The following is a 480,352-nucleotide window of genomic DNA, read 5'->3' on the forward strand; positions in this document are numbered from 1 at the left end:
AGTCACTCAGTCATGTCCGACTCTGTGACCCCATGGACTATGCAGTCCATGGAATTTTCCAGGCCAGAATTTTGGAGTGGGTGGCTCTTCCCTTCTGCAGGAGATCTTCCCAACCCAGGGATTGAACCCAGGTCTCCCACATTGCAGGAGGATTCTTTACCAGCTGAGCCACAAGGGAAGTCCAATAATATTGGAATGGGTAGCCTATCCCTTCTCGAGTGGATCTTCCCAACCCAGGAATCAAACCAGGGTCTACGTTTCAAGTGGATTCTTTACCAGCTGAGCTATCAGGGAAGCCAATCTGATTCAAAATATCCCGAAAGCTTTATGTCTTCAATAAGCATTCTAGCCCCTTAATAAATCTGAATTCACCAGTTCCACTTCCATTAAGCTCAAAATAGAGTGAGTGTCCAGAGAAGACAGGACTCCTGGTGCCCAGGAGAGTCATGAAGTACAGTAGTAAGTCAGGTGGTCCCTTCCACCTAAGGCGAGCAAGTTTCCTCCCAAGGAAAGATCAAATCTCTTTAGGCCAATCGTTTATGGGAACAGAAATGAGACAACTGTAAATGGCAGTTTTACCTGTTAACACTAAGGGGTTTTAGTTGAAAATGTTGATAGCTGGAGTGAAAAATAAGACTTTTCCATAAGGAAATTCTCAGAGTCTCCAGTTGGTCAGGAGTCAACAACCAGAGTGTCTTCTGTTTGTATGGTGTCTCCTAGAATAAATGTAACGGCTCTACGTGGATAAATGAAATTCTAAATAAAAACCATATATTTAAGAAGGGGAAATATTTATCCGAAGACCAAAGCAAAGCTCAAAAAAAAGTAACCTCAACATTTTGAGTGTTGTAAGACCTCCATGTCTTTGTTTTAACTCTTCTCTGCCCAGAATGTTCTTTCTTTCCCCTCCCCAGTACAGGAAAGACTAAGGTCAAGGTGTTACCTCATCTGTTGAAACAGGCCAGGCTTCCCTTGTGTCCACCACCCCCCTTGACCTAGTACTGGCTCCTGGTATGGCCCTTGGGTGTGCATTTATTAGTCAGGTGAGTCTCACCCACCTTCCCCTCCCCGCTCTCTCCTCTAAGAGGGTCTTGGTTATTCACCTTCACATCCTCAGGGATAGGAGGTGGACAGTAGTCACTCATGGTGTTGTACAGGTGCGATCAAATCGACCTTTCTCGTCCTCCTCTCCCACTCGTCACTTCTTCCCTGCTGTGAGCAGAGAGAGACATTTATGGATACTCTCTTTCTTTCCATCATCTCCCTCTCTCTCTGCCCTCTTCTCCATCCAGTAGCATTCTGTTCCCTCAACACTCCTACCTAAGGATGGATTTGCAGAAAAATAACAGAAACCACTGTCTTTCACCAGATGGCATAGCACAGACCACTCTGGGATGGACAGTCTGCAACCGGCTGGTGTGATCTGGTCCACAAGGCCTGGGCCTCTGTGCTCCCAGCCTCACGCTGGTCATTCCCAATGCCATGTATGTGTGTCTTTGAGTTTTACCCACAGGCCCTTCTGTAGATATCTCTAGTCCTGGCCCAAGTTATAATATTGATTCTTTTCTTTTCCTGTAACTCCTGGGAATGGTCCCAGTAAATTTCAACTGACCAGCTGGTGTTTTATTGTTTGCTTCTTACCCTAGAAAGCCTTATAACATAGGCCACAGAGGGACTGCTTATGATGAGTTCAGTATAGTTTCTATTTATTTCTATAAAAAATTGAGCTTCAGGCCCTTGATCAAATCAGAATGTAACCCTCTGTTACAGCATTTTCCCTGTGAATTTGTCCACGACAGTGTAAGTGGTTCTCTGTGAAAGGCCCCTGGTCATACCTTTGAGGGTCCCCCTTCCATACCCCTATGATCCTTTCCCACCATGACTAGTAACAGAAGGAGAAGAGGGAGTCAGGATAAAATGGCTGGATGGCATCACTGATGCAATGGACATGAACTTGGGCAAACTCAGGGAGATGGTGAGAGATAGGGAGGCCTGGCCTGCTGCAGTCCATGGGATCGCAAAGAGTTGGATATGACTGGGTGGCCGAACAGCAACAAATAACAGAAAATTCTACTTGAGCCTCAGATTGAGATGTTTGGGACCCATGCCATGGTGTCTGCCCTAATACCAAGATCCTGTGTCATCTTGGTAACTAAAGGCAATCATCATCAAATTTTGTGCCATGACAACTTGTGTTCACAATTTCTAGTGTGATTTCATGCTCAATAGTCAGTCCCTGGTTTCTAGGATGTGAATGAGCCTGATTTTCTGAATTTCTGTTCACTAATCCCACTCACTTCTTCAAGGACCTTTCTTTTCTCATGAGCATGGTTTCCAAGCTGAGATTAGTGCAGAGTAAGCCCAAGTCCAGCCGGGAGCAGAAATGTCTGGAGAAGGTGTGCCGTCCTGATGTGGATTACACGTTCCTGGGCTGCTGAGCCAGCGTCCAAGATAAAGTCTCAGGAGAAACAGCTGTGATTTGGGTGATTACACGTTTAGCATGGTCAGAGAAGTTTGTGTTACAACTTGCTGATCCCTCTTGGCTCAGACAGTCTGCGCTCTGTGATGTCTCGGTTGGGCTGATACAGAGGCACAGACCTGGCCAGAGAGATGAGTTTTTGCTATGAAGTTTTCAGACAGGCTGTCTGCCCTCTTTAGGTATCTGAGGGCTCAGGCAATACTAGTTCTATCAAACTAACTCACATTGCATACCATGTTTTAAAGGGCACTTTCATAATTGATTTCTTTGATTTGCCCCTCATATGATGAGGGTCTCCATTTGACCATTGGAAAAAATCCATGGTTTGCTGCCCCATCACCCTAGCCACTGTGTTAGCTGTTGCCTCATTTTCTCTCATGATTTTGATCCATTTTCCTTTTAAGAGCCTCTATCATATACAGGCATTTTATTAAAAGCTTCCTCAGATCCCTTTTTTGGAGCGATCAAGGCAGGACTTAAATATATGAGTAATTTGCACAATATTAAGGAACCAGTCAGTGGCAGAATTAATACTTGGAACTTGATTATCCTCAAGCAACCTGAGCTTTACACACCTTACAGCTCACACCTCTCTGCTCTTGATTTTTCCCTCCCTTTCTCTCCCCCACCCCACAGAGGCTCAGGGATATATATGTATGTATCATGAGCCACCTAACTTTACCCTCCCCTACCTTCCTAATGTTATTAATAACATCTGATATAGCCACGCTACACTTATCAAAGCTAAGAAATTAATATTGGACAGATACTCTTAACAGTCTTTTGTCTACTTTTAAATACCTTTTCAAGACTCCATTTTTAAAGTAATGCTGAATTTTAAGACAGAGAATGAAAATACTCAACAATAATATCCAGGCTCTACGGCAACAGGAGTATAAGTCCAAAATAATGGATTTTACCTTCATTATATACTCAAGACTGCTCGATACATAATTTATTCATAGTTAATGGCAAATAAGTCATTAGACAACTTGCTAAAATGACCCTAATGTTTCAAAAGAGATTTTTAAAAGATGCATCAGAATGAAAATATTATTCATAATATGACACAAATTTAAGTATTAATTAGAAATAAGGAAATTTACTCATAAAGACTACACTAAAAATTTTTGCCCTTATTACAGAATTTCAGACTTAGAGAAAAATTTTCAAGAAGAGTCAAAAAATTCTCCAATACTCTTTATTCAGATTCTACCAATGTTAATGTATTACATTTGCTTTTTCACTGCTCTCACTCTTGCTCTCTGTGGAAAGAGAGGGAGAAAAAGAGAACGCTTTTAAGTTGCAGGCATGATATCCCTTTACCCATAAATACTTCAGTGTGTATTTCCTAAAGACAGGAAACTTTCTTACATGATGACAGTACAGTTGTCCAAATCAGGAAATTCCCACTGATGCGATGCTGTTAGCTAACCTGCAGCCCCTATACAGATTGCTCCATTGTGGTAGGCAGAATAACGGCCGCCCTAAAGATGTCCAGGTCCTAATCCCTAGACCCTAGGACTGTGTAGGGTTACACAAGCAAAGTGGAATTAAGGTTTCTGATGTAATTAGGTTGTGAATCAGCTGATTGTGAAATTGAGAGATATCCCTGGATTATCTGGTTGGGCCAATGTGATTATAAGGATTCTTATAATTGAAAGAGGGAAGGCAGGAAAGGGAGTCAGAGTGATGCAATGGGATAAGGCCATCACTGCCAGCTTGAAGATGGAGGAGGTAACAGGAGTCAGGTAGGTGGGTGGCCTCTAGAAACCCAAAAAGGCAAGGGAATGTTTCTCCCTAAAGAATCTGCCTGCCAAAGCAGGAGACACAGGAGATGTGGGTTCGATCCCTGGGTTGGGATGATCCCCTGGAAAAGGAGACGGCAACCCACTCCAGTATGCTTGCCTCTGTTTCATGAACAGAGGAGTCTGGCGAGCTACAGCCCATGGGGTTGCAAAGAGTCAGACACAACTCAGCACGTGAGTGTACATGCATGCACACACAAACACATTTCTCCCCTACAGCCTCCAAGAAGGGGACAAAGCCCAGCTGATTCCTTGATTTTACCCTAGGGAGACCCCCATCAGACTTCTACCGAACTATAAGAAATTTGTGTTGCTTTAAGTCACTGCTGCCAAGTCGCTTCAGTCATATCCAACTCTGCGCGACCCCATGGACTGCAGCCTACCAGGCTTCTCCGTCCATAGGATTCTCCAGGCAAGAACACTGGAGTGGGTTGCCATTTCCTTCTCCAATGCATGAAAGTGGAAAGTAGTGAAGTCGCTCAGTTGTATCTGACTCTTAGCGACACCATGGACTGCAGCCCACCAGGCTCCTCCGTCCACGGGATTTTCCAGGCAAGAGTACTGGAGTGGGGTGCCATTGCCTTCTCCCTTAAGTCACTAAGTTTTGAGTAACTTAGTTACAGGGTCATAGAAAACAAATACACTATTTGTCTCAATAATGTCCTTTATAGCAAAAGAAAATCAGAAATCGTGTCATGTTCAGTTGTCACATCTCTTTCATTTTCTTTAATCTAGAGCAATTCTGAGTCTTTTTTTTTTTGTATTTTGTGACCTTGACATTAAAAAAACAAAAACAGAGACATTTTGTAGAATGTTCCTCAGTTTGGTCTGTCAGATGTTTTCTTTTGACTGGATTCAGGTTGTGTACCTCTGGCAAGGAGATCATAGAAGTAATGCGGATTTTTTTTTCAAGAGGGACCTAAGTAATTACTGGATATGTTAACTTTTATGTTTTTTATGTATTTATTTATTATTTTTAAACCAGAGGATGATTGCTTTACAATATTGTATTGGCTTCTGCTGTATATCAACACAAATCAGCCATAGGTATAAACTTCAACGTTTGATTGGGCTAGTACCCTCTAGGTTTCTCCACAACTGCTGTTAACCTTGTATTGATAATTACCAAGTATCTCACAAGCAGACACTTTGAGACTATATAAATATTCTGTTACTTCTTATACATTTACCCAGTGAGGATGGCTGCCAAATAGAGATTTTCTAATTCCATTATTCTTTCTATATTTATTAGTTGGCATTAATATTGTGAGGTAGAGCTTTTCCATCTCTTCTGTTTATCTAATACTATATCTATTTGTTTTTGTTGTTCTTCAGTCGTGCTCAGTCTTGTCCAACTCTTTTGCAACACCCTGGACTATAACCTACCAGGCTCGTCTGTCCATGGGATTCCCCAGGCAAGCATACTGGAATGGGTAGTCATTTCCTTCTCCAAGGGATCTTCCTGACCCAGGAATCAAACCTACCTCTCCTGCATTGCAGGCAGATTCTTTACTGCTGAGCCACCAGGAAAGCCCATCTGTTTCTATAGTCATATATATTTCTCTTACTTTATTTTTTTGGTCACATGATACTGCTTACAGAACCTTAGTTTCCCAACCAGGGATTGAACTTAGGCCATGGCAGTGAAAGTACTGAGTCCTAACCACTATACCACTAGGGAATTTCTGATTTCTATTACTTTAGATTTATTGATTCCTATTTTATTTAATATTTTGTTTTTGATATTTATTTTGACCTTAAATGTCCCTTACTTAGCCAATGGGGGTACTTGAAAGCTGGCCTCTTACTTTCTGACACATCCTCGTCGTTCTTTGAGCATTGCCTTACTTTCGGCACATCAAGACATTACAGGCTCACCTGTACTTTCCCTGTCCTGAACCTGAACCAGCCACTTCTCCAAGGAGCAAAATTAGGTTTTCGTTAATTCTCAAAATGCCAATAGCCAACAACAACAATGATAACAAAAATAGGTTGCTCAAATGAATGCAAAAACCCTTAAAAATGGTGCTGAATTTTAAGCAAATTGTTCATGAGGCTACTTGGCTTCAGGATACATGGTCTGTTCTCTCCCTGTAGATGATTGCCTATTTTCTGCATTATCGACAAGTATTTTTGGAATACTCATTGCTCTCACAGCCTACCTAGTACTGGTATTCATGGGTTTTATCATGTGACAAAAGCAATTATCACTACTTTAGGAAATTTATTTAAGTCAAGGAAGCAGCAAGAACAAAACATAAACAATACAAACAAAAATAGAGGAAGATCTATTTCTATAAAGTAGGAATATGTGAGGATGTGGGTCGATGCTTAGGAACATTATGTATGTGTGTCTGTGCGTGATCAATGAATGCTCAGGGCCGTTTATTATGGGAAGTCTTTGAAGGACAAATACAATTTATATGAAAATGTGTGTACTTTTTAGCTGTGTTGGAGTGAATACAATCTGGGAAATGAGCTTGGGAATGAAAATGCAGGGACAGCAAATTCTATGATGTGCAGCTGCATAGTTGCGTTTTCTGCCCAACCATTCCTCTCTGTGTCTTGGAGATGTTTGGGAACCCCACTATGGTCTCTAATTCCAAGGAGAGCTCATGCTATGTGCTCATTTTCCATGTTCCAGTTTTTAATCGATTATTGTTGGCTATTCCCATGTATGATGCTATCATTTCATAAGACCAACAACAACATGGCAAACTATTTGGTTATTTCAAACTCTCACCTATTACGGGAGGCTCTAAAGAAGTGCCTAGGGACTTCCCAGTGGTCCAGTGGTTAAGAATCCACCTTGCAATGTAGGAAATTCAAGTTTGATCCCTGATCTGGGAACTAAGATCCCACATGCTGTGGAGCGACTAAGCGCCCAGCCACAACTAGAGAACCCGTGCACCACAACAAAGGATCCCACGTGATACAACAAAGATCCCATGTGCTGCAACTAAGTCCCAACACAGCCAGATAATTTTCTTTTCTAAAGTGCCTAGTCATTCATCAGGGCCCCAACTAGAAAGACTTTGCCATGTTGAGATCAAAAAGGGTAGATATCAAACCATTAGTAGTCTATTCATGTCTTATTAGATTCTAAGAAAAGGCTGGCAAAAACTGCTATGGGCTTAATTGTGCTCTTCTGTTGAGGGTAATGAGGGTTAAAGAAATAATATGATGATGTATGTACTCACGTAGAATTATGGACTGAGAATGTCTCCTAGAGCAATGGTTCTCAAAGTGAGGCCCTGGGACCAGCAATATCCACTTTGCCTGGTAGCTTCTTAGGAAAGCATATCCTCAGACTCTACCCCAGACCTACTGAATCAGAAATCCAGGGGTCAAGGGGCAGGGGATAGTCTGTGTTTTAAGCCCCTTCTAGGGGATTCTGGTGCTGTCTAGAGCATCAGAGAGTGCTATGAACTGTTCTCACAGGCTTCCCCTTGTATTAATCCTTGTTCCTGGTATATCCTGAGTGTCTGCATGTTGGAGCCAACCAAGCATCACCTTGACTTGCAGCTCCCCTTGCTAGAAAAAAGGCTGTAATTGGGGAGGGAGATGTTCAGAATAAGTCTTTGCTAATCACAATGTTAGAGACAATGTTAGCTCCTTTTTGTGCTTCTTAAAACTACTGAGAAACTCTAGGTACTTTATAGTAATGCTGAACTGGTTGATTAATCAAGATTTTTCTCCCATAGAGTACAAAGGCCTTCTTAAAAAGTAGGCAGAGCCTGATGTATCTATTTTTTAAATCCTTTAATATAAGAATTTATCTCACAATTGATTTCTCCACTTTTCATAAGATCTTCTAGTCATTTCCATCCACTAGGTGTGAATAGGCCAAAAGATTACAGACTAGACTTTTTATGATTCATCATTACCATCAAAGAGTGTGAATGTGGTCAGCTTGTTCTGAATGAGTCTGCGAATTATAAAACAAACAGAGCCAAGTCATTTAACATGAGTGATGCATTTGGAATTTGATAACCAAAAAATACATGTAAAGGCATCAAAAGAAGCTCAATGTAAACCTCAGGCCCTGCTGAGTAGCCACAGTTCATGGACTGTTTAGCTGGGTACTCTTAGCTAAGCCTTTCAGCCTGCCAGTGTTTACTATAAACGGAGGCAACACAGCCTTACAGAGTCGTTCACATAGTGGGTAAGTATATGACACTATACAAATTTAGGATAATCAGGTAGGCTACATTTTTGCAGGACCTGAAGTGTGTGCAATTTGGGACCTTCTTATATCTATTAATATATACATTTATATATTTACATATTATATACATATGTGTGTGTGTTAGTCATTCACTTGTTTCTGACTCTACAACCCCACTGTAGCCCACCAGGCTCCTCTGTCCATGGAATTCTCCAGGCAAGAATACTGAAGTGGGTTGCCATTTCCTTCTCCAGTGAATCCTCCTGATCCAGGGATTGAACCCACATCTCCCACATTGCAGGCAGATTCTTTACCATCTGAGCCACTGGGGAAGCCTATATATATATATACACACACCTATATATACCTATATATACCTATATATAATATACATATACTTATATATAATATACATATATATTATATACCTATATATAATATACATATATATTTTATATACCTATATATAATATACACACATATATTATATACCTATATATAATATACATATATATATTATATACCTATATATAATATACATATATATATTATATACCTATATATAATATACATATATATATTATATACCTATATATAATATACACATATATATAATATACATATATATATATAGGCTTCCCCAGTGGCTCAGATGGTAAAGAATCTGCCTGCAATGCGGGAGATGTGGGTTCAATCCCTGGGTCAGGAGGATTCACTGGAGAAGGAAATGGCAACCCACTTCAGTATTCTTGCCTGGAGAATTCCATGGACAGAGGAGCCTGGTGGGCTACAGTGGGGTTGTAAAGAGTCAGACACAAGTGAATGACTAACACACACACATACTCCAGTGTTCTTGCCTGGAGAATCCCAGAGATGAGGGAGCCTGGCGGGCCGCCGTCTATGGGGTTGCACAGAGTCGGACACGACTGAAGCGACTTAGCAGCAGCAGCAGCATATACCTATATAATATATATATATATGTATATATGTGATCACAAATGCAAAAGTAAGTATAGAACTGCTCAGAAGAGGCCTGTGAGCTCCGTTACCTCCCGGGGAAAGCCACTCTGTGTGGTTCCTGTATTTATTTTAAGCCAGGGGAAGGCAGAGCAGTTGCTTCCTCTCTGTCACTGTGTCATGGGGCGTGTGCATGACTGTACTTCCCTTCCACTGCAGACACCTCAGCCGCCGTCTGGCCAGGAGAACCTGTTTGGTGTGCTCACTGCATGACGACAGTGGGTGCGGCTGGGAGGGGAGTGCCAGCCTCTAGAATGTGCCTGGCGGCTGCAGAATCAGACTTCTGCCCAAGAAAGAAAGAGCGCCCTGGGGCAGGTATTCGCTGAGGCCAGGGTGGACAGCTTGAGGGGCAGAGCCCACACTATCTTCAGTAAACCTTTTAATCTCAGAGGTGGATAAGGCCAAACTCAGTTCTTAAAGATCATTTCTTAAAATAGAACTGTGTCCACTTCCATCCTCAAGGAATTATATACCAGAGACAGTCCAGTACTGGAGTCAGGCCCAAGCCTGCTCTAAGCGTTCACCATACAGAACAGAACATGAACTCTGGACAACAAGGACTCAGACCTTGATGTTTCAACCAGGACTCAGTGCTAGATTATTTTTATTAAAGCAAAATAAAATTGCACAACAAGACCAATGCTATTTTAATGAGCTGAAAGATCTGAACTCCTAAGTTAGTCTGTGAGATGGTAAAGGATAATAATAGTGTCCTTCAGTTTCTTTAGGGAGCCCATTTCACTGGGGACCCCAGAGTATCCTGTGGATATCTGCTCACTTATGTGGCATTGTGAAGAATATTCTGATCAGAAACCACTGAGCAGAGCTTCAGTGTAGGACTTAGACACTTCAGTTAGTTCCCTTTTATCAAAGGAAAATGATTTTTGATGGTTATTGATCTAGTACTAAAATAGAACCATCACACACCCACCTAGAACCCTGAAAGTCTATTTTGTAACTTTCTAAAATAATCTAGGAGAAAGGCTTGTCACCTGTGAGTGATGAACACAAATGTATCTAGGCCTAGATCAGCATCTGAAATCAGGAACTCTAGCTTTTGTTCATATGACATCATTATGTTGGTGGTTTAGTCGCTAAGTTGTGTCAGACTCTTGCAACCCCAAGGACTGTAGCCTGCCCGGCTCCTCTGTCCATGGGATTCTCCAGGCGAGAATACTGGAGTAGGTAGCCATTCCCTTCTCCAGGGGATCTTTCCAACCCGGGATCAAACCCAGATTTCCCACACTGCAGATGGATTCTTTACCAGCTGAGCCACCAGGGAAGCCCTGACATCATTACATTAAGGAAATTTGTAGCAAGTTTTCCTCACTGACTCTTGAGTGTCTCAGGAACTCATTGCACAGCTAGACGATGAGACCCAGCTCTGGTGAGACCCTGGACTGTGTGGTGGGGATGGAGCAGTGCACAAGACAGACAAAATGCCACCCTTATGGAACTCACCTTCCAGTGGGGGAGGCATAATAAAAGATGGATGAAATATGTGTTAGTCAACCATGGAGCATTTCCTATGGTACAGTACCATTCTAAGAACTGTACAAAGAGGAAGCCTACAACCTGATGAGGTGCGTACTATTATTATTCCCATTTTATAAATGAGACAAATGGACAACAGCGAGATTTCATCTTGACTACCTGGTAAGTAGCACAGCCTGGCCTTGAACTCAGGCACACGGACCCCAAGGACATATCTGCAGCTCAACCACCGTATTATACTGCCTCTACGTGACACAGTGATGTCTAGTAGGGTAGAAGGGAAAATTGTTCTCTACGAAAGAAAAAGAAAACTGGGAAGAGGGGAAAGAAAACATTTAGGGGATAGGGTGGAGCTTGTGGGTTTAGGCAAGCTGGTCCAGGAAGCCTCACTAAGATGCCATTGGAGTAAAGACCTGGGTGGCACGGCTTTCTGGAGAAAGCACTTTCCAGGTAGAGGCATGGGGTGGGGTGGGGGGCATGCAGAGGCCCCAAAGAGGAAGCGACTACGTGACTGCGGGTGAGTGAGGAGGGGGTCAGAGAGGGAAAGCGGGTTGAGAGGGGGCCAGGATGCACAGTGCAGCATCTTGAGAACATTACAAGGACTTTGGCTTTCAGAGTGAGATGGAATGCTATCAGAAGCTTCTGTAATAGGGAGCAGTGTGGTCTGAGTTATGCTGTAATAGGAGGAGCCTGGCAGTGGTGTTAAGATAGAAGAGGGCAAAGGTAAAAGGAGGGAGGCAAGATGGGAGGAGATCGCAATCATCTGTGCAAAAGATAAGGGGGCCCAGGACTCCCCTGGTGGTCCAGGGATGAAGAATCCACCTGCCAATGCAGGAAGATCCCACATCACGCGGAGCAACTAAGCTCGTGTGCCACAACCACCAAGTGTGCACACCCTAGAGCCCGTGACCTGCAGCAACAGAGCAGCCACCACACTGAGAAGCCTGTGCAGTGCAACTAAAGAGCAGCCCCTGCTTGCTGCAGCCAGGGAAACCTGTGCGCAGCACCAAAGACCTAGCACAACCAAAAATAAACAAATAAAAATTTTTAAAAGATAAGGGGGCCTGGGTTAAGGAGACTGCAGTGGGAGTGATGAGAAGTGATCCAATGCTGATTATGCTCTGAAGGCAGACCAGCGCAGCAAGATCTACTGTGAGAGGAAGGGAAGAGTCAAGAATGACTTTAAGGTGCTTGGCGTGTGTGTATGTGCTTAGTCACTCAGTTGTGTCTGACTCTTTGCAACCGCATGGACAGTAGCCCTCCAAGCTCCTTTGTCCATGGGGATTCTCCAGGCAAGAATACCGGAGTGGGTTGCCATGCCCTCTTCCAAGGGACCTTCCCAACCCAGGGATTCAACCCAGGTCTCTGGCATTCCAGGTGGATTCTTTACCATCTGAGTCACCAGGGAAGCCCTAAGGTACTTGAACTGAAGGCCAAAAGGATGGGAAGACTGAGGCAGAAGGGGAGAAGGAGGCAGAAATCAGGAGCTCAGCCTTGTATTATGCCAGGGATTTTGCTATCTGTCCAAATGGAGATTTCAGTTGGGAAGTTGAATGTGATCTTGAAAGTTCATGGGGGGCTGTTCAAGATGGCTAAAGATATAAATGTGAATGTTGTCAGTTTAGAGCTGAGACTAGCTGAGAAAACCAAGAGAGTGAGTACAGACAGATGAGAGATGGGGAGCAAGACCTGAGCCTTGGATGGTTTCTGCTCCATTAGGAGAGAACTTCTGTATTAAGAGGTCAGAGAGATGAGGAACAATCAGCAAAGGAGACCAAGAAGGGGTGATCTGTGAGGCAGGAGAAAAGCCACACAAGCCCACAATATCCTGGAAAGCCAAGAAAAAATGTTTTAAGGAGAAAGAAAGGAATGGTCACTTAAAGGAAGCTGAAAGACACAAGAAGTGAAGGCTGAGAATCGGCCACTGAGTTTTACACCCTGGAGGTCCTGGCCTAATCGCAGTGGTTGGAGAGGTTTCTTGAAATCTAACTGTTTCAAATGAGACTGGGAAAAAAGAAACCAGAGAAGGTCCTGATGGACAACTCTTCTGTTGTCCACAAGGGAGACAACTGTAAAAAGGAGCAGAAAACGAGGGCAGTAGCCGAATGCAGCCTGGGTTCCAGGGACCTGTTTTCAATATGGGAAAAATCCAGAAGAGAACAGAAAACCCATGACACAGGAGAGAGGATGAAGCATCCTGCTTCAGGGGGTGGGTGCGGTCCTTGATGAAGGAAGGGAGGAGCCCTCCTGCTGGCCTTAGCTGGGGACTGTGACAGTGGGTGGGGGATAGAGGGCAGGTTGGATGCGGCAGGACAAGTGGTGGTACAGGCTCTCTTCCAAGGGCTTCTCTTTGCGCCCTGTCTTAGGAAATAGGTTATTAGCAGAGAGTGGCATGGGGAGGAGGTGTGAGAGATTTGGAGAAGGAGAGAGAGGCAAATAGACTTCGAGGAGAATGGAAAAACCATCAGCCTAGGGAAATGGAACCCGATTGCTCACAACCCCTTGAGGTTAATGAGGATGAATTCAAAATGTGACTGTAAAATGTGCATGGGATTCTAGTGGGACTCTAGGGGAGGGATTCTAATGACTGATCGTGGCATTTTACATGGGTGAAGGGGACTGTGATGGAAAGAGGGTAGAGGGGAGAGTGTAAATGTGGTGGGTTCAATGGATCACAGGTTCTAACAGGATGGGGGTATTATTAGAGTCTGGCCACTGGAGAGCCTGACCTCCTAAAATCAGAGGCAATGATAAGAGACTGGGTGCTTGCAACTGAGGTTCTGGAAGAGGTACAATGACCTGGAATGGCAAGGTCTAGATGTGGTTGCCAGAGTGAGTAGCTGAGTGAGCATGTTTTACTAGAGAGTTTACTTGGTCAAGCACCACAAATCTCTTTCCTTCAATCCTGTCCCAGTGGAACACATCTCACTACATTTTGCAGAAGTTTACTTTTCAAGCGAAGCCGAATGAAATCTTTGTTTACTGGCAGTTCCTAAGCCGTGAGTGAACAATCACAATTCACAGATACCCTGACCGTCTGCATCCCGAGCTCAGACACGTGACTGGGACATTTGGTAGAAATGGAAGGGTTTGAATCTCAAATGAATATTAGCGTACATACTTGGGGTTGATGAGGTATACTTGAGTCATTTCTGTGAAGCCCGTGGTTTAAGTAGGGGTATTGGATTTGCTCTAACCAAATATCAGATTACTGTATTTCCTTTTGTGGTTGCCATGTGCATTCTGCAAACTTGCCTTCTTTGAAGTGTTGCCCTCTAGGCAAAGAATTTGAAAACCATTTACCCAGAAATCCTTAATCAGAACCCTTAATTGGACTGAAATGGTTTCAGCAATTGAGTTAACTGAAAAGAAAAATATCTCAAGAATAGAAGCTCATATTAATTATCTCACTGAAAATAAAAAAAAAAGACAAAGAACTATGAAAAATTTCCAAGTGAACTCAAAGGATGGGCAAAATTTGGGTTTCACTGTCTATATTACCTATAATGCTGAACAGTAAAAATAAGGATTAAGAAAGAACAAGATCCATACTGTATGCCTGCAAGACGAAGAGTATAGAATGTCTTGTCCTAATAAGTCATGATTATTCCTGTTGGTTATTCAAACTGGGGATAATGTTGGTGGTTAACCATATGTCCCTCCAGAGGAGGCTGCTGGGGTGGGGTGGTCTATCAAAGACCATCAGGACATGGCCCCCAAACCCTTAGGAGCTAACAAAATCTCCTGCTTGCTTTCAAGAGTATGTAGCCATTTTTCAATTTTGTATGGAATTTTTGGGTTTTTTTAATGAAAATATTTTATTGAAATATATTTAAAAAAAGAATTCATAAGATCCAAAATCTTCCAGAAAGATTATAATAATCATGCTTTAGGCAATGTGAGTGACACAGAGAGGGCACCTAATTTTTTTAATGAAGCCATGAATGCCTTAGTCTGTAAAGTCAAAGTCCCACACTTCAGGAAAAAAACTGTTAGCAGAGACTTAGTTAGCAATAAACCATATTCAACCCCACCATCTCCTTTCCTGAGCTTTCTATTTGATCAAGGATTCTCCATTTGCTGTGTGTATAGAAAGTAGAAAATTGAGAAGGCTCTGAACTGACCAGGATAATTCTTTTAAAAAATCTTCACCATGTTACAGTAAAACTGTTCAAGGGCTTTTCCCCTTCTGCTCATTTGAATGGCCCGAGATACTAGATCAAAATGAAGGCCTGTTTTCAGGAGTTTGTGAAAGCACATCAGAACAGGATAAGACAGGAACCCAGGCTTCCACCATTGGGCAACAGATGCTTCGATATACCATGCAATGGGTGGGTTTCCAAAGAAATGTGTCAGAGCCCTGGAATGCTATGAGTAGGGCTGTGCCTGATCTGAGCATGTTAGAGGTCTCTCTGTCTTGGGGTTCCAAAGAAATGAAAAAACTCACCTATTTCTGTCACAGCTGGAAACAAGATTGCCTGCTGGGGAAATATCAACAACCTCAGACATGCAGATGATACCACTCTAATCAGTTCAGTTCAGTGGCTCAGTTGTGTCCGACTCTTTGCGACTCCATGGACTGCAGCACGCCAGGCCTCCCTGTCCATCACCAACTCTCAGAGCTTACTCAAACTCACGTCTATCAAGTCAGTGATGTGATCCAACCATCTCATCCTCTGTCGTCCCCTTCTCCTCCTGCCTTCAATCTGTCCCACTCTAATGGAAGAAAGCAAAGAGGAACTAAAGAGCCTCTTGATAAGGGTGAAAGAAGAGAGTGAAAAAACTAGCTTAAAATTCAACATTCAAAACACTAACAATGTTGAGTCCCATCACTTCATCTAGTCCCATCCAGGATTTTCCCAACCCAGGGATTGAACCCAGGTCTCCAACATTGCAGGCAGATTCTTTACCAGCTGAGCCACCAGAGAAGCCTCTCCAGTCCTATCACTTCATGGCAAATAGATGGGGAAAATGTGGAAACCTTATAAACTGGCCCAACAATTATCTTTCCCCATTTTCTTTCAGATTAACCCCAAACATATACTTTTCAGTTTTATAAGAAGTCTTTCCAGGTGGGAGGGAGGGGCCATGTGTATACTATACCGATGGCTGATTCACGCTGATGTACAGCAGAAACCAACGCAACGTTGTAAAGCTTATCCTCCAATTAAAAATAAATAAATTTTAAAAATATCAAAACTATGATTCTATCATATAACAGCATTCTGGAAATGACAAAAATATAGAAATGAGAGGGGCATAAATTAGGAGTTTGGGATTAAAATACTACTGTATATGAAATAGACAACCAACAAGAACCTATTGTATAGCATAAGAAATTATACTCAGTGTCTTGTAATAACCTGTAATGGAAGAGAATGTAAAAAAAGAATATATATGTGTTTGTATATGTATCTATGTATAGCTGAATCACTTTGAAACTAACACAGCATTGTAAATCAACTATACTTTAATAATTTTTTTTAATTAAAAAAAAGAAAAGTCTTTCCAAGGAGAAGTTCAAGTGGATTTTCAGCTACTCAGCCAATTATTCTAATTCTAAGACATAGAATTATTTTCAAGTTGTTTGGTGGTGTGTGGTATGTGGTGAGGGGTGTGTGTGTGTATGATTTTTAAGAGCATGTTAATACTAGATCAATCTAAAGAGAGAAGAAGCTTCCTTCTGGGGAAGGGACAGGATTCATGCCCACAAAGGGAGCCTAATCCTAATGGCCTGGAACAGTGAGAGCATATTTTCAGGACATGCTGAGCTAACCAGTTTAAACTTGCCAAAGGATGCTTTTCCCCTTGGCTCACAGCTCTTCATTCATATTGGCTCTGGCCATCCCACTCATTTTATTTTTAATTCCTTATTCATTTTCAGATCTTTCCATATAGGGTTACTGAGGAATTGTTCATTCCAGACCTGCCCTTGGTGACACTCAACTAGAAGATTGTCAGCTTTTAGAAATCTTGTTCTTGTCACGTTTCCTCCATGCCCAGTGTAAGAACACTTCAAGTATTAATACTTAATTACAGAAAGTGGTGAGTTTTGAGAATATCAACTTTAAGGAAGTTGGCTCTAGACTATTTTCAGTGGCATTTGGTAAAAATAATTCATTCAAATGAAGTCTAGACTGGAAAAATTAGTTGAGGAGGAAAAAATAAATCCCCACACAGAAGAATTCCAGATACCTCAAGGAGGTGGAGGGTAGCTCCCCACCCTTTATGTGTGGGCAGCATGTTGTGACTTCCTTCCAAAGAGAATGGTATGGAAAAGGGGGGAAATAATAACTTTACAGTGGAGAAACCTGGCAAGCACTACCTCAGCCAGGTCATCAAGGTCAGCATCAACAATGATAAGTCATGTTGACAGTGTGTATCCGTGATACAATTAAATGGCACTGACCCTTGTGGTCGCTCCCCCTAAAAACACACAAGCCTAATTTAATGATGAGAAAAACAGACAAATCCCAATGGGGGGACATACTGCAAAACACGTAGTCAATACTCCTCAAAACTGTCAAGGTCATTGAAAACACGGATAGTCTGAGAAACTGTTACCGCCAAGAGAAGCTAAAGACTAGACGCAGCATGGTGTCCTGGTGCACTCCTAGAACAGAAAAAGGACATTAGGTAAAAACTTGGGAAATCTGAATAAAATATGGATGCTAGTTGAAAATAATCTATCAATATTGGCTGGTTAATTGTAATAACATACCCTTCTGATGTAAGATTTAATGGGGGAAAACTGGATATACGGTTTATGGGAATTATCTAAAATATATACTAAATGTTTCTATAAATCTATAACTTTTCTAAAAAATAAAATCTATTTTATTTTGGCTGACACAAAAAGGAATGAAATAATGCCATTTGCAGCAACACGGAAGGATCTACAGATTATCCTACTAAGTGAAGTGAACCAGACAAAGACAAATACCATATGATAATGCTTATATGTAGACTCTTAAAAAAATGATACAAACGAACTTAACAGAAACAGACTCACAGACTTATAAAACAAAATTTTTTTTTGTTACCAGAGGGGAGAGGTAAAACTGAAACTGAAGGCGCTCAGTCGTGTCCGACTCTTTGCGATCCCATGTACTGTAGCCTACCAGGCTCCTCAGTCCATGGAATTTTCCAGGCAAGAGTACTGGAGTGGGTTGCCATTTCCTTCTCCAGGGGATCTTCCCAACCCAGGGATCGAACCCGGGTCTCCTGCACTGCAGGCAGACGCTTTACAGTCTGAACCACCAGGGAAGCGAGGGGGCATAAATTAGGAGGTTTGGGATTAACATATGCACACTGCTATAAATATAAATATAATAACCAACAGGACCTACTATATAGCACAGGGAACTGTACTCATTATCTTGTAATAAGCTATAATGGAAGAAATTATAAAAAAGAATATATGTATTGTACATATATATGAATAACTGAATCGCTTTCTTGTATAACTGAAACTAACATGACATTGTAAATCAACTATATTCCAATAAAGACTTTTTTGGCTGAAAGATAAAAGTCACTTCTCTCATAGAGTCAGTCTGGTGCAGAATGTCTAACTGTGAATCGGGCAGTTCTGGGTAGTGGGAACCCTGTGAATATGATCTCCACAGGCCAGCAATGCTGTGACAAGAAGTATATTCTGAGGCTCGCAACTTCCTCATTCTGCACCGTTCCCCTGATAGAGATGACAGCTGATACTTACTTTACCTATTCATTGCTTTCCACCTGCACAGCAACCAGTATTATGAAGTAGCTGAGTGCTACTTTAATCATTACTTTATCCATGAAGAAAATGAAACCTAACAAGTTAAAGGACCCAAGATCACCTTCCCTGTAAGGGTGAAGCTAGAGATGGGATAAAAATCCAGGCAGTTGGGGCCCAAGAGCCAGAGTTCTTTTTTTAATTGGAGTATAATTAATGTATAATATTGTGTTAGTTTCAGGTATACAGCAAAATGATTCAATCATACATATATGTTTTTTCATATTATTTTCCATTGTATTAAGAGGTTTAGTTCTGAGCTCTACAGTAAATCCCTGTTGCTTATCTATTGTATGTATAGTAGTTTGTATCTTAATCTCATACTCATTTATCTCTGCACCCTCCCTTCCACTTTGATAACCATAAGTTTGTTTTTCATGCTTGTGAGTCTGTTTCTATTTCATATATAGATGCATTTGTGTTATTTTTCAGACTCCACATATAAGTGGTATCATTTATTATTTGTCTTTGCCTGACTTACTAAGTATAATATTCTCTAGATCCATCCATGTTGCTGCAAATGGCAATATTTCATCTTTTTAAGGTAGAGCCAGTGTTCTTTTAATCTCTATTTGTGGACTTCCCTCCCCCATTCACCTCTTCTCTTCCAGGGACCCGGGGGCTCATACACTCTTCAACAAGAATTATCCATACGAATGGCCAAATTTGTTATGACCCAAGGTGTCGGAGAAGGCAATGGCACCCCACTCCAGTACTCTCGCCTGGAAGATCCCATGGACGGAGGAGCCTGGTGGGCTGCAGTCCACGTGGTCGTGAAGAGTCGGACACGACTGAGCAACTTCCCCTTTCAAGGTGTCAGCAATACTGTGTGGACTCTGCAGAGGAATAATGGAGGAGGGGCAGGGCTGGGAGAAGGATGGAAAGCATTGCTCTCTGAAGTTATGCCTGGTTTCTAATTACGACGTTGGCTCCGATCCCATGCTCAGATCCCCTACACGGACACGCAGTGGTATTGAATCCCATCCTATAGTTGATTCTAGCCCTAAACCTAACATTGTGCCCATCTGATGTCTTGGAAACAACCCAACCTTGGGTCATTTTCAAGTGGTTTCTGTAATAAGCATTAGTGAACCCACAGCTGTGCCTAAGTGAGGATTTGTGAGGCTGAGCCTACTTTCCCAACCCTGTATTTCACAAAGGTTCCTTCCCTTTTATTTACCTAATAAGGTGAAATTGTATACACCAGCCCAAACGAAGAGCACTAGGCGCTCTTTCATGTTTGCAAAAGATGGGCCTAAGACTTTGAGAGAGTCATTTAAACAGCAACTTCTCAAACTCTGCCCTTTTCCATAAATTTCCTTAAATGGTCAGAAAGTTCACAACTTAATAAAGACCCTTAGAAAGGCTAGTCAAAGAATAGACCCATTCAGTAAACTCCATAAATACAGGGAGCTAAAAACATAAAATATTCCATCATGACTTCCTGTTGGAAAAGTCAAAGTTAGTTCAGATCACTTAGAGTGAAGACCTCATCTCTAGAAAATGCTGTTTGTTTTAAAAGTTCCCTGGGGTGTGCGATGGTGACAAGTTTTCTTTTTTGCCCCCTCTTTTGGTTATCTGTGTTTTCTAATGTTCCTACAGTGGAGTTGTATTGTTTCTGTCACAATAGAATTAAACAAGTAAAGCTATAAAAAAAGAAAGGGCAGATGGCTGTCTTGGCAGGAAAGGGCTCACCTGGACAATCATGGCGTGAAGGTGCCCTGGAGGGCTCCTCCTGTGGCTGAGCAGTGTGCAAAGCAGTGCCCTGGTTTGAGGGAGGTTTTGTCTAGCTGTGTCAGTACTCTGGGGAGTGCCGTTTAACACTGTTGGTGGATTGAAGATTTGGTAGAGAGTTCAAATATTCTGGTTCCATGGAATGAACCAATAATTTGAAGACAATTCAGAAAACAAAACAAACAAAACTACAAATGGCTGAGATTGGAACACAGACCAATATCAAGGCTTCTCCTTGGCTCAGTGGTAAAGAATTCACCTCCAGTGCAGGAGTCGTAGCAAGAGCCACAGTTTTGATCCCTGGTATAGGAAATGGCAACCCACTGCAGTATTCTTGCCTGGGAAATCCCATGAAAAGAGGAGCCTGGCAGGCTATAGTCCATGGGATCCCAAAAGAGTAGGACATGACTGAGCAGCTAAACAACACTAATCCATCTGGAAGAGAGGAGTGAGGTTAAGTCAGTTCAGTTCAGTTCAGTTCAGTCGCTCAGTCATGTCCAACTCTTTGCGACCCCATGAATCGCAGCATGCCAGGCCTCCCTGTCCATCACCGACTCCCAGAGTTCACTCAGACTCACATCCATTGAGTCGGTGATGCCATCCAGCCATCTTATCCTCTGTCGTCCCCTTCTCCTCCTGCCCCCAATCCCTCCCAGCATCAGAGTCTTTTCCAGTGAGTCAACTCTTTGCATGAGGTGGCCAAAGTACTGGTGTTTCAGCTTCAGCCTCAGTCCTTCCAAAGAAATCCCAGGGCTGATCTCCTTCAGAATGGACTGGTTGGATCTCCTTGCAGTCCAAGGGACTCTCAAGAGTCTTCTCCAACACCACAGTTCAAAAGCATCAATTCTTGGGTGCTCAGCCTTCTTCACAGTCCAACTCTCACATTGAGGTTAAGTCAATGGACTTCAAAAACTAAGGCTTTCCTTCTGAAGCTAGTGTATTATTTTCTTGTTTCCCTCTGCTCAGAAAAGAACAAGGGAAAAAATTAATTTAGACTGACATGTGAAGACCTTTTATCAACCTCATTTAGTCCAAGTTTAGCTCATCGTGTAGTTGAGTCATGATTTAGGGGACTGGACTCAGCTCCAAAGTGGGCCCATGTTATCCAAGCCAGGGGCTGGCAAATTTTTTCCGTAAAAGGCCAGATAGTAAATATTTGAGGATTTACGTGCCCTATGGTCTCTGTTAGCAACTACTGAACACTGCTGTTTTATGGAAAAGTAGCCAAGAGTGACTTTGTTCTAATAAAACTTTCAGAAACAGCTAGTGGGCAGCATTTGACCCACAACCATTGTTTGCTGACCCCTGGCCTAAGCCAATCATAGTCATCCATAACTCTTGCTAGTGATTTGGGTACCCAAGCTTAACCCAATCAGCAAAAAGCATTTTCCTGGTGATAGTCACTGGTTCAGAGAAAGACGTATGACCTAAATTGGCCCAATCAGGGAGGAGAAAGATTTTCACTTGATGTTTGGCAGAGGAGAGAGGGGTTTGATCCGCTAACCCCTACATGAATGAGGAAGCATACAACCCTGATTGTTACTGGCAATAACAACTATGACTCTACAACTATGTGGGGAGCCAGCCTTCAGATGAAACAGACTCTGGATGACAGAAGAGAAAGATAGAACTTGGATCCTTGATGGTACCATCAGCCATAGCATAATTTAACCCACCTGACCTCTGAATTTTCAGTTCAACATTTGTTTGTTATAAAACCCACTTCAACTTGGGATTTCTATTATTTACAGCTAAACACATCCTAGCTGATGGGAAATTTTAAAATAAGTATAAAGGCTCTCTGAGTCTGCAAACCCTGAAAAGAGCTGACATATTTTTCCTATAAAATTTCCTTTCTGTCTTTATAAATAAATGTAGAAAAATAGGGAATAAAATATATAAATCTTTTTAATTGCCTAGATTGGTGATAGTGTATCTTTCAGTGGGGTAGAAAAGGTTTGGGCTTCCCTGGTGGCTCAGATGGTAAAGAATCTGCCTGCAATGCAGGAGACCCAGGTTCGACTCCTGGCTCAGGAAGATCCTCCGGAGAAGGAAATGGCAACCCATTCCAGTATTCTTGCCTGGAGAATGCCATGGACAGAGGAGCCTAATGGGCTATAGTCTGTGGGGTCACAAAGAGTCAAACAAGACTGAGAAGATAGCACAGAGGTTTACCTAAAACGGCCTGTAACTTACGGAATTGTGAAATGTCTGGGTGGGAGAACACTTTCTCTGTTATGAGACTAGGAGGATGGATGCAGAGGCTTTTAAGGACCTGGGCTTTCTCTCTGTTTTCCATTCACAACCTTGATCTTAAGTGCAGATCTTTTCCCTTCTTCATCTTCAAACTCTAAACATAAGAAAGTATTTTACATAAGCAACATCTCTTTGAAATTTATGTTACTTACAGCAGTTTTGTTAAGTTATTTAGATGGCGCTAGTGGTAAAGAGCCTGCCTGCAAATGTAGGAGACTTGAGATGCGGGTTTGATCCGTGGATTGGGGACATCCCCTTAAGGCATGGCAACCCACTCCAGTATTCTTGTCTGGAGAATCCCATGAATAGAAGAGCCTGGTGGGCTACAGTCCATACGGTTGAAAAGAGGATGCGACTCTTTACAGTAGTAAAGTACAGTAGGATGCGACTGAAGTAGTACAGTAGGATGCGACTGAAGCAACTTAGCACACATATTCATTTTAGTCTCTTTTATTTGTATGAATTTATATAGCTTTGATAATCTGTGAAAGTATCTTAATAAAATAAGAGAACTTGAGTTTTAGAATTGTTTTTCTTCCAAGCAGGTCAAATCTGTGTAGTATTAACTTAGTCATCTTCCTAACATTCTTAAGGATTAATTTGGATAAGATATATTTCATTTCCCTCATCGTATTAATATTTAAATTGAGATACAGAAAGGTGAAAGATGAGCAAGTTCAGTCTTGCAAAACAAGTACTAAATATTATTACTCATTCAAAAATATATTGCTGAGAGCCTACTAAGAGCTAGGCACTGCTCTAGACCTTGTTACAACACAAAGTCCCTGAGGTCCTGGAGCTTGTATTTTAGAAGGAGAGAGATGAAAAAACACATAAGTCTTAAGTTAGGTGGTAATAAGTGGGAAGAAGAAACAGAAAGCACAGGAAGAAACAGAGAATGATTGGGCAGGAGGGAGACGTGGCATCTAATTGTGGTCATCCTCACGTGGGAAGGCTCTGAGCTGGATGGGCTCCTCGTTTGAGATACAGCAGAGGGGCCACGTTGGCGGGAGCAGAATGAAGGAAAACGAGGACTAGAGTGGACGGGTTGGAGGGGTGGGACGGGCATAGCGTATGAGGACCTCAGAGGCTGTATAACCGCTTTGGGTTTTATTCTGAGAAAGAGGGGAATTGCTAGGGAAGGTCATTAGCCTACAGACTCTTTAACAAGCCTGGATGTCCCCAGTGATACCAAAACAGTACCATTAAGAATTCTTACTGTTCATCAAGCTGATTTAAAGTCTTTACAAGCAGTTGAGGAGCTATTTATTAGATAAATGGAAGGGATTAATTCATCACCCCCTTTCAGTGCCACTTATTCTACCAGGGTGTCTTTGAAACTCTCTTCATAAAAATATTTTCCCCTTTGGGTCCCTTTATGCCTGGTAGATTGTGTTTCTGTAACACTTGTCTTTTCATTCTTTTGTCATAGATTATATAGAATGAACTATATTATTTATCAAGCCTGCCTTGATAAATAATAATTATTTACCACCCTGCCTGGTTCATAAGAGATGCTCAAAAAATTAATTCAACAAGTAAATGAAAGAATGAGCACAGAAAAATATTTTATTATGATAAAAGATTCTCTATATAATTATTTCTATAAAATAAATTTCTCAGAGTTTAATATGAAAAATCTAACCTAGGATCACTGAAAAAGACAGATTACAAGCATTTCTTTCATCTTTCTTACATCACATTTTTTTCTTTTAAAAAATCAAATCATAAAATCAAAATCTGCATTGTGGTGACAGTTTTCGTAGGCGAATTCCATTTGTAGGTAATGACAACACCTAAGTTTTCAAGAATTCTCTAGAAAGAAATTCAAAATACATTTTTGGGGTATTTTACACATGCTAGTTATTTCATTTTTCATAGAGCATCCTTCAAATATAGCAATGTGAATACCTTACTTTACAATTGTGAAAACAAAAATATGTGCAATTCTCCAAATTTTAGACTCAAGAAGGTAAAACTAAAGGAGCATGAAACTTACACCCCACTTCCAGACATCTAGTTTGAAAGTGTCATTCACTCCGTCATGTCCAGCTCTTTGTGACTCCATGGACTGTAGCCCACTAGGCTCCTCTGTCCATGGGATTCTTCAGATAAGAATACTGGAATTCTCTTCTCCAGGGGATCCTCTTGACCCAGGGATTGAAACCGTGTCTCTTGTTGCATCTCCTTCATTGCAGGCAGATTCTTTGCCATCTGAGCCACCAGGTAAGACCTTCTAGTTTATAGGATTTTATTAATATAAAAGTGATAGCTGCCAGTAGAAATGTAGGGTTGGAAAAGTTTAATAACACATAGGATAAAATTTCTTCTGGCTAAAATTTTAATAGTCAAACAACAAATTACTAAATGTTTTCTTTCAAAGAAGTTTTTTTTTTCTTCTCATCAGAACTGATTCTATTCACTCCCTAATTTTGCAAGAACTCAAATTCTGGAAATACTGACCAAAAGATACAGCACCTAGGTACAAGTGACTACTGTGAAGGAGGTGCTTAGTGAAATGTCCATTTTTAAAAAGGTTACCAGAGAAGGTCTTGGACATATGCTAAGTAGGCAATACAGTAGCCACTTGCCACATGTGGCTATTTAAATTTAAATAAAATTAAATAAATATAAAAATAAAGAACCTCAGTTGCACTGCTGCTGCTGCTAAGTCACTTCAGTCGTGTCCGACTCTGTGCGACCCCATAGACGGCAGCCCACCAGGCTCCCCTGTCCCTGGGATTCTCCAGGCAAGAACACTGGAGTGTGTTGCCATTTCCTTCTCCAACGCGTGAAAGTGAAGTCTCTCAGTCGTGTCCGACTGTTAGCGACCCCATGGACTGCACTAGCCACATGTAAAGGGTTCAATAGACTGGTGTGGTGAGTGGCTACCTTGTTAGGAAACTCACATATAGAACATTTCTATCTCTGCAGAAATTTCCACGTTTCTATCTCTGCAGAACAGCACTACCTTAGAAAGTGCAAAGAGAGGAATCAGGCTGATGAAATCTTTAATAAAAGTAGGTGAACAACTCACTCTGGAAAAGGAAACATGGATTCTGGGGAAAAGGTGTCTTCCCACACTGGAGTGGCTCTTTGGGAACACAAACGAGTTTCAAGACAAGATAGAAACAACAGTTGTTTGTTTGGATGTTCAGAAATGTTACTAAAATTCCACACCAGAAATTATTTTAAAACTTTCCTTACCCTGGAACCAGAGGCAATATTTTATTATACATAAGGAACTTTCTTAGAGATAAAAATAGGCAGCTTTTCAAATGAAAGAAAATGTGCTAAGAGCAGTATCCTCCAAAGATCAGTGTGGTCAGCAATGTTTTCTAAAATGATTGTAAATTACCTGGAAGACATAATACATGGTTTAATCTTCCAGGTGGTACTTTGCTGAAGTTTGGTGCTAACTATCAAATCAATGGAGACAGAAGGAACTTTTTGGGAAAAGCTCACAGGAACTGGAGTGAGCAGAAAGGTGAAATGTAAAATTCAGTGAAAACTGGTATTGATTATTGTATGTAAAGGAAAATAATGCAAATCAGATGAACTAAATGATGGTCTCTGAATCCAGTTTCATGTCTAAGACAAAATCAAGAAATTATGTGGACTAATCCTTTGGTTCCCATTTCTTGCTTATGGCTAAAAGGAACCCCTCTGGGCAGACCGAGTAGAGAAAGTTTTTCTTCCTCTGGATGGATGCAGGCCTGTGCCAGGGTGTGTGGTTTGGCAAGAGAGGCTCCGTGCTGGATTTTAGTATTGTACGCCTTCCCAACCCCTGCACGCTTCCTTTGCTAGATATCATTGTATGAGCCGTAACCATACCAGGTGACCCTCAAGGGCTCTTCAGCCAAAACTGTCATGCTGCCAGTTTGCAAGCTGTGATGGATCTAAATGTAAGATGCTTTTACAATCTGGTCTCTCTTTGTCAATACATCCATGGAAAAGCTTGAAAACATCCTTAATAAAGCAACCAAAAGCATCACTAGGGAAGACTACTATGTGAGCCTAAAAATGGGATTTTCATCCAGAAAAGCAAAGAACGTGAGCTAAATCTAATAAAGTCATAAGGGATTGAGAAATGACTCCTGTTCAGCAAATCCTAAAGCTAGGAACAGTTGAGAGATCCCTTTAATAATTATAATAAAAGAAGGTTGATTTTATATGCAGATCAGAAACTTCTAGAAAATACAGATATTTAAAAGAGGGAGTTGATTAAATTTACAGATGGTAATTCCATAGCATGCTAATAAATAAATTTTAGGAAATTTTGGACTATTTTCCTAAATATTTAAGGTTAGTATTATGGAGGCAACCCACACCCAAGACATCCCCTGGTGCTCTGGTGAGGTCCAACCTAGCTCTGTGTGAGGGGATGGTGACCTGAATCAGCAGGGCATTTTATGTGTTATCATTCTTGGCTCTGTCTGTGTCCCGGAAGGAAAGTCAACTTTGTGGTTGACTGGTTAGACAATCAGTTCTGATCTGGTTCTAAAAGGAAGCTCATTAAATTAATTTTTATTAATGTAGTTTATTTATAAAGTTAGTAAAAATTCTTCAGAAAATGTTAGCAAGAAAGAGTAGAATGTAGATAATATTAGGACAGTTACTTCAAAGATGGGTTTTCCATCAGGCCCTGAGGGTAGAAGATTTGGAATTGCCCTTTTCTTAGAAATATCGAATGTAAGACTAAAACCTGAAAACCAAACAAAAGCCCACACATTTTACTCCAAAGAAGATTTTTCTGGAGGAGGGCATAGCAACCCACTCTAGTATTTTTACCTGGAGAATCCCACGGACAGAGGACCCTGGCAGGCTACAGTGCATAGGGTCACAAAGAGTCGGACACGACTGAAGCGACTTAGCACAGCACAGAGCTCAAGGAATACATATGTGTGTGTGTGTGTGTGTGTGTGTGTGTGTGTGTGTAGGAGTCCCTGGTGGCTCAGAGGTTAAAGCCTCTGCCTGGAACGTGGGAGATCCGGGTTCAGTCCCTGGGTGGGGAAGATCCCTGGCTGGAGAAGGAAAATGGCAACCCACTCTAGTACTCTTGCCTAGAGAATCCTATGGAGGGAGAGAGTCTGACACGACTGAGTGTGTGTGTAGAATTTTTAGCATAAGTATAATCCATTTTTAATTTACAGAGGCATGTAAAATATATTCAATTTCATATAAACAAGTCTGCTGCAAAACCAAATAATCATATGCTGCTTTTACCATGACTTTCTAAGTTACTTTCCAGGGTTGACTTAATAGAGGACCCTGAGATAAGAAAATAACAAAGGCAGCTGTGATAAAGCAATTAAATCTTACTTTGTTGGGTCTTCCTGCAATAAAAGGTAAGACATTGAAGCAATTATTCAAATAATTCAGGCCTGAAATATATTCACCTAAAATAGCCAGATAGTTGGGATAAGTGTGTCATTTTGGTTTTTTGGTTTAAGTTGTCTGAATCACTGTGTTAATTCTGCCACTTAATCTAAGTAGACACATTGAGGCTGTGAGAAATTTTTAGGTTAGTGAGGAATGTCTCTAGATTTTTCTGTGATTATTTGTAGCTCTTTCCATAATTGCAGTGATCTCACAATTTTACCTTTTAACCAAAGTCTAATCCAATCTTCAAGCTTCCTGCTAAAGAACCACCCAGGAATGTTTGGGGATTTCTGTGTAACCAGGCCCTAGGAAAGCTGAACCCAGGGAGACAGCTACTAAATTCTGGAGCTCTTTCAGACTGCTCAGATTCACTACACCATGCTGAAACTAAGGAGTTCAAGAGTTGAGTTATTTAATAAAGAGCTCTTATACCTGGATTAAGGTATCAGGAGACCATCAAGACCAGACTGGATGATACAAAAGGATTTTGCCTAAGAATTCGAAGTCATTCCACACTGAAGAGTTACAAAAGGTAATGCGTAATGTGAGGGAACCTGGGTAACCTCAATGTGAAAAGGAAAATGTACTCCAAACTTTTATTGATGATCTACAGGAGGGGAGTCTCTAGAATATAGTATAGTTTATAAAGATTAGACATTTAGTAGGTCAGTTATGGGGCTTTCATGGAGTCTCAGTGGTAAAGAATCTGCCTGCCAGTGCAGGAGCTAAAGAGACTTGGGTTCGATTCCTGGGTCGGGAAGACCCCCTGGAGAAGGAAATGGTAACCCACTCCCATATTCTAGCCAGGAAAATCCCATATTCTTGCTGGGAAAATCCCATGGACAGAAGAGGCTGGGAAGCTGCAGCCCATGGGGTCACAAAGAGTTGGACACAATTGAGTGACTGAGTACGCATCCATAAATAAACAAACTCACAGAAAAAAAGATCAGATTTGTGATTACCAGAGGCAGAGGTTGAGGGGAGGATAAATTGGATGAAGGCAGTGAAGACGCACAAACTCCCAGTAGTAAGATAGATAGGAAGTAGGGATATAGGGTACAACACAATAAATATAATTAACTCTGCGGTGTGTTATGTATGAAAGCTGTTAGAATAAATCCTAAGCGTTCTCACCACAAGGAAGAAAAAAAAATTGTTCTATTTCTTTAATTTTGCATCTGTACATGATGATGGATGTTCACTAAACTTATTGTGGTCATCATTTCAATGGTGTATGTAAGTTAAAACATTATGCCATACCCCTCAAACTTATACAGTGCTGTCAATTCTATCTCGGTAAAACTGGGAAAACATTCCCCCAGCAAAAGTGAAAATAAATAAAAAGATCAGACATTTCATTTTTTATCTGAAGCTCCAACTAAGCGGTTTTTTTTTTTTTAAACTGGAGAAGGATGTGTTTATCCAAGTGAGAGGCTTAATTTGCTTTTACACTGTCATTGAATAATAACTCCAGAGTGAGGCATTGGCATGGATTTGTAAGGGAGCCTGGGTAATCTCAAATTGAGGATAATAATAGCACCTGTTTCAGAGGGCGGTGGTGAGGAAAGAATTCCAAAACCCCTGCAATACTCCCAGCACTGAGCTGGGATATTCAGCAGAATATTCAGTACGGCTTTACCATCAGTATTGTAGTAGTCAAAGCTCTTACTAAATGTTTAAAACGCATCCAAAATGTCCTAACTAAAGGTGGAGGATTAGACTCTAAACGCTACTGGAAAAAAATGAAAAAATAAACGCTATTGGTTTTTTCAGACTTCACAATTTAAATTATTAAAGGTGGAAAGTTCTAGATTGAAATTAAGAGGCACATTTAGAAACATTGTTTCTTGAACTTGCTTTTTGCTTCTACAAGGCAAGAGTGAGGACCTCTGATCCAAGGTGGCCGCCTGCCTCTTTGGACTTTTCTTATCATCCCTGCAGCCCTGACCCCCACCAAGGCATTCCAGGGGAGAACTTCAGTGCAGGGGCTCCTTCTCTCTCATTCAGTTCTGAATATCTTTGGTCCACATACAAGCATGAGTGAGGAATCGAGGGTGGCATTTAATCTGTTAATGCTAATGGATACTTCACACCTGAGTAGATGACCAAATTTCATCCACAAGAGCTGTCACCACCCTCTGAATCTACTCGAGTTCCCTCACAGAATCTTACCCTTGCTTTTTTTTTTTTCTATTTTGTCTTTTTTTTGAGCATGTGTCCTTCTCGCCAGTCCTCTCCACTTTTTGTATTGGTTAAACAAATGATTGATGTGAGTATTTCTGCCTGTGATAACCACATCACAAAAGACGCAAATGAGTTGCTCTTTGGGATCCGCTCTTGATTTCCCACCACTTCCCTCGTCCCAGGTGCATCACTAGCCAGCCACAGAAAAAAGGATCATCTCTCCTTAAAAGGCTTCCCTAGTAGCTCCGTCGGTAAATAATCTGATTGCAATGCAGGAGACCCGAGTTCGATCCCTGGGTCAGGAAGATCCCCTGGAGAAGGAAATAGCAACCCACTCCAGTATTCTTGCCTGGTAAGTCTCACGGACAGAGGAGCCTGGCAGGCTACAGTCCATGGGGTTGCAAGAGTCAGACATGACTTAGCGACTAAACCATCACTAGCTTCTCTTTAAACAGCTAAAGGTGTGGGGGGGGGGATAAATTAGGAGTTTAGGATTAACAGACACAAAATAGATAAACAACAAGGACCTCCTGTATAGCACAGAGGATTGTATTCAATATCATGTAATAACATACAATGAAAAAGAATCTAAAAAAGAATATACATGTTTGTATAATTGAATCACTTTGCTATACACCCAAAGATAACACAACATTGTAAATCAACTATACTTCAATTTAAAAAAGGTAAAAGGTATTACTTGAACTCTGGTCTGGCTTCTACTGCTTCCTGAAAACTAGCTGTGGGAACACCATATACATTTCTGTGTAAAATAGAAGAAGCTTGCCACTTCAGCCTGGGTGCCTGCTTCAGAGAACACTGTTCTCCTGGAGTCAGGCCAACCTCAGAGAATCTACCCAGCTGATCCAGGAAACACTGAACCATTTCCATTTATGGACATTTTCCTTTACCAATTAAGAACAAAGGGGAGTTGTTGGGATTTTTTCCACCAGTTTTGCCTTTAAAATTTTTATGCTAATGATGACGTAATTAGAACTATCTGCGGGAGATTATAGGCTTAAAATTGAGCCCAGCAGCCCTGTCTGTTGCTGGCATGTCAACAGCCAGTGCTTCAGTTTTTATCATAAGTGAGTTTGAAATCGGGTGACATGCCAGACATTCCTTCTGAAAGTTAACTAAGGTAACTGATGGAACTCAAGGCAGAAAATCAACATGTCATTTGCAGTTCTATTTGGGAGGTTGGGGTGGAGAGATGACAGTTTTGTAAACTGATTTACACAGCATTGTTAAAAAAAAAAAAAAAGTCCCCTGGCCTATGACAGAGCTGCAAAAGAAACAATGGACAAAGGGGACTTCCAAGGCTTCAGCCTTCCTGGCCACGCCCTGTGGGAATGCTCCAGTACCTTTCCATCTCCGATCAGAGAACTTCTGCACAAAACATTACCGCACTGATACAGGGGTTCCACTCTAGATGAATGCGACAACTTGAAAAGAAAAGAGGAAAATCCAAGGGCTGAATTCCTAGGACAAAAGTCCAAGATGGGTTTGAGATTCATGGTCCTAAGCAAACATTTCAGAAAGGCATCTCGTAGCTTTTGTAAGCTGCTAAAACAGATCTCCAGAAGAGAAACCCCTAAATCAACTATGCTTTAGTAAAATAAATTAACAACAACAACCAGGAGAGGGATGTCCCTGCAATTCTTGGGTGGTACATGGGCCTGAAGGCCTGAGATGGCCTTTCACTTGAAGCTCTTTGGAGAGTATCAGAAACAGCAGAATGTCAGGGCTGAACTCTGCTCTGGCTTTGTCACCATTTATGCAGATGCTGGTGTATTTCTAGTTCTGGGTTTGAGTTTGCATATTTTCGTTAAAGTATCATTTTAATTGGGCTTCCCAGGTGGTGCTAGTGGTAAAGAACCCACCTGCCAGTAAGAGACAGGGGTTCAGTCCCTGGGTCAGGAAGATCCCCTGGAGGAGGGCACGGCAACCCACTCCAGTATTCTTGCCCAGAGAAACCCATGAACAGAGAAGCCTGGCAGTCCATACAGTTACAACAAGTCGGACATGAATGAAGTGACTTAGCATGCATTCACTCATTTTAATTATCAAATAGCTTTTTTTGAGATTTTTCTCTTATTTTTTAGTACTATTTTTATTGAGGAATAATTTACATATGATCAAATTTACCTGTTTTAAGTGTTTGATTACTTTTGACCACTCTCATATTTCTGAATATGTCCTGCTGCTGCCGCTGCCGCTAAGTCGCTTCAGTCGTGTCCGACTCTGTGCGACCCCATAGACGGCAGCCCATCAGGCTCCCCTGTCCCTGGGATTCTCCAGGCAAGAACACTGGAGTGGGTTGCCATTTCCTTCTCCAATGCATGAAAGGGAAAAGTGAAAGTGAAGTCGCTCAGTCGTGTCCGACTCTTAGCGACCCCATGGACTGCAGCCCACCAGGCTCCTCCATCCATGGGATTTTCCAGGCAAGAATACTGGAGTGGGGTGCCATTGCCTTCTCCAAATATGTCCTACATCCCCCCAAATTATCCTTACATATCATTGCAGTCAATTCCCTACCCCTACTGGTAACTACTGATCTGTTTCTTTTATTGTAGTCATACTTTTCTAGAATTTCATATAGATGGAATCATATAGAATCTGGTCTTTTGTGCCTGGCTTCTTTCACTTAGAACAATGCTTTGAAATTTATCCATGTTTGTAAGTATTAGTAGATCAATCCTTTTTATTGCTGAGTAGTAGCAAGATTATTTTTTTACATTTTTTGTGTAAAAATACACACAACCTAAAATTTCCTTTCTGATTATTGTCTGAAGTTGAAAAAATATTTATTTGGGTCACATGGAAAAGCAAGTAGATTTTTGTTACTTTTTTTGAAAAACATGTGTTAATTGAAGTTAATCATAAGGATATATATTCAAATGCAAAATTTTTGAAACATTAGCCAGGTGAATATGAATGTGAAGGAGATTTCCAGAGATGCAGCAAAAATACAAATTAATTAACAACTTCCAAGTAAGTGTAATCAGAACACAAACCTGGATTAGACCAAGCATTTCACAGAAGTTTAAAATTATGACGGAATAATCAATCAGTAGAAGGATTAAAGCAAAAAACAAACAAAAGAAACCCTCCTACCTTTCTCATATATTTTTTAAGATTTTTTTTTTTGATGTGGACCATTTTTAAAGTCTTTATTGAATTTGTTACAATACTGCTTTTATGTTTTGTTTCATTGGCCTCAAGTCATGTGGGATCTTAGCTGCCTAACCCAGGATCCAACCCACACCCCCTGCACTGGGGGGAGAAGTCAACCACGGGACCGCCATGGTGTGTGTGCTTAGTAGCACAGTCGTGTCTGACTTTGGGCAACCCCGTGGACTTTAGCCCACCAGGCTCCTCTGTCCATGTGATTCTCCAGGCAAGAATACTGGAATGGGTTGACATTCCCTTCACCAGGGGATCTTCCTGACCCAGGGATCGAACCCAGGTCTCCTGCATTGCAGGCAGATTCTTTACTGTCTGAACCAGCAGGGGAGCCCAGACCACCAGGGACGTCTCCTCATATGTTCTTTGTTACTAATTATAACAAGCAAAAACTGATGGTGCTTAGTGACGAAACAGCAACAACAATTATTATCATGGCTGACTCGTGTAGTGCATATTATATGCCTGCTGCCGCACTAAGCACTGTATAGATGATTGTGATCCCTCACTTCAGTCTCGTCCGACTCTGAGACCCTATGGACTGTAGCCCACCAGGCTCCTCTGTCCATGGGATTCTCCAGGCAAGAATGTTGGAGTGGGTTGCCATTTCCTTCTCCAGGGGATCTTCCCCAACCAGGGATCAAAACCACGCCTCTGTTATATCTCCTGCTTTGGCAGGTGGATTATTAACCGCTAGTGTCATCTGGGAAGCCCATATAGGTGATTAACTCAATTTTCCCAACAAACTTACTAGGTAAGTATTCTATTATTATCGCCATTTTACAAAAGTGAAAAAACAGAGACTTAGAGAAAACTAAGTAGCCTGCCTAGGTGAGCAGCCAGGATTTGGCCCTGGGAATCTACTGGCTCCAGAGCCTTGACCTTTGACCTCTAGAGCACTCTGAACGGCAGCAATGTATTACAGAAATATTCAAATTGGCAAAGGGAGTCGGTATGGTCCCTGAGCAAGATATGAAATAAAGCCAGAGCAGACTGGTTGTTTAGGTGTATGAGGAGACCCAGAATAAGGCAAGGAGAAGAGGGAGGAGCTGAGAAGCACTGCAGTATTCTGTCCACATCCAAGAGGGTACTATTGGCCTGGTACCTAGGAGCCTGCTCCCCATTTTCTACCCCAGGTCCAGGTGACCCCTGGGGGTCCTTTCAGAGCTAACATGTTAGGGAAATCAGAAGTATTTGTTCAGAGCTCACTGTGACTTGGCTTTATTGATGTAGGCCAAAGGTCCACAATCTGGTTGGCTTGTAATGGAGACGGTGATAAATCACCACAACCTGGACCTTGAGTTCATTCAATATTGTGAACTTGTCTTTTTTTATGATGCTTTTGAGTCTGATCTAACAAAGGGTTGTAGACTTGGAACTAGATTGCCTCATGTGAATCTTGGTTTTGCCATTTATAAGCAATGGGACTTTGGGCATGTTACTTGACCTTTCCATGCCTCTGTTTTCTCATCTGTGAAATGGGAAATTAATAATCCATGTTTTGTAGCATTTTTCGAAGACGGAAGGGTTATGTATAAAGCATTTACAGCAGCGATGACAAACAGGTACTGTATTTTTGTTCAGTTCAGTTCAGGCGCTCAGTCGTGTCCGACTCTTTGCGACCCCATGAATCTCAGCATGCCAGGCCTCCCTGTCCATCACCAACTCCTGGAGTTCACTCAAACTCACGTCCATCGAGTCAGTGATGCCATCCAGCCATCTCATCCTCTGTCGTCCCCTTCTCCTCCTGCCCCCAATCCCTCCCAGCATCAGAGTCTTTCCCCATGAGTCAACTCTTTGCATGAGGTGGCCAAAGTATTGGAGTTTCAGCTTTAGCATCATTCCTTCCAAAGAAATCCCAGGGCTGATCTCCTTCAGAATGGACTGGTTGGATCTCCTTGCAGTCCAAGCGACTCTCAAGAGTCTTCTCCAACACCACAATTCAAAAGCATCAATTCTTTGGCACTCAGCTTTCTTCACAGTCCAACTCTCACATCCATACATGACCACTGGAAAAACCATAGCCTTGACTAGACGGACCTTTGTTGGCAAAGTAATGTCTCTGCTTTTGAATATGCTATCTAGGTTGGTCATAACTTTTCTTCCAAGGAGTAAGCGTCTTTTAATTTCATGGCTGCAGTCACCATCTGCAGTGATTTTGGAGCCCAGAAAAATAAAGTCTGACACTGTTTCCACTGTTTCCCCATCTATTTCCCATGAAGTAATGGGACCAGATGCTATGATCTTTGTTTTCTGAATGTTGAGTTTTAAGCCAACTTTTTCACTCTCCACTTTCACTTTCATCAAGAGGCTTTTTAGCTCCTCTTTACTTTCTGCCATAAGGATGGTGTCATCTGCATATCTGAGGTTATTGATATTTCTCCCGGCAATCTTGATTCCAGCTTGTGTTTCTTCCAGCCCAGCGTTTCTCGTGATGTACTCTGCATATAAGTTAAATAAGCAGGGTGACCATATATAGCCTTGACGTACTCCTTTTCCTATTTGGAACCAGTCATTGTTCCATGTCCGGTTCTAACTGTTGCTTCCTGACCTGCATACAAATTTTTCAAGAGGCAGGTCAGGTGGTTTGGTATTCCCGTCTCTCTCAGAATTTTCCACAGTTTATTGTGATCCACACAGAGAAAGGCTTTGCTATAGTCAATAAAGCAGAAATAGATGTCTTTCTGGAACTCTCTTGTTTTTTCGATGATCCAGTGGATGTTGGCAATTTGGTCTCTAGTTCCTCTGCCTTTTCTAAAACCAGCTTGAACATCTGGAAGTTCACGGTTCACGTATTGCTGAAGCCTGGCTTGGAGAATTTTGAGCATTACTTTACTAGCGTGTGAGATGAGTGCAATTGTGCGGTAGATTGAGCATTCTTTGGCATTGCTTTTCTTTGGGATTGGAATGAAAACTGACCTTTTCCAGTCCTGTACTATCTAAAAATTATGGTAGGTGGAAATATCTGCTCCTGAGATATTATGAACTTCTGAGATATAATAAACTATAGTAATCTGTACTAAAATTAAATTACCTTCAAGAGTTTATTTTGCAGGGCTCTGCTCCTTGTTCCTGCAGAGCATTACCTATCACTGATGAATAGATGCACAGGGAATAGACGATTCAGGGACATGATTTCAGCTGCTACAACGTACCAAATACTAGAAGGGAAAATTCTGGATACCTGATCTCTGTGACCTGAAACTTTAACAGTGATCAGATACAACGAGTTTGGGGAGAGAAGAATCTTTACATCATTTCTTTGAATCCTGGACAGAGTAAAAGAAAATCAGGCTTGGGATAAGAAAATTGGAGCTTCATTTCTAGTCCTCCTTTTTTGTTGCTGGAGATTTTAGAGTAGGTGCAGTAATCTACCTCACTCCTATGGTTCCTTGGTGCTGTGTTCAGAACCCAGGTATCCATGAACACCTGGTTCATACTCCATGGTCTGTACCAAGTCATCCCTAGCTGTCCAGGCAGCCCACTCTGGTCTTGATTACCTGCATAAACTGAAATCCTTACACCCTTTGATACAATCTTGCATTATTAGTGGCCTTATGTAGTTAATCATTTATGGAACTATCTGTCTATGTTGTTAATCATCTATGGAACTATCTATCTATCTACCTCTGACAATTTAAAAATCTCTAGTAGGAACCAACGCCTTCTCCTTGACAGCCAACTCCTTGAATTATGGACCTCAGCCTCCCTGGGGAAAGTGACAATGTAAGATATACCACTTGCAGTTTCTAGACACCACTCACTCACCTAGGACATTGAACTTGGGTGATACTCAAAGTTGGACTCAACAAACATTTTCTAAAGGGCCTATAGAGAGTGGCATGAGAAATATGTTGTATGACATAAAAGGAATATGAAATCTGGATCCTCTTATTCAGTCCTGCTGCTGCTGCTGCTAAGTCGCTTCAGTCGTGTCCGACTCTGTGCGACCCCATAGACGGCAGCCCACCAGGCTCCCCCGTCCCTGGGATTCTCCAGGCAAGAACACTGGAGTGGGGTGCCATTTCCTTCTCCAATGCATAAAAGTGAGAAGTGAAAGTGAAGTCGCTCAGTCGTGTCTGACTCTTAGCAACCCCATGGACTGTGGCCCACCAGGGTCCTCGGTCCATGGGATTTTCCAGGCAAGAGTACTGGAGTGGGGTGCCATTGCCTTCTCCGCTTATTCAGTCCAACAGAACATTTATTGAGCACCAACTATGTGCTAGATACTATACCAGTTGTTACGGATACAGAGCGGTACCTATTCTTCGTCAGGGAGTCCCACCAGTCAACAGATGACTTAGTGATCAGGACATTCTGGGGACCCAGTAGAGGAACCCTGGTTCAGCCAGATGATGGTGAGGGAAGGAATGAGGTGTCAGCAGAGTGGGTAGGCTGGGGTAGGGTTACTGTATTTCAGAGAGAGTTTGAGCCTAGGCCAGAGGGTGGAGGGGACCCTGTTGTGACTGTTGGACTGGCCTGTTTTCCTTGTTGATTTCTAGCCCAGAGCTGATCAGAGCTGCTGACTTGTTTGAGTTTGCCGCACAGGAGACTGGGCCTCCCAGTTGGAGGAAGGGGCGGGCTGCTAGCTACCTCCCCATGCTGCTCTGGACCACCCTGAGAGAAAAGGAGGGCTCTGGGGGACCTAGTACATTCCTCCCACAAGATCCCTGGGCCGCAGCCTCTGCACCACGCCCTCGGCCTAGGCCAGGTGTGCGCCCTCCTTGCGGCGAGGGGGGAGCCCGGCAGCAGGGGTGAGCGCTTTTACAGCTCCGTGTGTGCTGTGTGTTTGTCTGCCTCCCGAGGGCTGGGTCCTCCTTATTCACAGGTGAGTCACACCCTGAAACACAGGCTCTCTTCCTGTCAGGACTGAGTCAGGTAGAAGAGTCGATAAAACCACCTGATCAAGGAAAAGGAAGGCACAGCGGAGCGCAGAGTGAAAGCTCCCAGCGGCGAGGCGCCGGGCAGCTCCCCTGCAGCGGCGGACGGCGCGGCCCGGCCTGGCCATGCCTGCGCTCTGGCTCAGCGGCTGCCTCTGCCTCTCGCTCCTCCTGCCTCCAGCCCGGGCCAACTCCAGGACGCCAGGTGAGTCCCTTCCCGGAGGGAACAGCGCAGCCCTGGGCCGGGAACTGGCCTTGCCCTGCAGACCGTGATGGCTGCACGCACTTTGCAAGAAGGCGCCCCACTTTGCAAGAACCTCTTTAGAGCTTCCCCCTGCTCCGCCCTGTGGGGCTCCTCCAGAGGGTGGTTCACAATAGTATTATATACTATTTACCAATACTATGTAAAGCTGTCTGATTTTAAAATGTGGAGCCAATGGATTGTGCCAAACCAGGGTTTTCTTCCCTTTAAAAAGTGCCTTCTTGAGTGTTTATTTATTTTTTGATCAAGGGGCTCTGGTTTAATCAGTAACATGTGGGTATATAAATTCTTTTCCCACAGTGTGTTTTTATTGATGGAATTTTGGTGGGAATGTTTTCTGTGACCTTGAACCCCATGAAGGTTGAAAAGGCACCTCTTTAATCATCCCTCTGGAATTCCCGTTTCTTTGGGATGGAAAATGAGCCTTAAGAGTCTTAACAATGCTTTTCCTTTTGCATAGTGTTACTTTTTATAGTATTTTCACATAATATTTATTCAACAGGCATTTATTGGGCACCTATGTCATAGACCATTTGATCTTATCTAGGGCACCCAGTGGCTGTCACGCTGTGAGAAGTTCAACTCCTATAAACAAAACTTCCTGGGCACCTAGCAACGGTATACTGTATGCATGCATCAGCCATGACAACATAACGGGTGTTTTTCTTAACTTTTACTTAGTAGTCACTGAATTTTACCAATGATATTTACCTGATTACCTCAAATTTTGGGGTTTATTTTTGCTTCTTGTATCTGATGGCACTTGGATAATTATCTCAATATATCCAATATCCGTTTTCACACATGTGAACATGTGTGAATATGAGACCAAGTTCATGGGTACATGGAATTATCTTAGATACTCCATTTATTACTTTGCAGTCTGGGTGATGCCAGCCTGAATGGTATTTGAATGGCACAAATGTTTTAGCGTGTATTTGAATGCATTTGATTCAGTCTTTTTTGTCTAAGATAATCTTGAAATTAACTTCCAGGTCATCATCCTTGACTACCATTTAAAAATCACTTATGAAAATGATCATGTAGGTTAGATTCCCTCAGAATAAATAGCGTTCACCTAGTGAGAAATATCCTAAAAGTAAGAATAGTCTTTGAGTATCAGAATTCAGAGAGACTGATTATGGATCAACTCTTAGAACCCCTTGACTTAATAAATGAAAATATGGGAATGGATTTGTGCAAAGCTACAGAAGCAGCTACTGGCAGAGACACATCTGAAACTTGATCCATGGGTACTTAGACTGGAGCTTCAGGGACCTTATTATAAAAGTAATAAGGGAACAGGTACATATGTTTTACATAATGAGTAATTGTTGAAGCAGTTTCCCTTTGGGCTATAGTTGAGTGTATGTGTGTGTGTGTTGCTGCTGCTGCTAAGTCGCTTCAGTCGTGTCCGACTCTGTGCGACCCATAGACCGCAGCCCACCAGGCTCCACCGTCCCTGGGATTCTCCAGGCAAGAACACTGGAGTGGGTTGCCATTTCCTTCTCCAATGCATGAAAGTGAAAAGTGAAAGTGAAGTCGCTCAAGTCATGTCCGACTCTTCTCGACCCCATAGACTGCAGCCTACCAGGCTCCTCCGTCTATGGGATTTTCATGTGTGTGTTGTGTTAGCATTAGATAAAAGAAACAAATATGTAGGGAAATATCAATTGTTTTGTGCTCCTCCTGTAGCTCAGTGGTAAAGAATCCGCCTGCAATTCAGGAGCCATAAGTTCTATCCCTGGTCTGGGAAGATCGCCTGGAGAAGGAAATGGCAACTCACTCCAGTATTCTTGCCTGGGACATCCCCTGGACAGAGGAGCCTGGCAGGCTACAGTTCACAGGGTCTCAAAAGAGTTGGACACGACTTAGTGGCTAACCAACCACAACATCAATTGTTTAATAAAATTAAGAGTCAGGAGGAAAGAGTTTATACTCTAACTCCTCAAGGATGGAGAAACTCAGAGTGTCCAGTAAGTCAGAAGGACTTAAGGAATTGTTAAGTCAGAAGCAGTGTTTAGGCTCATTTCTAGACTTTTCCCTTTTTCAAAGATAGGCCATTTAAAAATATTAAGCTGCCTCCTCAAAGGGCTTCATTTGGGGTTCAATGAGAGTGTGAAAAGTTTGTGTTAGGCTAGAGCACCCATGCTTTTCCATTTATGGGATGCTGGGATCTTGTGAGAGTTGGGCTGAAAGTATGGTGCTTGCCATCTCCCAAAGTGACCTGCTTCTGTGTACCTCTGAGAGCCTAAAGCAAGGACATTGCTTCCTGGGTGCTACCTTGCAGGTGAAATTATAGTGTTAGATATAATCAGAGCTGGTCTCAGCTAAAGCACATGTTTTAGAGTGAGCCTGACCTGGCTTTACATTTTTGACTGCTTTGTTTTCTAGTTCCTTATTAGTAACCATTCAGGCACCTCAGCCGCCCGGAGTCGGCTCTTTGCTGTAAATGGAGGCAATAGTGCTGTGTAAACTGGCAGGGCTGTTGAAAGGAAGAGATGTTATTGTGAAGAACCTTAAAATGCCTAGAACTACATTTCTTTAAGATGCCTGATGCCAACAGTGCAAGTGTAGTGAACTTGGATGCTTAGAGATCATTAAGAAAGGTAAAGATTCCCCCCAGGAGCTCACAGTTGGCATGAATGTGGCTGTAGCTCCAATGGTCTGCAGCATACTTCCCTTGAGGAGGTGCGACTGGAGAAGGGAGGTTGGAATGCCACTAGAAATGTAGCCAAGAATCTGGTGGTGAAGAGCCTTCCATGCCAGGATCAAGATATGCAGTTAGGTTAGTGCCCTGTGGCAAAGAAGGGTTGCAGAAGTTTTTTGTTTTTTTTTTTTCCAGAGAAGGAAGGATTTATAATTTGCAGCAAGTAAGGAACACTTGATTTTCCAAAGCACTGTGTCCAGGTTGCAGGTGGTTTCTAAGAAGAGTGGACATGGGAAAGGTCACTCATTTAAGGGCTTAAAGGATGGAAGTGAGCTAGGAGAGGCAAATAAATGGCCATTGAAATACTCCAAATGAGACTTGATGAGGGTTTTCATCATGGTTGTGGAACAGCAAAGAGGAAACAGATCACAGAGACATTTAGAAGGTGAAATTGGAAGAATTTGGTGATCCAGTGAGTGTGCGCGTTGGGGATAATAGTAAGGCGAAACTGTGAGAAATAAGAAAGAGTCCAAGATGGGTCCAAGGCTTCAACTTCATGTAATTGGTTAGGCAGTGACGCCATTAAAGGAAATGAGGACTTCAACAAAAGGGTCAGATTTGAGAGCAAGGTGGGCGGTAGAAGAGAAGGAGGTGAGCGTCCATGGGGATATGTTGAGTTTGAGTTGCAAGTGGACATGTCCAGTGAACAGCTGGAACTATAATTTTGAAATTTAGAGGAAATTAAAACAATATAAAGTTGGGTGTCCAACAAAGCCTTGAAAATAGATGAGACTACCTGGGTTCAGTTCAGTTACTCAGTCGTGTCAGACTCTTTGTGACCCCGTGAACCGCAGCACGCCAGGCCTCCCTGTCCATCACCAACTCCCAGAGCTTGCTCAAACTCATGTCCATCCAGTCAGTGATGCCATCCAACCGCCTCATCCTCTGTCGTCCCCTTCTCCTCCTGCCTCCAATCTTTCCCAGCATCAGGGTCTTTTCAAATGAGTCAGTTCTTCGCATCAGGTGGCCAAAGTATTAGAGTTTCAGCTTCAACATCAGTCCTTCCAATGAGCGCTCAGGACTGATCTCCTTTATGAGGGACTGGTTGGATCTTCTTGCAGTCCAAGGGACTCTCAAGAGTCTTCTCCAACACCACAGTTCAAAAGCATCAATTCTTTGGTGCTCAGCTTTCTTTAGAGTTCAACTCTCACATCCATACATGACCACGGATAAAGACTACCTGGGAGAAAGAGGTAAAAGAAACCTCAGTACTTAACAAGGAGATGGAAGAATAGTGAAGGAACAGGAGGAAGGGGCATCAAGGCTAGGGAGAATCAAGAAAGAGGAGAGTTTTGTTAGAGCAAGGAAGAGTTTCAACAATATCAGAGTCATACACAAATGAAGCTATCTATGAAACAGAGACAGAATCAGGGACATAGAGAATAGACTGGTGAAAGGGGGAAGGTGGTGGGAGAGGGTTGGATCGGGAGTTCGGGGTTAACAGATGCACACTATTATGTATAGAATGGATAAACAATGAGGCCCTACTGTATAGCATAAGGAACTATATTCAATATCCTGTGATAAACCATAATGGAAAAGAAGATGAAAAAGAATATACATATATATATATTTGTTTAACAGAGTCATTTCGTTGTACAGCAGTAATTAACACAACATTGTAATTCAACTATACTTCAATTAAAAAATGTAAGAGTCAAAAATTTCTACTTTAGGAGTCATAATTTCTACTCAGAGGTAGAAATATGAACACACAAAGGGTGAAGGCTAAGATGACACTAGAGGATTCAGCCACTAGGTCAATTTTGAACCACTTGTTCTAGAATGCTGAACTCAGCATCCAAGATTATTCAGATCACTAATTTAATTTCTCCCATAGCCTGATGCTGGAAAAGAGGTACTTAGGATTGTGTTGTGATTGGTGGAAAGGACCCCTGGAAAGACTTATACTCTTGTAGATTCTGTTATTTAACTTGTGGAGTGGTGGGCTTCCCAGGTGGCTCAGTGGTAAAGATTCCACCTGCCTATGCAGGCGATGCGGAAGATGTGGGTTTGATCCCTGGGTTGGAAAGATCCCCTGGAGAAGGAAATGGTAACCTACTCCAGCATTCTCGCTTGGAAAATCCTGTGGACAGAGGAGCCTGGCAGGCTATAGTCCATAGGGTTGCAAAGAGCTGGACACAACTGAGTGACTGAGCACACACACAACTTGTTGAAACGGTATAGCATCCTGCACAGAGGTACAGGCTCTGCAGTAAGACTGTGTTTATCTGTGTGTGTGTGTGCTCAGTCATATCCAACTCTTTGTGACACCTTGGACTATAGCCCACCAGGCTCCTCTGTCCATGGAATTTTTCAAGCAAGAATACTGGAGTGGGTTGCCATTTCTTCCTTCAGGGGATCTTTCCGACCCAGGGATCGAACCCTTATCTCTTGCAAATCCTACCTTGGCAGGCGGATTCTTTACCACTGCATCACCTGGAAAGCGTCACAGAGTGAGGTTCAAATCCTAGCGGCATCATTTACCACTTAAGGGAGTGACGCAAGCTGCCCCCCATGTTACTGGGTTTCCTCATCTCTAAGGTGAAGATAATGAATTGCTGTGATTACTGCATGTACAGCATTTTGCACAATGCCTAGTAAACACCCACAGTGTTCAGTATTACTGTTATACAACTAATTGCTCTGCCAGTACCAAATGTCAGTATAATGCCTTCTGAGTTTTAAGTGGTAAAGTTTTGGAAGAGGCTCCTTTCATTAGTCCAGGAAAGGTGATGAGGAGTCCCCTGGCTCAGGCTGAAATGAACTCTAAATTTTACCCAATGAAACGAACAGAATTACTCACAAGGAACCCAAAGCAGATTGGAGTTTCAGGATTCAGTTTCATATCATTTCTTCTTACGTTTTGTCAACCATCATACTTCATCATATACAGATTCAGCATATGTTACTTTCTGGAACATGCCCATGTATAAGATGACCCCAACATTAAATGACCTGTCATTTCTCAAATTCCATTTTTAACATTCCTAAAGCCACTTGAATGCAGTTTTTCTCTATTTTGGATCAGGTGAATTGAGACATGGCTCTATTTGTCTTATCTTTTGCTGCTGTCACTGAAAAGTATGCCATTTTCAGAAGACATGAAAAAGATTTAAAACCTATCCCGAAGCACTCATTGTGATCATCATAGCATAATCATCTCAAAAGGCTTACTTAGGATAACTTTCAGGCGCTCACAATTGTGAGATGATGAATTATTAGGAGAATTGTGTTTGATAGCTTGGCCTCTTTCTTATTTAAAAATTATCTGAAACATTGGTTGAGGTCATTTCAGGTTAACATGTCTTCCCCAAATAATACTTTATTTTAAAAATAAAACAATTGAGAAAGTGCTGTATAACAGAGATTTTGAAAAGACTTAAATGTGGCCTTATATTCATCTTATATTCAAGTATGTATAATAAATTGGCATATAGAAATGCATTGGAGTGTATTCCCATGTAGGAATATTCCCATGTAGGTTTAAATTCTGAGTGTTCCGAACTGGGGGAGCCACTGGTTTAACTCCACTGACCCAAGAAGCTGAGGAAGAATGTTGATTTGTGATCAGTGTTTATGGGAAAGTCAGGAGCATGAAATCAAGATGCTGAGGCCATCCTAGGAACATTTTTTCCCATTTAAGTTCTTAGTGGCTGAACTATTTTGACTTTTTTTTTCTCCTAGAGAAATTTGCCACTACAAGATTTAGCAATCCATTATAGACCAGTGTAGAAATAACACCATAGATTCTAGAATACTCTAGTCACAAATTAGACCAAATAGATTACTGAATCATACTGAGCTGTGTTCTAATATAATTCCCAGGTATATGATGTAATATTTGAGCCACACCCAAAGCCAGAAGCTGAGTCTTTTTTTGTGTCTGTGGGTGACTGTACGTCTGTATACGTGCCTCCCCAACAAACATGGGCTTCCTTATGTCATAAAAGAAGGAAAGAATGGCTCTTTTTCCAGCACTGATCAATGTGAGGACTTCTCTCTATCAGAAGCAGGTGGAAGTCAATTGGGCAAACACATATGTATCCTGGACTTCTTCAGTTTTGTTGACCTCTTTACAGAAACCTGACTGTTTCTTTTCCAGATTTTATTTTCTTTCTTTGTGTGAATATGGATCTTCACATCCTAGAAAAAATAAAATTGCAGCTAGGTCATTTCCCATACTAACTTAAACATTGGAAAAATGATCAGATCTTCAGCTGTACCTATATTGGGCATTTGTTATGAGAAGGTTTGCACGTTTCACCACTTTCTTCTTCTATTAACAGCATCATGAACCTAAGTGAGAATGACTCTTAAGGGTTCTCTACCGGAGCCTCTCCTTTAAAGTTAAGGAAAAGGACACTCAGGGAGACAAAGTGACTGTCCAGATCATCATCACTGGCTAGAGCAGAGCTGGGCTCCAGGACATGTGACCCTCATTTATAGATTGGAAAATCACAGGAAAGTGATTGCCTTGACCAGAGCCGGGCAGTTAGTAACAGGACCGGATTTCAGTCCTAGTTTAATGTTCTTTAACAAGATACCTCCATGGCTTATTTCTCATTCTTTTTAAGAATTTTCTTTTAAATAAATTTTCAGAGTTGATGGACTCTTGATCTATTATAACAACATCCCTTACATTTCTAGCTGGGACATCAGTGTCCTGACCTTTCAGAGCTCTGTGGATGTGAGTCCTTAGAGTAGCCTTTCCTTTAAAAATGGCAGTGAACAACAGGGTAAAATCAAGCACAAACTCCGGTTTCTAGGAGAACTGACAAGAGAGCCAATTTCAGATTACCAAGTTTCCTCTTCTGTTTGTTTTTATCACACAGCTTGTAATTGACCAAGTGGCTCAAGAATCCTAACCACCAGACCGTCAGGGAAATCCTACCTCTCAATGTTTGGAATCTATTAAAGCATAGTTGTGTCCAGAGGCTATTTTTCTCTCCCTCAGTTCAGTTCAGTCGCTCAGTCGTGTCCGACTCTTTGCAACTCCATGAATCGCAGTACGCCAGGCCTCCCTGTCCATCACCAACTCCCGGAGTTCACTCAGACTCACGTCCATCGAGTCGGTGATGCCATCGAGCCATCTCATCCTCTGTCATCCCCTTCTCCTCCTGCCCCCAATCCCTCCCAACATCAGAGTCTTTTCCAATGAGTCAGCTCTTCGCATGAGGTGGCCAAAGTACTGGAGTTTCAGCTTTATCATCATTCCTTCCAAAGAACACCCAGGGCTGATCTCCTTTAGAATGGACTGATTGGATCTCCTTGCAGTCCAAGGGACTCTCAGGAGTCTTCTCCAACACCACAATTCAAAAGCACCAATTCTTCAGCGCTCAGCTTTCTTCACAGTCCAACTCTCACATGCATACATGACCATTGGAAAAACCATAGCCTTTCTCTCCCTGGCTGGAGATTATTAGAATACGTTTTGAAGTTTTTCGGGATTCTGTCTGTTTCATGGCTAGAACATTGACCACTAAGCTTTATACATACTTATTGTTCTTTCAAGTCACTACTGATTTTGCTGTTGGTTAAAGGGGATTTCTAATGTTTAAAGATCATCTCTCATCTCGATAGGCCGGTTTACTCTGTGAGCCCAGTGGATCCAGTGGCACCCAAAGCAGTGGCTCTTGTCTCTTCCGAGGGGTTGTACGTGGGATATGGTAGGAGGGGATCTTCACAGGCTGAGATCTTCAGGGACAGAGGCCAGGCCACAGCTGACCAGGCATGGCAAGTAACATTATTATTTATTTTTATGTATTTATCTATTTGGCTGCATTGCGTCTTAGTCGCAGCACGTGGGAACTTCACTGTGTCATGTGGGAACTTTTTGTTGCGTTGTGCGGGCTTCTCTCTAGTTGTGGCATGAGGACTCCAGAGCTTGTAGGACCTTCTACAGGGAAGGATCTTCCTTGAAGATTCCGCTGGATCTTGTATGGGCGTCTCTCTAGTTGTGGCATGAGGGCTCCAGAGCTTGTAGGACCTTCTACAGGGAAGGACCTTCCTTGAAGATTCTGCTGGATCTTGTATGGGCGTCTCTCTAGTTGTGGCATGAGGGCTCCAGAGCTTGTAGGACCATCTACAGGGAAGGATCTTCCTTGTAGGAAGGTCTTAACTGCTGGACCGCCAAGGAAGTCCCCATTTCATCCTTTCAAGTGATCTTGAATTTTATGGTTTTACGTGTGGCTGCTTCTAGTTTTAGCTTCTTCAGGTGTATCACAATACGTTTTCTAATTAGAGTAAGAGACTGGAAAGGCACTTCCTTTGCTAAGAGCTGGGATGTAGGACACGTCAATCCTACCTTCTGCTGGAGGTTTCACGGTCCAAATTCTTCTTACAATAACTGTTACCTCTCTTTGTGGATACATCAAAATGATTGGGTTCCTAAAAGACCATTTAATTCACTGTCCTCACTTTAAGCACCACAATTTTAATTCACTATTTTCAAGTGGATTTTTTTTCAGCAATGAAGTTTGAAGGAAAGTGCTGTAAAATGCATTTCATACCTTTTCCGACATTGTAATGTACATGAATAAGATGGTCAGATAGCATCACTGACTCAATAGACATGAATTTGAGCAAGCTCTGAGAGATAGTGAAGGACAGGGAAGCCTGGAATGCGGTAGCCCATGGGGTTGCAGAGTCGGACATGACTTTAGTGACTGAACAGCAACAACAACAATGCACACAAGTTACCATGTTCTTCTGGCAAAACTAAGAATTCAAATGGTGCCTGCCTGGTAAGCATGCACATACCTAAATGTGTGTATCTTTGTGAAGGAATGTAGTGATAGCAAAAAAATCTGTGGCTAATCTCCTTGTACAAAAATATCTTGTTCATGAAAGCAACGAAAGGTTTAAAGAGGAAGAATCATTAGGTAACTTTTTTTAAGGAGCCAAAAAAACACAAATGTAAGCAAAGAAAAGGAAAAGCCACATTTAATGTATACTCCATAAAGCATTTCAGTGCAAATCAGAATTTCCTTTGAAATTTTTCTTTATTCAGAGTCCTCGTACGTGATTTCTTTCCTTTTAGTCCTCATCGCTCCAGGGGTCACCTCTAGCTATCGTGGACTCTCTAATGTCCTTTAGTTTAGCCATTTCTTAAAGGGGCAGATGACACCTTTCGCTGGGCCGTGTAGCAAGTGCTGAAAGAACACTATGCTCTTTAAGTAGTAGTCAGATGTGCTTTCTGTATTGGGATGCTTTTCTTTGATGATCTCATGAAAAATAGACATTCCTGCAGCAATTGGCTCAGATAGTAAAGAATCTGCCTGTGATGCAGAACACCTGGGTTCGATCCCTGGGTGTGGAAGATCTCCTGGAGAAGGGAATGGCTACCCAGTCCAGTATTATTGCCTGGAGAATTCCCTGGACAGAGGAGCCTGGTGGGCTACAGTCCATGGGGTCGCAAAGAGTCAGACATGACTGAGCGACTAACGCTCACTTTCGCAGGAATGTCTGTGGTCAGAAGGTTGTAGAGTAACAAGAGGGTGATGAACTTTCATACCGAATCCTCGCTGCAATCACTACTGATCACACCCTGTAGCTGACTCCTGTTATCTTGGAGTCAAGCCTTTAAAGATACCATGTGTAAGAGAAGGGAGCCTCTTCTGTATCCTTTGAGTCCTAACTTTCTCTTCCTTCTCAGCTTTGCTAGTCAGGCAGAAATTGGCCTCCCCAACCTTCCTATTCACTGAGACCTCTTTCCCTGTCCCCATTGTCCGATGGGATCCTGGTGGGGTGTTAGGGAAGACATCTCCCTGGTCTAGTCCTCCCTGGCTGAGTCATCCATATCTGCCTGTGCCATTTCTAAGTCTAGATTACAAACAGTGTGCTATGAACTTGTGATGGAAGTAGGTGACTCCTTGTAAGCCCTAATCATTGAAAAAACGTGGTAAACAGTTTCATTGGCTTTCAGTGGCTAGACCACTTAGAACTGAAAAGGTTTGTCTGTACTCTATCATTCAAAATTTTCCATGGGATTAGAACGCTGGCTACTGTCGGTCCTCTCAGAGCACTTCACATCGCAGGCGTACGTGTACTGCTTGGGCATTTACATGTCCTGGAAAACAAATGATCGGGCAGGTTACAGCACCAGTGGTTCCAGCGGCATTGGCATAAAAGGAAGCTGTGACAAAGGCGAGGCAGAGAACGGAATTCAGTTAAAAAGCTCTTACAGAGGGAAGTGCCTTTTCAGTTTTCTTATTCTAATTAGAAAACGTATTGCGACATACCTGAAGAAGCTAAAACTAGAAGCAGTCACACATAAAAACATAAAATTCAAGATCACTTTAAAGGATGAAATGGAGACTTCACGGTGGTCCAGAGGTTAAGAACTCACCTGCCAATGCAGGGGACGTGGGTTCCATCCCTGGTTGGGGAACTAAGATCCCACATGCCTCACGACACCTAAGCCCGTCATGTAGCAACTACTGATTCTGGAGCTCTCATTTCATGACTAGAGAGGACTCCGCACAGCATCATAAAAGATCCCTCATGGCACAACGCAGATCACGTGTGCTGCAAATAAGGCTCAATGCAGCCAAATAAACAAATATTTAAAAATAAATAAATAACTTATAAAGTATTCAGATTTTGCTTTAAAGTATTTACCCAAGCTGAGAAACAAATGAAACCTTGGAAAGAAAAATCTCATGTAGAAGATTTTAAAACTGGAAAATATGAGCATTTTCATTATCATCTTTTTTAAAAGTTATAATAAAAATACTCATCATCTTGAGTATCACAGACGTGGAGACTTTCAATTTTTGCAAATAGGATGATAGCTTCCAATGCCCTTGATACCAAACTGATAGATGTGTCAGGTTTTTCTTGCTTCAGACTTCATAAGTAATGTGCAATTGGAGTATTTGTAAAAATAATTTTAAAAATACTTTATTATAGATTGCTACTTAAAGGATATCCGCTTTAATTGTTTTTGTTCTAAAAATAGGCATTTACCAGCTTTTTAAAGTGAGTATACAATTCTCACCTTTACTTTTATTCACCATTTTCTATCTATTTATTTATATTTGGACTTCTTGATGAAGAGCCTCATTACAGCTGACTTCCCAGAGGTGGTGATTGCTGTCTTTGAGCAGAAAAGAGTTGTCAGTACATGAGGCCAGTTCTTTGACTCAGAGGAAGGGGATGATATCTAAATAATAATAAATTAAGATTGAATTTTTAGCGTAATTTCTTTGAACAAACAAAAGGGAGGAGGGTGGTTGGGATTGATAACCCCAACTCATGTCTGCCCACTATGATGCTTTTCCTCTAAAGCAAGAATATTAAGGAGCAGAGGAAGTAAAAACATAAAGTGAAATATAAGTGAAATGAATGGGACAGAGATGAAGTTAGGCTGGAAAAGTAGATAGGATTAGACAGTGGAAGTCTTTGTAAGCAATGTTTAGGAGTTCTTGTCTTTATCTAAAAATTTTTAAAAAGGCATTATAGAGGAGAGATGTTGGTAAATATCTCACAGGGAGATATTGGTAAAATTTGTATTTGAAAAAGCTTTTCTGACTATACTGAGTGGAGGGAGGCAAGAGAAATTGCAGAGGATTCAGTTAGGAAGCTATGCCAACAAGAGACAACTGGGATTTGGTCTTGGGTGGCTGTCGTGGAGCTAGACTTGGATGGGCTTGAGCTATTTAGAGGATTATATCAATACGATTGGCCATTGAATAGAATATAGGCAAATGAAGAAGATGGAGACCCTATAAGGATAGCTCTCAGCTTTGTGACTTGAAGGGATGACAAAAGTTTGGTGGTTTTTTTTAATAATTTTTTTTTTATTGTGATATAGTTGCTTCACAATGTTGTGTTGGTTTCTGCTGTACAAACAAATGAATCATCTATATGTATATATACATATATCCCCTCCGTCTTGGACCTTCCTCTCACTGCCCTCCCATCCCACGCCTCTAGGTCATCACAGCGCACTGAGCTGAGCTTCCTGAGCAGGTTCCCGTTAGCTGTCTGTTTTATACACGATAGTGCATATATGTCAATTCCACTCTCCCAGCTCATCCCATCCTCCCGTCCCCTCCACCCAGTCCACATGTCCATTCCCTATGTCTACATCTCTATTCCTGCCCTGCAAAGAGGTACTGTTTTTCTAGATTGCACACATATGTGTGAATGTACGATATTTGCTTTTCTGACTTACTTCACTCTGTGTGACAGACTCTAGGTCCGTATTTGTCTCCAAAAATGACCCGATATCATTCCTTTTTATGGCTGAGTAATATTCCCTAGCATATGTGTACCACATCTTCTTTATTCATCTGTCAATGGACATTTAGATTGCTTCCTTTGGAGAACAATATGGAAGTTCCTTAAAAAACTAAAAATAGAACTACCATATGACCTAGCAGTCCCACTATTGGGCGTATACCCTAAGAAAGCCATAATTCAAAAAGACACATGCACCCCAAAGTTCATTGCAGTATTATTTATAAATTGAGTTTTTATATGCTTTGTGTGAAGAGCTTTTGAGACAACCAGTTGAACATGTAAAGTGCATGGCTGGACATGAGGATCTAAAACTGAGAAGGTATTCTGGGCCAGGGAAGTATCTTGGTATGTCCACACCTATTGTGGTTATTGAAGTCCTTGGCTTGGATGAGAGAGTTCTAGAGTTCTATCATGAGAGGCATGGAGGCTCAGGCCTGAGACATGAGAAGCACCAACACTTAGAGTTGGGGCAAGGAGAGGATCCCACAAAGACTTGAATGGGTAAGGGAAGAGGTGAGAAGCCAAGAGGAACCTGGCAATATGGCATCATAGTATCCAAGGGAAGAGAGTTTCAACAAGGAAGCAGAAGAAAAGATTTGATGTCTCAGAAAGGGAATGAGAGACAGAAAATACAAGAAAGGAAACAAGGCACATACCTGTCTAATCCTCTAAATTAGGAAGAGAATTAAGCACCATCCTTAAGCGGTTTATATGTGGACTTATCCCCAGGAGATTCCAGGTCACTTATTCTAAACTTGCTGCTGTTTAAGTGATTCAGTATTAGTGCTCTTAGCAGCTGAAATGGCAACAAGAGCAGCAAGGCTCTACGTAACAGGAGCCAGCACACTCTGTCAGGTTCAAACATGACGCTCAGATTCCTAGCTCCTGAGATAGTCCCGCACAGGGGCCAAGTACACTGCCTGTCAAGACTGCCTGGTGGCGGCAAACTGATCTCATGGTCTCACACCTGCCTCGCCCCTGCCCCTCCTTGCACGCAGTCCTAGGCGTGCTGCCCTTTGCAATGGCAGCTTCAGGCTCACACGCAGAGGTCGGGACATCCTGGCGCTGAAATGGTTCGTCCAATGAAAGCAGCAACCCGGAAGTCTCATACGCTCCTTCTAACAAAAGTATCATGTTCCTCTCGCAATTCATGCTGTTCTCATTTCCCCATAGTTTTTATTTTTTGGGGTACAAACATTAACTTTTTTTTTTTTTACACTGAATGCCTTATATGTAAACAATGAAAACTTTATGTATTAATGTTGAGAAAATTTCATATTGGGTCCCTAGAGTCCTGAGAAATTTCTCTATGTTCCGGTTCTTGTTTGGCTTTTCTTAGAATCAGATTGCCTTCCTTCTTTCCTTCCTTCTGTCTGTGCTTCCATCCATCCTTCCTTTCAGCCAGGCTTTCCTTTAACAGTCACAGTTGCAAGCCCTGTACTAGGTACGATGGGCTATGTCGACTGAAAAAAGTACACGCAACCTATAAGTTGAGAGTTATGTTTTATTTGGTGGAATCTTTTGGAACTTAAGCCCAGGAGGCAGCATCTCAAGTAACCCTAAGAGAACTGCTTCCAGGAGGTGGGGTAGGTGGGTGGGTTGGTGGCAGGAGCAGGTATATAGAAATTTTGTAACAAAGGGCAGGTAGCCAGAATGTCAAAAGTTTTTTTTTTTTTTTGTAAACTAAAGAAAACCAGATATCCCGTGTTAAGGAATTTAGCACTTTTCTATGTATGGAAAGATGCAAGAGTCAAGACTCACTGAAACCATTCCTTTGATGTGCACCTCATCTGTCTGGGGCCAGTATCCTGTGTTTTCACATCCTGAGCTCCCTTTCCTTAGGGCTCAGCGTAGGGAGTGACTGCAGTCTGATGGCTTCTAGATGGCTGGTGTTCTCCTTCCTGAGTTCCTTTACAGTTCACTGGCCCACATCGGAGGGCTGTAATCTCTGATGAATGATTGTGACTTGCTTGTTTACTGATATGGCAAGTAATATTCCTTTTCTCGGATACAAAAGTGCGAAGTGCGATAGAGGAAGTTAGTCATGTACACAAATAGGGATGACTCAGGATAGAAAGTGATAAGTGCCATGAGAGAGATGGAGATGAAGACCTGTGGGCAATCAGAAAGAGAAGCTCTTAACCGGTTATCACTATGGACCAATGCCATCTAATTTTTTTGTTCCTAAGATTGCTCTTCTGCCGAGTGAGTTCAGAGAGGGTGGGAGCAGGTAGTGCCCAGGCAAAGGAAACAGCAAGCCTAAAGGCCTAAAGGGAAATAGCTTGTGCACCCCAGGATTAGTGCATACCAGGGTCTATGTGTTGGAGTCCAATGAACGAGAGATAGAAAGAGGACCAAGGTCAAGATGGAGAGGTCAGCAGGGCCAGATCTAGAGGGTTTTGAAAGGAGTTTGGATTTAAAATTTTGTTGTTACTGTTAGAGCGCTAAAAAGCACAAGGGTCCAGCATGTGAAGGTGGAAATTAGATCAGCTTGGTGAAAAGCAGAGCCGGGCTTTTTATGTTTAGAACAATAGAAAGAGGACTTGCTTGTATACAAATGGTCACAGGAATGCCAAATTGTTGATCCGTTCTCGTAATTGCTTTCAACATTTCCTCTGGAGAATTTAAAATGAGGTCTTGATGAACTGCAGCCCCTGATGCAGATTATTCCAAGACCTTGCCCCAGTACAACCCTAGGAAATATTTTCAGTTTCCTTTCATTCTTTGAAGGATACAGCTTGGAAACAGCCTTTGGCCCCGAGCTTCCTGTCCCAACCGGTTGGAGTTGTGTGTTTGAGTGAGGGTGGGAGTGTTAGGTGGGCCCGAGGCGGTCTGCACACCTTGCTGCATTGTTTGCAGACTTTGCAGCTCCTGGACTGTGTTTCCTGGTGGGGAGCCTGGGGGGTGGTGGGTGGATCAGCCTGCCTCTGGCTGCCTGGCGGACTTTTCTAAGAAGTACCTTGAGGGTCAGCGATGGTGTGCTATTACAGCTGTTTTGATAATAAATGCTTAAGTGCCAAAGAAGCAGCATACGTTGCAGTCAGACACAATTACTACCCACGTTTTCCTAGACTGAGAGAAATACAAAAAAGTCTGAGTGGCATGTTTGGTTTCTGTGGGGCTTCTGCGGGACTTGAGGTGAACTTGCTGAGTCTCCTTTCTTTAGCTCCTAAGGAGCATCCCTGCTGACAGGGCAAGGATTTAGGCTGGTGGAGTGAGGGGATGGTGAGGGGACAGGACAAAACCTTGAAAGTGAAGTGAAATCACTCAGTCATGTCCAACTCTTTGCGACCCCATGGACTGTAGCTTACCAGGCTCCTCAGTCCTTGGGATTTTCCAGGCAAGTGTACTGGAGTGGGTTGCCATTTCCTTCTCTAGAGGATCTTCCCCACCCAGGAATCGAACCTGGGTCACCTCCAGTGTAGGCAGATGCTTTACTGTCTGAGCCACCAGGGAAGTCAAAACCTTGAAAAGATGTCCCTAATTTGGAAAGAGTACCATAGAAATGAATAGTCAAATAAGGGTAGTGGGTAGGACCTGATTCCTGTGATACAGAATCAGTGAGACAAGGAGAAAGATTCTGCCACTCTTAATTTCTAGACCCTATATGTCTTCAGGTCTGTTCAGGGTCAGAGTCTGATTTGTTTCTGTATTTTCTGATACAGTAATAGCTTAATGCCAGATACTGGACCTATGCCTGTCCACGATAGAATGAGGAAAACCGTGATAACATGATATGTATGCGACAAAGGACATGTCCAAGATGTGTATGTGACAAAGCCCAATATATCTCAAATAAGTGTATATTTAATATCTTACTTGGAATTCTCCAGGCAAGAATGCTAGAGTGGGTTGCCATTTCCTTCTCCAGTGGATCTTCCCAACCCAGGGATTGAACCAAGGTCTCCTGCATTGCAGGCAGATTCTTTACTGGCTGAGCCACCAGGGACGCCCATATAAAACTTATGATTCCCTTTATTGAAATCTTGCTGGCTCACAAAGCCCAGTGTCCGAGCACCAGGGCAGTGCCCCTGTTAGATGTGAAGTGATACTTACTAAATGAATGGATGAAATGTATGTCTTTTCCTCTAAGTATCACGAAAACTCCATGAAGTCTTGGACAGCTATTGGTTTTTTAAAAAATTTTATTTATTTATGGCTGTGCAGGGTCTTCATTGTTGCATGTGGGCTTTCTCTAGTTGCAGTGAGCTGGGGCCACTCTTCATTTCTGTGCCTGGGCTTCTCATTGCAGTAGCTTCTCTTGCAGAACACAGGCTCTAGCTGTGTGGGCTCAGTAGTTGTGTTGCGTGGGCTTAGTTGCTCCACAACATGTGGGCTCTTCCAGGACCAGCGATGGAACCCATGTCCCCTGCATTGGCAGGCAGATTCTTAACTACTGGATCACCAGGGTAGTCCCATCTGTTGGTTTCTGGCTACCGCTAAATTCCTGAAAACAGGGTATGGCACATAGATGCTCCGTCTATATTTGTTGGATGAAAGGATTTGACAAATTATTCCCAATGGACCCAGGACATGTCCAGGACCCCCTCTTTATACTTGTATCACTGGCTTTTGTGTCAAGGCTCCCTGATGGAAACTAGACAATATAGTTACAAAATTTACAGCTGGCCCCAAATTTAGAAGAATAGCAAGTAGATTTCAAAAAAAAAAAAAAAATTCTATAACAGATTTAAAGCTGAACAAGGCTAAACATAAAAAAGGAAGTATAATAAAAAAACATTTTTAGAGTTTCCTCTTGTTTTAAAATGTATTATAGGTGTGTGTGCCCAGTCACATCTGACTTTTTGTGGCTCCGTGGACTATAGCCCGTTAAGCTCCTCTGTCCGTGGAATTCTCCAGGCAAGAATACTGGAGTGGGTTGCTATTTCCTCTACTCCAGGGAATCACTGAACCCATGTCTCCTGTGTTTCCTGCATTGGCAGGCGAATTCTGTACCACTGCACCACCTGGGAAACGTACCTAACCCTGGGCTTAAAGAGAAGCCCAACTGAGAGAGAGCAGGGTAGCTCACAATAGGTTTGCCACAGAGTTCCAGAGTGGAGAGATGCTGCCTAAAGGCCTCCTGTATTGGAATTATATGAAGGCATCTCCATCGAAGGCTGTGAATTTTAAAGGAAGAACATCATTTCTTTCATAACAGAGCTTTAAAGCAGAAGGGACAGAAAGAAAGGGAAATGGTTAAAAAAAGATAACGGGGTTTTCTATTTTTAAAATAATGCTCTAAAAATACATCACTTCCTAATGAAATTAACTTCTACCAGCAAAAAGTTTGTTTTGAATGAAAAAAGACTTCCCTGGTGGTCCGGGTGGCTAAGACTCCACGCTCCCAATGCAGCTGAGTCTTGGTCAGGGAGTAGATCCCACAAACTGCAACTAGAAGCTCGAATGCTGCAACAAAGATCGAAGGTCCTGCAAGACCCAGCGCAGACAAATAAATAAACAGAATAAACATAAAATAAATACAAAAAAGAAAACAGAGACCACACAAAAAGCAGGAAAAAAAAAAAGCAATGAGACGTTTGAAATTATTTTGAGATTGTTCACAAAGGTCATCCAGGGCAGGGAGGGTGCTGGCTCAGTGTGGGATCCAACTGGACAGCCTCACAAGGATCATTGGCTGGTGGATTTAGCTCTTGTTCGTGCCTAATGAGCTGCTCGGCAGAAATTTCACAGCACATGGCAGCTGTGTGGCACATCTGTTGGAGATCCAGAAAAATCCATTACACAAACATTCGTTGGGAAAGATTCGGCTTGGCATCAGTTCTGTGAAAAAGCCCTGGGAGTCTGAACTGAATGCAAACTTCATGGGCTGTGAGTTTAGTGAAATGTTAGGCTCATCTATGGAATTATAATATCTGGTCCTGCTGTAAGCTAAGCTGTTCAAACCACATTTGAAGAGCTGTAATAAATTCTGGTCATTTAAAGAAAGGTAGTGAAAATGAGTGGAGAAGGAAATGGCAACCCACTCCAGTGTTCTTGCCTGGAGAATCCCAGGGACGGGGGAGCCTGATGGGCTGCTGTCTATGGGGTCGCACAGAGTTGGACATGACTGAAGCGACTTAGCAGCAGCAGCAGCAGCAGTGAAAATGAGAGTTTGTTCCTAGGAAGGGAGTCAAGATGAACCTAGAAATCGTGACTTGGGAAATGGTTGAAAGTTCTGGAGGTGACAGATCTTCAGCTTAACCTGAAGAAGAGAAGGCTAAAGATGAAGATGGTCCTATCTTCAGATACTCAAGGGCTTGGCTAATGCAGCGCCTTATAAATGTAAATGTGAGAAATGTCTGATGAGTCAATAAATAGAGAAGAGAGTAGGTGTGTCTGTGTATGTGTTGTTGTTTTCCACAGAAGAACAGAATGCATGATAAAATTATAGGGACAGAGGCACATTTAAAATTGCAGGGACATCCTGGTGGCTCAGTGGATAAGAATCTGCTGCCAATGCAGGGGACATGAGTTCCATCCCTGGTCTGGGAAGATCCCACATGCCTCGGAGCAACTAAGCCCGTGTGCCACAGCCTCTGAGCCTGTGCTCTGCAACAAGAGAAGCACCAGAATGAGAAGCCCATGCTCACTGCAAGTAGAGAAAGCCTGGGCACAGCGATGCAGACCCAGTGCAGCCAAAAATAAATAAAATATCAGATGAGTGAGAAAAGGAGGGGAAACAATTAAAAAAATGATAGTTTAAAAAATAAAATTGCATAAAAATAATGTGTAACAACCAGAGCTGTCTCAGGAGGGATGGGACATCTTGCCAGATTAGGAAGAACTGGAGAAGAGGCTGAATAACTTTCCATGAGGGAGTCACAGAAAGAATACCTACACACAGGAGCAGACCAGAGCCTTGAGACGAAAGAGTAACATGGAAAGGCTAGAGCTTTGTGATTGGACACACCTGGGAGCATTTACACCCTTGCCACTTGGCTGTGTCAGCTGAGGTGAGACACCCACCCCCTCTATGCATTCATTTCTTCATCTGTTGAATGAAAATTATTAAACCCATGTTAAAGTGTTATTGCAAGAATTCACTGAGCTGCTGAATAGGTTCTTGACTGGTCTCTGGATAGGTTCTTGACTTTGCTCAGATTAGGGGCAGCCACAGGAGTAAGAGAATGAGTTTTAGGAGTTACTGCAAAGAAGTCCCTCACGAAGGTCAGCGGCTGTACTCAGCCACCTTGGCCACCTTTGTTCCGTCAGAGCTGCCAAGGCCTGCACGGGCAGCTGCTCTGTATCTGTTGGTACATTTGCTGACTTTTAAAATGAGTCCCCAGGGTAAGTCACGGCCCTGGGCATTGCCAGAGACAAGTTCTCACTAGGGTCGCATGGCCAACAGAGACAGTGTCTCTGGGGGAAAGAAAGTGGGTTTTGGCAACAGACAGAGGTTCAAATCCCAGCTTTCCACTGGGTCAAGTTACTTAACTTTTGTAAGCTGCATTTTTCTCATCTGAGGCAATACCTCTCTCCTGTGAGTGAGGGGTGAAATAGCATAGACGAAGGACTTGATCTTCTTTTGTCTGTGGAATCCTTTCGACAATCCAGGGAGGTAGAAAATGCAGTCTACGTTTATAAAAGAAAAAAGAATCAGAGAGTTGAAGTGATTGCCTGAGGAACTAGCAGAACTGGTACTTGATACCATTCTTTTTACCCCAAGGCTCATCATCTTTTCCAAACCGTGGCTGAAATATTTGCTGGGGGTCTGCTGTGTGCCAGGTACAACACTAAGGATTTCCCCTGTTAACTCATGGGCTGTTTCGGTCCCGCATGGACATGTTAGTCACCCCATGAGTCTCTTTGGAACATGCATAATGTAAACTTTCCTGGAAACCTGGGGAAAGTCCTTCTTAATGGGACTGTGGTTCTTTTTGACTCCTGGCTTTGGGAGAGACCCTTATGGCACAGTGAGAGGGGAGGAAATACCTGTCCAGATAGTCATATTAGCTCCTCAAGCACAGGGAACCCTCCTACATTGTTGGTGGGAATATAAATTGGTGCAGCCTCTTTGGGAAACAGAATGGAGGTTCCTCAAAAAACTGAAGTAGCTACGTGATCCAACAATCCTGTTCCTGGGCATATACCGAGACAAAACTGTAATTTAAAAAGATAGATGCACCCCTGTGTTCATGGCAGGACTATTCACAGTAGTCAAGACATGGAAACCACCTAAATGTGGGTCGAGAGATGAATGGATAAAGAAGACGTGATCCACACACACACAATGGAACACTACTCAGCCACAAAAAGAATGAAATGATGCCATTTGCAGCAACACAGATGGTCCTAGGATTATCGTGCTGAGTGAAGTCAGTCAGAAAGAGAAAGACAAATACTATATGATATCACTTATGTGTGGAATCTAAAATGTGGCACAAATGAGCTTATCCATGAAACAGAAACAGACTCACAGGCGTAGAGAACAGATTTGTGGTTGCCAAGGGGGCTGGGTTGGGGAGGGAAGTATAGGGAGTTTGGGATTAGCAGATGCAAACTATTACATATACGGTGGATAAACAAGGTCCTACTCATAGCACAAGGAACTTATTCAATATCCTGTAATAAACCATAATAAGGGATATGAAGAAGAATGTATATATGTATGTATAACTGAATCACTTTGCTGAACACCAGGAATTAATATAACACTGCAAATTGCTGTGTTTCAATAAAGTAAATTAAAAAAAAATTAGCTCCTTGACCATCACTGGAAGGACAGATGCTATAGGTCTTGAATAGATAACACCTTCAGCTGTTTCACAGTCGTGCCAGAGTGCACATTCTGGCGGTCCTCAGGTCTTCTCCAGCCCATAGACTTGTACTGTGGGGTTTCACAGAATTTTAAAGATGAATTCCTTGCATATATTTAAATCAGGACTTTTCACATAAAAATACATAATGTTAGAGCTTTGGTTTGTCTTGAGGGGTCTGGCAGTCTTGCAACCCTGACTGCACATCGTTTTGTGTTCTCCAAGGCAACACTCCTCCAGCAACGCTTCCTTTAGGTAAACCGAGAACTCCCTCCATCGTCGTGCGGCCAATTTCACCCCATTACCTTTTGCTACCGAGCAGTTTAAACTAGTATGTAGTACCCTGGGCATCATTTTTATTAATAATAATAATAAAACACCTAGGAGAATTGCCCCAACTTGTTTTCTGCTGACGATGTAGTCTTTTTTCCCCCCTAATCCCTAGTCTGTGATTGCAATGGGAAGTCCAGGCAATGCATCTTTGATCAGGAACTTCACAGACTGACAGGAAATGGATTCCGCTGCCTCCACTGCAGTGACAACACTGGTGGCATTCACTGTGAGAGGTGCAAGGAAGGATTTTACCGACACAGGGAGAGAGACCGCTGTTTGCCCTGCAACTGCAACTCCAAAGGTAGTCTGATAAAAGGGGGGGAATTGGGGGGAGAGAGGGGGAGGGGAGGGAATGGGGGGAGGGAGGGAGGGGGAGGGGAGAGAATAGGGAAAGGGAGGGAGGGGGAGGGGAGACAATGGGGAGGGAGGGAAGCAGGGGAAAAGAGAGAGAGAGCAGACCAAGAGGCAGATGTTCAGTTTTCTTGAATAGACACTTCCCAGTTGGTCCGGTGGTTAAGACTCCACAGTACTCCCAATGCATGGGCACAGGTTCGATCCCTGGACTAGGAACTAAGGTACCCCATGGCACAGCCAAAAGTAAACAAACAGAACAGAAAAATATATTGCAAAACTAATAATTTCCTTTCAACATATGAACATATAATTCTAAAAATAAAGTTTATTTAAAAATTTCTAGAACAACTGGGAATCTACTAGACACTGGTTTTTTTTTTTTAGCAATTTCAATCTGAAAGGAAATATGTTTTCTCTTAAGGCTAGGTTGTAGGAACTAGCTGTGGTCTTCAGGGCCCATTAGTTGGAATTCCAGCCCCAAGAGAGGCACCCGATGACTTTTCCCAGCAGATGAGTCTTTGACCTGGAGAAGGAAATGGCTACCCACAAAGAAGCTTGTATTCTTCCAGTGATAGTTCTTCACTTCCACAACTATCCCTTTGACCAGCCTCTCAAAAATAAGATATTAGAAAGATTTGTTTCTGGTGCTATGCTGGGTGCTGGCAAGATAAAGTGAGACTGATAAAAGAGACAGACACAGAATAGGTAGATTAGAATCCTTCACAGGGTGGTGAGCAAGAGAAAATAGAACAATAAATAAGAAGACCTAGTAGGGTGGCTGGTTCACAGGAGAGCCTGTTTTTGTTGTTCTTGTTCTAAATGTATCACCCACTGCTGTATTCTCAGAACTATAGGCAGTTTATGTGTACACAGATGCACATGTCCTGCTGAGGTCATCATGAAAAGTGAAAGTGTTAGTTGCTCAGTCCTGTCTGACCCTTTGTGACCCCATGGACTGTGGCCCGCCAGGCTCCTCTGTCCATGGGGATTCTCCAGGCAAGAATACTGGAATGGGTAGCCATTCCCTTCTCCAGGGACTCTTCCTAACCCAGGGATTGAACCAGGGTCTCCCTTTCTGAGGCAGATTCTTTACCATCATAGTCATGAGCAGACAGTAAAGACAAGTTAATAAAGATAAAGAGGAAGAGAGAGATAAATATTTGGGACTTAAAAAATTAAAAACAATTATTTTGGCCACACCATGAGGTACACGGAATCTTATTTCCCCAACCAGGGATTGAACCAGTGTCCTCTGTAGTGGAAGTGGGGAGTCCTAACCACTGACCACTCGGGAAGTCCCTGAAGTTGGGACTTTGTAAAGCTACCTTATTTGTCTATTGTCTTCCTTGGCATATCTATTTCTCTTTGCCAAAAAGTGTTTAATACTATAATGTGATCAATGTTAATTTACCAAAAAGGTATAGCCTTATGACTCAGTATAACTCTGTGGAGCCGATTCTTAGCAGCAGCTGAAAGAATCTAAAAATGGGCAGGCTTTGGCCCAGCCATGACTTGCAAGTAGCGTGTGTTGGGGAGCCTTCGAAAACGGGGGTGACCCCATGGTGATACAGACCCATACATCAGCAGTCATTCTCAGATTCACCAGACTTGCTGCTACCATATGGTTTGAGTCAGATTTGCTCAGTCTTGTGGCTTTGACTCAGCATCCAGAATCTTTGGGGTTTAGTAATTCTTCCTCTGAACCAAAGAAAAATTAAAAGAAAAATGATTTCACTTTAATGGGCATTTAACCTCTCTGACAAGCCCGTATCCCCTTAGGTGATGTGGCTTTGTTGTGAGTCACTAGAGTTGGGTCATCCCAGGAAAATAATCAGCGTGAATGTGATGCGAAATGCAATTGGCTCAGCTGGAAAGCCTGGCCTGAAGACAAGGCTATTAGTCTGGGAGTAGACAAGGAGCCTGCGTGGTGAAGCTAGATGGTGAAGAGGCTTTACCATGCCGTCTCTTTGCGTGGTGAAGCTAGATGGTGAAGAGGCTTTACCATGCCGTCTCTTCTTCTCCACTCTCGTTTGTTGCCACCCAGCAACAGTGAGCCTGGTTCTTTCCTTTCTTTGGGGGAATAGACATCTTGGACTCCGGGTGAACAACCCAGTAGGAAGCAGTGGAGCCCAGTGATGATTTATGTCTTGTATGATATTAATAGTTAACATGAATTACACGCTTACTCTGTGCCAGGCACTTTTCTAAACACTTTCATCCACTAATTAATTTAATCTTCACAAATAACCCTATGAAGACAGTGCTATTATTTTCATTTTACAATGAGGTAGCAGAGGCTTAGAGAGGGAGGTGATGGGACTTGTCGAGGGCTGAGTGGCATGGTGGTGGCCGGGGCTGTCCCCACTGTGTGCCATCTCCAGCTACCTGTTGACTGCACAGGTCACAAAATCAGTAGCAAGAATTTAATTCTCTGTGTGATTTCTCAGTTTCCCCATCAGCCAGAGGGTATTTTTCACTTTCAAAATATAACTTCCCAAGGGAATTTGTTGTATATTCAGTTACATCAGTTTCTTCTAAATATACCAACTAGACTTATTTTTAGGTGATGATTTTAGGGGCTCAGCAACAGGGCTGAATTATCCTCAGTTCTCGTAACCCTGATAGCTTTCTGTGGATACTTTGAAACTCACTGCGTGTTTGTGTTTTCCTCCCCTGATACCTAAATTCTTGAGATCTGTACAGACATTAATGATATTGGGTTTGTTCTCTTAATTTTATTTTTTTTAAATATGTACAAGCCATGCAGTGAATTACTCAGACTATAACATTTGAGTTATTGTTTTGAAACATGTCTTAGATAATAATTTAATTATTATTAAATACAGTGATTGGATAACAATAATATAGTGCTATTTAAAAATGCAAGTGTCTATATTTTTTAAGCATTCTCAAAAGGAAGCAAGCTCTCTCAGTCATTTTAGAATATGTTCCTGAGTCCTCTAATGCATATAGACAGTACTACCTAAGTCCTGAAGTGCTTTTTGGGGACACATTTGAAACAAGAAGCTCTTCTTCATCTATCCTTTAGGCCCATTTGTTCACAATTCCTAAGAGTAGCTCGTGATATAGGAATTGGGACAGGTGTTTTTATTTTAATGAGATACTTTGAAAACCCAGTGCTATTATTTTGGAAGTTTGGGAACATGAAATAAATCAATCCTGTTGATAGTAAGAGCCTGTACGTGTTTCCATGTCAACTTTGCAAGGCTTGAAGGAGACCTAGAAGATTCAGGCATAAACTGCTTTTGTGAGCACTTACTATGTGTGAGACATTGAGTTAGGTGCTTCATTTACTTTAGTTTGGGAGACATTGAGTTAGGTGCTTCATTTACTTTAGTTTGGGAGACATTGAGTTAGGTGCTTCATTTACTTTAGTTTGGGCGACATTGAGTTAGGTGCTTCATTTATTTTAGTTTGGGAGACATTGAGTTAGGTGCTTCACTTACTTTAGTTTGGGAGACATTGAGTTAGGTGCTTCATTTATTTTAGTTTGGGAAACATTGAGTTAGGTGCTTCATTTACTTTAGTTTGGGCTTCCCAGGTAGCTCAGTGGTAAAGGATTCACCTGCCAGTGCAGGAGACTCAAGTTCGATCCCTGACTTGGGAAGATCCCCTGGAGAAGGAAATGGCAATCCTCTCCAGTATTCTTACCTGGGAAATCCTATGGACAAGGGAGCCTGGCAGGCTACAGACCATGGACTAGTAAGAGTTGCTTCTGAAAAACTATTGTAGGGAGAGTTTTCTTAAATTGGACTTCCCTGGTAGCTCAGACGGTAAAGTGTGTGTCTACAATGCGGGAGACCTGGGGGAGAGTTTTCTTAAATTAAAAACATAATTTCCAGTAATTTGAATGGAGGAAAAAAAAACATGTTTCTGGGTCCCAGATGTACTCATTTATGTTTAAATAATTAAATTGTATAAATTTAAACAGGAATTTACCTTCTTAGCTCCGTCTGCTGTGTGTCTCTAAACGCCAACCCCAGTGGCCTCTTCTCACTCTCATCTTAAGTGCTCTCTTGTCTTAGATATTGGAAACTATTCCATCTTCTTCCTCCCTTAACCCTCCTTGGAATTCTCCTCCCTTGGCTTCCACTATTCGGAGACTTCTTCCCATTCCTATCACCCTTTCCCTTTGCTTAATCAGTGATATTCAATTTCCACCCAAGGTGCCTTCCCCTCTTCTCTCTATCTGCTCCCGGTGTGAGCTGTCTGATCCTCTGAGTGCTCCCAATTATCCACAAATGGATTTGATATCTTATCAGCTCTTAATTCACCAATAAATATGGTGAACTAATATATATATATATAATGCCCAATTCAGTGTCTCACACAGAGCATAAAAGGTAGTTTCTGTTCTTATCACTGAGGGTCCTTTCAAGCCTTGCAAGGTTGACACGGAGACTCTTACAGACTCTAACTGTGAATGTAACTAGTTTATTTCATGTTCCACCTGCGGCTATAGACACAGAGCCAAACACCTTTATTGATTTGATTTGTATCTATAAGTGAATTAAAAGTTCACAGTCAAGTAAGAGATTAGGAGAAAGAAGGAACAACTGGTTAGTGTTCTGTTGGCTTTATAGATTATGAATAGCCTGTTATCACAGTTCAGATATAGTATTATTTATAATACTGCCAGCCTTAGGGAAATTATCAAGTGGGTGAACCACATTCTACCTCATCTTTTGGCTTCCTCCTCCTTTCACAATAACCATATCCTCCTTCCTGAGGGCTAATTAATGCAACAGACATCTAGGACTCTGCTTCGGGCACTGGGAATTCAGCAGGGAACACAAGCTGAGGGAGTTATCAGTAAGCAGGGCTAAGGACTGAGGGAGCAGTGGGCTGAATGTTATAGACATAAGAGTTAGAGAAGGTTTCTCTAGAGAAGTTAATCAAGACGTAAGTGCTGAGAATGGGCCAACTAGGGTGCGTTCTCAGGATAGAACATTCCAGGCTGAAGAAGCAGCAGGTGCAAATGCCCCGAGGAGGGAAACAATCAGCATATTCCAGGAACAGGGAGGGGAGCTAGGATGCTGGACCTCAGTGAAGGAGCAGAAGATGAGGCAAGAGAGGCCAAGGCTTGTAGGTCATGGTACAGAGTTTGCACTTTATTCCGCTAATAGCAGGGACCTATCAGAAGACCTAGACCCATCAGAAGACCTTAACAGACCAGTCAGATGATTCAAACTCCGTTGGAAAGGAGCACTTTGGCTTCTATAGAGAGAATGGAGTCAGGATGGAGGTAGGGGCCAGGTGAGAGAAGGAGGAAGCTTGAACTGGGGGTGGTTGAAGGGGAGGTGCTAAAGGTGGCTGGATTCCAGGATGGCACACTTTGTTATCCTGAGCATCTCTCACCTTTCAGCAACAGTCTGTGAGGTCATTTTATAGAGCATATCTATAAACAATTAATCATAGGAAAGTACTCTAGAGCCCCAAACCAGGTAAGATGCACAGAGTCTTCACTCCTCACAAGAGGTGATGCTCCAAAGGTGAGAATTTCTACTGCTCCAGGTAGGTAGAGATATTTTTGGTTAAGAGGCTTTTTTCTACTCTTGCAATCATACCATGTGAGCACTGACCCTTGAAAGATGTTGTTTGCCTGCCAGAGATAAGGGAGAAGGTGGCTCACTTTTGCATCCTGTCTTTGTGGAGGCTCATGTGCTCTTTCACAAATGTTCCTTCTTAAGATCTCAAGGATTTGACAAATGACTTAATGTTGAAACCAAAGCAGATATATAAATAATAATGCTTTCCGGAGTCATTTCTATTTCTTTCCCCAAAGAAGCCATCCTTGGCTGTCAGAATTTTCCCTCGTGGTGGATGCGTATCCCAATGATGTGAAAGAATCGCCCAAGGAGCAGGTCATGGTGATTCAGTTCAGTTCAGTTGTTCAGTCGTGTCCAACTCTTTGTGACCCCATGGACTGCAGTGTGCCAGACCTCCCTGTCCATCACCAACTCCCGGAGTCCACCCAAACTCATGTCCATCGAGTCGGTGATGCCATCCAACCATCTCATCCTCTGCTGTCCCCTTCTCCTCCTGCCCTCAATCTTTCCCAGCATCAGGGTCTTTTCAAATGAGTCAGCTCTTCGCATCGGGTGGCCAAAGTATTGGAGTTTCAGCTTCAGCATCAGTGCTTCCAATGAACACTCATTACTTAGTATTTATTGAGCTCCCATACGGTGACGGTTGCCCTCTAATGTCATATGAATGAAATAGTTCCTTTTCTTCTTTCCTTTCCCCTCCTTTGTGGTTATAGGTTCTCTTAGCCCTCGATGTGACAACACTGGGCGGTGCAGCTGTAAGCCAGGTGTGACAGGGGACAGGTGTGACCGCTGTTTGCCAGGCTTCCACACCCTCACCGATGCTGGGTGCACCCAAGACCGGAAGCTCCTGTAAGTGCCTGTGCCACCACCGCTGGTTCCACTGTGACTAGTGGCGATCGTGTCAACGTTAGGGACCACTTACAACTACTGAGTAACTGTTACTAAGTAACTGAGTTATGGAAACACTATTTTAAGAAAAATGTTTATTTTTTGGCTGCACCGAGTCTCAGTTGTGGCATATGAGACTTTACTTTCTTGACCAGGGATCAAACCCAGACCTCCTGCATTGGGAGCTTAGAGTCTTAGCCACTGGGCCACCAGGGAAGTCTTTTGGGGACTATGTGTGCATTATCTCATTTAACCCTCACAATAACCCTAAAAACTTTGGATTAGTGTTATACTGTGTTAAAGATAAGAAACTTAAACCCTGAGAGGATAAATAAGGTGCCCGGTGTTGCGGGTGGACTTCATACTCAGGTTCAGAATGTTGTCTGTGGAGGCCATGCTCATCACCCTGACAACTACCCCTCCTATAGACAAACTAGGGCGGAAGTTAAGAGTCCTTTATGTTTTAACCTGGAACTTGTTTCAGATAAGTGAATTTAGAGTAGAAGAACTTCCTGCATAATTTGAATCTCCTTTAGCTTGAAGCATTCTCTAGTCCTCCTCAACTTACTTTTCTGGAAAAAGGTGAAGCGTACCTTATAAGTCACATGGCCAGCCCGCAGCGGTGCAGAGCCAACAAGGTGCTGGGCTGGCTTTGGGGAGGAGCAGCTTGGCAGTGAAGCCACGGGCTAGAAGACTGCCCACAGAGAAACCGCTTCCTCATCACCCATGATTCCAGCCCCTTGTCCATGCGAGACCCACCTGCCAGCCTTGCCTGTGCCATCCTTCTTACCACCATCCCCGGTTCTCTTCCCCTCCCAGCCTTCCCTGACCCCTTCTAGGCCCTGTCTCCCTTGGTAATCCTTGTAAACTATGAAGTAGATGACATCATGGCTCTGCTCCAAACCTCCATTAGCTCCTTTCCCACCTAGAATGAGATCGAAACTTCCGATCTAGGCAGCTAGGGCCTCCAAGACCCTCCTGCCCTCTCCATTTGCCACCTGAGGCTTCTGCTCCATTTCTCACCCCCTCCCAGGCTTCCTTTCCTTCTTCAAAGGAGCCAAGTGATGTGACCTTGGCCTTGGCCTGGAGTCCTCTTCCCTCCCACAGAGCCACACAGAGCTTCATAAGTTCCATCCCCACCTTGTCCGTCCCCTCTCAGGGGCCTTCCGGACCAGTCCCCACCGCTCCGCGCTGACTCTGTTGTTTTACAGTCTCTTACTTTATGTATGTATCTGTCTGTCTCTCCCCCTAGAATGGAAGTCTGGTCTTGGCTTGGTCGTGTTCACTGCTGCGGGGAGAGGCCCGTGAGCATGTTCCAGCTCGGCTACAGCTGCAGTTGCACTTTCTTGCCATTGCTGTTCATGTATCTGCCCTGCCTTGCGACTCCTAGAGAGCAGGACTGTTTCGTATTTTTTACTATCCCCAGTGCTTAGCAACCAGTAGATGCTAAATATGTGTTTCTCAGAGGGGCCGGGATAGGGAAGAGACCATGGCAACTGAAAGGTGGAGATTGGAAAAGAAATCTTCAGGAAGCCCAATAGGACTTGGCACTGATTAGATGAGAAATGTGAAGGAGGAGGAGTCAGAGGCAGGTTTGGGCAGGCTCTGATGGGGTCATGGGGCAGTCAGGAGGAGCAGGTCAGTAGGGAAGAGAACAAACTTGGTGTTAGATGCATGAGATAAATACATATGCTTATGGGGCAAGCTCGGTCATAGAGACCAGGACTTTGGTTAGTCAGAGACCAGTCATCAGTTAAAGTGCTAGTCTGCACAAGACAAGGAGATTGTGCCAAAATTAAATAATGAAAATACTGATTTTTTTAATCAAGGAAAGTCTTGCAACCAGAAAAAAATATCAGTGAAACTGATAGCAATTTCACTCCTAGATATACATTCGAGAGATATGAAAACATATGTATCTGCACAAAAACTCATATGCAGATTTTCACATTAATGTACACAAATTATCTACTATGAATAATTAGCATTATTCATAATAGTTAAAAAGTAGAAACCTAAATGTGCATTCTGATGAGTGGATGAACAAAATGTAGTATATTCACGTGATGGGATTTTATTCAGCCATGCAAAGAATGAACTACTGATACATGATACAGCATGGATGGATCCTGAAGACATACTAAGTGAAAGAATCAAAACACAGAAGGCCACACGTTGTACAATTCCATTTATAGGAAGCATTCAGAACAGGCCAATCTCCAGAGCCAAAAAGTTGGTTGGTGGTTGCCGAGGATTTGGGGGAAGGCAATGAGGGTGATCCCTAAAGGACAGCAGGCTTTCTCTGCAGAGTGATACAAATGTTCCAGAGTTGGTTGCGGTGCTGTTTGCACAACTCTGAGGATCAATTAAAACCCAATGAGTCGTATACTTTAAATAATGAATTGCAGGGTATGAATTATTTGTGAAATAGAAGTGCTACCAGAAGGAAGAACTAAATGAACAAGAAGCAAATAGGTGGAATCAACCGTGATGAAAGCAGACACCCCTGGATTAAACAATAGAGAAACAAATGATAAAAAAATTTTAAGTCAACTGACGCAAACAGTCAACCAAACTAAACCGTTTCATGATGAGTTTGGTTTGCATTCTGAGGCGAACCCCTCCTCTCTCTAGGAGTGGATGAGTTTGGTTTACATTCTGAGGCGAACCCCTCCTCTCTCTAGCAGTGGGTAGTAACAGTTCTTGGACTGGCTGCCAGCCACGGACCACACTTTGAGTAGCGCTAGTAACATGGACAGATGAATTCTTAAAGGGTCTGAGAGAGATTAGCATGGACAAGAATAGCTAAGAGAGGCCTCACTGAAGATGAAAGATTGACTCAAGTTGGTGACATTTGTTTATGAGCGCCTGATCTTCATGTGTGTAGTTCAGAGCATTTGGAAACGAAGCTCTAATTTTCTTTTTCTTCTTTCCAGAGACTCCAAGTGTGACTGTGATCCAGCCGGCATCGTGGGGCCCTGTGACACGGGCCGCTGTGTCTGCAAGCCAGCTGTCACGGGAGAGCGCTGTGATAGGTCTGTGTGAACTGTGGCCCTCTGGACACAGCAGGAGGTCCCCTGACAACCAGCATGAGTGCGGTTCATGGAAAAGGGACACTTAACCAATGTTGATGACCTTCTTCCTGCTCCCTGGCCTTAAAAACTAGACCTTATTATTATTAGTTTTTTTTATTTATCTTTTTGGCCACACTGCACGGCATGTGTGATTTTAGTTCCTTCACCAGGGATGGAACTCGAGCCTCCTGTGTTGGAAGTACAGAGTCTTAACCACTGGGAACTCCTGCAAAAACTAGGCTTTAAAAAAAAAATACAAGCAAAGGATTTCCCTGGTAGTCCAGTGGCTAAGACTCCATGCTCCCAATTCAAAGGGCCCAGGTTCGGTCCCTGGTCAGGAAACTAGATCCTACATGTCACATAGCTAAAAGTTTACATTGCCAAAATGAAGATGAATATCCCACATGCCACAGCTAAGACTCGGTGCAGTCAACTAAATAAATAAATAATTTTTTAAAAATACAAGCAAGGCCCCAAATCTCACTAGACTCCACGCTTTTGCTCTGGGTGCCTTCTCTGTGTATGCTGTGACAGGGCCCTGGGGAGTCCCTGGCCAGCTGGCTCTCAGTCCCAGGTGCTCTGTACAAGGTATGCAGGGATGAAGCCTCATGACTCAACTCAGTCCCAGGGAAGGCCTGGCCTAAGTAAACATGTTGGGAAAATCTTAGTCAGTGGAAATACTGCAGCATATGGCCATAAATAACCATTGTGTGCAGACGAGGACCTGCCCAGCGATGGGATGGTGATTATGTGCACACACACAAACTAGGGGAGGATGTCAGAGCCACGTTGGGGCAGGTGGTACAGTGAGGCCGATCCGCCCCCAGTTGCTGCTGCAGGAAATTCCTTAAATACAAACTGAGCCTGGACTTAAAACTCTTCGCTCCCCTGAGACTATTGTAAGCGGAGGGCTGTGAGGTGGGCCCCAGAGGTAAAACCTTCCCCCATATTTCCTTCAAAGAAAGAAAGCAGTTCTTTGGCATGCAGCCAATCACTTATACCTGGGCAGAGGCAATGCCAGGTACATTCCTGGCTTGTGTTTTCAGCCAGTTCTTTGCTACTGGAGTGGGGGTGGTGAAACATAGCTTAAGTGATACAAGAGGAGTCCTTTTCTGAAAACCTTCTAAATTTCAAAATAGAACAGAGAAATAGAAAATCTAATAAAACAAATGTTGTCAGCCGCACTAATTATATGAAATTCAGTTCAGTTCAGCCACTCAGCAGTGTGCTACTCTTTGCGACCCCATGGACTGCAGCGTGCCCGGCCTCCCTGTCCATCACCAACTCCTGGAGTTTACTCAAACTCATGTCCATTGAGTCGGTGATGCCATCCAACCACCTTATCCTCTGCTGTCCCCTTCTCCTCCTGCTTTCAATCTTTCCCAACATCAGGGTCTTTTCCAATGAGTCAGTTCTTCACATCCAGTTCCAGTTCAGTCGCTCGGTTGTGCCCAACTCTTTGTGACCCCATGAACTGCAGCATGCCAGGCCTCCCTGTCCATCATCAACTCCCAGAATCTACCCAAACCCATGTCCATTGAGTCAGTGATGCCATCCAACCATCTCATCCTCTGTCATCCCCTTTTCCTCCTGCCCTCAATCTTTCCCAGCATTAGGGTCTTTTCAAATGAGTCAGCTCTTTGCATCAGGTGGCCAAAGTATTGGACTTTCAGCTTCAACATCAGTCCTTCCAATGAACACCCAGGACTTATCTCCTTTAGGATGAACTGGTTGGATCTCCTTGAGTCCAAGGGACTCTCAAGAGTCTTCTCCAACACCATAGTTCAAAAGCATCAATTCTTCTGTGTTCAGCTTTCTTTATAGTCCAACTCTCACATCCATACATGACTGACTACTGGAAAAACCATAGCCTTGACTAGACGGACCTTTGTTGACAAGGTAATGTCTCTGCTTTTCAATATGCTGTCTAGGTTGGTCATAACTTTCCTTCCAAGGAACAAGCATCTTTTAATTTCATGGCTGCAATCACCATCTGCAGTGATTGAAGCCCCCAAAAATAAAGTCAGCCACTGTTTCCACTATTTCCCCATCCATTTCCCATGAAGTGATGGGACCAGATGCCATGATCTTAGTTTTCTGAATGTTGAGCTTTAAGTCAACTTTTTCACTCTCCTCTTTAGAGGCTCTTTAGTTCTTTGCTTTCTGCCATAAGGGTGGTGTCATCTGCATATCTGAGGTTATTGATATTTCTCCCTGCAATCTTGATTCCAGCTTGTGCTTCTTCCAGCCCAGCATTTCTCATGATGTACTCTGCATGTAAGTTAAATAAGCAGGGTGACAATATGCAGCCTTGACGTACTCCTTGGAACCAGTCTGTTGTTCCATGTCCAGTTCTAACTGTTGCTTCCTGACCTGCATACAGATTTCTCAAGAGGCAGGTCAGGTGGTCTGGTATTCCCATCTCTTTAAGAATTTTCCAGAGTTTGTTGTGATCCACACAGTCAAAGGCTTTGGCATAGTCAATAAAGCAGAAGTAGATGTTTTTCTGCAACTCTCTTGCTTTTTTTATGAAATTGGCCTTTGCTAAAAATGTACCAGCCCCACAATATCCTCCCTCCTTCCTAGAAGTGACCTCCATTCTTCATAATTTATCTCCCAAGGATATCCTTAAGCACACCCCTCCCTTCCCTTTCTGCCTTCATCATTCTTTCTTCACCCTTTCTCTGACTCACTTCTTCCTTCACTTATCCCTCCCCCCTTCCTTCTTTCCTTGTTTTTTAATCTCTTTTAATCTGCAGTTTTCCTCCACAGAAACTATAATGAGTATTTAAACCCTTGATCTATAGAGGAAAAAAAAGATATTTATTTACTGCTGTTTTATGTAGCATCTACAGTTCACAGCTAGCCTGCCTTTCTGATTTTGCACAATGGAAGTGAAGTGAAAATGAAAGTTGCTCAGTCATGTCCAACTCTTTGTGACCCCATGGACTATACAGTGCATGGAATTCTCCAGGCCAGAATACTAGTTTGGGTAGCCTTTCTCTTCTCCAGGGGATTTTCCCAATCCAGGGGCATTTGCCTGTCTTTTGATGGCCCCCACTTCCCACCCTATTATCCCCTTTAAACACTTGCTCTAGGACTGGGCCAACTCTACACAGCCCTACCTGACCCCTCCCCATCTTGCCCACTGAATTCCTTACCAAGGATGGGAAAAATCACCGTTTCCAGACCATCACGCCCAATTTGTTGCTGCTCTACTAGAGCAAGAGAAAGTGAATATTCTTCTTGCTTTCTTAATGGGGGCCTGTGATTGTCCATCCGGAGGTTTGGGAGTGAGAGTGGTATGTGCAACTGAGTATTTCTCACCTTTGGGAATTAATGGGCTGGGTGGGAGAGAAAGTAGAAATGATCAGTCACCGTATTCTCTGTGGGGATGAGAAATAGCCTATAATATTGTCCCAATTTCCAAAATGCCCCTGCAGGTGCCGACCAGGTTACTATCACCTGGATGGGAGAAACCCTGAGGGCTGCACCCAGTGTTTTTGCTATGGGCATTCAGCCAGCTGCCAAAGCTCCGGAGACTACAGTGTCCATAAAATCACATCTACCTTCCATCAAGGTAAAGCATTCTGTTTTCTAGGTGTTTTGCTTTTATTTACTGCTGTACAGGGCTTTGTGCTTGTAGACTTCTGTCCGCAGGATGGGGTCCTTGAGTCACCTTTAACAGGATGACTCTCTTCTAGCTTTAAATGTACGTTATTTTGTCAGGCAATAAGAAAGAGCCTCGTGTCTTGGAAAAGTTATACTCAGACCAGCTTATGAATGACTTATAAAAATAACTAAAAAGAGAACAGATTTTCAACTCCCTGCATTTCCTATTAATGTACTTTAAAACCACAAAAGAATCATTGGATTGAGGGGCTTAACACAAGTCTTGGAATGGAATTCACATTCACTAATATTATTTCTTTCATGTATGCCAAACGAGTTAATTTATGTGAAATTAGTTACCAAGCTACAAAGCACTCTAAAAATATGGGAGATTAATATGATCTCAACTCTGAGTTTCTCTCTGGACATACTGGACCCTCTAACCTCACTAAGGCCAGACCGTGTTTATGTAAATGAAATAAAAATGCAAATTACAGGCAGATGAAAACATGTTCTCTTATTCCAAGAGTCAGATTCAAAGACAAGAAGTTAAAGCAGGTGTAAACAGGAGTAGGTGAAGGTGAAAGCCAAGTAGAGAGGTGCATAGGGAATTCTGAGGATGGTGCACGAATGTGGAAATATAAAGAAAACCCACTTGTTACTCACTCATTGCTAGTGAGTAGCAATCAAGTCTTGCCTTGTTTAACTCAACAGATGATAAGGTTTGTTCTAATGAAGAGTGGTTTTACTTATGTTCCAGATGTTGATGGCTGGAAGGCTGTCCAGAGAAATGGATTTCCTGCAAAGCTCCAGTGGTCACAGCGCCATCAAGATGTGTTTAGCTCCGCACGACGATCAGACCCTGTCTATTTTGTGGCTCCTGGTACGTGTGGTGTTTTTCCTGTAGATGTCAATTTAGAAGACTAGGAAGTCAGGATAGAAGAATGGGGTTAGAAAACATGAAAATCTTATCACTTAGTGTCCAGGGCAGTAGCATCTCCAGAAGACAATTGGGGCTTCTGTCCTATTGACAAAGTCACGGCCCAAGAGGGTAGAACTGGGTGTCCAGGTGGTCAGATCCCAGTGCAGGTTCCTGCTTCAGTCAAATGGCAAATTTCTAAGTTTCCCACCAAGACAAGAAATAAGGATTCGGGTCAAATCTGTGGGTCTATCAGGAAGCAGATGGAAAGGTGAAGACAAAGCATTTCTCAAAGCTTTAAACCAATTGTAAATTTTAAAAATATAAAAATCAGAAAAGTTGGATGGAAAAGCTCTGGTTAAAACTTTTTTTAGATTTCTTTTTTTTTTCATGTGGCTCATTTTAAAGTCTTTATTGAATTTAGTACAATATTCCTTCTGTGTTATGTTTTAGCTTTCAACGGCACCCCACTCCAGTACTCTTGCCTGGAAAATCCCATGGGCAGAGGAGCCTGGTAGGCTGCAGTCCATGGGGTTGCTAAGAGTCGGACACGGCTGAGCGACTTCACTTTCAATTTTCACTTTCATGCCTTGGAGAAGGAAATGGCATCCCACTCCAGTGTTCTTGCCTGGAGAATCCCAGGGACAGTGGAGCCTGGTGGGCTGCCTGCCGTCTATGGGGTCACACAGAGTCGGACACGACTAAAGTGACTTAGCAGCAGCAGACCATGAGATTATGTGGGATCTTAGTTCCTTGATCAGGGATTGAACCCACACCCCGTGTATTGGAAGGCAAAGTCTTAGCCACTGGACCACCAAGGAAGTCCTTCTGGCTAGAATTTCTAGTTCATATTCTTAGCTGATATGTGATTCCTGGGCAAGGTGGCCTCTTAACTTTTCCAAACTTTAATTCCCTCAGCTATTAAGTGGGAAGAATAATGACTAACTCCAAGAATTATTGCCACCAAATGTGATGATGTTTGTGCAAGTATTCTATAAACTAGAAAGCACTATGTACCAGATGGTACTATTGCTGATAGACCTGGGAATCTCTACATATTGGTCTGTCATAAGGGCCAACAAAGGTCCATCTAGTCAAAGCTATGGTTTTTCCAGTAGTCATGTATGGATGTGAGAGTTGAACTCTAAAGAAAGCTGAGTGCCGAAGAACTGATGCTTTAGAACTGTGGTGTTGGAGAGGACTCTTGAGAGTCCCTTGGACTGCAAGGAGATCCAACCAGTCCACCCTAAAGGAAATCAGTCCTGAATATTCATTGGAAGGACTCATGCTGAAGCTGAAACTCCAATACTTTGGCCACCTGATGGGAAGAGCTGACTCATTTGAAAAGACCCTGATGCTAGAGAAGACTTAAGGTGGGAGGAGAAGGGGATGACAGAGGATGAGATGGTTGGATGGCATCATTGACTCAATGGACATGAGTTTGAGCAAGCTCCAGGAGTTGGTGATGGACAGGGAAGCCTGATGTGCTGCAGTCCATGTGGTTGCAAAGAGTCAGACATGACTGAGCGACTGAACTGAAGTGATAAGGGCCATGCTGTGAATCATGTAATAGATGGAATTGTCTTATAATGAGGCCCTTTTAGCATTTCATTAACTAACCCTTCTTCATAGTCAATAGCAGTATGGCCATGTCCAGTGCCATGAACTGGCTCTTCTCAAAGAGTAGTTTGTGGGGAGTGATGGGTGAATAATACAGAACTCCAAGAGAAATTGCCAACATCCATGCAAACCTGCTCACTCCTTTTCTTCTCTAGTCCCCCAGCTGATCCTAGTCTTTTTGATCTGTTTCACAGCCAAATTTCTTGGGAATCAACAGGTGAGCTATGGGCAGAGCCTGTCTTTTGACTACCGTGTGGACAGGGGAGGCAGACACCCATCTGCCCATGACGTGATTCTGGAAGGTGCTGGTCTACAGATCACAGCTCCCTTGATGCCGCGTGACAAGACACTGCCTTGTGGGATCACCAAGACTTACACATTCAGGTAAAGAGAGAGACTGCAAGTAAGTCAAATAGAGCAAACGGTGTTTGAAGTCTGATTCCTTTGTTTATTCATTCAGTGATCATTCATTTATTCAACAAGCGTTTCTGAGCACCTTTATGGACCAAATATGGTGTTATGTGCTGAGACAGGTCATGACTGCTGCCCACAAGTCCCTGACAGGCTAATGGGGGAGAAAAATAAACTGATCATTGCAGTGCAGCTTGTAAGAGACAAAGTGGACATCAATGTTTTGAATACATGCAGGAGGCATCAGTAACTCGCATTGGAGTGATGATCTAGGAAAGCTTACTGAGAAGATGTGACAATGAAGAGTAGCTTTCTAAGGAAAGAAAAGGAGTGAAGGTTACCATGGCAGAAAAAGTATGTTTGAGGAAGTTTTGTACATTTAGGAAATTCTAAGTGATTAGGCATGAGTGGAACATGGAACAGGGGAGAGGAATACAGTGAGAAGTGAGGTCAGAGAAGAGGCGGAGGTGAGGTCATGGATGGTCCTGTGTGTGTCTAAGGAAGTTACATGTTATCCTGTGAAATGGGAGATTTTTTGAAGTATGATTGACCTACAACACTATGTTAGTTCCAGGTCCATAACATAGTGATTCAATGTTTCTATACATTACAAAATGATCACGACAATTCTAGTTACCACCTGGCCCTATACAGTGCTAGTAGATTCTTGACTGTGTTTCCCAGGCTGTACATTTCATCCTTGTGGTTCATTTATTTTATAACTGGAAGTTTTTACCTTTTAATCTCTCTCACCGTTCACTCACCCCCCACACCCTCCCTTCTTATGACTCTGTTTTTGTTTCATTATGTTTGTCTTTTAGATTTTACATGTAAATGAAATCATATGACATTTGTCTTTCTCTGTCTAAATTCTTTCACTTAGCATAACACCCTCTAGGTCCATCCATGTGGCTGCAAATGGCAAGAATTCATTCTTTTTATGGCTGAGTAATATTCCATCACACACACACACACACACACACTCCACATCTTCTGTATCTGCTATTGATGGACATTTTCCATATCTTGGCTATTGTGAATAATGTTGTAGTGAACATATAGGTGTATTTCTCTTTGAATTGGTGTTCTTGTTTCTTTCAGAAGAATACCCAGAAGTGGACTTGCTGGATCGTATAGTAGTTCTATTTTTAATCTTTTTGAGGAACCTCCACACTGGTTTCCATAGCACCTGAACCAATTTACATTCCCACCAACAGTGCACAAACATTCCCTTTTCTCCACATCCTTGCCAACACTTGTTATTTGTTGTCTTTTTGATAATAGCCATTCTGACAGGTGTGGGATGATATCTCATCGTGGTTTTGGTTTGCATTTCTTTGATGATTAGTGATGTTGAGCATCTTTTCATGTGCCTGTTGCCCATCTGTATTCCTTCTTTGGAAAACTGTTTATTTAGGTCCTCTGCCCATATTTTAATTGGGCTGTTTATTTTTTTGATGTTGAGTTGTGTAACTTATTTGTATATTTTGGATAATAATCCCTTATCAAGTACATCACTTGCAAATATTTCTCTCTAGTACGGGAATTTTGAATGGTGGGTACAGAGAGTTCAGGGGAGGGGATGTGCCTATCACATGCTTAATAGTGTATCAGAGGCTAAGAATTCAAGATGAAGAAACATGGTCTTTGTCTTCTAAGAGCTCTTGTCTTGTAGAGCATGTTATTATTTGTGCAAACATAATACAGTATAAAGTCACTTCAGTGGTGGTGCATGCTCATGGGGACTTGGGAGGAAAGGAAGGAGTGGCTTAGTTCTGTCTGAAGAAGTCAGGAAAAACTTCACTAGGAGAACTGTGTGGACTGAGAACAGAAATAAGCACCAGGCTTTGCCAGGGACAAATCAGGACAGCCTGCACATGTGAGTATATGTGGGAATGCACAGGTATAGTATAGGGCATTGGTGAGCAGTAGTTACGGCTGGAACACAGCTAGTACAGGGCAGATGGGCAGATAAAGTTAAAAGGGCTGGGAAAAGACCCAGCATGGTGGTTCTTGGACGTCATGTCCAGGTGCTGAGATCTGGCCCATGCCTGCAAGATGATGGAAATCTATTGAGAGATTAGAAGTAGAGGAGCGACGTGATCAGATGTGGAGGCTGGGTGCAAATCCTGTGTGGAGGACAGTTTGGGTAGAGTCTTTAACTGAACCATCGGATCACATTCACAGTGGTTCAGATGAAGGTTGTTGGGGGCCTACCCCAGGGTAGAACTAAAGGCAATAATGTATAGAAGACCCACAACACACACTGTGTTCTTCAGTAACCAACTGCAGCTTATTCTGATGCACACACTTAGCTCTCCATGCTGGAACACCCATTCCCACAGTCTCAGCTTGGTGAACTACTCTTTGAGATTCAGCTTACAGGTTTTCCCTTTGTATTTGCCTTCTCAGAACCCCAGGTAAAGTTACAGTCCATCGTGAATTTCTGCGGCGTGCTGTTCACGCATCTGTTATAGCACTCTCTGCATTGTATCATAATTACACGTTTACCCACCACCTTGGGTAGACATTGATCACCTCACTCTACTTGTCTTTGTATTCTCTGTCCTAATACAGCTTCTAGCTCAAAACAAGTGCACAGTAAATACTTATTTCATGAATCAGTGGATGAGGCAAAAGGGTTAGGGTTGTTCCTGGAAGAGCTATTCCAGTAAAAACCAAAAAACATTAAAATAAAAAAATGGTACAGGGGCTGGTGATGTGATACACTGAGGCAACACGATGCCAAAACTAAGAAGTATTAGATGTGGACAGTGTGAAAGGTGGACACTGGCTTGTGAGAAGAGGAGGTGAAACATGCTCAGATAACAAATCATTTAAACAACAAAACCAAACATGAATGACAGCTCTTAAAAATCAGAGCTTCTGGAATCAGAGATGTTTCTGCTCTTAGGTTTCGTGTGACCAAGAATAGAAAGTGGTCTCTGAGGACTTGGACCCACACTGGATGCCGTAACCCCTGGAGTTCAGCTTCCTACACTCCATCACATCCTGTGGGGCTTGCATTGCCCACGGAGTGGGAAAGCTCCAGGCTTGTGCCTACAGGGTGTGAAGGGGCCTAGTTGTTCCTGCACTCTCGGGCATAATTGAATCAGGTATACACATTATAAGATTTGATAAGAGTTGGATTTTTCACCTTTTGGTTTTAAATCATGCAGATTAAATGAACATCCAAGCAGTAATTGGAGACCCAAGCTGAGTTACTTTGAGTATCGGAGGTTACTGCGGAACCTCACAGCCCTGAGGATCCGAGCTACCTACGGAGAATACAGTAAGTGACTAAAAGAAAGGAATTCCTCCCTTGTTAGGCTTTCGTTTAACTTACTTCAGCTCTCTAACTTGGTGACAGTCTCCAAACAAGTAGACAAACTATGAATGGTTTTGATGTAGAATCTCTGATTGGGTCTACATTTTTACATTCTACAAGACGTTGTTAACACATTACTGACCAGAGATGTATTAATACATCTTTTGTTACCCAAACGTTATTGACCAGAGTATTTCAATATAACAAATCACCAACCACAACCATTAGTTTCTGCAAAAATCCCCCGGTCAATAAAGAGTTAAGAAGGAGTAGTTCGTGGAAAGAGGTCACATCAATGAAGAATAAATGATGCTGCCTTGCTAAAGAGTCTCTGAATTTAGATTGAAGCCGATTACTTGAAGAAGGTAACCTATAGCAAAAGGGCACTTTCCCTTAGCTCAGAAGTGGCATCTACACTGTTCTCTTTATTTCTTGAGTAGTTTCCCTTTGGGATTATACTCGGTACTACCATGTTTGGACATCACCGTGTATTTTGTAAATTCCCATTATTGAACTTTCTACATACTACGTACTACGTTGCGTTCTCCTTATCGTGGTTGGAATTATTTAAATGAGACTGCTTAAGCTTTTTTAGCATCCATGTAAAAAGGATGCCTGGCTAACATGCACCATTTCCATGTGACTGATACAGTGAATAAAGCAGGAAGTGGAAAAGATGTTTACACACAATTTATTGAATCTTTACTATGTGCCAAGCGCACTAGGATACATGCATTGTCTTATTTAATTTCATGACAACATGGGAGGTGGATACCTCTGTCATTTCTCTTCTGTAGCTGAGGAAACACAGTCAGAGGTATTGTGTGACTTGTCCAATTCACAGAGCTAGTGAGGATCAAGCCAGAATTCAAATCCTGATTTTTCTGACACCAGAACCAGTGCACTCAGCGATGATGAAGTGCTACACCATTATGCACGCCAGAGTGAGTGAATGTCATCTGGGCTATCACTGAAAAAATTAATCAGTAGTCACTCTATACTCGAATAAAAGATAAAAAGTTAAAAAAAAAAGTCAATCTAAGAGAGAAATGGAAAGTCTTATTCAAGCCAATATAAGAAGTAGAGCCTGGAGGCTGTCTCTCGGAAAGTTCTGAGAACTGTTCCAAAGTGGTAAAGGGGAAGCCAGTATGTATGTGACCTTGGAAGGAGTGTGTGCAGTTAAGCACATGTCTTGGTAGAAGGGTACTGCTGTTCCCAGGGGACAGATATCTTAATTAATGGTTTTAGTGCTTCTCTAAGTATGAGAAGATCCAATAAACTGGATCAATAGAATTTTTCCTGAAAATATCTGACTGTCTAAGGGCCGGTTTTGTCAGGTTTAGGAGAGCACAAGGTACTTCATTCTGATCTTTGTCTTGAATTCCTTTCAGGATGTGCTGTAGGTCAGCGACCACAGTGGCTAAAGACCTGATTCTTGTAGAACAGGATAGTGGGCAGTGTTCTTTATTTTACAGTCCTTTCCCTTCTGTCTTAATTTCAGTCATGGTTTGGGAGGTATTTTGTGACCACTTTGTCCCACAGCGCTAGAAATGCACATTCCCAAGTCAAGTGAGGACTTTTTTGACAGGCCACAGAAAGTGCTGTTACTGGGCCAGTTTCTGTTAACAGTAACCAAAAGCCTCTGGACCACCTGTCTTACTAGTCTGTTACAGTCCTCAGAATAGTTCCCTTTTGTTGCTTCTTCCCATTCTGTACATTATTACAATCACTGATCTTGTAAAACTATGTATTTGATCAAATTGTTTCTAGTCACCTAATTATCATTAATTTTATCTGAGGCTCAGGCACACATTTGGTGGGTTTCCCAGGTGGCTCAGTGGTAAAGAATCTGCCTGTCAGTGCAGGAGATGTAAGAGACATGGGTTCAGTCCCTGGGTCGGAAAGACCCCCTGAAGGAGGAAATGGCAACCCCCTCCAGTACTCTTGCCTGGAGAATCCCATGGTCAGAGGAACCTGGCAGGCTACAGTCCATGGGGTTGCAAAGAGTCGGACACAACTGAGTGACTGAGCGTGCATGCCTACATTTGCAGGGAACTTTAATCTTGTAAAATAGGCAGCATATAATATAACTAGTAACATTAATAAGGTCATAAGCAAGTATTTAAAGTAAGAACTTCCATTATGCGTGACCCAGTTTCTCCAGGTTGTCTGACTAGTCAGTTCTGCACCAATCGCTGTCTTTAAGGGAAATGATATATTGGCATTGACATAAAGTTCACCAATGATGTCTGCACATACAAGGCAAGTAAGCAGGAGGTCACTGTGACCCCTTTCCAGGATTGACAAAGGAATGTTATGTCTAAGGAGTTACATGGCTGGAGCCAGAAGGAGAAAAGTTGATCTTTGTGGTTGAGCAGGTATTTCTGCTACATGGGAGCTCTGCTTAACACATAATGCAGATGCACAATGTAAGTAGAAGGGAGGAAGGAAGCCAAAGGGCAGAGAGAAAGTTTTATGTCTAAATTTTCCTTGTCTTGCCTTAAAATGTGTATTTCTTTTTATTAAGGAGTTAAGAAACAAATCCAGTGTGAGGCCTGACTTTAGATCCCTGGACCTAACCACTTGTCTCCCTCCTGTCTTCTCTCTTGCAGGCACTGGGTACCTCGACAACGTGACCTTGATCTCAGCCCGCCCCGTCTCGGGAACTCCAGCACCCTGGGTTGAACAATGTGTATGTCCTGTTGGGTACAAGGGACAGTTCTGCCACGAATGTGCTTCTGGCTACAAAAGAGATTCAGCCAGACTGGGACCTTTCGGCACCTGTATTCCTTGTAACTGCCAAGGGGGAGGGGCCTGTGATCCAGACACAGGTGAGTGAAAAGACACCGGAACCAGGCGGTTCGGGGTGCAGCCAGGTGACCGGGGTCTCCCGTGGAAGAGAGAGCTGTGCAGGAAAGGCCGTGCCTGAGCTCATTTCAGAGATGGGAAAGGATTAAGGAGAGCAGGGCTGGACTCCAGGGAAGATGGACACGGCGCTTTATTACATTCCATCCTTTTCACGATGGAAATGCCACAAGATTGTGAGAAAGGTGCTAGGTTACAGGAAATGGCTGTCACGGTTCAGTGCTGGGTCGGGGAGCTGGTGTCACATTGCAAGAATTGTTTGGGGAGATCAAAGGCAGTGTCAGGACCGGAATGAATATGCCGACAAGTGGTGTAGTCAGGCCGTGGGGAAGAGGGGAGTGGTGTTAACTTATGGATGGTGGTAAAAGGAGTGCGTGTCTGCTTAGCCTGGGAGAGGGAGGGTGAGATTCAGGATCGTGGCCATGTTTAGAGTTGGCAGGAGGGCAGAGGGGAGGGCCAGCGCTCAGGCACTCTGGGGAAAGCTGCAGACAGGGAGGCTTTGAATTACTAACCCCTGCCTCCCACGCGTCGTCCTCTGTATTAAAGAAAGTGGATAGTTTTACCTGCTCATTTCTCTGCCCCTCCGTTCTCCCTCTGCCTCCCAGGAGATTGTTACTCAGGGGATGAGAACCCTGACATTGAGTGTGAGGACTGCCCCATCGGTTTCTACAACGACCCGCATGACCCAGGCAGCTGCAAGCCCTGTCCCTGTCGCAATGGGTTCAGCTGCTCCGTGATGCCCGAGACAGAGGAGGTGGTGTGCAATAACTGTCCCCACGGCATCACTGGTGAGGCCAGCTGCCCACCCTGTTCTCCTGCCATGCATCTGTCCAATCCAAGGGATCTCCAGGGACTGCTCATGACTCAGGGTTATTCTCAATGGGCTCATTTTAAAGATAAGGAGAGATCGATGCCCAAGAGCTGAAGTGGATTGAAGAAGGGCAGGGTGTAGAGCTATGGGAGGAGACATCTAAAGCTGTTTTAAGAGGTTTGTAATTAGGAGGCGAAGTTGTCAGATGAAATATGGAATTTAACTAAGTTTTAAAAAAATGAACCCCAAGGAGGGACTTCCCTAGTGGCCCAGTTGTTAAGATTTCACATTCCAGTGGGGTGAAGATGGGGGTTGGGGATGGGATGAGGGGTTGAGGGGTGGGTGCAGGTTTGATCTCTAGTTGGGGGTCTAAGATCCCACATGCCGCATGGCCAAAAAACCCAAAGATAAATAATATTATAACAAATTCAATATAGATTTAAAAAAAGGTCCTCATCAAAAACAAACAAAAAAAATTGAACCAAGCTAAAGAAGGAAACTTAGTAACGTTATACGTGTCACACCTCTCTGCTGGTTGGTCTCAAAGAAGAGCTTGTCTTGAGCCGCAGCCTTGGTGGTTTGGTGCTCCATCTGACTTTTCCCTAGCCAGCTTGTTAACTGGCAGGAAGGCCCCTGGTGGTGCTTGTGTTCTAGAATCTGTGACCACCGTGGAGTGGAAGAGTCAGCCTCTTGCTGTGGGTTCCTGCTCCTGAGCCTGCTTTTGTGGGGTCCCAGGTTAGGGAAGGTCTTCTGGGGAGTAGCATAATTTCAGCCTCTGCCTCTGGTTTTGCTTCTAATCGATGATCCCGTGGGCGGCTTGACTTGGTTCCTTCCAGGTGCCCGCTGCGAGCTCTGTGCCGACGGCTACTTTGGGGACCCCTTTGGGGAACATGGTCCAGTGAGGCCTTGTCAGCCTTGTCAGTGCAGCGACAATGTGGACCCCAGTGCCCCCGGGAACTGCGACCGCCTGACAGGCAGGTGTCTGAAGTGCCTTCACAACACGACCGGTGCCCACTGCGACCAGTGCAAAGCCGGCTACTATGGGGACCCCTTGGCTCCCAACCCAGCGGACAAGTGTCGAGGTAGGACTGCACCCCGAGGCAGACTGGCCAGGCTCTGTGTGTGTGTGTGTGCGTGTGTGCATGTACACGTGTGAGAACATACAAATGGGCAAGGCTGACCACGGGTAATATTGTGATGCTACTTTGGCTTCTCTGACCTGCCTGGACCTTTCACTGATCAGAAGTCTTAAGACCAATTTCCCCTGCAGCAGGGCTCTGGCAGTCAGAGCCAGAGGATGTCGAAAGGGTTAAGGCTGAGTGGGAGAAGTGAAAAGGGCCAGGTTTACATTCCAAAGTGGAAGAGGAGATAAAATGGGGCTGCCTCCTATGCTAGTCCCCAGGCTGGTAGGCAGGCAAGTGGCCGCCAGACCCGTAAGAGGGAGGTAATAAATGACTCGAGATGAAGCCTGGACACACTGAAGTGGGAGGGGAGTGGGCTGTAAAGTAGTTGGAGAGACCCTCTCAGGAAGTCAGTGTGATTGATGTATAGAAAGGTGACAGTCCACACGTCTCCTAAGGAGGTCGGGCTTCAAAGCAGTAGCTCTCGTGGAGCATTCCTGGGGGCTGCTTCAGATCAGATCAAAGCACGAATGTGCAGACCGGGCCTCTTGCTCAGCCCTTCTTTCAAGCCTTTGTATGTGTTCTGTTCTAGAGGCAAATTCAGTTCAAGGGAGCTGGCCTGCCACTTAGACTCACCGCTCAGTCACCAAGGTCCCAGACCAGCCTGGTGCCCAGAACTCAGGAACTTGCTTGTTTTAAGGTCCAGAGTGGCTCTGGGGACCCAGACCGGAGGTTCCCCAGGAGGTCTGCAGGGCGCCCAGAGCCCCTCATTCAGACCAGAGTGCCCAGCCCTGGAAATGCTTGAGGACCTCTGTGCAACTTAGGGCTTCTCCCCAGGGGCACAAATTCCACCTGCCCTGACCCCAGCTTGTGGGTTAGCTGTGATGTCATATGATAGGAAGCATTCCCATGACATCAGCAGTATGAGCTTAAGTCCAGTTTTTTAACGTACCTCTTGTATTATTCTGATCTCGCCAATTAATTTCTCTGAGTCTCAGTTTCCTCATACGGACGATTAATATTTTACTCAAAGTAGTTGCAAAGATAAAATAGCATATGAGAAAGCACACTGTAAACTATATAATTCCATCTGAAAAGAAAAGTGAAATTGTTAATTGCTTAGTCATGTTCAATTCTTTGCGACTCCATATACTGTAGCCCACCAGCCTCCTCTGTCCATGGGATTCTCCAGGCAAGAATACTGGATGGGTTGCTGTCTTTTCTCTGGGGATCTTCCCAACCCAGGAATTGAACCCAGGTCTCCTGCATTGCAGGCAGATTCTTTACTGTCTGAGCCACCAGGGAAGCCCATATCTATAAAGTGCTATTAACAGAGATCTCACTGCATTTAGACAATATAATTTTTTCACTGAACTGTCTTTTATCAAGCTCTCACCATGTGTGCAGTGTGGAGCTATATACTGATGTTATAATAATGAATAAGTCAGCCCAGCTCAGCAAAGAGCTCATATGCTAACAAGGAAGACACAGAAATATGGAAGCAAATAATAACATATGCTCAGATGTTATTCCAAGAGTTTTGTGATCACTGAAGTTGGAGTACCCAGAGAATCACTCCATGTGAGCAGTGTCTCACCCACTGGTATATCCTCAGCTCCTAGAACAGAATGTGACCCAGTGCTACTGAATCAGTTTGATTGAATAAAGGTACTACTTTACTGCATTCCCTACGTCAAAGGCAGCAGAGCAGAAGGACAACAGTAGTGGCTCTTCCAAAGTTCTCATTCTTGCCATCTTCTTGCTGCATGTCCTAGGACAGATTACTCAACCTCTCTGAGCCCATATTTCTCATCTGTAATATGCAGGGAGGTGTCTACATCTGGCATATTGTAGGCCCAGAAGAAATGTTACTCTTCCTGTGAGCAAACCCAGAGTATCTGTGGAATATCCAAGAGACTTACAATTTAATGGGGGGAAGTAAATCAGTGTCACTAGAAAGGATGGGCTGTTGAAGTGTCTCTTCACCCACACACACACACCAAACAGACCTGCCAGATGATTCCCAAGACCTCTCTGTGTTGGGAATGTGCTTGGAGACATAGCCAAGAAACTAATCCAACACAATATGAATCAACAAGGGCAAAGAAGGGTTCTTTGCTTGGGTAACTGGATCTTCCTTTTATCTTTGCTATACCTCCAGGTTCCAGAATTAGTTTGACATGAAAGCTTCCTGTTTGTCTTTTGTCTCTAGCTTGCAACTGCAACCCAATGGGCTCGGAGCCCGTGGAGTGTAGAAGTGATGGCAGCTGTGTTTGCAAGCCAGGATTTGACGGCCTCAACTGTGACCATGCAGCATTAACCAACTGTCCAGCTTGCTATAATCAAGTGAAGAGTCAGGTGTGCATGCTAGCCAGCCCTCACCTTCACAAGTAGAATCCTGAAGTATCTTCTGGGTGGTTCTGTCACAAACCCAGGCTCCTCCTAGTCTCCTGAGGACAGGAGTGGGGATTACTATTTCTCTCTTGAAAAATTGTTATGTTAAAAAATTTCCATGTAGTAGTAATAATACTTCAGAGTTAGGTTCTTATATTTACCATTTTTGAAAAATGTGTTATTCTTTAAAAGTCACATAGGTGGAACTGAAAATGCCACCCATGTCCACTGAATCTGAATTCAGTGCTCTATTATAATATGCCACTTTCTCAATGGATTTTTCCCAAGAAATGTCCTTATGAAACAAACAAAGGAAACCTAAACATATAAAAGAGATGTCATGGATCACTGCCTTGTCATGGCAAAGGGGCTTGCATAACTCAATGAAGTTATGAGCCAAGCTGTGCAAGGACACCCAGGATGGGTCACAGTGGAGAATTCTGACAAAACATGGTCCACTGAAGGAGGGAATGGTGAATCTCTCCAGTATTCTTGCCTTGAGAACCCCATGAACAGTATGAAAAGGCAAAAAGATATGACACCAGAAGATGAGCCCCCCATGTTGGAAGATGTCCAGTATGCTACTGGATGTCCAGAAAGAAATAAGTGGCTGGGCCAAAGTGGAAATAATGCTCAGTTGTGGATGTGTCTGGTGGTGAAAGTAAAGCCCAATACTGTAAAGAACAATACTGCATAGGAACCTGGAATGTTAGGTCCGTGAATCAAGGTAAATTGGATGTGGTCAAGCAGGAAATGGCAAGGGTGAACACTGATATTTTAGGAATCAGTGAACTAAAATGGATGGGAATGGGTGAATTTAATTCAGATGACCATTGTATCTAAAACGGTCTGTGCAAGAATCCCTTAGAAGAAATGGAGTAGCCCTCATAGTCAACAAAAGAGTCTGAGATGTAGTACTCGAGTGCAATTTCAAAAGTTGCAGAATGATCTCAGTTCGTTTCCAAGGCAAACCATTCAGCATCACAGTAATCCAAGTCTATGCCCTGACCACTGATGCTGAAGTTGACTGGTTCTGTGAAGATTTACAGGACCTTCTAGAACTAACACCAAAAAAAGATGTCCTTTTCATCACAGGGGACTGGAATGCAAAAGTAGGAAGTCAAGAGATACCTGGGATAACAGGCAAGTTTGGCCTTGGAGTACAGAATGAAGCAGGGCAGATGCTAACAGAGCTTTGCCAAGAGAACACACTGGTCATAATAAACACTCTCTTCCAACAACACAAGAGACGATGTGATGTCTACACGTGGACATCACCAGATTGTCAATACTAAAATCAAATTGATTGTATTCTTTGCAGCTAAAGATGGAGAAGCTGTATACAATCAGCAAAAACAAGACTGGGGAGCTGACTGTGGCTCAGATCATGAGCTCCCTATTACCAATTCAGACTTAAATTGAAGAAAGTAGGGAAAACCATCAGGCCATTCAGGTATGACCTAAGTCAAATCCCTGATGATTATACAGTGGAGGTGACAAATAGATTCAAGGAATTAGATCTGATAGAGTGTCTAAAGAACTATGGACAGAGGTTCATAACCTTGTACAGGAGGCGGTGACTAAAACCATCCCCAAGAAAAAGAAATGCAAGACGGCAAAGTGGTTATTTAAGGAGGCTTTACAAATAGCTGAGAAAAGAAGAGAATCAAAAGGCAAGGGAGAAAGGGAAAGATATACCCAACTAAATGCAGAGTTCCAGAGAACAGCAAGGAGCGATAAGAAAGCCTTCTTAAGTGAACAATGCAAAGAAACAGAGGAAGACAATAAAATGGGGAAGTCTAGAGATCTCTTCAAGAAAACTGGAGACATCAAGGGAGTATTTCATGCAAGGATGGGCACGATAAAAGAGATGGTAAGGACCTAATAGAAGCAGAGGAGATTAAGAAGAGGTGGCAAGAATACACTTAAGAACTATACAAAAAAAAGGTCTTAATGACCTAAATAACCATGATGGTGTGGTCACTCACCTAGAGCCAGACATCCTAGAATGTGACGTCAAGTGGGCCTTAGGAAGCATTGCTAACAACAAAATTTCACTTCATGGCAAATAGAAGGAGAAAAAGTAGAAACAATAACAGATTTTTATTTTCCTGGGCTCCAAAATCACTGCGGATAGAGACTGCAGCCATGAAATTAAAAGATGCTTACTCCTTGGAAAGAAAGCTATGACAAACCTAGACAGCGTATTTAAAAAGCAGAGACATCACTTTGCCAACAAAGGTCCATGTAGTCGAAGCTATGGTTTTTCCAGTAGTCATGTACAGATGTGAGAGTTGGACCGTTAAGAAGATTGAGAGCCGAAGAATTGATGATTTCAAATTGTGGTGCTTGAGAAGACTTGAGTCCCTTGAGGACTCAAAGTTCAAACCAGTCAATCCTAAAGGAAATCAACCCTGAATATCCATCAGAAGGACTGATGCTGAAGCTGAAGCTCCAGTACTTTGGCCATGTGATGTGTAGAGCTGACTCACTGGAAAACACCCTGATGCTGGGAAAGGTAGAGGGCAGGTGGAGAACAGGGTGACAGAGGATGAGATGGTTGGGTGGCATCAGCAATTCAATGGACACGAGTTTGAGCAAATTTCGGGATATAGTGAAGGACAGGGAAGCCTGGCATGATGCAGTCTATGGGGTCGCAGAAGGTTGGACACGATTTAGCAACAGAACAACAACAACATAAAAGATATGTTGTTATCTTTTATTCCATAAAAGAGGAATCTAAAGGTGTCAGGGCTGTCCAAACAGAAATGGCCTCTAGAAATTTTTCATTCAAATTCCAGAGACGAATGAAATTGATGTTGTTGTTGTTAGTTGTGAATTATTATTTTTACTGGAGTGAAGGGCGGGGGAGCGAAGGGTCCAAACAGAACCCAAATGCAGAACAAACTCAGCCTGTTTTTTAAATTTATCTATTTAACCAGCCTCTGTAGCACTTCCTCTATTCCCGGCTCTATTCTACAAATATTAACTCATTTAGTCCAAATAATAAGTCTGTGCGATATTATTATCCTCATCCTATGGATAAAGAAAGTGACTTGCCTAAGGTCACACAGCTAGTGAGTAGTGGGACCAGGATCCAGACTCAGAAAGTCTAGGGTCTAGAGTCTGAATTTTACCATGACATGCCAAGCGTTTCTGGACTTATAGCCATTAGCCCCTGGATGCATGCGTGTGTGCTCAGTCGCTTCAGTTGTGTCTGACTCTTTGTAACCCTATGGACTGTAGCCCACCAGGCTGCTCTGTCCATGGGATTCTTCAGGCAAGAACACTGGAGTGGCAACCAGTATTTCCATGCCCTTCTCCAAGGGATCTTCCCGATTCAGGGATCAAACTGGTGTCTCTTGTCTCCTGTTGGGGGGTGGGTTCTTTACCACTAGTGCCACCTGGGAAGCCTTAGCCCCTGGATACCTGGCATATTATATTCCACCGTGAACCCCATCCTCTGTTCTAATCCTCTTTCTTTCGTGGTTTCAGATGGATCAGTTTATGCAGCAACTTGAGAGCCTGGAGACACTGCTTTCGAAGGCTCAGGCTGGCGGAGGAGCAGTGCCTGACACAGAACTGGACGGCAGGATGCAGCAGGCTGAACAGGCCCTTCAGGACCTTCTGAGAGAAGCCCAGATTTCAGAAGGTGATGGAGGCCCGTTTTACACAGGAGAGAATTCAGAGGCTTAGAAAGCAGCCCCCTGGGTTATAGAATCTTTGGTGGTAACAGTTCAGCAGATGTCTCTGCCTAGCCCTTGAGGAGGTGGCAGGACTGTCTGTGATGTTCTCCTGAGATTTGAAATGATGGAGATAAAAAAGCATGCATTCACATACTGGGCTTTTACTGTTTTGCCGAAAGCCAGTCAAAGTCACTTTTTCAGCCCTCTATTTTTGATGACTTGACCCCCCAACGTGCTCATCCTCCCTTTCCTTGTTGGTGTTCAGGTGCTATTAGATCCCTCAATCTCCAGTTGGCCAAGGCCAGGAGCCAAGAGAATAGCTACCGGACCCGCCTGGATGACCTCAAGATGACCGTAGAGAGACTTCGGACCCTGGGCAGCCAGCATCAGGACCGAGTTCAGGATACCCGCAGGCTCATCACACAGATGCACCTGAGCCTGGAGGAGAGCGAGGCTGCCCTGCGGAACACTGTAGGTGGTGCTGGGCTAGGGGGTGAGAGTCCCTGCTGAGCTGGGGGGCCCACGGCACATGTCATGGGCTCACTTTGTCTCTCGGGTTTTCTGGTCTCTCTGGTAGTCAGTAGGACTTCTTTTCCTTGCAGCAGTCACAGCTTTCTTTGACTTCCTGCCAGTTCCCATTTTATGCTTTATGGCTTCCCAGGTGGCTCAGTAGTAAAGAATCCACCTGCCAAGCAGGAGATGTAGGTTCGATCCCTGGGTCAGGAAGATCCCCTGGAGGAGGAAATGGCAAACCCACTCCCTTATTCTTTCCTGGGAAATCCTATGGACAAAGGAGTCCAGCAGGTTGCAGTCCATGGGGTCACAAAAGAGTTGGACACGACTTAGTGACAGCCTTTCTCTTTTACCAGTTCATTTCTTGCTACCTGTAGCATTGTCTGCTCCCTTCTTTCTTCCTATCTTCTAGCTTGTTAGCTCTGAGAGGGCAGGATTGAGTTTTGTTCATCTTTACTTTCTCAGCCCATAACACCAAGTATGGCTCTGACAAATGTTTGCTGTATGAAAGAATGAATGAACAAAATGAAGAGGGAAGGAAGGAGACCAATAAAAACATGGTGATGAAAATAGGGAAAAACTTTAACTACAGTATGGTTTTCCTAATGATGTAGCTTGTGGTGTGATAGGAAGAAGAGATTGAATGAACACTCTTGTCTTTCCGAATAAAGGAGGAAATGGGGACAATAATGTAAGATGGGAGGTGGATACAGAAAGTTGGAAGATAATCAGATATAATGCTGGGGAAATGAAGGATTTAAAAATACTGTGTATTGATTTTCCTTTTGTAGAATATTCAGAAAATAAATGTCCCCTATGATCTCATTTCTACGAAATAACTACCATTAAAACTTGGCCTATGTTCTGGACTTTAAATATATATGAAGATATAAACATGCATATATTTTAAAATCCATTTATATATACAGAATTTTTTTGAACTTGGATTTCTATTTGATTCAGTCTCTACATTTTTTTTTTTTTTTAATGTAATGACCATGGTAAACCAGGGACTCTTGATGCATCAGGTTGGGGAATTCTGTGTGACTAATGACAAGGGGTTCAGACAGGACAGCTGCAGAAGCTGCTTAGGCTCCATGGCTGCCAGCAAAGCCTTAACCATTTGTCCTTTTCCCACAGAACATTCCACCTTCAGAACACTACACAGGGCCAAATGGCTTTAAAAGTCTAGCTCAGGAGGCCACAAGACTGGCAGACAGGTGAGTACTTCTGGAGGGCACCTCTGCTTCAGACACCTCTGTGAGGCCAGACTTGAACAACTCTGCTGAGTATTCAGGACCAAAGCTCCATACTGATTACCTCCAGACTCCTTTGCAGCCATTCCCCTGCCCTGAAGCCATTTTTTAACTGCTTGGTTTTCAGTGTATGTCGGTGGCCACTGGGCAGGGTCATTTGGCAGGAGTTGAGGGTGGGGTGTTTCTTTTCCAGATTTCTCTATGACTCATGGTATGGCTTCAGTGTATGTCAGATGTAATTCCTTGGGCCCTGTGAAATGAATCAGCCCTTGGAAAAGAGTACTTTGCAGCTTTGAGGGACTCCAGGCTCCCACACCAAGCCTGGGAACAAGTCGCAACGAGTTGTTTGCTAGCCTGTGGGGGCCAAGAGTGCAGAGGGGGAGAACTCCCTCCTGAAAACCAGCTCTGCAGGGCCCTGGTAATCACAGGCAGCTCCTTAGTCCTTGCCTGATTGCAAATCCTACAATCAGGATTGATGCTGAAGAGGTTTGCTCCTGGCAGAGGGCTCAGCAAGGTGGCAGGCTCTGCTAATCCTGAATGGAATTCAGTCAGCAGAGGGGGCTGGCTCATGCTCTCATAATGTGAGCTGCCTCCTGGACTTGTTTTCATCAGTTTCTAGAACCAAGGGGACAAAAACAACTGGGGAACTGTTCTTGATGGGCTTTGTCCCCCTTAATGTTGGGCTAAGTTTAAAGATGCAGCAAAAAGTGGAGAGGGAGTTGGATCCTGGATAAAATAAAGCCTAGGATTTCTCCTGCAGAAAAGTTTATAAATGCAGTATTTATTTCCCTGAGACTTCTCCTGCCCATCTCCATCACTTGCTCTGATTATGCTAGAAATGGAGTAGATCATCAAAAAAGTTTAGGACGTGAGGCTATGTCTCAGAACACCTTCTGCTTCTTGATAGCACTTCTAATTGAGGAGCTCCATCTCATCTGGGTCAATTCTATTTGTTTTTTTGAGTCAAAGTAGTTCTCTTACTCCTCTCCCCTTATTTAAATAAAAGGCCAAAGGAAGCCCTTTTCATCCTTCCATATCATTTCTTTCTAGATTCCACATATAAAGGATGTCATATGATATTTCACCTTCTCAGTCTGACTTACTTCACTCAGTATGACGATTTCTAGGTTCATCCATGTTTATGCAAATGGCATTATCTCATTCTGTTTAATGGCTGAGTGATATTCCATTGTATATATGTATTGCATCTTCTTTATCTGTTCCTGTTGATGGGCATATAGGTTGTTTCCATGGCTTGGCTACTGTAAGTGGGGCTGCAGTGAACATTGGGATGCATGTATCCTTTCTCGTCATGTTTTCCTCCAGATATATGCCCAGGAGTGGGATTGTAGGTCATATGGTAGCTCTATTTGGGAGGAAGGGGTAGTTAGAGATTTGAAGATGGACATGTACACACTGCTATATTTTAAATGGGTAGCCAACAAGGACCTGTTGTATAGCACGTGCAATTCTGTTCAATGTCATGTGGCAGCCTGGATGGGAGGGAAGTTTAGGGGAGGATGGATACATGTATATATATGCATGGCTGAGTCCCTTGTTGTTCACCTGAAACTATCACAATGTTGTTAATCGGCTACACCCTAATACAAAATAAAGTGTTGTCGTATGGCAAAAAAAAAAATTTAAAAATAATAAAGGAAGCCCTTTGCTATAAAAACTCATTCTTTTTGATCCTTTCAGCCATGTCGAGTCAGCCAATAACATGGAGCAACTGGTCAGGGAAACTGAAGACTACTCCAAGCAAGCCCTGACCTTGGCGCGCAAGGCGGCTGCTGAAGGAGGCAGCAGTGGCAGCCTCCGTGGCTCCGTGGTGCAAGAGCTTGGGGGAAAGTACGTTTCAGCAGGTCCTCACACGGGCCAATATAATCTGCTCCCTCCCAGGGTACAATGCAAACCAGGTCTGAGGAGTGCTGTGTTCCTTTAAAAGTATCAATAGTAAGAAGGACAAGAAATGAGAGTGTTACTTTGGAGGAAAGCAGATGCCTTTAAGACTGGAAGAAAAACGTCAATTACTCTAAGTCAAGTTTCAGTTTTGATTTATAGATTGTATATTTGTAGATATGGTACCATCCGTGGTGTTTAAAGGAGGTGAAGAAACCCATCTGGTGGCATGGAGCGTATAAACAATATATTCATGTGATTAAGAATTGGAAAACTTGGGTTGAATTTTTCTGACCCAACCTATATAAACTTTAATGTCTGTGTTTAAATTATGGAAAGAGATACATATCAGACATTTATGCTCGTCTGGTTCTTTGGATAATCCTGACGACATAGTTTTAACAGAATGAAATTTCGCTTTTAATAAAAAGAGCGAATTCTCAAAGTCCGCTCTCTTCACTCCCTGCAGATTGGAGAAAATCAAGTCTCTGGCCCAGCAGCTATCGAGGGAGGCCACTCAAATTGACAATGAAGCAGATACGTCATATCAGCATAGTCTCCGCCTTCTCAGTTCAGCAACTCAGCTTCAGGGGGTCAATGATCAGTCCTTCCAGGTAAGAGCATCTAACCTATGCAGTGATGTACAGAAGAAGGGCCATAATGCTTTCTTCTCAGGGGATTCCATTGAATTGTTCAATCATCCAGTTTTTTCCCCATATTTACCTTTCTTGCTTTAAATTAAGAAGAGCATTTATCCTCCTCTTTCTTTATTCTTAAACTCCAATCGTGGTCCCTGATAACACCTTGGTTCATATTCTGAACCTATTTCTGTTGGTGAATACAAGTTTTCTGTCTCTTCCCTAGTTTGGGGGACTGTTGAAACCTGTGAGAAATTACCATGGAACTTTTGATATCTACCTTTGGGTCCAACCTATATATTTTCATGTGTAGCCACTTGGAAGGCTTTTTTTTTTTTTTTTTTTTCCTCAAAAGTTTGCATTGTTTCTGTCATCAATTCCTTTAACTATTCCAAATTTATTGGATTAAGATTCAGCTTTCTACCCACAGCAAAAAGCATTCACAATGATTTTCACACATAATAATAATAAAAAAATGCAGAGCAGACATAAAATTCGTTTGCTAGCTGGGGGGCATGCTGCCTGACTTGCATGAGGAATATTGCCTCATTTCTGTTGGACTTTGGGCCTGGATTGTTGTTTTCAGACAATGATGGCAGGTCATGGGAAGACTGGTGTGGCAACTGGCGAGCAGAAAGTAAGGCTTATTCATTTTTGGGGACTCACAGGTAGAAGCGAAGAAGATCAGACAAAAAGCTGACTCTCTCTCAAGCCTGGTGACTAAGCGAATGGATGAGTTCAAGCGTGTGCAAAGCAGTCTGGGAAACTGGGAAGAAGAAACCCAGAAGCTCTTACAGGATGGGAAGAATGAGAGACAGGTATCCTCTGTTTCTTCGTTCCTTCAGCAGACCCGTGTTGAAAGGCTACCAGTAAGAGGAGCCATCAGAAACTCGAAAGGTCATGGTATTGCTGCTTATTGAGACCTTAATGTGATTACCTCAGTTCCACTCACTGAAAGTGAAGTCACTCAGTCATTTCCAACTCTTTGCAACCCCATGGACTGTAGCCTACTAGGCTCTTCCATCCGCAGGATTCTCTAGGCGAGAATGCTGGAGTGGGTTGCCATTTCCTTCAGCCCTCCAATGTAGGAATAGGACTGAGGTCTTCTGGGCCCAATTTTGATCTAGCTGTCTATGAAGACATATGTCTATACTTCCTAGGTATATATGACATATGTCTATGAAGTGTATGTCCATACTTCAGGAAGTATCCAGGGTTTAAAATTAGGATTTGTAAAACTGTTCTTGTCCCTGAGTAGAGCTCGAGTCTGTCCTCAATGTGGAATCCTACTGGGTCATCGGGTTATAAAGTCTGTGTGGTCTCAGGTTGTGGAGGGTTGCTGCAGCACCCCCTAGACTCCAGGAATCAAGTTCTCTGTTGTGAAGAGCAGTGTGTCAGAGCGGCTATGCTGGCAGGAGGGCTCTGCCTGGGTGTGTGTTATAATTACTCTAATCTTGTTCCGCCTGCCCATTTACAGAAATCAGATCAGCTGCTTTCCCGTGCCAACCTTGCTAAAAGCAGAGCCCAAGAAGCACTAAGCATGGGCAATGCCACTTTTTATGAAGTTGAGAATATCTTAAAGAACCTCAGAGGTGAGTATTTCGGGGTTCAGATCACTTGAGTATTTTAAAGGTATAAACGTGACTTTGGTTTATTTTGAATCTTCATAAATCTCTGTAAGTGGCAGGCATGTTGAGGTATTAATAGACACTCAATAAATATCTTTGTAAAGAAAAACGTTTAAAAATATTTAATACAGTAGAAACAATTATGAAAACTGCAAGTGTTAATCACGCAGTTGCGTCCAACTCTCTGTGACCCAGTGGACTGTAGCCCGCTAGGTTCTTCTGTCCATGGGATTGTCCAGGCAAGAATACTGGAGTGGGTAGCTATTCCCTTCTCCAGAGGATTTTCCCAACCCAGGGATCCAACCCACATCTCCCACATTGCAGGCAGATTCTTTACCATCTGAGCCACGAGGGAAGCCCATATTGTACTAACTGTCAAAAGGCTTGAGTTCTGATCTGTGCTCAATCATGTGATTAGGCTGAGCTGGCTGTGTGACTGTAGGCAAGTCACATAACCTTTCCAGACTCTGATTTTCTCATCTCTAAAAGAAGAAATTTCAACTAAACTGCTTCAAAGGTCCTGCAGAGATTTGCTATCTCACTGCCATATAGATAGTTTTCTTTTCTCTCCCCTTCTTTCTTTGGCCTGGTTGGTTCCAATATAGAGTCAGTGAGGCTGCCTTGTGATAAATGATATCGAACAAGCTTTGTCATAGCATCTAGATTCCAGGAAATTTGGGTTTGTGCCTTGCAGTGCATGCATGCTAAGTCGCTTCAGTTGTTTCCGACTCTTTGTGATCCTGTGGACTGTAGCTGGTCAGTCTCCTCTGTCCATGGGGTTCTCCAGGCAAGAATGCTAGAGTGGGTTGCGGTTCCCTCCTCCAGGGGAATCTTTCCGACCCAGGGATCGAAGCCGACTCTTTTCTGTCTCCTGCGCTGGCAGGTGCGTTTTTTACCACTAGCTCCACCTGGGAAGCCCTGCAGAGATTTGGTTAAAGTTTCAGGCTTCTTCACTAAAGAACAACAATAAAGACGTTTTCAAGTCTTGGGATTTTCTTCTTCACAGAAGTACCTCTCTACCCCTTCTATTCAACTGCTAACTGCTGCCATTGGCAGCTTAGGGTTTAAGGCTCTGGGTTGAAACTTTGGGCTTCAAAGAGTCTACTTGTTTCTGATTCATTTGGAGGTTCACTTTTGCAAAGATGGGGACCCAGGATAGGCTGATTGTTGATCGTCAGTTCAATACTTTCTCTTGGACAAGAAAGAGTCATGACCACAACTTTCCACTCTCTCATCCCTTGGGTGCTATTAACACTCTGATTTTTCTTAAAGGCCTCAGCCCCTTTCATCTTCAGTTGTAAGTTAATTTTCATCTTCATGGCAATGTTTTCTTATCTTCATTTCAGAGTTTGATCTGCAGGTTGAAGACAGAAAAGCAGAGGCTGAAGAGGCCATGAAGAGACTCTCTTACATCAGCCAGAAGGTTGCAGATGCCAGCGACAAGACCAGGCGAGCAGAAACAGCCCTGGGGGGTGCTGCTACCGACGCCCAGAGGGCAAAGACTGCAGCCGGGGAGGCCCTGAAGATCGCGGGCAAGATAGAACAGGTAAAGAGAAATCTCAGGTCAGCAGGAGCAGCTTCAAACATACCGGTCATGTTGAATGAGCGAGAGCGTTGGGCTCATTCTGACCTGTAAGACTCAGCGTCCTGTTATGGTCCATGGTGTTCCCAGATCCACTTGGCTGGCCTTTTGGTTGGGTGGTTCACGAGCCTGTTATTGACTGAGGGCTGGAGCCCCACCCCCGCCATTTTCAGCCCCCTTTTTAGAGAACACCATGAGAAGAACCATGCAAGATTGCTTTTTATTTAGATATTCTGTTAGTTTCCTGGACCTGCTATCAAAAAGCAGCACAGATTGGGTGGCTTAAAGCAACAGGAATTTTTTCTCTCAGAGCTCTGGAGGCTAGAAGTATGAAATCAAGGTGTCAGCAGAACGGTGCTCCCTCCGAGACTCTGGCTAGAAAGCTCCCGTGCTTCTTCCTAGCTTCTGGCGGTGGCTGTCAATCCTTTGTGTTCCTTGGTTGGCAGTCACTTCTCTCCAGTCCCTGCCTCTGTCATCACCTGGGGCTCTTCTTCCTGCATCTCTCCAGCTCTTCTTATAAGGACACTGGTTGGATTCGGGGCCCACTCTCCTCCAGCATAACCTTATCTTAATAAACTACATCTGCAACAACCCTATTTCTGAATTAGGTCACACTCTGAGGTATTAGGGGTTAGAATTTCAACACATCTTCTTTGGGGGGACACAATTCAACTTGCAGCAACTATCCCAGTGTTTTGATTCGAGATTGTGAAATTCTGGAGTTCTGGGTCTAAGCTCCACTTACTCATTTTTCACTTTGTTTCCACTCTGTGCCAGCACTGTGCTGGGGATATGGAGATGGGGAAAACTCAGTCCTTCTCTTTAAGGAGCACTCAGTGTCATGGGAAAGACAGACTAGTTGCACTTACAGCACAAATGTTAAGTGCTACAGTAGAAAGAGTGCTTCTCAACTGGAAGAGAGCTTCCTAGTTCTGATTTAAGTGTGACTTTTAGAAATCATGGACTTCCCTGGTGGCTCAGACGGTAAAGCGTCTGTCTACAATGTGAGAGACCTGGGTTCAATCCCTGGATTGGGAAGATTCCCTGGAGAAGGAAATGGCAACCCACTCCAGTACTCTTGCCTTGAAAATCCCATGGACAGAGGAGCTTGGTGCAGGCTACTATCCATGGGGTCGCAGAGTCGGGCACAACTGAGCGACTTCACTTCACTTTCACTTTAGAAATCATAAGCAACTCTAGAAAGCCCAGAGGGGACTTTTGGTGTCTAGACTGTGTGGCCTCACTCTTGGATTACTTCCAAAAATAATCTCAAATCTTAGGTCCCTTTAGGGTAGAGACCAATTTTCTATGCATCTTTTTATATGGCTTCTAGCACAGAGACACCTGTGACATGATGCCTAATAGTAGCTTGTTGATAAAGATATTAAGATTCACTCATCCTAGTAAAAACAAAACTCAAAGCTGTAGCCCATTCATTCTCTGCACCCCAAACTCAAGTGTCTTGGGGGAACAAAGCCATTCAAAAGATGATGGCAGTAAAGAAACACGACAAAGAAGGAGTTGAGTTTCTCACCCTCTGGGTTTTCCCAACTGGTTCCTGATTCACTCACACCGTTTGTTGAGCTTGACCCGGGAGGGAAGCAGGGTCTCACAGCTGACCATTAGAGTCTCTGGAGACATACCCCCAAATTCATTTGTTTGAGGCAGAGCTTGGGGAAGGGGGTGTCCCCAAGTCTGACTGTCTCGTTGTTCATCTCACTTACTCCATCAGAGCCCGGCCACAGCTGTATTTTTTCTGTGGTCGTCTTTGGGATGTTTCTGTGCCTCACCCCTCTCTCCTTCCGTCCCTGGCTCCTTTTGTTCCCCCAGGAGATTGGGAGTCTGAACGTGGAGGCCAATGTGACAGCAGATGGAGCCTTGGCCATGGAGAAGGGACTGGCCACTCTCAAGAGTGAGATGAGGAAAGTGGAAGGAGAGCTGGCAAGGAAGGAGCGGGAGTTTGACGTGGATATGGACACAGTGCAGATGGTGAGTTCCCATGGTTTTCCACGGCAGAGTCCTGTAACCTGGCCACTGTGGGAACACCCTTTCCAGATGGGCTTGTGCTTATTTTTTCCTCAGGTAATTACAGAAGCCCAGAGAGTTGACAGCAGAGCCAAGAATGCTGGAGTTACGATCCAAGACACACTCAACACATTGGATGGCATCCTACATCTAATAGGTATGTGGAGTATCCACAACCTTCCAACCTGTGTTCCAGGGCTTCTCCCCAGAAGATTAACTAGACTTAGTCCCGATGCGTGGGAATCTCAACTTCCCTTAAGGGTGTCAGGAAATTTGCTTTGTTTCCAGGCTCAGATACCTTAGGCAGGTTGCTTTTCATTTGCTGTGGTCTATTTTACCATCTCTAAGGTGGGTCACTGGGCATCTGCCTATTGCCCTTGGAGATGAAAGTCTGTAGGTCAAAGAACTGGGTGTACTTGGGGAAGGTATGTTGAGGCTCAGAGAGGTTAATAATGTTCTGCAGATCACACAGTAAATTGTGGAGGTAGGATTCGGACTTCACAGTGAAAGAGAATACTGGATGGCTTGACAGCCCCACTACGGATTCTGACCTTGATCCCGAGAATCTAGTGGACAGTGTCAAGCAGAGGAATGGCGTCCGTACTGTATATTTCGGAAAGATCACTGGAGCAGCTGGGTGGAGGAGAGTTTGCAGGAGGCTTAGACAAGAGGCAGGATAAGATCATTTTGGAGACAGTTGTAGTAATTGAGAGGTGAGAGAGCTCTAAGACTGTAGGAGTGGTGAGGGGAAAGACTCTCCCAGCCTGTGAGATCAAGAATCACTTGCTGAGAGACTTCCCTGGTGATCCAGCGACTAAGGCTCCACTCCCAATGCAGGGGGCCCAGGTTCGATCCCTGGGCAGGGAACTAGATCCTGTGTGCAGCAACTAAGACCTGGCACAGTCAAATAAATACATAAATACTAAGAAAAAAGAATTATTTGCTGATTCTGCTGTTTGTCCCTCCCCAGACTACAGTTGGGGCTTCCCAGGTGGCGCTAGTGGTAAAGAACCCACCTGCCGATGCAGGAGACATAAGATATGGGTTCGATCCCTGCGTCAGGAGGATCCTCTGGAGGAGGGCTTGGCAACCCACTCCAGTATTCTTGGCTGGAGAATCCCATGGACAGAGGAGCCTCGTGGGATACACAGTGCATAGGGGTGCAAAAAGTTGAATGCTACTGAGCACACAGGTGCACATACACACACAAACCACAGTTACACTGTGCTGTGACTGGTTGTGGAAACTTGAGCTGCCTGGTAGATGATCCAGATGAAATGTCAAAGAGGGAGGTCCATGAGACACTATAGAAATTTTAGGCTAAAATAGATTTGATGGCACCCCATGGCAGCAGCTCCAGTTACCTCACCGCATCCCTCCCCAAAGAAAGTTCAGATAAATTAAAATCCAGGATTTGGGTAGAACTGATATCAAACCTTCTGTGGCCTGTTTTATCAAGCTTGGGCCGCACCAGATATGGAAGTAGGGCTTCAGTCAGGGATTCCAGCCATACTTGGGAGAGCCACTTTCAAACTTGGCTTTTCTGTGGAGTGTCATCATCACCCTGAGAGACAAGTATCATCTGCATTGTTTTCCTGATGGGTCCGCTTTGTGATCCAATGAGTCCCAAAGAGTAAAATACCCTCTTAAGGTAAAAAAAAAAAAAAATCCCCAGCTGAGAGTTTAGCAGCTTTGTTTAGTGTTCTGAAAAAGGCAATGAAACTAACAGGGCCTTTAGAGGAAACAAGAGCATGGGCAGGGAGGCTGGCTGAGAACTGTCAAGCACTTTCTGTGTGCCAGGCACTGAGCCAGATTTTTTTGTGGTGAATGGTTGTGTAAAATTTGTAAAGGTTCTGTGAGGTGGGTTTTAGGGCTTATGTGGTGGCTCAGTGGTAAAGAATCTGCCTGCCAAGCAGGAGATGAGGGAAGATCACCTGGAGAAGGAAATGGCAACCCACTCCAGTATTCTTGCCTGGGAAACCCCATGGATGGAGGAGCTGCGTAGTCCATGGGGTTGCACAAGAGTCGGACATGACTTAGCAACTAAGCAACAACTAATGAGGCGGGTTTTATTATTTTATTTCATAGAATAGTGAACAGAAGCTCAAGGAGTTTAATACTGCCCCACAGATCACATAGTAAATAGGGGAGACAGGATTCCACCCGAGGTCTCCGTGTCTGATGCTCCTGCCGTTTGCAAGAAGCTCATGCTGCCTCCCACGGACGTTTTGCCTGCAAGCCTGCTTCACTTCTCCTGCATGTCTTAGAGCCCTAAATTCTAGACTCCTCCTCTGTCCCCAGGGGAAGGACTGATCTACTGGATCAACATTTGGGTTATTGTGCTGTTTCTACTTTGTCTGGTCTCTTGAGTCCTGGAAAAATTACAGTTTAATCTCTTTAGCTGGGATAAAACTTCTGCAGTCAAATAGATCTGACCTTGAATTGTCCACTCAAACCTATTCAGACCAAACGGGTCTTGCTTGCACATGAAGGGTCAGGTGCCCTTCATGCTGACGTGTCCGATCATTTATGAGTAAAGCATACCTGAACAAATGTAACCACATTTCATATTGGAATAAACTAATGTCTAGCCAGATCTCCACTGTTCCAGGCCAGAATGAAGTCTTCCATCATTTCATACAGCTGGAATGCATCCCTTAAATAGCAAAGCCTACCTTGGCCTCCCTAAGCCCTGAAACCCAGCCAGTTTCTAAAGGTCTTCTAATAGAAAACAGCAAGAAATTTCCTAAGGGTGATTCAGAGAGCAGAATTTGGAGTTGATTCTGATCCTAAAGGGATGAGCTGTGTTGGGCAGACACCTTGGACAGTGTTCAGTCCCTGTGACCTTCAGCCTTCATCTTTTCAGAGCAGAAGCTGTTGACTCTATTGTGAAAACCGAAGCCCAAGCTTCATCTTGCTTAACTAAAGAGCCCAGATGCTTAAACTGGGCTTTTCAAAACCTAGTAACAAGGCTTGTGCTCTCAAAATTTTTTCTAGATTATTTCTAATTTAAAGTAAGCCTTTTTAAAAGAATGGCATACTATTGACTCTGAGCAGGTAAAAACAGAAGTTAAAGTTACAGAAGGGCCTGCATGTGTTCAAGGGGATTCAATCACAACTTTTTCCTCTGTTAACTCCATTCTTGTCCTCTAAAAATAGACCAGCCTGGCAGTGTAGATGAAGAGGGGCTGATCTTACTGGAGCAGAAGCTTTTTCGAGCCAAGACCCAGATCAACAGCCAGCTGCGGCCGCTGATGTCAGAGCTGGAGGAGAGAGTGCGTTGGCAGAGGGGCCACCTCCACTCACTGGAGACAAGCATAGATGGCATTCTGGCTGATGTGAAGAACCTGGAGAACATTCGGGACAACCTGCCCCCGGGCTGCTACAATACCCAGGCTCTTGAGCAACACTGAAGCTGCCTTCGAGATTTCCCAACGGGGGTTCTTAGGGTGGAGACCTCAGGCTCAGAAGCCATCTCATGCGGGTGGGGTGGGATGGGGCCATTTGAAGTGTTGATGGGCATTCTCAGCTCAACTGAACCTGGCCCCACCCCGAGACCTTGGCCAAGATCAGTGTATTGTACCAGTGTGATGCTCTTTGCTTCCTGATGTGGGGCAACGAGGCAAATAGCATTGAGTATGAGACTCATCAAGGGCCTGGACACCCAAAGGGTAGACCGGATGGAAGGACAAACTGCACTGGCAGATAGTCATAAACCAACTCCTGGAGTATGAACAAGTGTTGCCATGTCGTAGGCGGCTTATTCTTTGAGTAAATGTGACCAAAGGAAATTTTTTTTGACTTTGCCCACACATAAAATTCTTCCTAATGTCAGAACAGAGAGTGAATTGAAGTCATGCTGTGGTCAGTAAAATACTGTTGCCTCATACTGTTCAATGTGTTCTTGTTGATCAGAGTTCCTCCCACTTACTGCCTGATCCATGACATGTACTCCACTTTCAAACCGGAGGAAGTGACGAACCGTAAGCCTGGCATGTTTGGAGCATTGGTATCCTGCTACCTTTGAGTTCTTCTGGGCCTGGAAGTGACCACCTTTCCCTTGATGATGCCAGGCACCTTAGAGACAATGTTTTTATTAAAGCATTTCTTAGCAGTGGAGCAAACATTGGGAACGTACTTACTTTCGAGTTTCAAAGTGATAGAAAAATGTAGCTTGGGCTCGCAAAGAGGTGCAATTATCTAAGAAGAGATATTAGTCCTAATTCAATGCCATTTTCAAACACTAAAAATTATATGCCCCTGTGGGTTTTGTTCTCACTCTCTCTTTTGATAACAGACAATGTTCCTACTCATACTTGAACTGGGTAGCATCCATCCTTCCATTCTTCCATCCATCCATCCATCCATCCTTACAACATATATTTATTGAGTACCAATTGTGTGCCAGGGGCTGGGGTACATTGGTGATATAGTCTCTATCCTCGTGGAGTTGACTGAATAGTAAGGAAGACAAACCTTAAAAAAAAAAATTAAACTTACAAACCCTGTTCCTCACAAGTCATTGCAATAACCCCTTGGTTTGCAACCTCATTTTTCAACGGAACATATGTTGCAAGACATTCCCATGGGGCACTTGAATTTTGGTAAATAGCTGAAATGACTCTGGATTGTGCACCCTTTCTTGCATTTCAGCTGTTGCTCTGCCCCTTTCTACAACTGATTGCAACAGATTGTTGAGTCATAACACCAGTGGGAATTTCTGGAAAAATCAGAGGCCCTTCTAGCCTTGACTCAGTAGACTTTGGTACTGCCTCACCTCTGTATTTCCTTGGCTTTTCATGGACCTGTTTTTTTTTTTTTTTTTAAATAAAGAACAATTCGTAGATGCCTGTGGTCAGTTTCTAATTTGTTAAACTATAAGCTTAAGGTGTAGGTACCAAAGCAGTGGAAACAAAAAATGCTTCAGAGAGAGATGTGAGCCCCCAGAATTAGCATCTTTAATTCTTTTTTCTGAGTATCTTGTTTGCCTGTTCCAACCAGGCAAGCATGTTATGAAATTTAACTGGTTTTGTCTCCTAAGCATAAAGAAGGATTTATTTCTGGAACAACCTGAGCAGGGTGAGGGTGATAATTAACGTTTTGGCTTTTTTTTTCATCAACTATAAAAAAATAAAGGCAAAAATCATCAATCATTTGTGGTACATTGTCATGCTTTTTAATAAACTAAAATTTAATAAATGGAGATCCTGAATTGGCCATCTACCCAAGTGACTGAGGACAGAATTCTGCTTCTGCCTACACTGACCCCCCAAATTCTGACAGATCTAATCACTATGCTTTGCCTTCTCTGAAAGTGCATTTTTAATCCTGTCTTGGCATACTCAATCACATATCTTACAAATTTGATTCAATTAACTACAATATCACACAGACCTAAAAATATGCAAAATTCACTCATGATTGACTTTTTTTCTCGTTCTCATCACATACTGGATGGACAGTTGGCAGAGTAGCCCTCCACATATTCATTTCAGAGGCCCTGCCATTTATAACATGACTTCTAAGGTTGCCTTAGGCAGCATCTCCCTTCCAATGGGTGGAGAGGAAAAAAGACATTGAAGAAGGAGATACATGGAAGTTTTTGTGAGGCAGGCCTGGTGAAGGCTGAACATCACTTTCTATCACATTTCATGGTCCAGAACCCAGTATTATTATGCCCACCTCTAACTTGTAAGGTGTCTGGGAAATAGAGTCCCTTGGTAGGAAGGAAGTTGATTCTCTGACAGTTCTCTACTATGAAAGGGGAGAATGCATCTTAGTGATTGGCTATCTGTTTCTGTCAAGTATACATATTCCAGGGTACTTGGTGGGGGATCTGAGGGTGCCTGCAATCATAAAAGGATTCCTTCGTGGGATTGACTGTTAAGAGAGTCATAAGACTGTCTTCCCTGACACATGGGAGATGATCCCTATGTAGAGATGGGAAATGGAAAAGTGACTCATGTGACTCTCTTTGGACAGAAATAATTCCCTCATTTCTGAGGTTGTGGTCGATTGTCCCTAAGATGAGAGAAGGAGTATGTGACTTAGAAATAGCCTCCCCAGGACTTAGACTGTTACCAGTCTTGACCTGACCCTGCCAAGTTAAGGGCACTTTCCTTCCTCTTTCTTATCAGTATTGTGATTTGTAGTGGAAACTCGCTTGTGCTTCTGAGAGTTATCTAACTAATTGTGCCCTTGGTAAGCTATCACACATATTTTCATCTATTTTGACTCATGGGGATTTCTGTCTGGAGAAGTGGGTAGAAATGAAATGCATGTGGACTGTAACTTCTTAGTCAATGTACTTCTGATCTTATCCCAGGATGTGGACTTCTTTTCAGTATGCTTGGACAAAATGTAAGATGGATACTTGGTAATGTCCAATGTTTGGAACAAGTCTCAAGGACTGGGTATGTGTTTATCATTGTTTTTTTTTAATGTTTCACATGGTCATGGGAATGTTGTAAATTCTTGCTGTGGCTCAGTTTTCCCACCTGGAAAGCAGAGATTAGACTCTTTTTCCTCTGTTTTCTTTATACTATGGGCTACATGGAACTTTCTAGGAAATTCCAAGATCTGAAGTTTACTTACGGGTCATAAGGGAAAAACTGTGTTATGTACATGTCTGTTAACTTATAGATACAGTATATATTTTGTAAGTTAGTGTAAGTAAGCAAAATAAACCAATGTTTATACCCAATATTAAACAAGAGCTCATCATTACATACTCTCAGGACAGAGGGAAAAAAGTATTTCGCTTTGTGACTAAAGTAGCAAATATAAATACAAACCATCAATTTATAAGTCATATCAAGTACCACAATGATATGCCACCAAACCCACATAGCTGACTAATCTCAGCCTTAAACAAAAAAAGATACCAAGAACCAAAATGATAAACACACACACACACACACACAACTAATCTGACAAACCAGTAGCTAAACCTTAAGTGAGCTGGCAGAGTGGAGAATTGTTATTTTACCTTCTGAATCACCATTCAGACCTAAACCCATACATAATGTTTGTCACAATTAAAAATTAAAAAAGATCGAATAGTCACGGCAGGGTTGAACAATTAACTTATTCATTTTCAGCTTGTTTACTTTGCCAAACAAAACCAATTATGAGTTTAACAATTTCTGTCTTACTTGATATCCTTTATGTCAAGAAGTAAGTTTTTTAAGTTTTTAATTTTCACAAATACATATTTAATTAACAAAGAACTAACTTCTTCAAGGATCCAGAGCTAACCAATACCAGACTGTGCAGGTTAGGTAGAACTGAAGATTTCATTAAAAAAAAAACAAAACTGAGAAAACTAAGGTACAATTGAACAAATTTGCTAATTATTCTTCCCTGCTTATGGGTGTGGTTGTGTACACTTTCATATTACACATGCGACATTAGCTAAACCAAGCAGAAAATCTCCTGCTCTAAGAGCATTAACAACTGTTGGCTCCCGTCAAGTAAGACTGTGAAGAAAAAGTGATTAATTCTGTGACTCACAGAGAAGATTCTAGACCAAGACACAAGGCTCTAGTAGCATTATCTTATTTATTAATGTAGTTGAACCATTTTGCTGATAAAACTTTTGTCTGTGACTATTCTAGCAGCAAAATTTTACTCAAAATATTGCACTGTGAGATGGTGTTGCAACTTCAATGTAGTATTTATTAATGTGTTGATTTCCATAAAGCAAATCTTATTCTTAAAATGGCAGATTCAGTGACCAAAAAAGTGATTCAAAAAAGCTTCCCCCTTCCCATGCCAATCCTTGAGACCGCTAGGATCAAGCTGAGGTTTGGGCCCCAGGCCTAAACTGAAGGAGGAGGGAAAAAGAGTAACTCATTCCTAACTGACTGTTACAGGCTAATAGAACATTCCAAACATACTCAACAAAGAAACCACATGAAAAATCGCATTTACTGGGCAGCTATAGGAAGGTGGACTGAACATAATGGACTGAACACATTCATCGTCTTTACCATGATGCTATTCCTAAGGTGTCCGAATTGGATGAGCTACAAAATCCATCCCTGGACCCATCCTTCCCCTCTCACCTGCCCGCCTTCACACTGGAAAAGATCCTGAGCTTTTCACATACTGACTTATTTTTGAATTACTCTTTTGAGGAATAAAATATAATAACATGCTTCTCTCTCTTAATCTGAGAGAGAGAGAGTAAGGGAGAGTGTATCTGTGTGTATCTGTCTGTCTGTTTGGGGGAGTAGATTTGGGCTAGTAAAATATAAGTCATTTCTCCCTGAATTCTCTGCCTCTTGCTGTAGTTTGATTATGGAGTCTCACTTTCAATTTAATTAGAAGACCATGTTCTTTTGTTCTTTCTGAGAAGCTGAAGCAGGAGACTAGGGAATGTGGGAGAAAGGTTGGCCAAGCCGGGACAGGAAGAACAGCTTCTCTAGAAGCTCCAGTTCTGGGTTTCAGGCACTTCAGGAAGAGACTTTCCTCCCCTGTTCCCATGTACATTCAAGGAAAATGAAAGCAAGAAGGCCCCAAAGGTGGGGGGAGAGGGAGAGAGGTGAATGAGGTACCCGCTAGCAGCACAGACACCACCCCCTCAGAGGGCCATTCCTTGAGGAGAGAGTCATTGACACGAAGGGTTTCCCTCGTGCCTCTTCTTACATATCAGCCACTTTCATGCAAGCGGGAGAGACATTTTTATTGGTAGGCAGGAAATGAGGCTCCAGACCCCCTCTTGAGACAGTCATTCTAGCCCATGCCTTTCTCACGATCTCTGAACCTTTGGGTCAGCCATTGTAGGAAGGAGCAGGACCTCAGGCTGGAAGTCAGGACCTGGAGGTCATCCTGTGGGCACCTGGGGCCACCATTCCAACTCTGAGTCATCTCTCTGGTATTGGCCTTGGCTGGGTCACAGTCACGTGTCCTGCCCTGGATTGAAAGAGGGGATCTGACCTCCCTGTAGCAAGTGAAGAAGGGGGCAGGGCAGGAAATGGACTTCCATCCAAAAGGGGAGTCACTTTTCCTTGTATTAAAGGAAAGCTATTTTATCATGATCATTGCAATTGATTCACCAAGACAGACTCTGCCTCATTTCATTCCTAGAAATCTGCTTCTATCCCTGTTATTTTCTTTAGCTCATCTCACTCTCCCTATAAACGTGCTTTCCACCCCAACACTGAATGCCGCGAGAGTCAGCCCTGTTTCTTCTCAAGGGTCATGAATGAAATGGGGCTTGACCACAGAGCCCAGTAAAGAAAAAGTGGACCAAAGGAACAAAAGACAGCTGGTCTTTCTCGGCTCTGTCCACGTGGATCTTCAGAATGAACTCTATCCATAAACTTCATATCCTTGATGATGCGTGCTTCCCCGGGGAATCCAGCTCCCTCATTTCCTTTGTATCATTTCCTGGCTTCTGAATGCCTTGCCTAGACAAAGGTACTTCTGTCTTTCTCTCCCTAGCACTAGTGCAATCTTGAGCACTTTCTCGGTCTTTGCCTTCCACAAAGCAATCCTTTCTTGGATTCAGATTTCCTCTAAGCCATTGCCATTTCCAGCAGTTCCTTTCTAAGGGAAACCTAGCTACAGCCTTCCTCACCATCACATCCTCCCCCCAGGACTAGCATACACAAGGCTGTACACAGGGAGCACCTGGGACAGATGTAAGTTAAGAGAGAGATGCCAGGTAAAGACTGAAAGCTGCATCTTATCTGGTCAGTATCATGGGGAACCAAAGGAGCAGAGATTATGTGGTGTGATGACCTAATGGTCAGGGAAACATTAGCCTTTTGTCAGGCTTTACGCTTGCTGTGTGACCTTGGACGAATCATTTAATCCAGTGGATCTCTGCTTCCTCATCTTTTAAAAGAAACCTTGGCTCAATTAATCTCTAAAGATCTTCTCAGATTCCATGATTCTTAACTGAACACTGAGAGCCAAGAACAGTATCTTACTTTTGTCCTTTGGAGATTATTTCCATAATTCAAGAGGATAAGCCCTCCCCCTGCAACCATGCTATTTTCTGTTGAATTTATTTTCCTGGAGGCTACTGAAGGATGCTACAGATGTTTCTGGCATCAGATCCCACCCAATACCTCCCGGGCCAGGGCTGGTACTAGATATCGACAAAATTATCCTACAGTTTGGGGACCATTTCTCAAAGAATCAAACACCCAAGAGCCAAGAGACTGGATGAGAGACACAGAGCAGAAGAGAGTAATTTCCTTTCGGTTCTCCAGGCAGGACCTGAACAGCTAGAACAGAGTCTGTCAAAACTGTTTCCAGAGCGCCAGAGGCAGGTGGGAAACTGGGGACAAAAGGGGTGGATGAGTTTAGTGGCTCTTGACAATCCCTCCAGATGTCTGTTCTGAGAATCGTGGTCCTGCCAGGCAGGCTTCCTCAGGCTACGATTGTGGCTTCTGGGTTCAGCATGAGTCGTAACCCTAAACCCACAAAAAAGGCTGAGGCTCTGCTTCTCAAGAAGGAACTGACCTCAGACACCATCTCTGTTACCAAACTAGAGTGGGTGAGAATCACTAGTTCCCACGGGGAAATGGGAATCACTTTCTCCTAGGTCATCCTGGATTTACGTTACGACAGAGACATTTCCCAGCCAAACAGGCAATAAATAATTCCAATTAGCAAAGATCTCTAGCTTGAGTGAACTCTTAGCATGTTTTATTTCAGAATTGGCTGCATTTTTAGGACTCGGCCTTGCATACGTGATTCTTTTCAGATGTAGGAATGCGACTAAGTCTGGCCTCCAAGGGCTGTGATGGTGATCTGAAGGTCCCTTGGTAACATCGGAGCTGGCAGGGAACAACCCACGCTCTGCCATCAGTCACAGCTCAAATAAGTAACTGAACGGATGCCACCAAGAAGTGAGAAGGAACCGGCTCTAAGTGATCGTTAAGCCCAGAGCATCAAAAAAGAGAGGTCTTCGGAAACTAAGGAAATGGACTCAAATCCTTCTGAGCAACCCTACTACTCCCAGACTTGCGTCCCAGGTTTCAGAACATGAAAGTCTCAGTCTTGACCCCAGACTGCTGTGTGTGTGCAGGGCGGAGGCGGGGAGAAAGCGGGTAGGTGGGTGGGGGTTGTCTCGGCCTGGTTCAGCGGTCGTAGCCCTCAGGCAACTTTCTGAGAGCTGAGGCCTGGCTGCGGTATCCTGTCAAAAGGGAAGGAATGCCGCAGAAACGCAACAAGGCGACAGACATAAAGAACCGCGGACACGGATTTGATCCAAGTTCTATGAGGAGTGAACAACAACAACAACCAACAAACGAAACAACGAAACGAAAGATAAGAAAGAAAGGAAAAAGATAGCCCTTTGTGGTAAAGGGCATGCTGGGAAGGCGAGGGCCAGAGCCGCCTCCCCAGAGCATGCTGGGAGACGGGCACCCGCACATCTCCAAGGACCGCACTTCCCCCACCCCGACCCCGTCACCCACCCCCAACCCGGAGACGAGAGGAGAGTTTGTCCAAAGATGGCTGCGGAGGAGGGGTACGCTGTGGTGTTCTCTGCAGGTTCCCCCACACTGTGGGGGGTTGAGTCAGCAGGTGGGGAAAACAGTCAAGATGAGGAGACGGAAAAACGGAGTCGGGAGAGAAACGGGATGGACAGAGGCGGCGGGGGGCCGGTGTGTTGGCGGAGGACCAGGGGAGAGTGGAGCACAGGGCCCCGTGGCCGCTAGCCCGAGGCGTTGATGTACAGCTGGCTCTTGAGAATGTAGTCGATGACCGGCTGGGACAGGTAATCCACGACGTGGCCATCCCCGTGCTGCAGAGCCAGCCTGGTTGAGAAGAGACGCTAATCAGTAGGCATGCTTTCCTGAAAGCAAGGCCAGAGGACTGGCCAGCCCATTCACTTTTGAGGAAAGGGTTTACCTAACACCCATTACCAGTCTTTGCTTAGGCTAAGTGCATGGCGTTCCTATCAGGAAAAAACCCCTTTCCCCTCTAATTCCTCCTCCATCCTGACTGTGCCACTTCCTAACTGAAGAACCTCTGGCAAGTTGTTTAAACCCATCCATTCTTCCATTTCCTTCTCTGTAAAACAGGGGTAATACTGGGGCCTGGGGCTGAGCTCAGCTATCAGAATGATTAAATGTCATACAGGTAGCACTTAGAAAAGCCCAAGCACACAGTAGGCATGTCAAGGTGTTAGCTATTCTTATGTCATTTCTTTGTGTTTCTCTACACCAAGGTCTCAGGGAAAGGAATATCATGATTGATTCCTTCTTTTCCTTCCTAAGGAAGCTCTGAGGGAGAAGAAGCGGCCCTCCTTCACGAGGCTCTTCTCACGAGCCCTGGTGAAGGGAAGCACTACCACGTACAGGACTCTCTTCATGCACTTCAGTTTCAGCACAGTTTTGCTCCAGTCTTGGCCTGGCTGCTTCCCATTCTCTATGCACATGGTGGTCTTGGGAATGTCAGGCCCCAAGGAGCCATTTGTAAGAATTCACACACTCCTCTGGACACCTTGATTCTAAAATGCATCTGTGCCTTGTGCTGTGAGATCTCCCCGAAGGCTGGCTCAGGGCCTTTGCAATGCACACAGTGTCCTGACCTTCCAGCAAACTAGGTCCCCAAGTGCCTCCCCACACAGTTTATGGGGAGGCTTCTTGAAAAAGTGGTTTACATCCGTGGTTTCCAAATGCCAATCCCAATTTCACGAGAATCACCCAGAAAGCAGCTCCCCAGAGACCCAACCCCCCGAAATTCTGATTCAGTGGGAATGAATGGGACACTGAAATTTGTGTTGCCATTTAAGTTTTCACAGTAATTTTATTATACAGCCATGGTTGGACCCACAATCTTCCCCTCTTCCCTCGCTGGCCACTGCCACTTCTGCTCTCACCTCATAGTTGATGCTACCGTTTCAAGGGCGTGCATAATCACCTTCCAGGGAAGAAGTCCAGTGGACCTTTTAAAACCTTGGGCTCACTTGATTTCTTTGAAACATATGACACAGATGACAAATGACAGTGTTCTCTCCCTCTGTACCCTCTGCTGCTTTTGTTCCAGGGCCACCAATTCTGGTGGTTTCTGACTGCTCCTTAGTCTTCTTCTATTTATTTTTTTATTACTTTTTAAATTGGAGTATAGTTGATTCACAATGTTGTGTTAGCTTCAGGTGTACAGTAAGTGATTCAGTCACACATTTATAGCTATAAATCTTTTTCAGGTTCTTTTCCTTTGTAGATTCTTACAAAATATTGAGTAGAGTTCCCTGTGCTATACAGTAGGCCTTTATTGGCTATCTATTTCATATATAGTAGTGTGTACATATTAATATATAGTAGTGTGTATATATTAATCCCAAACTTCTAATTGACCCCTCAGCCTTCCTTTAAATAAATGTTAATATGTTTTAAATATTCCCATAGCCTTCTTTGCTCTTACTGACTCTCCCTGTGAACTCAGCCATACCCTTAAACTTTAATTTACACTTAGGTGCTCATGGCTTTCAGTTTTATTATAGTTCTAGACCTCTGTATTCCACATGTCTTATCCTTCCATTGGATATTTCCACTTGAAGTTTATGGTGGAAACTGTTAACTGGTCCCTAGTATCCAGTCTCTCTTTCTTATCCTGAGTAATAGACCCTCCCAAGTTTTAGCTGGACATATGGCTGCCAAGCCTCAAAGTCTACTCCCAGCCTGTCTGGAGGCTAGGCATGGCCACGTGACTGATGCTTAGCCAGTGGGATGAACGGGAAGTGACGGGTGAAACTTTGGGTCGTCTTCTAAAGGACAAAGCTCTTTGCCCTTCCCCACTGGCTGAGGAGAGAAGTCATTGCAGCAGCCGTGGACTCAGAGAGGGAGGCTTCATGCTGAAGAGAACAGAGATTCAATCTCTTTTGACACTGAATAACATTTCTCATTTAAAATTCTAACTATTTAGGGTTTTTTGTTATGGCAGTTAACCTAAACCCTTACTAAATCTGTGGGTACCTCAGAGTGGAAGTGGAAGTGTTAGTCGCTCAGTCACGTCCGACTCTGCGACCCCATGGGCTGTATAGCCTATCAGGCTCCTCTGTCCATGGAACTCTCGAGGCAAGAGTACCAGAGTGGGTTGCCATTCCCTTCTCCAGGAGACCTTCCTTACCTCAAACTAGAGTCCAAACTAAAAATAACTTCTTCTCCCCTCAAGTCACCTAAAACTAACAGCCTGTCTCCCTTTTAAAAATCAAGGACTAGCAACAAATAAATGAGGTCTAAAAAGAAGGCTACATATTGGGGTAGCCAGTGTCGGCCAACCTAACAGTCAGCCTGGACTGAGGAGAATTGTATGGGAACCTGAAAGCCAGTTTGACCAAGGTCTCTCTGGTCTTTTGTCAAACGTACCTGCTCTTGGTTGAGCTGACCACAGACATGGGATGGTTGATGTCATCCTTCACCACCATGATGTTATTCTGCGGACAGAGCAGAGAGAGTAGGTTGCCAGTCCCTCACACTAAACTCCTTTTGTGTCCTCATGCCTCCAGCCCCCAGGCTTCTCAGAGAAGGGCCATATCACATTACTACACCAGCAGGGAGCTGGAGGACTCACTTTGTATTTGCGGAGTATTGAAGAGTGGTTCATGATTCGGTCTGTGTCGGCTGCGTCCCGGGGGACCACCACGATCCCAAAGTCCCCAACGATCACCTCCATCTGAAGAAACCGAAGGAGGGGAGAGAAAGAGAGGAAGTAGCCTTTGGTGAGACCTTGACTCCAAACCCCTACCAAGCAACTAGCAAGGTGGAGCTACCTCCTGTTGGAACCCTAAGCTTTAGTCCCAAACCTGCCTTCTCAGCCCCACCAGTCAGCTCCTTCAAGTAACAACCTGAAACTGTGCTCGTGGAATGAGTGGGAACTTCACCTGGCACACTTAATAAATACCTAGAGACTGAATTAATAATGCACTCCTGCATGTCTGGGCAAGATCTCTTCAATTCCTGAGGCTCCCGTTGAGCTCATAGTGTTGAAGGGCAGCATAAAACATGGTCCTTACCTGGTAATATCCTCCTGGGTGACACAGATCCTGTTGCTCAGCAACCAGACCCAAGCCCCTGGTTGGTTTACTGAGAGGGGCTGGAAGGCTCTCTGAGCTCACCTATGTCAAAACTGCTGTGGGACTCAGGGTGGTGACAAGTGGGGAAGGGCTTGGAAAGCCCCAGTGTGTACACAAGCAGTGACAGGGGAGGATTACTGTGGGGTCACTTCTGAAATCAGCCTCTGATAGAAGCCTGCTGCCATCATGAGAAATGACACCTTTTCATTTAAAAATTACCCCCCCCCCCCAATTATAGATACAATAGAAACTTGGGAAAGTGAGAAAAAGAAAAAAAAAATCACAACCACACAATCCAGTTAATCATTGTTAAATTAACATCTTAGTATTTCTATCCAGGGTTCTCTTCTCTATGGGTGTATGTCCACAACTGGACTGAACTGCAAAATTAATCATTTTATTAAATACCTATATATATTTTTCATTTAGCATTGTATTGTGAACATTCTCTCATATAGTTAAAAATATTTTAAAGTGTGTTTTCTCCAGTCTGTGTGTTTCATTGCCTGACTATACCGTCATATACCATGACATACTAAGACAAATTTGTATTATAGAAAATATAGAGTCACTTCTGATTTTTGCAGTTATAATAAGCATTTGTTGAAGATCTGTATACATAAGTCTTTTACCACATCTCTTGATTATTTCCTTAGGATAGGAAGTAGAATAATTGGATGAAGGGATATGAACTGGACATATTTCAAGCTCTTGAGACATATTACCAAGCTGCTTTCTGGAAAGTTGTGCCAATTCTTATTTTCAAAGAGCCTGCAAATTGTAGCATTTAATAGACTTGGATCTAGTCTGGGCATATTACTGTCTAGATCTTGCCAATTAAGGATCCCAGATGGAGGGAGAAGTGGGGAGAGGCAGGCTTCTTCTAAGCATGCAGCTTATTGGGCAAGACCTGCTTTGGGGCAAAGAAACCAGGTTTTTCCTTGTAATTCTTCAGCCAAGTGCCACAAAAACAGACATTATAGAGCATTATGGCTACTTCTTCCCTATAGAGGGTTTCTTTTTTAAAAAATTTATTAATTTTTTAATTGAAGGATAATTGCTGTACAGAATTTTGTTGCTGAGGTTTTTAGAGGATTTCCGTATCAGCAGAATTCCCCTTCCAAGCCTGATTCACTGGTTGTGCATGTGCGTGCCCGCACGGTGTGCACGAGTGTGCCCTTGGCTATTTGCAGCCACCTTCACCCTACTTCTCCCTTTGCTTATAGCTGGAGCTAGAGCTGCAATTAAAGATTGACTGAAGGTGCCCCAGGAGGGAATTTGTGGATGTACCATGTCTGAACCCCCATTGGATCATGCCGTTTGGAAGATACAGAACATTACACAACATGCTGCCTCTATTGGTGGTATTCAGATGAGGTAAACTAGCCCCAAGTCTTTGTCCTATGAACCAGGAATGTTAGGGAGGGGCAGGGCAGGGAGTGGAGGTGGATCCAGTGCCTCCTGCCATAACGTTTAGAATATTGCACCACTACTTAGAAGGTAATCGAAGACACTGGCTCATAAATTTGGCTGAACATCAGAATCATGTGAGGAGCTTAAAAAAATCCTCAAAGCCCAGCTCATACCCAAGATCAATTAAATCAGAATCTCTGGGAATGGGGCCCAAGGATTAGTATTTTTTTTTTTACTCCCTAGATTTTAATTTTAATATTTAACCAAGTTTAAGAACCAGCAGTGATCTAAGTACTGTATTAAAACTCCAGGGGGGAAAAAAAAAAAAAAAAAAAAAACTCCAGGGGAATTATTACCGTAGAGAAAGAGAAAAGAGAAGGGATGGAAAGAGAAGGGGATGGGAGGGAAAAGTTGGAGAAGAGAATCCATCCGGCTGGTATACATGGAGATTCCTCAACTGCCTTGCTATGCAGGTGTCTTGAGATATTTGGTGCCAATTGTATAACATAGGATCTGAATTCAGTTTGATTCTGAGAATCTGATGGATGTTTCATGTGTAATGTATGAAACAGTGGTCTATTTAAAGTGAGCATTCCAGGAATTTCCCTGGTGGTCCAGGGATGGTGGTTAAGGATCCGCCTGCCAATGCAGGGGACACCGGTTCGATCCCTGGTGTGGGAAGATCCCACATGCCGAGGAGCAGCTAAGCCAAGTGCCACAACTGCTGAAGCCTGCATGCCCTAGAGCCCGTGTTCTGCAATGGGAGAAGCCACCACAATGAGAAACCCACATACCGCGACTAGAGAGTGGACCCCAGCTTGTCGCAACTGAGAAGAGCCCACACACAACAATGAAGACTCACCACAGCCTAAGATAAATAAATAAAAATTTAAAAACCTAAAAAAAGGTAAGCCTTCTAGTTTAAAGCATGAAAACAACGGCTCAGAATGGCAGTCAGGCCTCATGGGGACGGCCCTCTGGGTGACGTTAGTGCAGCTGCTGCTTTCTACTCAGAAATTGATGACCTGAGCACCTAATCAGTAACCACACAGGCTGCTCAGTGGTGGCAGGCAGATGGAGGCCTCGCTGATTTCGATGGTTTCCTTTTCCAGAAACAGGTGACAGATGTACCCCCTGGGAACAGATGTGGCGGAGAAGACAGGTCTACCAGACAAGACACACAGCTTTACCACATCCCAGGAGCATCTCTGCAGATGTCTAGACCAGACTGCAGACCTTTTCTGCTCCTTTGGCCAGACTGGAGGTCACAGGCTTGATTTTCATGCTGGAAGGTGTACGTGGGTGTGTGTTTTGGGGTGATAGGAGGTGCCGGGTGCTAGAGCTGGCGAGGTTGCCCTCATCCCATGGGTGCCCATCTCCCTCCAGAGGCTTGGCTGCCCTGCCCACCCCCACCCTCATCCCTACCCCTGTCTTCATGTGGCCTCCAGGATCCACCCTCTCCTGTGTCCTCCTACCTCACTGGTTGCTCTTTTGGAGTTTCTCCCTGTACTGTTCCTTCTTTTTTTTTTTTCTTCCAGCTGCTCATCATGTGGGATCTTATTTCCCTAATCAGACCTGCACCCTGTGCACTGGATATGTGGAGTCTTAACTGCTGGACCACCAGGGAAGTCCCTGTGCTGTTCCTTCTTATCTCCTTGATCTCGAATGACTGGAGTCCCCCAGGCTCAGTCCTTGGACCTCTTTTCTATCTACGCTTGCACTTTTAATGATTTCATTCCATTTCAAAGTTTTAAAGACATACAGAAGGCTCTCAAATTGATATCTCCAGCATAGACTTCTCTCCTGAACTTCAGACTCATATATCCAGTGGCTCTTCAACAGGCCCACTTGGATGAGGTGTCTCAAGAGTAATATTCCACAAGCCCCTGAACACTCTGACATCAGTCAGTCCCCTCCACTGCCATCCCACACACACACCAAAATGCTATTCCTTTCTCATTTCAGTAAATGGAAACTCTTTCTACAACTGCTCAGGCCAAAATCTTGGTATTCTCCTTGATTCCTCTCTTTCTCTCACATCCCACATTTAGTCCATAAAGCAACTCAGTTGACTTGGTCTTCAAAAGAAATCCAAGAACCTGCTCATTCCTCATCATTTCCATCACTTCTACCTTCAAGCCTCTTCTGGTGGGTTAAATAATGGGCCCCCCAAACACCCAGGTCCTAATCTCTGGAATCTCTGAATGTTACAAGATGTGATTAAACTAAGGGTCTTGAAATTGTCCTGAATGATCTAGGTGAGCCCTTATGTAATAACGAGGGTCCTTACAAGAAGAAGGAGAGGGAGATTTAACTCAAGAGAGAGAAGGTGATATGAAGATGGAGCAGAGAAGATGCTACACTGTTGGCCTTGAAGATGAAAGAAGGGGCCATGGCGTGCAACAAGTGCAGCTCAAGAAGTTGGAAAAGGAAAGGAAACAGATTCTCCCTGAGGGCCTGAGGAGGGACTTCGGCTCTTGACTACGACTTAGCTCTGGCCCAGTGAAACCCATTTCAGACTTCTGGCTTCCAGAAATGAAAGAAAATAAATGTGTGTAGTTTTAAGCCACCAAGTTTGCAGCCACAGAAATTGTCCATCTCCATCAGCTCCCACTTGGATTGCTCTGGTCTGTTTTTCTCTTGCCTTTTTCCAGTCTATTCCCAACAGCCAGACCGATAATGTGAAATATCAGTCAAATTATGTGGTTCCTTGGCTCAAAACCCTTCACTTAAATACCGCCTTCTCACAGAGACTTCCACTGGCCACGCTATTTCAACCTCCAACCCTTTGCATAGAGACCCTCACCCTCCCCACACCCTCTCAGTCCCCATGTCCTAACTCTTCTTCATTTCCTCATTGCATGTGTCTCTATCTAACACCTTGTATATTTTCTTTGTTTAATCTTAATTTTGCCTCTTTCTCTCTCCCCTATGAAGGTAACCTTCATGAAGGTAGGGAATTTTGTGTTTCATTCATTGCCATGTTCCCGGGTGAAGAGGATCATACATGCTCAATATATACTGTTGAGGAAGAGGACTAGTTAGCTGATATACTCTCCCACTTTAGGATGTGGAAAGCAGCCCCAGTGTACCTAATGAGAACTCTAAGAGGCTCCAGGAAGTGACTCTAGAGACTTGCAGGTCTCCATGAAAAGCATGGGTAATTTTACTTCTGAACTTTCCCAAACTTCATCTGATTGGTCAGTGGAATCCCCTGGGGGAGCTTTACAAACAATAACAGGCCCAGGGATTTTGATACAACATGTCTACAATCTCTCTGTCTTTACAAAGCTCCCTAATCCTCCTGAGGTCCACCCACTTTGGGATTATTGTTGCTTTTAACAATAGAGACTTCCCTGGTGGTGCAGGGGATGGGAGGGCTTCCCTGGTAGCTCAGCTGGTAAAGAATCCACCTGCAATGCAGGAGACCCCAGTTCAATTCCTGGGTCGGAAAGATCCCCTGGAGAAGGGATAGGCGACTCACTCCAGTACTCTTGGGCTTCCCTGGTGGCTCAGATGGTAAAGAATCTGCCTGCAATGCAGGAGACCTGGGTTCGATTCCTGAGTCAGGAGAAGAAAATGGCAACCCACTCCAGTATTCTTGCCTGGAAAAGCCCATGGACAGAGGAGCTTGGCTACAGTCCATGGGGTCACAGAGTTGGACACAACAGAGTGACTCAGCACAGCACAGTGGATGGGAAGCCACCTGCCAATGTAGGGGACATGGGTTTGATCCCTAGTCCAGGAGGATTCCGCCTGCCTCAGGGCGGCTAAGCCCGCGTACCACAGCTACTGAAGCCTGCCTGCTGAAACTACTGAACCTCACTTGCCCTACAGCCAGTGCTCCCCAACAAGAGAAGCCACTGCAATGAGAAGCCCCACGCACCTCGGCTGAGAGCAGCCGCCGCTCGCCACAACTAGAAAAAGCCCTTGCGCAGCAATGAAGACCCAGTGCAACCAAAAATAAAAAAATAAACACAAATTTACAAAACAATATAGGCAACTGCCTAAGCTGCTAATACCCTGGCTTGGTGTAGGATGAAGTCAAAATGAGATAGCTGTGGGATGGGCACTCTGGGAACTCCAGCAAAAATGAGGACATCCCCCCACCCCTATGCCCTAGAGCGATGAGGGCAGACATCTGACCTTAGGAAACAGAGTTTCTCAAGCTCTCCCTGCCCATGGAGCCCTGGGATGGAGCGTCTGTTCCAGCTTGAGTGGCCCAACACCTCCTATGTCTTCACGGAGATGTCTCTGCTGGTCTTGGTCTTGCCTGGGGGAGGGGAGGTGGGTGGGCAGAGGCATTCTGATTGGCAAGTCCCTCTCCTGACGTGACTGCTGTGACCTCATTCTACCACACCGCGGTGAGCAGGATCGGGGTACAGTCTTCTCCCCCGCCCGCAGCAGACAGTGGTCTCTCAGGGTAGCTCTGGCCTGTGTTCTGTCTGTGCCTGTGGGGTCTGTGCCATTCATCCTGCTTCAACTTCCTGCTCACAGGCTCAGCTTTGATCATATCTTTTAGTCTTCCGGGGCAAAGGGTCCCTGGGGGCAGCAGGGGTAGGGCTGGGGAGAGGAAGTGGGAGGGGGCAGACTCTGCTTCCCTTCCACGTGGGGAATCTAAGGAAAGGATATGACACATGTTGGGGCAGGAAGCAGCTTGGCCTTGGGAGGGAGAACACTCCGGGCAACTGGGCAGCAGATCTCTTGGAAGGAATGTGGAATTACCATCTTCCCTCTGGAGGCAGAATTTCCAGACCTGCCTTACTGGGTTCCACTGATACCTGGCCGGGAAGATGCCCTGTGGTCTTAGTTGGGAGCTTCCCAGCACCCCAGGGCTGAGCATGACAGATATGGCTTCATCTCTTGGCTCAATGACTATCTAGTGGGAGACATTAAACAAATGATGAATGATTTCACCCGTATTGCTCTGAAAGATAAGGTGGGTTACCAGTAAGTGGTACCACTATTAAAATCTTGTAGTGGCTAATTGTCTTCCGGGTAACTGACAAAAGTCTGGGCCACGTCCTACTGTGGGGGCTGAACTCCTCCAACCAAGCTGTTTCCAGGTGCTCTTACATTCTTTCATTCAAAACTTCTGTTGAGTGTATGTGGTGAACTGGACACTGTCTCGGTGTTGCCCAATAAGATGGACACGTTTAGTGTGCCCACAGAACTCACCTACAGTCAGGAGAGGTCATAAACAAATAAATATGTAAGTAAGAAAACATCAAGTGGAGCTAAGTACAATGTTGAATATAAAACAAAATGACCTTGAAGCCCAAACCTAAATGGCAAGAAGGAGCCAGGCATAGAAATACCTGGGAAAAGAACATTCCCCGTGAGGCCACAGCTAGTGCAAAGCCCCTGAGGTGGGAAAAACTATTCAAACAAGGGAATCAAGTGTAACTGGAGCACAGAGAGGTAGGGCAAGTACAGAAGAACCAGATCATGATAAAGATGGGATTTCATTCCAAATGCAAAGAGAAACCATTAGAGGATTTTAAATAGAGGGTTTGACTTCCTTTAGCAGCAGAATCCAATTTACATTGACCTGCCCAGGCAAGTCTAACTGCTAAGACCCTCTGTGGAGTCATTCTGAGATCAGAGTTTGAAATCCTGACCATCTCCCCAAACAGTTCTTCATTCTCAAGGGAGAGGATCTGAATCTCTCGGGCTCACTTGTACTTGTTCTCCAGATGAGAATATTCAGGGATGAGCAAGGGACTACCAGCAGGAAGGGGAAGCAGCATTTATCAGGGTACCTATATGCACCAGGCATAGTGCAAGGAGATTTATTTATTAATGCATTTAATCCTTACAACAACCATTTTCTGAGATATGTGCTTCAGTTCCCGCTTTATAGACAGGGAAACCAAGACTCAGTGAGATATAGTAACCAGTCCAAGCTGCACAGCTAGTGAGTGAATTTGAATCCACTCTTGTCTGCTTTACAGGCTCTCTCTCTTTTTTTTTTTTTTTACCACATCATGCCTAATTTAGATTCATTTAAAAAAATTTTACGTTGTATTGGGGTATAGATAATTAACAATGTTGTGGTAGTTTATAGGTGAACCGCGAAGGGATCAGCCATACATAAACATGGGTCCATTCCCCTCCAAGTCCCCCTGCCGTCCAGGCTGCCACATGACATTGGGCAGAGTTCCATGTGTTCCAGCAGGTCCTTGTTGTTCATCTGTTTTAAATATAGCAGCGTGTACATATCTATCCCGAACTCCCTCACTGTCCCTTCTCTCCATCCTTCCACTCCTCCCTTCACCTCACTCCGGGCAACCATAAGCTCGTTCTCCAAGTCTGGGTCTGTTTCTGTTTTGTAAATAAGTTCTAGATCCATTTTAAGACTCGCAGTTTAGTGACTTGAAATTTTTTGGTTTGAAAATATAATCTATCTTCATTTTTTTCTCCAGGCTTACAGTGAGCCATGTCCTCAGTTCATTACTCCACATCGCCCTCTACAGTATGTAATTTTGTGTACTTCTGAGTAGGTTAAACCAGATGCGAGACCATCCAGCAGAAGCCACGCAGTAGGTGAGGGGCATCTGAAACATGCTCCTCCCATTCAGGCAAGAATCCTCCACCCATGGTCTGCACCGGCTTCTCTCTGGAGGGAGGGCTGAGCAGACGCTACTGCGGGAATGCATTTTCAGTATGGCTTCCTTAGTGCAAATAAATGAATGACTGTTCCAGGGGATTTCCCAGAGGAACCCCACACCCATTTCCAATCTGCTTGGGGGTGTGGGAAGGCAAGGGATTCCAGCCTCAAGTCAAAAGCCTGAAAACCAAAGCAACAGCGCCTTTCACACGAGAACCCTATCTCCCAGGGTAGGGGGTAAGCTGCCTTTCCCTGGGCTGGAAACGCGGCAACAGGCTTATCAGTGTGGGGGCCTAATCCCCGGGGTGGAAGTGTCCATCGGGCTTCCTGGCTGGGGCGGGACTGTCTGATAAAAACCATCTGAGCCTGAAAAGCCAAATGTTTGTCTTTGCTCCATTTGTCCTGGAGCCCTGGGATTTCTTCTGGAGTGGCCAGTGCCCCAGGCTCTTCCTCTGTTTATTTTCTTTGGTTGTTTTCCCATAGCTGGTGGATGTAGGAAGCAGTTAGCCCATGCCTGGTTGGCTGGAAAAATGTAGAACACAGCCAATTAGAGCCAGCCAGCCTATGGAATGCTGGACTGAGAAGTACAAAAAGAAAGAAAAAGAAAAAAATTAAAACTTCCTCATTAGCCCATCTCTGGTGCCTGATGTTCCACCTCCAGGTGTTCATTCCTTTGAGTTAAATATTGACCCTTGCTCATTTGAAATGCAAATACCATTTTCAAGTGGCAAATACATGTAATCATTAAACTGAAATGATTTTGTCTGCTTGCTGAAAAGTCAGAAGCCTCCCAGGCAAAGACCAAGATAAACCTTCTGTTTCAGCCAACAAGAACCATCTCCCCAAAAGGTCTTATTCCTACCACTGGATCTTTGACAGCCTTCTCTCAACCCCCAAAGCCCTTCTCTTTGCACTCACTTAAATCCAATCCTGCCCATCATTCAAAGCCCAGCTCAAGCTGCTGAAAGAAAGTGAAAGTGAAGTCACTCAGTCATGTCTGACTTTTTGCGACCCCATGGACTACAGCCTACCAGGCTCCTCTGTCCATGGGATTTTCCAGGCAAGAGTACTGGAGTGGGTTGCTATTTCCTTCTCCAGAGGATCATCCCAACCCAGGGATCAAACCCGGGTCTCCCGCATTGTAGGCTGACGCTTTACTGTCTGAGCCACCAGGGAAGCTGGGCTACTATGAACTTCATGCCATTCTTCCCACTTGTCTGTCTTACCTGCACTAGGGAACTGAACATATGCAAAGTCCTGCTCTGCTGTTAATAGCTAAGTGGTCTTGAACAAGTCTGGTTTCCCAGATGGTACAGTGGTAAGGAATCTGCCTGCCAATGCAGAAAATGAGGGTTTGATCCCTGGGATTGGGAAGATCCCTTGGAGGAAGAAATGGCAACCAACTCCAGTATTCTTGCCTGGGAAATCCCATGGACAGAGGAAACTGGTGGACTGCAGTCCATGGGGTTGCAAAGAGTTGGACACCACTGAGCATGCACACGCGCATGCACGCTCGGACAAGTCCAGTCCAAGTGAGCCCTGGTGTCCATATCCATAAATGGACTCCACTTTCAGGAGGGCTCGGGGGGTTAACTGAGATAAGCCATGAGAAACAAGAAGAGTGTTTATTGTCTGTCTCCCCCATAGAAGGCAAAGTGCACATGGTCGGAAACTTGACGTATTCTGTTCTCTTTGTTCCTTCAGCCCTAGAACAGTGTTTGGGACATGACAGGTACTCAATAAATATTTTAAAACCAATGAATAAATAACAGCCAACATTTATTGACTGCTTACTTAGTTCAAGAACTCTTTCAAACTTTCTGTATGTTTCATTTCATGTACTATAATGAACTAATAGAATAAAAACTGTAAGATATTTTTAGCAAGTGCTGCCAGGACAAATAAAGTACTTACATTCATACTGGGCATTCAGTATTAGCTGAAAGATTGATGGAAGGAAAGAATGCCTGAATCAGAATTAATTTGCCAGATTGCCTTCCATTATACTATAATGGAAAAAGCAGCTGGCCACATAAGATCACTAGACGATGGGTTTGTTTGAGGGAGGGGAGGAGGATGCGAGTTTCCTGTCTCACAAATCTGTCATGACTTGACCCTTTCGGCTTTGGCCTTGCCTTCTCACAGGCCCTGGTCCAGGCCCGGATACCTGCTTCCCTGCTGGTGTCAGGATGTGTGCCTGCTGTGTGCTTAGTCACTCAGTCATGTCTGACTCTGTGACTTTGTCGTCTGCAGCCCACCAGGCTCCTCTGTCCATGGGATTCTCCAGGCAAGAATACTAAAGTGGGTAGCCATTCCTTTCTCCAGGGGCTCTTCCTGATCCAAGGATCAAACCTGGGTCTCCTGCATTGCAGGTGGATTCTTTACCACCTGAGCTACCAGGGAAGCCCAGCGTCAGGATGCAGCACAGCAAAGATCAAGTCTCCTGGGGGAGATTATCCTAATTACAAGCTTGGGAATGGGATGGACTGGTGGGGACTGGGTCCCATCTCCAAAAGCGGGTCCAGGAAACTGGATCTTGCTTTCTCTTGCGAATCAAGAATGAAAATGCCAAGTGCCAGACCATGCAGAAGCAACTCTTCTGTGTTCCATGGAGAGAAATGTGATGAATATATATGGCATTTTCTCTCCATGGAATGTAAGGAGAAGGGGTGTGTCACTGGTCAGAGAAGGTCAGAATTCACTAAGGGCTAATGGATCTTTGTGTCTATTGGGAAATGCCCAAGGGATGTGCTTGGGTTGGGGTGAGTGGTTGTGTAATTACATTTCTGGATGGAGAGCATAGGTTCAGGAATCCAAAGCAAAAGAATGAGCAAGACTGACTCAATTGGAGAGTCTGTGATTGTGCCGAGAGAGACCTTGGCAGCCCTGTTGTGGAACAGACTGTCCCAGCTGCTTCTGACTGGGTGGGGACATTGCTGCTCCATGGCCTCTGGTGAGCGTTCTTTATAGAAGGGTGGAGAGGCTCCTATGTTCCCCACAGACCTGTTTGAACTAGTGGCTTCTCCCCTGCTTTTTTTCTGAGGATTCTGGAGATGACATGGGAAGCTGGAATGGAGAGCAAGGACGTAGGACTTTTCCAAGAAACCTGGCTCTCTTCCCCACCTTTCTGTCCCATCACTGGCAGATTCAGAGCTTCAGGCTCATGGTCACTGAGCACAGATCTGTGGCCATCGAGTATCACTCGGGACACCGTGTAAAGAAAAGTGTGTTCTGATAAAGGGTTCACTAAATGAATGAAACTGGGGGCAGAAGTGGGTCTCACATACCTCATCCCAGGTAATCTCATAGTTAGGAACAGAGATCCCTAAAACCAGCTGCTTCCAGGCAAACTCCGGAGGGTAGAACAGAGGCAGGAGGTAAATGGAGCATGCCCCCACCCCACCACCACCCACCAGGGAAAGCAACTGGAATTCATTCCCTGTGGACAGAAACTCTGAAACATCAGTAGCAGTACAATCAAGAGAGGAGGCTGAGCCCTGCCTGGATAAGAGATAAGAGACTACACATTTCTCATTCTCGAAGTCAAGGAAACCCTCCCGACTAGAAATCTCCTTAAGAGGTCAAAAGTGGAGTGACGCCAACTACCCACAGGCCTCTTGGGTGAAATCCATCTTGGCTGAGAGATGTGCATAGACATGGGAGGCTCCTGAGATATACCAAATACACACCCAGAACCAGACAGATTGAAATGACTGGCCAAAGGAAACCTGGAAGAAATGTCTCATAAAGGTGATTCAAACTATCACGAGGGCGCGGCTCTCTGAGTCCGCCCATGTGTCTATCCACACGTACTGTGTTCTCCTCCTAATAAACACTTCGCTTGTTACACTACTTGCTGTCTTTGTGGGAATTCTTTTCTGCAGAGTTGAAGGGCCAGGGTCTTGTCTCGGACCACTGATCTAGCGGCTAGGATTTGGTGCTCTCATCTCTGAGACCCGGCCTCAGTCTCTGGCCAGGAACCGAAACCCTGCTTCAAGCCACCGCCGGCTGAGGCCACCTGAGATCATAACTTCCTATTAGAATCACCAGAGCTCACCCTGGACCAGTCTTGAAAGAAGGACCTTTCTTTCCTAGACCGTAAGCTCCAACCTTCCCCCAGTAAGGACAGTGGGATAAATCACTGAGTGGCTAGCTAGTTTCATGCTCCCTGTGTCCACTTTTGTCCAATCCCCACCCTATTTCTAGCGGAGAACCAGAGCCTTTATGAAAGGAATTTGCAGGGCAGAAAGCAGAACGTTTTGAAGCCACTGGCTTTAAACACACTGACGAGATGTTCCTTGAGGTCCTGAGGAGGGAAGAGACAATAGGGGCGCTATCTTCAGAGGAGAAAGAAGAGGTCCCACTGCCCCCTGCTCCTTCCACACTAGAAAGAAGCCAGAGATCTGTGAAGCCCACCCGCTGCCCTAAGGGCAAAGCCTCAGAAGAAGACAGGGGCAGGATCATAGGTGGGTGGGGTCCAGCACCGGGCTTCCAGACTCAGTCAGGAATCCTATTCTCCAGGTGGGCACAGAGGGGAGGGCCACCCACCTCCAGGTCCCGAGAGGGAAGATGTGTGTGGCAACCCCGAAGAAGAGATGCTCGTGTTCGGAGCCCATGAGAGCCTCTCAGGTTCTGCTCGTCAGCAATGACTGAGACCTATTTCCCATCATCCCTGGGGGTAGTGATTTGGAGTTGAATTTTCATTTGGTATGAATAAATTACATGTGATATTTCTGGCACACCTCTGTTGTGGCCTGAGAGTCACACTCATTATGTAAGGAAACAACTCCATGATTTTTCTGTTTTTTTTTTTCCTCTACCTCAGATGGCATGATTCTAAGGATTCCACAGAGTCTTCGTGGGCGCTCGAGGGTGGGGAGGTTGGCACTCCAGGCTCTAGAAAATCCTCTGGAGTGAACCCTGAGGGGCTGCTTCACCCAATCGCCCTTCTGCCCGTGCTGTGGACGGGCATTCTCAGCCCCTTCAGCTGCACAGACGTGGGGTCCCCGCTTGGTCTGGATCTGCTGCGCTTCTGGGAGTAGCCAGGCTGGGTGCTCTGATCCCCAGGGTGACGGTCAGGTGGGAAGATGATTGAATAAATGGGTGTCAAGTCTGCCTCCACTGCCACAGCCCCAGTACATCAACAGCTTTCGGTTTCTCAACTTTTCTCTTTTAACCAACGCATTCCTCTTCCAGTTGGTCCCACTTGAGCATTAGGGACCACCCGGAAGAGAAGTGACCTGGGGCTCTTTTCCCTGGTCACTACAAGTTGGACCTGACAAGGTCAGGAGCAGCTGTTTCGGAGAGAACCTAGAGGCTCTGCTGTCAGCGCAGAGAGGCTGGCTGTGTTTCAGGGGCCCCCAGTTGTGTCCGTTTCAGGCTCCAGAAAGCTCGTGTCTGCCCTTGAGAGGCCCACATTACAAGTCACATGCAGCAAGGAGGCCCTTGAGACGTCCTGCTCACGTGCTGGCCCTTCAGGCTGCTGCCCTGTCACTTTATCCCTGTAAATCCCCTCCCTGGCTGCCAGGGCCTCCCTGTGGGAAGGGGCCTCCGGCTACTGCCTGGATTTGCCCGGATTCTTGAAAGAGCTTTGCTGAAATCTTGTACAGAACTTCGCCCGCATTACTTTTTCCCTTCAAAGCAGCTTGCGAAGTAGAGAGGAAAGTAAAAGTTAATTAAGCCACTTAATCCAGAATTGAAAAGAGGTTTAAAATTTCACCTGCAAGAAATTGTTCAGGCGTGGAGAGGAAAGGGCTTACACAGTATAATTCGTTTCCCCTGAAACTCTCCCTCCCTGCTTGGTTATCACACAGCGTGTTAGCATTTATGCCCTTCACCTTGAACGTCTCTGTTTATCGATGTGTCTTTTAGGTAGATTCACTTATTAACAGTTGTATGTCACTGTGTATCAGGTGCTAGGCTGGGCACTTTACATGGACGATCTCATTTAATTCCTCCCAAACCCTATGAAGGTATTATTACGATGGCCATTTCTGAGATGGGAAAAACTGATACTTGTAATATATCTTGTCACAAGCTGTGCTGAAGTAGAACTGAGATCTTGGTTTCACCCTGAAGGTTGTCTCTTTTCTCTTTCTCTTCAGAGACATATATGTACATGAGAAAATTTCACAAGCTGACATCTCGCCACCTAATACTTCCGGGCAGAGACTGTATTGTATATTGCTTTTTATCTGTAGCATTCTGAGATTTTAAATCTCAGAATGCTACAGATAACATTCTTTAGGTTTAAAAAAACAACCAAGGCTCAAAGGAGTTGAGTGATTTGCATGGGGTCACACAGTAAATAATACAAAAAATGTACTAAGTCTAGAATATCTGCCATGAGAAACCCACTTGCAAAGGGCCATGGGCTTGGGAGCTAGCATTAGGTCTGACTAACAGATGAATGAATTCATGAAATAACAAAAATGAATGTATGTCTAAAGGGTGAGGAATTTATGAATTAGCTAGTTTAAGACCATCTCAGCCAGATTTGGTAACAACTTGTCCACTGAGCTTCTAAAGGGTATAGGTTTCAATTCCTGGTTCCCTAAATTCCAAGTCAATTGCCAGAAGGATCCTACTGACCTTTTATCATTAACTTCTCCCCTCTTGACCCTTTTTCTCTTGTTAAGGAAATTCTAGGGTGGTGTTTACCACCTCTTCAAAAAGAATCAAAGGAAAACAAAGCACATAATAATTTCAAAAGGGCAAAGGCTTTTTCTTTTTTAAAAAGACCTCTCTCCCCCACCTCTCCCCACCAGCACACATACTCCAAGTGCTGTTTGGCGAAGGTATTCTATGACTCAGATTGCTTTTTTCCCAGGGGCTTTCCAGGAGCAAGCATGAGGGGGAGTGAGTGTAAAAATACAGGAGGAGATAAAGCTTGGGGGTAGTGAGAATTTTTTCCCATCATGATGTGAACGATTGCCCTCCTGGGAGCTCAAGGGAGATGGGAGACTCAAGCTGGGGAGGGAGGCTAGGTGGGGAGGGAAGACCAGGGGTCAGAGTCGAGTGCGCCTCCCCATCCTGCCCCATACCAGCTGTGCGCAGGCCATAACCCTGCTACTCACATCTGCCTCGTTCCACAGTCCTGGGATGCAGAAGGACTCCAGAAGGTCACTGCCACACAGCAGCAAGATCCGTAGCTCTGAGGAGGGGGGACAAAGTTAGCAAAGGGAGAGGGAAGCGTTCAAATATCAGCCTTCTTCCTTTTACCAGCACAGAAGCGTCCCATCCCTGGGGCTCCAGAGCCCAGTTCCAGCAGGCAGCACGCTGTGTGCTGCCCTGAATCCTCTGCTCAGCCCTCCCTCAGGCTCATTTACAGACCACTCTCACTCCCTGCAGGAGGAACCTCTCTCCTGCGGAATGGAGCAGACAGAGAGTAACTGTCCTGGTTTGCTGGGACTGAAGGATTTCCAGGGTGGGTTTCATGCTAAACCAGGATGTCTGGTCACCCACAGTCTAAGGCAGCTACACGCCTTGTGTGAGGTCTAAGAGGCTCTCTTTTTTGCTCTATGTCAAACCAAAGTGCCCGTGGAGTGTGACTTCTCTGCTGCTGGGCATCCTCTGGGGTTTGTCTTCCATCACAAGCGTGACGTGATGGGGGCAGGGGACATGGAGTGCGCCCTCAATTCACCAGCTGGCTCAGCTCATCAGACGTCTTCCCTGTACGTGGGCCACTGTCCTCAGCAAACGGCTTGAGAAGCGAGGCTGCCCCCACCTTTCCAACTCCCAGGCACGTTTCCAGCTTATCACTAGTTTTTCTTCCCTTGTTAAGCCCAGTCTGAATTATCCCAGCGAGGCCACTGTCGCTTAAAACAGGCAGCAAACTGACTCAGGCATGAAAACTGAGCAACAGGGGTGAAAAAGAATCCTGGGATTCTCAGAACCACGTGGGGAGAGACCTCCACCTGGGATGAGATTCAGGTCATGTGTTGGTTCCCGAGTACTTTCCCCAGGCTCTTTCATCAGGTGCTGTGCTTAATTGCTTAGCCGTGTCCGACTGTTTGCAACCCCATGGACTGTTGTCCACCAGGCTCCTCTGTCCATGGGATTCTCCAGGCAAGAATACTGGAGTGGGTGGCCACCCTCTCCTCCAGGGAATCTTTCCCAACCCAGGTATCAAACCCAGGTCTCCCTCATTGCAGGATTCTTTACGGTCGGAGCCACCAGGCTCTATCATCAGGGGGCTGTGACTGTGGGCATCCTGTCGGAACCAGTGACACAGCCCTACTCTGAGCCTCCAGAGACCGCTGCCACCCTGGCCCCAGAGGCTGAGGGCCGGCAGCTCTGCCCTCCTCAGACCCCGTAGCTAGCTCAGGGACCTGCGGAGGACTTTCAGGTGGTGAGCTCGCCCTGGGTGCAGGCTCAGTGGGAGACTGCTGGGCTGACAGGGTCAGCATCTTACAGTCCCAGGTCGGCACAGCTCACCCTCAGGGAGTCCCCTGCAGCACCGGAGTCTTAACGCCTACATATTCCTGCAGCCTCTCACCTCCCCCTCCCCTGTCACACTGTCATCTAATGTTCTGTTTACATCCAGGGACCTTAATAGAACTTTATATACCCAGGGCCTAGCAGAGTGACCTGTGCACAGTAGGTGCTCAGGACGTGTTGAATGAGCGAACGACAGAGAGGCTGTCTCAGAGCCTTCTGGGTACCCCGGGATGGCAGTGCCAGATGGTGAGTGTGGCCTCGGCTCTTGCAGCATGGAGGCCCTGGTCATGGTCCGCCTCCAGCCTCGGGATGGCCGAGAGGAGCCAGACCGGGCTGACTCTGGGGTTCCTGATGTTCCCTGTCCCCTGCTCGGAGCCGCCCAGAGTTCCAGGTCAGATCTGTTGAAAGGCTGCAGCTCTATAACTGTGGGCCTAAAACTTCGGTTTGGAGGCCATGTCCAGGAGATACGCTGGCCCTCAGCTTTTTCTACATCAGTGGTTCTCAACCGGGGGCAATTCTGCCTCCAGAATTTGGCACGGTCAGGAGACGTTTTTTTGTCATCAAGGCTGGAGAGAGAGGTGTGCTACCGGCACCTAGTGCTGGGAAGGCAGGAACGCGGCTCAAAAGTCCACAGGGCACACAGCCAGCCCCCACACCTCAGGGTTACGCCTGTTTCCTATGACAACGGCGGTGTGGTTGAGAAGCCCTGCTCTGCGGCCACGGAAATGAATCTCTTTTCAATTCCCTATCCAGAGACTCACTTTCTCACTCGAGTATAACGTGGGATTATTTTTAAAGCCAAAGCAGAGCAAGTTAAAGCGGGGGGTTTCCACCTTTGCTTGCAGCACCGGAACGGATGGATTTGTCACAGACCAGAGGCCCCAGCCGGAGAAGGCAATGGCACCGCACTCCAGTACTCTTGCCTGGAAAACCCCATGGACGGAGGAGCCCGGTAAGCTGCAGTCCATGGGGTCGCTAAGAGTCGGACACGACTGAGCGACTTCACTTTCACTTTTCACTTTCACGCATTGGAGAAGGAAATGGCAACCCACTCCAGTGTTCTTGCCTGGAGAATCCCAGGGACGGGGGAGCTTGGTGGGCTGCCATCTATGGGCTCGCACGGAGTGGGACACAACTGAAGCGACTTAGCCGCAGCAGCAGAGCAGCAGCAGAGGCCCCAGCAAGGCTTGGGAATCCCATGTGTGGCCGCTGGAGGGCAGCAATGGATTCTCCGGTTTGCCCTAGGAGATGAAGGCTCACGTTCTCAGCCTGCAAGTCTGGGGCAGGCCTGGTTAAAAAAGTGGAAATGGCGCCATAGATGCTAACTGAGCTAGGAGAAATGGCTTTTTCCTTCTCGTGAAGCGTGCAAGGGGATTTCAGAAAGAGGAGGTGTGAGCCAAAGGGCCTCACAGGGCAGTGGTCTGGGGGCCAGGCTGCTCCTCTGGGCCCCACTTCCTTCCCCAGTTCAGGATCCAGGGAGCCAGAGTCAGCCCTCCTCGGTCACACTCTCCTCTCAGCAATCCTGCTTCTGTGAAGCCCCAGGCCCCGAGTCCCTTTCCAGCTCGCATCACACCCCGAGGCAGCAGCCACCTGTACCACGCCAGGCCACGAATCCATCCACACAACTGTGGCCACTCAGCTTTCCTTTCTCTGAGAGAGGGGGTCAGATGGGGCCAAGCTTCACAAGGAATGCTAGAAGCATGGCCATGCAAACACCCACTGCATTCCCTCTCTGTCCAAGGGGGGACTCCCCAGGCTGCAACCTGATACACGGACCCTGGGTGCTGGGGAGGTGAACGAGGTCCCAGATGAAGCTGGCTCACAATACATTCTTCCCGGAACAAGGTATGGGAGGAAAATACACACTGGAATACAGTTGAAAGGTTGAAGACTGCTCTGAGCGCGGCTGGTCAAGAAGACTTTGTCCCCGAAACGATAGTCACTGGCCAGGTATGGAACCCCCAGGCAGGGGGAGTACAAGGCTTTTGGGTGTTTGTGGCTGTGGAACCTGGGGGTGAATGCTCCTGCTGGTTTTGGGGAGCATCCAGAAGTACTCTTTCCTGTGGCCTTCAGACAGCCATGTGCTGGTAAATAAAAACTATTAAAACTTAAAGAATCAAGGAGTTTCGAGTACTTATTACCTCTGTTTTTAATACAAGGTATTTAACTGCTGTGCTTAGCCACTCAGTCACATCCGATTCTTTGGGACCCCATGGACTGCAGCCGGCCAGGTTCCTCTGTCCGTGGAGATTCTCCAGGTAAGAATACTGAAATGGGTTGCCATGCCCTCCTCCAGGGGATCTTCTCAACCCAGGGACAGAACCCAGGTCTCCTGCATTGCAGGTAGATTCTTTACTGTCTGAGCCATCAGGGAAGCCCAAGAATACTGGAGTGGGTAGCCTATCTCTTCTCCAGGGGAACTACCAGACCCAGGAATTGAGGGGGTCTCCTGCATTGCAGGCGGTTTCTTTACCAGATGAGCTACCCAGGAAGCCCATTTAACTGCTACTTAGTATAATTTAATTTTTTTGACTGAGTTTAACAACCAACTGGTAAAATTTCTGAAAATTTTCAAATGGTTCAGGAGGTCAGTATGAGTCAACTCAGGTGCATCACTACCAGGGATCAGAGGACAAGACCCAGAGAAGTTCCTAGAAATGATGTCACATCTGCTAGGCCTCCTGGGAGAACCCAGTGCAGCCCTGCCCCTTCATCCCTAGGAGGGGGGCCTGGAGTATCTTTGCAGCTGGAAGTTGAAGATTGAGCATGCCCGCTGGACACCCAGCTGCCCCCGATCCTAGCACCATGGAGATGACACCCTGGCCCCCTGCCTCCCTTCCTCCTCAACCATCCCTATTGGTTCAAGGTTGGAAATTGGAAACCTGAGAAACGGCAGTGTGTATATGTTAGTCGCTCAGTTGTGTCCGACTCTTTGCAAACCCATGGATTGTAGCCCACCAGGCTCCTCTGTCCATGGGATTCTCCAGGCAAGAGTACTGGAGTGGTTTGCTGTTTCCTTCTCCAAAATGGCATTAGTTGGCTCCAGAGTCAAAAGAACGAGGGCTGGATCTTCAGCTCTCCTGCAGAGTTGAATTTGGATTTGTAGGAGAGAGAGACCCAAAGATGGATATTCTCATTGATGCTGAGTCCTTTGGGGACTTCCAGCTGTCACTGACCCTCCTTGTCACCTGGGACCTGCAGCAGCTCGAGCTCCATTCTCGTCCGTCTGTGCTTTTCTGGCTTCAGACAATTCTGTCTCTAAGCTACTCTGGAACCTTGGGAAAATGTGCTTCCCGGCTTGTTTCCTAGGGCTGCTCAGGACTCATCTCATTTCTAGGGGAGTCAGCGCCTTCCCATCCTGACAGCTCCGTGCAACCCCCTCCACCTGCTCTGGCCTGGGGCCTTTACTGCCTTCACACAGTCAGGGGCTTAGTGTCCACCCAAGGCTGTGGGGGAGATCGCAGACATGGCTCCAAGCACTGGATCCCTCCACTGGGGAAGGTAGGGGATCTTCTGTGGGCACGGTGTTGCGGGCAAGAGAAGAATCTCTGGCTGGCAATGAACTGAACTTCCGTATCTTTTGAATGAGATGAAGAAGCTCTGAAGGGGAAACTGCCCACGGACCCCATCCTACCTCCAGGGATCCTGCCGGAGTCCAGGTGGGAGATGGTACAGGTGAGATAACTAAGAACATGCTCTTAGCTTGAGAGCAATTAATTACCCTTCCAAGAGCAGACCCTGCTGCAAACACCCCCCAGGGGTTGCAAGCCTCCCTCGTCCCCCACTGTGCCTGTTTGGAGGCAGGAGGCCCTGAACATTCCCGCTTTTTCAGCCCCACTCACCGATCTCCTCGTACCGCATCACCGTGCCCAGGTTGGCATTCTCATCTAGGGAGGCAAGAGGAAATGCAGAATCAGGGAACCAGCTTCCTGGTACCTGACTCTCAATCTGCCCAAGGGGCTTCTCAGAGGGAGAACACGGGCTGGGATGGGTGGGTGCGAGTAGGGACATCTGAGTATCATAAGTGGAGAGCATGGTCCAGCTTGTAATGGAGAGGGAACACTTCCTCAGGCTCCAGGGCAGGATTCACTCTTCTGGGAATTCAGAACTAGACCACCTGGCTGGGTAGCCAGTGATGGACACACACGCACTCACGCCGAGTGCCTTCTGTTTCCTTTTGTATTGGAGTGGGAGGAGGCTGGCCACAAGAGCAGCATCCTCAAACCTAGGGAGGCAGTTGGCAGAGTCACAAGGAGGTGGCCCTCTCTTGTTCAGGGCTACCTGGTTCAGAGAACAAGCAAAGCTGAGCAGGCTGAGATTTTTCATATGGCAGAAGGCAAAGCCCCAGGAAGATGTGGAAGAGACAGAGGCTTTGCCGTGGGTGCTGAAGGGGTGCCCCGCATGGGGCCCACGGTATGCACAGCACCACAGAGATGACACTCTGGCCCCCTGCCTCCCTTCCTCCTCGACCATCTCTGTTGGTTCAAGGTTGGAAGTTGGAAACCTGAGAAATGGCAGTAGTCAGCCCCAGAGTCAAAAGAATGAGGGCTAGACTGCTCTCCTGCAGAGTCAAATTTGGGTTTGTAGGAAAAAGAGACCCAAAGGTGGGTATTCTCATCCATGCTGAGTGATCCATTTTTTTTCTCCAAAAAAATGGAGAAAATTAAGAAAAGGACGTGTATGTTCTTAGCCTCTCAGCAGAAGTACTGACATGGGCAGAGCCGGGAAGACCTGAGAGGGGCCGCTGGGCCCCCGAGAACTCTCAGGTGGGTGGACACTTTCCATGGAGGGAGCGACCAGCACAGCCCAGAGAAGGACGGTGAGTGCCGGAGATCTCCGGGAGCCTCAGGCCAGGATGGCCGCATTCCTGGGCTCCCGTCACAGATGGGCTCTGCAGGCCCGGTGACATCTTCCATTCTCTCTCAATCATTGCGCTATAAGTGCTTCAGGCCACAGCAGGTGCTAGGGGTGTCTGCTGCATGAAAGAGGGAGGAGGGATAGAAAAAGAGGGGGGCTGCTCCCTTACCCACAAAGGTGAAACGCTCCACTGGCGGGCGGACACAGCAGATCCGGCTCAGGCTTTCTCCCACCTTTCCCAGGATCTTGGCTACGGGAGAGAGCAAGACAGACAGGGACAGATAGGGAGGACCACTCATAACTCACACTCTCATCAGCACCGCCTTGGGGCCCTGGAAACACAGGACTGCGTGGAGGGGTGGGGACTGGGTCATGGAGGCAGAAGGAGGCTGGAGAGAAAGAACAGAAAGGTGACGGCCCCATTTCTGCTTCTCATTTCCAGTCCAAGGAACAAGCATTCTCAGCCCTAGACCGGAATCTATTTTCTGGTGGTGTTTATGACAGTGTTGAAAAATTGGAAAATATAGAAGAAGAATACATATTAAAAGGAAAAGAAGTATCCATAATTCTACGGCTAGAGGTAACTGCCACTAAAGTAGTCATATATTATTTATTTTCTTCCATTTTTATTATGCATCAGTTCAGTTCAGTTCATTTCAGTCACTCAGTCATGTCCGGCTCTTGCAACTCCACGGACTGTATCCCACCAGGCTCCTCTGTCCATGGGATTCTCCAGGCAAGAATACTAGAGTGGGTGGCCATGCCCCCACTCCAGGGGATCTTCCTGACCCAGGGATCGAACCTGAGTCTCCTGCAGCTCTGGCGTTGCAGGCGCATTCTTTGCTGATGAACCACGCGGGAAAGACCTATGAGCTGTGTAACCTTTGGCAAATCACTTACCTTCTCTGGAGCTGTTTTCTTTTTGTAAGTGGGAATATAATATCTATGTCACAGAATTACTGCATTAAATGAGAATCTGTGTAATGCACGGAGCACTGTGCAAGCAGACACTACTAAGTGTTGGGTAAGTGCTGGGGGCCCTTGAAGGGATGACTGAAGCTGGCCGGGGGGCTGGCGTTACGGGCTGGCCGCAGACTGCCCGGGTTTGACTTCTGTCCCTGCTACTTCCCACAGTGTGACCTTGGCAGAATGCGCAACCTCCTTAGAAAAGGCAGAGGAAAACGTTCCCTTTGGTACCTTTAATTCCCAGTTAAGGCAGTCATATTTATGTTAAAACACATACCATCAACTCCTGTCTCTCTCTGTCCCTGAATCCGTCTCTATCACTGTGACTATTTCTCTCTGATGCTGTTTCTTATGGGTTCTCAAAGCATGGTCCCTGGACCATCGACTTTTTAAAAATGCAAATTCTCTTCCTTCTCCCAGACCTACTGAATCAAGTTCTGGGACAATGCTTAGTGATCTGGGTTTTAACAAGAACTCCGGGCGATTCTGAAGTTCGAGAGCCTCTGCTCTACGCCAGCGTTTCCCTACCTGCAGTGGGCTTGCTGGGAGCGTTGTTGTTCTGGTAGATGGGTTGGGAGGTCTCATTTCGGGGCTGTCCGATCACAGGTGTCATGGAGGGTGTGTTGACGTTGGAGAGGATGCAGCCAGTCACCCGCTGCGGGGAGGAAGAAGAGCATAGTCACTGAAGTCTTTTCTAGTTATCCCCAAACGCTCATCTGCTTGGCCATCATGGAGAGGTGTCCCAGAGCTGAGAAAGAGGACTGGGGGAGGGTTCCAGACCCTAGGTGTGTGCTAGACTACACTAGGCTGGTAGGAGGCGAGATGGCTCCCTGGGAAATGCATCGGATGTGTTGTTGAACAGACCTGGGTTCAAGTTTGAGTTCTGTCCCCTTCTGGCTGCGTGACCTTGGATAGTTAACTTACCTGGTCTTGAACCTCAGCTTGAATGCCTCACTGACAGCGGCAACAAGGGCCATCTTTCTGGCTTACACGAGCGACCATACATGGAGCGCCTTTAGAACATCCGGCACATGGCAGAAACTGTGCACATTTTGTGACTTTCCGTAGAATGCGCGTGCCTTTCCCGCCTGCTTCATGGGACTCAAAATGAGGTCATGTCTGCAGAAGGGCTGTGCAAGCTCGGGAAAGGTCACACAAACACCAGGCGCTATCACCACCTGCCGCCTCTCCAGGCCAGAGATGCCAGCGACAGGGCCAGGCTGGGGAGTGGTGCCAGGCCAGAGATGCCAGCGACAGGGCCAGGCTGGGGAGTGGTGCTGGGCGGAGCAGGATGTCTGCGCTGCAGGAAGGGGGAGGCGGGGCTCTGGGAACTCTGCGCCTGCTCAGAGTGTAAATACACATTCCAGAGCTAAACGGAAATGCTCTGTGCATTATCCATTGTGCTGTGTTATCTGGCCTGCTGCTTCTCTTGGTGCCACAGCAAACACAGAGCTGATAACGCAGCATTCTTCACAGCTGACCCAGAAACAACCCCCCACCCACCCCCAGCCTTGGCCCGTGGAGGGTGGAAGAGCAGCTTCTGGGCCACAGAAAAACAAAGGATGAATTTTCAATCTGCTGAGCTTCACAGGGCTGTTGCTTATTCAAAGTCCCTTCCCTGAGAGCCAGCTTCCCCTCATCCCTGGCCCACCACCCTTTCTGGATTACCGAGTCCCTCTGCCGGAGGGCTTCCCGGGTGGCTCAAGGGTAAAGAATCTGCCTGCCAAGAAGGAGATGCAGGTTTGACCCCTGGGTTGGGAAGATCCTCTGGAGGAGGAAATGGCAACCCACTCCAGCATTCTTGCCTGGGAAATCCCATGGACAGAGGAGCCTGGCGGGCTGTTACAGTCCATGGGGTCATAAAGAGTCAGACACGACTGAGCACACAGGCTGCCAGGGGACCCCCAGGTCCCAGGGCTGGGGTGACCCTCCAAAGGCATCCTCCACACGCCACCCCGGAGGCAGAGTGGCACATGAGTCTTTCTGAGCCCTGGAAGGGCAGGCGTTGATCTTGTGGGCTGACTTGTCACTTCTGTGATGGGGGGAGACAGGCACGACAGTATCCTGCTGCATCTGGGAGCCAGCCGAGGTTGGGGACCACGGGATCATCTCAGCCTGCTTTGTGGGATTCTCTGGCCGGCTGCGGCTGGTCGAGTGGAAGGGACAGCCTGCCTCCCTTTTATTATGATTTCACCTCCAGAAAAGAAAAACGCCACGTTCTCAGTCTGGGAGCCGAGGAATGTCTTCCTCTCGCTGCACGCATCATTAGTCCCATTCGACTTGTTCTGTGCTGGAGAAGAAACGTGCTGGCCACCTGCCCCGCTCTGCCCTCCAGAGGCTTCCACGTTCTCACAGCCTTGCCTCGCCTATTAAGCCCCGTGTCTATCTCTCTGACAGGTCCACTTTCCATGCCAGGAACACCGGCCTGATGCTGGGACCGGGGAGACCGGGAGTTACCAGCAGCTCCAAGCTCCCGCTCCTGATCCAAGGTGGGGGGCCATCAGGACTGACATTCTCTGCCAGCTTGTGACCATCACTCAACGCTGTGGCTCCTGGCCAAGCATCTCAGGCCCAGACAGATGCCTCTGGGCATGAGTAACAGAGGGAGGGTTCAGGAAGCCCAGACGTTTAGACAGCAGAACAGCAGCCAGGCTTTCTGGCTGGGCAGAGCCAGGGCTCAGGAATGCCTGCAGGGTCCCTGAGTCCTCATTCCATCATGCAGCCTGAGGCTCCTGGTGACTGAAAGGAGCGCAGCCCCCCCAGCAGCGCCCCTAGCTGACCTGTAGTGTGAGAAATAAGCTTCTGTGAAGCCATTGAGATCTGAAGGATATTTGTGTATCTTAGCCTGCCCTGACGGATACATCCTTATACAGTAAGACAGGAGGTCTTTTATTACTGCTGCTGTTGAGACCAGCCCAGAGGAGCAGGTCAGGGCCACCTTGTCCTGTCGAGGGGACCAGGAAAGACTCAGGATGTCTTAGAAGGGTTCTCAAAGCAGAAAGAAGGGGGTTGGGTTTTCTTTAGCTTAATAGATGAAGCACCAGCCAGCTTGTCCTTTCTGCTCCTCTCGCTCTTAACTCCCTGGATGGTCTGGAGTCCCAGGTCCACGTCTGTTCAAATAAAGTGGGTAGAATGGGGGTGGGGGGATGGTTGAGGCCGCTGAGAGTTCCCCAAGAAGATTCTGACGGGCCCTCTGACCGTGAACACAGATGGAACGGGGGCGCTCCCTGTGTCAGCATGATGCCACTCTGATCACTGTTTGGGGCTGGGGGAGGGCTCTGCATCAGGACCAGTGGAGGCGAGTGGGAAGCCCTGCGTCTTGTCTTGGTGGGCCGGGCTTCTTGCCGTCAGTGGCACTGCTTTTCACCCTGTCAAGGTGGAGTTGATGGGTTGGCATCCATGTGTGAAGGGTACTTTCTGCACATGCCGACAGGTGCTGCTGGCTGGCGCGGACCCTGTGCTTACCTAGCAACCAGCTCTTTGGTCGCTGCACCCGGCCACAGGCCCGGGCAGCTGTCAGGGTGGGTGAGGCAGTCACTGTGGGTCCTAAGATACCCTGGTTCACCTCTCTGCGCTTCCTGGTTGTTTGGGCACTAAGTCGTATCCGACTCTTTGTGACCCTACAGACTGTCATCCCCCAGGATCCTCTGGTGGGTTCATGGGATTCCCCAGGCAAGAATATTGGAGTGGTTTGCCATTTCCTCCTCCAGGGGATCTTCCCCACCCAGGGATTGAACCCCTGTCTCTTCCATTGGCAGGCGGATTCTTTAGCACTGAGCCAAGACGGAAGCCCAGGCTTCCTTTTACCCACAAATAAATCAGAGGTGAGAAGACACTGTCTGTGCGTGGACTCCTGTGAGGAGGAAAGAGTGTCCTGATGTACAGTGCCTGCAGGAGTGCAGTGCTGCAGCCCTGGCATACCACGGGGCAAGGGGACCGCTGGGTCCTCCGGAGGTGCAGTGGGCGGACCTGGCCGCTTGTGCCTCCACCCAGCGCTGCTCTCTCCTCCTTCTCTCATCACTTTGTGAAGTTTCCCAGCTGCGGGGTTTCTGAATCCTGCCTTGAACTTGCTGCCGGGAGATGAAAGCTGCCCCCAGTCATATTCAGGAGGAGTTCAAGGCAGGGAGTAGGCTCTGGGGCTGCTCTGGGTTCCCAGTTTCATTGCCCTCCTGGATGCTGCTCAGAGCTGGTCTCCCCACAGCTGGCGGAGAAGCCGGGAACAACTGGGGCAGTCCACCTTTCCCGGGCCACCTGGCTGCTATGGGCCCCCGGCCCAGAGCCCAGCCCAGCTCACCTTCATGAGGTCCCGATGGTGTTCGAGGACGCTGCAGGTCGTCTGCCAGGTGTCCTGGTAGCACTCCCATGGGTCCACCCTGACGATCGGAAAGACAAATTTCCTTTGGTTTCCATTCTCACACTCTTCGCTTACAGGTTCCTTCCAAAGGCATAGCTCAAAAAGCTTACACAGACTTGGTCATATTGTGTCCTTAGATCTCAAATCAAATAAAACATGAGCTTGAAATACCTTCCTGAGCCTCAGTTTCCCCTCTGTAAAATGAGAGGAAAATGCTACAGGCTTACATGAACCGATGCTGGCACTGGTCAGGCCGAGTTTAATACCAGCACCAGACCCTCCCAACTGTGGGGCTTTGCGTAAGTTATGTGATTTTTGGTGCTCACTTTCCCCATTTGTAAAACGAGAATAACAATAATAACTCTCCTGTGGAGTTATTAAAGGGGTCAGTGAGTTGTACATGCAGAGTGCTTAGAATCGCATCTTGCTCCCATTCTGGGGAATTCTCTTCTGGACCTTATAGGATTCTGATAAGAATGAAACTAGCCACGCCCTCATCAAGTGGTGACTGCAGGTACCTGAACTGGGGAAACTGCCCCTGTCGGGCTCTGCGTGTGGTGGGGTGCCCAGTGGGCATGGAGGTGGGTGCGGCAGCCATACCAGAAGGCACAGTCCCCGGACCAGCCACTCCTGCTTCATGCAGGATGGGACGTGAGCCGGGACCCAGGCCCAGAGGGAGGCAGTGCTCGGGCTTCATTACCAACTTAATGAGCTGCTAAACTGGGACGTTTCTCAAACATGTTCTTAGCAGCTGAGCATTCTGTCACCTCCCACCAGGCAGCACAAGTAGGGTTCCCAGAGATGAGACCTCACGAACTGAAAACCCTCAGAGGCCCGGCTTGCCCTGAGCCTGACCTTCTCAGATCCCTGACCTGAGACAGGCATCCTCTCTGAGATGGGCAGACCCTGGACCTGGCTGAACAGGTTCCCCGGTGCCCAAGGGCTTTGTGGGCCCAGCCCCCATCTTCAGAGCTAGCTCTGACCTCTCTGGTGACCTCAATTCTCAAAATTCTGATGTTCCCAGCCCCTGGAGTGTTGAAGGAAAGAGGGAATTATTTCAGGGTCTTCTAATCACAGACAAGCAGGAACCGTCTCCTGTCCCACACTTCCCCCACTGGACCCTTCTCTCCCCTGAGATCATGACGGGCAGAGCTAAGAGGCTTCGATTCTACCCAGACTTGACCACAGATGCGCTTTCCTTGCAAGCTCCTTGACTTCTCCTGAGCTGTCTCCTGACCTCACCTCTATGTCGGGGCAGCGGTGGGTGGATGGGGGGATGAGACAGTCTATAAAGGGCATGCGCTGCTCCCACAAATCCCTGCACACAAATGGCATGGATCACCGTTTAATTATCATCTTTGCTTCCCTTCACCGCTCTCGTTTCCGCCCACCCCATCTCTCCCCTGCTAACTCTCTGCAGCCCTCATTCTGAGGTCAGCGGCCCTTCATTTCCTTCCTTTCATGGAAACCTCTAGGTGCTGCTTATTCTTTCATGAGGGGGAATTACGGGACACATGGTGTGTCGTTATTTTTTTTAAATCATCATCTTCTTATGCAAATTATAACTGTAGGAGCTTTGGGGAGCATAATTAGCATAATTAGTGGAAGCCTGCGTTAATTACACCGCCAGCTCAGGGGATAATGGTGTCTGCCATCTTAGCAAGGGGACCGTCCAGGGACCCTCTGAGGGAAAGGCTGTGTGCACTCATACCCACCTCCCCCCCAGCCCCCGACACACACCTCTGTCCCACCCTCGGCACGGGGCCCTAGGGAGCCTGAACAGGAGTGGAAAATAGCCAAGGCCGGGAACCTTCCCTGAAAGGTAGTGAAGAGCTCATGGAAGTGAATGGGGATGGAAGTGGAGAGGCATTTTGAGTTTTCTGGCCCTGCTCCACCCCAATCCCCATGATATTTTTGGAAACTCTGAACAGACTCTTGAGTCCACAGGTGCCAGGGCAGATGAAACACTGAAAGCTCCCTCTTTAGTTTCACGGGCTCCATGGCTTGGTTAAAAAATAAGTCACCAGTTAGCCCACCCCAAAATGTTTACATGATTATCACCTGCATGGGGCTAATATCTCCCCCATGCTCCCCACTCCTGTGGGTTCCGAACTGCTGTGGGGACCCTTCCTCTTTCCCACCCAGCCCCAGGGAGTCCCAGGGCCGCCCACTTTGGCATCCTCAGGCCCACCCTACCTGATCCAGTCAGAATTCTGGACGGCCAGCTGACACATGATGAGACGGTGCCGGCTTGACACAAGACCCTAGGAAGCAACAGAGCGGTTGCTGGGAGGCCGGCCCTGCTCCCCACAGCCTCCCCAAGACACCATCCCAAGCCAGCCCGTTATAAAGGTGCAGCATTTTTCAGGGCTGACGGAGAATGAGAGTGGGAGCCCTCCACGTGGCCACCTGCCACACACAGCCATGGAGTGGATGTGCCGGAGGCAGGAGAAGAGAAAGAAGGGTGTGAGCGGTACGCTCCCCTCCCCATCAGAGTCAGAGCCTCCACCGACGGATGAAGCAGCCAGGGTGCACCCAGCACAGAGATGAGACAACATGGCAAGTGCTGCCTGGTTTCCCGGCTCCATCGGGCTGGGTGACTTCCCCGGAGCCCACCAGGTGTATCTGGGGGAGGAGGTGAAGGACTTTGACAGCATCCAGATTTCCTGAGATGTGTGGCAGGGAGGGAAGGAAAGGGAACATGAATTGTAAATCAGATTATAAGAGGCAGAGGCCTTTTCTCCTAAAATCCTAGGAAAGATTGCCCAGCCCATAACCAGCCACCAGTCTGGCATCCTTGGCCCTCAGCAGGGGGGCCAGCTCCTCTTGTAGTGTGTTCTGACTGGGCCTGGGCATGGGCAGCTGTTTCTCCCAGCTGCTGCCCAGCTCCCTCTGGCTCAGGTCTGACTGTGGTCCAGAGACGGGAAGCAGGACACCTGCTACTGGGGGTTTTGCGTTTCTAAGAATCGCAGCAGAGATGACAGCGGGGCCAGGGGCATCATCAGGTCAGGAAAGGGGGTTAGGGAGGATGGAGACAAAGGACAAACCCACCTGTTTTCCATAGGAGTCGTGGACAGGAGACACGATCCCGCCAATGACAATAAACCTTCCAGTTTTGTGCAGATAATCCCTGGCTCTTTCTAATTAAGAGAAGAAAACCTCACATTACAAAGAGGAAAGGTGTGGGTTAAAGGTGATCGTTGAAATCAATACCTTCAGCTCTGTAAGGCTTATTCCCTGTCTTTCTTGCCATTTAAATGGAAAGTGCCAACTTTCAAAGCAAACGTGGGTGATTCAAAAGGTGCTGGAACCAGATTTCAGCTCCCAAAGCAAAATGATCTAGAACTCAAGGGGATTAATCCAGGTTTAAAGGCCCAGTGCTGGATGAGTTTAGAGAGATTTAAAACAAGCACCTGCCTCACAGTGACTGATTGGAATTTACCACTGCGATCACTAGCAGAAATTATTCCGAAGCGGAGGAGTCATTTTTAAAAAAGAAAAAAGAAGAACCTTCTTATAAGATGAAAGGTGGGCTGATTGCTTCATCTAGTTATTCAGAAGAGGAAATCCATCAAAACAAATTTCAAGGGCCTTCTACGTAATTAGGGAGAATTAACAATCAGACCAGAAAACTGTCATTACAGTTGGTTGAGAAAAGTTCAACCAAAGAAAAGCTCCCCCTCTTTTTTTTTTTTCTGCTGAAAAGAATCTGTGATGTTGCTTTTTCAATTTTCCAGACAAGCCCAATTTCATTTTCATGAGCCAATACAGCTAATTAAGAAGGGATGAAGGTTTTGGGTTCTATCTTTCTTCTAGGGCAGCTCATTGTGCAAATCCAATAGCAGTGAGCATCTAGAGCTGAGGGAAGGTGGCATGGATTTACTGCACAGGTGAGGGAGTCTGTAAGGGAGCAGGGGCTTGGGCAGCAGAGCTGTCTGTGTCGTTTACAAGCAAGGTTCCGGGATTACCTTGCTGGCTCTCTTACAACTTAAAAATAAGTCGTCTCATCAGCCCGCGTGCTTAACTACTGAGGTGTGCACTCTACAGACTGCACTCTGCAGCTACAGAAGTCTACACACTGCAATGAAGACCCGGCACAGCCCACGCCCCCCGCCCCCAATTGTATCTTCTCTATGGTCTCTTTAAAAAATAATAATAATTAAAAAAAATAAGTCTCATCACATTTGCCTTTTCCTTCGTTCAGTGTGAAATCTTGGAGTTTTTTTTTTTTTTTTAAGAGATCTTTTAAAAAATAATAGTAAACTTTATTTTTTGGCATGGTTTTAGATGTACAGAATAATTGGGCAGATAGTACGCAGAGTTCTATGTATTCAGCCCCCCATCTTTTGACCTCCCCCACACCCCATTTCCCCTTTTATACCCCTATACAACCTTGCGCTTGTGTGGTATAATTGTTACATTTGATGAGCCTGTGTTGACCCATTATTATTAACTACAGGCCATAGTTTACATTGAGATTCAGTCTTTGTGTTCTAAGGTTCTATGGCTTTTGACAAATGCATAATGACACGTGTCCATATTACAGTTTCGTAGAGAATAGTTTCTCCCCCTGAAAATCCACTGTGCTGTGGATTTTCATCTCTGCCTATTCATCTGTGCCTATTCCTCTCTCTCCCTCCCCACCGCCACTGGTAACCACTGATCTTTTTACTCTGTAGTTTTTCCTTTTCCAAAATGCCAAATAGTTGGAACCATATAGCATGTAGCCTCTTTAGACAGACTTCTTTCACGTAGCGATTTGTATTTAAGGTTCCTCCAGGTCTTGCCCTGGTTTGATAACTCATTTCTTTTTATTGCTGAATAATAATCCATTGTCTGGGCAGACCACAGTTTGTTTATTCATTCACTAACTGAAGATCATCTTGGCTGCTTTCAGTTTTCATGGATTATGAGTAAAGCTGATGTTACAATCACGTGTAGATTTTTGAGTGAACATACATTTCAACTCAGGTAAATATTTAGAAGCATGATTGTGGGAACATATGGTAAAAGTATGTCTAATTTTGTAAGAAGCTGCCAAATTGTCTTCCAAAGCGGGTGTGCAATTTAGCATTCCCGCCAGCAATGAATGAGCGTTCCTGTTGCTCCACCAGCATTCAATATTACCCATTTTGTTTTCCTGTTTGAACCATTCTTAAAAGTGTGCCACTGTTGCCTTTTAAAAGATGACTGATATTATTTCACTAATTTCCAAATTTTACTTCGAGGTCAAGGATAAACAGAAGACCCTTGTAACAAAACCTTTTTGAAATCTGAATAAATTCTTTAGCCTCCCCTCTTCCCTTTGCCCTTTACACCCCAGTCTTCCTTAGGATCATTTTCGTTTGGCCTTTGGCTATCACAGATCCTGTGCTGCAATAAGCCAGACCTTCCTTCCTCTCCCTGTCTTACAGAAAGTGTCCTCTTTTTACTCTCCACTTTCCCAAGTTTTATGTTTGAAGCTCAGCTCTACCCCATGTCCAGCATGCCTGCCCTGGCAACATCTCCCTTTGCTAGACGTACTGACCTACTAGCTCCCTGATCACCCTGTTCAAGGGAACTGGTCCAGAAATTGTTTCTGAGAGTGTATGTCTTTGCTCATCTTCTGTACAGAATTCTTCAAAGCCAGGGGACTTTGCTGTAGAGAAGAGGTCCCAGACTCATAAGATGGGCAATTAACATGCATGTGAGAACAAGCTGAGAATAAGATGATTTACATTCAAACAACCTTGGCTTGTTCAATTGCCACTGTGCAGGCTTACGAAAACATATCCACGGTCCGAAAGTTGCTCAGTCTGTCTCCCATGCCAAAGACTTCTTAGGCTCTTAAGCACTTGGTACAGTGGCTTGTTCATTGAGCAATACATGTTCAACAAGTCCTCAAACCTAGAAGGCTCATGTAGCCACCTTCCCTTAGGTGCTCTTTCTACTGGGCCACGTTGATCCAGAGAGCCAAGCTCTGTTCCTCAGACTATACACAGGAGTTTCCAAAAGAAATAGGTTGCATCAAGCAACCTCACTGTCTTAGAAAACACTACCCTTTTCCTCTGGCCAATATGAGCGGTCACTTCCCCTGGCAATGCTCCACTGCTCACTGCCTCACAAAGAAGCAATTTCTGAAAGAAACAGCCCCAACCCTGAAAGAAGGATTCTTGATCTGAAGTAGTTAAACCCAGAAAAGTCATGATAGTGATCATGCAGGCAATTCAATTCATTTAACATTTATTGAGCACAAAATACCATGATGGATGCCAAAGGGATAAGAGTGGCTTTATTTATTATTCTCCACAGGTTCACAATAATGGAGAAACAGAATGCTATCCTGATGGCTCTAATGAGAGACAAATTGGGTGAGTGCCGTAGCCATGGCTTTCAATGTTGTTGTCGGTGGTAGTATTTTACTATAAGCCACAGTAAGAAACACATTTTATATCCTGACGCAATACATACATATGTATGTTTATGCATAATTAACTGAAACAACTGCTACAATATTGTCTAGTGTATTTCATTCTGGTAGTCATAAATTTAAGTAAAATGCTGCTCACAACCTAGGCATGTGTGGCAACCTACTGCTTGAACAACTCTATGAGACACTAGGGCAAGGGGGAGAAGGGACAGGAGAGATAATTTTGTCTTTCCAAGGAGAGTGAGAAGTCCAGCAAATATCCAGAAATTTCACAATGTAAAGAAAGCTCATCCACTAGTTTAATCTTAGTCACTAGGGTTAGGCTGTGGGGGGCTGGTAGGGGTGGGGTGAGGGTGAGGGAGGGATACTGTTGGCTAAGCAAGTGGGCATCAAACTTGAGAGGGCCCTGAAAGCCAGACCAAGGAGTGTGGTCAACACGTATTCTGGTGTTGGTCAACATGTATTCTGTGGACCACTTGTGTCGGAATCAGGGAGAGGCTATTAAAATGCAGGCAGAGGCTATTAAAATGCAGGTTTTTAGGTCCTGCTCAAGTTCTGAGTCAAAATCTCTGGGAATGAGACTTATCTAGGGTTTCCCTGATAGCTCAGTTGGTAAAGAATCCACCTGCAATGCAGGAGACCCCAGTTCGATTCCTGGGTCGGGAAGATCTGCTGGAGAAGGGATGGCCTAACCACTCCGGTATTCTTGGGCTTCCCTTGTGACTCAGCTGGTAAAGAATCCACCTGCAATGAAGGAGACCTGGGTTCGATCCCTGGGTTGGGAAGATACCTTGGAGGAGGGAAAGGCTACCTACACCAGTATTCTGACCAGGAAAATTCCATGGACTGTATAGTCCATGGGGTTGCAAAGAGTCAGACATGACTGAGTGACTTTCACTTTCACTTTTAAAATTAGTATCCCTATGTGAGTCTGGGTGAACTCCGGGAGTTGGTGATGGACAGGGAGGCCTGGTGTGCTGCAATTCATGAGGTCTCAAAGAGTCAGACACAACTGAGCGACTGAACTGAACTGAACTGAGGTGATGTTTCTGATAGCTAAAGTTTGAGAACAACAGACATACATTGACAATAACCATAAGGTTGAGAAGTATAGATAGTAAGGAATCACTGAAGGCTATTTAACACGGGGAATGATCTGCTCTGAACTAGAAGAGAAACTCACAGAACAAATAGTGAAGTGGTGAAAAATCCTACCTTAAAGGAGAGAGTCATTCCTGGCAGGAACTTTTGGGCCAGGTGGTGAGGAATGAAGGCAGAAATGCGTGTGTGCCTGCTTAGTCGCTCAGTCCTGTCCGACTCTTTGTGACCCCATGGACCGTAGCCCACCAGGCTCTTCTGTCCATGGAATTCTCCAGGCAAGAATACTGGAGTGAGTTGCCATTTTCTTCTCCAGGGGATCTTCCTGACCCTGGGATCAAACCCGGGTTTCCTGCATTGCAGGTGGATTCTTTATTGTCTGAACCACGAGGGAAACCCGAAGGAAGAAGACCCATCAAAAACTTCTCAGGGAATGTTTAGGGACCATGGATTTCCTCCTCTCTCTAGACATTTTGTTTGCTTTGCATCTGGGTCTCCTCAGTTGGATGTGTCAATGCCATGTCATCAATCTTTCAGACCAGACATTTATGACTGTACTAACAGCACTAGGTTTTATACTCTGCAATTCACTTTTGCCTTATTATCCTTTAATTTGAATGTAATGTCAGGCAAGAAAAAAACTGGAACCCAGCTAAACAAAAATGGCCAGGAGCAGATACAATTACGTTTTCTCCCCCACCCCCCCATAGAGATTTTATTGGACAAGGCAATGGCAACCCACTCGAGTACTCTTGCCTGGAAAATCCCATGGATAGAAGAGCCTGGTAGGCTGCAGTCCACGGGGTCACTAGGAGTCAGACACGACTGAGTGACTTCACTTTCACTTTTCACTTTCATGCACTGGAGAAGGAAATGGCAACCCACTCCAGTGTTCTTGCCTGGAGAATCCCAGGGACCGGGAAGCCTGGTGGGCTGCCATCTCCGGGGTCGCACAGAGTTGGACATGACTGAAGCGACTTAGCAGCAGTAGCGGCAGAGATTTTATACAGTGGAAAAGTCTATCTAGTAGTATCTATTAGTAACTCAGGAACTATAATACTGTAGAAACAACACTGAACTTGGGTTCATAAGACTTCTGGATCTTGGGTAAGTCACTGAATTTCTCTGAGCCTTAAGTTTCCATATCTGTAAAATGCCTTCTTTGCAAGGTTGTTATGAAGATCAAATCAAATTCTAAATATAAAAAATGCATAATGCCCATGTGGTTTCATTGGAGAAGTCCAGCAAACATTTAAAGAATTAAAACCAATGCTACTGGGACTTGCCTAGTGGCCCAGCGGTTAAGAATCTGCCTGCTAATGAAGGGGACACTGGTTCAATCCCTGGCCTAGGGTTACAATTAGTTGTAACCACCTTAGTTGTAATCCACCTTACAATTAGAGTAAGCCTGTGCACAGCAACGAAGTCCGAGGGCAGCCAGAAAAACAAATGAACAAACCAAAAACCCTAATGCTACAGAAAGATCTAATGTAAAACATGGCGACTATAATTGATTGATAAGTAAAATGATTCTAGGGCTTCCCTGGTAGCTCAGCTGGTAAAGAATCCACCTGCAATGAGGGAGACTTGGCTTCGATCCCTGAGTTGGAAAGATTCCCTGGAGAAGGGAAAGGCTACCCACATCAGTATTCAACTCAATTCTGACACCATCAACCTGGAGATAGCATCAGATCCCACGGGTTAAGGCTTCAGTCTTAGAAGACTGCCTCCTCCCTTTCAGATGTCAAATTCCAAGCTCACATGTTACTATGCTTCTGACCGACCAAAGGGCTACAAACTGAAGTTACTCATGACATAGTCTTTGGACTTCACATGCCAGTCACAAGTCAAGGTTGTTAACTTGTATTTCTGACCAACTGGCTATAAATTAGAGGCTCCCATGATGGCCTCTTTTATTTGATTAACTTACTAGAGCAACTGACAGAACTCAGGAAATCTGTTTACTTACTAGATTACCAATTTATTACAAAGGATATTAAAGGATACCAGTCAACAGCTATATGAAGAGATACATGAGGTGAGGTCCAGAACAAAGGAGCCTCTGTCCTCATGGAGTTTAGGGTCTCATGGAATTTGGGACATGGCACAGTGGTATGTGGAAGCATTGTTTCCCCAACCTAGAAGATCTTTGAACCCTTGGCTTTTTGGGTTTTTAATGGAGGCTTCATTATTTAGGCATGATTGGTTAAATCATTGGCTATTGATGACTGATTCAGCCTCCAACCCCTATCTCTTCCCCAGAAATCAGAGGGTGGAACTGAAAGTCCCTGCCTTCTATTCTCAGTTGCTTTACAAAAGTCACCTCATCAATAGCAGCCTAGTCGTGGTGGAAAGGGACTGAGACAAGAGAGTAAGCATTAAAATAAATGATGCTCCCGTTGCTTTTATCACTCAGGAAAGTCCAAGAGTTTTGGGAGCTGTAAGAAAGAGGCTGTGCACAAAGAGCAAATATATATGAAAAATGTATATGTGGACATCTGAATGACCACATACATATTTCTTATAAATCACTGCACATTGCAATCCCTGCATGGCAATAACACTGTATTACATAATTTAAATTTGCTAAGCGTGTAGAACTTAAATGTTCTCACCAAAAAATAAATATGTGAGGTGACTGACAGATATGTTAATTAACTAGATGAGAGGAATCTTTAGACAATGTGTACTTAAATCACCACAATGCACACTTTATCTAAAAATTGTATATGTCAATTATACCTTAATACAGCTGAAATTAAAAAAAAATCCTAGCATCTGTCTAGAAAATAGAAAAAAGAACTCTTTCTAACATTTTATGAAGCCAGTATTGCTCTGATATAAAAATCAGGCAAAGAGAGTACAAAATATGCAAAAATCACTAGCAAAGTACTAGCAAATAGAATCCAGTTGTATATAGAAAGAATTATATACCATGACTAAGTGTCATGTAATCCAGAGATAGAAGGCTGTTTCAATATTTGAAAAACCATTCAGTGTAATTCATCACATTAACAGGCTAAAGAAGAAAAACCACATGATTATATCAATCGATGCACAAAAAGCAGCTGACAAAATTCAATATTTGTTCTTGATAAAAACTCAGAGAAATAGGAATAGAAGGAACTTCTTCAGCATGATAAAGAACATCATCATACTTAGAGCAAACATCATACTTAAAGATGAAACACTGAATGCTTTCTTCCTAAGATCAAGAACAAGGAAAGGATGGTTACCCTTACGCCTGCTATTCAACATGGTGCTGGAAGTTCTAGCTGGCTCAGTAAAGAAAGAAAAAGAAATTAAAGACTAAGAGATCAAAAAGAAAAATATCTATCTCTGTTGCATATGGCATGAAAGTCTTACTTAGAAATCCTGAGAGATCTATAAGAAAATTCTAAGAAGTAATTAGTGAGTTCTATAAGATCATAAGGTAAAAGATCAACATAAGAAGGCTTGGGAAAGAACATCAAGAAAAAAAAGAAGAGATGGAGAAAAGCTTTTGTATACATACATATAAATAATATGTATAATATATACATTTTAGAAAACTTATGAACTTTTGCCTAGCTTAAAAATTTATGACATTTTGACTCTACTTGTTTGACTTAGTATGAATAGAATTTGAGGCATTTCTAATTAAAAAAAAATATATATATATACACAACAAGCAATAAAGGTTTACTGTATAGCAAGGGAACTACAGACAATATCTTGTAATAACTTACAATGGAAAATAATCTCAAAAATAATATGTGTATATGTAAAACTGAATCACCTTGCTGAACACCTGAAACACTGTAAGTCAACTATGCTTCAATAAAATACACATATTAAGAAAAAATCAACATAAGAAAATCAATTGCATTTCTATATGCTAGCAAAAAGTACATGGAAATTGAAATTTAAAATATAAGATGACTGGGACTTCCCTGGTGGTCCAGTGGTTAAGAATTCACCTTCCAATGCAGGGCGCACAGGTTCAATCCCCGGTTGGGAAACTGAGATCCCACATGCCTTGGGGCAACCAAGTCTGCGGGATACAACTGCTGAGCCCGGGCGCTCTGGAGCCCATGTGCCACAACTGGAGAGAAGCCTGCTTGCTGCAACAAAGATCCTGTGTGCCACAGCTGAGACCCAACGCAGCCAAATAAATAAATGAAAAAAAATACAAGATGACATAACCATTTAAAAAGAAAATACTTAGGAATAATATAATAAAACATATATAGAATTCTGAAAGACACATGTACCCCAGTGTTAACTGCAGCAATATTTACAGTAGACAGGACATGGAAGCAACCTAGATGTCCATCGACAGAGGAATGGATAAAAAAGTTGTGGTACATTTATACAATGGACTATTAATTCAGCCGTAAAAAGAATGAATTTGAGTCCATTGTAGTGAGGTGGATGAACCTAGAGCCTCTTATACAGAGTGAAGTAAGTCAGAAAGAGAAAAACAAGTATCATGTATTAACAAATATATATGGAATCTAGAAAATGGTGCTGATGAACTGAGTAGAGAGCAGACTTGTGGACACAGTGGGAGAAGGTGAGGATGGGATGAACTGAAAAAGCAGCATTGACACATATACATACCATGAGTAAAACAGAGAGATAGTGGGAAGTTACTGAATAACACAGGGAGCCCAGCCTGCTGCTCTGTGATGACCTAGAGAGGTCATACATATATAATTATGACTGATTCACATTGTTGTATGGCAGAAACCAACACAAAATTGGAGAGAAATTATCCACCAATTAAAAATTAAACAAAATTTAAAAACTACATAGAACTTATATGCTAAAAACTACAAAATGCTGATGAAAGAATTACAGAAGATTTAAATAAATGTTGAGTCATACAACAGAAAATGACAAGCTACTCTGAAAAATAGTTTATGGATTAAAAGACTCAACATAGCAAAGATATTAATTCCCAAAATTTATATATAAATTTGATGCACTTCCTATCAAAATCTCAGCAAGGATTTCTTTTTGCATAAATGAAGACAAAATAATTCTAAAATTTATATGGAAAGGTAAAGGAGCTAAATAGTTAATACCTTAAAAAAAAAGAATAATAAAGTAGGGAAATCAATCTGTCCAAATTTTAAATACTATTATATAACTACGGAAATCAAGTGGGAGGTATTGGCAGAGAGTTAGACACAAAGGTCAATGAAACAGAACAGAGAATCTAAAAATAGCCCCATACAAGGAAGGCCAAGTGAATTTTGACAAAAGTGAAAAAACAATTCAATGGAGATAGGACTGTCTTTTCAATAAATGGTGCTGAAGCAACAGGACAGCCATAGACCAAAACCAAAATAAACCCAAATTGAACTTGACCTAAATCTCATATACAAAAGTTAATTCAAAATGGATCATACAATATTGTAATTAGCCTCCAATTAAAATAAATAAATAATTAAAAAAAAAACCAAATGGATCATAGATTTAAATTACGTAAAATGAAAAACTATAAAACTTCTAGAGGAAAATGTGGGAGAAAATCTTTGGGTCCAGGGCTTGGTGAAGACTCTTCAACAGGATGAAAGCCAAACAAACCACAATAAACTGGACTTTAATAAAATAAACTTTTTTTTCTATGAAAGACTTTACTAACAGGATGAAAAAACAAGTTATAGGCTGGAAGAAAATGTTTGCATCCACATGTCTTAAGATTCATATTTAGAACATAGAAAGGACTCAAAACTTAGCAGTGGAAAAACTAACAATCCAACTAGAAAATGGGTAAAAGACACGAAAAGACATTTCACTGACTAGGACAAATGGATGGTGAAGAAACACAGGAAATGGTGTTTAATATCCCTAAGCATTAAGAATGGAGAAGGCAATGGCACCCCACTCCAGTACTCTTGCCTGGAAAATCCCATGGATGGAGGAGCCTGGTAGGCTGCAGTCCATGGGGTCGCTAAGAGTCGGACACCACTAAGCAACTTCACTTTCACTTTCCACTTTCCTGCATTGGAGAAGGAAATGGCAACCTACTCCAGTGTTCTTGCCTGGAGAATCCCAGGGACAGGGGAACCTGGTGGGCTGCCGTCTATAGGGTCGCACAGAGTGGGACACGACTGAAGCAACTTAGCAGCAGTAGCAGCAGCAGCAAGCATTAAGAAACGTAAATTAAGACCAGGAGGAGATACCCCTATTCACTAATAGAATGGCTAAAAGAAGAAAGAATGACAATGCCAAATGCTGGTAAGGATGTGGAGAAACTGGGTTCCTGATACATTGCTGGTGGAAATGTAAAATGGCAAACTACTCTAAGAAATAGTTTGGCAGTTTCTTAAAGAACTAAATATCCACTTACCATATGACTCAGCAATTGCACTCCTGGGTATTCATCCCAAAGAAATGAAAACATGTCTACACAAAAATCTGTGTACGATTGCTCATATCAGCTTTACTTATAATAACCAAATACAGTAAACAAGTAAAATAGCCTACAATTTTAGGCTAACAGCTTAGGTAAACAGTTAGACTGTGGTACATCCATACCGTGCAATAGTACATAGCAACAAAAAGGAACAAACTGATTTGAAACAAACAAAAAGATAAAAATTGTAAATGCAACAATTAAAATAGATCAATAGCTTATCACATTGAGTGGGAAAAAAAGCCTGTCTTAAAAGGTTCCATACTGTATGATTCCATTTATATAATATTCTCAGAAATTATATAGATTAGTGGTTGCCCATGGTTGGGGTGAGGGTACAGAAAAGGGAGGTGGGAGTGACTCTGAAGCTATAGGTCTAGTCCAGGGAGATCTTTGTGGTGATGGATGAGTTCTGTATATTAACTGTGTTGGTTACATGAATCTACCCATGTGATAAAGTCACGTGTAACTTTATAATACATATACTTTATACCAATGTCAATTTCCTCATTTTAATATTGTACTGTAGTTCACAAAATGTAAGTGTTTCAGGAAACTGGGCAGAGGGCACATGGGACCTCTCCATACTATCTTTGCAACTTCCTCTGAATCTATAATTGTCTCAAAATAAAATGTCTTTAAAGGGGTCATGCTAAACCACGAAACATGGTATCATTTTAAGGTGGCAGTGTGCAAATCCAGGTGAATGGCAAGCAATCTCAGGGGTTAGATGCTTCTGGAAATTTATCTCCTCATCTCTTTCTAGTTTTGTTACTATCTGGATTCTAAGATTTGGGGTTGTTGTGGCCAGGCAGATGTTGTTGAAAGCAGTTCCTCTCAAGCTAATGTCCATGTGAATCCTCTGGGGATCTTGTTAGAATGCAGATTCTGATTCCAAGGGTTGGGATGGGACCTGAGATCAGGGCCAGGATTAGGGAGAGGTGAGAGGGGGAGGATCATTCATTCAAGTGTGAGGTCAGATCCTGTCTTCATTTCAAATTATGATATTATCCTCATCATGGATTTTTGCATTAATTTTTATTTTTAAAAAACATTATTTATTTTGATTACTCAGTTTGGGGGTGGCCCCTTAAATTTTGCACTGGAGGGGGCCATCCTCCTCGGTCTCATCCTATTCTGGGCCCTGCCTGAGATGCAGTGTTTCTAATAAGCTTCCAAATGAGACCAATGCTGCTGATCTGTGGACTATATTTTGAATAGCAAGGGACCTGGTGCAGGGGTAAAGAATCCACTTGCCAATGCAGAAGACACAAGAGACCCGGGTTCGATCCCTGCGTTAGGAAGATCCCCTGGAGAAGGAAATGGCAACCTGCTTCAGTATTCTTGCCTGGAGGGCTCCATGGACAGAGGAGCCTGGCAGGCTACAGTCCAGGGGTCACAAAGAGTCAGCCATGAATGAACATCTGAGCATGCACACACACACACACACACACACACACACACAGGTAGAACAGTCCTTCAGTGGTAGGACACGCCCTACAATCCTTCCTCCCTCTTCTACTCCACCGCTACATCCACTTTGCATGACAAGGGCATTTCTGGACATTGGCAGGTAGCCTACTGGCAAAGCTGTTATCTAGGGCCCTGGAATTTAATTTCATGCCAAGCTTCCCAAGATGTGGTCTATTTTTGTCCATCAGCTCTGTTCCAGGGACACAGCCAAATCATTCTCAGATTTTACACTCAGGTCTGACCCGCCCTCCATTTGATCCACCTTTCTTGCTCCTATCCTCACAGAGGAGGAGCCGAAGCTGCCAGTAGCATCGTCACGTCCTGTCCTCGCTACCCAAGGATCCACTGTGTCTCACAACTCATTCCAGGCCGCTTGGAACCAGGTAAATCTCCCTTCCTGACAGGTTGTGCTGGACCCACCAGACGAGGATAGACACAACACGGATGATTTGCCCATTAATAATAACTCATGAGACAGACATGTCTCGTCTGCCTCCTGGCTGCTCAGTGAGCCTGGATGGTGTGTGATCTACTCTCCTCTTCCGGGAAGTTAATGGAGGAAACACTGTGGTCAGGATATCTACACTAACCTGATTTTTCCTTTTCAGCTGCAATCAGAAATGACCCCTTCTGAGCTGTATTCACAGTTGAAGCTGCTGGCATTTGCCTTGTTTGTGAATTTCACAGAGGCAGTCTGGATTTGTAAACATTCTAAGTCTTAGAAAGCTTTGGCTAATAAAGGAAGAAGCCAAAGAGTGAATCCCTCTGGGCAGAGTTATTCCTCATCAGGGGTTAAAAATATGTGATTTTTAAAGGAACCATCCTGTGGCCTAGCAAACTGAACCTTAGGCATTCCCTGACAAAAATGTAATGAATAACCTTAGGCATTCCCTGACAAAAATGTAATGAAGTGTGTATTACGTTCAAAGCTCTGTACCAGGTGTTATTCAGGACACAGAGAAGTAAAAGACACAATGCCCTCCTCCAGGGAGCTTAGGTTTCCAATACACACAGCATCCTTTGCTTAATCAATACCAAAATGAACAGCTGAGACCTTAAGTGTTATAGGACTTTGGGGAGCGGGGGGCGGAAATCCCTGTGGAATGCAGTACCCTTGAGACAGGCCTGGGACCTCAGACCCTTCCCTGCAGTGCTGCAATGCTTGCACATGGCTCAGATGGTAAAGAATCCACCTGCAATGCAGGAGACCGGGGTTCAGTCCCTGGGTTGGGAAGATCCCCTGGAGAAGGGAATGGCTACCTACTCCAGTATTCTTGCCTGGAGAATTCTGTGGACAGAGGAGCCTGGAGACCTACAGTCCCATGGGGTTGCAAAGAGTTGGAGATGACTGAGCGACTAACACTACTACTACTATACTTCTCAGGGAGCAAAAAAAAAAATACAAGGAAATTATATGGGACTAAAAATAACTGCCTGCAAGCCCAGTTGGGGCAAATTCTGGATGCGAAAGATACAAAGTGATCAAAAAACCCAACTGGCACTTTTGAAGAGCCTGGAGCAAAAACATGGTGTTGAGAGCAAAAGCCGGGTGCTGTGCATGCCCCCTACACATAACACCACCTAATGGGTGGGCACACCACCTAAGTCACCCCTTGGTCTTTCCCCTCACACTCCCCTATATGGGATACCATATAAGGAAGTTCACCCCCCACCTTGGAGAGAGAGCAGCAAGGGAAACTGTTGTTTGTTCTTGTTCCCTGCTGCTGCGGCAGAGGCCCCAGAAAAGCCGTGGCTGATTTTCTTGTCTAGCCTCTGATCAATTTCTATTGATTGGGGAAGGCCAAGAATCTTGGTTGGTTAACAGCCTGGGAACTTTCCTAGAACAGATGAGACTTGAGCTAGGTTCTGACAGCAGAGAAGAGGATTATTTACTCTTTATTTTCTGTTTTCTGATGCTTTAACATCTGTGGCCTTGCTGACCTTGGAAGGGCCACTCTCCAAGAGTTCATCAATTCTTAGAGATAATAAACAACTTATCCTAGAGATAGAAAACTCTAGATTGCACCCATCCCCTACCCCCTCCTCCATCTGGTTCTCACACTCAGGGCCACTACTGCCCTGCCCTAATCACCCCCAAGGGCTTCCCAAGTGGCTCAGAGGTAAAGAATCTGCCTGCAATGTAGGAGATGTGGGTTTGATCCCTGGGTCAGGAAGATCCCCCGAAGAAGGACATGGCAACCCACTTCAGTATTCTTGCCTGGGAAATCCATGGATAGAGGAGCCTGGTGGGCTATAGTCCACGGGGTCGCAAAGAGTCAGACATGACTGAGCGAATAACATACAGACATAGTCAATCCTAAGCCTGCTTACCCAGATCCCCACCCCCACCATTTCTTCCTACAGAAACCACAGTAAAGACTCTTACCCATGTTCCCGCATCTGTCTGCCTCCTGACTGGCCCTGGTGTTTCCCTGAGTGGTCCCCACCCCTCAGCATGTCATGTCCTCTCCTCTTGGGATCTGTGAGTATACGTATCTTTTCAATGGCTGCCGCTGCTGCTAAGTCGCTTTAGTCGTGTCCAACTCTGTGAGACCCCATAGACAGCAGCCCACCAGGCTCCCCTGTCCCTGGGATTCTCCAGGCAAGAACACTGGAGTGGGTTGCCATTTCCTTCTCAATTCATGAAAGTGAAAAGTGAAAGTGAAGTTGCTCAGTCATGTCTGACTCTTCCCGACCCCATGGACTGCAGCCTACCAGGCTCCTCTGTCCATGGGATTTTCCAGGCAAGAGTACTGGAGTGCCATTGCCTTCTCCACTTTTCAATGGCAATCATCTCCTAATCTGTAGGTCTTGCCACATCTAAATAGTAGTGAAGGCTACATTTTGAAACAGAAGGAAGGCACTCATTCCAGGGGCACAAGGCAACGTTGAGCAGGTGAACTGAGTCAGGAACGGAGTCTCCAGGCTCTATGGCTTGGCTTCTTTGAAAAGACATGATACCCCTTTCATTCACCCACACTAAGCATGTCTGATCATCCCTCAGCCTGGGCATCTTTCTGGATCTTCCTCTAGTCCAAAATTCTCCAGTCTCAATCCATCTGGGAAGCAGAGGCTGGGTGATCACATTCCCCTGGCTGAGTGAGACAGTCAATCATACCAGCTCCTCTCCGAGCCATAAGACAGCTACTTGAGTCTGAAATGGGTATGAAAGGGTGGCATTGCCTTTGACGTTGATCCATGAGTGGGACCATGGGAGCCCACCATGCCATCCCTTGGACATCATTAGTTGAACGGGTTGAGAGCCCCCTATAATAATTGCAGACTAGTTATAGACGACCTCCTGCAGGGAGCAATTAGCTTAGCTCTTCTTAAATCAGCCCTGCCCTCACCAGCCACCTACAAACGCTTGCCATCACACCTCAGCAGAACCAGGGGAGAGGATGTGGATTTCCCAGGACAGAGGTCTCTCCCTTCCTTCATGCCCTTTACCTGCAACTCTAGGAGAAGCAATGACATATGAAGCCCCTTGAGGTCATGAGAGCATAGATTTTTCCTCACAGTGAAAGACAGCATCTTAGTCCTGCCACTGAGACTCAGGAAGGCATGTGATGGAAATTACATTTCCCGAGGGGATGGTAGAGGGCCCGGATCCAGTGCATTCTTCTGCTCAGTGTCTGGCCAGCAGAAGGGGTGGTCTGAGCTTGGATGCACATGGGGATAAAGCTGAGCTCCCTGAGCAGGCTCATGTGCGGAGCTTCCCTGCAAACCTTGAAAAGCTCCCCTGGACATAAGAGTCTCCTGGTGACCATCTGTCAACTCCCACCAGCTGCCCCCACCCCCACTGAGCATGTGTCAGGTTGTACTGACCAAGGAACGTCACCAGTGCTTCCCAGATGCCTCTGCATGCCTGGCTTTCCTCTAGTCCCTGGCTTTCCATCCATTCGTCTGGCTTTTGCGTCCCTGAACTGGTCGTCGGGGAGAAGTAGAGTAGCACGGGCACCCTCTCTTTCCCGTTCATCTTACTGGCTCCACTGCCTCTGGCTTGGGAGGATTTCTGTCCCTCTGTCTTCACAGCTGGGAAATGATTTATGATCCTCACTTCAACTGTCACTTCTGACGGACCATGCGGGGTGACCCTCTCATACTCCCCAAGTGCCATGTGCCACCCTAGGGCTCTCCATTCAAATCCTTTCCACTGGAAACCACCCCCTCCCCTCCCAGATTGCCATCCGTCACCCTTCTCAAATCGGGCTACAAGCTTCTTGGAATTCACCTATTATTGAAAAAGACTCATTTCTATTTATTTCCTCAGAAGCAGAGAGCTAAATATATACACAAAAATATGGCATGAACCGGCCTCCCCTTCAGTGAGACTCATAAACACATGAGAGAATTATTTCAGAAACCCACAGACTGTAACACTAAATATAACTGGGTGGGTGGACTGGGGCGGGGGAGGGTGGGTAGACTGGAAGGTGAGGGGGAAGGAAAAAAGGCAGGAAGAGGACACATGATGTAGAAAACCCGCTGTGGCTTCATATCCAGGTGACATCTCTGTCATTTGCATGGAATCAGGCTCTATTTTTAACTAGAAGTCTATTACTCCACACTGTAGGAACCATTAACCTTTTTGAATGTAAGTTCGCCATACAGGCTTCCTATTCAAGGATAATCCAAGCTTTGCAGTGGAGTTTGTTGAGGAAATAGCTTTGCCTTTATCAGGTAGATCTACTGGAGGGGACTTCCCTGGTGATCCAGGGGCTGGGGCTCCACGCTCCCAATGCAGGGGCCCAGGTTCAATTCCTGGCCGGGGGGCTGGATCCCACACACCACAATTAAGATCCAGTGCAGCCCGAAAAACAACCAAGTGGAGAACATCTTGTTTTAAGGACGTGGTCCTGCTGAGGTCGTAGTGCAGGGTGAGATTTCTTAAAGGTTAAAGGTTGCTTTTGTCCTAAAGATCATTACTGCGAAAATGCTGTTACCTTTACAGCTTATCTATGTTCATCTTCCCTTTCCACTTCCCCAAGAGTTGGTAGAAATACCTTCTGGAACCAAGGTGCACTTAGCTGAAGGCAACTGGCTGCCCAGTTTTGCCCAAAACTTTCCTGATTTTAGCACTAAAAGTTCTATCATCGGGAAGACCATTCGGTCCCCAGCAAATGGCGATGGTCTGTGTGCAATGCTAAATCAGGGCCTTCCAAAGATGTCCACGTCCTAATCCCCGGAGCCTGAAAATATGTTACCCTATTGTGGCAAAAGGGATTCTGCAGATGTGACTTGAATTAGGAATCTTGAGATAGGGAGATTATCCTGGATTATCCAAGTGAGTCCAATGAAATCACAGAGGGAAAGCAGCAGGGTCAGACGCAGAGGAGATGTGACAACAGAAACAGAGAGCAGAAAGAGATTTGAAGATGCAGGAAGGGACCATGGGGCCAGGAGTGCAGACAGCCTCTGGAAGCTGGAAAAGGCAAGGGAGCAGATCTCCCTCAGAGCTTCCAGGAAGAACACACCTTAATTTTAGGACTTCCAGACTATCCGGTAATAAATTCGTGTTTCTTTAAGCCTAGAAGTTCGTGATAATTAATTACAGCAACAGAAGTGAATCAATACAGTTGTCACCCTGCCCCTGCAATGACCAGGGTGCCTGGTGAACCACTGAACCATGCCATCTTGTTCCTTTCATATACACGGGCCAAAGAACAAGTATCAGCTCCCACAGACGTAGAGAAAAGAAATCGGCTCGCAAAAAATGTACGTGTTGGACTTTTCCAGGGTCACAGAAAGGACACACTGTTACAGCAATTCCACTGTTATTTTGAATTTTCTCATTAAAGACACTTACAAGTAAAGAATGGAGAAGGCAATGGCACCCCACTCCAGTACTCTTGCCTGGAAAATTCCATGGACGGAGGAGCCTGGTGGGCTGTAGTCCATGGGGTTGTGAAGAGTCAGATATGACTGAGCGACTTCACTTTCACTTTTCACTTTCATGCATTGGAGAAGGAAATGGCAACCCACTCCAGTGTTCTTGCCTGGAGAACCCCAGGGACAGGGGAGCCTGGTAGGCTGCCGTCTATGGGGTCGCACAGAGCAGGACATGACTGAAGTGACTTAGTAGCAGCAGCAGCATAAGTAAAGAAATGTACAATAATTTATAAACACCCCAAAATAAAGCCTTTATAATTCCCTAAATTAAGATACAGAGCCCACCTAGGAGGCAATAGAGCACAAGCTTATAGGCTCTAGGTTCAAATCCCACTCCAGGCATTACTAGCTGGGTGAGTTACTCAACTGCTCTGGCTGCCAACTCATCTCTAAGCTGAATATAATAGCATTATCCAGCTCATGGGGTTGTTAGACAATAGGTGCAGAGAGCTCAGGAGAGCACCAGTATCAGGAAACAGTGGCCACGCTTTTCTTGCCTGGGGAAGCCTAAGAATTCCTTTGGGGAGGAGAGTGTGAGATAATAGAAAATACATATATTGGTCTGTGCCCCCACTCCTGGCACAGAGCTCCTAAAATCCTTGTAATTTCTTAGGTGATGGGAAAACTAGGAGCATCTTTGGTGCTATTGAGTTGGTCAAAAAGTCGGTTTGCACTTTTTGTACGCTCTTTGTCCTTGACCCTGTCCCTGACACTGGGCTCTTAAAACCCTTGTAAATGCCTAAGCAATAAGAGCACAAGTAACATCTTCTATTCTCCACCCCCACCCTACACGGACTTCTTTAGCCATGGTATGTGGGCTCTAGAGTGTGGGGGCTCAGTGGTTGCAGTGAGTGGGCTTAGTTGCCCCTACGTGAGATCTCAGTTCCCTGACCAGGGATCGAACCCATGTGCCCTGCATTGCAAGGCAGATTCTTAACCACTGGACCACCAGGAAAGTCCCCATCTTTTGTTCCAATGAGGTGACTCTAGTCCAGGTGAGTTCCCAGATGACTCCTGCGTTGGGGCTGATCACCAGGAAGACGAAGCCAAGATTAAAAGCTTAGAAGGTTCAGTTCCACCCCAACCCTATCCTCCAGAGAGGGGATAGGGGCTGGAAACAGAGTCAATAATTGATTGTGCCCTGGTGGCTCAGATGGTAAAGCATCTGCCCACAGTGCGGGAGACCTGGCTTCAATCCCTGGGTCAGCAAGATCCCCTGGAGAAGGAAATGGCAATCCACTCCAATACTCTTGCCTGAAAATCCCATGGACAGAGGATCCTGGTAGGTTACAGTCCATGGGGTCGCAAAGAGTTGGACACGACAGAGCGACTTCACTTTCACTTTCACTTCAAGTGAAGAAGCCACCATAAAAATCCCAGCAGTAGGGGGTTCGGAGAACTTTCAAGCCAGAACACATCACCGGGAGGGTGTCGCACCCCAACTCCACGGAGACAGAAGATCCTTCACTCAGGACTGACCCTGATCTCACCCAATGTATCTCTTCACCTGGCTGTTCATCTGTATCCTTTATCGTATTCTTTAATAAGCTAGTAAACCTTACGTAAGCGCTTCCCTGAGCTCTGTGAGCCACTGTAGCAAATTAATTGAAACTAAGGAGGGAGTTTTTAGAACCTCCCATCTGTAGAGTTTGGTCGAAAGCATCTGAGCTTTCTACTGGTGTTTGAAGTATGTGGGGGACAGGGGAGGGTTGGGGCTTGCAGGGAGGGGACACTCTGGTGGGACTGAGCCCTTAACCTGTGGGAGCTGCTCTCTCAGGACGGGTAGCGTCAGAAGCGAGATACATTGTAAGATATCAGTCTGGTGTAGCAGGAACTGCTGGTTGTGGAGAAAACCCTGCAGACATTTCCTCACCAGAAGTGGCAGAAGTATGTTTTGTACGAGGAGTAAAGGAGACACACAAGGAAGGAAGGAATGGTCTCATAGCAGAGAAGAATCAGATATTCCCCTATATAGGAATGTGGAAAACTGAGACTTTTCCTTATAGCCAAAGTGAGGCCAGGACAAGGAAAATTCAAAATCTCTGAAAATACGCAGCTTGCCAACATGGGAGTAGGAAGTCTAAGAGGTCTTCCTTTTGACCTGCAGTGCTTGTCGGTGCCCCGTTAGATGCTTCTCTTGGTGCTCATCACCTCTCTTGGACAGATTTTCACTCACTGTAGAGCATTAGCTGCGTTGCCGGTGTGTTCGGATGATGGATGGGAGAGGGAGCTGCGTGCAGGAAATGTCAGGTTGGCCCACTGCTCTCCAGGTTATTGATTAAGCCCTGCCGGCGGGGAGGACAGAGGCTTCTGGTGCAATGGATGAGACTATTCTAAAAGGTTCAGAGCTCACAGAGATTTTTGCTGCTTCTCCCTGAGCTGACTTGGAGGCATGACTCCAGGGGACACCAGCATGAAGCAATCTTAAAATGGCTGTTAGGACTCTGATGTGAAATAAGACACCATTGCTGTATGTCCCTCAAGGCAATTTAAAAAAATGATACTAATTCATGTCAGGGAGGATGAAGGGAGGTATGCATTCTAACACACTGTTAGTGGGAGGATAATTTAATAAAGCCTTTTAGGAAGCAATACGGCAGTCAGCATCTATCAAAAGGACAAATGGACATAACCTTTGACCTGACAATTCCACCTCAAAGAACTCATACTATGGAAAAAACTTGCACATGTGCACAGAGATTTGTTCAAAAAGATGTTCCACTTTAGCATTATTTGCAACAGTAAAAAATCAGAAATCTGTATGGAAGATGTCAGACAAATTACGGTGGTGGAGGTACAGTAAAAGGAATACTATGCAGCCATTTAAAAGAATGAAGTTGGCCTATCCAGTCCGACATGGAAGCTCTCTAAGACACATTGTTGGGGGTGGGGAAACTAAGGCACAGAACGATCCCTAGAGTATGGTGACATTTGAATTAGACTCTAGGAGTGTAAACTAAATTCAGCTAATGATGAGGAGAGAAGGGAAGAAGATGAAACAGAGAGGGTATGGTGCAGGGCAGCTTCTCCGCAGAAGTAACAATGGGGCAGAGAAGTGAATGCCAAGGCATCCGCCACACAAAGATCTGGAAGGAGTGTGTGGCAGAGCAGAGAGAGCAGCTGGTACAAAGCCCTGGAAATGGAACAGCCAGGCTGATGCTGAAGTCAGAAGGTTTGAGGGAGACCCACGGGGAAGGGCCTTGTAAGTAGGGAAGACATTTGGGCTTTTATGCTAAGTACTTGGAGGCCTGTGGGCAGGAGGCCTGTGGGCAGGAGAACAATCTGAGTCACATTTTTGAAAGTTTACGGATCGGCTGTTGGGTGGAAAATGAATAGTGAGGGGGCAAGAGTGGAGTCAGTGAGGCCAATTAAGCGACAGCCACAGGAGTCCAGGTGAGAAGGAGACACGGCCCTGCCAAACCACCAGGGTTCCTGTCATGTACTTCTGGAAGAGATATGTTCGTCTGCATCTTACAAGGCTGTTGGTAACTACAATATTATTTTTAAAAGTAAAAAGACCTATGTTAAGTGGAGAGAAATATTATGGGAGAATTATAGTAATAATTATAGGAAAATAATATAGGAGAATTAAATTTTGTTAATCAATTACGCAGATTATTTTGTTAGGACCCTATCTTGATCTGGTCAAATCCTTTCCCCAGAACACAGCAATTTATTCAACAACCTGATATTATATTGTTAGTTTATGAAATGGGTAGCAGGACTGTTCCCCTAACCCAAGAGTCAAAAGGGACCCCAGGGGACTTCCTTGGTGATCTAGTGGCTAGGACTCCATTCTCCCAACACAGGGGCCCGGGTTTGATCCCTGGTCAGGAAACTAGATCCCACAGGCTGCAGCTAAGACTGGTGAAGCCACATAAATAAATATTAAAGCCCAAACAAAAACAAAAGGAGACCCCAGGACTTAGGAAAACCTGTACAAAATTCCTAAGTCCCACAGTCTCATGCTCTTAACTGCATGCACTCTGTATGAGCTTAAGCATACTTCTCTGGCTTCTGTTCCTTTTTTTAGCTAAAGTTACAGTGCCCTCTAGAAGGCCAGACTTTTTTTTTTTTTTAAATCCTAGTTTTAAGCATAGCCAATACTTTCTCTTGGATGAACCTTCTCAGCACTTTTCTGAAAATATAAAGCAGACATTCAAAGAATCATAGAAATTCACCCCGGGTGGCCCATAGCTCTGTTCTTGGAATGTAAAAGATGAGTTTCGTGATCTTCCACAGAGAAGGCAGCTCTAATTAGAGAGGAAAGAGCCCACCAAAATCAGGTAAATCTGCAATCAACCTAGGTGGGGTTCAGATGGACTCTCCCAAACATTCTTAAGATGCCATATTTCTGATTATTCAAAACCCTTGACCTGGCAATCTGAATCTCAGTATGTCTAAGTCAGCTTCCCATACTGCCCTGCTCCCAGGACCTCTTTCCAACACCGTGTGAACAGCCAGTGCAGAATATGACACCGCCCTAATGCTTTAGAACCAGGACTCAGTGTCATACAGCAAACCCCGACTTCCAGAATGCCTCTGATACCAAGTCACAGCTATTCCTCTCCCCCCTCATTAGCCCAACCTTGAATCAAACTCCCTCCAATTTGCTCCCGTCCCTCGCCTGTCCCCAGCGGTTTCCCAAGAAGGTCAGAAAGACCCTGATTCTTATGGAGGTTTCTAGATTAGTTGTTTATAACTGGGGTTGATTTTGCTCCCAGGAGACATTTGTTGATCATCACACTTGGAAGGTGTGACATGGCTAAAGTGGTGGTTTTCCCAGTAGTTAGGTACATATGTGAGAGTGGCACCATAAAGAGGGCTGAGCGCTGAAGAACTGATACTTTCAAACTGTGGTGCTGGAGAAGGCTCTTGAGAGTCCCTTGGACAGCAAGGAGATCAAACCTGTCAATCCTAAAGGAAATCCACCTTGAATATTCATTAGAAGGACTGATGCTGAAGCTGAAGCTCCAACACTTTGGCCACCTGATATGAAGAGTCAGTTTCTTGAAAAATACCCTGATGCTGGGAAAGACTGAAGGCAGGAGGAGAAGAGGGTGACAAAGGATGAGATGGTTGGATGGCATCACTGACTCAATAGACATGAGTTTGAGCAAACTCTGGGAGACAGTGAAGGACAGGGAAGCCTGGCGTGCTGCAGTCCATGGGGTCACAAAAGTTGAACATGCCTGAGCGACTGAACAACAACACTGGGAAAGAGGGGATTGCTGGCTTTTAGTTGGTAGAGGCTAAGGGAGCTGCTAAACATCTTGCAATGCACAGGATCACCTCCTACAACAAAGAATGACCTGGTCCAATATATCATTAGTACCAAGGTTGAGAAAGCTGTTCTAGATAAACAAAACAAGGCCTCTGTTTTGGTAAAGTAGAAACTAACAATGGTAACCCAGGTGGAAAAATTACAACCCCAAGAGGCTAAAAAAAAGGCGATGGGATTTCAGTCTGCCTTTCTGCTGGTTTTAGCACAAGGGACCGTTATTGGAAAAAACAACCAAGTCAAATACCATTATGACAAAATCCTGCGTGACAAAGGGATTTCCAAGCCATTCAGGAGGGTTTTGTGTGATTAGGCCTACGATTCCTGCTCACCCCAAGAGGCTGCACGTAGAGATTCGTCCCTGCTAGAGTGAAGGACAGGGATCTGGGACACGCTTTGTTCTGTTCACCTGCCTTCTTCCTCTCTATTAGCTCCATCCCCTTTGCTCTCATAAACTGAATTCCTCTAGGGAGTCCTGCATCTCAGCTTCAAATATCCCCCTGAGCTGACAGACGAATGGCTTCTGTGCACAGTAGTTAAAGAGCACAGGATTTTGGAAGAAGCAAAGATTTAGGGACTCCTAGCTAGAGATCAAGGGAGAGAGACCCTTTCTCCTTGCAAGTCCTAATTAATTAATTGGCTCTTTATGAAAAGTTGTGAGGGAATAGTTCAGACAAGCAGCATCGAAAGGAATTTTCAGCAACCTATTTTCTAGACTGAAAATAATATTATATAATCATCAGGCTAACCGAACTGCACTATTTCCTAGCACACTCCTGGTAACGAATTTTTCTTTTGAAAGTTCAAATGACATGAACCTCTTTGCACCCTCTTGGCAGGAGTGGACAAAGAGGCCTGTCCCTAGGGAGGCTCCCCAGAAGGACCTGCTTACTGACTCTGTCTCGGGTTGGAGGACAGAAGGGCTGCTTTATAATCTGATGACTAACAGCCGTGAAATGTAGTTATGACTTTTTTTTGTCACGTGGACCCCAAGAAGTGGGCTGCTGCCCAGATCAGAGTAAGCAGTTGTATGATACATCTTAGACTTCAGGCCCTACGTCCACGCACCACCTTCATCACCACCATCATCGCCATCACCGTTATCATCTTGGTGTTCTGCCCAGTTCAACCAAACACATTTAGAAACCCTCGAGCATTTTATAAAACAGAAAAAGACAGAATTATTTTTTCTAGGCATGTTAGCCACAGGCTTGTGTTGTTTTGGTGTAGTTTTTAAAAATTTTAATTTCAGACTTAGAAACAAGTTGTAGGAATAGTACAACGAACTCCATATACCATTCGCCCAGATTCCTTACTTGTTAATATCTTACCACATTTGCTTTATTACTTTTTCTTTCTGTATATTCATAGTATTGTTGTTCAGTTGCTAAGTTGTGTCTGACTCTTTGCAACCCTATAGACTACAGCACGCCAGGCTTCCCTGTCCTTCACTATCTCCCAGAGTTTGCTCAAACTCATGTCCATTGAACTGGTGACGCCATCCAACCATCTCATCCCCTGTCATCCCCTTCTCCTCCTGCCTTCATTCTTTCCCAGCATCAGTGTCTTTTCTAATGAGTTGGCTCTTTGCATCAAGTGGCCAAAGTAGTGCAGCTTCAGCTTCAGTTCTTCCAATGAATATTCAGGGTTCATTTCCTTTAGAATTGACTGGTTTGATCTTGCAATCGAAGGGACTCTTAAGAGACTTCTCCAGGACCAGTTCAAAAGCATCCATTCTTTGGCACTCAGCCTCCTTATGGTCCAACTCTCACATTCATACATGACTACTGGAAAAATCATATTTTAACTGTACGGGCCTTTGTCAGCAAAGTGATGTCTCTGCTTTTTAATGTGCTGTTGAGGTTTGTCATAGCTTTTCTTCCAAGGAGCAAGCATAGTATTATTACTTTTTAAACTTTTTGATAGTAAGTTGCCTTTTTGCTCTCCTAAATACATTGATGTCTCAGTTCAGTTCAGTTCAGTTCAGTCGTTCAGTCGTGTCTGACTCTGCGACCCCATGAATTGCAGCACACCAGGCCTCCCTGTACATCACCAACTCCTGGAGTTCACTCAGACTCATGTCCATCGAGTCAGTGATGCCATCCAGCCATCTCATCCTCTGTCGTCCCCTTCTCCTCCTGCCCCCAATCCCTCCCAGCATCAGAGTCTTTTCCAATGAGTCAACTCTTCGCATGAGGTGGCCAAAGTACTGGAGTTTCAGCTTTAGCATCATTCCTTCCAAAGAACACCAACTATTTCCCAACAAAAAGGACATTTTAGTGACAATTAAACTCCTATTTTTCCTGTTGAAGGAAGGCTGAATGTGGTTTCAAAGACTGAACCTGCAAAACAGTCTTTTCCAAGGATCTCCTGGAATATCTGGGTCCTAACCCTGGCTTTACTGCTCTCCAGGAATATGACTACTTTCTGAAGTCTCAGTTTCTTTATCTATAAAATGGAGACAGTGCCAGCATCTCTTTCACAGGTTGGTATGAGGATCAAATGGACTAAGTCACAGAATAGGCCTATAGTGGACAGGCTGAGCATGCAAATATTATTGAGAAATAATCTATTTTAAAGTGACACAAAGCTCAATAACAATAGTGCTTTTGCTTGTAATTATTCAGAATGGTTACTTGCCAGCTATTCTCCAACCAGGGTCCTTTCCTATGAAACCCAATCCCACAGTTTTCATTGATGACACTGGCAACAAATGTATAACTGTCCTAATTTCTCCCTCTCCACTGCCAGCGACCCTCCCCCAACACACACACACACACCCCCATCAGTGCTCTGTTCAATTTAACTATGACAAATTTAGAAATTTATGAGCATACTATGGAATAGAAAAGAACAAAACTCATTTCTTGTAAAGTTATAAAAATACTGTGCTTTAAAGTGGGACAGCCACAGAGATTCAAGCATGTCTTTGATCACATCTTTTAAGGAGCAACAGACAGCAATGTGAGTAATTACCAACAAAGAGACTGAGATACCCGGCTTCTGGATATTTGGGTAACTAGTGGTACTTACTGTCTTTCTCTAGGCATGGATAACTTGGTATTTGGTTAGTAAGGAAAAAAGAAAACTAATGTTTAAAATATGGGGCTTCCCATATGGTGCAGTGGCAAACAACCTGCCTGCCAAGGCAAAAGATGCAGGAGAGGAGGTTCAATCTTTGGGTCAAGAAGATCCCCTGGAGAAGGAAATGGTAACCCACTCCAGTATTCTTGCCTGGGAAATTCCATGGACAGAGGATCCGGGCAGGCTACGGTCGTCCATGGGGTCTTAAAGAGTCAGACATGACTGAGTGCCCACACACATATACATGAGCGCACGTGCACACACACACACACACACACACACACACACACACACACACAATGTTCAAAACATTCTGTGTTCCTGCCATTTTCACAAGATACTTAGATATTTCTACTTTCAAGCATCTCCTTTTGAGAAACATACCTCTTAAAATCCAACAACAATCGCGTATGAGTTAATCACTAATTATTACGAACGGCAGCCCCAAAGGGGAAGGCTGGAAGAAACACCTTGAATCAGAAAGCTGTGGTTTGGCGCCAGCCACGGCTGGGTTTTCTCTCCAGGGCCCTGCTGGGTGAGCAGCTATGGGGAACGGGTGGTTTGTGCTGAGCTACAGCTCTGGGCCTTCTGTTTATGAGGCAGACTCTGCAGGCAGCGATCTGGGCTGAAAGTCAGAAGCTGCCTGCAGGGTGTCCCATGTGGGACCTTTTAACAGTCTCCAGGGTCACCCATTCAGCCTTCAGTATGCCTTTAAACTTTTCACAACTTGCCTGCAGGATGAGGCCCAGACTCCCAAGTAGAGCCTATCTGGCCCTTAAATCTGAACCCTCCTCCTCTGCTTCTGCTGCAGCCTCAGGCATGCCCTCGTCCCCAGCGATGTGGATCCGTGAACACAGCCCCTTCACCCCTGTGTTCCTTCTGCCTCAGATGTCCTTCCCCTTTTGGTAACACCTGCCCACCCTTCAAAGTCCAATTCACCTCGCCACCTCCTTGGGCCTTTAGTAGCAAAATTCATTCTTTCCACAGCTCTGTGTATATCACCAATAACAAGTCTGATCCCATTTTCTTTGGTGAAACTGTAGTTTAGGGCTATGGTTTACTCTTTTTTTACATCTCTATGTACCTGGCCCCTCCTTACCAACTGAAACACTTGATACTACTCTTAGATACTCGTCATATACACAGCTCTGAGCGGAATTGCAGCACAGATATAGATAAAAGTGCAAGCACCTAAAAACTAGAATTTCCAGTCTGAAAGTGAAAATTACCAAAATTCTATACTTTGTACATGATAGTTTTGAGAACTTAAAATCCTAATATCACATCATACAGATTTTAAGAGATTAAAAACTATAATAATTCAGTCAAAAGTTTAAATTAACACTCTATCTTAATATTCTATCCAAGTTTTTTCTCTTGTTATCTAGAACATTCGCCTACCTCAACAAAAAGATGCTGCTTATCATTTAAAAAAAATAGAAGAGCATATTTAATGGACTATCCCTCATACTGTGATGACCATCTGCCCCTGGCTGAAATCACTCGGGGCAGACAGAAAGACAGAAACAAAATGCTTTTGCACATGCTTTTCAAAGGGTCCATTTATATTTCAACTGTTTTAACAGAATAAAGGATAAGCACCAAGTTCCCCACTGACACAGCATCTCCGTGCGAACACGTCCGTGCATCATGCGTTTGGTAGCACGTATGTGACTAGTCCCGCGGTCCTTTAGTGGGCGCTGTACCACTGAGGACAGCTACTGTGGGAGTGTGTGTGCATTTAACTCAAGGCAAATTAAAGACATCACATCCTGACGGCTTTTAATATACGAGAGGAGCCTATGAACTGAGCGAACCACCAAATTCAGAGTAACCAGAGCCTTTAATCTTTGATACATGGAGGTTTCTAATTCAGTGATTAGTGAAAGAAGGCCCGCTCTGGGGGAGGATTCAGCCTATTTTTCTCTTCCTGGGCTCAGTTTCCGCCCATCCTGACACCATCTGCAGGTGGGGGCTGGAGGCAGCTTTCCTTGGGAATGTTGGTGACATCACAGGCCCAGGGTCCCCTCTGACACCGTGTGCTCGGGTTCCCAGGGATGTCCCCCTTGGAATCTGGAACTCATTATGACACAGGTCATGGAGAGCCATGTGAACAACGAGGAGGGAGTGGGCGCTGGCTGAGCGTCTGTCTCCCTAACTCCTCCCTGAGACCAGCAGCCCCACTGTGGAATGGGAGCAGAGGGGAGCGGGGAGCGGGGCTGGCCCCTTCTCTCCTGCAGGCTCTCCAGCTTGAAAAGGGAGTGGATTCACACCAAGTGCATTCCTCCTGACCCATTTTTCTCTTTTGTGTCTGTGAAGATCATGTGCTGAGCCAAAAAACAGCCCCGGATTTCCTCCCAGGCTGCTGTTAATATCAGCCGCAGACCCAGGGCAGGCCAGCTCCGCTGGGCATCCTGGGCCTTGGAGCTGGTTGGCCACGGGTCTCCGATGGAGTGTCCAGGACTGCTGATGCTGCACTTGTGCTCTGGAGGGCAGGACTGGATCTCATCGGGCTCGCCGCCTTGCCCACCCACCCCCAGCCTTCAGCAGATCATCTTCAGTATTGACACCCAACACTAAGGGGGTGGGGGAGGGAGGGAATAAATTCAAGAGACGAAAGAGACAGAGGTTCAGTCCCTGGGTCGGGAAGACCCCCTGGAGGAAGGCAAGGAGAATACCACGGACACGGGAGCCTGGCGAGCTACACAGTCCATGGGGTCACAAAGAGTCAGACATGACTGAGCAACTTAGCACACACGGCCCCATGGGGATACAGTATACTGTGTGTGTGTGTGTGTGTGTGTGTGTGTGTGTGTGTGTGCACTCAGTCATGTCCGACTCTGTGACCCCGTGGACTGCAGCCCACCAGGCTTCTCCATCATGGAATTCTCCAGGCAAGTATACTGGAGTGGGTTGCCATTTCCTCCTCCAGAGGCTCTTCCCGACCCGGGGATTGAACCTGTGTCTCCTGTGTCTCCTTGCCCACATCGACAGGTGGGTTCTCACCATTGTGCTACCTGGGAAACCAGTATATTGTACACTAGTTGGAAATAGTGCCCACTCTGATCCTCCTTCCTCCCACCTGAGGAAACTGAGGTTTTTCACAGCAGTTCTCACGCTGGGCCCTGGCTCTGCGTGTTGGAATTTCATTCACCTTCTTGGGTGGGTGCCATGATCCAGACCTCAGAGCCTCCCTCTGGCCTGGCTAGTGGCCACCCAGGATTCTGGAACTGCTAATCACTAGACAGGTGTGGATTTCATAAATGTTACCCAATCCATCTGTAACACATATATTTTGACAAGAGCCCTCAGGCGTCTCTCTCTAGAAAAGTGACTCTACAATGGGAAATTCAGGAACCTGTGCCAAGGTGAGGCAGCTCTCTCTAGAAATTGGGGCCCTTGGGTCATATCTCAAAAGTAGCAGCCACAGGGCTGTGTGGCCAGGCTGGTCAGCCCTTTAACTACACACAGTCGTCCCAGCTTCACCCTGCATTTCTCAGCCTCATATCCCCAACCCCCGCGTTAGCCTGACCCCTGGTTTTCTAAAAACTCAGATTCCCCAGCCCTTACCACCTGCAATCAACTCACCTTCAGACAGTCTCTGGAATCAGGGAAGCCCTGCTAGGGTTGACTCAGTTTCCCTACCTTTCATTAACCCCAGAAATGCCGTCACTCGTCAAGGGACAGGCCTCTGCCCAAGTCAATGCTAAGAGTTACTCAAAGAGTCTTGACTAGTGTCCCAAAATATTTTGTTTTAATTAGTATCAACTGTGAGCTGGATACTCTGCTAAGCGCAAGAGATACAAACAGAGCACCCAGTGTGGGCGAGAGATACATAATAGACAAGCACAGCAAGTGTTGTAAGAGTCATGACAACAGGCCAGGTTTCCGAGTGTTGAATATGTGCCCAGCGCTGTGCTACAGGCTTTACAATCACTATTTTAATGACAGAGGTGAGCTCCTGGAGCTATGGGAGCTGAGTGCCACTGACAGCAGGGAATTGAGCCTCTAATCCTGGGCACTGGGCCCAGGTTAACCCTGTTGCTGCCTTACCTATCCTGCAGGCCCCAGGATCCCAGCCCTGGATCCCAAGAGCTCCCTTCACTCTGACTTTATTGGGCCTTCTGGTCCCCCATCATGAAGCTCTCCTACCTATCTGCAGACACTAGCCCGGTCTGTGAGAGAAAAGCCCGGGTCAGATGGAGAATCAGGGCGTCTTTGGAGCTGGCTTCTTACTTGGTGGGGGTGGGGGGTGGCGTGCAGAGGTGATGCCCAAAGGAAAGGAGCATTTGCATTGAGTTCTGTGTTTAGAAGACAGGTCAGCTCTGGAAGATTTATTCCCGCTTGATTTTGGAATTCCAAAACCGGAGCGAGGTCATCTTGCTTTCCTTGAGAAAGGAAATCCCCCAAAGAGGGTGGAGGGGGCGGAATTTCTGAGGGCCGGGCATCTCCTGATCAGGGAAGGGAGGGCTGGGGAAAGAAAGGGCAGCAGAACACAGTCCAGCCTCCTCCCCCTGGGAAAAGGCCTAAGTCCGTCTTGCCTTGGGTGAGCCAGAGGCCGCGGGCTCCATCTGCTGAGACCTTGTAGATACACATACCACCGGACGAGCCCCAAACTGCTGATCTCTACTTTTACCTTCACTGGACTTTCTAAAATCAGATCCAGGAACAGAGGGTGTTGGTCATCCAGACACAGAACAGTGTGTTCTGGGGTCCGGGTGCCTGGGGTGAAGGAGGGAAGGGCCAAGAAGTGGAAAGCTGCTAAGGAATTTTTTTTTTTTTCATAATTTTTTTTGGCTGCACTGGGTCTTCATTGCTTTGCACGGGCTTTCTCTTGTCATAGTGAGCAAGGGCTACTCTTCATTGCAGTGTGTGGGCTCTGGGGCACACGGGCTCCGACAGCTGCACGTGGGCTCAGTAGTTGCGGTGCACGGGCTTAGTTCCTCCGAGGCATATGGAATCTTCTCAGACCAAGGATCAAACCCACGTCCCCTGCATTGGCAGGCATATTCTTAGCTACTGCGCCACCAGGGGAAGTCCAAGATTTTTAAAATATTTATTTTTACTATTTGGCTGTGCCAGGTTTCTGTTGCAGCACACAGGATCTCTTAGTTGTGGCATGTAGGATTTAATTCCCTGACCAGGGATCGAACCTGGGCCCCCTTACACTGGGAGTCTTAGCCAATGGACCACCAGGGAAGTCCTCTGCTAAGGATTTTTAAAATCACCTTCTTGTTGTTACTGTTTATTTTATCATCACATCTGCTCTACTGGGACAGGGATCATGAAGCACAGTTTACAAATGAGAAGCTAAAGACTTGCTTTAAGTGTCAGAGTCAGGAATCACACCAAGTCTGGACTCAGAAGCCCGTGCACTGGGATGCAGGTGTGTGCACACCTCTACACGATATGACCCAGCCTGAAACTGGTTGGTGGCTCTGGATTTCAGTTGACTCACTTAAAAAATATTTGCTCTGCTTACTTTCATTCCACCAGCATGGAGCATCTACTATTATGTGCCAGTGGGCTAGGCTGAGTGCCAGGAATGCAAGGATCTACAAAATCAAAGTCCTGCCAAGAGTAGTTTATATACCAGTGTGGAAGAAAGACTCACCCACAGATCATCTCAGTGCAGTGTCTACACAATGCCCAGGCGGTACTAAAGTTGAGATGAGATGATACATGCAAGCGTTGAGCAAAGCCAAGGGTTACCCGGATCTCCCCGAGGCTGAGCCAGCTCTCTTAGGAGTGGAAGGAGAAACAAGAACAGGATGGGAAACTCTTGCAGAGAATCTCAAAGCAGTTCTTCCCTCTCAGCAGTGCCTCCATCCACCTAGGATGGTGACAGGGCCATCCTTTTCTTCCCTTTTTCTCCTTCCTCCCTTCCTTTCTTTCTTTCCTTCCTTCTTCCACTGTTCTATGTGTGTCCAGAGAGGTCCTTGGTGGCGGGACCCATCCGACAACAGTAAGCAACTGGGGAACTTTTCATCTGGGGAGTTCAGGATGATATACAACCTAAGAAGACCTCAGAGAGAGTTTTCCACCATCTGCTCTGTCTTTGAGTGTCTGCGATGTGAAGGAGTTCCCATGCTCTCGCATTTTCCTGGATATGTCCCAATGTAATAGGAAAATCATTACTCATCTCTAATAACAGCCTCTCCTCTTCTCTGCCTATCATGGAGAATTCTGGGACAACACTGTATTCTCTGCTGAATTGGGGTAAAGGGAAAGGAGGGAGTTTAGAGAAACCAGACTGGGTAGATTGATTTCCTCTGGAAAGTAACTCTCTGTGTTACTGGTGGAAGAGAAATAAAAAGACCCTGAGAGTGAGATGAGAAGAAAGGAAAAATGCGAGTATTTGGGCTTAGGGAGAATTTTAGGAGTGTGGAGAGAGGTGATGGTTCTTGAGAGAGAGAGTTGTATATGAAATGTACATGGTGAGACAGATTTTTTTAAAAGTGTTGCTCTATTTTGAGCTGAATGCAGTTTTGGTATTCTTTGAGGGATTTTAGCTGAGACTAAGATTTCTTTGTGAATTACTTTTTGTCTATCTGACAGTTGTTTCCCTGAGTACATCACCGTGTCAGGACTGGGTCACGAGGCAGCCTTGCTTTCTGTGACTTACACCAGTGTTCACAGAATTCAATCCAAAGTCATCAGTTCTCAGCTCTTCATTTTATTACAGATAAAAACGCAGAGAAACGCCAGATAGATCCCAGTTCCTTGTTTCACACCTAATTTCCTAACAAGGCAGTGGAGCTGCCCCGGTCCTTCTGCTACTGAAAAAGAATGAGGGGAGACTGGCAAGCAGAGGAGAAAAGGGAGAGCAGAGAGAGAGAAACTATCTCCCTCCATCTCTTTCATTGGTATATCCCACATTTGAGCCACCTTCATGCTGGCAGGCAGTGCACGTCCTGTTTCTCTGCCATTTTTTAAGCTACGTGGCTTTGGGAAAGTCATCTCCTATCTGAGCCTTAGTTTGAAATTGGATTGGATTAATAAGAACAACTAACCTGCTGGGTAGCTGGGAATTTCGAATGAGAGCACGTAAGTGTAATCTGACCTGTAAGCTACAAGTCGTGGTGTGATGAGACAAACATGTCCATCCTTTCATCCCACCAAAGAGAATCCTTTCATTTCAACCTAATTCCACAAACCTCTTTCTCCACGCTAAAAAAATGATGCATTCTTTCCTCCTAGGAAAGAGGTCAAATCATAATAAAAGTTTGAGAGAGAGGGGAAAGTTCAGAGGCTGGGGTAGAAGAGTTTATCTAAGGGAGAGGTTTGAAAATGGTGCTAAAGCAGCTTTAGGGTGAAAACTATCTGAATAGAAAAAGAAATAAAATTTGAGTTAATCTTACTGGGAGCATACATTTGAGTACCTTTAACATCCCAGACTCTTGAGAGTCCCCTGGACTGCAAGGAGATCAAACCAGTCAATCTTAAAAGAAACCAACCCTGAATGTTCATTGGAAGGACTGATGCTGAAGCTGAAACTCCAATACTTTGGTCACCTGATGAGAACAGCCCACTCAATGGAAAAGACCCTGATGCTGGGAAAGGTTGAAGGAAGGAGAAGAAGGTGACGACAGAGGATGAGATGGTTGGATGGCATCACCGACTCAGCTGACAAGAGTTTGAACAAGCTTCGGAAGATAGTGAAGGACAGGGAAGCCATGGTTTGCGATCCATGGGGTCACAGAGTCGGACATGACTTAGCGACTGAACAACAACAACATCCTTGATGATAAAGATGGAATTTCTTTTAAGTTATAAGTAAATGTGGAACTGAGTTTTCTGAATATGATGGCCCTCTGAGATTGTACTGTCTGGGTTTATGCATGGTATGAACATAGGATATGCCTGAGAGACCTTTGAGTCCAGTGGGCCTTGACCTCTGCTCCATCAAGTTCCTGGGCTGCACCCACAGCCCTGGGCTTAGGGAACCACCGCCACCATCTAGGGTGAGGCTTCTCCTTCTCATCTAGAAAGATCCCCTCCACCCCCTCCCTCCATCTGTGCAGACCATTCCCTCCTCCTGCCCTTATTCCTCATGAGCTAGACGTGTCCCAAGCACTGTCCCCAGCTGGCAGCTCTCACCTGTCAGCAGACTAAGGAGAGTCTACAGAGGGGGCAGCAGTAGCTGTCAGGGGATCATGGAACCACCACCTGGGGCCCTGGAGCAGCCACCTGGAGACGAAACTCTTCTTATGCAAATCACAGGATGAAATTTTCAGGACCACACAGTGAAGTCTAAGCCCTCCCTGAGCACTTGAGACTATTTAGTGTCCATTCCTCATGATTTTAGCTTCCCTGGTGGCTCAGTGGTAAAGAATCTGCCTACAATGCAGGAGATTCGGGTTCTATTCCTGGGTTGGGAAGATCCCCTGGGGAAGGAAATGGCAACCCACTCCAATATTCTTGCCTGGAAAGTCCCATGGACAGAGGAGCCTGGTGGGCTACAGTCCATGGGGTTGCACAGAGTTGGACACAACTTAGCAACTAAACCACCAGCACACTCACAATTTTAAAAACCATCTGTCTGCTGACACCTCTCAAATATCTATCACTTAGCAGACTTTGCCTCTGAGCTCTAACCTCAGAAATCTAATTATCTGCTTGACATCTCTCCCTTGACTGTGTCTCACAAACATCTCAAACTTGAGATGCATACAACAGTAGATTCTTCGTAGCCATTCCCAAATCTGAGCCACCACCACTCCCCACCTGCTCCCTCCCTGCACCAATGACACTGCCAGATGCTGAAGCCAGAAAGCAGGGAGGTATCTTTGGTTCCTCCCTCTCCCTTAATTCCCATATCTGATCCATCAACAGCCTCTAAAACCCACCAGCATCTTTCCATCTCCATTGCCCCCACCACACTCCAAGTGACCCTTCTCTCCTGTCTGTATGACTGGGGCATGGAGCTTAGAAGAGAAGGGGGTTGAAAAGGAGGTACTTAAAAAAAAATTTATTGAAATATAATTGCTTTATAAAGTTTTGTTAGTTTCTACTGTACAGCAAAATGAATCAGTCATTCATATAACTATATCTCCTCGCTTTTGGACTTTGTCCCCATTCAGGTCACCACGGTGCATTAAGTGAGTTCCCTGTGGTCTCTATCACGTTCTCATTAGTTATCTATTTTGGGCTCAGTCGCTCAGTCATGTCGAACTCTTTGTGGCCCCATGGACTGTAGCCCACCAGGCTCCTCTGCCATGGAATTTTCCAGGCAAGAATACTGGAGTGGGGTGCCGTTTTCTACTCCAGGGGATTCTCCTGGAGTAGAATCTTCCAGGGATTGAACCTGTGTCTCCTGCACTGGCAGGCAGATTCTTTACCACTAGCGCCATCTGGCAAGTCCTATCTATTTTGTACATAGTGTTAATACTGTATATGTGTCAATCTCAGTCTCTACGTTCATCCCTTGGTATCCATACATCTGTTCTCTATGTCTGTGTCTCTATTTCTGCTTTGTAAACAAGGATCATCTATACCATTTTGCTAGATTTCACATACATGCATTAATATATGGTATTTGTTTTTCTCTTTCTGACTCGCTTCACTCTGTATGACGTTCTCTAGGTCCATCCATGTCTCTACAAATGACCCAATTTCTTTTTTATGGCTGAGTAATACTCCACTGGAAAGAGGGCACTTTAAACACAAGGATAGAGCCTTGCTCCCTCTGCCGCACCCCTCAGTACTGTTGTGTGAGGTCAAAATTGGAAGTTTGAAAATCTGAGAATGGAAAGGACTTGGCTCTACTGCCCTCTGCAACTTGGGAGGGAGACAGAGATTCCAGCACTGACAAGGGGTGCCCTGTTAATGCAGATGAGCAGACCTAGGCAGAGAGAGGGCCCAAGATACTACCTTCCCCACAGATTTCCCCTTGCCCTACTCCATTATCTTGGCTTCCTAGAAGATGGGGAGTAGATCTGATAAACCCTTGTGTATAAAGTAGGACAAAGGTTATCTAGGGATCGAGAGCTTAGGGACCTGATAGGGGATCACAAAAAGGGGGCAAGGGGCCCCAATGTGGGAAGCTTCAGGGTGCCTGACCAAACTGGAAACCAAGGATGGGGCACAGTGGTAAGAGCTGAGATGAGGACAGATTCCTCAGCAGTCACTTCCTGTTGCCTGGGGCAAGGGGACAAATGACAAGGTACGTGAAAACAGCAGATACCAGCCAACATGGGTCAGAGGCAGCTCCTTCAACGTCGGGAAAGATATAAGCCCCTTGGAATTTTGAGCAAATTCAGAGAGAAAGGGAGAAGGAAAAGGAGGGAAAGATCCTTTGCTTTTTCAAAATTTACTCTTTTTTATTTACTTTTGGCTGCGCTGGGTCTTCGTTGCCGTGTGTGGGCTGTCTCTAGTTCCCGCTAGTGGGGGCCTAGTTGCAGTGGGGGGGCTCCTCATTGACTTCTCTTGCTGCGGAGCACAGGCTCTATATACCAGCAGCTCAGTAGTTGCACCTCGTGAGCGCAGCTGCTCTGTAACGTGCGGGATCTTAGTTCCTGGACCAGGGATCTAACCCGTGTCCCCTGCACTGGCAGGTGGATTCTTAACCACTGGACCACCAGGCAAGTCCGAGGGGAAGAATTCTGAAACCGCTGAAAGAGTGTTCAAAAGAGAGTCTCAGAACTCACTGTCCCTCCACAAGGAGGACGTGGACTCTCAGTAAGCTGAGTTTCATCACAGGAAAATAAACAAAATTAAGTGTTTGCAGTGGGAAGTTTTACACTGGTGAAATGTGGGTCCAATCACAGTTTCCTTTACTTAAAATAATCCAGCCCCCTTGCTTTGAGCCATAAGGTCCTGCATGGCCTGGCTTCTACCCTCTTACCAGCCTTATTTCAAACTTCTCTTCCTGGACCACTAAATGCCAGCTGCCCTGGCTTTCTTTGAGTTCCTCCAATACTCTATCTAAGCCTTTTCCTGCCTTTGGATGTGTGCTCTATCGCCCCGCCTCTTTTTCGATCCTTCAGAAAGACAGCACCTTCTCAGGGATGTCTTCTCTGGCTACGTTCTAAATGATTTTATGTCATTCTCTGCCTCTGCACTGGGTTCCGTATTCCTCACATAGTGCTTCTTTCATCCTTTCTTTCTTCGTCTGTTTCGTGTTTGTTTTTGAATGTTGGCTGTGTTGGATCTTCAATTGCAGTATGCAGGCTTTCTCTAGCTGTCATGCATGTGGACTTCTCTAGCTGCAGTTCATGGGTGTGGGCTTGGTTGCCCAGCAGTATGTGTGATTTTAGTTCCCCAACCAGGGATAGAACCAGCGTCCCCCGCACTGCAAGATGGATTCTTAACCACTGGACCAGCACGGAAGTCCCCTCTTTCTTTCTCTCTTGAGTTGCAATTAACATACAATATTTTATTACTTTCAAGTGTATAACATAGTGAGTCAATATTTTTATATATTATGAAATGATTCCTATAATATGACCAGTTACCGTCTGTCAACATACAATGTTACTCCACTGTTATTGACAGCATTCCCTATGTTGACCATTATATCCTCATGACTTATCTATGGCTAGAAATTTGTAATTCTTGATCTCCTTTCACCTACCCATCCCCTCTAGCAACCAGCAGTGTGTTCTCTATATCTGTGTCCGTTTCTATTTTGTTTGGTTTGGTTTTAGGATTCCACACTGAAGTGAAATAATGGTATTTGTCTTTCTCTATCTGAATTAACCTAACCCACTACCCTCCAGGTCCATCCATGTTATATTAAATGGCAAGATTTCATTAGGCTGAATAATACGAATATTCCAGATATTGTATTTATATGTGTATATATACATTCTTTGCCCATTCATCTGTTGGACATTTTGATCGTTTCCATATCTTGGCTATTGTGAATAACGCTGCTATTTACATAGGAGTGCATATTTCTTTTCAAGTTAGTGTTTTCAAATTTTCTTTGGCTAAATACACAAAAGGGAATTGCTGGATCATGTGGTAGTTCTATTTTTTAATTTTTTGAGGCTCCTCCATACTGTTTTCCATTGTGACTGCGCCAATTTACATGCCCACCAACAGTGTAGGAGGGTTCACTTTTCTCCACCTCCTCACCAACACTTTTTTCTGCGCCACTGGCTTTCTTTCTGGCTTGCTGCCTTTCTCCCCACTAGGGAAAGTCTCAGCCTAGAGTCTCTGCACCTGCCGTCCCTCCACAAGAACTCCCCAAAGACAGAGACTCAGACATTCCATCATCATATGTACAAAGCTCCTGGCACTGCGTGTAGTAGGTACTTAATAAATCTCTGTTGACTGAATGACTGTCTGAGCCCCTAGAACACACCCAGTAGAGTGTGTAATGCAGGGTAAATGTGGGTTCAGTGACTGTCGTCCAACCGAGCCGTCCCTGAGGTTACTCAGGAATCACAAGTCATACCACGCCCCTCTCTGGCTACAGAGTATGTTACTAGGGGCACCTGGCTCAGGGTTTCCCATCTCACCATCACTCATCCGGACCTCCTGGAGGGAACACCTCACTGACTTTCCAAGTAAGAAACCTGAGGCCCATTGAGATGACTGCTCTCCAGTTACTTCATGATGGAACTGGACTCAGTGTCCGAGCTTCTGACTCCTAGTCAGTGCTGTTTCTCCCACATCAGACAGCTTTATCCTAAATTCAATTTCTTCCTCAGTGTAAGTAAAGGAATTTTATTCCCTCTCCTTCAATAAAATGCCAACATGGCCAACTTGTACAGAGACTAAAATTCATGAATACTCTGGAGAGATACATACATTTATCTGCATGAAAAAAAGGAATAGTCTCATGTTCTTTAAGAGACTCAGGGAAATCTTTAAGGTTTTCTTTAAACTACTTTAATGCTTTGATGGTTTGAAGAAAGCATATCGGAAATCTCTGGAGAAAATGGCTAAGTGGGCCTAAGGTATTATACCTGGGCTGGAGTTGCTTTAAATAAAACCTTCTTTCACCTCATATTGTTTCCTGAGTAGAGCAAAATAGATAAGCCTCTTGTTACTCTTTTGGTTTTTTTAATGTAATTTCAATGTGCTTTGGATATTAACAGAGCCATCACCTTTACTCCCCTCACACTCAAATAATAGTTAAATCATGGGTGTTACGAACATCAGCTCTACCTGGGCAGTCTGTTTTATTTCTTCACTATTTGCCCAGCATACTTCACATGTAGCAGGTGCTCAAAAAAGACGTGGATAAAAATTTATTGACCATCTGCTATAGCCTGGGTACCCAGCCTGTGTGCTGAGGGTCAGAGGTGGACCAAAGACACATGTCCCTGCCCTCATGGAGCCTGGAGAAGGGAGACAGACAAGACAGGTCTTTATTTTAAAGCACACACACAAACACACAAAGAAATACACATTGAGAAAAAAGTCATGAACATAATGAACAGACTGCAGTAATCAGGCACACACGAAACAAGCAAACAAAGCTACTTAGATATGGTTGTCCGGGAAGGTATATTGGAGAAAATAATTTTTCTTTGAGGCATGAATGAAGAGGAGGGGCAGGGGCAGAGACTCAGAGGTTTAGCACTCCAAGTGGAGGTCCAGCGGGTACAAAGACTCTAGGACAGGATGAAGTTCAATGTGCCCTAGACCATGAAGAGTCTGGCGTCATGGCAGTTGCTCAGCAGGCGGCATGTCACATTGGGTGTACTCTAAGGGAAATGTAAAGTCATTGATGGGATTTAAGAAAAGGAGTGACATGATCTCACTTATGTTATAAGAAAAGCACTCTGAGCTGTGAGGAGAAAGGATTAAGAAGCTAGAGGACCAGTATTGCAACAGATGAGGTGGAAGTGGGTAAGGGAGATATTAATAGATGGAAAGGAGACAATGGTCTCAAAGTACACGTTGGAGGAAAAATGACCAGGTTAGCTGAAAATGTGGCTCTGGGGGTTAGGGAAGGGCTGGGATTGCCAGGAAGATGGGAAAAGACTTCGGAAGGACCAAGATAAGGAGAAGAACAGAATCAGTCTGCAAACGTGTTCAATAGGGCTTCCCCGATGGCTCAGTGGTAAAGAATCCGCCAGCAGTGTGGGAGACCTGGGTTCGATGGCTGGGTTGGGAAGATCCCCTAGAGAAGGGAAAGGTCACCCACTCCAGTATTCTGGCCTGGAGAATTCCATGGATTGTATATAGTCCATGAAGTTGCAAAGAGTTGGACACAACTGAGCGACTTTCACTTTCATATTCAATAAGGGTAAAAGGGCTGGAATGACTTTTACCCTTACCATTTCCCAACAGTATTCATAGCTTTATCCTTTCCATAATAGGAAAACAGAGACAAAAATCAGTGAAATTTCAGTTCCCATGTGAATTATGAAGATGGGTTGGCACAAGAATGACCCATCTAGCAAATCTAATAAACCATATTTCCCTGTGGTTCTTCTTATTGGCTGAGTTGATAGTTCATAGTATATCAGGGCCTCGCATGGTCCGTGTTCCAACAGCTCTTCCCAGTTTGAATGAGTGCACGAGGCACAGAGACTAGTATTTCCCGGAATCATTCAGCATGGAGTGGATGGCAGGGTGAGTGGCCAAGGAAGAGAGGGATGTTCATTTGGCAGCTCAGAGCTCTCTGTGCCCCCAAACCAGGTGATTTCTTGGTGTACAAGGACATTCATGAGTCACTTGGGCAGGCCTCTTGGGAGTAGTGCCTAAAGAGTGGAAAATAAAAACAGTGCTTTCGGCTGTTGGGTTTCTTCTTTTGTCCTGGGAGGCCCCTGCTTTCCCTGGCTGCTCCTCCCTGCCCCCTGGCTCCCCCGGCTTTCAGAGGAGCTGGTACTGGACATTAACTACCCTTTCTCACTTGACATCTTCTCCTGCAGAGCAAGCTACTCTCTTGCCAAATCTCTAGGTCGGTGGCTCATCAGATGTCAGCTGCCCCCACGGCTTCCAGGGCGAGCAGGGAGGTGCTGCAGCCAGTGCTCAGGGCCAGAGAGGAAGGTGTCATGTGAGGGGCTCGTCACCTGGTCCTGGAACTGAAGACCACAGAGCTCTGCGGCTGGACCCCAGCCACTCAGACCCAGCTGGCAGGTCCCGGAAGAAGGTGAGGGGCCAGAAACACCACAGGACAGGACCCTGGCTTCCTCCCCACCCAGCTGCCCCATCCTGACTCCCCTCCAGAAACTGGAGAGGCTGTGCTTTCTTTGGACATAGTCTGAGGCTGAGATCAGCAAAATCTGGACCCTTTGACAGTATTCCAGAAAAAGCCTCTGCTGTGCTGACCTAAAGGCTAATGAGCCTTTCTAGGAGGTCCTCTTCTCTGATTCACCAGCTCTGCCTCTCCGCCACTCTGATGTCCTTGGGCAGTGGCCCTTTGTCTTGGAGCCTTTCTCAGAAAGAAGGGAAAGAAGGAGATCAGTGCCAAGCCTGGGCAGCCCTCGCAGTGAGCCGGCATGGCCAGATCAGGGCAACCTCGGTTTGTTTTCAGAGCTAGCTGTCCTCCCAGATCTGGCCTAGGTGACTTGTCTCCGGGTGCCCTGCCTACTGTCCTTCCCAGTCCCAACACTTAGTGCTGTTGGCATGATCTTCTGCAGTAGCCTGTAGGAGTCTGCCTCCCGCAAGGGAGATCTTATGGAAGTCTACCCAATTTATACTGACCCAAGGACCCCCATGGCACCCTACTCCAGTACTCTTGCTTGGAAAATCCCATGGACGGAGGAGCCTGGAAGCCTGCAGTCCATGGGGTCGCACAGAGTCGGACACGACTGAAGTGACTTAGCATAAGGACCCCCAGGGACAGGAACCTGGCTGCTGTCCTGTGAAATAGGACCCTATACTCTGACTCCACTCACGGTTGATTGGAGGAGAAGGGCCAATAGGAATCTTTACCCTGTTATTAGAATTAGAGGCGAGAGAGACAGAAAAACACAGAGACAGAGAGATTTGGTCCTTCTGGGAAGCTGTGGTTGGCCTTTCTCTGCTGTGACTCTTGAGATGTAGAGGCAGCAAGTCAGCAGAAAGAATGAACAATGAGTCGGATACACAGAAAGAGGCAAAGACGAGAGATAAAAATACTTCAAAGATTCCCCACAGCATTCCAGATTTGGGTTTCTGGCCTCCCTGAGGCTCATTCTTGCCCACAGGGGTTCATGACTATTCAAATAAAGTCCCTCTTCTTCCTAATGTGATTTCTCTCCCCACCACCAACATAGACTGAAGCAATAATAATGCTATTATATTTAATTCTAACACACACCATCAACTTGAATAATGTTTGTGTGTCTGTCTGTTTATGTGTGTGTGTGTTGGGGGAGAAACATGACATTAAAAATAAATATTGTCTGTATGACTTATTCCAATTTCAAAAATGTTCAACATGAAAAGCATGCACCTTAACATTGAGGAAATAGGACACTTCACTTACACAGTCTCTGGTCCTGACTCTTAATTAGGTAAAATGGTCCATTTAAATGCAATTAAATTGTGTATGTCTCCAAGTCATTAAAGAGTAGCTGGAATCTGTGTGTTATGATTTACACGAGAGCCACTTGGGTTAGTGTTTAGCTGGTCAGGAATAGCCTTAGGCAGTTTCCTGCCGACCCTGCCGTGGGTATCATAACCATGATTATAACTGCGGGACTCATTATGGATCATAATCATAAGAGGATTTCCCTGTTAAGAGCATTATCTAAGCTCTTATTGTCGCTCTCACGGAGGGACACAGTCAGAGAGCCACATTAAGCTGTCCATCTTTTCCAGGGAGGCTGCCCACCCACTGCCTGTCTGCCGACTGTGTTCACTCTCCTCCCGGCCTCCAACTTCCTCTGGCGACCCCCAAGATGAGGTCCAGACGCAGGCAGGAATGGGTCGGCCCAAGCATAACTGAGCACTCTACGGAGGCATTGCAAACACTCAATCTTAGAGTGGTTTAGAAGACATTGAATCCTCTGTCTCCTCTGCCAGATGCAGAACTGTGGCTCAGAGAGTTTGAGCAAGTTGCATGGGGTCACTTGGCCAGATGGCGGCACAACCCAGACTCGAGCCAGGTCCATCGACCTCCCATGCTGGGTTCCAGTCACTCTTATCACCACGCTACACGTGTGTGCTAAGTCACTGCAGCCGTATCCAACTCTGTGCAACCCCATGGACTGCAGCCCGCCAGGCTCCTCTGCCCATGGGTTTCTCCAGGCAAGAATACTGGAGTGGGTTGCCATTGCCTTCTCCAGAGGATCTTCCCAACCCAGGGATCGAACCCACGACTCTTACGTCTCCTGCATTGGCAAGCAGGGTTCTTTACCACTGGCGGCACCTGGGAAGCCCTACCACCACCACTCCTCTTCCCCCCCAAAGCAGGGAGGCTGGGCATCCAGCGTGGGTACATGAGATGAAGTCTGACAAGTGACTAAGAGCATGGAGCTGGAGCCAGAGTACCCAGGTTCAAATCCCAGCTCCACCACTCCCCGGCGGCCTGCACTCAGCCCAGCTACCTAACAGCTCTATGCCTCAGTCATCCTATCTGTAAAATGGAGATAAAAACAGCATCTATTGCTTAAGAGCATTGTAGCATTATTAAGTTAATGAGTAAAGCATTTTGACTACTGCCTGGCACGTGGTACACTCTATATGTATGTTTGCTAAATAAAGTCAAGCAGCCTCTGATGCCCCAGGGTCTGAGGAGTTGTCTGGAGGTAGAGCCATCCCAGGCCATCAGGTGGACAGAGGAGGGGCTGTGTTGCAAAAGCAGCCAGGAGCGGAGCCGAGGAAAGAAGGAACAGGACATGTGCTGCGGCCTGGGTCACCTCGGCGGATGCCCCCTCCCCATTCCTCCCAGAAACCTCCGTGTCCTCCCTAAGCACACCTCAGCTAGTGATGTCCCCCAGGAGCACTGCTGGTGGCAGTGAGGCCGCCTGCTGAGTGGCCAGTTCCCTCCACCTCCCGAAGCTGGGCTTGGGAGAGGACAAGGTTCCAGAGACTCCTGCTGAGGCGGCGGTGAGAGCTTCCAGAAGTCTGGGTCCACCGGCTGAAAGCTCTTAAAGTGTGGGGCAGGGTCACAAAAGGAACTCCTAAAAAAGGAGGCATTTCTTATTGGGGTTTTTTGGTTTGTTTTTACCAACTTGCATCTTTAAGGGTTAAATCAAACAGGAACAGTGAGGTGAATTCCATTCCAGCTGGCAGTTCTTCTCCCTTCAGGGTCCTCTCAGAAGCTCGTGGGAAATATGCAGGGCTCGGAGATCCTCATCCCTGGCTTCACGATCCTAACATCCCCTTCAGATCTTCACGCAACCTCTCAGAAATGTGGGAAGAATTTTCTCTTGTGTTTTCCTGAGCACGCTCTCTCTCTCCCCACCCCTTTTCTTCCCTCTCCCCCACTTCCCCAGGTTTATTCAAGGTCCAGGCTTGATGTTCAGGCAGAGACACCATCTGAGACTCAGCTGGGGTCCCCTCCAACCTGAACAGCTCCCAGTAATTCCAGGGAGGTGACAGAGGACGGTGGAATCGGGGAGAGGGGCAGTGGTGCACTGAGCACTCGCTCTCTCGGTGGAAAAGGCAGCCATCAGTCACAGCTGCTCTTATAAAACACACCTCGAAGCCAGGGGAGGGGGCTGCCTCAGGCTGCCAGGCCTGTATTCCAGCTCACTTCTGGGGACTTGAGGAGGAGTGTTGATGGGGAAGCCTGAAGGGAAGAGAAGGAGGCTGGAGAGGGAGGAGCTGGCAGGGGACCCTGCTGGACAGACAAGACGAAAGGAAAGGAGATACGGAGGGGCTGAGTGACTGAGGGAAGAGGAGGCAGGTTGGCCCAGGGGTGGGCCAAGGGAATTCAGGAGCCAGCTGGGAAGGTAAACACCTGCTTTCTCCTAATAGAAAGCCACCAGGCTTCCTTTAAGAACCACCTTCCTCTCTGGAAGCCTCTGCTGCTCTCTCTGTGGGGCCCTCCTGCTGCAGCCTCAGGACTGCGTTCTTCAGAGAGTGAGACACACAGAGCTGGTAACTCAGGGCTCCTCCCCAGGGGGGACACAATCGCCCCCCCAGCCCCACCCCCATGCCTCGGGGCAACCCTCCCACTCAGCATGCCCACTTTGTATCCGGTTTTAATCCTCCAAACTGAACCAGTGTCAGATAAGAGCTCTGCCAAGGCACCACACTTACCTCTCAGGCCCAGCTTTCTGTTAGAGAACTGCTTATGTTAGCAAACAAAGGGCCAGTGGGCCTCCTCTAGAATTTGTTTGCAGGGCCCAGGTTCACATAGTTAAACCTACTTCTGTGTTTTCTGATCTCACCAACATGGGATTTTTTTTTTTTTTTCCAGACAACTTTATCTTATCTGTCTTTTGGGGATGTAATAACCCAAGATACACTGCAGACTTAAATGGTAAGAGTCAGGATGTGATATTAATCACTGAGAATACTCAGCTTTAAAAGCACCAAATGCTGAATAAATTAAAGCACTCAGTCATGCAGACCAGACCAAAGGGAGGGGAAACTGAGGGCAACTACAATAGAGACAAGACTTAAAAGGAGCTTTGGGATCTGCCTGAGCATGAGGATAGAACTGAGATGCAAGCAGACGCTGCCACCAGCCAGCCCTGCGCTGAGTCGGGAAAAGGGATTCTAAAAGGTCAAAAGGACGGCCCTTGAGTCTGAGAGACAGAATGCTAGCTAAGCCCACAAGGACCTACCCCAGGATCACTCTTAAATTATTCTGGACCAGAAGGAAATTCCACAACTTGCTTGGATCTCATCGTTTCTCTGGGGATGCAAACTCACCATGGAAAATTCCCAGCCTCACCCAGGTCTGGGCACCCTGCCCTGCCACTCTCCCCGCTGGTTTCTGGGCCTTGAAAACCTCCGCACATTTTCCCTCGTCTTGTTGGCAGCAGTGACAACTATCCACTTGTTGGGAACCAGAAGGTGGTGGCAAACTTGGAGATGATGATCAAAGGAAGGCGCCACCAGACCTATGGTGTCAGCGTCACCAGGCAGGGCCGTCTGTCCCGGCGCAGAACTGGGATGCATGGGCTCCCACGGTGGAGACCCCAGAGAGAAGGCCTCCACCCATCTGTCCAAATTCCTTTTGAGGGGAAGGAACCAAACCCAGAAGGAGGCCAGCGCCCAGAGAACCCTCCAGGGGATACTCAGAGTTGGTAAAATAAGTTCTGGCTATCCCACCACTCAGAGGTGTTACTGAACATTTCTAGATAAACGCAAAGGAAAACTCAAACTGCAGGTGGGTTGAGAAGGTCACCTCTGCTGTGGAGGCAGAATATCAGCCCCCTCAAATGCTGACATCCTATTTCCTGGAACCTGGGCATGTGTCACCTTGTATGGCAAAAAGGACTTTGCAGATGCAATTGAGTTAAGGATCTCAGGATGGGGAGATTATCCTTGACTATTCAGATAGACCCAGAGTAATATCCAGGTCCCTCTAAGAGGGAGACAAGAGGGCCAGAGTCAAAAAGGTGTGACAAGGAAAGCAAAGGTCGAGCGGGTTCCATTCCTGGTCCGGGAAGACTCCACATGCCTTGGGGTAACTAGATGCACCACAACTGCTGAAGCCCGTGTTCCCTAGAGCCTATGCTCTGCAACAGGAGAAGCCACCTCAGTGAGAAGCCCGCAACTAGAGAGCAGCCTCCTCTCTCTGCAACTAGAGAAAGCCAGCATACAGCAATGAAGCCCCAGCTCAGTCATAAAGAAAGAAGGAGATAATTTTTTTTTTAAAAAAAGGAAAGATGGAATGGGCAAGGAAACATATTCCCCCACAACATCTAGAAGAGGAAGCAGCCCACACGACCCATTTTAGACTTCTGGCCTTCCGAAGTGTAAGGTGATGCATGTATATTGATTTAAACCACTAAGTGTGTGGTAATTCACTATAGCAGTGAGAGGAAACTCATACTCTTCTAAGCTACACGACTTCCCCATGACCCAAACCATTTCTGGGTGAGCCTAAAACATGGCGCCCATCTTGCCTCTCTCCACAGATGACCTTTGCCTGGTGTTCCCCTCTCCTGACTTATTAATGCTGCCATTCATTCTCTCATTTCCAGATATGAAAAATTTGTTCTCCTCAGCTATCTGAAGGACCCACCAGTGTCATCTCATCGTTCCCAGTAAGAAAGCTGGAAGGCGAAACACAAGTCCACGGGCTTTGAAGAACGTGCATGATGCCTTTTCCTCACTGACTGAAGGAGACACTGGGAAGGGTCCCTCCAGCAGAAGAGTCAGTCATAGGTTTCTCCACTGGCCCTCCCAGACACACCCAGAGCGATGTATTGTATGTCTGTGTCATGTAGACTGTAGCTGTCTGTCACAGGATGCCACCCCTGGGGACGGCCAGGGCCCTGGGCCTCCCCGAGAGGTGTGCTGGAAGGCCACAGATTATGTATCCCCCCCACCCTCCCACCCATCCCTGCCCCAACTGTCATCTGGGTAATCTGTCCAGACAAATATCCAAGGAGACCTTTCTTGGCCTTCTATACAGCCTCCTCCAGGGAAAGGGGTTTGTCTCTACTCCCCGCTGCACAGACACAAGCCCATTGCAAGATCCTCTGAGCCCCAGTTGGCACAAGCCACTCTCTTCTGCTCCAACTTTCACACCACAGGCAGCAGCTCACAGGCCTCAGGGCCCCGCCAACCTTTGATGTAAATTCTGTTCCATTTCAGCATATTCTGTGCTTCCCCTAAAAGCCACATTCAACTGAATTTATTTTACCCCAGAGTCTGTCTGGGCCTTACTGAATAGGTACTGTGGTGGGCATAAGAATACCCCATCCAGTCTTCCTGGCCCCAACTCAGATGCCCACGGACAGCTGAGCACTGGTGTGTGGGAGGCTCCCAGGGTGCCCTAGGGAGACGGCTCTGGGCCCACTTCCTGTCTGCTCTGGTCAATGAGTCAGAAATAGGTCACACGTTAAGTGGAGAGAATTGAGGAACTAGAACACAGTTTGGGATTAGGTTATCACTTCTCCCAACTCCTCACCATGTTGATTAATAGTAATTATCCAATGTAACTTCCCAGGCACTTTAGAGATGTCTTCTTATCCAGTTCACTCAACTACTCCATGAGTCTACTGGGCTTCTGTGAAAAGTCACCAGCTTCAACCAAAATAACAACAAGCCCCACCCAGGAGTTTTCCTCCTCCTTCTTACTCCTTCTTAGATCCTGTCTTTGTTAACGGCAGCACGTCCATTCAGACGCCTAGACAGAAATGTCTGGTAGAAACCATAGGGTCTCATCCAATTCCATCTCCAAGTCCTGGAAAACCGACATCTCTGGCTTCGGATGCAGGTGGGAAGGAGACAGCCCTTCGGCGTGAATGTAAAACAAGAATGAAACACCAAACGACCATCCACTACCCACCCCTGAGGCGGGTGGTTGGGAGTGAAGGGGCTCTTTTTCTGATCCATGGCTGCTTTTGCTGCAGCCGGGTTGGAAGATGTTTCTGTTCAGGTCATCTCCAGTTACAGCCTGGCTTTGTCTCCTCGGGCTGAACATTTCTCCCATCTAATATGATGCCTTCCTGAAGCTTAAGGAAAAACACAGCTTCCCAGAAGGGACACATCCGTTCCTCTGGATGCCTTCTCTGTGACCCAGGTGAAGTAGATCAACCCTTCTCTGTGCTCCCATGGTAACACGTGCATGCCTCTTTTTGCAATTATCCCAAGCACTGTCATTTATTTCATTGCATCCGTTTCTATATATGGTTCTTCAACTAGACTGTAGGCTCTTGGAAGTCAGGACCAGGTTTACCTTCTAATCTTCATCCTAATTAATGCTTGGCACATTACAGATGCTCATCAATGTTTGTTGGACAATCTCTGAATGTAAGAGGCTGGCCCATCCTCTGTGCACAGGATGTTCTTAGAGATGAAGGTTTACAAGGAGAGTAGGAGGCAGAGACCTTCAATGGTAAGAGTGTCTGAACTCTATGAAATTCATTCCTGGGAAGAACTAAAGCCAAATCAGAAATTACTCTCTGAATTTATGTGATTTCCTCTAATACCGACCTTATTCCCTGGCAACAGACTTTCATGGCTTCTTATTTCAACACAGCAAAACTCAGCTTGTTGGTTTTTAACCAGTATCTGCACTATTGTGTCACTAGAGTAGCACCATGATCAAATGCAAGCCTAACAGAGTAGATTAGGAATGAAGCTAGGAGGATGAGATTAAACTTGACAACTGTTAACATCATGAGTCATTGTCTCCTCCACTTTTCTTTGAATCCTTACCTCAGGCTTCTGTTACACATGGCAGACTGAATACATGCATTTATTGCCACTCTCTTGAAACCCCACTAAAATGACGTTACAGGAATAAAAAAGTAAAATTGTCAAGGACAGAGAAACCAGAAGGGGAGACAGAAGATGCCTACACATTTTTTGGAAGGTCAAAATACATGCGTGAGTGGTGATTGACATGGCAGAGTGGAGAAAGCCAAAGCTTAAACATCTAGAGCTAATTTGCACCGTTGAACCTAAGAATGACTTGGGATCTGAGACACCATTATCTTAGAAAGCATGGAGCGGAACAGAGAATGAGTAAAAACTGATACAAGGGGCTGTTACACCTGCACAGCCCCTGGCCTCTGGAGCAGGTTTGCTGCCCCTCCTTGACCCTGGCGGGAAATGAGAATATTATCCTCTGGAACAAATGATCCTAAAAGGTTCTAGACTGTGGGAAACTGGACACAGTGAAGGGCAGAAGGAAAGTGCCTTCTGGAAAGCAAGGGGATTAAGAGGGTCTCCATGCTAAAGAGTGATATCCACAGTTCCCTTTCTTATGAGGCTCCCAGAATCTGGTTCATGTTCCTCAAGCAGAAGACTGAGGACTCTTTTTTTTAATGATATTTTCATTTATTACTTTTTAATGTTTATTTGTTTATTTTTGACTGTGCTGGGTCTCCCCTGCTGCACGGGTCTTTCTGTAGTTTTGGCAGCAGGACTACTCTCTAGTTGCAGCTCGCAGACTCTAGAGCACAGGCTTAGCTTACTTGCAGCACGTTGGTTCTTCCTGCATCAAGGATAGAACCCGTGTCTCCTGCATTGGCAGGTGGGTTCTTTACCACTGAGCCACCAGGGAAGCCCAGAAGTTTAAGAACTCTTCTTTAGAGAAGCTGATGGGCTCAAGAGAAACATGGATCGATACTGATGGAACCACTCTTGCATATTCCTAAAGCCCACTAGTCAACAGGCTCCAAATGGGACTCAATAAGGCCTGGCTTATGAATGGGCAGTCAAGGATCACCAGTTATTTGAGGAAAGCATTCAATTTAAAGGCAGAAAATCATAATAAACAAATGGGGTTTGGGGTGGGGCTCAGAGAAACAGAGGAAATGCAGAAAATAGGGGAAAAAATTAAAGATGTAATATCCTCAGAGAGATATAAGATCTTGCTTTCATGAAATGAGAAGAAAATTCTATACCAAACAATCATTCATTCATTCATTAGCTATTTACTGTGCTAATTGTGGATGGTACCATTCTAGGTCCTAGAAACACAGCACTAAAAGAGAAAACATTTAAACATCCCTGTCCTCACGGAGCTTTCATTTCAGGGAGAAAGAAAGACACCAAACAAAAAGTAAATAAAATACAGTATGTCTTATTATGATATATACTATGGAGGAAAAAAAGATAGCAGGGAAATAAGTTAGGAAGAGCTAGCAGAAAGGGATTATATAAATTTAACCATGATGATCAGGGAAGACCTGAAGGAGGAGGTGCATTTGAACAAAAAATATAAAGGAAGCTAGGTAGCAAATATGAGAAAGAAAGACTTGTGCCAGTTAAAAATATTATGGCCAAAATTTGAAATTATAAGAAAAGTTAGAAGATTAGGTTGAAGAAATCACATAAAGTAAACCATAAAAACAAACAGCAATAGGAGAGAGGGGGAAAAAAGGTAGAAGGTAAAAGATGAATCCAGGAGGTTCAATCTGACTAAAAGGTTTCCCAGAGACACACACATGTATGGTGTACTAATTCTCAATAAAAGCAGAGGAATGGGGTAGGAAACGTCTCTACAACAACACCACTGAAAGTACTGGGTGCTGAAACTGGTAGATACGTGCGGAGGGAAGAGAGAGCTTCAGCTCCTACCTAAGGGAAGAGAGAGTTTCAACTCCTACCTAACACTCATAAAGAGTAAATCTGACACAAGGTTTAACATATTTACCTAAATATACAGGCTGAAAACCATAAAGCCTCAAGAAGAAAATTTAAGAGAATAAATTTGTAATTTTGCAATAGTCAAAGATTTCTCAGGACAGAAAAAGTACTAACTGTAACAGAAAAAATGATAAATTGAACTTCTGACAGGTCTTAAAACTTCTGCTCATCAAAAGATACTTTTAAGAAAATGAATAGGTAAGCTGACCAATTGGAGAAAATACTTGCAATTTATGTTACCAAGGACTTCTATCTAAAATACATAAAGAACTCCTACAACTCAATAATAAAAAGTTAAACCAATGAAAAGAACATGCATGCAAATGTGAATATATATTGAATACATATTTTTAAACCTTTTTTATTTTGAAAATAATTACAGATTATAGGAAGTTGCAAAGAGAATACAGAAAGGTCCCATGTACTCTTCACTGACTATCCCCCCTTAGTTATATTTTGCATCACTTTGTAACATTTTGAAGACTGACAATTTAAAAGATTGACAATGCCGAATGTTGGTGGTGATGTGGGAAAACTGAAACCTTTATAAATTGCTGATGAGATTGTAAAATGGCTATCACTTTGGAAAACGATTTGAAAGTTCTTTATAAACAGATGCATATTGTGTAACTCAGAAATTCTATTCTTAAGTACTTACCAAAGAGAAACAAAATCATATGTCCACAAAAATACTTCCACAAGAATGTTTATAGCAAGTGTATTCACAATAGCCCCAAATCAGAAGCAACCCAAATGTTAATCAACAGATTATATAGTATTCATAAAATGGAATAGTACTCAGCAGTAAAAAAGGATACACTGTGCTACTCCCAAGAACACGGAGAAATCTCAATAACATTATGTTGAGCAAAGAAAGCCAAATGCAAAACAATATATACAGTATAATTCCATTTACATGAAGTTCAGCACTGCAAAACCAAAATCTGATGATAGAAATCGGAATGATGGCTTTGTGTTGAGGATAAGGATTGCCTGGAAGCGGGCATGAGGAAACTTTCTGGGGAGATGGAAATTGTCTGTACCTTGACTGGGCAGTTAGTTACACAGGTGTATCTATTTATCAAAATTCACTGGATTGTACATTTAAACTTGTTGCTCTATGTAAACTTTACATCTGTTTTCAAAAGTGAAAAGAATGAGGGGAAAAAAGATTTCCACAATGAGAAAAAGAATGAGATAATGAAAGGAAGGAAATAAGGGGAAAAAACACAAATTAAGTTTTTAATTTTTAAATTCTCATATCATTTTTTGATATATTATTTAGTGTTATTATTACAACATAGATGGTATAAATAAAAACCCAAGACATAAAGAGGTAAATAATTTACTAAAAAAAAAAAAAAAGTCCTGGATCTAGGTTTTCTTACTACCAATAAACTTAACCACCTCCCCTCTGTGGCAAGAAAAATACCATATGTTTGAGAAGCATCTATAATTGAGAGCTGCCATCAGTCTGTGGGCTATTATAATTATCCCTTCAAGAGTAATGGACCAAGGATTCAGCTGAAGCCTCTCTGTTGGCAGCAATCATTTCCTGCTCCATTTTTGAATTCTTAATCACTCAGATACCTTAAGCCATCAATATTCTCTATCCATTTGCACTATTACTGCCATTCTCCAAAGATCTAAACGCCTTGTGGATGATGCTGGAAGATGTCACAAACCAGGCTTCTCTACGGAGAGAGCAGCTGTGTTGTGCTCAGAGCTTTTACACCCAAGGAATGGGACGGCTGGAGCATGCACACACTGATTCTTTATTTGCTCTCCAAATCTAAGGAATAAACTTAGTTCTCTTACTACTGATTTCATCTAGGTCCCCTTCCTGAAGAAAGTGTATGTACTGCTATATTTAAAATAGATAACCAACAAGGACCTACTGTCTAGCACAGGGAACTCTGCTCAATATTCCTAACAACCTAAATGGGCGAAGAGTTGGAGAAAGAATAAATATGTGTATGTGTATCACCGAATCACTTTGCTGTATACCTGAAGCTAATGCAACATTGTTAATTAACTATACTCCAATATAAGATAAAAAAAATTTAAAAAGTGTATACTGTGAACTACAGAAAATGAAATGTTACAGGATACAGACAGAAGAGTGGGAATACATCTGAAAGCTCATAACCCTGATACAAGTATCAGAACCCTGAGTTTGTCAGATGAATAACGATTCATCAGAAAACTGACAGCTAAGAGGGTTCTCAGAGATCATTTATTCCAAACACCCGCTCTTTACACATGAAAAACAATGAGGTTCATTTTGTGTGTGTGTGAAGGTGGGGACGGGGGAAAAGAGAGACAAAGGGAGAGAGGGAGAAGGAGGTGACAATGTGGAAATAGCATTGAAATCTCAATTAGGAAATCTTGGTTTCACATCCTGGTTTTCACTTGGAAGCACAATCTTGGCCAAGTGCTTAACTGAACCTCTGGTTCTCTCCGTACAATGACCATAAGAGAATCTGTCCTGATTACTCGCCTGTTCATACGAGAATCAAATAAAAAGGTCTGAGAAGCTGTTTTGTCAAGCCTGTGTTAATGCTTGTTATTACTATTGCCCAAGTTGGCAAACGGGAAAGTTACAACTAGAAGTCAGGTCTCCAGAGTGCACTCCGTTCGTCTGGAAACCGCCCCTCGACTCCTCAGCTGACCTTGGGGAGCTCGGTGTGATTAACCTCACAGCTTAGGAGGGAGCATCTGGCTTCAAGGGGTTGTGGGGGAGGAGCAGTGGCGGCTGACCGTTAGTGAGACAATGTGGGCTTGGGAAAGAGCAGGAAGTAACTAGAAACTGTCCCATGTCAGAGGATTTGGCCAGGCAACCTTTTGGAGACTGCCCTGCCCCGTCTCAGGCAAAGAAGACCGATGGGAAGGGCAGAACTGCGAAGACAGAAGGAAATGTCTGCGGGGATCAGGACCAAGGGCCTCCAGGGTCTCTCGTTCCCTGCTGGCTGAGTTTGAAGGGTCCCGCCAGTTGCCCCTTCTCCCCCAGCCTTCTGCCAAGGTCCCACGAAGGGCAGGCGCAGCAGCTCCCGGAAATCACTGCTTTAAATCTTCAGGGATTGACATCCAGAGAACGTGCTTGGAGAGCATTGCTGAATCCCTTTCGGCATTTTTGAAGAGAGTTTAGAGTTAACAGCTTTCCTGTGGGAAGAAGCCCAGCTCAGAGAAACCCTGGATGCAAACCCTGAGCCATCATTCACAAGCTGAAAGTCCCTGTAACAGATTCACCTTGTCTGAACTCTAATGTCCTTGTACTTACAGTTGGGATAAAAACAATACCTTCTTCTTTTTTTCAATTTTATTTTATTTGTTTGATTTTTTAAATTTTTTTGGCCATGCCGCAAAGCATGTGGGATCTTAATTCCCTGACCAGGGATTGAACCCACCACCCCTCCCCACATTGGAAGCATGGAGTCTTAATCCACTGGACCGCCAGGGAAGTCCCAACAATACCTTCTTCATAGAATTATTGCGAGGAAGGTAATGATAATGGTTAATGCTAATTGAACTACGTGCTGTGCATTGTTCTAAGCTCTCGACATGGATTATCTCAGTTGTCACACAGTGTGTTTTTGATAACTCTCCTGGCACCTGGGAGCTACCATGCTCACAAGTAAAATGAAGCTCCTTTTGAGCGAGCATCTTCATCTCTGTCTCCTAGGGAGCCGGTGAGAGGCTGGAAAGGGGATGTGCCTGCCTTAGGGAGAGGGTGGAAGCATTCATTAATGCCTGAACTCACTCCTGGGAGGTGAGGCCGTTATTATTATTAAAAATCAAGACGCTGTAAGCACAAACATATGAAAGGAGAGTGGTCCCTTTGAACGTCAAGAGAGCCAGCTGGACTGATTAGAATGATTACAATGAGTAGGAAGTCTGGCCGTTCCCTCCATCTTCCTTAGGGTCCACTGCCAATCAGACTTGCAAGGCGCCTCAGCCCAGTGAATCACACTCTGGCTTCTCCCTTCCTGGGTGCTGTGTCCCTGGAGGGAGTGCCGAAGAGCAACAGCTGTGCTAGCAAGCCAGCCTCTCACATGGCTACCACTGGAGACATATCCTCAAGTACACACAGTTGACTGACTGGTACCCCGGAGGTGGAGCAGCTGGTGCAATGGCCGTTTGGATCCTGACGCTGTTTGCTCTGGTTAGCTGCTTCTTGGGAAGAGCCAGACTGGGGAGTCTTTCCAAACACCTGGCGACTTAGGTGTGAACATCCCTGCTCGGATGCCGGCAGGATTTATCCGCCAGGCCTGCCAAGCTGGGCTGAGGTAGATTAACCCAAGGATGACCTGCGAGGTTACTGTTTAATTACCACACCCAGAAAGTGCCCTAATGGTGAGGGAGGAAAATGATCATGACCCAGAAGCCCCACCTAACAACATGAATTTATCCTAAGGGTGGGTCATGGTTATTAGAGTATTATCTTTAGCTGAGGTGGGCTAGAGTTCACCAAGGCTGCAAATGGGTTATTACATTAGATCCTGATGACAACCTATGAGCTAAAGCAAGATGTGTCTTTATTTTACCGACAAAGAAACTGAGGTTCTCTGCCCAGCTGAGGAACTTGGCCCAAGGTCATACAGTTAATGGGCAGCTGAGCTAGCATGCTGCTTAGAGCTGGCACTTAGTAGGTGCTTTAAGAATAAGAAAAGACTGGATTAAGGTAGGTTTTCTCAGCCTCTGCACTGCTGACACGTTGGATCAGATGATTCTTTGATACGGGAACTGTCCTGTACGTTGTAAGATGTTTAGCCGCATCCCTGGCCTCTATCACTAGATTTCGGCAGTTCCCTATCCCATTCAAATGTGGGACTTCCCCGGTGGCCCAGTGGTTAGGATTCCGTGCTGAGACTGCAGGGGAGCACAGATTCTATCCCTGGTTGGGAAACTAAGATCTTGCATGCCACGTAGCAAGGCCTAAAAAAAAAAAAAAAAAAATGTTCCCCAGAAAAGAAAACTGCCCCAGACTGAGAACCAGGGAGTTAGGGTAGTAGTAAGTGAAAGTCAGCCGAGGGCCCAATCCCAGGACTTCATCTGACTCTGCAGCCCAAATTGTGAGCCACCCAGGATCAGGTGAGGACTAGCTTCTGACATGTGATCATGACATCAAAATAGATCTCATAGTTAAGAAGTAATTCTCTCCTGCATGCCAGTACTGATGAAAATGGAATGGATCTCATTTCCCTTAACAATTCTACCACTACCTCCATTAGTAAAACGAAACCTCACTTTCATCTGGCCCTCTTATTCCTGAAGGAATCCATCAGGGCTGGAGATGGAACTCCTTTAGTCTACTCAGACTTCCTTTTGAGAGAAGAGAAGACATAAATAATCTCTGGAAACACTTCCTGATGATACAGAATCAAATATTCAGAATATTTAGAGTCCTCACTAAATACCACTAAATACTGTACTTAGCACTTTATATGCTGTCTCATTTAAACATTATTTTCTAGATATGGAAACTGAAGCTGAGAAAGTCAAAGTATCTTTCCCAGGACCACAGAGCTAGCAATGACGAAGCTAAGGTTTGAGCTCAGGCCTGACCCAGGCAGCGCTTCCTCCCATCCTAGGGCCACTGGAACTCCCCCAAGCTCTTCCAGGTCTGCTCTCAGCTGGTTCAGAACCCCAAAATGGAGAAGGAATGTGAGAGCTGTCATCCAATCCCATCCTCCCTGCCAAGGCCCATCTCCTGATTCCATATGGTGGAAACCTTCCCCTGGATAAAAATGAAATTGTGAAAGTGTTAGTCACTCAGTTGTGTCTAACTCTTGTGACCCCCCAAGGACTGTAGCCACCAGGCCCTTCTGTTCCTAGGGATTCTCCAGGCAAGGATACTGGAGTGGGTTGCCATTCCCTTCTCCAGGGGAGCTTCTCAACCCAGAGATCGAAACTGTGTCTCCTGCATTGTAGGCAGATTACTTACCATCTGAGCCAATGGGGAAGCCCTCCATTGGACAGCCTATGGTCAATTAAAATTACTCTCCTAATACACCACCTCATCCTCTCCCCACTCCCACCCCCACCATTCAACCTCCTCCTGGCTGACTTGTCTCTGTCAAAAAATCACTCAATTTACCAAGTTATTAAGCCCTTGAAATCATCTTTGACTCTTCCCATGCACTCCCTTCTCCCACACACCCAATCATTCGCCATGTCTTATACCTGTCCCGAGTCCCAGTCCCAATTCTGTCTCTAGACTCAGTTCTCTTTGCCTCTCACCTGGACTCTTCTCTTTTTGGGGGCTGTACTGCGCAGTTTGTGGAATCTTAGTTCCCAACCAGGGACTGAACCGGCATCTTTAGCAGTGAAATGGAGGAGTCCAAACCTCTTGACCGCCAGAGAATTTCCCCACCTGGACCGTTAACGGCCTCTCACTGTGATCCCCTCCAGGCCTTTAACCTTCAATCTCACTGTACCCACTGCCTCCAGACTAAACATCAGCAGCTAACTCTGATCTTGACCTTCAGTGGCTCCCAAGGTCAACATGGTTGACTCCAGACTCCAGATGTGCCTTGACTTGACCCTCCTCTACTTTTCTGGCCTCTGTCCCACTGATCCCCAGAAAAATGAACATCTTGTCACCCCCAGTGTTCTACAACCTCTGTGTTTCTGCCCACTGTCCTGTCTGGAACAATCCTGCAACCCCACACTCACCCCTGGGATAGTCATTTCTTTTTCTCTTTCTTCTTGTGACAAAGCAAAGAGTCAAACATATGGAAACCCTCTCTACCCTTTAAGACCAAGCTCAGATGCTACCTCCTCCATGAAGCCTTTCTTGATTTTCCCAGTTGGAAGTGATCTTTCCTTCCTATTAAAATATATATATATATATTATATACATATATAATACATATGTATCATAATATATATATAATGCAGCATATATGGATTATATATAATACAATATAATTCTATTATATTGATGTTTTCCAATTGCGGTGCTGGAGAAGACTCTCGAGAGTCCCTTGGACAGCAAAGAGATCAAACCAGGCAATCCTAAAGGAAATCAACTCTGAATATTCATTGGAAGGACTGATGCTGAAGCTGAAGTTCCAATACTTTGGCTACCTGATACAAAGATCTGACACATTGCAAAAGACCCTGATGCTCAGAAAGACTGAAGACAAAAGGTTAAGAGGGCGGCAGAGGATGAGATGGTTAGGTAGAATCACCGATTCAATGGATATGAGTTTCAGCAAACTCTGGGAGATAATGAAGGACAGGGAAGCCTGGTGTGCTGCACTTGATGGGGTCACAGAGAGTCAGACATGACTGAGTGACTGAACAACAACAAATATGATATACTACAAACTACCATAATACATCCTTTGTATCTTTTCCTCTGGCATTTTATCACTATCTCTGTGAGTGTTCCCACCTTACTGCACAGAAAAACTCCTGATTCATAATCTGTAAAATGGGGATAATAATAATGGAAACTCATGGAACTGTTGAAAGGATTAAATTAGATAAAAGAAATTATTACATGGAAAACGCTTAGGAAATTAAATACACGTTAAGCATTCTAAAAATGCTTGCTATTATTATCTTCATGTCTTTGAGGCACTTAGTGGACATAGGAATTATTAAAAAATATTTTTGAACATATGAATGACTGTAATATCACTGTTCTTTGAAGATGCAACACAGCTGATCAGCATGTAGCTGGGGCTCCAGTTACATCCCAGATTTGAACAGAAGCCATTCTTTTCTTGAGTGCTGCCTTTCTCCTCATGGTAGATGGACCCTGAAACATCCTTTTCTTTTAGGTCGGTTGACATGAACCCTTTTTTTTTCCCCCATGCCAGTGCCCTGAGAGATAGCATAGTTCACTCTACTAGCAAACTCAGGCCAGGAGGAGTAAGTGAGGAGGTGTACACGGAAAATCATCCCCAAGGGAATTCCTGATACACCTCCCTCCCTCTCCTGTTGCGAAACATCTGTCCTCATCTGCTTTTCTTGGAGCTAGGACTTATAAAGAAAATACCTGTTCCTTCATTTTCCCAATAGGGTGACATATTTTCTCCTCTTCAATTCAGCCTGAGGTTTCATTAAAACAGTAGCAATCCAGCAAAGACATCTTTTAGAGCAGGGGTCCCCAACTTCCGGGATCTAATTCCTGATGGCCTGTGGAGCTCATGTAATAATAATAGAAATAGAGTGCACAATGTAGTGCGCTTGCGTCATCACGAAACCATCCCCTCCCTCTACTCCGATCGTGGAAAAACTGTCTTCCACGAAATTGGTCTCTGGTGCCAAAAAGGTGGGGGATCACTGTAGAGGTTTCTCAGTCCTTTGAAATAATAAGCAACGTGGCCCTAATCTGCGTGTGCTCACGTGTGCTCACACGCATGAGTACGTGAGTGCACATACTGGCAGCAGAGGGGATGGAAATAATTTATTCTGGCGATGCTGAGGGAGTTACTGTTAACCATTTCCATCTTCCCTCACCATCAATGTCCATCCATGTGATCCCCTGTGGACAAGCAGCTGAGCCCAGCACAGAAAATAGTAGAGTCACAAAGATATTTATGTTCTTTGCCCCTAAGACCTTTGTATTGATATAACAGAAAAAATAAAGGAGGAGATGAGTAGAAGGGTGAAAGAGAAAATGTAAATGTTTTTGCATAATACCTCACACCAGCCTTGCAGCCCAGATGATTTGGAGATTAGCTGGAACAAAGGGTCTTTCATGGCACATGTAAGATAAGGGGCGTTTCAGCAAGGTTCTTTTGCTTTAAAAAAACAAAACCGCAAATCCCTCTCCTTCATAGCTCCTGCTCGCAGATATATCTAAGGAAGACATGCTTTCTGAAATGCCTTGGGTTTTGGTGAGATCGTGATGCTTGACTTATTGAATTCACTATTTGAGCCCTGATCCTTTCATCAGCTCATAAGCATAACTTTTCCTTGAAATGACAGCCTCAGCAGAGCACCAGGAAGCAAATCTGTGGAAGTCGTTGGGGGTTTCTTCTCACGTCATGCGTAGGAGAGCCTGTGACACGGGTCAGGTCCTTGCCAGGAGAAAGGAACACTGACGTGAACACGGTGAGGACGCGTGCTGCCCGCAGTACATCTGCTGCAAAGACCGAGTCAGGCAGTGACAGCAACGTGCATGAAACCCGGGCCAGTGGCTCCTGACCCATGGGGCCTGGCTCACCTGCTTTCCGACCTACACTGTCCTGGGCGCTGGTTTCTAGTGTTCAAAAATAGCCCACATGAAATCTGTCATACGGGTTATATTTCTCCCAAAGGGCAGAGCTCTGCTGGTTTGCAATCCTGAATCATCATCTCAATGACACCTTTCTGCATGGTAGAATTGGAAGCAGGCTTGGAAATGTTTGCTGCCAAGTTCAGGTGCCTCTGCTCCTTCGGGCAGTCTGGGAGGAGCCTGGAAGAAGGGTCCACAGTCAGGGTCAACATCTCAAACTCCTGGCCTGCTCACAAAAGGACCAGTCATCCTTAAATGCCCACATAGATAGAGAAGAGGCAGGGCAACTCTCAGGCAGCTCTGATGCTGAAGGCAAGGGAAGAGAAAGAAATGGAAAGACTTTAAAAGCATTCTCTTTCCAGCCCCCGCTGAGAATTTTAAATGCCTTCTACCCTGACATGTTTGAAGTCTGCATTTTATTGTCTGTTTAACTTACCCAGCAAGCTTCTGGGGCGGGCGAGAGTGATGTGGTTGTATGTTTGTGTCTATAGCTGAGGATCTTGATGACACTCAGAGCAGCAGAAAATAATGATACAGCTAACATTCACCGCAGCAGTGGGTAGCCTGGGCCCAGAATGTAAAAGCTAAAGGAGAAATCACCTATCTGGATGGTGTGAAGAGGGCATGAGATTTCCGAAACTGCAAATGCAAACCCCAGGGATGGAAAGAAATATCAAATATTGGGTTGGCCTAAAAGTTCATTTGGATTTGTCTGTAGCATCTTATGGCAAAACCAAACAAACTTTTGGGCCAATCTTATACATACTGAATTCCTGCTGAAAATTACCTTGACCTTGCTGCCTGGGAACCTGGCAGAGAGAACTGGGAGGCTCATCCTTCTAGGGAAGAAGGTACAGAAACCATCCCTCCTTGGAAGAGGCGTGTGCTAAGTCGCTTCTGTAGTGTCCGACTCTTTGCAACTCTGTGGACTATAGCCCATCAGGCTCCTCTGTCCATAGGATTCTCCAGGCAAGGACACTGGAGTGGGTTGCCATGCCCTCCTTCAGGGGATCTTTCCAACCGAAGGACTGAACTCTCATCTCTCATGTCTCTTGCATTAGCAGGTTTTTTTGTTGTTGCTGTTGTTGTTTTACCACTAGTGATACCTGGGAAGCACCAGAAGAGGCATGACTCAATCCAAAACAGCAGGCCCCCTTGCTGGGCCTGGCAGAGTGTAGTTGGAGGTTCCTGAGCACAGCTCTTTCAAGACTTGCCTTGTGACCTCACCCCACTAGCCCACAATCACACACATCCATGCACTCATTTACCCTTCATTTATTGAATTCCTCCTATGCACCAGGCATCGTGCAAATACCCGAGCACATAAAGGTACACAGAATACGCACAACTCCCGCACGGAGCTTGCTTTCTGAGAAGGACAACTACAGAGGACGATAAGTGCTCTGAAGAAATAAATGGAAGAACAAGACGGCTGGGGTCCTCCTGCTTGTCCCCTCCCTCACACCGCAGGCAAGGGCCACGACCCAGAGCATCCAGGGAGACAAGGGGTTCCCTGTTCTCACCCACCGACTGAGGCCAGGGAACTATTGTGGTCAGCCTCGGTCAGTTTGGGAGGGAAAACTGAGATAAACTCGATACCCTGTAGGCTGGAGGCCTTGATGATAAAGGAAGGAAGGAAAAGAGAAGGAAGGCAGAAGGAAAGAAAAGGACCCTCTTTCTATTACCACAGCTTTGTAACTTGAAGTACATATTAATAAGGTGTCTTTAGTAAGAAATACACATGTCTGACTTGCTCTATCGAGAGATTCTTGAGACTGAACCACCCTGTAGACTGGTTATAAAGACTGGTTTCTTTTCTTTTCAATTTAGGTAAACTTAACTATTGGCCTTTAAAAAAAATTAAAAAGCAAATCATTAAAAACAGAAAGAAGAAAGAAATACGCACGTCTGACTTTCAAAGCCCAATGCTAATGCGTCAGAATTCATTTGTGTTACTAAGCTTGATCACAATTCAGCTCCAGGAATAGAGTGAACGATTTAAAATCTAGATAAAGACCCTTGGGAGTGGAGTAGAAGGAGTTCTTGATGGACACATTAGAGGGAGCAGCTATAGGAAATGAAAGGAGAAAGGATAATTTCCATTGATTGCATGTCTACCACACGCCACACAGTACATGTGATTTCATTTAATCTTCACAAATAGTATGTATTATCTTCTCTTTCTTACAGCAGAGTGAACTAAGGCTTAAGGAAATTAAATACCTTACTTAAGATCACAAAGCTATTAAGCGGTACAGCTGGGATTTGAAAACTTCTCACTTCTAGAATTGTGTCAGCAAAAATGGCAATGAAATCTCCCCATGGCATCTTGTACTGAGGGTTGGGGAGAGGAATGTTCTTGGGAGCCATGTTCCATCATTATTACCAGCCGACCTACTACTGCTAAGTCACTTCAGTCGTGTCCGACTCTCTGCAACCCCATAGACAGCAGCCCACCAGGCTCCTCCGTCTCTGGGATTCTCCAGGCAAGAACACTGGAGTGGGTTGCCATTTCCTTCTCCAATGCATGAAAGTGAAAAGTGAAAGTGAAGTCACTCAGTTGTGTCCGACCCTCATCGATCCCATGGACTGCAGCCTTCCAGGCTTCTCCATCCATGGGATTTTCCAGGCAAGAGTACTGGAGTGGGGTGCCATTGCCTTCTCCAGCCAGCCGACCTACCATCATGTAAAATTTCCCTTCTTCTCGTTAGAACAGTGTGTCATACTCCAGATCAGTGCTCCGGCACCTGGCCCCATTTGCTTTGGGTCTTGCTCTTTGCTCAGCCACTTATGTGTTTATCTGCCACAGATTTCATTTAAAATGACTTGCATTATAATAGAACCTCCCTCATAGAACAGCCTCATGGGGCCCTGCGTGCTAAGTCACTTCAGTCGGACTTTATGTGACGCTATGGTAGCCTGCCAGGCCCCTCTGTCCATGGGATTCTCCAGGCAAGAATACTGGAGTGGGTTGCCATACCCTCCTCCAGGGGATCTTCCTGACCCAGGGATCAAAACGGTGTCTCTTATGTCTCCTGCATTGGCAGGCGGGTTCTTTAACACTAATGCCACCAGGGAAGCCCCATGGGGCCCTACTAGCAGACTATTCTCTCCACGATAGGCCCAACCTTGCTCTCACAACTCTTCACATAGGCCACACGGTTCAGCTCTTTTAATCAAAGTAGCAAGCTCTCAGAACCCTGGATAGACGGAAATTGGTGACTGAACAAGCTCCAAGGACGCTAAGGATACAAAGGGCCGAATCTGTGGGAGTCTGAGCCTCCCTCCCCTGCAGAACTTTAGAAACAACCAGCTACCCATTCCTTTTTCTTTTTGCTTTCTTTGGCTGCTCTGGGTCATCGTTGCAGGTCTTGGGCTTTCTCTAGCTGTGACACGCTGACTCGCTACGCCCTGGGGCATGTGGGATCTTAGTTCCCAGACCAGGGATTGAACCCACATGCCCTGCTTTGGACGATGGATTCTTAACCACTGGACCACCAGCGAAGACCCCAGCCACCCATTCCTGAGCTTACTTCTTCTCTCATATCCCCTGCAGCACCTGGGGAAAAAAAAACCTTACCCACTGGTCAGGCGCTAGACACACAAGTACACTGATGATATCTTCTGCTTGGTTTAGCCCTTTCAGTCTAGGGTCTTGGTTGAAAGGATTGAACCCTCAGAAGCTGGTGACGTCCCCACACTTGGCAGCATTCAAGCCAAGGAGGGCTGGGAATAGGGCACTGGGAACATGTGTCATAAAGTGTTGGACTGGAAGAGCTGCTGGTCCTTCTACAGTTCTGCAGGAGGCTCTAGTGTGTGCATGCGTGTGTGCTCAGGCACTCAGTCGTGTCCGACTCTTTGCGACCCCATGGACTGCAGCCTTAAAGTCCACCATTCTCTGTGAATAGTGCAGTGGACAATGGGGAAAGACACGTAGGCGATGGTGCTTCCAGGGCTTCAACTCCAAGACCACATCACCATGTGGAAAATCATCTGAAACGCTATCAAATGCCCGGGAACCATGGTATCACAGGCATTTCCAATATGAGACATGAAAATGAATACAAGTTTTCAAAGCAGTAGTTGACTCACCCCCATATTGCTGGGTTACTGATCTCAAAAAAGAAGTGGCATTACCATTGCTATGGGAACTTCCAGTTTCACTCATTGGTATTCAGGCCTCCAGCTGGGAACATCCTGTTCCGGTCCCTAATTGCAGCTCATGACCTACTTCTACTTGCTTGAGCGAGAGGCCCTGGTGAGATACCTTGGAGTCAGGATGCCCCAGACGCTCACTCTGGCATTGGCTTCATTCCCCTCCCCGGCAGAGGGCAAGACACACTATTCCATCGTTCAGCGTTGTCACAGTGAAATAAGGATGACGGTGTTAGGCTTTCTCTGGTAAATGTTTCAAGAGTTTTAACAGCTAAAGCTTGAGAGGATAGAGCATGTGGATGTGTGGACAGTCCTTTCTTCCCACTAGGTTTGTCGAGCTGGGAACCCAAGCTTGATCAAACTTGCCAGAGCCTTGCCCTCACCTTCAAAGAGCCTACTGTCCCAGCACAAAGCTTAACTAGAAGAGGTGGATGGGTGTAGACTGGCTTGAAGACAGAGCTGTGAGAGGAAAAAGGGGGGTGGAAGGCTGAGGGGAGTAAAGTTAAATAACTGCTGGTGTGAATACAAGACTCGCATCCCTTTCTCAGGAAGATCGTCAGAACCATCCCACTGCTCTTTCATCCCGCTTAACCTCTGATCATCCTTAACATTTTCCTTTTCTCCTCTCTCGCCCATATCCAATCCTTCACCAAATGCTATCGATTCTACTTCCAAACAATATCCCTGATATACCTACTCCTCTTCACACAGTGGTAATAAGTTACATTTTAAAACCATGAGTCAGAACGTTATCATTTTTCCTTTCAACAAAGGCTTCCTGCTCTACTTAGCACATAACCTGCAGCCTCTCTGCTCGCCCACCAGGCCCTGATGACCTCTCTTGGCTCCTGCCCCTTTGGCTTTGCCTCAACAGCTCTTGTACCACCACCATGCCCCAGCCACACCGGCCTCCTTGCTCCGACTCACCACGTGCTACTCCTCCTCATGGCCCTTCCCTTTCCTCAACCCCCAACTCTTTCCTTCCTGTTCACCTTCAGATTTCAGTTTAAATGCCCTTTTCTCAGAGAGGACTTCTAAGACTCTTCCAATCTGAGTGAAGACCCTCTACTAGACTCTCCCAGAACTCCCGATATTTCTCCCCCAGAGAAAGTATCACACTTTGTCATTATGTATTAGTGGTTCTCTAAATGTAGTTTCTAGGGACTTCCCTTGTGGTCCAATGGCCAAGATTCTCACTCCCAAGGCAGGGGGCACAGGTTTGATCCCTGGTCAGGGAACTAGATTCCACATGCTGCGATAAAACATCCCACATTCCACCACAAAGATAGACTGCTTGTGCTACAACTAAGACCTAGCGAATAAACTAAGACGTAGCCAAATAAAAAGCAAACAAAACCAACAAAAACACATATAGCTTCTAGACCAACAGTATCAGCATTACCTGGAAACTCATTAGAAAATGCAAATGATTGGGCCCCACTCCAGACCTACTGAATCAGAAACCGAGGGTGGGCCTCGAATCTGTGTTCTACCAAACCTCTGCGGGAGTCTAATGCACACTAAGGTTTGAGGGCCAGAACTTATTGCTATTCCTGTGACAAGCTGATTGACATCTGTCTCCCCCACTTGACTGAAAACCCCATGAGCTCAGTGCCTGGCACAGAGCGGGTACTCAATACAACTTTTGTGAATGAATGAATTCATAAATGAGTGTTACATGGATTGGCTGGGAGGGGTGCCAAGGAAGCCCAGATCAAAAATGTAGCCTTGCCCTGGGCTCCCACAGCTTGCTCTGTTCACAGACCTCAATGGCAAACTCACCAGTCAGGCCCCAGCTCCGGTCCGGCCCACAGAGTGTGTCTCGGGGCCCATCGAGGTTACAGTGTTCTAACCAATGGAGTCCCTGCTGTAGACACAACACATCCGCTGGCCTTCTCCAGTCTCAGGTACTTGAAAAAGCTTTGGATAGCTTTTGTCTCTATACATTTTTTTGAAAAAAAAAAAAAAAAACAACTTTTTTTTATTTTATATTGGCGTATAGCCAGTTAACAATGTTGTGATGGTTGCAGGTGGACAGCAAAGGGACTCTACACACACATGTATCTGAGCTCTCTCAAGCTCCCCTCCCAGCCAGGCTGCCACATAACATTACGTGGCAGCAGCTCCCATTCACTATACATTTTCTTTTTTTTTTTTTTTCACTATACATTTTAAATCCTTCTTTTGGAAACCTCAGAGCTCCCCTGAGGGTAGAGTGGGTTGAGCTTAGTCTTTTGAGAGCACTGCTTCCTGCCTAAAAGGCAGAACCAACAAAGAACTGCTTCCAGAGGGGCTAAGTCTCTATTACGAAGCACATGGGATAGTCAACTCCCAAGAGCTGGCACGCGTCAAGCACTCACTAGGTGTCCAACACTATCAAGAGATGCACAATTCCATACGATCCTCAGAGTGATGCCGTGAAGTGGGGTTTTACTCCACTTTACTGATTTTTAAAGAACCTTAATGAGATTAAATACCTTGTTTTACATCACTCCTTTAGCAGTGGTAGAGCCAGGACTTTAACCTAGTTCTGTCCAAACACTCCTCATTCTTAACCCATTACATTATACAATTCCCCGTAAGTCAGAGAGAGCCTCAGACTCTTACAGCCGCTTCTGGTGAACAACCAGCATGCTGAGTGCATTTCATTGGCTCCAAAGGCTTTCCAATTAGTAATACTAGGGAGTGCCCCAGGGTGCCAGGGTACCACCCAGCCAGTGTGTACTTTAGCTAAATTACAGAGTACAGAACTGTAGCATCATCACCATGGGTGTTTGACCCAGATCTCAAATTTGGATTAAACTTGTGCTCAGACCAGACTCCCATTAGACCACAGACCCCACTAAGCCCATGCCAGAGACAAGACCTGCTGGATCAACCTTGAGCCTGAAACAACTGGTGAAGACTATCTGTGTTCACAGTATACACACGAGCAGTTAACCAGCAAGGAGGTGAGAAATGTTCACCTTGTAGGGGTGCTAAAATTCCTTCAAGCTGCCAGGGGGCTATTCATGGCAGTGGAAGATGGCATTTTCTAGAGCAAACTGGACGTGTCTGAAAATTGGCCTCTAAAACCCAAGCAACTTTTCACTAACAAAAATCAGGTCTATGGTTACAATTCATAGCCAATATTCTATTCAGTTTTAGTGCCCTCAGTGGTCTGGGTCTCTGCCATGTGCTATTGATAATATAAAAATGAATAAGACACATACCTGCCCTCATAAAGTTTATGATTGATGACACATGATGTTTATGGGGGCAGTGGGCAGAACAGAGAGTGGAGGACGTTGGTGAGGATAGAACAAGTGCACTGAAATAATTGAGGTGCCAGAACCTTGGGCACATGGGCACATGGTGACCAGGCCATGGTGCCCAGGCCGTGTGCTTGGGTGGCTAAGGGAGGAGACACATCAAGTGCAACAGAACGCTGCAGGGGAGCCCTCATGAAGAACATGACTCTCTGAGCTGGGCTTTGAAGGAAGAAAGAGGAAAAGGCTCAAGCAAAGCACAAAGGAGAAGACACTGCAGACATACTCTGCAAGATCTTGAGCTGAGGGTCCTGACTGAGAACAGAGAACTGGAGAGCAAGCCAGAGGGCAGGGGAGCACCTACCCTGTCGTTCCCTGTCCCCATCATTTGGTCTAAGATTTCCGTTTCCTAAACATGCTAAGTCTAAACTGTTCCTAGAATCTTCCAACATGCTAAGAATGCACAGCATCCTTCTTTTTCTGCTGTCTCACGTTCCTATCCTCCTTTCTGGATGGCAGCAAATTGAAAGATTAAGGGAACACACTCAAGCTCATGCATGCCCCCTGACAAACCACTGCTAACTTACTCAGGCGTGAATGAGCCAAAGGCAGCAGCATCCAACGATTCAGGGGACAGGAAGGGAGCAGATGTGACATCGGGTGTCTCGGCCACTAGCTCTGTGGAATCTTGGGCAAATGACCTAACCTCAGTTTCATCGATTGTAACAAGAGGGTTAGATCAAGTGATTGTGGAGGTCTTTCCCCATCATGAGATTTTCTGGCTCCTTCCATTTTATCATTTGCAGTCTCTTTAAGGAGGACCAATACCTTCTTCCTGAAGTGAATTATCACATAATCAAAACAAGATTAATAGCATAAATAAAATGCCCAAGGGTTGGGAATAGAAGGGAGGAGCTCAAATGACTTGAATATAATAGTGGCAGGTCAGTTCAACATTGAAGGAATGTATGTGCATCATAATACGGAAATATGCAAGTGTCAATACGAACAGAGCTTGTGCAAGCAGGCTGGCAGAAAACAGCTGGGCAGAGATGGCACGATTAAAGTGGCATTGTTGGTTGAGTTGTTCAAATATAGAATTTTCTTTCTAACTTGATTTTTCTTTTAAAACGTTATGCCTGTTGCAGAACAGTCTTGTGGTTGCCAAGGCGGAGGGGAGGAGGGAGAAGGGGGACTGGGAGTTTGGGGTTAGTAGATGCAAACTGCTACATTTAGAATAGATAAACAACAAGGTACTACTATATAGCAGAGAGATTTATACCCAAATCTCCTGGAATAAACCATAAAATGGAAAAACAGTATTAAAAGAGAATGTATATTTGTGTATAAGTGAGTCACTGCTGTACAGCAGAAATTAGCACAACACTGTAAACAACAATACTTCAATATAAAATAAAAACAAAATAAAAATGTATGACTACGAATGGGCTTCCCAGGGGGCTCGGTGGCAAAGAATCTGCCTGCGATACAGGAGACACGGGTTTGATTCCTGGGTCTGGAAGATCCCCTGAAGGAAGAAATGGCAACCCACTCCATATTCTTGCCTGGAGAATTCCACGGACAGAGGAGCCTGGTGGGCTACCATCCATGGGGTCACAGAGTTGGACACGACTGAGCATGCCCTCACACACACACACACACACGATTATTAATACCAATTATAGATTATATGAAACTGATTTTATCATGCAGTCTATTTTATTATATAACCTTAATACTTCTATAACATCTCCCCAGAAGGCCCTTTGTTTTGGAAGTGGGAGGCAGGGCATATCCTGGGTCCCTCCAGCCCTCTCCAACCTCACATTTACCAACACACTACGTTAGTAAAATGAGAACTTCTTCATAACACACATACAGTGCCACCATTCAGAACCTTTCCATAAGAAATTGTGGAACTCTCCGGAACTGGAAATCCCTTTTCTTCCCCATCACCCACCCAACAGAGAGGAAAGAGAAGAAGACACAGTGGTATGTGAACCAGCAGATTTGTTGGTCAGCGGGAATGACACCTCAGCCCATTGCCTTGTCTGCGTGCTGTGAGATGAGAACAGAAGAAGGCCCTGCAGGTGCCAGTCGTATTTGTCTCTTCATTTCTTGGATCAGTTTATATCTTGAACCATGTGAGTTCTGAACTCTGCCCTTCCCCTGTGTGAGGCTGCGCTGGCCATGGGTGAAGCTTTTTTTCAAGCAGAGGCGAGCAAGACAGAAGGCATCTGTGCTGTGTATGAGGGATATGTGACATGGAGCCAGCTCAGAGCTGGTGGGAACTTCCTCCCTCCTGCCCCTTGCCAACATCTGGCTCAGCAGTGGGAGAGGAGAAATGGGGAGAAGGGTGACCCAGAGGCCAGCTTAGGTGGGACACGGGTGTGGTTTACAGGCAGGAAGGGCTGGGAGGCATTTGTTCTCACGACTTTAGCCTAGATACGAACATCTACTGGTTATTCTTCCCTGCAGAGAAATCTGCAAGATAAAGAGTGGGTTTTTTAAATACATATTTATTTATTTGGCTGTGCCAAGTCTTAGTTGTGGCATGTGGGATCTAGTTTCCTGACCAGGGATCAAACCCTGGCCCCCTGTGTTGGGAGTGCAAAGTCTTAAGCCACTGGACCACCAGAGAATCCAAAGACACTGTTTCTGCGATAACATTGAGCCAGCTTTCTTCTCGTGTCCTTGCTGTCAGCCCAAGCAGACCCTTGTCCTTATATAAAGTTACGTGTAAAACACTGAATTTTTGCTGACTTTGGACTCTTCTCTGATGGGCTGTTAAGTCTAAATGAATTAAGTACCTTCACACACTCCTGGGTTCTTCCGCACACGGAGATGGGTCGCCCTGCTGTACCTTGTTTTTATTTCTCTATCAAATTTCACACTTTTTTTCCCCAGAAGCCTGTATGATACATTTCAGGTCAAAGCTAATTCAGTCAGTTCAGTTCAGTTCAGTCGCTCAGTCGTGTTCGACTCTTTGCAACCCCATGAATTGCAGAACCCCAGGCCTCCCTGTCCATCACCAACTCCCAGAGTTCACTCAGACTCACGTCCATCGAGTCAGTGATGCCATCCAGCCATCTCATCCTCTAACATCCCCTTCTCCTCCTGCCCCTAATCCCTCCCAGCATCAGAGTCTTTTCCAATGAGTCAACTCTTCGCATAAGGTGGCCAAAGTACTGGAGTTTTAGCTTTAGCATCATTCCTTCCAAAGAAATCCCAGGGCTGATCTCCTTCAGAATGGACTGGTTGGATCGCCTTGCAGTCCAAGGGACTCTCAAGAGTCTTCTCCAACACCACAATTCAAAAGCATTGATTCTTTGGCGCTCAGCTTTCTTCACAGTCCAACTCTCACATCCATACATGACCACTGGAAAAACCATAGCCTTGACTAGATGGACCTTTGTTGGCAAAATAATGTCTCTGCTTTTGAATATGCTATCTAGGTTGGTCATAACTTTTCTTCCAAGGGGTAAGCATCTTTTAATTTCATGGCTGCAGTCACCATCTGCAGTGATTTTGGAGCCCCCAAAAATAAAGTCTGACACTGTTTCCACTGTTTCCCCATCTATTTCCCATGAAGTGATGGGACCAGATGCCATGATATTCGTCTTCTGAATGTTGAGCTTTAAGCCAACTTTTTCATTCTCCTCTTTCACTTTCATCAAGAGGCTTTTTAGCTCCTCTTCACTTTCTGCCATAAGGGTGGTGTCATCTTCCTATCTGAGGTTATTGATATTTCTCCTGGCAATCTTGATTCCAGCTTGTACTTCTTCCAGCCCAGCGTTTCTCATGATGTACTCTGCATAGAAGTTAAATAAGCAGGGTGACAATATACAGCTTTGATGTACTCCTTTTCCTATTTGGAACCAGTCTGTTGTTCCATGTCCAGTTCTAACTGTTGCTTCCTGACCTACATACAGGTTTCTTAAGAGGCAGATCAGGTTGTCTGGTATTCCCATCTCTTTCAGAATTTTCCACAGTTTATTGTGATCCACACAGTCAAAGGCTTTGGCATAGTCAATAAAGCAGAAATAGATGTTTTTCTGAAACTCTCTTGCTTTTTCCATGATCCAGCGGATGTTGGCAATTTGATCTCTAGATCTCCCCAAATCCTTGCAACAGGGGAAATATGAAACCCATTTCAGAGATGAGAAAGCCAAATCTCAGCTAAGGCAAAGAACCTTGTAAGAGTTGATGGGGAAAACTGGGACAGGCAGATCCCCGCCGCACCCCAGCCCAGGGTGAGGTGGTGGAGACACCTTGTCTTTTCCCATCTGAAGAAAGCTGGCTGCTCACTTCTTCCTTTCTTTCCTCAGCCCCAGGTTCCACCCGTTATCAAAATTCTCAGACTCCTATATCCACAAGTCTCCCCATCACCGTTGAATCTCCTAGAGGAAAGACCTGCTTGTAGACTCCGGTAAATATCACCGATCTAAGGATACCCAGCAGGCAGGAATTTGAGCAGTGCCCTCAGCAGAGCTGAGGTCTAAAAAAGCTTGCCAGGTCATCTATCAAGATCAAATTACCAGCAAATTTGCCCCTAATGAAAAACAGGCTGAAGGAGCAAGGTGAGTGAGTCTGTAAAACTGGCGCTGTGCCTGCCCCTCACTGCAAAGACTCCGGTTTGTGGGTTGCATATAGAAGACTGACTTAGGGTTTCTGGAGAATTCAAATAAACACAGGTGCCCCAGGTTTTGATCTGTGTTTTCTTCTCCAAGTACAAGTACTCTTTTCTTGGGGGAAGCATTTTTATTTGCTGTGTTTTCTTTTATTTTTTTTTAAAGTAATGCATGATTGTAAAGAATTCAAACATAAAAATAACGGAGAGTGAAAACATCCTTCCTCTTTCTTTGCCCAACCCACTCTCCAGAGATAATCACCACATCCACTGTAAATCTTGGAGAAGATTTTCTGCCCTTTTGGTGACAGTCCCTAACCTCAGAGCCATGACCACCTGCACGAGTGCAGAAGAGGCAATAATAATAAAATACGCTCTGCACAGTTGCGAGTTCACTCTGTGCCCTGCGCTGTGGGAAGCATTTTTGCATGCACAGCTTGACATCCACCCCGGGCTGGCAGAGGCAAGATTCAAACTCAGGCATCTGAATCCAGGATCTGGGCTGGACAGAACTCACTCCACCACTGCACGTATCATCCCCATCCTTGTGATGTCCAAGCTTAGGCAGCCACTGCTTGGTCTTGACTCTTCAATCCAACCCTTAGCTTTGCAGTCAGACAAATCTTGGTACATCTGTCTCTACCACTCACTAGCTCTGTGACTCTGGGCAGATCTTTTAACCTCTACGTGCATCAGTTTTCTCATTTGTAAAACAGGGAGACTTGTCTGTGAGGGAAGAAAGGTAAGAAATGCTAACACCATTAACAAAATACCCAGTACACTCTCGTTGTGTGCTCAGTTGCTTCAGTTGTGTCCAGCTCTGTGCAACCCCAGGGACTGGAACCCACAACGTTTCTCTGTCCATGGGATTCTCCTGGCAAGAAGACTGGAGTGGGTTGTCATTTCCTTCTCCAGGGTATCTTCCCAACCCAGGGACCAAACCCTCATCTTTTATGTCTTCTGCATTGGCAGGCGGGTTCTTTACCACTAGCGCCACCTGGGAGGTTGTACACTCTACATTCTAGATGTTCAATACATTTTTTTTGATGTGGACCATTTTTTTTTAAAGTCTTTATTGAATTTGTTACAATATTGCTTTAGCTTTATGTTTTGTTTTTTTGGCGTCTAGGTGTGTGGTATTTAAGTTCTTGGACCAGGGATTGAACCCATGCCCCTTCATTGGAAAACAAAGTCTTAATCACTGGACTGTCAGGAAAGTCGCTTGATAAATATTTCTTAATGAATATTTGCTCAAATGAAAGTGCAATAGTGGATCCTCTCACTGGGTTTACTTTTATTATACTATCATGTTGATATTATAAATAATAGGCTATTGTCTCCTATTGACACTACACTCCTTGCACCTTAATCTCTGTGAGAGATATTAAGATTATTTGTATTGAGTGATGTATCTCATACCAGAGCCAAAAGAGACATTCTTTTTGTTACAGTTGTTGTTTACTATTTTTTTATTTTTATTGGAGTATAGTTGATTTACAGTGTTGTGTTAGTTTCCGGTGTATAGCAAAGTGAATAGAAGGCAATGGCACCCCACTCCAGTACTCTTGCCTGGAAAATCCCATGGATGGAGGAGCCTGGTGGGCTGCAGTCCATGGGGTTGCTGAGGGTTGGACACAACTGAGCGACTTCACTTTCACTTTTCTGCATTGGAGAAGGAAATGGCAACCCACTCCAGTGTTCTTGCCTGGAGAACCCCAGGGACGGGGGAGCCTGGTGGGCTGCCGTCTATGGGGTCACACAGAGTCGGGCACGACTGAAGCGACTTAGCAGCAGCAGCAGCAGCAGCAGAGTGAATCAGCTATACATATACATATATCCACTCTTTTTTTCTTTTTTTAGATTCTTTTCCCATATAGGCCATTAAGGAGTATTGAGCAGAGTTCCCTGTGCTATCCAGTAGGTCTTTATTAGTTATCTGTTTTATATCTAGTAGTGTGTACAGATCAATCCCACTCTCCCAGTTTATCCTCCCCTCCCTACTCCCTGGCAACCAGAATTTTGTTTTCTACATTTGTGACCATTCTTTCTTTTTTGGCTATTTATCAGAATTTCACTCGCAAGCACGTCACATATGGACACTCCCAGCAAGTGTCCTATCGGTCATTTTATTGTTAAATCCTAAATCTTGGCAGCATGTACCCAGTGAGTTAGGGTTTTTCCTAAGTATGGTATCTGACACTTGCTTAAGCCAATCTGGCCTCAGATATATATTTTTACAACAACTTTATTGAGATGTAACTTGCTTACCATGAAATTCAGTCTTAATTTTAAAGTGTACAATAACCCTGTGTACGAGACAGCAAAAGAGACACTGTTGTATAGGTCAGTCTTATGGACTCTGTGGGAGAGGGAGAGGGAGAGGGTGGGGAGATTTGGGAGAATGGCATTGAAACATGTATAATATCATGTATGAAATGAGTTGCCAGTCCAGGTTCGATGCACGATACTGGATGCTTGGGGCTGGTGCACTGGGACGACCCAGAGGGAGGGTATGGGGAGGGAGGAGGGAGGAGGGTTCAGGATGGGGAGCACGGGTATACCTGTGGCAGATTCATTTTGATGTTTGGCAAAACTAATATTGTAAAGTCTAAAAATAAAATAAAATTTAAAAAAATAAATAAAATAAATAAAAATGAAAATAAAAAATAAAATTAAATTAAAAAAAATAAAGTGTACAAATTAGGGGGTTTAGTGTATTAACAAAGTTGGGCATCCATCAGATCAGATCAGATCAGTCGCTCAGTCGTGTCCGACTCTTTGCGACCCCATGAATCGCAGCACGCCAGGGCACCCATCACCACTAATTCTAGAAGCTTTTCATCACTGGAAAAAAAATTCCATACTCCTAAGCAGCCACGCTCCATTCCTCCTGCCCGCTAATGCCTGGCAGCCATTCACCTACTTTCTGTCTCTGTGGATCTGCCCATTCTGGACACTTCATATGAATGGAATCATACAATATGTGGCCTTTTGTGACTGGCTTCTTTCACTTAGCATAACGTTTTTGAGGTTCCTTTATGATGCAGCATATAGTAGTACGTCATTTCTTTTATTATTAAAATGACCCTGAATAACATTCCATTATATAGCATAATGCATTTATACATTTATCAGTTCAGTTCAGTTGCTCAGTCATGTCCAACTCTTTGCGACCCCATGGACTGTAGCATGTCAGGCTTCCCTGTCCATCACCAACTCCCCAAGCTTGCTCAAACTCATGTCCATTGAGTCTGTGATGCCATCCAACCATCTCATCCTCTGCCGTCCCCTTCTCTTCCTGTCTTCAGTTTTTCCCAGCATCAGGGTCTTTTCTAATGAGTCAGTTCTTTGCATTAGGTGGCCAAAGTATTGGAGCTTCAGTTTCACCATCAGTCCTTCCAATGAATATTCAGGACTGATTTCCTTTAGAATTAACTGGTTTGATCTCCTTGCAGTCCAAGGGACTCTCAAGAGTCTTCTCCAACACACAGTTCAAAGCATCAATTCTTTGGCGCTCAGCTTTCTTTATGGTCCAACTGTCACATCCATACACGACTACTGGAAAAACCATACCTTTGACTAGATGGACCTTTATCGACAAAGTAACATCTCTGCTTTATAATATGCTGTCTAGGTTTGTCTAGTTTTTCCTCCAAGGAGCAAGCGTCTTTTATTTTAGCCATTCTAGTGGGTGTGAAATGGGATCTCACTGTGGTTTTGACTTGCATTTTCCAAACAACTAGTAATGTTGAGCATATTTCATGGGCTAAATGGCCATTTGCATATCTTTGGAAAAATGCTATTCAAACATTTTAAAATGTGGGTTATCTGTTGGCCTCAGGTATTTTTGTAACAGCTGTTGCATGTAAGCAAGGATCACAGGTTTACCTGTGTCTAACCTATACTTGATTCTGACTCCATCATTTACATATGTGACCTCAAGCAAGATTAGTTCATTTCTTTGACGTGTTAGTTGCTCAGTCGTGTCTGACTCTTTGCAACTCCATGGACTGTAACCCATCCATGGAATTCCCCAGGCAAGAATACTTGAGTAGCTTGCCATTTCCTACTCCATTCATTTCTTTCAACCTTAGCTTAATTATCCATAAGAAGGGGGTCCACACTTCTCTCCCAAGACTGTTTTGAGGAGCAAATGAGATGTAGAAGCATCAAGCACAGATTGGGGAACCCAATCGACACTCAAAAATTTGTTAGACCCTTTGATCACTCCACCCGCATCTTGGACATGTTTTCCCTTAGGAAGATAGTATTTGACCCTGACGGAGTTGAGTAAGCTCCGGGAGTTGGTGATGGACAAGGGAAGCCTGGCATGCTGCAGTCCATGGTGTCTCAAGGAGTCAGGCACGACTGAGCGACTGAACTGCACTGAACTGAACTGGACCAAATTCAACATGGCCAATGGAGTGGACTGAAACCTAAAAGCAGGGCCTCCAGCTGGAAAAGGTCAGTGAGTTTTCTATGAGTTTTCTATGTGTTTTCAACACACAACAATGTCTCCACTTTGGGGTGAGGGGTGTCATGGCCTTGCTGACCTCTGCATGAGATAATCTGAACAAATATAAGCCATCTCAGTAACCCCAAAAATAAGACAGAGACAGTTATCAAAGAGGAATTGTAACCCCTTCTGTCAGCACCAGTATTCTGTAAAATCGTCCTAGTTTTGAACAGTAAGAGTTTAAGAACGGGTGGCTTGAGAGCTTTGGGTAACATGACATTCAGAGTCTGCCTTTTCATAAGAGCAAGTCTGGCTCTTGCTTATTAACAGTCTGGTAATGCACAAGGCCTGTCATTTGTTCTTTCTCTAATGAATGGATAGACTGTTTAATTTCCTGATAGGCAACCTAGTAATTTTAGTCTCGTGCACCAAGCCTTTGTCTGGCTTGTTCCATGTGCGTAAAAGCAACCTTCTTCCTCTTGCTATCATGTGCTGTTTTTCTTCCCATTATAGCTCAGCTCAAAGGCCATTTCCTCCAAGTAGTCTTCTCTATTAGGGGAGTATAAGCCCTGAAGGAGTGGTCAGGCTGATAAGTGAACTCTGTTATTAATCCTGTAATCATTGATTGAGCATGTATTTTGGGTAAGACATTGTGCTGTGTCCTGGGAAAGGAATATGACATAGTCTGTGCCTTCAAAGGCTCACAATGTGTTGGATAAAATGGATGTATAAACAGATATTTACAAATAACCTCATGTTTCAATGATTGCCACAAAGTGATTTTTATCACCACAGCATAGGGAGTAGAGTTTGCAAGAATAGTAGACTCTAAAGTTTCATCTTTGTTTAGATGTCCTTTGGGGAACCCCTTCACTTACATAGACCCATTAGAAGGGAAGACAAAAAACGTATACATTCTTTTCATTTTTCTGTGTCGAAGCATACTTTGGAGAAGGGAACCAGCAGAGAAGAAACAAAACAAAATAGATTTTAAACATTATTTCTCTAAATAGAAAAATATAAGGAGAAATCACAGGAAAGTATTACAGTCAATTTACGGTATTGTTTTGTTATGTTTAAGTAAAAGCTGCAGGGAGAAATTTAGGCAAGGAGAGGACAATGTCATTTTCAACGTCCCCCAGAACCTGACAGAGGATTTCCTGTAACCCCATGTACAGGGTCCTCAGCATTCTCTAGATTTCCTTCTGCTCATATTTAAAATGAAGAGGTTGAACCAGCAGGTTTTGACAATTCCTGATGGTTCTGAGAGCCTATGAGTCAGAGTGGGCAGTCTATTCATGGGTTTATTTTTAGCTGTGAGAAAGGAAGAAAATATGAATAGCAGGAAAAATGGAGGTGTCTTAATGTTTATTTGGACATAGAGGGCAGCGAAGGAAAAAGAATGGCACTGTTCGTTACTTTTCTTCCTCGGTGGTGGGTCAGAACCACAGAACCGGGACACAGAGCCTGATGGAAACAGAGAGGAAGCTCAGGAAGACTAGGAACTGAGGAAGACAGCCATCGGGCCCAGGCAGCATCATTTTTCTAGATTAGGAAACGTTCAACCAAGTGTAGTAACCAGGCTCTAATGTGATAGAAAAGATGTGGACATCAAGAACAGTTTTTTTCTAAAATAAAGGACAATGGCAGGTGGCCAGCAGCCCCCGAAAGATGTCCAGGACAGTGTGCTATATAAATCCCAGGAAGCAGCTCCCTGGGGGACGCTGGTCACGATGTTTGTGTAGCAAGGGCTGGATGAGGCAGGACGCCAATAGCACTCAGCAGGCACAGACTGAAGACAAGCCACCCCTGACTCATGTCTCCAGCTGAAAGAACACCTTGGGCCAGCCGAGCCTTTCCCTCTCCACCGAGAATGTTTCATCCGCTTATTTCTTTTGATCACATCTATCAGATTCCTATTCTCTCTGCTGCATCACTACACCTGGGTCAAAGTACAACTGTCAAAACAATTAGTGTCCTCTTAGATCCTCAAGAAATACCTCCCAGTCTAACAACCACACATGTGGTGCACAGCACCATTATATGCCCTAACCCATCCTCTGGCCTCATTGATTTATTCTCCCATGTAGGTTTTTGTTCATTTATTCATTCAGTACTGAGCTTCTAAAGTTGGGGACCTTGGGCAAGTCACTTAACCTCTCTGTACCCCAGCTTTTCATCTGCAAATGGAATCATGGTAGCTATATTACAGCTGTTAGAATTAAGTGAGTTATTATATGAGCAGTGCTTAGAACAGTGCTTGGCACATACTAAACACCATATAAGCATTAGATATTATCATTGTTATTATTCATTCATCTTACTACTATGCAACAGGCTAGCTAAGCACTGTGCTATGTTAGCGACTCCAAGATATGCCTTCAAAGAGCACGCTGTGGCCCAAAATAGTAGCCTTGTAAAGTATTATCATTATTAATATTGAAAGGAAAAGTACTCTACACATGACCAGGAGACAGAACTGAATGGAGAGTAACAGAAGAGATGTTGGAGGGGAGAGAGGGGACAGACTGATGTGGGCGCAGGGATAGATGAGGGTGCCACTGATACATGCGGTGTGAGCTGATGGAGAGACACTCGAGTCAGATGCGTTCTCGGATTCTGAGCTGAGATGAGAGACCTGGAATAAAGACCTCACTTTGGGAGTCACTGAAAGGTAAACAACCGCAGGAGGGAATGAGAGACAGCAAGAGGAGAGAACCCAAGATGGAAGCCTGCGGGGGACATCTTCATGAAAAGATAAGTGGAGAAAGAGAAGCGTTCAGAGGACACGGAGATGAACCACAGTAAGTAGGAGGAAAACCAGAAGAGTGACAGCAGAGAGATCTCTGGAGAGGGGCGTTCCAACGAGAAGCGTGCGATCGGTAGAGTCGAGAAGACTGAAAAGTCCATGGGATTTAGCACCATGGAGCCCACTACGAGCCTTCCACCTTCGGGGAAGGTGGAGGGACCACATCCATTCCTGCGTGAGTCCAGATGTGGGTGAAGGTGAAGTGGCTACAACGAGGTATGACTCTCCTAGAACCTGGCAGCTCAGGCAGGGAGGAAAAGGAGTGAGCAGCTGGAGAGGGAGGCAGGCTAGAGGAATCTCACCTCCCACCTCTCCTCTCTTCCCTCCTTACAGCTCAGGGTCCAGCCAGTGAAGTGCAGAAAACGCCATGCTCTGAACATGCTGTGTCATTTGTAACTCCATGCATTTTTCAAAGCATTGTGGTAAAATATATATAACATAAGATTTACCATTTTGACCATTTTTAAGTGTGTACAGTTCAGTGGCATTAAGACCATTCACATCATTACGCAACCATCACCACCACTCATCTCCAGAACGTTTTCATCCTCCCCAGCTGAAACTCCATCCCCATTAAACAGGAACTCCCCATTCCCTTCTGCCCCAGCCCCTGATAACTACCAATCTACTATTTGTCTATAGTTTTGACTACTCTAGGCACCTCATATATGGGCTTCTCTGGTGGCTCAGACAGTAAAGGATCTGCCTGCAATGTGGGAGACCTGGGTTCAATCCCTGGGTGGGGGAGATCCCCTGACATCTCATATAGAGTGCAATCATACAACATCTGTCCTTCTGTGACTGGTTTATTTCACCATGTCTTCAGTGTTCATCCATGTCATAGCATATGTCTGAATGTCTTCTTAAGGCTGAATAATATTCCAGTGTATGTACGTATATACCACAATTTGTCCATTAATGGGCATGTTGATTGCTTCCACCTTTCTGGTCTTGAAAATGCTTCTCTAAACATGGGTGTACAGAGTACCATTCCTTACTCCTTTTCCTTTTATAGCTCTCACTATCCCCATGATCCACCACCTAGACGGAACTTACAACCCCGGAAATTAAGCTCCTCACATGGTTATTTTTCTTATGTTCTTAAATTGTAGCTGTTTATACTCTTAGTACAAAGGGTCTAGTATTTGTTCTTGTTAAAAAAAAAATGGGTGTACAAATATCTGTTTGAGTTCCTACTTTAGCTTCTTTGGGTATATACCTACAAGTGGAATTGCTGGATCAAACTGTAATTCACTGTTTAATTTTTGAGGAATCATACCATTTTCTGTAGCGGCTGCACCATTTTACACTCCCAGCGACAGTGCAATTCCAAAAAGCGTTCCAATTTCTCTATATCCTCATCAACACTTGTTATTTTCTGTTGCTTTTTAAAAAAAATAATAGCCATCTTAACAGGCATGAAGACCTTTGTGCCTTTTTGTGTGTTAATTTTAGTCACAATATCCTGCCTCCTCCTGTCATCCACGCAAAGTCTAGTTATTCACCAGGAACTTCTCAGCGCCTTTGAGTAGATTCTGAGACCCACTCCCAACAGAGTTAACCACTCTTTTAAAATTTATTTATTTATTTATTTGTCTGTGCCAGGTCTTTTAGTTGTGGCATGCTAATTATTAGCTGTGGCATGTGGGATCTAATTCCCTGACCAGGGATCGAACCTGGGCCCCTTGCATTGGGAGTGCAGAGTCTTAGCCACTGAACCACCAAAGAAGTCCCTTCACAGCAATTTAACTGGGTACATTCACGTCTGCTGAACATCCGAATTTTACAAGTGGCCTTGTATTGTGTGCTCTTTCCTTCTTATTTCACCTAATTTATTATTTACTTATTAAATACATTTACTAATTAACCTTTATCCTATTTTATAAAACTATTCACTCACAATGGATTGGAAATTAAACACAAAACATAAACCTGGCCTTTCACCACAGAGAGCTTGGGAAGCACTAGAATAAATGGTAAATCTTAGGGCCCTGAGCTGAAGGCCCTCCCCAGAGAGCTGTCTGTGCAGGGATCAGAACTCAGGGAACAAGGTGGCCCTTGTCTCCTGACTGCTCCCTGCCCTGGACCGGGTTGTCTGTTCCTTCTTGCACTCCCAGAGGCCTCTGTACACCACACAAAAAAACGTAACTGTTCTGAAGTAAACTGGGATGTCTGGGGAGAATCACAGGTGAGGAGTCTGAAGGGATGCCCGTCCCTAGATCCAGCAGGACCCAGGGGCATCCAGGATGTGTGTCTGCTTTCCCTCCTCTGTTCCACGCCACACCACTCTGCTGTTCTCTGCTCTGAGTGCTCTGCATTCTCCCTTCACTATGAACACTCCATAAATATTTGTGGGCAAGCCCAGTGAAAACATTAAAACACCATTCTCTTCTCAGACATACTGTGTTGATGCCATTTAATTGAATGTTTTCGTCCCTGGGTTCGTAATTCTTTTGTTCTAACTTAACCATCAAATTTAGCTTCGCGTCAGAGCCCGCAGCTCCTGGCGTGAGTCTGTGTAAAATGGGGCAATTTAGTAAGCGGTGTTCCATTTATAATCCTGGTGTTTGACCTGGGCAGTGAGGGCTCTTCCGTTAACATGTGAAGTCACCAGCCCCTGTCCTGATGCAGCTGAACCACAAACTGCTCCAGACACCGAGTGTGAGATCCCCTTCTCACCACAATCTGGAGCCAAGTCACAGGTGTGTGCTTGCAAGGTTCTGCCCTTGGCTCTGCAGACCTCCCCAGAAAAGGCCAGGGCTGGGGCATATAAGAGCTCCCGTTTATGAAGCATTTACTATATGGGCTCTGTTCTAAGTGCTAAACAAGCACCAGCTCATTCAATTTCCCCCCAGATCCTTTGAGGAAGGTACCCTTTTGTTTTTTTAAACTGTGGTAAAATATAGGTAACAGAAAACTTAATCATTGTAACCATTTTCAGTTCAGTGAGATTTAGTACACATTCACATTGTGCAACTATCCTCACCACCCATCTCCAGCACTTTTTCATCTTCCCAAACTGAAACTCTATATCCAGTAAACAGCAACTCCCCACTCTCCTCCTTCCTCCACTCCCTGGCAAAAATCATTGTACCTTCTGTTTCTATGACTCTGACACCTCTAGAAATGAGGACAGTATTTTTATTATTACCCCCTTTACAGAAAAGGAAACTAAAGCACAGACAGTGTAAGTCACTTGCCCAAGGTAACAGCTGGCAAACGGAAGAGCAGGCAGCCTGGCTCTGGAGCCCATTAAGCTCCAGGTGAAAGTGAACAGAAGTCCCTCTGGGGAGACAGCCAGATACCTCATTTCTTAATGTCCCAATCGTCCCGACACGTGGCTGTACCCTGATCAGAAGAACAGCAGGATACTCTTCGGGTTCAAGACTCAAGGTGGGACAAAAAGAAACTGGGGTGATTCTTACCATTCAATTTATCCTCTTCCAGTCCATTCCACCACACACATGTGCACGCACGCACGCACACACACACACACACACACACACACACACACAGGCTGTAGTGGCAAGAATCTGACTTTTGGATTCAAACAGATCTGGGTTCCAGAAACAGTTCTGTGATGTACTAAATATCTGCTCTTGGACAACCTGTCTGACCTTTTCTGAATTTCCATTTCTTCTTCATTAATGTGGGAATGACATTATCTACCTTATAGGTAGACTGAGAATAAGGGTTAAAAGGAATGAATTTAGAAAACCATCAGGCACAGAATCTGACACAGACAGGAAGCTCAGTCATTCTAACTTCTGTCCCCCTTCCTTCGCCACTTCACCCTTCCTTGAAAAGAAAACTGGAAAACCCTCCATGAATGCGTTGGAGTCTGGCCAGTCGAGTTACCAAGGGCACGGGGAAGAGAAGAGTGAGCAAGAGGAAGAGGTGTGGTTGAGGGGAAGGAAAGGTTGGTACTTGTTCATCCTGGAGGAGGGAACGAAATGAAATCCCCAGAAAAAAATGTGCTGCCTCTTTCATCTCCAATATTGGCAGGAAAGTTAGAACAATGGGACTGGTGGGCTCACAATATAACTGATGCTGTAAAGACCAAATCCTTGCCTGAATTCCCATCTCCCTGGCCAGCAGGCAGGCTGGACAGCTCCTGCAGAGCCCACTGTACTCCCCACTGGCTCCCCAGAGCCTCCCAGCGTGCCAGACACACAGGAGTGTGCAGGAAACACCTACTGAATCGGTGAGTGAGACAATACATGTCACTTGAGCACAGACCCTAGAGTGCGTTTTTACTTAAGAAGGGCAAACTGCCTGGACAAAAATTTCAGGGTGGATTCCCCCATGCCCTCCACAAGAAAAAAAGTAAAGTTTGGAGAAAGGGTTGATTGATGGCTTTCAGCCACCGAGGCAGGAGACAAACTTCCTGAAACAGCAAAGCTAACTAGTTTAAAAGGTCTGAAACTCTGGGGTGATCTAAGTTCTGCTGAGATTGCTTGTAGCTGGAGGGCAAGGAAAGGGGGAGCTGCTGTGCCCCCCAAATTCCCTCTCTTCTTTGCAACGATCCATGCTATTAAAGAAACAAAAAGTGAGCCATGGGGACCTTCCTGGTGGTCCAGTGCTGGAGAGCCCGCCTTGCAATGCAGGGGACGCAGGGTCAATCCCTGATCGGGGACCTGGGATCCCACAACCATGGAACAACTAGGCCCGTGCACCACTTCTACTGAGCCCGTGTGCCACAGCTAGAGAGCCCATGCACCGCAACGAAGATCCACGTGCTGCAATTAGGACCCCACACAGCCAAATAAGTAAATATGTTGTTTTTAAAAAAGAACCAAAAAAAAAAAAAGAAGAAAGAAAAAAAAAATGAGCTACACATGCTATGCCCGCTTCTTTGGAGAAACAAGGGGCGGCTTCAGGAGAACATATGAAACAGCTAAGGGGTTCCATAAACAAAGGCATATTTCTCAAGGAACTGGGGTGCTAGGCATTGGTTAGTGGAAAAAAAAAATAGGAGAGAGATAGTTAGCAAACCAGAAACACAGAGACACAGAAAAGAAAGAGGGCAGCAATGGAAACAATGATGATAGAGAAATAAACTTCACACTAGGGAAAGCCACAGAAGAAAGTCAAGGAGAAGGGAACAGCGAGGACCGGGGGTGGAGGAGACTAAGCGAGGGGGTGAAGACGAGGCTCCAAGATGGAGCTGGGAAAGGGAGACAGGGAACAAAGCTCGGCCTTCAGCTTTAGAAAATGAAACATTGTGTGGCGCCACCTGTGCGAAACAGCAGATGGAAAGCCAGGTTCTTCCTGTGCCTCAAAACAGACTTTTTAGTAAGACTAAAATTCAGTAACTCACTGCAGAATTGCTTGGTCCCTTGTCCTCTTCTCTTCAATGTTTTGCTTCTGCCAACAAAACAGTAAAAATGCCCCCATCCTTTAACAGCTGGATAATTTCCGAGGAGATTTTGGAAATGAAAATCCCGAAGTGTGATCCTGGAAAGTGACCGAGCAGAAGAGCTGGGTCTAAAGGGATGTTGTTATAAGGATAAGACACTCTGTGACAGCAGTCCTCAGCCTTTTAGGCATCAGGGGCCAGTTTCATGGGAGACAGTTTGTTCATGGACCTGGAGTCAGGGCGGGAGGGGGGATTGTTTCTGGATGATTCAAGGGCACAAGCTTTACCGTGCACTTTGTTTCTAAGTTAATGCTGCCGCTGATCTGACATTTTATTTCTAATCTAATGCCGCCACTGATCTGAACAGGAGGTACCACTACGCGGCCTGGAGGTTGGGGACCCCTGCTCTATGACTTCAAAAAAAATTTGGCCCTGATGCCATCTGAGCAGCTCAGCCTAGGAAATGGGGCAGAAGTGAGTATCAAAGCTTAATCCCTGAGGTTCCAGAGGTGGGAGAGACCCTCTGTGGATTCATTCTCCTTGTGAACCAGGGAGTAGAAATTTCTTTCATTTTCTGGGTTCCATGAGGAACCCCAGGGAGCCAGTCCAGGCCCAGATGTCCCATCTCTGGAGCTGACAGGCTCTAAACAGAGCTACTGGGCCAAAGTGCCTTGGGATGCTTCTTGAGGCTCTGGGCTCTAGGTCGGATGAGGGGAGCCTGGGTCATCCCCTCCAGCCAAGACGGCTTCTCTGCTCACCTCACTATGCTCTTCAAATGGTCACTTCCAGTAACGCTTGAAAGGAAAAGTTCAAACATTGCCAAATGAAATGTCTGCCTCTCTTTAAAAATCAGTACTGTCTCTGGGGCAGGCACCTGCAGTTCCATCTGTGGGGCCGGATTGCAAATGACCTCTCTAGGTGGGCTTAACCCACCACCAGATTCTTCTCCCCTCTCCTCCCTCCAGGAGTGCAGTGGTCAGAGAATGAGCACAGCAGTAACAGGGTCTGACTGTCGTGGGGCAGCCGTCTCTCAGGTCTAACTGGGCCCTCTTGACCCTCTGGGCCTCTTCTGCAACCCCTGGGGGAAAAGCTTTAGAACAGCCATGAAATTCCAGAGTCACCATGGAGAGAACAAGTATCGACAAGTGCCTGTGCTTATTCTAAGACTTCCGACTTCTCCTTTGAGATAACTGGACTTTACTCTTTATCAATAATAACTTAAGTGCTCACCATGTGCCCCTTTGCTAAGTACATTATATGTATTATTTCATATAATCCTGATGCAATACTCCAGGTGTTGGATGTTACTATCCCCAAATTATAGAGAAGGAAACTGTAGTTCAAAGAATCTAACACATTATTGACTGGAGACATATTAACACTACAAGTGTTAGTTTCTGCAAAAATCCCCTGGTCAATAATATATTAACTAACTCCTCCCAAGGACATTCACATAGGGATGAGGGTCTGAACCAGTTCTCTCTAACCTTAAGGCCACACTCGGAATTTTATACTATGACACCATTTAAGAATTTTAGGGACTTAACTAGTGGTTAAGACTTTGCCCTCTAATGCAGAGTGCAGGTTCAATCCCTGGCCGGGGAACTAAGATCCCACACGCCTTAGTATCAAAAAACCAAAAAATATAAAACAGAAGCAATATTGTAACAAATTCAACAAAGACTTTAAAAACAGTCCACATTAAAAAAATATTTAAAAAAAAGAATTTTAATAAGGTGATTTAACAAAATTTTAAAAATACAATGATGGGTTCATCAAAAGGAAAAATAGACTCACTATTCTGTTTTCGTCCCCACATCCCGGCTCCAGACATCCTCACCCGGACACTTGCACGCTTGGCTCTCTGCCCTTGAGAGGCTGTATCCTCAAAACTCCTACCTCATGGAGCAGAGCCTCACTCCCCACACTTGTAGGGGATCATCTGCTTAAACTAGGCCACAGCCAGAATCATTCATTCCAGAAGGGGCTGTGATTCATATTTGAGCTTTGGAAAATGGTGTTGGTTTAATTTAAAGGGGAGAAGAAAGCAAAATAAAATGTTCAGATGCTGACAGATTTCTTTGGGGCTTAATTTGCATTCATTTTGTTTCCAGAGCATTTGATTTGTTTTTTTATTTTCAAACTGTGTTGTACCACATGCAAGGAAAATAGATTTACTTAATCTGGATCCTGTGATTTCATTGTTTATTGATATCAATATGGAACAGACGAGGAGTACGAAGAGAGGAATATCAGATGGTTTTCCATCTTTCCTCTGCGAAGCAAGGACCAGAATCGCCAAGCCCAGGACTTCTAGAGGCTTCGACAAACTTCAGGGCTGACGGCCACACTATGTGTCACCTCCCCAGATCCTTCCTGGGAGCCATGTCAACCTTCACACAAGTGCAATTAGGAGACCTTATTCCTCTCCTTAGGAATAGGATATGTGTTGATGTTCCCAGTGTGTGTTTAAACACACTCTGCATGTAACCTGAGTGTTGACATTCACTGACCCACAAATATTTCAAAAGAGGGGAAGCATTGGAGCCTGGCTTCTTACAGAGGCAGAGAAGCAGGCTTTCCGGGATGATGGGAAGTGGGGGGCAGGGCACGCAGTCCATCATTTAGGACAATCACCATGGTTTCTTAGATCATGTCCCTGCCTGTGGTTGACCTTGTTCTCCACAGAGCTATCATCATAATACAATTATACCAGCTTCTTTTTAAAACTTCACCATTTCTTACCAAAATAAATAAACAAAACAATACCCCATGTCTGATGCTGCCATTTACCTATGCAATCATTTGACAATTATTTATTAAGTACCTGCTCTGTGCCAGCACAACCTAATTCTTTTTTCTAATCTTTAACAAAAAATTTTTTTTAATTTATTTATCTATTTTTGGCTGTGCTGGGTCTTCACTGATTTGCACGGGCTTTCTCTAGTTTTGGCGAGTGGGGGGCTACTCTTCGCTGTGGTGCGCATCCTTCTCACGGAGGTTGCTTCCCTTATTGCCGAGCACAGGCTCTAGATGCCAGCTTCAGTAGTTCGGGCTCAGGGGCTCTAGAGCACGGGCTCAGCAGTCCTGGAGCATGGGCTTAGTTACTCGCCAGCATGCGGAATCTTTCTGGACCATGGATTGAACCCGCTGTCCCCTGCAATGGCCAGTGGCTTTTTATCCACTGCGCCACCAGGGAAGTCCAGAACAACCTAATTCTGACAGGCTCTCCAGGCACGTCTTCTCCGCCCCTTTTCCTCCACACACCAGCACATTCCCCCTCTAGGCCCTCGTCCAGGCTGTTCCCTCCCCCACACCTATACATCCGAGGAGTTCTACCCAGCCTCAAGGACAACTCTTTCATCCCACTTTCTCTAAGAAACCTTCCCATTTCCCCCCTGGGCAGCATTCATCACTTCTCTGACCACCTGCCACTCCTCCATCCCAGGAAGAAGCAGCTGTTCCCCACTCCGAGCTCCTGGACTGTCATGCTCTTTCCACAGCCTTCTGTTTTGGAAGAAGCAGCTGTTCCCCACTCTGAGCTCCTGGACCGTCATGCTCTTTCCACAGCCTTCTGTTCTTTCTTCATGACTTGGCAGTATTTCTTTACTACTGTCCATCGAAAGCAAAGCGCATGCTTATTCTCCTCCATCCACCTTAAGAACAGAATCAAGCAGCCATTCAGAGTATTCTGAATAAACGGCCACAGGAACACTTTCTGCTCAATTCCCACACCCCCCATACTCATAATTAGGTCATTGATCACACTCTGCTTAATATTATAAATACCTGTGTACATAATAATTATAAACCACTGAAGGCCTTATTTATCTCTTGATTTATTTATCTTTTTATCTCCCACAGCATCTAAAAACAAACTCCTTTCTCAAAATGGGTACTCACTAAATGCTACTGAAATGAAAGAAAATAAAAGTAAATTCCTATCCTTCCAGGTGGGGTTAGGGAGATACTGGAAGATGACCTAAATAGTTGGGGGTGGGGGGGGTGCATGCCAGATTGTCAGTTCAATTCAGCTAACATTTATTAGCTACATATATATGTACAATAATATAGTGTGGTATTAATAATTAATTTAATAATTAATATTAATCATTATTATTAGCTGAACACCTATTAAGTGGGCTACATTTGAGGGTCAAGTTAGAAAAACAAACGTGAATGTGACCTGACTCTGTTTTCCAGGAGATCACAACAGAAATACAGAAGGCAGAACTACATGACAAGGCAGCCAAACTCTACAGCAAACCCCTGAGTGCTAGACTGAGGGCTTGTGCTGATCCATAACTAAGCATCCAGGGTCTATGATGATAAAGATAAAAAATTAAGCTGACTTTATTGAGTTTTTTAATATGGCTAAATTTATTCCAAATAAAAGGACTGTTCATTACTCTAAGAGTACATTCTGTGGGAAGGGAGTGGACATTAAACATCCTTTCATATTGAAATAATGGGATAGCAAATGGGTGCTATTTGGTCTGAAAAAGAAAAGGCTGAGAACCTGATGTTGATCCTCCTAACTATTTTTGTTTAATTTTGCTGCTTCATGAAATCCACACCTGGGATCCAACATATGAACTTCATAAAGTTGAAGGTGCATTTGACTGTGTGGCGCGTAGACTGAAGACAAACCTCGGAAGACATTTTCCAAGAAATATCACGGCCCTGTCTGCAGGGGCTCCATCAGTCTCCTGCATGCTGGGCTACAGTGGTCCTAACTTCAGGCTGAGAACTGTTTGGAAACCTTAACTTTCATAAGAAGAGTCTGATTGTGTTCAGTGGACTGTCAAAAATAAGGCTCTCTTTGCAAATTTTTCCTCCAGGAACCCCATCAAAGGTTTTCAGCAAAGATCAGGGAGAAAGTTCCCCTCTTGGTGCTAGTTGGGAGAGAACAGTAACCAGTGTTAAAATTCCATCTCCTTTCTGTTCTCTAAGGAAGAAAATATTCACAAAGAAAGACAATAGAAGAATAGTCTGATAGCACTGGTGGAAATTTACCGAAGCTCAAGTAACAGATTAGGGGGAAAAAAAAGAAGAAAAGCTCTACCTGGAATGAAGGGGCAGAAATGCATGCTGTTTACAACCCTGCATTTGGAGGGAGGCTAAGAACACTTGAGAAAGCCACATCCTGAGTTCCAGATTGATAGTGCCTGCCTACAGCTGAGACAGAACATCAGAGTACGGCCTCTCCCACACCTATCTTCTCTACACTGCTGCTGCTGCTGCTGCTAAGTCACTTCAGTCGTGTCCGACTCTGTGTGACCCCATAGACGGCAGCCCACCAGGCTCCTCCATCCATGGGATTCTCCAGGCAAGAACACTGGAGTGGGTTGCCATTTCCTCCTCCAATGCATGAAAGTGAAAAGTGAAAGTGAAGTCGCCCAGTCGTGTCCGACTCTTAAGCGACCCCATGGACTGCAGCCTACCAGGCTCCTCCATCCATGGGATTTTCCAGGCAAGAGTACTGGAGTGGGGTGCCATTGCCTTCTCCTCCACACTAGCAAGTTATCAAGTAAAAACAACACGGGCAAACAGCTGGGAGGCCGCTGCAAAAGGCAGATGCTCTCTGAGCAGCAGTGCAAATGGAGACTCAAATCCAAGCAGAAAGATTAAAAGCCTAGCAGGGACAGACTGACAAAACCCTGTAAATTAGTCTATACCATAAACAGAAGCCATCGTTAGAGAATTTGAAGATTTGGGTGCGCTAAGGGTAACCACAGCAACAGCAAACTTCAAACACAGCCCAACTTCAACTAGATTAACATGAACTTCCAACACTAACGGTCTAAAAGGGAAGGAGTGGTCATCTCCAAGTGTTAAAAAAAATTTACACTCATCTCATTATCTACTGTACTATATACATCTGGCCTTCCACGAAAAATTATAAGACATACAAAAAGACAAAGAAAAACAGAGCTTGAGGAGAAAAGCAATCATTAGAACCAAATTCATAAATGATACAGATGTTGGAGCTATCAGATTAGTAATTTAAAATAATTATGATTACTGTGCTAAAGGTTCTAATGGAAAAAAGCAAACAACATGGAAAATCAGATAAATAATTTCACTAGAAGGTTGAAAAATATGAGAAAGAACTAATGAAAATACAAAAAATCAAAAATGTAGGAGCAGAGATAATGAATGTTATCAATGAGCTAATCAGTAGACTTGACATAGCTGAAGGAAGAATCAGCAAATCAGTAAATCTGAAAATAGGTCAAAAGAAATTATCAAACTGAAACACAAAGAAAATGCATAAACAGCAGAAATAAACCCAGCAGAAATAGCTTTCAAAAGTGAGGGAGAAAAAGAGAGTTTCTTAGACAAACAAAAAAACTTAGGAAATTCACTATCAGCAGACCTACTCTAAAAGAAATGTTAAATCTTCAAGCAGAAGACATATAACATAGTTCTTAAATTTAAATCTAAATAAAGAAATGAAGAAGCAAAATAAAATTTTCCTTATTTTTAATTGTCCTAAAAGATACCTCACTGTTTAAGGCAAAAAGAGTAGCAAGGTATTATATGTTTGCAGCATAGGTTAAAGTGAAATAATATAACTACAATGGCACAAAGAATGGGAAGAAGGAGTTGGGAATATAGTGTTATGAGGGTCTTTACATTTCACTTGAAATGGTATAATGTTATTTTAAGATAGACTCAGATTATTTTTAAATGTGTATTATAACCCTAGGACAATTACTAATATAAATAATATATCAATAAAGGAGATAAGAGTAGAATTATAAAAAAAAAATTCTAATTAAACACAGAGAAGGTAGAAAAGAAAATGTAAGCAAAGAATAATTGGAACAGACAAAAATCAGGAAGCAAGATGGTAAGTTTTAGTCCAACCATATAAATAACCACATTAAACACGAATGGTCTAAATATACCAGTTAAAAAGGCAGATATTATCAGACAGGATTTTTTTTAAAAGACCAAATTCTATACTATCTTCCAGAATCCTACTTTTAATATAAAAGCACAGGTTAAAAGTAAAAGGATAGAGAAAGACACACATGCAAACATAACCAAAAGGGAGCTGGAGTCACTGTATCAATTTCACATAAAGTAGACTTCAGATCAAGGAGTACTGTGGGATAAAGAGAGACCTGACATAGTGATAAAGGGGTCAGTTCAGCAACATAACAATTATAAATGTGTATGCTCCTAGCAACAGATCTTCAAAAACAAAGATCTGTTCTTGATTGGTAACAGAAGTTACTTGCGCTCTAGGATCTGGCCACAGATCCTACAGCCTTGAACTCTCAAATATTAGTAAAAGATATATTCATGATATATTCATATTGATTCAAAGAATTTCTTGAAGGATAAGCAGCCTACTCATTTCTATAGCTATTTTAAATTTTATTTCCTAATCTAGTCAAACCATTAGAAAGTTGTGCTCTTGAGCTGCACTATTTTAGTTCCTTATGGAACTGTTTTCTTAATCGTACTTTGATGTTCTGCCAGCAACTTGAACTTAAAGATGTTATAAGAAACGGCCCTATAAAAATCCTTATTGGGTTTAACATAGGGTTATTGTTGAGAAACCTATCCTTTAGAGCACATAGTATTCTCTTCATAGGGTTTCCTGAAAGAGATTTTTTTTTAGGTTTAAGAACTAGGAAAATCTCTATTTCTCTGGTCAAAATTCTCTACTTCTTTTGGCTTCTAGGAAATTTGCTCAGAGGCAAATTTTAGCCCATGGAAATTGATAGCATGCTTGTTTATACTAACTTTACCCCTGAATTTATTTTATTTTCCCATCATCCCAATTTTCCCATCTGTTTATTTTTATTCTGCCTTTACTGTACTTATCTTTTAAAATCAAATTTATTGAGGTATAATCTGCATGCAACAAAATAAACCCATCTTAAGTGTACTGTTCAATGAGTTTTGGCAAGTATTACCATTTTGTTATTGTTAGTCATTTGAAAGCAATTCTGAAATAAGCAAAAGTAAAACTGAATGTCACAAGGCAGTCTGTGCTAAGCATTATCATAGAGATATAAACAAATTACTATGGGAGTATGAGAGAGGATAAAAAAATTCTGACTGGAGGGACAGTGGGGTAAAGGATGAGGGATCTTAGAGAAAAGTCTCATTTTAAAAAGTAATATCTCACCTTAAAATTTAAAGATGGAATTGAAAAGATCGAAGTACCAGGAAAGGCAATTTGGATAAGAAAATGTCTGAGTAAAAGAATCACGTGAAAGACACAGGCACTGGTTCAGTTTGGCTGGAGTGGAAAGTGAGCAAGAAAGGAGTAAGGGGAAGGAGCCTCTAGCCACGTGGTGTCTTTCAGAGGAGGTTCTGAAAGCCTCTAGCCACGTGGTGTCTTTCAGAGGAGGTTCTGAAAGCCACATGGTGTCTTCTTACATAATTGTGCAGGCGATAGGGAGCCACTGGAGGTATTCAACAGAGAAGAAGCACAATGAGATTTATTTCATTTATTTTTAAAATACGTTTATTTTGTGGCTGCACTGGGTCTGAGCTGCAGCACGTGGGATCTAGCTTCCCGACCAGGGAACAAACCCGGGTCCCCTGCATTGGGAGGGTGGAGTCTTCATCACTAGGCCACCAGGGAAGTCCCTGAGAAGTGTTTTAGAAAGATCACTTTAGAAGCAGTGTGAGAACTAGATGGGAAGGTTTGATGGGAGGTAGATAGGGCAGCAGGGAGGCAGCTTCTTCAATGGTCCAGGAGAGAGAGAAAGAGGACCTGGAGCAATCATTATGAGAGCAAGAGATGGAATGGGGTGCCCTATAATGGGAAATCTCTAGGCAGGGTCAAAGAATTAGTTGTGAGAATGAGTGAGAGAGACATTGACTATACAGATGAATGAGGGACAGGCATTCGCATGACTCCTGCTCCAGAAAGAAGATTGCCAGGCCCTGGTGTCTTCCTTCTCCCAACCTCAGCCAGCAGAGAAAGCACAAGTTCCCAGCCCCAAACTAACCCCTACTTTTCTGGTAGGAGTAAAAGGGATAACCCAGTCGGGGCTGGTCATGGTAGTCAGTTCCTTTACAGTTAACCAGAGCCAATAGCATATATAATAATAATAGCTAGTTGTTGTTCTTCAGTTGCTAAGTCATGTCGGACTCTCTGTGACCCCATGAACTGCAGCACACCAGGCCTCCCTGTCCATCACCAACTCCCGGAATTTGCTCAAACTCATGTCCATTGAGTCAGTGATGCCATCCAACCATCTCATCCTCTGTCACCCCCTTCTCCTCCTGTCCTCAATCTTTCCCAGGATCAGGGTCTTTTCCAATGAGTCAGTTCTTCGCATCAGGTGGCCAAAGTATTGGACCTTCAGCGTCAGCACCAGTCCCTCCAATGAATATTGAGGGTTGATTTCCTTTAGGATTGACTGGTTTGATTTCCTTGTGGTCCAAGGGACTCTCGAGAGTCTTCTCCAGCACCATAGTTTGAAAGCATCAATTCTTCAGCACTCAGCAGTACTTTACTTCAATTTTTAAAAGTAAGACGATAATAACTAACACTTAAAATAACAGTCTATATGTGGTACTTCACATATTTTAACTCATTACTTCACACAGAATTCCTACAAATAGGAACTATTATATACCCATTTAACAGATGGAAGAATTGAGGCACAGGAAAATAAGAGTCTTGCTTGAAATGCATAGCTGGTAAATGGCAGAGCCAAGAATCAAACCAGGCATGTGATTTCAAAGTTCAGGCTCTGTGTCATTATGTTCTAATCATGATTGCTCTGGACCCTGTAATAATTTCCCAACTTACATGTTCACCCAGAGAGTGAAAGCCTCTCACTGCCTTACAGTAGGAGGTCCTGATATTTCTGGCAGAAAAATTAATAAGAACACGAGGAAAAGCATTGAAGGTCAGTATCTATGGTATGTTTGGTGCCCCATCAGTCATCAGGTATGAGCACATAGAGTATTAGGCAAGATGCTATATATGAACTGCAACCAAGACTATTGCAAAATATGGAATAGACATAACAAAAATACTGTTAAAATCAATGGCCATAGGTATACATGAGTATATGTATTCTTGTGTGTCTGGAAAATGTGTTATTGATGGTTGACATTGGCTGAAGCAATGGCCTATCACTCACTGACACCAGAAATTCCTGGAAAGCCATCCACCAGCTAGTTAATGATCTAAAAATACACTTTTGAAAGACAGCCTTGGAACGTTGAAGGTCTAGCTGAGCTAAAACAAACTCAAAGCACATTACCAGTCTACAGAAATACTGGACTTGCACATATTCTGTGAAAACATAATGGTGACCCGAGCCATCACAAAACCAAAGTCACACAATTTTAAAAAGTAGACTATGCCTGGATTTTTTTTTTTTTTTTTAAGAAAAGCCTCCACATTTAAGCTGTAGGCAATGCCTGTCCTCCTTTCATCACCTCATGTATGAGATTTGGCCACCCATACATTTAAGCAACAGATGGGAACTATCTGAATGTGTGCACATAGTTGGAATCAACAGATATTAAAGTCTGCATATGGCATCGGTTGAAATTTATACCAACTCTCTAAGATACTGGAATGATTCCTTATCACAGAAGATTGTGTGGTTACTTGTTCATTGTGCCAGGAACTGAGGGAGTGAACAAAACATCATCTAAGAGTCTGCTCTCAGCACACCTAGTGTCTAGTTAGAGAGCCAGGTAAGTAAACAGGTGCATACGAGGCCAGCTGAAGAGGGCCCCAAGGTCGCTGAGAGCACAGAAGGAGGGACACTGAGCTGTTGTGTCAGGGCAGCTCTGGGGAGGAAGGGACTTTACGAGAACCCATGAAGCCCATTGGGAGAATTGTATTAGGGAATTAAACTTTTTGTGTTCTTTCCTGTTTGTCTAATTCTGCTATAACATTTTGTTACCTAAAGGACTATCCTTTAAGCAAAAATTATACTCTCAGGGGGAAAAAAAAAAAAGAACAAAAAGCTAGGCTGGGAGGAAAGGGATAACAAGACTAGACATTGCCAATGGAAGAGAAGAGATCACGTATGTGCAAACATAAGTTGTCCAGAAAAATTCCCTCAGGAAAGAAAGGGCCATCCCATGTATAAACTTTCACAAAATCTCTAATATTTAGAGGGGCCGTTTCAAGTATTTTGAACATTAAAATTGTACTACTGAGGGAGGTTGCACAAAATCTCTAATATTTTGAGGGGCCGTTTCAAGTATTTTGAACATTAAAATTGTACTACTGAGGGAGGTTGTGCTGTGTGCTTGGTTGCTCAGTTGTATCCTGCTCTTTGCGACACCATGGACTGTAGCCCTCCAGGCTCCTCTGTCCATGGGGATTCTCCAGACAAGAATACTGGAGTGAGTTGCCAGGCCCTCCTCCAGGGGATCTTCCCAACCCAGGGGTTAAACCAGGTTCTCCTGTATCGCAAGCAGATTCTTTACCAGCTGAGCTACCAGGGAAGCCCTTGAGGGAGATTCAGTTCAGTTCACTCACTCAGTCATGTCCGACTCTTTGCAACTCCGTGGACTGCAGCACGCCAGGCCTCCCTGTCCATCACCACTTCCCAGAGTTTACTCAAACTCATGTCCATTGACTTGGTGATGCCATCCAGCCATCTCATCCTCTGACATCCCCTTCTCCTCCTGCCCTCAATCTTTCCCAGCATCAGGGTCTTTTCAAATGAGTCAGTTCTTCACATCAGGTGGCCAAAGTATTGGAGTTTCAGCTTCAGCATCAGTCCTTCCAATGAACACCCAGGACTGATCTCCTTTAGGATGGACTGGTTGGATATCCTTTCAGTCCAAGGGACTCTCAAGAGTCTTCTCCAACACCACAGTTCAAAAGCATCAATTCTTCGGCGCTCAGCTTTCTTTATAGTCCAACTCTCACATCCATATATGACTACTGGAAAAACCATAGCTTTGACTAAGCGGACCTTTGTTGGCAAAGTAATGTCTCTGTTTTTTAATATGCTGTCTAGGTTGGTCATAACTTTCCTTCTAAGGAGCAAGTGTCTTTTAATTTCATGTCTGCAGTCACCATCTGCAGTGATTTTGGAGCCCCAAAAAATAAAGTCTGTCACTGTTTCCATTGTTTCCCCATCTATTTGACATGAAGTGATGGGACCAGATGCCATGCTCTTCGTTTTCTGAATGTTGAGTTTTAAGGCAACTTTTTCACTCTCCTCTTTCATTTTCATCATGAGGCTCTTTAATTCTTCTTCGCTTTCTGCCATAAGGGTGGTGTCATCTGCATATCTGAGGTTGTTTATATTTTTCCCAACAATCTTGATTCCAGCTTGTGCTTCATCCAGCCCAGTGTTTCTCATGAAAACAACCACAAACTATGACTTCCCTGGTGGCTCAGATGGTAAAGCATCTGCCTACAATGCGGGAGACCCAGGTTCAATCCTTGGGTTGGGAAGATCTCCTGGAGAAGGAAATGGCAACCCATTCCAGTATTCTTGCTTGGAAAATCCTATAGATGGAGGAGCCTGGTAGGCTACAGTCCATGGGACTGCAAAGAGTCGGACACGACTGAGTGACTTCACTCACTTCCACTTTCATGCTAAATCTTGGTGCTTATACAAAACATCTGATGAAACTGGGTTGGATGTTGTACATGAAGTTTTTTAAGATCAGTTTTTGAAAGTGACAAAAGGAATTCCCTGGTGGTCTAGTGGTTAAGGCTCTGTGCTCCCAATGCAAGGGGTCAGGGTTCGATCCCTGGTCAGGGAACTATATCCCACATGCTACAACTAAGAGTTCATATGCCATAAGTAAAAGATCCTGCATAATGCTACCTAGACCCAGTAGAACCAAATAAATAAATGTTTTTAAAAATTAAAGCAATATAGTTGTTTTGAATATTATTTCTTCAGAAGTGAAGTCATACTATATTTACATAATTACATATCCTGCCTTTTTCACTTGATATTACAGTGTCAATATTTTGCACAAAATTCAAAACTCTTTAAAAATTAAAAAATATCCAGGTAGTATGTAGTCATTTGTGGAGATCGTGAATAGCTAGCAATAGAAAAAATGAAAAATCCAAACCATTCTTATGCAAATAGGCACATAGCTTAGGGTAAAATTTTATTATACACACATGCAAAAAGGGCTTTATATCAAACAACTTAGACAAATGTGAAAATATTATGCTCTGAAAAACTATTAGATGATTCAAAAATTCACTTCAGCAATGACAAAGACATTGATGCTGATATCTGCAATGAGTTAAATAAAACTGATGAAATGAACATGAAGAAAGGTAATATTTATAAACTTATATACTATGCCACAGAATATATACTTTGAATCTTCAAGAGTAAATATAACATAAATTAAACATTACTTTAAATGTCATCTATAGCCCTAAATGGCAACCCACTCCAGTATTCTTGCCTGGAGAATCCCATGGACGGAGGAGCTTGGTGGGCTACAGTCCACGGGTCGCAAAGAGTCGGACACGACTGAGCGACTTCACTTTCACTTTATAGCCCTAAAAGTAAATATATCACTCTCTCTGATGGGAAAACCCTATTTTTTGGTATCTTCTTATTGAGAAAATATGGAATTCCCTTGATTTGGGATAAATGAGTCATTTAGGCTTTCTTGACCAATCCCTGTGGAATATCTAATAAATACAAGTAGTAAAAAAAAAATTAGTTAACTCAAAAGCTTGCAGTAGCTTTGGCTCATTTAACATTGGGGTAAACAACTCTTACACCTATATGCCTACATGATAGCAGAGGACAAAGCTGGATGCCTGAAAATCCGCAATAGTTCCCCCATTTGCCTATAGGGTAAATCGAACACCAACAACTTAACATTCACGTGCCTCCACAATTTGTCAACTGATCTTACATGTTTCCACATCTGTCTTTCAGTCTTTGTCTCATCCATTCAATGTCCAGACAAATGAAACCACCCAGCATTTCGGTGCCAGTTCCAAAGGTTCAGATTCTGTTCTGCTCACGTTGTCCTCTCCGAATATAATAATGGCTTTCTCCTCCTACTCCCCACCATTTCCAGATGTCCACATCTTTTCCCTTTCCAAGGTCCATCTCAAATACCTCTGTATCATTTTACACGTCTTGAATAAAAGGAGGCTTCTTTTCCGTAATCCCAAATCCAGATCCCAAGGGCTCTGCACCAGTGGCCTCTCTGCTTGGGTGGGAGTCGAGAGGTAGATTCTCAGCAGGAGTGGTCTTGAAGGTGAGTGAGGTCAGTCCAAGTAATAATAACAAGCACTTAGATAACACCAGAACGATAATAGCTAACTCTAATACAAAATTTGCTGTGTGTTAGGCACTCTTAATTATTTCACATAGATTAATTCATTCGATCTTCACGAGAATCTCATGAAGCAGGTACAGCATCATCCATAGTTTATGGATGAGGAAACTACAACCCAATGTAAGTAACTTACCCACGGTGGCTGGGCTACAAATAACAGAGCTGAGAAAATATGAACTTGACCATTATGCTTTTCCACCTTTGGACTACCACAAAAAAAAGAAATCAGTCGTGGGCAGGAAGATAGCTGATACTGGGCAGTATGGAGGCCCACACATTTAGTTGGGTGAAAAAAGGGACAAACAATAAGCATGCAGGGAGATAACAAGTGAGGGAACAGAGTAAGATCCATCCAGGGCTTTCTTCCCACTCTGGACTAATTTCAGGATCCTAAGGAAATACACTCCTGCCAGCTGTATTAGAAGATGCATAGCATTTTAGGTACCTCATTACTTTTAAAATTACTAATAAGCCTGTCACATCTCCCCCATTAACCAGATGCTCCTTGAGGATGCATATTCAATTCACTTACTATAGTATCTAAAACTATACTTTGCACATGGTAATTAATCAATAAAATATTGTTAAATATCACAAACCATCAGTCCTCAGTTCAACTGGCTCTTTTTAATAAAGTGAATACATATTAAAAGTATTTTAGGAAGATTTATATCCAACACTTTAAAAATAATTCCTAATTATATTTTTTCTTTCTTGTATTTCGTTAGTTTTTTTAATTGTCTTCCCCAAGTAGTATATAAGCTACACAAGGGCAGAGACATCATTCTTGTTTATCACTGTATTTCTGGCATGCTAGAACAAGGCTTGGCACTTTTAAAAGAACTTGGTAAATACTCATGAATATTTGAAAAAGAATGGACTTTGGAAATGCTCGCCAGATCTTTGTTGGGCAGTTTTTATCCTCGTCAACCAATCCTGACTTCATGTATCAATACTATTCCATTACCCCTAAAGCGAGCACATGCCATGAAGTACAAGGAAAAGAAAGGGTACGGCTGGAGTGGGTTGGGGGGCGGAGGATAGACACAGTCTCACACGGAGCACAGCATTTTGTCCCTTTTCAAATCTCCATTGCACATCTCTGTCCACACGGAGCTCCAGGCCTGCCAACTGGTCATCCCTCCACCCTCCAGGCCGCTACCTCTATCACTGCAGGTTCCCAGGTGTCCCTCCTCCCAGACTCTACCCTGCCACCTGGCCCTGAAAAATTCAGGCTCTCCAGTTTACCTCTTCACACCTGTGGGCCCTCAGGACCCATTCTCCTTAGAAGGAAGCATGGGAACTAAAAGAGAATTTTTCTCTTTTACAAATAGCTTCGTTTTTTTCCTGCCACCTACAAAGACCTGAATTTGAATTCAAGTTTTTCTGTTTTATAAGTGTACGCATGCTCAGTCGCTTAGTCATGTCTGGCTCTTGGCAGCCCCATGGACTGCAACCCACCAGGCTCCTCTGTCCATGCGATTCTCCAGGCAAGAATACTGGACTGGGTTGATCTTCCCGACCCAAGGATCGAACTCGTGTCTTGTGCATGTGTGTGTCTCCTGCATTGGCAGGTGGATTCCTCACCACTGCGCCACCTGGGAAGCCCAGTTTCCTGATTATGAGGTGGCTACAGATGGTGACTGCAGCCATGAAATTAAAAGACACTTGCTCCTTAGAAGAAAAGCTATGACAAACCTAGACAGCATATTAAAAAGCAGAGACATTACTTTGCCAACAAAGGTCCATATAGTCAAAGCTAAGGTTTCTCCAGTAGTCATGTATGAATGTGAGAGCTGGACCATAAAGAAAGCTGAGCGCCAAAGAATTGATGCTTTTGGTCTGTGGTGTTGGAGAAGACTCTTGAGAGGCCCTTGAACAGCAAGGAGATCCAACCAGTCCATCCTCAAGGAAATCAGTGCTGAATATTCATTGGAAGGACTGATGCTGAAGCTGAAACTCCAATACTTTGGCCACCTGATGTGAAGAACTGACTCAATGGGAAAGACCCTGATGCTGGGAAAGACTGAAGGCAGGAGGAGAAGGGGATGAAAGAGGATGAGATGGTTGGATGGCATCATGGACTCAGTGGACACGAGTCTGAGCAAGTTCAGGGAGTTGGTGATGGATAGGGAAGCCTGGCATGCTGTAGTCCATAGGGTCGCAAAGAGTCAGATGCAACTGAGCAACTGAACCGAACTGAAGTGAGCCTAAGAAAGCATCCCATCCTGCCTTTGTTGGCAGACTGTTAATGCCAAGTGCATAAGAGCCATGATAAGAGCACAGGATGATTTTCGGCTAGTACATCATAGTTGCCTCACAAATACCTGTCAGCTGCTTGATTCTAATGGTAGTTATACAAATTATACTTAAAACCAAAATTGAAGACTCTTGGCGGCTGTCTAAAACGTAGTCATTCGAGGCAGCACTTAAGAATTTGTAAAAAAAGATAACTCAGGCTAGGAATGCCTGACCAGATAAACCAAAGTCACTTTGGCAGGGAGAAATGTAAAGGAGAGGACATTTATCCAAAACAAAAGAAATAAAGAATTCCTCTCCAAGGCCAAGATGGGCTCCCTAACTAATGATGTGAAAGAGAAATTAAACCATGTGATGCTGCATATAATTTGGAACATGTGAAAGGTCAGCTTGGATCAGAGCATAACATTTTTTCTTTTTACTTTTTATGAAGTCAGTTTGTGCGGAGACATGACAGTTCTGATAGCTCCTACAATCGGAATCATTCAAGTGATGCACAGGTAAGTTTTAAGTTTCAAAACTTATGCCTAAAAATCCATTAAAATCTGACTAGGAAATCTCGAAGGAGGGACAGAGACATCTGATATTTGGCACAGAGATAGCACTGATGAAGTTCTCTCACACACAAGCGCAGGGCCATAGTCCTGAGAGAAATACCTCCACCACCTCAGTCATGCTCTGTCCCTGCTCCTTTGGCGTATTTCTCTTCTCTCAGCACTTCCTTCCCCACCTGACCTTTCTCCCTATCTCACTGAGAAAACAGAAACTCTCAGAAGAGAGCTTCCCACGCTTCCACCAGCACGTCTGTCTACCCGCTGGCACAGTGACTCAGTATCCTCCACTTTCTCTCCTCCTCTGATGGATGGACTTCCGGTGCTCCTAAACAAAGCCAACTCCCCTGTTTTGCCTTGACCCAACCCCTCTCGCCTATTCAAGGACATCCTTCTAAGATCTCTCTCTTCTCTTTCTTGCACTAGCAGTTCTTCATATCCATTGGCTGATTCCCATCAGTCTAAAAACATGGTATTATTTCTCTCATCTTAAAAAGAAAAAACACAGAGAACTTCTGACCCATGTCCCCCTCCAACCACGTACTTTTCGTCTGCTCCCTTTTGGAGTAACACTCCTCAAAAGAGCATCTGAATTTGCTCTCTCCAATTACACTCCTCTTTCTTGCTTATGCTCACTCCAGTCCAGCTGCTGCCCCCACCACTGCAGCAGGTCTGCTCTCGTCAATGTCTCCAGTGGCCTCTGCTTTGCGAGACCAAGCATCAGTCATGGTGTTCATCTTAGGTGACCTCTCAGCAACATGTGACATGGTTGATCTTGCCCCCCTTGAAGCACCAACCTCACACGTCTTCCTGGATATCATACTCTCCTGACTTTTTAAAATTTACTTTATCTTATTTTTGACAGGGCTGGGTCTTTGTTGCCTTGTGAGGTCCTTCTCTAGCTGTGGCTAACAGGTGGCTGCGCACCGGCGTCTCACTGTAGTGGCTTCTCTTGTTGCAGAGCACTGGCTCCAGGAGCGTGGGTTTCGGCAGTGCCGCATGGGGCTCAGTTGTTGGGGCTCATGGGCTCTAGAATGTAGGCTTAGTTGCTCCAAGACATGTGGATTCCTCCTGGACCAGGCATCGAACCCATGTCTCCTACACTGGTGTGTGGATTCCCACCCAATGCACCACTAGGGAAGTCCCACACTCTCTGATTGTTGTCCGCCTCATTAGCTGATGTTTCACAGTCAGTGGCTGTTGACTTATGTCCCCCATCTTACCAGTCCCTGAACACTGCAGTGTCCTGAATGCTGAGTCCTTGATCTCTGCTCCATCGACGCTCACTTCCCCAGTATTCTCAGCCAGTCTCGTGGCTCTAAATACCTACTCTAGGCTGATGAGTCCCAAGTTATTTTTTTTATTTTTACCTTTTATTTAGTAACAGTATATGCTTAGTCAACATGTCCATCTGAACGTCCAACCATCCTCCCAGAGGTAACATGCCCAAGACTCAGCTCCTGCTCATCCCTCCTGTTCACCCCACATAAACGGCGATTCCATCTTTCCAGTGTCTCAGGCCAAAAACCTTGGCTCATTCTTGATTCCTTTTCCTTTTTCCACCAAAACAGATCCATTAACCAATCCTACTGGTGCTTCCTGCAAAATATATCCAGAGTCCTATCACTTCTTGCCACCTCTACCTCCCTGGTCCAAACTGCCATCATTCCTCCTCTGGATTACACGCACCCACCTTCTAAATGGCTTGCCTATTTCTAGTCTCAGTCCCAATGGTCTATTCTTTCACTGCAGTCAGAGTTAAGTCCCTAGAGGTCCCATCAGGTAGCACTTCTCTTCAAGAGCTTCGAAAGCCTCTGCTTCCTTGGAGTGAAAGTCAGTGTCCTGTGTGTACACACGCTGTCCGTCATCTCTCTAACCTCACCTGTCACTCCCCCTCTCTCCCTCTATTCCAAATACACTAGTTTCCTTATTTTTGTCTTGGGCCTTTGAGGGAAGTGCTCAGTTTAGGACTTTTACGGTTGCCATTCCCTCTGCCTGGAATGCTTTCCCCCCAGCATCCATATGGCTAAGTCCTCATCTTCAAGTTTCTGCTTAAGTGTCAGCATCTACTGAGGTCTCTCCCAAACACCCTTTAAAATTGCAACCCCCACCTTTGGAACTCCCTATTCCTCTTTCTTGCTTTTTTCGAAAACTCCCTCTCTCTCTCTGTTGTATTCTTTGGCACTTATAACCATACACTACACAGTTACTCATTGCCTTCCTGCCTCCTATAGGCTGTAAATGCCACGAAGGTAGGGATTTTTGTCTGTTCTGTTCTCTGACGTACCTCCAGCAACTGGGCTAGTGCTTACACATAGCAGGCAATTTCGATAAGCATGGGTGGTGGTGGTATTGGTAAGCAGACTCATAAAGAGCATCTCTGGAAAACAAATACTCTCTCGCTGCTCCAGAAATTAATTCATCTCAAGTAGAAGATACATTCATTCTCAGGCTAAATATACTTTTGCTGTACTGAGATTACACAACATCAATCACAATAACAGCAGTTGTAACTCTCATGTTGTGCTTTCCAGTTTGCAGTGTTCTCCCATACAGCTGTATTTTATCCTCAGAAAAACTCTGAAATTGAACAGGGCAGAGTGTGCCGATCCCATTTTGCAGATGAGGAAGATAAGCCCCAGAGCAATGAAATGTGCCCCTTAAGGGTTATCCAGGCAATGAGTACAAAACTGGGAGGAAGCCTGGTCCCCTGACTCCAAGATCAGGACTACTGTTGCTATACCAGTCAGCTTCTAAAGAAATAATCGGTCCTTCCCTGAGTACTCAGATGAGTCCTGACAGGATCTGGGGCCATCACTATCCTGATTCGGGTCTTGATTAATTCAACATGTATTAAGTGAGCACTTCCTATGTTCCAGCCTTGTTCTAAACACTGGGCATACAGTACAGGATAATACAAAGCAGGACACGTTATGCTCTCACAGAGTCTATATTCTTTTTTTTTTTTTTTTAAATCTTGTTTATTTATGGCTGCACTGGGTCTGTTTTTGCTGCATGGGCTGCATGCGCTTTTCTCTAGTTGCAATGAGCAGGTGCTACTCTCTAGTTGCAATGCACACTCGTTCCTCATTGCGGCGGCTTCTCTTGTCGCACAGCATGGGCTCTAGGGCACTCAGGCTGCGATGGTTTCGGCATGGAGACTTGGCGGTTGTGGCTCCCAGGCTCTAGAGCACAAGTTCAGCAGCTCTGGCCCACGGGCTCAGTTGTTCCTCAGCCTGTGGGATCCTCCTGGACCAGGGGTCAAACCCATGTCTCCTGCATTGGTAAGTGGATTCTTCACCACTGAGCCACCAGGGAAGCCTACAGAGAGATGTCGATAAACAAATAAACATCACCTAAAATACGTTGGGGTGAGAGTGCTATGATGAGGAAAGGAATAGAAATTGATGGGGAATGAAGGAGATGAGCTATTTAGAGATGCCCAGTAACAGTTTATTAACAACCCACAAATCCTTCCTCTGCCAGTGAGGTGGACAATGCTTCAGATTCTCTGGTGGAAACATGACAGAATGTGTGATTATACATTTGAATAACAAAGATGTTCAAGATTCTCTTTCTAGATGCTGCTGCTGCTGCTGCTGCTGCTGCTAAGTCACTTCAGTTGTGTCCGACTCTGTGCGACCCCAGAGACGGCAGCCCATCAGGCTCCACCATCCCTGGGATTCTCCAGGCAAGAACACTGGAGTGGGTTGCCATTTCCTTCTCCAATGCATGAAAGTGAAAAGTGAAAGTGAAGTTGCTCAGTCATGTCTGACTCTTCCCGACCCCATGGACTGCAGCCTACCAGGCTCCTCTGTCCATGGGATTTTCCAGGCAAGAGTACTGGAGTGGGGTGCCATTGCCTTCTAGATGCTAGAAAAGCTAAATAAAATAGCCTGGTGGACAGTTTGAGAAGCTGGAATCAGGAGAGACAGCCCTGAGTTACAGAAATACAGATTTTGTTGAAGACAGAAGACCTTTCTAACGAATGAAGTTGCCCAGCAATCAAACAGCCTGTACGTGAGCTCCCTGTCATCAAAAGTATCCAATAAGTGACTGAATGACCTCTGGAGCTTATTCCAACTGCAAATCTGATTATTCCCTATTCTGTGGAGCCTCTCTCTACCCAAAATCACCATTAGCTCTGCTGGCAATGGGGTGAAGACAGGCATGAAAATCTGGCCCCAAACCATGTTCTCTTGCCAGCCCTCCCAGGGGACGAGCAGTCACCTGACTGTTGGCCCTAGATCCTTCCAGCAGCAGCTCAAGCTGACTCTCCTGCGGGGAGAGTAGGGGCACATTCTCTCCTAGCTGTATCCTGCAGGACTTACCAAGGACTCACAGCTAAAAGAGGTGCTCTGCCTGGGTCATTTGTCTTTGCCAGTCTCTCTACACTCACTGATAGTTCAGCCACCAGTGATTACAAAAGGGAGAATTATAAATTGTCCCAGACAGGAGGCCTTCCTCTCTGGATGTTCACTTGGCAATGTCCACCCCTACAGGTTCGAGATCCCTACCTGCTAACAACATCCCTGGATGATAGTCACCCACCCTCCTCTGCCTTTCAGTCATTTCCCATTTCCTCTACTAATCCTGGCAACCAGACTTCCAGGGTGACTGCATGCTGGCCCAGGAAAAACATCATGAGACAGACACTGGCAACAACTACTAATATTATCCCCATTTATTCATCACTTCCTGTGGGCCAGAGTTTGCCAAAAACTCTGTATGTGGCAAGATGGACTATAACCTCTATCTTAGAGCCAAAGAATCGATGCTTTTGAACTGTGGTGTTGGAGAAGACTCTTGAGAGTCCCTTGGACTGCAAGGAGATCCAGCCAGTCAATCCTAAAGGAAATCAGTCCTAAATATTCATTGGAAGGACTGATGCTGAAGCTGAAACTCCAATACTTTGGCCACTTGATGGGAAGAACTGACTCATTAGAAAAGACCCTGATGCTGGGAAAGATTGAAAGCAGGAGAAGGGGATGACAGAGGATGAGATTGTTGGATGGCATCACCGACTCAATGGACATGAGTTTGAGTAAGCTCGGGGAGTTGGCAATGGACAGGAAAGCCTGGCCTGCTGCAGTCCATGGGGTCACAAAGAGTCAGACACAACTGAGCAACTGAACTGAACTGAACTGAACTGATGTGGCTGGGACATACTTAGAGAACTCCAGCTGGGCAGAGTCTGACTAGCGGTGGTGGCTTTTGCTTGCTGAGTGGGATGTGCCAGTTGCGGGACTTAGAGAGGTGGGAAAGGGAATGGAGGGGCTGGAGGGGGAGCTGGGCCAGGGAAGCTGAGAAAAGTGAGGGCAGGGGGACCGTGGTATTTTGTAGGGAGCACATGGGGAGGTGGGGAGCAGTTGTTGGAAGAAGAGATATGAACCTGCTGCCATATGGGGAAGAACCAAATTTCTCCCTAAAGTTGCATGAAACATTTTGGAAATTTTTGGTGATTTAGACTGTAACGCCTGCTATCTCTTGCTAAAATGTTTGGTAAAATCTATATCAATTAGTACCTAGAGACTGGATCTGTGATTTTCAGGGGGTACAATTAATGTACCAGGGTTCAAGGTGAGAGTCAAGTGGTCAAAAGAGGTGGTATTACAATATATTCACATTATCTCATTCAATCAACAGTCCAAAAAGGTAGGCATTATTATACTCATTCTACAGAGAGTGGGAGGAAGAAGATTACTGAATAATTATTTGTAGATGCTCTTGCCAACTACAATGTGAAAGAAGGGAGACAATTTTACACTTATATCTGTCCATTCTGACTCTGTGCCTGTAAGTAAGGAGAATGGTGAACGGGGATACTTCATTCTGTTTATGGTCATTGCCCAGGTCCTTCTTTTTCTTTTCAATTTTTATTTATTTGGCTGTGCCAGAGTCTTAGTTGTGGCATGTGGGAATCTAGTTCTCCAACCAGGGATCAAACCCAGACCCCTTGCATTAGAAGTGTGGAGTCTTGGCCACTGGACCACCAGGGAAGCCCCAGGCCCTTCCTGATTTGCTCCAGATCTTCTGTTTCCCTCTAGCGTCTCCTCATTCTGGGCCAGGTCCTCCTCTGTGCTTCTCACTCTGCCCTGTGGACTGTCCACAGGTCTCCTTAGTGGCCTCCAGAGTCCTCTGGCCTATGCGCACTTGGTGGCCTCAGGCAGGCTCCCCAGAGCAGTGCCAGCCCCCTGCAAACAACCCTGGTTCTGGCCCACACAGGAGAGGCAAGTGCTAGATGTGACCTAGTCTCTGTTTCTGCATTGTCACAGCCCCTAACACAGTGCTGAGTGGCCCTTTTCACACAGATGAGCAAGGCAATGTCTTGCCGTTGTTAAAACAGTAATCTCCAAAGTCAGAGCACGTGGGTTTAACATTTCTGCCCACCATGCCCTTAGAGTGCGACTTGACACAAGTTACCCAAGCTCTCTGATCATTAGCTGAATGGGAATGACAACAGGATGGTTGTAAGGATTAAACGAGGTAAGGCAAGGAGAGCCCTTAGTGCCTGGCACAACGTCCATGCTTGATAAGTGGTAGCTCATGTGTTAGTTTGCAGTGATTATTTATTGGAGATGGACAGAGTTGGTCACGACACCAGTCAGAGTGTCTATCAATGGTATCATTTCCCACAAAAGCCTTTGGGCAAATGCCCTCTGGAGAGAGTTCAAGCAGACAGAAAGGGAATGGAAAAGGAAGCTGAGAAGATCACCTTATTGTCAAATTGGGTTTTTCTTTTTTCTTCCCCGTCCCTTTAATTTATAAAGTTCAAACTTTTCCCCACAGCTGTTGTCATACAATAAAACAAGAGTCCTCATAAGCAATCTCATTGCTTATTCCTTTTCCCTTTGCCAGCCTTTTCAAACACAATGTGTTTCTGCATGTCTTTAAACAAACAAAAATTGTTATCACAATAGACTGAAATAACCCAGTTTGCATCTAAAAAAAAAAAATGTATGCGAGTGTAAATGACCGTGGGTTGTCTTGAGTGGAGGATGGAAGCAAGTGAAGCAAAGCAATGCCAGAAAGACTACATTAAATGTCCATGATGGGTGGCCCGCTCAGGAGATAGGGCTTCCCAGGTGACGATAGTAGTAAAGAACTGGCCTGCCAATGAAGGAGACTTAAAAGAGACATGGGTTCGGCCTCTGGGTCAGGAAGATCCCCTGGAGAAGAGCATGGCAACCCATTAGTATTCTTGCCTGGAGAATCCCATGGACAGAGGAGACTGGCAGGCTACAGTCCATGGGGTCTCAAAGAGTCGAACTCAACTGAAGCGACTGAGCATGCACGCACTCAGGAGACAGTCTTTACCAGGTCCCCATCGTTCCTGCTCCACCCACTGTTAGAGCTCAAAAAAACCAAGAATGAAACCACGAAGAACCCATATTAACAAAACAAATGCAGCTGGGAAGAGCAAACTCCATATGGAGAAGTCATTCAAGCCTCTTATATGAATATTCAGAGCCATAAGATTTACTGGGCAAACTGGGATATTAGGCTTAAACATCTCCCCCCAACACCACCCCCCCCCCCCCAACACTTAGAGCTTCAGCTGGGAAATCTTTATTCACTACATTTAAATGCAAATGATAAGACAACTGCATGACAATACACTTTGAAAAGCTGATTTAAAGCAGCACAAGGGAAGGATTAAGAGACCAATAAGAAGGGTTTTATTTTAATGTTTCTGCAGAGGTTAAAGGCAGACCAAATAGAAGCCCAGAATTCAAATGCTATAGCAGGAGCCAAACTTGTCCCCAGACAGAATGCATTTAATTATTTTCCTCCTCTATTGAAGAAATGGAAGAGAAAAAAAAAAAAAAATCACTATTTTTTTTTTTTTTTGCTCATAGAAAACATTTCTAGCTACCAAGCAGGACTCTTGATCATTATGAGATGATCTCACCAAACTAACAATAATATTAATACAAGCAGAAGTCCAGAAACTCGATACATAGCCTGTGCCATATTGAGGGTGATTATAAGCTTAAGAGATACTGAAAACAGTCCCCAGATCCTTATTCTGGTCTATGAGAAACCCTGGTTGTTTAGAGTCCCCAGGTTGGGAACCACTGATGTGAGAAGGAACATCTAACACAGACATTCATGGCTCTGAATGACAAGGAATAAAGAGCCGAATGTTGCATGTCATGGAAGAATGGCTCATTGTGCCCAGTGTGAGCTCCACTCTGGAGGGGAGACTTGGAGGCCCTATATGATGTGAGAAAGAATGGAGAGGCCATAAATCCCTTGCAGTAAAAGTAATGCCAATGCTAAAGAGTCACTTACTGTTTACTGGGATGAAAGAATTATTATATCTGCTCAAAGATGGAAATTAGACATTGTCCCCATACCAGCCCTGTCTGCAACTGAAATTGTCAAGCAAACAAACAAGAAATGAAGAGGAGAAAGCTCCAGTCTGCACACGGAGATCATATAGACAGAGAAGCAATTATGCGTTAGTTGAAAGGACCTCACCTTGAAACAATAGGATGCCTGGGATTTGCTTCAAAAGAATATAGGGCAGGGGTAGGGGTAGGAGTATTAATGAATCAAGACTGGCAATGCATCTGTAATTATTGAAGTTGGGTGACAAGTACTTTGGGGGCTTCCCTGGTGGCTCAGTGGATAGGAATCTGCCTGCCAATGCAGAGGACATGGGTTCAATCGCTGGTCTGGGGAGATCCTACATGCCTTGAAGCAGCTAAGCCCATGCGCTGTTTACTCTGGCATATTTGGAAATTTCCATAAGGAAAATGACCTATTTGTTATATACACATATTTTTAAGATTCCATATGCCCAATTTAAATGTGTCACTGCGCACCTCTGTTGGGACAAAGTCACCACTGCAGGGAACAAGAGCATTTTTTCACTCTCATGGGAGCGCTGGGAATAGGGGAGTGCCGATGGCACAATCATGAGGAGAAGAGCCGGACAAGATACGGAAAAAGTTAGAGTTCAGTCCCCAAACCAGGACTTTGAAACATGGACAAGAATTGATTTGGAACTCTCGATAGAATCCATTGAAAAAGTAAGTAATAGCCCTTACAATGAAATACTAAGAAACTTGGGACCTCCCTGACCATCCAGTGGCTAAGTCTCCATGCTCCCAACGTGGATCTCACATTCTGCAACTAAGATCTGACACAGCCAAATAAATAAATAAACTTGATACATCAGCAATTTAGAGATGTGTAGTGTTAGCCCCATCCTGGAACCTGAGAAATTTCTTCCTTATCCTGAAAGGAACATGTGACTCTCAGTGTGTGGATGACATCTCACACAACCAAGCATGTGCACTGACCTACAAAGTTCCAGAAGATACCCATCTTCAGTTCAGTTCAGTTCAGTGGCTCAGTCATGTCCGACTCTTTGTGACCCCATGAATCGCAGCACGCCAGGCCTCCCTGTCCATCACCAACTCCCGGAGTTCACTCAGACTCACGTCCATCGAGTCAGTGATGCCACCCAGCCATCTCATCCTCTGTCATCCCCTTCTCATCCTGCCCCCAATCCCTCCCAGCATCAGAGTCTTTTCCAATGACTCAACTCTTCGCATGAGGTGGCCAAAGTACTGGAGTTTCAGCTTTAGCATCATTCCTTCCAAAGAAATCCCAGGGCTGATCTCCTTCACAATGGACTGATTGGATCGCCTTGCAGTCCAAGGGACTCTCAAGAGTCTTCTCCAACACCACAGTTCAAAAGCACCAATTCTTTGGCACTCAGCTTTCTTCACAGTCCAACTCTCACATCCATACATGACCACAGGAAAAACCATAGCCTTGACTAGACGGACCTTTGTTGGCAAAGTAATGTCTCTGCTTTTGAATATGCTATCTAGGTTGGTCATAACTTTCCTTCCAAGGAGTAAGGGTCTTTTAATTTCATAGCTGCAATCACCACCTGCAGTGATTTTGGAGCCCCAAAAAATAAAGTCTGACACTGTTTCCACTGTTTCCCCATCTATTCCCCATGAAGTGATGGGACCAGATGCCATGATCTTCATTTTCTGAATGTTGAGCTTTAAGCCAACTTTTTCACTCTCCACTTTCACTTTCATCAAGAGGCTTTTTAGCTCCTCTTCACTTTCTGCCAGAAGGGTGGTGTCATCTGCATATCTGAGGTTATTGATATTTCTCCCGGCAATCTTGATTCCAGCTTGTGCTTCTTCCAGCCCAGTGTTTCTCATGATGTACTCTGCATATAAGTTAAATAAGCAGGGTGACAATATACAGCTTTGATGTACTCCTTTTCCTATTTGGAACCAGTCTGTTGTTCCATGTCCAGTTCTAACTCTTGCTTCCTGACCTGCATATAGGTTGGCACTGTACTAATCAGATTTGTTTTACCAGCCAGACTTTTAAATAAATTGAACTAATTGGACTACGTCATTTCGTCCACCAAATTGATTGATTAGTCAGAGTGTCAGGACATTTCAGCATGAAGCTAACCATAACTTGTCTTACCTGATTCCATTAGAGAGACACAGTGCCACCCATAAGGGGAACATACCATAAGCTACATTCAATCATAGGTAAGAGAGCTCACTGCATCAGAAGGCTGCATCACAAACTGGCAGGACATTTAAAGAGGGATGTAGACAATGAAGATATGTTCAAAAAGGATGAACCAGAACATTATGAAAACTAGAAACAGTAATTGATGTTCAGCTGAAGGAACTTGTTAGCCTAAGGAGAAGACTAGTGAGGAGGGCAGAGTAGCTATCTTCAGCTATCTGAATGTCTCACGAGCAGAGCAAGACAGATTAGACCTGTTGCGTGAATCTCAAGGAAAAGAACTAGGGCCAACATATGGAAGTCTCAGGAAGGTCAATGTCAGCCCAATAGAAGAAATAATCTTGAAAAAAGTAAAACTGTGCCAAGAGCTATTTGGCTGCCTCTGAAAAGAGAGCTTTCCTTGGCCCTGGAAGATCTTACGCCAAAGTCTGGACAAATACTTGTGAAAGTGTTTTAAAAGGGATTTGGGGACTGGATGAGTGGTTTTTGAAATGTTCCCTGAATGGCGATTCTATGATTTCTGAAGCGAAATCTTACAATTGACAAACCAAAGTTTTTTGTTCATTTTGCTTATCTGAACTAAGCTCCCCTGTGTCAAGTGCCATGTACATGAAACCCTTATCAAACCATGACTAAATAAAATTTAACTCCTCCCTCATCCCCCAGCCTACTTTTGCCTCACTGAGAAACCATTGCTGGACGTACTAAAGCATCTGACTGTAGCATCCAGTGGATAGTTTGAGGATTCACCTTCATCCTTGACCCCACATTTTCCATTCCTGCCAAGTCACAAACTTAATAGCTCCTAAACATGACTTGCAGGTTCCCTTGTGAGTGCCTGGAAAGGCTATACATGGCACATGAGCCTTCTTACCTTGAGGCAACAATCCATCTCAGTTTTGAAGTCACTAAATGGTTGCTGTTTCTCCTGTTTTCTGACTCTGGCATATATGAAATTCTGTTTTCCTATGTTTCCTGATTTCCAAATTCTTATCTGATTCCCAATTACCTATTTTGCCTAAAATTTGAGATTCTGAATATTCCCAACCATTCAATCATTCATTCATTTGCTAAATATTTATAGTACCTTCCATTTGCCTAGAGCACTTTAGGAGATACAAAAAGCCCTATGACATAGGCAAGAGCCTAAATCTGATAGAGAATATGAAGCATGGACTGAAATAGCTGCAACCCACAGCACAATGTGCTAAGTGCTCTAACAGAGGTACAAACCAAGTGCTAGCAGAGTTCAGAAAGAGGTGAGATCCTGCAGAAAACCGAGATGTGACTGCAAGAGCAGCCTGCAAAAGCCCAATGCAATTGCTGTGCTATTTTTTTAAATCCTCAATATAAAGTATACAAAATATTAGATGGAAAGAAGGAAGTAGCTGTGAATCAGGAAAAGGATGTTCTGGGAAAGTACATCAAGTGTTCAGCACCAGATAAACGTCCGACATTAGCCAGAGGGGCTAATCAATGCCCAATGTAAACCAAACACCAGAAAATCATCCCCATTGTGAACACAGTCATTTACTCAGTCGGCCAGAAAAATTACAATTATGAAATTGAAACTACATTTGCTGCTTAAATGAGTCCTTTCAGAGATTTAGTTTAGACTGAAAATTGTTCATTAAAGAGTTCCACTGGGTAATGAACTTCAACTGTACTTTATATTTTTAGAACCCTTCAAATTCACTCCCCATTCCAACCCTCAGAGGTAGGGTACATCAGGGATAGGCAAACTTTTTCTGTAAACAGTCAGACAGTAGTAAATATTTTAGGCTTTGCAGTCTATAAACAGTTGCCATCACAACTACTCAACTCTACTGTTGTCATATGAAAATAAGCAGAGACAACATTCACGTGAAGGAGAATGGTGGGATGAATGGAGAAAGTAGCATGGAAACGTATACACTACTGTCTGTAAGAGAAACAGCCAGTGGGGATTTGCTGTATAACTCAGGAAGCTTAAACCGGTGCTCTGTGGCAACCTAGAGAGATGGGATGGGGTGGGAGGTGGGAGGGAGCTTCAAGAGGGAGGGGACATATATATACCTATGACTGATTCATGTCATTTGTATGGCAGAAACCAACACAATTTTGCAAAGCAATTATCTTTCAATTAAAAATAAATAAATTAAAATAAAAAACACTTTATTTATGAATGCTCATATTTAAATTTCAGAAAATTTTCATGTGCTTCAAGTATCTTTCTTCTTGTATGTCTTCTCCAACATTTAAAAATGTAACAGCTATTGTTAGCTTGCACACCACACTTGTCTGGCAGGCTGGAGTTTTGCTGACCCCTGACTTTTATCAATTACCCTATTTGTAGACGATAAAACAAAGGTTAAAGGAGACTAAGTATATTCTAAAATCAATAGAAATTCAGTTTATTATGTTCCATATACAGAGAAATAATGAAGCAATAGGAAAAAACAGAGACATTTACCTACTCTTTATCCATGTGATTCACAGCGTGGGAAAATCATGTATTATCTATAAACTTTGATTCCCTGGGGCATAACAAGTAAATAATTTTTAAACTGTGCTTAGCAAGATTGGTTCATGGTAAATGAGGCAATTATGTCTTAAATTTATACATATAATACTTTATTGTCTTTCTTAATTTTAATTTATAATGGGTGACAGTCTCTAAGTTGAAAAAAAAGGTGTCTTATTTTAAAGATATTGTAGTTCTTCTGATAAGCCATATGCTGCTAAGTATTTATCAGCACATACATGTCTCAAAAAAGATGTGAATAATTATTGATGTAAGTTAATCTCAGTACTTCATAGAATAAGGATCCCTCTGTGGGTACCAAGATGAAGGCTTAGAAAAATATTCAGGAATAAAGCAATGAGAAACCCAACCACCACCGCTCCCCACCCACATACTCACACACTGGAATGTCATTTATTTGGGGCTTTAAAATCATATAATAATAAATTTAAAAGTCACAAAAACCCATAGCTTTGAGCAAAAACAGATATACAGTATACTTATTCAAGACCTCCCAAAATTATTACAGCAGAAAACCAGTGTCAAAGAAAAAGATCTCCAACAGTCCTCACTCTCCAGACAATTAAGCCTAGAGAAAAAGAGAGCAGGCACGTGACGCAAAAGCTACAAAATCACGGAAGATCACACAAGGGTGATCTGAGGTCACCAAACCTGAAAATACTCTAACAGCAGTGACGGGAGCACCCCACTGAAGTACAGAGGGTTACCTTTAGAACCTAGGTGAGAACAACTTCTATCAGAGAAGTGATTGTTTGATTGTTGATCTGCTTAGGTGGGTTGTACAGCAGTATAATTTCCCACTTATTTATTCCTCAGTAGAATGGACAATGGTTCCATTTCAGAAAACAAAAATTAAGAAGTAAATAAATTTTTTCAATCTTGGGAGAAAAAATACTCCATATTTTTTTTAATTTCTTAATTTTTTGCTTGCTCCATGTGGCTTTTGGGATTTTAGTTCCTCAACCAAGGATTGCACCCAGGCCCTCAGCAGTGAAGGCGCAGAATCTTAACCACTGGCCCACCAGGGAATTCCCCTTCCATATTTAGAAGAGTGACAAGGAAATAATAACTTTAAAATGCTTATATAAAATCATGGGGTCAGAATCCTAATAAAGACAACATTAACATTTGGGAGGTAGGTCCCACATCTGCAATGCACTTCTCTGCCTGGGTAAAGTCTAAGCTCTTTGGTGTCCACCCCCTACCCCTGCCCAGACCTGTTTTCTGGCTCTCTCATCTCCTGCCCTTTCCTGTCCCCACCCACACTCCAGTCACCTAGCAAGCTCCCTGGAGGTCCCTTCATGTGTGAAGCTGTTTGGGGCCTTTTCACATACTAGCTCTTGGCCCAGAATGCCATTCTCCATCCTGTCCACTGGACAACTCCTACCTTCAAGCTCACTCTCACTACACCTGCCCTGGTGGTCCTCCCACCATACCTGGAGGGATCACTTTTCCCTCAGTGTTCCCACTTTACGTCATTCTCCCCTCTTTTAAGGCACTTTGACTCAAACGGCTATGTACAGCTTATCTCCTCTACAGAAGATGGTCTCCCTGAGGCATAAGAAGGAATGCCTTTAATTGAGGCCTAGCACAGTGCCTGAGACATATTCATAACTCAATAATCATCTATTGAATGAATCAATGCTCACTGATCCCTCGTAAAGACTTTACCTTCTCTGCCACAGAAAGAATCTAGAACTGAGGTTGGAATAGTAGGTAATTCTAACATTTCATTCATTCACTCATTCAACAGACATTTATTGAGCATTATGGCTAGGCAGTCTTCAAGGAGCCTGAGATATATGAGTGAGCAGAGTAAATGAAGATTCCCTGCATTTGAAGAGCTCACATGCTAGCTGGGGATACAGACATTAAACAATCAACGGTGAAAGGTAACATCTATCTTTGTTAAAGCTATCAGAGCTTCCCTGATAGCTCAGTTGCTAAAGAATCCACCTGCAAAGCAGGAGACCCTGGTTCGATTCCTGGGTCGGAAAGATCCCCTGGAGAAGGAATAGGTTACTCCCTCCAGAATTCTTGGGCTTCCCTGTGGCTCAGCTGGTAAAGAATCTGCTGCAATGTGGGAGACCTGGGTTTGGTACCTGGGTTGGGAAGATCCTCTGGAGAAAGGAAAGGGTACCCACTCCAGTATTCTGGCCTGGAAAATTCCATGGACTGTATGGTCCATGGGGCCGCAAAGAGTCGGACACGATTGAGTGACTTTCACTTCACTTCACTTTGTCTTTGTTAAAAGGGGACAAGAGATAAGAGAAAAAGATATAAGTAGAGTATGATAAAGGGGATTGGGAGTGTATGAGCTGTGATTTTAAATTATGTGATCAGGGAAGCAGGACCTGTCAAGTAGACAGTGAGAGGTTGCATTTGGACAAAGAGAGTGAAATAGACATGGGGTATATGGCGGAAGGGCATTCTAGGCAGTGAGAACATTCAGTGAAGGCTCTAAGGATAAAACAAGAGGTCAGTGAGGTTGGCTAAAAGTGAGATGGCAAAGAGATGTGTTGATGTAGGGAGACAAGGGGGGAAAGGTGGCGGGTCTTGGAGACCTTGTAAATCATTAAAATGACTTTGACCCTGAACAAAATAGGGAACCGTTGGAGAGTTTTCAGCAGAGGAGCAACATGATCTGACTTACATCTGACTTACATTTTACAAGGATCACTCAGCTATTTTGTTGAGAATTTAATATTGGGCCAAGGGTAGAGAAAAACTATAAGCATTTAGTCTTATCTAGGGGCTAGATTTCACTCCCTCTCCTACTGTCTGGTAAATATTATATGAGGCCAATATGTCTGAGCATAGTTACCCATGTGGAGGCAACCTGGTGAAGGAGAAAGAGCAGAAAAAGAATGCAATTTAGCTGTTACCACTTTCCAGGTTAGCCTCTGAGCCTTGCTCCTTTTCTACCTCTTCCTTTTACTCCCTTATCACCAAAATTACAAGAATTTCCCTGGTTGGCTCACTTGTTCAGAACAAAAGAGAATTATGCCATAGATTTACTGGAAAACAGTTTAATGGTAGTAGAGTTTAAGAGGCTCAAATAAGGTTAACTCCATTATTAAAATGATCATGGGGAAGACGATGATGCTGGTAGTCTTTATAATATTTGCCTTTGCTGCAGAGTTCGTAGATCATTGAGATACTGCACAAAAGGAGGAGGGTGCCAATGCCAGGAAGATGGCCTTAGTCATACCATGTAAGCCATTGAACATCTTTTTTAGTCTAAAATATTTCTGAGGCTATCTGCCAAACTGTATTTAAAAAAAAAAAAAAAAGCAAATGTGATCCAGGCATTTGAATGCTTATAATTGGAAAACCTATGACAATGGAAAATTGCATTCTTTGTAAACTGACACTGCATTTACCTATATTGAGATATGGAACACATATCCATAAAGTTGTATAAGTGAAAGTGAAGTCGCTCAGTCATGTCCAACTCTTTGCATCCCCATGGACTGTAGCCTATCAGGCTCCTCCTTCCATGGGATTTTCCAGGCAAGAGTGCTGGAGTGGATTGCCATTTCCTTCTCCAGGGGATCTTTCCGACCCAGGAATCAAACCCCGGTCCCCCACATTGCAGGCAGACGCTTTATCATCTGAGACACCAGGGAAATAAAATGCATTCCTATATCCCAGTTCTTAGTTTGTTAGATTAGATCCTTAAAAATTACTTTAAATGCCTTTGTTTAACCAAAATTTGGTGTGCTGAGTATTTTTTTTAAACCAGTGTTAAAAAAAAAAATATTTAGGGACTTCCCCAGCAGTCCAGTGGTTAAGACTCCACCTTCTAATGCAAGGAGTGTGGGTTTGATCCCTGGTTAGGGAAGTAAGGTCCCACGTGCCATGGGGTGTGGCCAAAAATTAAAGAAAAAAATTAATGCATTCCTTTGTTCCTTTAGAATCTTTCTTGAGCAATTCAGGATGAGTTGAACACTTTAAAAATGAACGAGAACTCTACTAGAAAGTGTGTATTTCATAGTATCATTAAATATTGATTAAGTATCCACTACACATACAGCACTGTATTAGTAGCTAAGAGGACCATGATATTATAAAATTTAGATTTGAATTTTTTTAAAGAAACACTTGCAAAATGGGGTTTTCATTCTCTTTCCCGGTCATGCATAGTTTACTTTCACAATTATTGCCTAGCAACAGAAAAATAACAGAAAATAGAGATGATCCACCTAGTTGTGCATTTTCCTCTCATGTCTGAGGATCTCTCTAAAGCAGAGGGAGATCCAGGCTTGAGGGTTGACAGGTTACGTTTCCAGTTGAGTTTGCCTCCGCACTTTAGGCTGTTCATTTGACTTGGTCTAAAATTGGAAATTTGTGTAGAAGTGTTTCTCTTGAGACTTGCAACATTTTAAAGGATGTTCCTACTAAGCAGCAATGCAAACTAAAAGTCATAGAAACCTCTTAATTCTGATAGTTCTAAGCATAATCATTTGGATATGTAGAATAAGATCAAGGAAAATGAAAAGAGAAACTTAAAATTAATATTTCTTCATTTCAAAATTTTTAGCACATCAACCTTCTGGGTTATATCCTGTTCCTTGGTTTGAGACACGTTCTAGATGGGAGAGTTGCCTATCATAATTAGCATAATTATGTCCACTCAGGGTTCAGTCAATCAGTTCAGCAGGAGAAAGTAAACCTGTTCATGTAGGCAAAAATATCTACATTTTTTTTCAGCCATTATTCTCATGTCATGAGCAGGCACAGCCCTTACCAATGAAACTACCATGAGTGATGCATGCGTTTCCATTATTGAACCTTCAACTTACCAGTGAATTAGAATTTCCAAGCATCCACCTAAATGTATTAGGTTGGCCAAAAAGTTTGCTTGGGTTTTTCGCAACACTGTATGAAAAAACCTGAATGAGATTTTTGGTCAGCCTTATATTATATTATTACAGCTCTCATCACAATGATGGGTAAGTTTTGGAATGGTCTTTTGAACTGCATCAACTGTTTTCAGTTTCACAGCCTCAACATTACAAAAGAGTCAACTTTAGGGTTATAAAAAAGCTAGCAAACTCTTTATCTTTTTATTTCCATAATGTTAATGAATTTCAATGTATTTCTTGAATGAAGAGCTTTGAATAATCCAAATGGAACCTACGGGGAGTTTTCATTTGAAGTTTCAGATGTCTTAGGCTACAAAGAACCTTTGAATTTAAGTATTTCCTTCTTTTGCATTAGGCTTCCCTGGTGGCTCAGACAGCAAAGAAATCTGCCTACAACGCAGGAGACCCAGGCTCAATCCATGGGTTAGGAAGACCCCCTGGAGAAGGGAATGGCAACCCAGTCCAGTATTTTGCCTGGAGATTCCAAGGCCAGAGGAAGTTGGCAGGTTACAGTCCACAGGGTTGCAGAGTCAGACATGACTGAATGACTTTCACTTTCTTTGGCATTAGTATTAATATTTGGTTAGAATGCATATTCCCAAAATTGTAGAGTAGGAAATATGAATCTTCACTTTCCTCACCAAACCCAAACCTGCTTCTTTTCCATAATGTTCTTTATCCATCCACCTTGGATTAAAACCTGCCAATTACACTAGACTATTTTGCCATCACCTACCCATCAAATCACAAAATAAGGATCTTTTACCTTCTAAATATTTTAAAATACACATTCACTCTCCATCCCAAACCCCACCAACCTGGGCAAGGTAATAGTCTTTTCTGACTCGAACTCTGTACTGCTGAAATAGGTTCCTAGCTGGTCACCACATCTCCATCCTTTCCCTTCACCAATTTATATTCAAAATTCAATTAAATCACAATTTCATGAATATGATTATTACATCCCTTTTCTTTAAAAATGCAATATTTGTCATTGGCATTGGCATAAACTCTAAATTCTTTAACAGGACGTAAAGTCTTCATGATTGATCAGAATTCCACCTAACTTTCCAGTCTTATCTCTTACTACCCCCCACATCTTGAATCCTCCTGAGCTCTTTTGTTCTAATATGTCATGGCTCTCTATCTTATCACCCCAGACCTTATGCATGCTTGATTCCTCCACCAGGAACAACATTCTACACATTCATTTTTTTTTTTTAATTCAACAACTATTATGAAGCAAAGACTTGCTTTTTGCAATTGTTATTATATTATACTATTGGGTTGGCCAAAAGAGTTTGTTCAGGTTTTTCTGGAACATCATACAAAAACTCAAATGAACTTTTTGGCCAATCCCATACGCAGCTGTGCCGTGCTTAGTTGCTCAGTTGTGTCTGACTCTTTGTGATCCCGTGGACTCTAGCCCCCCAGGCTCCTCTGTCCATGGGGATTCTCCAGGCAAGAATACTGGAGTGGGTTGCCATGCCTTCCTCCAGGGGATCTTCCCAGCCCAGTGATCAAACCCAGGTCTCCCACACTGCAGGTGGATTCTTTATTGTCTGAGCCCCCAGGGAAGCCCAAGAATACTGGAGTGGGTAGCAGATTCCTTCTCCAGGGGAACTTCCTGACTCAGGAATTGAACTTGGGTCACCTGTATTGCAGGTGGATTCTTTACCAGCTGAGCTACCAGGGAAGCCCCAACCCCATATTATGGAGAGCCTATTCCATGTTAGGTACTAGTCAGTAAATCAATAGTTAAACCAAGCATAGTTTCTGTCTCAGTAAAGTTTATTGTCTAGCATGGGAAATAGTCATGAAACAAAGAACGAGATTAGAGTTATGACATGGAAAATATAAAGTTATGCAGGATCAAATGTCAGGTAACCACAATTAATATAGGAGTCAGTGGAGGTTCCCTGAGGAAGTTCTGCTGAGGCTAAAATCTGAAGGATGAGTAGGAGCTAGTTGTGGTAATAGAAGAGTGGAGAAGGAGGAGAAATGGTGAAAGAAATGTCCCAGCCACACAGTTAAATGGACAATACACAAATACTGAGAAAAGAAATAACTTGTCCTCATTATAAGACTTCTTTGGTGGCTCAGATGGTAAAGAATCCGCCTGCAATGTGGGAGACTTGGGTTGGGAAGATTCCTTGGAGAAGGGAACAGCTACCCACTCCAGTATCCTGGCTTGGAGAATTCCATGGACAGAGGAGCCTGGTAGACTACAGTTCATGGGGTCACAGAGAGTCAAACATGACTGAGGCTTTCACTTTCACTTTTTCCTTATTATAAGCATAAGATAGCATAAGATATTGGGAACAGATATCTCTACTGAATATATTTTGTTGGTGGTTTGTTTTGCAAAGGTAAACAATTTATAAAGTTCTCATTACCCTTTGTTGATAACTAAGTTCAATGGCTCCTCTTTTCATAAATGCTGTTGTAATTAAAGGAATAAAAAAGCATCTTTGGTGAGATACAGAGTCTGTATATCAGGAAATTGATTCTATTTGACTTTTGCTTTATGATTGTGAACAAATGACCTAAACCTGTTCCTCTGCTTTGTTGTTTATAAAAGAATGATGATAACACTATCCAGTTTAACTTATAGGGTGGTATCAAATAGTGGTGCAAAAGCACCACTTAATGAGCCATACTGCTTAATGATCTTTTTTAAAATATGCATTTCAAATACACTAAATAATTTCTTGATTTTAGACTGTGACGGAAGAGCCTGGTAGGCTGCAGTCCATGGGGTTGCTAAGAGTCGGACACGACTGAGCGACTTCACTTTCACTTTTCACTTTCAAGCATTGGAGAAGGAAATGGCAACCCACTCCAGTGTTCTTGCCTTGAGAATCCCAGGGACAGGGGAGCCTGGTGGGCTGCTGTCTCTGGGGTCGCACAGAGTCGGACACGACTGAAGCGACTTACAGCAGCAGCAGCAGCTACATATTGGTAGCAACTCAAATTAATTTTTCTTATGATTCTAGCTGTAGCAATAGGGGCTGCAATTCCAATTTCACAGCAAGTAGAAAGTCGTCTTCATTAGCTTTCAAGAGAAACAGAATTGGATTATGTCTCTTTTCAAAAAACCCAACTGTTCAATTCAAAAATATTTTGAAGCAGAAAAACTGGAAAATCCAATTATTTTGCACTCATCAAATAAACAGGACACATTTCTTCTGTGATCAAGTCCCTCAATTCCTTTACTTTTCATGGAAGTTAATCTGATCAGTCTTTCCTTACTTTTCTGTTTAAACTTACTATCTGATCTCCCACTAGCATTCATGCATGCACGTGTGCCAAGTCGCTTCAGTCATGTCCAACTCTTTGCGGCCCCATGGACTGTAGGCCGCCAGGCCCCTCTGTCCATGGGGATTCTCCAGGCAAAAATACTGGAGTGGGTTGCTGTTGCCTCCTCCAGGGGATCTTCCTGACCCAGAGATCTCTCCCACTGGCATATTTATTGACAAACATGGCAATACAAATGCAAAGAAAGTTTTACTGAAATATAATCTCTCATGCTTAATAACTAAGAATTTACAGGTTAAAAAGAAAAAGAGAGACTTTCTAGCCTCATGTTATTTTTGTATGTAATAAGGCAGACATGAAATAAGACACCATGGGTTTAGGGGTCTACTTTGCCAAAACCTTTTATTCATCCCTGAAAGCATTTTAGTTACAGTTAAGTATATAGGTGTCAAATATCTCTATCACAAATACTGATCTTTTCTTACATGTTTCCATAGTCATAAACAAGAATAATATCAATTCCCCTTTCAGAATCAAAGGACAAGTTCATTCTGAAATATTTTATACATATTGAGAACTGTACAAGTACTACTTCACAGAGATGAAGAGTGAGTTTTTAGTTCTGAATGTCACTTTTTTGTTTGTTTGTTTACAGTCTCTTTTTTCTTTGGTGAGCAAAACTGGATTTCAAAATATAGGAGCCCTCTTAAAGGTGTCTAATTTCAAAGTCCTATTGGGTCTTTAATTAAATTTATTTTTTGCTGTTTGTTGTTTAGTCTCTCAGCCATATTTGATTCTTTTGCAACCCCACGGACTGTAGCCCTCTGTCCATGGATTTCCCAGGCAAGAATACTGGAGTGGGTTGTCATTCCCTCCTCCAGGGGATCTTCCTGACCCAGGGATTGAACCTGCAGCTCATGTTGAGGCTCCTGCCACGTCTCGTGTACTGCAGGTGGATTTTTTTTTTTTACCTCTGAGCTATGGGGGAATCTTTTTTTATTTGACTGCGGCGGGTCTTATTTGCAGCCTATGGGATTTTCGATCTTCACTGGGGCATGCAGGTTCTTTTAGTTGCAGCATGTGAACTCAGGTGTAGTACGTGGGATCTAGTTCTCTGACCAGGGATGGAATCCAGGCACCCTGCATTGGGATGGCAGGGTCTTAGTCACTGGACCACCAGGGAAGTCCTTGTTTGGGTCTTTTAAAAGTTTTTCTATTACTAATTTCAAGAATCTTTAAGAAGTTTGATCATTTTATTGCATTAATTCTGTATTGTTGGGGGAAATTTTTTAAAAGTCATTTAAAAGGAGAAAATAGATCATGGATGATTGGTTTCTTTAGAAATGGGGAAGAGCTCTTAAGGAAATGCATATTTAGGAAACTTACTTAGTTGATGGCAAATTTAATTCTAATCTGTTAGTATATGCTTGAAGAAAATAGAGTTCATGGAATTATACAGTCAGAAGATTAGTGAGCGCTTCTTTCTGCTTTTGGTACAGTGCAAAGGCCTATTCAAGAGGAATCTGAAATGTGGGGTTCAAGTCTCATTTCTGCCACCCACTCTCCATGTCACTTAAGCTACTTAAGACAGCCACTTGGCCTCTGAACATCAGTTTCTTGTTTGTAAAATGGAGATAATGATGCCTTTCTTATAAGCTTCTTACTAGGAATAAGAGACATACACAATGGAAATGCTTTGTAAATCAGAAGCTGCTTTACAAAAATAAATTAACAAAACTTATCACTAGCTCAAAGATTCCCATAAGAGAGTCTACAAGAAATAGCTTAATATGTACTTCGGGTTCTTGTTCCCTTTTCAATGTATATGTGCTAAATCCTTTATTAGGTTATAAGCTCCTTAAAGCCACAGTGGGCACACCACATCCTCTTTGACGTTGCTCTCTGGACTACACACTCAAAGGCTTTGTTGACAGATATTCTCTCCTCTTCCTCAGTTCCACTGGCAAGCAAAAATCACTACTGTCAAAAAGTCTAAACCCCTCTGCTGTAATCCATATTTATTTCCTTATATTCTCTCCTCTAAAGTCACGGAGAATTGGTAGGTCAGCAGCAACTTAACAAAGCCTCAAGGCAAAATCCTTTGTTCTCAATCTAAATCTGCCCCTTTTGCAATACAAAACAAGTGGAATTAAGTACATCCTTGGCTCCAGGAAGAAAGGGAGAGTACCTGCTGGCCCACTAAAAATTTCTAGAGCCACGGAATTCCACAGGAAAGTCCCCCTCTCTCTGGGTAACTGAGAGGAATAAAGTATAGCAACATAAAATGGCTAGAGTAAAGACTCACAGAGAAGAACAGGACTGAAGACACCAAAATCAAAAGAAGGTGAAAAGAGAGTGTTCCCAGGGCACTGATACTGTCTTAGAAGGCTGATGACTTGCTCTGCTCTACCCTCATGCTTGAACAACAGTCTTTAATAGGTAAGTTGGCACCAGCTCCTGACTCAACGCTTTTAAAAGTGAAAGTACCGCGGTGAGGAAGAGATGGCTACCTCAGTCTCCCTCCTAGAATCCTATGAATGTGCCTATACGATGCGCACTCTGCTCAAAGTATACTCTTTTCATGAGGTTTTTATTAGGGGTGCCCAGTTCAACTCACCTGTTAGCTTAAAAGAAGAATATTTTTTCTTCGAAGCCACCTTGCCCTGTCTTTACCGATACATCGTGGCTTTCATTAAACAGCCCTTAGGAGGGCCCACGCATTCCTCAGGCTCGGGGTAAACACGTGTGTCGGCAGGCAGCTCCGGCGCACCCTGCGTTTCAGCACCACCGTCTCCGGACAGCGCCTCGCTGGCCGGCCGGGTTGAGGCCTCCTGTCCTTCATTCATCCACCCCCGGCCCACTCGCTTTCCTCTTCCCTCAGTGCCAGAAAAAAAGCACCCCAACTTCTAACTTCTCAATCCTTGCTACTACAGTGGCCTCCGCGTCCCTTCCTCGGAGTCTAAACGCGCACGCCCCGGCACCTTCGGGTCCTCCGGCACCAGCACCCGAGCAGCATCGGTGGCCCGAGACCGCCCCCAGGCAAGGATCACCTTTCCCTCGCCACTTCTGCATCCCAACCCAACAGCCAGGAGCCCCGGTTCGCTCCGTCTCTCTCTTCGCCCCAAAGCCTCTGAAAAAAAACGCGCGACAATGCCCTCTCCCCCCGCCCCAACACACAACACACGCGCGCGCGCACACACACACACACACTCATACACACACTCGCACAACGCAAGCCTCGCGGGTGCCATCACCGCCCTGGGCAGAGCCTCAGCCAACTTGGGCCCCATCCTTCAACACCGGCTCGCAGAGGGCCGCCCGCAGCGACCGCCCCGCCTCCTCCCCTTCCTAGGCGACTGGTCCCGGCAGCGGAGACCAGGCCCCCGCCCCCTGTCCCCCCACCTCCACATTCACTAAGCCTTCCGCCTCGCGCGGGTAATACACGGTTCACAACCCTCAAACATTTGCCCCGGGCCGCCCCCCAAACCATCAGCCAAACCATAAACGAATCTCCTTGAGCCCAGCCCAGTTCCTGGTGTGTTGTGTGTGCGTGTTTGTGTCTCCGAAGCCTATACATCATTAACTCCTTCGAGCTTTCAGCCCAACCTAAACAAATAGCACGTTATCTCCGACCCCCTTCTACCTTCTCCGCGCCCCAGCCTCTTCCCCCATCCGGATCCTCATTCGCCAAGTCTCCAAACGAACCACCGCACCGCAGCCCTCAAACCTCGACCTCCCACCCAACCCAAAACAACACTCGCCTCCAGCCCCTCCCATCCCCCACCCCATGGCCCCCCAGCAAGCCGGGTCTGGCCCGAGCGAGTGACGCCTCGAAAGAGCAGCTGGCATCCCCTGCCGGGAGCCCAGGATAGAGGAGCTGACCTCTCACCAGCTGGATCAGCCAGCACACCCCTCCGGATGGGCACTCGCCAAACCGTCACACGCCCTGGAAAACACAGGTGCCGGGGAAAGGAGAGAGGCGGAAGCAGTCTCGGGGGTGGGCGGGAGGACTCACCGAACATCTGAATGTGCCCTTTGGTGATGGGATTGAAGCTGCCGCAGGCGAGCAAGATAACGTGCGTCTTGGTGGTCTCGGTCATGGCGCGGGCGGGTCCCTCGCGCTGGCCCAGGGGTCGCTTCTCTTTTTGTGTCTCGATGTGTCTGCAGAGGGAGAAAGGAAGGCGAGGCTCCGGCGGTGGATGCTGTGGACTCCGAGGAGCCGCTCCAGACGCAAACCGCGTCACTCCCCGCCTCCCTTTAACGCTTGCAGCTCCGGCAAGATCCGAGGCTGCCTTTGTACATGCTAAGCTCCGTTCTGCTTTCCTTCTAGCTTCTTTCGCGTCTCTCGAGCTGGTCTCCGTCTCCTCCCTTTCTCTGACCCTACCCCACCTCACCCTCTCTTCCTTAGTGTTTATCTACAAATCAAGATGTGGTACCCAAGCCCAACCCTGAACACTCCAACAGGCAACGATCAGCACGGTGTGAACCCTTTCTCTTTTCTCCTTCTGAATTAGTTTTCCTCCCCTAATCGAACATTTTTTTTTCTGTCGACATCAACTTTCTCCAACATTTCCAGCTCCATAAGTGTTTGATTTTAAGAACTGTTCTCTTTCTCTCCCTCTCAAAATTTTAAGTGAGAAATGACAATTGATCAACTGGGGAGTATTTACTTCTTGTCTTTCCCCCCTTATCTCATGGTTTTGAACTACTGAACTGAGTCCAGAGCTTGACCAAGTGGTTGCCAAGATATAGGAGGAAGCTGAATCCTTCTCCTGGCATACTGCTCCTTTTGTGCCTTGAAGCAATGAGAACACGGATGTCACAGAGTTACTAAAGCTGTGTTTAAAACTATTGTGATCTTACATAAGCTATCAAAATTCAGACAAAGATTTACCCATTCATAAGTGTTTGAGTGTCCACGATGTGTTAGACTCTGATATAAACCCTGCTGATAAAGCAAAGTCTCAGTCTTCATCAAGTTTACATTCTACTGGAAAGAGTCAGACAATAAACAGAGAAGGAACATATTAGATGGTGATTGTGCCACACACAATAAGTGAATGCAGTTCACTCTCTGACAGAACAAAGGGTGAACGAGGAGAGGGGACTAATTGAAATGAAGAAGTTAGGGAAGGCCTCTCTGCGGTGGTGAAATTTAAACTGTGACCTAAATGACAAGGAGTTGCTAGTATAAATATTCTGGGGCAAGGAGGGGTTCATTGTCCTAGAAATGAAAGGCCAGAGAGACTTGAGTGTATGAATAATGGGGAAAATGCGAACAGAGAAGATTGGACTGGTGATCAGGACCAAATCAAGTAGGGCTTGTAGGCTAGGGTAGGGTTTGGATGTTTTTCTAAAAGAAATAACTTAGAGAGGAATAACAAAAGGAAACCACTGAAGCTTTTAGGCAGGGAAATGACAAGTAATTTACATTTTTATAAGATCACTCTGGCTTCTCAGTGGAAAATGGGAAGACAAGGAAAGCACTTAGGAAATCCCGCTGGTGGGTTGGCAGGTGGAGTTGTCCTTGGCCTAGGTTTTACAGAGGTAAAGCTGATGAGAATAAAATGGTCTCGGGATAAGTTTTGTTGGTAAAGTTTACAATCTTTGCAAATGAACTAGATGTGAAGGAAGGGAGAAAGAACAATCTAAAAAAGTGTCTAGAAATTTGGCTTAAGTAAATGAGTAGATGGAGAATGAGAAAGATGGGGAAAGAAAGTTTCAGGGATGACCAAGTGTTCTAGTCTGATACAAAAAATAGACCTAATAACTCGAGATTTTTTTTAAATGGCATTAAAAAATGAGATATAATTGACATATACCATTGTATTAGTTTTAGTTGCATGTAATAACTCTGAACTTAGAGATCCATAAGTACAAATATTTACCTTTCTGGGGCTTCTAGATTCTTAGGTAAATTTCTACTTATTTTAATGGGTTGGTCATTGTTTCTTATTTAAGAGCATGTATTTGTGGTGTACAGTAAATATTTGTTATACTGAACAGCAAATCAATCTTAATATGCATAAAGTTTCTAGTTTAAAGACATGTTAAAGACATCAGATTGATGTATATTTTAATGGTTTTGTATCCTTCCTGATATGGGATACAGACTAGTGCGGTAGACAAGCAGGAGATGTTTAGGGGGGCCTGACTTGGGTTTGAAACTCTGATACTTACTAGCTGAACAAAAAATATTTATTTGCCATGTGCCAGGCACTTGATTTAGGGGCTGTGAACAAACCAAAGTTCCTGCTTTAATACAGCTCACATTCTAGAGGGCAAAACAGATCATTAAAAAACAAAATAAACATAATGGTAATAGATACCATAGGCTTCTCTGGTGGTAAAGAATCTGCCTGCTGATGCAGGAAATGCAGGTTTGATCCCTAGGTTGGGAAGATCTCCTGGAGAAGGAAATGGCAACCCACTCCAGTATTCTTGCCTTGGAAACCCCAGGGACAGAGGATCCTGGCAGGCTACAGTCAATGGGCTCGCAAAACGTCGAACACAACTTAGCAACTGAAGAACAATAATGACAACAGACATCACAATGGGAAGGAAAAAAAAGCTAGGTGAGAAGAAAAAGAAAGGGAAACCCTCCTTTATTTAAGTGGTCATAGACGGCCTCTCCAGTAAGACGGGATCTGAGCAAAGACCTGAAAGAAGTGAAGGAATGTGTCATTTGAATATCTGGGGAAGAACATAACCTGAAAGAAAGTGAAAGTGAAAGTCGCTCAGTCGTGTCCAACTCTTTTGGACCCCATGGACTATACAGTCCATGGAATTCCATGGAAGGGAAGTAGCCATTCCCTTCTGCAGGGGATCTTCCCAACCTAGGAATCAAACCCAGGTCTCCCACATTGCAGGTGGAGTCTTTACTAGCTGAGCCACCAGGGAAGCCCGATGCAAAGAGCCTGAGGAGCAAGAGTGTTTGGGAGTCTTCAACAAGCACACCCGTACGCCTGGAGCAAAGAAAGTGAGTGGAAAATGGGGAGAGATAGATTGGAAAAGTAGGACAGATCAGATAGGGCCTTACAGGCCCTTGTTAGGGCTTTGGCTTTTTCAGAGATAAGAAGTCACTGGAGGGTTTTGAATGGAGAAGTGACATGAGATGACTTACACTTGAAAAGTATCGTTTTGGCAGGAAATATAAATTCTGGAGTCATCAGTATAGTTTTATATTTAAAACCATGGGAGTAAATGAGGTCACTTTGGGAGTAACAGATATACATAAAAAGAAGAAAAAGAGGTGCTCAGACTCAGCTCCAGGACACACCAAATGAATAGCTGACATTCACTATCAACAAGCCCTGGCACTGTAAGCCATCTACAGATGTTAATTCATTTAACACCAAAATTCTGTGAGTTCAAATAATTTTATCCCATTTTAGAGATGCGCGTAAGGGAGAAGACAGAAATGAAATAACTGGTAGGAGTAAGTGTGGAGCCAGGTTCAATCCCAGGTACTTTTAACTGAAGGCCCTGCTGTTGATCCAAGGCTATCTCGTCTGGTTTCACTGCTACGCTGTACAGGCATACCTTGTTTTGCTGAACTTCATAGAGACTGTTTCTTCTGCAGATTGAAAGTTTGTGGTAACCTTGAGTTGAGCAATGTGTACCCATACCGTTTTTTCCAACAGCATTTGCTCACATCAGGTCTCTGTGTCACCATATTCAAGCTTTTCCATCATTATTATACTTATGACAGCGATGTGCAATCAGTTGTCTATGGTAATTGTTTAGGAGCACTATGAACCACACCATGTGAGATGGCAAACTTAAATGATAAATCTGTGTTCTGAATGCTCATCTCCCTCCCTCTCCTCAGGCCTCCTTATTTCCTGAGACACAATAACATTGAAATTAGGCCAATTAATAACTCTCCAGTGGCCTGTAAGTGTTCGGGTGAAAGGAAGGGTCGACTGATGTAGCAAACTCCATTGCTGTCTTATTTCAAAAAGCTGCCAGAGCCACCCCAACCTCAGCAATCACCACCTTGATCAGTCAGCAGCTATCGGCATCCAAGACCCTCCATCAGCAAAAACTTTATGACTTGCTGAAGGTACAGATGATGGCTATCATTTTTTTAAGCCAAAAAAAGCATTTTTAAAAATTAAGGCATGTACATTTTTAAGACATAATGCAATTTCAAAGTTAACTCACCATGCTGCTGCTGCTGCTAAGTCGATTCAGTTGTGTCCGACTCTGTGCAACCCCATAGACGGCAGCCCACCAGGCTCCCTCATCCCTGGAATTCTCCAGGCAAGAATACTGGAGTGGGTTGCCATTTCCTTCTCCAATGCATGAAAGTGAAAAGTGAAAGTGAAGTCATTTAGTCGTGTCCGACTCTTAGTGACCCCATGGACTGGAGCCTACCAGGGTCCTCCATCCATGGGATTTTCCAGGCAAGAGTACTGGAGTAGGGTGCCATTGCCTTCTCCATAACTGACCACAGTACAGTGTAAACATGAATTTTATATGCTTTGAGAAACCAAAAAAAAAATCCATGTGACTCACGTTATTGCCATATTCCTTTATTGGGGTAGTCTAGAACCAAACTTGCAATATCTCTGAGGTATGTCTGGACATTTTTATACATTCATAAAAATAAGGATGACTATACCCACACCAAGGAGAAGGCAATGGCAACCGACTCTAGTACTCCTGCCTGGAAAATCCCATGGACAGAGGAGCCTGGTGGGCTGCAGTCCATGGGGTTGCTAAGAGTCGGACATGACTGAAGCTACTTAGCAGCAGCAGCAGCATACCCACACCAAACCACAGAGATGTGAAGGTTACCAGTAATATATGTAGAACACCTAGCATATAGTAGATGGTCAATAAGTGATACCCATTTTATAAATGGAACTTTGTAACAGCGTTTGAAGAACAGAGAATCACCTTACCAAGCCTTCAGGCCTTCCCCTCCTCTATAGAGGAAAAATGGAAAAGTAGGCAACAAAATACTTGCTGGAATGACTCGGCACTCACTCTACAAGTTAATTTTAATAAAAGGAAAGAAAACAATGTCTAATTCAATATTCCCACACAGAATAGTGGTCAGTAAATATTCACTGATGAATTAAATACAAAATGCTCAGAGAGTAACAATGAAATGTGAATTTGTAATACAATGCAATAAATATGTTTAGTCTTGTAGGTTATGTCTTAAGGCATAGTTTAAATTCTATAGATTAGATTAATTGGTTGTGATTCTAATTGACTCTTGTAATTTTCTTTGCTGAGGATCTCTAATTTGTGTATCCCCAAAGAGGGCTCTGGAACTGAAACAGAAAAACACTGAAAACAAATCTTGGTTCTGCCACTTGCCAATTGTTTGGCTTTGGGTCATTTATTGCTAAGACTGGAGATACAGTGGTCCACCCTCATCCCTGGTTTCAGCTACTTACGGTCAATGTTGGTCTGAAAATATTAAATGGAAAATTCTAGAGATAAACAATTCATAAGTTTTGACTTACATGCTGTTTTGATTAGCAGGATGAAATCGTGTGCCCTCTGGCTCCATCTTTCTGGGACCCCCAACCACCAACAAAATCTGTTCCTGACAACCAAATGATGATCCAGGATCATCCAAAGCAGACAATCCTTCTTCGGAAAAATCCTCAGAATGTCAATAGTAGCCTAATGCTCGGTCATTCACTTCACTTCATCTCATCATGTGTTTCATTATGTTACATCATCACAAGAAGGGTAATACAGCACAAGAAGAAATTTTTGAGAGAGGGACCACATTCACATAATTTTTATTACAGTATATTGTTGTAGCTATTTTATATTATTATTGTTGTTAATCTCTTACTGTGCCTAATTTATAAATTAAATTTTATCATAGGTATTCACATATAGGGTAAAATATAGTATATATAGGATTCAATACTATCTTCAGTTTCAGGCATCCACTGGGAGTCTTGGCGTATCCCCCATTGATAAGGGGGGACTGCTGTACTATATATAATACATGTCCTGTGTATTTACAGGGGTTCTATATGGTTTAAATAAGACCATGTGAGAATAAATGAGTTTTTTTTTAAAGCATATCATCAGCTTTAGGCTAAACTCTGTAGTTGTTATATACAAAATACTTATTGTTTTTGAGCATTTAATTATTCTGTTGATGACTTTATCAAGGGTGTTTCTGCGAGTTCCAATCTTACAGGGTAATGACTTTGGGAATGTGCTAATGTGCTAATAGTGTATATATATCTCAACCAATGAAAACAAATACCAAAAAAACATACTAACAACAAACTTATTCTCAGGGAAGATTCCAAGGCTGGTTCACAAGATATAGAAATACTAATAGGAATGTTAATCATTGCATAATACATGTACCTTAGTATATATCATGATCTATTCTCAGGGGTGTTTATTTTAACTTAGGTAATATAATTTGGTTCAATATTTCAACTTCCCAACAGCTGGGTAATTGCTTTAGGCTGAAAAAGAACCTGAGTCATTCTCCTACAGCCTAAACCTTGCAATCTGCTCCAGCCAGTTCAGTTTCCAAAAGGCTCAAGGCACATAGTCCAACCCAGAACATTCCTGGCAATAAATATCTATTCTGATGGGCAAGCTAAAGTGTCTATTGAGTCTGATTTGAAATGTGCATATGTGAAGTCTAGCAGAGTGGGTATGTATGCTCACGTATCTCCCTATTTACTTAGTCTGGGTTAATCATCCATGGTGGCTCAGATGATAAAGAATCTGCCTGGGAGACCTGGGTTCAATCCCTGGGTTGGAAAGATCCCTGGAGTAAAGGAATGGCAACCCACTCCAGTATTTTCACCTGGAGAATTCCATGGACAGAGGCAGGCTACAGTCCATGGGGTCCCAAAGAGTTGGACGCGACTAACATTTTTTGTTTTTACACACATCACAAGTCAGGGTAAAACAATTCCATGTTTATGAAGCTGGGTTCCTAAGTAATATTAGGAATCATCCTTTATAGGAAGTGCACAAAGTCACACACACAAATGTAGCTCCCTAGTTCCCGGGATCATGTTAGATATTGAATATTTATTTCATGTTTCTTGGTAAAAATATGATTATGAGAAAAAAACATATTATTCTGAGAAAACCATGACTCCTTGGGATTCTCTTCACTTCTCCACATTTCTATAGTTCTCTCTGCTTTCTCCACTTCTCTTCAAAATAAACATCTTCAGGGATACAGCTAAAGTGACTGGTTTTATTCTCTCATTTTCCTTACAAGCAAATATTTTTATGTCTCTGGGGTGAAAAATATCCTAAAAATTAAGATCCCCGTTTCTCCAGCTCTAAATCCCCAGACTCTTATTCAGACTTGTAATTTCTCTAATTATTCTAATCATGTTTCAAAAACAAAAGATGTTTCCAAATTTTAAAACCTGATTATCAATTATAAACATACCAATTCTTCTGGCACTACAGTGAAAGAAAAAAAATGTACATGGGTCTTTATAACCAAAAAAGCATTGTATACCATTAAAAATAAAAAATTTCTTCAACTAGTTCAGAAATTTGCTGCTTTATTTATCATGGCTTCTTTCAGATAATGGGGTGAAGGGCACATACGAGTCACTGCTTTCATCTTGAGACCAAAGATTTCACTACTTATCATAAAGTTTTCCCAAGAGAAATGGGAGGTAGGAAAATCAGTTCTAACAGACTTAGCAAGAAGTGTAATTGATTAAGAAGTAAAATAATTCCCTGAAATGACATCTGAGACTATCTCTGCCTCCCTCCTTTAAGTCACCCAAATGGAAAACACATTTGGCTCAAGGGAGCATTAAATAAAGGATGGAGGACTTAAAATACAAAATATTTTTTCCATTACATCAATACCTCACAATTTGGTTAAGTCAGATAGAACCCAGAATTTCAATCCCATCATTCCTCAAATTTCAGAGATGTAGAAAACAAGTGGAAGTGGAGGTTCCACTTCTAACATCCCAAACACCCCAAAATCAAACTCCCCCAGGAAAAACAGGTGTACGAACTAGACAAGGAGTGCCAAAGATGGTGTGGCACGATACTTTTTATTACCTCTGTGACGGCTCTAGAGATGTAGCTCAGATTAAAGATTATCCTGGGATGTGACGAATAGCATGGTAACTATAGTTAACAATAATGTATTGCATATTTGAAAGCTGCTGGGAGAGTACATCTCAACAGTTCTCATCAAAAGAAAAAAATATTTTTTGTAACTATGTATGGGGACAGATGTTAACTAGACTTACTGTGATCATTTTGCAATGCATGCACATAATCAAATCATTATGTTGTACCTGAAATGACTACTGTTGTTTTTACAGGATCTTAGTTCCCCAACCAGGGATCAAACTTGCGCCCCATGCAGTGGAAGCACAAAGCCCTAACCACTGGACCACCAGGGAAATCCCTAATATAATGTTATATGTCAATTATATCCCATTATTATTATTATTTTGGATGCACCATGCGACTTGTGGGATCTTAGTTCCCTGACCAGGGGCTGAATCTGGCCGTTGGCAGTGAAAGCATGGAGCCTTAATCACTGCACCGCCAGGGAATTCCCCTTTATATTTCACTTAAAAAAAAAAAAGACTATGCTAACAAGAAAATGGATGGTGATCACTAAACTATGCTGCAGAATTTGAAGGTCACCAAAGCAAAAGCCAAATGCAAATACAGGCCCCACTCCACCTTTTTTTTTCCCATGTCCTAAATTTTCAATACTAATGTCTCCTATGTTAAATAACTAGGATGGGTTATCTGCACATGGAGACCACTGTTATAGCACTGATCTGTTATCTAAGAAAATAAGTTTGCTAAAGAATTTTTGTTTCCCAATTTGATTTTTTTGACTTGGCTGCGCCCAATCTTAGCTGTGGCACATGGCATCTTCACTGTTTGCTGCGGCATGTGGGATTTTGTGGTTGTGGTGTATGGGATCTAGTTCCTTGACCAGGGATAGAACCTGGGCTCCCTGCTTTGGGAGCACGAAGTCTTAGCCACTGGACCACCAGGGAAGCCCTTGTTTCTCAATTTAAGTGAACAAAGAAATGAATAAAGCAAGACAAAGGAAGATACAGGAAAAAAACTGTATATCTTACTTTCCAGCCAATTACTTTCTAAATATCTCCAGAATTGTTCCATTTTCCTTTATCTTTCTGCTATTTTTCAGCTTCAGGCCACCTTTCTCTCTCTTTCTCTCTAATTATAAAAGAATTCTGGCTGGACTTCCTGCCAGTAATCTTTCCCTTCCCTAAGGCATCTTTCATATTCCAGCCAAAGGGATATTTCTGTAAAATATAAATCAAACCGTATCACTCTCTAGCTTTGACTCCTTCGGTGGCTTCCCATGACCCTTAGAATACTATCCAAACTCTTAAGCATCTAACAAGTTGTCTCAGGATCTGGTTCCTAATTGCCCCCCCTCCACACCCTATCTCTTTACTCCAGCCATATGGAACTTCTTTTAGGCTTCAAATGTAGCATGCCCTCTCTTAGCCAGTAGATGCAAACTTGAATCTACTTAATCTACTTCCAGAGCCTTCTTTGAGCCCCATGGGTGTGAGTGAATGCCTCTCCTCACAAGTCCTGTTTTTTTTGTATCACAGCATTATCACTGTGTCCTGCATTGTGACTGCCTTTTGATTTGCTCACCTTCTTCATCAATGTTTATTCGGACCCTACCACGTACCAGACAGTACGCTTAGCACTCTGCATTCATTATACCACTTAATTTTCATGGAATCTCAGTTAAGTAGGTTCTTTGATTATACCTTACAGATGAGGTAACTGGGACTTAGACAAGTAACCTGTTCAAGTTCACACAGCTAATAAGTGGGGGAGGCAGGCTTTGAACCTGGGTAGTCAATCTGATGCTTCTATTATCCAACTTGCCCCAAACTTCCATAAGAACAGGAACAGCTTCTGTCTTGTTCACTGTTACACCCCAATGACCGTCACAGTCTGGTACATAGCAAGATTTCCTAAGTGTGGGACATGTTTTGCTTATGGTTGGCTCCACTCTGTAGTTAAATTTTAACTCCTACTCTGAGTTGGATCCACACAGTCAAAGGCTTTGGTATAGTCAATAAAGCAGAAATAGATGTTTTTCTGGAACTCTCTTGCTTTTTCCATGATCCAGCAGATGTTGGAAATTTGATCTCTGGTTCCTCTGCCTTTTCTAAAACCAGCTTGAACATCTGGAAGTTCACGGTTCATTTATTGCTGAAGCCTGGCTTGGAGAATTTTGAGCATTACTTTACTAGCGTGTGAGATGAGTGCAATTGTGCGGTAGTTTGAGCATTCTTTGGCATTGCCTTTGGGATTGGAATGAAAACTGACCTTTTCCAGTCCTGTGGCCACTGCTGAGTTTTCCAAATTTGCTGACATATTGAGTGTAGCACTTTCACAGCATCATCTTTTAGGATTTGAAATAGCTCAACTGGAATTTCATCACCTCCACTAGCTTTGTTCATAGTGATGCTTCCTAAGGCCCACTTGACTTCACATTCCAGGATGTCTGACTCTAGGTAAGTGTGAGTGATCACACCTTCGTGATTATCTGGGTCATGAAGATCTTTTTTGTACAATTCTACCGTGTATTCTTTCCACCTCTTCTTAATATCTTCTGCTTCTATTAGGTCCATACCATTTCTGTCCTTTATTGAGCCCATCTTTCCATGAAATGTTCCTTTGGTATTTCTAATTTTCTTGAAGAGATCTCTAGTCTTTCCCATTCTATTGTTTTCCTTTATTTATTTGCATTGATTGCTGAGGAAGGCTTTCTTATCTCTCCTTGCTATTCTTTGGAACTCTGCATTCAAATGGATATATTTTTCCTTTTCTTGCTTTTCGCTTCTCTTCTTTTCACAGCTATTTGTAAGGCCTCCTTGTACAGCCATTTTGCTTTTTTGCATTTCTTTTCTATGGGGATGGTCTTGTTCCCTGTCTCCTGTACAATGTCACAAACCTGCATCCATAGTTCATCAGGCACTCTATCTATCAGATCTAGTCCCTTAAATCTATTTCTCACTTCCACTGTATAATCATAAGGGATTTGATTTAAGTCATACCAGAATGGTCTAGTGGTTTTCCCCACTGTCTTCAATTTAAGTCTGAATTTGGCAATAAGGAGTTCATGATCTGAGCCACAGTCAGCTCCTGGTCTTGTTTTTGCTGACTGGATAGAGCTTCTCCATCTTTGGCTGCAAAGGATATAATCAATCTGATTTCGGTATTGACCACCTGGTGATGTCCATGTGTAGAGTCTTCTCTTGTGTTGTTGGAAGAGGGTGTTTACTATGACCTGCTTTATTGACAATGCCAAAGCCTTTGACTGTGTGGATCACAATAAACTGTGGAAAATTCTGAAAGAGATGGGAATACCAGACCACCTGACCTGCCTCTTGAGAAACCTATATGCAGGTCAGGAAGCAACAGTTATAACTGGACATGGAACAACAGACTTATTCCAAATAGGAAAAGGAGTCCATCAAAGCTGTATATTGTCACCCTGCTTATTTAACTTATATACGGAGTACATTATGAGAAACGCTGGGCTGGAGGAAACACAAGCTGGAATCAAGATTGCCGGCAGAAATATCAATAACCTCAGATATGCAGATGACATCACACTTATGGCAGAAAGTGAAGAGGAACTCAAAAGCCTCTTGATAAAAGTGAAAGAGGAGAGTGAAAAAGTTGGCTTAAAGCTCAACATTCAGAAAACGAAGATCATGGCATCTGGTCCCATCACTTCATGGGAAATAGATGGGGAAACAGTGGAAACAGTGTCAGACTTTATTTTCTGGGGCTCCAAAATCACTACAGATGGTGATTGCAGCCATGAAATTAAAAGATGCTTACTCCTTGGAAGGAAAGTTATGACCAACCTAGACAGCATATTAAAAAGCAGAGACATTACTTTGCCAACACAGGTCCGTCCAGTCAAGGCTATGGTTTTTCCAGTAGTCGTGTATGGATGTGAGAGTTGGACTGTGAAGAAGGCTGAGGGCCGAAGAATTGATGCTTTTGAACTGTGGTGTTGGAGAAGACTCTTGAGAGTCCCTTGGACTGCAAGGAGATCCAATTAGTCCATCCTAAAGGAGATCAGTCCTGGGTGTGCATTGGAGGAACTGATATTGAAACTCAAACTCCAGTACTTTGGCCACCTGATGCTGAGAGCTGACTCATTTGAAAAGACCCTGATGTTGGGAAGGACTGAGGGCAGGAGGAGAAGGGGATGTTAGAGGATGAGATGGTTGGATGGCATCACTGACACAATGGACATGGGTTTGGGTGACTCTGGGAGTTGGTGATGGACAGGGAGTCCTGGCGTGCTGTGGTTCATGGGGTCACAAAGAGTCGGACATGACTCAGTGACTGAACTGAACTGAACTGAGTTGGATGTTTTAAAAACGAAGAAAAGGGTTGCCCCAAATAAATCTGAACAGGTATTTGTAAAGCCTGTTAACTATAAGATCTGTGCACCTTTTCTTCCCCTCTCCTGTCAAGATCTCTTTAGACCATGGTTGCATTGTTCATTCTGGAAGGAACAGAGTCACTCCCTGGGACAGGTTATTGCCAGCTGGAAGTAAAGATCCTTCCTCCAAGCCCTCTATGTATGTTCCTGAATTTTAGGGCCTGGAAAGAAAGATATAACATTTCTTACACTCCCTTGCAATAAGACTTCTGGATACTAATTACATTCTATCAGGGGGATGTCCTGTGTGGGATTTAGAAGGCAAAAGTGATGTGAAAGCCATCTTATTACTGTTCTTGCTGCTAAGCGACAGAGTTGATGTGTGTGTGAAGGCAGAACCCACATTCAGTAGTCCACAAATTCCTGTCACCAAAGTCAAGGGGGTTGAGGGGCGGTTTGACAGCTTCCTATGGACTACAGCTGTCATGCTGTACCTTGAAATCTGGAGTCATGTGATGGCCCCTAACTTCAGCTTCTTTAGCACTCCCAGTGAATTTTGTAAGCACTTTTGTTTTTAATCCCTTTCTGCTTGAACTACCTATTGTTGTTTCTGTTTCCTGAATTGAAACCTACCTGACACATCGCCTTAAATGCCATATTTAACTGTACCCACTTTTTGTGTAGGCAAGAGCCAATTACATATAAATGCAGTTATTTTGGAAGTGTAAATATGCAATGAATAATAAATTGATTGACAGGAATTAGAATAATGGGTGAAACAATTATAGGGTTTGTGTGTGTGTTCCACAAGTAGGGGAAGGGAGATGATGGGAAGGATGAATCAAGCAGAACGAAAGATGATGACCAGTAAAAGAGAGAGAAAAATGAGCAGAGAACCCTAGGGTTCTATGAGGCAACAGAAGAGCAGAACTAATCATCAGTTTTTTATGAAGAACCATTAATTGTTTACATGTGTGGAACCTTTTACAGCTCACAGTGCTTTTGTGTGTATTATTCTATTTGATTCTTGTAATAAATGATGTTGTGAACTAAGCTTTTGTAGGTTCCGTTATGGACTTTTCATATGAAGAAAGAAAGCAAGGCTCAGGGAGTTTAAGTGACTTCCTCAAGGTTACAGCTAGTAAGTAAAGAGATCAGAGCCTTGATTCCAAATTCCAGTGTTCTACTTGAGGCTGCTGGCCACAAAAATCATTTTGGCTTAAGAAAGAGGCAGAATTGAGGAATTCAGACTTCAAGGATGATTAGCATACTATTTTAAATCTGAATATAAAAGCTGCAGAGCCCAGTCATAAAGACCTTTGCCTTACTCAGGATTAGGATGTGCCTTTCTTTGTTTTATTCCCAGTCCCTAAGCCCTGAGAAGTAGGGCCCCAGTGGCCTGGTAGGGGAGTTGAGGAGCAAAGTGAGCTCAGTTTTCTATGCTGGATAGGTAAAATCTGGTATTTTGTAAATAGTCTTGGCTTAATGGTCCCATACTGTAGTAAAGTCACTCTTGTGCTTAAAAGTCTGACTGAGTTCTCACGACTTATCATAGGAAAAGACACTGGGGCAAAGTAAGGATAAGTTTTGGTTCTAAGGTCACGTTAAAGACAGGACCCTTTTAGTGCTCCAGCAAGACTCATGGTGAATGGGATGCTTTCTTTGCAGGGGCCGCTGATGTCTGTGTCCACCTTCCACACAGCCCCCCCTCAGCTCTCACACTTCCTATCATCTCTGTCAGTCCTACTCTAAGGGAAGATAGGCAAGACGTCTTGTTTGGGGTACAGAGAGAGCTGTCTCCACTAGGGCAGTGTCACGTACAAAGAGCTACTCAGAAGTGGCAGGGGAGAGGGAAGGATGAACAAGCTGTCACTCAGGGGAATCGCAAGGAGCTGTGCTATTACTTATTCCTTCTGCCTGGAGGACACCTCAGTATCTGGTGAAAGGATGACCGTCCTCAGTCCCCTGGGTAACTGGCATGCATCTGGCCCTGATTTTGGAATTGTGGGGATGAGGGAAGTTTCCTGTAGTTGCTCCCTTGATTAACCACTCCTCCACCCTACACATATAAAAGATGCACACCTTAAACAGGATTGCAGGGGGGGTACAGGAAAAAAAATTCTTAAGAAGCTTGGTAAAGCTTTGGGTACAAAGACTACACTTATCCCAGGTACTTAGTGTTCATTCATTAAAGCCTCCTCCGCAGGATTAGCTCTTAACCTCTGGCTAGACCAGTCCTCATTGAAAAGGTGCTGTTTAAAGTGATAAGGCATTCAAATTACTAAAATTATTCTATATTTTTATATCAAACTGCAGTGCAGGAGACCTGGGTTTGATCCCTAGGTGAAGAAGATCCCCTAGAGAAGGGAATGGCAACCCACTCCAGTATTCTTGTCTGGAGAATCCCCTGGACAGGCTACAGTTCATGGAGTTGCAAAGAGTTGGATACAATGAGCAACTAACACTAACTCAATTTATCTTCTTTCTAATTAGTCAGAATGAGTGTGACAATATAGAGATTGCAAACTTGTTTAAGAAAGAAATTCCAGAGTTAAAGAAGAGAGTGGTTGAGACCCTTTTTTTTAAAGCTCATCAGACTTGGAGGTTGCCTTTGAAACAGATGGTAGGAAAGATACTTTTCCTTTCATGTGTGTGGTAGACACTGTTGTTTGCCAATTCTCTTCTTCCTTTTTTAGACTCTCATTCCCAGCTCTCTTAGAAGCTAGTGTGGCTATGTGACCCAGTTCTGGCCAATGATACATGAGGGAAATTAGGCTGGGGTGGGAGGAGCAATTTACTCCTGGGAATGATTTCTATTTCTGATAAAAATAGGGATGGGAGTTCAATACAACTGTATGAAAACGTGATGTTGGAGCTGCAGCAGCAATTTTGTTACCATGAGATGAAAAATCTGAGGATGAACATTCAACACTTAAGGATGTCAGAGTAGAAAGATATACATATATATATATATATAAATTTTTTTTAATTGAGCAGCTTCCCAAACCTGGAACTATCTCCACATAAATGTGTTAATTGCTTAAGCCATTCTCTGTCACTTATTCTGTGATTTGCAACAATATGTATCTTGACTGATACAACAGAACTGGCAAAGAAAAGGATTCTTCAAGTAGAGTTGCCATTAACCCATTTGACACCTCTGTGTCAATTAGATAAGGTGCTTCTTCCTCTAGATGGATTTCAAGTCCTAATTATTTCCTTTGCCAAGTGCCCTGGTGCCTTATAGATCACCAGCTTGCCTCCTTAAGTACATCATAAGGCTGCCTCTGTTCAAAGGGTTTGGGTGCCAATTCCAAATAAGAGGGAGAAGGCAAGAATTCCTTTTGCTTACTGACTTAATTTACTTTTGAGACTGACTGACTAAAATTTGGGCTGTTGTTATTGTTATTGCCTTTCATTTTAAACAATGAAATTGTTTTTAACTCCAAATTCAATATTGGATTTTTCCATTCAATAGTGTACCCCAAAACACAATTCTGGGAAAAATACTAGTTAGTACGAAATTCTTTTTTAAGTTTGTACTATCACATTTCTGCTAATAATCTGTTAAGACTGAGCTGACGAAAACTGTATCAGAGGAATATAACCATCTGCAGTATGAAATTGTTATGTGTAGATTATTTAATTCTCTTACTCCTCTGTTAAAACTGCTAGAAGCATTACTTTTGTATAATTAGCATGACATCATTTATCCTTCACCTGATGCAAATAAGTTTACATATTAGGTTAGTGGCTTCTCATTAGTTGGCACTATGTCATTTTCATCATGTCCAATCAAAGTTTCAAATTATTAACATAAGCCAAAGTATTTTTCTGTGAAAATACCTTTCCAATTAATGTTACCACTACAAAATCTTAGTTTTGCCTACATAACTGATAAAATTAATCAATATGAGTATAGTAATATATGCAGAACAATTACTATCACTTTGAGATGCAAATTAACAGGAATTTTCACTCATTTAATATTATATGCTGTTACTTTAGGTATTCATTAGTGCAAACTCACCGAGAAACAAACATGAGTACTAACATATGACAAGACTGAGAATACTCTTAGGTGATCATAAAATATAAACACAACATTTAAAAATTCTCTTTGAACTCCTAGATATGTTGGAGAATTTGGGCATAATGCATATAATACAATAGGATGATGGCCTGAATAGACAAAACAATCATCATAAGTAGACTCAGATGTTATAACTAAACAGGGTAACATATATATATATATATATATATATATATATATATTATAATATATATAACAGGTAGGACTTCCCTGATGGCTCAGAAGGTAAGGAGTCTGCCTGCAATGCGTGAGACCTGGGTTTGATTCCTGGGTCTCGAAGGTCCTCTGGAGAAGGAAATGGCAACCCACTCCAGGATTCTTGCTTTGAAAATTCCATGGACAGAGGAGCCTGGCAGGCTACAGTCTATGGGGTCGCAAAGAGACAGACATGACTGAGTGACTTCATTATTCACTATAATGTATATTATACATTGTATATATGCACTTACATATATATATATCAATTTATGATTTACCATAAAGCTAGAGTAATAAAGACTGTGTAGAATTGGCAAAAGGATACATATATAGATCAATGGAACAGAAGAGGCCAGAAATGATCAACTGATTTTTAACAATGTGCAAAAGCACTTCAATGGAGAAAGCATACTCTTTGTAATAAATGGTGCTGAAGCAACTCAACATACATACATACGCAAAAGAAATAAAGGGGGAAAAAAGAACCATGTCATAGACGTCATACCTTATGCAAAAATTAACTCAAAATGGACCATACACCCCAATGTAAAATAGAAAAAACAAGTTTCTAGAAGAAAAATATAGAAATTTTCATCATCTTTGACTTAGTGATGTTTTAGATATAACAACAAAAGCATAATCCACAAAAAAAAAATTGATAAACTGGACTTATCAAAATTACAGTGTTTAGCTTTGCAAACAAACAAACAAGAAAACAACCATGTTTAAGAATGACAAAACAAGCTATAGAGCTGGAGAAAATATTTGCAAATCACATGTCCAATAAAGGACTTAAAGTCTGAATATAAAAAACTGTTGTAATTCAATAAGAAAACAACCCCCCAAAAAGCTACTTTTCAGAGGAATTATACAAATGGCAATATAAATATATGAAAAGATGCCCAAGTCACTAATCATCAGGAAAATGAGAATGAAAATCACAGTAAGATACCTCTATTCACCTACTAGAATGTTTAAAAAAATTTTTAACTCAGCAATTCCAAATGCTGGTTAAAATGTGGTGCAACAAGCACTCAGTCATTGCTTGTGGAAATACAAAATGGTACTAGTTTGGCAGTTTCTTGACAAAGAAAAACATGTGGTTATAATATGGCCCAGCAATCCCAATTCTAGGTAACTACAAAAGTGAACTGAAAACTTTGTACATATAAGGGTCTGTAGTGAATATTTATAGTAGCTCTATTCATAATCACTAAAACTGGATGTAACTGAGATGGCCTCAGAGGTAAACAGATTCACAAATTATAATACATCCATACAATAGAATGTTATTCAGCAATTTTTACAAAATGAACTCTTGATTCACACAATAACATAAATACATTTGTTATGAGAAAGAAGCCAGACCTCAAAGATTACCTGCTGTATGGTTCCATTTCACTGGCATTCTGCAAAAGGCAAAACTGTAGAGACAGAAACTACAGATCATTGGTTGCCAGGAGTTGGGAAGAGACTGAGTGTAAAGGGGCTGGCACAGAGCGCATCTTCGGTGTTGGAAATCACTGCGGTGGTGGATACGTGATTCTGTGCATTTGTCAACACCCATAGAATGTTACACATAGTCTAAGAAAGGTGTAAATCTAAGAGTGAAATTCAACGTATGCAAATTTGCAAAATCAACCAGGGTGGTTGGGGGGGTAAGGAGGGGAGGGTCCCAGGATGTAAGGCAGACTAACAAATCTAGCTGTATTACAAATACTAACTGAAATGGATGGGAGAAAATGAGCTGACCAAAGTAATTTTGGAAATGTGTTCTGACTGGCTATCACAAGGCTAAAGTAAATGCAACTGTACATGAATTCCTTATTTCCAGTGGTAAATGTGTTTCTCACAGGGGTGTGAGTTAGCAATTCTGAAACTACTGGGCACAGTATACTAGGGTTGAACAAGTAAGGAAATAAACTGTAGCTAATTAAAGCCAGGTTTCTCACTGTCAAACAAAGAAGTTACAAATAAGCAGAGAGAGCTAGAATGAAACCTGTAGTTCTAGACAAAAATTGATTCTACATGTATGAATTTACGTGTGTATACACAGGTAGAAAGATACAGAAATAAATATAAATTTGTGTGTACATATGAATTAGCAAACATACATACATTTCCCTTTCTGTCTGCTCCAAGGGCCTAGAAGCAAGGGCACCCCATTAGCGATGAGTACCCAGATCTTGGTAGAAACCAAGATTATTATCATTCTCCAATAAAGAAACAAAGACTCTGAAGCACTGGTTGATTCTATGTCTGGGACAAGGAAAATACACGTTTGGAGCTTCCTGTAGTGTCATAAAGGAAGTGTTAGAAAAAAAAAAAAAATAATAAGGGATAAGGCATGTTGCTTAAGGATAAGGTCTTTGGGGCATCCAAAACCTCTCACACCTTCTGTGGTATGCTAGAAGGACTTCATAGGACTTAGCATACCATGCACTAATGACTAAAATTTATTACAATGACAAAGTAAGGTTACATAGCAGATGCTTAAGGGGAAAAGGCACACTGATCAGAGTCCAGAAAAATCCACACACAGGCTTTTTATACTTTCCCCTTCTGGTCCAGGAGAAGACACTCTAGGTGTGTTCCCCTTGTGAGCAGTGAAAATGCAGTGGTACATGTGCAATGTTTCTTTTGGGAAGGCTCACTTAAGACCCAGAGTTTAGGGGTTTTATTGGGGACGAGTCACGTAGGGATGCTCTGGCTGGCATCTACCAAAATCCCAGGCTCTCAGAAGGAAATAGGTACTCAGTGTCTTATGTGAGCAACAAAACCTTACCAGTATAGAGAATTTTTCATGTCACTGTGGGGAATTCGCACAAGCCAAGTTCACACATACCAGCCAAGGGCAACCCTGCAAACAGGCCCTTCTAAAGACAGCAGCTCTGGCCTGCTTTGTTAACTCTTTACTGTACAGGACATATCTAAAGGACACAGGACCCATGGCCAAAATGGGAACAATCTGAACAACAAAATAAATAATTATAGCACTGGATTTTAATTCAAAGAATAAAACAGATATCTATGAGCATATATATAGCTATAAATAAGTGAAACAAATAAATAAATTAGGCAAGGGGACAAACCCTTGTTACTGGAGAATTCCAAATAATAATATAGAAGGAACTAAGAAAATTGAAAATCACCATTAGAGCACCACAGTGATAACTGCTGCAAGATCCCCTAAAATTAGTAGATGAAACTAAGAAGAAACAGAACATTTGCATAGTTTCAAAGTATCTCACCAAAAAAAAAAAGAGAAAGAGAGAAAATTAATTATTGTGGTGGTTTATGCATTTGTTCACAAATTCTTTAATAATCAACCTTCAAGTGAAGCCTAATTCCATTTTCTTTGAGTATGGACTGGACTTACTGACTTGTTCTAGCAAATAGAGTATGGAAAAGGAAAAACAATAACTTTACAGTACAGAAAATGGCAGACCCCAGCTTAATAATGTGATCAAAGTTAACACCATCAGTTATAAGTCATGTTGATACCATGTACGCCTGACATGACATCATTCCGTGATATCATTTTCAAAAAATCCGTTAAGTATAGTCATGATAAAGCATCAGAAAGATCCCAGTTTAGGAATATTCTACAATATACCTGATCAGTCAGTAGTCTCTAAAATTGTCAAGGTCGTAAAAAACAAGGAAAGACTGAGAAATTACCACAGATTTAAGGGAACTTAGATGAAATGACTAAGTGTAATATGGACTGGGTCTTAAAAACAAAAAGGACATTAATTAAAGGACATTAAAAACATGTGAAATCAGAATTTAGCTAGTAGTTTAGTTAGTAGTATTGTACCAATGTCAATTTCACAGTGTATAACTATGATTATATAACATGTTAACATTAACGGAAGTTAGCTGAAGAGTATCTGTGAGCTCTCCGACGATATCTACAACTCTTCTGTAAATCTAAAGTTATTTCAAAACAACTCAAAAGAATTTTAAGCACTTAAGCTGACATGTACTAGCTGCTAACTGATGTTAGCTTCTCAGTTAATTTACTTGCTAATCATTCCCAGAATGATATTGATGGGAAAATGTCTCTTGTTGCCTTTTGTGTGTGCGCTCAGTTGCTCAGTCATGTGTGATGCTTTGCGACCACATGGACTGAACCCCTTCAGGGTCCTCTGTCCATGGGATTTTCAGGCAAGAATACCAGAGTGGGTTGCCGTTTCCTACTCCAGGGGAATCTTCCCTACCCAGGAATTGAATCATGTCTCTTGCATGTCCTGCTTTGGTGGCAGATTCTTTACCACTGCATCACCTGGGAAGTCCCTTGTTGTCTTTACTCCAAACAAAAAGTGTATTTCTTCCTTTTTATTTTTTAAATTATGAAAGTATGATAACACATTTACAGGAGACTTAAAAAAATACAGGACAGAGTTACATATAGTTCCACTATATATTACCATTATTTTTTTAAGTAGATAAATTAAGATTTTTAGTCGGAGTTTCAATATAAAACTCTCAAAAATCAGTAGAAGGAATAGACAGAAAAGTAGAAGGATAGAGCAGATCTGAAAAGCACTATGAACCAATTCAACATAATTAAGATTTATATGAATTAAAAAGTGAATTTCTAAGGATGAGCGATTTTAGTGGCATTTATAAGCTTGGAGAATTTCGTTGTCCTTTAAAAGAACAGTATCATAGTGGAAAAATACCAGGCTGACAGTTCTAAATGCTAGTGCATGTGCATGCATGCTCAGTCGTGTTCGACTCTTTGTGACCCCATAGACTGTAGCCCGCCAGGCTCCTCTGTCCATGGAATTCTCCAGACAAGAATACCGGAATGGGTTGCCATGTCCTTCTCCAGGGGATCTTCCTGACCCAGGGATCGGAATATCTCTTGCACCTCCTGCATTGGCAGGTGGATTCTTTACAACTGAGCCACCTGGGAAGCCCTACATGTTACTGCTTTTGGTCAGTTTTTGAGCTGCTGGGGACACCTTGGCTGTGCTGTCCTATCAGTGGAGATTATTGTCCAGAGGGCCAACATGGCTGGAGAATTAGGTCTGGACCTGTGACCACCCAGGGGTAAGACGAACTAGCTACATATACCACTATAGCAGGCCTCAACGCTCCTAGCCAAACTGTTCAAGCTTGTGTTTTGAGGCTGTTTGGAAATGTATGACTCAGGATGCCAGAATCAAACCAACACTGAAGCCAGACATACCTAAAAATGGGACAGTGTGAAAAAAATCTGGCCAACATGGGCCTTACTGCTGGCACCAAGGCCTCCAGATAGTACTAACTTCAGTAGTGGTCAAGTAAGAGACTGGTAAAGGATGAAGAGACAGTTTTGGAATATTATAAGTTGTACTGTGTTCTGACCTGTGCTTCATCTTACATTAAAATGTTTTTCTCCCATTGGAAGAAATGAACTTTGTAGTTCTACCTGCCTAAGCTCTTTCTTGCTCAGTGGCTTTTGTAAAACCACAGAGGGAAATAGTTTTTGCTTATTATTTATGCTCCCACCTACTCCCAAAAAGGATCTAAGATCCCCAAACAATTTTGCTAACCCTCGGCCTTCATTCTCTCCCAGACCATCTGTTCCTTTTCACCATGAAGTCATAGTACTAAATTTATGACAGTACAATCATTTCCATGGCAACAGGATATGGTCCTCATCACCGAATCCTTATTTCACTCTGACCAAGATCAAGCAGCAGGAAGATCAGGAAGTATATGCTCACATTTTCTATTCTTTTTCAAGTTTTGTTTCTCTCTGAAGAAGTTCTTACTTTTGATTCTAAAATCTTATACTCAGCCTAGATAATGTTTTTGCATAGCTTATATACAAAACATTCTTCCAGTAAATAATCAGATACGTAAACCAAAAAAGAAGTTGAGAAAAATCACACAAGCCTACACACACACACACACACACACTATGATGTATAAACTGGCTTGACAGTGAGATGACTGGTAAATACCTTTCTAGTTTGTACAGAAGAAAAGAGAACACAGAATCCGTTTAAAAGACATGAGACTTTGAAGCCTGAGAAATCTGCTTTGATGACTGTGATAAGCAATGGAAGGCAGCTGACCTAGTTCCTACTCAATGCTTTCCTTATCTTGCTGAGCACAAATAAAACATCAGAGGGTCTTCCCACGTGAGCTCAGGCCATCTGACCAGAGGAACACAGACAGATGTTCACCTTTATTTATAGAGATGACTAATATCTGGGTATTTCGTCCATTTGTGTTAACCACACTCAGCTTAATTACACAATCTTTGGAAAGACTCCCTAGAATACCATTTGCTACACCGTGAAACTGAGTGAAGGGCATGAACTCTGAAAAGAGAACTAGTTACTGGAATATCAGAAAATACCTGATTGGGGGATTAAGTTAGCAGTCTTACAGGACAGACAGCAAGGTATGTTATAATGAGGTTCTACTGGACAGTCCAGATAACATATTAATATATAACTATATATGTGTAATATGTCATTATTATATAATACACACAACATATTAAATATGTGGGCTTCCCTGGTGGCTCAGATGATAAAGCATCTGCCTGCAATGCAGGAGACCCAGGTTTGATTCCTGGGTCAGGAAGATCCCCTGAAGAAGGGAATGGCCACCCACTCCAGTATTTTTGCCATGGAGAATCCCATGGACAGAGGAGCCTAGTGGGCTACAGTCCATGGTGTTGCAAACAGTCAGACACGACTGAGCGACTAAGCACGAAGCACAGTTAAATATGTACCATAACATACACCATGTGTTATGTGTATTATATGTATATAAGAGAAGAAAAGTGTAACATGTAAGAACTTTCTTCTCTTTTCTATTCTTCCCCAGCTTCCATGTAGACAGGGTAAGTGGGGGAAGGGAGTGGGAGAATGGGTGATAAGGGCTAGAAAGAAGAGCTGGAGGAAAAGTTAGAGTGATTTATATTAATCTTTTTTTGGCCACTCCATGTGGCTTGTGGGATCTTACTTCCATGACCAGGGATTGAACTTGGGCCCTTTGCAGTGAAAGCACAGAGTCCCAACCACTGGACTGCCAGGAAATTCCCCTATATTAATTCTTTAAAAGGTAAAAAATCACCTACAGTGGAAAAGATTTGGATTGAAGAGGAAGTGGAGAGACACAGTAGACAAGTGAGAGAGAAGGGAAGTGACTGGAAAGCTGAGGAGCGGTATTTTGACAGCAGTTCCTCTGTGATATACGTGCTTTGGGGGAAATAGGAAAGCGGATTAACTAAGTTCTGTTGTTTGTTACAAGATTTACCACTTTGCTACATCTCCAAAATTTCAGTGAAGACAAACATTTTTCAGAGCTCATTATAGATGAATTCGTAATTCTTCTGAAATGAGATAAAATGTTCAGATGGACACTAAGGCTGGAGTAAGCCCTATCCTAATTTTACAAATATGTACATAATAAGACTCTCTTGAGGAAAATGACCAGCAGGGCCACCATTACGGCTTTTACCCTTGGGAAATATGTCCCATTGCCATATTTACCTTGGGAAATATGTTCAACTGCCAAGTCATGTCATATTCGTAGTAGGTACTGACTGGCCAGAGATGGGTGGCATTCTACAATCTGGAGTTTTCAACTCTAATGAAATTCAATTTTAGCCTTAAAGAATCTAGGAACTTAGACGATCAAACATGAAAGAGTGGGGGGAAAAGGCACTATGACTGCTTCAGGGAGGCCTAAGGCCAAGCCCTAAACCTAGCCTTTGAGGACTGAGAGAAGGCAAGACCAGACTCCAGAGAGTGCCATGACACCCGAAGGACAGGCCTCACTGACAGTGAGATGTCACATTCAGGCTTGCTCCAATCTGACACTGATCTCTCTGTCTTGTTACAGATAGTGATGGGTCGGAAAATGCAGAATCTCCTGCTGTACTCATGCATAGGATTATGGCAGTGAGTGGTAAGGAAACCTTTTCAAGAAGGTCATCATCACTCTTGATGACATCAACATTTTCTAAGCATAGACATCATAATGGAGAATATGTAATGATTTTGGGGAAGGTAAGGTAAAACAAGATGGAAGAGATCATCAGGATAGAAATGGGAGGCCAGGGGAGGAATAGGAAGGCTCAACTATTCCCTACTCTCCTGTATAACATTAGTTCACAAGATGTGCTGTGACTTTTTTTTAAGGTTCTGTGGAAAGCTAATTTTGGACATTGCCTAGTTTTTTTGCGTGTGAAAGGCTGTGAGACGTCTCACCAAGAAAAAATAAAATGTTAAACTATTGTTTAACAATAGTTGCCCAAACTTATTTGGTGAGGCATTGTATGTGCCAAGTTGCTTCAGTCGTGTCGGACTGTAGCCTATGCGACCCTATGGACTGTAGCCTGCCAGGCTCCTCTGTCCATGGTATTCTCCAGGCAAGGATACTGGAGTGGGTTGCCATGCCCTCCTCCAGGGGATCTTCCTGACTCAGGGATCAAACCTGGGTCTCTGTAATTTTCAGAGAAGAGTTTTGCTTCACAAAAACTGTGTGGACTTTATGTTTGTTTTCTCTATAAAGATACAAGCTTTCCCCATTTCTCCTAAACACTCAGTGCCTTTTAAAAAATTTCTTTATTCATGGCTGCACTGGGTCTTTGTTGCTGCATGTGGGCTTTCTCTAATTTCTGCAAGTGGGGGCTACCCTTCGCTGTGATGTGCAGGTTCCTCATTGTGGTAGATTCTCTTGATCCAAAGCATGGGGCTCTAGGATGTGGGCTCGGAAGTTGTGACACGTTGGCTTAGCTGCCCCGCAGCATGTGGAATCAAACCCAGGGATCAAACCCATGTCCTCTGCATCGGCAGGCAGATTCTTAACCAGTGAACCACCAGGGAAGTCTGCTCACTTTATAATGCCTGTTACCACCTGGGAACTATCATTTGGAAAATCTCTAGGATACTAACTTTTCATTGTAGAATTGCATGCACCAGAGTTTGTTTTTTTTTTTTAAACTCCCTCTCACCAAAACCAACTTGATTCCTCAGGAAACTGCTTTCTCCTAGGGAACCACTACAAATGAATCCACTTTGATGTTGCTCTTGTTCAGTCGCTAAGTCATGTCTAACTCTTTGCAGCCCCATGGATTGTAGCAAGCCAAGCTCCTCTGTCCTCCACCATCTCCTGAAGTTTGCTCAGATTTATGTGTCTTGAGTCGGTGATGCTATCAAACCGTCTCATCCCCTGACAAGTTGTTCTCCTTTTGCCTTCAATCTTAGCCAGCAACAGGGTCTTTTCCAATGAGTCAGCTCTTGGCATCAGGTAGCCAAAGTATTGGAGCTTCAGAAACAGTCCTTCCAATAAATATTCAGGGTTGACTTCTTTTATAATTGACTAGTTTGATCTCCTTGCAGTCTGAGGGACTCTCAAGAGTTTTCTACAGACCCAGAATTTGAAAGCATCAATTCTTCGCTGCCCAGCCTGCTTTATGATCCAGCTCTCAGCATCTGTACATAACTACTGGAAAAACCATAGCTTTGACTATACGGACCTTTGTCAGCAAAGTAATGTCTCTGCTTTTTAATATGCTGTCTAGGTTTTTCACCAGGTTTAGGTGTGCTGTCTAGGCTTGTCTTGGTTTATCTAGGTAAAAGTAAAGTCTCCCATCCAAGTACTAACCAGGCCCGACCCTGCTTAGCTTCCGAGATCAGACGAGATTGGGTGCATTCAGGGTGGTATGGCCGTAGACAAAAGTAAAGTCTGATGCTGTAAAGAACAATATTGCATAGGAACCTGTAATGTGAGGTCCATGAATCAAGGTAAATTGGATGTGATCAAGTAGGAGATGGCAAGAGTGAATATTGACATCTTAGGAATCAGTGAACTAAGATGGACTGGAATGGGTGAATTTAACTGAGATGACCATTATGTCTATTGCTGTGGGCAAGAATCCCTTAAAAGAAATGGAGTACCCCTCATAGCCAACAAGAGAGACAGATGCTAGCATAATATACATCCTGCTGTCTACCTTGATTTTTTCACATATCAATATATCATATTCTTCCATATTAGTACATGGAGAGCTAGCGCCTTGGTTATTTAATCACTGTGTGGTGTTCACTGAATGCCTGGGTTATTTTATTTCATGATTCTATTGAAAGATATAATGTTGCCAATCTTTCATATTATTAACAATATTGAATAGACTCACTGAATAAACACCTAGAAATGGAATTTGTGTCCATGGGTATGTACATTTTTACTTTTGAAAGATATTTGCTCTTTATCCCTATATACTCATCAACTACATAGGAGCAGTTACTTCCTTAAATCTGTATTAAATCAGTATTTTATCAAATGTTTTGATCTTTGACAATTTGGGGAAAAATTGTACATATTTTTATAACTTGAGATCCAACGATAGAGAAGTCACAACTCAGGATAAGTGTAAAGGGCATTTACCTATCTTTTCCATTTGTAATTTGAGACAGAATTCCTCATCCTACTGAACTCAAGAATTTGTTCCTAAGCAGACAGGTATTAGATTACAATAATTAACTTAGCTTAAATCAAAGGTGATTGATATTTAAGTAGGTTGCCTCGAAAAGTTAGACTTTTTATACTAAGATGTCCTTACATATACATAATGCTGGCCTTGACACTTTGGAGGTAGTGGGAAGGAAGACTACCACCTCTCCAGGGTTTTCTAGTTTCATGACTCTCTGATTTCTGTAATTCTGCAGATACATGAAATATTAAACAATGAGCAGAATACTTTAACCACCAGCCCATTCACAATTACAGTCTATAAAATTAAGAGACAACCCTTTCTTTTATACATCACCAAATATAAATCAGGAGAAAAGGAAGGCGATTCCAGCTGTTTCCACCTTCCCTCTCCGAGTCCTATAGTCACACCCAGTTGGAGCCATTCAGCCTCATATACTATAAATTAACACCTCTCTCCAGAACCACAGCTCCTGGCCTTCCAGTTACCTCATTCCATTATTCTCGCCACACTTATTCTCTCAATGCATAAGGCCACCTCCCCTGCCTTTCCCAACCCAAAACAATCCACTCTTCTCCTCAATGAGAAATTTATTTACATCACTATCCATCCTTGTTTTCTTCTTTCCTAACATAAAAATGAGCCACTATAGAGAATGATATGGGGATTCTTTTAAAAACTAGGCATAGAAGTACCATATGACCCAACAATCCCTCTACTGGGCACATACCCTGAGAAAGCCATAACTGAAAGAGACGCAGGTACCCCAGTGTTCGCTGCAGCACTATTTACAACAGTTAGGACATGGAAGCAACCTAAATATCCATCGACAGATGAATGGATAAAGAAGTTGTGGTATATATAGACAATGAAATATTACTCAGCCATAAAAAGAACACATTTGAGGCAGTCCTAATGAGGTAGATGGGCTTTCTTGGTGGCTCAGCTGGTCAAGAATCCACCTGCAATGCAGGAGACCTGGGTTTGATCCCTGGGTTGGGAAGATCCCCTGGAGAAGGGAATGGCTACCCACTCCAGTATTCTGACGTGGCGAATTCCATGGACGCTACAGCCCATGGGGTTGCAAAGAGTCGGACACAACTGAGTGACTTTCACTTCACTTCAATGAGGTAGATGAACCTAGAGCCTATGGTACAGAGTGAAGTGAGTCAGAAAGAGAAAAACAAATATCACATATTAGCACATATATATGGAATGTAGAAAGATGGCACTGATGAACCTATCGGCAGTGCAGCAACAGAGATACAGACATAGCGAACAGACATATGGACACAGTGGGGGAAGAAGAGGGTGGAATGAATTGAGAGTAGCACTGAAACATATACGTTACCATATGCAAAATAGATAGCCAGTGGAAATTTGCTGTATGATGCAGGGAGCTCAAATCAGGTGCTCTGTGATAACTGAGAGGAATGGGATGGGGTGGGAGGTGGGAGGGAGGTTCAAGAGGGAGGGGACATACTGTGTCTATGGCTTATTCATGTTGATGTATGGCAGAGACTAACATAATCTTGTAAAGCAATTATCCTCCAATTAAAAGTAAATTTAAAAAAATTCGGCATAAACTCAATGTCTATCCTGACACTGGCAGAAATATAACCCAGGTCAATCTTCTCCCTTTCTCTGGGTTGGATCTAAATTTCAGTTTGGGTGCTGCATTTACGCTATGAGCTGGAGTCAGGTGTGGACATGGTTTGGGGACCCATGGGATGTAGACAGCAGTCACCATCTTAATAGCACTGGCAGCCAGTGGATCACCCTCATCTGTCAGTCCATGCTGGGTGCTGCTGTGTCATCAGTTCATTCAAGCTTTTAAGTGCTATTAAAGTAATTCCACTGGAGAAGGCAATGGCACCCCACTCCAGTACTCTTGCCTGGAAAATCCCATGGATGGAGGAGCCTGGTGGGCTGCAGTCCATGGGGTCTCTAAGAGTCAGATACGACTGAGCGACTTCACTTTCACTTTTCACTTTCATGCATTGGAGAAGGAAATGGCAACCCACTCCAGTGTTCTTGCCTGGAGAATCCCAGGGACGGCGGAGCCTGGTAGGCTGCCGTCTATGGGGTCGCACAGAGTTGGACACGACTGACGCGACTTAGCTTAGCAAAGTCATTCCACTGAAGCATGGGACTGGCTTGGGCCTGTCTTCCTAGACACTGGTCAGTCTTTCTTTGCCCTTCTTCCATGAAAACACATTTTCAAAAGTACATTTGATAAAGTCATGGTTGCTGTGGGGAAGGATAGGGGGAAGGAATAGTTAGGGAGTTTGGGACGGACATGTATACACTTCTATATTTTAAATGGTCAACCAATAAGGACCTACTGTAGAGCACAAGGAACTCTGCTCAATGTTATGTGGCGGCCTGGATGGGAGGGGAGTGGGGGAGAATGGATGCATGTACATGTATGACTGAGTCCCTTCGCTATTCACCTGAAACTATCACATCATTGTAATAGGCTATGCGTGTGGTGCTAAGAAGCTTAGTCATATTTGACTCTTTGTGACTCCACAGACTGCAGTCCACCAGGTTCCTCTATCCATGGGATTCTCCAGGCAAGAATACTGGAGTGGGTTGCCATGCCCTCCTCCAGGGGATCTTCCCAACCCAGGGATCTAACTTGTGTCTCTTATGTCTCCTGCATCAGCAGGTGGGTTCTTTACCACTAGCGCCACCTGGGAAGCCCTGTTAATCAGCTATATCCCAATACAAAATAAAAAAGTTTTTTTTTTAAAGTACATTCGAGAATACAAACCATCCATGTACTTATCATGCAAAATGAACAAATGTCACTCTTTCATATTTCCCTTCAGTAAAGGGGAAGTCCCTTATGTGCCCTTCCCATCTTCACTCCCTATCTCCCTCGTTCCCCAGAGACAACCAGTAACATCAATTTGGCACAAATCTAGTCCATGTTGCTATGCTTTTGCTTGATATATTTATAGCCAAAAACAATATCTGGTATCTGTATTTTAAAAGTTTACAAATAGTATCATACTGAATATAAAATTCTGCAATTTGATATTGCAGAGTATTGTTAAGACTCATTCATGTACTGATACTAGTTATTATAACTTCTGTATAGTATTTCATCAAATGCATATACCCTACTTTGTCTGCACTCGAGCCATTCATCCTTGAGGGTATTTCCAGTGGTTTTTTTATACCAACAATACTGTAGTGACTAGCCTTTCCTGCCTCCTTTTACCACCTGCTACTCCTTAATTATTTCTGTCTTCATAAATGGCTTCACCAGGCACATTTGCCAAAAACCTCAGTTGGCCTTGAACCTTTTCCCTCACACCTCAAATCCAAATCACCAAGCGTCTGCTCTGTATCCTGAATCCAATCACTTCTCAATCCTTTTTTTTGGCTGTGTGGGGTCTTCGTTGCTGTGAAGGCTTTTCTCTAGTTGTGGTGAGCGGGGGCTACTTGCTGGTTATGGTGCACCGGCTTCTCATCGCACTGGCTTCTCTTATGGAGCATGGGTTCTAGGCGCATGGGCTTCAGTAGATGGGGCACAAGGGCTCCGGAGTTGTGGCTCCTGGGCTGGAGGACAGGCTCAACAGTGGTGCTGCACTGGCTTAGTTGCTCCACAGCACGTGGGATCTTCCTGAATCATGGATCAAATCCGTGTTTCCTACACTGGCAGGATTCTCAACCACTGAGCCGCCAGGGAAGCCCTCTCACCACTTTTAAAAAAGCCTCAACCACCACCGTCTCTCTCCCACTACTACAATAGTTTTCTACCGTACCCCACACACTGATTCCACTTTACCTTGTGGGCTTCTTTCTTCCAATATTCCAAGTCATTTCTGCTTCAGACAATTTGTGTTTGCCATGCTTTCTTTTCTGAAATGTACTTTCTCAGACCTTAAACACAGACCTTCTTCCCTCATTTCTCTGTCTTTCCTCAAACTCACCTTCTCAGGAAGGTCTTCCCTGTCCATCCTTCCTAAAATAGCACCTCCAGCCCCCACCCTTTCATCCTGCTCAATTTTGCTTCAGAGTACTCAATCCTGTTTGAACTGATACAGACTATTCTATAAAATATATTTTATATTTAATACTTATAAAATATCTATATCTCTATGTCTATATCTAATCTATATATCTCCATAAATGTCAGTTTCACTTAGTTTCTTGAGAGCAGTGTTGTCTACTTTTTTATTCCCAAAACCTACTATGATTATGGGTTCAGGTAGGAATTTGATAAATATTGAATATTTATTGAATATTGATTGATATTTAATCAATCAATATTGATTATCAATCAATCATTAAATATTATCTCATGCATTTAATGTTATCTCATGCATTTTTCACCATTTCTTTTAAATTATGTATCTGGAGGTGGAGTTTTGGATCATAGGACGTGCACATTTTCAACTGGGCAAGGCATTTCTAAATTGCTCTCCTAAGTGGCCTTACCAATTTACATTTCCACCAGCAGTAGGTAAGATTTCTCACTTCCATATAACTAATAGTCAACACTTGGTATTGTGAAATTTAGAAATAGTTCCCAATCTGATGGACTCTTTAATTTGAATTTCTCAAACTACTAGGGAGGTTGAGCATATTTTCTTTCCCCATATTTTTCTGTTAGATTGTCTTTCTCTTATTTATATAAGGAATTTATATTGTGTGAATATTAATCCTTTGTTTCATAGATATGCTACAACTACTTTCACCCAGACTGTTGCTTTCCTTTTAATACTGTGTGTGAGATATTTCGAGCTTCTCTGGTGCCTCAGGTGGTAAAGAATCTGCTTGCAATGCAGGAGACCTGAGTTCAATCCCTGGCTTGGGAAGATCCCCTGGAGAAGGGAATTGGCAACCAACTCCAGTATTCTTGCCTGGAGAAACCCATGGACGGTGGAGCCTGGCAGGCTACAGTTCATGGGGTCGCAAACAGTCAGACACAACTGACGACTAACACACATACACACACGAGATATTTCATCAAACAGAAGTATTAAATTTGGAGTATTCAAATTTATAAAGCTTTTCCTTTATTATAATTTGTGCTCTTGACTAACACTTAAATAATCCTTTCTTCCCCTGTGGCCACAATGTGTTCACCTATAATTTCTTTCAATAGTTATAAAATTTTTATTTTGTCCCAGTTTTAGATCCTTAATTCATCTGGAGTCCTGTTTATAGCCGTGGTTCTCAAACAGTGGTATGGGGATACCCTGGGGGTCCCCAAGACTTTTTTAGGAGACTTGGAAAACCAAAACTATTTTTCTAATAATATTAAGACATTATTCACTTTTTTTCACTCTCATTTTCTCATTGAGCAGGGGAGTTTTCCAGGGGCTACATGACGTGATGATGCCATCACTCTGATGGCTAATGGAATGTGTGCTTCCACTAGCATGTGTTCCACATGAACACAATCTGTTCATGTGTTTTACACATTTCTTAATTTTGATTTCTAATACAATGTCTTAGTTGGTTCAGGCTGTTATAATAAAATACCCCAGACGGGGTAGCTCATAAAGAGCAAACATTTATTGCTCACAGTTCTAGAGGCTGGAAATTTGAAGTCAGGTGCTAACATGATTGCTTGAGGCCCCTCTTTCTGGTCACAGGCTTTTCACTGTAGTCTCACATTGAAGAAGGAGCTATATACAGCTTTGTGGGATCTCTTACAAGAACACTAAATTCATCCAGGAAAGCTCCACCCCCTGACCTAATCACCTCTCATAGGGCCCCACCTACTAAGGCCATCAATTAGGATTTCAACACAGGAATTTTGGGAGGACACAAAATTCAGATCATAGCCTATAGTAAATATCAACAGATACAACCCACATAAACAAAAACTCTGACATCTTCAATAATTTTTAACAGTGTAAACGAGTTCTGAGACCAAAAAATTTTAAGAACTGCTGGCATAAGGTATGAGATAGTGATCTAATCTCCTTTTTTTCAGTACAGAAAATGAGTAGCCCTCAAATTCACTAATGTTTCCTCTATCATATGCCAAGGGCCCACACACACTTGTGTCTACTTCAGCGCTCTTTGTATTACAACACTGCTTCATCTACTTACTATAGCTCTATGAAGACTCTTCCTATTTAGGGGAAAAAAAGCACACTTCCTTGGGCTTCTAGAACTTTCTTGGCTCTTTTTAGACCTTTTCTCTTTATAATTATCTTTAGAATTAGTTTGTCAAATTCCACAAAAAGTTTTGTTAGGACTTTGAAATTCCATTTAATTGTGGAGTATCATAATACTTAAGGTACTGATTTTTCTGTGAATTTAGTATGACATAATTTTTACTAAAATCTTTATTTTTTGCCATTTGGCATTTTAGGTATTTTAACCACAAAGATCTTGCACATTTTTGTAAGATTTATTCCTGAGCATCTTATTATTTCTATCGCAATTGTAAATGGGATGTTTATACCACCACCACTACTCCATAATTACAAAGGTGTATGGATTTCCTATTAGGTATATAGAACTGATATTGATTTTTCACATTGATTGTAATTTAGCAAGGCTGCTGAACACTTAGGCTAAGTTTTGTTTTTTTTTTTTTTTTCTTGAATAGCTTCTTGGAGATTCTACTTAAAAAAAATGATACCCGCAAATATTTTGCTCTCTTCCTTGCTAATGACTGCACCTTTTTTTTTCCCTCTTAAATATAGAGGAGTAGAACTGGTAGTATTATGTTTAACTACAGAGGTTATAGCAGGCATGTCATGTTCTCGAATTTAATGGGAATACTTTTCTAGTCTCATAATTAAATATGATGTTTGTTATAGACTCAGTATAATATTTTTTGTTATGTAAGAGATATTGTTTTTAAATTATAGTTCTTGACATTTTAATGCTTTTTTGCAGCCACTGAGATGAGCATATGGGCCTTTTCCTTAATCTGATAATAAACAGATTACAGATGCATTTAAAATTATTGTTGTTGTTTAGTCACTAAGTCACATCCAAATCTTTGCTACCCCATGGACTGCAGCCTGTCAGGCTCCTCTGTTCTGTATTCTTGTCCAGGCAAGAATACTGGAGTGGGTTGCCATATCCTTCTCCAGGAGATCTTCCCAACCCAGGGATTGAACCTGCACCTCCTGTATTGCAGGCAGATTCTTTACCACCGAGTCACATCTATATTTGAGGTAAACTTTATTTTTGCCTGATGTATTGCTCTGAATACACTTCTGGATTTGATTTTCTAATTACTTTTCACTACAATGTCAAAAAAATGAGATTCATCTATAATTTCCTTTGCTTGCAGAGTTCTTCTATTTTGGTGTTAACAGCTTAGTAACTTCATGAAATAAGCTGGACTATCTTTACTTCTATTGTCTGGAACAATTATAGAGTACGGGATTGTCTGTTCCATTAAATATGGTAAACTGCTGCTGCTGCTGCTAAGTTGCTTCAGTCGTGTCCGACTCTGTGCGACCCCATAGATGGCAGCCCACCTGGATGCCCCATCCCTGGGATTCTCCAGGCAAGAACACTGGAGTGGGTTGCCATTTCCTCCTCCAATGCTTGAAAGTGAAAAGTGAAAGTGAAGTTGCTCAGTCCTGTCAGACTCCTAGCGACCCCATGGACTGCAGCCCACCAGGCTCCTCCATCCATGGGATTTTCCAGGCAAGAGTACTGGAGTGAGGTGCCATTGCCTTCTCCGAAATATGGTAAAACTTACCTATAAAACCATGTGGCATTGTTTATTTGGCAACGGATCTAAGGATGGGTTGGGAGACTTTGGACTACTGATCTAATTTGTTGATGATTGATTTATTCAGATTTTCTATTTCTTCTTAAATAAATTTATGCTTTTCTGGTAAACTGTAGGTTTTACCTCAGTTTTCAATTTACTGACATAAAGCTGCTTAGTATTATAAATTGTATAGCATAAACAATGATATTCTTCAGATCAGATCAGATCAGATCAGTCGCTCAGTCGTGTCCGACTCTTTGCAACCCCATAAATCGCAGCACCCCAGGCCTCCCTGTCCATCACCAACTCCCAGAGTTCACTCAGACTCACGTCCATCGAGTCAGTGATGCCATCCAGCCATTTCATCCTCTGTCACTCCTTCTCCTCCTGCCCCCAATCCCTCCCAGCATCAGAGTCTTTTCCAATGAGTCAACTCTTAGCATCAGGTGGCCAAAGTACTGGAGTTTCAGCTTTAGCATCATTCCTTCCAAAGAAATCCCAGGGCTGATCTCCTTCAGAATGGACTGGTTGGATCTCCTTGCAGTCCAAGGGACTCTCAAGAGTCTTCTCCAACACCACAGTTCAAAAGCATCAATTCTTCGGCGCTCAGCCTTCACAGTCCAACCCTCACATCCATACACGACCACAGGAAAAACCATAGCCTTGACTAGACGGAACTTTGTTGGTAAAGTAATGTCTCTGCTTTTGAATATGCTATCTAGGTTGGTCATAACTTTCCTTCCAAGGAGTAAGCGTCTTTTAATTTCATGGCTGCAGTCACCATCTGCAGTGATTTTGGAGCCCAGAAAAATAAAAGTCTGACACTGTTTCCACTGTTTCCCCATCTATTTCCCATGAAGTGATGGGACCAGATGCCATGATCTTCGTCTTCTGAATGTTGAGCTTTAAGCCAACTTTTTCACTCTCCTCTTTCCACTTTCATCAAGAGGCTTTGTAGTTCCTCTTCACTTTCTGCCAGAAGGGTGGTGTCATCTGCATATCTGAGGTTATTGATATTTCTCCCGGCAATCTTGATTCCAGCTTGTGCTTCTTCTAGTCCAGCATTTCTCATGATGTACTCTGCATGTAAGTTAAATAAGCAGGGTGACAATATACAGCCTTGACGTACTCCTTTTCCTATTTGAAACCAGTCTGTTGTTCCATGTCCAGTTCTAACTGTTGCTTCCTGACCTGCATACAGATTTCTCAAGAGGCAGATCAGGTGGTCTGGTATTCCCATCTCTTTCAGAATTTTCCACAGTTTATTGTGATCCACACAGTCAAAGGCTTTGGCATAGTCAATAAAGCAGAAATAGATGTTTTTCTGGAACTCTCTTGCTTTTTCCATGATCCAGCAGATGTTGGAAACTTGATCTCTGGTTCCTCTGCCTTTTCTAAAACCAGCTTAAACATCAGGAAGTTCATGATTCACATATTGCTGAAGCCTGGCTTGGAGAATTTTGAGCATTACTGATACTCTTAATCTCTACTAAATCTCTAATTATGTCCCCTTTTGAATTTCTTATTCAAAAAATTCTATTTGAAAAAATAATATTGTTTATTTATCCTATCTTCTCTTCAGTGTAGCTTGCTAGAAATGTATTTTATTGGTCTTCTCAAAGAATCAGGTTTGGATTCATTGATCAGTTGTATTTTGGGGAGGCTGACTCTATTCACTTCCCAGGTTATTGAAGTGGATGCTTAGCTCATTCGTTTGAAATAATTTTTAATAAGTGCATTTAATGCCATAAATTTCCTTCAATTTACCTGCATTACACAAGTATTTTTTATTTTTTAGACTTGATTTTATAATATTATCTGTTTTATTGACTTCGTCTGTAAAAATATTATTGGAATATAATTGTTTTTCAATGTTATGTTAGTTTCTGCTGTACAACAAAATGAACCAACCATATGTATACACATATCCCTTCCCTCCTGAGCCTCACTCCCACCCCCCAAGTCAGGTTAATTTAAACCAGTAGTTCTCAAGGTGTTGCATTAGCCAAGTTTTATCATGTGTTTTTCTTTGCTGCTGTTGTTGTGCTCACTCAGCTGCATCTGACTCTTTGTGACCTTATGGACTGTAGCCCATCAGGCTGAATTGTCCATGGGATTTTCCAGGCAAGAATACTGGAGTGGGTTGCCATTTCCTCCTCCAGGGGATCTTCCTAACCTAGGGACTGAACCCACATCTCCTCTGTCTCCTGCACTGCAGGCAGACTCTTTACCACTGAGCCACCAGAAAAGCCCATTTTCTTTGTTATTCTTCTGTAAATGGTGTGTAAATTTTATTTAAATCATGAGTTATTCAGGAATGTGTTTTTAAGTATTCAAACATATGAGAATTTCTAATTTAACTAAATTCTGATCAGAGAATGTGGTCTATACTACAGTAATTCATTAAAATATCTAGCCTGGTCAAATTTTTAAAATGTTTTATGTGTATTTGAGAAGAGCATGAATTCTCTATTTGTTAGGTGGAGGGTTTTTATATACATAGGTATATAATATTATTTTCCAAAGACATACAGATGGCCTCAGTTCAGTTCAGTTCAGTTGCTCAGTCGTGTCCGACTCTTTGCGACCCCATGAATCGCAGCACGCCAGGCCTCCCTGTCCATCACCAACTCCCGGAGTCTACTCAAACTCATGTCCATCGAGTCGGTGATGCCATCCAGCCATTTCATCCTCTGTCGTCCCCTTCTCCTCCTGCCCCTAATCCCTCCCAGCATCAGGGTCTTTTCTAATGAGTCAACTCTTCGCATGAGGTGGCCAAAGTACTGGAGTTTCAGCTTTAGCATCAGTCCTTCTAATGAACACCCAGGACTGATTTCCTTTAGGATGGACTGGTTGGATATCCTTGCAGTCCAAGGGACTCTCAAGAGTCTTCTCCAACACCACAGTTCAAAAGCATCAGTTCTTCGGCACTCAGCTTTCTTCACAGTCCAACTCTCACATCCATACATGACTACTGGAAAAACCATAGCCTTGACTAGACGGACCTTTGTTGACAAAGTAATGTCTCTGCTTTTGAATATGCTATCTAGGTTGGTCATAACTTTCCTTTCAAGGAGTAACTACGAGCACATTAAAAGATGTTCAATATCACTAATGCAAATAAAAAATGAGAGAGAAGTGCCAATCAAAACTACAATGAGGTATCACCCAGCACTGGTCAGAATGGCCATCATCAAAAATTTTACAAATAAAAAATGCTGGAGAGGGTATGGAGAAAAGTGAACCTTCCTATACCGTTAGTGGGAATGTTAAACAGGTACAGCTACTATGGAAAACAGTGTGGAGCTTCCTTAAAAAACTAAAAATATACTTATTATATGATCCACTCCTGGGCATATATCCAGAAAAGACAAAAACTCTAATTCGGCAAGACATGCATCCCAATGTTCACAGCGCTATTTACAATAGCCAAGACACAGAAGCAACCTCAACATCTGTATCAACAGATGAATGGATAAAGAATACGGTGTACATATACAAAAGAATAGTACTCAGCCATAAAAAGAATGAAGTATTACCATTTGCAGAAACATGAATTTACCTAGAGATTATCACACTAAGTAAAATAAGTCATACAGAGAAAGACAAATATATATCACTTATATGTGAAATCTTAAAAAATGATACAAATGAACTTATTTACAAAACAGAAATAGACTCACAGACATAGAAAACAAACTTATGGTTACCAAAGGAGAAAGGGGAGGAGGAGTAAATCAAGAGTTTGGCATTAACAGATACACGCTACTATATATAAAATAGATATACAACAAGGTCATTACTGTAGAGCATTCAAAATCTTGTAACAACCTATAATGGAAAAAAATATGAAAAAAAAAAAAAAGACAATAATTTTGCTGTACACCTGAAACTAACACAACATTGTAAATCAACTATACTTTAAAAACTATTGTTTAAATCTCTGTTCCCTGAAGATGATCCATTCCCACCAGAAAAGAAGTCCATATTGGCAAGTAGTCTTAAACTGACTTTACAATAAATACATTCAAAGAAATTTTTTAAAAAAATCTAAAAAAAACCCAAAGCTTAAGAGACAAACACAGAAGATGTGAATTAAGTAAAGATGAACATGAAAAATAGCTAAACAGAGAAACAAACATTTGATTAAAAAATATTCAATGAGATAAACTCTAAACTCATCACAGAGAACGAATTTTTTTAGTTTTGTTAGAGCTTTAATTGACAAAATCATAAGACATTTAAAGTGTACATTGTGATGATCTAATACACACACACATTGTAAAGGGATTACTCTCATCCAGTTAATTAAGGAAGAATTACTGAATTGGAAGATTAAGGAATTCATGCAGAACACAAATCTATTTTGAACTGTATTGTGGTAGCTTAAAATCGCAGCCACAAATTCTTTGATATGCCTTCTATTCAGAGGTGGGTGTAGCCCCTGTATTCCTCCCGTCTGGGCAGGTTTATTGTGTGCTTAGTGGCTCATTCGTTGTCTGACTCTTTGCAGTCCCAGACTGTAGCCTGCCAGGCTCCTCTGACCATGGGGATTCTCCAGGCAAGAATACTGGAGTGGGTTGCCATGCTCTCCTCCAGGGGATCTTCCCAACCCAGGGATCGAACCCATATCTCTTGCATCTCCTGCATTGCAGGCAGGTTCTTTACCGTCTGAGTCACCTGGGAAGCCCAAGTATGGTCGAAGGGATAGTATGTGATTTCTGAGCCTAGATAATGAAAGTCTATATAGCTTTTGCCTCATTTCTGGAACAGTCACTATTGGAGCTCTGAGTTGCCATTAAACAGTATGATTACCATGACGAAATCATACTACATTGTGAGGAAATTCAAACCTCACAGAGAAGTCATGTGTAGGTATCCACCTTACAGTTCAAGTAGAGTTCTGCCTTGCTCACTGTAGCCTAGACACGTGAACCAAAAAAACCCAGCTATTCAAATGATCACCAGCTGGTCACGTCTTCTCATCTGACACCCTGAGCATCATGAAGCAGAGTCTAGCTATCCCTGAAGTACCTATCCAAATTCCTATCACACAGAATCTTGGAGATTGTTTTATGCCACTGTGTTGTGGAAAGGTTTGTTTCACAGCAACACACAGAATACATGAAGCATGCATCTAATCAGTAGTTTTAGGAAGAGGATAAACAGTATGGTGGAAGTCATATTTGGAGAGACAATATACACTGAGAACTTTCTAAAGTTCTTGAAATTAAAGCAGATGGTAAAGAATCTGCCTATAATGCAGGAGACCTGGGTTCAATCCCTGGGTGGGGAAGATCCCCTGGAGAAGGGAATGACAACCTACTCTAGTATTCTTGCCTGAAGAATCCCATGGACAGAGGAACCTGGCGGGCTGTGGTCCATGGGGTTGCAAAGAGTTGGACACGGCGAAGCATGCACACACTTCAGTGTAGCCTCCAGGTAGATCTGGAAACCCCTTTGTCCAGAACTAGGTATCTCAGACCTCCTGACCCTCAGGGATATTGGAGAAGACAGCAGATCTGTCTGTCAGGCAGGAAAGCAAGCAGACGGGGTGCCCTGGTTTCTCTTCTTCCTTTCACCACTGCAGACAAGCCGGGGCTTGCTTTGTTCATTTTTTAAAACTCTAGGTCAGGGTGGAAACCATTTGGAAGGTTTTCCCAAATCCCAGTTTCACAGTGAGCCTGACTAAGGTGCCATACCCTATACAGGATGCTGTTGATCCCCACTACTCTGAGGAATTCAAACTCCTAGCCAACTTCTACTTGCTTCCAGACAAGACCATCAGGCCCACAGCTCTAGGTTCACTAAACTAGTGGTGCTGCTTTTTCACTTCTGATACCCAGAGATGATTCTCTTGTGACTGAACCCAGAGACATTTTTTAATTTAAAAAAGAAAATGTTTTTGTGACTGGAGTTCTTGGAGAAGATGTGGACATTCAAAGCATCGCTCACAATACCATTTTGACTATTTTCCTCTGCCTTTCTGGATGTGAGGAATTCTGTGGTCTTGCTACCTCTTTGGCTTTTACTCAGTAATGGGGATTGAGGTTTCCTCTGTTCTCAAATGTCAAAAACCTATTCAGAATCTCTGTAAGTCTCCTCGGGATTCTGACTTGGGATGAAGGGAGGCAGAGTACAAAGTCCGTTTGTTTCTTGCTCTCCTCTCTGATTTTCTGTATATATCAATTTGAAGGACTTTTAATATATTCTGATGCTGAAAGCCTTGCCCTTAAATCATCAGTTTTTGTCCTGATTCTTCAGAATCTATGTGATTTTATAACCTGAAGTTTTAAAATCCTAGAGGGCAAGTGATAAAAGAAAATATTGGGGCTGGGGGGAGAAACTCCATAATTTACCATCTCATTATTATTCTATCAGAAAAAAGATTTCCATCTCTGCCTTTGTGTCCTGAAAGTCTCTCTTCCCATTTCTTCAGAGGCCGCATTTCCTATCTCCTCAGCCTCTCTTTTATCTCTTATTTTTCTATCCTGGATCCTTCCTGCTGAAGGCTCTCACCTCTCTGTAAGACAAAACCTCTCCTAGCTCTCTTACTTTATAGACAAGCTTTCTGAAACCACTCAAGTATCTTCAGTTACATCTACATATTGATGACTCCCAAATTTACAACTCTAGTCAGATTTCTTTCAAGTTCTCCAGATCACAAGATCTCTCAACTCCAGACCACTCCAGTTCAACATGTCCACAAAACTTCATTATCTTCACATCCATACATCACTCCAAACTATTTCTTCTCTTATGATTTCTATTTTCATCTAGTTTCTCAAGCAGAAACCTGGAGTCTCCTGGATTTCTTCCTCTCCAGTGCTCACATCCAAGAAGTGACCAAGTCCTGTCATTATGTTTCCATTTATGGATTATTTATAGCCAAGTGTTTATTATGTATCACTAGAACCATAACAGTATAATGAATTAAAGATGAGGTTAAGGTACTAAAATTAAAAAAAAAAAATTAAAGTGTCATTGGATTCAAAGTAAAAATAGTTTGGGTAAAGGAAACATGATTAGTATTACCCAGTAGAACAGAAAGCTTAAAAGAATGAAAAATTTAAAAGAGAGTGTCAGATTTAATTAGAAGGTTCCAAGTCATCTTAAAAACACCTGAGGGGAAAAAGAGGATTTTCAGCAGAGTGTCTAGTAGCTTTAACAACTGTTTCGACTGCACTACTCTGTACTTATAGGGTGCTTTCACCACCACATGCATAAGAGGTAAGAGAAGGGTAATACTCTACATTGTATCTGCAGGCTAAATTCAAATGATATATTTTGTTTTGGGGAATATCAACTTTTAAAATGGAAATATAAAGTTTCCCATGGTCTGTACCAGCCTCAAAAAGGATCATTAAATGGAAAACATCTTGAACTTGTCAGACAGCAAGAATCAGAGATGTCCCATTCAGCAGATAGAGATCACTGGGTCTGAAAGTATATTTCAGAGGTTGACAAGTTCCTTTCTTGTTTTTAATTTGGACTGGGGATCTAGTCATTTCTTAGAGTTTCACAGAAAGTAGATTCTAATAGGTAAGTGTCTAACAACTATTACTACTACCAGGTAATGTGGTTCTTTGCTCATCCATCTCTTCTCTCGCTTCCTCTAGACTTTATAATTTCCCTTTTCTCTTTCCGTGCTCTTGCTTCTTTCTCTACTCAGTTTTCCTCCCTATCTTTCTCTTTCTCACTAGGAAAAAAAAAGAGCAAAGCAACTGTTGAGTTCCCTGACTGGTCACATTCCAGAGAAATGAGGAAATGCAGGTTGTTATACAACTGGGAGGGGTCAGGTATGACCTAAAGTTGAGGGATGAGAAGAGAATTCTAAAGAGAAGAGAAGGCAAAAAGGTTCAGTAAAGGTTTAATGTTAGACTTTTATTATATAAAATGATCCTTTGTGAATCCCTTCTAGGGCATTTCATCTTTCTCAGGCTGTGATGGTTCCCAGTAGATCCAGAATTGCCAAAGAAAGTCAGCAATGATGTATTCAAAGATGATCACCCGGATCAACTTTTGTTCAAAAGTATCAGTACCTGATATTGTGTTACAGTGAGCCTTAGGACATGTCCTAGGGAATGGCCTCTAATAAGGCCATTTTTTTTTTTAATCACCAGTATGAAAAAAGCTATTAAATTTATTTTTAATCTATCTCCTATTCAGTTTCCCCCTTACCCTTAGGTTTCCGTAACTTGGCAGATAGTCCAGACAGTCTTTAAAAACAATGACAAACAATGAAACTCCTAGCAACAATAGCAACCACCACAACAATAAAATCTACTTTACTTTTTGGTTGGTGGGAGATCAATAAAAGCCTCCCATAAATAATTTGCCTCACAGAAATAACTGCTCTTAGTATTGTGTTTTTGGCCATTTTCTGTGCAAGTATATGTCATAGTTAGACTTTACATCTACTATAGTATACAACTTGTATAAGCTCTATTAACCTAAATATAACTGTGACATAGAACTACAAAGTTTGCATCCTTCAGCCATATTTTAGTCTAGAATACTTTTAGCTGTGGTTTGCCATCACTCTTCTGGTAGCTGAATTGTAAATATTCCTTTTCCTTCTGGGAAATAGAATTTGAAAAAGTTAACTCTGCAAAACCTCATTCTGAAAGACTTTGAAGCTGACTGGAACACTTAAGGACCATCTGATTGCATGTCTGTCTGCACCTGATCTCGAGATGAAATGGTTCCAAAGACCTCTAAAAGTTTTATCACTCTATACTACAACTGCCCCATAATTCTCCTCTAAGCTTTAAACACTTGAGAGCAAGACCGTATTGTTCACATTTGTACCCCAGTGACTAGCATATGACCCAACACACAGAAAATTCTCAATATGTTTTTGAGGATTGAATGAATGAAAAAACTGAATAAATAATTAAACACTAAAATTCTAGAGGATCCATAACTCATTAAGCTTTCTCCTTAGCATTAAATACACCCAGATTAAGGCTCTGAGAAGTAAAGGATTGGTTTAGATTTGTCTTTAAAGAGCAGAGAAAGATAGGAATGCATCATCAGTTGAACACTCCCTATGGTCTCTAACATCTTTACCTAAAATTCCTATTGCACTTTAATGCTACAATTTAGCTGTCCAACAAATACTTACAGAAAAAGGACTTCAACTTCACTTTCTACAAGCTGATTACCTTCCATAACATCTAGGCCACTGCTGCCTACATTTTGGAAGTGTTGGTATTCCAAGAGTTGGCATGCCTTATAGGTTTACCACAGGGTTATTTTTCAAGAACTAAACCCTTGAATAACTTCTTGGACAAAGGGTCGGATCACTTTGGATACCATAAAGGAAAGCTCACAGCCACTGGTTGAGAGACAGCAAGATAATTGGAGAGTGAGCCAGAGAGCCTTCTAGAAATGTCAGTTTGAAAGAGGGCAGGGAAAGCACAAGCAGGTGGTTTTGCTCCTTCTAAGCCTCCTTATCGTCTTCAGTGTTGACAGATCTTGGACCTCATCTCATTCAGATATAAAACTCCTAATGAACTGAGATATCCTCTGTAGGTAGATGAAAGCTGTTTTCTCTCTTGGCACTTTATACTTGGTCAAGTGATACAACTGGTCATAGAGTTTTAAGGCAGCGTGCTGTGTACCTCTCTCTCCCCAAATGCAATTTTACATTATTTTTTTAAATCTACATTATTTAGAATGTGAAGTTGACTGTGTGAAGCTCTGATTCACCTTATATGTGTAACAAGAGCAGCACCACCTGTTGAGCGCCTACCAAGTGCCTGCAGCTGCCGGGCACGGTATCTAGTTGGTAGGTCGCTAGGTGTTTAGTCACTAAGTGTTTCCAACTCTTCTGCGACCCTGTGGACTGCGGCCCACAGGCTTCTCTGTCCATGGGATTTTTGTGGCAAGAATACCAGAGTGGGTTGCCATTTCCTTCTCCAGGGATCTCCTTGACCCAGGGATCAAACCTGCATCTCCTGCATTGTAGGCACATTCTTGACCACTGAGCCACCATGAACTTAGATAACATGCCTGCCTCTAGAAATATAACTTAAATATAAATATCTCATTTACTTTGAAACTGCATATGACCCTCTCCTTAGGAAACATACATTAAATTTATTTAGCCCTATCCTGCAGCTGCTGCTGCTAAGTCGCTTCAGTCGTGTCCAACTCTGTGCGACCCACCAGATGGCAGCCCACCAGGCTCCCCCGTCCCTGGGATTCTCCAGGCAAGAACACTGGAGTGGGTTGCCATTTCCTTCTCCAATGCATGGAAGTGAAAAGTGAAAGTGAAGTCGCTCAGTCGTGTCCGACTCTTAGCCACCCCATGGACTGCAGCCTACCAGGCTCCTCCGTCCATGGGATTTTCCAGGCAAGAGTATTGGAGTGGGGTGCCATTGCCTTTTTTACAGGAGAAAAAAAAAATAACAATAATAATGCCAGAATTTTTAAACAACTTTCCAGTGAGCAATACAAAGACCACTGAGTTTTCTTTTCTACACTGTGACAATTTTCTGATTTTTTAAATCTAATTTTTCTATCCTATTTCCAACCTAGCTGATTGCCTGTCTTTTCTCTTGCCATCTTTCCCCAGAAGTGTGCTTTTCTTTTGCCACACAAAAAGAGGATTAACTGGTTCCCCTATGCCCAAAGTAGAAAATATAAAAGTTAAAAGTAATTTGGACACTGAAGACCTTTTTCCTACATTGAAGTATGAGACTTTGCTGTTAGATAATTGATGAGTTCAGTCAGTTTAGTTCAGTCACTCAGTCATGTCTGACTCTTTGCAACCCCATGAATTGCAGCACGCCAGGCCTCCCTGTCCATCACCAACTCCTGGAGTTTACTCAAACTCACATCCATCGAGTCGGTGATGCCATCCAGCCATCTCATCCTCTGTTGTCCCCTTCTCCTCCTGCCCCCAATCCCTCCCAGCATCAGAGTCTTTTCCAATGACTCAACTCTTCGCATGAGGTGGCCAAAGTACTGGAGTTTCAGCTTTAGCATCACTCCTTTCAAAGATGAGCTATCCATAATTTTATAAGTGTGCTCTTTACTGACTAAGTAAATTACATATAATAGTTTCAATTTCTCAGACAGGCTGAAGGCCCAGAAAATTTCTTCTCTTATTGCTTAGTAATGCCTCTCTTATTGCTTAGACTTCGGTATTCCATAGAAAGGTGGCCAGGAATTTTAATCATTTATATGAAAAGTCAGGGTCCAAACTTCAAAATTTTCCCAAGATTGATTGATTCTACAAACATTTATGAGCATCCTTGTATCAGGCAACCTGCTGGGGGAGTGATAAACAGCAGTAAGCAAAAAACAGGTAGTGTCTGCACTTACAGAGTTTATAGCCAACTGGAGGCAACAGACATTGAATAAAGAATTACAAATATGACAAATGCCATGAAGAAGATGGGCAGGGTGCTATGGGAGTATGTAGTAGGTGTAGCTAGCCTAGCTTGATGGGGTGTAGGGCAGAGAAGACTTTTCCAAAGATGTTCTAGTTTAGGCTTGAAGCATAAGAAGGGAGAAAAGTTATATAAATAAGGAAACAGCTGGTGTAAAGGCTCTGAGTAGAAAAGAATACCACTTATTTAAGGACCTAAAGGAAGGTCACTGTGGGTAAAGTGCTGACTTCAGGAAATGTTAGAGAAAAGGCAGGCAAGGACCAGATCATGTAGGTCATCATAAGGACTGGGGACTTTATTCTAAGAGCAATGGAAAGCCAATGGAAAATTCAAGCCAAGAATTTAAAATAAAAACTTTAAAGATTAACATGGCTAAAATATAGACTAAAATATATATTAATTCACTAATTTCTTCTGGGACATGCTCTCATATCTTGTAATCCAATGATATTAAGGATTTTTATAAATGTGAGACAAACTATCTAGGTTTATAACATATAGAATTTTTCTGTGAATAGAAAACATCCTAGGATAGCTAAGCAAAGCAGAACAGTACTTGGGTACCTATCCATAATCAGCCTTGAAGTAACAAATGCATATCGTGAGCTGCTTTGCTTTTCATCTATATCACATTTTAACTTCAACTGAAAATGGAAGTGGTAAAATAATAAAGGCAGGGAAAAGAGGACTGTGTGCATGCGTATGAGCATGTGTGCACACGTGTGGTTTCCTATGGTTTTGAAGAAGAGCAGATTTATGACAGTATCAGTTTCATATTCTCCGTGCTCAAAAATAGTTGACTATGCTCCAGATATAAGGAAAGAGGTGACTATAAAATAGTGAAAAAATTGTTTTCCTTTTATTTGGGTGTTTTAAGGAAAAAAAAAGGCAGCTTCTGCGTAATACCACATATTTTGACATGAAATACATTGATTTTAGACTAGGGACCCCATGCTGGTTTCTGTAGTACAGTTCTTGGAGTAGTAAAGAAATCCATGAACACAAAGGCCTTTGGACAACATAAAGTATAAGAGGCCAAGGTTTTAATTTAATAGTCTTCAGTCTTCCCTATGGGCATTTCTTCCTGACTTCTCCAGATGGTCTACATCCATTAAAACAGCAGATAGGATTTTAAGGTGTAGTTCTTTACCAGAAGTGTTTTCTTACTGGGAGTTAAGAGAAACTCCTGAAGATTAATAAGATTTCCTTTGGGAATTATTAGGGGAGTGGAGGAGAGGGAGCAAGCTCTGACTACCACTGTCATCTCACTGTCTCCCAAACCAGAAGTTTCTTCTCTTAAATCTTGAACTGCAATGCTTCCTGACTGTTCTGGAGGCTCAGTGACTCCTTCTTGGAAATGAATGAATAAATTCACACTGTTTGAGAATAAATAAATTGTTTGAGAAAGGCTGCCAGTGAGTTTAATCAACTTGTATCCAACTCACTATTTGAAGAGAACGAATTACTCACTTGATTGAATCACTTAGTTCCACGTCTGAGGTGTGGTACTGAAGAGAAGGGCTCCTATACATTGTGTCCTTGAGTACTGCAATTGACAAATCATTCTCATCAAAATAGAAACACATTTATGAAGCATCTATTGTACACAAGATTTGTAAACAATCAGAATATGTAGGTTAATTATCAAAATAAATTAGTACTTGTTAAGGGTTCATGGAACAGGTGAGATGGGTATTATTAGTAAAAAGGAGGAGGCTTGCTATATATTAATTATCAGGTTACCAAAGCTCTGAGTAAATTCAATAGCAATGTTAAGAGTAGCTTCTTAGCAAGTACTTGGTGTCTGGTTGAAAACTGGCCACTCTATTTACTTGGGCAGAAGTGTGGTTATATTAAGCTGTTTTTAGTGATAAAAGGTTTTTTTTTTAAAGTTTCCACCCTCTGGAATCTGACTCATAATGTCCTGATACTGTATTCTTTTCTGAAATCAGAGTCGAGGACAAAGAAATCTATCTTCTAGCACTGAATGAGAATAAATTTGGGTGTGTGGTCAGATTTATGAGTATTATAGACAAAGACTGGATAACCTATTTTTTAAAAAAATAATTTTATGCTGCAGTTGTTCTATATTACTAGTTTTAGCTTGATAAAAGAGCAACAGGTCAAAAAAATTAACATTCATCAAATGCCAGTGTTGTATGTCAGGCACTCATATATTCATGAAAGTAAAAAGTGAAAGTCACTCAGTTGTGTTCACCTCTTTGTGACCCCATGGACTATACAGTCCATGGAATTCTCCAGGCCAGAATACTGGAGTGGGCAGCTGTTCCTTTCGCCAGAGAATCTTCCCAACCCAAGGATTGAACCCAGGTTTCCCACATTGCAGGTGGATTCTTTATCAGCTGCTGCTGCTGCTAAGTCACTTCAGTTATGTCCAACTCTGTGGGACCCTAGGTGAGCCACCATATATGCATACAGTTATCATTAAAGTTTACAGAAAGCCTGTGATAGGTAATGTTTCCTTTAATCAAGGAAAAAACTGAAGTTCAGAGACTGAGATGGAAGACTTGGGATGCACTCAGATCTGCTAGCTTATGATTTTTCCATAAAATCACTTAGGCATAAAGTGAAAAACTTAAGATTAGGTAGGATGAAACAAAATGAAACAGCTTGTCTTCTATAATTTCTTTTAGTTTCGATGTAACCTTTTCCGGCAGGGGGAACAAGGTGAATAATATTGCAGGAAGATGCTTGTATTCTACAAACCTGTTGATGGGGGCTAATAGAAAGAGACGAAATTGGAAAATGTACATTAAGCAATATATAAACTTGGATCATAATCTTTCTGAATCCTATTGACTTTAAAGTTACTTTCAAGATGGGTATCAATGTTCTATAATCTGTAAAGTGTAAATGTTACTATTCTATTTGGTTTGTAGAGACTCTAAAGCTATTGAAGAGTCTTGAAAAATTCTTAGGAAAGCTGCTATAAAATACAAAGAAGGCTTATGTGTCTGAACGTCATCAGCACACTTAAAGCACTTTCTTCTTACCTTAACTGCCGAACTCATAATATTGCATCCAAATCCCATCTCTATTCTCTGGTATCTCTACCAAAAGGTGGGTTCCTCCCAGACAGGGAACATGTCTCTTCCACAGTGGTATCCATAGTAACCTGGACAGTGTCTGAAATATAATAAATGTTCAGTAATAAACATTTGACTGGATAAACTGTTGACTGGATATAGGAGCCATAGACATAAAAGGTGCTAAAAGGGGGTGGTTGTTTTACATAATAAAATTTTTTATTCTGGTTAAGATCTTTAAAAAAATCTAACCAATAAATTTCAGAAAGGAAATCTATGGTATTTTAGGTACTGTGTGCCTACGTGCTCAGTCGCTTCAGACTCTGCGACCCTATGGACTGCAGACCGCCAGGCTCCTCTGTCCATGGTATTCTCTGGGCAAGAATACTAGAGTGGGTTGCTATTCCCTCCTCCAGGAGATCTTCCCGACCCACGGATTGAAGCCATGTCTCTTATGTCTCCTGCATTGGCAGGCAGATTCTTTACCGCTGAGCCACCGAGGAAACCCATTTTCAGTACTATGTAGCAATAATCTCCATCCTTGGGCTCGCAGGTTGAAGAAAAGTCGGATTCTAAACCAGAGATGAGAACAATCTTTCACTAGGTGTCTCTCTTTCCCATGAGTGGGCGGCCTCTTGGTGGGAGGAGGGACGATAGGGGGCATTGTACAGCTGCAATCAAACCGCGTGTCACACCACATCACAGTAGACGCTTGCAGCACAAGGGGGCATAGTTCAGTTTCTATTTCGTTAATGATAATCTCTCCTTGGGATTTAACTACAAGCAGCTTGCACTTTCATTTCCTCCAAACATACACATAGACATTGGTCCAGTCTTTTAATAGGATTTTGACAGTGCCTCTTCACCCAGCATGAAAGGATCAGGTATCCCAAGTCAAAAGAAAACAGCCCCTTAAAATTCTTATTTTAACCATGAAATGAGGCGGGCATTCCTGGAGGGGTTTATCCGTTACACATCCTAAAGTACTTTGGGTCAGCTCCATAATACCAATGGAAAATATAATTTGTAAAATGCTAAATAATTCTTTCAAATCACTAGGATAACAACTTCCCCAGCTACTTCTCACACTCCATATTATGAAGAACCCATTCGTTACTGGATTTTTTTTTTCTTTTTTGCCTCAAACCTGAGATAAAATACACATAATAAGCATTCAAAAAGATTGGGTCTAAGAATGAAAATCCATTTCCTAAGAAACCTTTCATTGGAACTTTGCGCGTGTCTGTTTTTCTTGACACTATCTTACCCAATGCGTTCCTCTCCAACCCAAAAGATACATAGTGATGAGTTCTGAAATACTGCAGACACACGACAGAAGGAAATTTGAAGAGGAGAAAGGAAATGGGACGTCTGCTTTTGATAAGCAAGTCCCGGGGACTCCCACTGCGGGGAGGCGTGCCTCTCAGAGGGATGGCGGCCCTGAACTTCGCACCGTGTCCCCTGTCCTAAGTGCTGGAAAAACCACTTGTCAGCCTTCCAAGATGAGTTCCCACCCCAACTCCGGCCTCCTCGTGACAGGAGATGGCTCGTGAAGGCAGAGCGGGGAACTCCCGAGGAGGCTCCGTCGCCGAGTGCGATTGTGGGGTGGGGTCTCGGGGATTTCTGTGAGGGGCCGACCCGCTGGGGAAAGTCGGCTGTCCCAGTCGGCAGAAGAGGGATCTCGGCAGTCGTGTGCCGTTCTCCTCCCTCAGGGACCCCGTCCTGGCGGGACCCCGCCTCCCAGAGCCCTCCCGGTGATGGGGAAACCCCTGGCCCGCCTCGCAGCCTAGCGCCGCCGCCTCGCCCAGTCGGCTCCAGCCCGCCGCCCACCAGCCTTCAGGCCCGGCATCTTTTTCGTAGGCCCGGCCCTCCCCGCGTCCGTCACCGAGAGGAAAACTATGGAGGCGGTTCCCGCCCGCAGGCGGGTGGAAAAGCCCATGGTGAATGCCTCGGGGTCTCCCCCATCGCTGCGGGAAAGGGAAAGGGGGGAGAAAATGAACCTCACTGCCCAGGAGAACTACCCGAATTCCCAACCTGGGGGAGGCCTTTATGATGGAAGAGAAGCCGAGGGGAAACCCTAGGCACTTTTCGGGGAATCCACTAAGCCAAGGGAGGGTCATTCAGCCTGCACACATTGGTTACTATGACAATACAGCTACAGCCTCCAGTTGCCTTGACAGCTGCTTATCCAATCCGATTGGTTTCTTTTCTCTCCATCCCTGGGCTCCACCCTAACCCCTCCAACAGTGTCCCTGCGTGCAGAGGGAGGGGCCCTAGAAAAGAGGAGGGGGTCCTTAGAGTCACTCTAGGGCGCGAGGGCGGACCAGAGACAAGGGACTGGGGGCCGGAACTGTAAGAGGAAGAGGCGCGTTTCCGGTCGGGAAGAGTGGAGGAAAGGAAAAAAGGAAGAGCCAAATCGGACGGAGTGGAAAGACGGGGGAAGACTTTGAGTGTAACTCCCGATTGATTTGGGCTCGATGTTCCCGGTGAGGCTGGGGTTGCCCCCTCGCGCGGGAGGAGAGGGGTGGGTTGGCCGGAAGCCGCCAAGCGCCTCCTGTGGGCCACTCAGCAGCCGCACAGGCGCCGCACGGCTAACTGATCCCAAGAGGGAGCCCTACACAGAGGCGGAAATCACCCGAAGGGACCGGCGCCGCTGAAATCTCGCGAGAGACCCCCCCCCCCACTTCCTTCCGCTGCTGTCCCTCTTTCCCCCGCCCCCATCCCTTCTCCCTTTCCCTCCCCCCTTCCCGGGTCGGAGTGTCCCTGCGCCCCAAGGGCCGGAGCAGCAGCGAGAGCAGCTTTCCCCGCTCCCTCCCACCTCGCCTTACTCACCCCCACCCCCCCGCCGAGCGAGGAGGAGCCGGAGGAGAGGAAGATGGCGGCGGCCGCCAGCACCCGTGGTGCCGCGGGGCCGCTCCGAGGAGCCTGAGAGACGCGCAGAGGCTTCGCGGAAAGACGCGGCGGCGGAGGATGAGCCTGCAGAGCGCGCAGTATCTCCGGTGAGTGTGGGGGCCGGCCCAGTACGGAGCCGGGGAGCGGGTCGAAGGTTGGGGGCACGGAGCAACAGACACAGAGGTGGTACGTCCGGGGTGGCGGGGGAGTTGCTGTGTCCTCTCTTTTCCCGGCTGGGAGGCGGGGGCTGCGAGAGCCTCGGCGGGAGGGGGCGGAGCGGGCACACTCTTGGGTGCCTATCCCCTCCGCGGGCCGGGCTGAGTTCCCGCGGAGCTGGCTGGTCTCGGTGCGGGGAAGGAGGTTAGGGAAGCGTGAGAACGTGTGTGTGTGCGCGCGCGCCCGGGGTCGCGGGCTCGCTGGCGAGTCGGGGCGGGGAGGCGCCCGGGGAGGCGGCGGCGACCCCGAATGGAGGTGGGTGTGGAGGGGTCTGATCCCGGCGGCGGGGAAACGTGGTGTGGTTGTGGGGCTGGAGCGATGGCTGGGGAGAAGGCCAGGTGGAAGTCTGCACACCTGGGGTGTGTGGGGAGGCCTAGAGGAGGGGGAGGCCGCCGGAAACTGGAGTTTGTTCATCGTTCTGGGGTTGGAAGTACTGAGAAATAATGTCATCCTTAGTTAGTTGGTGGGGTGGGAGTAGGGGGCATAGGGAAGGGAATGGATGAGGAAGTGAAGAAAGAAGGAGGTACTACGGCCGGGGTTGGATTCCCCAGAAGAAACTGGGTTAGAATCTGTCGGAAGATACCATTCGGAGAGTAGTGTAGATCCATTAAGAGTGGTGTAAAGAACTTGTATGTCGAGGTAGAGTGACGCATGGGTGCAGAGTGTGAGAATGTGATGTGTATCAGGGGAGGGTTTAGGGGGCGATTAATACACACTGGAGAAGGAAGATGCAGATTGGAACCAAGTACATGGTGGCGAGAGCGTATTGCACCAGCTATTGTGCAGCTTGGAAGGTTCCATGGAAGCAGAATAAGAGCTTGAAGGTAGAGATAAACGGGGGTCAAGATCCTGATGGCACAGGAAAATGAGATTGTTAAGAACCTAAGACTAAATGGGGAGTTGCTACTGCTTAGAAAAGGGGAAGGGAGACCCTGAAACAGGTCTTTTTGTCTTTCAGTAGCAAAACTAAGAATGGCAAACTTATGGTAAAATGATTTAAAAAGTGGTTTCATACCTTGTGGAGGAGGGAATTGGATGGGGTAGTAGTCTGAAATGAGCAGAAAAGTCATTTTAGCCATTTAGTGAAGTGAAAGTATTGGTGTGGGAGTGGATCCCTGCAAGAAAAGGTTTGTAGTTAAGTGCTACATGAGGGTAGCTATTCTGCTTTTGAAAGTAGTAATCGTTTTATTAAGCGGAGTGTGTAGAGAAGGTTGAGATCTTTCAAGTATGGTGGAATGCCTGAGTTTAACTGACAGCATGTATGCCCAATGACTGCATGGTAGGTAGGTGGAATTATAGGGGTATTTCAAGGTCCTTTTTCTCCTTTATTATCCCTTTGTTGTTTAACATATCAGATAAGCTTAATAAATACAACCGTGGTGAAGATGTATGACAGATGCTGTAAAGGAGAGATATGGAAACTGTCAGGACAGTCCTTAATTTTAAGGAATTTGCAGGTTAGTATGTATTAGGCAAGTAAACTATGGTAAGGATCATAAAGGATAACAAGTGTCACCAGTCCAAAGGCAGAGTATTCGAGCAATTGGGATGAATCAGGAAAAGCTTCCTTTGTTTATTTCCTCATTCATACACATGATTCATCAGTCATTTTGGTGATCACCTATATGAGAGGCATTGTACTAACTACTAAGAGTATAAAAGTAAGACTCCACCCTCCTCTTACAGAGTTTGCAGTTTGCTAGGCTTCAAGGAGAAAGCAGCACTTAAATTGGACCTTAAGGATAAACAGTGTTCTGAGAAGTGTGGATTGCGAAGGAGGAATCCATATGAAGGAGACTGAGCAGAGATATATAGAAAGGAGGATTGGGCTCTGGGGGAAGTACTCAGTCCAGTTAAACAGAAGTATAAGGTGATGCAGCTGGAAAAATTTAACAGTTTCATAGATTAAGTTTGACCCCTTCTTTTTACAGATGAAGAGAGCATAGCCCCCAAAAGTTAAAATTATTGAGGATCATATAATTGATTTGTGGAAGCTAAAACTCAAATATAGGTCTTCTGACTCCAGACCAGCTATGCTGTGTTCAGCATATCTGAATTTACCCATTCTTTCCACAGATATGTCTTGAGAGGTTGCTGTATTCTAGGCACTGAGGATTCAGTGGTGAATGATTAACAGTGAACATGGGAAAGTATTTGCTGATGGAAAGATGCAACAAATAAACATAGGAACAGATAAATATGTTTACCAGGTGGTGATAAGTACTAGCAAGAAAAATAAAGTAAGACAGGGATGTGCTGTTTTATATAGACAGGGTGGTCAGGGAAAGTCTATTTGATTAGGTGCCCATAGAGAAAAATCTTGACTACTTCGACCTTTAGTGTATCATTAAAATGAGTGGACAATGGAGACTCTGAGAGGGTTTGTTTAGAAGGGAAATCACATGTTCATAGCTTTGTATTAGGAAGGTGCATCTGTGTGGTGGGCAGTTAAGGACCAGAAATAAGGTGGTGTCAGTGAGACTGGAAAGGTATGGTGAAAAGCAGATCGGGAGAGTGGTGGTATTTTTTTTTTAATGATGATGAATGATGTTTGAAAAGCCCAGTTTTTAAAAATATTTATTTATTTGGCTGCACTTGGTCTTTGTTGCGATCTTGTTCCCTGACCAGAGTTCTAACTCAGGCTCCCTGCAGTGGGAGCTCGGAGTTTTAGCCACTCGACCACCAAGGAGGTTCTGTGGTGGTATTTTTAGTGGGAAGATCAGTTGGCTTTGAGAGGCTTCTATGTTAATGTATCTTGTGTTTTTAAAGTTAGCATGGTAAGGAAGACTTATCCTTGGGTTGTAGAATCAATAGTAGACACCTGGTAATGAATTTAGTTTTTTAAAGAAGGGAGAAAAGAATAAGAGTGAACACAGGTTAAAATAGCCTAAATTTCCCAGCTAAAGTTGAACAGGCAAAATTGAATAGGCGTAGGACCTGAAATCACATAAAGATTCCTGAAAGCCAGTCTTTTCTCAGTCTTGCTCATCTGTCTTAAGTAAATAAAAGCAAATCTTAGGGCTAATAGTTGACAGAGATGAGAAGAGGTGATAAAATAAGACTTGCACCAGCCAGAATTTCCCTCTTTCTCTTCTTTAGATACTCACTGCATTTGAAGTGTGCTGGTAACTAGTGGTTACCAGTCGGGATGGAGTGGGATGCAGTATAGGGGTGGAAGAGTGGGAGGTATGAACTATTGGGTGTAAGAGAGACTCAAAGATGTATTGCACAACATGGGAAATGTAGCCAGTATTTTATAATTACTGTAAATGGGCAGTAACCCTTAAACATTGTATTAAAAATTAAAAAGAAAATCTGCTGTGAGAGTCTAGAGAATGTCTTCAGGGAAGCATTATATTCACTTTCTTTCCTTTGATGACTGTGGAACCATTGGTTTTTATAGACAACCTGGGGAGGATGCTGAGTGAGTGTGGCTGTGAGTATAGCAGTTATTCTTTGTGACTTTCATTTTAGGAAGAGTGTTGGTGTCTACCTTTGTCAGTGGTGTAAGACCATGACTGGGCAGTCTTTAGACTGTACAGCTACAGGTCTTCCTCATGTAGATGAAAATTAGTTTTGTCTCAGCTGAATTAATTTGTCAGAGTAAATGAGTTGGTGTTGAAATGGTGGGGTGGTGGCAAATCAGGGGATAAGGTGGCAGTTTCAAAAGAGTGAGAAGTGAGGATATGAGGTAAGAAGCCTCAGTAAGACAAAGAGAGGGAAGTCAGCATCACGGGGACTGAAGTAGTCTTGAGTTGTAGAAATAGTGTGCAGATGAAAGCAAAGATAAGCCTGTCCTCTGTATGGGTGATGTTCTGGGCAAGACAGAATGATGACTCTTTTTTGTTGTTAAAAGGGGAAGGGAGTGTCACTTTTTAAAATAGACCAATTAGAGTCCTATCCAAATGATTAAGTTGAGAATACATTTTTATATTTTATAAAAACAAATGGTCTTAAATATGGGGCTTTCAGACTGAATAACACTGGAAATTTAATACTCAAAGAATTCAGTGTTTTCTTTTTTGATTTATGACAAAATGGAAAGATGTTTAAAGACTTTGCCATCTTTGTTGAATAAAAGAAAAAGGTGTATTGAATATAGTTCATTTGAGAAGGGTAGGCGAGGGTGAGAATAGGCCATAGAGGAGACAGTAGGTGAGGTATGATATGCTTTAAAAGAATAACGTTCGAAAGAATAGAAATACGGAAATTAACATGTCAAGGTTGGAAAAATGGAGCTGGGTAAGACTATGCCAAAGCCTTTGATTGTGTGGATGACAATAAACTGTGGAAAATTCTGAGAGAGATGGAAATACCAGACCACCTGACCTGCCTCTTGAGAAACCTATATGCAGGTCAGGAAGCAACAGTTAGAACTGGACATGGAACAACAGACTGGTTCCAAATAGGAAAAGGAGTACGTCAAGGCTGTATGTTGTCACCCTGCTTATTTAACTTACACGCAGAGTACATCATGAGAAACGCTGGGCTGGAAGAAGCACAAGCTGGAATCAAGATTGCCGGGAGAAATATCAATAACCTCACATATGCACATGACACCACCCTTATGGCAGAAAGTGAAGAGGAACTAAAAAGCCTCTTGATGAAAGTGAAAGAGGAGAGTGAAAAAGTTGGCTTAAAGCTCAACATTCAGAAGACGAAGATCATGGCATCTGGTCCCATCACTTGATGAGAAATAGATGGGGAAACAGTGTTAGACTTTATTTTTGGGGGCTCCAGAATCACTGCATATGGTGATTGCAGCCATGAAATTAAAAGACGCTTAACTCCTTGGAAGAAAAGTTATGACCAACCTAGATAGCATATTGAAAAGCAGAGACATTACTTTGCCAACAAAGGTCTGTCTAGTCAAGGCTATGGTTTTTCCAGTGGTCATGTATGGATGTGAGAGTTGGACTATAAAGAAAGCTGAGCACCGAAGAATTGATGCTTTTGAACTGTGGTGTTGGAGAAGACTCCCTTAGACTGCAAGGACATCCAACCAATCCATTCTAAAGGAGATCAGCCCTGGGTATTCTTTGTAAGGAATGATGGTAAAGCTGAAACTCCAGTACTTTGGCCACCTGATGCGAAGAGTTGACTCATTGGAAAAGACTCTGATGCTGGGAGGGATTGAGGGCAGGAGGAAGAGGGGACGACAGAGGATGAGATGGCTGGATGGCATCACCGACTTGATGGACGTGAGTTTGAGTGAACTCTGGGAGATGGTGATGGGCAGGGAGGCCTGGCATGCTGCGATTCGTGGGGTCGCAAAGAGTCGGACGTGACTGAGTGACGTGATTGAACCGAACTGAAGTATTAAAGTACCAGACAGGGAGGACATCATTAAAGTTGTTTTGGAAGATGAGTACATAGAATAATCATAGCCATAGGGAGTATCAGGTCAAATCTGGTTGTAAAAGGTGGCCACTGGAGCTTCTGCCCGACACCTACTGTGGTTGTGGGAGGCAACTGTTCCCTCTGTCTTCCCTCCAATAGTCTCCTTTGTTTTTTTTGTCTTTAATTTCTTTTTATGCTGAAGGTTTTCCAGTGGCATCCACTTGAAGTTGATCCCTGGTGTTAGACCACTTCACAGGAAAGGACTACAGCTTACCTGTTTTGTAGAAATTTTCTGAATAATACTTCTATGGGTGGAGAGGTGCATTCCAGTAGCATTTTCTTTGTCAGAAACTTTGTTACCAGAAGGAGGGATATACAGCAGCCACAAGGTTTTTTTCTGAGATAGCAGAGAAATGATTGTCATTTAAATACTAATTAAAACATCCAATATGTTGTAAGATCAACTTTGTCACTTTAAACCTTGAGACAGAGGGAGATAAAGGGAATGGATGAGACTGGATAAAGCAGCAAGCAGAGTCTTTTTCTAGCCTGGAGAGGAGAACTAGGTCATGGGATCTTTTGGGGGAAATACGAATACTAAATAGGGTGGGCTCCAGATTCTGGAAGAATCTGGTAATGCAGGACTGGATATTCACTGTCCCTGGAAGGCTCAAGAAGTTCTCTAGCATGTACTGATGCTAATTCATATGGTCAAGAAGTCTTCCCCTTACCCATTCACCCACCCCCCCACTCTCATGCTGAAGATTTAAAATAGCATTGGTCCCAGAGATACAGCCAAATGTGGCTGATTTACCAAAAGTGGTAAAATTGTTTGAAAAAAATTACCCTCTCACATCTTATAAGTCTATTTTTTGTTGCAGTAGTGTCAATAGCATTTTACCTACTTGGGTATTAACTGGCTAAATTATTCTGGCAGTTAATTTCTGCTTTACTTGTGGTTTCAGTTGGACTCAAAATGTATACTTCCTGTTCCAGCCTGTGTTTCATTGCTTTCTAACAGCTGCTCTGTTTTACCTTCATGGTCCATGAAGCACTTGCTGAGTTTTTGTTTTTTCTTTTAAGATATGTTATATTAAGATCTGGACCCTCTAGTGTAGCAAGTTTGTCATGAGGCAATTTTGGGATGGATGAGAGTTCAGACTTAAAAAGGGCTGTTTTGTTGTATGGTGGAGAAATAGCATTTGTAGCCCGCAACTGCATCTCTAACCCTGGCTAGCCTTTCAGATTTCTGTTACTGGTGGCATGAATAAGTACCTGAAAGTTTAGGTGGGTTTGTTTAACTGATCTTTTTCAGAGAATAGACTATTAAGCAAATGTCTTCTGGATAGTGGATTGTTCATCTGTATGTGGGTATTTTGGCAGGTGGTTATCACATATTGCCATTTAATTTTGTAATCAAGCTGTATTTGAATTGTGAATAGACTTGTCAATGGCCTGAGAAGTTACAACTTAGAAGGACTTAATCAACAGTTACCTAAAAATACCGTGGTGGCATTTTCGCCAGCATGTCACACTGTAAGGGAAAAGTTGTAACCAGCTCCTTTCTTGTTAACAGGTAAGCGGAGCTGTTTAGACAGATTGTTTTCACCTTCCCTGAGGCCCAGTTTTTAAGTGTAGGTGACTATGTTAAGAAAAACGTTATGATTCTCCGGTAGACTAGGTAACAGTTTTGCTCAGGGTTGTGCTGTAGATAATTCCTTGTGGGGAGCAATTCTGTGCATCATGGGATGTTTAACAGCATCCTTGTCCTCTCCCCACTAGATAACAGTATCATTCAACCCCATTCGTGACGACCAAAAATGTTTCAGCACATCGCCAAAAGTTCCCTGTGGGTGCAGATTCACTTAGGTTTATTTTTTCCCACCTCCTTCAAACCGCAGGTTACAAATAAGGCTAAGGCTTCTCCTAGCAGTTTGGTTTTAGGTAGTAATAGGCCAGTTACCATGTTTAGATTTTACCTATATAAACCTGTACAAGTTTTAAATGTATTTATTTAAAAATTGTGTTTTATTTTACTGATAATTACTGAATACTAATGTGCAGATCACAATTATAGGGGCTTTGCCTCTGGGAAATTCAAAGATACTAGAGAAAGGTTATTAGTGAGTGAATTGGTAAGTGCTACAATAAACACATACTGTGCAAGTTTAAGGGAAAGAAACTTTATTCGAATAGAGTTGGGATGAGGAAGGTATCTTGAAGGAGGTGAGATTTGGTCTGGGTTTTTGAATATGGTTGGGACTTGTAAAAGTAGATATTGGTTAAATTGACATTTCAGGCAAGAAGAACATCTTATGTCTCCTTTATTCCAAATACATTTTAAAAAATTTTATTAACTCATTCAGTGTGTAACGTTAGAATTCTAGCCAGGCCTTTCTAAGTTTTCTGTTATGGACAGAGAATTAGACATATGTGAAGTGTTAGTTCTGAAGACTTGGTGGCTGGGAGAGGTCTTGAAAAGGGAAAAGCAATTTGGCAGTGGGGTCCTGCAGAATCCCTTCCTTGATTCTGTTCTTGATTATGTATTACTCCCTCTAGAACCTTATTTCAGATGTGCTGTGTTCCTTCTTTTAATCTTTTTAATCACTGCCTTTACTAGTTTTCTGTTTCGTGGACCAAACACAGCTTTCTCTTAAAAGTTCTTGCCTGTTCCCGTTTTCCCTTTAAGCTCTGTCCGTCCTTGATTTTCTTTAATGTAACAATTTCAAGTTTGCCCTGTACTATGTTTTTCCTTTTGTTTACCATCTTCTTTACCTTAATCCCTTGTAATACAGCCATTTCTCCTTAGCACTTTGTTGGATTTGACCTTTCCAAAGGTGCCAGAGACCTAATGGCCAGATTCACCCATTGGTTGCTTTCCTCTCTCACACACTCAGACTTTTGCTTTCCTTTTCCTCAGTCTTTCTGTGTTCTTCTCTTATCTGTCCATCCATCCCATCAGTAAACATTCAGTTTGGACCCAGATATATCCCAGATCTCTGGAGGATGAGATGAGAATATACTCCTAAGTGGTTTCTACCAGGCCGCATAGGAGCTTCCCAGGTGGTGCTGGTGGTAAGGAACCCACCTGCTAGAGGTGTGGGTTCAGTCCCTGGGTGGAGAGGGATGCCTGGAGGAGGCACGGCAGCCCCGCTGCAGTACTCCTTCCCAGAGAGTCCCATGGGTTCAGGAGCCTAGTGGGCTGCAGTGCATAAGGCTGCAAAGAGCCAGAAGCGACTGGAGCACCTAGCACACGCGCGCACCTGGCCCACAGGTAAGTACACAGCTACCACGTAGTTCTTAGCTGCTATGATGCACACTCTGGGGCCTTAGGGGAACTTGGTGAGCTCTGTGTGTTTTAGTGCTGAGATTATGATTACCCTACCTCTTATTTTACTTTCCTGGTCCGCCTCAACCCACTTGGGACAAAACGAAAGGCATAGCCCTACTCCTCTGTTTCCTTTCAACGTTCTTTTTCCCCTCAGAAATCGCAGTACTTTTGCGTCTTTCATCATCATTGTTTAAAACCTGTCAAGCACCTACTTAATATACTCCTATGTCCTGTGGAGACAGATTGGTGAAAGAGACCACGCCTGCCGTTCACAGAGCTTATAAACTAATGCAACAGGCATAAACACACAAAAATGCAGAACAAAGTGCAGTTGGGCACAGTGCTTTATTGTGGTCTCTGGGACACAACTGCCTGTTCTCAGAGCACGGGTCTACCACTTACAGCTGTGCTGCCTTGGGCAACCTGCTGAAGTTTCCTATATCTCAGTTTCCACATCTGAAAAGGGAGGATAGTTAACAGCATCTATCCCTTGGAGTTATAAAGGTCAAGTGAGTTCAGTGTAAAGTGCTTGGGATAGTTCTGGCATACGTAAGCGTATAAGTTTTAGCTATGTATGATGCCTGAAAATTAGCCCCTGGCACTGACTAATCTGATAATTTTTCACCACTGCCTTCTGGCCATTCCTCATTTTAGAAGTCTTTCTGTCATAGCAAACTGAACACGCTTAAAGGTAAACTCTTGCTCCTACCGTTCTCTCCCCGACCCCCATGCTTTCTCATTCTTCTCCATTCATGCTGCCACTCCCCATCTTCCCAGTCAGGTTTAAAACCTGGCAGTCATCTTTGAGTTCTCCCAGTTTTCCTCACCCTCTTCCACACATAAACCGATTTGGAAAGTGTTGCCTTCCTGTTGTCTGCTCTCTTCATTTCCAGCACTGTCGGTTTATATGCATACTCTTGAAACAGTCTTCATGTGATACCTAGCCCTGCAATTCTCGCAAGTAGCAAGAAGAAAGCACTGACTTCGGCTTTTTAAGCACTGCCCACTACTTTCCGTTTTTGAACTAACAGCATCTCTGGGTGTTGATTTCTTTGTCTTTAAACTGGACGTTGATCTCATAAAATTGTGGGCAGTGTTTTTAAAAAGCAGATTTATGTATGTTTACTAAATTATGGTTCTCCTTCAGGCCCTATCACCTGTCCCCTTGCCAGTTAATCCTTTGCGTTGCTTCTGTGTTATTATTCCTGAAAAGCATTTGTATGTGGCTTTCCCAAATGCTGCAGCTCCTAGTTCAGCATTCTTGCCCTTCCATAAAGTGACCCTCATCTACCTCTGCCACATGGTATCTCCTTACTTTTTGAAAAGAATCAGCCACCCTAAGCCAGAGTAATCTACTCATTGTCTTCTAAACATCGTTTATCCACTCCTGCTTTAATCTATCTTCCAAAGCCATTTCACTTGTAGGAGGTACTATCCTCCACTCTCAGGTTTCACCTTCTCTGTGAAAATTTCTTGTCCACCCTGGTGATTTCTGCAGTCATTGACTTTTTGTAGCATTTCATGTCTTTCAGTCATCTGGTACATACAATTTCTTAAATTTGTAAAGACCTGTTTTTTTTTTAATATAAGTGAATTGTCTCTGTGGTGAGACACATTTAGATAGGGATCATGTCTCAGCAGTTTTTGAATGCACAATGTACATAACGGGTTTTAAATAGTTTTTATGCTTCTGTTTCATTTTTGCAAAACATTTATGGAATACTTATGAATGCCAGTGCTAGACTCTAAGAATATAAAAGCAAATAAACTGAATTTTGATCTTGAGGCTAGTGGTCTCCTGGGGGAGAATGTTGCACAGGTATTTCAATATACAGTTGGTCCTCTGTACATGTGGGTTCCCCACTGGCAGATACAGCCAACTGTGGATGGAAAATATGGGGGGGGGGTTGGAATTTCAGAAAGTTGAGAAAGCAAAATGTGAATTTGCCAAGCACAGGCGACTGTGTACATAGTATTTACATTGTATTAATAGCTATTTACATAGCATCTGGGCTTCCCTGGTGGCTCAGTGGTAAAGAATCCGCCTGCCTGCCGAGCAGGAGACACAGCTTCAGTCCCTGGGTCGGAAAGATCCCTTGGGGAAGGAAATGGCAACTCACTCCAGAATTCTTGGCTGGCAAATCCCATGGACAGAGGAGCCTGGTGGGCTACAGTTCATGGGTCACAAAGAGTCAGACATGATTTAATGACTAGACAACATAGCATTTACGTTGGATTAGGTATTCTAAGTAATCTAAAGATGATTTGAAATATACAAGAGGATGAGGATGATGTGCAAAAGCTGTATGTAAGCACTACACCATTTTATTAATATATAAGTGACTTGAGCATCTGGGGATCATTCCCCTCTGATACTGAGGGGTATTTACATGTGGTAAATACCAAGGTAAATGTTTTCAAGGGATGCCATGAGTATACTGAAAGTGAAAGTGAAGTTGCTCAGTCCTGTCCGACTCCTTGCAACCCCATGGACTGTAGCCTACCATGTTCCTCCATCCATGGGATTTTCCAGGCAAGAATACTGGAGTGGGTTGCCATGCTGAGGGAGGTTGAATTTTTACTGCCTGGGAGTTCAGAGAAAGCTTCTGGAGTTGAACCCTTGAGCTCAGTCTTAAAGGTTGAGTAGGGTTAGTCAGGTGAACAAAGTGCAGCAGGCAGAGAGGAACAGAATGAGTATATGCTTGGGAACAGTGTGTTGGAGGAACTCTAAATCTCATTCTGTGTTTCCTTTGGGAGTTTGACGTTCTCTTTCAATAAACTTGGTCATTAGTCTTGCAGGAGTAATTTATATTTAGGTGGCTGGTGTTTGTTGTATATGTTTCTACCATAATATGAAGACAAAAGAGAAATTTTTGTTATGCTTCTAGTACTTCCTTTGATATACATAAAGATTTAAATTTCCTTTCCGTAATTTTGAAAGTCATCTCATCTTAGGCAAAAATTAGTTATGTGGAACATCATAAAATTATTATGTAGGGGAAAGTTTTAGTGAATACCTGTAATTCTGAAAATAACTTTGGGTGGATAGGATTTACATTATAGTCTCCTTACCTGTTGAGATCAGATATGGAAAGGAAGTGAAGGAGAGGGAAAGAGTTCTGTAGCGTTGGCGGGAGGGGGGTGAGGGTAGAGATCGGAATATTAAATACAGTATCTTTGGATTTAACTTTTTCAAGTCTGTCTTTCTAAAAATAAGGTAGACCCTTTTTGATGACTAACATCTTGTTCTCACTGTTCTTGATGGCATTTCCCTTCTGTAGTGTCTGTCTCAAGTGAGAAGCATCATTCTAAAATCCATTGTATTTAAAGAATTGCTGTATTGATGCATTAATATTCTCAGTCTGTTTCCAAAAACTCCATGGGCTCACTGACTGCACTGAGTCCTTTGTCCATCTCTTCTCTTCCCAAAGGCCTAGTATTTCAGTGCTTAGTTGGAATACAGTATATTAGAATATGTTTTGCTACTGCTGTTGCTGCTGCTGCTAAGTCGCTTCAGTCGTGTCCGACTCTGTGCGACCCCATAGACGGCAGCCCACCATGCTCCGCCGTCCCTGGAATTCTCCAGGCAAGAACACTGGAGTGGGTTGCCATTTCCTTCTCCAGTGCATGAAAGTGAAAAGTGACAGTGAAGTCGCTCAGTCGTGTCTGACTCTTAGCAACGCCATGGACTGCAGCCCACCAGGCTCCTCCATCCATGGGATTTTCCAGGCAAGAGTACTGGAGTGCGGTGCCATTGCCTTCTCTGTTGCTACTACTGCCTCTTAATTATTTAGTTTTTCATCAGGCAACAACTTAACCTGATTTTCTTTGAGATACTTTGTGGTGATGAAATGTAGATAATCAGTAAAGTGCAACTAGAAGATGATATTCCAAGAAAAAATCAATTAGAGGTATGCTTCAAAGGAAAAGTGAGTTAGAGGTATGCTTACTTGAAGACTTACTTGTTGGTGGTAGAAAAAGATAAAAAGCATAGTGTTAAGAGAACCACCATAGGATGAATTTGGGTATAGAGCGTTTCTTAGGGCATCTGTAAAGTTGTGCACTTCCGCACACATACACAGTTTGAGTTCTTGTGTTGCAGGCGTACAGTCACCCTACCATGCAGGGCTGTGTAGCCTTTCAGTTTATTTGTATATTAACCTTCCTATACTTGTATATACATATGAATGTATATAGTTTTAACATCAGGGATTGGGCTAAATCATATAGTTTTTTTAATTTTTTTTCACTGAACATTGTATCAAAGATGTGTTCATAATTATATGTCTATAACATCATTGGAAACCTCAGCATGCTGAAAATTATAGGAGTGACATAATTTTCTAAGCTGATTTCCTAACAATGAAAAAGTATGTTGTTTCCAGTGCTTTATTATTATTTAAAAAAACACTAATGAGCATCCTGGTGCGTACACACGACTGACAGGGTAGCATGTTTAACATATGTTAACTGTGGTGGGCAGAACAATGAGCCTCCCAAAAGACATCTACATCCTGGTCCCCCATCCCTGTGGAATATATTATGTTATGGGGGCAGGATTGAGATTGCTAATCAGCTGATTTTAAAATAAGGAGATTATCATGGATTATTTGGTGGGCCCCGTATAATCACAAAAACCCTTTAACTGTGGAAGAAAGATGCAGAAGAGTCAGAACCAGAGAGAAAGAGCATCCTGTTGGAATGAAGCAGGTCACACACCAAAGAATGCAGGTGGTCTCAAGAACCAGGAAGAAGCACAAACTCAGGTTCTTCCCTAGAACCTCCAAAAAGCTGCATAGCCGTGGTTATACCTTGTTTTTGCTTTACTGAGACTCACTTAGGCTTCTAACTTTCGGACATTATATAAGAGAATAAAATTCGTGTTGTTTTAAGCCACTGATTTTGTGCTAATACATGACAGCAGCAGTAGGGAGACAGTACATGGTGGATAGTGCCAAAAGGTACCAGAAAGGTTTGTACAGTTTGTGTCTGTGCGCTCAGTCATGCCCAACTCTTTGCAACCCCATGGACTGTAGCCCACCAGGCTCCTCTGTCCATGCAACTCTCCAGGCAAGAATACTGGAGCAGGTTGCCATTTCCTTCTCCAGGGGATCTTCCGGACCCAGAGATCAAACCATAGTCTCTTGCATAGTCTGCATTGGTAGGTGGCTCCTTTACCACTGTGCCACCTGGGAAGCAGTACAGTTTATTCTGGCCCCAGGTAACTTTTTCTGTATGTGCTCACCAGTATTGAAGATTTCACATATTGATATTTCACCTTTTTTTGAAGCAGATTCTTTGATGTCTTTATACATAGAAAGGGCTTCCCTGGTGGCTCAGACAGTAAAGAATCTGCTTGCAGTGTTAGGAGACCTGGGTTCAATCCCTGGGTTGGGAAGATCCCCTGGAGGAGGGCATGGCAATCCACTCCAGTATTCTTGCCTGGAAAATCCCCATGGACAAAGGAGCCTGGCGGGCTAGAGTCCGTGGGGTGGCAAAGAGTCAGACATGACTGGGTGACTAAGCACATACATAGACAAGCCTATCCAGTACTCTAGCATTTCCCACAGTGTGTTCTGCTGAATGTGGCAAATTCATGTGTGTTAGGATTCTCAGTATTTCCAAGGCAAAATAAATTAAGAATACAGAATTAAACTGGATTCTTTATTTAGGACTTCTCATAGCTTATAATATGCTACATATGTATTAAGAACCTTCAAGAGGGAGATAGAGATTGGTGTTTCCAAAGCTGTGTCACATCTCATAGGACTGACATTTTCTTGGAACACTCATTTAAGATGCAACAGTCCTTTTCCTGTTCTTTGGTCTCTTATTTCTCTTTAATATATTAACCTTCACGTATGCCCATATTATACCTTAGACTTTGTTATTCTTCAGGATTCTTCTACTTCTAAAGTCCTACATTCGACCATTTCACTTTGACCACATCCTGACCTGCTCTAATCCAGCTGCTTCTGTTGAGGACTTACAGTGTAGATTCCAAACTTATTTGCTGTTAGTCACTTCCTGGTTTTTTCTTTCCTTTCTCCTCCTGTTTTTCTCTTCTGCCCTTTTATAGATACTACTTTAACTGTCTTACCAGTGTCCTCAGTCTCCTTGTTCTCCCAGTCTAGGAAAATTCACTCTGAATGATTCTGAAAATAAACTTCTTTGGGTATAATTGATAGCGTTGCTGGGAAAAACAAAATTACAGACTGGCCAATTGTTGTTGAAATGCGTAGACTACCACTTTAATATCTGTTCTTTTTTCCCTCTGTTTTGCTAGTTTCTTCACAGTACTTTTAATTTAAACTTTTAGTACTTTTTCTTGAAGTTGTACAACTTTCAACAGATGGCCTCTATGTGAACATAACAACAAAAGCTTTCTGGTGGGGCTGATCTGCTTCCTATCCCTTCTACTAGTTCTTGCTTCTGTCCCTCTTGGAAAGGGACAGGTTCTCAGCCTCCTTATTAAGGTGGGCTTTTGTGTGTGTATGCTTTGGATCTCATCACCTTGTTTTTATATCCAACCCTTTCCCTCTTTACTGGAACTTTGTTTTGTTGTAAATATTGTGCAAGCTTCCCTTAACCTGTCCTTCCCTAGCCTTTGATCTGTCATTTATCTTCCCCGTTTATCATCTTAAAACATGATCTGTGCCGACTTCCTCAACCCAGTGTTCCCTGGCCTCTACCTCTGCCTTTCCACTGAAACTGTACTTGGTCAGGTCACCAAAGGCCTCTCTGTTTTTAACTCCACAGACTCTTTTATTCACTCGTTTTTCAAATTGAGCTCAGGGACTGTTTGGCTAATAATTGTATCCCTAAGGCCTCTATGGTACCTGACACATAGTGGAATCCTTGCATATGTTTGATGAATGTTCATTCAATGAATGTATGAATATACTTCAGTTTACTACCGTCTGTTATGACTCTCTGCTCTGGCCTTGTTTCTGTCTTTATGTGTTTCCGTGACTTTGTTTTGTTTTTTAACTCTATTTAAATTTGGTATTTTTTTCTGCTTTTTCTTGTTACGTAAAGACTGATTCTTATATTGAAAAATTGTATCCTGTCAGTGTGTTACTATACTTTTAAAATGGAGCTGTATTATCAAAAAGTTTAGCCTGATATTCCAAATATGAGCATTAGCCAAGTATAGCACTTAACAATATAGTGATTTAAGAGCAAGGCCTTTACTTTCTGGCAGCCCTGCGTTTGAAAACTGGGTGCATGATCTTGGGTAAGTTACCTATTGTTTTGATTCCAATTTCCTCAGTGGTGTAGTGGATATAATATGTTTCCTAGGGTTTGAGAAGGAATAAATTAGTGATTACTGACCTAGAGCCAGACATCTTGGAATGTGAAGTCAAGTGGGCCTTAGAAAGCATCACTACGAACAAAGCTAGTGGAGGTGATGGAATTCTAGTTGAGCTATTTCAAATCCTGAAAGATGATGCTGTGAAAGTGCTGCACTCAATATGCCAGCAAATTTGAAAACTCAGCAGTGGCCCCAGGACTGGAAAAGGTCAGTTTTCATTCCAATCCCAAAGAAAGGCAATGCCAAAGAATGCTCAAACTACCTCGCAATTGCACTCATCTCACATGCTAGTAAAGTAATGCTCAAAATTCTCCAAGCCAGGCTTCAGCAATACGTGAACCCTGAACTTCCTGATGTTCAAGCTGGTTTTAGAAAAGGCAGAGGAACCAGAGATCAAATTGCCAACATCCACTGGATCATGGAAAAAGCAAGAGAGTTCCAGAAAAACATCTATTTCTGCTTTATTGACTATGCCAAAGCCTTTGACTGTGTGGATCACAATAAACTGTGGAAAATTCTGAAAGAGATTGGGAATACCAGACCACCTGACCTGCCTCTTGAGAAATTTGTATGCAGGTCAGGAAGCAACAGTTAGAACTGGACATGGAACAACAGACTGGTTCCAAATAGGAAAAGGAGTACGTCAAGGTTGTATATTGTCACCCTGCTTATTTAACTTACATGCAGAGTACATCATGAGAAATGCTGGACTGGAAGAAACACAAGCTAGACTCAAGATTGCAGGGAGAAACATCAATAACCTCACATATGCACATGACACCACCCTTATGGCAGAAAGTGAAGAGGAACTACAAAGCCTCTTGATGAAAGTGGAAAGTGAAAAAGTTGGCTTAAAGCTCAACATTCAGAAGACGAAGATCATGGCATCCGGTCCCATCACTTCATGGGAAATAGATGTGGAAACAGTGTCAGACTTTATTTTTCTGGGCTCCAAAATCACTGCAGATGGTGACTGCAGCCATGAAATTAAAAGACGCTTATTCCTTGGAAGGAAAGTTATGACCAACCTAGATAGCATATTCAAAAGCAGAGACATTACTTTGCCAACAAAGGTCCGTCTAGTCAAGGCTATGGTTTTTCCTGTGGTCATGTATGGATTTGAGAGATGGACTGTGAAGAATGCTGAGCACCGAAGAATTGATGCTTTTGAACTGTGGTGTTGGAGAAGACTCTTGAGAGTCCCTTGGACTGCAAGGAGATCCAACCAGTCCATTCTGAAGGAGATCAGCCCTGGGATTTCTTTGGAAGGAATGATGCTAAAGCTGAAACTCCAGTACTTTGGCCACCTCATGGGAAGAGTTGACTCATTGGAAAAGACTCTGATTACGGGAGGGGTTGAGGGCAGGAGGAGAAGGGGACGACAGAGAATGAGATGGCTGGATGGCATCACTGACTCGATGGACGTAAGTCTGAGTGAACTCCGGGAGTTGGTGATGGACAGGGAGGCCTGGCGTGCTGCGATTCATGGGGTCGCAAAGAGTTGGACTCGACTGAGCGACTGAACTGAACTGAAGTTAGATAACATAGTGAAAGTTCTTAGCATGGTGCCTTATACCTGGGTTAAAAAAAGAAGCGGTAAATTGAGCGATTAATAATTAGTAGTAGCAGTACATTATTATATAAAAACCTCACATTCTTACGGAGTTGTCTAAATTATTTTTAATGAATTTCATTAGTTTAGTTTTTTTTTTTTTTAATTTGAATTTACATATACCAAGTTGTGGGCTTCCCTGGTAACTCAGCTGGTAAAAAATCCACCTGCAATGCAGGAGACCTGGGTTTGATTCCTGCGTTGAGAAGTTCCCCTGGAGAAGGGATAGACTACCCACTCCAGTATTCTTGCCTGGAGGATCCCCATGGGCAGAGGAGCCTGGTGGGCTATAGTCCATGGATCACAAAGAGTCAGACATGGCAGAGCAACTAAGCAAAGCACATACTAAGTTCTGGAACTATGATAGATCACTGGATCAGGGACAGTTCTGTGAATACAAGTGCATTGGACTTATGGGCATTTTATAATTTTGTTATTTAATCTATTTATTTGTTTACTTTTTTTTGGCTGTGCCATGAGGCTTATACCTAGTCTCAGACGAGGGATTGAACCCACGCTCTTGGCAGTAAAAGCTCTGAGTCCTCACCCTTGGATCACCAGGGAATTCTGGCCATTTTAATCTTCTCAGAGAACTAGAAACAGTACTTAATTGTAGCAGTTTATTTAGATGACTGGTTTTAAGGAAACAGGGTTACTGAAGATACTATGATGGGTGTTATAAACTGTTTTATGGGGAAAATTCCAAGAGCCTTGAAGACTATTCATAGGGTCATTTCCAATGAAAGGTACATTTTTGCAAAGGTATTGTGACCTACACACTAATGTGAGGGGTGTATGTGGAGGAATGGCAGGACATAGGCTAGAGAGCTGTCAGGGGGAAGATGATTATGAGTTGCTTTAAAACAATTTTAGACCTGAATGTGGACATGATTTCTTTTAAAAGATTTTTATTTATTTATGTATTTATTTATTTAAGGCTGCCCTGGGTCTTCGTTTGCTGCACTTGCTCTGTCTCGTGGTGAGCAGGGGCTACTCTAGCCGCAGTGCAGGGGTTTCTCATTACAGTGGCGTCTGTTGTTGTGGAGCACAGGCGCTGGGGCACACAGGCTTCAGTAGTTGGGGCGCACGGGCTTAGTTGCCCTGAGGCTTGTGGGGTCTTCCCAGACCAGGGATCGAACCTGTGGTCCCCTGCATTGGCAGGTAGATTCTTAACCACTGGACCATCAGGGAAGTCCCATAATTCCTTCCTTTATATTAGTTATTTCAGATCCCCAGATTCCCAAGTGAGGTAAAATGAAATGAGAGAAACATTTAGAATCGCGAATTACAGCCATGTACTATATAAAAGGAGTTTGAAAATGTTATAATGCAATACCAAGTTAATAAAATCTCCAAGTTTCCTGCTTTCCTATACCTGTTACCTCCACTGTTTTTTCATACCTAAGATGACATTCTTTCCTCTCCACTATTTTTGGCAGCTGGTGTGATGCTACAAATTTATTACCATAAGTATTTCTCTCATTTTAAATGCTAACAGGGAATTGCTTTCTTTTGTGTGAGGATTTACTTGTGTTTGTGTTGTACTAATATTTAGGAAACATGTACAGTCTATCCTGATTTTTTGGCTATATAGGTATACCCTTTATTGTTTTTGTTATTTTATGACTTTATAAAAAGTTTTTAGGAATCATTTTGATCTGTTTATTGTTTTTGAAGGGTATCTTAATGATTATGCAGGCTTCCTGATGGCTCAGTGGGTAAAGAATCTGCCTACAGTTCAGGAGACATAGGAGACGGGTTCAATCCCTGGGCCAGGATGATCCCCTGGAGAAGGAAATGGCAACAGTCTCCAGAAAATTCCATGGAGAGAGGAGCCTGGTGGGCTACAGTCCGTGGGGTCACAAAGAGTTGGACACAACTTAGTGTCAGAGGTTAATGATTATGCCCTAGACACTCTGCCTTATGGGTTCTGGATTAACTTTCAGTCACCTGTAATCTGGCAATGCTAATGTACTTTTTGTTTCTTCACCTTTAATATTGAAGCTTTCATAGAGTAGAGTAAGGTATGATAACTTTATAGAGAGAGGCTGTTGATTTGTGCTTTTGACCTGATTAATAATAAGCCAACAGTTTTATTTTGTGTTAGATACTATTCCAAACATCCTTCAGTTGTGAATCCTCACGGCAACCCTATGAGGTATATATTATTAGCTTCATTTTATAGCAAATCAAAGAGAGAGGCAGAATAGTTAAGTCCAAGGTCATACATAGAGTAGCAGAACCATGATTTGAACCCAGGAATCGGGCTTTAGAATCCATGTTTTTAACTATGTATCATATAGACTCTACCTCTATAGTTTTATTTTCCTATTTGCCTGAGATTGTAGGATTTTGCTTTTATTTTTGTTTTATTTACATTTATTATTATATGCTTACATAAAATATACATATTTTAAATATGAATATATAGTCTGAACAAACTGATCTCCTCAATCTCAAGCTGCCTCATGCATTTTTTTGTGTGTGAAATATAAGAAAGAGGGCAGGTTAATTTCTCAGAATGTTTACTAAGGGGAACAGTAGCGAAGATCGTTTTTCTTCTATATTTGAAATTAATTTATTAATAAACTAAGGAACTAGGACTGACTAGTTGGTCTGCCACTCTTCTCTCAATTACAGCTGTTCTTTCTTCAGTTTTCCTCTTCAGTATTAGTACTTAAATACAGTATTTCCCAGGACTCTTGGGGATACTGAGACCCAGCTTTTATGGTAAAAATAGTTCTGACCCACCTGAGCTAATCAGACAAGTGGAAAATGACTTGCCAGTTTTGGCAACTTAAGTAAAGAAAATTGGAGTTGCCTTTTCCTTATTGACTTTATATTGTTGTTACATAGACATATTCAGATGTTAGCTTCTGATACTAAGGAACATAGTTTTGCATGTACAAAATTCAAACCTTGGATAAGTTACTTTAAAAGGAAAATTCAGTGTGACTTTTAAAAACAGTAACAGATTACTGAAGGTTTCATATGTGGCCTGACATCTTTGAATTAACCATTTTTCTTCTTCTTAAACACATAGTCACCTGAAAGTGAGCAAGACTGGTTTACTCAAAAAGGGCACTCACAGTCTGAACTTTTTCTTTCATGTGACTTCACTTTGTCTTTGAAAAGTCCCTCCTTGCAGAAAATCTTTGAGTCATGGTAGAATTTTGTTAGATAAATGACAAGATGTTTCTTTTTATTCTCAGTCTCTTTCATTGATCAGATTTCTTAATGTTTGTTCACCATTCCCTGATAGCATTTGAGGGAAGGGCTTTCTCTTAATTGTCCTGGTACAACTTTAGAGCAATACCAACACTCAGTAAATGTTAACTAGTAACGTATGAGATCCTGCTTATTACCAACATTTAATTTTTTTATTGAGGTGTAGTTGATTTATATTATATAATTTCAGGTGTACAACATTGTGGTTCTCAGTTTTTAAAGTTTATACTCCATGTATAAAATATTGACTATATTCCCCATGCTGTATGCTGCTGCTGCTGCTAAGTCACTTCAGTCGTGTCCAACTCTGTGTGACCCCATGGATGGCAGCCCACCAGGCTCCCTCGTCCCTGGGATTTTCCAGGCAAGAACACTGGAGTGGGTTGCCGTTATAGTATATCCAGTAGTTTATTTTATGCATAGTAGTTTGTACCTCTTAATCCCCGCACCCATCTTCTTCCCCTTCTCTGGTAGCCACTAGTTTGTTCTCTAATATGTGAGTCTGTTTATTTTTTTTTTTTGTATTCACTAGTTTGTTTGATTTCTTAAGATTCTACATGTAAGTGGTAACATACAATGTTTATCTTTCTCTTTCTGACTTACTTTACAAAGCATAGACTTTGTACAGTTCATTCATGTTGTTGTGAATGGCAGAATTTCATTCTTTTTTATGGCTGAATAGTATTCTAATATATGTGTGTGTGTGTTTATACTGCATCTTCTTTATCCATTCACTTGTTGATGGACACTTATTTAGGTTGCTTTCATATCTTGGCTATTATAAATAATGCTGCTATGAACATTGGGATGTATTTATCTTTTCAAACTAGTGTTTTTGCTCTGTTGGGATATATACCCAGGAGTGGGATTGCTGGATCCTGTGGTAGCTCTGTTTTTAACTTTTTGAAGAACTGTGTTGTTTTCCACAGTGGCTGTACCAGTTTATATTCCCACCAGAAATGGGAATATAAATTCCCACATCCTCACCAGCCTTCATTATTTCAGGTCTTTCTAATGAGAGCCATTCTGACATATATTAGGTGATTTCTCATTGTGGTTTTGATTTGCATTTCTTTGATGATTAGCAGTGTTTGAGCCTCTTTTCATGTGCCTGTTGGCCAGCCATATCTCTTCTTTGGAAAAATGTCTATTCAAGTTTTATGTCCGTTTTTTAGGGGTTTTGTTTTGTTTTTGTTTTTTGTTTTGATATTGAGTTGTATGAGCTGTTTGTATATTTTGAAAATTAACCTCTTGTGGGTCACATCGTTTGCAAATATTTTCTCCCAGTTTGTATGTTGTCTTTTCATTCTGTTGATGGTTTCCCTTGCTGTGCAAAAGCTTTTAACACATTGTTGACCAGGGGATTTTTGCAGAAGCTAACGCCTGTAGCTGGTGAATATTGAAACACTCCAATAAGTGACATTTGGGTAACAAAAGATGTATTAATATGTCCCTGGTCAATAATGTGTTAAGTTTAATTAGATCCCATTTTACTTATTTTTGTTTCCTTTACCTTAGGAGGCACATCTAAAAAAATATTGCCATAATTTATGTCAAAGTGTTCTGCCTATGTTTTCTTCTAAGCATTTTCTGATTTCCAGTCTTACATTTAGGCCTTTAATCCATTTAGAGTTTATTTTTGTATGTGACTTGAGGAAATGTTCTAATTTTATTCTTCTGCATGTAGCTGTCCAATTTTTCCAGCACCTCTTGTTGGTTAATTGACCATAAGTGTGTGAGCTGGTTACTGGGCTCTCTATTCTGTTCCATTGATCTGTGTGACTATTTTTATGCCAATTCCATACTGTTTTGATTACTGTGGCTTTGTCATATAGTTGAAGTCAGGGTGCATGATACCTCCAGCTCTGTTCTTTCTCAAGATTGCTTTGGCTTTTCAGGGTGTTATGTGTTTTTGTACAAATTTTTAAGTTATTTGTTCTAGTCTTGTGAAAAATGCCATTGGTGTTTTGATAGGGATTGCTTTGTATCTGTAGCTTACCTTGAATTGTATGGTCATTTTAACAGTACTAAATCTTTCCATCTGTTTATGTCGTCTTCAGTTTCTTTAATCAGTTTTTTCAGTTTTCCAAGTACAAGTCTTTTACCTTCTTGGGTAGGCTTATTCCTAGGTATTTTATTCTTCTTGATGCAACTGTAAATGAAATTGTTTCCTTAATTTCACTTTCTTACAGTTCATTGTTAGTGTCTAGAAGTGCAACAGATTTCTTTATATTAATTTTGTGTCCTGCAACTTTATGGATTTCATTGATGGGCTCTAGTGGTTTTTTTGGTGGTTTCCTTAATGTTTTCTATGTATAATATCATGCATGTTACCTGCACAGTTTTACTTCTTCCTTTCCAATTTGGATTCCTTTCATTTCTTTTTCTTGTCTGATTGCTCCAGCTGGGACTTTGAATACTGAGTTGAATAAAAGTAATGAGAGGGCTTTTAGCTTTTCATTGTGTCTGATGTTAGATATGGGAAGGAATTATAGAAGTATAAGGGGGTATTTGGGTTAGACACTTAGGGAACAGGTGCCAATGATAATAAAGCTTAACTTTCATTCTTAATGATTTTGTTAATCTAGATGGGTGGAAACAGAAAAAGGCAAGAAATGATCTATCCAAAAGGTAGGAAGAGTCAGGAGACTGTGCAGAAGAAAGGTCAGCTAAGTGTACTTTAATGAAGAAAAGCATTAAAGAAAGATTTAATGAAGGCTTACTCTAACAGAGTAGTTCTCACAGTGGTCTCCAGATTAGGAGCAGCATCATTACCTGAGAACTTATTAGAAATACAAATTCTTGTGTCCTGTCTCAGACCTGCTGAATCAGAAACTTTGAGCATAAGGTCCAGCAATCACTTTATAAATCTCTTAGTGATTTTGATGTGGGCTAAAGTTTGAAAGAATGCTGATGCAATATAGTATTGAGAAATACTGCAGAGTTCAGGAAACATGAGGACTGAGAAAACGCTCTTAGATTGGGCAAAGTCATTGTTAACTCTTGAGAAATTTGTTACAGTGGTAAGGATGGACACCTAATTGAAAGTTTAAAAGTGACAGGATAATGAGAAAGTGAACTCAGTACTTACATATTGTCTTTTAACAGAATTTAGAGGCAAGGATTAGGGTGTATGCTTGAGGGAAATAGCGGGATCAAAGGAAATTTAGATTGGAAGAAATGAAGTACTTTTAAACCTAATGGAAAAGGATATTTATTTATTAGAAATTATTTTAGTGTGACTAGTGAAAGCTTTCTATGCAGAAAGCATTCTAACCTTAAAATATTTAATAATTGGCTTATTAGGACATTGATATATTTAGTAGTCATTCATTGTTGTAAAGGTATTATACATTGAGTAAAATTAAAATGTTACAATAAAAAACTGTAATATTAAATTGCCACCAGCACTGTTGACACTGTCCAATCTTTTTTATATATATATGATATGCATTTTATGCATATACAGGTAATGAATTTAATTAGATTATGATCATGTGGTGTATACTGTTTTTCAGTTCAGTTCAGTTCAGTTGCTCAGTCGTGCCTGACTCTTTGTGACCCCATGCATTGCAGCACGCCAGGCCTCCCTGTCCATCACCAACTCCTGGAGTTCACTCAGACTCACATCCATCAAGTCAGTGATGCCATCCAGCCATCTCATCCTCTGTCGTCCCCTTCTCCTCCTGCCCCCAATCCCTCCCAGCATCAGAGTCTTTTCCAATGAGTCAACTCTTCCCATGAGGTGGCCAAAGTACTGGAGTTTCAGCTTTAGCATCATTCCCTCCAAAGAAATCCCAGGGCTGATCTCCTTCACAATGGACTGGTTGGATCGCCTTGCAGTCCAAGGGACTCTCAAGAGTCTTCTCCAACACCACAGTTCAAAAGCATCAATTCTTTGGTGCTCAGCCTTCTTCACAGTCCAGCTCTCACATCCATACATGACGACGGGAAAAACCATAGCCTTGACTAGACGGACCTTTGTTGGCAAAGTAATGTCTCTGCTTTTGAATATGCTATCTAGGTTGGTCATAACTTTCCTTCCAAGGAATAAGCGTCTTTTAATTTCATGGCTGCAGTCACCATCTGCAGTGATTTTGGAGCCCAGAAAAATAAAAGTCTGACACTGTTTCCACTGTTTGCCCATTTATTTCCCATGAAGTGATGGGACCAGATGCCATGATCTTCGTTTTCTGAATGTTGAGCTTTAAGCCAACTTTTTCACTCTCCTCTTTCACTTTCATCAAGAGGCTTTGTAGTTCCTCTTCACTTTCTGCCATAAGGGTGGTGTCATGTGCATATGTGAGGTTATTGATATTTCTGCCGGCAATCTTGATTCCAGCTTGTGCTTCTTCCAGCCCAGCATTTCTCATGATGTACTCTGCATATAAGTTAAATAAGCAGGGTGACAATATACAGCCTTGACGTACTCCTTTTCCTATTTGGAACCAGTCTGTTGTCCCATGTCCAATTCTAACTGTTGCTTCTTGACCTGCATACAGATTTGTCAAGAGGCAGATCAGGTGATCTGGTATTCCCATCTCTTTCAGAATTTTCCATAGTTTATTGTGATCCACACAGTCAAAGGCTTTTGCATAGACAATAAAGCAGAAATAGATGTTTTTCTGGAACTCTCTTGCTTTTTCCATGATCCAGCAGATGTTGGCAATTTGATCTCTGGTTCCTCTGCCTTTTCTAAAACCAGCTTGAACATCAGGAAGTTCAGGGTTCACGTATTGCTGAAGCCTGGCTTGGAGAATTTTGAGCATGACTTTACTAGCATGTGCTGCTGCTGCTAAGTCACTTCAGTCATGTCTGACTCTGTGCGACCCCATAGACTGCAGCCCACCAGGCTCCCCCGTCCCTGGGATTCTCCAGGCAAGAACACTGGAGTGGGTTGCCATTTCCTTCTCCAATGCAAGAAAGGAAAAGTGAAAGTGAAGTCGCTCAGTCATGTCTGACTCTTAGCCACCCCATGGACTGCAGCCTACCAGGCTCCTCCGTCCATAGGATTTTCCAGGCGAGAGTACTGGAGTGGGTTGCCATTGCCTTCTGAGATGAGTGCAATTGTGCAGTAGTTTGAGCATTCTTTGGCATTGCCTTTCTTTGGGATTGGAATGAAAACTGACCTTTTCCAGTCCTGTGGCCACTGCTGAGTTTTCCAAATTTGCTGGCATATTTAGTGCAGCACTTTCACGGCATCATCTTTCAGGATTTGAAATAGCTCAACTGGAATTCCATCACCTCCACTAGCTTTGTTCATAGTGATGCTTTCTAAGGCCCACTTGACTTCACATTCCAGGATGTCTGGCTCTAGGTCAGTGATCACATCATCGTAATTATCTGGGTCGTGAAGATCTTTTTTGTACAGTTCTTCTGTGTATTCTTGCCACCTCTTCTTAAATCACATTAATTGAAGTAATCATTATATATAATGAAAATACACTCATTTTAAGTGCACAGTCATGAATTTTGATGAACGTATACCTCTAACCACTGCCCTAGCTAAGGTATAGAACATTTCCAAATCCTAAAATAAGTTCACCCAGGCCTCTTTGTAGTCAGTGCTACCCCTACTTTACTTGTTTCTCTATGTCTCAGGCAATCATTATTCTGTTATCACAAAAGATTACTTTTGCTTGTTCCAGAACTTCATAAATGAAATAATACAGTACATACTCTTGTTGTGTCCAAATTCTTTTGATGTAATATTTTTAAGAATAATCCTTTGTTGCATGGATCAATAGTTTGTTCCTATTTATTGTTGAGAAGCACAAGCTGGAATCAAGATTGCTGGGAGAAATATCAATAACCTCAGATATGCAGATGATACCACCCTTACAGCAGAAAGCAGAGAGGAACTAAAAAGCCTCTTGGTGAAGGTGAAAGAAGAGAGTGGAAAATCTGGCTTAAAAAACTAAGATCATGGCATCACTTCATGGCAAATAGATGGGGAAACAGTGGAAACAGTGACAGACTTTATTTTGGGGGGCTCCAAAATCACTGCAGATGGTGACTGCAGCCATGAAATTAAAATATGCTTGCTCCTTGGAAGAAAAGCTATGACCAACCTAGACAGCATGTTAAAAAGCAGAGGCATTACTTTGCCAACAAAGGTCCATCTAGTCAAAGCTGTGGTTTCTCCAGTAGTCATGTATGGATGTGAGAGTTGGACCATAAGGAAAGCTGAGCGTCGAAGAACTGATGCTTTTGAACTGTGTTTTTGGAGAGGACTCTTGAGAGTCCCTTGGACAGGAAGGAGGTCTAACCAGTCCATCCTAAAGGAAATCAGTCCTGAATATTCATTGGAAGAACTAATGCTAAAGCTGAAACTCCAATACTTTGGCCACCTGCTGTGAAGAACTGACTCATTCGAAAAGACCCTGATGCTGGGAAAGATTGAAGGCAGGAGGAAAAGGGGACAACAGAGATGAAATGGTTGGGTGGCACCACTGACTCAATGGACATGAGTTTGAGCATGCGCCCAGAGGTGGTGATGGACAGAGAAGCCTGATGTGCTGTAGTCAGTGGGGTCGCAAAGAGGCAGACGTGACTGAGTGACTGAACAACAACTGTTTCATCATATGACTGCCACAGTTTATTTATCCATTCACCTTTTAATGAATCCTTGGGTTGTGTCTCTTTTCTGCTACTGTGAATAAAGTTTTAGGAATGTCATATTAAAGTCTTTTCATGGGCATGTTTTCATTTCTTTTGGTAAATACCTCGGAGTGGAATTGCTAGGTCATATAGGAAGGACGTGTACAACTTTATTAAACATTACCAACCTGTTTCCCAACGCGATTATAACATTCTTTTACTCTTATTAGCAGTGTTATAACCCACTCCAGTGTTCTTTCCTGGGGAATCCCAGGGACGGCAGAGCCTGGTGGGCTGCCGTCTATGGGGTCGCACAGAGTCGGACACGACTGAGGCGACTTAGCAGCAGCAGCAATATTAAAAGGGTTCTAATTATTCCATATCCTTTCCTTCAATATTTGGTATTGATAATTTCTTTTATTTTCACCATTCCAATGCACATGCATTGGTATCTCATAGACTTGCATTTTCAGACGAATGAAGATGTTGAGCACCTTTTTGTGTGATTATTGGCCGTTTGTGTATCTTTTGTAGTATCTAAATCATTAGCCCATTTTTCAAATTGGATTGTCTTATCACTGAGTTCTCTTTAATATGTTTTGAATGTAAAGCCTTTGTATGTGTTTATATATACACATACACATTAGCTTGCTTTCTCACTTTTTTTAATGGTCTGTGTTGAAGAGCAGAAGCTTTAAAAATTAAAGCTATTAAAAAGGCAAACTCTGAATAAAATCATAAGCAATAATATATTCACAATTTAACTTTGAATATGTGAATTGTTGAAAATTGAGGTCTGTATTGTATTATGGAATAATGAGTAAGTGAAGTTTAGGTTATCAGATAGGCAGATGATACCACTCTAATGGCAGAAAGTAAAGAGGAATTAAAGAGCCTCTTGATGAGGGTGAAAGAGGAGAGTGAAAAAACTGGCTTAAAACTCAACATTAAAAAAGACTAAGGTTGTGGCATCTGGTCTCATCACTTCATGGCAAATACAAGGGCAAAATGTGGAAGCAGTGACAGATTTTATTTTCTTGGGCTCCAAAACCACTGCGAGCAGTTACTGAAGCCATAAAATTAAAAGATGCTTGTTCCTTGGAAGGAAACCTACACTAAACCTAGACAGTGTATTAAAAAGCTTTGCCAACAAAGGTATGTGTAATCAAAGCTATGGTTTTTCCAGTAGTCATATACGAATGCGAGAGTTGAACCATAAAGAAGTCTGAGTGCTGAAAAATTGATGCTTTCAGATTGTGGTGCTAGAGAAGACTCTAGTGCTTAAGAGTTCCTTGGACTGCAAGGAGATCAAACCAGTCAGTCCTAAAGGATTTTGCCAACATCCGTTGGATCATCAAAAAAGCAAGATGAGTTCCAGAAAAATATCTACTTCCGCTTTATTGACTATGCCAAAGCCTTTGACTGTATGTATCATAACAAACTGTAGAAAATTCTTCAAGAGATGGGAATACCAGACCACCTTACCTGCCTCCTAAGAAATCTGTATGCAGGTCAAGAAGCAACAGTTAGAACCGGACATGAACAACAGACTGGTTCCAAATTGGGAAAGGAGTATGTCAAGGCTGTATATTGTCACCCTACATATTTAACTTACTTGCAGAGTACATCATACAAAATGCCGGGCTGGAGGAAGCACAAGCTGGAATCACATTTGCCGGGAGAAATATCAATAACCTCAGATACACAGATGACACCATCCTTACGGCGGAAAGCGAAGAAGAACTAAAGAGCCTCTTGATGAAAGTGAACGAGGAGAGTGAAAAAGTTGGCTTAAAACTCAACATTCAGAAAACTTAAATCATGGCATCTGGTTCCATCATTTCATGGCAAATAGACAGGGAAACAGTGGGAACACTGACAGACTTTATTTTCTGGGGCTCCAAAATCACTGCAGATGGTGACTGCAGCCATGAAATTAAAATATGCTTGCTCCTTGGAAGAAAAGCTATGACCAACCTAGACAGCATATTAAAAAGCAGAGGCATTACTTTGCCAACAGAGGTCCATCTAGTGAAAGCTATGGTTTTTCCAGTAGTCATGTATGGATGTGAGAGTTGAACTATAAAGAAAGCTGAGTGCTGAAGAATTGATGCTTTTGAACTGTGGCGTTGGAGAAGACCTCTTGAGAGCCCCTTGGACCGCAAGGAGGTCAAACTAGTCCATCCTAAAGGAAATCAGTCCTGAATATTCATTGGAAGAACTGATGCTGAAGCTGAAACTCCAATACTCTGGCCACCCTATGTGAAGAACGGACTCATTCGAAAAGACCCTGATGCTGGGAAAGATTGAATTCAGAAGAAGGGGATGACAGAGGATGAGATGGTTGGATGGCATCAGTGACTTGATGGACATGAGTTTGAGCAAGCTCTGGGAGTTGGTGATGGACAGGAAAGCCTGGCATGCCACAGTCCATGGGGTCTCAAAGAGTTGGACATGACTGAGCAACTGAACTGAACTGAATCCTAAAGTAAGTCAACCTTGGATACTCATTGGAGAGACTCAAGCTGAAGCTCCAATATTTTGGCCACCTGATGTGAAGAGCTGACTCTTTGGAAAAGACCCTAATACTGGGAAATACTGAAAGCAAAAGATGAGATGGTTAGATAGCATCACCAACTCAAATGGATATGAATTTGAGCAAACTCCATGGAGGACAGAGGAGACTGGCATGCTACAGTCCATGGGGTCACAAAGAGTTGGACACGACTTAGCTACTGAATAGCAACAGCAAGGTTCTGGAATTCTGATACAGTTGGATTTGAACCTCAGTCCTAGCATTTACTACCTTTGTGATCTTGGGCAAGTTTCCTAAAATCTCTGAGTCTTTGTTTCTTTGTAAAACTGAGAAAATAGTAGTTACTTCAGGTTGCTATGAAAGTTAAATTGAGAATAGTTTATGTAATCCAGTTCCTGTCCTAAAGTTATCCAGGCCTCCCTAGAGGCCCCTCCGGAGAAGGCAGTGGCACCCCACTCCAGTACTCTTGCCTGGAAAACCCCATGGACGGAGGAGCTTGGTAGGCTGCGGTCCATGGGGTCGCTAAGAGTCGGGCACGACTCAGCGACTTCACTTTTCACTTTATGTAATCCACTTGCCATTCACCCTAGTCACTGATTATTAGTTGTCTTTCTTTATATAATTCACTTCAAGTTTTATTCTTTTCATTCAGGGGTCTTTTTGCCTTTAAACTGTATTATATTTAAACAAACTCGTATAACCCCCTCTGGCATTCCTGAGACTTTGTTTTCAGCCTTTTTTTTTTTTTTTCCCTCCATTGAATCCTCCTCTTGTTATTTATCCTGTTCCATCCCATAAAAAAAACATATATTCCATCTTAAAAACTTTTGACCCTCACTCTGTTGCCTCTCCTGCCTAGAAAAAGGTATCTAAACTCAGTTTTAGTCTCTGATCCTTTCCTATTTTCCATTAAAGTCAGTCCGTGGGCTGATGCTCCCACTTCACTGCCCACATTGTTCCTAACGAGATCCGCAGTGACTTCCACATACTGAATCCAGTAGTCAGTTCTCAGGCCTCATTTTACTTGCTGCATGAGCAACACTTACTGATTCTACTTTCTTTTCTTGAAGCTCTTTCTTCATTTGGCTTCCACTACACCACAAAACTTCAAGTTTCCCTCCTTTCTCTATGGTCATTAATTGTTTTTTTATTATTCCCTTGTCATTTCTTGCCTTGTGCTGATGACTCCCAAGATGGATTTCTGTGGTTACATATCTTTCCTTTAAATGTCAGATGCTTTAATAACTGCTAGTATACATTCACATGGATGTATAATGTCTTAAAGTTATCATCATCGTAAAAAACAATAGCAAGTGGTTTATATAACACCATGTGCCAAGCATTGTTGTCCAAAATGAACTCTTTACCCTATGCCTACTTTTATCTTTAACTAGTAAATGACAAATCCTCATGAATCATTTTTGATTCCTGCCTCTCTCTCTCTGTTTAAAATTTCACTCAGCAAACTCTCTCGGTCAAAGTCCAATCACATTTTATTCTCTCCATTGCTGCCTACTGGTTCAAGCCAGTAAATTCTTGACATAGTGGCTCAGTGGAACATGTTAAAATCTAGGTTAGGTCATGGAGCTTCTTTGCTCAAAATGTCCAAAGGTGTCCCCTCTCTCAGACTGACTAGGTCAAGTTGGATGACTGGTCATCCAGTGGTTCAGTGTCCTGAATGGCCCAAGATGACCTCGCTCAAATGTCTGAACTGTCAACTGGGGTGGATGTGATAGGTGGAAAAATGGAGTCTCCTCTTTCCAAGTCATCTGTCTCCTCTGCTTCATAACATTGTGAAGGCATTACAGAAGGGCAAGCCCAAATGCACAAGTGCTTGTCAAGCTTCCATTTGTGTCGCACTTCCTGAAGTATTGGCCAAAGTAAGTCACACGGCAAACCCCAAGGTCACTGTATGAAGAGAGTTCACAATGGTACAGATGCCAGGAGGTGTATGATTCATTGGGGGCCGTCAGGGTAACAGACTCTATAGGCCCTCTATGATTTGTATCAGATTTGTTAGATTATTTGATTATAATGCATCACCCCTGTCTTGAGACAAACAGGTAAATAATAAAGAAAAAAGGAACCTGACTAGATAAACTGATGTCTGGAAGTACAGGTTAAATAATGGTTCTTGGGTGGATAAGTCAGATTTGACTTTTTTTATATCTCTTAAATTTCGGAGACCACAGAAGTGGAAATTTCTAGATATACCATGATAATGTACAGATTATTTTATTCAGTTAAATCAGACAGTATCTTAATATTGTTGCTGGCTGAGTTAATTAAGGTGTCCATATCCCATGTTATACTCCAAATTGGGAAGTTGTACTTTACTTTTCCCTAACCTAAATTTATATGGTGTTTTACATCATATAAGGGACTGTTTACTATTTCTTTTTCCAACATAATATTAGTTTCCTGCTTACCTATCAAGGGATATAGTCACACCCTTATTTTCTTCATGTCAGCTCTTTATACTTTGTATTGTCACGCTGTCCCCATGTCAGGTTATTTTTCTCTTAGCATTTCCAGTAAATTGGATTTGCTGTTACTTACACTGAAACTCATTTTAATTCTAATGTCTACTCAGATTTTTACTTTCATTTTCCTGTCTTTGGAGTTCTGTTACCCTTCTCTTAAAAGTGTATATAGGAACTCCCTCGTGGTCCAGTGATTAAGACTTGGCACTTTCACTGCCATCGACCCGGCTTCAGTCTCTGGTCTGGGAGACTGAGATACCACAAGCCACGTGTTATGTACAAGCATTGATATCTTGACCATTTGTATATTGTGATACTAGTTTTATTAAAAATTTCTTTCTTTTTATTTTTCCTTGTAGAAGGCATTTAGTTATTCATTTTAATGTGTTAAGTAGTGTATATCATCTTGTATTTTATTTCAGGAAGATAAAAGCATTGTTGCAAAGAATGTCTTTTTTCTTAAGCATTGAATCCAGTAGTGTTGAAAACCACCATCCTGGCCTATATCATCCAATAGAATAAATAATCTCTAGTGCAGGAAATGGGTGAATGAATAACTTCATCATAGTGCTGTGAGTGCTGTTATAGAAGTGGGCATTAAGATTCATTGGGAATGCTTGGCCAAGCCAAGTCCCTCTTACAGGAGTTGCTGAGTCTTAAAATACAAAAAGGGATTAACCAGACAAAGAAGGAAGGGGAAAGGCATTTCAGGTTGAGTGAAAGCATGAATCAAGATGCAGTGGGGCAAAATAGCAGAGAACTAAAAGTAATTTGGTTTTATTGGGTCCTAACATATATAGTTGGAAGCTATAGGACTTAACATGCTGTACCAATGAACTTGGGTTTTGTCATGAGGTGTTTTCTCCTAGTCTTTTCCACTAAAGTACAATTAAAGTCACAGGTGATTAAATACATGTTTTGGAAGTATGGAGCCAGAGTCTACATAGACCTCCTGCATGTTTGAGATTTCTCTTAATATTGATGTTTTATTGTTTAAAATTATGAATATGTCTTCTATTCTAGAATCAATTAATGTGCATTCTTAGCTTCAGTTTCCTAATTTTAAAATGAGGATAATAATAGCATTTACGTCTTAGGATTGTTGGGAAGAGTAATAATACCTATAATGATATAATGACAATAATAACAGTTTTTGAGGGCTTATATAACAAGGAACAATCCTAGAGGTTTTATTTTTGTTACCTCATTTAATCCTCAAAACAGCTCAGTGAAGTGGGTACTTTTATTATCTCCTTACTGCTGATAAAATTAGGGCATAGAGAAGTAATTTTCCTAAAGTTACACAGCTAGTAAATAGCAGAGTGAGGTTTGAACCCAGGCAGTCTGAATATGATACTTAACTATGACATTTTATTTTCCCATTCTGTGAGATCAGTGTGTAAAGCATTTAGTATAGAATCTGCCACGTAATAATTTTAAATGTAAGCAGTTATTAGTATTTAATAATAATTACTCAATTTATTTTGCCCACATCTTTAAGTTAAATTGGTGTCTGAAAGAAATTGTGCAAGTGGCTTGAGTTATTCCCAGCATGCCACTGAGTACAGTGCGATATCCAAGCCCATGCCTTTAACCATTACCTTCTACTGCTTCCTCTTTCCTGTTGGGCTGTCTCCACATTAGAATTTAAATTGCACCCCACTCCAGTACTGTTGCCCGGGAAATCCCATGGATGGAGGAGCCTGGTAGGCTGCAGTCCATGGGGTTGCTAAGAGTCAGAAATGACTGAGCGACTTCACTTTCACTTCCACTTTCATGCATTGGAGAAGGAAATGGCAACCCACTCCAGTGTTCTTACCTGGAGAATCCCGTGGATGGAGAAGCCTGGTAGGCTGCAGTCCATGAGGTCGCACAGAGTCAGACATGACTGAAGCGACTTAGCAGCAGCAGGAGCTATAATGTTTTGTTTATCATTGTCTACCTAGTCCTTAACATTGTTTAGTATAGAGAAATAACCAAATTATTATTCATTAGGACTTCATAGGTGCCGCTAGTGGTAAAGAACCTATCTGCCAGTGCAGGAGACCTAAGAGACACAGGTTCAATCCCTGGGTTGGGAAGATCCCTTGAAGAAGGGCATGGCAACCAATATTATTGCCTGGTGAATCCCATGGACAGAGGAGCTTGGTGGGCCACAAGTCCATAGGGTCACAAAGAGTCAGACATGACTAAAGCAACTTAGCATGCATATGTTGTTCATTGAGTGACTGAAAATCTAAATACCTACCTTTTAGCTGGTCTCAGAATGTAAGCTTTTTTTGTACCTTCTGTAATTGTGGTTTAATTGCTTTACATGGTTTTCCTTCCATACGTAGTCCAGTTTGGACCAGCCATCTGCTCCTGAACCTTGGTACCACAAGAACCCTTCTGGGTAACTGATACCTGTTTGTCCTTTAGTGATCACTCAGCTTTCAGGCAGGGAGATTAGAATAACAGTTGGATACCAGACTAGAATTTTAGATATATACAAAACAGAATTTTAAAATGTATAGTCTCAGAAACTAAATATAAAAAGGAAAAAAGCCATGATATCTTTCCTTTTGCCTTTGACATTGATCATTTTAAAGAGAAAATAATTTAACTTTCTTCAAGAGGGTTCTCTATTATTGTGGGTTAACTCATATTTTCCTCCTCTCCTCTATCTAGAATGTCTTAAACCATTCTACCTTATGAGAAATTGGATGTTCTTGCAGATAGTCATTGTGGGAGAAAACGTTTCATTTAAGTCCCAGATGAGGACCGGAAACTTGAAATCAGAGGAGCATCTGAAATCAAGTAATATTAGGTAGGATAAAAATTACAAGGGATTTATACGTGTTTGTATTCCTTTTAGAGATGTGTTAACGTATTCACATACTGTGAACACTAGTAGAAGAATTAGAAGCTTTCTGAAGCATTTGCTATTGGCTGGGATGGGGGAGGGAATGCTAAGGGTTTTTTGTTTTAACTTACGCAGCCTCATAAGAACCTTGTGTGTTTACTTTGTCATGAGCATTTATATCTTACAGTCCAAAGAAAATTTTTAAACATTTAGTAACATAAATGTAAATTTTATGTTTGCATACATGGTCTCTGAATGTTTATGGCAAGCAGAGGGGTATGTGATTTATCTTGTGGGGGACTATCCTTTAGAATAAAAATTCCTGTTTTGAATTGCATATATAGCAGTTCATTTGAATACAGGGAGCCTCATTTCTTGCTTCTGTGTGTTAGCCTGCATACAGTCAGGCCTTCTAGATGCCTGTAGAAATAGGTATATGGTGATGTGCAAGAGAAGCCCTCTCAGCCACACAGTGAGCTGGTAACTCTTCTCACAGTAACTTGTATCAGTTTAAATGATAGTGTGAAGGTGCTTGGGGTCAGAGATGAGACTTTTAAATGTGAAGTGCTGGTTGTCCCTACAAGTGGATACCATGACAGAGGCACCTAGAGCCAGGCCATTCCAGAAGCCTTGCTTTGTTGTGTAACGCTTATGAGCTCTGGACCAGACTGCAGGGTGGAACCCAAACTGCCACTTCCCAGTTGTGTGATTTGGGGCAGGTTATTTAACTTTTTCCTCATCAGAATGGGAATAGTATTGTTACTTACCTGATAGATTTCTTGTGAGAATTAAAGGTTTAATAATATATTGTAGCACATAAACAGCACCTGGCAAATAGTAAATGATCAACTGTATTATTATTTAAGCCATTGATTAATTCCTAGGAGATGAGCTTAGATGGCATTCTGTAATTCACACTTTGCTTGATGTGCTGTCATGTCTAGTTTTTAACTGTTTGTCTAAGCTGTGTGATCAAAACTAATGTTTGGAGAGGAGAAAAATGTGTTCACGATCCAACTTTAAACTGTATTTCTTTAAGTTTTATATAATCAAAACATGTTTGAGGAGAAACAAAAAATGCAATAATGTAAGCCCTCTGCAATTTTTACATATTACTCTCTTGTTTTTATTTTCTGTACATACTATAACGTGGTCATTACAACATTCAGGTTCTCTTTTGTTACTTAGCATTATGTGGTGATAGATGACCCAGGATTTTTTACCTCCACCTTGGAACGTTGCCGTCTTCAACCTAGTATGTTGCTTCAGAAAGGATCCTATGTCAGTGACCCAGTTAACAAAAGTAATTTGGTGGTCACTGAAGTGTTCATGTCACAGGTTAACCCTCTCTCTTGGAGTTATCTCAGTGGACATGAATTTGAGCGAACTCCAGGCGATAGTGAAGGGCAGGGAAGCCTGGCATGCTGCAGTCCATGGGGTCGCAAAGAGTCAGACAGGACTTAATGACTCAACAGCAACAACTTGGACTTATCACCTATGTTCTTTTATGGGACTTACCTGTTTTGTTTATTCCTGATAGCAACTCTGAAAGGGAGCTTGTATCCCTGCTTTATAGATGAGGAAGATGAGGTCTCTTAAAAAGAAACTCCAAGGTAACACTATTAATATAAACCCAGATTCAGACCTAAGTCTTTTTTCTTCTGTATCATTTTGTGTTACATAAAGTTGCCTTAGTATGATATACATTTTACCATTCATTAATTCAACAAAATTTTAGTGAACAGCTGTGACATACCAGGCATTATTCTGAGTGCTGGGGATATAGTCCTGAATACGTCTTCTCACGTTTTTTCGTTGTGTGTGATCCGTACTGTACTCATCACTTTTTCTCAGTTCTTTTGCCTTTCATTTTGTTATTATCCCATAGGTTCACCATTCTCCTCAGTTAATCTCCCTCTTACTTTTAGACACTGATTTGATCTCCTGCTTTATCTCTGAATTTGAGGCAATGTAGCAGTGAATTCTCTGGACATCTTTCCACCCTGCCCTACTCCCAGATTGTCCTAGCACAGTTCTTTCTAACACTACTTTCCTTCAATTTCATCCTCTTGAAAGCCAGTCTTGCTTCATGTCTTTCCATCTCTTCCAGAAGCATGCTGTGTCACTCTTGTTCTTTCCTATATCTTCCACCTGTTCATTCCCACTAGCTTCTTTTCTTTATTCTAAACATGCTCAAGTTTCTCCCATCGGAAAATAAGAAACTTTTACCCACGGCCCCCTTTTCTTTCTCTTCACAGCCCAGTGTCTTAAGAGTTGACTGAAACGTTTCCCTCTTATTTGTTCCTCATTCTCCCTGCAATTTGACACTGTTTCTTTCTCTGACAAGGCAGTCATTAACGCTTATTACACTAAATCCAACACACCCTCCAGTCCTTAGAGTACTTATCTACTGCCTGTGATATTGTTGACTACCCTTCCTGTTTATCCTCTTCTTTTGCCCTCATGTGCCTGTGAGTTTCTTCTTGGTGTTCTTCATTCTTTTGTCTGCCTTTTAAGAATGAAGATAGGGAGCTTGCACCACCCTTCTGCCTTTCTGGGCAATTACAGTTATTCCCGTGGTTGTAACTGCCATCTGTGTGCTGATCACTCCAGCATTGTGTCCATCGTCTTGATGTCTCCCCTGTGCTTGACACTCATCTCTTCTTAAGTGTCTGCTTGCTCACCCCTACTTAGTCACATACCCAGATGTGCAAGGCAAGAATTTGAGAATGATTTTAGATGGTTTCCTCTGCTTTATCTTCTGCTGATTTTACTTCCAAGTATTTCTTGAATCTAGGTGTTTCCATCCATTCACGCCTCCATTTCCATCCATTCATTTCCTTCACTTCCTTACCTCCAGTCTTGCCCTTTTAAACCCCATCTTCCATGCATCTTGTTGTAATCATTTAAAAAGGCAATTCTGACAATGCTGTACCCCTCCTTAAAACCCAGCATAGATTTCCTAGTAGTTAAAAGACAGAACCTGAGCTCCTTAACATGTCATGCACGGCCTCACAGTCTGCAGTCTGCTGAGATTCTCCAGCTCATCTGTAGCTTCCCACCCTGCATTTGATGCATCAGTCTCCCTCCTTCACTGGCTTAGCTTTGTTTTTCTTTTGTGATATTTTCTCTGCCTGGAAGAGTAATTCCTTCTCAAGCTTTGAGATTCCTAAACCAGAATTGGCCCTTTATAAAACTAGGTACACATGTTCAAATCGTATAGATTATTGAATGAATGTTGTAATACAGAGCAGTGGAGTGTCAGGAGATTTGAAAATTTGTGCCAGACTGTGAAGTGCCATAGAGAGAGAAAGCAAGTTAGTATTTTTATTATCTCTTACTGAGAAGCTCCTTTAGGAGCAGCATTTCCCTAGTTGTTATTTTTCAATGTGAAATTCAACAGTAGAGCAGCACGATTTATTTTTTTCTGATGCTAAAGCTGAAACTCCAGTACTTTGGCCACCTCATGCAAAGAGTTGACTCACTGGAACAGACCCTGATGCTGGGAGGAATTGGGGGCAGGAGAAGGGGACGACAGAGGATGAGATGGCTGGATGGCATCACCGACTCGATGGACATGAGTTTGAGTGAACTCCGGAAGTTGATGATGGACAGGGAGGCCTGGCGTGCTGCGATTCATGGGGTCGCAAAGAGTCGGACACGACTGAGCAACTGAAATGAACTGAATACCGTGAGACTTGGTATTACCTTAAAGATCTCAGGAATGTCCGTGAGATTTGATGTTACCTTAAAGGTCTCAGGAATGTGTGTGTGTGTGTGTGCACGCGCGCATCTGCGTTTGTAAGCACATACTCGCCTTCTAGTGTCTACTCTCTGACCTGTTATTTAACACAAATAATTATCATCAGGTCATTATGTTTATGGTCATAACTGATGGCTACTCATATCCTGAATACTCCTTAGTACTTTATGGAAATAAGTAAATTATCTTGAAATAAGACGTGCTGTGGCTTTTATTAAATTTCAAAAAAAAAAAAAAAATAGTGTTGCCTCCCAAAACAAGAGACTAATTCACCTCTCCTCAACTGTGAGATCAGAGGACATTGGCTTATATATTCCTGTGTTCTTCTCATAGATGGAAGGGGGTTGGTCCAGGTAAAAGGAATCCTCCACTGTATTTGCCCCTTACTTGGAAATACCTTGTATATTTTTAAGCCATGAATATAATGTGTGATTTTGAGAGATTATTCTGTATTCATTACCTTGCATTGTTGTATCAGTGGTATGTATAATCAAGCTATTTGTTAAAGAAGATTACCATTAACTAGTTTTTTCCTCTAGTGACATTATAAAAAAAATTACTATAAAATGTTTAATTTTTGAAAGCCCCAGTTCCTTGGGCTTTTATTATCAAACATTCCTTTCCCCCCTTCCCCCCCTTTACAGTCTTGTATAAGAGAGGAACTGTGATGCAGTGGTTAGGAGTTAGCCTCTGGAATCAGTGTGTTGAAATGCTACCTCTGCTACTTGCTAACTTGATGACCTTGGGCATGTTACTTAACCTCTATCTTCTTATGTTTCTTCAACTATAAAGTGGGAGCAATAATAGTACATAGTGAGGGTTAAATGATTACTTTATGGCAAACCCTTACTTTAGAACAATGTGGCAATAATAAGTGCTAAATATAGTGCTAGCTGTTTTAGTGTACCTAGTGCATTAGAATGTGTTAAATGTATTTATAGATCTTGATGCTCACCCATCTCCAAGAGTATTGTTTCAGATGCTTGGCTTTAAACATATTTGGTTATCACTGAATGTTTCAGATTTTGTTCAGCCTTTAAATGGCTTTTTCTTTTCTCTTGTTTGATAGAGGTGCTTAATTTTTATTATTTACAAACAGACAATATATTTAGTATTTTGAAAGTTTTATATTTTAAATAATGCTGTTTTATTATTGAAGGCATGATGATTTTAATTCTCGGATTCTTCGTTCATTCTTTTTATTAATTCCTTCGGCTTAAAGTAAGAATAAAAAAGAATTCATGTGGCCACACCTTCTAGAAGCCAAGAGGAAATTTTTGAAAACTAGTTTATATAAGCATTTATATAAGCATTTTATATCTCTTTATATAAGCATTGTAGTATTAATCTTTCATAATACTGATCTTTAACAAAACCAATAGGTCATTGAGGTACAATATTTTCTCTTTATAAAAAAAGTAAAATAATCAAGTAGCCAATTTTGTGCTAATCTTTGTGAAAGCAGTTGGTTTAAGATCACATATCTGTTGATTTCTTATATATTATACCCCATCTAAAAAAACTTATTTTCAAACAGTCTTCTTTGTGACATTATGATGTCAACAAATAAAAATCTTTATTCTGAGGAGACTATTATTGATGATTCCTCATGGGAAAACTGTTTGGTTTGGGGATTTATACATATCGACTTCTTGTTTTTGATCAAATACTCCCTGGAGCAGGAGAGCCAAACCTTTTCTGTGAAGGGGCCGATAGTAACTGTTTTAGGCTTGATGAGACATGTAGTCTTTATCTTAACTACTCACCTCTGCTCTTGTAGCAGAAAGCAACCATAGATGATACCTAAATGACTAGGCAAGACTGTTCCAATGAAATGTATTTACAAAAGTTGATCCATTGTGAAAGAGGAAATTTTACCCACGGTCTGACCACTGCACAAGAATATGAATTTTACTTCTTGTGGTCTTTCTGGTAGAAATCTCAGGTATTTATTTCCTAATATGAACTGATCTTTTTTTTGGTTTGTTTTTCATTTTTTGTGAACTGATCTTCAATTTAGACTAGTTGACTTAAATGTTAAGGTTTAATCAACAGAGCACGAAACTGAACCTAGTTTAAGTCTGTGTTAGCTTTTTATGTCATAGAATTTTTAATTCCAACTTGAAATAAAAATAACTTGAACTTCAGAGTCAGAAAGAACTAAGTTCGTACTTAATTGTACCTAGTTGTTTTGTGATAATGGACAGATTATTTCCACATTTCAGAGTTTCAATTTCCTTGTTTATGGGATGGGAATCATAGTGGCTGTCTCCCATGGTTTTATTTTCTGTTTAACTCTCTTTACCATTTCAGTTGATCAGAGTTATTAACACGTGTCTCTTTCAGAACCTAGGAGAGAACTGTGCTCAAAGGTGAGCATCTCTTCCCTAGTCATTCTTGAGGTATCAAAACTCTTGAAATTTCAAAATGCTTGGACATTCACGTCAGATAGTTTTTATGACATTTTTGCAGTTTTGTTTGTGTTTAGATTTTTAGTTTTATATTTCTTGGACAGGTTATATAAAAATGGTATATAAAAATATATAGTGAAATTTTGATCTTTATCAGTGGAAGCCTGTTCCAGAATCTGTTAGAATTATAGTTTTTTCTTCCTGATGGCCTATCAGAGAAGCAGATTATTTGGAAATAGTTCCTGTTATATGCTCAATATAATCTTCATTTGACTGGAAATTGGTATCCTCATTAGGCAGATCTTAGGATACCAAAATGGTATTTGTTCATCTTTACGAGCAAATCTTGTTCGGAATGAGAAAACAATCTATAAACACATGGTTCTCAGTGTATCTTGTATATACTAGAGTATGTGTTTTTAGGTAAGATACGGATTCAGTTCAGTTCAGTCACTCAGTCATGTCCGATTCTTTGTGACCCCATGAACCACAGCACGCCAGGCCTCCCTGTCCGTCACCAACTCCTGGAGTCTACCCAAACCCATGTCTGTCGAGTTGGTGATGACATCCAACCATCTCATCCTCTGTCATCCCCTTGTCCTCCTGCCCTCAATCTTTCCCAGCATCAGGGTCTTTTCAAATGAGTCAGCTCTTTGCATCAGGTGGCCAAATATTGGAGTTTCAGCTTCAAAAATCAGTCCTACCAATGAACACCCAGGACTGATCTCCTTTGGGATGGACTGGTCAGATCTCCAAGATATGGATACATTGTAAAATATAGCCTTAGTAACTTGGCTACTCAGAATGAAAGGTTACTGAATCCAATGAAGATGCACAAGTACGGCTGGTTGTCTCAGGTTCATAAGTTTTAGTACTCTAATTAGGTTCGGGTGAGGGCAGGAGGGTGTGACACTGGTAGGTTAAGAGGTGAGGTATTTCTAAATATGATCTTAGGTTTTAAGGACATAAATCAACTACTGTGTGAAGTTTTGTTTTGTTTTTTTAATGGCAAAAGTTTAGCACTCAAAGCAAACAGTAAAACTATGCTGAATGGATAATGGAATTTGATGTGATCTTTTAGGATTAGTATAGCTGTGTATTGGTATTCCCTGGTGGCTCAGAGGTTAAAACGTCTGCCTGCAATGCGGGAGACCTGGGTTCTATCCCTGGGTCGGGAAGATCCCCTGGAGAAGGAAATGGCAACCCACTCCAGTCTTCTTGCCTGGAGAATCCCATGGACGGAGGAGCCTGGTGGGCTACAGTCCACAGGATCGCAGAGAGTCAGACGCGACTGAGTGACTTCACTTCACTTCATAGCTGCGTATTTGATATTGTTCATTTATAGTGATAGTTCTTATGTGGCTTGTGGTTTTTGTAGGATCCTATTATGCTTCTGTTATATTTGAAAGCTTAATTTTTAAAAACTTTTTAAAAGCTAAGAAAAAAGATTAATGTTATATTTTGATGAAACTAAAATTCACAGTTGATATTAAATAATAAAAATTTACAGTAAAAATTTTAGAGTCTCTGTTCTCTAGCTTTTATGTCAGATTTTGTTTTTAAACATGGAAATCTCTTAACTTTATATTCTTACCTTTTTATAGTATATGACTGTAATTTAGCCTGTTTTCTTTCTTCACTTAAAAAATATTTGTTGAATGCCGACTGTGTAGGGATAGGAGTTGTGATGGTGTGCATTAAAATCTGTGATGTGTACTATGAAGAAAAAATACAAGTGCTTTAAGAACATAAAACAAGAATATCTTTCATGTATGTAGGGTTCAAGGGCTTCCCTGGTGGCTCAGATGGTAAAGAATCTTCCTGCAATGCAGGAGGCCCAGGTTCAATCCCTAGTTTGAAAAGCTCCCCTGGAGAAAGGAATGACACCCCACTCCAATATTCTTGCCTGGAGAATTCCTTGGACAGAGGAGCCTGGCAGGCTACAGTCCATGAGGTCACAAAGAGTCGGACATGACTGAGTGACTAACACACACACACACACACACATGTAGGGTTTTAGTAAAGCTTCCTTGAGAAGTAATGTCTGACTGAGACAAAGGATGAGTAATTAAGTCGACAAAGTGGGGAAGAGGTATTTCTAGCAAAGGGACTCTTCTTTACAAAGGCTTTGAGTGTGAAGGGAGCCAAACACATTGGGGAATCTAGAAAGAAGTCCAGGGACTGGAGCAAAAGGATCAAGGAGAGAACAGAATAATGATGGAAGTAGAGTACAGAGGCTCTCTTCAGAGTGCACAGGGCTTTGTAGACCACTTTACTAAAGATCTTGATTTTCACCCTAAAAGCAGTGGGATGTCATTAAAAGATTTTAAGAGGGCAGTTGATGAGGTCAGATTTGCATGTTTTAAAGATCCCTCTGATAGCAATAGAGCAAGCAGAATGAAAGGAGACAAGAGTGAAGTGGAGAAAAAAATGTGGTGGCTTTGCAATAGTCCAGGCAATGGATGGTTATAACTTGAATGATAGTGACTGAAAAAGAAGTAAAGGGAGAATTACAGATTCAGGATGTATTTAGTAGGTAGAATTCTTTGGCATTGATAGGTTATCCGGGATTTGAGAGAATGTTGTCGTGGATGACTTCCAGGTGTCTGCTTTTCACAACTGGGAAGCCATGATGCATTTAGTAATGTACAAAACTCTAGAAAGAGAAACCGGAGATGAGGGTGGAGGTGGATCATGAGTTTGTTTCTTGAATACAGTCAATTCTTGAAGAATTTGGGAAGAGAGAAAAGAAGCAGCGGTTAGAGGAGAATATGGGATAGAAGATTTTAAAGTCTGTGAAAGTGTAGGGCATGTTTAAATATTCTGTGAGAAGCATCCAACAGAGGGAAGTTTTTAAATTGTTGAAAGAGGGGGGAGGTGGTAATTAAAGGATCAGAAGTTTTTACAAAGACTAGAAAGAGCATACCTAAGTGGAATTACTGGTCTTAAATAAGATATACGCTTCCTCTAGTGTTTTAACAAGAGTAAGAAAGAAGAGGGTTCTGTGAATATAGTAAGCCTTTATTTAGTAAGGGCGTTGTTTTCCCTGAGGTATGGAACTGTCCTTTGCTGAAAAGAATTGAGACTCGGGAAGAGGGCAGAAATCAGCTTGAGGAGGATGGAGATTTAAAATAGTTAAAGTGGCTAGTGAATTGAGAAACACAGAATTTCCTGGCCTCATTGACAGAAAAATTTTAATTTAATAAATGTCACTTAAATGTTATCTTTAAATGTATTAGATTTGGGAGTAAACAGTAAGAAAGTGAACCCTACTTGGTAGAAGAGTTCATGATGACCCTGTGAACGTCTAAGCAATGACATCCGTTTGCTAAGATCTTGCTATTCTGGATGTTAAAGCAGGGTCACTGTTTGCAGTGCCACAAATAGAGCTGCTATACATTCTTTTTTTTTAATTTGCATTCTTGTCATACAATTTTACTTAACTTTTAGTGTTACTTACGTTGGGTAGGCCTAGTTTGTTTCTAATTGATGTTCTTTTTCCCTTTTTTAGGCAGGCAGAAGTCCTGAAGGCTGACATGACAGGTACTGTCTGACTCATTTGTTTTTCACAACTTATTTTATACTGTTAAATTAAGAGAAGTGTGTCATCTTATTATACTACTTGTGGTATTGTCCTGGTTGCCAAAAGGTTTTTTAAATATTTATTGTTTTTATACTTTGAATTTTTACCTAGATGGCTCATCAAAATTTTTTATAATCTGTGCTACACTGACTTGAATATTGCCTAGTTTAATGCATATAATCATTTAAATTTGACATACTATAGCGATTTAAGAGATACAGAAAAAATGATTCATCTACCATATAAACACAAGTACCGACATTAGGTTTATATCTTCCTGTTTATAATTCCCCAAACCTAAATAGTAAATAAGCCTTCAGAGAAAAATATTTTCAGGAAAACTCTCGCAAATTGAAAGTCCTTTAAGTTGAGCTACCTTGCCACTTTTCTTTTCTCTCTTACCTTTTTGTTTTCTATAATAGCCAAGGTGTTTTTGAAAGAATAACTGGACTTAGCTGTAAAAAGGAGCAAATGACTTGAACTCAAAATTAGGAAACACATGGCGGCGACCATGTAGCGGTTAAAACGCTCTCTTACAGCACAGCAGCAGCATGCTTTCTGTGTAACTGTGCTGAAATGTTTGCACAACAGCAGCATGCTCTCTGTGTGACTGTGCTGAAATGTTTGCACAGCAGCAGCATGCTTTCCGTGTGACTGAGATGTTTTTAAAAATACAGTTGCTAGTGGATCTCATTCTAATTTTTGAAGATTTTAGTTCTGCAGTGAAACCCACAACGAGGGTAAAACTTGTTGTAAACCGCATACCTGCTAAAATTTACAACCAAGAGGAAATGGGCTATTTGGATGTGTTTTTCTCAATTTCCAGAGTTGCAGGCTAATATTCTAAGAATTTGAGTAATCTCACTGTCATCTTGTTCAAGGGGAAAAAAAGCCCGAATCACTTTTTCTTAGTTTACAGTTCTTCCTGTTATTAATGTAGCTGTCATTATCCTCCATACTGTGGCTACCAGGATCAGCTCTGCGCTCTGCTCTGTTATGCCTCTTTGTGTTGGCATTGTAATCTGCATTGTGCAATAAAAGTTGTATATGGAGCAATCTCAGGCAGTCTATATACCTTTTGCTGCTGCTGCTAAGTCGCTTCAGTTGTGTCTGACTCTGTGCGACCCCATAGATGGCAGCCCACCAGGCTCCGCCGTCCCTGGGATTCTCTAGGCAAGAACACTGTTAACATTTTCTTAACTCTTGAACACCCTCAGTAAGAAGGCTTAGGGTTTGACTTTTGTAGGGTACATCTGTTGTACCCAGAAGGTGACTGACTTGTCCCTAAGATATTAAGTCTTCTCATTCAAATGCTAGTCTCTCTGATTGGTCAGAGTTAATGATACCTTAAAATCCTTTCCCTGCAGCCGATGAGTTGAAGCAGGGTTGAATAAATCTATATATCTATTTATTTAGTCATTAAAAGCTTAATAAAGGGCCAAGAACCTGATACCAAAAAATAGACCCTATATTTTAGTTTCTAGCAAACTCTCGTGAGGATTAAGTCTAATATCTGGGAGATTCTGTGTGCAGAATAAGATTATGGTGCCTGTAGATACTAATAGCAAACCTACAGAGGAGTGAAGACTATGCCGTTGCAAAACCTTGAAATGCAACCAGTCAGGCTAACTAGCAGTCAGAAATATATAATTGAAAAGTCCATTATTAAGTTCTTCTATTGAGGCAGCTCACTATCAGTTGTTGCACTCACAAGCCTAGTAATAGGAAAGGCTAATGTGCCTTGTAGGACTCTGGCTGACAATACAGCCCCAGTTTGGTATTACATGTAGTCGTGGCCTGACTTCCTGCTCTCATCTTGCACCCGGTCTCTCATTTGGCCTCTTGAGCAGTTTAATCACTTGTCTGCTCATTGACATTAAGTAGCAAGTATGCATTGCTCACAAAAGTGTCTTGACAAGCAGCCTACCGATGACTTTATTGGCTTGACATATATAGGAAAGTAGGAGTAATAGCAGAATGCTCAAACAACTGCTGGATTGTGAGCTGACAGGAGGCTTCTGTAAGGGCAATTGTGAGATTGATTCAAAAGAAGAAAAGCTTCTTTGAACAAAGAGATACAGTTATTAATGTAAGAGTAAACAGATAACTTGGCAGTCCACCGTTTCAAATGGGGTGACTTCTTATGAGGCATATGACTTCCTGTGGTATAAATATATAAATATCCATACCAAAATCAAAGGGTGAACCATTCTCTCTCTCTTTTTTAAGCCTTTTTCATTTCATGGTGTTATTTCAAAACTAAAAGACAAATACAGAAGCATTTTGAAAGATTCAGTCATTAGCCAAAAGGTGGAAAGTTTCATCTGAAATGTAGTAGTATAAAACTTTTGGAGCAGTCTGTGATATGTATTTAAAGCGGGTTTTTGCTTTGGTGAATGGAGAGTGAAGGAATTGTTGGTGTGGCATAATGGCCTTAACTATCTGTTTATCTATCTACTGTTTTTGTTTTGTCACTCAGATTCTAAGCTGGGTCCAGCCGAAGTCTGGACATCCAGGCAGGCTCTGCAGGACCTGTACCAGAAAATGCTTGTTACTGATTTGGAATACGCTTTAGACAAGAAAGTAGAACAGGATCTGTAAGTATTACCATTTGGGATGTCCCTGTAAGATCAAGAATCTCACCGAGACTTTAGAAGAGAACAGTTTGGTTGTTTCTTTTTAACCTATTTCAGAGTAAGCTATCTCAATGGGAAAAAAAAGAAATTCTAATATTTGTGATGTTTTGAACAAACTGACCTTTGGTGTAAAGAGAAATGTTCAGAGTTGGGTTTTATTAAGGTGTTTAGGGCATATCATAAAAACAAATCTGTATATATTTCAAGTGCAAAGAAACAGTGTTTGGATTCTCTGTATTCAGTCCTGTATTTAAACTATGATTTAGAAAAGGAAGTGTTCAGAGCAGGCTTTCTTTGATAAATGCGATTCTATAAGTCTCTCCCAAAGGAAAATACATTGTAAGGAAAGTTGTTCCTTTTAATCAAATAAGTAGATATTTCCTTCCCGCACTTCCCAACAAGACTAAGAAAAATTTTACGTATTTAGGCTATTCCACTCATTCTTTCTATGAGCTGTGAAATGGCAGATAACCAGATTCCCAAGTGAGTAAATAAATTCTTCCATGGAAGGCCTTGCCTTATAAACTGAAACAAGGACATTAACCTGGTGGAAAATTAAAAATCAAGAATATTCTGTTTACCTAAGTTGTGGTGAAAATTAGTTTTTCCTAATCTAATTTTCCTGATTTTTGCACACCTGACCTTTATATTGTTAGAAGACCTAGTAATAGAATTTAATCACAACCACTCAAACGCGTATTTTTGATATTAGAATCATGGATAAGATGACATCAAAATTGCTGAGGGAATGATTGCCCTCAGAAATCATTAAAAACCCCAGTGCTTCAAAAGAGTCTCAAAAGCTGCCGTTGATAAAGAAATAGGTACTTTCCAGGTAGGTTGTAAACCCTTTATCTGTGTTGGCATCCTTTAATGAAGCCAGTATATCTTCCTTCCTTCTTAGTTCTGTTTTTTTGTTTGTTTCTTTCTTTCCCCCCTGTGATTTCCAAATTAGGGAGCAACTGTACTTCACCATAACTAAATTTAAAATGACTCTCTGTACAACTTGATTAATGAATGAAAGGCATTTTATAACAGGATTTTGGTATGCCATATTTCAGCACTGTGTTGTTTCTTCGTTTGAATAGCCAAAACTGAAATGTCAAAAATAAGTTTATATTTCAAGCTCTAGCAAAAATATTAACCCCAAGAGAAACAAAACTATTAAATAGAAATAGAACCAAGTGTTGTGGGAAATAAGTTTTAGAGAAATAAGAAATATGGCTTAATATTTATAAGGAAACCACCACCCCACCGCCACCCCCCCCTCCCAGGCATGCCACGTGATAGAAGACATTTTTTGGTGCAATGATACAATGTATGAAAATTTGTTAATAGCTTACTTTTACTTTGGTCTTACCACTGTAGTTCTAAGTTTGTACCGGGATTCCTAAATAGGTTCTAACTCTAGTAACCCTAAAAGATTAATAACTGAAGCCACAGTCTGATTATTCGAACATTTGGTAAGTGTTTACTAAGGTCAGTTGCATTCTACTGCTTGTCTAATCATGTTCAAAGGGGAGCATAAAGTTATTTAAGTGAATAACTTTAATGCAGGTTTACTGTCCAGTGTGTTATAATTATAACAAACAGTTCTTTCTTGTTCTCAGGGGGACCAGTGTCTGCCCAGTGAGTCACTGCTATACCAAATAGAATTACATTTTGTTTTCAGCTGGAATCATGCCTTTAAGAATCAGATCACAACACTACAAGGCCAGGCAAAGAATCGAGCAAACCCGAATCGGAGTGAAGTTCAGGCAAACCTTTCTCTGTTCCTAGAGGCAGCTAGTGGCTTCTATACTCAGGTGAGTTCGGCACTACATACCAGTTTTCCTAAAAATCAGTGGTGATTATTCCCTTTGTGCACACCTTATTTGTATAGGCACTTTACGTACCCATAGTATGGTATGTCTAGGAGTGGATCATCTGTAATCTCAAAAAAAAAATGTCCAAAATTATTTACCATAAGACTATTAAAACAGTAAAGTCTCTGCTCTTTAAAAGGTGATGGTTCACCTTAAAGGTTGGAGGTATAATTGTATGAATAGAAAAAGGGTAATGAGAGCAATGCCTTAGTGAAGCAGCACAAGTACAGTTACAAGTGAACTGACTTTGCTTCATTAGAGCAAACGTGAATGTATGGGTATAGTCACTAAGAAAGTAACAGCCATGTTGTGCCAGGTAAGAAAGTCAGACTCTGTGATCTCAAGTGAGTTTCTCTAGTATTAAATATATAGTAGAATATATCTAGAGCTTCAAATGCTGTTAAGCTAAGAGACACAGTAGCCTTTCCTCAGTTTGAATAATAAGCTGTTATTTATTGTTCTCAGAAACTTTCCCTGCCCTTAGTTACATCTTGATATGACTTCTAAATCACATGAGGTAGAATGATTCTTTTTTGGACAGACGAATAATTCTTTTTGGACAATGAATTTTATTTAAGCAGAATTCCTTTGAAAACTTCATCCCATCCACTTGTAATAGCATTCATAATTTAATAAAATGTGTATAAATTCTCATCTTACAATGACAAGGCAAGATTTTGAGGAGCTTGCACCAAAGAAATTCACAGAACCTTCTGTCTGTGCTGCTGTTTGACCAGTGCTACCTATATTTTGTCTATTTTGGTTTTGCTGTTTAGAAAAGACTGTTGAAAGATATCAAATAGCCACCATCTTATAGATTTACTTAGACTAAAAAATTAATCATTGTTCATCATTGAAAGAAGTCAAGTATGTTTCTTGTTCTCACACTTCATTTTTTAATTGCTTCCAGCTTTTAGCAAAAGTTGGTATTTCTGGAGAGAAGGGTTGTGGTTTGACTTGACTAATCCTTAGGGCAGGTATTAAAAGGTTAATTCATTCTGCATGTAACTGTTAAAAGTCTTTTCTTTGTAAGACACAATACTAGAAGATTAGAGGGAAGAGAGGCCATCTTTAACTATCAAAAGACTATCCAGTCTAAATGAGATGGGTATATTAATAGATACTTTTTTTTGGCTTTTCTGTTATAAAAAATGCATACCAATGCCAAGAGATTTTAAAATTATAAAAAGTCAAAGCATTTTTCCTTACCCTCTCATTCAGGATAAATTACTCATGAGTAGAGTTTTTAACACTATTGATAATCACTTTTGTTTTCCCGGAAAGTTATCATTTATGTTTTTAAATTTCCATCAACAGTGTATGCACGTGTCTATCTTGATATACACTGAACAGCGTTAAGTATTTCAGTAAAGGCAAATGAATGATGAATTGAATAACATACTTCATAGATGAAGAATAATTTAATGTCTAGTTACTAGTGATGTTGAACTTCTTTCATTCTTTATTAGATATTTGTATTTTATACAATCAGTTTAATCATTTATTTTCCCCCATCCATTGTTCAGACTCTTAATTTTTTCTGTAGTAATGTATCTGAGCTCTTTCTGCATAGGGATATTAATTTTTCTTCCTTTTTTTTTTTTTGACAGACATCTTTTGCTCCAATTTCTTCTTGTCCTTTCATTTTGTTTGAAGTTTTTTGAAATACAGAAGTTACATAGTTGTTGTTCTTACAGTACAGGTTTTTCTTTGTGCATTTGTCCATAGATCAACAGATATTTAACAATTACATTTAAAGGAACAAATAGGTATTATATTCATATACTAAAATTTGGAAGCAACACCAATATCTTACAATAGAGTAATGGTTAAATAAATTATAAACCATCTGTAAAATGGAATTACAAAACTGTTATAAATGGTATTTATGAAGTTTTTTTTTTATTGAGGTTTAGCTGATGTACAATATTATGTAAGTTTCAGGTATACAGTATAGTGAGTCACAGTATTTTAAAGGTTGTACTCTGTTTATGCCTGTGTGCTTGCTAAGTCACTTCAGTCGTGTCTGACTCTTTTTCACCCTGTGGACTGTAGCCCACCAGTCTCCTCTGTCCATGGGGTTCTCCAGGCAAGAATACTGGAGTGGGTTGCCGTGCCCTCCTCCAGGGGATCTTCCCGACCTAAGGATCAAACCTACCCGCCTGTCTTATGTCTTCTGCATTAGCAAGCAGGGCCTTTACCACTAGTGCCGTCTGGGAAACACTTGCTCTGTTAATGTATTATGAATGTTGGTTATAGTCCCTGTGCTGCGTAATTATGTCCTTATGGCTTATTTATTTGGCACATAACAGTTTGAACCTCTTCATCCCCTACCTCTGCCTCTCCTCTCTCCTTTGCCTTTCCTAGCTGGTAACCACTAGTTTGTTTTCTTTATCTGTGAGTCTGTTTCATTTTTTTGTTATATTTACTATTTTGTTGTGTTTTTTAGATTCCACGTGTAAATGATAACATATAGGCATGTACCTTTCTCTATCTGACATTGCATTTAATATAATCTCTTCCAAGTCCATGTTGTTGCAGGTGGCAAATTTTCATTCTCTTTTATGGCTTAGTAGTATCCCATTGTTTGTGGAGATACACACACACACACCCCACATCTTTTTTATCCATTCATCTGTTGATAGACAGTTGGGTTGTCTCCGTATCTTGGCAGTTGTATATAATGCTCCTGTGAACATTGAAGTGCATGGATGTTTTTGAATTAGTGTTTCTGGTTTTTTTTCAGTTATATGCCCAGGAGCAGGAGTGGAATTGCTAGGTAATTGGGTAGTTCTGTTTTTATTTTTTTGAAAAACCTCCATACTGTTTTCCACACTGACTGTACCAACTTACATTTCCACCAGCAGTGTATGGGGGCTCCCTTTTCTCCAGTTCTTCATCAACATTTGTTATTGGTGCTCTTTTTGATTGATAACCATTCTGACAGGTGTGAGGTAATAACTCATTGTGGTTTTAATTTGCATTTTTCTGATGACTGGCAGTGTTGAGCCTCTTTTCATGTGCCTGTTGGCCATCGGTATATCTTCACTGAAAAAGTGTTTATTCAGATCTTCTGGCATTTTTTAATCCAGTTATTTGTTTTTTTTTGATCTTAAGTTTTATGAGGAGTTTATGTATTTTGGATATTAACCCCTTATCAGTTTTCTCTCATTTGGTAGGTGGTGTTTTCATTTTGTTGACAGTTTTCTTTGCTCTGCAAAAGCTTTTAAATTTAATTAGTTCTTGTTTATTGGAGAAGGAAATGGCAGTCCACTCCGGTGTTCTTGCCCGGAGAATCCCAGGGACAGGGGAGCCTGGTGGGCTGCCGTCTGTGGGGTCTCACAGAGTCGGACATGACTGAAGCTACTTAGCAGCAGCAGGTCCTGTTTATGAAGATTTTTTTTTTTATGATGAGGAAATTATATTAAATGAAAAATCACGATATAAAATTATGTATACAGTTGGACTCTAAACGTTAGTTGAATAGTCTAAGCTCAATGGGGGTATTAACAAAAATGGTATGTCTCCCTATTCCTAGCCCACACCCCCCCAATTACTACTTTGAACTATACTTCTTTGAATTCCAGATTCCCATCATAACCTTTCGGATAGATTTTGTACCATTCTCACTGCTCTTAGGTTTTTATAATAAACAGTCTAGTTTTAAAACTCCAGTCTCATCTCCACCCTAAATCTCCTCCTTCCTCCATGTAGTGGAAATCTAAACTGTGAACACACCTGAAGTCGGGAGGAGCAGTAGAGACTTGGGCAGGTATTGGATTGGCCAAAAGATCTTATGGAAAGACCAGAATGAACCTTTTGGCCAACCCAATAGAGTATCCACCTTCTGCAGTACATTTTTATATTAGCCATTACACAGAATATCTTGAAAAATGATTCTTAACCTTTTTTTATGATGTGACACACCTGTAGCCCATTTCTAAGGGTTTGATTACTGCTACTGCTAAGTCACTTCAGTCGTGTCTGACTCTGTGCGACCCCATAGACGGCAGCCCACCAGGCTTCCCCATCCCTGGGATTCTCATTTGATTGGACACTGATAAATCCAAACAAATCTGCAAGGAAATATAGCAGGAATCATTTTTGTTGAGGTAGCAGGTTATTTGCAAAAACATTTTATGAGCAAGTCAATAATAAAATCACTAAATGTCTCAAAATATTGTTTTATAAAGGAAAATATTATTTTATAAAGGAAAATATATAAATAATCTAATTTTGAAATTTGTTTTGTGAAATTTTTGTAGTAAGTATTGATCTTTCCCCCACTGCATTCCACAGCCCCTGGTTGAGTCATAGAATGAGCAGCAGTAAACTTTTTTCAGGTCTCAACATTAATAGAACTTGTTAGTAACATTTTTTTGGTTATCTTGACTTGGTAATTGAAACAGTTAAATGATGTTGTAAACAATAATGTTCTGTACATCTTTTTTGATGACATGTGGTGCAGATTAAGCTACCAGACTAGGGAAGTACACTAGGTCCAAATCATTGTACAGCTTTATAGACTAAGATGAGTTTTGAATTTTAATCTGAAGTATAGTTGCAAGTCATTGGGAAGTAGACGGGAATAGCATGATAAAATTTGTATTTTTAAAAGATTACTTTGGATGTTACTTGGAGATTGATTTATCAGGGGTCAAGAATGGAAGGTAGATACTGTGCTGCTGTGGTAATGGAAAGATATTGATGGATTTTTAAAGTATGGCCAGGCCTTCCTAATAAATTGGATCAGATGTATGGAATCAGGATAGGTGAAGAGTCAGAGATAACTTAAGTTATCATATTGAGCAGCTAGTTGACTGGTTGTACCATTTACTGAGATAGGGAACACTGAGGAAAAGACAACTCTATTCATGCTACGCTAGGGAGATAGATGCCTGTTTGACATATAAGTGGAGAGGTCAAATAGGTAATTCGATAAGCTAAGCTAGGAGCTCAGTGAAAAGGTCAGAGCCAGAGTAAAATTTATGATTACAATAAAGTACCCTGACTTAGACATTAGGGTTTTGCATTTAAAACCATAAAACTAGGTGGGAACAGGTTTGGCACAGGAGGAGCCACATCTCAGTAGGAGTAAATCAGAGTGGTATCTTAGAAGACAAGAGAAAAGCACTTCACTATGAGGAGGAGGAACCAACTCAGTTGAGTGCTACAAAGAAATCAGGTAAGGTGATTCAAAAGGACCAGTTGGATTTGACACACAGAAGTCTTAGTGAAATTGATGGATACGTATTTCCTCATTTCTAAACCATTTTTCATATTTTAACACCTCTGAGATAGGGATACATTTACAAAAGATGGTCAGTTCACCATTTAATTGGCAGTTTTTTATTCTGTTACATAAATAATAGTTCATCTTACAATTATGGTATCTTGGATTTGATGAAATGTGACTTAAGTTGAGTGGTCCAGATAGAAATCTGATTAGAATGGATTGAAAAGAGACTGATACATGATTATCCTCATTTCTATTTTCTGTGAAGATGATTTTGACTTAGATCGTTTTGTTAACTATTGGTATTTAAAGCATGGTGCTTCAAACCAGAACCAAATTGCCAAATGAAGTAAAGATGTAACATTATGCTGTATGGGTTTTTTTAAAACATAAAAATACAGAACAGTAGAGTAGTCCTTACTCTTAAGAAATGGGAGCCAAAAAGAAAGCGTTAAGTATCTGTAGTAATTAAAAGATATTCTGTGTATTCATAGTGAAAGTGAAAAGTGAAAGTCACTCAGTTGAGTCCAACTCTTTGTGACCCCATGGACTATACCGTCCATGGAATTCTCCAGGCCAGAATACTGGAGTGTGGTAGCCTTTCCCTTCTCTAGGGGACTTCTCCAGGGGATCTTCCCAACCCAGGGATCAAACCCAGGTATCCCTCATTGCAGGCGGATTCTTTACCAGCTGAGCCACAAGGGAAGCCTGAGAATACTGGAGTGGGTAGCCTATCCCTTCTCCAGGGGATCTTCCCGAGCCAAGAATCAAACTGGGGTCTCCTGCATTGCAGGCAGATTCTTTACCAACTGAGCTATGAGGGAATCCCTGTGTATTCATATTTAGTTCTAAATTCTTAGGGTAGATTGAAGAGCTAAGTAGCAGTGGAATAGTATAATAGAGTTTTCACAGAATAATTGCCAAATACAGTTTTGTTCAGCTTATTAAACATCTGTTTCTCTTTAGTCCCACCTTGTTTCTGCCTCAACTCGTGCTTTCTCACCTGGAATCCTTTGAACCAGCAGGAATTTTTCCAGTATCTCTACCTACAACTCCTGGGTTCAGGCAAAAATTTTATTATAAGACAGCCACATGAAGTTTCAACCGTATTTGATTTACTTTTCTTAAATATCTTTTTTTTCTTCTTGATAGATAATCAGCTGTGCCTAATTCTCCAGTCTGTTCTTTCAGTACCTGTAGAACTCAATTGTTTGTTTATCCTCTGTCATGTTTGTTCTTGCTATCTTCCACAGAATCTGTTTTAGGGTTTTTCCCTTTTTTTGTTCCTTTTTTTCTATTTTCAGACTTTCTTGGCACTAGTTTTGTTTGCTCAGTTTTATGTCAGTAAATTTCTTGCACATTGCAAGTGTACAGGTATAAGTACAGTTGTAGGTAACCCCTGTGTTTCGTGAGAAGGGAATATAGGATTTTATATTTGGCTGTAGAGGTGCTTTTTATCTTAGGAAAAGGGTGAGATATTATATATCATTCTGAGTTGGGTCCCCCAAGGTATCTTGTTTTGTGAAATCTGTACTTATTAGAGAGAGTGGTGTTTGAATCAAGGTATTTCTAATTCTGTAATATTTGTCAAACAACTCAGTATTTTTGTTGCTTTCATACCCTCATCTGAAAAAAATGGAGCTTCATACCTGTGTTGAAGCAACATATTGTATTGCTTCTAGTTTATCACAAGGATTAAGTGAGACAAACACATAGCCCAGGGAGTGAAACTTATTACAGGCATAGAATATTCCATTGGTTTATGCTATCGTGTATGTTATTTTTCTCTCTCTTCCTCGTCTCTCCTACTCTCCCTTCCCTAATTTATGTACCTGTCTCGCTCATTTAGCTGTGAGCTCCTTAAGCACACAGATTTTTTTATTTATCTCTGTGTCCCTATTGTTTTCCATGGGTGTGTGATACAATAACCAAGTATTTGAATGATAATCAGTTCAGTTCAGTTTAGTCACTCAGTCGTGTCCGACTCTCTGCGACTCCATGAATCACAGCATGCCAGGCCTCCCTGTCCATCACCAACTGCCGGAGTTTACCCAAACCCATGTCCATCGAGTCGGTGATGCCATGCAGCCATCTCATCCTCTGTCGTCCCCTTCTCCTCCTGCCCTCAATCTTTCCCAGCATCAGGGTCTTTTCAGATGAGTCAGCTCTTCTCATCAGGTGGCCAAAGTACTGGAGTTTCAGCTTTACCATCAGTCCCTCCAATGAACACCCAGGACTGATCTCCTTGAGGATGGACTGCTTGGGTCTCCTTGCAGTCCAAGGGACTCTCAAGAGTCTTCTCCAACACCACAGTTCAAAAGCATCAGTTCTTCAGCGATCGGCTTTCTTTATAGTCCAACTCTCACATCCATACATGACCACTGGAAAAACCATAGCCTTGACTAGACGGACCTTTGTTGGCAAATTAATGTCTCTGCTTTTTAATATGCTGTCTAGGTTGGTCCACTCCAGTGTTCTTGCCTGGAGAATCCCAGGGACGGCGGAGCCTGGTGGGCTGCCGTCTATGGGGTCGCACAGAGTCGGACACGACTGAAGCGACTTAGCAGCAGCAGCAGGTTGGTCCTAACTCTCCTTCCAGGGAGTAAGCATCTTAATTTCATGGCTGCAGTCACCATCCACAGTGATTTTGGAGCCCAGAAAAATAAAGTCTTCCACTGGTTTCCACTGTTTCCCCATCTGTTTGCCATGAAGTGATGGGACCGGATGCTGTGATCTTCATTTTCTGAATGTTGAGCTTTAAGCCAACTTTTTCTCTCTCCTCTTTCACTTTCATCAAGAGGCTCTTTAGTTCTTCTTCACTTTCTGCCATAAGGGTGGTGTCATCTGCTTGTAAGTAAATATTTGAATGAATGAGAGTAGAATGTGAAGAGCTGTGTGGAGGGCCAAGAATTAGGTGCTTGAGGCTATTAATGTGGGGGAAGAAAAGTCTTTGAATGAAGGACACTGAAAAGAAATGATTGGCAAGAAAAAAAGAACTGGCAAGCTTAGTGATCAGTCATAAAATCAGCTGTTTTCAATGTGACAGAGAGATCCAATAGGAGGATGACTAGGAAACATCCATTGTATGTGCTTATTTTTAACAAGAAGTCTTTGACAGCAGTTTCAGTAGAGTGGTTGTAGATGGTGGGATGGGGAGTGGAGAGGCTGTGTGAAAGTCAGATCATAATGGACTAAGGAGCGACTAGGAATTGAGAAAGCAGATATGATACTTGTGGACTCCTTTGAAGGAATTCTGTTGAGAAGAAGAGACATTAGAAGCTTGCTAAAGGAGAAATCTAGAGTCAAGGGAAAATGCTTTGGTTCTGTGTGTTTTGTCTTACAATAATAATTATTGTTTTTTTTTGTGGGCACGATTTCATAGGCCATAGCAAAGAAGCTTGATAAGTTGAAAGTAGATTTTTAAAATGAGGGGATGACAGGCAGGAGGCAGAAAAGAATGAAACAACATGCTCAGACAGAGAAGTTATTTCTCAGTGAGAGAAGGAACCCTCTCATACATAAAACTAGAGAAGAAAGGAAGAAAGAAGTGGATGTCTACATAATGTCAAAAGTTCCTTCCAGATCTCTACAGATGTATAGATCTGTGTATGCAGAGACCCAAGTTTGACCTCGGGCTTAAGAAAATAAATCTCAAGAAACTCCTGAAGTCTGCCAAATATGTTGGTTTGTATTTAAGTCAAATTTGTAACCTGCTGCTGCTAAGTCGCTTCAGTCGTGTCGAACTCTGTGCGACCCCATAGACGGTAGCCCACCAGGCTCCCCCATCCCTGGGATTCTCCAGGCAAGAACACTGGAGTGGGTTGCCATTGCCTTCTCCAGTGCAGGAAAGTGAAAAGTGAAAGGTGAAGTTGCTCAGTCGTGTCCGACTCTTCTATATCCCATGGATTGCAGCCTACCAGGCTCCTCTATCCATGGGATTTTCCAGGCAAGAGTACTGGAGTGGGGTGCCATTGCCTTCTCCAAATTTGTACTCAACTAGTCTTTAATGAGTTTTGTGTGTTTCTAAGAGGAAAACAAAATAGAGAGAGGTAATTTCATGGAGTTGCTTGCTGAATGAATCTGAATAGCCTACTCAGGTAAAATCATTTTTTTCCTAAATTGCTGCTGTTCCTTTTAGATGTACATCTTGGATTGCTCTAATACTTGGCAAGTCAAATGATATGATTTGTAATGAATGTTACTAGTTATCCTATGAAAAGTTGTCCTATCTTAGGTCTTAGCAGTATGTAATATTAGTTACACATGTTAAAGTATACCAACATTACTGTTAGAGCACTTCTGACTTAATACTAATCCTTGCTCATGTTTTCCTTTCAGTTATTACAAGAACTGTGTACAGTGTTTAATGTAGATTTACCATGCCGTGTGAAGTCTTCCCAGTTGGGAATTATCAGCAATAAACAGACGCATACCAGCGCCATAGTGAAGCCACAGTCTAGCTCCTGTTCCTATATCTGCCAGCACTGCCTCGTTCACCTTGGAGACATTGGTGAGCCCTTGGTGTGAAGGAATTGATAATACATTCATGCTTTTCTTTGGAGTAGTCATAGAAAGATTATTTTCTTTTAAACAAGCATACACGTACAACTTAGATTGTCATAAGAGAAAACTATAAAATGAATTTTAAGAAACTTTGATTTTCTGAATGCTTTGGGATTGGCAAAGGATTTTGAAGAAAGTAACTTTCATATTCAGATTTTATGCAGATGTAGGCAAATAATAAACCAGCAAAAATGTAATCAAAGCTTAATTTTTCAAAGTGATGCCATAATATTTTCTGAAAGACTGTATTCCTTTGGAATTGTGGAGTTTATAGAAATTACTCCTTCTGAAGCTGGGTTGCCTTCTTTTCTTCCTACCAGTGCATTAAAAGTTCATTTTTAATTGTTTGCTTTTTACAGTTTGATTTGTATTTCCATTTTATATATTTTATCTGGGAATGTTATGTAATATATATATTCTTGTTCATTCTTTTAAGGTGACCTAAAAAGGGTTGTGAAACAAATTAACTATAGGATTATGTTTTGACTGTCCTCAAATAACAAGGAGTGGATTTACATTCAGAGATTTTTAGATTTCTTGATGTCATAAATCATTCACTCCAGGAGAGGTCACATCAAAGCAAGCACCAATTTCTACAGGGAGATTCATCGAGTAGTAGTATATCTAGATTGCTTTTGCTTTCAGTGTGTTCTTTGCACACACATAAATAATATTTCAATAGGTATGAGGCATTTTTCAAAATCACTTTATAAAGATATTAAAGAAATACATAAATTTCAGATCATATTGTATAGTGTTTTTTGTTTTGTTTTGTTTTTAAGTGCCATATAACTCACCCCTTCTGTGGGCCGGCCCCAGGTCACCAGCATAGTCCGTAGTGAGAGCTGGTGATGGCATGACAGTGGAGGACCTGAAAATGGGGCCTAGGTAAGCTTTGAAGTGGGTTCCATGCTGAGTGTCCCAGATAGGAAGGCCGGATGGACACTTCACACGTAATCCTGTAGTTAATTTGTTTTAAAATGCTTTGTCTTTGATCATCTTAACTTAATTTTAATGTATTTATTAACTTTAAATCTTTAAACTATAGCTGTTTTGGAATTACCCTAATGGTTGTTTTTATCTGTGTGTTTGTTTTTAAACTGAGCTTTTTTTTTCCTTCCTCTTAGCTCGATACAGAAACCAGACCAGCCAGGCAGAGTCCTACTATAGGCATGCGGCTCAGCTTGTCCCCTCTAATGGTGAGTTGGTTATGACACTTTACTCTCAGTAGAAAAATAGAAAATAGGTAGTTCAGGGCTCCTCTTTTAAGTGTAAGAAGCCAAAAGATATTTTCAGTTTTGGTATTGATTATTGTATTTTTCCTTTTAACTGTATATTCTGTGCAATTGGAAATAAAAATATTATTACTGTTGTCAGTAAAGCACTATGAATAGAATATCCTCTAATGGGATCTAAAATTGCTTCAACAACTGGCTTCCCCAAGAATAATAATAATACTTTTCTTTTTAATACCATAATTTCCCTCCTAGAAAAATTCTCTCTTATTACAAAAAGATAATGCTTTTGTCTTTTGATGGCTCTCTAAATGGGCGTTAGGAGTGATTCTTGAATTAAATTACTGTAGGTGTTTGGTGATATGCATTCTTGTTAAGCCACATTGAAAGTCCGTTAGATTCTAAAGGAGTCCCTTGCAAGCAGGGATGGCATTGGGACACACTGTTTCATGCTGTCTGTGGCTATTTTCCCACTGCAGTGGCAGAGTTGAGTAGTTGTGGTAGAGACTGGCCCACAAAGCAAAAAATACTTCCTGTCTAGCCCTTTCCAAAGTCTTATTTGAACTTAGAGTGCCCTCCACCCTAATCATATGACTTTTTAACCTATGTGCCATCACTAAAGTGTGCTACTAGGCCATTTTTAACGAGCTAGTCATGGGATTTACTTTATAAAATGCTCCCCATTGTTAATACAGAGATTTAAAAACTGACCTTCTGCATTCTGTGATAGCAAGACTTCATTGCATCTTGGATTACTTTAGAATCTTACTTTCTCCTCTAGGTCAGCCTTACAATCAGTTGGCTATCTTAGCTTCTTCCAAAGGAGACCATCTGACTACAATTTTCTACTACTGCAGAAGCATTGCTGTGAAATTCCCTTTCCCAGCTGCCTCTACTAATCTACAAAAAGCACTTTCTAAAGCACTGGAAAGGTAAGGTTGACTTTTCCAAATGGACTCAAATTTGGGCATACAAGAAATAATGGCCAGTTGCTCATGCTTCCTGTCTCTCATATTTGCCTAAAATCTAAACATATGTATTACAACAGTTTTGCATGTAGTCGCCACTGAATTTCAACCAGTCTCTGAGTTGTTCCCAGTGGAGTAGTACAGGCTGCTGAGTAGTAATTCATCTGAGCGTGTTACAGTTGAAAAGTCATTGAGAACACAATCCACTCCCTGACTCACAGGTGCTCAAATAACGTGTTTTTGAAAATCAAAGTCTCCTGTAAGACGTTTGAGCCATTTTGCTGTTTAAGATTCATGAAAGTTTTTCTTTCATTTCAGCCGGGATGAGGTGAAAACCAAATGGGGTGTTTCTGACTTCATCAAGGCCTTTATTAAATTCCACGGTCATGTGTACCTGAGTAAGAGCTTGGAAAAGTTGAGCCCTCTTCGAGAGAAGTTGGAAGAACAGTTTAAGGTTAGATTTTTTTAAACAGAATTTTTTCTTGTCTAAATGAGGAAGCATATGATTTGGAGGAGACTCACTCCCAGTTTTATGTCATTACTTAATTATGAAATGTTGATAAAACCGAAATTTAAAGCATGTGAAATTCTGGCAAACCGCATTCCTTCAGTTTAAACTGAGGTGCTATCTATATAAAGAAATACAGCAGACATGTTTTCACTAAGTAGCTGCCATTTGGCAGAAAATATCATAGTGGGAAAAGACAAATTTTCCTCCTTCCCTGTCAGATCGAGCACCTTTCTTTTCTCAGTTTTGGAAGTCCTGCATTTGATGTTTTCTGTATTTAGATGTGATCTGGTTGCCTACTTTATTGGTAGTAATTCCATTCTGCGAACTGAGCTCATTGTTCTTACTGTGCTTTGATCCCTCAGGATTTGTGATTGACTGAAGGAAAGTAATGAGAATTTCATTCAGCAGGCATATATTTCACTAATTTGTACAAGGAGATAAAATTAAGGAACCTTTTTTCTAGTTATATGTATGAAAGTAATTTTTATTAGTATATTAACTTAGTTTAAATGATGTAGTAAAATATATATAATATTGGAGGAGTTAAAATTAACTGTTTTATTTTTAGTTCATTTATTCAACAAATATTTGACTAGTATGTGTCAGTCACTGTTTTAGTCACTGAAATCAACAGTGAACAAGACAGTCTCAAAGAACATATTCCTAGGTTACTTTTGAGTGTCTATACACTTGGGGAATTGTCTGTAACTATGGTTTTTCCTGTGGTCATGTATGGATGTGAGAGTTGGACTGTGAAGAAGGCTGAGCGCCGAAGAATTGATGCTTTTGAACTGTGGTGTTGGAGAAGACTCTTGAGAGTCCCTTGGACTGCAAGGAGATCCAACCAGTCCATTCTGAAGGAGATCAGCCCTGGGATTTCTTTGGAAGGAATGATGCTAAAGCTGAAACTCCAGTACTTTGGCCACCTCATGCGAAGAGTAGACTCATTGGAAAAGACTCTGATGCTGGGAGGGATTGGGGGCAGGAGGAGAAGGGGACGACAGAGGATGAGATGGCTGGATGGCATCACTGACTCGATGGACGTGAGTCTGAGTGAACTCCGGGAGTTGGTGATGGAAAGAGAGGCCTGGCATGCTGCGATTCATGGGGTTGCAAAGAGTCGGACACGACTGAGCGACTGAACTGAACTGAACTGAACTGAGGAATTGTCTGTAACCGGGAAATTGTCTATGAAGTATTATAGAGGTTTCACATTCCAGAGATTGTAGAACTTAGTTAAAAGACAGTAAATTAGCCAGATAAAATCAGTGTGAAATAGTTTTTATAGACGATCATTTTTTAGTTGATACTTTTTATGTGTAAGAGATTATACCAAGTAACTATAATTGACATAGTTTGTTTTTGAAATAAGCTTTTAGAGTCCCCTGCTGTTCTCTGCTTCTGTTAGTGACCTATTTAAACTTAGCCCATGATTTATGGGGTTGGGTACATGAAAGAAACAACCAACTTTTTAAAGCCCTAGGCTGTTCAGCCTAGAAAAACAAGTCTAAATATTATTCATTGTAAGTTTTCAGATATATGAAAGATTATTTTAAAAGAACACATCTTTGTCTTCCTGAGGTCGGAAATAAAATCTTAAAATTTAAATAGAGACCTGTAGGGGCTTACTAGGAGATCTCTCTTTTGAGAGCTTAAAAGTCAGATTGACAGCCATTTTTCTTGAATGGTTTAGGTGCAGTCTCATTGAATAGCAGGGGGTTGGACCAAGTGATCTTTTGAGATTGCTTCCAACTCTGATTCTATTCAAGATATACTCCGTAAATGGGGAGGGAGGGGGGACCTACCTTCATGAGATCTTCTCTAAGTCATTCTCATATAGAAGCTAGTCAATTTTGTAGTCAATTTGGTTCAACCTCAGACACTAATACTGTCTTCAGATATATATTTTTGCATGTGAAGTTCTGGTGGGTGTATGTGGGCAATTGCTAAAATAACACTTTAAAGTATTATTCCAACACTCTGAAGTTAAACATAGTATGAGGCAGATCTATTTTAAACCTTAGCCAGTATTGAAATGTCAGAAGAACATTGTTGGAGTGAAATTTTAGCATAGTTGAGTAAGTATTTCTAAAGCTTTTACAGATAATTAGTATTATCCACATGTAAATCTCAGTGTATCTGTCTTACCAGCAAGTCTTTACCTACTAAGCAGAAACATGTACCAACTTGAGAGGTCCTTAAGTCCTCATTGGAGGACTTAAGATCTGGGTTTAGGAACTGAGATACACGGCTTTTATATCTGTTAAATGTGTGCTGTTTCTTAACAGTATTTAGTTCAGTATAATCCTTAACTGCGTTGCAAGTGTCTTTGAGTAACAAAAAGTCAGTCCCAGTTTAACCTGTTACTATAATGCAATCCAAATGTTATGAAATTACAACTTAATAGTTATGTATTTCTAAAAGTATGGGTTATTCCTTCACTAAGTGTTTGAGTCCTATTGTATACTCTGCACTTCTCTCACTTCTCTAAGCTCTTAGAGATATAGAGGAGAACAGGACACAGTCTGTACCTTCATGAACTTGCATTATCATTTGCTAGTCCTAGGCTGCTTTCATATGCTATGTTTCTGTACATAAACTAGGAAAAAAATTTTGTTCAGTAGAACATTGCCTTCTAAAATAAATGCCACTGGATTTATAGATACAAGGGATACATTACTATAAATTATACTCATAGAAAAGCACACTTCTTGAAAAACAATATTCTCATGCCAGTCTTAGGTGTTTATGTAAATAGTCAGCTGATCTGTAAAGTTGGATGTAGAAAATGAAAGAAGAGTTTTATAGGAGCACTCTGGGAACGAAATAACATTTCAAGATATTCAGAGTAAAGGAAAGAAAAATGGTCGATGCCATTTGAAAAGGAGTAAGCATTCTTGATGTACATACTGGAAAGACAGATGGCAGGATGATAGGGAGAATAGAATTAAAGAGAAATAGAACTGTGTTTTTTCCAATGATAATGTGAAAGATCTTGTTAGTAGAATTATGGAACTTATTCTGGATGTTTCACATTCTTTATGGTGAAAAAAAAATCTCAGAATAGGCTGGACACAAGCAGCTATAAATTTCTGAGATGGTAGGATCTCTTGTCACTGCTGGTAGAAGTGTAAGTGACATAATCCATTTCCCATCATAAGGCTAGTGGCGGTGAACCCCACTTTCTCCAGAAGTTTGGCCTGGGGAGGGAGGGTATTTGGCCGTGGCTGAAGTGTAAGGTGAAACCAGGATGTTGTCTCTAATAGCTATCAAGTTTGTCAGGAACTTGTGTTGGAAAACTGTTTTCTGTGGGAGTACTCTACACTACTGCACATATTGAGGTAGCAGGGTGATGAAGTTAAGGCAGCTGAGAGCGTGCAGGTGAAGCCTTCCTCACGGGGATGCTCAGCAGATCACTGTGAGCATACACTTCTTAAGTCAAAGAAATGTGGTTGTGAAGGCCGTTGCTTTCCTGATAGAGGAACGTGTCAGTATAATTATTTGTACAAATGCCTGTTCAGTTCAGTTCAGTCACTCAGTCATGTCCAACTCTTTGCGACCCCATGAACCGCAGCACACCAGGCCTCCCTGTACCGCAGCACACCAGGCCTCCCTGTCCATCACCAGCTCCCGGAGTCCACCCAAACCCATGTCCATTGAGTTGGTGATGCCATCCAACCATCTCATCCTCTGTCGTCCCCTTCTTCTCCTGTCCTCAATCTTTCCCAACATCAGGGTCTTTTCAAATGAGTTGGCTCTTTGCATCAGGTGGCCTATAATACTTGTTAATGATTGCTTTGGATTATCCTTTACCCTGTGTTTCAGATATGTTTTTGCTATATATCTCATTTATAAATAAATTTCTTTAAATGTGTCAAGCCTTTGAAAGAGTAAACTTTATGACCAAGTTTGGAAGACATTTGTTACATGCCAAGAGTTCAGAAACATGCATTTTGCCTCTTTTTACTTGAAATTTTGATTTTCACTATGTGCACCTATTTTGTCATCATTGGTCCTGGTTTCATATTTTAGTATGTTTCCATCTCTTATAAAATAGCTTCTGATGAATTAAAATGTATAAATTTATTAATAGTCCTCTAAAAAGTTTTTCTCGGATCATATTAAAAAATACATAGTTTCTTGCAGTAAAAAGCATTGTTAAAAAAAAAAACAAAAAACAGCTCTGTGGTGACTGGGTTAAATCTTTTCAGGGCAGAAAGTCAACATGAGAAACATCCGACTGCATCATATTCAATTAAAATACTCATCTATAAATGTTACCGTTGTGGTTTAAATGCAGACTGCCAGTTTAATTGTGCTGAAGACAGCTTCAGTTCTTGATAATATATTCAGTATTCCTGTCTTCTTTTATAGAGGCTGCTATTCCAGAAAGCTTTCAACTCTCAGCAGTTAGTTCACGTCACTGTCATTAACCTGTTTCAACTTCATCATCTTCGTGACTTTAGCAACGAAACAGAGCAGCATAGTTATAGCCAAGATGAGCAGCTGTGTTGGACACAGTTGCTGGCCCTCTTTAGTGAGTATTAAATCATTTAACTTCCTGTGCCATCTTTTTTGGGAAGCATGAACTTTGACATTTTCATCGTTGCAACAAACCATTAGTAACATGAAAAAGTGTTTATTTCGTAATACTGAATCAGGAGGCCTAAACCCTAAGTTCTCTCCTTTTATCTGCTGACATCCCCTTCATCAACTGTATCTGTGACATTGCTAATGTAGAAAAGAAGATGTCTTTTTAGAAGGAAGCTGTAAGATATTTAAGTGTTAAGTAGCATACAGCCCAAGGCTCGTAGTAATATTTTAATTTGGACTGGTACACAATTTCAAATATTTTATTCTTTGTGCACACATTTTTTCTTTAAGTGTCTTTTCTTGGCATCCTGTGCAAGTGTCCTCTCCAGAACAAGTCTCAGGAGGAATCCTACAATGCCTATCCCCTACCTGCCGTCAAGGTGTCCATGGACTGGCTGAGACTCAGACCCAGGGTGTTTCAGGAGGCAGTGGTGGATGAAAGACAGTAGTAAGTATCTCGGAATTTCCCATTAGCTGTGTGCTTTGTTTGTTTGATATCCACAGATATGTAGAAACTGCCTTCTAACACAATATTGGAACAGTGGAGGACTTGTATTTTCCACCTACTCTCTAGAAATTGAACTGAAGACTTCTTTGTAAGCTTTTCACTTACTTGTTTGAATTCTTCATGGGAGGCACAATCTTAGATTTCTGACTCGCTGTGTGCTCCCGCATTCCTGCTTGTCATCCTGGGGAAAGGCATTTTTCACATTGCAAAATGAAATAGTTTGTTTCTTATTCATTACAATACACCCCAATTTTCTGTTTAGGAATTGAAGGGAAGAGATTTTTTACTTCTTCCATTCTTTTTTTTAACTAAGCTGTTTGCTGCTGACTTTCAGTAACACCCAGTTTGAGTTATATTTGTTCTAAGCATAGAGAATTGGCTATTATTTGGGCTCTCATGATTTTCCGTGTAATCTCTACTCAGAATATTCCTGACAGTTCTTAGGAATTATTCATTAGACAGTGACAAATGAAAGCTTTCAGTTTACCTTTGGCCATAGGAATAAATGGGCTTCCCTGGTGGCTCATTGGTAAAGAATTCATCTGACAATGCAGGAGCCGCAGTTTCAATCCCTGGTCAGAAAGATCCCCTAGAGAAGGACATGGCAACCCACTCCAGTATTCTTGCCTGGAAAATCCCATTGTCAGAGGAGCCTGGCAGGTTATAGTCCATGGGTTCACAAAAGAGTCAGACATGACGTAGCCCCTAAACAACAATAGAATAAATACCTGCAGTAAGGCTTTGCAGTGAGTGAGAAGCTTCTCTCCTGCATACTTTGATGGTGGATATTGGGAGAGTCTCTGAAATTTCTACTTTGTGGCTCAGCATCTACATATTGACCAAGGTCACAACCTGAAAAATGTCCTAGCCACATTCAGGACCCCATGATCCCTCTTACTTTGTGCTTGTCTTACCTCTTCTCCTCTCAAATCTAACTTTAAGCGCCTTCATTTTTGATATTGTCATGAACAGAGTTTAGCAACATAAGCACAGCATACTACACTTCTCTTTTTCATGCCAAGGTAGTAAAGTTATATTTTAGATAGTGTTTTCTTGCACAGAATTTTCATTTCTTAACCAGAAACTATACCTTTTTCCTTATCATGTGTACTTTAGAACTTGTGTTTGGTTCAGTAAGTTGTATTAGTAATGTTATGGAAAAAGCATTGGTATTTTTATTTAGTTTTTTTTTGTTCCTATACAGTGAGTGATCTTTTAGGCCCATTCTATGCATTCCCATTTCTTTTCTTTTCTTTTTTAGTTTTTTTTCACTGTGCCACATAAGTTGCAGGATCTTCGTTCCCCCACCAGTGATTGAAGCTGGGTCACAGCAGCGACAGCCCCGAGTCCTAACCACTGGGCTGCCAGGGAACTCCCTGTGCATTCTTATCATCGCAAAGGATATTCAACCAGAAGAAATAGCTTTATTTTCAAACTTCTTTCCTTTTTCTTCCGTATCATTTACTCTTCTCCCTTTCTTCTCTCAGATTTATTGGGATCTTTAAATTATGTCCTTGCAGGTATTTTATTTTATCTTAAAGTATGTTATTACTCATTTTCAGCTTGTTTGAGGTATTTCTCTAAAACTGAAGATTTTCCTAATGTGTCAGATACATCAAGGTGTAGTAATCCTCATATCTTTTAAATGAGGGTAAAAACAATTTTCTGAACTTCAAGTAAACTTCAGTTTCTTGCTTTTGACCATTATAATTTCTAGAACTTGTTTTCTTCTATACTTTTTTGAGAACATGTTCTCTTAGACTGATAAGTACATGAAATAGTGATTTTTTTTTTCTTTGTAGAAAGCAGAGTTAGACTTAAGTAACCCACAGTGGGGTAAAGCAATATATCATTAGGTCATTTCTTATACTCTTTTTTGTCTGTTTCTTGAGATTTCATATTTGTTGCATAGAGACATTGTTCTAGTCTAGCATGCTTTTTTAGGTTATTAACCTTCCTTTTCAACTGTCTCTTAACTCATTACATCCTCAAAGGCTTGTAGCAGACATTTATTCTTCAGTGTTGTTTCCTTATATATTTTTTCTATATTATTCATTTATATATATTTTAAAGTAGCGTATTCCCATATTTTAAAGTGTATAGCTGTCAGCTTCCAGGTTTTTTCTCTGATGTGATGATATGCATCCAATCTTTCTATCCTGGGCAACTCACCCTGGGCTTTTTAAATTTTTTTAAAGCCACACTCTTTTACCAACATGGTGGTTACATATTTCTAGAAAATCTTAATATTATCTTAAGTAGATTGTAATTATTTTTAATATTTTAACTAAGTATTAAGAATATTTTTTAATATTTTGCAAACTTTGGCAAAGGTTTGGTGTTAGGAGACAGAGGTAAGGACATTGTAACAATGTGAACTTTTTTATATCATAAAGAAAAAAGCATATTCATCACTTTTAATGTGATATGACTATGATGTAACCACATCCCCTGTCACAGATTAAGAACTAGTAATGGGTTTCATAACTGATAATGTATGTGAAAAATATAAAAACATAATGTGCTATTTCTCTGGTCAAAGGTTTCTCAGTAAATATCCATTTTCAGTGAATAAAACTGACAAGTCAGTTTTTCTGATTGTTAAATTAGGAACCTGGGGAACAATCTGTAGTAGTAGGTCTCTGTTATAGAAGTTTGGCCCTTCTGGTGTATCTTATCTAGACACATTTGTAATTATATTTTAGGAAATCATAACAGCATTTAAAATGATAAACCAAGAGAAAAATACATAGTCTAGGTCCTGTTGGTAACATTTTTATGGCTTATTAGCGTTCTGGTTTCTCATGCAAAAATAAAGTCTGAACTATCTGTTTAATTTACAGCATTTGGCCGTGGCTAATTTCTCTTCTGAACAGTTTCCATCCCCATGAAGAAGATCTTTCAAGTACTAATGGTAAGAGCTCCCTTAACCTTGTGTTGCTGACATTGTTCTCTGTCACTACCAGTGGGCTTAGTGAAAGTGAAAGCTGCTCAGTTGTGTCCGACTGTTTGCGACCCCGTGGACTATGCAGTCCTTGGAATTCTCCAGGCCAGAGTATTGGAGTGGTAGCCTTTCCCCTTCTCCAGGGAATCTTTCCAACCCAGAGATTGAACTTAGGTCTCCCACATTGCAGGCGGATTCTTTACCAGCTGAGCCACAAAGGAAGTAAATAGTGGGCTTAAGGCCAGAGAAAAACAAGGTTTTGTTCTTAAGTGTTTGACTTTAAATTCAGTATCTCAGAGGAGATTTTGTGCTTTGCATTGGTTAAATGAGTGGAAATAGAGATAATAATCCTCTTGTAATTCTCTCAGCTTATTCTCCTGTTCTGCTTCATTTGAATAGGAGTCCAGAGAGTAGTGTTTTCAGATTCTTTCCATCTTCCCTTCTTCCTCATTCTTAATAGTTATTTTTTGGGGGAACTAAAGTGAACAACATTACTCTGTCAAAATAATACTTGCTTATCAGGACATTTGGGACATACAAACATAAAGAACACAAGTCCCCCTTAGTTCTCTCGTACAGAAATACTCTCTGTACTATTCACGATACTCTATTTTCTTTGAGGCTTTTACTTCTTTGTACATACATACACATACCTGCATGTGATTGATATCATATCGTTAAAGTTATGTGATATAGTCCACAAGAATCTGCCTGCAATACAGGAAACCCGGGTTTGATCCCTGGGTCTGGAAGATCCCCTGGAGAAGGAAATGGCAACCCACCCTGGTATTCTTGCCTGGAGAATTCCATGGACAGAGGAGTCTGGGCTACAGTCCATGGGGAGTGGACACGACTAAGCCACACACACACACACACACACACACACGCTTTATAAGTTTAACGAGATACTGTTAGAATTTTTCTTTGTCATTTAAACATTTTGGAACGTGATTTTTAAAGGCTGCTTAATAGTCCATCCTATTGGCTGTGCCATAATTTATTTAATCATTATCCATTTGCTTAAAACTTTGCCCCATTATGAGTAGCACTGCATTGAACAAACTGTAATTGACTCCTTTCTGATTATTTTTCTTCTATTAGATCAGTGCCCCTCAAGCATCATATTTGCAAATGAATCACTTGGGATCTTGTTAAAATGCAGTTTATGATTCCGTAGGTTTGGGATAATGCCCAAGATTCTGTATTTCTTACAAGCTCCTGGGTGATGTAATGTTGATATTCAGTGCTTTGAGTTAACAAGGAGATAATCTAAACATTGTGATTAATGGATCAAGCTATGAATTTTTAAGGCTGCTAGGGGAAAAAATAGTCCATCGTACCCATCCTCCTCAGCCTTGAGTCTTGGGCAATGTCACGGGCTCAGAGGCCACAGGTAGGGGCTTCACGGGTAAGTTATTTTATCACAGTAACTATAAAGAGGAACAGAGAACTATGAGCATTAATCTTTCTTTCTGTCTAGAAAATATTCTTTTTTTAATATAGGAAGCAATATCCTGCTGAACAATAATATTTTAATTAAAATGTTTACAAGTCTTGATTTCTGCCGTTCTCTAGCAACACCACTTCCAGAGGAGTTTGAGTTACAAGGATTCTTGGCTTTGAGACCTTCTTTCAGGTAGGTGGCCTTTGTCACTGTTTACCTAGAGTATAAAAAAGCTTCCTAATGTACTTCCCTACTTAAAAGTTCTCTCCTTAGTCCATTTTTACTCTGCTTCTGCAGTTATAAAGTATAGATTTTATGATGTCCCATTACTAGTACAGAAAACTTCAATTTACACATCCCCAGTTGTTAAAATATCTTTTTTATCTCAGTGTCCAAAAGCTTAGTTTTTCAGCCATATTTCCTGCGACTTTCACCCCTTTCCCCCTCCAGTAGCTACACGTTATACATAAACTGTGACCTGTACTGGAATAGCTCTGTATTTTTATTCCTCCAAAACTTTGTTCATGCTGTGCCTGAAAAGTTCACATTCCTCTTTCATCCTTCCCTTACTTACTAATCTGTAAGCTCTTAACCATACCTGTCCAGAGTCCAGGTCAGGTATCACTTATTTTGTGAACCTTTTCAAAGCTTATCAGAAGACAGTAATGTTTCTTTTATAATGCTTCTCTTATTCTTTGCTTAGCTTTTATCTCTTCGGATTAAATCATAATTATTTGTTCCTTAAGGTCAGGAGACTATTTATCGTTGTATCCTCAGTTTCTGGCCTACTGCCTGGAAGTTCTTAGATGCTGCTGCTTTTTTTTTTTTAAGATAGCTTAAAGAGAAATTTGAAAAACCCTTACTTTTTAGGTTGACTTACTTTTCTAATGTCAGTGAGTTTTTTGCTCTGTACACTTTATGGTATGTGTTCATTTTTTTCTGATTTAGATTGGGCCACCTTGAAATGAATAGATAATACTATCTGTTAGAATAGATACCTCAGAGACTCTAGCATTGCCATGGTTGTTTGAAGTAAGTTACTTACAATGTGAGCTTACTGTTAAATAAAAACTTTATTTATATTTTTAAAAAAGTCATTCCTAATAAAACATTGTGATTTATTTCAACTCCTCCATGAGAAAGTGAAATATAAATAAAAATATCACATTAATATTGCTTTGTTTCATGGTATTTACAGTCTTTAAGAGTATAAATAAGTTCAAGCAAATGCAGCTAATTACAACAAATAGCTAACCTGTATGGAAAAATCTGAAGCCATTGCAGTTCATTAGGTTTAATTTTCTATAATTTGCTTATGTCAATTTTAGGAACTTGGATTTTTCCAAAGGTCACCAGGGTATTACAGGAGACAAAGAGGGTCAGCAACGACAAATACGACAGCAGCGTTTGATCTCTATAGGCAAATGGATTGCAGATAATCAGCCAAGGTATTCCTCATCAGATACATACACACACCCCATATGAGTTTTACACTTTGGTATAAAGCTATTGATTGTAAACTCTTAAGTCAAAAGGTTGGGAACACAGCATCGGATTATGACCCTAGTGATCTTTAGAATCTCTTTAATCTCTGTCTTCTCATTACCCTGCCTCTTTTAGAGGAATTGGCCTTGTCTCCCCTATTTATTACGAGATGCTTCTCCAATTTATGAACATCCGTATAAATCTTAACTAAATTGTATGTTCACAGTCACGGTGATTTGTGTTGACAAGGGCATGCATGGTGGTCAGTTTCAGTCAAGACGGACCAGGATGATGCTTGTGCATCTCTGAGCTTCAGTTTTCACACGTATAAAATAGGAACGTCAAGGGCCCATTCTGGTGTCTTGTGCTTAAAACACGCTGAGCAGATGTAACTGTACTTACTAGAAAAATGGTAAAAGGGCCTAGGCGTGTGTTGTGGCGATGTGTGGTAGCATAATGAGAATGTGAGTTTCTACAGAATTGCTGTTTATGTTCCCCAAGTCCACGCTATTGCATCCTGCTGTTTCCCACATTTTAAGGCTGTGGGACCCATACAAAGTTCAGCTGTTACTGTTTTTGATTTATGTTTTTCATATATGGATTTATTTTTACTTTTTTAGGCTGATTCAGTGTGAAAATGAGGTAGGGAAATTGTTGTTTATCACAGAAATCCCAGAGTTAATACTGGAAGACCCCAGTGAAGCCAAAGAGAACCTCATTCTGCAAGACACAACCATCATAGAGTCCCTGGCAGCTGACGGGAACCCAGGACTGAAATCAGTGCTATCTACAGGCCGGAATCTAAGCAACAACTGCGACCCAGGAGAGAAACCAGTGGTCACCTTCAAAGAGAACATGAAGCCACGAGAAGTGAGCAGAGACCAAGGAAGAAGTTTTCCTCCCAAAGAGGTGAGAAGGGACTATAGCAAAGGAGTAGCTGTAACTAAGAATGATGGAAAGAAGGACAACAACAAGAGGAAAACAGAAACCAAGAAATGCACCTTAGAAAAGTTACAGGAAACAGGAAAGCAGAGTGTGGCAGTGCAGGTAAGCTGCGTTTGAACTGTAAAGCAGATAGAGGAAGGCTCACACAAAAGGCAAGCGTTCCATTCGCTCCTAGACCCTTGAGAATTGGCTATTCTGGAAGCTTCCGTGCACTCTAAGAAGGCTGCATAGTAAGGTAATGTGAAGAACCATGGTAGATCTGTACTCTTGTCAGTTCACAGAAGTTGTAATGTGAGTGAAAAAATCCTAACCTGATTGGACATCTCTGTCAGTTCTCTCCAGTTTAAGTAGTAGGAAATGAGCCCAGTTGCAGAGCTCTCGATTTCACAAATAATTACATTTTCTTTGGGAGCTATAACTGCGATTTTTTAAAAATTTGAGATCTTTATAGATCCCACATAGTTGAGTATGTTGAGGCTTACACAGTGGTGTTTCGTGGGGTTTTGTGTTTTTTTTTCCCCCCAGATTCACTATACAAAATGAAACACATTTTTGGAAAAAGATTTTCCTTGACATTTCTATCTGCCCCAGCCAGTAGCATTGTATAACCTCAGTGTTATCCTGACTCATGAGAATTTGTAAAGCAAGAATCCAAGTCTCCTGCTGGGGAAAGATAAACACTACTCAGTTATTAGTGACTTGTTTATATATATATATGTATGTATCTTTCCAAAGAGATACAGATGATTTCATATAAACAGAAAAAGGTCTTTACTCTGTGCTGGTCTTATTAATACCACCAGTGTTTGTAGCCATTTGATTCATTGAACACATTTTGGCAAATATATTTATTTACAGTAGGCATGAGGAATCTTACATTTTTGAAAGCTGCTTTCAGATAAACAGTATCTACAGTGTATTTCCCTTACAAGGTTTTTTGGGGAAAGAACATAATAGTTCCATTTTAATACTAGTAGTAGGGGGAGAAACAGAGAAAGAACATGGTAGAAATTGAGGAAAGGCACAGAGAGAGAGAGGCGCTGGGGAAAGGCAAGGGACAAACGCCGAAAGAGCTGTAAAGCCAGAGGTCAGCGTTTTAGGGTAAAGAGCTCAGCTGTTTCCCGCCTGCTCTGCCTTCATCCTCTGCAACTGCCTCCCAGAAAGGTCCAGGAAAATGAAATCTTCTTCCAGTCTCTCATCCCTTTTAAATCTGAGTATCTGTGATTAAAGAAAGCCTGACAATAATCAGTGTATCACCACCCTCTGTACCTCATCCTAAGTTTTCTATTACATGCTGCCAGTTTTCCTCATTTTATTCATCTTTATATTACTTGAGCAATGCATATGGCATCTGCTTCTCTGGCGCCACGTGTAGGATCTCAGGCCTGATTTTTTTATTGCTGAAAGTATCCTCATTTATTCTGGGGGTGGTAGGGTTGCAGGGTGGATGCTTGACTGATACCTTTAAAGCTTCCCAGATGAAGTTACACTGAGGGCCAAAGTGTCTCATCTGTGAGCTAGTGGTCATTATCAATTCATGTATGTTCTTAATGAATTAGAGAATACAGGGCCCTGGGGCCGATAACATTGGCTTAAGATAATAGGCAACTGTTTCAACCTGTTGGCATTGGGTGTCTCATTTATAAAAGAAATCAGTTCTCAGTCCTCTTCCATATTTCGTACTTCTGTGATTTTGTGAAAGCAGAATAACTATACAAGTAAAACTAAGCCCTTAACAGCTTTTTGAGGTATTTAAGTAATTTGATGTTCCCATTTTTAATTTAGGTGAAGTGAATAAGCATGTACTTTACTTTTTTTTTAACATAGGCTTTTAAATCCTTTGTTAGAGTAGGTGCTGCTTTCTGTCTCATTTGAGTTTCAGATTATTATAGGTAGTCTTGCTTCTGGTTGGTCATAGGTAAAATCTCAGACAGAGTTAAGAAAGACTCCAGTGTCTGAAGCCAGGAAAACACCTGTAACTCAAACCCCAAGTCAAGCAAGTAACTCCCAGTTCATCCCCATTCATCACCCTGGAGCCTTCCCTCCTCTTCCCAGCCGGCCAGGTAAATACATGTTTTGCAATGTCTTCTGCTGAATTCCGTCTGTGTAGGAGTTTCTGTTCACCTGCTGAGAAATTCTAGACTCTGCGGGACATGACTAAATCCTTAATATCAAAAGGTATAAGGAGTTCTCTTTCCCCTAAGGTTTCAATGATTTTTGAGCCATTTGCCTGTAGTTTATGCGCAAGTGCGTGCTCGTTGTTATGTAGGAGTGCCTGTCATTAAACATGGCATCCGAGAAACCTTTAGGACACTCCAGTTGCCTCAGTGGATAGAAGTAGCAGGCAGTAATCTGTATTTAATTCTTGAAATCGGGTTAAAGGTTGACACTTGCATCTTACTTGATGCTTGATGCCTGTCTTTCGTGATTTATTAGAAAACCTCTTCTCCACCCCAGCCCCAGATGACTAATTTTTGTCTTTCGTTTGCTAAGTTTCCTTAGAACTAAAACGATGTTCTTCTGTTTTGAAGGGTTCCCGCCCCCAACATATGTTATCCCCCCTCCTGTGGCATTTTCTATGGGCTCAGGTTACACCTTCCCAGCTGGTGTTTCTGTCCCAGGAACCTTTCTTCAGCCTACAGCTCACTCTCCACCAGGAAACCAGGTGCAAGCTGGGAAACAGTCCCACATTCCTTACAGCCAGCAACGGCCCTCCGGACCAGGGCCAGTGACCCAGGGACCTCAGCAGCCTCAGCCACCTTCCCAGCAGCCCCTCCCACCTCTGCCAGCTCCGCCAGCAGCACAGACTGCAGGCCAGCTGCAGGTTCAAGCTCTAGCTCAGCAGCAACAGTCCCCTACAAAAGCTGTGCCGGCTTTGGGGAAAAGTCCTCCTCACCACTCTGGATTCCAGCAGGTGAGTTAGTTGTGTGTGCTTCCAGCTGAGGTGAGGAGAGGAGCACCTGGAATCATTCAGTGTCAAGTTCATTCAAAATACTAGTTAATCCACCTCCCTCAGTCAAATAGAGAGCTAATGGGAAGTTGCTTTATGACACAGGGAGCTCAACCTGGGGAGGGTGGAACGGGGTGGGCAGGTAGGATGGGGTGGGGCAGGGGTGGGATGTGGGAGGGAGGGGCTGTATGTGTACCTGCGGCTGATTCAGGTTGTTGTATGGCAGAAAGCATACGACATTGTAATGCAGTTATCCTCCAATTTAAAAAACAAAAGCATTCAGCTACTTTTTTCTTAGACTTGTAATGATTATGGGAACACAGCAGTCTTTGCTGTTGAGGGAAGTTCAGTTGTTCTTTTTACTTTTGTAAAGGAGAATAGATATTACCTACCATACTTTCTTGCTACTGCTTGTTGGCTTTATAGAAAGGGATTTTCTGTAAATAATTTCCCGTATTTAAACCTGAACTACAGAAGGGAAACAGAATCGTGCTCTTGATGAGATGTTAAGAGAACTGTGACACCAGTCTTAAGTATCATCATCCTGCAGCACTTGAAGCAGAAGGGGAAATGGATGCATGCCCACCCACCCACACTCACAGCCTCATTTATTAAACCTCTTAATATTGGAATTGAAAGAGAATATGAACTCAGTGCCCTTAATCTGTTCCCAGAAAGCTCTGCTTATTGAAAAACTTAAAGAGCAAAGAACCCTGCATGACCCGGAGTTTTGTTGGTGGTAAAATCTCTCAAGTTCTCTCTGTGAGTCCTGAGTGAAGTAACATTGCATTTTTATCCTCATCTTGGTGAACCAGGCATCTCTTTTTTTAGTATCAACAGGCAGATGCCTCCAAACAGCTGTGGAATCCCCCTCAGGTTCAAGGCCCATTAGGGAAAATCATGCCTGTGAAACAGCCCTACTACCTTCAAACCCAAGACCCCATAAAACTGTTTGAGCCGTCGTTGCAACCTCCTGTAAGGCAGCAGCAGCCTCTAGAGAAAACAATGAAGCCTTTCCCCATGGAGCCATATAACCATAACCCCTCAGAAGTCAAGATCCCGGAGTTCTACTGGGATTCTTCCTACAGCGCTGCTGATAACAGAGCTGTGATGGCACAGCAAGCCAGTGTGGACCGCAGGGGCAAACGGTCCCCGGGAGTCTTCCGTCCAGAGCAGGACCCTGTGCCCAGGATGCCATTTGAGGTGCGTGTCCTTCCCTGTCACCAGGCACTTCAGATATCTCAGGTGGATGTTTAAAGGTCCCTCTGATTTCGTTAGTGCTACAGACCGCCACTGAGTGAGTGGGTGCAGTTCTTGGCGCCCTCTTCACACCACGTAAATTTGGGGAAGCTGAAGAACGCCGTTCCTGACGTTGAACTGTGACGGTCTGGCAGAGAGGACCATGTGCAGAAATCTCTAAGGCAGCACATTAGAGAATTCTGAGACAAAGCTCCTCTCAGTTGGGCTGAATCCTCTTAAGTTTAAAAGTAGATTTACTGCATATTTAAGCAAGTGGCTTTCTGAGAGGAACAAATTTAGCCTGTCACCTTTGATGGTGGAGTTCCCTGTCTTTGCCCTTTTTACTCATGAGAAACAGGTGTGTGTTGGTACCTTTTAAAAAAAAAAGCTGTTTCTCCGTTAGCCCAAGATACACTCGTCTCTTCGCTGCCTTGCGTCATTGCGCTGGCTGTCCACTAGCCTTTTGTGTTCTGCTCTGCTGGCCACTGTCTTTGCCTCTTTCTGCTGTCTTGATCTTTCCTTCTCATTGTCCTTGTGTCACCTTGCTTCCGTGTTTGGAAGCCTTTTCCTCTTTGCATAGCGCTGTCTTCTGTTCCTTACAGCTTCCTCCTTGACTTTAACTGCCTTCATCCCCCTAATGATGCGACTACTCTGCTGTGCTTTTGTCATCCCACATTGCATCTCACTGTGATCCTTTCTGTCACTAGGACCCCAAAGGCTCCCCTCTGCTTCCTCCGGACCTGTTAAAGAGTCTGGCTGCCTTGGAGGAAGAGGAAGAGCTGATTTTTTCTAACCCTCCTGATCTTTACCCAGCTCTGCTGGGGCCTCTCGCCTCTCTTCCTGGACGAAGCCTCTTTGTATGTATTTGATGTAATTCTTTTTCTTGCTGTAACCCCTGCCTTTTCTTCTGAGATTTTGTAGTAGAATAGGTAGTTTCTTCTTTCTAGGGCTTTCCTTTTTTTACCAGAATTTTAAAGCTTATTTCCTGATTGCCCAAACTAAGATTCACATGACAGTAAAATGTGGTAAAACTTTTCTGTCCCATAGTTTCCTCAAATCTTGTAGCTTTGTAATATATGTTATCCAGAGAGCATCCTGCAGGGCTGGGCACACACAGGATGTAATGCTGGGAAATTAACCTCCTTTTCAGGTGTCATTTCCACCTGGACCCAGGAATTTTAGGTGTCATTTAATCTTGCTTAGGAACAGTGAGATTTTTCCTCATGTATTCAAAATATGAAATGAAATAAAGTTCCAGATGTTTTACTGAATAAAAATATTCTAGATTGATTTTACTGAACAGTAAGTGGTTCTTTTCTGTTTGGTTAACTAAGAGCCCTGATCTAAATTCAGAGCCAGATTTGTAATATGAAGAGGACTCTATTTAAAAACATGATTGGAGTACCATCAATGAGTGAGCCCAGAGATAAGGTCTCAGAATTGATTAGTAGTATCTTTTAAAAATAATCTTCTGTATCCCAGTCTGCATTTCAAAGGATGCCATTATTTACATGTTTTACTGAGGTCGGGAACTGCAAGAAAGAAGTATGCTAGGAGGTTTTTTCCCCCCTCCCTGATCTTAATAAAGTGTGAAACATTTTTGAGTTCCACTTTCTTGCTGTTTCTTTCCCATAAACACAAGGTAAGAGAACATTCACAGGACTAAAGTGCACTGATTTTAGTGTTAGAAATAAAAGCTTAATGGCTCTCCTGACAGAAACTGCCATCTCTGGCACTTGAAGTTCCCTTAAGAATTTTTCTGAGTGAGTGGCCACACAGACCTCCCACTCCCCGCCCTCCCCAAATGAGCAGGAATAAAAGATCCGCTGGACACCGAGATGGTAGTAGTGCGGTGACAGCGCCTAGAGGTCGTGGAGAGCCCAGCTGCTAAACTGCTGATTCTACCTGTTTGCCTTTCTTGCTGTGTTTGTGGGTTTTTTTTGTTTTTTTTTTTTTTTGCTGGGTGGCTTAAGGGCCTAGGGTCAGAGCGCCTTTCTGTTCACTTGTTTCCTAATCCCTTAATTCTTGTTGTGCTTACCTTCTCCGCTGGAAATGACCCTAATGATGAAACAAGGAGGGGGGTGCTTTTAGTGGGGTTTTGTCATGTTAAAAAAAAAAACAACCTTAACTATAGCCCTTCCTGTATTTAACATCATTAATGATGTCATGTGTGTGACAGTGCCTTGCATGTAGCAAGTGTTTAATAAATGCTTTGTTGACCAAGAGTTCAGTGATAGTGAGCATCAGAGATTCAGCTTTTTTTTTTTTTTTAATCAGTGAGTTTCTTAAGGACCAATAAATGTAAACTTGACTTGAGCAAGTGTTTGAATACATACCACAGATAGAGTTGCTTAGGAACCATGCTAACAAAACCAGTTGTCAAATGGATCTAAAGGCTTTTTTAAAGTCATTAATGTCCGTTTTTTAAGATTCTAGCAAGGGGGCAACAAATTAGGAAGAAAACAGTGTTTGATCAGCTCAGTGTCTTGTTTTGAGAGTATTTTAAATGCAGCTAGTGACAGGGATTCCTGAGGTTCTTACCCAGTGAATACTCAGTACTGCCAGTTTCCGGGGTCCCTGCCAGGATTTCTGTGCTTAAGTTAGAAGCACTGATCAGGAGGGTTCTGTCTGACTCACCTGTGACGACTGGCCCTTAGCGGGACCATGGTATTAATAAAAATTAATCCAAATTGAATTGATACTTTCTAAGCTTTAATTTGTACAAGAGAGGTGAATACAGATATTCTTAAATTGTGGTCTTTTATTTTGCTTGTATGGTATTTTAAAATTAGTACTAAGAAAATGGAAAGCATAATTGAACTATCTTTTGTTTTCCCTCTGGGACTATGAAGAAATCCTTACTGGAGAAGCCCTCAGAGCTCATGTCACATTCATCCTCTTTCCTGTCCCTCACCGGATTCTCCCTCAATCAGGTGCGTAAACAGTGAGGCATCCTGCTGTGGGCTAGCGTTTTCTTTTCCAGTCTATCTCAATACATCTGTTTTTCTCTTTCCTTTCTCTTCCATATATTGGTGTTTTCCAGGTATCTGATTTTACCACCTCCACCTCCCCCTCACCCCGCCCCCTGCCCCGCTTTGATTAGGGTATACTGGAGACTTTTGTAAGTTTGAATTGTTTAACTTCTCATTAATAATAAAATCTTTGGGGCTCTCTTGTTCAGCCAAGTAAATTATTCGTACTTTTTAACCTGGGCGGTTTACATAGAGCAGGATAAAGGGTGAGGGAAAGTAAAAAGCAAATGAATAAAAACAGGAAAACTGAAAGAAACATAAGACAAACTTCAAAAGTTTGTCTTGCAAAGAAAGTCTTAAGATCCATCAAGCATCCACGTGCATGAACACTACATTTTCTTTCATTGGAGTGAGTCTGTTCACTTGGTGGTCATTGTCTTTCAGGAGCGATACCCAAATAACAGTGTGTTCAATGAGGTATACGGGAAGAACCTGACAACCAGCTCCAAAGCAGAACTTAATCCCTCAGTGGCTCCCCAGGAAACATCACTGTACTCGCTTTTTGAAGGGACTCCATGGTCTCCATCTCTTCCTGCCAGTTCAGGTATCGACTAGTCTTTACATTATAGACTTTGCATTATTAGCCGTACACTCAAAAGATAGTGTGGTTTGATAATTTTATGTATTTGGTGGTTTTTGTCTGTTACTATGATTTTTATTGTTGTTGTCGTTTGTATTTGTTTTTAAAGTAACTTCTGAAGGAAAATGGGGTGTAAAAAAGCCTGGTGAGCTGGTTCACATAATAAATGCCATTAAAAAAAGCTGTTTTACAGTCTCAGTAATGAGCACAGTTGTAAGGGAGAAAAATATGAGTTTTATCTTAAGGTTTGCAGCTGTTTTTTAGTTTTATTTGTAGATATTCATTCTTTGCAGGAAAATTCTTAACGGTTAGGCAATTCTGCTCTGATAGAGAAGACCAGTATATACTTATCTGAAACAGGCACACCAAAACAGTGCATACGTTTGACAAAACTGTCTACATTTTTATTTTTAAGGTAAGGAACGTGTCTTGGACATGTACAGTAAGACAGACTAGTACATCTGGCAGGGTCCCTCTGGGGGCCTTTATTTTGCCTTTCTCCTGAAACCCTGTGGTTATTTTTAAGAGAATTTAAGTGATCAAATCTACTGGAAACTTTCATTCTTGGTATGTTTGTGAAACATCTCTATTTAATGTCCTGCGTTGCTGTTATTCAATAGATCATTCAACACCAGCCAGCCAATCTCCTCATTCCTCCAACCCAAGCAGCCTGCCAAGCTCCCCTCCAACACACAACCACAATTCTGTCCCATTCTCCAATTTTGGACCCATTGGGACTCCAGATAACAGGGATAGGAGAACTGCAGACCGGTGGAAAACTGATAAGCCAGGTGAGATCCAGTCTTCATTGCTTAGCAGAAGTGAACTAACTTACTCTGTGTCCTTCCTGGATCTTTGGCAGTGAAAGAACATCTTCTTGAATTATTCTTTTCTCTTCATTCCTAGCCATGGGTGGGTTTGGCATCGATTATCTCTCAGCAACATCATCCTCTGAGAGCAGTTGGCATCAGGCCAGCACTCCAAGTGGCTCCTGGACAGGCCATGGCCCATCCATGGAGGATTCCTCTGCTGTCCTCATGGAAAGCCTAAAGGTGAGTGGATCAGGAACAAGAACCATTCGAGATATCTCTGCTTTCAGTCACATAAATAGCTAGTCTTATTCCTAAGGCCCTTAGGATTATTTGATTTATACTATATATCTGGCAAAGTCTTAGAAGCATGGTCTGCATTATAAGATTCTTTAAAAGGATTTTTTGTTGTTGTTGTTGAATTTTTGAATTCACTAGTGATAAACCAGTATCCTCAGGGGGACAGACATGAAGGTTTTAGTTGGATTCTAAGATTAAGAAAATTCTGACTCATCTTGAAATATTTTCTTTACTCCTTTTCTGAACAAGTAAAAGAAGGATATCTAATTTCATAAATGTTTTGCCGGCCTAAAACCTTTCTAGTCAGTGTCTGTTCTCACATGGAGCTGAGTTTTAGTAAAAAGACTTTATAGAAAACATACTTTCACCTTTTCTGGTTTAAAATGATCTTAATGAGAACTAACTAACCAGTCTTGAAGGACCTGGTCTTACAACAACTCCTTGTAATAGCTGGATTTTTTCAGGGTTTGGGGATCTTGGGACACATACACCTTTATGTTTGGCTGGGATTGAAAATCAGATCCCTTTCAGACAACCAGGCATGTGACCTCTGCTGACAAGCTCTGGGCTGTTTTTCAGTCTATCTGGTCCAGTTCCATGATGCATCCTGGACCTTCCGCTTTGGAGCAGCTGTTAATGCAGCAGAAACAGAAACAGCAGCGGGGCCAAGGCGCCATGAACCCTCCACACTGAGGCCAGAGCGGCACCCTGGGAATGAAGGCTCCATAAACCATGGCATGCTGGGTTTGCAGGACTGACCCACGCAGTCCCCTGCAGGTGGCAGCCCTCTTTTCTGTGTCTCGCTGTTGAGAGGGTGTAAGTATTCCACCAGCCCGCTGAGTGTGCACGAAATGTCCGCAGTGCAACAAAAAGAAAAAACCATCAGGAACTCTCCGTCCCCCCGGGGCCTTCCGGAGGGGGAGAGGAACTGCTGTTTGTCTCACTCAGTTACCTGATATCACCGCCTCTCACCTTCTCCATCGTGCATGTCCCCAGCCACATGGGAAGTGAAAGCTGAGAAGGGAAGGCAGATGGGAGAAGCCAATGGGAACTTCTCAGTCCTTTTTTTTTCCTCTTTGGGGAATAAAATAGGAATCCATTAATGATTGCTTTGCTGACTGAGAATGTAGTTGAAATTACTCCTGAACATCTTTTATTATTGTTACTCTCAGTAGTAAGATATCACACTGAATTCTTCCATACACAGATGTGCTTCTTCTAGTCAGTGTGTAGCAAGGAAAAACCCCGTGCACTGCTCCTGTGAGAGGTCGGTGGTGACAGGATGGGGAAACCGACCTCTTCAGCCCGTGGAAACGGTCCATGAGGGCGAGGACGCGGCCTCTGCTTGGACTCAGAAGGTTCTGGTGGGCCCTCCTCTAGCCTGGAGACTCCAGCCGGAAATGCCCTCCACTCTGTAGGTGCTCGAGCCCCCACTGAGGATGCCGCATGGCTGGTGGTGCTGGGCTGGACTAGCCGAGGACTGCCGTAGGGCTCTAAAGGAACGTTTGTGACTCCTGTCCATCTTACGGTAGTGTCGCAGGCAGTCCCACAGCAGGCAGGCTAGTCCATTCATGGCCTGACACAGTTTAATAGGTAGAAGCTTTCAGTGTGGTTACTTTTTGTTTGGTTGGTTTTTGTGCCCCCATCCTACTTACCACCCACCTCCTCCTGTCCCTACCTCCACCCCCTTTCTACCCTGTGCTGTGTGCTGTAATCGTTTTTATTCCTAATGTGTACAACATCTCGCCAACAAGCAACAGCATGGGGGCCAGCAGTTGGGGCCCAAAAGACAGTCTGAAGAGGAAGGAAGTGGCGGCGTGCGCATGGCCCACTGAGCAGCCAGGCCCCTGCCCGGCTGTGGTCTCCCAGCCTCCACTTTCAGAGTGAAATTCAAGGCGACACAGACACGTGTGCATCAGGCACAGAAGGAAAACACAACGGAGTCCATTCTGGAAAAGGCGGAAGAAAGGAAAAGAAACTTTTTATCTGATATTTATTAGAAGGAAAGAGGACTGAAGATTTTTCTTGTGTAGAAACAGAAGGACAGCATTTCTGATAGTCATTTCCTGGCAAAGTAATATTTTAAGGGGAAATTATGGAAACAATCTAAATGTCCAGTTGCTGTGCTAGTGTAGGGTTTGTTTTCTGGGAGGGCTCTCCTTCGCGCGCGCGCTCGTGTGTGTGTGTGAGTGTTTGTGTGTGTGCACACTGGCCCGTCTGCTCCCTGGAGGGGAGGGGCGGTGCGTGTGAGTGTGTGGAGCTAGCGTGGGACTCAAGAGCTGGAAAACAGCTACAGAGCAAAGCACATCCAGGAGCCCCGGTCGTCACTGGAGTCTGGGCAACCCCAGCAATGAAAGGGGGTGAGATTCATGCTCATTGCTCTTCCGAGAGAGTGGTTGGAGTCCGAATGCTTACATCATTGCTCTTTTAGTTTGACACGGTGTTTGGGGTTTTTTGTTGTTTTTTTTTTTGAAAGGTCTGAAAGGGTGCAGTCCCCCACCCAATGGCAATATGAAACCCTTTGTGCTTCTCTCCAGCCCCTCCTCCGTGACCACCGTCCTCCCATCCCCTCCCTCCCGAGCCTCCTTCCCTGCTGCCTTTACCCACTTTGTGTGTTTGAGCTCTGCATTCAGGCAGCTGCAACATTCCAGTGTTTGAACTGTCACCAACTCTTGCACCCTCGACACGCCCACCAGGTTCGCCGTCTCGCTCCCGCAGTGCCCACGTCCCGTCTGCAGCCCCATTTCTGCATGAGAATTTGGTGTTTGGAATGTTTTTTGACTCTTGGGGCGGGGTTCCTCGCCTTATCATCCTCAGTGTGGAGTAATGAGGAGGGAAAGGAGAATCTTCATCAGAAACTGGTTCTGTGTAGCAAACTTTCTTTTGTGTTTCTTTTTGTTTTTGTTTATTTGTTTTGGTCTGTCTGTGCAAGACCTGCAGCTGCTGAAATCAGCTTTGCCTTTAATTAAACCATGTTCTCTCCAACCAGATCTGTGTAGAGACTGTTCTTTCCTATCCTGAAAGAAAATCCAACTTAACAAATTTAAACTACTCACAAGTCATCTAGGGGAATGAAAGAAGGTCAAAAATCGAATATGCTTCAGGGTTATTTTTGTTTTTAGTAATATTTCAAACCGATGTGCAGGATTACAAAAAGGGATGGGTTCTAATAAAGAGTGGCTTGTGCAAAGGCGTTAACAACTCAGCATTTTTATCCTTACTATCACCCTTAATAAGGCAGCTCAGAGACCGTGTATCCTACTGGCCCAGTAAAGTCAACTCAGTGTGATGAGCAGCAACAGTATTTGGCGTTCTCTGCTCTGGGGTTGTCTTTCTTCAAGTTGTGTCCCCTGATTTCCAGCGGTGGCCTGCTGGCCTTCACTGTGTGCGTGAGCCAACACTGCACCTCACCTGTGTGTGCACAGCCACCAGCTGCATTTTCGCACTGATGTTGATTCAGTCCACGGTTTGTCTCCTAAATGTGCTTTTCATAAGCACCTCCACACTTGAAAAATTGTTAACAGAATATTCCGCAAGAGGAAGGGGAATTAAGGCCAGGCCTTTGGAATTTATGGAAACTCACCCAAGTTAATCCTGAGAAGCAGATGTAGAGGGACAGCACTAAGCACCTGGCTTCCTGAGCGCGGCCGCTTTTCACCCAAGTGTCAGTGCGTGGACTCACCATTGAGCTCTGTAACAGGTGCCCTCCAGGAGAAGAAACCAAGGGGCTTTTCACCCAAGTGTCAGTGCATGGGCTCTCCATTGAGCTCTGTAACAGGTGCCTTCCATGAGAAGAAACCAAGGGATGTAGTTCCAGTATTTTAATTTTCTGTGAAATTAAAAGCTATATTCCAGGGGAACATAACTCAGTCTAGGTTCTGTTTAAGCAGCGAGACTTTCAGTCCCCAAAATGTTAGTTTTGTGTGTGCAGGCGTGCATGCTCACATCTTCTGAACTACCTGTAAAGTTACCTCAGTCCCTGGGAGTTTGCGATAGTAACGGTGTAGGAGTGGGGATACTTATACTCAGGTCTTGGGCCTGCACTCTGGGTATCTTGTTTTTGTACATTTTTTATTGAGTCATCACACGTATAGAGAGAAGTGTACCAATAGTAAGTATACAGCTCGGTGAATTTTCACAAACCGAACACACCTGGGTAGCCAGCATTCCAAGCAAGAAATAGATTTTCTGCAGCCTAGAAGACCCCCCTCTTCCAGACATTTCCGACCACCACCCCTCCCTGTCTTCAAGGTAATCATTGTAAGTTCTCACGTCATTGTCTAATAGGTTAAGTTTTAATGGAAGAGTTAAATGAATTAATATTTATTTCATGAATATTACTTGATGATGGATTAATACTTTAATGGATGAATTAATAATTCCAGAGGTGTCTCTCAAATGTATAGCAGAGGCATGCCAAACCTTGTAAGCAATAGTACTTCCTTTTCTTCAACGTTGTAGGTTGTGAAACATCCTAGACTCTTCCGGGCGTGCTTTCCAAGTCTGTAGTTGGATGTTGTTCAACAAAAGCTTTGGGGAAAATGCCAACCTTCCCTTTGCACTCCCCTTCCAGCCATTCTTCATTCACTGATAAAAGGAAAAGTATACGTTGACTTCTACAATGAGGATAGGAGAAGTCCCTCACCCACGTAGTCCACACAGAACTGGGTCGGTCTGTCTTCACCCCCAGTTGTGCCAACAGGGAAAAGTCAACATTGGAAAAGTGACTGGTAAGAGCAAACATAGGCGCTATCTCATGATTGGTTTCTGTTTTAGACACAGAGAAGTAAAATGCAGAAAAATGAGAGTCTTCCAAAAGTTACCAAAGTGAAAGAAATTAAACAATGAATCCTTATGTATGAGGTGGTTTGTTTTTTTTTTTAACATAGAGTTTTAGCTTTGTTGGGAACCTTTGTTTTGATTACAGGACAGGGATATGCCATTGGTTAAATAGATAAATAATGATTGTTCACTAGTGAATGATCAAAGAATTGAGAGTTGGAGCTAATGACGGGTTCAGTCCGTGTTTATAAAATACAAGAGTTTTCATAGCACCTATTTTGAGACTTTAATAAAGTATGTGCATAGACTTCATAACTCAGTTATAGATAATATTCCCATTTTAAGTTTTCTGTGGTTAAAAGCTACATTCCAGGGGAACGTAACTCAGTCTACGTTCTGAGAAGACACAAGAGATTAATAGCTTGTTCGGGGTCATTTCTGCCACTAAATATCAGACACCTTAGGTAGCTGTGACCTATTCTAGAGCCTATCCAACAGACCATAGAAGCTGTTTAGATCAGAGGCTCATCTTTGGATGTAACATGTCTCCATCAGATATTATAGCAACACCATGTGGTACTTGGATCCTGTCCCCAGAAACTGTCCATTAGTGTGGAGTGTGGCTGGGCATCTGAGTTCACCCAAGGGAATTCCAATTGCAAACTCTTGTCTTGATTCTTTCTTCTATGATACGAGTATCAGCATTTGTTGTGCTGGATCCTGGGAGCTTGTTAGAAATGCCAAATCTCAGGTCCCACCCCAAACTTGATTCGGAATCCATTTTAACAAGTTCCCCAGAGGGTTCACATTTAAAATTTGAGGAACTTTTGGAATAAAACCATCTCATAACTTGAATACAACTGAACTCAACCCCTCGGCCCTATACAATGTTTATGCTGAATTCTATTTCCCTATGTGTTACGAAAGTTTCAAAATCTTACATAGATACTTCCTGAATTAAACCAACTTAAACTTCTATACAAATCCCAGTAAAGAGTATACCACCTTCTCTCCATATCTACTCAGAAGACTTTTCAGAGCATTTGTTCATCTTCATCTCATCCCCACCCCTGAAAAACAAATTTCGCCAGTTGCTTGGTACTGACACTTAAAAAATGGCTTGGGGAGTTAAATCCAACTCTCATAACTGAGTTTCCATTCTCCCTTTTAGAATATACGCACCATCCATGCACCCTGTTTGTTTTTCACTTCTTATATTGTTGCTGCAGTCTGGTATACTCACTCTTCACCCCCACTAACTTGAAAATCTCCCGCTTATTTCTTAATCTGTTAATTTTCTGTTACAATTGATAATGGTGTTCTGTCTTCACTGTTTTGCATTGCTAACGTACAAGATTTCGGCCATGTGAATGAAACTTTTGATATGACTTGTTACCAGGTAAAGAAAGAAGAGTGTCAAACCATGAGTTATTAATAGAATGCTGCTTCTCAGTATGGTCAGTAGATCAGCATCGCCTGGAAGCTGGTTAAAAATGCAGATTAGCGGGCCCCACCCCAGACCTGAATCAGAATCTTTAACAAATTACAAAAGATGCATGAGCATACTTAAGTTTGAGAAGCAGTAAATTAGGACCCTCCACTTATTTTAATTTTTACTGTTTTTGATTTATAACAACCTGGGAAGTAGCAGAGAGCACGATTCCGAATAGTTGTTTTTAAGGCAAAATGTATGCCCTTCTTCCCTCATCTTCAAAAAGTACATCAATTCGAAGACCTGTAGTTTGCAAAACATCACTATCACGTGGCTCGGTGCAGACACACAGTGGTTGAAGCCCTCTTCAAATCCATTAACTCCAGTGTGAGAACCCGCGGCTTCCAAAACAGTCTTTAATGTGTGACTCAAGTCTGCCATTGGTTGCTTCCCTGCCCAGGAGAGCAACAGATGGAAAGGTAAACACACTCAGTTTTGTTCCCTCCCACTAAGAACTGGGAAGGAAATTGTAACCATTGACTAAAGTTTGCGGCTAATTGATGTTTTCTTCTCTCTGTACTTGTATTTATTGCTGCTAACGTGTGCATTCGTTTCTGCACTCCAGGAGTAGCACTTACCCGTTGATATCACCAGGATTACGTCCCCTTCCAGGAACTCCAGGTCTTCTGGCTGGGTAGCCTCGTAACTGAAGAGAGCAACCACTTTGCTCCCTTCCTTAAGCTCAGGTTCTGTTGTCTGGTTATTAGCATCAGATTTTTTGCTTTCTTCGGGTTCCTCTGGAAAGCCCTGGTCACCCTGAAATAGTAAAGGGCCTATTAGTTTTCCTAACTTCCTGCCATGAACATTGAACATCACTGAAGGAATCAATCAGCAAAATGTCAATGTAGCACCTGGGATATAAACTCAAAGCCAAGTTTGTGATCAGTGCCAAACATAGACCTGGTGTATACTTTATGAACACTGGATGGGTGGACACAGGACCATAGATCGTCTTAAAATGCTACTGAAACATGTTAATCGCAAAAAGGGTAGGTATAACTGGTAATTTTTCTTAGATGGAGAGACAGATTGAATCACAAGTAAGTAAAGGAACCCAAAGTCAAACCTAACTCCCAAATCCAACACCCCTTCCCCAGTACCCATAACACTGGGCACCTTGTTACAGAAAGGCAAACTTGTCTGCACCATCCCAAATTAATCAGGAACTCCCTGTGGGAGTTAACAATCATTAACAAAACAACAAAAAATAATTTAAAACAACAAAATCAACGTTTGCAGTGAAGTAATGCTGAAGCTGAAGCTCCAATACTTGGGCCACCAGATATGACCAGCTGACTGATTGGGAAAGACCCTGATGCTGGGAAAGATTGAAGGCAACAGGAGAAGGGGGCAGCAGAGGATGAGATGCGTAGATAGCAGCACCAATTCGATGAACATGAATCTGAGCAAACTCCAGGAGATGGGAAAGGATAGGGAAGCCTGGCATGCTGCAGTCCATGGGGTCACAGAGTCGAACACGACTGAACAACAAATTCACATTTAGAACTGAACTAAAAAAAACGAACTGAACTAATAGGAATCCTTTCAAGACAGAACTGAAGGGATTAGTCCGAAAACAGATTGGAAAACCTGGAGTGACCTTTCACACTTTGAAGGGACACTTTGCGTGGACACCCACTCGCCCCTGGGTCCTAGGCCTTCCAGCCAGGCCAGCTCAGCTGTGGCCGACGCTGCAGCCCCGTGAACCGCACACGCCAGGGCTCCGTGGCCGTCACCAACTCCCAGAGTCCACCCAAACCCTTGCATCGAGTCGGTGGTGCCATCCAGCCATTGCATCCTCTGTCTTCCCCTTCTCCTGCCTTCAGTCTTTTCAAATGAGTCAGCTCTTCACATCAGGTGGCCAAAGTATTGGAGTTTCAGCTTCAACATCAGTTCCTCCAATTGAACACCCAAGACTGATCTCTTTTAGGATGGACTGGTTGGATCTCCTTGCAGTCCAAGGGACTCCCAAGAGTCTTTTCCAGCACCACAGTTTAAAAGCATCAATTCTTCGGCACTCAGCTTTCTTTATAGTCCAATTCATATCCATACACGACCACTGGAAAAACCATAGCCTTGACTAGATGGACCTTGGTTGGTGCCAGAGGTCTCAGATCCAGTGGCTGCACTTCCTGAAACAATTTTCTGAACTCTAACCCCTAAGTTTACTTTGTGCGGTTTACTACAGGGCCTTCCTCCAGACCTATCCTCTTTAGTTCTTCCCCTCCCGTTTTTTTTCCCCCATCAAACATTTGTCTTTTATTTGAATGCAAAGGAGACACTTCCCTAACTGAGCAGTAACCACTACCCAGCTGTGGGGATGAGGGTTTGGAGGAAGGACTCACTGGGCCCATGGCCTAAATGTCTAGAATAGCTTTCCTGCTGTGGTCATTTCTATGGTCTCAAAAGTCCACTTGTGGCTGAAAACTAGTAGCTGACCAAGGATTCCCTTAGGAGCTATTCAATTTTATACCCCCTAGGCAGATAAAACTGCAGATGCCACTGTTGACAAAGGCTAAAGCAGGAAACAGGTGAGAAGAGGAACTGAAGTGTCAACGGGACCCCACTCGAGAGCTTTGGGCAGTGGGAACTGCAGGCTCATGGTCTCTGTGTCAGGACTCCCCAGCCGCCCGATTGTGGGTCGGGAGCTGTTTACTCAGAGGAAGCCCACCAGCCAGCCTAGCTGATTTCTCTGCCTCGCTCATATGCCCTTTAAATTACCAATCCAGAGCAAGACCTCACTTATCTTCTTCCCTGCTCACAATATCAACCTAGCACAGCAGTGTCCAAGGCTACCTCTCTCTGGTCCTGTGGTTTTTCCAACACTTTTCCCACCGCTGTCCCTGCCCATCAACAATGAGCCCCTTTTCCCACTGTGCTGATTCTTGTGGTCTGCCCTCCTGTTTTTTCCATCTATATAATACATCCATCCTAACCTCCTCCACCTTGCTAATTACTACGCACCATTTTCAGGATAAGCTTCAAGACAATTTCAGTCTCTAGGAAGACTTGTCCCACTTCCCTCCAGCGTTTTTGGGTGAGATACCCTCCCGATGTTATGTAAATGCTTACATAACAGAGTAAAGCACTTGTGTGTCTCCATCAGTTTACTTCACACACGCTTTGTAGTCATCTGCTTGCTCTTCCCCTCATGAAAAAAGGCCTGTGTCTTACTAGTTTTTATATTTCCAGTACCTATCTAGAGACATGTGCCCAGCAAATGTTTGTTGAAGAATTAATGTCATTAGATAAACGCTGGAAACAACCCCAATGCACACCAACAGCTGAATGAATAAGCCAGTTGTGGTATCCATACAATGGAATACCATTCAGCATTCAAAAGAAATGGACTATTAATATATATACTGTACCATCCACTTATTTGAAATGACATAAAAGACAAAAAACTTTGTTGACAGAAAGCAGATGGATGATTTTCAAGGACCATTGTTAGGAGGGAAAATGAACATCTACAGCAAAAAGAAATGGCAACGTTTCCTAGGGAGACTAAGGGACAAAGCCAAAGAGTACTAACGTGTAGCTGCTACTTCTAGCCTCGAACTTTGCTCCTGACTCCCTCATTCTTACTGGAAAGTCAGTTTAGCTCTTCTAGACCCCAGGGCCTATGGCTAACCTGCCCTTTTACTGTCAGTACACTGAGGTGTTCAAGAGCAGCAGTTCCCAGCCTTTTTTGGCACCAGGGACCGGTGTCATGGAAGTGACGGTTTTAACACAGACCTGGAGTTGGGTAAGGTGGGGCTGGTTTTGGGATGATCATCGTAAGGGGCACACAACCTAGTTCCTTCACAGGCACAGTTTGCAGTGGGGTTCGAGCTTCTACGAGAATCTAATGCCGTCGCTCATCTGACAGGAGGTAGAGCTCAGGTGGGCTTCCCTGATGGCTCAGCTGGTAAAGAATCTGCCCCCAATGCGGGAGACCTGGGTTCGACCCCTGAGTTGGGAAGGTTCCCCTGGAGAAGATCCCACCCCAGCATTCTGGCCTGAAGAATTCCATGGACTGTAGAGTCCATGGGGTCGCAACAAGTTGGACATGACTGAGCGACTTTCCCTGTCACTTTCAGAGCTCAAGTAGTAATGTAAGTGATGGGGAACATCTGTAAACACAGATGAAGCTTCACTTGCTGATGGGCCTCTCACCTCCTACTGTGCAGCCTGACTCCTAACAGCGGATGGGAGCCCTGTTCAAGAGTATAGGCAGGCTCTGAGTAATGTTTGTCAGGTGGACCTTGCTTTGCCTTGTTACCTACATTATAAAACAGGATAACAATACGTACCTCACAGAGTTATGCAGGTTGTAAGAATTAATACACAGAGTGCCCTTAGCACAGTGTCCGCTACACAGAAAGTTCTCAGTAGGTGTTTGCTGTTAGTGGAAGGTTGTTATCCAAGTCGTCTTCATGAAAGAAACACTCGCTATTTTTTTTTTTTCACTCCCAAATGTCCTTCCCCATGGAAACTTAAGGTGAAGAATGGCCGTGAACTCAGCCTCAAGCTGCGACTTCATTCTAACCTTGCTTGATCGAGCCTGAACCTTAGGTGTGGCCGCAGATGGAAGGGACCTGAAGCTTTCTGTGGGCTCCTGGGCCTGCTCCGCTCTTGTGGGAAAACCTCTCTTGGCTGCACCCCGGGTGAGGATGCCAGAGCTGCGGCTTGTTACCTGCCATGTTCCCAACACTACACCTAGGGCTAGGCTCCCAGCAGGCCCTGGGTGAATGCTCAAGTGTTGTGGAGGAAGTGGCCTGTTAGAAATCCAGCCTTACAGGCCCTTGGGCACTCACCACGGTGTTCTCACACCACAGCGTCAGGCAGTAGTTTTTCACTTGGGCCCAGGCATCCTTCATGCTGAATTCTGAAAGGGGCACCAGCTCATTGCTGTCCTGACGACGGTAGCTGGGTAGAGGTAATGAGGAAGAAGCAAGTCAGAACAGCAGGGCGGGCCCATCCTCTGGCCCACAGCGGGCTCCCGGCTGTACCCTCCGTCTCCCTATGTGCAGCTCACCTCAGCTTAGTGTGTTCCGGCAGGAGATCCAGCTTCTTAGCCACCATGTCCCGGACCTGGCTGTAGGGGAGCCTGAACTGAGTCTCCATGACCACCGTGTACTTGTAATGCACCTTGAGTGTGTAGGACTTGGGGACACTGAGCTTGATTTCCTGCTGGGAGAGCCAGCAGAAGGAACCTGTGAGTGCCTGAGGCTTCCTCCGAGCAACATACTGGATCCCAGGGAGTAAGTACCCCCGTGGTGGGGAAAAGCTCAGAAGTGCCTGGTTTCACACTAACGTGAGAAGGCCTTCAGAGTCCTGTCCTCCAGCTCAACTCCTGCTTGGATGAAAATTTCTATGGGTGATACCTGGCCCACCAGCCATGGGCCAGCAGGCAGTGTGTGCATGGAAGAGGGGGAGATTGTCAAATGCGGTGGGGGAGAGGGGTCCCTGGTCCCTGTATGTACGGTAACAACTCTTCTACCCCTTCCCTTGGGGCTCTTTCTACAATCCAAGGACACCACCCGTGGAAATGGTTAGGTGGGCAACCTAAGCTCGCTCTTCCTCTACCACTTGAAATAGTACAAGGAAAAAAAAGATTACCTTGGGCTCTTCTTTTCCTTTCTGACCTAAATGGAGAAGGTGAGAGTAAAACGAAGATGATGAATGAACACTCTCAGCCCCTGCCATACACAAGACAAAACCGCTTAGAACCAGGCGCCCAACTTCATACGCTTTAACCTGTGGGGTGATTATTAACCTTAATAAACTGTGGGGGAAATCATTGGGTAGATGTGAAGGGCAAAGCCATGAACACAAAATGAACCTGGTCTCTGCTTCTAGGGAGCACATAGGTAATTCGCAAAGGACCATCACATCTTCACCAGCCCACGCGGTTAGGGAGGGATCCCAAAGGAGTGTTAATAGTAGTGCTGCTGGTGTAGTGGTATCATGCAAGATTCCCAAAGGTCAGTTAAAGCAGTGGGCTCCATCGAAACAAATTCAGGGAGTGTGAGATGAGCCAGGGGCCACAAGAAGAAATAACTGCATATTTTTAATTTGTCCTTTATCTTTTGTATGTTTTCTAATGTATAAAATATATTAATATAGCAGTACATGTATAATTTATGGGGTTTCCCCAGTGGTTCAGATGGTAAAGAATCTGCCTGCAATGTAGGAGACCTAGGTTCAATCTTATGGTTGGGATTGGTTCCCAACCCAAGAAGGGAATGGCTACCCACTCCAGTATTCTTGCCTGGAGAATCCCATGAACAGAGGAACCTGGTGGGCTACAGTCTATAGGATTGCAAAGAGTCAAACATGACTGAGTGACTAAACACATATAATTTATATAAGAAAAGTATGTATAAAGATATTCACCATGGAAACAGCAGTGCATAATCAAAAAAGACCACTGATCTCAAACACAGCTGATCATTAGAATCACTTGGGATTTTTTTTTTTTTTCCCCTAGAAAAACAGGTTTCTAAACCTGATTCCAGTCCTAAAAAATCAGAATCAAAGGCCTTTGATTCTACATTCTTAAAATCTTCCTAGGTTAATATGTGATCCTTGATGGGCCCCTAGACAGAAAATATAAATTCAAGAAAGCTGTCAAGGACATTGGGGGATAATAGAAATTTGAATATGAATTATATAATCTATATTATATAATAATAAATAATATATTAACACTATCCTAGATACAACAATTATATTGTGCTTGTGCAGAAAAGCATCCTTGTTCTTAGGATTCAGATGCTGAAGTGCAGGGTGAAGTGTCATGAGTCTGTAACTTAGTTTCAAGTGGTTCAGCAACTAGAAAAAAAATTACATTAACAAGAGGAACAGCCCAAGTACATGGTGCAAAATGTTAACAATTACTGAATTTAAGTGAAAGATATTCTTGTGTTCATGTTGTACCATACTTTGAACCTTTCTGTAGGTTTGATATTTTCAAAGTAAAAATAGGGGTGGGGAGCATCCCAAGTGATTCTGATGATCAGGTGGGCATGACAGTCATTGATCTAGGATCTGGACAAACCACCTATTCAATGCATCTCTACCAAGCACTTACTCAGGATCTGCTTAACCCGCATTAGTGACCAAAAGTCCATGACTTCCCGGGGCAGCCGTCTCCACATATCAGGAGAGTCTCCCTTTCATGTCTGCCCCGTGGTCCTTTGTCCATCCTCCGGGGCTCTGCAGTTTCTTTTCTAGATAGAGCTCCTCAGTCGTTTGAAAAGAACCACTCCACCCCGCTCTGAAGTCAACAGGTTCAATTAGTTGAACCTTTCCTCCTGGGATAAGGTCCCACGACTTAATGACTGATTGAGTTGGGATGCTCACAGCCTGCCAGAAAGCAGCTGCCTTTACCCAAGCTCCATGCATGTTCTGGAGCAGGCAGGTAGGAAGGACTTCTGTTTTCCTGTGTTTGGGGTGGGTGAGTGACACAGGAGATGGGGTGCTCGGGGGCCCCATGATCATAAGCTGGGAGAACAAGAAACCAGATGCTGTCAGGCTGGGAGAGCAACCCTCCATGGGAAGGCAGCCTGGAGCACTCCTGCACCCAATCCCGGGATGGTCCTCCAGAGACACTAACCTGGTGACAACTGGGGTCTTCCAGGAGCACTGGAACTCGGGGGAGCTGGGATATCAGACTCCAGGGAGGTTTCTTCCTGGAGGGGACAGGAAGAGAGGGTGAGAACCTTCATGCAGACACAGTTCTTAGCCAGGGATAGGAGTCGGGGAGACCCTGCAGACCACCATGGAAGGGAGCCAGATGCAAACAACTTCCTAAAAGTTGGAGTGGTGATGACATTTAGTGGAGACTAAGGGCTGGGAATGATTGAAGGCAGGAAGAGAAGGGGACAACAGAGGATGAAATGGTTGGATGGCATCACCGACTCAATGCATATGAGTTTGAGTAAACTCCAGGAGTTCATGATGGACAGGGAAGCCTGGCGTACCACAGTCCATAGGGTTGCAAAGAGTCAGACATGACTGAGCGACTGAACTGAACTGAAGGAAAGTATTGATTCAATGGGAAGCAGAGTGGGCCTGGTGAAAATAATCACAGTAGAAATAATAATGAGAAAATAAGAATTCTAACCTTCCAGCTACAAAGCCCTTGCTGCCTAATCACCCCAATTACCACACTGGAAACCCACTGGGGGCAGGGTAGGACCCTTGTCTAAGCTCACTCTCACTCTACACCTTGCCCCTTCAAAAGAAACATGCCACTTCTCATCTACATGGCATTTAGAACTTTTCCAGTCATCTGGACATCGTGACTCTGACCAGGGACGGCCAACACCACAGAGGACAACTGGTCGCACAGTCTAGAGAGAGACAGGATCCATTGCCATCAGGCATCTGCACAGATCCAACAAAGACCACTCCCCAGGCCTGGCAGAAGGGCAGGTCATCGAGATGGGGGGTGGGGGTGGGGGTGGCAGCGGCATCAGAAGCAGTGGCTGGCAAGGTCTGCTCTGATTCAATGCTCTAAAGCAGATTTCCTTTGGTGAATGGATTTCACCAGCCAGCACGTTGACTCGTCTTCCTGGTGAAGAAGACATCTGGGAAGACCTAAGTCATCACATGCTGTAGCTGTGGTCAAGTCACCCCTGACCAGGAGAAATCACAGAGCTGGGGGCCCAATAGGACCTGCTGATGCCTCCACTCAGCACATCTGGGTTTTTTCTTTCATCCCTAGGTTCAGCTCTGAGCGGCTGGTACCAACTCAAGGTGGGCTCAGGACTAATGAGTCCTCAGGGCGTCTTCCTCTCTGCTCCCCTCCATGGTCTGTCGGTGGCAGGGTTCAGGGGTGGGAAGGGAACGGGTCAGCCCTTGGCATTACGTTACCTGGGGCTGCTGCTGAGGATGGATCCGCAGCTCAACTGGTTCAAGGTAGTTGCAGGGAACAAGCCCCTTCTGCAGTGCAGCATTGTGGAGCCAGAAAGTGGGAAACAAAGATGCACTCGTCAGTAGCCACAGGGCAGGACACCCGGAGACGGGGGAGGGGTGGGGGGACAGGTGAAAGAGGGGGCAGCTGGCGTGCATGTAAGGCAGCAGACGCTGCTCCTCAAAAAGCTTGCCATGTGCTGCCAGGATCCTGTGCCATTAACCCACCCACCCCCCATCCTCTGAATACCTGCCCGTTGAACATGACTGTAGCCCAGTTATCATTGCCCTTCTTCAAGACAAAGACGATGTTCCCTGGCATGACCTGCAGCTCCTCTGGTGTCTCAGGCACAAACCCAAACAACACTCGGTGGGCTTCCCCTTCCAGGGCCCTGCGGGATGGGGGTGGGGAGAAGAGGAGGGGTAGACACAAGATACGAGATCCCATCCACCATCTAGCCTGGACCACATCTGCTCCCTTGATGCTGTGGGTCAGCAACTATGGACCCGGAGCTGGGAGCCTCACTCCCACCTCTAACTGCCCAGGTGACCATGAGCAGGGAGTTGCCCGTCTGATGGCCCGAGAGGACTCTGCATGTGAATGTGCTCCGTAACCACACATGCAGTGGGACAAGAGCTAAAAAAAAACCCAACATAACACAACACTCGATGACGCCTTGCAACCCCTGCCCTCCCTTCCCTTCTGAGGAGGAAGGATCCCAGCTGTGCTTGGCCAGTGGCCGAGTCTGGGCGGGGCCCAATCAGATGCCAGGGTGCAAAGGAGCAGGCAGGTGAGAACCCGCCGGGTGAGGAGGAGAGTGGGGGAGGAGGGCAGAAATCCCCTAGAACAGCAGTCCCCAGCCTTTTTGGTACCAGAGGTGGGTTTCACGGAACACAGTTTATCCATGGACCAGGGCAGGGGAGTGGTTTAGAGATGACTGTGTTTCTATTTTGTGGCAATTTCAGGATATTCAGCCTTGACTTTAGGGGAAGGGGCCCAGTTCCTATGAGAACCTAACGCTGCTGCTCGCCTGACAGGAGGCAGAGTTCAGGTGATAATTTGAGTGATGGGGAGCAGCTGTAAATACAGATGAAGCTTCACTCACTCCCTGCCACTCACCTCCCACAGTGTGGTCCAGTTCCTCAGCAGGCCACAGACTGGAACCAGTCCATGGCCCAGGGGTTGGGGATGCCTGCCCTGGAGCCAGCTGAGGCCGTCCATGGGGGAAGGACAGAGAGTAGGGGAGAGACAGAGAGTAGGGGAGATGGGCCGGGAGGCAGTGGGGGGATGTGAGGCTGCCTTGCTCTGCCTTACATAATGTCATTTCCCCTTTGCCGTTTCCTCAAGGCCTGCTCTGCTCTGCTCTGGGGCGTCCCATTTGAGCCACTTCAGAAGGCGTGACTGCGGCCAGCTGGCCTCTCCAAGCTGGTTCCCTTTCCCTCCCACTCTGCTACCTTCCCTTCGGCCCCTCGTTTTGTCTCCAGACCCTGCATTCATCTCTGTGGGGGAGACGGCCTCCCCCAGCACAGGGGAGCTTCGGGGTGAGTTCACAGGCCCCTGCCTTTCTCTAGTTGCTTTGCACTCTCTCCACTCCTTGTTAGAACCTTCCCTAGTGGGGAGGGGGAGGCTGGGCTTTCTTCTTCACTTAGAGATAACTCTGAAGAAAGCTGTAGGTTTTGTCATCCTTGGCTTCTCCTCTTACAGAAGAATGGCTTCTTTTTCTCGAGTCCTTCCTCTTCCTTCTTCAGAAAACATGTGCCAACAGGGAGTGAAAAACGCGCCCACACAGGAAAGGACGAGCCGTTCTGGCCTCCCACTCTGCTCTCCCCGCTCCAGGGAGCCTGGCCTCTGAGGGGGATCCTCCTGAGAGGAGGGCACCCTCCACTCCTCCACCCTGAGGTCTGTGTGCAGCCCTCAGACGGTGGTGTTCCACAGACACTGCGGTCCTTCGGCGACAACCCCTTGCTGTCTCGGTGCACGCTGGCCTGGGGACACAGGGCCACCCCTCGGCTGTAGCCAGGTCACCACCGTCAGCCTCACTGCAGTCAGAGCTCCATTCCCACCATCATTCCGCCCTAGCCTCGAAGGCAGGAGGAGCCTGATGTGCTAAATTCCTCACAGTTTGGACCCTGACCCCAGCTTCACCTTCTTCACCCGTTTGTTGCCCTCGGTTCAGGCTTGGGAGTTTGGCTATCCTGCATTTTGGTCTAAATCTAACTTACCTGAAGATCTCTGGGGTTTTCGGCCTGGGTGGAGGCTCAGCTGCCTATTGGACATGCAGGAGAAATAAAGGAGGCCAGGACGACAAGGGAAGGAGGGTAGACAGAACAGATGGTTAATGGTAATTTAAGCCTCCTTCCAGACCAGAACATTGAAGACTGCATTTCTGGCTCAATTAGAACACTCGTGAGGGAGAAGGCAATCATGTACCCTGACTAAACACTGGAAAAGAACCCCTCCCACCAGCTCCCTGGGCCCAGATTTCACCAGTACAGCAATTCATCTTGAGCCAGACCTGGTTTCTGGAGTTTTAGCTGTCACAGAGCAACATGGCATCATGAGGGTGCTTCTGCCCTTGAACTCTGTCCCCTCCTAGGAAGTTTCTCAAAGCACTGCTCTATAATTAGCATCTGCTCTACCACACAACATCTGTGGGTAGTTAAAAAACAACTCAAGGGACTTCCCTGGCATTCCAGTGGCTAAGACTCTGTGCTTCTAAGCAGGGGGCAAGGGTTTGATCCCTGGTCAGGGAACTAGATCCCACATGCCATGTGGCCAAAAAAAAAAAAAAAAGTCCTCTATGTCTGTGGTGATAGTTACATAACTCTGTAAATATACCCAAGATCATTCGGTTGTGCAAGTGAAGTAAATTAATTGTATGGTGTGTAAATTATAACTCAATAAAAAATTTTTAAAATAAATAAAAATCAACTCAAGGTCCACAGGTCAGGTAAGAATCTCCTTTTAAAGTATGTTCCCTGTTCTACCCTGAGTCCTATGGAGACCAGTTATCTGGGCTTTTTCCCCTCTGGGAGTTCCCTGGGTGCCCCAAAGCCCAAGGGAGTCCTGCAAGGCTTTCTTCAACTCTCTGATGAAGAGAGAGGTCAAAGAATCTTGCCTCTCTTGCTCTCCTCCTCTGTTCCTCTTAGCCTCCGATGCCCCAGCCTTGGTCGCCTTCTGGGCCAGCAGTCAACTCTCTGACCCTGGGAGGCTGTCAGCACAGCCCTCAGAGTGACCAGGCGTGTGCACACTGGACCGTGGGACCAGCACACTCAGAAACCCCTCCCTGTGCTCGCGTGGACTAACGCCCCTGCCCATACTGGTTCTGTTGCCACAGAGCTGGAACTGTCCTCAGCCGGCACGACCCACTTCCCTTCACAAGGAAGTGCCACCTTCACATTCCAGACCCACTGGCATCTAGTCTATCTGGAACCGCTCTCTGAGCCCACCCTGGGGGAAAGATGGTTCACCCTGGGGACCCCTGCCCATGTTCCTGAGGGGATTGCTGCCTGCGGCCGATGGGTGCAGCCAGAAGAGCTCCCCCTGTGTCCTGTGTCTGAGAAGGGACAACGAGCAAAAGCCTTCCATGGCTGTGTTTCAGTTTTCTGAGAGAATGGTCAAGGCTTCGGGAGAGATGAGACACGCTGAGCTCTCTTGGAACTTCAGAGAAGCAAAGGCAGGCATTTGAAGGGGAAATGGAGGGCTGGCTCCCGAGGACTTGAGATGACACCCAAGGATATGATCTTGTTCCCCTTCCAGCTGTGGGATCCCTGACCAAGCATGGCCAGGCATACACCCTCCACAGACTGAAAGCTCAGCTAAAAGAGCCCTGAAAATGAGGCCGCTCAGCACAGGCACTCTGCCCAAGCTGGCTCTTTCCCAGAGAGCCCTGGAGACCCGTGGAGAAGGGCAGGACCACCTCACCTGCGGCTGCAGTGGGGCAAACCCCGAGAAGCTGTCCTGGTCTACCACAGAGGCCACCACCTGAAATTCAGAGAGGGAGGTGTGAGGGCTGTGCTGGCTCTGTGTGCCCGTCCTTCTTTGTCCTCCCCAAGATCCCTTCCTCACACCCTGGATCTGTTCTCACAGGGACTTGGTTCCGGAGGTGGACGGTGGCTAAGGATGGGCTTGTCAACCCTTAGGTTAGAAGCTGCCTCCCCAGGACAGAACCAGAGGCAGGCACCCCTTCCTCCAGGGTCCCCTTGCCCTCAGTCCACAGGGCTCATGCAAGAGGGGGCTCAGGGGACACCGAGTGGCCTCACTCACCGTGGCCTTGCCTAGGTAATCCTTCTTGACCAGCTGAGCCACTTGCTTCTCGTTCGGCCGAAAGAGCCTGCCCACAGGGATCACCACCGGCTCATACAGCTTCTGTTTCTAAAACACAGAGGACAGAGTCTTTTCCTACCTGTAAAATGGGGGTGATGACCCTGGTCCCTCACTGAACACATGCCTGGATCCATTGAGAGAACCTCGCAAGAGCGCTTTTTCTCCACATGCAGGGCTGGACTTCTTAGTGTGTCGGGGAGGGCCATTTGGTTTCACTGTCACCTTATACCGAGATGTCTGTGGGTGCTGTTTGCCCAGCACCCTCTTTTCCTAGAGGGGCTGCCCCCTCCCCACTCTGTGAGGCTCACGGAGGGCTGTCACTCCTGACATGGGTGGCCCAGGACCCGAGCGAGGCCCATGACCATGCTCTCTTGGGGCTGCTGTCCGCAGCCATGGACAGATATGTACAGACTGACTTATGCCCCCTTGTTCCTGGTGTTTAAAAATATGATTTAGAACAAGCTTCATCCCTACATGTGCTCAAACTCAACTTCCCACCATTTGTTCCTATAATCAATGCATTTGTTCTCGAGCACTGTCATGTGTCTGGCCCAGAGCCAGGCTGCGAGAACCCAGCGGGTAAGCAAGCGGGCACAGCCTCTGCCGTTTGGTGCTGCCCCCGGTCCCCCACCAGAGCCCCCTTGGAGGGGCATGAGGATGGCTCTGCTGTCTCTTCCTCTAGGCCTCAGCTTCTTAGACTTCCACATTCAAGATCCCACAGGGAAACAGACCCCAAGATCAGCGTTACCTGGAGCTCAGAGGAAGTAAAAGCGCCACATTTTTGCTTCCCAGTCGACATGTGCACAGAAACAAATCCGAACCCAAGCAGACCTGCTGCTTCACCAGCGCACTCACCCAAACGCTTTCCATGGCTCTGTCGATTTTAGAGTGTCTCGGCTCAGACTTCATGCTCACAGCCAGCGCTAAATGTTCTTCAGCCTTTTTCCATTCCTCCCTCTTGGCGTACATGAAAGCAATGTTATATAACACCTAGAAAAGCACAGGCCACAACATAAAGCTTGAGGCTGCTCCGAATCTAGGGACCAGGCAGGGAACAGCTCGCACTTTTTGCTTCTGGAACGTTGCCTGGTGGCCTTTCTCCCTTCCCCAGCTCTCCTGGAGATATCTACAATACAGTGCAATCAATATGGCTCCTGACTTATATCTAACACAAGGATGGTGTGAAGAAAACACCATGTAATGCAAAACTCCAACATCGTGTGCGTTCCTTCAACAACCAAGGAGGTCAGGAGTGGGCTAGAGCTGTTGTGTGGTTTTGGTATGGACAGCAGTGACGTGTTCAAGGCCCCTTGAAGAGCTGGGGGTAAAATACATGCTGTGGCCTCCCAGACAGGCTCCTGCCACTGGTCCTGGGCTCAAAGACTGGACGATGTGGGATGGAGAGATAGAGGGTTCTACATCCACAGAACCCATTCTAGAACCTAGGAGTAACAAGATGTAATGTAGTCATATGGGCAGGAGGAAGCTCTATGGGCAAGAGTTCGCTGGAGCTGGAAAGAGACCCAATACAGACCCAGGGCAACGCTTCACCTGGAGTGGAAGGAAATCAAGATGGCAACTAATAAGCAGGGTTTACTTTACCTTTTTTAAGATTTTTTTTTCACGTGGACTGTTTTTAAAACCTCTATTGAATTTGTTACAACATTGCTTCTGTTTTAGATTTTTGGGTTTTTTTGGCCCTGAGACATGTGAACTCTTAGCTCCCTGACCAGGGCTCAAACCCACGCCCCCTGCATTGGAAGGCAAAGTCTCAACCACTGGACCACCAGGGAAATCCCTAACTTACTTCTATTTAATGACAGTGTAGCCAGTTCTTAGGGCTCCTCACATCATGTATGGAGGATGACTAAGTGACCAGGAGCTGCTGCAGGCTTCTCACAGGTCGGAGTGATAGGAGTCACAGCCTGATGCCCTGGGGTGGGGTGTGGGCGGTTCTCCAGGGCTTCAGAGAGGAGATACAGCTGGTCACCTGGGGCCTCTTGGAGAAGGGGATTGTTGGCCTTCTAAGCAGTAACGCATGGAGGCAGTGCAGTGGAGGGATCCCAGGGCTATTTTCTGCTATGTGGCCTCATTATTATAAAATGATGATAATAACGTTTCCTGCGTCCAGATTTTTGTAAGGAATGAAGAATTCATGTAAAGCACTGTGTTTAATTGGCACGTGGTGGGTGCTTTAGAGCTCTTCACTACTATCATCACTGTTATCTGCGGAACTATCTTGGGACTTGCTGGGAGGCTGAGCACAGAGGTCTTGCCTGCCTTCTCAGGGAGGGTGACAATGCCCATGTGATTTGGGGGAAGACCACAGGGCTGGGTTTGCTGACTGATACCATCTGGGGATTCTTTGTAGTCACAAAGCTAAATCTATGAAGAACTCGGGGAAATCAGCACTGGAAATCAGTGCTGTCTGTCGTCTTTATCATGATCATTGATATGATTTACTGACCATCACTATGGGCCAAGCACTTTATCTGCATTATCTCTAAGCCACACAACCAGCATACAAGGTAGGGGCCTCACTTCTGTGCTTCCAGAATCCTTCCCTAGCACTTTGCTCCTCCTAACCCAATCGCCTCACATTACGCGTGACCATGGGTGTTTGGCTGCTGACACCTTGTGGCCCCTTGGGCCTCTAATGCCTGACCCTAGCTGGCATTATGTGATGCTCAGTCGTGTCCAGATCTTTGTGGCCGCGTGGACTATAGCCCGCCAGGTGCCTCTGCCCATGGGATTCTCCAGACAAGAATACTGGAGTGGGCTGCTGTTTCCTCCTCCAGGGGATCTTCCCAACCCGGGGATGGAACCTGCATTTCCTCCGTTGACAGGTGGATTGTTTACCACGGAGCCACCTGGGAAGCCCTAGCAGACATTATAAACATATGCAAAAATGAATGAAAGTGTTAGCGAATGTGTATAGGGTAACTACTCAGCCTTTCTTTACAGATGAGAAGGAGCCCGGGGCTCAGAAATGACACTGAATTCACCAAGGTGTTTAAGACTAGGAAGTGTTGGGCTGGGATCTGATCCCTCTCTCTCTGATCCCAAAGTCCTTGCTTTAGTGCAACCAGCTTCCGAGTCAGCACCAGTGATTCTCACCTCTTGGTACTCACCCACCTGTGTGGTCCCTTCCGCATCCAAGGGAGCTGAATGTGTAGCGAATAGAATATTATGCAAATGAGAGGTTTCCATAATGTGACATTTGAGGTTGGGTTAGAAAAGACATCAACACTCTATATCAGTTCCTCTTGGATCATTATTTCCTCTGGGGAAAGCCAGCTACCATATCATGACAGGACTCAGGCAGCCTTAGGGAGAGGTTCAAGTGGCAAAAAACTGAGGCCTCCTACCAAGAAGTAACCCTAACTCGCCAGGTACCTAAGTCACCTTGGAAGTAGATCCTTTGGCCCCGGTCAGGCTTTCAGATGATGGCACCCCTACCAACATCTCTACTGCAACCTCCTGAGGGCCTCTGGTTCCTGATGCCCGAAACCATGAGAGAATTGTTTTAAGTGAAAGTCACTCAGTTGCACCTGACTCTTTGCGACCCGTGGACAATAGTCCATGGAACTCTCCAGGGCAGAATACTGGAGTGGATAGCCATCCCCTTCTCCAGAGGATATTTCCAACCCAGGGACAGAACCCAGGTCTCCAGCATTGCAGGTAGATTCTTTACCAGCTGAGCCACCAGGGAAGCCCAGATTGTTTGAAGCCACTCTGTTTTACAGCAATTTGCTATTCAGCAGTGGAAAACTGGAGAAGGAAATAGCAACCCATTCCAGTGTTCTTGCCTGGAGAATCCCTGGCAGACTACAGTCTATGGGGTCGCAGAGAGTTGGACACGACTGAGCGACTATCACACAGTGGAAAACTATTACACTTCTCAATACCAGTCTGCCACCTACACTGTGATTGGCCCCGGGCCTCATCCAGAATAGAAGAGGACTGTTTATTTAGGCAAGTATGGATGTGAGAGTTGGACCATAAAGAAGGCTGAACACCGAAGAATTAATGCTTTCAAACTGTGGTGCTAGAAAACTCTCTTGAGAGTCCCTTGGACAGCAAGGAGATCAAACACTCAATCCTAAAGGAAATCAACCCTGAAGATTGATCGGAACAATTGATGCGGAAGCTGAAGCTTCAATACTTTGACACCTGATGCGAAGAGCTGACTCATTGGAAAAGACCCTGATGCTGGGAAAGATTAAGGGCAGGCGGTGAAGGGGGTGACAGAGGATGAGATGGTTGGATGGCATCATCATCTCAATGGACATGAGTTTGAACAAACTCTGGGACCTAGTGAAGGACAGGGAAGCCTGGCGGGCTGCAGTCCATGGGGTCATAGAGAGTCAGACACGACTGAGCAACTGAACAACATGTATGGTGGCAAGGCTGGTTCTCCCATAGTTAGTTGGCTGGTGCTGAACGACGGGGACGGGGACCAAGCCCAGAAGCGGAGAACTAGACTCCCTTCCTGGGCTATTTTTAGCCTCAGGGAGCTGTTGCTGCCTGCAAACATGCTTGACTGGCCTGATCCACCCCCATGAACATGCATGCAGGAAGAAAGGAGACCTTGAGGCCATTTAAAACTTCCCGCTTGGTTCTCAGACACCTACTCTTAAGACCTTCTCTAGCAACAGGTTTTTATGACTCCATGACTGGGAAAAGCCTGAGACTCTTTTCTGGTATGATTTCTCAGAATTCTGATGGGAAGGGAGGGGTGGTCTTATAATTAGTGAAGTGACTGAAGTGTCCCAGGTGGCAGATGGGACCCTGAAAAGTCCAGCCTCCCTGGCAGAGAGGACGGCACAGGCAGGATTTCCTGCCCCCTGGGTCATTTCAACTCCAGCTGCAGGGGGAACATTCCTCCCATGGAGTTCTGCTTTGATGCCACTTTTTTAGGATGCTTTCTCCAGAGCTTCTTGGTCCCTCAACCCTTTAATTAGTGTAAATGATTCTCAATCTGGGGTGATCCACAATGTCTAGAGATATTTTCGATTGTCACCCTGGGAATGGGTTGCTACAGGCATCTAGTGAGTATAAACCGGGGATGTAGCTCAACATCCTACGAGGCACAGGCCAGTCCCCAGAACAAAGAATGAACTTGTCCAACACATCAAAAGGACCACAGTTGAGAGACTGCACACTGGAAGCTGGCCTAACGCCAGCCCACCAAAGAGCCTCATTTCCCTAGACAAGGAGAACTGAAGTTGCTATCCTGTGGCGGGGCTGGACGGAGACACGTGTCCCCAGGGGCGCAGGCAGCTGTGGACTCTATTATTAGCCCTGAGTGACCCTGGGAACACTGGGCTTCTTCTGCCTGAGAAACTCAAGCAAGGGGGCTTTTTTCCACTGATTCTGCTAAGTAAAAATCTATGTTTGCAGGGATATTAGTTTTAAAGTTACTGGTGTATATTAGGGGTTTAGAATGAGAGTGGGGAGGGTTGGCTGGAAAAGTACATGAACCTGTACATGAACGTGAAAGCCAGTCATGTATCTCCATCTTGGTGATATAGAACATGATACCCTTCTGCGAAGACCTTTCCTAACTGTGTGCTCTGAGCTGTTCTTTGACCAGGAGGGTACAGGTTGGTGCTAAATGATCCTCACTCTTTCTCTGGGTATTAACCAAGTACACGAGGCCACACCATTCATCGCAAAGTGTGTGAACTTTGGAACCGAGCCAGGGTAAAGCAGTTTCTGCATGGAGAGTGAACCTGTGATTTTGTTTCTTTGTTTTGTTGTTGTCTTTTGATTTGCTTTGTTTTTTGCTGCAAAGGAAGCTTCACTAGGGCAGAGACCTCTGTGACTTTTGATTTGTTAGTATAATGCTGAGAAAACACCCTGTCAACCTGAATCATGCAAATTATTATGAATATTTCAGGCTTCCCTGGTGGCTTGGATGGTTAACACTCTGCCTGCAATGCGGGAGATCTGGGTTCAATCCCTGGCTTGGGAAGATCCCCTGGAGAAGGGAATGGCAACCTATTCCAGTGTTCTTGCCTGGAGAATCCCATGGACAGAGGAGCCTGGCGAGCTAGTCCATGGGGTTGCAAAGAGTCAGACACGACTGAGCAACTAACACATATACACACGAACACTTTCACAGACCAACACACTCATGTCCAGCCAAGCCTCCCTTCAGAGAATCCAGCAAACTCATTTCTACATGGTCCTTTGAGCCTCATGTTAACAAAATCCATGCATTCAGGTAACTGAAGACTCCATTAGGAGCCCCAAGCAAATGGTTCTGAGTTTTTTCTTAAGGGTAAATCTGAGTCCCAAGGGAGGGGATGCAAAATGCCTTCTTTGGGCTCCTAGAAGTGTCAACAGATGGCTGTGCATCTGAGCTGTCAGCTTCCCCTCAGCCGCAGCCCACCACTCCCCAGGCTGGGCCCTCCGCTCCTCACCTCACAGGCAAACAGCTTGAACTGTAGCCCCAGGATCTTGTAGTCAATCAGCTGGTTCCCTCGAAGCTGAGTCAAAGCCTCCTTAAGGTCTTTAATGGCGGAATCATATCTGCAGAAAAGAAGCCAGTTCAGGGAAAGGAGGAAAAAAAGAATGAAATGTGTGTCTGTTTCCTTTCATCCATCTGTTTCACTGGGACAAGAAGTCTTTTCAATCCTTTTTGACCTGCTCTAGTTTTTCGCCAACGCTGACCCCAGGATTCTGTAGAACTTGGTGTGAACAGTGCCCCTGGAGTTGTGCATCCCAGCAACACTGCAGGCCTTCCAGTCTCAGGCCGCCACAGGGATCTCTGTCTGCTGACTGCACACAGCCCCCACCTTTCTGACAACCAGCCTGTCACTTTCTGAAAGAGCCTCGATCTCCCCAGAGCTCCAAGCAGAGCAGCACCTGTCGCCCCGTGTCTCCATGGAGCTGATTCATCCCCCACCAGGCAGCCAGGCCAGCCTGACGAAGCTCCCAGGGGCCCTTCCTCAAGGCCACTGATGGCACCCTCCTGCCCAGAACCTTCTCCTCCAGCTTTTTTTGAGTTCTTAGCTCTTGGTTTGTGGCTGTCCCCTCCTCCTCTTCCACATACTTTAGGAAAAAAGACAAACCATCACTTAAGCCAGAGAGCCCTTTTTTTTTTTTCTTGGTAAAAGTTAAGAATAAAAATGTTTTAGATTTTTGTGTATTTAATTTTTGGCTGTGCTGGGTCTTGGTTGCTGCACACGGGCTGGTTGCAACGAGTCGGAGCTACGGTGTAGCTGCACTGCGCAGGCTTCTCATTGCGGTGGCTTCTTTTGTTGTGTAGCGGCGGCTGTAGGCATGCAGGTTTCAGTAGGTGCAGCTCTCAGGCTCTAGAGCACGGGCTCAGTAGCTGCGACACACGGGTTTAGTTGCCCCATGGCACGTGGGATCTTCTCAGACTCAGGATCGAACCAGCATCCCTTGCATGGCAAGGCAGAGTCTTCACCACTGGACCACCAAGGAAGTCCCCAGACGGCATCTCTAACCCTGCTCCTGGCACTGGCCTTCAGCTCCATTGGGTTGGCGTTGTGCTGACTGGCTTGAGGTGGATCAGGAGGCTGTCATTGGCTTGGTAGCAGAGAATGGGGCTGACCACACCAGTAGTGCCCATCAGGGTGTGGGCAGGGCCTAAGGCCAGGCCTGCTTGGCCTGCCTCTGATCAACACAGAGGCCCTGGTGGGAGGGAGCCATTGCTGGGCAGCAGGGGATAGAAGCAGCAAAAATCAACTAGCCCCAGCCCCAGCCCAGCCCCCGGTTTGGCAGGAACAAATTTGCCTGTCTGTGTGGCTCCCACCGGGCAACTAAACCAAACGTCCCTCAGCCACCATCTGACCCAGAGTTGCCACTTGTGGCTTCTCTTGGAGACAAGCCTGGAATGTGAACACAGGCTGGTGGGGACCCTCGAGAGGCGGTGTGGGTAACGAAGGTGCCCGAGGACAGCGGCCAAGGGACTGGGACCAGGTCCACCAGCCCTGCCACTAACTGGGAGACCCTGGCAGACTGCCTCCCTGGCCTCACTCCACATGGATATTATAAGGAGTGCATTGTGCGCAAGGGATATATTATATTCAGGGAGCATAGCACATTAGGCGCTTCCGAGTATGTGGTCCTGGATCTAATTTCTGAAGTCAAACCCACGTGGACTGGAGTCCTGCTTCTGCCCCTTACTGCTGCTGCTGCTGCTAAGTCGCTTCAGTCGCGTCCGACTCTGTGCGACCCCAGAGACGGCAGCCCACCAGGCTCCCCTGTCCCTGGGATTCTCCAGGCAAGAACACTGGAGTGGGTTGCCATTTCCTTCTCCAATGCAGGAAAGTGAAAGTGAAGTCGCTCAGTCATGTCTGACCCTTAGCGACCCCATGGACTGCAGCCCACCAGGCTCCTCCGTCCATGGGATTTTCCGGGCAACAGTACTGGAGTGGGGTGCCATTGCCTTCTCCGAGAGAGAGATATATATATATATTTCCAGCTCTAAAACCGGCAACTAAATTCACACACCAATCTTCTATTACATGCTTGCGTGTACGCACGCTAAGTCACTTCAGTCGTGTCCTACTCTGTGCGACCCCTCAGACTATAGCCCGCCAGGCTCCTCTGTCCATGGGGATTCTCCAGGTAAGTGTACTGCAGTGGATGGCTGTGCCTTCCTCCAGGGAGTCTTCCCGACCCAGGCATGGAACCCGCGTCTCTTATGTCTCCTGAATCGGTGGCGGATTCTTTACCACTGGTGTCACCTGGGAAGCCCTTACCGCATGCCTACTTAATACCATATACTGTATTAACTGTTCTCAGGAGATAACAATACACAGTTGTTGGGACTTCCCTGGTTGGTCCAGTGGCTAAGACTCCACACTCTCAATGCAGGGGGCTGGAGTTTGATCCCTGGTCAGGGAACTAGATCCCGCTTGCCACAACTAAAGATCCCAGATGACATAATGAAGATCAAAGATCCCATGTCCTGCAATCGGGACCTGGTGCAGACAAATAAATAAATGAAACATTTTTAAAAAAATACATGGCTGTAGAAGCCAGAACGCTCATGTCAGGGAAACTGGAAGCTGACCAGGAGGGCGGCCTGACCAGGAGGGCGGCCTGGCTGAGAGATCCCAGGGTGGCCGGGGAAAGCTGGACATTCTGTCATCATTTGGTTGGTAGTGACTCCTACAGCCACAGGGGCTGCAGGAATGACGGGAGCAGACAGCCTGGGTTGGAAACAGAAGGATGGCTTCCTCTAACATATCTTTGTTAATAAGTGAAGTTGCTCAGTCCTGTCCAAGGCTTTGTGACCCCATGGACTGTAGCCTGCCAGGCTCCTCAGTCCATGGGATTTTTCAGGCAAGAATACTGGAGTGGGTAGCCATTTCCTTCTCCACGGGATCTTCCCGACTCAGGGATCGAACCCAGGTCTCCCACATTAAAGGCAGATTCTTTACTGTCTGGGCCACCAAACTTTTCACAAGCATTCCGGCCATTCCTTAAGCATTTCAAGTCATTTACACACCCTTTTAGGCATTTCCTTGAAGGGGGAGAGGAGAAGCATTCTTGTGCCTTCTAAGCTGGAACATAGCTGGTGACTGGCTCTGATTCACTGAGCCAAAAAGGCAGGCGGCGGGCAGAAACGCAGGTGTCCTGTTTCCTGGGCAGATGGGATTTCCATCGTGTTCCACTGCCTGTTTGTGAGTGCACTGAAGGTCCTCGGAGGGCCCGTGGGGCTCTGTCTGCAGTCACCTGCCGGTGTGCCTGCCTCCCTCAGCAGATGAGTTTCAGCTGTGAAGGAGCACCGCCTGGGTCTACCTAGGATTGAGTGAGCCCAACTCCTCCTAATTCTGCCCAGCAAGATGGCTAAAGATCCGGGCCCAGTAGGACGGAGAAAGAAAGGACTGATGTTATTCAAAAGGCTTGCTTCGTGTTTAAAACACCCCTGCTAGGTGTCTGTTTTTAAACGTCTTTGACAGCATCGCCCTGAAGGCCTCTCCTCAGCTGCCTTGTTTACCCAGAGCAGTTCCCCTGAAGCGTGTGCTCTGATGCACAGCTCTGCTTCCCGCCGCCCAGGGTCTGAAAAAGCTCAGTATGAGAAATCCAAAATAGCCTTCAGTCCTCTGCGCTGGGAGGCAGGCAGCACAGCCCCTGCCTCTTTCCAGCCCTCCGGCAGGAGGTTTCCTCCATGCCATTTGGAGCCCGCAGCATCCCCCGCGAGGCCAAGGAGCTGGCGTCTTCCCTTGGTTCTGCTGGGCGGCAGGACCTGAGCAGACACCTGAAGGGCACTCCACCTGGTGTCTTCTCAGCTCACCAGCGCAGCTGCTGACTGGCTAATGCTTCTCCCCAGCTCTGAGCCGGAGAGGGTTTATTACCCTCGTTTCTGTAACACTCCCTAGAAAGGTTTTTTTCCTTAGTAACCACTGAAATTCCCAATTACTCCTGCACTGCCAGTGCCAGCCTGTAGACTAGAATCCTGCAGTCCCCACTCGGGTAATGGAGAGAGACTGAGCCAGCTGAAAGGGGTTGAAGCATCACATGCCTCCACGCCGGGGCCTGGGGACATGCCCTTGCCCATTCAGAAGTCAGGGAAAAGACTGCTGCGTCGCCTCTTTGAGCAGCTCCATCGAAAGGGCCTGGCCATATTTTCAGGGCCCTAAAATGTACAAGGGGCTGCCCAGATGACTCAGATGGTAAAGAAATCTGCCTGCAATGCAGGAGCCACCGGTTCAATCCCTGGGTCGGGAAGATCCCCTGGAGTAGGAAATGGCAATCCACATCCAATCCAATCCCACGTAGAGAGGAGTTTACAGTGGGCACAGAGGAGTTTATAGGGTCACAAAGGATCTGACATGACTGAGCGTGTACACATGCAAGATTTATAAGGTTGGGATCTGAAAGGTACCTTGAAATCCCATCTCCTTTTGAATGACAAGGTGGGGGTTAGAGACATGAGACATCCCTCAGACCTGACCTGCCTGGGCAGAACAACTCTAACTTTATTCTGGTGGAAATTTATAATGACAGATGAACAACCCAACATCTGAAAGTGGGAAAAACTGAGAGAAGAAACACCCATAACATTAGCACCTTAAAACAAACCCTGTAGTGATCTGAGGGTCATCCTAACCCATGACTGAGAAGCGATAGTTCCAGGTCCGCATAGGCACTTATCTAAAAACTTCTCCCATAGCACCTGTCCCATTGTGCCCTGCGTAATAGATCTAGTGTTTGTGACCTGCTTCTCCTTTTTAATACATAAGTTCCTTGAAAGTGTGAAGTGATAGTTGCTCAGTCATGTCCGATTCTTTGCAACCCCATAGACTGTAGCCTGCCAGGCTCCTCAGTCCACAAAATTCTCCAGGCCAGAATACTGGAATAGGTTGCCATGCCGTCCTTCAGGGGATCTTCCTGACCCAGGGATCGAACCCAGGTCTCTTGCATCGCAGGCAGATTCTTTACCATCTGGGCCACCAGGGAAACCCTCTAAGTTCCTAGAAGCAGAGACTATATTTCACCCCCTTGTTTATTTACTCCCATAAGCATTTATTAATACTGTACTAGATACTGAAATACAAGAGTGAATAAGGATTCTCCCCTCACGAGTAGTGGAGGAGACAAATATACAGGCAAGTATCTATCATCGGAGAGACAGCTGTAATCAAAGGAGGCACAAAAGAGAGTGGTCACCTGGGTGAGTGTGCCTGGGGAGACATTGGAGGGTGTGAGTGGGTGCACAGCTGCTGAACCAGAGAGCAACAGGCAAGGGAAGCTCCTCTTTATCCTAGGATCCACTGGAGGTTCTTCAGCAGATGACATTTCTTTTTTTAAAAAGGTCATTCTAGGATATCATTGAAGCAGGCAAGAGTGGTGGCTAGGGAAGCCATGGTACAATAGTCCTGGTAAAAAAAAATGAGGTCTAAACCAGCATGGTGCTGGAAGGGAGGGTGAGGGTTCTTGTATGATTTTCAGGGGACACTAAACCCCCTGAAATTGCACATAAAATTAGGTATGTGCTTGCATGTGTTTTTCTGGGAAAATTGCCCATATATTTTGCTATTTAACAACCAATGAAAAAAGGACAAAGCATCAAGAGCTGATGGAGAAGGCAATGGCACCCCACTCCAGTACTCTTGCCTGGAAAATCCCATGGATGGAGGAGCCTGGTGGGCTGCAGTCCATGGGGTCGCTAAGAGTCGGACACGACTGAGTGAATTCACTTTCACTTTTCACTTTCCTGCATTGGAGAAGGAAATGGCAACCCACTCCAGTGTTCTTGCCTGGAGAATCCCAGGGACGGGGGAGCCTGGTGGGCTGCGGTCTATGGGGTCACACAGAGTCAGACATGACTGAAGTGACTTAGCAGCAGCAGCAGCAGCATCAAGAGCTGAACCTTGGACTTTCCTGGCGGTCTAGTGGTTGAGTATCCACTGGCCAATGCAGGGGACACAGGTTTGATCCCAGGTCCAGGAAGATTCCACATGCTGAGGGGCAACGAAGCCCACGCATCACAACTGCTGAGCCTGTGCTCTCGCGCTCAGAAGCCACAACTACTAAAGCCCGCCTGCCCTAGAGCCCGTGCTCCACAAGAGAAGCCACCGCAATGAGAAGCCCACACACCGCAATGAAGAGTAGCCCCTGCTAGCTGCAATCAGAGAAAGTCTGCATGCAGCAACAAAGACCCAGCACAGCCAAAAAGAAATTAAAATAAAATAATTAAAAAAAATTTTAAAACAGAGCTGAGTCTTGTGGAGGGGAGGACACCAAAGCCTATGGATTGAGCAAAAGAAAAAAAAAGGCAGCTCAGGACCCAGACTCGTGTCTCATTTATGTTATTTCCTTAATAAGTAGTAGTTGAATTAAAGGTAAAATTTGATAGATTTCTCTCTTAGATTTAACGATTACCAGTCACAGACTAATTGAATCCTGAGTCTGATTTCTGGATCTTATTAAGATCTTTTTGACTCACTCAAAACACGAGGCTTTCAGGTTCTGGGATTTCTGGGCATTTCATGGAGAAATGTCTTCTGGGAGCCTCCCTTCTTTGCCATCTGTCCCTTCTCATTTGAGGCTGTTAGAGCTGATTCAAGGATGGCCTGAGAGTTTGTCCTTCTAGAGATCTACAAGAGGTTTTGTGCTCAGACCTGCTCACAGGTCCCACACATCCTGAGGCTGGTGGGGATGAGGGGAGGGGGACCGAGAAGGAGAAGAGGGTTAAGAAGGAAGACGGGGTATGATGCCATTGAAAGTAAAGGCCTGTGTATCTTTTCTCTATTCAAGGCTTTCCCTTCCCAGACAGCCTCTGTGTCTGTGATTCTTCTTTTGGGAGACTTCACTCCTGCTCTTAACTCATTCAGGTAAATGACCGCATCTACATCCCAGAAGTCCTCTGAGCGGTTGGCAGTTGCCCATGGCAACGGCTCTGCACAGTGGCCTGGCAGGCTTGGTTTCTGACTAAACTGGAGGATCAAAGCCTTTCAGGGTTCCAGAGGATCCAATCCCAGCCTACCCCTTCCCCAGTGCCTGGACATTCTCTGTAGCCTCCCCTCCATCCCACCAACGCCCTGCCTCATCTGTTGTGCACACACACACACCATGCCCCTGCTAACATGTTACTGTTTGAACTGTTCTTCCTTAGCCTGAGCTGAATTGTCTTCTCTGGAACTTGTGCACACTCAGGGAACTATTTCTACAAAAGATCAGTTAGTCATCCCCTACATTTTAAACAAATGCTTAGAATATATTTTGTTATTTGTATGTTTTTAGGGCATTTGGGGGAGGGCTGTGGGACTCGAGATTAACTTTCATTTTCTATTTGTCTTTTTACTAATTATTTCCTGTTGACTACAAACAAACCAAAAATACAGAAAAGCTGACAGAAGAAGATGGAAATCTCTCTAATTTCAGCAGCTGGGGAGGACTGCTGAAAACATTTTGGTTGATGGCCTTTCAGACTATTCTGTGAAACGGTAATGGGATTGTACGATACTATTCTGAAATCTGCTTTTAATTTAGTATATATTGTGAACTTCTTTCTACAGTAAGACAAACACTACTCATCTGTATTAATATATTCTGGTACATACAATATTAATTGTTTATGTTCTCATTTTAGTGACTGAATTATACCTCATTGAATGCATTAAACTGGGTTTTGGAAAATACATTCTGCAGGCATGTATTTTTTTTGTTAAACCAGATCTAAGTCAATCACCTAGGAAGCTTTTATTTATTTATTTATTGGCCATGCCCATGTGGTCTGTGGAATCTTAGTTCTCTGACCTGGGATTCAACCCAGGCCCTCAGCAGGGAGAATGCGGAGCCCACCAAGGAAGAGACGTTGTGATGTGGTTTCCTGATCTTTGTCATTGTGTGAGAGCTCAATACCTCACAGCAGTAGACAATCAGGGGTGCTCCCTTGATGGCTGCAGTATTTACAACCTGAACTGCCCAGGAAATGGTGGGGTGCCATCCCCAGCCTGTGATGGTTACGCAGCCTTATGGTGAGCTGTAGCTGGGCGGCAGGCCTGCCTTCCCTCCCCAGACAGGGATTCTGGCTTGTGGTGACTGGTTGCGTTACTGCCCAGAGAAAGCCCCGTCATGCTTCCCCACAGAGGCTGAGGAGACACGTCTCAAGCACCAAGTCTGGCAGCACCAAGACCCGCTCTGGGTTTCTCTGCACGCTTCCCCAGCTTGTGCAACGCTGGACCACTTACTTCTCCATCTGGTAATAGAGCATCCCTCGTTGGAAGTAGGACACTGCCAAGTGCTTGTCTCGGTTAATGCTTTTGGTGAAGGCCTGCGGAGGGAACAGTCAGGCAGTAAGTAGGTGTGAGATGAGCCAGTGGGTGCGACAAGCAGGAAGGGTCTGGAAAACCGTTGATGTCTTGGAGATGACAAGCGGCTTAGGGGTCAGAGTACTTGGTGTTGTCACTTCCTAGCGGCATGGCATGAGACAGGTTGCCCAATCTCCTTGAACTTTAGTTTTCTCCTCTGTAAAATGCGGATATGCATATCTCCCTTTCATGATTACTATCAGGATTAATAAAAGTCATCAAGTTTGAATATAACCCTAATTAAAATGTTATCTACAGGATACATTTATCTTATAAATTTATTATAAGGATATTACACAATTAAGATCGTTATCGATCTGTGTGTTCCTATTGCCATTTTGTTCACTGTTTTGAAATCTCATACAATTAAAATAATAACAATAATAATGCATTTAAAATGCCAGGAGCAAGGACTCAAGCATAAAACCAAAGAAAGGCAGCGAGAATGAGATGCCAGAGCAGAAGAAAGCAAAGGGAAGCCTAGAGCAGGGGGAGGAGGGAGGGACAGGGGAGTGGGCCAGTTGGGAGACCCGAGAGGAGAGGTGAGGCTGGAGTCAACATCCCCTGCTGGCTGAGCTGCACCCGGCCCTCTGCCCGGACTGACAACCTCTCCTCTGACAGTGTGCACTTTGTTTCCAATAGCCCCTGGGATCTGCGGTTCTGTTTGCTCAGTCCCTGGGCAGCCCCCCACCCCCAGAGGAGGTGGGGCCACTGTCTTCCCTCCAGTGAGATGTAGAGGGTCCTCCCGTGCTCCCATCTGCCCACTCTGCAGCCTGAGACTGTGCGGGTATTCCACAAAGCTTCTCTCTCTCCCTCTTTCCCAGGGCAAGGATGGCTGTGGGGGTCCCCTTCAAGGTGCTGGGGAGTCAGTCATCTAGCCACACTGCCTTGCAAAGACTTGCAGTGAAAGGTAAAAATAAAGACTAACATTTACACAGTGGTGTGAAGTTACACAGGACTTGAATAATCTATGCCTCCTATATAGGGAAAGAACCTAAAAAAGAATGGGTATATATACATGTATATACACATGTATAACTGATTTACATCATTGTATACCTGAAACTAACACAACATTGTAAATCAACTATATTCCAACAAAAACTAACTTAAAAAAATAGTTCATGCCTCACTTATCTTCAAGATCCTTAGCCTCTCCAGAAGCTGAAAGCCCGAACTCCATGACTTCCCAAGACCAAAAAGCCCAGAGACAGGCGGAGCTGGGGTTTGATCCAAAAGTTATACCCTTTCCAGCTTACCACGACCAATACAAAAATGTGATTGTTGGGAATGCTTAACCCCATAGTAGGGAATATGAGAGAGAGAGAGAAAAACAGTGGAGAAATATGACATTCCACACATGTCTTAAAATCACTACAGATGGTGACTGCAGCCATGAAATTAAAAGATGCTTGCTCCTTGGAAGAAAAGCTATGACCAACCTAGACATCATATTAAAAAGCAGACACTACTTTGCCGACAAAGGTCCATATAGTCAAAGCTGTGGTTTTTCCAGTAGTCATGTATGGATGTGAGAGTTGGACCATAAAGAAGGCTAAGCGCTGAAGAATCCATGCTTCTGAACTGTGGTGCTAGAAAAGTCTCTTAAGAGTCCCTTGGATGGCAAGGATATCAAACCAGTCAATCCTAAAGGAAATCAACCCTGAAGATTCATTGGAAGGACTGATGCTGAAGCTGAAGTTCCAATACTTGGACCACCTGATTCAAAGAGCTGGTTCATTGGAAAAGACCTTGATGCTGGGAAAGACAGAAGACAGGAGAAGGGGATGACAGAGATGAGATGGTTGGATGGCATCACCGACTCAATGGACATGAGTTTGAGCAAGCTCCTGGAGATGACGAAAGATAGGGAAGCTGGGTGTGCTGTAGTCCATGGGGTCTCAAAGAGACTGAACACCACCAGTCCTCAGTAGACATCATTAATCAATCACCATCTGCATTCCTTCCACCAGCTTCAGACTCCTTTGTAGAGTGCTCCACATAATGGATCAGAATTGTCACTTGAGGGGGAACCTATTTTTCTTAAGTGCCTTCTCTTCATCTCTTGGGCAAGCAAAGCTCACTCACAGGAAGGTCTTAGAAAGCCAAAAGAGGTTCTTGGAAATCAGACGTTAAGCAGTTTAGACAGAGATTCTGTGGCTCGCAGTCAATAAAGGAAAACAGAACTAGGAGAGGCTTTCAAAAAGGTGTTAAGGAAAGTTTCCAGAATGATTTGAACGTAATCGATGGAGAATAAAGGAGAACAAAACCCACAATGAACAGTTTCCACCGGGGCTGCCTTTTTGAACCACCTGGGGAGCTTTTCAAAGCGGTGGCCGCCCAGGCTGCTCCGCAGGCCAATTGAATCAGAATTTCTGGGGGTGGGTTGGGCCGGGGCAGCCTTTGTTCTTCTGAAGCTCCTGAGAGGGTTCTAAAGTGCAGCCCGGGCTGAGAACCAGTTAAGACAAAGGCCCCCGGGGGAGGCGGGGGCCGAGACACCTCCACTCACCTTCTCCGCCTCCGGCAGGTTCCCCAGAATCGTGTATATGCAGCCCACATTGAAGCAGATCCTGGAGTGGGGGTCCTGTACCCCAGTGAAGGCGTCCAGGGCTCCCTTCCAGTCCTTCTTGTCAGCTGCCAGCACTCCTTCATTCCAGAGGCTGATGGCCTCGGCCAGGGACATGGTCAGGTGCAAACCGGGAGGGCTGCCTGGAGACCGGGGGAGAGGGCAAGCCCGTGTCTCCCCAGCCGGGCCACCCCAAACCCGCCTTCACTTTCCTGGCCTGGAGCTCAGACTTGGGGCTCAGGCTCCTCAAGACAACTTCTCAGTGTTGCAAAGGCGGCAGGAAGTGTCCCCACCTTTTGGCAACGGACGCACAGAGCAGTCAGTTCTGTGAGAGAAAAGGAAAGAGAAGGAGAAAGAGGGCAAGCGGGGCGGAGTATGGGGGAGAGAGGAAGTACATCAGATACTGGCCCTGAGGCCGCAGTTCCCCAAAATGCTTCTGCTCTGTCCCCCAGCTCCTCCCCTCCGTCTCCCACCCGCCTCTGCGGGGCGGCAGCTTTTGGCCTGGGCTCTGACCCCAGGTTCAAGGCGACTTCTGGCTGCCTGTCCAGCGAGGGTGTTGGGTGACAGAAGAGTTCTATTCAGTCTAGAATGAATTCTTTGCTCACTTCCTCACACCCTTGTTGGAGTAGGAAATGGCAACCCACTCCGGTCTTCTTGCCTGAAGAATTCCATGGACAGAGGTGCCTGGCAGGCTGCAGTCCATGGGGTGGCGAGGGGTTGGACATGCCTGAGCGACCAACACTTTCACACCCTCACAGACTGTCTTGATGTATTTGGTTTTTTATCTCGGGCTAAAATTGGCAATCAGATTCCGGAGTAGGACGGTCTTGGGTGTCCGTCTGAGTCTGAGGTACTTTTGTGAACACTTAGGAAGCTCAGTGGGGACCAATCTCCTACAAATGGCAAAACTAGGAGCCAAATATGACAGCGAATGACTTCTCTTATCCTGTGAAAAACTGAAGAGACAAGGGTTCTCACTGATGACTGATCTGTTTACTAGTCTCCTAAAATACAGATGTACATCTCCTTCCCTGCTGCCCTGAGAAAGTAGAAAAATCAGTAAGATAATTGGGAGGAGAGGGTATAACGAATTTGATTTACTAAAATCCTGGCTTCTTGTTAATCACACTCCAGAGTAAAGGTAAAATGCAATTCTGAGGGTTAAATGCTTAGATGGCAACACTCGCTCTGTCTTTACTGAAGCACCTGTCAGTTATCACCAAACTTCCCCTAAGAGCCCAAAAATAAAACTTAAAAATGTCCATTCTATAAGGCTTATAGGATTGAAGATGAGAGAATTGGGAAGATGTGTGTGCACTTTTGTAGGGAGCATGCCCTGTGTTTGGAAGGTCTTCTCATCTCACTTTGTCTGGCAAACTCCTACTCATTCCTGAAGGCCCAGTGAAATATCACCCCCTGCCTGAAATCTAGTTCCACACTCCAGCTAGCAGAGACTCCCCCCTCCTTTGTACCACCTCCTCCCAAACAATTGTATTTGTTGCCGTTTCTCTTTTCATTTGCCCAAGCTCTTAGACTCCTGAATAGCTGGGCCCATGCCTTTTCAATTCTAGGATTCCCAGCTCCTAGAATGGGAACACACTCAATACATGACGAAGGGATGCATTCCAAAAAGAAGTTAGAGATCCTTGGCAAATGACCAGCCAATAGCAGTGATGACAGGGAGGGAGAGATACTGCTATTCCACCTGGTGAAAAAATAGAACTCAATCAGCACGTTGATTATTCTGAGGAAAACCAAGTGGTTTTGTAACTAAGCTAGACTTTAAGCTTTCTTTTCACACTGTTATCAGAGTCTGCCACACAAAACTCTCCGGAAGCTGATGCCTATGAGTTTTCCAGTCTTATTTTCCCAGAATGTCCTTCACAGGCCCCTACAAACTCTACCGCTTGCTTCTCTTCCCCCCTGGGTCTTCATTTCCTGCCTCTCTGCTTTGGCTCCTGCTGGCTCCCCTGCTTGGGCTGCCCTTCCCAATGTCTGCTCCTTCAAACCCACCTTGCACAGACGTGGGTGCCCTGCTCAGATATCCCCTTCCTCCAGAAGCTGTGCTGAATTCAGGCCCAGTCTTAAGCCCCTAGACCTGTGATCTTACTTCTGAACTCCCACGTGGTTCTAAGTCACCCTCACGTGAGTAAAGAGTGTGTATGTGTGTCCTAGCTCCTCAAACAGACTGCCCCATCCTTGCTTCCCCCAGAGACCCAGCAGTGCTGTGCACACTCATTTCTGTCCAGTTACACCCCTGTCCCCACGCCACCATAAGCCTGTGGATGAACATATCGTCTAACCTCTTGACACACATCCATCTATTCCCTACAGAGTAGCCAGACTATTTTTTTTTCTTTTTTACAGCATAAACTCTTTATATCTTTATAATTTGTTTCTTTTTAATTGGAGGGTGATTGCTTTACAATGTTGTGTTGGTTTCTGCCATACATCAACATGAGTCAGCCATAGGTATACACATGTTTCCTCCCATTGAAATATGTACATTACCATGTGTAAAATAGACAGCTAATGGGAAGTTGCAGTATAGCGCAGGGAACTATAGCGCAGTTGAACCAGTGCTCAACCTGGTTCTCTGCGACAATCTAGAGGGGGCGGGGTGGGAGGTGGGAGGGAGGGTCAACAGACTAATCTTTTAAAAATACAGGTTGGATCACGTCATGCCCCTGCTTTAAAACCTTCAGTGCCTTAGTTATTACTCTTAGGATACAAACCAAACTCCTTCCCACGGTGCCAGAAGGATCCTCTCTACACACTGCACCCCCTCCCCCCACCCCAATCCCTGCCCCACCATTTCCCTTCCATCCCTTCCTCACCCCTTCCCAGTGTTTCCATGCAACATCACATTGTTAAATGGTTTCCTCTGCTTGGGATGTTCTTCCCCCAACCCCTTGCCCGGCTGGTTCGGTTCCAACTCATCTTTCACTCCCTCAAGAAGGCCTTTCTTGATCCATGACCTTCCTGTGTTTGTCCTTTCTCTCTCTCACAGCACACAGTTCTCTTGGGTCACAGTGTTTGTCACAATTTGTAATTGTATTACAGTAGTCATCGATGGAGAAGGCAATGGCACCCCACTCCAGCACTCTTGCCTGGAAAGTCCCACGGGTGGAGGAGCCTGGTGGGCTGCCATCTATGAGGTCGCACAGAGTTGGTCACGAGTGAAGCGAGTTAGCAGCAGCAGCAACAGCAGTCATCAATACTATTAGTAGATGACCTTCTCAACCACCCTTCCTTCATTCCCCATTTTTCCTTTGGTAGAACCCCCATTCTGTTCAAGTCTCCACTCTCTGGAGGCCAAGTGCCTCAGGAAAGATAAACTCCCAACACCGCCCCAAGGAGTGGGGTTCTGACTGGTTCAGGCACAAGTGTGAGATAGAATTCTAGTTAATAACACATTTGGAGAAGGCTGCTGAGGGTTTCTGGGCAAGATTTTTTCCCCTGTTGATTAAAAAAAAGACACATGGGAAGAAACAAGACAGTCCGTATTTTTCCCCTAGACAGTATTATGAAGCTGCGCCTGGAACAGTGGCAGCTATCTTGTGACCACGAGGAAAGCCAGCTAAGAACAAGCCATTGTTTTAAGGAAAAGAGAATGAAAAACTAAAAACCTGGATCCTTAATTATGTTGGTGAGCTCCTAAGTTAACCCATCTTGGAACTAATTTTCTCAGAATTTCTTTGTTGGTGAGATAAGTCTGTTTATTGTTTAAGCTATTTGAATAGTGTCTTCTGTTTTTTATCATTTAAAACATTCTGACAGACATACCACTATATTTTCCATTCTTGGCACAGCACTGGACATAGTAGGTGTTCAGAAAACTCTTATTGAATACATTAAGACACTGGTTGAATCTCACAGTTTTAGCTCAATGTTTGCAAAATTATTTCAAAGTTCTGTATAAGTAAGATTTGCATTTGCTTTGCTCACAGATCATAAACTCCTGTTGGATGCGCTCATTCAACGGGAAGCTAAGAATATTCCTAAGGCTTTCCTTTTTCTGGAGGGAGGGACCCCTGAAATTAAACTCATTGTTCTCATTATTCCTTGGCAGTCAGCAATCACCTTCTCCTCCCTACACACTCCAGTATTCTTGCCTGGAAAACCCCATGGATAGAGGAGCCTGCCAGGCTACAGCCCATGGGGTTGCAAAGAGTTGGACATGACTGAGCATGCATGTATGCCCCACTTTCAGAGCTTAGCGTTTCATCATTCTTCAGCTTTTTCTAACTTTTTTGTGGCTTCTCTGTCAAACTCCCCAAAGGGTGGAAACAGGTCTCAGTTTCCCCTCATTCTTTCACGCTCTAGGCACATAGCAGGTGTTCTGTGGACCACTGATTGGTTAAATGAACCAAAATGAAGAAACCGGAACCCTACTTGAAGAAATAGCTTTATGGAGTTTTTCATTATCACCCTTATTTGCATACAGTGTGGCACATTACAATAGTAGGCAGAGTATGTACATCCTGTTTCCTTAAATCTAACATCAGAAGATACTGACATTGAGTACAAGACAGGGAAGCCTCAGGAAGTTGGCAGGGAGACCTCATTTATTACATGTGAACTTGGCCTGAATTTCACAGGGAGGACACAGAAAACTCAGTGTGGGTCTCCTTCGTCAGCAAGGCTGGTTGAAACCCTCGAGGCTAAAAGCCTTCCTTCTCCAGGAAGATGTCATAAGTTAGTCCTGTCTAGCCTACCTGGTTAGTAGTTTATTTCTGCATAAAAATTCATCACAAACTTAGTGACTTACAATAATACGCATTCACTCTCACGGTTTTCATGGGGCAGGCGTCTGGGCATGGCCTGGCTGGTCCTCTGTTCGGGTTCCACCAGGCTGAGATCAAAAGTGTGGGCCAGGCTGCACTCACCTGGAAGCTTGACTGAGGAAGAGTCTGCTCCTAAGCTCCCTCATATTGTTGGCAGAATTCATTTCCTTGCAGCCGTAGCATTTAGGATCCCAGGGACAGGGGAGCCTGGTGGGCTGCCGTCTACGGGGTCACACAGAATCGGACACTACTGAAGTGACTTAGCAGCAGCAGCAGCAGCAACCCTTATGGTAGAAAGTGAAGAAGAACTAAAGAGCCTCTTGATGAAAGTGAAAGAGGACAGTGAAAAAAGTTGGCTTAAAGCTCAACATTCAGAAAACTAAGATCATGGCATCCAGTCCCATCACTTCATGGCAAATAGATGGGGAGACAGTGGAAACAGTGGCTGACTTTATTTTTCTGGGCTCCAAAATCACTGCAGATGGTGACGGCAGCCATGAAATTAAAAGAGGCTTACTCCTTGGAAGGAAAGTGATGACAAACCTAGACATCGTATTAAAAACCAGAGACATTACTTTGCCAACAAAGGTCCATCTAGTCAAGGCTATGGTTTTTCCCGTCGTCATGTATAGATGTGAGAGTTGGACTGTGAAGAAAGCTGAGTGCTGAAGAATTGACGCCTTTGAACTGTGGTGTTGGAGAAGACTCTTGAGAGTCCCTTGGACTGCAAGGATATCCAACCAGTCCATTGTGAAGGAGATCAGCCCAGGGATTTCTTTGGAGGGAATGATGCTGAAGCTGAAACTCTAGTACTTTGGCCACCTGATGCGAAGAGTTGACTCATTTGAAAAGACCCTGATGCTGGGAAAGACTGAGAGCAGGAGGAGAAGGGAATGACAGAGGATGAGATGGTTAGATGGCATCACTGACTCAATGGACATGGGTTTGGGTAGACTCTGGCAGTTGGTGATGGACAGGGAGTCCTGGTGTGCTGCGGTTCATGGGGTCGCAAAGAGTCGGACACGATTGGAAAACTGAACTAAACTGAACTTCTTCAAGACCAGCAATGGAGAGAGCATCTCTATGTCACCGAGTCTCTGAGCCTAGACCCCTTTTTAAAGGACCTGCTTGACTAGGTTAGGCCCACCCAGGATAATCTCTCTTTTGATTAAAGTCAGCTATTTAGGGTCCTTGATTACTTCTGCAAAGTCCCTTCACCTTTGCCATAGTCTGTGAGTGAGAAGCAAGTCTCAGTCCCTGCCCACACAGTGGGATGGGATTACACATGGGCATCTTAGGATTGGGGGGTCATCTTAGGATTCTGCCTACGGTCACTATAGAGTTCCAGTCTTCTCCTTCCCTGACTCACCAGCTGGGTCATTATTACTGCCCTGTGCTCTCGGTGACATACAGTGCTCTCCTAGCAGCCTCTCCACTTCCCCAACCATGTGTTCAACCACACATGATAGTAATTACCTGTTTAAGTGGCTGTTTCCCAGCTAGGCTGTAAGCTCCAGGAGTACAGGACCTACATCTGAGTTTTCCAGTGCTATCTTTTGTGCCTATCACATGATAGATTCTCAAAACATCTGCTAAATATCAATGCTGTGGAAGGTGCTTATAAAGTCACTGTAATTATTTAGTTTGGTTGGTTACACATATCCATCTTATCATCCAGATGAAGACATGCATAAGGCTATTCTTTTAAAGTATCCTCATATTAAGCACACTAGACATGAGGATCATTGCCATCTTTGAACTTTTATACACAAGGTACCTGGGCTTCCCTGGTGGCTCAGCGGTAAAAAATCTGCATGTCCATACAGTAGGCAGAGGTTTGATCCCTGAGTTGGGAAGAGCCCCTGGAGAAGGAAATGGCAATCCACTCCATTATTCTTGCCTGGGAAATCCTCTGGACAGGGGAGCCTGGCAGGTTATAGTCCATGTGGTCGCAAAGACTCAGACACAGCTGAGCATGCACAAACAGGCCATAATTTTTTTAAAAAATTGAAAAATGAAAAAGAGCCTTGGCTAATAAAAAAAATGAAAAATAGATGTTTGCCCCTCGCCCAAGACTCTAAAATGACAGATTGCTATAGAGGGATGGGAGATTCTCAGAAATCAACACAGAGATCCCAAAGGTGAAGGAAGTGGAGCCGCATTGGATCCCACAGGGAATTCTTTCCAGCAGTCAGACCCACAAATGATAGATGACGTGGCTCCTGACCAGTGAGAAATCCAAATGCTGGCAGAGATCAAAGAAGGTGTACAGGGAAAGCGGAAGCCCAGAGTGAGTTAAGCTGCAAAAGTACTAAAGGGTGACACAAAGAGCTCCTTAGTGTCAGAGGATGAACATAGAGGGTCACGGCGTGGTGCAGATGACGTCACATCAACAGACGATGGCGAGAAAGCAGAACTACTCAGCTCCGACTTTGTTCCTGAGTCATACAGGGAATGAAGACCCAGACAGAGGATGGTGAGGAAGCTGACAGCTGGTCTAAAGAAACTCCAGTCATCTAATCCAGATTCACTGAATCCCAGGAGCAGAAAGATTTTGTTTGTATGATCCCTAAAACCTTGTCAGTTGAAGCACCATGAAGACTGGGGTCGATGCTAGAAAGCCAGGATGGATGGGAAATGTGATTCTAGGTGTCTAAAAGTCATGAATTCTTAAAATGATATCAGAGACTTACCAGTTGATCCCTGGAAAGAATTCTAAAGTATAGATTATTAAACAAAGGCACTTAGAAACAAAAGGGAATTGGAATTTTAGAAACCAGAATGAGTTTACTAAGAACAAGTTGGGCCAAAGCAAACTCTTTTCCTTTTTTTGAGAAGATGTTCCTGATAGGTGAACCAGAATGGTGCATATGCAAATATAAAAGGGTATCTGGCCAAGATATTCTCTAGACAAAGTAATTTAGATGGTTTAGTTGGCCTAATATTATGTCCCTAGAATCTTCTTGAGGTATCAATGTCAATTTGTACTTTTAACCTTTTTATAAACAACTTGGATCAGATTTACAAGTGACTCAAAGCTTGGAGAGACTATCAACATGTAGAATAACAGAATCAGAATTCAAATATTGCCTGACTCATACTGAATCACAAAACTCCAAGTTGTAATTTAACAGGAGACATGTAAAGATTTACTCCTATGTTTGAAGATTCAATCGCCCCAATATAGGAAGGCAATTGCTCTTTAAGAAGGATGTATTTGAAGACATCTAACAATTTGAGTTGAGTGCACACTCAACATGAGTCAACAGAATCGCATGGTTGCCAAAACAGCTAATGCAATCTAAACTAACAGAAGTGCAACCAACTCTTGTGTCAGTTGGCTCTTGACTCAACCACCCACCCAGAAACCCGCATGATCTCTCTGTTGACCAGTGCAGGAGCTGGCCACCAGCTCCCTAACTCAGAAGATTCTTGTACACAGCCTCTACTATGCACGGTGCCTGTCTTCCATCGGAAGGGCTCCCATTCTGACCCGGCTGATGTTCACGTCTTTCCCCAGAACACTTGGCTCAGATAAGAAGGCACTGTCTAGAATGCCCCCCATTTCATTCAGTCCTTTTCCCCACCTGCTCACATTTCAACAGCCACAGCAGATATAGCTCATATCTCCTTCACAAGGGACACAATCCCTCATCTCCAGGCTTAGCTTCTTTCCAAGGCTTCAGAGCAATCAGCAACAGGGAGTTGATCAGCATCTAATGACTCAAGAGCCTGGCTTAATGATGGGCTTCTTCTGTGTCCTTCTCAGTATTCAGGTTGATACACCTGTCCAGGAGTTCACCTGCTTGACACAGGTCTACCAAGGCCATCACTCCATTCATGTGAATCAAACCCATCAGAGCCATATCCCCTGAGTAAGGACACGTGCATACCATCCATGGCTCATGAGATGATTTTAGGCAGTGTGTAGACAAACAGTTCTATCATCATAGTTACTGTATTATTTTAATTCACTAAAACTTTTGGACAAGTAACATGCTCATGTGGTTCAAAATGAACAAATATGAAAAATTATTCTGATCACTGCCAAACATTTCCCACTCACCAGGAACCACTTGTGTTAACTTATCGGCATTCTCTCAAAAGAGATTTTAAGTATATACAAATGTAAACCCCTGCATGCGTGCATGTGTGCTAAGTTGCTTCATTCTTGTCTGACACTGTGACCCTATGGACCATAGCCCACCAGCCTCCTTTGTCCATGAGATTCTCCAGGCAAGAATACTGGAGTGGACTGCCATGCCCTCGTCCAAGGTATTAACCTCTTGGCCACTCCCCTGTTATGCACAAACCATTTGACACACAGTTCTGCACCTTGCTCTTTTCTCTTAACTAATATTAAGGACTATTTTTCTTTATCAGGACATAGAGCACTTCCTCCCTCTTTTATGACTGTGTAGTTTTCCACCTTAGAAAAAAAGTAAAAGCTAGTATACCAAACCCACAATTTCACAGTTACATTTTATAATGAGGCAGGTTTTTTTTTAAGTGAATTAATGAAATAAAAATGCCATAAATAACAGCATAGGTGAAATGAAAATATGGCTAACAATTATGGAAGTGATATATAAGGAGCTGGAGTCTGATAAACACTGACCTCGAGTGGAACTATCAGCTTTCTTGACCAGAAGCCCCTCAAGTCTCCATTTCTTGCCAGCTTCAAAGGCAGAGGCAACACACAGGAGTGGGGAGAGCTCTGGAATCCAGAGACCCGGGTTTGGAACCTTGACATTCCTCCAGCTGGCTGTGGGTCTTACAGCCTCTCACAGCCTCTCTTTTCTTGGGGGGAAAAGTGTGTTGTGGGGGAGGAAAGATAGCACAGTCAAGGGCTTGGACCACAGTGCCTGTTTGATCAACAGAGGCTGTTATAATTCAGCTATTTTAAGTGAATTGGGGAAAGAAGGAGACGGCAGAATCCTTGTTCTGCATTGCATGTCTCCCTCTGAAAACTCCTCTACACAGATATTGATCAGGGCAGTGAGAAGTGAAGCCATGTACAGTGTATAATAGGATGTATGACCTGTGCAGTCGCTCAGAGCCCCAGGCTTATAGGGTCCCCACGCTTGGTTCAATTCTCCGCTGTCACCATCTTGGAGTGCTTAATGATTGTGAACAAGAGGACACATTTTCACTTTGCAGAAGGCCCTGTGAATTCTGTAACCAGTTCCGTACATACTGTCAGTCACCCATGGCCTGCTCCCTCTTACTGCCACCAGTGACAGATGAGCCTTTGTGGCTCCTGAAAGTTACTGGGGGGAGCCCATCCCATTGGGGCGTCTACAGAGTATAAAACCTGGCAGCTTTGCTGTGGCCTGGGTAACACTTTCTGTCTTAGTCTACCATCTGTAACAGACTTCTCAGCACATTCCTAAGCATTCCTCCAGGGGTGAGTCTTTGGGAGCCGCTCTAAGTTCCCCTAGGTTTCCCAGGGGACCTGAGGTGGTCAGAGCCAGGGTTGAAGATCCCTCAGTGACTTCTGTCCCATCCACGCCCCTAAGTTCTATGGAAGCTGTTAAGCACGGCTGGCCCTCTCTCATCCTGGGTTTTCACCAAGAATGCATTGTGAGGTCAGAAATCCTGGATTCAAATCCCGCTCTGTCTTGTACTACCTAAGCCAACTTTCGTTAAGTCATGCCAGTTCTCAAGAGCTCAGTTTCCACATCTGCAAAATGGTTCTAAGAACAATGCCTTAGAGACTGAAATGAAATTCCATATAAAAGTGGCACACAGCTACTCATAGGCGGTGGATGCTTTCGGATTTCCAGATTCATGACCGAAAAGTAAACAAACAATCTTTGTTTGCCTCGTGAGGTGCTGATCCCCTGTTGTGACATTCCCACCTCCCACTCCAGGCTGCTGTGAGCAAAAGCCTCTCAGCATGCCGGCACCACCTCCTTAGCCAGACCCTTGGACACCCAGTCCCACTCTGTCCCAACTCTAAGCGGTTTTCTCTCAGTTTCTAGTTTGCAGGCTCACAGCTCTGTAGCTGTTTCCTCCTTAGAAATTCCTAGCACACAAAAGCTTTGCAGAATGCTTTACGACGCCAAGGTACAATCAAAGGCATAAAATTTGTGACACTCTGTCCAGAGTCATCAAAGCCTGAGAAAGTCCCCTTTTATACAAAATGGTGGACTTCCTGCTTTAGAATGTATCATAATTTTCCACTGAACAGAGATTTTCATCCTTCGTTCTCTCCCTCTTTCCACTGTCTGCTTACAAACTGTAGGTGAGACATCTATTTCTTGCAGCCATTGTCCTTCCAGACCCTGTCTTGCTTTCTCCTTCCATCTCTGTCTATTGGGACACAAAACCCTGGGAGGAAGATGGGGGAATAAGGAGTTTTGAAGTCTGGAGAAGTGGTTCTTATCTGGGCAACAAAACATCAAGAAGCTATTGTATTTGAAAAAGAATAGATACATGTGTGTGTGTAACTGAATCACTTTGTGCTGTACACCGGAAACTAACACAACATTGTGTATCAACTATATTCCAATGTAAAATAAAAACGAGAAAAAGAGGCTACTGTAATATCTCAGGCAATCAAGAGTAATGCTAAAGCAGCTGCAAGAAGAGGAAAGGAGAGAATAAATGCCAAAGACAATTTGGTTCTGCTCATGGAGACAAAGAGGAGGAGGAATCCAAGATCAAGGAGTCCCCGGGGTTTTCAGCCAGACTGATTGGGAGGCTGTTGTCACGGTGGCTGCCACAGGAAGTGGAGGAGACAGAGAGGTAATTCATCCGCTCCCACAGGTTTATGCAAATAACTCTCAGAGTGAGAGTGTTTCTGGCCACACTGTCTCTGCGAAGCATAAATCTGAGATGGGCTGATACGGCTTAAGAAAATGAGGGTTGAGCTTTAGAGAATTTCTAGGTAAGACAGGTGGAGTCAGTGGAATGTCCAGTGAGCCAGTGTTCAGGGAGACGGGGAAGAGTCTGGGTGACGCAGTCACACACGTCAGGAGGTGAAACCCTTCAAAGGAGGTGGTGAAGGAGGCTGAGGGCCGAGGGCACTGCCAGAGCTGGGGCCTTTCACAGGAGGCAGAAGTCAGGTTGTGAGGGGCTGAGGAGACGAGGGAAAGCAAGGGGCTAAGGCCGTGCCTCATAGCATGTTGGGGGGGTATCCTAGTTCCTCCACCAAGGATCAAACCAGTGCCCCTTGCCGTGGAAGCATGGAGTCCTAACCACTGGATCTCCAGGAAGCCTTAAACACATAGGCTTGATGCTCTGAACATGTGGGAGGAGTGGCATTGCCCTGGGACTTCAGCCCACACCCCCTTGCCCTAAGGTTCGTGAGCCCCACCAGATTCAAGAGTCTTTCTGAAACCCTGCTCAGTCTGTAGTAACAACTCTCCCCTGATGAAATTTTGTTTTGTTTTGTTTTTTCCTTCTTCTCCTTGCTGCATAAGCCCTAGCTGCCTTCCTCCTGAACAGAACTGAGCAGCTAAATTAGCCTAAAGAAACCCCAGCCCATTTCCACAATTGCACCAAACAGGCCAAGAAAACACCCAGGGTTGCAAAGAAGGGCTTAGTGACAAGCAGTCAGGATTCTGACTTCTCCAGAGCTCACCTGCCCTGGGGGGTGGGTGGGGGCGTCATGGTCTGAGACAGACCTTTCCCACATGCACCTCCTCCCCTCTGGACACAGAGTCTGAGGCGCCAGGCTTCTCAAGCAGTGTGGATGTGGAGGAGGGGTAATGACAGCAAGAAAATCAGGAAAGAAAGGACTGAGTCCAGTGACCCACGGAGAGTATACCATTCTCAGATCTTTGTCAGAAATGAACAGGACCCGCCTAGTCCCTTCTACCACCTCTCCTTCCCAGTATGCCTGCCTATTTGCTACTGTGGGTCCCCAAAGAGGAGTCCGAATCCATATTTGCCAGCTTCCCCCTGAGGACAAATAGGCATCTAATTGCTGTAGTTGCAGAGGCTGGAATCCTTCAGGGGTAAGAGGGGTGCTGGCAATTAATGCAAGAGTATTGGAGTGGGGTGCCATTGCCTTCTCCGAATAATCTAACAGTCACTCTCTATTGAGCTCTTACTGTTTGCCAAGCAAGTTCAAGCCCTTGGCTTGCATCATTTCATTCACTCCTCACCAAAACCCAATGTAGTAAAAGAAGCCGAGTCTTAGCTTCAGTAGTTTGTTCAGGGTTACAGAGCTCATCAATGACCAGGATTAAAACCCAGGTCTGTCTGACTTCAAAGGCAATTTATGCTCATTAAAGAAGAGGGGGGCTTCCCTGGTGGTCCAGTGGTTAAGAATCCACCTGCCAATGCAGGGGATCTGGGTTTGATCCCTGGATGGGGAGCTAAGAGTCCACATGTCACAGAGGCAACTCAGTCTGGGCACTACAACTACCAAGCCTGTGCACTCTGGAGTCTCCCTGCCACAAATAGAGAGAAGGCTTAATGCCACGACAAAGATCCCACATGCTGCAGCTAACACCCGACACAGCCAAGGAAAGAAAGAAAAAGGAGGGAAAGAGAAATTACCACCGCAGAGCATCTCACCTATTCTGACATTGTTGTTCAGTCGCTTCAGTCGTGTCCGACTCTTGTGACCTCGTGGACTGTAGCCCTCCAGGCTCCTCTGTCCATGGGATTTCCCAGGCAAGAATACTGGACTGGGTTGCCATTTCCTTCTCCAGGGGATCTTCCCGACCCAGGGGTCAAACCTGGGTCTTCTATATTACAGGTGGATTCTCTACTCTCTGAGTCACAAGGGAAGCTGAGGTCATTCGCCAAAGTCAAATGGAGACAAACTCTTAAACGAGTAGATTTTCTCTGCCTGGAAAAGAGGCAGGTGAATCCTTGCTCCCTTGGGCTTTCATTTTAACTCTGGAAAAATCTGTGTCATCTGCTGAAGCTCCTACTGAGCTGTTTCCATGGCCCAAGCAGGGACTCTTCAGACAACCTCTCTCTTTGAATTCTAGGATCTCCATAGCAACCTGGGTACCAGCTGGAGGACCTGAGACTCAGCAGGGCCCTGCTTACCAGCCCTGAGGGAAAGCAGAGAGCAGGTGACAAACAGGAAGGATCCTTTATCAGAGGCCTTTTTTTTTTTTTCTTTCAAGATACTGTTCTGCGGGTATAAAAAAATGTGTTCAGTTGACCATGAAGTTAGCTTTAAAAATCAGATTCTTTTGCTCAATTCTAGGTAAATTATTAACAAATTGGCTGTTGGTTATGTTTTTAAGTCAAATGTTCATGTTTTAAATTTAGCATTTCAAGGTCCAGCAATTCCCTTTCATTTTGTTCAGGCAAAATGTGACAATACTAATACCCCTGAATTAGCTCTAAAACAGCTCAACTACACTCATCATTTTCTTATCTATCTTTATACTTGTTGCTTTAACTGAGAAACAGAAATGGAGAATTGAAATCCAAGGTTGAGATCAAGCTTAGGGAAGTCCTTAAATAATGAGGAAGCCCCAGTTTGCGTATTCCAGTGCCCTCTTAGGCAAAGGTCTCAAGATCCTTGCCCAGGGTGGGACGAACTGCAAGAGGAGCACTGGCGTGTATCCACGGCTGCTGCTGCTGAGTCGCTTCAGTCATGTCCGACCCTGTGCGACCACATAGACGGCAGCCCACCGGGCTCCCCCATCCCTGGGATTCTCCAGGCAAGAACACTGGAGTGGGTTGCCATATAAAACAGAGAGCCAGTGGGAGCCTGCCGTGTAGCTCAGGGAGCTCAGCTCGGGGCTCCGCGGTCACCTTGAGGGGTGGGGTGGTGGGCGTGGGGGGAGGTTCAGGAGGGAGGGGAAATATGTATACAGATGGCTGATTGACTTCGTTGTACAGCAGAAACTAACACAGCATTGTAAAGTAATTATACTCCAATTAAAAATTAAAAAATAAAACACTCTACATGTGATTGGGGGTGATAAAAAGAGCCAGAGCAAAACACAGGAACAACTCCCATTCCTTTGCAAATACGCTCTACGTAGTATAGACTGGACACATTCCCAGATGAAAACGTCCTTTGTGTAAGGTCTTAGGTCTGAACAAATGTATTCAGACGTATTCAGCTTTCGTCCAAAATTCAAGTGTTTCAGCTGGTTGGTTGTTTCGATGTGCCATCTTGCATGGACCAAAGGGATTTCTTCTCTTCTGGCTGTCTTTCAGCCACCTGGCTTTCAATAAGACATTCTCTACTTCTTAGAACATGAGAAATGACACCTGTCTAGGCTGCAAATGATTCTTCTGGGTCCAGTTTGCAAAATCTTGAGCCCGTGTTTGATCATTATCATGATTGCTCTAACTTCAGAAACGATTTCCATGTAAGCACCAGAGGTGGGGTTTCTGCATTTCAGTTGATTACCCCATGCTTCCGTTCACTCAATGCCCATCTGGGGAGATGAAACCCTAGAATCTTAGGTTTATTTTCTCCCTGTAAACTTGAATAAAAGCCCATCTGTCACCTTTGACGGTTGGTCCTCCAGTTCAGCTCTTAGAACCAAAGCTCCCACGTCAAGGGTGAACCAGGGGGAGGTTTCCACTTCGACTGGAGGGCCTTGTTAGGCTGCGGTGTGAGACGGGGAGGGGGCCAGGTGTCCAGCGGTGGATCCAGGCTGTGGAAACCCTTACTCATGCATAGTATTTCTCTTTCTTGACCCATAGCCGGCCAACAGGCAGTTCTCAATGACCTGAACGCTCTCTCCCTCAGCCAGGTCCCGGGAGTCCCTAGAGTCATATTCAGAAATGAGGAAGTAAAACGGGCTGTGGAATGAGCCTCATCGTCATACAGCTCTCTTTCCCTAATTTGGTCTGGCAGGCCTGGGCACGGGAGCCTGGGAACCATATCTGCCTTGGCAAGGCTAGAAGGGAAATCTAGTGCCTTCTATTTTCCCATTCGGTATCTGAGGTGACATTCTGGATGGAAATCTCCAGAGGACGAGAGCTGAGCTGCAACTATCCTATTTGTTTCCCCTTTTCTTATCTGTCCTAGTTAGGGCACACACGCCCTTTCTAGGCTTGGAATATGCATCTTTGTGATGCAGAAGGCAAGCAACAGCATCCATTCCAAAAAATTGTACTTTTGTGGCAAATATTCATTTCCCCACTAATAGAGATACCCGGGGAAAAAAAGTCTGTATTTTCCCAAACTTTCTATGTTTAGCTCTCTTTTTCTTCTGGTGGCAGAAAAATGTAATCTTATTAAGTTCCAGGCATACTCAGCCACTTTAAGTTTAAACCTACTCAGTTCCCCTCCTCTGAAGTTTCCAAACTTTTCTAGAGTCTGTCATTTCCTCCCTTTTGAAGCTAGCTAATTCTTGGATACCTGGCCTTCCATGCCTCTCCTATCGGTCCCCATCCAACTGTTTTCTCTTCCGTCTTTATCTTCTTCCAGGGGTGAGGAGGTGTGGAGTAGGGGAGAGGGTTTGGAAGGACGAGGATGGTGGAGAGCCAATGAGATCCCCCCCTCCAATTCTCCAACCCTCCACTCTATCTTTCCATGTTACTTAGGACCACTGCTTTTGAATTTAAAAGCCAACAATGGGTTGTCTTTCTTCTCTGGCTCCATCATGACAAGTCTCCTCTGACACACAATGGTAGCCTCCTGTTTTTCCATCGAAACGTGGGGAAAGGTCACAAAATGAAAGGAGGGTGGTGATTCCATTATTACGTCATTGCGTGTTGTTATTTCGGAGAAGTTCTTCTTCTAAAGTTCCGTCCCTTCTACTACTGACTCTCCACAATGGATACCCCATTGTTGGGCAAAGGGCTCAGGGCCACCCCTAGTGGCTCCCTCGGTCCAGGCTGGAACCCAGGGCAGATCCCCGGGGCCTGTCCCTCATCCTGGGGAGAGGTGTGCTTAGGCAGGCAGGCGCACTGCTGAACCCTGCCTCCTCTTGGCCTTCTATTCCCTTCTCTTCCCTTTTTTTCTTTCTCTTTTATGCACCCTCCCGCATTCCTTCCCATCTCTCTGTTTTGTAAAATGCACACATTCAGTATACACCTCGGCGAGTCATCACCAGAGTGCTCCCTTTTTATAAGAGACCGTAAGTGTCTTCTGGCAACTGGGACAAATACAGCATGGATTTCTGCACAAAATGGTCTGACTTTGGGTGCTGGCTGCTTATAGGGGTTTCTGGCTTTGGAGTTCCTTAGTTCCTTCCACCCCAGCTCAGATTGGTGGACCAGAAAGGCTCCACCAAGGAGACTTCCCCGCCCAGAGGCCCTGCAGGGTCCCCTCTGCCTGCTGGGGAAGGAACTTGTCACCATCTGACCTCTGCAAAGTCCCAGATGGGAGTATCAGTGGATCTATTGTAGATTCATCAGTCACATGAATGTCCTGCCCCAGATGAGGAGCGTATCTTGTGGGAGTGTCTCAGGGTCACCCTGCTGTGGTTTGGGCTGAGCTGTGGGTGCAGGCCGCACAGCTGCATTTCCCAATCAAGCACTAGCATGGAGCCAAAAGCAGAATCAGAACCAGACTCAGCTGAGAATAGATCTGAAGTGTTTTTTTTTTTTTTTAATTTCAACCATGATCTTTGACAAATTTTCTTTCTGCTCTCAGATATTCCCACCATTAACAGGGTCTTCAGTTCAGTTCAGTCACTCAGTCATGTCTGACTCTTTGTGACCCCATGCATTGCAGCACGCCAGGCCTCCCTGTCCATCACCAACCTCCGGAGTTCACTCAAACTCATGTCCATTGAGTCAGTGATGCCATCCAGCCATCTCATCCTCTGTCGTCCCCTTCTCCTCCTGCCCTCAATCCCTCCCAGCATCAGAGTCTTTTCCAATGAGTCAACTCTTCGCATGAGGTGGCCAAAGTACTGGAGTTTCAGCTTTAGCATCAGTCCTTGCAAAGAACACCCAGGGCTGATCTCCTTCAGAATGGACTGGTTGGATCTCCTTGCAGTCCAAGGGACTCTCAAGAGTCTTCTCCAACACCACAGTTCAAAAGCATCAATTCTTCGGCACTCAGCCTTCTTCACAGTCTAACTCTCACATCCATACATGACCACAGGAAAAACCATAGCCTTGACTAGATAGACTTTGTTGGCAAAGTAATGTCTCTGCTTTTGAATATGTTATCTAGGTTGGTCATAACTTTCTTTCCAAGGAGTAAGCGTCTTTTAATTTCATGGCTGCAATCACCATCTGCAGTGATTTTGGAGCCCAAAAACATAAAGTCTGACACTGTTTCCACTGTTTCCCCGTCTATTTCCCATGAAGTGATGGGACCAGATGCCATGATCTTCGTCTTCTGAATGTTGAGCTTTAAGCCAACTTTTTCACTCTCCTCTTTCATTTTCATCAAGAGGCTTTTTAGTTCCTCTTCACTTTCAGCCATAAGGGTGGTGTTATCTGCATATCTGAGGTTATTGATATTTCTCCCGGTAATCTTGATTCCAGCTTGTGCTTCTTCCAGCCCAGCGTTTCTCATGATGTACTCTGCATAGAAGTTAAATAAGCAGGGTGACAATATACAGCCTTGACGTACTCCTTTTCCTATTTGGAACCAGTCTATTGTTCTATGTCCAGTTCTAACTGTTGCTTCCTGACCTGCATATAGGTTTCTCAAGAGGCAGGTCAGGTGGTCTGGCTCAAAAGTCAATAGACCAATTTGTCCAGGGACTTCACTCTGAATAATGCTCACTGCCAGCTTTGGGAAGTTTGAAATTGGTACAAACTTTCTGAACATCTTGTAATACACTTTGATTCAGCATTCTACTTCTAGAAATCGGTTCTGCTGAAATATGCAAGTGTGCAAATATACACCCCCCACAGCACGCATAGACAGTGCAGCAAGGTTTATAATAAGTATGTGAAAGTGAAAGTTGCTCCATTGTGTCGGACTCTTTGTGACCCCATGGACTATGCAGTTCATGGAATTCTCCAGGCCAGAGTAATAGAGTGGGTAGCCATTCCCTTCTCTAGGGGAACTTCCCAACCCAGGGATCGAACCCAGGTCTCCCACATTGCAGGTAGATTCTCTACCAGCTGAGCCACCAAGGAAGCCCAAGAATACTGAAGTGGGTAGCCTATCCCTTCTCCAGTGGATTTTCCTGACCCAGGAATTGAACTGGAGTCTCCTACATTATAGGCGGATTCTTTACCAACTGAACTACCAGAGAAGCCCCATAGTAAGTATAAGATTTTTTTTTAAAAGCTAAGTGACCACCAATATAGGGATGTTTAGATAAATTATGGTATCTGTGTACAGGATGAGGTTGATCTGTGTGGGCTGATATTAATAGATGGCCAAGCCTAGAAGACCTAAATAGACATTTCTCCAAAGAAGACATACAGATGGCCAATAGGCACATGAAAAGATGCTCAATGTTGTTAATTATCAGAGAAATGTAAATCAAAAAACAATGAGGTACCACCACACTCCAGTCAGAATGATCAACATTAAAATTTTACAAATAACAAATGCTGGAGAGGATGTGGAGAAAAGGAAACCTTCCTACAATGTTTGTGGGAATGTAGGTTTGTGCAGCCACTCTGGGAAACAGCGTGGAGGTTCCTCAGAAAACTGAAAAATAGACTTACTGTATGATCCAGCAACCCCACTCCTGGGCATATATCCAGACAAAACTTTAATTCAAAAAGATATGTGCACCCCTATGTTCATAGCAGCACATTCACAATAGACAAGACATGGAAACCTCCTAAATGTCTATTAACAGATGAATGGAGAAAGAAGGTGTGGCACATATATACAGGTATACAACGAAATACTAAAAAAGCATGGAATAAGTCCATTTGCAGCAACATGGATGCAGCTAGAGATGATCATACTCAGTGAAGTAAGTTGGACAGAGAATAACAAATACCATATGATATTACTTTTATGTAGAATCTAAAATATGATACAAATGAACCTATTTATGAAGCAGAAACAGACTCACACAGAAAACAAACCTGTGGTTACCAAAGCAGAAAGGGAAGGGGGTGGGATAAATAAGGAGTTTGGGATTAACATATACACACTACTACATATAAAATAAGGCTCTACTGTATAACACAGGGAACTATATTCAGTATACTGTAATAAACCATACTGGAAAAAAAACATTTTAATGATTATTGTTTTAAGCTGCTGTGTTTTAATTTGCTATGTGGCAGTAAGTAGCTAATACTTTCTTGGTCATTTTTATTGTTTGCTGTTGCCGTTGTCCAGTCGCCCAGTCGTGTCCGACTCCTTGCAGCCCCATGGACGGCAGTGCGTCAGGCCTCCCCGTCCCTCACCATCTCCTGGCATTTGCCAAGTTCATGTTCACTGTATCAGTGATGGTGTCTAACCATCTCATCCTCTGGCACCGTCTTCTTCTGCTCTCAATCTTTCCTAGCATCAGGGACTTTTCCAATGAGTCGTCTGTTTTATTGTATAACATTCATTTATTCAACCAACATTTTCTGCACTTCTGCTATATATTGAGTAACTGTGCTAGACGGGGGAGAAATATGAGCAAAAACAGACATGACTTTTCATGGAGTGGACCATTTAGTAGTGACAAAGATTATTAAATAATCTTATGTAAATAAAAACTACAATAGTGCAAAGTGCTGCACAAGAAAAGGGCTATAGCTATGCAAGGCTATGAAGGGAGCCTGATTCAGACCAGGTGGAATTAGGAAACGTTTGCCTGAGGAACTAGACTGAAGGAGGAGTTAGTTAGGTCAATGGGAAGGGGAGGAGAAGAGCATTCCAGGCAGAGGAAGGGGCAGATGCAAAGGCTCTGTGGCTGCAGCTCAGAGATGGAGGACAAGCAGTGACGATCAAGGACAGAGGCCAATCCACACAGAACTCTGTGGCCATGTTAAGGAGTTTGGGTTTATACGAAAACCAGTGGAAAGCCTTTTAAGAAGCAGAGAAATAAAATATGATTTTGATTTTAGGATCTTTGATTTACATGACTGTGAAGGGAACAGATTGAAAGGCATCTGTGACATCAGTGAGAAGATTGTTTCAGTAATCCAGGTATTTAATGTGTTAGTTGCTCAGTCGTGTACGACTCTTTGCAACCCCATGGACTATAGCCCACCAGGCTCCTCTGTCCATGGAATTCTCTAGGCAAGAATACTGGAGTGGGTAGCCATTCCCTTCTCCAGGGGATCTTCCCAACCCAGGGATCAAACCCAGGTCTCCTGAATTGCAGGCGGATTCTTTACCATCTGAGCCACCAGGAAATCCAGGTAATGTTACCATCAAATAACATGTTTACAATTCCCAAGCACAGTCAGTTTTCTTCTCAATATTCTCTAGAAAGAGTAACATATACACACATAATATGTAATGTCATAATATTATATAGACATAATTTTTGGCTTCTCAGAGTCTATCATGTAAAAAATCAGCAATGGTAGGACCAAATGGGATGACATACAGACATGTAAGAGAGCTGGAAAATTGAGAAATAACTCCAGCAAAGACTGAGATCAATCAATTGATTTGTACAGAAAGGAAATATAACTAACATTTCTTGAAACTCGAATAGATGTCTTAGACATTTGACACTCCTTATTGATTTATGCCCCATAGCAACTTCATGCTGCCGATGACACTGTATTTACCTTACAGATGAATACACAGGCTCGGAAAGGTTGAGCAACTTGACAGAGATCACATAGCTTGTGGGGTCTGTTTATTTCAAAGTGAAAGCTTGTTTTATTCCACGAAATTAGCTGCACTTCCATTTGAAGTCCTTCATGTAGTGGAAAAAGTTTTGTTTATAACCAGACACTTACCAGATTCCAGGTCATCACTATAATATATATGTTTCTCTAAGCAGTATGATTCTCCAAGCTAACTTCATTAAAATGAAGACAATAATATCAATACTCATGCATTTAGCATTTAACAAAAGGTGCCTGATCCTTCAATAACATATATAAGGGACTGAGTCATATACAAGTTTTATAAAATGACCAAAGATAAATAATCCATGGACTCTGCCATTGAATAATCTATTCATGAAACATTTTTATTTTCTAAAATGAGAATCTCATAAAATGAGAAAACTTCTGAGAAGTTTTCTTCCTTTATGCTCCATCCACCGAGTTGCAAGGATAGTACGCATTTTAGCAAAATGTGATCCAGCCTGTTCCTCACAGCTGATTGGTCCAGAGGGTGGTTCTAAACTCAAACTGGGCCAATCGGAATCCTTCCCTGGCACTTTGGAAGTTGAACTGAGGAAGAGAATCTGGGCACCTGAGCTTCAAGATGGAAAACTTACAGCCTTCTGGTGGACACATTTTGCCATGTGACTGGTAAAGACGAGGAACTGGTTGGTAATAAAATTGAGAATGGAGTAGACCAGCAGAGAAATGTATCAGTTTTAGGTGGTACATGCATAATGTTAAACAGAACTTTAGCCAACTTTTTCTAGCACAACATCCGGTAGCACCATTTACACCAATTTCCCGTGAGTGGCGCACGTTAGAACACGACTGTGTGGCATGAATGGAGTTCCCTGGAGTTGTGATATGAGACATCCCCATTTTTAGTTGAAGATGGGGCTGTAGATGAAGGCCGGGACCAAATAACTCAAGTGGTGTGGTGGTGGTGGTGTTTAGTCGTTAAATCATGTCTAACCCTTTGTGACCTCATGGACTGTAGCCTGTCAGTTTCCTCTGTCTCTGGGATTCACCAGGGAAGAATACTGGAGTGGGTTGCCATTTCTTCCTCCAGGGGATCTTCCCAACCCAGGGATCGAATCCACATCGCCTGTGTCTCCTGCATTGGTAGGCGGGTTCTTTACCACTAATGCCTCCTGGGAAGCTCAAGTCAAGGATATCTTCTTTTTATCTGAGGACTAAGAAAATTTGGAACCAGTGTTCAATCACATAGCGGAATCATGGTATCAGTTAATTTACTTGTTTTAATACTGATAATGAACAGAATTCTGGGACACTGTAATTTCTGATACCATGCTGTTCCCTCAGCCTGGTATACCCTTGCTGCTCTTGTCTATCTGGAAAACTCTTTTTTTGTAAGAACTTGTTTTCTTTATTTACTTATTTCTGTGCTGGGTCTTCTTTGCTGTGTGTGGGCTACTCTCTGGTTACAGTGCGCGGGCTTCTATCGTGGTGGTTCCTCTTGTGGGCCACAAGCTCTGGAGTGTGGTGGGCTTCAGTAGTTGCTGCCCTGCTCGGGCTCAGTAGCTGTGGTGTGTGGGTCTAGTGGTCTTGTGGCACATGGGATCTTCCTAGGCCAGAAATGGAACTTGTTTCCCCTGCATTGGCAGGTGGATTCTTAACCACTGAACCACCAGGAACGTCTTGGTAAACTCTTACAGCCTTCAAGACCCAGTGGAATGGTTATATTCTCACAGTTTTCCCCTAACATTCAGTCTTGGAGAGGTATTGCTCCCCATCTGATATTCTATATAACTTTACTCCTGTCTCTATTCTAGCTTGCTTCCTATGGAATTGTAGTTATTGCTGATGTGTCTATTCTCTAGAATCTAGGACCTGAAAAGGATTGAATCTTACATATACCAAATAGCCCCTGGCATATAGATATTTGATTAAATGATAGGGAAATTGTAGCTTAATGTGTGAAATACTTTGGGTAGTGTTAGCTGTCCATCTTAAGAAAAATACCCTTAAATCATGAAAAAGACAAGCAAGCTAGTCAATTAGGAGCTCTGTGGGACTTCTGCCTGAGGCCAAGCTAGTCACTGGGATTCTTAAATCTGCAATTATTAAGAAGGAAAAAAAAAAAATCAATGTTTTAAAATAAAAAATCTAAAATGTAAGATCATAAAAACAATAGAGGAAACTTTAAGAAAATTAATTTTTTAATTTTGAAGCTAGGAAAACTTTTCTAAATATGACTTGAGTGCTAAAAGCTAAGAAAGATTAATAAACTCAATTACAGAAAAAGGAAATAACTTTTTTATCCATAGTAAAAACCATCATAAAGTCAAAAGACAAACTGTGAGAAAATATTTAACATTTCTATGACAAATAAAAGGCTTACATCGCTATGAGAAAAAGAGCTCATACAAATTCAACAAGAAAAAAAAAGCCATCAGTTGGGCAAAGGAAGTACAGGAATACAGAAAAGAAAATACAACTGGCTCTTAAACATACGAAAAGATGCTCAATCTTATTCACATGAAAAGAAATGCAAATATACACTACCATTTTTTAACCTATCAGATTTGCAAAGATATAAATGTTTGATTTATAGACACACAGAGAAGTTGGGAGAGAGGGGATAAACATCGTCCTACATCACCAGAGGAAGTGTAACTGATGTTCTTTGATAGAGTTGAAAACACTCTATCAAAATTATATATACACACACTTTGATCTAAAATTTCACTTTAAAAAAATTATTTATAAATAGGGTTGAACATACATAAAATGGTTTATGCACTGTTGTACATCATTAATTCATCATAATGTCATTTATAAATTCAAAAGATCAGTGAGTGAGTGAGTGAAGTCGCTCAGTCGTGTCCGACTCTTTGCAGCCCCATGGACTGTAGCAGCCCACCAGGCTCCTCTGTCCATGGGATTTTCCAGGCAAGAGTACTGGAGTGGGTTGCCATTTCCTTCTCCAGAGGATCTTCCCGACCCAGGGATTGAACCCAGGTCTTCCGCATTGTAGGCAGATGTTTTACCGTCTGAGCCACCAGGAAAGTCCAGAAACCACCTAAATCAGAAAGGAAATGTTTAGATCACTTACAGTACATTTATTTATACAATAAAATATGACACAGTCAGTTATTAAAGAGAATAAGGAAGTTCTTTCCATATTGACAGGAAATTATTGCCAAAATAGTTTCCAAATTATTGCCAAAAGGGCTTCCCTGGTGGCTCAGACAGTAAAGAATCTTCCTGCAATGCAGAAGACCTGGGTTCGTTCCCTGGGTCAAGAAGATCCCCTGGAGAAGGGAATGTCAAGCCATGGAGTGTTTCTCCGTGGATAGAGAAGCATGGCGGGCTACAGTCCATGAGGTCACACAGTGTCAGACACAACTAAGTGACTAAGCACACACAGACATACTTAACAAAAAATCAAGGTGCAGAACATTGTTTATAGTATGCTAGTATTTATATAAACAAGGGGGGAAATATATGGGTATTTGCTTATAAATGCACACACCATCTCTGTAAGGATGCCCAAGAATTGAGTACTATTAGTTGATTGTTCCGGAGAAGGCAATGGCACCCCACTCCAGGACTCTTGCCTGGAAAATCCCATGGACGGAGGAGCCTGGTGGGCCGCAGTCCATGGGGTTGCGAAGAGTCGGACAAGACTCAGCGACTTCACTTTCACTTTTCACTTTCATGCGTTGGAGAAGGAAATGGCAACCCACTCCAGTGTTCTTGCCTGGAGAATCCCAGGGACGGGGGAGCCTCGTGGGCTGCTGTCCATGGGGTCGCACAGAGTCGGACACGACTGAAGCGACTTAGCAGCAGCAGCAGCAGTTGATTGTTAAAAGGGGAACTAGCGTGGGAATGGAAAATAACCATAGTACCTCTTTTTTTTTGTCTTTTGGATATCGAATCATACAAACACACTACTTATTTGAAAATAAGTAAAAAATTAAAATTAAAAAAATGACAAAATACACTGACTTTTAACTCAGCCACCAAATAGAAGAAAATCTTATTTATAGGTACTTCTGGAGTCTTGATTCAATTTTTGGATAAACAAAAGAAGGCATGGTGTTATTCAGCAGCATTGTACATTTACAGCATGACCCCTAAGAGCTAACATGACTAGATAATCCTAGGTATAAAATGGAGAAAGTAGCATGGAAATATATACACTACCATATGAAAAATAGATAGCCCGTGGGAATTTGCTGTATGATTCAGGGAACTCAAACTGGGGTTCTGTGACAACCTAGAGGGCATGGGGTAAGATGGGAGGTGGGAGGGAGGTTCACGAGGGAGGAGACATATGTATACCTATGGCTAATTCATGTTGATATATGGCAGAAACCAACAAAATATTGTAAAGCAATTATCCTTCAATTAAAAATAAATATATGTAAAAAGCAGAAAAAAAAGAAAATCCTAGATATAAACAGAGTCAGGAAAGGTGATATAAGTTCATGCATATGGTTTCATCCTATCTTAGACAGTAACGCCAGAATAACGGAGCTGTTCCATGAGAATTCCCTCGATGCCACTGACATGTGAGCTGGAATTCTGTCTTGATTGGATCGAGGCTATTTGAACCTAGGAGGAATTTATTCTTTGCATAGGTCTCAAATTTTTTCTTTTAATATGTTCTGTTCAGGCATCCTAGGACCCATCCCCAGAACTCGGGGATATCTTAGTCAAATGATTTGGCTCAATCAGCATTATACAACTGATAGACACCTGCTGAGTATCAACTATGTCAAGGGATCATAGAGGATGAGGGAGACGTGACTACTATGACTCTAAGTAGGCCATAGAGTCTAGTAGGAAGGTCAAGAAGGTGTCCTGGAGAACATTAGCCAAATGCTGGGCTAGGAGATATGCAAGTCTTAGAATGCTGGCCTGTGAAATTCAGGTGAGTCATATACCATTCAATTTGTATTTCATGTATCCAGCCTTTAGGCTACTGTCTCGTAGCAAAAGAGATGCAAGCATAGATAATTGATGTTTATTGTCTTTAAACGTCCAAGTAACCTAAGTGATGAAGGAAGATGGAAGTAAGTGTGTCCTGCGGGGCTCGAGGTTCATCAGTGTAGGGATATAGCGCCACCTTGAGGCAGATGTTATGCTGCCGTTCTGGGCGTCCCAGGTTTCTGTAGCTTGACTGGCTGGTATAAGAGGCACCTGCATTTTAGCTCACAGAACATTTTATTTTTTTATTTTTATTTTTATTTTTTGCTCACAGAACATTTTAACACAGCAGTTTTCATGTATTCTGTCAATGATGTTGGGCTAGGCAGAGAAGGGGTAGGGCAAAGATCACGGCAGGAATATGAATGAAAGAAGCCTTGTTTAGAGCACCCCGTTTCTAAAATGTTCTGAGCCCATTCAGTTTGTTTTATAATTGGGCTTACCTCCCCATTCCCAATCACTTTGGTGTGCTTTTGTACTTTCTTTTGTCTGTAAGTCGAAGTTATTCATAAATCTAAAGAGAAAATAATGTAATTAAAACTTGGTCTTGGATTTTGGGTTATTTGCTCAGTTGCTGGCCAAAGCAATCTATAGAAATAAAAAATCAGCATTTTTGCAGTTTAGAAAGAAGCATTTCAAGTATTCGGAGCCATTTGGGGAATTGTGGGAGGGCATTACTTAATGTGCCTGAGAACCACATATTTAATTTTTAGAAATGATTCTGAGAGCATAAGCATCAGATAATCTAAGGAGAGAGAGAGGAGAAAAGGGAGGAAGGCGGTAGATGCAGGGACTGAAGAAAGAGAATAAGAAAATAGAGAAGTAAAGAATTAGGGAGAGGAAAGGATACAATGCAAAGGCAAACAAGAAGTGGGAAGAGTGGAGGCAAATCACAGCAGGTCAGAACTTACCCAAACCCATCCAAACCCAGCTGGCGTGAGACGGTGCTGTGTGATGCTGGCAAATCACAGCGGGTCAGAACTTACCCAAACCCATCCAAACCCAGCTGGCGTGAGATGGTGCTGTGTGACGCTGGCAGACATGTGATGGCACCATGGACGAGGGGCCCAGTCAAACGTTTGTTATCCGCTGAGTGCTTGGTGAATGGTGGCTGGGTTCCTTATCCATGCCATCTGTGATTATGATCCCAACTTCCTCAAGCCCAGAGTTATCTCAGGAGTCCCATATAAAAACTCTAATCTTCAATCTTAAAACTGGAATGTGAGGGCATTCCAGAAATGTGGACAGAAATAAGCTGGCAATTCAGGGTACTTCCAAAATGGAACACCGGATGATTATATTGAAGGTGGATAACATGGATCAATTAAGCAAATAATTTTTAGTTTACGACCAGTAATCTGTTTAACTTGACTAATGAAATGAGAATTGCAGCTCTGGTTCTTGATAGATGGAATTATGATGAAACTAATGAAAATAGAAGTTCATCAGTTGAAAGACATCATCTAGGGATTTCCCTGGTGGTCCAGTAGCTATGATTCTGTGCTTCCAATGCAGAAGACCTAGGTTCAATCCCTGGTCGGGAAACTAATATCCCACATCACCACAACTAAGACCCAGCGTAGCCAAATTACAAAAAAAAGACATCGTTTGTGCAAATATGGGAAACAGGAATCTAGTGGGAAGCTGCTATGTAGTATAGGGAGCTCAGCTTGGTCTCTGAGATGACCCAGAGGAGTAGGGTGGTGGGGGTTTGGGGGAGGTTCAAGAAGGAGGAGATATATGTATTCATATAGCTGATTCGCTTCCTTGTACAGCACAAACTATCATAATATTGTAAAGCAACTATCAGTTCAGTTCAGTTCGGTTGCTCAGCCATGTCTGACTCTTTGCAGCCCCATGGACTGCAGCACGCCAGGCCTCCCTGTCCATCACCAACTCCCGGAGTTTGCTCAAACTCATGTCCATTGAGTTAGTAATGCCATCCAACCATCTCATCCTCTGTCATCCCCTTCTCCTCCTGTCCTCAATCTTTTCCAGCATCAGGATCTTTTCTAATGAGTCAGTTTTTCACATCAGGTGGCCAAAGTATTGGAGTTTCAGCTTCAGCATCAGTCCTTCCAATAAATATTTAGGACTGATTTCCTTTAGGATTGATTGGTTTGATCACCTTGCAGTCCAAGGAACTCTCAGGAGTCTTCTCCAACACCACAGTTCAAAAGCATTAATTCTTTGGCACTCAGCTTTCTTTATAGTCCAACTCTCAACTATACTCCAACTCAAAACATACTGGGTGAAGAGCAAGACATAAGAGAAACTACACACTTTGAGGAGCCCAACTCTCAGTCACTTTGTTCTAGAGGAGCTACGTATGTTATGGGAATTGGCCTCTGCCTCATACTTTAGAAATCAACAAAAGGCAAGTAAAATTCAAAATGAAAAAACAGCAACGCCATGCTTTGTGTGCTGCTGAGTATGCCTCTAGCATGGCAGCACTTCTCCAAATCTCTCTTCTGCGTCTTTGAAGGGCTCCTGAGGAGGTTTTGTCTCTCAACAGTAACCCTCAAATATTAAGATTTGAGATGTCCAGAAAAAGCTTCTCTGTTCTGGAAACATCTGCATTCCCCAAGCACCGGAGTTGTGTAAGAAGTGGGGTAAGACTTGAGAGTCAGGCAGATCTGAGTAGGAATCTGGTTCCTACAAACCGTGTGTCTTTTATCTATTCTCTGAGCTTCAGTTCTGAAAATAACATTTGATGGTACTGACACATACTAAGTACTCACTAAAGGGTGGCTTTTGTGTTTTAGTCTAACTGCTGTCATGGGCTTCCTATGTGGCTCAGTGGAAAAGAATCCGCCTGCCAGTGCAGAAGACGCAGGTTCGATCCCTGGGTCAGGAAGATCCCCTGGAGAAGGAAATGGCAACCCACTTCAGTATTCTTGCCTGGAAACTTCCATGGACAGAGGAGCCTGGATGGCTACAGATCATGGGGATGCAAAGAGTTGGACATGGCTGAGCTACTGAGCACAGCACTGCAGCACCAGCTACTCTCACTGAGAATCTTGCTTTGGAAATTAAAAGCCATACTACTACCACACACTGGGAGTACTGTGTCTTTGTTTTCCTGCTATTTGTGCTATATCCGTATTATATTTCATACATTTCATAAACTTGGGTAACTCTGGGCCTCAAGGACCTTTTTGTAGGACTTTTAAAGTTGTTTCAATGTTTCAGACTACTTTGAAATGAACTTAACATTTTAAGAAATGACGAAAAATATTTAAAGGATAAAATTATTCATTTCCATTTTTATAAGTGAAACTCTCTACTGTTAAGATGCTGTCTTTCTTATAAAATTCCCATTCTTTTACTACTATAAAAGGGGTGAGGGACTTCCCTGGTGGTCCAGTGGTTAAGAATCTTCCTGCCATTGAGGCTCGGTTCAATCCCTGCCAGGGACACGGGTTCGATCCCCGCTCCTGGAGGTTTTCACACGCCATGGGGCATCTAAGACCTCACGCCACCACTACTGAGCCCACACTCTAGAGCAAGCGCTCTGCAACAAGAGAAGCCACCACAGTGAGAAGCCCAACCACCACACCTGGAGAGAAGCCCCGGCTTGCTGCAACCAGAGAAAGCCTGCACACAGCAGTCAAGACCCAGGGCAGCCCAAAATGAATAAATAAATAATTTAAATAAAGGGGGGAGGGTAAGACTAAGTGACCATCAATGTGTATTTCCGCTAAAATTTTTTTTTGAAAAGCTCGTGACTTTTTTGAATGCCTCATGAAGATACTTTACCAAAACTTAATCCTCTTAATAAATAAATTTCACTGTCTATAACATTATGTTAAAACATTAAACCCATAAAACAGCAACAATGAAACCTACTTCAACTTTCTCATCTTTCTACTCCTTCCATTTCAGTTGGACCTGCCCCTGCTGCCCGTGCAAGGCCAAGTTCAGACTGCTCTGTCTCCCTTTACTCCAGTCCACCCTGATCTTGCTAATCCCTCAACACGGATTCAATGCATCTACAAATACAGTAATAGGACACTGGAAATAAGAGGAATTGGAGAAAACAAAAGATGTTCAAATTCCCGAGTGTCACAGCCAGAGGTGGATTTATCACGTTAGTGAAGGGTAAGCCTCAGGGTCCCCGCCAGCATGTGCCCCTGCCCAGACCCTATTTCAATTTTAGGATTGTAATTCATATATTCTTTTCCTTAAGGAGAGCTCTTCCTTAGAAACCTGGATCAGCCACCTCTGGCCATAGTAATGTAAAAAACCCCCCACCACTTTTACTACTCCTAATAATGTTCTTATCTTTTCTCTGCGAGGATTAGGTTAATAAACAAAAATACATGCAGTCATTCTACTCATGGAAAGGAAAAAAAAAAGGAAATCCAGCACATTCACGAAGGCAGGCCTTCTCAAAATGGGGAAAGTGGTTTTAGAGCGGAAGAAAACCATCACCTAACCAAGTAACTCCGTCCTTCTCGGTGGGTCCTCCAGCACTGCCTGTGGGCAGCTCTCCAAGGCGCACTCAATGGGGAAAGAATGCTAGCTCACCCCTAGGGCAAAGGGGCAATTCAAGTCAAGAGAATTCACATGCACTTTTTAACTATTTTAAGAAAGGTCAGAGAAACAATGTCACCCCAAGGAGGGGCCGAGGCACTGGGGCTGGAAAGGAGGCCAGTCTACAGGGAGCCACGGGGACACAGCACACAGGGCTGACGGGCACTGGGCAAGAGAGCAGGCAGGGTGAGGAGGGTTAGGAGCCTGCTCCAGAGCCGGGAAGACCCCAGCCCCTTTACCTATCACCTAGGATGGTTTTGAGGACCAACGGATAATGCCCGGACAGACTGGGGAGCAGTCGCCAAGGGCACAGGTCCTGGAGCCAGTCCCGGTTAGAATTCCTGATAGCTGATTGACCATGGGCAGGTTTCTTAACGTCTCTGTACCTCAGTTTCCTCATCTGCAATATGGGGGAAAATCATACCACCTATGTCATAGGGCTCTTACAAGGACTAAAGGAGATAATACACACAAAGCACTTTGAGCCATACTTGGCATATGCCTGCTGGCTAATAAAATTCTCACCGTCAGCCCCTAGTGAGCAAGCAAGGTATCTGGGTACTCACTTGGATTAAGACACTGGTTCAGAACTGTCTGCTCTCCAGTCTGCCAAGGTGTGAAAGGTCTTCCCAGTGTCATGTTCTATCGGGAGAAATCAAAAGCCCAGCTCGCTTGTCAGATTTTCTAACTGACCCCAAACTAAGATCAGCATCCTGATGTGAGGATGAAAACACAGGGCAGGTGAATTAAATGAGGCAGACTGGGAAAGGTCTAGGGTAGGATCTGTCAAATTTGAAAAATGCTTTCCCCTTTAAAGAGAAAAAGGCTCACTCACAGAACCTCTCCTATCCACACTGTCAACTAACTAATCCTTATTATAATAATTATACTGCTACTCACATATATGCACATTGAAAACTAGGATGAAGCTCCTTTAAAGCCTGTGTCATAGATTTAAAAGCAGAACAAAAATTATCAAATAATACATTCAAATTAAATAAGGGGAAAAAAAGTAACACTTACTGAACACTTAGTATAGGCTTGAAAATTATAAAATTGCCACCATTCCATCATCTTGTCCTACAAAGACAGCAGTTTCGTATGGTTCAACCAAACATGTGAGAGGCACTAAATGCTTTCCGTAATTCCTACAACACTATTATTACTGCCCCATTTTCTAAAAGGTGAGAAAACTGGAGCACCAAGAAACGAGGACACATTTTTAATTTTAATTAAAGTTTTTAATTTTAAAAAAATTGTCTTCAAATTAAAAAAATTTTTATTTGGCTGTGCCATGTCTTAGATCGTCATTGCGGCATACAGGATCTTGTAGGTGCTGCATGTGGGGTCTTTGTAGTTGGGGGAAGCAAACTCAGTCATGTCATGTGGGATATAGCTTCCTGATCAGGGATCGAACCAGCCCCCCCTCATTGGCAGCATGCTGTCTTAGCCACTGGACAACTGGAAGTCCCTGGGGACACATGTTAAAATCTTCTTCAGAACTGGCAGGTGCCCGAGAACTCATCTGCAGAACCCCTAGGGATGGACAGACACCTCTTTGGGAAGCTTTGGCCTAGGAGGCATGCAGCACGCTTCCTACTTCTAGAGGAAGCAGCAGGCCCAAGAGTTTGTTCAGGCAGTGAGTAATAGAAGGATGACAAGTCAGGGACAGCATCTCCTGTTGGAGGGAGTGAAGTGAAAGTTGCTCAGTAGTGTCCGACTCTTTTCGACCCCATGGACTATACAGTCCATGAAATTCTCCAGTCCAGAATACTACAGTGGGGAGCCTTTCCCTTCTCCAGGGGATCTTCCCAATCCAGGGATCAAACCCAGGTCTCCCGCATTGAAGGCTGATTCTTTACCAGCTGACCACAAGGGAAGCCCAAGAATACTGGAGTGGTTAGCCTATCCCTTCTCCAGGGGATCTTCCCAACCCAGGAGTTGCAACCGGGGTCTCCTGCATTGTAGGCGGTTTCTTTACCAACTGAGCTATCAGGGAAACGCCCTGGAGCTGGAGGGAAGGGGCCCCAAAGACCATTCTGCTTTCGTGTCTTGTCTTTGTTTGGGGTGGGACAGCCAGTTTTCCCAGCTGGTTCTCCCAGGAAGACAGGTGCTTGCCCTTCTCGGGATCAACAGTTAAGGGGCATAATACTACATTATATGATATTAACTTTAGAATGCTTAAATCTTACTTCCCAATGAGGCTGAAAGCAACTTGTGAGCAGGATCCAGACGTTACTCTTCCAGTGTGTCCTGTGTGATCCTGGGGAACATGTACATGCTTTAAAAAGACTCAGTTAATCTGCCCCATCTCCAGATGGATTTCACCTGTGTGTTGATGGATTTCTCTAACACATCATCATACTTACGATCAAGTGACTGTTACCTAAACAGTGCTGTTACTGAACGACTAACAAAGGGTTGTTGTTGTTTAGTCACTAAATTGTGTCTGACTTTCTTGTGACCCCATGGACTGAAGCCCACCAGGCTCCTCTGTCAATGGAATTTTCCAGGCAAGAATATGGAAGTAGGTTGCCATTTCCTTCTTCAGGGCGTCTTGCCGACCCACGGATTGAACCTGTGTCTCCTGCACTGGCAGGCCGCTTCTCTATCACTGAGCCAGCAGGGAAGACCCAGCGAAGGGTCCGTGTGCCATTTTTCCCCCCTTAAAAGTGGCAAAGACAAAACACACAAAAATAGTTAAAAACAAACAATAAAACCACCGGGATTGAAGAAGGGCACAGGTGCTCAGAGTGCCCCTTAGCATTTATCTTTTTCCCACAGTTCATGCTTCCTCTCACTCTTTTGATGATGGTGCTTTGTCATGGTCAGCATCACTTGGGCTGATGTTTAGCTGAGACGCATCAGTCGAGCCACTTGTTTTCAGCTGGCATGCATTCTGACTCCATACCTATGCTGTTCTATCTGTTACATAGTTTATCTCTCCTGAGAAAAGCTGTTGGCAAATTTTGAGTACAATCATTCTTATGACTATAAAATATAGAACTCTGGAATTTCCTTCAACGCTGTAGTCATTAAAGAGATGTTAAGAAGGATTCTATGAAAAAGTATTGCCATTTGGGCTTCCCTTGTAGCTCAGTCGGTTAAGAATCTGCCTGCAAGGCAGAACTAGGTTTGATTCCTAGATTGGGAAGATCCCCTGGAGAAGGAAATGGCAACCCACTCCAGTATTCTTGCCTGGAGAATCCCCTGGACAGAGGAGCCTGGTAGGTTCCAAGTCCATGGGATCACAAGAGTCGGACACGACTTAGTAACTAAGCCACCACTGTTGAAATATCACTTGCTTTCATTTAAAGTTTGTATGTGGTTGTTATACCTACTTGACCACCTGTATTATCTATAGTTTAGTGTCTCTTACTCCTTGCCCTCTGAACTGCTTGTAAATTTCTAAAGCTTTGACATAGGAATCTAGTCAGGTGTAGTGGTAAAAGAGAGAATGCCTTGAGTAGATAAGGATAGTAGATGATAGGTGTAAGAAAGAGCTTGGGAGCTGGAAGTATTCATCAGGCTTCCAGACAGCCATGGAATCACTCCAGAGTGAGTGATTATAATAATCACTTCATTATTAACATTTATTAATTACTCTCTCCTCTTCTGTACTATCAGAGAAAGCAATGGCACCCCACTCCAGTACTCTTGCCTGGAAAATCCCATGGACAGAGGAGCCTGGTAGGCTGCAGTCCATGGGGTCGCTAAGAGTCAGACACGACTGAGCGACTTCACTTCCACTTTTCACTTTCATGCATTGGAGAAGGAAATGGCAACCCACTCCAGTGTTC

At 43.5% G+C, this 480,352-nt stretch overlaps 4 protein-coding genes and 1 non-coding gene across 18 annotated transcripts; 2 read left to right on the plus strand and 3 right to left on the minus strand.

The window, feature by feature from the left end:
• The first annotated feature begins 38,263 nt into the window (after positions 1 to 38,263).
• On the plus strand, positions 38,264 to 106,023 carry LAMC2 (laminin subunit gamma 2). Its single transcript, XM_019976491.2, has 23 exons — positions 38,264 to 38,573; positions 60,793 to 60,981; positions 67,318 to 67,453; positions 70,429 to 70,527; positions 74,010 to 74,146; positions 74,939 to 75,061; positions 76,912 to 77,101; positions 80,308 to 80,420; positions 83,069 to 83,287; positions 83,927 to 84,109; positions 84,969 to 85,214; positions 87,466 to 87,611; positions 91,143 to 91,299; positions 91,599 to 91,804; positions 92,987 to 93,066; positions 94,804 to 94,953; positions 95,474 to 95,618; positions 96,311 to 96,460; positions 97,120 to 97,234; positions 98,617 to 98,816; positions 100,683 to 100,841; positions 100,935 to 101,034; positions 104,037 to 106,023. The coding sequence occupies exons 1-23, from the start codon at positions 38,495 to 38,497 to the stop codon at positions 104,288 to 104,290; spliced, it is 3,576 nt and encodes a 1,191-aa protein (XP_019832050.2). The 5' UTR covers positions 38,264 to 38,494; the 3' UTR covers positions 104,291 to 106,023.
• Positions 106,024 to 108,418: 2,395 nt separating this feature from the next.
• Positions 108,419 to 325,862, minus strand: NMNAT2 (nicotinamide nucleotide adenylyltransferase 2). 4 transcript variants are annotated; one of them, XM_019976493.2, is made up of 14 exons: positions 325,640 to 325,862; positions 322,775 to 322,907; positions 321,231 to 321,306; positions 273,502 to 273,647; positions 145,608 to 145,696; positions 144,753 to 144,820; positions 142,497 to 142,575; positions 138,731 to 138,857; positions 137,406 to 137,486; positions 136,222 to 136,266; positions 131,017 to 131,093; positions 115,416 to 115,517; positions 115,211 to 115,278; positions 108,419 to 112,654 (listed from the first exon to the last, which is right to left on the minus strand). In XM_019976493.2, exons 3-14 carry the CDS (start codon positions 321,290 to 321,292, stop codon positions 112,552 to 112,554), a joined length of 1,047 nt encoding a protein of 348 aa, XP_019832052.1. In that variant the 5' UTR covers positions 321,293 to 321,306; positions 322,775 to 322,907; positions 325,640 to 325,862; the 3' UTR covers positions 108,419 to 112,551. The 4 variants fall into 4 exon arrangements, with proteins under 4 accessions (XP_019832052.1, XP_019832053.1, XP_070624651.1 ...); XM_019976494.2 differs by lacking the exon at positions 321,231 to 321,306; XM_070768550.1 differs by lacking the exons at positions 273,502 to 273,647; positions 321,231 to 321,306; positions 322,775 to 322,907; positions 325,640 to 325,862 and adding exons at positions 231,169 to 231,305; positions 231,966 to 234,428.
• Positions 227,504 to 227,576, minus strand: TRNAG-CCC (transfer RNA glycine (anticodon CCC)). Its single transcript has one exon. It is a non-coding gene; the product is annotated as a tRNA-Gly (tRNA).
• Positions 325,639 to 411,790, plus strand: SMG7 (SMG7 nonsense mediated mRNA decay factor). Of its 7 annotated transcripts, none has more exons than XM_019976291.2 (24): positions 325,664 to 325,806; positions 361,028 to 361,166; positions 370,888 to 370,919; positions 373,439 to 373,556; positions 375,268 to 375,400; positions 385,035 to 385,206; positions 386,387 to 386,458; positions 387,276 to 387,426; positions 387,781 to 387,916; positions 392,348 to 392,510; positions 392,858 to 393,014; positions 395,918 to 395,988; positions 397,594 to 397,654; positions 398,791 to 398,910; positions 399,568 to 399,994; positions 401,811 to 401,955; positions 402,424 to 402,806; positions 403,674 to 404,045; positions 404,789 to 404,938; positions 406,934 to 407,014; positions 407,498 to 407,657; positions 408,314 to 408,484; positions 408,600 to 408,745; positions 409,382 to 411,790. In XM_019976291.2, exons 2-24 carry the CDS (start codon positions 361,051 to 361,053, stop codon positions 409,493 to 409,495), a joined length of 3,651 nt encoding a protein of 1,216 aa, XP_019831850.1. In that variant the 5' UTR covers positions 325,664 to 325,806; positions 361,028 to 361,050; the 3' UTR covers positions 409,496 to 411,790. The 7 variants fall into 7 exon arrangements, with proteins under 7 accessions (XP_019831851.1, XP_019831850.1, XP_019831852.1 ...); XM_019976293.2 differs by having other exon boundaries at positions 399,568 to 399,856; XM_019976295.2 differs by having other exon boundaries at positions 399,568 to 399,856; positions 402,481 to 402,806.
• A 1,349-nt stretch (positions 411,791 to 413,139) lies between these two features.
• Positions 413,140 to 459,378, minus strand: NCF2 (neutrophil cytosolic factor 2). Of its 5 annotated transcripts, XM_070768547.1 has the most exons (16): positions 458,991 to 459,378; positions 445,618 to 445,999; positions 442,989 to 443,071; positions 434,736 to 434,844; positions 429,163 to 429,297; positions 428,248 to 428,355; positions 427,906 to 427,965; positions 426,204 to 426,247; positions 424,231 to 424,372; positions 423,942 to 424,010; positions 422,680 to 422,755; positions 420,681 to 420,706; positions 420,097 to 420,251; positions 419,876 to 419,987; positions 415,655 to 415,832; positions 413,434 to 415,468 (listed from the first exon to the last, which is right to left on the minus strand). In XM_070768547.1, the coding sequence occupies exons 2-16, from the start codon at positions 445,789 to 445,791 to the stop codon at positions 415,212 to 415,214; spliced, it is 1,728 nt and encodes a 575-aa protein (XP_070624648.1). In that variant the 5' UTR covers positions 445,792 to 445,999; positions 458,991 to 459,378; the 3' UTR covers positions 413,434 to 415,211. The 5 variants fall into 5 exon arrangements, with proteins under 5 accessions (XP_019831862.2, XP_019831861.2, XP_070624650.1 ...); XM_019976303.2 differs by lacking the exons at positions 413,434 to 415,468; positions 458,991 to 459,378 and adding an exon at positions 413,140 to 413,389 and having other exon boundaries at positions 420,097 to 420,248; positions 445,618 to 446,045; XM_019976302.2 differs by lacking the exons at positions 413,434 to 415,468; positions 458,991 to 459,378 and adding an exon at positions 413,140 to 413,389 and having other exon boundaries at positions 445,618 to 446,045.
• Between the last annotated feature and the right edge of the window lie 20,974 nt (positions 459,379 to 480,352).

Source organism: Bos indicus, chromosome 16 (genome assembly GCF_029378745.1).
Source record: "Bos indicus isolate NIAB-ARS_2022 breed Sahiwal x Tharparkar chromosome 16, NIAB-ARS_B.indTharparkar_mat_pri_1.0, whole genome shotgun sequence".
Classification (NCBI taxonomy): Eukaryota; Metazoa; Chordata; class Mammalia; order Artiodactyla; family Bovidae; genus Bos; species Bos indicus.

Coding starts and splice junctions, on each gene's coding strand:
- LAMC2 (XM_019976491.2), top strand. CDS start 38,495: ATGCCTGCGCTCTGGCTCAGCGGCTGCCTCTGCCTCTCGCTCCTCCTG. Junction 83,288..83,926: donor GGCCTGTGATCCAGACACAG/GTGAGTGAAAAG, acceptor TCTGCCTCCCAG/GAGATTGTTACTCAGGGGAT. Junction 91,300..91,598: donor AGAAGCCCAGATTTCAGAAG/GTGATGGAGGCC, acceptor GTTGGTGTTCAG/GTGCTATTAGATCCCTCAAT.
- NMNAT2 (XM_070768550.1), bottom strand. CDS start 232,093: ATGGAACTGCAGGTGCCTGCCCCAGAGACAGTACTGATTTTTAAAGAG. Junction 137,487..138,730: donor TCCCAGCAAGCCCACTGCAG/GTAGGGAAACGC, acceptor TCTCTCCCGTAG/CCAAGATCCTGGGAAAGGTG. Junction 136,267..137,405: donor GGAGCGTTTCACCTTTGTGG/GTAAGGGAGCAG, acceptor TTGCCTCCCTAG/ATGAGAATGCCAACCTGGGC.
- SMG7 (XM_019976291.2), top strand. CDS start 361,051: ATGAGAAATTGGATGTTCTTGCAGATAGTCATTGTGGGAGAAAACGTT. Junction 386,459..387,275: donor TCAGCTTGTCCCCTCTAATG/GTGAGTTGGTTA, acceptor TTTCTCCTCTAG/GTCAGCCTTACAATCAGTTG. Junction 402,807..403,673: donor ACCACTCTGGATTCCAGCAG/GTGAGTTAGTTG, acceptor CTCTTTTTTTAG/TATCAACAGGCAGATGCCTC.
- NCF2 (XM_070768547.1), bottom strand. CDS start 445,791: ATGTCCCTGGCCGAGGCCATCAGCCTCTGGAATGAAGGAGTGCTGGCA. Junction 427,966..428,247: donor ATTACCTAGGCAAGGCCACG/GTGAGTGAGGCC, acceptor TCTGAATTTCAG/GTGGTGGCCTCTGTGGTAGA. Junction 415,469..415,654: donor AATCCTGGTGATATCAACGG/GTAAGTGCTACT, acceptor TCTCCTGGGCAG/GGAAGCAACCAATGGCAGAC.